At 37.6% G+C, this 522804-nt stretch overlaps 27 protein-coding genes and 1 long non-coding RNA gene across 57 annotated transcripts; 15 read left to right on the top strand and 13 right to left on the bottom strand.

Moving 5' to 3' along the window:
- Positions 1-31746: 31746 nt before the first annotated feature.
- LOC129440246 (uncharacterized) lies at positions 31747-33843 on the top strand. The gene is made up of 3 exons (XM_055199485.2): positions 31747-32072; positions 32221-32299; positions 32824-33843. The coding sequence occupies exons 1-3, from the start codon at positions 31896-31898 to the stop codon at positions 33261-33263; spliced, it is 696 nt and encodes a 231-aa protein (XP_055055460.2). The 5' UTR covers positions 31747-31895; the 3' UTR covers positions 33264-33843.
- Positions 33844-41871: 8028 nt separating this feature from the next.
- On the bottom strand, positions 41872-100633 carry sh3glb2b (SH3-domain GRB2-like endophilin B2b). Of its 4 annotated transcripts, XM_073860372.1 has the most exons (12): positions 100468-100631; positions 97077-97218; positions 92703-92831; positions 86112-86249; positions 79198-79286; positions 60801-60863; positions 57785-57808; positions 52761-52850; positions 52556-52656; positions 52448-52462; positions 51902-52148; positions 41872-42743 (listed from the first exon to the last, which is right to left on the bottom strand). In XM_073860372.1, the coding sequence occupies exons 1-12, from the start codon at positions 100528-100530 to the stop codon at positions 42636-42638; spliced, it is 1209 nt and encodes a 402-aa protein (XP_073716473.1). In that variant the 5' UTR covers positions 100531-100631; the 3' UTR covers positions 41872-42635. The 4 variants fall into 4 exon arrangements, with proteins under 4 accessions (XP_073716473.1, XP_073716474.1, XP_073716475.1 ...); XM_073860373.1 differs by lacking the exon at positions 52448-52462 and having other exon boundaries at positions 100468-100633; XM_073860374.1 differs by lacking the exons at positions 52448-52462; positions 60801-60863 and having other exon boundaries at positions 100468-100632.
- Positions 100634-102244: 1611 nt separating this feature from the next.
- Positions 102245-111968, bottom strand: pip5kl1 (phosphatidylinositol-4-phosphate 5-kinase-like 1). 2 transcript variants are annotated; one of them, XM_055199466.2, is made up of 11 exons: positions 110892-111968; positions 110279-110370; positions 109771-109965; positions 107613-107663; positions 106705-106859; positions 105488-105612; positions 104595-104629; positions 104441-104496; positions 103309-103421; positions 102943-103105; positions 102245-102728 (listed from the first exon to the last, which is right to left on the bottom strand). In XM_055199466.2, the coding sequence occupies exons 3-11, from the start codon at positions 109957-109959 to the stop codon at positions 102263-102265; spliced, it is 1353 nt and encodes a 450-aa protein (XP_055055441.2). In that variant the 5' UTR covers positions 109960-109965; positions 110279-110370; positions 110892-111968; the 3' UTR covers positions 102245-102262. The 2 variants fall into 2 exon arrangements, with proteins under 2 accessions (XP_055055441.2, XP_055055440.2); XM_055199465.2 differs by lacking the exon at positions 110279-110370.
- A 524-nt stretch (positions 111969-112492) lies between these two features.
- dpm2 (dolichyl-phosphate mannosyltransferase subunit 2, regulatory) lies at positions 112493-114853 on the bottom strand. Its single transcript, XM_055199493.2, has 4 exons — positions 114757-114853; positions 114109-114198; positions 113405-113507; positions 112493-113001 (listed from the first exon to the last, which is right to left on the bottom strand). Exons 1-4 carry the CDS (start codon positions 114760-114762, stop codon positions 112946-112948), a joined length of 255 nt encoding a protein of 84 aa, XP_055055468.1. The 5' UTR covers positions 114763-114853; the 3' UTR covers positions 112493-112945.
- Positions 114854-115972: 1119 nt separating this feature from the next.
- eeig1b (estrogen-induced osteoclastogenesis regulator 1b) lies at positions 115973-159538 on the bottom strand. Of its 2 annotated transcripts, none has more exons than XM_055199479.2 (13): positions 159135-159538; positions 158931-158986; positions 158555-158847; positions 131635-131755; positions 131265-131294; positions 126909-127025; positions 125483-125529; positions 123602-123756; positions 123375-123515; positions 123009-123210; positions 122473-122594; positions 119677-119746; positions 115973-119514 (listed from the first exon to the last, which is right to left on the bottom strand). In XM_055199479.2, exons 3-13 carry the CDS (start codon positions 158698-158700, stop codon positions 119469-119471), a joined length of 1197 nt encoding a protein of 398 aa, XP_055055454.1. In that variant the 5' UTR covers positions 158701-158847; positions 158931-158986; positions 159135-159538; the 3' UTR covers positions 115973-119468. The 2 variants fall into 2 exon arrangements, with proteins under 2 accessions (XP_055055454.1, XP_055055455.1); XM_055199480.2 differs by having other exon boundaries at positions 123408-123515; positions 159135-159463.
- Positions 159539-161631: 2093 nt separating this feature from the next.
- Positions 161632-188777, top strand: slc25a25b (solute carrier family 25 member 25b). 5 transcript variants are annotated; one of them, XM_055199457.2, is made up of 11 exons: positions 161632-162515; positions 177544-177670; positions 178513-178600; positions 179677-179712; positions 182384-182495; positions 184427-184585; positions 185018-185170; positions 186322-186429; positions 186633-186800; positions 187033-187183; positions 187363-188777. In XM_055199457.2, exons 1-11 carry the CDS (start codon positions 162189-162191, stop codon positions 187545-187547), a joined length of 1614 nt encoding a protein of 537 aa, XP_055055432.2. In that variant the 5' UTR covers positions 161632-162188; the 3' UTR covers positions 187548-188777. The 5 variants fall into 5 exon arrangements, with proteins under 5 accessions (XP_055055432.2, XP_055055433.2, XP_073717300.1 ...); XM_055199461.2 differs by lacking the exon at positions 161632-162515 and adding an exon at positions 174356-174561; XM_055199458.2 differs by lacking the exon at positions 179677-179712 and having other exon boundaries at positions 161635-162515.
- A 2917-nt stretch (positions 188778-191694) lies between these two features.
- uap1l1 (UDP-N-acetylglucosamine pyrophosphorylase 1 like 1) lies at positions 191695-197655 on the top strand. The gene is made up of 9 exons (XM_055199464.2): positions 191695-192227; positions 193124-193328; positions 193443-193618; positions 194060-194232; positions 194497-194690; positions 195558-195698; positions 195784-195969; positions 196716-196782; positions 197056-197655. Exons 1-9 carry the CDS (start codon positions 191939-191941, stop codon positions 197143-197145), a joined length of 1521 nt encoding a protein of 506 aa, XP_055055439.1. The 5' UTR covers positions 191695-191938; the 3' UTR covers positions 197146-197655.
- A 165-nt stretch (positions 197656-197820) lies between these two features.
- zdhhc12b (zDHHC palmitoyltransferase 12b) lies at positions 197821-204654 on the top strand. The gene is made up of 5 exons (XM_055199483.2): positions 197821-198269; positions 200280-200419; positions 201336-201425; positions 201514-201680; positions 201771-204654. Exons 1-5 carry the CDS (start codon positions 198173-198175, stop codon positions 202084-202086), a joined length of 810 nt encoding a protein of 269 aa, XP_055055458.2. The 5' UTR covers positions 197821-198172; the 3' UTR covers positions 202087-204654.
- On the bottom strand, positions 204650-231049 carry pkn3 (protein kinase N3). 2 transcript variants are annotated; one of them, XM_055199442.2, is made up of 22 exons: positions 230754-231049; positions 229326-229602; positions 224792-224946; positions 223284-223413; positions 222859-223010; positions 218442-218658; positions 216854-217036; positions 216650-216759; positions 215566-215709; positions 214757-214832; positions 213039-213207; positions 212842-212944; positions 212683-212756; positions 212397-212466; positions 212219-212310; positions 209291-209467; positions 209087-209149; positions 208925-209001; positions 208702-208844; positions 208425-208532; positions 208258-208338; positions 204650-206089 (listed from the first exon to the last, which is right to left on the bottom strand). In XM_055199442.2, exons 1-22 carry the CDS (start codon positions 230772-230774, stop codon positions 205889-205891), a joined length of 2823 nt encoding a protein of 940 aa, XP_055055417.2. In that variant the 5' UTR covers positions 230775-231049; the 3' UTR covers positions 204650-205888. The 2 variants fall into 2 exon arrangements, with proteins under 2 accessions (XP_055055417.2, XP_055055418.2); XM_055199443.2 differs by lacking the exons at positions 224792-224946; positions 229326-229602; positions 230754-231049 and adding an exon at positions 223857-224224.
- Positions 231050-231623: 574 nt separating this feature from the next.
- On the top strand, positions 231624-237202 carry iscub (iron-sulfur cluster assembly enzyme b). Its single transcript, XM_055199490.2, has 5 exons — positions 231624-231778; positions 232360-232473; positions 233989-234099; positions 236640-236718; positions 236814-237202. Exons 1-5 carry the CDS (start codon positions 231677-231679, stop codon positions 236906-236908), a joined length of 501 nt encoding a protein of 166 aa, XP_055055465.1. The 5' UTR covers positions 231624-231676; the 3' UTR covers positions 236909-237202.
- A 493-nt stretch (positions 237203-237695) lies between these two features.
- On the bottom strand, positions 237696-241377 carry tmem119b (transmembrane protein 119b). Its single transcript, XM_055199482.2, has 2 exons — positions 241222-241377; positions 237696-239295 (listed from the first exon to the last, which is right to left on the bottom strand). The coding sequence occupies exon 2, from the start codon at positions 239278-239280 to the stop codon at positions 238408-238410; it is 873 nt and encodes a 290-aa protein (XP_055055457.2). The 5' UTR covers positions 239281-239295; positions 241222-241377; the 3' UTR covers positions 237696-238407.
- Positions 241378-251340: 9963 nt separating this feature from the next.
- coro1cb (coronin, actin binding protein, 1Cb) lies at positions 251341-271883 on the bottom strand. Of its 5 annotated transcripts, none has more exons than XM_055199436.2 (12): positions 270800-271883; positions 268967-270262; positions 265087-265286; positions 261245-261394; positions 260982-261111; positions 260061-260242; positions 259856-259975; positions 259645-259749; positions 259380-259525; positions 255141-255198; positions 253024-253266; positions 251341-252827 (listed from the first exon to the last, which is right to left on the bottom strand). In XM_055199436.2, the coding sequence occupies exons 1-12, from the start codon at positions 271833-271835 to the stop codon at positions 252708-252710; spliced, it is 3786 nt and encodes a 1261-aa protein (XP_055055411.2). In that variant the 5' UTR covers positions 271836-271883; the 3' UTR covers positions 251341-252707. The 5 variants fall into 5 exon arrangements, with proteins under 5 accessions (XP_055055411.2, XP_055055412.2, XP_055055409.2 ...); XM_055199437.2 differs by having other exon boundaries at positions 268967-270025; positions 270800-271882; XM_055199434.2 differs by having other exon boundaries at positions 268967-271869.
- Positions 271884-274221: 2338 nt separating this feature from the next.
- ssh1b (slingshot protein phosphatase 1b) lies at positions 274222-286985 on the bottom strand. Its single transcript, XM_055199441.2, has 15 exons — positions 286846-286985; positions 285764-285798; positions 285559-285659; positions 285404-285468; positions 285180-285301; positions 285010-285078; positions 282125-282190; positions 281616-281810; positions 281394-281487; positions 280244-280372; positions 279871-279917; positions 279609-279755; positions 279262-279462; positions 278426-279056; positions 274222-278240 (listed from the first exon to the last, which is right to left on the bottom strand). Exons 1-15 carry the CDS (start codon positions 286915-286917, stop codon positions 277251-277253), a joined length of 2964 nt encoding a protein of 987 aa, XP_055055416.2. The 5' UTR covers positions 286918-286985; the 3' UTR covers positions 274222-277250.
- Positions 286986-289080: 2095 nt separating this feature from the next.
- Positions 289081-305592, bottom strand: svopb (SV2 related protein b). Of its 2 annotated transcripts, XM_055199456.2 has the most exons (17): positions 305576-305592; positions 304589-304722; positions 303835-303983; positions 302217-302302; positions 301992-302090; positions 301739-301810; positions 301478-301602; positions 300851-300914; positions 300541-300666; positions 298717-298845; positions 298437-298510; positions 298267-298343; positions 297907-298008; positions 290503-290614; positions 290229-290310; positions 290061-290150; positions 289081-289474 (listed from the first exon to the last, which is right to left on the bottom strand). In XM_055199456.2, the coding sequence occupies exons 5-17, from the start codon at positions 302088-302090 to the stop codon at positions 289259-289261; spliced, it is 1368 nt and encodes a 455-aa protein (XP_055055431.2). In that variant the 5' UTR covers positions 302217-302302; positions 303835-303983; positions 304589-304722; positions 305576-305592; the 3' UTR covers positions 289081-289258. The 2 variants fall into 2 exon arrangements, with proteins under 2 accessions (XP_055055431.2, XP_073716647.1); XM_073860546.1 differs by lacking the exons at positions 302217-302302; positions 303835-303983; positions 304589-304722; positions 305576-305592 and having other exon boundaries at positions 301739-301806.
- Positions 305593-308792: 3200 nt separating this feature from the next.
- On the top strand, positions 308793-314555 carry ungb (uracil DNA glycosylase b). Its single transcript, XM_055199484.2, has 7 exons — positions 308793-309304; positions 309543-309712; positions 309815-309910; positions 310008-310105; positions 313912-314000; positions 314142-314320; positions 314415-314555. Exons 1-7 carry the CDS (start codon positions 309295-309297, stop codon positions 314553-314555), a joined length of 783 nt encoding a protein of 260 aa, XP_055055459.2. The 5' UTR covers positions 308793-309294.
- Positions 314556-315125: 570 nt separating this feature from the next.
- On the top strand, positions 315126-344957 carry myo1hb (myosin IHb). Of its 2 annotated transcripts, none has more exons than XM_055199440.2 (32): positions 315126-315260; positions 328309-328470; positions 329220-329335; positions 330006-330204; positions 330317-330397; positions 330465-330644; positions 331193-331291; positions 332580-332693; positions 332790-332861; positions 333194-333313; positions 333410-333477; positions 333977-334082; positions 334310-334390; positions 334470-334561; positions 335525-335619; positions 335705-335751; positions 335852-335932; positions 336481-336586; positions 336682-336799; positions 337064-337177; positions 337266-337342; positions 337519-337587; positions 337660-337744; positions 339607-339769; positions 339865-339948; positions 340223-340316; positions 342164-342219; positions 342549-342684; positions 342982-343052; positions 343215-343312; positions 343448-343547; positions 343704-344956. In XM_055199440.2, the coding sequence occupies exons 1-32, from the start codon at positions 315240-315242 to the stop codon at positions 343728-343730; spliced, it is 3132 nt and encodes a 1043-aa protein (XP_055055415.1). In that variant the 5' UTR covers positions 315126-315239; the 3' UTR covers positions 343731-344956. The 2 variants fall into 2 exon arrangements, with proteins under 2 accessions (XP_055055415.1, XP_055055414.2); XM_055199439.2 differs by lacking the exon at positions 315126-315260 and adding an exon at positions 323953-324054 and having other exon boundaries at positions 343704-344957.
- A 1073-nt stretch (positions 344958-346030) lies between these two features.
- On the top strand, positions 346031-351432 carry ppp6c (protein phosphatase 6, catalytic subunit). The gene is made up of 7 exons (XM_073860547.1): positions 346031-346192; positions 346906-347001; positions 347107-347172; positions 347278-347424; positions 347590-347664; positions 349967-350176; positions 350588-351432. Exons 1-7 carry the CDS (start codon positions 346118-346120, stop codon positions 350834-350836), a joined length of 918 nt encoding a protein of 305 aa, XP_073716648.1. The 5' UTR covers positions 346031-346117; the 3' UTR covers positions 350837-351432.
- Positions 351433-351634: 202 nt separating this feature from the next.
- Positions 351635-384387, top strand: scai (suppressor of cancer cell invasion). Of its 8 annotated transcripts, none has more exons than XM_055199449.2 (18): positions 351635-351900; positions 352440-352497; positions 361068-361182; positions 367675-367770; positions 367904-367990; positions 368080-368178; positions 369804-369900; positions 370128-370226; positions 370427-370579; positions 370796-370936; positions 371101-371202; positions 375582-375660; positions 376547-376646; positions 376787-376868; positions 377293-377365; positions 379597-379770; positions 379923-380023; positions 381633-384387. In XM_055199449.2, the coding sequence occupies exons 3-18, from the start codon at positions 361076-361078 to the stop codon at positions 381777-381779; spliced, it is 1737 nt and encodes a 578-aa protein (XP_055055424.1). In that variant the 5' UTR covers positions 351635-351900; positions 352440-352497; positions 361068-361075; the 3' UTR covers positions 381780-384387. The 8 variants fall into 8 exon arrangements, with proteins under 8 accessions (XP_055055424.1, XP_055055428.1, XP_055055423.1 ...); XM_055199453.2 differs by having other exon boundaries at positions 352432-352497; positions 361071-361182; XM_055199448.2 differs by having other exon boundaries at positions 352432-352497.
- A 4838-nt stretch (positions 384388-389225) lies between these two features.
- On the bottom strand, positions 389226-394545 carry arpc5lb (actin related protein 2/3 complex, subunit 5-like, b). The gene is made up of 4 exons (XM_073860410.1): positions 394080-394545; positions 390980-391052; positions 390694-390870; positions 389226-389855 (listed from the first exon to the last, which is right to left on the bottom strand). The coding sequence occupies exons 1-4, from the start codon at positions 394217-394219 to the stop codon at positions 389793-389795; spliced, it is 453 nt and encodes a 150-aa protein (XP_073716511.1). The 5' UTR covers positions 394220-394545; the 3' UTR covers positions 389226-389792.
- Positions 394546-395184: 639 nt separating this feature from the next.
- On the top strand, positions 395185-398253 carry zmat5 (zinc finger, matrin-type 5). Of its 3 annotated transcripts, none has more exons than XM_073860409.1 (6): positions 395185-395421; positions 395524-395654; positions 395867-395929; positions 396039-396123; positions 396310-396417; positions 397867-398253. In XM_073860409.1, exons 2-6 carry the CDS (start codon positions 395528-395530, stop codon positions 398006-398008), a joined length of 525 nt encoding a protein of 174 aa, XP_073716510.1. In that variant the 5' UTR covers positions 395185-395421; positions 395524-395527; the 3' UTR covers positions 398009-398253. The 3 variants fall into 3 exon arrangements, with proteins under 3 accessions (XP_073716510.1, XP_073716509.1, XP_073716508.1); XM_073860408.1 differs by having other exon boundaries at positions 395185-395427; XM_073860407.1 differs by having other exon boundaries at positions 395204-395654.
- A 1249-nt stretch (positions 398254-399502) lies between these two features.
- cabp7b (calcium binding protein 7b) lies at positions 399503-408989 on the bottom strand. Of its 2 annotated transcripts, none has more exons than XM_055199497.2 (6): positions 407966-408989; positions 406830-406973; positions 405465-405577; positions 404952-405099; positions 404307-404472; positions 399503-400294 (listed from the first exon to the last, which is right to left on the bottom strand). In XM_055199497.2, the coding sequence occupies exons 1-5, from the start codon at positions 408072-408074 to the stop codon at positions 404345-404347; spliced, it is 642 nt and encodes a 213-aa protein (XP_055055472.1). In that variant the 5' UTR covers positions 408075-408989; the 3' UTR covers positions 399503-400294; positions 404307-404344. The 2 variants fall into 2 exon arrangements, with proteins under 2 accessions (XP_055055472.1, XP_055055471.1); XM_055199496.2 differs by lacking the exon at positions 399503-400294 and adding an exon at positions 403731-404215.
- Positions 408990-456191: 47202 nt separating this feature from the next.
- Positions 456192-463611, top strand: tescb (tescalcin b). 2 transcript variants are annotated; one of them, XM_055199502.2, is made up of 8 exons: positions 456192-456675; positions 457270-457339; positions 457571-457646; positions 459880-460019; positions 460146-460207; positions 460331-460438; positions 462453-462500; positions 462653-463611. In XM_055199502.2, the coding sequence occupies exons 1-8, from the start codon at positions 456637-456639 to the stop codon at positions 462728-462730; spliced, it is 621 nt and encodes a 206-aa protein (XP_055055477.1). In that variant the 5' UTR covers positions 456192-456636; the 3' UTR covers positions 462731-463611. The 2 variants fall into 2 exon arrangements, with proteins under 2 accessions (XP_055055477.1, XP_055055476.1); XM_055199501.2 differs by having other exon boundaries at positions 456208-456675; positions 457566-457646.
- Positions 463612-465975: 2364 nt separating this feature from the next.
- Positions 465976-469602, bottom strand: m17 (IL-6 subfamily cytokine M17). Its single transcript, XM_055199500.2, has 3 exons — positions 469207-469602; positions 468523-468674; positions 465976-467246 (listed from the first exon to the last, which is right to left on the bottom strand). The coding sequence occupies exons 1-3, from the start codon at positions 469262-469264 to the stop codon at positions 466782-466784; spliced, it is 675 nt and encodes a 224-aa protein (XP_055055475.2). The 5' UTR covers positions 469265-469602; the 3' UTR covers positions 465976-466781.
- A 2173-nt stretch (positions 469603-471775) lies between these two features.
- taok3b (TAO kinase 3b) lies at positions 471776-482672 on the top strand. Its single transcript, XM_055199499.2, has 8 exons — positions 471776-472262; positions 474756-474992; positions 475587-475715; positions 476921-477124; positions 477490-477729; positions 479109-479321; positions 480860-481042; positions 481157-482672. Exons 2-8 carry the CDS (start codon positions 474807-474809, stop codon positions 481316-481318), a joined length of 1317 nt encoding a protein of 438 aa, XP_055055474.1. The 5' UTR covers positions 471776-472262; positions 474756-474806; the 3' UTR covers positions 481319-482672.
- Positions 482673-490204: 7532 nt separating this feature from the next.
- Positions 490205-508664, bottom strand: LOC129440262 (uncharacterized). 2 transcript variants are annotated; one of them, XR_012365182.1, is made up of 3 exons: positions 508362-508664; positions 490689-490807; positions 490205-490563 (listed from the first exon to the last, which is right to left on the bottom strand). It is a non-coding gene; the product is annotated as an uncharacterized lncRNA (long non-coding RNA). The 2 variants fall into 2 exon arrangements; XR_008643066.2 differs by having other exon boundaries at positions 490205-490493.
- LOC129440261 (myosin heavy chain, fast skeletal muscle) lies at positions 495200-520233 on the top strand. Of its 2 annotated transcripts, none has more exons than XM_073860346.1 (41): positions 495200-495294; positions 495412-495449; positions 495742-495960; positions 496045-496188; positions 496271-496427; positions 496506-496533; positions 496637-496745; positions 496928-497020; positions 497113-497176; positions 497276-497374; positions 497462-497565; positions 497653-497791; positions 497938-498056; positions 498216-498365; positions 498448-498618; positions 498708-499008; positions 499092-499157; positions 499245-499331; positions 499443-499560; positions 499651-499774; positions 499879-500015; positions 500112-500367; positions 500461-500703; positions 500791-500967; positions 501057-501202; positions 501284-501374; positions 501458-501847; positions 501937-502063; positions 502226-502344; positions 502424-502620; positions 502706-502889; positions 502997-503162; positions 503307-503431; positions 503587-503895; positions 503983-504186; positions 504272-504397; positions 504498-504668; positions 504775-504879; positions 504992-505087; positions 505211-505342; positions 520139-520233. In XM_073860346.1, the coding sequence occupies exons 3-41, from the start codon at positions 495754-495756 to the stop codon at positions 520157-520159; spliced, it is 5802 nt and encodes a 1933-aa protein (XP_073716447.1). In that variant the 5' UTR covers positions 495200-495294; positions 495412-495449; positions 495742-495753; the 3' UTR covers positions 520160-520233. The 2 variants fall into 2 exon arrangements, with proteins under 2 accessions (XP_073716447.1, XP_073716448.1); XM_073860347.1 differs by lacking the exon at positions 520139-520233 and adding an exon at positions 505485-505596.
- LOC141358759 (myosin-4-like) lies at positions 509366-511900 on the top strand. Its single transcript, XM_073860325.1, has 10 exons — positions 509366-509475; positions 509680-509718; positions 510101-510319; positions 510403-510546; positions 510628-510784; positions 510873-510900; positions 510998-511111; positions 511242-511340; positions 511433-511488; positions 511881-511900. The coding sequence occupies exons 3-10, from the start codon at positions 510113-510115 to the stop codon at positions 511898-511900; spliced, it is 825 nt and encodes a 274-aa protein (XP_073716426.1). The 5' UTR covers positions 509366-509475; positions 509680-509718; positions 510101-510112.
- Positions 511911-517859, top strand: LOC129440260 (myosin-4). Its single transcript, XM_073860349.1, has 23 exons — positions 511911-512017; positions 512105-512208; positions 512295-512433; positions 512592-512710; positions 512870-513019; positions 513101-513271; positions 513361-513661; positions 513786-513856; positions 513959-514046; positions 514142-514262; positions 514336-514456; positions 514561-514702; positions 514798-515048; positions 515140-515382; positions 515471-515647; positions 515724-515869; positions 515951-516041; positions 516124-516524; positions 516611-516726; positions 516890-517008; positions 517092-517288; positions 517373-517556; positions 517668-517859. The coding sequence occupies exons 1-23, from the start codon at positions 511987-511989 to the stop codon at positions 517842-517844; spliced, it is 3660 nt and encodes a 1219-aa protein (XP_073716450.1). The 5' UTR covers positions 511911-511986; the 3' UTR covers positions 517845-517859.
- Positions 520234-522804: the final 2571 nt, after the last annotated feature.

Raw genomic sequence — 522804 nt, 5'->3', positions numbered from 1 at the left:
CAGGAGTCACTAATAAGCATGCAAACATTTTCTCTCCCAACAGAAATAGCTCTATGGAAATCGTGTGGAGCTACCAAAACTCCTGAAGGGATTTGGATGGGTCCAAATCAAAAACCTTGCTTACCTAAACACTTTTATTCCCATTTTGCTAGGTTGACACACGGCTTAGACCATGTGTCCAAAGGAGGAATGCTGACAGCCATGGCACAGAATTGGTTCACAAAGGGTTTTTCTCCTGTAGCACAGAGACATTGTGAAAACTGTCATATATGTCTGGGTAATAATGTTGCAAGAGGGGTAAAAACCGCACCTGTGGGGCATCCCATTCCTGAGGGACCATTCACACATGTAATGATAGATTACATTGAATTAACACCAGCAGAGGCAAACGTTACTGTTTGGTGATGACAGACATGTTTTCAAAGTGGACTGAAGCCACACCCACCAAACATGCAGACAGTGCTGGGGTAATAAAAATGCTATTGAAAGACATTATTCCTAGATGGGGAATCCCAAACAAAATTTCCAGTGATAATGGAGCACACTTCACTGCTCAGGTGGTGAAAGATGTGGGTAAATTTTTGCAAATCAATTTGACCAATCACTGTGCCTACCACCCACAAAGTGGAGGTGCAGTGGAAAAAGAGAATGCACCACCAAGGCAAAACTAAGCAAAATGAGAAAAAGAAAAAATTTTGGAAGACCCCCACATATGGGGTGGGAACCACACAGGGCGACAGGTGATACCCTTCGAAATGAAAATGACATGTTGCAGTATTGTATTCCTATGTCTTCTATCCTTCAAAATATCTCAAAACAGGTTAAAGCAGCACTACCACGCCCCGCAGAGGGACCTTTGCACAACATCAAACCAGGAGATTTCGTGTTGGTGAAAAACCTGAGTAGGAAATCCTGGAAGGCGAGACGGTGGGAGGGGCCATTTCAGGTTCTGCTGACGACTCACACCGCCGTGAAGGTCGCGGAGCGTGCCACCTGGGTGCACGTTGCCCATTGCCGGAGGGTTGGTCCTGGACTAAAAGGTGTAAACCAAAGGGAGGACGGCTAGTCGACTGCTACGGACCATTCGTATTGGTGGGAACCACAGATACCTGTATACTGCAAGTTTATACGAAGAACGACACGAGAGAACTGCAACAGCTCACAAGGTATCGGAGGACGACTCCAGTATTCTGGGTTTGGTTTGGACACACGCACACGACATCTTTAATGTGGGTAATCGACACGACGCTTGCAGCTTAATAACTGTAATTACAACACCAGCTTTGAGACCCCACATTAATTTAGACACTAAGATAATTTCATTAGAACAAGAAAGCAGGATAGCTTGGCACGACTGCACCGTGTGGTCCTACCAAACCCGAACCTACAAAGGAAATTAATCAACAAGGGCTCACGACCCCAACTCTAACTGTGCTCAGGGCTCACGACCCCAACTCTAACTGTGCTCAGGGCTCACGACCCCAACTGTAACTGTGCTCAATCCGGAATCATCAAGGGCTCACGACCCCAACTCTAACTGTGCTCAATTTCTTCAAGAAAACGAACTATTTTTCTTCTTTCAAAAATGAGGTTCATGATCATACTATGTGTGTGTGCATTTTTGCTTTTGCAACTGCACAGAACTATATGTACACTATGTTTAAGGGTAATAACCAGAGCTACGTAACGATGACAGTAAATGAAGTTATGAATAAATCATAAAAAGGGAGGAGTGTAGTGGAGGACTTTTATTATGCTTTTATATTCATATTATTATGTTTTATTTTTTCATCTTATTTTTCATTTTTTAATTACAATCATAAGCTCATAAATTGTGATTCATATGGAGATCATGTTTTTCTGCTAACGCACATAATTATGCTTTTCTGTCTTTTCAGCAAGTACAATGTCCAAGGTTTTAAACATCATGTACCAACATGTACTGTCTTATATGATAAGATAAGGGGGCTTAACGAATGAATCATTAAGTTAGAAACCCAGGGAATGGTAGAGTTCTCTGAGAAACAAACCATATGTTCTATAATTATGTTTAAGGTTTATGTTCTTAATCACTGACAGCTGAAGGCTATCTTCTAAATGACGTAGAAACGGATGATTGTACGTGTTTCAGCATCTTACTATAAATGTATGTTCAACCTTGTGATCGGGGCTCTTAGGTTTTTAAACTTCTAGCACCATGGGGGTGAGAGCCTATTCTGCAGAATATATAAAATTCAGACAAAGAAAATTCTGTCGACAGTGTGTCTGTGAGATCCTTGACTTTGACTCTTAGTGAGTATTATTTGATGCGGCTAAAATTCCACGACAGTATGATGGCACAAAATAAACGCAGTGATTTTTATATTAACTATATTGTATGGTGGAAGAGCACTTAGTTTGCGGCACTTTGACCATGGGCGCAATAATATTGATAGAAGTTTGAGCGAGAGGGGGAGTAGTCAAGAGTGATGTTACTGCGCGCTGAGGTTGAAGTGCTGCAAACTAAGTGCTCTTTTTATCTGCTTAAAAAAATCGCCACGTTTTATTTTGTGCCACCATACTTACTCATGTAACTACTCATGTAACTGTCTTTAAATAGGGAAAACATGGAAGTTTTTGGTGGCTTTTAAATTTATCCCTGTTTGGATCCTAAGGAATGCATGGGGCTAGGCTAACTGCTAACATACAAAGATTAAGTGCATTTATTGAAAAAATAGGGGTATGATAGGGGTATGTATTAATTTGTCTAAGTTGAGGTAAGAACATAGTAAAATGTTAAAAACAGTTGTTTACCTTTAAATCTCTTTTGGGGTACGCTTTGGGCTTTTGGTTGGCGAGTGTTTTGATGTTGAGGTAACGAGTAATGATAAGAAGCTTAAAGAAACGTTGATGACAGCTGTGAAATAAGCAACTTTCTGAGCGGGGTGTTTTAGAGGTTAGAGCTCAAGTTATTAATTCGCGAGAATCGTGGACCTCTCCTCTTTACACTGCTGATCAAAATGTGAAGTTACGTGAGATGTCTTTGCAAGAGAAACAGTTGAGCATGATGCTTGTGCACTGAAAGGATAAGAGTTAGAAAATTATTTTGAGAGAAAAAAGATTTACAGCATAAATTAGAGTTACAACAGTAACTAGAGCTATGTAAATTGACCCTTCGCTAAGCAGTTCTTAGTTACTGTTGCTACGCCTGTCAAAGCTTTTCCACCTTTTTTTAACAAGTCTATTACAGTATGTATGCACCGGTCAAAGTCATTTTTGGAGAACAGGCAAAATATCTGAGAGAGCAAGACAAAAAGGACTGCAGTATGCATTTGAGGGATATATCCACAACATAAGATGCAACCGATTAGAAAGTAAATTGATTTATAATTGAAGCTAAAGCCTATACTGTAGGTCCCAGCGCAAGCAGCAGCCGCCTCATACTGATGCTGATAATTCAAATTGGAAACACACAAATCAAGGAACAACTTTGTTGGTAACGAGTTGGTAAGCTTGTTTCCCTCTCTCTTCTTTGATGTTCCTACTCAAACTTCTGTTATTGAGCTTGAAATTGATGTTGGTATGGCACAGCCCGCAAAACAACATGCATATTGTTTCAATCCTATAAAAAGGAAGTCACTTCAGAAAGAGGTGAATTGTTTACTTGATCATAACTTTGCAGAACCCAGTTTTTGTTCTTGGAGCTCTCCATGTATTTTATTGAGTAAACCTGATAATTTGTATCATTTTTGCACAGACTACAGGAATCTGATTGTTACCCTCTACCAATAATTGATGACTGCATTGACCGTGTTGGCTCTGTGCAATTCGTTAGCAAATTTGACCTCCTGAAAGGTTATTGGAAAGTGCCATTGACATTTTGTGCTAAAGAGGTTCCTGCAGTACACCGTTATGCCTTTTGGGGTCCGAAATGCTCCTGCTACATTTCAGCAATTAGTAAATCACGAGTTGTCTGGGATGACCGGTTGTGAGGCTTCAAATCAGATAGCTTTTTGTGCTTCTGGCTAAAGCCAACTTGACTATAAACCTTGCCAAGTATGAATTTGGAAAAGCCACTGTGACATGTAAGGTGGTTGGCCAGGGTTGTGTGAAACAGATTCATGCTAAAGTGAATGCGATCTGTAGTTTCCCCAAATTGAGTGAGTTACAACGATTTCTTTGGATGATGGATTACTATAAAGGTTTTTGTCACAATTTTGCAAATGTAATTGCCTCTCTGACCGATCTGTTAAGCCCAAAGAGACCCTTTCAATGGTCTGAGAAATGTCAGTGTTTGAGAATGGAAATCTTTATTGGCAAATGCTTCCCTGCTGGTTACCCCTAATTTTGAGAAGTGTTTTCTACTTGCAGTTGATGCTAGTGCTTATGGGGCTGGCAAAGAAGAATTACAAAGAAGATTGTAATGGAGTTGAACATCTAGTCAGTTATTTCTGAAAAAAATTCAATCGTCACCAGCAAGTCTATTTTACAGTGAAAAAAGGGGCATTAGCCCTCATCCTCAACATTTCGAGGTCTATTTGAGCTTGATCCCATTACTGTCAATACTGACCATAATCCGTTGAATTCTTAGATCGAATGCAAGGCAAGAATCAAAGAATTATGAGATTGAGCCTTATTCTAAACACATACGCAGCAAGGATATCATAATTGCTGATGCTCTCTCCCGAATGTAAGATATACCAGTAGAGTCATCTTTTCCCTGTTCTTCTCTTTCTTATCCTTTTCTCCTCTTTGATGTCCTAGGTCCCAGGAGTGAAAATAGAGTTAGATTTATAGAGATAAATATTAAAGTTATTGTATATTCAAAAAATAAACCGTTGTTTTGCCTTTGTAAAAAAATTCTTTGTCAGTCCTTTGGGAGATCCTCATTTTTGAGTGGGAGGTGTGAAGATCCTGAGTGTAGGAGCCATAAATCAGGTTTGACTTTTCTATTATTCTTTTTCCTTTATTCTTATACTATTGTGTATTTGCACACACATCGTGATGTCATTAGGCTGGCACCACTTTCTCACCTGTGGGGGAGCGGGGTGAGCATGGGAAGAAACTTTCTCACCTGTGGGGGAGCGGTGTCTGTGTGCTCACCTGTGTTTTTTTTTGGATCATGGTTGCGGGGTGAGCATGGGAAGAAACTTTCTGTTGACCGTCATCATCGTCTATTAACGCACTGTCTGAGGTATCTTTGCTCGGTCTATGAAATACATCAATCAATGTTAATGCTTATGTTTTCTAAGCTTGCAAAAGAGGGTAATAAAAACATTCCATCATGTGCAATGGTTCAGCGTGACACGTCTTCAATGTAAACCCGCATGTCTCAGCCTGCTGCCGTTTGATTTGGTTTTGATTAAATATACGATGCAATTGTAGCAGGATTAGGTGAGCTGTGATTGACAGCTGATTTCACCTATCAGGAAGGGGCAGTCCCTTTTTAAGAGCCGATTGGCTGCTGCCCTGGATGCGTCATGTCCTGTTTTCCCCCTGGGTGTTTGCAACGTTAGCGGCAGGTGAGAGAGTCACTTTCCATTGGCTCTGCTTTTAATGCATCACTTACGTCTTTTTGTTTGTTCTCTTCTTATTTTCGGAGATTATCATCTGTGTTTGTAAACCTGATTTTGGGTTATGAGCAATGATGTTTACATTCTGTATTGCTCATTATAGCTGGTTTCTGAGAACCCTGCTTTTTCCATAATTGTGACTGATTCATTGTTAATTGTATACATCTTCTGTACTGCCTTACTATTTCCCTGCGGTTTGTACTAGTATAATTACTTTTGTTAATTGTTATACTTTTCTTTTAGTGTTTGTGGTGGTCGTCGGCTTTGTAAATAAGGCTGGTCGCCACCATTTTTTTTGTGTGTGACTCAATTATTTACTTGGTTTTAATTTGTTGCAGGAGCTGGGGTCCCACTGGTGGATGGATCTGTCCGGTGGTGGTGCTTCCTCCTCAGTGTGTGCTGTGTAACACTTGAAATGTGTGGTTGTGTAATCTGAATGCACAGTGGGGTGTGTGTGTGTGTGTGTGTGTGTGTGTGTGTGTGTGTGTGTGTGTGTGTGTGTGTGTGTGTGTGTGTGTGCGTGTGCGTGTGTGTGCCTTTTTGTAAACATGAGTCGTGATTAAGTGATTCCTTCCGTTGGGAACCTCAGCCCTGCTGGTTACTATGTATGTTTTGTTTCTATTAATCTTAATTTTGAGTGTGTGTGTGTTGATTGTGGTGCATTTTGAAGTGGAGTGATTGTATGTTTTGGAGTGCTCATTTTAAGAGATTCTGTGCAAATCTAAAATTTTTGTATTATACCCACGTTTCTTGTTCACGCTAGTAGTTATATGGGGCCACCTTTCGTCAAACTTTTATGGCCCCCTCCCCCACCTCTTGACAGGTCGTGTTTTATGACCCCTTGACAGGGGGCGGGACAATCAATCAAAAGCTGTACAAGCCTATGCTGTCATGTTTAATGCTGTCAAAAATAAGTTTAGAGTTTTACGCTGTCAAGTTTCTGGCAGGTTTTATGACCGGAGTTTCTCCGTCCTGTGTGCTCTCCTCTCCCGGGCGCGCTTCTCGAACCCCACTGCGTGTCTCACAGCGGGGTCGGTGTTCAGCGGACCTGTGTGGTTCTTTAGACGAAAACCTGTTTATTATAAACTAAATAAAAATTTAACCGCTTCACGAGGTCCGTGAGTCTTTTCATCACCCGCTCTCTATGTTCACGCGCATTAAAACTCGCTCACCGGTGCACGCGCCGGGTGTATGGTCATATCTGCAGTTTTAAAATAAACTTAATAAATGTAATGGTGTCCACTCTGACAAAAAGTAAAGGTTTATTTTAGATTTAGGGATTTCTTTAATCAAGTCTCTGATTAAAACATGTGAATGCGCGCACCGACGGCGACCTTACGCTGACTCGCACTTATATCTGACCTTAATAAACTTTTAAATGTTTTAAGACGTTCTCATCCCATCTTCAGGGTTTTTTATTATTGACTTCTTAAAACCATGTATGTATATTATTATACAACGAATCTTATCATGTATGCTCTGACAAAAGTATGATTTTAGATTTTAGGTGGAGCGGACACACATTTATGCCAAATACTGTTGAATATAAACGTTTGTTTTGTCAAAAGTTTCTGTAAAGTCAATAAGTAATCAAACATTTTAGATGTATCTGGTTAAACTTAAATCTGATATTTTCTATCGATCTATTTCTTAAGTTTTCTGATCAGTCAACGTTCACAAGCTGCTCTCATGGCCGTGTGTGTGTGTGTGTGTGTGTGTGTCCGTGAGATAATTCACAGCAGGGGTGGATTGTAGAGTAGTTAGAGTCTTTTAAAACCATGGTGGTAATAATGTAATACTGTCCACTCTGACAAAAAGTAAAAGGTTTATTTTAGATTTTATAGCAAACACTGCAGGATCTAAAAGTTTGTAACATCACAAATTTATTTAATGAAATATTCAGTACATGTATAGCAATGAATTGTACCAAAACCACCAGAGGCCGACAATTCTTTAGACCAAAGTCTATTTATTTTAAACTAAATAAAAGTTTAATCGAGATCCGTGTATCTGTTCATGTACAGCATACTGTTCATGCATTAAAGATCGAGTCCCCGGTGGGTACAACAGAGAACACCCGTGGATGCGCGTTCATATCTACCGTTTTAAAATAAACTTAATAAATATAATTCTGTCCGCTCTGACAAAATAAGGTTTTATTTTAGATTTAGGGGTTTCTTTAAACAAGTCTGTGATTAAAACATGTTCAGCAATGCGCGCACCGACGGCGACAGAGAACTTACGCTGATGCGCTCTTATATCTGTCGTTAAGAAACTTTTAAACGTTTTAAGACATTTAAGCCCCTCTTGTGGTTTGAATTCATTAATGTCACCTAACATCCGAGTGTGTACATGTGTATTTACGATAAATGTAACACGATACGCATTGTCAAAATAAAAGGTTTCCTGAACATGGTATTCCAGTGCGTGTTTTTTGTCTCGCGAGGGCTCGTCATATTTATTGATGTGAAAAAAGTTTGATGTCTAAGACGTTCAGTTTCTGGACGGTTGGTTTTTACGAGCGGTCTCTCATTCTCACCACCCATTATCACCCACCCAGTAGACCCCAGTGTGTCTGAACAGCGGTGGTGTTCAGCGGCCCGTATTGTCCCTAAAACTCCGTGTTGGTAAAATAAGTGTAATACAGCCGTTGACAAAAAGTAAAAGGTTTATTTTAGATTTAAGGTGGTCCACCAGCGCCTTTATGGCAAACACTTCAGGTTCTAAAAGTTTGTAACACCAAGAATTTGTTTAATGAAATATACAGTACATGTATAAGCAAAGCCCCCGAGTCCATAATCTCCGGACGGGTCGCCAATACTCTTTTCTTTAGACTAAAGGGTATTTATTTTAACATAAATAAAAGTTTATTTGCATCACGAACGCCGAGAAACTGTTCATGCACCGCAATCTACTGTTCACGCGCATTAAAGGTCGATCACCGGTGATGACCAGAGAACGAACGGGTATGTGTTCATATAAACTTAATAAATGTAATTCTGTCCGCTCTAGCAAAATAAAAGTTTATTTTAGATTTAGCCATTTCTTTATCCAAGTCTCTGATTAAAACAAGTTACTTTTGCTTAGGGCAATAGGCACATGCACACACATATCTGTGGTATTAAAAATAAGGTTTTTAAAGTTTAAGAAATTTAAACATTTGAAAAAAATCAAACATTTTAGAGGTGTCTGAGTAAACTTATATCTAATGTCATATGAGCCGTACCGTGTAGCGTTCGTGTCTGTGTGCGTGTCCGTGTCAGTTTATGTATGTGTGTGTTATGCAATCGTAGAGTAGGGCGTGGGATGTGAGAGACTGTGAGGGTGTGTGTGTGTGTGTGTGTGTGTGTGTGTGTGTGGTTATCACGTGGTGGGGGTCCCAAATGATCAATGGCAGGATTTTTATGTGACGGACAGGCCCTAGGTCAGCCTGTGGGGTTAGATACAACTTAGGTTAACATCTATCAACGCATAATAAGCAAACATGAAATTATATTATACCTATGCATTGTTACTGATGTTCCTAGTTTTGTGTATTTTTCTTAAACTTTTGCTTTTCAAACTTAGGCAGTCTTCAGACTTTTGTCTCTTCATACATTTGTTCAAAGTTTTTCTTCGCTAGTGTCAACCCGTGTCTGAGATTTTTGTAAACTCATGTACATACTTGTGTATTTTTCTTAAACTTTTGCTTTTCAAACTTAGACAGTCTTCAGACTTTTGTCTCTTCATACATTTGTTCAAAGTTTTTCTTCGCTAGTGTCAACCCGTGTCTGAGATTTTGTAAACTCATCAGATGTACACACTTGCGTATTTTTCTTAAACAAACATTTGCTTTTCAAGCTTAGTCAGACTTCAGACTTTTGTCTCTTCATACATTTGTTCAAAGTTTTTCTTCGCTAGCGTCAAATCCTGTTTGAGATTTTTTGTAAACTCATGTACACACTTGTGTATTTTTCTTAAACTTTTGCTTTTCAAACTTAGTCAGTCTTCAGACTTTTGTCTCTTCACACATCTGTTCAAAGTTTTTTCTTTGCTAGTGTCAAATCCTGTTTGAGATTTTTTTGTAAACTCATGTACATACTTGTGTATTTTTCTTAAACTTTTGCTTTTCAAACTTAGTCAGTCTTTAGACTTTTGTCTCTTCATACATTTGTTCAAAGTTTTTCTTCGCTAGTGTCAACCCGTGTCTGAGATTTTGTAAACTCATGTACATACTTGTGTATTTTTCTTAAAATTTTGCTTTTCAAACTTAGTCAGTCTTCAGACTTTTGTCTCTTCACTCATTTGTTCAAAGTTTTTCTTCGCTAGGGCCAAATCCTGTTTGAGATTTTGTAAACTCATGTACATACTTGTGTATTTTTCTTAAACTTTTGCTTTTCAAACTTAGTCAGTCTTCAGACTTTTGTCTCTTCATACATTTGTTCAAAGTTTTTCTTTGCTAGCGTCAAATCCTGTTTGAGATTTTTTGAAAACTCATCAGATGTACACACTTGCGTATTTTTCTTAAACAAACTTTTGCTTTTCAAACTTAGGCAGTCTTCAGACTTTTGTCTCTTCATACATTTGCTCAAGGATTTCTTCGCTAGTGTCAACCCGTGTCTGAGATTTTTGTAAACTCATGTACATACTTGTGTATTTTTCTTAAACTTTTGCTTTTCAAACTTAGTCAGTCTTCAGACTTTTGTCTCTTCACACATCTGTACAAAGTTTTTTTCTTCGCTAGGGCCAAATCCTGTTTGAGATTTTTTTGTAAACTCATGTACACACTTGTGTATTTTTCTTAAACTTTTGCTTTGCAAACTTAGTCAGTCTTCATACTTTTGCATACATTTGTTCAAAGTTTTTCCTCCGCTTGGGTCAAATCCTGTTTGAGATTTTTTTTTGTAAACTCATGTACATACGTGTGTATTTTTCTTAAACTTTTGCTTTTCAAACTTAGTCAGTCTTCAGACTTTTGCATACATTTGTTCAAAGTTTTTCTTCGCTAGTGTCAAATCCTGTTTGAGATTTTTCTTAAACTTTTGCTTTTCAAACTTAGTCAGTCTTCATACTTTTGTCTCTTCACACATCTGTTCAAAGTTTTTTCTTCGCTAGGGCCAAATCCTGTTTGAGATTTTTTTTAAACTCATGTACACACTTGTGTATTTTTCTTAAACTTTTGCTTTTCAATCTTAGTCAGTCTTCAGACTTTTGTCTCTTCACACATCTGTTCAAAGTTTTTTCTTTGCTAGTGTCAAATCCTGTTTGAGATTTTTTTGTAAACTCATGTACACACTTGCGTATTTTTCTTAAACTATTGCTTTTCAAACTTAGTCAGTCTTCAGACTTTTGTCTCTTCATACACTTGTTGAAAGTTTTCTTTGCTAGTGTCAAATTGTGTTTGAGATTTTTTTTTTGTAAACTCATCAGATGCACATACTTGTGTATTTTTCTTAAACTTATGCTTTTCAAACTTAGGCAGTCTTCAGACTTGTTCTTAGTTCTATCTGCTCAGACAATATTTTGCATTCATCAATCGTCTTGTTTTCTTTGTAAGCGACATCATATATCTGTGATTGTTTTTGTGAATACAGATTGTTTCATTTCTATAGTTTATGCAACATTTTGGCAAACTCTTTAAATTAGTGCTAGATGATTAAAACAACAATGCAAAGTATGTTTTAGATTTACTTACTAAATCGTTCACGACGAAACAGCGATGATAGCATTAGGTCTGAATCTGTAAACTTGTAACACCACCAATAGCTCGATGTACATAACGAAGACTGCAAAATAATAAAGAGTGATTAAATTAAGATGCAAACATCTACAAATTGGCAATGTTTTTAATCTATTGGTACCATTTTTAAGGCTACATGTCCAAACTATTTCAAACATTGCCAATTTGTAGATGTTTGCATCTTAATTTAATCACTCTTTATTATTTTGCAGTCTTCGTTATGTACATCGAGCTATTGGTGGTGTTACAAGTTTACAGATTCAGACCTAATGCTATCATCGCTGTTTCGTCGTGAACGATTTAGTAAGTAAATCTAAAACATACTTTGCGTTGTTGTTTTAATCATCTAGCACTAATTTAAAGAGTTTGCCAAAATGTTGCATAAACTATAGAAATGAAACAATCTGTATTCACAAAAACAATCACAGATATATGATGTCGCTTACAAAGAAAACAAGACGATTGATGAATGCAAAATATTGTCTGAGCAGATAGAACTAAGAACAAGTCTGAAGACTGCCTAAGTTTGAAAAGCATAAGTTTAAGAAAAATACACAAGTATGTGCATCTGATGAGTTTACAAAAAAAAAATCTCAAACACAATTTGACACTAGCAAAGAAAACTTTCAACAAGTGTATGAAGAGACAAAAGTCTGAAGACTGACTAAGTTTGAAAAGCAATAGTTTAAGAAAAATACGCAAGTGTGTACATGAGTTTACAAAAAAATCTCAAACAGGATTTGACACTAGCAAAGAAAAAACTTTGAACAGATGTGTGAAGAGACAAAAGTCTGAAGACTGACTAAGATTGAAAAGCAAAAGTTTAAGAAAAATACACAAGTGTGTACATGAGTTTACAAAAAATCTCAAACAGGATTTGACGCTAGCGAAGAAAAACTTTGAACAAATGTATGAAAAGACAAAAGTCTGAAGTCTGACTAAGTTTGAAAAGCAAATGTTTGTTTAAGAAAAATACGCAAGTGTGTACATCTGATGAGTTTACAAAATCTCAGACACGGGTTGACACTAGCGAAGAAAAACTTTGAACAAATGTATGAAGAGACAAAAGTCTGAAGACTGTCTAAGTTTGAAAAGCAAAAGTTTAAGAAAAATACACAAGTATGTACATGAGTTTACAAAAATCTCAGACACGGGTTGACACTAGCGAAGAAAAACTTTGAACAAATGTATGAAGAGACAAAAGTCTGAAGACTGCCTAAGTTTGAAAAGCAAAAGTTTAAGAAAAATACACAAAACTAGGAACATCAGTAACAATGCATAGGTATAATATAATTTCATGTTTGCTTATTATGCGTTGATAGATGTTAACCTAAGTTGTATCTAACCCCACAGGCTGACCTAGGGCCTGTCCGTCATTGATCCTGCCATTGATCATTTGGGACCCCCACCACGTGATAACCACACACACACACACACACACACACACACACACACACACACACACACACACACACACACACACACACACACACACACACACACACACACAGTCTCTCACATCCCACGCCCTACTCTACGATTGCATAACACACACATACATAAACTGACACGGACACGCACACAGACACGAACACTACACGGTACGGCTCATATGACATTAGATATAAGTTTACTCAGACACCTCTAAAATGTTTGATTTTTTTCAAATGTTTAAATTTCTTAAACTTTAAAAACCTTATTTTTAATACCACAGATATGTGTGTGCATGTGCCTATTGCCCTAAGCAAAAGTAACTTGTTTTAATCAGAGACTTGGATAAAGAAATGGCTAAATCTAAAATAAACTTTTTATTTTGCTAGAGCGGACAGAATTACATTTATTAAGTTTATATGAACACATACCCGTTCGTTCTCTGGTCATTACCGGTGATCGACCTTTAATGCGCGTGAACAATAAATTGCGGTGCATGAACAGTTTCTCGGCGTTCGTGATGCAAATAAACTTTTATTTATGTTAAAATAAATACCCTTTAGTCTAAAGAAAAGAGTATTGGCGACCCGTCCGGAGATTATGGACTCGGGGGCTTTGCTTATACATGTACTGTATATTTCATTAAACAAATTCTTGGTGTTACAAACTTTTAGAACCTGAAGTGTTTGCCATAAAGGCGCTGGTGGACCACCTTAAATCTAAAATAAACCTTTTACTTTTTGTCAACGGCTGTATTACACTTATTTTACCAACACGGAGTTTTAGGGACAATACGGGCCGCTGAACACCACCGCTGTTCAGACACACTGGGGTCTACTGGGTGGGTGATAACGGGTGGTGAGAATGAGAGACCGCTGGTAAAAACCAACCGTCCAGAAACTGAACGTCTTAGACATCAAACTTTTTTCACATCAATAAATATGACGAGCCCTCGCGAGACAAAAAACACGCACTGGAATACCATGTTCAGGAAACCTTTTATTTTGACAATGCGTATCGTGTTACATTTATCGTAAATACACATGTACACACTCGGATGTTAGGTGACATTAATGAATTCAAACCACAAGAGGGGCTTAAATGTCTTAAAACGTTTAAAAGTTTCTTAACGACAGATATAAGAGCGCATCAGCGTAAGTTCTCTGTCGCCGTCGGTGCGCGCATTGCTGAACATGTTTTAATCACAGACTTGTTTAAAGAAACCCCTAAATCTAAAATAAAACCTTATTTTGTCAGAGCGGACAGAATTATATTTATTAAGTTTATTTTAAAACGGTAGATATGAACGCGCATCCACGGGTGTTCTCTGTTGTACCCACCGGGGACTCGATCTTTAATGCATGAACAGTATGCTGTACATGAACAGATACACGGATCTCGATTAAACTTTTATTTAGTTTAAAATAAATAGACTTTGGTCTAAAGAATTGTCGGCCTCTGGTGGTTTTGGTACAATTCATTGCTATACATGTACTGAATATTTCATTAAATAAATTTGTGATGTTACAAACTTTTAGATCCTGCAGTGTTTGCTATAAAATCTAAAATAAACCTTTTACTTTTTGTCAGAGTGGACAGTATTACATTATTACCACCATGGTTTTAAAAGACTCTAACTACTTTACAATCCACCCTTGCTGTGAATTATCTCACGGACACACACACACACACACACACACACACACACGGCCATGAGAGCAGCTTGTGAACGTTGACTGATCAGAAAACTAAAGAAATAGATCGATAGAAAATATCAGATTTAAGTTTAACCAGATACATCTAAAATGTTTGATTACTTATTGACTTTAAAGAAACTTTTGACAAAACAAACGTTTATATTCAACAGTATTTGGCATAAATGTGTGTCCGCTCCACCTAAAATCTAAAATCATACTTTTGTCAGAACATACATGATAAGATTCGTTGTATAATAATATACATACATGGTTTTAAGAAGTCAATAATAAAAAACCCTGAAGATGGGATGAGAACGTCTTAAAACATTTAAAAGTTTATTAAGGTCAGATATAAGTGCGCGTCAGCGTAAGGTCGCCGTCGGTGCGCGCATTCACATGTTTTAATCAGAGACTTGATTAAAGAAATCCCTAAATCTAAAATAAACCTTTACTTTTTGTCAGAGTGGACACCATTACATTTATTAAGTTTATTTTAAAACTGCAGATATGACCATACACCCGGCGCGTGCACCGGTGAGCGAGTTTTAATGCGCGTGAACATAGAGAGCGGGTGATGAAAAGACTCACGGACCTCGTGATGCGGTTAAATTTTTATTTAGTTTATAATAAACAGGTTTTCGTCTAAAGAACCACACAGGTCCGCTGAACACCGACCCCGCTGTGAGACACGCAGTGGGGTTCGAGAAGCGCGCCCGGGAGAGGAGAGCACACAGGACGGAGAAACTCCGGTCATAAAACCTGCCAGAAACTTGACAGCGTAAAACTCTAAACTTATTTTTGACAGCATTAAACATGACAGCATAGGCTTGACATAAAACACACACAGGAAAAACAAAACACTAAACTACATGTCATAAAACGATTAAACACTCGCTGTCTAAAGTTGACAGATTGTACAGCTTTTGATTGATTGTCCCGCCCCCTGTCAAGGGGTCATAAAACACGACCTGTCAAGAGGTGGGGGAGGGGGCCATAAAAGTTTGACGAAAGGTGGCCCCATATAACTACTCACGCTTCCTTTTAAGAGGAACGAACTTGTGTGCCTTACTGCCTTTTTGGGTGTAAGGAATGTTTCCCTGGGTGTAAGTCCCGGGGTGGTGTAGTCGGAATTTTATGCAAAATCTTTGCTTTCGTCAAACAAAGCTAGGCAGTCCCCCCTCGTCCTGCTACAGAATACTGAGTTTGGTTTTGCCCATGCTAATTGATAATTAATTAGAATATATAAAAAGCTGTTTGTTATTTAGAGGCAAGCACTCTCTAGGGAAGCTTTCCTTACGAGTGGCTCGTTCTTATGTTTTGTTATAGTTGTTTGTTATTTCTTTGTTTTCCCTTATCCCTAGAGTTTTGTTTATTATTGTTATCATTGCTGTGGTAAAATGTTTAAATTTATAAAACTTGCATTAAAGCAACACTATGTATTTTCCATGTAAAAATGACTTAAAGCTCCCCCATGTGGTTGAAAAGCGCAACAGTGCCTGGTATCAGACACTCTTCTGCAGGCAGGGGGAGGGGCGGGGCTGTGTGCTCTACCTCCACCTCGACTTTCAGAGTGTACTTGTAGCAGCTAGGAGGCTGCTCAGGTTGCAGCAACAGTACAATTTGTCCAGTTAAAAGTTGTTCTATCACTGAAATAATTTTAGAGACATTATTTAAAGGTAAAAAAACTACATAGTGTTGCTTTAATTAAACGTTCCTGTGTGATTCCGCTTTTATGTTTCTGCTAGAAATGAGCTGGTCTTAACATCACACCATACTCTTACATAGACTGTAGCACTGGGTAGGGCTCTCTCGGATGTTCCTAAAAGGGAAAGGAGGTTACTATGTGAACATAGATAAGCATAAATCTGAGTGGACCTCCATGATTCCCACAGGGCTTAAGTCTTGCACCGCTTCGGTTTAATCTGTATATGCTCCCACTTGGTCAAATAATGAAAAAGAACCAAACTGCTTACCGCAGCTATGCAGATGACACCTAGATATACTAATGAAATTAACAGTTAGATGGGTCAAAACTTCAAGTTAAACAAAGACAAAACTGTAAATCCATTGTATTTGGAAATAAAGATGAAACTCTCAACATTTAACACATATCTTGACATTAATTTCAGTAGTCATGTGAAAGCGAATTTTGTGCAATAACTTTGCCCAAATAATAGAAATGAACTGGCCTGTGATTATCTCCCTTGAGACCACAAACTAGTCTGATGACTAGTTTTCTGTGATTTATATTTGAAAAGGTAAAAAAAATCTTAAATAGGATTTTGAAAGTGAAATAAGTAAAAGTGTGACATGTTTGTCAATTATGGAACCTATACTCAAAATGTGACCACTTCATTTTACCCATCCCAGCAAGCAGTAAACAAATGCACTGCAAGGGGCACCTCAATCGCAATGTGCCAGCTGTGGGACTCGTACGGGAGCCCTCCGGGTTACAAGGCCCACATTGAAGAATAAAAAATTGTAAAGTCTTAAGACAAATCCAAACAAAGTCTCTCACTGATGGTGAATGGCCTACAATTAATCCCTAACTTTTTCTGAAACATCTTTTTGCTGACTAAATGGGTGATGCCATACAGCTCTGGGGCCTCATTTATAAAGCGTGCCTACGCACAGATTTGATCTTAGACTGTGATATGCACAAATCCATTTCAACGCACAGAAAAAACACGTCTTCGACGTTTAAAAGTACTTACCTCCACGTCAGGTTCCGACTGGACGTATGCACGTTTCCCTGTGGATATATTGCAGTATTGCAGGTAGGCATATCTGGAATTTTTAGAGCGCCAACATGCCATTTCCACTTCATTTGTATTAGAGCTTAGATCGGGCCCAAAAAACCAAGCCCGACCCTACCGAAGCCCGTGTACGTTGTGCCCAAGTCCTGCCTGGCCGGACACATTAACTGTAATTATGAGCCCAAATTAAACCCGACAATGTTTTAATAGTGTGAAGTGATGTTCGTAACTACAATTCAGCGTTGTTTGAACTACAGAAATATGTTCAGAATTATCTTAAGGAACTAACGCAAAAAGGACGAAGCATGTAAACTGTTTATTCAGAATGGAAACGTAAAAAACGTGTAAAAAACATGCAACAATGATGCACACAGAAAATTTACGAGAGTAAACTGTGGCCTATAGAGAATGCCTACTACTCTAAAATAATCTAACAAGGTTTTAGAATATATTTTAAACAAAATATGCCTATTTTGATATTTTAAAATGTATGGCTATTCCGATGCAAAAAAAATTGTCCATCGGTTCAGGAAACGATTTTCAAGTTCGTCATCTTTTCAAAAATTATTTAAAAATATAGCAAAATTGTTTCGCGGTGTTTAACGCACATGTAAATGTTACAAAACATGTGCTTATTAAATGAAAGTAAAAACAAATTCAATGATTAAAAGGACGTGAAAGGAACTAAATTTTAAAGGGACAGTAAGTAGGGTTTTATTAATCAAAATTAATGTCTTTGTTGGTGTCAAATGACCTCTGGCAGTGCTCTGACTTTTCTTTGTAAGCTTGGAAGCCTCCTTGGACTTACCCGTTCAATGTAAGTAAAGAGAAGAAATTCCATGTCGTTCCACTGTATTGCTAAACTATAATAGCAGAGAGGGACAAAAAGCACTAGCCTACCAACGCGTTTTCATTCAGAACACGTGAAGTAGCTGAAACGGACAAGGAGATAAGCGATTACATAACAGCTACCGTAGTTGAAACACGCATTAGGAAAAGCGAGGCGCTAGAGAGCACTATTCGTTTGAATGCAAAATACAATTTCACCACTAGTTGGGGTAAATCCTACTTATTGTCCCTTTAAAGCCTTGATGTAGCCTACAATAAGGGACATTGTGACATTTAAGAGTGATGAAGGGTATTTCAAAAATTAATATAAATTATTCCCATGCATTGATTTTAATCATAAACATCTGTAAATCCAAATGAATACATATGGAATATATTCAGACAGTTTATGATACCATCTTTAAATTTTAAAGTCGGAAAATACGACTTTACACCGCCGTGTAGGAGGCATGGCAAACTGAAACAAACCTTTTAAAGACACAAATTTTACGTTTACGGTAAAAATATATTTAAATGGGTAACGCTTTACAATAAGGTTCATTCAACATGTACTAATAATGAACTGCACTTACACAGCATTTATTAATCTTTGTCAATGTTAATTTCAACAATTACTAATACTTTATTAAAATCTTGTTAACATTAGTTAATGCACTGTGAACTAAGATGAACAAACAATTAAAGCTTTATTTTTATAACATTAACAAAGATGAATAAATGCTGTAACAAATGTATTGCTCATGGTTTGTTCACGTTGGTTAATACATTAACTAATGTTAACGAACCTTATTGTAAAGTAAAATGAAACATGTGACTTAAAAGGTCCACTAATAGTCACCTTGAGTGATGTCAACAAAGTTTTCTTCCATGTTAGAATTTAGAAATATTAAAAACTTATTAAGCAAACGTGTTTTTTTGACCACTCGCCATTGTAGCAGTCAGAGAATTTGGCCTTTGATACAGTGTTAATTTTAGCAGCAAATTCTGATTTAGTCTTAGTCTTAGTCTTTTGAATAACACACCATTTAGTTTTAGTCTTATTTTAGTCATCTGAAATCTTTTAGTCTTAGTCTAGTTTTAGTCGACGAAATATCATAAGAGTTAGGGGTGCACCGAAATTTCGGTCGCCGAAAGTTTCGGCCGAAAATGGCATTATCGGTTTCGGGCCGAAATAAAAAATCCAGCCGAAAATGTAAACCGAAAATGAATGTCAACCGCGCCCCTTTCATCTGTGCGCTAGCGCTCAGCCTCACGGTGATCAGTCGTCTCCCACCACTCCCCTTCGTGCTCAAGCAGGTTTCACTCAGGGTCCAGCTGTTTGCACGCGTCTGCAAAGATTAAGAATGTCTTGATCTGTAAACTTTAGAGAGAGTCGCGCTATGTGTCTCTTACTGTAATCCATTAACATACATTTGGCGAATAAAGCAATGAAACACAACGTAACGTTTTTATGTGGAGCGACTGTTGCGCTGTTTGGGATTCACCATCAGTCTCTGTATATGCATGCGTTTAAGTGCCCTTAAAGCCGAAAGTATACTAGGGACGTCCGCGTATGCGCGCCATCATTTTCGTCATCAGGAGGGTCCGCGGCCGGCAGCCCAAAATTTGAGACCCCACGGACAGCGCGCGTACAGTCCGCGTACAACATCGCATGCGCGTGAAAATATTTAGACAGGACACTCCACTACAAACAATTATACAAAGGAAATAGACAGCATTTGCACACATACTATCGTTTTTCTTCTTTCATTTTATTTCATCCATAAACAGAAAGCTGTGGAGCATGTTTGTTACCATATTGTTTGATTCCTGTTCTTTGTTGTCTTCTTGTTTGTTCTAAACTGTGTTTGCAATGGTGGATCGGTTTCTTTTCTTCACCTATCCTAATGTTTTAATGTACTGTAAATGTCTCCAAATCAGTGCTGCACTAGAGTAATAATTTGAATAGAGACGCGTTTAAAAAAAACAAGCAAACATAAATTCTCTCTGTTATTGACAGGGCACATATAAACAAAATTCTCTCCACAGTATTCTTTTTCTAATAAAAACATTTGTTTATGTCTGTATAGATTACAGTCAGATTAACCTACTGAAGTCTGTGTCATAAATGTTGATCAAACAACCCATGACAAAGAGAGAAATAGCTCTAAAAAATAATAATATATTTAATTTATTGTGTTATGATTAATTTAATTTGATTTCTGTACCTAATGCTAATTTCAGACCTTATTAATGTACAACTTTGTTCTCTTTTATAAATGTTTGCAATTTCTTTATTGTTTATTAGATTTTTCCCACCTGCTTTTTGCTGATCCGAAAAATAATTGATCTGTGCCTCAAAAACTGTAATGTGATCCGAACTGTGAGTTTTTTTATCCGTCACACACCCCTAGTAAAGTTAGCACACAGTGATAGCCATAAATGCAATTGTACTAATAATTGGCATAATAATTTATTTCGGTGTTTCGGTTTCGGTTTTTCGGCCTTGGTTTCCTTTTTTCGGTTTTCGGTCTCGGCCAAGAATTTTCATTTCGGTGCATCACTAATAAGAGTTTTAGTCTTAGTCTAGTCTAAAGTTTTTTAGTCTGTTATGGAATGGTATTAAGGTTTGAATATGCAATACAGACACAGATTTAATGGTTGTTATAGAAAACACTTATTTTATTTTATTCTTAATGTCAAAAAAACTGACCATGGCTTTTCACAAAAGATAATATCACATAAAATAAGCATCAGGCCCGCTCTACCTAAAAATATACATGGTCCCTGAAAAAGATATGCATTGTCCCTAAATGACATGCACACACAGACACACACGCACGCAGACACACAGACAGAGACACACACACGCACTTACGCACGCACTTTGTCTAGTCATGTAAAACCACAACATCTACTATAGCAGGGCTATTCAATTGGCGGCCCGCGGGCCAAACCCGGCCCCCAAGGTAATTTGATCCGGCCCTTTTTGTAGTCTGTAAAAAAGACATCTCTAAAATAAATTTAGTAAGTTAGACAACGGGCCGTACAGTTACGAGTTGATGCGCGTGCGTCTGTTTCATGCAGCATGAGCTGCAGAGCGCGAGTCACGTGACTGGTGCGAGCAGCTGTGTCACGTGATTATATTCGCGCTTTGGTCCACAAGTTCAAAGCGATCGCCTCCCCCGCTCGCGCCCGCGTCTCAAGACGCGATAGCTGACAGTGGTGAGTTAAGAGACCGGACTTTATGGTTGTTTTAACTTTATTTGTTGTATTTTCAGCTTAAAACACCTTTTCCGACAATTGTTGTCTGATATGTTTATGCTTATCCACAATGACATTAACGTTAGATAAAGGAAACTCGTTGAAACGATTTTGTGAACTAGACAAAAAGATCCTGCAGTTTCTCCAAAATTCAAGACAAAGGCTCAAATATTATGCGAGTCATCGTTCTCACACAAGAATGCAATTAAAACGAGTAACAGTTAATCGCCCATCGCTCACAGCCAGCACCTGCACCACTGTATGTGTATCGCGCTGACAAACATACACCTGATTTTACTGCTCTTGCGAAATCTAAAAACATATTCTATTTATTAGAAGGTAGCCTAATGTTTGCCAATTATTAAGATGGCTGTTGTAGTTTAAATAGGGCTACTGTAATAATTAGCTTTTGACAAAAAAACAGCATAAAACAATTATGTTCCATATTATAAACTTTTTTGTTATGTGCACTGAAGTGAGTAAATGAGTTAAATTCTCAATAAGTGTGATATGGATCTTATTTACCTATTTAAATGTAGAATAAAGCTTACATGGGCATCTTACAATGCACTTATGTTGTTATGCAGTTTTAAAATACAACATATGAACATATCTGGATGTAGAAAAAGCCTACCTTGACATCTAACAATGCACTAATGTTGTTGAATGCAGTTTCGAAATACATGTTTGTAGAAAAAGCCTATTGTACAATGCACTGATTTTGTTGTTGTGCAGTTTCAAAATACAACATGAATGTGTTTAAATGTAAAAAAAAATGTAGTCATCATCACTGTTATATCTCCGGCCCCTCATTTAAGATACTTTTTATGAACTGGCCCCCACGACAAACTAATTGAATAGCCCTGTACTATAGTAACGTTACACATTTCATTCAATTTGAGGACCCTGAATATTTATACTCAGTAATAATTCAGACAATCAAATACAATCAATACAGTTCAGATGTGTATTCCTTTCGTTTCTACGTTATACCAAGTTTAGCGAAAACACAGTGGTTTATCTGATAAAATAACCTTAGCGTGTATGCTCACCTTCGCATGTAACAGTTATTTCTGGATGAGTCGTCTTTACAGGCTGTCGTCTTGTCATATTTGAAGTGTGACCAGATTAGACGCTAGCTCTGACATTTGTGCTGTTAATGAGACATGTCTTCGGACCGGGTGCACCGCAAAACGTTAGCGTGTTGCTAACGAGCGAAGTCAATTGTAATCATCCAAAGCTGGGAAACGAGGACTGTACAACTAAATATAATGTAAACAACCTGTTGTGAAAACGAACTTTGCCGTGGGTTTTTGAAATGCCTCTACTGCCTGCTGCCTGCGTAGATCAACCTACCCTCAAAGATTCGCTCTGATTGGATTTCTTCCCAAATGTCCCACAAAATGAGAAGCTCTGATTGGATCTCCTCGCCATTCGTCCCTCCCTAACATTTTCGTCTTATTTTTATTCGTTGACTAATGGCGCTTTTCCGTTGCATGGTACCCCACGGTTTGGTTTGGTTTGGGTTGGGTCAGCTTACTTTTGGGAGCTTTTCCATTGGGATCACTTCGTAGTACCCGATACTTTTTTTCGTACCACCTCGGTTGGGGTTCCAAGCGGCCCGAGCTGATACCAAACGTGACGCGTAAACACTGTAGTTCACTGATTGGTCTGAGAGAATCGTCATCGGCGCCGTCATCCTATTATGTAAAATATTAGCTTTAGCTTAAGGCTTGCTGCTAGCTTGCGCTGTCTCGAGCAAACATGTTGTCATCTGTGCTCTGTTTTAAGTTTCCAAACACCCTTTTAGCGATTAAAAACATCCACAGGTTGTGAATCAGGAACACATAAAAGTTTTTTCCAGACTTGCAGTTGGTGGCGGCACATTCGCGACGTGCACGTCAGTATTATTTATGCTTTAATGCAACTTCATTGAGGCTCAGCGGAGCGCCGTCGACAGACGCCACGGGTGTTTGAACAGAAACTGTTATGTGAGACAGATGTAGTTATAAACGCGATGTGCAAAGTAAACTTCTATTTGTGGTGGCCAATTTTAATTTTGTGGCGGCACATTCGCGACGTGCACGTCAGTATTATTTATGCTTTAATGCAACTTCATTGAGGCTCAGCGGAGCGCCGTCGACTGACGCCACGGGTGTTTGAACAGAAACTGTTATGTGAGACAGATGTAGTTATAAACGCGATGTGCAAAGTAAACTTCTATTTGTGGTGGCCAATTTTAATTTTGTGGCGGCACATTCGCGACGTGCACGTCAGTATTATTTATGCTTTAATGCAACTTCATTGAGGCTCAGCGGAGCTGTTGACTGACGCCACGGGTGTTTGAACAGAAACTGTCATGTGAGACATAGGTAGTTATAAACGCGATGTGCAAAGTAAACATCTATTTGTGGTGGCCAATTTTAATTTTGTGGCGGACTGATAAATAAATAAATGTATGGGAATGTACAAGGACGCTCTCTCTTGTATGATGTCACAGCCGTATGCAGCGCAAATATAACGACACGCCTATAATTCCTCCCACTGCGAAGTGATACTAAACTCAATGGAAAAGCTAACCACGCCAAAGTGAGGTGAGCTGACCTGACCCAAACTAAACTAAACCGTGGGGTACTATGCAATGGAAAAGCGCCATAAAGTGTCAGTTATATTTCGTTACAGCCTTCGTCATCAAATATGATTTTATTTAGTTTTTATTTAGTTTTCGTCCGTGAAAAAGGTTCGTTGACGAATATTTTTCGTCATCGTCTTCGTTAACGAAATTAACACTGCTTTGATACTTGATTATTTATATGCTAATAAATTAAACTAGGGGCGTTTACAAGGCGGAGTTCTAAGAGCATTCAGCTGCGCACAATTTCAAGATCATTTCTATAAACCGCACATCTGGAAGAGGCCTAAGCATGTTTTTTGTGTGTGTATGCTCCTTTTCTCTGAATCACACGTACGATCATTTCAGAAATGGTCTTAGATGAAATATAGGATGGTTTCTACGTCGCACTTTTATAAATGAGGCCCCTGGTTTTACCCTGAAATGTCATCTGAATCATCTGCAGTTTAGCCACTCATCTAAGACTTACTCAGTGAGGAAGCTTCATCAGAAATGTATTTAAAATTATACTAGTTTTCTGTGGAATAAGATCTTTGTTCATTCACAAAATTAATGATTTTTTAATCAAAGTGATTCTAAGCGCTTTACATAAAAATGATTAGCTAAAATAAGAGATGTCGCAGCCTTGTCCTATAGATAAGGGTTTGCAGAGACATTGATTTTCCACAGTCAGGAATGGCATTTAACAAACTTTCCATACATTAGTCTTGATGTTAGTTAAATAACAATGCAGTCTTGCCTATATATAAAATAAAAAGTTTATTTTGCCAGCTTGATTTCAATGAAACCTGTTTTGGACAAAATTTTGCATATTTATTCTGTCTTAATGTTTTTGTTGTATTTTTCTGTCGTTTGTATAGCACGTTTGTAGTCATTCTTTTTAAATTTACCCTGCCAAACAAGCGTAACAGTCAGCTAAATAAAATCATGCTCAAACTGATTTTGCCAAGTGGTTGATGTCCTCAGGACAACATATTGTATTGACCCAAGAACAACATTTTTCTAAATAAAACCTAAACCTACCCCAAACCTAACCATAACCAAACCCTAAAATCAGAGGGACATGATAAGTAAAAAACAATGGTCTAGAAACAGCTTATCTTGATTGTAAGCTAAAACTTAAAACAAACTATAATCTTATTTCTGAAATCTGATTGGTTGATTGAAATGTTGTTCCAGGGTCATCATAATGTTGGCCTGAGGACTTGACCATGCGTCAATATGTTGACGCGGAGGGTATACCTTTCGTGTCATTTTTTGACGAACTGGGGACTTCAATACTATTACGTCCGTTGCATTCTCTTTTCCTATTTTCTTACCATTTTCGCGTCGGTTTAGGGTTAGATTTACATAATGACATCCCTACCCAAACCTAACTCTAACCCCAACGCCAGGTGACAACTGTTTAATTTCGCGTACCTAACTCTAACCCCAACGCCAGGTGACAACTGTTTAATTTCGCGTACACTGTTTAATTTTGCGTAATCTAACCCTAAAGCGACGCGAAAATGGTAAGAAAATAAGAAAAGAGAATGCAACGGACGTAATTGAAGTCCCCAGCCCGTCAAAAAACGACGCGAAAGGTACACCCTCCGCGCCAACACACCGACGCATGGTCAAGTGCCGTCAAACACCGACGCCATGGGGTGAGACTGTGTTACATAAAATCATGCAATTGTCAAAGAATGAAATGAAATTCAGACAGACAGCTTATCATATCCAATAGAGAGATGAGTCATTGTAGGGAAAAAACCAGAACAGTCAGCTTTGTGTAACCACACATCTCCCCAGACAACACACATAGCACGTATTCTTGAAAAAGGTCCAGACTAAATATCAAATATGCCATATCACGACAATTCCTGTTAAGTTCATTATCTGAAAATGTAACTCAATCCCTGTAAGTTCAATCCTGTACATTTCCTTTAACAAACCTTAAAATAAGCTGAGGAATTAATATTTCATATAATTTAAAAAGTATGGAAAATAGCCCATTACTATGCAGCAATAAACATTTTAAACTAGTTTGTGACACGGCTGTCTGTTTTATATTAAAAGTGATGTAATTACCGAACCTGCATCCTTCGAGTTTCTTACTCCATAACCATTAGGGCACAGCTGTACATTGTAAGTTTACAATGCCATACGTATTCTGCTGCTGAAATGTAATAGCATAAAATATGATAATATAACATTCCAGCAAAAATCTATAAAATACGGCTAAATCTTGCTATCACCTTAAGCAAAAACATACTGTAGTGGACATTCAAACTGTAGGTGGTGGCTGGTCAATAGGGGAAGCTGGGGCGCTCCCCCAAAGTTGGCCAGAGAAGAGAGCTACTTTAACATGTTACCAAAAAGTTAAATATATAGTGCAAATTAATACAAAATAAAATCATGTTGTTGTATTATTTCACTGTTAGTCATGTTATGATTCATTTTAAAAAAAATAAAAACTGAGTTTGTTGTGTGTGTCATGTTTGTGTGTCTGGGGCGCACCCCAAAAGAGGTGGGTATGTAGGTCAGTGAAAAGAATGAATTCCCCCCTCTGACGCCACTCTCTCATATTTTCAAAACTAACCATCTTCATTTCCGGAGGACCTATTGTCCCCGAGAGACACAAGAAAATCACCACCTCGACACCCTCGCTCTCCTATCTGCCTCTTTTAAAACCTTCATCTTTCCGCTGCGTCTCCAGGTGCCTGCAATCAGAATAATTATGTGAACGCAGAGTGACGACACTCTACAGTACTTATCAGTGAAAGCAAGTGAAATATCTTGAGAAAAAGGAAATATGATTTTATGCTTACAAAAGTTCAGTTGAAGAATAAATAAAAGATTAAGGACCTTGGACCAGATTAAGCAGCAGGAAATGATCATGGTGTGCTTTTCCAGGACTTATAGCAGGCAAATAAAGTTGGCTAATATTAGCAGGATGCTTTATGTAAGTCATCATTATATTTATTATTTTTCCTGTTTTAAAGTCTGCGTGATAGGGCTCATTTAAGCAGCCTTTGCGCTTTGCGTGGACATGATGCTCAGATAATCCGTTTTTTTCCGTGGCTTGGTCAACTTCGTTGCAAAGACAGTTCTTAAAATAGAGTAAAGTGAGTAACCAACTCATTTAAATTTCACTGATTGTAACTGAGTTACTTGATTTAAAAAATACTTCGTTACATGTTTATTACCCCTAAAAGTATTGGAATTACAGGAACAGAATTAATTGTAACGCGTTACTCCCATCACTGTTTAAAACACAACTTGTATTGTCCCTTTCATTTATTTTAACATGAAATCACACCTTAAATTGCATGATACACACAATGTGTAAAAAATTTACACTTTTTTTACAGTGTAACATTGTATTTTATCAAATCAATAAATAACTAATGACTTCACACAATAAAGAAGAGTTATAAGTTATAAAATATATTTATTGAAAATGAATAAACATTTAATTTACTTTAGGTTAACAGATCTTACCACAGCAGTTAGCCGCCTCTTCCTTAATAAGTGTGGAGGACGTAGGAGAATACAGGTGATAAACTCTTTCTTTACTAGTTAAATGCTTATTAGTAAAATCAAGAGACACAAGTAAAAAGCCTTTAGATTTTAAGCCTTTATTTGGCTAACCTAAAGTGATTTTTCTTACCATGTTCTTTGTGTGTGTTTGATGGTGGCCGAGTTCTGAGGTTGGTCCGTCATTAAAAGGGGTGCGGCCGGAAACTACAACCTTATTTATACCATTTATAACGACGGACCAGACCAAACCATTGGCAGCCATCAGAAAAGGGACGCCAACTATGTTTGCTCATGCATATTGCTAATAATTTTGATGATATGTGATGTTGGAAATTAAAAGTCATGTTAAGTTATGTTTATTGTGTATTTGTACGTGAATTGTGTAGTTTTTTTCATTAGTTTGTGTAATGGCCATTTCGTTTTGTGTCTCCCATGTTTTATATATTGGTGCTGGTCGCCAAGGTATAAGAGGGTTGTGTTTGCTTCATTTCCGCGAACCGGCTCTTTTCAGACAGTTCGGACCATTGAACCGGTTCAAAAAGCCGCTTCACCGGTTCAAAAAGCCTTCACCGGTTCCTGACGTCATCAAGAAATGACATCACTACGCATTTATTTTGTAACTACTTGTATCAATGAAACATTCAAATAAAGTCGTTTGTGTCAACACATTAAAACATTCAAATAAAAAGTTGTTTTTGTGAAAGCATACACTGTAAAAAAAATTCCGTAGAAATTGCAGCTGGGTTGCCGGTAACTTACCATAGATTTAAATTTATGTTTTTTACTTGCAACGTTTTGTTCAAAGTTAAATTAACATTAAACATTTACAAGTCTTTGTCTTTACAGAGTAAAACTAAAAAACAGCATCAAGCAAAAAAGTTCTGGAAAAAAAATCTGAAGCAAAAACTGAAAAAGGTTGATGATGATTTCTGGTTCCCAGAATGCTTTGCATGAGGCTGTTATTGTATAGTTTATTCTGTAAAGACAAAGACTTGTTAATATTTAAAATTTATTTAACTTTTAACAAACTCTTGCCAGTAAATAACATACATTTAAATCTACGGTAAATTACCGGCAACCCACCTGCAATAACATTTTAATTTATGCGGAAATTTTTTTAAGTGCTGATTTCTTTAATAAAATACAGATAAAAAAGACCACTTTTTACTAGCATATTGATAAGATTCCTAAAAGACACTGATGCACAATTGCGGTATAAAGTATAAAGAATAAATAAACTTGTCTTTTAAACTCATTGGTTTTCCTTAAACAACTAAAATATGATTTGCATGTACAATAAATCATAAAACTAAAACTTAAAGCTTTTTAATAAAACAAGCATATCAAGAAACTAATAAATAAAACAAGAAATTTTTGCTTGTTCAAATCCTCGGTGATACAAGCAGTGTCAGCAACTCATCTGTCAGAATCGTCGGCAATCCTCGCCTCAATCATCGCCAAACTTCTTTCGGTTCTTTTTGAATCCGACGTGCTATTTCGGCTGTGGGTCCTGCGTCATCAACCTGGAACCTATGCCCAAAATAAACGTTTGATTTAGTTCGATTTGTGAACCCGCTCGACTGGTTACTTCCTGAGAACCGGCTCAAAGGAACGATTCGTTCATGAACCTAACATCACTAGTTTTTGCATATTGTATGTTAGTTGTTGGTCTGGTGTGAACATGTTTAAACTGCAGTATTTTATTGTAGAGAGGCATATGCAGAGACAACCATTATTAGCTCAATTTTTGCATTACATTATTTTTGTTTTTCCTATTTTTGGTTTATTCTTGGATTTTTTTTACTTTAAAAGATCTTAGGCGGCTATCAGTTTTTAGAAAAATAAAAAGTTTCTAACATCATATTCTCCTCAAATCGATCGGAAATCACTCATATATAAAAAATTTTCTTACATATTTAAGTTACTAAATCAAGAAAGATAAAAAAGAAACGCTTATATAACGTAAGTCTCTGAGGTAAAAGCGAAAAGACCGTTATTTTTTAAATTATGTGAATTCGCACTTTTTGCTGGGCACAGGAGAAAGCGGGTACTCGTGAAGAGGAGCACGCACATACCAGACGTGCACACGTAAGGAATAATGGGTTTAATTATGCTTTCACTTGATTTCCTCAAAAAAAAAAAAAAACATAACCAAAAATAACCATAAGACAACGTTCTGTACAAGTTATTTATAGTTTTTTAAAATAACCACCCTGCAACGCTATGGGAACGTTATTTTATGGTTCCAAAAATAACCATAAAAGAACGTTCTGTGTAAGTTATTTTAAGTTATACCACGGGTCTGTTGAATGCTGCATTCTGATTGGCTGAGAAGTGTTCTATGGGTGTTGATTATTTTTCTGTAAACCGCACACCTAACTTTTCAAATGTCTTAAAAATAGGCACCAGAGCAATGTTTGTGGTAACCGTGGTATAAGCGGAATAATTGACTCTGGTCCTTTGAATTATTTGAAAATAATGCACACCTGCGGTGTAACGGCACTCCGCTTTGCGTCGTGCCGCATTACCACCTTGGTGTGCATTATTTTCTTATAATTCAATGGCCCGTCGTCAATTATTCCTTACTTATTTTAAAAATAACCACCTTGCAACGTTATGGGAATGTTATTTTATGGTTCCAAAAAAATAACCATAAAAGAATGTTCTGTACAAGTTATTTTTAAGTATTTTATAAATAACCACCCTGCAACGTTATAGGAACGTTATTTTATGGTTCCAAAAAAACACAATAAAAGAACGTTCTGTATAAGTTATGTTTAGGTTATTTTAAAAATAACCACCCTGCAACGTTATGGGAATGTTATTTTATGGTTTCAAAAAATAACAGTAAAAGAACGTTCTGTATAAGTCATTTTTAGGTTATGGTTGCAAAAAAATAAAATCCCAGAACCTTATTATTTAGTTTCCAAAAAAATAACCAAATACCTAAAAACTAATGTTAGGGTAATGTTCTGTGTTTGCTGGGTATGGGCTAATTGTTTCTTTGTCACAGCAGCAGATGAAATGCTTTATTTTGAACCCACATTGATCTATTTGCCTTGATGTACCACATTAAACACAATTGGAGATGATGTACACACAAACTGTGGGCGTTCAAATGTTTAACTACATATTGACATCTAAGTGGGGTCATGGTTAAACGTCCAAATAGCGGACCTAGTCTGCACATCGTGTAGACGTCCAGATCTAGTCTTGGACCGACGACAGACGGAATGTAGATTTGCATGTCCATCAACGGTCTAAAGTTTAGTGGGTGGGTTTAAAAAAAAGCACCCATTGCATAATTTCCGTGTTTGGTAAATAGTAATAGAATGGCATGTGTAGAATGTGAGCAGTAGCCTATTAGTGCGCATGCACTTCAAAGGGAGCGCGCAGAAGCACGACAAATTCTTGGTTTCTCCCTCTGGTTTATTAAATGAGTTACTAAAGTTAATATAGAATATTCAATTATTTGAGTGCTCTATAGATCTCATTTATTCTTTTTGTAAATCAATCCGGAGTTATATTGTTTCCATTTTTATTTACGTATTTATTTATTGATTTATTGATTTTTCAACCTCTACGGCCAAATATAAGGTCTGCCATTTGCCAATATTATTTTCTCTGGTGTCTGTTTGTTTGTGTATGTCGACGTTGTCTGATTTTCAAAAGAAAGTTGTGATTCTTTTCGATCCACGCGCAACGAAGCGCTGCCATAAACCCACAACCAGATGAAAGAGAAAGTACATAGCCTGTCTACTGTCAAGAAATGAAAACACTCGTGACTTATTGCCATTGCGATTTAACTTAGCCGCTGGTTTTTATTGGTGAATGAGAATGAAACAGGCTGCAAATATTTATTGAGATTAGGATGTTAACGGCACAATGCTTATTTGTTGTCTTAAAATATCTGTTAAAGTATGAACCCTATTTGGTGATATATTTCAGGTGTATTTTGGTATTAGGAATGCTGGAACACGCTTGAACCTGAAAATTAAACCAACAGGTAAAAATACAGAAGCACAATAAAGCATCAGGACCATAAATGGTGGTGGTCAAAAAAAAGAAGGTAAGGAAAATAAAATAAAGAAACTAACAAAAAAAATGGATAGATAGATCATAAAATTTAATAAAAATAACGTACACGAATAAAGCAACAACATGCGCACCGCATGGGTATAAAACTAAAGTAAGGAAAGCATCGCATTTATATAGTTTATTTTTCTATGTTGGAGTATTTCTAATAGTATGAAATCTCTGTTTGATGATAAATCAGCCTCTGTCACAGTTGCGTTAACGGAAGCCCAAATCTATTTTCGGAAAGCTAGCTCTAAACAAGTCCCAACGCACTCTTATAGGGAGGCGTGTGCAGTTCTCACATGTTTTGAGGCGGTCTTTTCCCAACGGTAAGATGAAATGAGTCCTTATAAATTCATGGACTCAACAAGACCCCTGCATTCAGCCTAGAGGGTGAACTGGCTTACAGTACGAATAATGACTCAAAGGGAAAGCCTCGAGTTTGCTATGGAGCAGGAAACCATGGTGCAAGTTTTGATGGTGCACTGTCAAGCCATGAAGCGGCAGGAGACGCGACTGCGCCTGGCTACTGCGCTCATGCTCGTAACTTTCCTCGCAACATTAGTGTGGATACAATTTCATCAACAAACAACGGTAAATAAACCAATAAAGTAACGATGTATGCATCTGCTTGTTCAAACGCTAATAATAGGCATTATATTGATTATACTGTTTCTGACAGATTTGGAGAAGAGCTCAAAAGCAGTGAACATTTAAATCATGTGTTTTCCTCTATTTTCAGCATCCGGTTTCAGGTGCCAGTCTGAAAGCTTTGAGAACTGATGAAGCATCATCCAGAAGACTCTCTGTTTACTTTAGACGTAGGTGTACACAGTAATGAGGCATTGTTTATTTTATATTGTCAGAATAAATGGTCCCTAGATTTTACTGGGGCTGTACCTTTTCAAAAAGTACCTCAGAGGTACATATTGGTACCAAATGTATTCATATCTGTTCCTATATTAGGACCTTTTTAAAGGGTACTGCCCCAGTGACATGGGACCATTTTTTCTGAAGTCTAGCTCAGGATATCACTGTGCATTATTTAGTTAAAGATAATTGACACTGCAGTGAGCTCTAATTTTGTTTTAAAGACACGTCTGTTTTGTACTTTAACAGCAATGTGAACTGTTCATACTAATACTATAGGGTACAAATGCAAAATAAACATTGCTATATATTAATTTTCAATAGATATTTCATGTATGATTATTTGGTGTGTGGAGCTTGTAGATGAGTTTTGTATGTGAAACCTCAAATATTGTTAAAGTGTAAGAAAAATGAAATGATACCATTATCTCATGCTCTCTCTCTCTCTCTCTCTCTCTCTCTCTCTCTCTCATAGCTGCTGAAAGCATGACAAATGATTGTCTTCAACACCAGACCGAGACACTCGTACAGTGGGTTCGGTTGAGTGAAGGCCTAGACCACCAACATATTAATCTGACAAACAACTCTGTCCTTAAAGTCTTAACAGAGGGTCTATACATGATCAACCTAAGGATTTCATACCGTGTTCTCCATAATCAATGTAAGTCTTCGGACAAACCAGAAGCCAAACTTTTCGTCAACATCACACAGCAGCATAGCAACTATGATGCGGAGATATTAGTTAGAAGTGCTGCTGAGAGCATGCCTTGTAAGCAATATTGGATGCAGTCCGTCGCTTTGAACAAAGTGATCAAGCTAGAAGCCAACACCGATCTCAGGGTGAAAATTAACTCAGAATCATGCAAATTTGTCAATTGGTCTAAAAACACCCATTTGGATGTCACTCTTCTCTAATACTGGTTTTGTTACAAAAATCTCTGCTACACAATGGCGTTCATGCACATTCATGAAAATGAAAATATCTAAAGTCTTATTTTTTAGATAACGATTAAGATTATAAAACTATTCTCAGGCACTGTTTGTTGTATTTTATAATGACCTATCATGTGTACTAAAAGCTGTAAGTTTAAACTTAATTTATTTTATTAAATTGGAATATTATTAAAGGGTTGACTTAACCATAATATTAAAATTGTTATTAAATAACATGACTGCGTGTATCTGCACTATCCACAAAAAAGCAGATTTTGAAAAAAGTGTGAAAGTACCATTTTTGCACCACAATGTTGGTAGCAGGTGGCACTTCATTCATGTTTTATTTTAAAACTTTTTTGTGCATTGATGAACTTTTGTCATTTTTTTGATTTTAAAAATCATGAATGTAAACAACATTATTCCTGTTTGATTTTTAACCCATTTATTGGTTGCAATTTTATGCATGAAATACAAATTAGCATTAAGCTCATTTATCTGTTGTATGTGTACATGTATATGTGGTTTTGTATAGAAATCAAAATAAAGAGCTTTAACATTTATATAATTTGTTTGATATGTTTCAGTTTATATAGGTGAAGCATCATATGCATGAATTTAAAAATAACAAATAAAAATTTTAGTTGTTGCAGAAAATGACTAACCAAACCACCAAACCATCAATTTCTTACTTAACACTTTTATATTTGCTGTAAATAGAATAAATAAAAAGGCTGAAATGCTCATTAAATACATAATGTTGGCATACATAAACTGACCAAAATTATAATTCACGGGCAACAGCTCTGGTGGACATTGCTGCAGTCAGCATGCCAATTGCACGCTCCCTCAAAACTTGCGCCATCTGTGGCATTGTGCTGTATGATAAAACTAGCCATAGTATAAATGTGTTTCATTTAGGCATATAATCCGCATCTTGATATGCCATACCTGTGAGGTGGATGGATTAAATGAGAAATGCTCACTAACACAGATTTAGAAAGATTTGTGAACAATATTTGAAAGAAATATAGGGCCTTTTGTGTACATAGAAAAAGTCTTAGATCTTTGAGATCAGCTCATGAAAAAAGGGGCAAAAACAAAAGTGTTGCGTTTATGATTTTGTTCAGTGCAGTTAAAGCAACACTAAAGAGTTTTTGTTACCTTAAAATAACGTTTCCAAAAAAGTTTCAGTCGTTCATCCACTCGAAACAGGGTGAACGGCACTTTCACATTCGCTTTGCAGCCCTCCATCGACCAAAACCGTACTAAAGAAGGTTCCAACCGTCGGGTCACGGTCCTGTAGTTCAATTGAAAACTACAAAAACTTGCTTTACGGCAGACCTACAATCCAATCAGAGCCAGCTTTGCTGCAGTAGGCTAAATTATTTACGACAGTGTTAATGGAGAATTCTGCTTCCAACCTGTAGGGGGAGCAAAGAGCAAAACCTCTTTACTGTTCCTTTAACACCAAGGGGTCGACTGTGTATTTGGTCATACAAATGAGACTAATACATCATGCGAAAACTATTAAAGGTCTACTTTTATTTGTGTATACTCATAATAGCGACTAAATCTTTTGCTTGTATATAAGAAAATATACAGGGTATATCATATATATATATATATATATTTATACAACAGTTCTTTCTGGTTCTCGAATCTGATTGGCTAAGAGCTATGCGATATTGTACTGATAACGGCACAGTAAATGCTTCACCTTTCGTATCATTCCGCCACCTAGTGAATGGAGGTCCTAAACAGGCTCATCTCTGAATGGAAAAACACAGACCCCCTGGTTTTAAACACTCTCCGTGTGTCTCATTAGTTCACTAGCTCATAAATCAGTCTGTGAATCCCCAATCGGAAGTTATTATTCCGTCAAAGATCAGCGCTCTTGGATGTTACGTTAAAGTTAATGGGAGTAATGTCTTGTCACATCGTGTGGACGATTAACACTTGGAAAGAGGAATATAAACACTCATTTTTTTCTGGAGCTATATCTCTTATCAGAACGCGAAAACACCGTGGAACTGCAGCACCGCAGCTTTTAAATGTGGACATTGATCATTTATTTAATCGCGACGTGACTATTTAAAGATGTTATGAGATATCGCCACTGGTATATTTATAAGCAGCATGCAAAAACATCTCTCTGACACTTACAAAAAACTGTTTTATATAGTACTGACAAGAACGAAGTCTAATAATAACCGACTGCTCGTATCGCGTTAAGATGAAATGCTAAACCAATAGTAACATTATAGAAGTATAGTTTTATTAACTTTTACCTCGCGCCAAAACAATAGCAACACAAAAGTCACTAAATATGAATAAGAAAACAAGTAATAGTTTCATCATGACACCAAATACTGCTGATTTGATCTCATTTTTGACCATCAGGCCAACATGAGAGCCAGGGAATCCCTGTCAGAGATGTAGCCCAGAGAGGGTGGTGGTCAGCGGGGCGAGTGAACACTGACGTCCGCTCATGCTTTGGTTCTCATACGTACCGAATCTCACTAAGCAAACGTTCAAACAGGCGCTATCTTTACTAATCGACTGTACATTTAAATACAATACATATATATTCTCGACTGAACTAATCTTAAAACTACACTTTGTGACCAAGAAATTGTAATATTTAAAAACGGCGAATCCGTCCATTAAGTTTAAGGATAATTCCGGTATTTAACACTTTGAGTCTCATTTCTGGTTTGTTTTGGATGAACTACAGTGATGGACACAGAAATTTTAACAATGGGTCGTGTCTTGACTTTTCGACTCATTTAGAAGCGTCTCTTGACTGCTTCAGAATGGAAGTCAATGACCATGCACAAACAAGTCATTAAAACAACACTTAACGTTCATTTTCAAAACTGTACTACTCACCGAGTGGTTCGTGGTGTTCGTTGATGATTAAAAACAAATATATTGGCGCAATGCATGATTTCAATCCGTGTTATTTGCTATAGTGGAACTATTTTTTCAGATACCTCACAACCGCGTATATACTTCCGCTCTATATTTGAGTCTGAAGCATGAATGAACGTAGTCCAACAAACTGTAATAAAACAGTAGCATACTTTCAAAATCAAGTTTATTTATAACACTTACACCATCTAATATGTTTTTTTCATTAGCAGAACAATGAAGAAGATATTCTGCAGAAACCCCAGTGCTCCGTCATGCAAGTCAACAGATCCGCACACTTTAAGAGCTAAAGCATATCCAATACAACGGGTGCTGCGGTCATGCACTGGTGGCCAATACACAAAATGACAACATAAACATCAGTTGAGGGCTGCAACTGCACTTTTTAAATGACAATATCCTGGCCGGACCACTGTTGTGAGTGATATAAGTATTTGAAATGAAAATGATTTCTTAATGTCTAGTGACATATCAGGGCTATTTTATGATTAATTGATATAAATTTCTTACATACTGTTCCTTTAAATGTAATCTTATTTTTTTGGACTGCAGAAATGATTAAAGAGTTACAGTAAAATGAATAGTGCATGGTAGAATGTGTTGGTACCTACACATCTGGTTTAATAGGGTTAATATGTTTGTAAGCCACTGAAAATATCACAAAATGTCAGGACATGGCAACATTTCTTTAGGGCCCCAAACCCCCTCAGTTAAGTAATTACATCATAGGACAAGAAAACTATAAATTATAAAATAAAGATAAGAAAACATAGACAATGGAAGAAATGGGACATGGAGCACCTTTTCCTGATAATGAACTGGACACTGCTGATAGCACTAGAAACATGTCAGAGTGTCGTAGTCTGATATGTGATTCAAGAAAAATGGCTGTTAGTGGGTACTGTTAGTCATTTATATTCCAATGCGGGTGGAAATATTTACCTTGGCCACTCCTAAATATTAGACTTCCTCCTTTTGTAGTAACTCTGACTTTTTCGATAAAAGCAGATTTATTAATTCACACAACTTACAATTCATGTAGCTCTCTCCAAATTTGAAAGCGTTTGTACTGTAACCTGGCCCTGTTTCCAATTTTTGTATTAAAGTGACATAGGAAGCGTGTCTTTTCCTTTAGCTTGCAGACTAGTTGTCCGTTATAATCTGCAAGGCAATTTCAAGTCGATTAAGATTTATGATAGGGTAATTTAGTATTAATAGAAATCACACTGATAGGGAAATGTTTGTGGCGCGATTAGCAATCACAGAGGGAAATTGTGGTGTGAGTAAATAGAGGAAGCTAATCTTAGCTTTACGTCTGCCAAACACATGTGTCTGGCAATAGAAACCTGAAAACCAATTTTAAAAGGAACATATATACGTTATCTATACAAATATTTGAGTTGCGGATGGAGCATAAACGGAAAGTGTGTGGATACACTGTGTTTGGACAGTCACTTGTACGGCATGTTTGTGTAAGGGTTTATTTTCGTGACTAGTTTGCATAACAGCTGACATCACCCCTGTTGCATTATAAATGTATTACTCTCTGGTTCTATTAGTAATATAGCCTACACATACTGTAATCAGGGGCGGATCTAGAAAATTATTTATGGGTGGCAATGAAGTAATCATCCTTGCATGGTTGTCATTGATTCAAAAAATTATACTGTGTATACACTGGACTTAAAATTTTCATAACATAAAAAACCCAACAACAAACGTTCCTACATGTAACCAAGCAGCTACCTTTAGCATCTCTACTGTAGCACTCTTTGTCTTAATACTAAGTTATTATAAACATCTTACCAATATCTAAAAACACTGACTGTAACCATAATGAGCAAGGTTAAACATAATGGTATAAAGACTGTTATATAAATGAGGTTTGCCTATGTTATATTAATGTAAAACATATTTGTAAGGCACACATCTCTTTCTCTCATAACCCTCTTCTTTAATCCTTTAACCCTTTTCACTCATTCATGATGGATTTTCATCTTTTCACTTTTTTCTAGCTCTTCGCCATCTATTTCTATGTTTCTTTCTTTCATGACTCCATCTCCTCTGCCTTCCACAAGATATTTTTCTTTTTTATTTGTACCTTCCACTCCCATAGTATTTGATTTTTCTATTATTTTTGGTTAAAAAAATGATATCAGCCATTCTTTTCATAGTATCCTGGAAATTTTGTCTTTCAAGCTTTCTAAACATACACAACACTGAATAGTTTTGTCTTCTTAATGAAGACAAATAAAAACATTAGGCAATATCATAACGAACGATTTCATATGCATGTATGGAATATTTTGATGCACTAGCTAACAAGATATGACGCATTTTTTATATCTTAATTTGGTCACAACTTTTTCTGTGTTTCAGCAAATGGAATGATTTTTTTAGTGACAAATCTTATATTTACACATATCTTGAGAAAATGTTTTGAAATTTTTCAAAAACTCAACAATACCGTGGGCAAATTTACTACCCTTTCGGGTTGTTCATGTACAAAAAAGCCACTAAATTAAATGGCTGTAAAAATGTATCAGAGGAATATTTTCCAAAAAAAATTTCATAAATCTGTTAATCACCCTCAGTACTGATCAAAACTACCAAATACTTTAAAAATTTCCATGATTTTTTATTGCCAAGTTCATAAGTGGTGTCACTGACACACAAAATTAATGATTTTCAATAAAAAAAATTATTGGATTTTGAAAAAAAAAACTATGGATTTTTTTAACCCTTTTCCACAGTCTTGGGCTTGTCAGAGATTGGTAAAACCATTGGCTTTGATGCATTTTTAGTTTTTGTGCAGCATCAGTTTTAATTTTTTTCTCCCGAATTAGTTGTTCGTCCATATAACTGAATGTACAAGCCAGAAATTAAGCTCTGTTTTTTGCACAGGCCTACTAAAGGGTTAATCATGCCGCATGGTGATCAACAGTAAAAATGACAAATTTGACCTCTTAGCAAAAAGAGAAAACCACCAACAATCAAGGATGCATGATTATATGGGGTCATGGCTTTGCAATCAAAATTTGTTGTTATAATAAAAGTCAATGGGGCAAAAAACGCCACGAACAACTACTTAGGAAGAAAAAAATAAAAACTGATGCTGCACAAAAACTAATAATGCATCAAAGCCAATGCCCAAGACTGTGAAAAAGGTAAAAAAATCCAGTCCATAATAACTTTCTTATTGAAAATATTCAATTTGTGCCCCCCCCCCCCAAATCAGTGACACCACTTTTGAACTTGGCAATTAAAGAGATAAAATCATGGAAACTTTGTAAACATTTGGTAGGGTTGATCAGTACTAAGGTTGATTAACAGATTTAAAAAAAAAAATTAGAAAAAAATTAATCTTTACAGCCGTTTAATTCAGTGGCTTTTTTGTACACAAACAACAAAATGGGCGGATCAAGAACACATCCGGGGATGTTTTGTGAACTTGGCTTTATGCGAACTCTGATTTGGAACACTACTTGGGCCGCGACTGATGACGTTTTAAAGTCCACAAAAACACAAGTACAGACAAGAGTAAACTTAACGAACAATAATTAAGTTCATTTAACAAAAGAAGATTAAGTAAACTTAACAAACAACAGTTGAGTTGCTTGTACATAAAGAAATTAATTAATGACGACAAAAATTTGAATAATGCCATTTTATAAACTCCACCCCTTTTATCTAATAACTCCTAAACACTGAATCAATCAATCAATCAATCAATCATAGTGCAGCTGCTTAATACAACTAATCATATAAGCCTCTTAATTATGACTTATCAAGTACATCACAAATATATTTGAAATGAAATATTACATTTCAAACCATTAATTTGTTTGTTTTTGTTCTAATAATATATCAGAACAAGTTAATTCACTCATAGTTGGCCACAGGTACCTATCTAATGGTGCTACACTTCTGCAAAAGGGTGGCAAAACAACAACAATTACCCATAATACACTGCAACATCATTAGCCAATGAGATGCCAGTATGCATTGGTTTTATTAATCTGTTAATTTTATACAATACTGTTATGTTGGCATAACACAATAATGGTAATCACAATATGAAAGGATTAAGTAAAACTGGCAAAGGCGAAAGTTAATTTTTTTTTGAGTGTAGATGAGCAAATTCTGCGCAGAATCGATCACCGGTGAATGCACGATGAGAAAAGACTTGCTGACGACACAGCTTAATGCTTATTGGCCTGGGGATGTCAGCTGATGACTTCTTAATTCTAAAAACTCTAATTCCTGTAGTAGTTTTTATATTAATTCAATTGTTCTTTACTATGACATTTATATTTTTAATGAATTCCTGTAAACTTTTGTATTGGTGTTGAATTATTTGTACTGTGAGCTGTTTATATTTCACACAGAAACGAATTTGTATTACCACTCGACTTAAGTTAGATTACATCCCAACATTTAAGTAGCTTTTTCCAGTAATGAAGAGTTCACCGTTGTTGATTCTCCTTATAAAGAATTGGTCGGATTCACCGCATGACAACAATCACGTGTGTTTTGTGTTTATTTTCACGCCCTCAGTTCCATGAATGCTCACAAATCTGTTTTTTTTTAATGTAACAGGTAAAGCTCTTTTCATGTAGTCGCGATGTTATATTGTGTCATGTTCATCAAAATAAAATGGATAAAAAAACTACGGGAACCACAGCGTGTCCAACTTCACGTCTCCGTTTTCAGCTCCTCCCGCCTGCACGCTAATCTTGCCGATCGGTTACATCCAGCCGTAGCCGATGTCAAACATATTTGTTGCCTTTCTGGCTGAAAGAGCCTACTCGGGTATATATATATATTGGGATACCAGCGCTGGGGTGGCATATGGGGTTGCAATGCTTTTTTTTGGGTGGCAGCTGCCACCCCATGCCATTCCGGTAGATACGCCCCTGACTGTAATGTATACCTCTACTAAACCGTTGTGGCAAATCTATTATCACAGTGAATCTCTCTGATTAAAGTACTATGTTACAGTACTTACAGTTGAATCTGGTTTACTACAACTTTTTCTAAACAACTCTAATCATACGGTTACTTTCAACTGTATCATCAAACTGGAAATCACTATGCGTCAGATGGGACAACTGACATCCAAAGCAAAACATTATGAAAATAATATGCGTCATATTGTGACGCAAAAGGTTGTCTGTTAGAGAAAGTATGGGCCAAGTGCCAATGTAATAAATCTCAACAATCCAACATTTTTAGAAAACATGGCTTCAAATACAGTTTAAATACAAACATTAAAATTCATTTTGTACCACCCCAATCACAGGTGGGGGTATATTTTGATCATTTTTTTTCTGAAAGTATACCATGCTCACTGTCATAATAAATATTCAAATCTTTTCAGGGCCCGTTGTTTTTGAACAGAATTTAAAGCAGATAAAGAAAGTATTAATGGGCAAATGTGTGATGAGGTCAGAAGTCATTTGAGGTAAAGATTTATTTTCTGCTATTGACAGGCAGGTAGTAAGAAATAAACATGACTTATCTTGCCATGCAACTCAAATGTCTTTCTTGTAGATTTCACAACTACTTTCACACAACGCAAGTAAAAGTTGAAAGCTTCACAACAACCCCACAACACATTAACTCCAGTTCAAAAGACAACAATCAACAAAAAAGCTCAAGAATCGGTAAAACTCTCTTTATTATATTCAAGTTTCATTCATTCATTCATTCACTACGCAACTTTTTGGAACAAGCACTGAACATTGAAAGGAAATGACAAAGCCATCAACTGTGTGGATTTGAATACATTTCAAAAAGTTACTAATTCTGGGTTAAGAAATTCAGTTCTTTATATATGAGCAGATCGTTTTTAATCTTATACAGTATCTTAACTGGACCTAAAGCTTTCACACATTTCTCAAAACATAAAATCCTCTTACAACCATTTACACATTTTGAACTAAGACCACCATGCGCGGAGTACACTGTAGTATGTAATTGAGATCATACATAAAGATGTGGATCTATTTAAAGAACATGACCTAATTTTATCATAAAACAAAAGATGTGTTATCACACCCACACACACACAGACAACACACATCACCCTTAAGCTCCCCAAGCTCATTTTTTCTCCCTTTCGAAGACATTTCAAGGGTATGAAAAGTTCATAAAAATCTAGCCGTCACAGGATCACAAGAAATAAATACAGCTGGTTAACAAACGGGTTCTGAAGAGTAATGTTCAAATGAAACAATATAACTAGGGGTTTCGACATAGTAACACAGACTTTGAACACTGTTCATCAGATCTAAATGCAAATCAAGGTTTTACAAAAAAGAAAAATGATCAATTCACTGAGTGTTCAGGAATGTGTGAATATTTGTTCATGCATAATTCAGTCATCAGTATGACTCTGTGTGTGTCAAGGAGGGGTTTCTAGCTTAGGAGCTCCAGGTACGTAACAGGCACTTTGCCTTTCTGGTTGCCTCTCTCTCCAATAAGCCAGTCCGGGTCCATGCCGGGCACGGTGTACACGGTAATCAGCTGCAGAATAACATAGAAAGACAAATTAAGAACAAATTGGGATATGGATTCCCTTGCACCGTCCTCAAAAGAACCGTTCATTCAAAATAACTAAACCATTAGTGTTTAGTAATAGTGTTTGTTGTTCTAGCTAGCAAATGTAAACATTACAAATAGTAATAAATTTGTCAAATTGTTTACTTCTGCTTCCTAATGAGGTCTCGTAAAGCGCTCCCTCTGGAACGCTGATCTTAATACCTTTAGTGTTTGATGCGCCAGGATTACCAAATCTTCCAGTGACAGCATGTTTAATATGTGGGAGTAAAATATGTTAGTGCTTAAAACAGATTCCATAATCGGGAAAATTGGGAAAAAACAATTAAATAACCCTGGTTCCCCGAGATAAGAACAAGCATTGCATCAGCTGGCGCTAAGGAGGAAACTCATGTTAACTATGACATTAGCTCTGTTTACATGGACACTTTGTTTTGATAAGTTTAATATCAGATTGATGAATCAAAACGCACTATTTTACATAGACGCTGAATAATGTAACCGAGTTGATATGTGCATTTATATGACTTAATATTTACCTACTGCTAGGGGTGGCACGGTACATGAAAAAACATTTGAACCGTTCGGTTTGCTTTTCTCGGTTTGGAGCGTGTGTGTGATGCACAGTTCGACGCATGCGCAATGTAGAGCCTCCGTTTGAGGTGTTTATACTCGACGCACAGACTGGGTGCCAGAGTGATGAGAGGTCATGCTCGGCTAGATTCGCCTGGAACTCAAGCTTCTTGGGTTGTGGACCTGCGCGCAAAGTTATAAAAGTTGACGTGCACACTGCCAAGCGAAATGGAGGCTGTTTCTCGATACGCATTCTTCAGCGATCTTTCGTCCTGGTGTCCTCGCTCTACGTCATCATTAACCGTCAAAGTTCAATTCCAACCCTGCTTTCCAGTTCGTTTTTTTATGAACTTCCCTCGCTAACTTCCCTCAGTCTCGTTCACTCGGATGTACGTCATTGCTTACGTTGTACGAGTGCCCACTACTGCTAGAACACTTGAAGTGGGTTCAAATGGATCGCCCTAAGCCCTTGATCGCTTGGAAAGTGGAGACCGCCCCTTCCATGTGCAAAGTGTGACACCACAATCGTGTTGCATTGTGGGATATGAAGCTGCATGAAGTGTACATATGAAGCAGACTCACTCCCTCGGTCAAAATCGAGGGAACGAGGGTCTGTCCATACAAACTTCCCTCGTCCACTTGACGAAGTGGAACGCACTTCAAAATGGCGACAGGGATTCCCCCGAGGGGAAGTGCTTAGGGAAGTTCGCGAGTGTGTGTCTAAAACTGGAGAGGAACGCACCCCAGTTCTCAAGAACGCAAGTACAGAGGACGCATGAAAATACCCGGATGTGTTCTTGATATCGAGAATGTATTGAGTCCAGAATTGCGCGCTGAAATCGTTTTACGCCCCAGAAATCATTGCGGCAAAACAATAGGCTTGTTCAACTTCATGCGGCGCCGCAAGAACTGACAGCCGGATGACATCGGAGTACCGCGAGAGCGAGACGAAATTAGACTGTAAAGTAAAAAAAGTAGATAAAAGGAGATGACTGAAGCATTAGGATGATCAGAGGCAGATCACGCATGGCATCAAGTTCGGTCTATGTTTTCACTACAAAAAGTCAAAAAGAATAGTTTCATATTGCTATGCATGCTGTGTGCACCAAAACGAAACCGAAATCTCAGCATAAAGGAATTCAAGCCCCAGCCTGAAATAACAGGTAGCGGTAAGTGCAGTTTTTCCCATTTGAACACAATGGCCAGTTGGTAACTATGGGCACTGTTATCTTATTTCAATACTATATTCACACTGTCCGAGTGTTTTTGTCATATGCGCTCTTGTGCAAGCAATGAAAATTCCTGTAAACCTTACAAACTAACACATTCACATATGCACATGTCCATATAATTTCCCCACAAAACTAAACAAATTGAACAGCATAATGTTACGTCTTGCATTAATAATAGGGGAGAACGCGGAACGAAAGTAACAAAGCGATTTTCACAGAGGACTGATAACATTTGCATCCCAAACTATGACAGCATCTTTACAACCATTGACAGAGCTGACAAATATCGCGTTATTTACTCACAGTTTTCCGGGTGTAGATCCAGAAAGGTGCTTTCAACCATGATAAGTAAATTCCTAAAGCGGTCATTGTTTTCTTATATTTCGCGTTGTGTTTTTCGTCTTCAGGTTATTTAGTGCTCTAACACATCCTGAAGTTTGACCTCTCAGAGTTTTTCAAAATAAAAGCCCTAAAACTATGATACTAACCGTGGGCTTTATAAACTGTGCCACCCCTACCTACTGCTACTGTATTACAGATGCTTATTAGGAGACGACGAGCGCATAATGATTTGGGCCATGCTGCGTTTATTTACCACACAATTAAATACTTGAAACGGTCTTTACTAACTGATAAAAGACTATTTATTAGGTGCACTGAACGTAATAATATTAATATACGTCATCTATGCACAGGGTAAGGCCTTAAAAACATCAGCCAATCGTTGACGTGATCATCGCGTAAACGATTGGCCCTCTGGCTTGTCAATCACTGCCATTACGTTCCTTGTGAGAGACGTGCACGCTCTAGTAACGTTAGACAGGCGACGCATAAAACTCCGTCGTTAGTTTCGGTTTGTTTTCATTGTCGCTCCTGCTTTCTTCCTCGAATTTGCACCATGGAAGAGAAGAAACCAGAAGGAGGACGCAAAAGAAAGACTAAGTTGCTGAGAAGAGGAGAAAATTGTCAGAAGAACGTAATGTAACCAGAGTCGCTATTGGAGAAACATTTCAACGCTGGAGAGCAATGAAGGAACAGAGAGGTGTCAAGACAGATGCGCAGTTCGCAAAAATTCTTCTCGACAGGTAACAGTGATTATTCTTTCTTTGTGGAATAATTATTGTTGTACTGTTATTCAGGTATATTGACGTTGTTCTTGTACTGTAGTTGTAAGGCGACCAGTCTGCTACATGCTAGTTGAAATGGGAGTAGCGTTGACTGAGCTAACGTTACGTCTTATGTGTTTATTATCATATCATTTCACATAATGAATCCATTGACGCGACACAGCATATGCCAGTGGTAAACAAACACTCGTGTTCAAATACTCGTGCACAAGTTTTGGGAGGCGTTCCCTAGAAATGAGCTGTGAAGGAGGTGGGCTGTTCTCACGCATGCGCTCATTTTAAAAACTCAGTAACAGTCTTTGGATTCTCAGTCAGCGAAAACATCCTCTGTATCACCTTTAAGGTGACAAACAACTCTCCCCTGCTCAGCTCTTATTGGCCGATTCAAACTTGGATGGGCATGCCCTTCTCGAAGGTTAAATACCAAAGACCTTCTCCTCCCTCTCTCTCTTCCGACTCCCTCCTTCACATTTTCTCTGTTCCCAGTCAACGACAAGCTCTCACAGTAACCCCTCCCCCTGGGATGGAGGGCGATCAAGGCCTAGAAGCATGGCCTTGCCTTTTTTCTATGAGTTTTCGCCAAACTGACCTGAGTTTTGGCCCAATAATGGATTTTCGACAATCACACCAAACGCGCTTTAAACGCTTGCAAACGCAAGGCGCGATGCACTGCCTTTTTAAAAAAAAGAGCAGTGCGACGCGGCTTTTCATATTGCTAAGCAACCACCGAGTCAGCTGTCTTGTCAATCAAATATTGAAGCGTGAGCGCTCTTTTGCTGTTAACTGTCATATTAGCAGAAACTTTAAAAAGAGGGCACTTGCTCTGACCTTGTTTGAGGGTGAGATGTGCACAAACACTCAGGAGAGAGTGAGCGAGTGGAGTCCGGTTCTTCAAAGCAACTGTAAACTTCCCTCACCACAACGTAAGGCCCGCCTCTCCCCTCATTTGATTGGACAATGCAAAGACGCGAATGACGTCGGGTGCTTCTCCGCTCTCACGGCGCATTCACACGGGGCGTCAGCGTTAACGCTTCCCATTCACTTTTAATGGGTGACGTCAACTGAATTGTGGATCCGTCGGCGCCGCGTCAGTGCCGTTGCTCGCGGCAGAAGTTGAACATTTCTCAACTTTTCAAGCGGCAACGCGTGCGTCAGCCAATCAGATCGCCTTATGCAAATTACCTAGACAGAGCCAGCCAATTACGTTTATGGAAGAATGGAGCATGTGTAGCGGCCACTGTGATTGGCTGTTGGCCACGCTTCAGACAAGCCTTCCGTTAAGCGTTAACCCTTACGCCCCGTGTGAATGCGCCGTCAGTGTTCCTTCAAAAACGCGTGCGCAGCAGGCGGCAAAACCGCAAGGCGCTCGGCGCGCATAAACAGCGCGCAAACGCGCCCTGCCCATAGAATATCATTCAAAAAAGGCGCCTGCAACAGCCATAAACGCTTTTGGTGTGACTGGCCCCTTAGGCAGCCAGTAAATACAGAGGACAACGTGTCTGGTAGCAATGCAAAAATGGCTCTGACCACTTACATGTCCACCCATTTCCCACTTCGTGCAGGTCATTTCCACTAAATGAACAATTTCAAAAGAAATCTCTAAGATTAAATGTAAGGAAATTTTAATAAGAAATTGGTTCATACATTTGAACATTTCAAACATAAGATACATCTTAAAGGTGCCAGTGCAATACTTGTTGCAAGTTATAGTTTAAAATTATAGCAAGTTAGTTTCACATTTCAAAAACAGAGCAAAAATTTAAATATTAGTAAGTGCAATAAACACTTAACAAATCAAATTGCAAACTTTGTTAAACGTAAACACTTCACTTGAAGGGAAATTTAAAATGAAAAAAAAAAACTGGCAATAAAACAATGACTTGCATAACTTCACAACTAACTTAAAGTTACACAACTAGGTCTCTTGTTTTTATTTTCTTCTCATTAAATCTAGGTCATGAACGCTGTGGTCGGAGTTACTGTTTCCACTACAATTTGAGACATTAGGAGTATAGAGCATTGGCCTATTGTAAAGTTGACCTGGGAAATGAGCTGCTGCTTGAAAGTAACATTTCATCCCGTTGTTGATTTCTCTCTTAGTGTTGTTCAATTCTATCCAAGAAGAATCTTTGTTCAGCTGACCAAATGTGCATTAGTTTGGCATATCCAGATGAAGGTTTACGTCCTAGATTAACAGAAATATGCATTATTTCGAGAAATCGAACTTTGTGGTGCTGTTTGAAAGTAGCATCTCATCCCGTTGTTGATTTCTCTCTTAGTGTTGTTCAATTCTATCCAAGAAGGATCTTTGTTCAGCTGACCAAATGTGCATTAGTTTGACATATCCAGATGAAGGTTTACGTCCTAGATTAACAAAAATATGCATTATTTCGAGAAATCGAACTTTGTGGTGCTGTTGTAGAAATCACAAACAGAATGTGCCATTTTCTTTAGCACTTGTTCAAACTATAATAGTGTATTTTTATGTATTAAGGCACTGTTAATAATGGCATTTGTTGAATGCACAAATCTAAATCTCTAAAATTAAAGTAAATGCACTGTATAAGTTATATGTTCACGCAGTGTGTATCTCTTTGCATAAGTTACGCATCGCTAAAAACTTACCAGACACGTCTTCCGAGACGTTAGAAGCACTTGCATCAAGGGAATCCTTTTACGAGAAGCCGATCTCTACTCCCATTATTTCATCCATAATGCTATAGAATGGAAAAACTCGACTGCGATTTCGCTTTGTAGCATCTACTCTTAAGACTGATTTTTAATTTGGTCAACTGAACGATTATACCGGCTTCTTTCAGTTTTTCAAATACTTGCTAGAAGAGCTCGTTATTGCCTGATTTGCGACAGTCTAGTCTTTCAACTTCTTTCAAAATATTGAGTAACAACGTGGTTGCTACTGCAGACCAGTTTTGTTTACTGCATGCCACCTTGCCTTCGACAACAACATCCATGCACCATACATCATTACGCGATCTGACGTCGTCCCACATACGCAAAACCTTCCATTTGAATTTTTTATTCAAGTGTTTACATGTCCTCTCGGTCAGATTAGAAAAGGTTTGAACAACCCTTTACAATCTGAACTAAATTTTTATTAGATCTAGCCAATTCAATCCGATTGACATGTTTACATGTGACTTTTTTAATCTGATTAAAGTCCTATTACGATTGGATTATTAAGGGGCCATGTAAACACTATTAATTGTAACGTCTGTCCAAATCACATTCCAATGTTGCTCGAGTCCGTCATTTCGGGGGCGTCTGTGATTTTTATAGATGTCAACCAACAGGCTTCAATGTTAAACATGGGTTTCTCCCATAATGATAGCTATTGATGCAATGCAAATAAAACTGTTTCATAAGGGAAACAACATTATGGATATGAATTTTCTATTTGTTTGAAAGCTGAAAGGTGCACACATAACTTGAAAAATGCATTAAGAAACTTTGCATGGGTATTTAAATCAGCAAATATTGAGATCTGAGATATCAGTATTTTATTTATTTAAATTTAATTTAAAAAACTCTTGAGATTTAAAATCTCTTTTTCAGCAGGGTCCTGGCCTCTTGAATGGTTATAAACTTTTGGTAAAAACTTGACATTTTTTCATGGTAATGCTTCACTGTTTTTGCATCACTTGTCTGCGTATTTGCGGTGTAGTCAGCTGTCAGTCTGGTCTTCGGTCAACTAAAGAGGGTTCATGTCACAAGTGCAGAACATTTGATTTCTCAGTTCCTCTGTGGTAAAATAAGCCCCTACCTCAACCTCATCTGATTAAATCATTACTTGCAGGAAACTGAAAACATGCACTTAACCAGACCACAACCATAAATGCATTTCCACTTTATTGATTTAAAAGAAAACAACTAAAACAAATGTCGACAAAGGGTGACACTAAACAAACTATCAGGCCATATATTAACGAATATGCTATTCAATATTAACTGCTTATTCAAAAGAACTGTTGTAAAAAATCAACAAGAAAGAAAGAAAGAAAGAAAATAAAAAACTACAATTATTGAAAGACAGACATACAGAAAGAAAGGAAGGAAGCAAGACAGACAGACAGACAGACAGACAGACAGACAGACAGACAGACAGACAGACAGACGGACAGACAGACAGACAGACAGAAAGAATTAAAAAAATGAATGAAAGACAGACAGACAGAAAGACATACAGAAAGAATGAAAAAGTGAATGAAAAAGAAAGAAAGAAAGAGATGAAAAATTATGAATGAATGAACAAAGACAGACAGACAGAAAGAATAAAAGAAAAAAGAAAGAATATAAAAGGAAAAAAGAAAAACAGACAGACACAGAGAAAGAAAGACAGACAGACAGAAAGAAAGAAAGAAAGAAAGAAAGAAAGAGTGAAACAGACAGAAAGAATGAAAAAGTGAAAAAAAAGAAAGAGATGAAAAAATTATGAATGAATTAATGAATTAATGAACTAACAAACGAATGAATGGATGGATGGATGAAGACAGACAGACAGACAGACAGACAAAAGAAAAAATAATAAAAAAATGAATGAAAGACAGACAGAAAGACATACAGAAAGAATGAAAAAGAAAGAAAGAGATGAAAAAATTATAAATGAATGAACGAAGACAGACAGACAGACAGAAAGAATAAAAGAAAAAAGAAAGAATATAAAAGGAAAAAAGAAAGACAGACAGACACAGAGAAAGAAAGAGTGAAACACAGACAGAAAGAATGAAAACGTGAAAGAAAAAGAAAGAAAGAGATGAAAAAATGATGAATGAATGAATGAAAGAATGAATGAATGAATGAATGAATGAATGAACTAACAAACGAATGAATGGATGGATGGATGAAGACAGACAGACAGACAGAAAGAGTAAAAGAAAGAAAGAAAAACAGGAAAAAAGAAAGACAGACAGAGAAAGAAAGAAAGAAAGAAAGAAAGAAAGAAAGACAGACAGACAGAAAAAGCGAAAGAAAAAGACAGACAGACAGAAATAATAAAAGAGTGAAAGAAAAAGAAAGAAAGAGATGAAAAAATTATGAATGAATGAATGAATGAACAAATGAATGGATGGATGGATGAAGACAGACAGAAAGAGTAAAAGAAGAGAGAAAGAAAGAATATAAAAGGAAAAAAGAAAGACAGACAGACAGAGAAAGAAAGAAAGAAAGAAAGAAAGACAGACAGACAGACAGACAGACAGACAGACAGAAAGACAGAAAAAGTGAAAGAAAAAGACAGACAGACAGACGGACAGAAATAATAATAGAGTGAAAGAAAAAGAAAGAAAGAGATGAAAAAATATGAATGAATGAAGACAGACAAACAGACAGACAGAAAGAGTAAAAGAGAGAAAGAAAAAAGGAAAAAAGAAAGACAGACAGACAGACAGAGCGAAAGAAAGAGATAAATGAAAGAAGGAAGGAAAGAAAGAAAGAAAAACAAAAAGAAAGACAACATGAAAGAAAGAAAGAGTTAAAAATGAATGAAAGACAGACAGACAGAAAGACAAACAGAAAGAAAAAACATCATACATACATACAGAAAGAAAGAAAGAAAGAGTGAAAGACAGACAGAAAGAATGAAAAAGTGAATGAAAAAGAAAGTAAGAAAGAAAGAGATGAAAAAATGAATGAATGAATGAAGACAGACAGACAGAAAGAGTAAAAGAAAGAAAGAAAGAATATAAACGGAAAAAAGAAAGACAGACAGACACAGAGAAAGAAAGAAAGAAAGACATACATACAGAAAGAAAGAAAGAAAGAAAGAAAGAGTGAAAGACAGACAGAAAGAATGATAGAGTGAAAGAAAAAGAAAGAAACAAAGAAAGAAAGAAAGAGATGAAAAAAATATGAATGAATGAATGAATGAATGAATGAATGAAGACCGACAGACAGAAAGAGTAAAAGAAAGAAAGAAAGACAAACAGAAGAAAAAAAACATAGACAGAATAAAAGAAAGAAAGAAAGAAAGGATAAAAGAAGAAAAAAGACAGACATGCAGCAGTAAAAGAAAAAAAAGAAAAAAGTAAAGGAAAGAAAAAAGAAAGAATGGAAGAATTAAAAAAGAAAGAAAGAAGGAAATAAAGAAAAAAGCACCACCAGTGAAACTACATCATGAACTTCCCAAGGAACTGAGATGATGAATTGTTATGAGATAATCCTGTTGATAAATTCCTACCTCATCAGCGAGAAGGGAAAGTTCGCTTGTGTCTGCAGCATCGTAGTCATAAAGCACTTTGGCTTTGCGAGTGCCAGTGGCGGGTGGCTTCACCTCCTCTATCTTCAGCGTGCTGGACCCAAGTGCATTGGAGGCATTGTGGGGATGACTGGGGGAGGAAGCCCCTGGCAGGGTAGCAGTGGCAAGGGGAGAATGACCTGCTGACACCCCTGATGTAGAGGCATTTGTAGCAAAAGCATTATGAAACCTGAAAACAGATCATAGGAAAGACATGCTGTGTAAGTGGAAAACAACATTACAAGAATGTGTAGATATTTACTTCTGTTTTTCAAAAGCAACATTTTCCATTCAACTCCTGAAGCACCATTTTGCTTTCATTCAAGAACTGCATTCACAACATAAGCTTAAGAAACATGATATGTTTATGACATCATCCATTCAGAAGAAAGATTTCAAAGAAGGGTCAAAGGTTGCTTTACTTTATTACTCCTCTATCACAAGACTGTGAACACTTCCTTTTTTAATATGATGGAAAGAGTTACTCACGTATCTCCGTTTGCACTGAGCAAGAGAGCACAAGAAAAAACAGAAACGTAAGGTCAAAGTGGAAATCGCAACTGCCATTCCTAAAATCTGTCTATCTGCTATTCTCACCTGCTCAGTTCTTTCTGAAGGTCCTGCATGTGCTTGTGACACTGTGCATAGTAAGCAGCCTGAGCCTCCACAAACTCATGAAGGCAACGCAAGTGGTTCACCTGCAATGGGAAGATTGAGGTACTGTATAAATCACCTTAAACACATCAAACTGTGCCACGTAACGTTCCAAATGAAAGCCTGTCTGTCAATGGCATGTACTCACATGTGTGCTGCTGATGCCCTCCAGGAGGAGGCGTGTCACTTCTGCCTGTCTGTCAAACTCAGTCTGAGCCAAACGCAATTCTTGTTCAGCCTGGTGAAACCACAACCCATACATGCAAGCCAAGGAAAACCATAAGACACATCATCATAAAAGGTCCTCTCAAAAAAGCAAGCATGTGCTGTTTAATGCAAAGAAACATGTTCATACTTGACACACACACACACACACACACACACACACACACACACACACACACACACACACACACAAACACACAAAAATCAATTTGTTGATCTAATGTGGTAAGCAAACAGGAATAAGTCAATCAAGGCATTAAGAGTCATTTCGACCTCTTTCAGGAATACTCCACTGTGTAGCCTACTTGAATGTGTTTGTATTGTCTCCTTTAGCCAATAAAAACATTACTTAAAGGACAAGTTCAGTATTTTACAATTAAAGCCCTGTTTTCAGATCGTTTATGATGAAATAGAACAGTTTTGACTGAAATTTCAACATATGATGCTGGCCCGAGAATTTTCGGGTGTTTGTTGTATCACCTTACACCTCTATAATGGCTGTATAGGTGCACTGGAACAATCCTTCATAAGATGCATTAAACTTTCGTTTACAAAGACCTGAAACTCATCGAGTGGTCAGGGGTGTTCACTGATATGCTCACACAAAAAACGCCGCAAAATAATATTCCAACAGGTTTTATCGTTTTTGTCCAACTCCATTGACTTGTATTAGATGTGCCGTATATGGTATTACTCCGCGCCGGGAACGTTGTTTGTATTCTTGCAATTGGCAAAGGTGGATTATCGCCACCATCTGGGCTGGAGTGTCTATTATTCAAGCTCTCAACGAAAGAATGTACGTGTGTGAGGCGTTTGGAAAAATAGGTTCACAAGTTTACAACGAATGCTAAAACACCTGTTGGAAAGCATCTTTTGCAGAAATACTTGTGCGAGCATATCAGTGAACACCCCCGACCACCCAGTGAGTTTCACGTCTTTGTAAACGAAAGTCCAATGCATTTCAGGAAGGACTGCTCCAGCGCACCCACTCAGCCACCGCAGAGGTGGGAGGCGAAACAACAAACACCCGAAAACTCTCAGGCCAGCCCCATATTTCCAAATTTCAGTCAAAACCGCACCACCTCACCACAAACAATCCGAAAACAGGGCTTTAAGTGCAAAATAAGTGTGAAATATTGTCCTTTAAATTGTGTGCACTTTTGATATCGGCAAACACAGAAAAATATGGATTCAGGCCAGACTCTAACTTCCCCAAGTGTCATTGCAAAACACATGCTCGGCATGTGCATCAACCACTAGACCACACCTCCAGTCTCACAAGTGGCTTAGATGATTAAATAAACTTTTAAATGTCTTACAAAGGGCTTAATTCTGCTGTTACAAGAATAACTTTACTGTAGCGTCTTCAAAGCTGTTTTGTATCACTTTTTTCAATACCTACCCACTCACATTAGACTTATATTCGGGTGATTCTCACGAAACCATTGAAACACCACGGCACTAATGATTTTAGCTTTAACATGTGTAATATAGTAACATTAAAAAGCATCAGAATTAACACAACACTGTGTTCTACCTTGCACAATGTGTGATTTCAACATAAGAATTTATAATTGTAAATTTTATCTCATTTTCTGCTGAAATTCTCATTACCGCAATGTGTCCGGCTGTGTTTGAACATGCGTTGTGTTGTAATTTAATCAAATTAACACAAAAATATTAAGAAAAAAAATAAATGGATGTTTTGCTAGACTACTTTAGATGACAGAAAAAAATATTTACTGAATATTCATGTATAATAATAATGAAGAAAAATTAGGAAAATGACGTGTCCATGCCTGATGTTCTCATCCTCCGCAACACTTTTTGAGAACAGTTTAAGCACACATACAGAATTTTAATAAAGTTTGATTTTGAGTGACCAAGCACATGGACCAGTTACTTCAAGATGGCTACCAGGTAAGATCATTTTTTTACAGTTAATTTGAAATATTGTCTTGTCAGAATGCTTACACGACATTTTGATTATCATTACCGCAACAGATGCTTATTAAATGTTAATTTAATTAATAGAAGCATAATACTTTGATTTTAAATGCATGTGCAGAATCTCCAAATTATGTTCTTTCAGGTTTGTCATGTCATTTTGAAAATATGTCAGTGTTGATGTTTTCTGACTGTTGTGGTAATGAGATTTTTTAGGACTAATTTTTTAAATTATGTTAAAAAAGTGTTAAATGATAAGTAAAAGTTTTTAAATTAATGTTTCCATTTACTCCAGACTTTGTTTTTCAATGTCTGGTGGGAAAAAAGTAAATTTAAGCAATTTTTACATTTTCATGCTTGACATTTTTAAAACCAAGTTTTCGTGAGAATCACCCATTCGCATGCAGAGCAATCACAAAGATGAGTGCAAATATATTTCTATTCTGTACACACTTTCCATGGTTTATTAGACATTAAGAATATCATTGAAATCTTATTTGATATTATACATGTGCTGGTCATATACAGTAATTAGAATATCATCAAGAAGTTGATTTATTTCACTAATTCCATTCAAAAAGTCAAACTTATATTCATTCATTACACACAGACCGAAACATTTCAAACGTTTATTTCTTCCAGTCTTGATGATTACAACTGACAACCAAGGAAAATCCCAAATTCAGCATCCCAGAAAATCAGAATTGTACCTAAAGCAACACTATGTAGTTTCCATGTAAAAATGACTTACAGCTCCCCCATGTGGTTGAAAAGCACAACAGTGCCTGGTATCAGACACCCTTCTGCAGGCAGGGGGAGGGGCAGGGCTGTGTGCTCTACCCTCCACCGCCACTTTCAGAGTGTGCTTGTAGCAGCTAGGAGGCTGCTCAGGTTGCAGCAACAGTACAATTTGTCCAGTTAAAAGTTGTTGTATCACTGAAATAATTTTAAAGACATTATTTAAAGGTAAAAAACTACATAGTGTTGCTTTAAGACCAATACAAAGAAAGGATTTTTAGAAATTTTGGCCAACCGAAAAGTATGAGCATGTACAGCACTCAATACTTAGTAGGGGCTCCTTTTGCCTGAATTACTTCAGCAATGTGGCATGGCGTCGATCAGTCTGTGGCACTGCTCAGGTGTTATGAGAGCCCAGGTTGCTCTGATAGTTGCCTTCAACTCTTCTGCATTGTTGGGTCTGGCATATCACATCTTCCATTTCACAATACCCCATAGATTTTCTATGAGGTTAAGGTCAGGTGAGTTTGCTGGCCAATTAAGAACATGGATACCATGGTCCTTAAACCAGGTACTGGTAGCTTTGGTACTGTGTGCAGGTGCCAAGTCCTTTTGGAAAATGAAATATGCATCTTCATAAAGTTGGTCCTTGTGTCAAGCCACTCTTGAACCACAGACAACGTCAGAAGTGTCTCGTCTCGGCTAAAGACAAAAAGGACTGGACTGCTGCTGAGTTGTCCAAAGTTATGTTCTCTGATGAAAGTAAATTTTGCATTTTCTCTGGAAATCATAGTCCCAAAGTCTATATGAAGAGAGTAGAGGCATACAATCCATGTTGCTTGAGGTCCGGTGTAAAGTTTACACAGTCAGTGATGGTTTGGGGTGCCATGTCATCTGCTGGTGTGGTCCACTGTGTTTTCTGAAGTCCATGGTCAACGCAGCCGTATACCAAGAAGTTTAAGAGCACTTCATGCTTCCTGCTGCTGACCAACCTTATGGAGATGCAGATTTCATTTTCAACATGACTTGGCACCTGCATACAGTGCCAAAGCTACCAGTACCTGGTTTAAGGACCATGGTATCCATGTTCTTACTAGGCCAGCAAGCTTGCCTGGCTAGAAAATGACTACTCCTTTAATTCAGGCAAAAGGAGCCCACAACCAAGTATTGAGTGCTGTACATGTTCATACTTTTCAGTTGGCCAAGATTTCTAAAAATTCTTTTGTTTTATTGGTCATAAGTAATATTCTATTTCTGAGATACTGAATTTGGGATTTTCCTTAGTTGTCAGTTATATCATCCAAATTAAAAGAAATAAATATTTGAAATATATCAGTCTGTGTGTAATGAATTAATGAAAATAATATACAAGTTTCATTTTTGAATGGAATTAGTTAAATAAATCAACTTTTTGATGATATTCTAAATATAAGACCAGCACCTGTATATGAATTAGAAAACGGGGACAAAAACTTTTGAATGTTTTCGTTTTTTATTGTTGTGGAGGACAGAACATCAAAAAATGTGACTCCGGTCAGCGTAGCCTCTTATGGAACGGCTGAAATTCCACAAGGGGGCGTATTTGTTCCTCAGACGTTGCACAATAAACGTGACATCCGAATATATTCATTATAAATCGTGAATGAAAAGTGAGATTCGAACAAATGTCCGTTAGTGAACTAACTGTATACATTATTTATATCGTAATTCGGTCAGAAACGTCAAGATTGTGAGATGAACAAATTGTTTTGGATTAAAAGGCTTGTATATTCAATTTCCTTGGACTTTTGGGGATTTATGAACAATTTGTTTTGGACAATTTCACCGAAGCGGATAAAGGGAAGATTTTGAAGGTAAGTAAATATCCTAAATCGGCGCCGCCCGGTTCAGGTAACTAACAACTAGATTACAGTTTTATGACTGCTAAAGTGTCATATTATGCTTTGTGTGTGCATTTAATGGAATCCCGAATATCTAAGCTTTACAACGATGTGCCGCATGACTATATATTTTGAAGATTTAATGCTTCAAAGTTACAATGACGTTATGCAGCCTCACATGCAAGGGAGGGGGTGTACCGTGTACGGCACAGTGTTCCTTATCAGGTTAATATATAAATGCATAGAAATTTTATATACAACTGTGCAATTATTCATTGCATCAATTCTTACACAGAGATTTACTCACTCCCGAGGAAGTACTGCATACAATGCCTCATGACAATAAATAGGAATAGGAAGAAGCTGATTGGGCACTACTCACTTTATCCACTTCCTCACTCCAGAGCTGGATTGTGCAGCAAAACAGACAATAGAAAAAACAATGGTATCATACTGTACCAAGAGTACATCCCATAACAATCAAATAATTGGCTTTACTTAAAAATAAAGCATTGTTAATCCCCATGGGGTCTTGACATTGAAACGCAATGCACTAAAACATTGCATAAAAGTAATTGCATTTAAACTTTATAAGTGAAACTACATCAAGCACAAGAAGAAGCTTGTTTACGGGGATTTTCACTTTTTGACTGATGCAATAACATGACGTCAATATACTTTCAGATCACCTTGCGCAAGCGTTGTGTTTTTAGAAATAACAATGGTTGGAAGATACCCAACTTGTGTATTTACAACCGTTTGGTCTAAGGCCTTGATTTCTTGAGTTTAGTTTTGCAGATATATGCAAGTAAGAAAGCTATGCATTTGATCTTTCACTTTTTTCTTTTACAGATTATTTGATGCAAAACTAAAAAACTTAAGAAATTTGCATTAGTCACTGAATAATTAATCTCAGTATCAGAGTATCAGGCATCCAAGAGTTGTGCTTGAAGCAAATTTTGTTATAAATAAGGTTTGTCAGTCATATCATGAACCCTTGGGCGGTCCTTGGCCATTCAAAGCTGCCATGACCCAGACCTTCAGCTGCACGAGACGAGACTACTAAATAATTTAAAAAGAAAAAAAAGACCCAGGTATGTTATCTCAATGTCACTTATTTCCTTTTTTAGTGGAATGTGGAAAACAAGTGATTTTTGATGGAATAAAGAACATTTATTCACACACACAGTCAAAGACAAACAAACACCAGAATACAACAATGAAGAACAGAAACCAAAATGTTAGAAAACAGGAAAAATTGACAGAAATGAAAACAGGGCTTAATGAAAACATACTGTTTTTAGAAAGCTACTATCGTCACTAAACCAAGATGGTGAGGCACACAACATACCGAAAGCAAAGAGATAGAGAGAGAGTGAGTGAGATAGAGGAAGAAGTGACGTTTCTGTGATAGTGCAGACCTTTTACTAATCACATGCAATCATTCAACCACCTCCTACACAAAAAAAAAACGTTTAGAAAGTTGTTTCATATTATATTATTTACAGATTAATTATTTATTTGACATATTTTTTGTTGAAATATTTTGAATCTAAAACAACTTGCATTGCTTTACCACCCGTTTGAATAACGCAGGACACCTTGCTAATCTAAATGTACCTTAAGAAATGCTAATTTTAAGGACTCAGATAACATCTGAGTTTGGTGCAAATACTGTGGGAAATATATACAAATAAGGGTCATGTAGCAAAAGAAAGAAACAAAGAGAACAAGTGGCACGCCTTGATTTTGCAAAGCAATGTGTGTTTCTACAGCAGGTCAACATCTTTTGCTGGTTCTGCAACAATAATCCTGTCATATAAATTAAGTTCAAACTCATTTCAAGGCTATAACCATTCACTCTAAACAATAAATATGGTTAGTAATATACGGACAAACCCAATTGTTAGTTTAAATTAACCTATGCTGGGTTGTTTCAACACAAAATACACTAATAAAATACACTATTAAAAAATGGTGGGTTATTTTCAACCAAGCACTGGGTCAAAAATGACAAACCCAATCTAATGGGTTATAATTTAACCAATGCTGGGTTGTTTTAACCCCTTGTGCAGGGTACACCCTTTGTGCCCCCCCTCAAAAAATGTATGACATAAAACAATATCAAACTTACAATTTGAATTAAACAAAACATATTAAAAATGATACAACATAGTGCTGTTGGTTAGTAGTCTTATGCCGCTTTTCCATCGCATAGTAGGCTACCCCACGGTTTGGTTTGGGTCAGCTCACCTCACTTTGTCTTGGTTAGTTTAGTAACACTTCGGAGCATAGACTGTAAAAAAAGATGGACGACGCCTGTTCACTCCCTTCCATTGGTGAAAAATTAAGCCGCCAGTGTCCCGATATGGCGCTGACATCTTGGGCTTTGTGACCTATACTGGGACCAGTCACTGGGGGGCGATCGAGACATTTTGGCTTCACTTTTCAGGGCATGTGTGGCACGCTTGCTTCGGAGTGGGAGGGATTATAGGCGTGTCGTTATATTTGCGTTGCCTACTGCTGTGACATCATACAAGTGAGAGCATTGTTGTACATTCCCATACATTTATTTATTTCTCAGTCCGCCACAAAATTAAAATTGACCACCACAAATAGATGTTTTCACATCGCAATTATCATTACCTCTGTCTCACATGGCAGTTTCTGTACAAACACCCGTGGCGTCAGTAGATGCGCTCCGCTGAGCCTCATTTAAGTTGCATTTAAGCATATATGCGAACGTGCGCGTCGAGAATGTGCCGCCACAAACTGCAAGTCTGAAAAAATTGGTATGGTGTTCCTGATTCTCAACCTGTGGATGTTTTTCATCGCTAAATGGGAATTTGGGATTTTATAGCAGAGCACAGATGACAACATGTTTGCTCAAGACAGTGCAAGCTAGCACTAAGGTAAAGCTAATCTTTTACATTCTAGCGATGACGCTGGTAGTGACGGTTCTCTCAGACCAATCATTGATCTACAGTGTTTTCGTGTCACGTTTTGGTATCAGCTCGGCTCGCTTGGAAACCCGACCGTACTGCACCCAGTGGAAAAGCTCACAAAAGTAAGCGGACCCAAACCAAACTGTGAGGTACTATGCAATGGAAAAGCATATTATTTTTCTGAGGTTTAATTACACAGAATTGTTGTATTTTATAAAATATCATAACATTGGAGTCCCCTGGCACCATTTCACGTGCCCCAGCTTGAAAACCATTGTGCTAAGATTAACACTAAACCTAATTCTAAAATCTGATGTCAAGAATGTTGCTCTACAACAAACAAGGATGTTGACCCAGTAACACGGAGGAGCTCAGCAAAATCAATCAGTATCACCGGAGAGATTGTGAAGGGGGAATAATCATTCTAATGCTAAAGCTCTACAGCTCTCTTACCGCAGATGCGCTTGCGGACAGGACATAATTGCGGGGCCTAGTCTCCTGAAAGTCTGGCGCAGCCTACAGGTGAAGGGGAAAACAGAGTTTTACAAAGAATCATGCGTCCACATCCCCTAATCCAGCAGTTTTTTTCCACTGGTAAACACGTGATAATAATCAAGGTAATCAAAAACAGTTTTGCCTATTTTGGTCAAATAAGCCTTTGTCTAAAAAGAGCAGACACATAAAAATTTGTCATACGTTTATTATTTCGCAACAATAGTAAAAAATACTTTTTGTCAATTCAAGCTGTTTTGGGGTGGAGATTTTTTATATTGCTACCACGAGCATAAGCTTAATCACATTTGATTTCATAGACATCTTCTAATTTCCGGTGAATGACAATCTGCATGACATCAGTACTTCACAAAGTTGACCCTAAGATGCTCTGGGAATCAAAACAAAGGGAAAGACTGTTAAAAAAAGGTTCAATCCCCGCAAGCCATTTTTTGAAAAGTTGGCCGCCAGCATTTTTTGTGAATTTTCACAAAATGCCTTCAAGAAAATGTTCTTCTAAAAATATATAAACATACAAATATTTCAAATGAAAGTATAGACCCTCTGCTTTCAAACAAACAATAAACAAACAAAATGGTATCAAAAACAAAAAAATGTTTCATCCTATCTATTTTTTTCTCTGCTTATAAACTCTTAAAGGAACAGTATGTAAGAAAAGCATATTATTAATTATAAAATGGCCATGATATGTCACTAGACATTAAGAAATCATTTTCATTTCAAATACTTATATCACTCACAACAGTGGTCTGGCCAGGATATTGTCATTTAAAAAGTGAAGTTGCAGCCCTCAACTGATGTTTATGTTGTCATGTTGTGTATTGGCCATCAGTTGTGTGAGTGCAGTACCAGTTTTGACCCCAATCCTACATACTGTTCCTTTAAATATGGGTAATTTAAGAAAAAAAAAAAAGGTAAAATAATTGCATTTTTGTGAAGGAATTTTGTTAGAGATCAAATTCAGAACCATTATCAAAACATACATAGAGTTTAAAATTAGTAAATAACGTTTTGGCTTCAGTTTTTTCATAAATTGGGTAAGTGGATAATCACTGTATTGCAGATTAACATAAAATTCTTCATAAAGATGTTTTTTATGCAATTTTTTTCCCTAATTGACAAGACAAATTGTCAATGGAGGGGAAAGAGTTAACATTTAGCTGATGCCTGACCAATGACCATCGGCAGAACCCGCTTAATCTCCTTATCCGTTTCAATGTGTGTGTATATATATATATATATATATATATATATATATATAAAGGGTTTTCCCCTCCTAGGACTTTTTTTACTTCCCCGGCTAAAAAGTCCGTGTTTTTTTTCTCCTAGGGGGGGCAACCTTCTTGGGCTTAACTTCTACACGTTACATTAGTAATACATTTGCTTTAATGTTGATTTATAGCCGCAGCAAATTTAGCTGCTTTTGCTATCGTGTATTATGTTGTGCTATCTGTCAATTTTCTGTGCTTTTCACTGCTTCTATTAATGTAAAGCTGCTTTGATACAATTACCAAATTGTGAAAAGCGCTATATAAATAAAATTGAATTGAATTTCCTAATTAAACTAAGGCCTGGTTTAAGTTAATCGCTGTTCAGGAAACCACTCCTACATGTCTTTACTGAGAGCACCGCAGTTTTTGGTAATTCAAATATTAATTTGCATTGTCAGTTTTTCCAAATCTCTATAAATACATCGAACAAGATATGAATATAAATAAAGTTGATGTCATAATTAGCTACTATTATAAAGACCACGATGATGTCAATATGTCCTGACATCCTCTCTCGAGAAAGAAGAGGTGTTTTGCATTACCATACCAATTGTAACCTATTTTGTAACATTTAGGTTACTCACAATCATGGTTCCCTGAAATAACAGAATCACGCATTGCATTAGTTGCTGACACTATAGGAAAAAGTCCTGTTTACTCCGTGATTGAAGCCTATTGATTAACGTCTGTAAAAATTACAGACCAATAGTGTTCGAACCTGCGAAAGGGTGGGCTTACGCTCTCTATAAATGCGGGTAGAACACCTGTATTTAGCTTGATGCTCGTGTATGAGTTTAAGCTGACAGAGCTTGTAGGGAAAGGACATCTAAGCTGTAAAATCTGACAAACGCAGACGGGGATGACCGGCCGGACACGTTGCAAATGTCAAAGATGGAAATTCCTGTAGATGAGGCACATGATGAGGCCATACTCAGCGCAGAGTGGGCTATGACACCAAGCAGGCGTTGTTCAGCAAGGGGGGGCGCACGCCAGAGAAAAAGCCTTGACGATCCATTTAGATAGCCGCTGCTTAGTAACCGGCATACCTAGTGAGCGATCTGCAAACTCACAAACAGCTGATCTTTGTTTGTTTGTTTGTTTTTATTTGGATCCCCATTAGCTTCAGCATAAGCTAAAAGCTATTCTTCCTGGGGTCCTATAAACTTTTCATGTGACAATACATTTACTACATCACATAATTACATCTGCACATTACACACATCACTTCACATTACACACATTTAAAATAAACATTTGACATTTCACAACAAAAATAAAAAATGAAAATAAAACTCAGAGTAGATCTAAATCAAAAATAAAATAACAAGTGACCTCTACGGTCTACCAGAATCTCTCTAATTAATGTTAAGTATTGAATTATTTTTGAAGATAGTATTTCTTTGATGATATTTCAAACCCATGATAAGTATTTTGTTGTTTCATAGCATTTGGGAGAGAATTCCATTCATACATAACTCTGTACCTAACTGAACGTTGAATTGAATTGGTCTTCACTATAGGCAAAATAAAACTACCCTCTATTGCATGCCTTGTTGGATAATGATGTATATCAGTACTAAAGGATAATTTTGTATATAAGGTAACCAGTGTTTTGTTCATTATAACTTTATATAAAAAACACACAAGTGAATACACAAATCTGTTTAAACCATGAAAGGCTTTCATGCATTTTATCAACATTTGATCTAAACCCACAAGAAAGAGCCACACGTGCTGCTTTATTCTGAATCACTTGTAATTTTTTTATATTAGTTGTTGAAGACCAAACCACAGAGCAATAATCAAGGTGTGAAAAAAACAAAGCATCAATTACTTGTTTAATGCTCTGTGGTGTAAAATATTTTGCACACCTTTTAATAACAGACAGTGTGTTTCCCATTTTAATTAACAATTTCTGAACATGCATATCCCAACACAATCTACTATCTATCATTACTCCCAAAAGTTTACCCTCTTCTCTTTGCTCTAGAGGTTTTTGGTCTAAACTAAGTTTAAGTTTTGGTTTAGAAAATACAGAATAAGAAGTTTCAACCAGTAAACAATTAGTTTTAGATACATTAAGAATCAATTTGTTACTTCTTCTCCAATCCACCACTGACTGTAACTCTCTTTGTAATTTTGTATTCAATTCCCCAATATCAGTTTCTGCTAAATATATAGTTGAGTCATCAGCAAACATTGATATGCTTGCTTTATCTAAAACAGATGGAAGATCATTGGTAAAGATTGTATAAAGGAGCGGCCCAAGACAACTTCCTTGAGGCACGCCATGTTCCACAACCATTACCTTTGAAAAACTTCCATTAAAATAAACTAATTGTCTTCTATCCCTCAAATAACTTTCCATCCAAAACAGTGCAGTTTGTGAAAAACCATAATATTCCAATTTTTTTAACAGTAAGTCGTGGTCAATTATATTAAATGCTGCAGTGAAATCAAGCATTACACCTATTATTTTCCTCTCCTCTAAATCGTTAAACCAATCATGAACCATCTGAGTCAGAGCGGTGGCTGTCGAGTGTTTTTCTCTATATGCATGCTGAAAATTTGTATTAAATCATTATTTAAAAAATAAGACTGAATCTGTTCATAAACTATTCTCTCCATTATTTTACCAAGAATTGGTAATAAACTTATCGGTCTACTATTTGATCCAGAGAAAGACATTTTTTTTTATTTTTAGGTATTGGTACAACTTTACATATTTTCCAAGATTGCAAACATATATTCTCCGTAAAGCACATATTAATTACATGAGCAATAATAGGAGCAATAACTGTAATTATCGGTTGAAGCAATTTATGTTCATCAAAATTCATGAAATGCAATTCCACTTTAGAGTCACTAACTTTCTTAAATTTAAAGCTACATGTTTTACCTTCCATCATTTTATTTATCAGTCTTTTTGATAAGTCAATCTTGTGTGGCTGTATAGTGTATTTAAGATTATTTATTTTATTTATGAAAAATCATTGAAATGATTCGCTATATCACTTGGTTTAGTTAAAAATTCACCTTCATTTTCTAAATAAGCTGGAGTTGATTTATTTTTTCCTCTTAATATATTATTCAATGTATTCCATAATTGTTTACTATGATTTTTTACAGTTACAGTTACAGTTTCTTTTTCTTCTTATTTAACTTGGTTACAAAATTTCTAAATTAACAATATATCTGCCAATCCGATTTAACTTTAGATATAATTGCTACTTGTTTAGCTTGATCTCTCGCTTTCATAATTCTTGATCCAACCACGGGGTGTTAACATTTCGAACAGTAAATTTTTTTATTGGTGCATGATTTTCTACAATTGTCATAAAAATTTTATCAAAAAGCTGGAATGCTTTCTCTGGATCTTCATTTCTAACATCATCTTCATATTGTAATTGATTAAATCTTTTAAATGACCTTTTCATTATTACCTTTGGACCCATTTTAGGAACTTTTGTTTTCCTTACAATTACAATAAGATTATGGTCACTACAACCAATTTGCACAGATAGTCCCTTTGAGCTTGTGATCAATACAGGTAGCTGATTGAGTACCTTCACTTCTAATACATATTCTAGTCGGTTTATTAATTGCCTGTGTTAATCCACATGTCATTGCTGTGCTCATTAATTTTATTTTCTTAGGACAATTCAAAGAATTCCAGTCTATATTAAAGTCACCCATTAAGTAAGTTTCCAGATTCATACTGCTTACATAATCTATCATGTTACATATTTTGTCCAAATACTCACTATTCACATTTGGAGGTCTATAACAACATCCTATAAGTATTGGCTTAAGATATTTCAAATTCATTTTTAACCAAATTACTTCAATACCAGAATACATTAAATCTGGCATCACTTTGACAGGTATATGTTGTTGAATATAAATAGCAACTCCTCCTCCATATTTATTCCTGTCATTCCTGAAAATGCTGTATCCATCAATCATTAAGGTTGCATCATCAAATGTAGAATCTAAATGAGTTTCAGACACTGCCAATATGTGCAAATTATTTTGTTACACATACAGATCTGACTACAATATGTGGCAGAACGGCTTGTGTAATGTGCGAGTATACATATACACCCAGGTGGGCATTTGAGCGCACCGGGAATGCATATAGATAAATCACAGTGCACAGAGCACGCAGTGAATATATACATATATAATTAGTGAATGTAACGGTGAGTTCCCAAAGACACCGTGAACATACACAGATAAACAAAAATAGCGTGCATGTATTACAAATAGACAACACAGCCGTGCATACAGGTGAGCCTCTCCAAGTGCACCTTAAGTGCATACCGAAATCTTATAGCGTGCGTAGGTGAGCTTCTCCAAGCACACAGTGAACGCATAGAAATAAACCTTATAGCGTGCATAGTTGAGCACCTTAATGCATATAGAAAACCCCAGTAGCGTGCAAGGCAGGGACGTCTATAAGCTGTAAATCTGGCAACGTGGACGGCGAGGATCAGCCGTGTCACAAATGTCTAGAAATGAAACCTCAAAGACCATGCCCATGGTAAAGCTATTCCACAAACAGAGTAGGCTTTAACTTGGAGTGAGCATTGCTTGTTAAGGGAGGTGATAACTTGAACAATCCATAGATAGCCTGTGCTGATCTGCCTAGATATGTGGCAGAACGGTTTGTGTAAACTCACAGAGCTCTGACGGCGCAGAGTGTTTTTTTGGTGGTTGTCTGCCAAAGGGAGGGCAAGAGAAAAGCCATTTGTATTTAAGCGGCACTTCCGCACAGCGCCTTCAGGCCCTTGGATAGGACCCCAGACGGGACCGAGCGCTGCGCTTCAGGCACCGTCCGCATCTGAAAAAATTACAGGTTTGTGTTTTTAATAGAATGGCCGGCTATAAAAGCGTGGTTCGCTTTCATCGCCGCCACATAGATTTTTAGCATAGAGGCGAGAGCCCCCGTGCATCGAGCTCTTATAGTGAGGAGAAATGTGCCCTACACCACAATTCGGGGGGTCTAGACTTTTCGGCGTACACCAGACACATTTTTATGCAGAGGGCGCCTTGTAAAGGGGTCCTAGCTGCAGTAAAGTGTCTGCGCTCATCATGAAATGCACGTAGTTCGTGCCTCTAGGATGCAGTTTTAATTTCCCGCCGTTATGGGAGAGCACGTCTGCACCATGGTGGCTTAAGTACGAGATGCGTATCGCTTTGATTGAACATAAGGCAATGAGCTCATAAAAGGAAATGACTGATCAGCTTGTACGGGGGGCGAGATCTCAGCCTGTCTTGGTGATTATGATTAAACCACCGTCATTTTGCCACACCACACTAAAACGGATACCTCGGTCGAGAGTGCTGCAGCGCTAAAATCACCCCATCACGAGGTGATTGATATGAAACAGACGAGCGTTTCACATGTCGAAGGCTGGTTGCCTTCGCAATGCGTGGTGAAATAGTGTTGTACCTGCATTTATTGAGACGTAAGCCCGCCCTTTCGCGGGTTCTGTCATTTTTACAGACGTTAACCAATAGGGTTCAATCACGGAGTAAACAGGAGTTTCCCCAATAGCATCAGCAACTGTCGCAATGCGAAGTGAACCGTATTGAAAGGGAACCAATCTGAATCTAATTACAAGTACACAAGCATGCGATTACAGCATGGCTTTCTTTATTAGTTGAAGAATTGAATGACATTTGACTAATTGAATTTGATGTTCTGTAATGGGTATATACCTACACCAGCTTCAATTTACTTTCATCATTTTTGAAGATGACCTACATTTTGGATTTGTAAGTTCTGTTCTGTTTACCTTTAAAAATGTATTATTAATACAATACATTCATACATACAGTTCAGCAATGGAAGAGGGTTAATTGTGTAGAGAGTCATGATTAAGTATAGAGATGAATAAAGCATGCAGTTATGGCAGCATTTGTAATTCAACAGATCAATAGCCTTCAGTTGAAACCATAAGTCACTTCATTCTAATGCACCTTCTTAGTTTAAAGGGATTAATGATGCGTGATGCAAAAGTGAATAAAACTATATGATACTTGGTATGCACATCTCAAACACCCTACTTGGGCTCAGGTGTAAGACAACATAAAGTAGCGAACAAAGATGCGTGAAGTGTGCAGATTTCACCCTGCTTTGTTCACTTGCATGTCTTGCCCATCTTCATCCAGTTTGATGAAGCTTCAGTAGATCTTGACTGAAGGTTGTATTGATAAGAAAGAAACCAGTTTGATGCAAAGGATTTTTTAAGCAACATTCTCATCTTGATGAAATTCCCCAAAAATCCCAAACAGGAAACTCTAAAGCACATGACTAAGAGAAAGACTGAGGAAAGGCTAAGTGAGGTAAAAGATAACCAAGGCTGTTTTCTTAGGCAGTGGTCTTTAAACACACACCCAGAACGTCACACCCAATCAAAGGTCATTTCCCAGGGAAAAGCAACTCATTTTGTCTCTCAACATGATGTTTTGCATTTGGAATTTTTAATTGGATGTTGAAACTTATTTAATATTAATATGAAGAAGAGTTACCAGAACACAATGTGTATGACCCGGGTGTGCCTCATAAGCCTTGAAAAGTGAAGCCTCTGGCTCTTTGATCACCCCCTGGTGGCTGGCTGCAGTACAAGTCATAACCCCGCCCTCTCCATTCAAATGAATGGGACTATGCTCTAAATAAAAAAAATATTTACACTTCCAATAAAAGTTTGTGAAAGATGGTTTTGCTCCTTTCAAGTAGTTGTTATCACGCTGATATATGTTCAAGTGTTCATTTTTGTGATAAGTTTAATTTTAGCTTGTAATTTGATGCTATAGAAACGGGGCGTGTCGTTAGTGGTTGAATTGGCCGCGCGAGCGTTTCGGCGGAAGTTTAATACCGCGGCTCTGCCTCTGGCTTCACGGACGATTCCTTCTGCGCATGCCTTGGCTCCAAACTGACGTTTTTACGTAACATTGCGGCGACCGTGGTCGGACATTTTTGGCTTCAATTCATTACAATGGTGGGAGGCGACGTCGCGTCGTCCATCTTTTTTTACAGTCTATGGTATGACCAAATGACGGGCTTAAATTGACTCTATGTCAGAGTCCGCTGCTTGTGTTGTTAGTGAACATGCTGCACAGAGTTTTGTACATGTAAGAGCTTTCTCTGATATTTCAGAGCAATTAATGAAATAAGCTTGTGCGACTTTCACACGCTCGCAATATGAAATAAAAATGGGCCGCTTCAGTTTTATCAATAAAAGCCTATAGATAGCGTTGTACACTGTAAAATGACACAAAACGAAGCTTATTAAGCTATCATCTAGGAACGTGCAGGAGGAAAACGTGCGGGAATTAATTGATTTACATAGAAATTTAAAAGGTACCAGTGTAACTACTAAATGACTAAACAGCCACTGACACTGTGTGAACCCCCAAGTTAACCCCCCCCCATTCAAACGTTCCAATGTTCAGGCCTGAGACACACACACAGGGATACTCTCATCTCCATCCCATTGTCCAAATGACAACAGAGAGGTTTGTTAGTGCATATGTGAAAGAAAATGTCAGACAGCACACAATTAAAAAATGTGAACTTTATCAGTGTGGAAGAAAACCTTAGTGAGTCATAAACCTTCCCAGGATACATAATGTCGTTTTAATCAAAAAAGTTTAGGTTACACACGTAACCATGGTTTCCTGAAATAAAGGGAACAAGCATTGAGTCAGTTTGATGACGCTATGGGGGAACTTCTGTTAAGGGCGGGGCTTACACTCCATATAAGCATGGATTAAAACGGCATTTCGCTTACCTTATTCAACTGAAGCGTGAAGCCGAATAAAGTTCGCTGTGACGAAGGTATAGCATGGCCAGCAACGCAATGTTTGTTTCCGTTACCTCAGGAAACCATGGTTACGCGAGTAACCTAAACTTTCCCTTTCAATACGGTTCACTCCGTATTGCGTCAGTTTGCTGACACTATGGGGGAAAATCATCCCATTACGCCAGGCATATACAACGGTTTAAAATGCCCTACTGGAGAGACGCCGAACAGGCCCGATTGCCAGTCTAAACACGGGTTCATGCTGAAGCCTGAGTAAAAGCACCATATGAACATAATGACACGCATTCAGGTGAATCCTTTAATGCACCGCAATGTCACAAATAGTAATATATAAGCCGGCGGGTTCCCAGAGCGCACCGCAGGTGTGTATGTGTAACAGAAGGTAAGACGGCGAGTTCACTAAACGTGCAGTAAAGTGTTATACAAAAGAGAGTATGACGGTGAGCTAACCGAACGCACTGTGACACATACATTAATACAACAGCAGGCATACAGGTGAAATCAATGAGTGCACAGTTATGCGTGGCGTGTGTGTTAGTTTCAGCAGACAGACCCTGCGCTTGTAGGGAAAGACCAGTTGGCCGCGTTGCAAATGTCAAAGATGGAAATCCCTGTAGACCAAGCCCAAGATGCAGCCATACTCCACGTAGAGTGCGCTCTGACACGAGTGGACATTGCTCATTCAGGGAGGAGTACGGCAGAAAGATAGCCTCGACGATCCATATAAATAGATGCTGGTTAGTAACCGGCATACCCATAGAGTGATCTGCGAAGCTCATAAACAGCTGGTCTGACATACAAAAAGCGGCAGAGCGGCTTGTGTAAATTCTTAGCGCTCTGACAGGGCAGGGAGGGTTCGCTGTCTGCCGGTGCGAGAGCGAGTAGAGAGAACACCTGAACCCTGAATGGCGTAGATAAAACTTTAGGAATGTAACCCGCTCTCCATTTACCATTTAAGGATTGCTTTGCTATCGTTAGGACTGAATTCGAGACAAGATGGGTCGATGGAGAAAGCGTGTAAATCGCCTACTTGTTTAACAGATGCTAAAGCAAGAAGGAGAACAGTTTTAAAAGAGAGGGCTCGTAAGTTCGTCTGTTCGAGCGGTTTGAAGGGAGAACACCGTAAAGCTTTCAGGACCGTGGATTGATCCCAGAGCAGAACCGTTTGAGGTCGTGGCGGGTTAAGCCGGCGGGCGCAGTTTTAGGAATTTAATGACGAGGTCATGTTTTCCAATTGTGAGACCAGCTATCGGAGTGTGTTTCGCTGCAATCGCCGCTGCATAGACTTTACGTTTTTAGAGGGCGCGCAACCGTCATCCAATAACTCCTGTAGAAAGGAGAGGATGTGTTCTATGTCACAGATCTCTGGGTCTAAGCTTTTGTGAGCATCCGTGAAGCCCTGAGTAAAACCCTCTTCTGCGGAACCGAACAGACCCGACGGTGACACAGGGGAGTCGATGAGAGCAACACAGTCTGCGTCCTTGATGTCTGGTTAACCCACAGGTGCCTCTTCAGGATGACTAGGCAAGCCATAGCTCTTCCTACGGCTTGGGTGGCAGTCTTGGTGGTGTGAAGTGCCAGGTCTGTAGCGAGCGCTGCGCAGCTCTTTGATGACGGCTGGATTGGTGCCCGACTCATCCATATCTAGGAGGAGCTTGGCTTGGTACACTTGCAGAATGCCATTGTGTGGAGAGCCAATGCTGCGTGACGGTCAGAGGAGTATGACTTAGCAGCCAGAGAGGAAGTCACACGGCAGGGCTTAGAAGGGTGGCTGGATTTAGCAAGCCAGCCGACTGCTGACGAAGGGCAGAGGTTAGCCGCAACTGATTCTTTGAGCGAGGGTCAGCTTGGAGTAGCCGTGATTGTCTGCACCGTCCACCACCGACAGGATCTGGGAGACAGGGCTTTGTGCTCGGGTGGAGTGTGGAGCACACCAAGACTTGTGAGCTCCTGGTGGACCTCCCAGGAAAAACGGTCCTTGTCGTTGACAAGTTGTATGACGGTCTCCCGGCTGGAGAAACCACTCATCCAGACGGCTGTGCTCTGGCTCTGACAGTGGCAACCATTAAAGACCAAGCTCTGCTGTAGCCTTGGTGAGAATCCGCACAAGCTCAGAGTCAGGCTGGGACATGTCTCACTGGGCTCTTCTGCAGCAGCGGCATCCTCATCCGAAGCCACCCAATCCTCCAGTTCCTCTGAGGATGACACATCGAGAGCGTCCTCAACGCCAAAGAAGACCATGTCACTGGCGCCGGCAGGGGGCGCTGGTCTTCCTGGACAAAAGTGACAGGCTGGCGGCGGGGAGACAGAGCACGAGGGGGATGAGCCAGCGTGTACTCGGTCTCGGGCTGCCTTTCTGGTAGGGGCATGCAGCACGGAGAGGGGAAGGAGCTCCGTCGAGGGCAGACTCAGCATGAGCAGGACCCAGGCAGGTGACGCACTTCAAATGACGGTCCTCCATGGGCAAAGGGACTCAGCACGAGCCACAATGCAGACGCAACATTTTACAACGCGCATAGGAAATGCTCTTTTAGAGGAAATTCGCTCTTTCTTTATCTGCCGGAAAGCAGGCAGAGGAAGATGCTAGGCGTGGAATCCGCTAGGCGTGGAATCCGCTACAGGGCTAAATTTGACGGCAAAGTAGAGCTTCTCTAGGAGCAGCGAGAGAATCGTGCTGAAGTAGAAATAAATTAGCGAAATGGCGTTCTAATCCACGCTTATATAGAGCGTAAGCCCTATTGCGGGTTCGAACACCATTGGTCTGTAATTTTTACAGACGTAAACAATAGGCTTCAATCACGGAGTGACGCAATGCGAAGTGAACCGTATTGAAAGGGAACTACAGGGAGGTAACATTATACTGGTCCTTATTTTATGTCTCTACTTATACTGATCAGACATGGTGAAAATTAAATGAAAAGACAACATATAATAGGAACATGGAGAGGAGGGATAATCACTTGGTAGGTAAGGGCATGGCTGTATGATGTAATGTAAATAGCATTCCACATCACATCATACAGCCACATTCACTGTAAATATCAGTAAACAACATTCACTGAGGGAAAAAATCCTAAATCACCTCAGGGTTGGAAAGTCCACCAGCAGCCATGAATCAGATTTGCTTTTCATATGACTCATACTACTTCAAAAGGTGTATAGAGCCTGCATCGGACGCACGTGAGTTGTAGCAGTTACGCCTCTTGGCATAACTTAACGTCCTGTCTATGTTTGTTTAATGGTCTAACTAGTGGCTGAAATCTGGAACAAATACCTCGTAAAAAAAATAACAAATGTTATGGCTTCCTAAAGGCGAGGGGAGACTGCAATCATGGATGACCCTTATGTGAGTTTTGGCAGACAATCTGGAGTAAAAATTGTCTACATTATTTAGGAAGAAAAACACGGCTCTGTGAACACTAAATTTCATAAATTCTCAGAAACATTGACATACTCACACACTCATAATGTACAATAAAAATATACACAAAAATACAAACATTTATATCTGTAAAAAATACACTGGTCTTGGAGTGGAAAGCCTTCATTTAACTTAATTTAAGATGAATGTAATATTTAATAAACTGTATAAATCATTGTGCGGGACAGATTGGACACCTTTGTGGGTCGTGTTTGGCCCATGGGCAGTATGTTTGACACCCCTGGTGTAGACACTTAAATTCTCTAGAAAGAGTTTCAAGATGTTTTGGCATGTCAAGACATCATACATGGATGTCTCGGTGATGTCATCACTGCTTGCACACGCAACCGAGCGCCAGAAAGAAGAGACATTTCTCGTGTTGTAGGCTAGTAGCGGTGTCTGTAATTCAAAATGCCAAGGAGTTGTTGAATGGTTAATTGTACCAACAGAGCCAGTGCTGGGTGCTGATGTTTAACATACCAGTTGCAGTGGCGGATCAGCTCTTTCTGCCTCTAGGATGCGCACGCACCCTGTAATGTTTGTAAACAGGAAACCCGTGTACAGGTCTAAGCTGGGTAAGACTTGATAGTCTCCATAAACTTTAAAACTCATTAATTTCATCAAATTGCAAATGTCTAAGTACATGTCTCAATATATTAGTACATCTTTGCAAATGATTAAGTACAGTTGCCTACATTTAGCATAATTTCCAAGTGAATAGATCTTGTTGATCTAAACTGATTGTTGATTCTCAGTCTAATGGTTGTTCGCTCCAAAACATGTCAGCGTCATTTCATTGTATAAGCCATCACATGCACAATAGTCTGTTCAATTGTCAAAATTAGTCATAGAACATAAAAACATAATACCATGAATACAATGTATGAATCCTTGAAACATTTGATACATTTATTACAGCAGTTGACATTCAGGTGAAACTAGAACTTGACTAACAAATGAGGAGTTTCACACATCTAAGATGACCAATCAAACAGTAGATTTAGTTACCTGACAGGCGCTGTCCATGAATGAATGTTACCTAACATGTATGTAAATAGCTTGAACATGCAGGACCAGTTCAATTTCTGAACATGGAGGCACCTGGCCAAGTTCCTGCTCGAGGAAGAGGAGGGGGAGTAGGAGGAGGGGGAAGAAGAAGAGGAGCAGTAAGAGTGCGTGGTGGTGGAATAGGGGGAAGAGGACAAGGAGCACTAAGACACCATGCTGACCATGCCTAGATGAAATTCGGACCACAATTGTTGACCATGTCATCAACCATGGCCTCACAATGGCGGAGGCAGGTCGCAGAGTGCAGCCTAATGTGCCTCGCTCTACAGTCTCCTCCATCATCCAAACCTTCCGCAGAGAAAACAAGTATGTAGTCAGTCAATGACCCCCTGTAGTACCTCTGCATAGGAACCACTGGAGTAGTGGCCAGTAGTATATTGAACTTGTGGAGAACATAAAACATTCCTATGTAATTGTCTGTAACTTTAGTGTATGACTCTTCTGTATGACTGATGTGATGTTTTCTTTTTTTACGCTATTGTACAGAATAATGGCATTGGAAGGAAACAAGACCCCTCACATCCTCGTGTTTGTGGATGAAGCTGGCTTCAACCTGGCCAAGCGCCGAAGACGTGGCCGTAATATTATTGGCCCTCGTGCCACGGTGGATGTCCCAGACCAGCGAGGGGGCAATATAACCATGTGTGCTGCCATATCTGAGAATGGTGTGTCCACTCACATCCCCAGTCTTGGCCCATACAATACACAGAAACTCGTCATCCTCTTAGACCGCCTTTATTTTGATTTGATCCCTGAAAATGAGAGAGGTCTCATAGGGCCTCACCTACCACAATATGTCATTGTATGGGACAATGTGAATTTCCACCCTGGCCCGCTCATCAGGGACTGGTTCACCACTCATCCAAGGATGGTCATGGTGTTCCTACCCCCTAAGGGGCCAGTCACACCAACAGCGCTGTAAACGCTTGCAAACGCAAGGTGCAGACGCACTGCCTTTAAAAAAAAAGAGCAGTGCGACGCGGCTTTTCATATTGCTAAGCAACCACCGAGTCAGCTGTCTTGTCAATCAAATATTGAAGCATGAGCGCTCTTTTGCTGTTAACTGTCATATTAGCAGAAACTTTAAAAAGACGGCACTTGCTCTGACCTTGTTTGAGGATGAGAGGTGCACAAACACGCAGGAGAGAGTGAGCGAGTGGAGTCCGGTTCTTCAAAGCAACTGTAAACTTCCCTCACCACAACGTAAGGCCCGCCTCTCCCCTCATTCGATTGGACAATGGAAACACTCGAATGACGTCGGGTGCTTCTCCGCTCTCAGCGCTCCTTCAAAAACGCGTGCGCGGCAGGCGGCAAAAAACCGCAAGGCGCTCGGCGCGCATAAACAGCGCGCGTTTAGAATATCATTCAAAAAAGGCGCCTGCAACTGCCATAAACGCTTTTGGTGTGACTCACTGGCCCCTAACCCTCCTTTCCTCAATCCTATTGAGGAGTTTTTCTCTGTTTGGAGGTGGAGAGTGTATGAGCATTGGGCTCAAGACCAGAAGTCCCTGCTCCAAGCAATGAACGCTGTGTGTGAGGATATTACAAGAGATCAGTGTAGGGGGTGGTTGCGAAATGCACGCTGTTTCTTCCCGCAATGCATCTCAAGAGAGAATATATGCTGTGATGTGGACGAGAATCTGTAACCAGATAGACAGCAGCTTGTGGATGACCAGGAGGGTGCGGATGGTGAGGACAGCGACCAGTGAAGAAATGTTAGCTCTGAAAACTGTGTTTAATGTTTATATTACAGTATATTATGCTGTATATAATTTCTTTTTACTCTGATGTATGGAAGTTACTTTATGTGTGTGAATGATAATGGTTACAATTTCCTTGGCAGTGTGAGTGCAATGTGTGGTGTCAAACCTCAGAGGCTACTCTCACCCTAAAATCCTATTTTCGTTTTTTCAGTTTTATACACAATTGTATTCTGTTAGCTAGACAAAAAACAGTCAGTAACCATTGTCAATAAATGACTGGGCTAAGACTGAAAGGTGGACATAAGGGATATTTCAATGGTCCTCTGCCAAAACATCTAAACATTTTGACTTGCAGTGCTTACACAATGCCAAAGGGACGAAGCATTTTGGGGGCACTGACTGCTTAAATGAGAAGGATATTTAGTTTTGACAGAAGAGTGAACTGTTTTGGGAGAGGTATGAGCTTTTGCAGGTGAACCATGGTGTTGTGCTGAACCATCCACGTTATTTTGACAAAAGCACCAAGAGTGTTGAGAACGTCTGGTCTGTTTTAAGAAATGAGCCAAAGCAATTGAGAAGGATCTTTGCCATTTTTGTGGCACTGACACTTTATATAGGAAAGGAATTTAGTTTTCAAGCATGAGTGTACCGTTTTGGGAAATAAATGAGCTTTTGCAAGTGAGCTATAGTATAGTGTTGAGCTGAACTGTAAGACTGTTTTGCCAAATGATCTTAGAGTTTTGAGAATGTAATTTCTGTTTCAAGAAATGAGCCAAACCAATGGAGAAAAACTATAACTACTCTGATAGACAGTATCAAGTATTTAAAAAAACAAAATGACCAAGATAAATTGGTATTTAAAAAAAATGCAAAGTAAATATATATTTGTAGCAATAGCCAGCAATACATTACATTGTACGGGTCAAAATTATACATTTTGAAATTACATTGTACAGATCCAAATAATACATTAGGAAATTAAGTAATGATCATGTTACAAAAAGATATTTCCTATCGTAAATATATAAAAAATTTATTTATCATTAAGTAATCCGTGCTGGGTAGATTACTTATGAATTGTAATCAGTTACTGATTACGAATTACATGACAAAATTTGTAGCCAGTAATATAATCTCTTAGATTGCACATCGTTGGTAACATAATCTGACTACTTTTGGATTACATTTAGATTACTTTTGACAAATCTTATTTGATTTCAAATACATAAAGAGAAAAAATATATATTCAATTATTTTTCAACAACAACAAAAACTTTAAGTGTAATGTAAGGACAGTTAATACTTCAAAATACTAACACTGATTTACTATTAGTGTTAACTGATAGTAACACATTGGATAAAACAAAAGCACACTTTATGAATTTAAAACATAATTACTTAAAATTAAGTAAATAAAATAAAAAATAGCAACACAGCAAACCATATTAAATTTCATGAAATTCACTGCAACAACCCTGCAAGGTCTAAAATTTCACCTCACAAATAAAACTGAAGTGTTTCTTTAAATGGCGAGTTTCTTTACAGGTGCAGTATGTAAATTTTAGCGGCATCTAGTGGTGAGGTTGTGAATTGCAACCAACGGCTCAGTCCACTGTTCACCCCTCACTTTTGAAACACATAGAGAAGCTACTGTAGCCACCACCAGACAAACAGGTCACTGTCAGAGACAACATAGTAAAAAAAGTTTGTCCGTTAAGGGCTTCTGTAGAAACATGGCGGCCCAAAATGGCGACTTCCTTGTAAGGGGCCCCTTTGTGTATGTAGATAAAAACATCTCATTCTAAGGTAATAAACACATAACGATTCATTATGAAAGGTCTTTATACACCCTTGATAATATAGTTTTTTGTATATTATTTCGCATTTCTGTCAAGAGATCCTTCTAAAAATTACACACTGCACCTTTAAAAATGAAGTGGTCTCTATACATCCAGACAGTGATCAAACACTGATTGCTGCTCCATTTTGCATTTTGTCTCATCGTTGCGATTCCACACCTCTCCCCCTCTCCCCCAGAAAAACTTGAACAATCACGAACGTATATAAGCGTTAGGTAAATTTATTATGAAAAAAAAGGAGATTTACTAAATACAGGGTATGCACGTAACATCACCTTCGGTGAACTGCGGTTACGCCCACTGAGTGGCAAAAAACAGAACAGCAGAATTTGTGTACAGTGTGAAATCAGCGAAAACACAGGGAAAACACGTCTTAATGGGAAAAGGCTGTTGTGCTATAGACTGTACTAACAGATTTAACAAGAATTCAGAGCAATTGTTTGACAGACTGTCAAAAACCACAGAAAGAAGAAGTAAATGGATCGTCTATGCCAACGTCCACTGACCACAGGTGGGTTGAAAAGTTGCTAGGGTCACTATAATGTACAACTCCGGCGTGGTCACGTGGAAAAGTGATGTCAATACAAACCCTCTATTGTGAACATCGAGGTTTTTTTTCTTTTTTTATTGCTATCTCTTACTTATTCCATATATTTTTGTATAAAACAGTAACATGAGGGTTAATTTTATTTTATTAATTTAATAGAATTTTTATATTTCTAAATGGCCACTTGTATAATTCATAATCAAAAATCCAGAAAAATCTCAAAACAATATCACAAAGCTTTTGTGAACTAATTATTTTGTCATATAAACAATGAAACAGGATATAAATTCTATAAAGGTTTTACCCCCTATCTGCGTCACAAGACTGGATCGCCCCCATCATAAGCTCTGAATTTGTGGGAAGTTATAAAAGGGGGTCATTCTCATTGTTAACATCAGCGTGGGCTAGATTTGGCCAGCTCTGATGTAGTTTGATATAGGGCGTTGCTTTCAGGGAATCTTTCCCTCTGAATCAGAACTAAACAGCCTGTAAAACGTTCATGATAACATTTCACAATCTCTTTGATGAATGATAGATTTGATTAGCTAGAGATTGGGTGGGTGGCCAAAAGATCAAAATAAGAGGGAGGGGTGAGGGTGCAGGTGATGATAAAAAAAATGATAAAAAAAAACTTACAGCAGCTTTAGCCTCTGCTAACTTGGCTTTCTTGAGCCGAGCCTTGCAAACATCCAGGTCAAGGCGTCGATTTTCAAGTAGCTTTCTCTCTCTCGAAAAATAAAACGTAACATGTAAAACACATTAGTATATAATATAAGTAGTTTGTACTATAATGCTCTAATCAGCTAATTTTGGTGAATTGATTTGGTGGAAATATGATGCGGTGCTGTGCTATTAAAATGTGCTGTATTAACATTAGAAAATTGAATTGAACTTAAGGTGTCCTTAAGCAGCGCACGTTTCCGTCAAGGGACAACCTTCCCATTTCTATTGTGAAGCCATTACGGAAGTGATTTAAACTGCAATTCGTTGACTGCCTCCAAAAGGGAGTAAATTCCCATAAAGTTCCCAGCTTTATTACAGCAGAAACAAATGCTCTTATATAGCATTTTTGTCTATATAGCTAATTTTGCCTTTCATGACAACTGTGACGGGGGTGAGCTTTTTTTGTAACTCATCCTTTCAAATTGTATTAAAGGGACAGTTCACCCAAAAATGAAAATTCTGTCATCATTTACTCACTCTCATGTTGTTACAAGTCTGTATAAATGTCTTGGTTCTGATGAATATTATTGACATATTCAGATATTTTTGACAAATGTGATACCCGCATAAAAGTGTCTAAATAGGATGGATTGTGACATTCCCAAAATTCCTAAAATTCACAGCCGGGGATGCGGGCAGATAATTAACTCCTGGTAGGCAGGTAGTAGCGCGAATAAAAATGTGTGCAATATTTGTATGTTTAAATTACCATTACAAGTGAAACAACAATATGACATTTGACCCATCACATCACCACCACTGCGACAGTGTTCAAGCTTTGTTGATTCTTCTAGTTGAAGCGAGCGTTGCAGGAGTTGCATAAAGTTGCACTTATTTGTTTCTGCATCTTGTTACTTCTGACTTTATTCATTTTACAAAGTCAAATTTTATTAAAGTCAAAGCAAGCAAGCATTTCTGTAAAAATAATAAAGCGCAGTGTCTATAAAATCATTTATTTCAGTATTTTTCTTGTTATAAATAAATGTATAAGGAATTGTATATAAAGTTTAGTTTTTATCTTTACAGTAGCAATCACAAATTATATGTCATTTGTCGTTTTTTATCATAAAAACATTGACGTGCTAAATGTCAAAATTAAATAATATCGCTGAACTTAACCAGGACTTCCCACATTTGTTATTTTTTAGGTTTAGTTGTCAAAAATGCTTTTTTGTTAATTCTTTGTGTGATGTTCTGAACATTGTGGCTTTAAAATGTTATGTTTATACTGCCTTTCATTTAAAAAAAAAAGATAAAAATGCATCATCTGTTTTGTCTTCGTTCATCACTTGAAAGGCAGTTTCGGTCACTTTATCAGGTTTTGTGTGCTGCTTGTGAAAGAAAATAAAAGTTAACCATTTGTTGACTACCTGGCCTGGGGGCGCATTTATAAAACTATGCGCAGGATCCTTACTAAAAGTCTACGTACGCAAAAAATATTTAGATTTATGAAATAATGCACACCAGCAAGCAATGTTCCTTTGATAAATCACAGATCACCTGAAAGTATGCGTTCGTGAATCTGCCTCATATCCCGCCCTGCACGCGCCTTTTTTTAACCATAAATAGTCAATGCAAATTACCTCCTGAATGCTAATCCTCATATTAATGAGACTGGCATCCAATTGTTTGTTTGTGAATGCGCCCAGCCAATTAACACAAGCCACTGTCGTAATCCTCCAGCATTGCAATCACGCAGCATTATACACGGGAGTTACTGCAGCATTTATATATTTTTACAGCAATTATATGCCTTGCCATAATCAGCATGAATCAGAGGTATCACTAAAATAAAATAAATAAGTGTTTTCGTCTCCTTTAGTGCACGCGTCTGATATATGCGGACTGTTCTCCAGCAGCACAAGCGTTCTGCTCAGCCCTACAAACATGTAAAAAATGAATAATTTTAAAAAATATAGTAATTTCCTTTTACCTAACAGACTTGCATTAACTTGTACACGTGTGTCGTGTGAGTAAATATTTATTTTAATGTAATAAGCGAACACATGTTTCTTCATGCCGGTTTTGTTATGAACACACTGTAAAAAGATTCCGCAGAAACCACAGCACCACTGGCAGCTGGATGCCAGCAACCCACCGCAAACCTAACTTTATGCTACTTACCGGCAACAGCCTGTTCAAAGTTAAATGAACATCAAACATGAACAAGTCTTTATCTTTACAGAATAAAAATATAAAACAACAGCCTCAAGCAAAGCATTCTGGGAACCAAAAATCCTCATCAACCTTTTTCAGTTTTTTTCCTTCAGATTTTGTTTCCCAGAATGCTTTGCTTGAGGCTGTTATTTTAGTTTTGTTCTGTAAAGATAAAGACTTGCTGGTGTTTGGTTTTCATTTAACTTTGAACAAACTGTTGCAGGTAATTAACATAAATTTAAATCTACAGTAAGTTACTGGCAACCAGCTGCCAGTAATACTGTAATTTCTACGGAATCTTTTTACAGCATCATAATTAGGACTATTAACATAGAGTGAAACGATTGTCCGGGAGCTTGATGGCTGTATTTCTACACTTAAATATTTGGTTATTTACACTGTGTTCTGCAGTTATCTAATGGATCTGTATTTAAAGCATCTGCCGAGCCATCTCGTGCTTCCATAGTGGACAATGTGACCATGAGACAACACTGATTAAATATTTTAAATGATTATTGATTTAAGATTGAATTTTACAAGATGTATATGAAACAATTAACACTCAGTACAAGTGCAAATAACACTGCTGGATTTCATCGTCATAATTACGTGGATGTAACGTATGATGAAGAGTGAAAATAAATGTGTGTGTGTGTGTGTGTTATCAATACTTAAAATCATTCTTGCCATATTTACTTTCTTCAATCTAATTTCAGTTTACTTTCTCTCCATCTGTGTCACCAATTCCCATTAACTCTTTCCCCGCCAGTGTTTTTTTAAAGTTGCCAGCCAGCACCAGCATTTTTCATGAGTTTCATAAAAGTTTAAGGCCTTCCAAAAAATGTTATTTTTTAAAAATTTAAAAAAACAATATAACAAATCAAACAACACCCCCTGCTTTTAAAAAAAAAAAAAAAAAAAAAAAACGTTTCATCCTACCTTTATTAGTTCTCTACACTGTAAAAAATTTGCTGTAATTTTGCAGCTGGTTGCCAGTAACTTACTGTAGAAGATAAAGACTGAAAATGTTTAATGTTCATTTAACTTTGAACAAATTGTTGCCAGTAAATAACATAAATGTAAAATCTACAGTAAGTTACTGGCAGCTAGTTGCCAGTAATACCCAGTAATACTGTAATTTCTACAGAAATATTTTACAGTGTACCTCTCAAATATGGGTAGGTTTCTTCAAAAACACCCAATTTTGAGCAAAAAGCTGAGATAATTCAATTTTTGTGAAGGACTTTTGATAGAGATCAGATGCAGAGCGATCTTTAAAACATACACAGAGTTATTTCTCTTTCACGTGAAGCGCTACTTCCAGGTTGTATAAGTTGCAGAAGTGTGCCACCTAGGGTTGTAACGTTATGAGATTTCCACGGTATGATAATTGTCTCAGAAACTATCATGGTTTTGCGGTTTGCCGGTATTAAACACTTAATAATAATAATATCATTAGCTACAATGACCCTTAAATTAATAAAAAACAGATAGGGGGTTTTGGGTTGAACATATGGTTTATTATATCAAACTTTTTTAGAAAAAATACACTTTCGAAAAAGGTAAACATTGATTCTTAATTTATTACAATTTTTTTATTTTATTCTTTTAAATAAAATGAAAAATACCTAATTAAATTCTCTCAGAGCTGCTCTGGATATATTCATTTGTTCACATCGTCATATAGTGAGTGAAATTAATGTATAGTTTTATTATATGGCCTAAGTATAATCAACTTAAATTGATCTGTAATATAAATCACTTAAATGGGCTTTAGTGCCTCTTTTTGCAGCCACTCTTCATCCACATTTCTTGCAAACTGGATATCCATCTTCAAGGACAACCCCGCATGTGTTTTTAATATACCCAAAGTATTCCCATACTGTAGATTTTAACTTTTTTTCTGGTGGGGGATAGAGGATAGAATTTGTAGTCTCTGACATTTTCTCTGCCGTTACATAAACGAGTGGAGTCTAGCAGTCACGCCGAATGAAGTTGCATGTGCGCAGTAGCGCAGGTGAGTTTTTTTTTCTTCCAATAGGGGGGCGGGACAGTGCAAACTAAATAAGAAAAAAACTGGCTGACTTTAAAAATAGAGAATAATAATTTTCCACTCATCGTGGGAAAGACTATTTTTAATGACATTTTTGAGGGGTAATATTCTCCCAATGTCTTTGTAATGTATTTATCAACTTAACGTCTGGGCTTTGGCATTCATTACCAACATAAATAAGAGGCATTTAGGTTTATTTTTTCTTTAATCACTTGATAATTATTGTCAGTGGCATCAATAGGTCCTTTATAAATTTCTGTATTCCACAATTGGTACACAAATTTGTGGTGGCTTTTAAGTCCTATTTAAATTTCTATTTAAGTATGAAAACGTCAGCGATCCTCGGCTCTGCTCCGTCATTCAGCCAATTTTTCACTTTTTTTCTCGATCCAGCCATGGATCAAAGCGAACATCAAAGTACAAGGTGTTTAGTAAGATTAATACCTATTTTATATTTACTATTTTTATATTTATATTTATATTTATATTTATATTTATATTTATATTTATATTTATATTTATATTTATATTTATATTTATATTTATATTTATATTTATTTTTTTTATCACATCTTTATTGGGGCTTGAACTACACAATATTAAAAACCTAGTGGTTCAAAATAGGCATTGTAAACATTAATGACCCTTTTCAAGAAAACAAGAAAATACTTTTGTAACATTTTCATATCTTTCAGAAAAATGTAGCCTTCCAAAAATTCACTTCTTTCGATATCTTCAGGCCCGCAAATTTATAAGAAATAGATTCTTAAACAAGTTCTGAAAATAAAAGTCTTCAAAGGTGCGGTTTCCAATATTTACAAAACTATTTTTTCATTTACTGTATTGTCAGATACTTCGCCCCTCTCTAAAATAAGGCAGAGTTGGGAGTCAGATCTCAACTTTGTTTTTACAGACGAGGAATGGTCAAAGGCACTTCGTCGTGTACATACTTCCTCAATTTGCTCTCGTCATTCACGAATACAATTTAAATTACGTCACAGAATTTACTGGACCAAAGCGAAATTTCCAAAATATATCCAAATAATGCTTCTACATGTGACAAATGTCAACAAGCTCTGGCAACTCTTGATCATACTTTTTGGCTGTTCCCAGCGTTGATTTCTTTCTGGACATCAATTTTTGATGTTTTTATTTTAGATACTGAACCAAGTCCCTTAGTAGCACTATTTAGTCTTAATCCCACAAATGTATCCTTGACATCTTTACAGTCGAATGCTCTTGCTTTTTTGTTTAATTATTGCTAAGAGAGTTATACTAACAAACTGGAAAAATCCCTCCCCACCTAATTATTATCATTGGATGCATGACTTGTTGCAGTTTATTCAAATAAAAAAATTAGATTTACAATGCTTGGAAGAACAAAACAATTTAACACAATTTGGCAAACTTTCTTGTTGTAACTTATAAACATAACAACCTTATTCACAGTTTTAATTAATAAGTAACCCATTCTTGTCCACCCTGTTATTCCTGATTAGGAAAGACAAAGCGCAAAAAGGGAAAAAAATTATTAGTTATTTTTCCCCAAGTGACAATAATTGTTTATAGGTGCTCCCTCCCTTTTCCCCCTTTTTACAAGTATGATGTTTTTACTTTCAATTCACTAAAATCAATAAAGTTTTTATACAGTGTTTATATGACTGAAAGTAATTTGATTCAACCTTATTTTGATTTTATTTATTTGTTTGTTCACGTTTGTTAGAAAACGTGAATAAAAAACATTTAACCATACACTGTAAAAAATTTCTGTAGAAATGACAGTATTACTGGGTATTACTGGCAACAAGCTGCCAGTAACTTACTGTAGATTTTACATTTATGTTATTTACTGGCAACAGTTTGTTTTAAAGTTAAATGAAAATGAACATATTCAGTCTTCTATCTTCTACAGTAATTTACTGGCAACCAGCTGCATAATTACAGCAATTTTTACAGTGATTAAAAACCTAGAAGTTTTGTGCAAGTCATGGCAACAAAAGCTTTACATTATGACCAAAAACATTGAAAATAATGATCTCTATAAAGGGAAGACTCAGTGTTATCTTAGTAATGCATTTCTTATCACTTGCCTCATAAATTGTGGTCAGTTTAAATAATTTGAAGCTTTTTTTCTGAATAAAGCAGATGTTTTGAGTAAAATTGTTAAATGAATAGTCAACTAAGTGACTAATAAAGAAAACAACTTGCCCCACCTATAATAATGTATCCTGCACTAGTGTTGGGCAATATGCCCCATTTTGAGATCGTCCTATCTCAGCCTGTGAGATTGGCGATACACGTTAGTATCGAGGGTGGGGGGGCAGAAGTTTACTCATTTATTTATTTGTTCATATTTGACTCATCTATGACAAGTCAATTGATTGGTGGATAGAAAAAAAGAAGCAAGGACAACACTTTGTCATGACCGCAACCTTCTTAAAACATGATGCCATTCATCCGAGCACATTATTAAATCCAGGCGCTCTAAAATTTCCTCTTGACTTCATCATTCCTTTGCATTATTACTTTTGCTTTTTTGTGCACTGGTCAGCTATGCCAAACAGACAGTCAGAATTAGTCAGAACATCTAAAAACAAAAACAAAAAACATTTGTAACTCACCGAAATGGTTTTCCAGTCTCCCTCTAGGAAATTCCTCAGTGGTGTGAGGAAGTTAATGGCTGATGTCTGAAGAAGTTCTCTCTCTGCTCCACCCAATCTTTTCTGATATTCTCCAACAGTGATCAAAGTGCTACCTGAAATCACAAGCAAAGAATTCTCAAATATAAGAAACTATTTATTTTGGTTTTCTGCAAATTCAATGTACGTTTGCCAGAAACATCTACTATTTAGTCTCAAGAAGTTGTGCCAGTGCAAAGAGGAGTGGACTAGATATTAAGACATTAAGGTCTTTATTAAAGGGCACGTTCTTTTTGATCCCGTTTTTTAAACCCAAGTAAGCATAAATAATACCTGCAAAATGATAAAGCTCAAAGTGCACTGTCAGGCGATATATTTTCTGTAACAGAATTCCCGTTTCAAAGCCTACAGCGAACGGCCGGTTTGGACTACAGCCCTCTACTTCCTGCATAAATGAGTCAGTAGAACAGTTTTTTTACTAAACTCCGCCCACAGGAATACGTCAGTCGCCAGCTAAGCTAACGGCAAGCTAAGCTGCTATCGAATCATAGACACTCTAGATGTTGCCTTGGCTACGGCAGTTCATTAGACCGAATGCGTCAACCAGAGCCACAATCTTGAAACAGGGGAGCCCCGCATCAGTGTCATTGTAGGCAATGGTGTAACGGAAATAAAATCACCATAAATCGACATGAATGTGATTTTCTTGGTTTTCTTTTGGTTCGTTTCAACAGTCAGACATGTATTTAGCATTGAGTCCAGAAAAATATTAAAGTTTTGATATTATGAAAATCTACTTTTTCTAATGCATAGTGCTAGAAGGCCTAACATCCATATGCAGCACAAAAGTCCGGCATCGTCCATGAATTCGGAGTACAGGCGGAGATAGCAGCTTTACTTAGCTACTTCCTATGACAAAACCCCTGTTCTAAGATGGTGGCGGTTTTGACGCATGCTCAGAACCCCAAGGCGACATCTAGTGTTTAGATCTATATGCTATCGAATCACAACACACTAAACAAACTACACAATCAGAACTTATGTATTTCTGAAGGAGGGACTTCATAGAACAAGGAAGACATCATCAGCCCGTGTTTAGGACAGTGAAAACAGCGCTATACACAAGTAAATTGTGCGAAAAAATACTGCTTTTTTTACACGTGAAACATATTGTAAACACAATTAAAGCTTCAAAAACACAGAAAGAACGGGAGCTTTAAGAAAGAGGGGAAGCAAATACTTTTGCCCATTGTTATAAAATATTGCTGTTGCTGAATTTCTAAGTAAATTTGATTTTAAAACGGCAACAAAACTGGCATACTTGTGACATGGACTTTTTGTATTGCTGCAAAATACACTCCAAATACCTTACCCTTACTAGATTTATTAATTATTGCACCAAGCACTTTACAGGAAAAGCACTTTAATGGGCTATTCAGGGGAGTTATGTTATATTAGGTTAAAAGTAATGGATGATTTAAGGGATGTAAATTGATAAGGTAAATGGGTGAACAACTTAAAACCATATGTCTGTCTGTTTTTGTTCTATCAACATTTTGTTGTTATTCTATAACAATGACAAATAAACTGAACTGAAAAACCCCAAGCACATGGAAGAAAACAAGCAACTTCTGTTAAAACAGATGAAAAAATAGTCAGGATGGCAAAGATTCAGCCTTTCATCACCTCGAGAAAGATCAAAGATGATCTAAAATAATCTGTAAGTACTGTAACAGTCAGAAGACATCTGATTGAAGCTAAGCTGTTTGGAAGAAGCCACTGTAAGTCACACACTGTAAAGACAGTTAAGCATGGTGGTGCAAAAGTAATTTTTTTGGAAGTTTTTCATACTACCGTGTTGGGCCTATTTATCGTATACAAGGGAACATGGATCAGCAACATGGGAACATGGCAAAATCTTGGTTCCAGACAAAAAGGATTGCGGTTATGGAGTGCCCAGCTCAATCCCCTGATCTCTACCCCATTGAGAACTTGTGGGGTGACATTACAAATGCAGTTTCTGAAGCAAAACCTAAAAATTGACAAGAACTGTGCATCCTGGGCTGAAATACCTGTTTCTAGGTGCCAGAAGTCAGTTGACTTGATTTGACACAGATGTGACACAGATGAAGAAAACATGAATGATGACAGGTCCGTCAGAGATGCAGCTCGACGAAAACATTAACTATGCATAGTGGGTAGGGGTGTAACGGGACGTGTATTCGTACCGAACCTTTTTCGGTTCAGGGCTTTCTGGATGGTGCACATGTGCACCGATTGGCCGAATGCAATCTTTTGTGTGCGGAACATAGGTGGATCATAATATGTTGTGTGCATTTTCACACAAACATTTTAAGTGGCGGAAGTCTCCGCGTTCAGCACAAGTTTTCTGTCAAACATACAGTGATGCCACAGTTACTTTGAAAAAGTAATCTGATTACTGATTACTGCTTTAAAAAGTAACTAAGTTACTTTACAGATTACTTGATTTTAAAAGTAACTAAGTTAGATTACAAGTTACTTTGTTAGTTATATTCCAGTAGCCGTCAACACCCCCACTGCCTCAACATAAAAAATGACAACCGGTTTTGCCAACACTCACTTTATTGGAAGTGCATTTTTAACAGTAACGTCAACAATGTATCTTCTGACATTTTAAGTTGAACTGTTGTGTTTTAAAAAACTAAAAAATCTTTCTTGACTTTACTTAACATAAATAGGGGAGAGCAGGGGCCATTTTCAGAAAATCTTAAAAGCGAATGTTTTAGACAGAGATATATTTTTGCTGTGGTGAATAACTCACAAGTGTGGTCTATCAATACCAGCTGGAATTTTGAACAAATGTAAAACGACTTCTGTATAATTTCACTTTAAACAAAAGTAGTGAATTGTTACTTTTGACCTTGACAGCAGGGACGAAAGTAACACACAGGTGGGTCAAAAGTAACACAACAAAACATGATAGATTTTTGTGTAGCACTTGTTTTTATTAAATATATCTCACTATGACCTCTTTAATATGTAACTGCAAACTTATTTTGTCATTTATCTTTGTAAAAAAATAATTACATTACATTTTTATTTTAAATTTCAGTTTTATCAAATGTTTCAACAGCAACCAACAGTACAAACTTAAATTGCTGAGACAAAAAAATGTCAATAGTGTGAACACTATGAAAATGAAATAAAATCAAATTAGAATAATATAATTTTTTTTAACATATTATACACAGTATTAGCGGCGGGACAAAACTAACACTTTTGACCCGACAGGATCTACTCCAAAATACTTTTATTTAGAAAAACTGAGAAGTCTTCAGGATGTTATATACTAAATACCTTGTAGATTTATCAGTATTGTAACACATGAAACGAGAAAAACAATGCGTCATAAGAAAAAAAAAAACGCTTTTGGAATTTACTTATCATGGTTGAAAAAACAGTTCTGGATCTACACGTGGAAATCGGTGAGTAAATAACGCGATATTTGTCAACTCTTGCCGAGGTTATGTGCTAATATCTGTCATAGTGAGATGCAGATGTTATCAGGGCTCGGAGAAAATCGCTTTGTTACTTTCGTTCTTCAACTCTCTCACACTTACTGGTTTTGCACAGAAGTCCAGCTTTTGTTGTTTGGGTAGTGGATGACCTCCTGCTCACTGCTTCGCACCACCGGGTGGGACTTGCTCTTAGTTTGACTGTCTGTGCCGTGCCGCGGGTCCAAATGTGTTTTTTTATTTGACGTAGTGTTTTTGTAGCTGCATCTCTCTTCTCTCTCCAATGTCCGTTGTTTACGTTTGTGTCGCTTACACGTGACCTGAAATGTCCTCATGCTGAAAACGTGACTTGTCGCACACCTGACTTCACTTCCCGAGACGCAAGAAGAAATATACAAGAAAATATATATTTTACTAAGGAAATTTTCAAAAATAGTAACGCACAGTGACTTGGACTAAGTAACTTTAATCTGATTACTGGTTTGGAAATATTAACGCGTTAGATTACTCGTTACTAAAAAAAGTGGTCAGATTAGAGCAACGCGTTACTAAGTACATTATTCGTTTATTGTCATGTGATGTGTTTATAAGTATGTGGGAGACATTGCAAGTAACGTTAGCTTGCTGTTATCATGTGTGCATTACTCACAGTGTAGCCTCAGACCTTCACATCTTTCATCAGGTAGATTAACATTATTCATATCTAGAAATATTTGTTCATGCCACCACCTGTTTACATAATGCACGAGGGCAAATAATTGGGTGATTCTCGCGAAATTAGACTTATGAGGTGTCACGAAACATTTTGATAATAAAAGTAAATGCTATCAAAATAAGAAGCATACAGTTACAAACATCTCTTCATGTACAAATTTGCACATGATTTTAAATGACATCATACAAACCAATTTTGTTATTTTTTTCCACATTTAAGGGAACATTTTTCATTACCGCAACGTGTCCATGACTGGATTTGGGTTCTTTGACATGGAAAATGTATAATAAAAAAATCTAAAAAATAAAAAGGCTTTAAGTGTAAAATACCAAACTTGTCCTTTAACTCTTAAAATTTAAGTATCAATACTATCTTTACTATTGCATGATATATGATAATAATCTGTACAATTTTGTGATCTGAGCACAGTGTCACATCTCGTTAGCTAGTGTATGTATCTATGAACACTGATCTCTCACCAAGACATCTGTCCTTTTCTCCTCACATTGAACCTCAATTTGTCCCCCCTGACTGTTCTGTTTAAAGGTGAGAAAACCCTATGAAGAGTTTGGTTCCAAAACGCAATAAATCAATTTTGACAAATTTCGGTAAAAACGTGTTTTCTATACCAAGACAAAAAAAGAAGTGACAAGATGAAAACCACTATTTTCTGTTATAAACTTTTACATCGCATCTTTAGGTTACAAAAACATAAAAAAATTCAAATCCATAACTTGATTTTCAAAGATTTATTATAAAAACTTATTATTTTTTCCACAAAATGCGATAAATCCATGACAAGTTTTTTTTCCCAAAATACTATAAATCTATTGTATCAATGGATAAATGTGCATTCATCTTTGCCATTTTATATTCATTTAGTTGACTAGTTGTACACACAGATTAAAAAAATAAACATTAATGGCATTAATCAAAACACTTACTTTGTCATATTAAGAACACTGTCATTGCTGCGGTTATACTTGACGTCGTCGCTTAACATTTTTCACAGCGATCAGCTGTAAAATGTTTTGGTCCTGCTCGATTTTCGTTGAGTTTTAGTAAAATGGAAAGTTTTTCATAAGATCCCCTGGGGTCAATGTGTTAGAATCACATAAACTTCACAGATGCTGTCGGGTGAACAAGCACCCGTTTCCCGAGTGCCTCTCGCGTAAATTATTAGATGTTGATGGCTTACATTTCTTTTCCGTCACAGAAAACCATCACAGATTTATCAATGCCATTAAAGTATTATTTTGCTTTTGTTTGTTTGTTGATCACGAAGTACAAAGTAGATGAGGAAAACTAGGATTCCGTGTACTTAACGCGCCGCCATAGTTGTTTACATTGCGTGGAATTGTGCGCTGTAATTTGTGGAGCGTATTTATTGAATTCTGCAGAAAAGGAGGAGTGGCGTTTATCTCGTTTTGGGAAAAAAGATGACAAAATAACACGGCGGATATTGGATTTTGCATAAAATTAAGAATTTACCTTTTAAATACTGACCTGATATAATACTGATTTTGGAAGTAACTCAATTTTTTCAAAAATGGCGTTTATCGCGTTTTGGAACCAAACTCTTCCTATGTAAGTGTCTGTAATGATTGTATGTTTTGTTTTGGGGGAAAAAATAAAATAAAAATAAAGTACAATAAAAAGAGAAGAAAAATGTCTATCATGGTTGGAGAACAACATTTGGACAATAAATCAGGATAAATCTGATAACTACGAATACCCAAATGCTTCCTGGCAGTAACTCAGATAAGTGGGGTAATGATGCAGCCCAAATCATCACAGTTCCACCCCCATGTTTGACAGCTGGAACCAGCCAGTCTGAACAGCCAAGGGGTTCTACGTAAACAAACATTCCATGCGGTCGAAAAAAACTATGAATTATGGCTTTGATAATTATATTACCATCCAAGATTTCATCTATGTAGGTTGTATGATCATGATCTCTTCTTAAGTTTAGCAATGGTGTCTGCAACTTAAGGTTTAGCAATCGCAAATTGCCCATGTCGGCTCTCGCCAGGCTGTTTTCTAGGAAACAAGACTCTATTGAAACAAGGATGTTGATAAATAAATCAATTCCAAAACGACCTTTAGGCTAACCATTGAGGTGGGGCAATTGCACCATCTAGTGACAGACAGCTTTCAGCAAGATACAGTATTAATGTAGCTAGGAGACTTTCATGTTAATGTTGGATGAGCTCTACACCATACAAAAAAGATAACCTAATACAACATTTCCTGCTAAAAACTGCATCTGTTATTAGAAAGTAAATATGTTGTGATCATGTTTGAGTGATTTCAAGTAAAATGATAGGATTGTGTGTTATTTGGGTGATTGTACAAACCATATGGAGTTCCTGGCCCAAAGTCCTTTGCAGCATCTTGCATATACTGTCCCAGTAGCTCAGCATTGGTGGTTCTGGTTGGAAGCTTTTTGTCCAATTTCTCATAGAAAAACTCTTCAATACGGGCACCTAAACAAAGATTCACATCAGTAAGAAAAGGGTTTACTTAAGCTTCTAATAAATAAAAGCGTATGTCCATCATCTTTTTAAAGAACATATTTGGAATTTTTTTAGTCCTTGCGTTTCCCAGCTTTTTAACAATAGAGAACAGGGATCACAGAACAACTTTTGACCTTAAACCCCCAAAAAGTGCATCCATCCATCACAAAAGTAATATATACAGCTCCAAGGCCTTCTGCATGTAATCGATGCGATTTTGCAAGAAAAATATCCATACTTGAAACTATATAAACTGTAATAACTAGAATCCCGCAACGACACAATCTTGGACTCATCATGGCACATCACGAGAGAATTTTAGTGTAGTCAGTAGGGATACAGTGATTAACCAGTTTCACTATTAACAGCCCTTTAAAATGTCACGGTCGCGGGTTGAGTAATCATAAAGGCTCCGTTACACCGTGTGTTTCTGTCTCACGCACACACAAACTACAAACAACCAAAAGACGTGGGCGTCATGATGCAGACTGGGTTGCAAACTGTATTATGACAAAGCATAAGAATATGCGCACATGACGCATATCTTGGCTGTTTGTGGATCTGGTTTTGTGTGTGTGTGTGCGTGCCTGCATAGGTGCGTGAAACAGAGGCACACTCCAAATGGTCCGTTGAGCATTAAAAATGTCCTGCTCACGACTCTCCCACGGATAAAGCCCGGGCGTGGTGCTGGTGGTCTGACTGACTGCAATGTAAAGAATTTAAAGGGCCCATGACATGAAAATGAGACTTTTTTCATGTTTAAGTGCTATAATTGGGTCCCCAGTGCTTCTATCAACCCAGAAAATGTGAAAAAGATCAACCCCGTAACTTAGTTTTGGTAAACCATTCTCTACAAGCACATACAAAAATAGGTAGTTGAAATTTGTCCCTCTTTATGATGTCATAAAGAGCTCTTATTAGAATAATACGCCCCTTAATATGCACTATCCAATCACACCACTGCCATTTAGTGCAGAGAAAAAGAGAGACAAAAAAATTATTCACAGCACAATTGAGTTTCAACTGCAATAAACCACCATTATTATGATCAGTGTTTGCAGGTCATTTGCATTTTAAAGGACACACCAAAACGCCACAATTTTTGCACACACCAACAAAGTGTCAATTTTAACATGTTATAATAAATTACCTATATGGTATTTTGAGCTAAAATTTCACATATGTGCTCAGGGGACACTAAAGATTTATTTGACATCTTTAAAAATTCTTGTGCCATGGCCCCTTTAATAATTGTTCAAAAGTGTGTTCATGTGATTTTATACATTAATGTTAGAAAATTAATGAATCCATAATAATCGTACAATCGCAATTATTCATCAGACTATAATCATACCAACAAAATCTATAATCATTGCAGTGAGGGTTCATTGTCATAGGTACGTTGCGCAATGACTGTTATGAATCTCTTGAGTCCAATATGGAGTTGTTACCGGAAGCTAGTTATTATAGTTTATATAAATTTTACTTTTTTTACAAACTCGCATTGATTATCTGCAGAAGAACGTCGTTAACCCATTGAAGCCGTGTGGAATTCTTCTTTGAAAGATTAATGCACTTTTTGGGGGTTTAAAGTCAAAAGTTGTTCCCTGATCCTTGTAAAAAGCTTGGAAGAGCAAGGACATTTACTTAACCAGTTTAATCCCCAATTTTTTCTTGGAATTTGAATACATGCAATTTACTCCTTAGACCTCCCTAACACACAAACTGTATGCCTTCTTTGATTTTATGTTGGTTAAGTTAGTGAAATATTAGGTTTTATACTCTGTCACAATAGTGACCGGTGAGAAACATCATAGTCGGACTTCACTGAAATTCAATTAGACATATTTACATTAGAAACAGTGTGTTGTACCGGTCACAATTGTGACCATTAAAAAAATCCTCAAAATATATCTGTAGTAGACCCCACCTACAAATTTGATAGTTCTACATGTTAATTAAGATGTTTTACTTCTTTTTGTAGTAGTCTGAGGTAGACATCATCTTCTAGATGTGCAAGCAGGAAGTAAACTGATCTGGTCATGTGACCTTTCACCCTAGTCACATGACATTGATACATTTTAGTCAAGACAATCTATTTTTTTCATTTAAAAGTTAAATTTCTTGCCCAGAGCCAACATCAACACTTTTAGAGCTTTCAGAAATAAGAAAAAAGACACGGTCACAAATGTGACCGGTGGAATTAAACGGGTTGTTAAATAACTCCAAATGTGTTTGTTTGAAAGATGATGGACATGTGTATCTTGGATTGCTTGAGGGTAAGTAATTCATGGGGCAATTTTGATATTTTGATGGAGTATCGCTTTAATGTTTACTAGATGTTGAACCGGAACCAACAGTAAACTGACAGAAAAAAAAAGTATTGAGTCTTGGTTTTTTGTGTCTGTCGATAGTGTAATTTTAGGACTGTTAGTCTTACAGAAACATATATTATACCCCAAATCACAGTGCAATTTTAAAGTTTGAAAGCTTGAAATAAACTACACTATAATAACGTAAACAGACTCGAAACACCAAGTATTTAGTATGAGATGAAAATTTTGAGAAATAAGGGAGAAGTGGGAAACAAAAGCCATCAATCAAAATTGAGAAACATAAAAGATTACTCAATAACATTTTATGGAGTAATAAAACTTGATTATTAATTTAAAATTTTATTTAATTAAAAAATTTTAATAATAAAAAAGTCAAAGGAGAAAGATTCATTAACCTTCCTTTGTTCAGGGTTCCCACACCTTAGTTAACTTCAAAGACTTTCCAGGTCCCATACCCTCAAATTCAAGGACTAAATGTGGGGACACATTAAGTGAGAGCAAGGTTACATCATGTTATCTTTTAAGATACAATGTTAAAGTTCCCTTTCGAGGGAACTCGTGCTGTGTCACTGCGGTGTCAAACACAACTATGCAAAAAAGCATTTTGGTATGAATCACGTGTGCTTAAAACGTCTAGAATTTTTATGATATTATCCTACACTACACAGGGAATAATACGGATTTTTTTTTTTCCAAAAAACTTCTTGCATACAATAGATACAGGTCATTGAAAGTGCTTGAATCTATGTATGTATATTTTCAAAAACTTCCCATGGCCTTGAATTTTTTTCCTCCAGATTCACAAACTTTCAATGATCTCAAGGACCTGTGGGAACCCTGTCCTTTGCTTTTAGAAATCTATTCATCAGATATTTAAGAACCTGCTTTGTATTAAATGCAGAGAACATTACTGAATACAGTTTAAAATGGACACAGTCATTTTCTTTGAAGAAAAATGCAATATGGCTTCACAGCACAAAACAATAACCTTTGATGAATGTATCAAAAATTATTTAAAAAAAACATGTGGGTGAAAACCCTTTCATTATATCCTTTGTGTGATAGATAAAAATTTTGGGGTAGTATGACATTCAACCTGCACCAACAAGTTCTTATATGTCATCTGATCATTTTTATCAGATGCCAACATAACAGTCAAACAAGTAAGCTTTTAATTTTAAATTAAAGTTACAAAAATCATTTGCCCACATTTGTCCATTTGGCCTTTTGCAAACCAATACTACTATCACAAAAGGATAATGAACCAGTAATTTGGTTGGTGACCCACAATACAGGCCGCCGGGAGTAGAGAGACTTACCAGTTTGGTCAACTGGAGCAAGGAGAGAGTTAGAGGGAACAGGTTAGTGTTCTTACTAGCATACATCAACTAGGCCTCTCGCATTTAAATAAAAAAGCTTGAAAGTACATGAAAGGTACATCAAAGACCATCATTTCATCAAAGATCGTTCTTTAATCTCAAATACCAAAAAGATGTGAAGCTGTGGTCTTATCAATGATTAAGGAAATACACTCAAATAAATATTAATATACGTTTCATGTTTCCTCAACAGTTTACTGCTCATATACAATAACGTTTGAATTAAATTAAGCTATATTTAACAAGAATATTTCTTTAAATGTAATCAGGCAAAGTGTATTGCAGTACACTCTCAGATAAAAACAGTACAAAAAACAGTCACCGTTATATAATGTTATAATGTTAACGTCAACAACATGAATAATGCTTATTAACACCACTTATAAGTAGCAAGACTACATATTTCAAAAATCAGATAACTTGTAGTTATTACAATACTTTCCTTTTAAAAGTACAATGCAGTGAAGTTAAATAAACATCTAGCACATAAAAAGTCTTACTTGGGTTGGGTTGAAGCAGCACCTCAGTCTGTCTAAAGATCTTTTCGGTCCAATTTTTGGTGCAGTCTGCTCGAGCGATCAGGTTCTCCAAGTGGGCATCTAGTTCAGTCTTTTCTGCTTGGCCAAGCTTCTCCTCTGTGTACTGGAGAACAAATAAAACAATTGAATGCATAAAACGCCGCCATCTTAGACTCAGGAGAGAGTATTAGCGTAGTGTACGCACTTTTCTTAGTGACGTATGACAAATTCGGAGGGCACAGAGCAGCAGCAGAGAAACCTCTGAATGCTGCGTAGGCGCTCATCCTGAATGCGGATGAGACTAAGATGGCGGCGCTACCGGAAGGTAGTTAATTACGTTAATAAAATTTTAAATATGGATATTTCTACAACAACACCGCACGGATTACCCTCAGAAGACCTTTGTTTATCATCCTGGAGCCGTTTGGATTTAATTTGTGAAGGATGGACGCACTTTTTTTGGACTTGAAGGTCGTGGACTATGGCTGGACCCCGTAACATTACATTTATTCAACTGAAAGATCTAAAATATTTTCTAAAATATCCGAAAATGTGTTTGTCTGAAAAACGATGGACATATGCAACTCGGACAGCTTGGGGGTGAGTAAATCATGGGTTTAATATCGTTTTTGGCCGAACTATCCCTTTAAGAAAGTTGCGTCACTGCATCTCATATAGTGTATTAAAATACATTTGGTTAATAGGGCAATAAAAACGTAAAGTTTTTAAGTGGGACGATGCTGCAAAGTTTGCAATTCACCCTCTTGTCTGTTTTTAAAAAAAGTGGAGTGTCCCTTTAACAAAAGCTTTTTGTTAGACTGTTTTGTTGAGCGCCTTTTCCTGTCATCTCCTGTCAATCTTGCCGTTGTCTCTCTCTCTTTCTCTCTCCCTTTGCTCGTGCTTGACTGTTTACGCAGGCCCACATCCGCTGTTTAACATACAGTGCTATATAAGCACTGTTGCAAGTTTCTTAAGGCATAGAAATGAATAGGTTATTTGCATTTTGCACATGAATAGAAGATAGGATTAATATTCGTTTAGCAAAGACTCATTTATGTGGTCAAATGTAAATGGAACCATTTTAACAAGTCTATTCATAGCTATCTGATGACTGCTGGAATGTTAAAAAAAATCATTGTTAAATAATGTGAAATAAATATAGTAAAAATGACATTCTGAAAATGTAACTTGTGCAATGGTGAGAAAATTGGCAAAATAATTGACCCTCGGCTGAGTTTTTCCATTTTATTCGGCTTCGGCCAAGAATTTTCCTTTCGGTGCATCACTACTCTGAAGATCAGTAACAGATGACACCAAATGCCCCTTGACTCTCAATGATTAACAGGAAGCTCCTGGCCCACTGCATGTTTCCTCTAACATGCTAAATAAATGTTTATTAAGTTCATTCCTCACAGACAGGGAAGAGCTCTGCTGACAGGGCAGAAAAACATATCACATGGCACCATCCAGAATGGAGAATTATCTTTATATTTGCAATTTTGAAATATATTTTAAATACCAAACTTAATTTTTTGAACACTTCAAAAAGATTTTTAAAATAGAAACTTCCTGAGATTTTTCAAATTGCTTTAGTTTTTCAACAAACCAATAATGCACTCTGCGTGAATTCCAATCAGATTGTTCAGCCCTGTTTTCTTCAAGATCAGAGCTCTTGATTTGTAAACTCTAGAGCAGTGTGATTCTTAACCTTTTTCACTTCAAGGCCCTGCAACAAAATTCTCACTACTTACTAAATTTTACCAAATAAAATATACTAGAGCTTGGCATGACTGCAGATGTATTTTAGCTACAAAAATAACCAGGTAATAAGAAATATCTTGATTTTTGCATGTTTTAGCTTATTTTAATGCTTGTTTCGTCTTATTCTGAAAAATTTTCAGTCATCTTGAGTCTCACTTTTGGGCCCCTCCCCCCTTGGTCAGAAACACTACTCTAGAGGGTGTTGCACAATAGGGGAATAGAGCAATGAAAAACAACATCATTGTCTCTTTATTTGAAGTGACTGTATATGCGACGTCCCCTACTGTAGTGTCCTTAAAGGGCATTTGGGTCTATATCTGCACTATAATGTCACATATCCTGTTCTGGATGCATAATCAATTGGTGCTTTTTGCACAGTACTTGTTTTGTCATTACATGTAGTTGTAATGTGTTTTGCACTCTGTTTGGTCTGTGTCTTGTATCAGTGTCTTGTATGCTCAGGAAGGCCTGGCCAAAAAACACAAGAAATAGTCTATGCTATTTTATAGAAATTCCATTCAATATTTTTGTGTTTTGTGCACATCTTTTGGTTTATCACAGGGACTTTATGCAAACAAGTTTTCCCTGTATTTTTTTTCCACACAAGTGGTGGGGGTCCATGCTGTGGTAACAGGCATTCTGGGGTACGTTTCCCAAAAGCTAACTGTGATCATTGTTACCACTGACCTCTATTGGTTACGACAGAACTTGCGACCATACTTACTTTTGGGAAACGTACCCCCAATTGACTCTAGTAGGTTTTTTGTACTATTCCCTAGAAAGTTGTTATGATGTGTGTTAGAGTTAAAGGCAAAGTATAATGATATCACTTTACAATAAGGTTCTATTCAATAACATTAAATAATGCATAACAAGAACTATATATTTTCTGTTAAAGTTAGTTAATACAAGAAGTACAGTTGTTCAGTGAGCATTCATGTTAGTTCATTGTGCCCATGTCAAGTGTTTTTATTATTGGAAACACCCTACTGTATGTTTAAATGTCAATCACCCACATGTAAACAGAAGGGCATACACACACCAGCTGGTCGGACATCTATCAGTGCTCCGTACACAAAATGTTTATACAGTAGTAATTTCCCATGCATTATGTTTAGATAGATTAAAATACATATTGTATTTATTTAGTGCCCTACAAACAATTAGATTAAAATACATATTGTATTTATTTAGTGCCCTACAAACAATTAGACAACCAATGACATAATTAATTAACATAAAACAATTTAATTTAGCATTTTAAAAATAAAATATGAACTAATAGTCGGCTAGTAAGCAGGGTTGTACCGTAAGAGATAATTCAGCTGATGACTGTCACATGAACAGCCATTAATAATGGATAGGGGCTTGGCTTGCGTCTATCGGCTTACAACGACGAGGAAAAACAGATAATCGCAAAATGACAAATGACAAGAAACATTCATCTTTAACAATGGAAGATAAACGAACATTTACAGGAATGTTGTGGTAAATATGTTCATTCATAACTAGAGCGCGCTGCGTACATCCATTCCCCTGAATTAACGCACGTCAGTCACGACTAGAGGCAAAAAACCAAAATATACCCCAAAAGCATCGACTCGTTTCATACCTGAACCGCCCGAGTAAAGAAGACACCTGCATCCGACGCTAGTTTCTTCACATTGAAATCCATCGTGTCAGTGTTTTCACTGTGACTGTTTCAGCAACATCAGTTTGTCGGTTGTCCCTGCAGGGCGATCGATTGTGCAGGATGAGGCTTAATCTACAGCGCCGCCTGAAGTTTATCATCCGTTTCATCTTGCATCCTCTACTCGGCCTGGATTACAAATTGAAATCAGAAACATTATTATTATTATGTCTCGTAATTTAAATATAGTTCTTACCATAAAACAAATTATATTAAACATATTTTACAAATTATGTATTTACCACAAATAACCCTATTTAGTACGTTTTTTTAGTGTTCTTGTAGCTGTAGAATTGATAAATGAATGCATTAGCATCACGAAGGTCATGGGTTTGATTCCTAGAAAACACAGTGATGAAGAAATATATATATACACACACACACACACTTGCTTTTTGTATAGACGAGTGTCCAAATTTCCACATTTTTTCAAAAGAATATAAATGTTGCAGATCTGTGGACAATATGACAATACAGGCTAACTATGGCCTGTTTTCACAGACAGGGCTTAGATTAAGCCATGGGTAAGTCTTGGTTTAATTAAAGGGGACATATTATGAAAATCTGACTTTTTCCATGTCTAAGTGCTATAATTGTGTCCCTAGTGCTTCTATAAACCCAATGTGTGAAAAAAATCAATCCAGTAACTTAGTTTTGGTAAACCATTCTCTGCAAGCATGTGAAAAAATAGATCATTGAAATTTAGCTCCCCTTGTGATGTCAGAATGAGATAATACCGCTCCTTAATCTGCACTTTCCAACCACAACATTTATAATAATAAATTATCTATAGTTTTTTTTAGTTTGACATCTTAAAAAAGTCTTGTGAAATGTCCACTTTAAGACATTTAAGTATAGCTTTCATAAATGTGCCTTAGATAAAAACATTACTTGTGTGCATCTTGAGACAAAACAATGTCATTGATGTATTTCAAGATAAGCCTTGACTGTAAAACCATACCTATATCATAAAATATGAGGTTTTAAAGTAATTTTATTGAATTATTTTAAAGAAGAGACACAAATCTTAAATGTTGTTTTATTATTATACTCAGTTTAAAAACATTTGAACGCCCCACCTGTGGCCTCGCATCACATATCACATGAACAGAATAAAAAGCAAATAAACCATTTTTTTTTGTTTGTTAGATATGTTGGTATCACCCATTTTATTTCTGTGTGTAACTAGTAAAAAGCAAATTTTAAATCTATCTATTTATGTCTGCCACAAGATGTTCTGTCTGGGCCACTGTTCAGCCACCAATATGTGACCCTGCCTGTGAAAACCCAGCTACAGTAAAGTCTTTTTTTACACAAAATCATCCTACATAATGTAAAGAACATTCTGTGATATGATATCCTAAATATGACTGACTGAGTAAGATCATCAAATATTTAAATTAACCAGACATCAGCGAGTGAAATCAAACTTTGATGCTCCTAATCTCATAAGACTTTTCACAAACAGGGTCACATGAAAAAATGTAATTCAAAACTAATTCATTCATTGCTTATCACAATTAAATTAAATTAACGTTCAATAAAATAATACATCCAGTATGGAATTACTGCACATTGCAATTGTTACTATTAAATACAAGTGTTCCAGACATTACTTGCAAGTTATTTAAAGAAATGCATTTGTATTGTGTTGGCCTATGCTTATAATGAAGTATATGGCTCATGGGTCTGAGACAAATTTCAAATCTCTCATGCTTTATTTGGTATGATTCTGAACCCACTGGCATAGCCTGTGACAGTAGACTGGTGGGCTCACTGTTGAGAATGTATGTCGTGGATATCTGAGTCTTTTCCACAGATGCTCAAGCTTCTTTTTGAAACCATAAACAGTGAAGACATCAATGATCCCGATGAAGTAACGCTCCTCCGGTCCATCAATAACGTGAAGTGGGTTCTTAAAGTTAGGCAGCAGCCTTCGATTCTGGGCCTGAAATTCTTGTAGATCTGCCGATTCTGCTCCCACCCTGCTAGGTTGCTCCATACTTTCTCCTTCATAACTTCCGTTGTCTGCACCGCCATGGTCACTGCGTATTTCTGTGGTGTGACCTTGTGATGAAGCACAGTTTAGTTCTGAGGAGATAAGAGTGGTGTAGTCTTCTCCCACCACTCCAGGAATAGTGGGTGTAGCGACGTGCGTAGGACTGGACGTTGCATGTACTGACCTGCCAGCCAGGGAGAATGAGAAAAACGCAAAGAATAGTCATTTGTTGATTAAAATGATACTAGAAAGGTTATTAGTCACTAACTGAAATGCCAAATTTTCTTTGGCTGCAAAACCCTCTATGAGCTTTTGACAATCTGCACACAATCATACATTCATCTGTGTTTGGTTGCGAGTGAGTGACTGTATGTGTGATTTGCTGCATTTAAACTCACTTTGTGGCACGCATGATGAGTGTTGCGAAAGAAAGGTTCTGACTGAGCTCATCCTGATGCAGGGGCTGTTGGGCCAGCAAGAGGCTGTAATCCAGCACATTGAGTGACCGAAGAAAGGTTGTGTCAATCTCCACCTGACGCAAGAGCCAAAGACGCTGTTGATCTGTTATGTACAACAATAAACATTGTAAATAATTGAGAATTCAAGAAGAAAAAGTAGATTTTGTTTAATCTCATTTGAATTTATAATGGATGTCAAAATGATTCTTCCTTTATAACAAGAGCCAAAAGTTTGAATGTTTCAAGATGTGCATCAAGCTGACTTCAAACATATGTTGCAGATATAAAAAAGATGAGTGAGGTCACCTAGATTAATGAACTGTCCCTCAAAATTGAGATCCTTCAAAACAACAATGATCTGGCTGCCTTTAGGGGCTGGGTCTGTCCACCGGTTCATCTCACAGCCTTTAATATCATACCTTATGAAACATTAAGAGAAAAGAATGAATGGATGAGTAAATAAGAAGAAGGTGGGGGAATGAGAGAGGTATTTCTAGTAGATAAAAGACTGGATCAATAATCTTACCATTAGTGCAAGCTAGAATTAACAGCTAAATACCAAGCATTTGAATCAGAACCAAAAAAGGCTTTATTGCCAAGTGTGCTCACGCACAAAAGGACTTTTCTTTGGTAATGTAAGCTTCTAGTGCACACATTTAAGCTAATAACCACACAAGTCAATACATTAAAGGGGATTTTCCACAAGGCTTTTTAAGATGTAAAATAAATCTTTGGTGTCCCCAGAGTACGTATGTGAAGTTTTAGCTCAAAGTATCAAATAGATCATTTATTATAGAAAGTTAAAATCGTCACTTTGTAGGTGTGAGCAAAAATGTGACGTTTTTGGGTGTAGTTTAAATGCAAATGAGTTGATCTCTGCACTAAATGGCAGTGGCTTGGATAGTGCAGGGGCGGTATTATACCCTTCTGACATCACAAGTGGGGGGCCAAATTTCAATGACCTATTTTTTCACATGCTTGCAGAGAATGGTTTACCAAAACTAAGTTACTGGGTTGATATTTTTCACAATTTAAAAGTTGTTACAAGCACTGAGGACCCAATTATAGCACTTAAACATGGAAAAAGTCAGATTTTCATGATATGTCCCCTTTAAAGACAAATGTTGGGAATAGTAAAAATATAGACATTGTATAGGGTAGTATATTGTCACATTTACATATTTACAGATGGTGTGTACAGAATGTACAGGAAATATTAATGTGAATTAAATAATTTACATATAATATGGAATAATGTTTTATTACTGATAATAGCAAGGTTTTGGATAAGAGTAAGTCAGGATGTGCTGTGCTCTCAAAAATCTTTCCACATTTAACAGAGATCATAAAAACCATAAATATTGTAAATATACAATGTAAAACAATTTTCAATGTAATAACTTTTTTTCATTTATAATTTGCAGCACTTAATTCTTACCTTTCAGTGATTCTTTCATCTGGGTAAAAGACACTTTGCATCACAATAAAGTACTTCTGCACACAGAAATGTCACAGTATTGTATAACATACATCTTTATAAGTCACAAAAGTTATTAAAGAATCTGAGGAAATTACTTAAATGAAATCACTACCATCTTTTGGTGAGAAATTTTGATTGTGTGAACACCTGTTAATGAAGAAAGCATGACAAATTTATAATAAGGATAAAATAAAGATAAAAATGAGGACTTTTCATACCTGTACAAATAATCATGTATAACACCATTAACATACACTGGCAGAAAAAATGTTCCTTACTGTAGCTGTCACTGGGTTAGTACACGTTCAAAAAGTGCATTCATATGGTACCAAAGAGTGCATATTAGTACATCAAAGGTGCATATTACTACGAAATGTACTATATTGCCAAATTGCCCTTCAAATGATTGAATTCAGGTGTTGCAAAGGAACCCTTAATGCTTCATCATACCAATACATTTTGGACAATTTCATGCTCCCAACTTTTTGGGGATGGCCCCTTCCTGTTCCAACATGACTGTGCACCAGTCCACAAAGCAAGGTCCATAAAGACATGGATGAGTGAGTTTGGTGTGTAGGAACTTGACCTCAACCCAACAGAACATCTTTGAGACAAATTTGAGCGGAGACAACAAGTAAGGCCTTCTCGTCCAACATCAGTGTTTGACCTTACAAATGTGCTTTTAGGAAAAGTGGTCAAAATTCCAATAAACACACTACTAAACCTTGTAGAAAGAAGACCTTTTACGAAGAGTTGAAGCTGTTATAGCTGCAAAGGGTGGGCCAACTATATATTAAACCCTATGGATTAAGAATGGGATGTCATTTAGCTTCATGTGCATATAAAGACAGGTGTCCCAAAACTTTTGGCAATATAGTGTATCTGTACCTAAATGGTACATATTAGAACCTTTTCAATCGGTATTGTCGCATTTCAACCATTTTTTGACCGGTGTATAACAATCAAATGTCAGAACTAAATATTTACTTGATTCCCAGTTCTCACCTAAAAATTTGACAAGTAGAGAATGTGGATACTTCTCCAGATGTTCCATGTAAATTCTCAAGTTAGACAGGAGAAATCGGACCTCTCTTTTACTCTGTGTCTTCAAGAAGAACCTCTTATCATTACTAAGCAGAGGAGAAGATGAAAGCGTGTTAAACACAAACCTATTACATGCACAATTTCCTGCAGTGTTCTTGTGTCTTCTTTAAAAGCACAATGGTGATACTGTAGTTTTTAATTAACCTAATCTACAACCTTTTGCTCTAGGTGTGTGTGTGTGTGTGTGTGTGTGTGTGCGTGCGTGCGTGCGTGCATGTGTGCGCGCGTGCGTTTGTTTCAATTTAATACTTCACTTTCACGTTAATCCTAACCCCAACCCTATAGTAAATAACATCTTGTTAATCATTATTTCTCAGTATTTAAATTACACTGTAACAAACACACCATAACAGTAACCTTCTTTTCTAAATTTTTTGAAACCAATATTAACTAAAATTTGTTTTTATGTTTCATAAATAAGATCTTATTGAATAACCTTGGTTGACTGAAGCACAAATCTGCATTACGGGCAACCTGAAAAAGCTGCTCCCCCCAAAAATAATGTTTCACACACTGTGAAAATTCACACACTGCTTTTAAGTCTGGCACAGTTAATACACATCTAAAAGGAAAAAACAGACAGCATCTCTATCAAAATGATGATAAACTTAAAGGAGAACACCACGGTTTTTCAGTGTTTTGCTGTGTTCTTGCCTCGACTTGGATTAATTAATACATATCTATCTTTTTTCGATGTGTGCGCTTGATCTTTGTACAGCACTTCTTGAATGTGTTAGCATTTAGCCTAGCCCCATTCATTCCTATGGTTCCAAACAAAACTTCTATTTTGTGCTACCATACTTACTCGTGCAACTACTCATGTAACAGTCTTTAAAACATTGAAGTGTTTGGTGGCTTCTAAATTCATTCCTGTTTGGAGCCATAGGAATGAATGGGGATATGCTAACACATTCACAAGGTGCTTTACAAAGATTAAAAGTGCATGCATTGAAAAATGATAGGAATGTATTAATTAATCTAAGTTTAGGTAAGAACTTAAATAAATTAAGGCAGAAGTTCTAATCATATAGATACCGAATTACAATTTGCAAGGTTAATTCTTCTACTAGCAGTCTGTACATAGCTCCCTGTACGCAAGACATTTTATGCAGACTCACGTTAAAAAGAAGTCTGCTTTGCTCTTGGAATTGCTGATAAATTGCAGATAGCTGCCTTCAGAAGAGAGGGAATGCTGATATTCCTTTTCTGTCATCCCTAGAGAACGTCGCAAACTGGCAAAAACTGGCCCGGCATATGTTTCCATCCTGAAGTCCTTTACACAGCCACAAATACAACAGTAGACAACACAGATCAATGGGTTTTGTTTGACTTTAATTAGAGAGGTTCTTAAATGATTTGCCTCAGGGCATCTAGTGAAAACCAAACAACATTGTCACATTAAACAATCATAAACAATCACAATTATAAGAAGTAAACAAAAATAACTTTAAAACCAAACACTGGACCAAGCTCCACCTGACCAAGTGTCGATGTGTCCTTGAGCAAGACACCTAACCCCAGCTGCTCCCGACGAGCTGGATGGCGCCTTGCATGACTGACAGGCCATACGTAAAGCGCTTTGGATGGCCATTGGTTTATGAAAGTGCTATATAAATGCAGTCCATTAACCACAAATCAAATTTTGGTTGGCATACACCAAGTACAGTAGTCTGGGAAATTGGGGAGAATCTATCAATTTTTTCATTTTGGCATCTAGCCATTTTGGCTAACTACCAAGTACTAAGAAACTGTGAAGTGTGACTGGGTGAACTTTGGATTGGAAGTCTGATGTCAACAACTAAAAATGTTGGACTTTTCCTTTTAAAAGTCAATTGGCGTATATATTTCCTAACTGTCCAAAAGGGTCAGTTGGATTTTTTTATGAATTCAGTACATCATAACAAACCAGTGACTCAACCCACCAGTTAAAAATTCCTGCTAGTTTATGTGCAAGTAAAACCACATACTCAATATATTGACCATTGCACCAAAAATCTTGAAATGATGTTGTCTACCTTTGACATACCTTATGGATTTGTGTAACCTCAAGATTGTAGTCATCTTCTGATAGCTCTTCCTTAAAACAGAGAAAAGAATATATTGTTAGCCTCATAGCATAACTGCCTAAGTCATATTTCAATGTTTTTGGAAAACATGAAAAAACACAATATTTAACATTAGAAATCACATTGTTATGGTAAGGCAGAAAGTGTTTTTGGATTCTAAAAAGTGTTGTGCTTGGCTAAGGAAATAGGCAGAAAGGCAGAATGATGCAGCAGTGGAAGGACAGTAAAAGTAGGCAGATATCACAATTTGGCAAAAAAAATGACTTAGGCAAATATGCTATGAGGCTAACGATATGATCAGTAATGAAAAGCTACATAGCAATACTACTGCACTGCAGTGATACCATACAATGTTTTTCTGTTTGTGTGTGAGGGTTTTAAAAAGGCATTGAGCCCCAGACAACAGGCAGCACATTCACGAGTCATACTGCTGTATAAGCAGACTGAACTCAATGGCATCAGGGGTCTGCAACATCATCTGTGTGTGAGTAAACAAGCACATGACCATGACTGCAACTATATCACAATTTAGCTGATCATCGTGTATCATCACTTTATTTGTGTCTCTCTTAGAAAATGGTGCAGTTCCTTGAGAAACAATATTGCCTATATGAAAAAAATAATAGGAATATGACATAGTGTCAAAGTGACTTTAAACTCAGAATTCTGACTTTAATCTCAGAATTCTGACTTTAAACTCAGAATTCTGACTTTAATCTCAAAATTCTGACTTTAATCTCAGAATTCTGACTTTAATCTCAGAATTCTGACTTTAATCTCAGAATTCTGACTTTAATCTCAGAATTCTGACTTTAATCTCAGAATTCTGACTTTAATCTCAGAATTCTGACTTTAATCTCAGAATTCTGACTTTAATCTCAGAATTCTGACTTTAATCTCAGAATTCTGACTTTAATCTCAGAATTCTGACTTTAATCTCAGAATTCTGACTTTAATCTCAGAATTCTGACTTTAATCTCAAAATTCTGACTTTAATCTCAAAATTCTGACATTAAACTCAGAATTCAGAATTCTGACTTTAATCTCAAAATTCTGCCTTTAATCTCAGAATTCTGACTTTAATCTCAGAATTCTGACTTTAATCTCAGAATTCTGACTTTAATCTCAGAATTCTGACTTTAATCTCAAAATTCTGACTTTAATCTCAGAATTCGGACTTTAATCTCAGAATTCGGACTTTAAACTCAGAATTCTGACTTTAAACTCAGAATTCTGAGATTAAAGTCAGAATTCAAATATTTTTTTCACAAGTGGCCCTAATCCTCTTCCGTACATCAATAGCAACAATATTTATTTTTATGGTTATGGGTGCATTTTTTATAAACAATATTTTATAAATCTAAATTAATGAATTCAATACTTCAATTATCAATTTATTAATCAGATTTAATCGCAGTCATCTTTCTGCTTCATAATATGATACATTGTATATAATTTCTTATTTTATTAGCCTACTAAATTTTTGCCCTCTCATGGCACTACGATTTACTGGTACTGTGGCATTGTTTGAATTCTCTGTCCCTCCTTCCTACTGTGTGCAATACAATGGTGTTTGTTACCAAATACATTTTAGTTAATCTCCTTTGCCCCTGCATTGTTTCTCTTGAGCAAATGATCAGGATAAAAACATCTCTGATGAACCTAAAACACACGACACCAGGACGCCACTTCAGCACTACAAACACACAGTCTCCATGGAACGACCAAACTAAGAAATGATCCTCTCTGTGGAGTTTCTTCATACTAATTATGATAAATGGAACATGTCTGTCTCCTTGGAGATATCTGATCACCCCAAAGCTTTTGTCTTCCTCACCCATGATTCAATATCAACATGGTTATATAATAAGCTGAACTCTGTTCATTTGTTTGTGTTGCATGTCTTTGAGCTAAAGTGTGTGTTTTGATTTTATTTTAAAGTATTACTGAAAGAATCACTTAATAGAGGCATAAACTTATTAGCTCAAAAAGTTACATCTAAAAAGAAACTGCATCTTACAAAACATATGTTTTGCCTCTGATTATTTCTTGAAGAAGGAAGAAGTGATATTCAATAGGGACTGAATGAAGCAAGTTCATAAACATGGGTATACTCACAGGTAAAGGGTTGTCAATGGTGTTTTGAATGGCGGCACACAGCCCTTCCTTCATCATACAGGTAAGGCTGTAAAACTCATGTTGTTGGTCGATCTCAAAGAGACCCAGAAGTTTCAGCTGTTTTCTCAATCCTCCCCACCTTCTCTTCTTCACGCTGCGACCGTGTCGACTCACACTCGGGCCTGACATCTCCAGCTACAACATATAGATGTACATTAAAAAGCTTAATGACTCAGAAACGCTTTCAAGATGTAAAATTTTAAACAGAATGTATTCCCTTTGGGGTTTTTAGCATAAAGCTTTTAGTGTTACAGATGAATGTGTGGTACAATAATTAATAATTAATAATACTAATGGTTAAAAACATGTGTACATGTATTATTCCCCTTAAGATTGAAGCGGTCACCATTTTAGGCACATGTGATTTGCAACAAGAGGTCTTGAACTGGTTTGTGAATGTCTCTATGACAACATGTCATAAAGGACAGAACTGAATCTATTTCACTACCTTGATCCTTCAAGTGTTTTGTTTGTAGTTACTCAAAGACTCAAGTAACTCGAGACCATTAATTACTGGGTGGGGGGCTAGTGGGAAGACACCTGCAGAACAAATCAGCTACATTAAATACATTGTTCCTTTAAGTTTTACCCATAATGGAACTATAGTAACAAACCACAGTAGAAACTTTTGGCTCATTTTCAGAGGTCAGCCAAAACCCATTAGTTTTATCCTCCCAGCTGTCATGTGCCTGGGTTTTTGACAGAGATTTAATCATACAGATGTTTGTTTTTAGGGATAGAAATCAGCTAAACTACATGAATGATTTCATTTCAGATATTTTTTAATCCAATGTAGCATACGGCTTACGAATAAACATCTGTCATAATATTCATCTATAAAAAAGCTGAATTTAAACAGTAATAACGCATATTTTATTATGCAGATTCTGAAGTGGCCAATATTTAATGTAGGCTACATTGTTACATACCAACAATACGTCAAATGAAAACAAATAGGCTACTCACCGCAATAAACTGACAAGGCAACTCTGTATATACCATTACTATACCATTAAATGAAAGAAACTACTGCTCGTCTTAAAAATAAGATGTTTACATACCTCAGTTTGGCTCATGATGGGTCCGCTAATACATGTCCTTTTCTGTGCGGCTCGTGAATGTAAAGATCAGCGGATTCTTTCTATGCGCGTGTGACATATTCACAATGAGAGCGTGAGCGCGACTCGCGAGCTGCGCGCGCTCGATCAATCCCTCTCATCAGAACGAGCCCGACTGCAGCGGCAGCAGCCCATCCCACACTGCAAATAAACTATTGTTTCTGTCTGAAGCACCCGAACTTACCCACCTTATCAATACGATGAAACAGCAAAAAAAAGATTAAAAACAACTAAAATCCTAAAATGTCTAAATCTATCTCCATGTATACGGTGGCCAAACTCATATATATCCATTTATACAGTGGTGGCTAAAATTATAAGAACACCTGACAGATTTTGAAAAAAATGACTTTTGCCTCCAAATCATGATTTAATTTCCTAATGATGGTTGTTCCGAGCGCAACAAATATCAAATGACGTGAGTCATAGTGTTCCACTTTTAACTTTAATATTTGGTATTTCCACAGCAATTGATCTGGCAAAGCATTAATATATTTCAAATGTCCCCTATTTCTCAAGGCAAATGCTTTCCTTTGAATGTACAAGTTTATTTTCCAACTCACCACAAATTTGCTCGATGGGGTTGAGGTCAGGATTATGAGGGGGCCGGTAAGCAAAATGGCCTGACTGAATGTCCATGACTGTATCTACAAAGTCATCATTATGCTCTTTAAACTACAGAATAGAGTCATCATAAGGAAATTTAGTGGATAAAAAAGTACAATTTACTTTATTTTATATTTGTTGTGCTCAGAGCAGCCATCACTAGGAAATCATTAGAGGAGAGAGAGAACATTATTTTCAACATACTGTATATGTACATATGAAAAAATATAAATGACAAAACAAGATGTTATAGAAAGCACACCTTAACTTCAAAGTTAAGGAATTTTCAAGGACTTTCCAGGTCCAATACCCTCAAATTCAAGGACTAAATGTGGGGACACATTTCCAGTGAGAGCAAGATTACATCGTGTTACCTTTTAAGATACATTGTTACAGTTTCCTTTCGAAGGAACTTGCGCTCCTCCAAAGGTAAGTGCATCTGAATGTGTATATCAAATTCAACCAATGTGAGGCTTAATGACAAAGACAGGGTGACGCGGGAGCCAGAAAGTACATCGCTATATGAATTATTGCCAAAGACAGTGTTACAGGGACCCAGGAAGTATGGCAAGGGAGACGCAGCGTCTCGTTCCCTTTTCAGGGAACACCAGTTACATGCATAACCCGAAGACGTTTTCATGTATCAAACACAATTATGCAAAAAAGCATTTTGATATGAATCAACATTCGCATACAGAAGATATAAACATTAAAAGCGAACAGTTTAGCATGTGTGCTTAAAAAGTCTAGAATTTTTATGATATTATCTTACACTACACAGGGAATAATATGGATTTTTTCCAGAAAACATCTTGCATAAAATAGATTCAAGCACTTTCACTGACCTGTATCTATGTATGTATATTTTCAAAAACTTCCCAGGGCCTTGAACCCCCAAGCCCCCCACCCAGATTCACAAACTTTCAAGGACCTTGAGAAAGGTTTCCATATTTTCTCTTTATTTTTTATATGAGACTGTGTGGCAGATGCATTTTAGCACATAATTATGTCTATTTACAACACAAGACAAAAATGCATCTAAATGATCTTAAAAGCATGAAAAACAAACAAACAAACCACACTATTTTCTATCAAGTTGTCATTCAGATACAAAATACACAAATATTTTTACTTAGCCAGATTACAGATTTTTGTTTGTTGCGTTTATTTTCTAGACTATGGAAAGAATTGTCCAAAGAAGTTTGTGGTGACTAGATCTGAAAGACTCAAGTAGACCATTGTGTACTTCTGATTCTTAATAAAAACTAATTTATTAACATCCCATAGACTGGAATTCAGGGTGTAAAGCAGCTTTGGTGTTAATGGAGATGGTACATGAGTAAAAACAACACCATTGTTCTTGTGACCAGATCAGTACAACCTGAAGAGTCTTAGTGAACTTTTTTAGGTTTCCGATTCTTCCATGTAACGACCATTATGAAGATGCCTGAGAAAAAAAAAAACAATTAGCAACTTAATGCTGTGCAACAAGATCACACAGGGGCGATTTCCCGGACAGGGATTAGTTTAAGGCAGGACTAGACCTGAGTTTAATTGGGAAATATAACTAGTTTTAACAAACATGTCTTACTAAAACATTACTTATGTGCATTTGAGGCAAAACAAAGGGCACTGATGTATTTTAAGATATGTCAGTGCAAGTTGTTTTGAGTTTGGACAGCTCTTACATTTGTTTTAGTCTAGGACTAGTCTAATCCCTGTCTGGGAAACCACCCCACAATGTTTATGTAATCTCCATTACTGACCATAATTTTTATATTACATACAAACTAATGGATTAAGGACCACATCCTTTGTAGAGCGCATTCATTATTGATCGTTTTACTCACCAATAAGCAGTAAGACTATTAATGCTGCAACTCCAGGAAGTATGACTGAATATTCTCGTGGAAGAAAGTAGCTGTAGATCACATGATCACGGTCTACAAAAGGCTGGAATAAAAATAAAAAACTTGTGTTCATTTTCTTTTTTCTAAATAATTTTTCTGTGTTACAGTATTAGAAACAAAACTACTTTCTCTATAAATGCTACAGCAGTGCAGCTGTCTCACTACTTTGGGTTACGCTAATGGGTCTCAATAGCAGAAAATCAAAAAAAGCAAAACAACTAAAGTACATCTCTGTACAGCATAAATCGATTAAGACAATTAAACATTTCCAGAGCAAAACACTTTTCGAGAACTGACATCCGAATACAATTTGCAGTTCATTTAAAGAGAAAGCATCAGCTTTTCTCAGTTGCTTATGCACTAAAATCTATTCACTTTGTAAAGCAAAATCATAAACCACAACACTTAGCTACAAACCTGGTAAACAATCTCTAAACACTAACAATAAATGATATATAAAAAAGCAGAAAAAGCTCAAATTAAAAGAGATCGGAGGAAGATCTGAACATTTGTTTGATCAGTCAGTGTAGTCACAGTGTCGTTCATCATGTAGATGGTTAAAGTCGTATACATACAGAAAAAACTGCAAAAGAGTAACTGGTCGATATTACAATGTTAATAAAGACATAAAGCAAAACGCTTACCAAAACTATGACCCAAATGGTGTAATATGTGAATAGTGACAGACTAAAGGCAACAAGTCCAAATCCAACAACTTGATCCGTCCCAGTTGCCTGAAAAGACATTTTGTTTGTAGGGATTAGATTCAACTACAATCATAAATAATGCAAATTATTTAAATACATTTTAAACATTTAAAAAGTTGATTAAATATGGATATAACAACTTGCATTAATGTCAATACATAACCAAACTGAGTGAATCACACTAAATTTTGTTAGCCTATTTAATTTTTTAATTCGTGATATGTTTAATTACCCATTGATACAAATAAGTGGTTATAGATCTGTCAGGACCTCCATTCAGAGCTAAGTTACTGAGGAGCAGCAGGAGGGTATAACAGCTTGGTGTTAATAAATGAATTCTTGCTTAACCCTGGAGAACCCACCGGTCAAATTTGGCCAATGTTAATTGATGCTAAGAGAGGGGTTCTTGGGTTCTCCAGGGTTAAGTGTCTTCACGGGTTTTTTACTAGGCGTGTAGTAAATTAGTAATTTTAATTGACGACAGGCTTAAAAGAAATACTGAGAACTACACGATGCGCTATTTTAGTTATACTATTTCGCTTTTCTATGCAAACAACAAAAACACAACACTTTATTTCAGCTTACCATCATGAACGTGACACTTCCGCATACAACCACAAGTTCCTGTTTATGACATCTAATTCCGGTTAGCGATGAAAAGTCCAGCTGGAAAATGTAGTTTTTTACTAGTATAGCATTAATATTATTCACCACACGAGGGTGTTAAAAGACCATAATTGGATAGAAGTGCGATTGTTTGGTATCCTAAAAATCATTTCATGGGTATGCTTCTAGTGTTTATATTCTGAAATATTAGCTACTATCTTTATTTATTTTTTCTAAATACTTATTGTGTGTATAACTGTTTCAAGAAATCTCTGGTTGCACATGATTGAATTAAGTTTTCTTAAAATTATTTTTCTTAAAAAATTTGTTGGATCTACGTAATTTAATTATGTACACCAGTTCAACATGATTGAATCAAGTTTTCTTAAAATAAAAATGTATTTTTATTTCATTTTAAGAAAACCTAATTTAATCATGTGCTAAGATGTCAAGAAGTTTTTTTACAGTGTATTACACAAGTTCATAATTTATTTTACTTTTCAAGATTATTTTGTCACAAACAAGATTAAAGAGGTGACCTTTAAATTTATATTTAAGAATATACCCTGTTAAATATTTTCTTGTCAGATTTAAGAGGGATATAGATGTCAATTGTAGCCTTTGCGATTTTGTTTTGTAAAGTTGTTGCAGTTTTATGGCAACATAAACTTGACTTCATTGTTGAAAATATTGACAAAAAAGTTGTTTGTTTGGAAACATGTTAGCTCTATTTGTTAATCAGAAGGGCAAACAAATTCACATTTACATGATTAATTTTATTATCTTAATGGCTAAATTCCATATTCATAAATGTAAATTCTTTGGCCGAAAATCATGTTTTACAATATTTAAAGAAGAAATAATACACTATGTTGATCTAATATTACCCTCAAAAAACCAGAAAGTCTGTTAGATTCTAAAGGCATGTAATTATTTTCATATTTTTATATAATATATTGTTTCTCCTAGCAACAATGTCTTTATTTTTATTTTAAATTATCTAATTTTGTGTTATTTTTGTTTATTTTTCAGACAGATAATATTTGGATACACTGCTGTAATATTTATATTACTGTCAATTGTTAAAAATAAATAAATAAATAAATAACTTGTCAAGTATATGTCTTTTATGTGCTAACAGCAGTACGTCATAAAAAGTTATGAATTCATCCAAATAAGTCACACAACAAATAAGTACCCAACATTAACTTTATTTCCCCAAAATAATACGTACAGATAACATCACCTGACAGTTACACTTGAGAAAAAAACATTCACATTTGAGTGTACAAATATAGTCAAGGTCTATTGTTAGAAAATACAGTATACCTCTCCATGCAAACCAAACATGACAACATGAAAACTTTGGGACAATAAAACACGTGTGATCTTAAAACATTTGTCACGATCAGAAAAATAAATTCCTTTCCATATTACTTAGTGGTAAATTAATTTACATAGGTTATATACTTTGTAAAGAAATCTCCAGAATATATATTTTATTTGTCTTATCACATTATAGTAAGCAATATGCATGTTATTTTAGAAAGCTTCTGAATCAAGTGCAGTTTTTATCTCTATAGCAAATGTGAAATGATAACATTCTGTGTTAACGTGTGAGTTAAATTAGTCTTTAGTATTTAAGTGCTGTTGTAGTGAATGTTATATATACATATATTTGTGTGTATTCCTGTGCAGCCATAATGCAGTTCATTCTTTGTTTTATGTTTAAAATCATATATCTTAACTATTGTAAAACTCATAACCAATGCATTTAATACATTTTGGATTCCACTTTACATTTTCTTTGTAATGATATTAACAAAATATAAATGTAAATGTATACCAGTCTTATGTTTGATAAAAAAAACTGATTACTGAAATGCACAGATTACTATAAAGAACATAATTCTTCTGCTTCCAAAATTAAGGTGTGCGTGTATAGACCCAATTTAGCTCCCTGCAACAGCATCTTAAATATATATATATGCGGGAAAATAATTAAGAGACCACTCTAGTTTTGCTGTAATCATCATTTCTACATGTATTGTGACATTGCAGTCCAATGTCTTTTGAATTTCAACAAAAGGAAACCTCAGGAGTGACAAAGTCACCCAACAGCAAGGTCAAAGACTGAGACCATGCCAAGACACATAAAAGATGTGATTAAAATTAAGGTTATTTCATCAATTATTTTTTTATTCCTAAAATACATGTAAAACCATATCATTGTGTTGTTTAAAAATTAAGCAAAACTTTTTTCATTGCAGTATTAAAGATCTGAAAAGATTAGATCTTTTTGTTAGTTTGTTCAGTTCAAATTTTCTGCAATTAAAATCATTACTTTTATAAGGAATTTGTCAGAAATGATGTTGGTCATTGACAGAATGAAACAAAAAAATTTTTTTTACTTAAACACCAATAAATAGTAAATTGAGAAAAACTGAAAATAATCTTGAAGTGGTCTCTTGATTTTTTCTGAGGCTAAAGTAAATGAAGAGCTCAGATGCAAAACCCTCTAAGTGCGCCTGACTAGCTTTTTAATCAGACTTTATCAATGGATTTTGCAAACAAACCGGTATTTCTGAATGGCCTGAGGCCAGGATTAAGCGGATATGAAGCAAAAGTATATGATGAACGTGTAATACGTGCCCAAAACCATTCAGTTAATATCATTATCTCACAGGTGGCGTTTAGTAGCTTTTGCATCTGAGCTCCTTATATTCTTTTTGATCACAGATTAGTCAATCATGACTGAAAACTAAAACATCAACATTAATATAGACGTTTCATAAGATAATGTAAGAAAAGAGAAGAAGCACAAGAATTGTAGATGGTAATTTTTTGTGCATGCCATCACAATGTTATTTAATACGCGAGAAAATTTCCATGATAAGAGATTCCAATGAACCAGCCAGCTGGTTCGAAAAGACACATGACAGGATAGTTATTCATCTATTGTAAGTTGCTAATAAGTTTTTCATTTCAGAGTGAACAAAAGAAGTACAGTACAAAAAAGTAAACAATGAAAACAGTTAGATGACACATTGTTCAGTGTCTTAAGGAAAATCCCTTTATGACATCCAGAACACCAGGCTTGGTCATTTATTTTTCCCTTTCAAATTTAGTGTTACCCTAAATATCTCAGAGTGCTGAATATCTCAACATCTACTGTAGCTATTTATCTCAAAATCCTGAAGAAAAGCAGCCAAGCTTAAGCCACAATATTAGGTGTTAGTCATAATTTAAATGGCGTAATGGATTTAAAACACAAATATAACTTTCCCTCATTAGTATACTTGTGAACACTAATTCTTTTAATGCTTGTAATTTTAAGCCACTGGACCGATGAAATGTTTTTTAGGGCTTTCCCTGCAAGAATTCATTAAAATGGGCTTGCACGACGAATAGGCCCACATTGCACTTTTCTCTTAACTGACGAAACATGTGCGAAACGAGTACAGAACTCGCAATGTCAGTTTTTAAGCTCTCAGATCAACTGAGAAATACTCTTTTCCATGATTAAGATCATGGCTAGTTATAAATACATGACAAATAAGCAATAAACATTACAGAGAAACACATAATGGGATTTTCCATTCTCTTTCATGTCTATTGCACGCTGTTTCCTAGTGCACACCAGGTGCCAGTCAGAAACACAAAGGCAGTTGCCAGGCACAAAGTCTTGTGACTATGAATCACGGTCTCTGATCTAACCCTACAAGCGATGCAACTTTTCAGCTAAAACCTATAAAATCTAGTCCTGAACATTTATCTCTTTGTCAGCTATTAGCCTCTTCATCCAGGATCACCCCGGGATAGGACCGTTTTGATGCACGCCAGGCCCTTCCAAGTACCACATAAATAGCTCAACTGTATCGTTGTGCGGCCAGCTATGTTAAAAGAAACATCGCAGTAGCTGTCAGAGCCTAAACACATAGTCACATGAACATTCACAGCTGAAACCAGCAGCACAGTTAAACGATTCAAACAGTGAATGAGACAAAATACTGAGACAGACATAGAAACAAATCGTGAACTGTAGTGAGAAATTTATAGATGTTATGTTAACCAGTCCAGCTGGAACATAAGTAACCAAACCATCTCCGTCTCACACAGTTAGGATACTGATAGTAGGTTTTGTGAAGGGAATGGCCAAAAGGGTTTATTGTATGGCCAGCCATACTGTAAATAACTTTAGGCTTATTTGTCAATAGTTGACATGGGCTGGTATTAGCGTAATGGGCTGATTACTGACTACATGGCATCATTATAAGATTTTAGTGGTTTGTAACCTCCACTTACTGTAGCATATATTGGGGTATATTATAAAAATAAAAGACAATTAATATGCAATTAAATAAAGTCTGTAAGGCTTATAAAATCTAATATAATATCCCAAATCCTTTGGACTGTCCTCATATTTTACAGTGTTAGACTGAAGATCCCATCATGCCTCACTTCTAGGCATTTCAAGTAGCTGATATCCTCAGAATCAGGTGTAAAATATTGATAATTATTCATTCTTAATCATAGAGCTATGGGTGTACCCACTTTGCAAAAGTAAAGCATGATTAGACTGATACCTTTGTAATATGCGAGAACACAGATTTACACCCAGAAAGGGGCAAGTTTTAAAGTCAGTCTTATTCATTAAAAAATAAAAAGGACGGCAGTTGTCCATCAGAGATCTAATGACTCTCGATCACCACTTGTTCGAAAACACCCGCAGACACCCTGCCATTAAAAAAAAGAAATATGTGAAATCCCAAACATCCTAATAATAATTAAATAACTGCAACACTTTTGTATAAACAACAGCACAATGCATAAAACTGTACTGGCTATAATTTGACAAAAAAAATATTAAATACAGAATATGCCAAAGCACCAGTTTACCTGCTGACCAACTGGATGCCACTTAAGGCTGTGGTCCCATCCTTACTGATAAACAGTGTTAGATTGCTGTCTGTGAGAGAAAGAGTGACAAAATGTTCAGTTTAGGTCCTTCACATGTGGGTAATAAATGGGTAATTGTCACATATGTATCAGTAAGCAGTAAACAATGCAATGCATGTAAATTACTATCAACACCTTGTAGGCCAAAAGAGCGCCAGTGATGTCATATAAAAACCATATTTGGTTCACCAAAGAATATCATTCAAAGGTTCATAAACAAACTATTATATACTTATAGTCCAAAAAACCTTTTTACATTACAACATATTTTTTATGTAACAAGGCAAGGCAAGTTTATATGTATAGCAAGTTTCATAAACAGAGGTAATTAAGACATATATAAAAAATTCTAAGAGAAAAAAAGTGATATTTCCTGTCACAATAAAAACAAACATATAAACGAATTTAAAATAATAATAAGCCCCGGCTAGGTCATGTAGCCTTTCTGTGTGGCGTTTGCATGTTCTCCCTGTGTCTGCGTGGGTTTACTCCGGTTTTCTCCCACAGGTCAAAACATGCAAGTTAGGCAAATTTGAGACGCCATATTGTACATCCCCTAAACTGTGTCTGGATTAACTTGTCTGAATAAACCTGTGTATGAATTAACCAGTTCTCGCCATGAATATAGCCATAGATGCTGGGGTAAAGAATAAAGAAATAATAAAAATAATAAAAAATAATAATTAACCCTTATAAGTCACTTGGGGTCAAAATGACACCCAAGCCACTTTTCTTTAGTTAAAAAAAATGGTTCCCTTCATCTCAGTGGAATAACATTTTGTTACTTTTCTATATTATCTTTCAATATTCATAAAAATGGGCTTGATTTGGTCGTTCTGATTTTTCATAAAAAAAGTATATTTTACATGCAAGCTAATGGTGTAGTTGAGGAATTTAGTGGTAAACAGATACAAAAGTACTTCATATCTCCCAAAACACAGCATTAATGTATAGACGGGAAGTAAACAAATAAAAAGATATGTTATTTATATAATTAAAAAAATGTATATTTTTGTAATCATTCTACGAATTTCTGGGGTCATTTTGATCCCCAAGGACCCTTAGTGTAAACAGGAAAATCGGGGCTTACGAGGGTTAAAAGAAAGTAAATGTTATTTTATAAGAACGTGTAGGACTGGGTTGGGAAACAATACTTTATGGAACCAAACAGCCAAAATTGGTTTTAAGTAGGGCTGGGCAAAAAAAAAAGATTTTTCGATTTATCTTTTTTTTTACGTGGTCGATTCAAAATCGATTCTCAAAGGCCACGAATCGTTTTTTTTTTAAAGAAATAACCTGATTGTATTGTATTTAACATAATTGTATGCATTTGAAAATTAGAGATGGGTTCTGTTTTAATGTACCCAAGTGTACCTAAAATAAAAGAGTTTAATATACAGGTTTGTGGCCCTTAATTTCTTTTAATTAAAGGCAGAGTAGGCAGGTTTAAGTCTTAAATAGTCTAAAACACCTTCTCCAAACTTGTCCAAACTGTCCCCATATTCCAATACATAAGCAAAATGTAACTACTCTGAAAAAGAGAGTATAAAAATCGCGTGTCTGACTGTAGACCTCTTACGACTGTTTTAAACACAGCAAATTATTTCCATTCTCTCCACCCCCTCCCTTCTGGGTTTCTTCTAAAGCCACACCCCCAAAACTCATGAACATGCGACGCCGACAGCTCTGCTGGGAGAAGCATTTACCTGAGACGAGCGGAGAGGAAGAAGCGCGGTGCATGTAGTAACATCATGTCACAATCACATGTAATAATACACCTAACTTTATCACTATGAATATAAACAAATAGGATGGCTTTTAGTACTCACTATCAAGCTAGCATATCAATACTGGTAAAATTAAAAATATATTTTGTTTGATTCGGTAACAAACAAGCCAGTTATATATATAAGACAAAGCTAAAAACAGGTTACATTGATAAAAGTTTTTTCATTACCATCAGTTACACTGTAATGAGGGTGAATTTTGTGAAGATTTATAACATATACGGTGTTTTGCATGTAAGAGTTTCCGGGATGTAAGCATTGTTGACTCTTGTCGACTCAAGGAAAAGCCACGCAATATTTACTCTCGTTTGATTTCTTTGTTTATTTCTTTTTTAGCCTTGTTTGCTTTCACTGACTGCATATGCAGGTACTGTGAGTTCTGAATGCTCTTTCTCTGCCATACTTTTGCTCTTCCTAGAGTGCCTCGTGCACGTTCAAATCAATCGGGTGTGCGCATGTGTGGGCAGATCCTGTAGCAACAGGGGTGGTGTCATGGTCACGAGAGAGAGTGACAGTTGTGCAAGCCAATCATTTGTTTTGTCCCGAATGGAAATAATTAGCTGTGTTTAAAACAGTGGCGAGAGGTCTACAGACACTCGAGTTCCACACTCCCCCTTCCAGAGTACCCACATTTCACTTATGTATTGGTATACAAAGACAGTTTAAACAAATTTGGAAAAAAGTTTTTTAGACAATTCCTGCCTATCCTTCCTTTAATTACCCACTTGTAAACTTATGTTCACTGTTCTTTTTTATAAATATAGTATTTGTATTAAATCTATATTCACTGAGCTGAATCGAGAGTAAAAACAACGCCCCGAGAATTGTAATCAAACAGGAAATCGAAATGATAGCTTGTGAATTGAAATAGTTTTAAGCACCGTGTAGCACCTTAATTTTTAAGAGTAAAGTGCTAAATAATAGTCAGTCTGATGGCTTCCTAACTCACCTTCATTGTTGCTGACATCACTAAAGTTCTGACTCTGCACGATCTTCTCTACAATATCATCAGCATCAATACGAGTGTCATCCACCCAGGTGGGGTGGCTCTCCACAGAGTCCATCTTTCTCCTGAAAAAATATATACAATATGCCTTAATATCTTTCAAATAAAAACTCAATGCCAGGTATAAAACACATACATCTAAAAAGCTTTAGTTTGATGTATGTGAATATATGTGACCCATTTTGTAAAAACCTATCTAAAGTAATTTTTTGTGAATTACTGTTTTCTACATAAATCATCTTACATTCTGTAAAAATTTGACCTTGATATCTTTAATACTGACTGACTGACTGACTGAGATTGACATGTCAAAGATTGAAATCAACGTGAATTGAATGACTAGAAATCAATCTTTGAGTCTCATAATACCTTTGGATTTCACAGTCAGGTTCCTATATAATATAACAATCGGATAATAATAATATATAAAAATGTGGTAACTTGGTGCAGTGAGCAGAGTATCTTAACTGCCTCCTAACCTTGAGGGTCTGTTCGGGAGAATAGCGGGACGAGGTGGTCGGGGAGGCTTTTCTGGTTTTACGAGCTCTTTCTCCTGCTCTACAGGGCTCTCGGCAGCTGTAGCGGTCCCTCCTGATGTGTTACTGCTGCTGGTGGAGGTGTTTCGCCGGTGATGGGAGAGATCCGTCAGGCTGGAGGAGCGAGAGTACTCTGTGCTGTAGCCTGTATGGAGGGCAAACACATCCCACATGTCAGTGCACAAGTGATTTAGCTCTCAATTATGATGAAAAGACACTGAAGCGGGCACATATTTTTGTTTGAAAAGCTGTTCTTCTCTTTAGGTTTGGCAAATCATGTTTCTTACAGTAATCAGCCCTGATCTGTACCTGGTGTTCTTTTGATCGTGCCCTGAGTCCCACCTGAGATTTTGCTCTGCTGGCTGGCAAAGCTGGAGTTGCGAGAGTGACCCTTGTGAAACACTTCATCCGGACTGGACAGGTTCTCTTCCAATCCTTCCTGAAGGCCTCCTGAATACAAACACAAAAATGTAAATCATTACTGTTTACATTTTATAGAGATGGCTAGGATGCGTTAAGTGGTGTGTTAGTCATACCCGAGTTGTTCACAGAGGGTCTGTTTTTGATTGGTCGGCGAGCGGTGCTGCCAAGTGATGGCACAGAGTGGTCAGCAGTGCCTTCTCCCTTGCGGTCCAGCTGCAGAGAGGGGTCCTGCCCAGCTATGGCAATAGTCTTAGCTGTACTTACAGGCCTAAGGACAAGGAAAAACCATTTTTATATATTTACAAAGTACTGTGCAAAAGTCTTAGGCCACCATGCTACCATTAGTTGTTTTTGCAATTGTATAGTGATCATATATAAGTATTTCTCAGTCTCTTTATTAGATTACAAACATAAAATACAGGGAACTTGTATGTAGAATTAAAAACAGTATAAAAGTATAAGCTGAAGTGTCAAGTATTTAGGGTAAACTCCCCTTCCTCTTGAGCAATAGCAGGAAACTGCAGGCTCTCTTAAACCTAAATGAAAATAAATCCTGACCGATGCCTGAAGCAGACATTTAGTTCTGAAAATTGTTTTGTTTATAATTTTGTGTACATATTTTCTGTATTTTCTGTTTGTATCTTAAAGAAAGAGTGAAAAATAAATATGGATGTAGATTACATACAAAGTCAATGCAAAGACACGATCAGACTCGTCCTCGCGTGGGGCGATGCGAATGACGCAATATGGGCTGCGCGTTTACCGCGAAAACACGCGCTATTCGTCGCAAACGCCTCTTCGCCCAAGTTGAAAATATTGAACTTGAGCGAAAAATTTGCATGACACAAAGTTAAATCCCGCGAGTAATCTAGAGCGAATAACGCGATGACCAGCGTTTGGTGTGTACGTAGCATAAGACTTTTATGTATATTCAAGTTTAGGTCATCATGAAACAATAAACTTAAAGGAATATTCCATTTTCTTAAAAGAACAATCCAGACAATCCACTCACCACCATGTCATCCAAAATGTTGACGTCCCTCCCTGTTCAGTCGAGAAGAAATTATGTTTTTTGAGGAAAACATTGAAGGATTTTTCTCATTTTAATGGACTTTAATAGACACCAACAATTAACACGTAACATGTAACAGTTTTTTTCAACGGAGTTTCAAAAGACTATAAACGATCCCAAACGAGGCATAGGGGTCTTAGCTAAGCGAAACGATTGTCATTTTTGACAAGAAAAATAAAAAATACGCTCTTTTAAACCACAACTTTTCGTCTAGGTCCGGTCCAGCGCGACCTAACGTAAATGCGTAGTGACGTAGGGAGGTCACGTGTCACATATATAAAACGCACATTTGCGGATCATTGTAAACAATAAACTGACACAAAGACATTAATTAGTATCAGTTGACATACAACAACGTAGGAAAGGTCCTCTTTCAACGCACTTGTAAACACTGGGGAGGAGTTTCGCGTTCATCTTCTGTGACCTCTTGACATCACGACGTATTGCGTGGGGTCACGCTAGCGCATCACGACCGGATCTAGACGAGAAGTTGTGCTTTAAAAGTGGATATTTGTTATTTTTCTTGTCAAAAATGACAATTGTTTTGCTAGATAAGACACTTATGCCTCGTTTGGGATTGTTTATAGTCCTTTAAAACTCCGTTGAAAAAAACTGTTACGTGTTGAGTTAAGTGTTAATTGTTGGTGTCTATTAAAGTCCATTAAAATGAGAAAAATCCTGCAATGTTTTCCTCAAAAAACATAATTTCTTCTCGCCTGAACAAAGAAAGACATCAACATTTTGGATGACATGGTAATGAGTAAATTATCTGGATTTTTCTTTTAAGAAAATGGAATATTCCTTTAATATATATAAAATATAATAAAATACAATCAGGCAGGGTGGTACAGTGCTAAGGATGGATCAAGATCTTTTAGTGAAGCAAATGTTGTTTAAAAAAGCCGAAATAAAGCACACTTACGTTTTAAAGCAGGGATCTCCCGAAAGAAGAGTTATGCCAATAGTAACCTGGGAAAAACAAGGAGGGAAAATCTTCTCATATTCCTATTATAGGCTTATGAACATTACAATCATTGTAATAATTTTAAAGACTATGTGTGGGAAACTACACATGAATCACAATCGGAGTGAAAATACCTCAAATATCTATGAATAATTATTATGTTCTTTGTTTCATTTTCAATGTTTCCTCGTGACAAATATATAAGACAGTGAGTCAGTTGATCACAAAGGGATTCATGAGACAGTTTGGGCATTCACATGTCACCCACACATTGTGGTTAGATGATTATATTTGTGACAGGGATAGTATGACTATAATTCGATAAACAACCACTTCTGCTGTCTTGTCTTGTGTTAAAATAGACTCAAAACATGCTAGTATCGATAGAACTCAGGATGACATCATTTAGAAAAAATAGCCTGCTGGCCCTTTAACATAAGGATCAGTGTTTTGTTGCCATGTTGGTCAGGTTTATTACAATGTAACTGTAATCCACCTGTAGTGTTAATTCTGAAATGATACAAAATTTCATTCCACATATACTACACTCTCAAAAATAAAAGGTACAAGAAGGTACAAAAGTTGTCACTGGGGCGGTACCTTTTAAAAACGTACACTTTGGCCGCATTTACACTGCCTGTTAGAAGTGACTCAATTCCGATTTTCCAATTCCCTCAAATGGTAGAGATTGTATATGACCCACGGACGTGTTAGCAGAAAAAAGTGCATAGATTCCCATATTCTCTTCAGGCCTTATTCATATGTGAAAATAAATTGAATATGAATCAGATACATGCCTTCGTGTCTGCAATGTAAGCGGACAGATCAGATATTACAATGTCAAGGCTTGTGCCTCATAGAAAATGTGACGCCAACTCAGGTGGACACCACCCACGATCACATGACTCTTCTTATAGCAGCACATCTTTGACGCGTTGGCTCCACATGGTGGGGTCATGTTAAGGTTTCATGTCTTGTTACAGAAATAATGCTGTATAATCACTTTGTCTGTGTGTATTCCATATCACAACATTTTACTTCCGCTTTGGTGTAAGTTGTTTTGGGTCAGTATGTCTACCTTGAATTGTTTTGCCAAATGTTTAGTGTAAATGCAAATATCAGATATGAGTCGCTTTTAAAATATGCAAGCGGGGCATCAAAAAATTGGACACGGGCAACAAGTCGGAATCATGCCTCAAGATTTGCAGTGTAAATTTTGTACCTTAGAGGTGCATACTGGTTCCTCAAAGGTAAATATCTGTACCTTTTAAAAAAGTTCAGTCCCAGTGACATCTTTTGAACCCTTTAGATACACCAGTCTACACACAAGCTACCGTACAAAGAAAGCAGCCTACACACATACTGTATATATATGTACACACACCTTGAGTATGGAGTTGTCTTGCCGAGTGTTCTTGGTGTCGTATCCCTCCAATATACAGCAGCGAACAGTGGAGCCTGAACCAGCAAACTCCGCCAAATTGAGGTCAGCAAAGCCCAGCTGGAGATCAGAGGAAAGAAAGATTTTACCATCATTTTAGACATACAAAAACAGAAAGCGAGCTATAAACTCTCATACACCAGCATTTGACTAAGCTCTTTCATTCTTCTACAGATGTATTATTACTGTTGCTTCATCCGCATTACACCAAGAATCATTTTCCCTCAATCCAATCTTTCTTGTATATAATATATTGCTTTTCAGCTTCTAGTGCTATTTATGTAGGGTAAACTGTAAAAATGTTTTCATTTTCATGTTATAACACCTTTCAATCCTTTTAATTTGGCATAATAATTTCCATTTTTTTATTGAAAGTACTTAAATTTAAAGGAAAACACCACCGATTTTCCAATATTTTATTATGTACTTACCTCAACTAAGACAAATCAATACATACCTATCTTTTTCAATGCGTGCACTTCATCTTTGCACAGCGCGTCGTGATTGTGTTAGCATTTAGCCTAGCCTCATTCATTTCTTAGGATCCAAACTGTGATGATGCTACTGCGTACTGAAATCGAAGTGCTGCAAACGAAGCGCTCTTCCGTCATACAATATATATTTTATCTGCTTAAAAAATCGCCACGTTTTATTTTGTGCCCCCATACTTACTCGTGTAACTACTCATGTAACAGTCTTTAAATAGGGAAAACATGGAAGTGTTTGGTGGCTTCTTAATTCATCCCTGTTTGGATCCTAAGGAATGAATGGGACTAGGCTAAATGCTAACACATTCACAACGCGCTGTGCAAAGATGATGTGCACGCATTGAAAAAAGATAGGAATGTATTAATTTGTCTTAATTAAGGTAAGAACATAGTAAAATATTGAAAACATTTTCCTTTAAAGTTGTCAAATAAGTGCAATGATTTTGTAACTGCAGGCCTTAACTTTGGCTTGACTTTGATTCAACAGGAATTGTCTGACAAAAACAAATCAAAACAGCATTTGATTTTTGACAAAAATTTGGTATTTGAAGACAGTTGTGCTGTAGTGAGGCTTACTGTATGGAGCTTAAGGAAAGGGTTAACCTCTAAGAGCTCTTACATAACTACAGGCCTGTGAAACTGGCAGGATCATTCGAGCATAAAATCTTTCTCCTCTTTCGCTCAATACAGGACTGCCAAACATTCTTCATCTTCTCCTCACTGTAATCTTTCTCGGTCTAACCTTTTGCAACTGAATCAACGTTGCTCTTAAATGTTAATGACTTAACAGTAACCGATTTAATTCTTCCGCTTTCTTTAGCTCTTTATGTACATTAAGAGTGGATGCACATGGCCTTTAAAATTCATTGATGTGTAATGTTATATCAGACAAAATCTAATTGACGAGACTGTGGAAGCGGGGTGTTGAGTTTTGCACTATGTCAAAGCTGCAGGCCGCACATCTGCTTTAGATAGGAGACCGGCTGGTGTACGTATTGCTAAGAAGCTTTACGGTAGAAAAGGCATTTAAGATATTTCCCCATCTGCTCAAGGATATGTGCATGTGTGTGCTGACTAACATATCTCTTCCTTATCTATATTTACTCTTCCTCTGCTGTCTTTAGCACTAACTGTTCCCTTTAGACAGATCGACTTCTTTTTTTCAGAAATTACTAGCCAACTCTTTTACGGTTTATAATGTTCCTGTAGCTCAGTTGGTTTGCATTGCATTAGCAACACAAAAGTCATGGGTTCGATCCCAAGAAACACATTCCGATAAATTTATTGAATGCATAGAGTAAGTCGCATCAGCCAAATGCATAAACATATACGTTCTGAAGATATTTAAATACTGCACTGGTACTCTGCTACATTACAAGCCAAACATATATTTTTAGTAACTAAACTATCATATACAAACTATTTAAGCAATTATGTATTTATTTAAATTAAAATGACCCCTATTTTTGACCTCCCTACCCTTAAGCCCTGAAGCCTTCATAGGTGTTCAGAATCCAGTGGGGTCTATGGAAGTTAAATGATGTATGCAAGTGCCAATTTCATCAAATTCCTATTCAGTTATTTTTATTTCATGAGTTCACCTGTGTTCAGATACAGTAAATCTTGGGTTGCTGTCTAACAGTACATTCACACAGGGCGAAAGCGTTAATGCTCCTCATTTACTTTTAATGGGTAACATCATGCGTTGCCGTACTGAATTGTGGATCTGTCAACGTCACGTCAAGCCTTTTCTCAACTTTTCAAGCGCCAACACGTGCCTTATAACCTAGTGCGAGCCAGCCAATTATGTTTATGCAAGACCAGGCCACGCTTCAGACAAGCCTCCCCTTTAACGCTTTCGCCCCGTTTGAATGTACCTTAAGACAGAGGACTCCGTTTTTTAATAATGATGACGTTTGGGGCAGTTGTGGCCTTATGTTTAGAGAGTCATGCTTGTAACACGAATGTCGACAGTTAAATTCTTACAGATGGCAGAAAGCAACTAAGGTGCACCTTATTCGAGTTGCTTCCTGGGCACTGCCGTTATAGCCGGTCACTGTTCCAGGTATGTGTGTGTTTAAAGGAAAATCCAGATAATTTACTCACCACCATGCCATCCAAAATGTTGATGTCTTTCTTTGTTCAGTCAAGAAGAAATGTTTTTTGAGGAAAACACTCCAGGATTTTTCTCATATTAATGGACTTTAATGGACCCCAACACTTAACAGTTTTATTGCAGTTTAAAATTGCAGTTTCAACGCAGCTTCAAAGGACTCTAAATGATCTCAAACGAGGCATAAGGGTCTTATCTAGCAAAACGATTGTCATTTTTGGCAAGAAAAATAAAAAAATATGCACTTTTGGACCACGGCTTCTCTTCTTCCTCCGGCTGTGTGATGAGCCAGCGCGAACTCATGTAATTGCGTTATGCCGTCGAAAGGTCACATGTTACATATATGAAACGCACATTTGTGGACCATTTTAAACAATAAACTGACACAAAGACATTTATTAGTATATTTCAACATACAAAAATGTCATAACGGTCCTCTTTTCTACACACTTGTAAATACTGGTGCGTAGTTTCGATACGTCATCCTCTTGACATGAGGATGAATTATGTGAGGTCGCGCTGGCACGTCACAGGACCAGAGGAAGACAAAAAGTTGTGGTTTAAAAGTGCATTTTTTTCTTGCCAAAAATGGCAATCGTTTCGCTAGATAAGACTCTTATGCCTCGTTTGAGATGTTTAGAGTCCTTTGAAACTGCCATTTTAAACTGCATCAAAACTGCTAAGTGTTGGGGTCCATCAAAGCCCACCAAAACGAGAAAAATCCTGGAATGTTCTCCTCAAAAAACATAATTTCTTCTCGACTGAACAAAGAAAGACATCAACACCCTGGATAACATGGTGGTGAGCAAACCATCTGGATTTCTTCAAGAAAATGGACTAATCCTTTAAGACTTGGAGTGCGTATGTTCAATACTCAATGGAATGGGTTAAATGCAAAGGTCACATTTCAAGTATGGGCTACTTAAACTCGAACACTTAAAGAAATAAATGGAAATAAGGTGGTGGGATGCCAATAGAACTGTCACAGTAAGGTAATAAAGACACATTTCAATTATATGTGTAGTACCATACTTTAAAGGTAACAATTAAATTGCTGCCACCGCGGCAGCAAAGGTTCCTTTAACTCCCACATAAGGTCACATCCACCCTCTCCTTCCTGTGTTTCTCCCTCATTCCTTGTTACAGATCATATATTTGACCTCCCTTATTCCCTGCGTCAGCAGAATGTGTTGACACCCTGCTCCTGTCCAAGTCATAGGGGATCGGTCAATCAAAAGAAAATGACCCGGGTGCAGCCTCCCAAAAAAAACAAAGTCCTCCAACTCATTACGCACACAATCGTGCAAATGAGCCTCTCTCGGCAGTACCTCACCATAATGATAGAGGTGCATGTACTGCTATATGTCTATAAAGAAGTGATCTCAGTACAGTGCTATTACTGCAAGGTGGTAAATGAAATGTTGGCTTCTAAATTTGTGATTAAGAGATTGTATAGCATTAGTCACTCACTGCATGAGTCCTTTTGAACTTGCTGGAGCAGTATTTCCTGTATATATGTATATGTATTTCCTTATGAGTATGGATACTTGTGGATCATATGACTTTGTTTGTTTATACACATATAATGACTAAACAGACTTTTCACGAGACCGACTACTCCCTGACAAAATAAACAGTGATGTCTTAGTAAAAAAATTATTAATCCAGGAGGAGAAAAATTATTATTTGAAATCCTACCTTTGAAAAAGCTTTTCCACCTTTAAGCTCCTGCGAGAGAGAGAGAGAGAGAGAGAGAGAGAGAGAGAGAGAGAGAGAGAGAGAGAGAGAGAGAGAGAGATTTGTTATGCAACATGTTTGCTATCGCTATGGTGACACTAAGGCAAAGGGTAATGGGATCAAAGCAACCCATGAGACAGCAGATATCTTGTACAGAATAAACTTAGTAAATAAATACCTCCTCATTCTGTTTCATAATCAAAGTAAACACCCAAAAGACTTTAAATATTTAGATATCTAGAGCTTTTTTAACAACGGGTTAGTCTTTGACCCTATATAAAGATAGTAATGCCAATATTTGTGTGGTTCAGTACAGTTGGATCTGACCGACCTTACGCACAGACACGCGGCAAATGCAGGGGTCCAGGACTCCCGTGGTTGAACTGGCACTCATCTTGCACACAAACGAGAACTTCTTTCGCCAGCGAACACAGTTCTCCTGTACCTCTTCCCTGGATGAAGACAGAAGGAAGAACAGAGATGAGTTGAAGGGTTTATCATAAGCGCCTCTATTTTCTATCTTAGTCATTAAATACATTTGTTACAGTATATTCACAACAACATGTAAAAATAAAAACTTATAACAAAGTTTAAGTTGAGTGATTTTGCAGGACAAAACAAAATAAACATATGTACTGTATGGTACAGGACAATTACAGTGCAGAGAGTGCCTGGTTAAACAGGACTGGTTAGTGAATAAGACCCAGGTGTTTGTTTAAAAACACAGTGTTACAGCAACAGTGACTTTTCAGTGAATAAGCCAGTTTCCACTTGTGAATACACTCACTGAAGGGCAATGCCAACGTTATGGATGTGACATTTGAATCTATAATGACAGCTGAAACGTCTCAGTTAAAATGATTTGCTTTATATTTAAATTGGTAATGTATTTTCTCATAACACCCGATATGGGGAACTGACAGGCAAAATATATTTTCCTAAACAAAATCTCACACACCCCAAAAAAGTATAGACCAAAGTGTACATATAAAGAACAAGTCTGTTTGTGTGTGCTCATCTTTTTTATGGTAAAGATGACTTCCACGGAATTGCCTTAAAGGGGATATATCATGAAAATCTGACTTTTTCACGTTTAAGTGCTATAATTGGATCCCTAGTGCTTCTATCAAACTAGAAAATGTAAAAAATTTAAACCCAGTAAGTTAGTTTTAATACCATATTTTCTGCAAGCATGTAAAAAAGATAATTGAAATCTGGCTCGCCTTGTGATGTCAGACGGGATAATACCGCCCCTCAATCTGCACTATTCAACCACGGCACTGCCATTTAGTGCAGAGATCAACTCATTCGCATTTTAAACGGCACATTTTTGCTTCCACACAAAGTGGCAACTTTAACATGTTATAATAAATTATCCATATGGTATTTTGAGGGAGAACTTCACATACGTACTATGGGGACAGAAAAAATTTATTTGACATCTTAATAAAGTCTTTTGAAATGTCCCCAATAAATATTAGTAAAGAGATCAGACATAAAAACAAATGACACAATGAACAAGACAATGCTTGATTTGGCAATTTAATGTTCAGAAAGATCAACGTGTCAAAGATTATTGTGCAAGTCTGTCCAGAACAGTTTTGTGCAATCTACTAATCACTTAGACTAATCAATCTTTAAAACCAGCCAGTGCTGCAAAGCAATGATACATTGAGCAGTAAACTAGAACATTTACTGTAAGTCTACAGATCAAAATACAGACGTTGGTAATTTTAGCAGACTGCTGTCCGTCTCCCCCTTTCTGTTTCACTTTCATTTTATTCACCATCCTCTTCTACAGACCCCATTTCAAATCATTACTTCTTTCAGTCTCTTTCGCTTTTTACAAGAGTCTCTCATGTCTCTTAGTAATACTTTATTTTACAGTCCATTTGTTTTTCTTGTTACATGTATTTATTTACTATATTAAAGTAAATTATTTATAATATGCTATTAACCATAACACCAAACCTTAACTGTAACCCTAATAATAACATTAGCTAGGTTTCCATCCAAACGTAAAGCAAAGCTGTTCAAAATTCGCAATAAAAGAACAAAAAAAATGCGAATTAGGTGCGATTCCATCCATTAGGTGCGTTGTTTGAGCGAATGACGATGGTAACCTAGTAACCAACAGTAAACAAAACAATGTACGCGACGCGTGGAAAATGGAGACAGGACTGCATGTAGTTACAATGGAGCAAGTTATTAAGGTATTTGCCGTGCAGTTTGTAATTGCCAAACTGAATGCTGTGCACACAGGGAGGATGCAGCATTTTGAAGGCACTAGCAGGTATATGGTAAAGACAACTCCAGCGGAAACAGCTAGAAGGTCAGTTTTAATGTTCGCTACGTCAGAATTAATTCGGCAAATACGTTTCCCATTTTCAGTACAGATTACTTAAAATCAACAACCATGTTTCCATCAATATGATATTATGCGCATTTTAAACATCCAAAACGAGTGCTGGAAACGCCAACTTTCGATCTTAAAAAGCGCCCTTAATTCGTAAAAACGTGTTTACGCTCTCTTAAGGTGGTTTTTGATATATGCGAAAAATAGTAAATTTGGATAATGGGAGATGTAAACGTAGCGAACATTAAACCCACGTGACTGATTGTCTGTTTCCGCCGTCTACCATAGGGCTCGACGTCGTCGCAAAGTTGCATTCCTTTTTCTGTGAACAACATTCAGTTTGGCAATTACAAGCTGCACTGCTAATAAATTAATAACTTGCACGATCGTGACTACATGCAGTCCTGTCTCCATTTTCCAAGCGTGCCTTTTTGTTTAGTGTTGGTTACTAGGTTACCAATACCACCGTCATTCGCTCAAACAACTTGATGGAAACGCACCTAATTCGCATTTCTCTGTTTTTATTTTTTTATTTGCGAATTTTGAAAAGATTCGCTTCACGTTCGGATGGAAACCCAGCTACAGTAACAGTAGCCATGTTTCCATCACTATGATTTTATGCACATTTTAAGTATCGCATCGAAAACGAGTGATGGAAACGCCACATTAAGATAAAAAATCTCTTGATTTGCAAAAAAAGTTTTTACGCTTGAGGTGGTTTTTGATTTATAAGAAAATGAGTAAATGCGAAAAATTGGAGATGGAGACGCATTTAACGAATTCATTCTGACGAGACACAAACATTAAACCCACGTGACTGACCGTCTAGCTGTTTCCGCTGGAGGTGTCTTTACCATATATGGGGCTCGACATCGTCGCAATGTCCTTGCTGCTAGTGCCTTCATAAACAGTCTTAATTCCTTCTTCTTTGCACAGCATTCAGTTTGGCAATTACAAGCGGCACTGCTAATACATTAATAACTTGCCCCATCGTGGGTACATGCAGTCCTGTCTACATTTCCCACGCGTGATTTGTTTTGTTTACTGTTGGTTACTAGGTTACCGAATACTGCCGTCATTTGCTCAAACAACTTGATGGAAATGCACCTAACTCGCATTTCTTTGTTTTTCTTTTTTTTTGCCAATTTTAAAAAGATTCGCTTCACATTCGGGTGGAAACTTAGCTACAGTAACAGTAGCCATGTTTCCATCACCATGATTTTATGCGCATTTTGAAGTTTCGCATCGAAAACGAGTGATGGAAACTCCCTTGATTCGCAAAAACAGTTTTCACGCTCGCTTGAGGAGGTTTTTGATTCATGCGAAAAAGAGTAAATGCGAAAAATGGGAGATGGAAACGCATTTACCGAATTAATTCTGACGTAGCCAACATTACACCCACTTGACCGAGCGTCTAGCTGTTTCCGCTTGAGTTGTCTTTACCATATATGGGGCTCGACGTCGTCGCAATGTCCTTGCTGCCAGTGCCTTCATAAACAGTCTTCACTCCTTCTTCAATGCACAGCATTCAGTTTGGCAATAACAAGCTGCACGGCAAATACATTATAACTTACCCCATAGTGACTACATGCAGTCCTGTCTCCATTTTCCACGCGTACATTGTTTTGTTTACTGTTGGTTGCTAGGTTACCCAATACCACCGTCATTCGCTAAAACAACTTGGTGGAAACGCACCTAATTTACATTTCTATGATTTTTTTGCAAATTAAAAAAAAATTCGCTTCACGTTTAAATGGAAACCCAGCTACTGACGCCTAAAAATAAAGTGTAACCATGTATTCTTTACTAGTCTCAAACCCAAAAATCACAAAAGTCTATAAGGTTTTAGCTCCCTATTTCCCCACTGTTATCCTTTATATCATATGTTGCTTGAAGGCATATTTAATGGCCTCCTTCTGTCCTTTATTTCCCTGGGCTTGTCGCCAAGGCATCTGTCCCTGATATCCGCCAACGTGCCAGGAAAAATGAGCATGGATAACGGCACATCCATAACCCGAGCATGACCCTGCTTCATGAGCACCACACACACAACTGCCCATGGGCGCAGGTCATGCTAGACATAACTAGATATATTACGATAACAAAGTTTCCACACTTGCATCCCAGACTAAACAGTTAATAAGACCATTTTTATACATTCAAAATTATATTGTGGATAATGCACATTTACCCCATCATATTCATGGTTTTAGCTGTAAACATATTTTGTAGTTGAAGGGGATTGGGTCTGGGGATCTCCAGATCCAGCGCACATGATAGAAAGATCCATTTCTGGATACATGGGCCTTGGCTTAAATTTCATTCAGGGGCTTATGGACATCCCATTGCGTTCAGATGAGCGGGAAAAGTGATTCCTTTCCATTCTCTTAGAAACTCCAAAACTTCACAAGTTCTTTTGAAAGCACCTATCATCTGGCGGATGACTCATAAAGATCACATCTATGCTTTACTGGTGGTCTGACAGTAGAAAATCCCATTGTTTCAAGTGTTTAAAGTAAAACATGCTGGGTAGAAACAGGAAGGAAAGCTTTACAAGGAAGTGCAGAGATGATGAAACATGCTTTTTGTACAGTAATACAGGAAGATGAATCACAAACAGTTTAAAAATTAGCCAAATTTTTTACAGTCTGGTACAAAGTTCTGTGTGAATTGCCAAAACAATTGCAACTGGCAGTCCATAAAACTGTGGCAAAGCATGACTAGAAATAAAAACCAATGAAACGTTTGAGAACCTTTGAGGCAGTACAACCGAGCGAGTCTTCTTTTAAGCCTGATAAGCGTTCCTATAGCTCAACTGGAGAAGCACTGAGTTAGCAACGTAAAAGTTGTGGGTTCTTACAAGTAAGCACATACCCTGACAAAAATGTATAGCATGCCATGAATGCACTGTAAGTACACGTAAGTGGCTTAGGATAAAGGCATTTCCCAAATGCATGACAGATGTAAGTACCTCAATCAACTAGAACTGAAAGTCAGCTCTACTAAAACTGAAACATTGCTGTCAAAAAAAGCTTGTGGCTTTAAAACACACAAGAGATTATCCATGAGCTATTACCACCACTGCTACTATCCCAGAAGAAAACACTTAGGCCTGCATTAACGCATGTAAAATCTGCTACAGTACAGTATTCTGCTAACACTTACTATTTTATTGATACCTCTATGATATAAACTACCCTATGGCAGGGTTGGGCATTTATGGTCCTGGAAGGCCACTTTCCTGCAGTGTTCAGCTCCAACCCCAATCAAACACACCTGCATGCATTTCCAAGTTATCCTAAAGACTTACAAAGAGGTTAGATTTGGAATTTCAACCTAGTACCTTTGAATTATGACATAATGATGAATTATTAATCTTATACTGTATTTCGTTTATCATGGGACCTAATTAGGTAGCATTCAAGTCATAATTGTAATATTATGATACGTTTATTACAGTCTAAACCCTCACAGACCTCATTAAAGTGTAATAAATACGGATCAGTCCTCTCTGGAACCACAGCTCGACACCAAAACAACATTTACATCATCGGCTTGTTTCGTGATGTGTTATGAAATCCCTGCTGTGACCATCAATGGTGTGTAGCTGGTGATAAAGGTCTGGTGTCACGTCTTTTTGTTTTACTTCCTCTGCAGACGTTGCTCTTTTAAGCCAAACACTTGCTGTTCCTCTTTAAATACAGGCTTTCCAAAATGTGAGGATTTTATACTTTAAATTACCCTTATAAGAATGAGAAAGTTCATACACTCCCAGAAAAAGGTACAAGTAGGTACAAAAGTTGTCACTGGGGTGGTACCTTTTCAAAACGTACACTTTTGTACCTAAAAGGTGCATATTATTAACTCAAAAGTACAAACTGCGGTACATACTGGAGTGTATGTATTGATATTATATGTATGGATGCTTAAACAGTGTTATTCAAATGACAATATGTGAACCAGCTTAAAGGTGCAGTGTGTAATTTTTAAAAGGATCTCTTGACATAAATGCAAAATAATATACAAAACTATATTATCTAGGGTGTATAAAGACCTTTTTATAAAGACCCGTTATATTTTATTACCTTAGAATGAGACGTTTTTATCTACATACACCGAGGGTCTCCTTACATGAAAGTCGCCATTTTGTGCCGCCATGTTTCTACAGAAGCCCTTAATGGACAAACTTTTTTTACTAAGTTGTCTCCGACGATAACATGTTTTTCCGGTGGCGGCTACTGTAGCTTCTCTATGCGTTTCAAAAGCGAGGGGTGAGCAGTGGACTGACCTGTTGATTGCAATTCGCAACCTCACCACTAGATGACACTAAAATTTACACACTGCACCTTTAAGTCATATTTTTATGTTTCCGACATAAAATCATCTTTGAACATTCTGTGAAAATATAATTTTGATATATTTAATATTGACTTAGTCAAATGATTGATCATAAATGGTTTCTCAATGATCAACTCCAACTTCATGCTCCTAATAAAAAGATTACAAGACATCAGCCCGATTTTCAGGAATTTCACTCAATATCCTGTTAAACACTTTTTAACTTTATGCTCATTACTTTCTTTAATCCCATCTCTCCCTCTCTTACACACACACACACACACACACACAACGTACAGTTAGTCTCACCACAATTACGCAAGGCCAATCCCACAGGTGTAACTGCAAACAGCGGTTTGTCGTGTCACTGTAGGAAGAATAACTATTCAGCCAATATTACATAATAATAAGCTTTGTTTCCTCTATAAACCCTCAACTGTTGTTGTAAAGGAAGCATGATTATACTAATAAAAGAAATACCAAGCAAACAATAAGCAAACACACACCCTTTTTCTCTCTTCTGTTTTTGCATTAATTTCAAACCTGTAAAAACTTCAAAGCATGCAGGCAGGTGCAGACAAGGCTCTCAGTGAGCTCAGGCTTACGACACGACGAGACATGACAGAGGAAGTCTAAGACACCTGCATGTGAACAGCATGTGTTAACAGAACACAATGTAAACAGCAGCTTACAACTTCTATAAAGAGTTTGCGCTTTTTAGAGGGAGAAGTTGACCATGAAACGAAAAGGATGTTTAAAGAAACACTGTACAACGTATTTCAATAAATCATGATAGTTCTAAAAGTCCATGTAGTCTATTCATATATATATGAGATAAGCATTATCCTGTTTTCCATACGTTCCACTTCATTTGAACACAGACGGACACGTGCACTTTCTTATTAAGGACATCTGTGTAAAATATGCAAGATGCAACAGACGCATTTATCATCTGGATCAGGAAGCGGAGGAATGATGCGGGATGGAAAAAGCTGAAATAATGAATAATGCAGAACACAAGGGCGCATGCACAAGTGCATCACACGCATCTGTGAAACAAATGTGCGCGCACCTTCCGTGGGAAGAGAAAAAGAAGGATTATATAAGGATGAGAACTACGTAACATGAACTAAAGGAAAAATAAACATCTGATCTAAACAACATGACCTACTTTAATGAAATACAAATGTCAGGTGCAATGAGGTAATGCAGGTTGCTATTACAATGCTGTGGGACACCTCTGGGTTTCTAATGGTGCACTCTTAGAAAACAAAGGTACAAGAAAAGTTGGGGTTTTACATTTTCAGAAAAAGTACTTTTGTACCTAAAAGGTGCATATTGGTACCTTAAAGGTGCATATCTGTGACCTTTTCAAAAGTTATTATCCCACTTGGTACAACTTGTTTAGTGTGTGTGGGAACATTGTAAGAGAAACAATGGATGAAATCTGGATGTCACTTGCTAAATAAAATCAACAGTTGAGCGTGTATCAAAGACAAATAGATGGATCTTTTATATAGGATAATGAATTAGAGAAATCTTATAGTAGATGTAAGAATAGTTGTCCTGCATTTTAACTAAAGGAGACAATCAAGCACAATAGTATAGAAGAGATATGCTCAAATTTACACATTGGTTGGTAATGAGACTGACATTCAATGAGCTGAAAAACATTTTACTGCCCATGAAGTGCCAGTGTCTCTTTTTGTGTCCACACAGGTCGATGAGAACTCATCTTCATAAGCTCAACCTGGTTCATTAACACCAAATAATTTCCCGTAATGTTTTCAATAACCATCCGTTATTTTACATGTGGCAGCATGTTAGACACAAATGCATGCTGCGCCTTGAAACGTGACCATCAAGCTTTAATGAATTATTCACAGTTCTCTGTGACGTGTTGTGAAACCGAGAGAAATAGATGTGAGACCAGGCACTTGGGTCTATATTTTATTACTCTGCAAAGAACGTTAGCTCAGAGGAAACTGATCCGTGAGCATAAAACGTTATTTGAGACGGCAAGTAAAATCCTTGTAACTGGACCACTGTGGATTGAGTTTGCTTTAATAAAATTGGCAATTACATCATTCTCGGAAAAATCCGAAATAACTATGAACAAAGTTAGTTCAAAGAACTAACTTGAACAAATATAATCGCTCTTGCTTCATGTTGACACATTTGATTAGGTCTTGCTGGTCTATTTTAAACACTGGACTTTTAACACATTCCTGTGCAATGTCTGGCATTGAGTATTGCATTTTTCCATTGTAAAGGCAGTACTGGTAAAAAACATGATTTTTGAGGATTCAAAGTGAGGAACGATTCAAACTTACTTTCTGTGGTACCTGACAGCATGCAGGTATTTTTTTCATTTGATAGACCTTAAGTTTACTAAACCTGAATTTCTTTAAAGAAAACATATATTTTGTATTTCTCAACCACTCTATCAATTAATATTTCCCTGGAAATTAAATTCAATACCTTTAATTAGGGGTGCACCGATAAATGCCGATATACACTAATAATGCATGGCCAATAACAATTCTGAATCGCACAGCCGATATTATTCACAGCTATTTCAGATTTTTGATCAGTAAGTCCTTATCGATCTGAAATCACTGTTAGTTTGAGTCGTTTATAACATGCATTTGAAAAAGCAACAATCGTCAAACAAAATCATTACAGATATTCTTTATCCTGAAAATACCTGAAAAGGTTTGAAGAACAGCAATATAAATATATGTTTAAGCCATTTCCTGAAGCTGCATGTCATAGTATGGTTCTTTGTAGGGCTGGGCGATATGGCCAAAAAAATTATCAAGAAAATGTTTTCCATATCAGTCAAAGTGGACGCTGAAAGAAAGTACAGTATACTGTAACTATTTTGTCTGCTGTCTTTCGGCTTTGACGAACCCTGTTTGCGCGTCCAACATTACACAAAAGGAAAATGTTTACACGCATTTGGATTCCGTGATTTCGCCCGCATTATCCGAATCGCAAAAATCATAGAGGTCTACTAATAAATGAATAACTTGCCTCATCTTACTCCACTCCTTCAAGTCTAATTGACACTTTGATTGTAAACCAAGAGCGCGTGCCGCATTCGGAAGTGCTTGTGCAACATTAAGCACAGTGCGTAAACATTATCGTTCACTTACCGAACTGTAGTTATCGTTTAATCGGGAAAATTTATATCTGTAAAATTATTATTATCAAATTATCGCCCCGCACTAGTTCTTAGTCTGCGGCCCATATTGAGTTTCGGCACGAGAGCACCCTCTGGCTTTTGCATGTAGCGGCATTTCACCGTAATTGATTTAGAAGCATAGCAAGCATCATCAGCCGATATATCGGTGCACCCCTACCTTTAAGGCAATGCTCTATTAAATAACATTAGGGATGCACGATATATCGGGCGACATATCGTTATCGGCCGATAACTGCTTATTTTTAATATTATCGGTTATCGGTCTGATAGCAAAATTAGGCCGATAAATGAAAGCCGATAAATTATGGATTATTTTGGTTTGTTGAACCACTTCACTTGCTCAATGCTGGCCATTTGAAGTTTTGATTGGTGCTTTCTGTGACATAGCACGAAGATGACACGTGTTGCGGGCTTAAGAAGAGTATGCTAGTCTAGCGCAAAGACAAGATGTCCGCGGTCTGGGAGTTTTCCATTGTGAAAATAATATGAATATTTATCGGCCTATATATAACGGTTACCGCCCCCAAAATATAAAGAGTTATCGGCCAAAATTTTCCATATCGGTGCATCCCTATATAACATACAAAAAATCGCAAAGACTTCTACATTTTCAGGCTTTTTAGGCGTCAATCAATGTTTTTACATTCCTCTACAAAAGGTTATTCAGTATATCTCCTCCTTGTGCATGAGGGATGATGACCTCTTGGCGTAAACGCAGTACAAGCATTCCTGGCGTTCCACCTAAAGCATCAATCTTCTCCAGGAGCAAACACTGCAATGCTAAGATCATTCCTCATAAATATCACTTGTGTGTTAGAACATAGACTACGTCAGTGGTGAAATAAATATCGCTTCAACTACTGTTATTGAAAACACATATACACAGTGCTGCTGACCCTATTCTAGTATCTAAGCTCATCCAAATTGGTGACAGCAAGATACCGTAAGCTACATTTTGCTTAAGATTCTCCCCTTTCAACTTTTCTCTTTTAAGTAAACACAGATATGTTTTATAAATACATCTAATTTAAGTTTGTTATCAAGTGTGTCTTTTCTGGAGATTCAACTGCAGTCTAAATCCCAATACCAGGAATCACTCTTAGCCCATCTGTTTACACAGACAGTTAATCCAGGAATCTTATTATTAAGGCCATTCTGCAAGATTCCACCCAAACATCTGCATCAGAAACAGACACAGTCCTGATTTACATAGTGCACAAACAAAAAAGGATAAATGTCAATTATTGTACAGTATAGGCCAAAAGTGTCTTTAGTCAATTATCTTATTAATCTTCTAAGACCCGAGCTTTGGTTTGTATTTTTTTTTTCAGATTTCAATAACCAATCAGAACCAATAAATATAATAACCAAGTATTTTTCGTTGAACAAGAAGCAATGTAATTGTCCACGTTTGTGTACAACAGGTTCCAGTTACAAAGAATTAAGTATTATGGTGCAAACAACAAAAAAATGTGTTGCCTCACATTCACCCATTCACTCTCTCATTCATACACCAACGGTGGTGTCAGCCATGCAAGGTGCCATCCAGCTCATCGGGAGCAGCTGGGGTTAGGTGTCTTGCTCATGGACACCTCAACACTTGGTCAGGTGGAGCCGGGATTGAACCACCAACCTTCTGGTTTGTAGACAACCTACATGAACCACTGAGCCACTGCCACCTCTACAAATGTGTAAATGTGTATCTATCCCTAACCTACCAAATTACTGATTTACCATTTTCATTTAATTAGGTAACAGAACAGATTAATGTATCTAAATCCAAAAACTGAAGTCTCCCATGATTCTGTTGTACCTGCAATAGGGAGAGGAGGCGAAGGAGGGAAGGGTAGTTATGTAATGCAATCCATCTTTTAGAAACAGAACAACATAATGACATCCTAGACGTCCTACAGGTCCAGGCAATGAACACAACTACCAGAAACTTTTATGTGCCATTCAAAACAGTTTGAAGTGACAACCAAAACACATCCCTCACTCCTTCTTCACTTGCATTGATTTTAAACAAGTCCTAACTTCATTTTTAAGCTTTTAGGCATGCAAATAAGAATTAATTGATTTGCCTGAGGATGCAAAGACTGAATCATATTTATAATGACAGATGTGCCCTAAAAGGCAGGCGTAGGTGGAACTGAAATAAATATGAAATTTAATAGATAAATACATTCATGTATTGAAAGAAAAAAACACTGAATCAGTGTTTTAAAAGCCTTAAAACCATACAATTTACCCTTTCGGCATTCTAAACCAGTTTTTATTTGTGAAACAACAAGGGCAAAGTGTAGTCAAGCTGCCCTCAAGAGGCTGTGAAGCAGCAAAAGGTAAAAAAATACTCTGTTATGAAGGATATATTTAAGTCACTAGTACTAATTGAAAATCTTGCTTGATGATAATGATCACAATTCAAAAGAATTAGCAAGACATGAAAGTTATATGGGATTTAAAAGACAAGTTTATGAATACTTTTAACTAAAATGAAGTTTGTAATTAACCTCAAAGTCCAAAAGCTTATAATAAGCTGTGTCAGCTCTTATTTAAATCAGTCTAAGATGATGTTTAAAAAAATGATAGAGACAAGCACTCTATACAGCAGTTTCTTTCTTTCATCTTCTTCATCTCTTCTACAGTCTTCTCTAAACACGTTGAATAAATATTTGATGAAATGCAGCCTGTGGCATTGTGAGGGTCCATTTTTGTTGTTGGTAAAATATGGGAGTTAAAATCTGTCCACACATCACGTTTACACACACAGACCACATGCAAACAACGGCAGCAAATTATTTCTACCTGACTGACCTTTAATATAATATGGCCACATTATTGCGTAACCAAATTTTTTTCTTCTAAGATAAGGAATGTAAATAACTCTTTAAGCCCTCCGGACATTATCATCAGTGTTAGGTGATACGCTAGCTGTACGTGCGTTTTACACATGTGCAATGACAAACCTGCATCTGTTGACTTGCATCAATTGTGTATTTTGTACTGAACTGCTCGCATAGAAAAGAGATAAGAAACGGTTGGAGATCACAAAAACATAATCAATACAACTTGAGAGACCAAAGAGTTCACTCTTAAGTCACATTTTAGATTTACTTATAGTAAATTATAACTCATATTTACAGCACAGACAGAGACTGATATGTTCATTGTCTCCTTATGTTATCTCTTGCTTACTGTGAAAGGAGTTGTACAGTGGATGGTTTAGACTCAGGCTCTCTCAGCTGACTGAACGAGGGAGATTCCAAAAAGAAAACAACCGAGAAAATTAAGGGGTGGAGAGATGAACGAGGTTTAAAATGAGAGTTTGGGATGGACATATACAAACAGTTTGTACTTTAAGCTACTGGTTGATTATTCCCAGGATCTCTTAATAGTTCTGAGAAACTGTTGAGCTTTTTTAGGTCAAGAAGAGGTGTTGTTGTTCCTATCAGTTTGAGCTTAAAGTGAGTTTAAAGTTCAAAACTCAAATGAAATAACACAAACAGTGGGTAAAATACATCACATTTTTAGTAAATATATTTTTTCAGGTGATATTGACATGAAACTTCACCAGTTGTTGGTAAGAGCCAAGCAATTCACACACATGCAAAGAAATGATTTAACGTATAATCATCAGGCTAAGTCCACATATTTATGCAGGGGGGGCGCATTTTTTCAAATACGCAGCACTTTCGCAGGATATATTGCAGTTTCCCCCCTTGCAAAATATGCGGGGCTTGCATGATTTCATAATCTCCGCATTTTCGTAGTAAAAATCACATATATCTTAGAAGAAAGTTGAAAAATGTTGCATTTACCTCACACAAGTGCAGCCATGTCCCCTGTTGCTATGGGAACGTTATGAAGTGAAAACAGTTTTTGCAAGTTCCCGCAGTTTTTGCAATTTCATCGCATAAAATTGCATAAATATCCTGCATATTCCATCACATTTTTAAGAAAACATGCCGCAAGATCAAGGATTTTTGCCCGCAACAATCACAAAAAAACTCTGTGATTTTTTGGAAGGACTGGTAAACATATAAAATGACATAGGCAAAAGTATTGGACCCCCCCCCCCCCCCAAAAAAGTAGGTGCAAAAATTCATGGAAAGCCAAGACAGTCAGTAATAAAAAAGCAATCCTGCCCTATGTCAGTGCAAATAATAGCAGCTGGTTCAGTGTCAAATGATGGCCTATAAAATAGTGTCTCATTACCAAGGTGCAAGAAACATTTTCCGATGGGTTAATCCAAACACACAGCAAGAGAAACTTCTCCGAAACTGGTTTCAAAGTAGTGATAGACCAATATATCGGCCGGCCGATATATCGGGCCGATATTTGCAAGTTTTATGTGTGTATCGGCATCGGCCGATACGTGGCTGCCGTGTTCGCCATTTTTTTCCGGCATTATTACAGACAGAGTGCTGGAAGCCGCAAGCGATTGCAAGTCGTGTGACTAAAAACAACCAACAACCAACGAAAGCTCGGCCTAACAGCTGATCATACTGTAGCTGGACAATGCGGGACAAGAACTGTCCGAACTAATAACGTCTCTTTTTAACATATCTTAAAATACATCAGTGCCCTGTGTTTTGCCTCAAAATGGACACAAGTAATGTTTTTAGTAAGGCATGTTTGTTAAAACTAGTTATATTTCCTATTAAACTAAGCTCTAGTCCTAGTTTAAGATAATTCCTGTCTGGGAAACCACCCCTATATATTTTTGTAGTAGTAAAGTGCTAGAAATCAATATCCTTTGCTGATAGTTCCTCGTCATTGTGTAGAGTGCAGTTCATGGTTACATAGCACCCTCACCTGTTTTTACTATTTGTTAAATATAGTTTTTTTTAAGTTCATTAAATGTCCCTTTTTTTAAATTGAAACATTTAGCATCATCATTGTGTCATTTTTATGATGTAAATTAAGTGATCTAAAGCAGTTTCGGCTCCAAATATCTTCTCAAGAAAATCGGCAGCCTGCATCTGTGATCGGCTAAGTCTGATGAAACAAAAATCGGTATTGGCACTGAAAAATCCATATCGGTCGCTCCCTATTTCAGAGAAAGAAAATAAAGCTGCTATAGTCAGTCACCTGACACCTAACAATTTAAAATCTATGGAAAGAGCTAAAGATCATAGTTTATAGAAGAACCATCAAGATTTGAAGAAGGTTTGTGTGGAAGAATGGGTCAAAAATTACACCTGAGCAATGCATGCAACTCCACACTGGAGGCGTCTTGAAGCTTTTATTACCATTATTAAGTACATTTTAGTAGGCGTGTTCAATACTTTTTCCCATGTAATTTTACAATATATAACTTAATTTATGGACATCTATGGTTTGATTTCTTTGAATGTGTACTTAACCATAGAAGGGCTGCTCAAACATTTGCTAATTTTTTAATTGTAGACGCATTTTATTTGATATTGCATGCATAGCAAAGCACACCCAAGCAGTTTTAACACTAAAGGACGAGAGAAGCGCCAGTTGGGAGTTTTCTTCATTCAGCTGCTCCACCTTTGAATGTTAGGCATTTCTCATAAAGATGGGCAAGACCAAATTCTTCAATAATCTAAAAATAATGTTCACTATACAGATAGTTGGCTTATTATAGTCCTAATCCTAAACAATGCACAGTATTACATTTTCTCAATATTAATGTGTGCAAGAGTATTGGATATCTGAAAAGTAATACAGTTTTCCCAGATTTAAATGCATGTTTGAGCTGCCAAATTTAAAAACACCTAATATCTTATATATCTTATATCTTATATATATATATATGGGCTGGGTAAAATATCAATTCATCAATGTATTGCAATTATTTGTTTCTCAATTCAATATCGATTCATCAAATCCTATTAATCGAACGTTCAGCGTTGTACAAGACGCGCTTTACGCAGGCAAACAGCAGCTGCACTCCGTTCAAGCCTGCACCACCAATTTGTTCTTGAACATTGGGTATACTGCACACATTATTTAAAATACTTAGGTACTTAATTATTTGTGTATTCACTTATTACCGAATCGAAGCAAATAAATCAATAACGAATTGAACCAAAGCATCAAGAATCGAAATCTAATCGAATTGTGAAATTCCTTACAATACCCAGTCCTATTCAAGATGCACACCAGTATAGTTTTTTGAAAGGTTTGTTTGCAAAAACTTTTTAAATGTCCTAATATAACTAAGGCCTAGTCCTGGATTAATCTTAGCCCTGTCTGGGAAACCACCCCAAAATCTATATAGTGTTGTAGTGTTTATCCAAACCTGTAATCCATATACACAATAAAGGTGCATAATACCACATGCCATGTGTCTTTGCAGACACATGTCTGATGCAGGACTTTTTGTGGGGGTTTGAAATAATGACTCAATGGTAAAGAGGAGCTGAGCAGACCAACCCTGAAGAGCAGCAGCCAATTTTATGCTTTAAAAAGAATTTGACCTTTGATCTTAAGAGCTCTCCAAGTCTGTTCCATGAACGGTTCTGGTGCAAAGACCAAATTTTGAGAGGCACGGCAGATTCACCGCTCCCAGATCACAACCAGAGGACAGACGTTGCGTGTAGCATCAAATGCATCTAAAATGAACGGCAACGGATTGAGGAACAAACATAAACGATTAGCAACTTAACGTGCAGAGGCAAAGCCACTAAACCTCCATCTCTGGGGGCAGACAAGTCTAAACAGACGTACGAAAAAATCTGTATGGAGATCGAGGGAGTCATTCATTTTTTGATTGCAAAGTGGGGTGGAAAGTCACTCTTGTAATTCCTTCTCTTCAACGTTTAAATGAGCACTTAAAGCCAACAGCAACAGCAATAACAAAGTACTGGCAGAACATTACAGTCAGCTTAATGTTAGTCATTATTTACCCGTGGTGGTTTCGTCTTTCTGTGGTAGGTACTCCCTGAACTTTGATTTGGGGCGCATGTGAATAATTTGGTATCAAGATACGAATGCTGTGCTTTAATGGCGCAGGCATTCCAGTGCATGTGTTCATTTAAAATAACACAAATCTATCACAATGCCCATGGACTACGATCTCTCCTAAGCTGCTGTAATCGAAAATGGCTAATCGTAATGATATTAAGACGGTAAAATGAGTGAGGAATTTACTAGAATCAAAAGAATAGCAACATTATCATGTATCATGCTGTTCTGGACTGCACATATTGTACAAGTTGTTTCCTAGGCATAGAAAAACACAAAGCAGTTGGTTGGTGTGGTTATATTTACATAATAGTGGGTTATACAATATCAAGGCTTGTAATTTAAATAAGGTTACTTTGTAAGAAGGGTGGACATACGTCAGAGATAGTGTTGTGCTGATCGTACGGTTTTAAGGGCTTAAAACAAGCTGAAGATTTGAGAGCCGAACATATTAAAAACTGAGAGATTATTAAGCTTTCATTGTCGTGTAAACTACAGTTCTCGTATGTACTGTAAAAAGTTGGAAAAGAAGAAGAGAGGATTCCCAGCTACGCTCTGTCCTTAAACACATCAAACAGCTGAACTCTGACCCTTGGAAACCTGTGACTATGGAAAAGTGAGAAGTACAAGACACAGCTGTGAAAGAGTAGAGAGAAAATGTGAAAAAAGGGACTGCATACATACACTGATATTTTAAGCTCTTTGATAACATATAAAGAGTCCAGAAGACCAAAATTAAAGAGGAAATTTATGTAAATCTGACTTTTTCCATGTTTAAGTGCTATAATTGGGTCCCCAATGCTTTTTTCAACCTAGAAAATGTTAGAAAGATCAACCCAGTAAATTAATTTTGGTAAACCATACTCTGCAACCAATGTAAAAAAATGGTTCATTGAAAATTGCCTCCCCTTGTGATGTCAGAAGGGGATAATACCGCCCCTTAATCTGCACTATCCAGCCACGGCACTGCCATTTATGCAGAGATCAACTCATTTGCATTAAAAAGGACACACCCTACAATGGCACATTTTTGCTACAAAGTCGCAATTTTAACATGTTATAATAAATAATCTACATAATATTTTAAGCTAAAAGTTCACATACACCAAAGATTTAATTGACATCTTAAAGTCTTGTGAAATCTCTCCTTTAAAAATGATATTGTCAGCATGAATACAAATTTGGCCTGAAAAACAGTCATATGTGACCCCGTCTTTGGAATCCAGGCTAAAGTTTAGGAGCAAAGTTTGATCACATTGATTTCAATCTTTGACATGGCCTTACTCCATCAATATTTAAAGAGCAATTCACGTTTTAAAATTTCCTAGTGTGTATTAGTACATGTTAACGATATGCAAAAAGGTACATACCCCAAAGAAAACATATCAAGTTATCGTCTCCAACATAAATCTCTTTTCTTGGACTACAACAAACACACGGATTGTAGGCAAAAGTTTACTTCCTGGGATTGGTGATGTAGACAAGACAGACATTATCATAATTCCTCCCGCTTCGCACTGTAAGCCTGTAAGTTAACTCCTGTTATCAACCAAATCTTTCAAACATGGTAAGAAGCGTCACATTTCCGGCTGGCATCAGATAGGGGTGGGCGATAAACCGCTTGCGATTCTCATTAGGGCTGTCACTTTCCGTTCGAAAATCGATTGCACAATCGATCGGACCAACCAAAAAACGTTTCGAAAACGAAAATAGGCAATCGATTTTAACCAAATATGTACACTATTAATTTTAAAAGAATTAAACAGTTAAAAAATAGATGTAACAAAACTCACAAACAAGCAGAAAAAGAAAATAAAGAATCCCGAAAGTGCAGTAGGTGTGCGAAAGCTAGACAGAAAATACCCAGCAATTTTACGCACCTATAGTTTCACGCTTTCAATAGCTGCATCTAGTGTTTTGAAAAGAAAATGGAGGACAACGTCAATAAACCTGTGCAACACGAGACAGCGTCGAAATGGTGAAGTTACAGGAGATGATGAGTTATGACAAGGAGCCACCCTTGCGAGCTGACAGCGACCCGCTTTTGAGATGGAAGATTGGCAGTACGAAATACGCAGCTGGCAACGAACGAAGTACCCGAATTTCCCTTGGACATTAGTGCGGTTGGAGTGCGTCTTCTCAACAGATGGACATAGTGAATGAAAAGCGCTCTGCTCTTGACCCCTTAAATGTTGATCGACTTGTTTTCCTGACCAATAATTTGTAATGGCCCTAGTCTTTTTGCGCATTTCATTATGCCTGCCTAGTGCCGCCTAAGCGTCGGTTACGTTTAATAAAAAAAATACACAGCATGTTCTCAACTTCAAGTAAGTCTATTTAAAGTTTCATTTTTGAACAGTTGTTTGAAATGGATCGAATCATTATTTAAAATAATTTTTGAATTGCCTAAATCATAAAAGCAGCCGGTTGAACCTGCAGTAATGTTTTTCATTTATGGCAGCAGTCCACTCTGCATATTTTTTTAGAGAATGTTGCACTACTGTTGCTGTTTTTTATTCTGCACGAAACTTAATGACAATGAATAAGAAATATTGCTGACTTGTGCGTTTCAGGCGCTCTCTTTGCATTTGTCTGTTATTTGGCGTTAAATGGAAACGTCTTTTTTAGACATGGAAAATCGATTTTACAATCGATTCAATGAACACTTATAATTAAAAATCGAAAATGATTTTTTCACAAAAGTGACAGCCCTAATTCTCATGCATATCTCATCAGTAAAGCCGGTTTCGTTATTAGAAGTAAATCGGCATCAACTGCTTTCAGATTTAGCGGCATTTACTATAAAGAGCCGAGAAGCTCTTCAAAATACATTGCGTTCGCATACATTGAGGCGATTTTTCCATGATTATGAACGTGATTTTGCCTAGCTTCTCTGTGAAATACAGCTCTGTGTAGTAAATGCCGCACCATTTGAAAGCAGGTAATGCCGATTTAGTACTAATCACGAAACCGGCTTTACTGATGAAGTACGCATGAAAATCGCAGGCGATTTATCACCCACCCCTAGCGTCAGAGGTATTCAGGCCAATCACAACATACAGATTAGCTGGCCAATCAGAGACACAGAGCTTTTCAAATCTGTGCGTTTCAGGAAGAGAGTGAAATCTGGAGCTACAAAAATATATGAAATGGAAAATAATGTGTTTTTAACCATACGAACACACACAAACACATTGTATTATACCAAATGCACAAAATAACCTTGTTTTTTAGCAAGGAAATATGTGTTCTTTAAGATATAAAGGCTATACTTTCACATTATTGTGTAAATCACAATAACTTTGTTAAGCTTTGTTTTCACAGACTGGGTCACATTTGAAACGTTCTTACGCCGCATTCAGACAGCCAGCGATGTTATCGCTGTGTATCGCTCGTCTCTTTCAATGAGGAGTTTCTAAATCGGCTTGTCATACACAAATAAGTACCATCCACGCCAATAACTGACGAGAGAAGGATGACGTGAACTCCACTGCTTTGTTCTCATTGGTAGTCGCTCCCGAAATTCGCTCGACATTTGCATAAAGTTAAACTTTTCTTAACTTTCTCGCGTCGCTGGACACGCCCATGCGGTCGCCAATGGTCACTTTCGCTCGTACCGCCGGCAGTCGCCCGGTTTCCATTGAAATAAATGAGATTGCGTCGCTCTGCTACTGCTGGTCGCTGGCTGTCTGAATGGGGTGTTATGATTTGGCACTTTTGCTTTAATCACAGCTTCACTTGACCTTTTCATGATTTGAAAACATCTTGTGTATATCAATGAAAGCAATCATCTGACATTTCCTTTTCAAACTTTATCTTCGCTCTTATTTCAAATTATATTCTGAACCCCAGATTTTAAAAGTGGTCTCAAACATTCTGACTGTACCGTACAGAGCAAGTGAAAAAAGGTTTGTCTCCAAACAAACAATCATGTTACAGAAAGAAAAAGGCCGGTCATGTTTTCGAAAGTAAAGCCTCTCCTGATTTCTCTCTTTCTCCGCCCTCCTCCCCCAGGACTTCATTTAACCTACTTCTGTGTGGAGCTCAATTCCAGATGGTGCTCATTTTTAATCGGTCTTCCCCTTTACATCCCCGTTTTCCCACAACAAGCTCACGGACTCATGACTGCATGAGAGAAAGAATAAAAGGAAAAACATAAGGTGGGGATTTTTTTGGGATGAAGTAAACAAAAGAGATTGCATTTAATGCCAAAGCGTTTTAATCTTTGTTACTGAAGTACTTTTAATATAAGGACAATCACCCTAAAACAAAGGCCTTTCGTTAAGGGCATAGCTGTGATAGATTTGGACTTATATCTTGCAGGGATTGCAACCTTCGACTCCTGTCTCAAGGGTTAACTACTATTTCAACAAGTAGGGTTGCAAGGAAAAATACTGTAACATCTCATTGCACTAGTGCAAGAGATATATGTAACCCAGTCTGTGAAATCCCAGCTAAAGTCATTTTAGTGTTTATGGTTTTCTAGATAAAATAATCTACATAATGTAACATTCTGTAAAAATATAACCTTGATATCTGTAATACTGACTGAGTAAGACTATAGAAATCAATAAGTAAAATCAAACTTTGATGCTTCTAATCTTATAAAAAGCTGACTTCAGCCTGGATTTCACAGGCAAGGACACATGGCTAAAAGAAAAATGTGTTTTTCAGTCTGTTGCTATGTGGTTGCTAGGATGATAGTTGCACCCCCTTGTCTCAACCCCTAACCTAAATGTGAGCAATAATAAAAGTAGTTCAATGCATACAAAAAAACAGGCAAAGTCCAGTTGTGTACTTCCAAGAATGTTTACCTACATCTGTTTGGTTAACTGTAATCTGTTTCATGCAGTGTTTACAGTAGGCTCAGTCTGTGCCTGCTAAAAGGCAGGTGCTCTGCTCTCGGTCTCAGCTGCAAATCTCATTGAGCAGTTGTAGCCCAGTAACATTGTGACCTGTGTAGGATGAGACCCTGGTTCCTCGTCTGTTTATGCTGTGTAAGCAGCAGGGCCACGGACAGTGGCAGCACCACATGCCAGGAACTGAACTCGCAATCTTAGGGTGTGTACGGTCATTGAACTTTGCATGGCCTCTGCAAAACCCTGCTAGCAGATCATTATAGATCACTTGGAAACACATCAAAAGTTCAGGAAAAAAGGAATATAAGCCTCAACGACAAGATGTTTAGTGTGATATCAAAGAGTGAAAGCATAGATATAATTTGCATTGCATTCTGTTTAATAATAAACACATAAGTGTTCATGTATGTTTGTGTATTATTGGAGAAATAACTCCTGCATGGATATGTGGACCACAATTATGAATTACAACTGAAATTTAAGATAAAACACCACATGTGATCAACACATAAATATAATTTATAATTAAATGTTTCTGTGTGCATTCATGTTTGAGAGAGTCTAGAAAAAAAATTAAAAAATCAACTTCTTTCCTGTCAGTTGCTAATATTAATAAGTGTACTATCAGGGCTCCAGACTAACTTTTTTCACTAGGAGCACAGTGGTCCCCAACTGAAAACCAGAAAATTTAGGGGCACACACTGTAAATCAACATGCTATCCAAATACTCACATTTCTACTTATTTCCACTGTATTACTAATAAATAATTTAATAATAATGTAGAAAGTACAATGTGCTGTTTTTAAATTCAGTGTCACATCACAAAAAAAGGTCAAAATGTACTGGTTGCATATGTACAACTGGATGTAAAATTCAGTGGCACACTCTCAAATTTTGGTGGCAGTCTGGAGCCCTGTACTGTAACCAAATATACTGGCACTGTACTTTTGAATAAACAAGAGAGGACAGTTTACAGGCCACCAATTTTGAAATCTCACGTCAGATACACACACACACACTGAATTTTTGTTTATAAAAGGTGTAGAAACCATTCACTAGTTGTTTTAAGCTTTTATCTTAACTAACTTAACCATTAAGGGTGTGCATGGGTGTGGGAATCTCTCTGGGTGTGTTTGTGCATGTGTAATATAGGATGGTCTGTATGTACGCATATTAGGTTGCTAGGAAACCAAAAGCAAACAGTCATGAATGCACATGCATGGGTCTCAGCCAATGAAAAGGAGGGATTTGTTTTCCTATCATCATCACATTGTCTATTCGAGTAGTGTGTGTATCTGTTCCGGGGTGTAGCTCGTCTGGTGGAATTTCAGGAACGAGTTTCTGCTCGATTTGTTGTTTTGAAGCCAACATGGTCCGGGTAACACACACTGAGCTGTGAGAAACTAAATCTATTCAAGTAATTTTCTCGGCTCATTACAGATGTTTAAAATGTCAATCAACACTAAAGATCAAATTTAAAGGTTTAGTTGATTCTGATTCCACTTTTTAGCTAAAGTTAGTGTGTAATGTTGCTGTTTGTGCATCTGTAAAGTAACAACGCTCAAAGTTCAATGCAACTTGAGACATTTGCTTTAAAAGAAAAATAAATAAATAAATAAATAATTTTCCATTAACAAGGCTGTTGATAGATTTTGGAACTGATTTAACCAAAGTGGTACAGTTATCCATCGAAACTAATAATCTTAAAATGACCATACTGTCGAATTACTCAGCTTGGGTTTTTGTCTTCTCACTAGTATATATAATATTTTTTAAAGGGACACTCCACTTTTTCAAAAATATGCTTAATTTCCAGCTCCCTAGAGTTAAACATTGTATTTTTACAGTTTTGGAATCCATTTAGCTAATCTCCAGGTCTGCCGCTAGCACTTTTAGCATAGCTTAGCACAATCCATTGAATCTGATTAGACCATTAGCATCGCGCTCAAAAATAACCAAAGAGTTTCTAGATTTTTACCATTTAAAACTTAAAACTATACTCTCATTCCGGCGTAATAATCAAGGACTTTGCTGCCGTAACATGGCTGCAGCAGGCGTAGTGATATTACGCACTGCCCCAAAATAGTCCCCTTCGTAGCTAGGGACTATTTTCGGGCAGTGCGTAACATCACTACACCGGCTGCAGCCATGTTACGGCAGCAAAGTCCTTGATTACGCCACAATAAGAGTATAGTTCCTAGCAATATGGGCCTAGAAAATCGCAACTTTTAATTTTCTGTCGGTTTTAGTACACAATGTAACTGCAGAAGAGTCAAGTTTTAAATGGGAAAAAATATCGAAACTCTATGGTTATTTTTTAGCACGATGCTAATGGTCTAATCAGATTCAATGGATTATGCTAAGCTATGCTAAAAGTTGTACCGCCAGACCCAGAGATCGGCTGAATTGATTCCAAAACGGTAAAAATCACGTTTAACTCTAGGGGATCTGGATAATGAGTATATTTTTTGAAAAAGTGGAGTGTCCCTATAAGTTGAATTACCTCAAAATATTTTAAATTACTTTTTTAAGTTGAACCAACAAATCTTTTTTACAGTGCATTGACCCCAAGTTTCCAATCAGAACAGACTTGCAACCCTTATGGGGTCACCATAACCCGCAACTTCAGAATCACTGTAGACTCAGTCAGAGACTAGTGTGGGTGCAGAAAAAAACCTGTGTGAGTCAAATGTGGAAAATCACGACACATGCCTTCATGACTATTTACTGCCTGTCAAAAGGGAGAATCAGAACAGAAGGGAACAGAGAGCAGCGTCCCTGCGATGATTATAGCAGCAAATTCATCATAAACTGACATCAACGTAGTTACTTTGGCTCCTGCATCCACTTATGCACCCTCGTGCAAGTTTCCTAGCAACCAGACCTATTGTATAACCTCCATCACCATGAATCATGATAATGACACAGCTTAAGAATGAATTCATAACAGGAATGATTTGTTGCTGCTCAGACAACTGATTTTCAGAGAGGTTCAATATTGCTCAGCAGCAGCTAGTTACACAAACAGTATGCGCCAAAGCAAAAAAGGCAGCAATAACTGTTTACAGCATTACTTTCAACCGGGCAAGAACTTGATGTATGTCACAGATTACGACTGTGAATGTCTGAATGGGATCTATAACTCCATGCAGGCCAACCATTAAAAAGCAGCCATATCAGCACTCTCCCCTCATTCAAGCACCACTGCACCTCCGTTGCTCTCTCAACCCCAACTAATGAATTCTGTGTTCGTGTCCTTCTCGACCACCTCAGAGGAAGTTTTATCATCACGCTAGAGCGTTTTTTCCAGATTGAATGCAAATCTGGATAAGACGCAGAAAAAGTCTGGGTTCATTTTCAAGGTGCAAGATCTTCAAGTGATAATGATGCTCTACTGATGCTGGTAATGACACGGCCGACTGATGTTGGTCTATCATCACTCGTGTCAATCAAGTGCTCCATAAACTCAAGCCGTACTGATAAAGAACAGAGGAGAATGGAGAAACGTGAGAAAGAATCGGAGACGGGAGGAGGGCAGAGGGAAACAGGAACAGGCTTAAGTCAGACAAACGACTCTCTGTCTGGATTATCACTGAAGCCTCTGTCCTGTTTTTCCTTTCTTTTTCCCTTTCTCTCCTTCATGCATCACTCTTCTATCCATTTTACATTCCATTCCCAGTTTCTCTCTGACTATATCTAGTTAGTTTTTTTTCACTTTCGCTCTCTGTCTTCTTACCATTCCAACTCTATCCAATCTGATCTCTCTCTAAGTCTCTATCGGTCCATCTGAGGAATAGCAATGTTGGGACATTCATGACATAACCCTATTCTGCCTCCACACACACTGAATACATAAGGCATTGTGCAGAATGAATGCAAAGGGCATCTCAGTGCACCAGACCGCTGACACTCGCTGTGCCTGGCACCACCAGCAAATCAGTGTGCCCACACAATATACCACCCACCCCCAGTCATATGCCACTAAAAAAACTTCACAACACAAGAGAACTTCAAATAGACATTTTTAGGCTCTGAAGGAGGCATTGTATTGTTTAAACCATAGCATTTTATGGCCATCATCTACAGAACTGTTTGGACAAATTAAGGATGCAATACCGCAATGCACACATCAAGATTATGCATTTGCTTCAATGCAACTTACAGTGCATTCAAGGTATACATTTTTATCAGTACGTGTGTTTCCTCCTGAGACTGAGGAGCACATGACATTTTGCATTGTTCATGCATTGGTCAACTAACTGAGCTAAAGCTACACTGTAGATAAACAAGCTTAGATTCATATTCACACTAAATATATGAAAAAACAGTCACAGATTAATGATTTATATGCACCGTCACTCTTGTAATTGTGTGTCTGTTCAGACACAGTCCACCTGTGTGTCTAACCTACAAAGAACTAAAGCCTCAAGTTGTAAACAGTTTTAAGTCTGACATTGTTTATCTTAAACCACAGACTAAGTACAAACAGAATTGCTAATGAATTAAATGATTCAATTTGACTAATGTCATGTAAAAAATGTGATTGTGAAATGTAGGTTTTACATGTGTACTCCTCATTAAAAGCACAAACTTTACCTAGGTAGAAAATGAAAGGAATGGCATAATATTTTGACCCTGACCCTGAAAAAAAATGTATTTGATGTGAGACCTGGTTAAGAAACCCCCCACTACGACATGTGGGGTCTTCTAAGTGCATTTTAAAGTAATCGGAAAATGAGCTGAGTGGGCTACGTGAAAAGTGCTTATCTGTCCTGTAGCTCAACTGGTAGTGCTTGCGTTAGCGGCATAAAGGTCATGGATTCGATCCCCAGGGAGCACGCATACTGATAAAATGTATACCTTGTAGTGCACTTTGTATAAATGAATCTGCCAAACGCTTAAAGGAATTATAAAGTTATTGAAAAACCTACTCCAAAGACAACAGGAGCAAATCATCACAGATATGTAACACATTACTTACTTACATAAACCTGTTACTAAATAACAGACTGCTAGATGACAAGATCAGGTTGTAGAGCAACTGTCAATCATTATTCCCTTGAAAATAACCACAGTCCAATCAAAATAATTGTTTGATCAAGCAGTTTATCAAAGAATTAACCCCCAAATAATACCAGTAACCGGCTGTAAAGACCAAATAATATACTGTGTAGCCTATATATACTGTACCAGGGGTCTCCAACCTTTTGGGAAGCAAGGGTCACCACAATAGATAAAACAATCTGGAGGGCTAGTTTTTTATATAGTCTACTCAAAAAAAATTTGTTTTACTTGTTGATTTTATTTGACTTGTTTATATGTTTTAGTATTGTTTAAAATGTTAAAATACATAAACCAAGCAGAGCTAATATAAAAAATATGTAATAAATAAATAAATATTACAATTGAGACTATTAATAGAATGTGTTTGGCGGGCACCTCACAGACTCTGTGCGGGCACCACGTTGGAGACCCCTGCTATATACAGTGCAGTAGCACTTTTGGTAAACTTTGGATAGCATGGCCCAACTACAAAGAAATCCCAAATCATACCTGGATGAAGAAATAGAAAAGTCTCCACCATCCAATAATCTGATTTTGCAGAAAAGCATCCCGTTGACAAATGGCACAGCCGTGAGCTCCTCCAGGGTGAAGTGTATCTGAAACTTGAACTTCTTCTTTTTCATTAAAAACGCCATATTTTGAGACTGGACTTTGGACGTTTGTTGAAGCGAGAGGTAGACAAATACAAGGAGATGTTTTGTTGTTGTTGTTAATCTGGTGCTTGGAAGTCCTTCTCAATGTTTGTGCTATGGATCAGCATCTCTGATGTTGTTCAATGGGACCTGTGGTATAAACAGGCACAACAATTCATACATGGGCAACACATCAGAAAGATATAAGACACATCTGAAAGTTTATAACTTACCCTGAAACCAATGTGTAAAGGCTCCTCTGCGCAGCACCTTATGAAGTCAGTGTGTCCTGAAATACAAAGAATTTGATACCTGAGGAAGTTTGATATATCCAGGTGTGTGCAGTATGGCACCATTCAAATGACGTATCATCCTTAATGCAAAGTCATATCCACTGCCTTAACTGAACATTTGAATAGACAGTTGCCTGTACTTACGTCGATGAACAGTTTTCATGTGGCACGCAGGACTGAAATCACAGAAGAAAGCGACTCAGATAACCACAAACATTACGAATCACATGTAAATCGTGTCGATGTTACAAATGGGGAGAGAAAATCAAATGTTAAGCGTTGAGTGAAACTCAAACTGCTTCAGACTGAAGTGTCTTCGCTCTTTTCAGTGAACTCCACTAAGCACCGCCTCCACGGACGCGTGGATTTCCCTAAATACAGCCAACACATTAACTTACACGGGGCAGTTGCATTCCAGTTAAGTCCACAAAAAAGCAGAACAGTTATTTAAGTTATTTAAGACCAAACACAAAACAATTATAGGTTAAAGACGTATTGCTTGTAACGCAATGATACGGGTTATTTTATGCAGCTTAATTATTTTGCTGCTTATTTGTCGATACTTTATTTTCTTGGATTTACAAATAAAAATTTAAGCGAAATATTAATATAGAAGTAAATTACCCAAATAATAATGAGATATTCGCGCGTTTGTGTTAAATCAGTTGTTCGTTTGCTTTTTGTCTAGTGATATAGCGCCATCGTGTGGCCATCATGCTAATAGCTATTCTAGATGTCACTTGTGCTGTCTGGCTGGATGTTTCAGGATTTAGAATAACCTCTTTGCCATGGACACTTTGACACTTTAGTGCCACCCCCCAAAGAAAATTTATGACATAAAACTCTATTGAAAAATCCAGCATAAGTAGGTGAGCTGGTTTTAGCTGGTCTCCCAGTTTGGATTTAGCTGGTATTGCTGGTGTAGCAAGCTGGTCCAGCTGTGTTTTGGTCACTTTTTAAACTGGTCTAGCTGGACTTAGTTGGTCAGGCTGGAAGACCAGCTGACACACCTTGACCAGCTTTGCCAGGCTGGAAGGACAAACTTAGACCAGTTACTGCCACCTTAAACCAGCAAAAACCAGCTACAAGCTTATGCTGCTCTCAGCTGGATTTTTCAGTACATTTTTTATTAAACAAAACATATTAACCCTCAATCGGTCCTTGGGGTCTATATGACCCCAAACGACATTTCATTAGTTAATCAAAAGTTCACCTCATCTCAGAGATATAAAACTTTGTGACTTTTCCTAAATAATCTAAACAGACATTTCAAAATGCATAAAAAAACTATAAAAAATTACTGTTTGAAATAATATTTATTTTTAATGTCCTTTCTAATGTATATATTAACACAAATTCACAAAATGTATCACTAAAGTAATGATTTGAGCAGTTGTCCATATCCAGTAAAATAAATGGGTCTCTATGGGCATCTGCTGGTCGAAATGATTTAATTCTTTTATGTATTTTTTTCTAAAAACCGATGGCTGAATTCAACACCTAGATCAATATCTAAAAACAATTAAAATCAAATTGAGATCATAATTTATGTGAATTTTCATAAAAATTCGATATTGTTCAGGCAAGCCAATGGTGTAGTTGAGGAATTTAGTGGTAAACAGGTACAAAAGTACTTCAAATCTATCAAAACAGCTTTATTGTATAGATGAGAAGTGAAAAAAAAGATATATTATTTGTATTATTGAAAATGTATATTTTTCTTACAATTATGCTTTCAATATAGACCTTAAGGGCCATACAATGTAGTGCTAGTATCCTTATTTTACTAAGGTTTAAATACACAGAATTCATGATAAATAAATGTATTTCATAAAAGGGTCATTAAACTGGGGCCCCGTGCTGGCCATTTTTTTTCCTGATGAACACAAAATATGATGTTTTGATAATGATGGTAAGCACACAGCTGACTGTAATCATTGACTAATAGGGAAAACATACTATGGAATTCAATGGGTACCGTCCACTGTGTGCTTATACCTCATTTATAACAATACTTCCATAATATTTGTTTTTCTACCATGGAAGTCAATGGTTACAATCAGCTGTGTGCCCACAATCACGTACCAAAACATCCTCCTTGTGTTCATCAGGGAAAAAAATAAATTCATACAGGTTTAGAACATCATGAGGATGAGAAAATAATGACAGATGAATTTTTGGGTGAAGCATCGCTTTTAACTAGATCCACTCGGACTCCACTGACTCCATAACACACACTTTTGGGGCAGTTTATTGCATTGTCTGTATTTCTACGACTAGTTTTGCTGCACAAGATGGACGCAACGTTTTAACAAATCTTCCTGTAAACACAGTAAAACAATATAACTTATCATAATGGTTTAGGTCTGACATAATCTGGATTGGTAAACTGACAGGGCTTATCCTTCTCTCAGACTAAAATGCCTGTTTGTGCTGTTTGTTGCCCTGACATATCTTAAAATATATAATTGGCACTGTTTTGTCACAAGATGCACATTAGTATTGTTGTTTTTGTAAGGTATGTTTGTACTAAACACTAGCAATAGTCCTGAATTAATTTAAACCCTGTCCGGGAAACTGCCCATAGGTTAACGCCCCATTTGCAGCCCGGCGTGTGGCGAACCACGCCTTTTCCCTTTTCCGTAGCTCCTCCTTTCAGTAGTACTCCGTACTCATTTCCGGTGTAACACGAGGCTCCGCCTGGCAGATCTACCGGCATTTTCGTTGCATCAGCTGTCATTTAGACCGCCAATTCAAAATTGATTGCTTTTAAACTAAATAAAACCTCAAGGATTTATCATCGAAACGCGAGTCAGACCGATTCTTATGAAGGATTTCGTCGATCGCGCTACACGTTTTTGCCACTGTTAAAACATAACGGCGCAGACGCATCGGTGGGACATCCAGCTCATCACTGTAACCGGAGTGCGATCGGTTTTGAGCCTTACTACGAAACATATCACACAGATTGTTGACGTGAATAGGCTCGGGGGAACATATCACTCCTTAATTGTTTGTATCTTATCGTAATGGACATCTGTTCAACATCCTGACTGAAATCGATAGTCGCCGCTCCGAGTGGCACTGCGTGGCAAACCACCGTCCTCGATCACACTCTCTCTGTACTTTCCTTCAGACGACTTGTCGCGCCTTTTATCGTGTCCGGCTATTTCCAGGCGCCACCAGGGTGGATTTGATATGCATCAGCGGGGCTCGTTTGTTTCTCCGTTGCTCAGCGGTGTTTTCTGTCAGTGTCGCACTGAGGAATATCAGGGCTCTGATCCCGGTGGCGGTGGACGGACTCTAAGCTCAGCATATCCCGCAGAATGGCCCTCCGAGCACGGCCATGACGAGTCCTGCGACTCTCCGCATCAATGCGCGGTGTGCGGCGGACCCGAGCAGGAACACAGACTCAAAGTGCTCTTCCAGATTTTGGATGTTAACAGAGACGGAGGCATCTGTGTCAACGATCTGACCATCGGACTGAAGAAGCTGGGCGTTCATAGGACTGAACATGAGCTCATGGTGAGTTTTTGAACTGTATTAGTTGCTTAAACCCTGCTGAAATCATCATATTAAATCTAACAAATTGAATTGTTATATTGGGAATTGTATTGGTTTTTAAAAGGAACTAAAATGGTGATGTCACGTCACATTACCAATAATGTGTTGGGTCCTGTGTTATCTGATCCAGAGTATAAACCATTAATAAACCCAGAACACCCCATATAAAATCATTTTGTACTGGTTTTATTGATAAACCGCTTTTGGTTCATAATGGTATTTTTTTATGAAATCTATTTGAATTTCTACATTGTTTCTAACAGGGAATTAAAGGACACAGACGTGCACTAAAACTATAGTCTTTATGTTAAGATTATTGATCAAACCCTATAAAGAGAGAAATGGGATGCTTTATAGTGGTATGAATTGGTACATAACACCAAAACTATCCCAATTTGTTTATAGAAATGCCTAATAAAACCCATAAGAGCAACTTTAGTTAACATTGCTATTTTATATGGTCCTTTCACAACTGGTGTGTAGGTAAGAAAGACCTAACACCTTTACTAAACCAGCAGCTGATTTGAGTGACATTTGCCTTAACACAATGCCACAAAGGACATCTGCCTTCCCTTTTATTCCTGTGTTTGAAAAGGATTGACATTTTTGCTAAAAGGGATTACTGTTGTTTTCAGGGTGTTTGATGTGGACATACTGCAAAAAAACGTGACTCTGATGGCTTTAATAAGAAAAAGGCAGGTATGGTTTAGTCACCTCATTTAGCTAGAAGGAAAAGACAATATTTAAAACACTGTTTGCCGTTCATTAGGGTTTCAAGGTGTGCTGAAGGATAACCTTACATAGACAAAAGTTGTTGCTAATCCAAATAACATTACAGAGTGTTTCATTGGAATGTTGCATAATCGCATACATGAGATGTGAATCTAGTAGTTGCGCAAAGGAATATATACAAGCCTCTCAGGAATGCAGAGGAACGTAACTAATAAGGACACACAAGAAGATGCAGAGATAGGGAATTAAGAGATCGACAAGCAGCAGCATGCTATGAAACCGAGACCATATAGTATGAATACCATATAGATTTTGATTTAGCACATAAATACCACAACAAATCTTTAATAAACTGTTCAGTTACTCCAGATCAATTAACATGAGCATCATGTATGTCAGGCACTACGTCCCTGTATCATTCATCTGGAATGTGGCCTACTTCTATCTGTAGCCAAATCACGAGACCTGCTGTCATTCATGATTTACCACACAGCGGCTCTCCATCCCCCATCTTCTTCTGTGTAGGGGGAAGGTTGATTAAAGGACAACTTTTATCCCATTCAATTACCATATTTGTTAGCGCTTCGAAACCGCAGACAGAATGGATTTTGTGAATGTGATAGTTTACTTATTGGCTTGTAAAGAACACAAACAGGTTCTGCATATCACATAACAATAAGTTTGTTCTCAGGGTATTCGTTGGGTGACCAGGTATCCTTAAAATCATTTATTGCCAAAAGGGTTGGATATAAAAAATTCTGCATTTCAAGAATTCCTATGTTTGCACATAACAAACCGAAAGTTCCTTTATACTGGGTCAGCTGAGATTTATTGGCAGTGCTCACATTATCCAGCGATTAGATGTTTTAAAGATATGGCTTTTAAAACACGACTGGTGAACCATAGAAAACCATTTGAGTTGCAAAGGGGCAAAAATAACTTACTGGCACTTTAATGCTCATAGACGGATTACACTGGTGGATACCCGAGCTTTATTTGCAAATGCAAATACATGCAAATAGAGCACTGGCGTAGTGAGGTTTCGGTCACAGGACTAGCTACTGTTGCTGCTTCTGTCTGGTGCCAGGAGGTTTGCTATTTCTGCTCCATAAATGCTGAGAAATTGACTGTTTGAGGAACTGTAGATCTTTTTTTATTGTTTTCATGGAAAGCTTTCCATTGAAGGCTTTACGTATAATTGTTTTACAAGCCCTTTCCTAGAACCGCTTTCTCTATAATGTCCTTATCATCTGACTGTTTGATCAAAAGCAAAGAGCAAACATACTATAATGCTGTCCTGTGGTACGAGATACCGATAAAAATTACAGTGATAAAACTTTTTACTTTATGTAAATATGTGTATAGGCATTAATTTTGGGTTATGTCTTTTCTATTTTAATTAAACATGTTTTAGATAAAGCTTAAATAGAGCAACTGGGTGATTCTCGCGAAATTAGACTTATGATGTCTAGGGATGGGATGGTATGAAAATTTCATCATGATTATAGTGCCCAAAGTTATCACGGTTATCAATCATGTTTTTTTTTTTTTTTAAATGAGATGGAAATGTTCAAAAATAACTGATACAGATTTTTTTTTTGAAAATCACAATTTAATATTTCATGTCCCTGAAATTTTTCTGTGGTAAAAAATAAACAAATCTGTCTAATAAGTTTACCATTAATGAATGAATACAATACATTATCCCTTAAATCCCTTCTAAAAACTATGTTGCATATGCGCGCCTGCGTCAAACTGATTCTGGCTGGACAGGATTTACAGCGAGTTTTCAAAATCACGGTAATCAAACACAGTTGTAATAGTAATTAAATTTTAAACGATAATACTAATCGGCAGGACATTTTATCGTGGTTAATCGTGAAACCGGTAATCGTCCCATCCCTATGTGTCATAAACATTTTGATTAAAAAAAGTAAATGCAAAGTATCAAAGAGTATCAAAATAAGAAGCATACAGTTACAAACTCTTCACGTACTATTTTGCACATGATTTCAAATGACATCATACAGACCAATTTTGTTGTTTTTTCCGCATTTAAGGGGAAAATTTTCATTACCGCAACATGTCCATGACTGGAAATATTTATAATTAAAAATTCTAAAAAATAAAAAGCTTCAGTGCATGTTATACTATAAACATTTACAGTAAAGAAACATGTGGTATTTGGTGATCAATGGTAAATATAGAGACAATAATAAGGAATATAAATGTGTCCAAGAAATTTTTTTTCATCCACTTTTTTCAACAACAACAAAAAAATGTTGGAAGGGACATAATTGACTGTGACACTAAAGATGGCTACCAGGTAAGCAGTTCTTATTTTTTCTCTCCAGATAAAAGTTAAAATTTTGTTTGTCATAGTACCTAGACAACTTTTTAGTTTTCATTACCTAAACATGAGTTTGCAAATGCATATATTTAATGTAGTATCATGTTGCGGTAATGATTATTTTTGATAATGATAATCTAAAAATGTAAATAATTCTAGGAAATATATTTTAAATCCTCTAAAAATAATGGTTATAGTAAGTTCAGACCTTAATCTTATATGTGCAAAAATGGCTTCAAGGGCTTTTAAAAAAAATCTGATGCTGGACACCTTCTAAGTGTGGATTTTGAGAGAATCACCCAACTGGATCTTTCTGTGAACATTGAGTGAGACATTCACTTTAATTCTGTCTTTCATCTATGGGTGACAACAGGATAGATCTTATCTTCCTTAAGAGAATTAAACTACTAAAAACTTTTTATCGTCGGTAAGCTGGTCTGTCAATATTTTTAAGACTCGGTTTGAACCTGGTGATATATTTAACAATCCATGACCTTTCAGCTTTATCGGGTCACAGACTGTGAATGAAGGCGATTACATAACTCTTACCCTCTCCTGCTTAAAATTCAGACAGTGACGTCACACCTTCCTCCACATACTGTAGCGCTGTACAGTTCCCACTGAGTACATGTCTATATACTGTGCATCAGGATATTTTCTTAGTGGCTAGCTACCTGTTTACCTTAACCATTTCTCATTGGAACCCTGCTAATATTGAACTTTAATACATCAATTGACCTATCGCTAGGCCCCACTCCCCTTAGTTACCGCTTTAAACTCTGACAAACAAATGGTTGCTAGCGGTTTTACAATGGGAGCTGTCAGTTTAAAAACCTTGTCACAGGATGTTTTTGATATATTTTGGACCACCTCTCATAGAGGAGCATTCTAGTGCGACTTAAATATGACCCAAAGGGATATTAATATAAAGATTTTAATTTTAACAAGATTAATTTGCAAGTGAGGGTTTACATCACAAGGCAAGGGGTTGAATCCTTATGTTACGGTCGTCATGATAACATCAGGATTAACACTGTTCACGCACCGCAGGATAAGATTAAATAAATATACATTTAAACAGTTTAATATGCAGAGGCACTGAACTTTAGCTAACGTTAGCACAAACTATCTAACGTTATCTAAATTACTAGAGGCGAGGCTGTTTTAGTACATATTGATTGCGATTAAATAGGTTTAGGTGACGTTAGCACAGATAAAAGCATTGATCCTTCGACTTAACTTAGAACAAATGTATACATCCTTGTTGATCTGGACATTGTGGCGTTTTGCTCCGTCTTGTTTGGGTTTAGAAAACGGAATAAAATAAATTGTATTGCCCATCCTCCTGAGATACCTGGGATTAGTGTTATAAGTACCCCATGCACATTGTTTTACCATTTGGCAACATAAACACAATAAAATCGATGTAAGTTTATGATTTTACAATGCTTCTCTATGGCGCTGAAACCTGCAGTCTGAGTTCCGGTCCCAGTGCAACTGATACTCAACTGTCATTGGCACATCTGTGTTCGAGGGGTGGGGCTTAGCGATAGGTCAATTGTAATGTTTTTCATGTTGTTTGTAATTTTCTAATCATTTTTGTTATATTTTGGATATATAGAATCCAGGTGCTTCCTCATGTTTATATGTGTTTAGGGCAGTGGTTCTCAACATGCGGCCCCCCTTGTGTACGGTGCATTTCTTTGCCTCCCCCAAAGAGAATTTATGTTTTTCCATCAGACATGACTTTTAGCTCAAACACAGTGTACAGAGCTATTTTCAGGCTTTCATTGGTAAAACTAAAGCGTCTGCTTGGTTTGCGCAAGCTTACTTCACCAATTGCTCTGAAATATCAGAGAAAGCTTTTACATATACATGTACAAAACAATGTGCAGCACGGTTACTAACAACACAAGCGGATGAGTCTGACATAAAATTAGTTGATTCAACTGTACCATAACTTTTTTGTTTGTTTAATTCAAAGTGCGTTAAAACACCGTTTTACGAGATTGTTTCCCTCCCCCAGAGAATCGTCAGTCTTTATTCATTGATGATTGATTCTTTTAACTGGAAGGAGGGACTTCCGTCGCCAGAGTGACCATATTGAGCGTTTTATTGCTCCCTATTCGTTGTAATAGCAGCAACCAGACCGCCTTTCTTCATGCTCATTAATAATGGGTGAATAATTAGTCTCTTTTCACATAATAATTAGAGTAGCAGTATAATTGCACCCTGGAGAACAGGGAAAGCACTACTGTGATTGGCAATTTATTTCATTCTCTTCAGGTGACATGTAGGAGAAAGAGCACACTTTACTGTTTTAAAGTGAAAGTAACAGTGCTTTATGTTATGCAGTTACTATGAAGGCCCATAGAGGGCACACTTTTTCCCAAATTTTATTGCGAATATATGCTTATTATGGCATATAAATAATTGTACGATATACTTTGATGTAAGATAAAGCTAGCTGCAAAATAGGAATCAATTGGTGCTATTCTGGTGTCCGTCAGAAAGAAGGACAAATTATATACTTTTATTTTTAAAGGGCACATTTCACAAGACCTTTTTAAGATGTCAAATAAATCTTTGGTGTATGTACGTGCAGTTTTAGCACAAAATACCATATCGATAATTCATTATAACCTGTTAAAATGGGACGTTTTTGGGTTTTTCATTTTAAATGCAAATGAGTTGATCTCTGCACTAAATGTCAGTGCCGTTGATGGATAGTGCAGATTAAGGGGCGGTATTATCCCCTTCTGACATCACAAGGGGAGCAAAATTTCTATGACCTGTATTTCACATGATTGCAGGGAATGGTTTACCAAAACTAAGTTACTGGGTTGATCTTTTTCACATTTTCTGCGTTGATGGAAGCACCGGGGACCCAATTATAGCACGTAAACATAGAAAAAGTCAGATTTTCACAATATGTCCCCTTTAAATGTGGTACCTCGTCATTAATGAGATCTGCATATTAGTCTTAGGTCTTGCAGTGAAAGACTGGGGAGCAGCTGCAGCAGTCTAATCAATAGATGTGATTTTGCTGACATGAGCTCTATACTCCCATCTACATGTAAAATCCACTGAGGGCAGATGTATTTGTAAAAAAAATGTATGTTCACCTTCTTCTGTCAAGATGCATTTGCACAAAGAAATGTAACCTTGATATGCTTATTTTAATTTTTCGAAACTGACAGAAAAATGTATATATGAGTAAATGATTGAATGCTAAATGTAAAACTTAAGTGTTGCAAATGGGATAATGTGCAGAAATTACCCTTGACGTAAGCAGGGAGATCCTGATTATGGACCAAAAAACAGTCAGCAGAATTTCTTCATTACTGAGTTGGTGAGAGATCACTCCATCCAATAGCTGTATTTCATCCTCTGATTGGCCGTCTGTGTTTTCTGAGAGCAGGGACAAGCAGTGTGGAGTTCTCTGATTGGCTAAGGCACAGCTGCAGTGAGGTTGCAGCTTTTTTCTCTGCATCACTTCTTGCCGGCTATTAGGATGCAGCAAACCCGCAGCAGCTTTTAAGCGTCTACAAACGGTCACACTTCGAACATAGAGATGTCTGATTATTAAAGTCAGATTTATTGTAAGGATTTAATCTTTGTTAGTTTTTCTTGTTTTTAACATCCTGTGTGGGGTGTGACAAGGCTACTTTACATTTCTCTTGCATACTTTCACAAGCATTCTCAGCAAATAACATGTTCTTCTGAAGTCTTTTTTTTGTGAAAATAGTTTTTTTGAGACTTTTTAGAGTAGGTTTGTTGGAACTGGGGTTTTTTGACAGCATTTCGTTTTTACGTAGTCACTGGGTTACTATGGAAACTGTGTTGGAAATGCCCGAGAGCTGAGGAAACTGTGCTTGTGTCCTCATCTGCCCTCATCTTCCCGGCTTCTTCATATATGACTGCCTAAGCAGTTTCTCTTTTCTCATACACAAAAACATTTGCGTCATTCATAGGATGCTCAAGATGTTTGAGTGTTTGTGCTGGATGTTCCGATGATCAAAGACACAAACTTATCCAATTAAAGAACAAGCAGACTTCCGTTATGAAGACCCTGAAGGAAATGTGGTCCTCCTCGTCCCAGTGGATTTTGGGAGACACGGCATGTGAGCAAGGTACCACAGTGCCACCAGATGGACTCCAGGAACAACACGTAGAAGACAACGCATTAAAGGAAGGCCAGAAGAAACAAGGTATACAACTAGATTCAGTCAGTCAAGAAGGGAACAAAGGCACAGAATTCCCAAAGAAAACAACCGTGCTGATTATGGTGGTGCCTCCTAAGGATCCCCAGCAGGTAATGCAAGAAAATTTTAAAGGCACAGTGTTTAATATCTGCTGTTAGAGGTTTGCAAAACAATTACAAAGGCATAGCTTGATGATGCTGTAAAGGAGCTTGGAATGATGGTAGTTGAAGTCTTCACTGCCGATGGAAATCAGTTCAACGGGACTCACGAATCATGCTCATGGATGATGTAATGAAATTTAGTTTTATGATCATTAGATTATAACGTTAGCCAACAGAGTGACTTGATAGAAACAATAACAGCATGTCTTGCTGAATGCTTGTGGTGTTGCGCAGATTTATCGGTGTATGACATGTCAATGTCAAAATGTCAATGTCAAATTTATTTATATAGCACCATTTCTACAACACAGGTTGACCAATGTGCTTTACAACAGAAACACCAAACACTCGCACAATAAGAGATAAAATACTCAAAATAAAGTAAAACACATCAACCAATAAAAAATATTTAAAAAATAATAAAATATATAAAATAAAATATATAAAATATAAAACAAGATAAAAGAAAAGACATAGCACCTCAACCAGATATAAAAGCTTTATCAAACAAGTATGTTTTTAGTCTTGACTTAAAATTTGCCACAGAGGGAGCCAGACTCATAAAGATGGGCAACTTGTTCCAAAGTCTTGGAGAGATGGATGTAAAAGCACGATCGCCCCTACATTTCAGCCTTGTCTTAGGAATAGTCAAGAGTCTCTGATTGGAAGACCGGAGAGATCTTGTGTCACTGCGTTCAATCAGTAGATCAGATATGTAAGAGGGGGCCAGCCCATTTAGCGACTTAAACACTATTAATAAAATTTTAAAATCCACTCTGTAGCGCACAGGCAGCCAATGTAAGGACCGTAATATTGGAGTGATATGCTCCCGTTTATGAGTGTTAGTCAGGAGTCTGGCTGCCGCATTCTGAACCAGTTGTAATCGAGATAGAGCTGTTTGACTAATCCCAGCATACAATGAGTTACAATAGTCTAATCTAGAGGTAATGAATGCATGAATCACCTTCTCAAGATTTTTAAAAGAAAGAAAGGTTTTTGCTTTAGACAGAAGCCGCAGTTGAAAAAAAGAAGATTTGACTACAGTATTTATCTGTCTCTCAAATTTCATATGTTCATCAAATACCACACCCAAATTTTTTACATGTTGCTTAACATATGATGATAATACACCAAAATTTGGATTGGCAATAGTCACAGAATCAGATGGTTTAAAAACAATCATTTCAGTTTTGTCCTCATTGAAATTTAAAAAGTTTAGCGACAACCATTTCTTTATATCACTCAAGCAGGCCATCAGTGCATTCATTCCATCAAAATTCCGTTTTAGCGGCAGATAAACTTGTGTGTCATCCGCATAACAGTGAAAGGACAGCCCATATTTCCTAAAGATGGAACCAAGTGGAAGCATATATAGAGAAAAGAGAATGGGAGCCAGAATGGACCCTTGAGGAACTCCACAAGTTATTGCAGCTTTACTTGAGGTATAATCTCCTAGCTTAACTGAAAAGGTTCTATTTGTGAGATAAGATTTAAACCACTTCAAGGCACTGCCAGTAATGCCTGCACAATATTCCAGTCGATCAATAAGTATTGCATGATCGACTGTATCAAATGCAGCAGTAAGATCTAAAAGCAATAAAACAGCATAGTTGCCTGAGTCACATGTTATCAGTATATCATTTGAAACCTTCAACAATGCAGTTTCAGTAGAATGATGTTTTCTGAACCCAGACTGAAAAACCTCAAAGATCATATTGTCAGCTAAAAAAGATTGCAGTTGATCAAAAACAGTTTTCTCTATAATTTTTGAAATGAAAGACAAATTTGAGATGGGCCTAAAATTTGCTAAAATAGTCGGATCCATGCCCTGTTTTTTAAGCAGAGGGCGAACCGTTGCATGTTTTAGCAACTCTGGAATCGTGCCTATTTGTAAGCATTGATTAATCAGTGACAGTAAATTTGGACCAACCACGTTGATAACTTGTTTAAGAAAAAAAGGGGGCATCACGTCAGCTGGAGAACCTGATGCTTTGAGGTGTTCCACTATTTCTATCAAATAGTTATCTGTAATAGAATTAAAACAATTAAGAACAGCAGTGCATCTGGAAAAAGTTGAGGGGTCAGACAGAGCTGGGTTTATCCCCATTCTTAAATCATGTGTCTTTTGTACAAAAAACTGAAGAAAGTCTTCACATGAAAGCATAGACGCCTCAGTCGTGAATCCAGTGGAGGGGTTGATAGCAGCATTTAAAACATTAAAAAGAGTTCTTGGTTTGTGGCAGTTCTTGTTTATAATGTCAGTGAAATAGATAGATTTAGCTGTTTTCACAGCTTTTTGATAATTAGATAATGAGTCTCTGAACATTTGTAGTGAAACCTGAAGTCTGTCCTTTCTCCATTTTCGCTCAAATTTTCTACAGTTTTGCCTAAGAGAGCGAGTCGAATCATTTAGCCAAGGCTCAGATTTTGGTTTATTGTGTAGTGTCTTTAAAGGTGCCACTTGATCCAGAGCATTAGCACAGGTGGAATTAAACCTGAAGAGAAGCTCTTCAGCACTCAAAACACAGTTAAAATCGTCTGATTGTTGCTTCCCTTCATTAAATGCTGAGCAAAAGGCTTCTCTTGTAGCTGATGTGATATGCCGGGACTGGCGAAATGAAGACACTGGTGTAACAGCATTAAAAAAGGATGGAAACATAAACATAATAGTCTTATGGTCAGAGAAACCATTTTCAAATACCTCTAGGTCACTCAGAGAAAAACCATATGTTAATACTAAATCCAGTGTATGGCCATGCTGATGAGTCGGTACATTGACCTGAAGCGTCAGATCAAAGGCGTTTAATAAGTTAATGAATTCCTTTGCTAAGGAATCTGCTACACAGCAGACATGGACATTAAAATCTCCTACAATCAGGAGTTTATCATGTTTTGGAATGATATCTCCCAAAAAATCGGCAAAGTCTATTAAAAAGTCCGTGTTGGGCTTCGGGGGACGGTAAATCAGTGCAACCAGAACAGAGTCATAAAGCTCCAATGTAAACAACTGAAGTTCAAAACTGTGGTAATCATTTGAAGCCACGGGACGGCAGGACAATATGTCTTTATAATTAGAGGCCAGACCACCACCTCGTCCCGTTGTACGAGGTGAGTTAAAGTACAAACACTTAGACGGAAGCATTTCAGTAAAGGCGCTAATATCCCCAGGAGAAATCCAAGTTTCAGTCAGAAAGAGAAGATCTAGGTGGCGAGCAGAGAAAAAATCATTAATAATGAAAGTCTTGTTCATTACCGATCTGGCATTGATCAAAGCCATCCTTAGCCGCGGTGGGAGTCCTGGAGAAACCACAGACTGTTTTGCCCGAGGCAGCGGCCTAAGATTGCCCGGACAAACTCCTCTACGCAAAGGCCGAGGTGAACGGAAAACCGGGAGCGGCTCCAGCAACGTGGGAAACACAGGGACAATCCAACCGTGTACTGGTTCCAGAGAACGCCAACGGAGGTAGCATTTCCCAGACAGGTCTTTCGCAAAACGCCTCAGTTTAAAACGCGACTCCCCATGGAGTGGCAGGTAGCGTTTTAACTTAACAGCAAGGCCGCTCCGTCTTCCACGTCGTCTCTTACGCCTTCTACACGGCAGAGAACACGGCCACCGGCGTATACAGTCAGGAATCGACATCAGAAAGGGAGGTGGAGCATTGTGAGAGCTGGTGACCGGGTTTTTAAATAACTTAAATGAGATTTCTTCCAAATTTAAAAGAGTGCATCGATCATAGGTTAATACTGGTGAAGCACACTGTGTTAAACATAGTAAAAAATAGGTTAAAACAAACAAACTCAAGACTATACTGGGCGACAGACGGCATGCCAACCACAACGGCGCCATCTTGTCTAATCCTTTTAGATGCATCAGAGTATCAAACTACTTTTGAATTGCTCTCTTGATATCTTGATGTCATACACCAATCGATTGCTGCATAAAATCAATCACACTTAGGAAATCCAAATCTGAGGACTACCCAGATATTACACCACTGACAGGTTTCACAATAAAGGACGTTACACTAGTTAACAATAACATGATATATACATTTATCTGATTACACATTAAGTAGCAAGTGTTTTGTTTTGCCTATTTCAGGGATCGGAAAGTCTTGGAATTTCTAGAATGGAGCTTTTGAATGACTGACAGCCTTTTAGATCAATAAACCGATAACTGCTGGATTTGTAAGAGGCATATAAGATGTGAGCCAATGATATTGCAGTGTGCAGAAGAACAAGCCTCGAAATGGGAGGGATTTATGTTTAACCTAATCCTATGTGTCAGGAATACAGGCAATGCAGTACATAGGGCTTTAGAAAGAGTCTGGAGCTGTGTACATAGTATGTCTTTTCATTAAGTTTTATTTATTTTTAGTATTATTTTATAAGATTTTTGACTGAACATGTTGTGTTTTTACATACCAGTACCCAAAGTAGAACAGACAGAATTTGAATATTTTGAGTCAGATAGTTTACCAGCCGAATTAAAGTCTCTTTTCAAGTTGGGTTTATTTCTCACGTCGGATGAGTTCACCTCGTACAGAAAATGGCGAATGGTAAGTAGTTTGCATTGTGTTAGACAATTAAAAGATTGTGCTTTCTTTTGATTTTGCAATCGCTTTTGGCTACTTCTAATATTAATTTGGTCATTAGTTGACTATAGACGCTTTCATCGGCATGACGTGTGTTGTCGCGGTTACACATCTGGACGGAACTTAACTTCCGGTTTCTGTTTGTTTAATGGTCTGGCTAGCGGCTAAATTTAACTCTGGAACAAATACCTCGTCAAAAATAACAAATATTTTGGTTTCCTAAAGATGAGGAGAAACGGGGATCATGAATCCCTGCTGTGAAGTGTCTGTAGTTAACATTGTATACATAGTACACATTTTATACAGTAATGTTAGCTCAGTGTAGTTTTTGATACGATTTAGGAAAATTGTTGCTGATGAGACACACATTTTACATAGAAACTTTCACCTAATGCCCTCTGGAAAACGTTATAGAGTCCCATTGTGTAAGTCTAACCGTCTTAAAAACTCATTTGTTCCCTCTGCAATTAAAATGCTGAATAGACCCCTTCACGGTTCACGTCACAGGCTGTTTCCACTGCGCATGTCGGGGTCAGAAAAGTAATTACAGCAGAGTGAGTTGCGTATTATTCGGTATCGTCAAAAATGCCTACTTACGTCGTGGGCTGTGAAAATCGCATCAGGTCTTCCGTTAAGTTTTCGCGATTCCTGCAGAATCTCAAAAACAAAAAAATGAAACATTTGCGTCTGCAAGCAATTAACGTGCAGACTGGGACAATGCAAATATCAAAGAGGCTTGTGTTTGTAGTGCTCACTTCATTTCAGGTAAGTCATAATTTTTCAGCCCTGTTAGATTAAATTATAAAGCCTAAATGTTATGAACAGTTCGACCCCGTGCTGCGCGCGCACCCGATAGTCATTCAATGTTTACAAACCTTGAAGGGGTCTATAGGGACAAAATAAATTTTTAAAACACGTTTTAGAGATTGCGTATGCGGTAACTAGTGTTATTTTTGTGTGGATTTTGGTGTATATTGTAATTGGGTATTTAACCCGGTGTGTTCATTGTATGTTTTTGTATGGTTACATATGTTCACACTGGCTGTGTTTTTGATGTCCAAGACAAATTTCTCAGAAATGAGACAATAAAGTAAAAAAAAGTAAAAAAAAGTAAGATTTAAACTAAGGTAGTCTACTTTGTTTATTTAGCTTGATATCAGAAATAATCTACTATAAGACTCTGTTGTTATTGATTTTTTTGCAGGAGTTTACCGGAAATTACGTTTGTTCCGCTAAAGCAGTTTGTTGCTGCTGAAAACCTGTATATAGTATAATAAAATTTAAATTGATACACCACAGTTTTTCAGTATTTTACTATGTTCTTACCTCAGCTTAGCCAAATTAATACATACCTATCTTTTTTCAATGCGTGCACTTAATCTTTGTACAGCTCGTCGTGAATGTGTTAGCATTTAGCCTAGCCTCATTCATTCCTACCATACGAGTAAGTGTGATGGCACAAATTAAAAAGTGCCGATTTTCTAAGAGGATAAAAAATTGGCACATTTTATTTTGTGCCATCATACTTACTCGTGTAACTACTCATGTAACAGTCTTTAAATAGAGAAAACATGGAAGTGTTTGGTGGCTTCTGAATGCATCCCTGTTTGGATCCTGGGGAGTGAATGGGGCTGGGCTAAATGCTAACACATTCACAAAGCAATGTACAAGGATTAAGTGCACACATTGAAAAAAGATAGGTATGTATTAATTCATCTAAGTTGAGGTAAGAACATAGTAAAATATTGAAAAACGGTGATGTTTCCCGTTAAGGATCATTATTTTAGATTACCAAGGTTCTTGCCTGTTAGGGACTCAATTTATGACCAGCCTTAAATTGTATGTATAAATAAATAAATTAATCCAGATTATATGACTTCCGAGAGTGTTCAAACTGGCTAACCGTATTGCTCATGTCATGTTTTTCATTCCAGTCTTTTTGTATTCAAATGCAACTTACAGATGAGAAAATTCACATCTAATTTTATGACACTCGTGTTATCAGTGCTCATCGCATGTTACATCCAATTTTAAGATTACTAAAACCTCTGTAACCGACTTACTTTTACCTTAGTTTGAGCCAGTAAATTTGTCAGATATGGGTATAAAGATTTTACATGTACAATACCTTAGTTGCTACTTTTCATGTGCTTTGTTTTGTATCTGACAGACCTGTGAACATCATTTAGGATTTCATAAATCACAGCATAAAGCAGGTTATAGATAGCACTGTGTTATTTGCATCTAATCCAGACACTGTAATAGTTCAACCGCAGACTTGTTGGCCCTGACAGTGAAAACAAAATAGGTCTTTGGTTTGAGGTTGTAAGCATTCTGAAGTTTTATATCTGTGATAATGGTCAGATATGGGAGTTATAAGTCAAATGATCACTTTTAATTGTAGTAAATATTAAAGGCGTTTTTTGTATTATAACTCATATGTGAATGTTATGTTACTCGGCACTGATTCATTAAAAAATGCTGATCACACTGGGTGGGGGATTTTTATCATAATTATTATGCACAGACCAGTATTTTTGTTACAAATCCTATGAGCTATGCACGTTGTAAAAGGTCAGTCAGACACGTTTCAAGGTATCTTGCAATACTTAAGCCAAAAAAATGTTGTTTCTCGTCTGCAAGTTAATGATTAATTTTTCTTTTCCGTCTCCATCCATTACCTTTAATTATGTGCTGCTCAATGGTTCAAACAGCCTGTTTCATAAATGTTAAACATGGTCACAATGAGCCGTTTGAAGTTGATGTTCATGAGAGTTCACTATGGGTCCTTTCAATACTTCCCTATTCAAATAAAGAACATATGTCTGTCTGTAGTGTCCATTAGCTCAACACCCTGAAAATAACACGCTTACTGACCTCAAAACACCTAACAATGTTATTTCTGGATGTCTTCGCTAATGTATTGTGTTTGTGTATGCTTTGCAGAAAGTTGTCAAGGCTGGAGACAAGGACCTGGATGGTCAGTTGGACTTTGAAGAGTTTGTGCACTACCTGAGGGACCACGAGAAAAAACTGAGACTGGTCTTCAAGAGTCTAGACAAAAAGAATGATGGTAAGAAGTGTAGTTTTTCAACATATTGCAAACATGTCTGAACTAAAAGAATATGTTTGTATTGAAAACTTAGGATTTCCTCAGGAGATGTGCGGTGTTACGGAAAGTTATAGCAAAAAACATTATAATTTTTAAGATTCGTTCACACCTTTTGTTTAATTTTAATGGAAAACAAGGGAAAGTGACGACTTTCAAATGGCCAGTATTTTGTTATTCTTGAACCCATAAACATGGTCTTGGTGTTATTTTAAAGGATTTTTCAAGCTCATTCAATGAAAGTTCTGCGCATTATGAATATTAATCAGCAAACATGGATGAGGAGAGACCGATTACACGATAAAAGCACAAATATATAACAAATCCCTCAAGTTGCACAACGAAACCTATAAAAATCAGAGAGATTCATCTCTATATGTGTATGTGCTCCAGTCCTCAGCTGCACTGTGAGAGGGTGCACAAACAGAGAAAAACTGTTATGATTGGCTGTTTTGTGATTGCGTCACGCCACACCCTTTTTTCAAGTTCAGTATGGACAGACATTGCGAAATGCTAATTACTAGAATCATAACGCGTCACGTCTAGTAATGACATGGTGTAATACATTTTGTTCCTGTGAGAATGGGATTTGAGGTTGGAATTAAATCACATAAAAGATTTTTATAGAAAAGTAAGCACCCGTCAACGTTCCTCATATTTTTCTGGTGACTTAATGTGAGGAACATTCAAGATAATGTTTGTGACGCCACATGGTGTTCTTGTAGGAAAGCTGGGTAATTCAAGGCAAATGTTTGCAGATGCTAAAGTGTTTGTTAAAGTTGCTAATCTGGTGTTTATCTACGTAGGTCGCATAGATTCACAAGAGATCATGCAGTCATTGAGAGATCTTGGGGTTCATATATCTGAAGAACAGGCTGAAAAGATCCTAAAGAGGTGAAATCTTGTTCACTTTCTCAACTCTCTATTAACCCTTCTCTTTAGTATCAATAGGGTTTTGCATTGAATCCACTGCATTGTGTTCATCCCACTTGCTCAGGGCCATAATGTGGTTTCCATGTTGTGTTTGTGTGTGTTTGTTAAAGTTAAAATGAATGTATAATTACAGCACTTTAAACAATATATCAGGGGAATTTTTGAAATGGTTTAAATTAAAACGTGTAGTCTATGTTACTCAGGGTAAGATGTCTTGGAGGACAAGTTCGGTGTTTTGCACTTGAAGCCCTAAAACAGGGCTTTGGGTGTAAAATACCGAACTTGTCCTTTAAAGGGTGCCCCGCCTATAAAGACATGTATGGCTTAATGGATTTAAACTGAGATTGGCTATATAAATTCCTTTATTAAAGGAAAACACCACCGTTTTTCAATATTTTACTATTACCTCAACTTGATGAATTAATACATTCCTATCTTTTTTCAATGCGTGCACTTTTAATCTTTGTACTGTGATTGTGAATGCGTTAGCATTCAGCCCAGCCCCACTCATTCCTATGGCTCCAATCAGGGATGAATTTAGAAGCCACCAAACACTTCCATGTTTTTCCTATTTAAAGACTGTTAGATGAGTAGTTACATGAGTAAGTATGGTGGCACAAAATAAAACGTTTGTTTGGAGCCATAGGAATGAATGGGGCTAGGCTAAATGTTAACACATTCACGAATGTGCTGTACAAAGATTAAAAGTGCATGCTTTAAAAAAAGATAGGTATGTATTAATTCATCCAAGTTGAGGTAAGAACATAGTAAAATATTTTAAAAAGTGGTGTTTTCCTTTAAAGCCAGGATCACAATTTGAGATGTGTTTGTTGCCACAATTTTAGTCGCATAAGGCATTTATGGCGTGCTACACAGCATATAAATGAATACAGACGGAGTACCTTTTAAAAGTCTTGAGTTCTGTTGGTGTTTGTACTGTTAGTGTGTCTGTGACTGTCTTTTCTTGTACAGTGTGTCTCTTCTGCTCTTTATCACTCTTTCCTTCTTGTGATCCTCCGCTCTCTCTTTCTTATCAGAATAAGGAGGGGTCATAATTTGGCCCCTATAATATAGTAAGTAGTGATCTTCTCCCTGCATGCTTGGTTTGCTTTTGTTTATGTTTCATCTGCAGTTTCATCCGTGCCGTTTCATTTTGCATTTTAATGGGTATTACCCAGTGCCGGCCTGAGCCTCTTGGGGGCCCTAAGCAGAATGTGTTTGGGGGCCCCCCTCCCACCACGCGGACACAAATGTCACGCTCTAATGTTACATTATAAATGAATACAGTGAGGTTAAATAATGAAAAAAATCTATACTTAAATAAAATACTTTATTCTTCAATGTGTCATGTCATATTAAACCTCATCTGCTGCATCATCAGCTGTGGAGGCACTGACACTTGATGACACATCAGGGGCGGGTAGAGTTGGTTGTGCTCCAAAGTACTTCAACAGTGTTCCTGAAAAAAATAGCATTGGATAAGTGCATAGTTGATCGAGCAGAATGAGTTTATTTTGCTAATTTTTCATTACTTACACAACAAGCAATAAATAAATAAATATGAGGATAGCACTGTTACATCACTACCCACCATATAAATAAGATTGAAGTCTATTTTCATCACAGAAATCTCCCTACCCAACATGGTATTGGTACATATTCTCATAAAGTCCAATACCATCTCTTACCAAAGATCTTAGACAGAGAGCGCATGTGCTTGGCCTATGAAGCTGGAACGTTACCGATGTTCGTTCACTTCAACACATACAGCAATGCTATAGGGGTGTGATGGATCACAAAACTCACGGTTCGGATCACATTATGTTTTTTGAGGCACAGATCTGATCATTTTTCGGATCAGCAGAATAAGGGGTTGGAAAAACTAATCAAAAAATGAGGAAATTACTTACAAACATTTATAAAAAAAAAAAGTTGCACATTAAGTAAGGGCTAAAATCAGCATTAGGTACAGAAATCAAATCAAATGAATCATAACACTTTATTGTATGAATTAAATATAATTATTCTTTTTTAGAGCTACAGAAGTGATTTTCTCTTTGTCTTGGAAGGTTTGATTAACATTAATGACACAGACTTAAGTAGGTTAATTAAGGTACTGTCTCTTTAAGAGAAGCACGGACCTGGTTTCTGCCTCAACTATACATAAACCGTCCAAAGACATAAACAAATGTTTTTATTGGAAAAGAGTTCTGTGGAGATCATTTTGTTTGTATGTGCCCTGTCAAGAACAGAAAGATTTTATGTTCGTCTCTCCATGTGTGCCCTACTAAGTGCACTTATACGCGGCGCGCTCACACAGACGGAAATACAGACGGCGGAGCATAAAACCGTTATGTTGTTTTCAGTGCTCTATTCCTCAAATATACAGTATGTTAATGGACTACAGTATGACACAAAATAGCGTAACTCTCTCTAAAGTTTAAACATCAAGTGTTAGTGTTCTGATCTCTGAAGGGAGCTGGGCTGGACAATTTAAACCGCATGGGCATGCAGAATACTGCTCACTTTAGCGCCTTTTTGCGGGATAAATTGTTTAAAATCACTTGAAATGTTAACTTTTGCAAGCCTTTGAAACACGTGCAAATGATAAACTTTCACTATTTAAGCGCATGCGAGCCGAACCGTGGGTCGATCATGGTCACGGATTAACGTCGATCTGTCACACCACTAACACAAATTAAACATACTGTATATAATCATGCAAACATACCTTTATCTTGCTCTTTTTTCTCATCCTCGGTCCTTCTCTTTGTTCTCTTTTCGGCCCCAGAGGGATATATCCTTTTTTGTGACATGTCAAACGGCTCATCATTGTTTACAGTGAGTGACGACGTCGTGCACTTGCGCACCGACGCGCAGGTGGCGCAGGTGTCTATGTTGCGCCTGACTAAAACGCTAGCACTGCAGACACATTGTCTGCAAATCAAAATTTTCTTGTCTTTAATTATTAATTTATAAATTCGTATTCATTCATTCGTCCATTTATATTACCTGTTTAAGTTATTTAATTGTATAAAAAAAATTAAAAAACGATTGGGGCGGGGGCCCCCTGGTGGCCAGCGGGGCCCTAAGCAGCCGCTTGGTTCGCTTATGCCTCGGGCCGGCCCTGGTATTTCCCTCCTTCTTAAAAGCAGATTTGGCGATGTTAGATAAAATTCTGGAACATTCTGGAAATATGTTGTTGGGTTTTTTGCATGCGAATGGTTTTGAAATATTTTCTTATTTCTTTATTATTTTTGGAAGAGGTTGTGCAAGTCTTACATTGCAGTTTTCGGTAACACTTTACAATAAGGTAAGGTTGTATTTGTTAACATTGGTAAATGTATTACCTAACATGAATTTACTGCATTTATTAATCCTTGTTAATGTTTGTTAATGCCATTGATGTTAGTTCATGGTGCATTAAGTAATATTAACACATTTTTATGTATTAGTATTTTATTAGTAAATGGTAAAAAAAATAACATGAACTAAGATTAGTAAATGCTGTAGATGGATTGTTCATTGTTAATTCATGTTAGATAATGCATAAACTAATGTTAGCTAATACAACTGTATTGTAAAGTGTACACATTTTTCTTATCGAAATACTTAAAAATTTAGAAACTGAAGTTGGTCTTATCATTTTAAATAAGCCTCCTCTACCCAGAGCCAAAGCGTTGCCTGCAAGAAATTGAAAAATTTATTTAGTTTCAGTATCTGTTTGTCTTTTTCTCTCACCAGTATGGATAAAAACGGCACAATGACCATTGACTGGAATGAATGGAGAGATTACCATCTCCTTCATCCTGCTGAAAACATCCCTGAGATCATCCTCTACTGGAAACACTCGACGGTAAAAATAATAAACCTCCTGCTATGTGTATTACGTCTTACAGTGTCTTACAGAGTTTCCACCCATGTTGTTTTTGGAGCGATTGTCTATCGTACATCCTTGAAGGTGAATATGGTGCTTTTTAAAAGTTGTCACAGACAGTAAAGCCTTTGCAGACCTTATAGGAAGTTCTAAATACATCTCATTAAAACTGGACATGTAGTTCAGGCTAAACTCTTATAATCTGATTATGAGATAAGGAGCATCAAAGTTTGATTTCACTTCTTGATTTCAGTCCACTACTCAGTCAATATTAAAGATATTAAGGTTATATTTTTACAGAATGTTCTTTACGTTGTATAGCGTAATTTTAGGTAGACAAAAGGAAATGGCTTTATGTGTGTTTTCACAGACTGGCTCACATACTTGATCATAGCACTTGTCATTCAGTCCAACTGAGCCCTTAAGGTAAATTTGCTTAAATTAGTCTAGAGAGGGAACAAAGGTGATCCACTTAAACGGATTAACAGTTTGTTGACGTCATTATCGTAATGGTCTTTCAACGTGGTTTCACAGGACACCTCAGGAATTATGTCTGTAACTGTACTATGTAGGTGAACAGACAAAGTCGTTTGTTATTTGTGATGTGAATATATCTGTTTTGTCTGGGAAACCTGTATTTATGACTATCAATTCAATTTTATTTATATAGCGCTTTTCACAATAGTTAATTGTTTCAAAGCAGCTTTACATTAATAGAAACAGTGAAAAGCACAGAAAAGCGACAGATAGCACAACATAATACACGATAGCATAAGCAGTTAAATTTGCTGCGGCTATGACTCAACATTATAAGCGAGCGTATTACTAATGTAATGTCTAGAAGAGGAAGCTAAATTAAGCCCAAGAAGGCTGCCTCCCCGGGTTAAAAAACCCCTAGGAGAAAAAAACCTGGGCTTTTAGCCGAGGATATAAAAAAAGTCCTAGGAGGGAAAAACCCTTGGGATATATATATATATATATATATATATACACACATATATTATAATTGTATACTACATTGTGTACGCTGATGCTGCAAAACCTACTGTGTGTTTGGTAGTGTTTGGCATAGTAAGATTGTCCTATCGTCAGCCTGTGAGATCGCTGATACATAATAGTATCGGGAGTTGGGGGAATAGTTTCCTTATTTATGAAAAGCCACTACAAAAAACAAAAGCTGCTTTACTTTAAAGGGAAACTCCACTTTTATTCTGGTGTAATAATCAAGGACTTTGCCTCCGTAACATGGCTGCAAGAGGCGCAATGGTATTACGCAGTGTCCAAAAATAGTCCCCTGCTATTGAAAGTAACCAAGGGGACTATTTTCGAGCCTGCGTAATATCACTACACCTGCTGAAGCCATGTTACGACAGCAAGGCCTTGATAATTACGCCAGAATAAGAGTATAGTTCCTAGCCATATCTGCATAGAAAATCACAACTTTTAATTTTCTGTCGGTCTTAGTACACAATGTAACTACAGAAGAGTCAAGTTTTGAATTGGAAAAATATCGAAACTCTTTGGTTATTTTTTAGCGTGATGCTAATGGTCTAATCAGATTCAATGGATTATGCTAAGCTATGCTAAAAGTGCTACCGCCACACACGGAGATCATCTGAATGTACTTCAAAACGGTACAAATCAAATGTTTAACTCTAGGGGAGCTGGAAAATGAGCATATTTTCAAAAAATGTGGATTGTCCCTTTAAGGGAAGCTGGCAACACTGTCATGAGCGCAACCACCTTCAACATGATAATGATGTAAATCCAAGCATTTCATTGATGCCCGTGCAGACTATAAATTACTTTGATAATATAATAATAATATCATCTATCAGCACAACCCTACTATATGTTTATGTAAAGCATAATACTAAAAATAGATCTAACCAATCATTTCCTCTGTACAGATATTTGACGTGGGTGAAAGTATGATGGTCCCTGATGAGTTTACAGCAGAGGAGAAGAAAACGGGCATGTGGTGGCGACACCTGGTAGCAGGAGGTGGAGCAGGTGCCGTCTCTCGCACCTGTACCGCACCTCTGGACCGCCTTAAAGTGCTTATGCAGGTATGAAACAAAGTTACCCAAATAATGCAGGATAAAAAAACTGTGAAAAGCATATTTTTACTGTTGAATGTTATGCATTTAGTGAGGTCTGTCTGATCAGTAGGATTTAGCTGTGCGAGCTTTATAACATCACACCACACATCAACGCATTTGTTATGCAAAAACCTTGAAATAATCATTTGGTTATAAGTAACACAAATCCAAAATGGTTCACGATCCAGGTTGGTGGCCTGAAGTTTTAGTTTGAAGTTCCAGTAGAGGTGCTACATGAAGTGATCGCGCATTTCCCTTTTACCGTTGTGCTCTGTATAAAGGTACTTCAATGGTACTGGAATACATAAGGGCAATATGCTTTAGATAATGCCTCAGTGAGATGAACATTTTGCATTTAAAGTCAATGTTTCATTGAACAATATAAAATGGTGTTTCCAGGTTCACGCGTCACGCAGCAACTCCATGGGAATCTTCGGAGGATTCACCCAAATGATCCACGAGGGTGGATTACGATCGCTGTGGCGAGGGAACGGCATGAATGTTTTGAAGATCGCACCTGAATCTGCCCTCAAGTTCATGGCGTATGAGCAGGTAGTTTGTTCAAAGCTTTTTTGGAACTTACTATACTATACTTAAACTTTAATATAGGCAAATATAGGGGCGGTTCCCTAGACAGGGATTAGACTAGTCCTAGACTAAAATAAATGTAAGAGCTGTCCAAACTGAAAACACCTTGCACTGAGATATCTTAATTTACGATCAATGCCATTTGTTTTGCTTAAAAATGCACACAAGTAATGTTTTTAGTAAGGCATGTTTGTTCAAACTAGTTATATTTCCTAATTAAACTAAGCTCTAGTTACGGCTTTAGCTAATCCCTGTCCGAGAAACCACCCCTTAGTGTTAAAGGGATAGTTCACCTAAAAATTCTAATTTTGCTCTGCTGAATATGAATAAAGACATTTTGAAAATGTTTGTGAGCAAGCAGATCTGGGGCACCATTGACTTACATAACAGGAGAAACGAATACTATGGAAGTCAATAGTGCTCCAGACCTGTTTGCTTACAAACATTTTTCAAAAATGTTTATTAATTTGTGTTCAGCAGAACAAAGAAATCTTTGTGAGGAAATAATGACAAAATGTATATTTTCGGGTGAACTGTCCCTTTAATGCCTAACAATATGCTAAATTATTAAATGGACGCTCCACTTTTTTAGAAAAAATATGCTAATTTTCCAGCTCCCCTAGAGTTAAACATTTGATTCTTACCATTTTGGGATCCATTCAGCCGATCTCCGGATCTGGCGCTACCACTTTTAGCATAGCTTAGCATAATCCATTGAATCTGATTGGACCATTAGCATCATGCTAAATAATAACCAAAGAGTTTCGATATTTTTCCTATTTAAAACTGTTCTGTAGTTGCATCGTGTACTAAGACCGACAGAAAATTAAAAGTTGTGATTTTTTTTACACAGTGCCCGAAAATAGTCCCCTGCTATTGAAAGATACTAAGGGGACTATTTTCGGCTGCTACGTAATATCATTGCGCCTCCTCTATGTAAGTCTGTGATTATTACGCCAGAATGAGAGTATAGTTCCTGTTTTATGTGTTTGTGGTTGTGTATAGTGTAGACTGAGATCTTTTTTTAAAATGCCATTTTAAAAAACGAAAATGCTTTCGTGCAAAGCACTTAAACTAAAAATGTGCTCTAAACTTAATTTGCCTTTTTTGTTCAGATAAAGCGTCTGATTGGTAGTAATCAAGAGACATTAGGGATCCTGGAGAGATTTGTTGCTGGATCTCTAGCAGGAGCTTTTGCTCAGAGCAGCATCTACCCAATGGAGGTTAAAACAACCTTTCCTTTCTGTGCTTTACATAATTATTAATCTTAACCTTTAACCAGACTTTACTATAAAGACCAGTCTTTGATCCATAACATACTATTTTTTTATTATTTTTAATACCTAACTGCTATCTCAGAAATTTTAATAAGGTTTTATAAGTATTATCCACGGAGCTGAAACAAAGCGTGTGTTTTTTTTACAAGGTTATAAAAACTCGGCTTGCACTGGGAAGGACGGGTCAATTCGATGGTATCGCGGACTGTGCTAAACATATATTTAAAGGGGAGGGTGTGGCAGCCTTCTACAAGGGTTATATTCCCAATATGTTGGGTATCATCCCTTACGCTGGAATCGACCTGGCAGTTTATGAGGTAAACTACTTTAATACAAAATTATTACATGTATGTCTAGCAACACAAGGCTACAACACATTTCCTTCAAATTCAAATAATAGCATGTTTAAGAAAGATACATGACTCTGTCTGTGAAAATAAGTAAGGTTATAGTTTAGGTTAAAGTAAGGTAAAATAAGTAAATACGTTTTTTTTTGTTCCAAATATGCATGTTATAATAAAAAACTAAAAGTCTTATTTGTGTCTGTAGACGCTCAAGAATTCATGGCTGCAGAGGTTTGCTACAGACAGTGCAGATCCAGGTGTATTTGTGCTGCTAGCCTGTGGTACAATGTCTAGTACATGTGGACAGTTAGCAAGCTACCCATTAGCCTTAGTGAGGACACGTATGCAAGCTCAAGGTAAGTCGCTTAACTCTCTCAACTATGTTATTTAAAGGCTTAGTATAGCTTTCTTACTTTTTACTGTAATAGTATTGCTATGTGATTGTGTTTACTGCTGCAAGTTATAAGTGTTCAATTTGCTAACTTTTATTTACATTTGTACAATTCATGTTTTTTTTCTCTGAATGTGGTTATAGCATCAGTGGAAGGCAGCCCTCAGATGACTATGTGCGGTCTCTTCAGACACATTGTACGGACAGAGGGTGCTATTGGACTCTATAGAGGCTTGGCACCTAATTTTATGAAAGTCATTCCTGCTGTCAGCATAAGCTACGTGGTGTACGAGAACTTAAAAATCACCCTCGGCGTCCAGTCCCGGTGAGAGGAATCCGAAGACTGTTAAATCCGTAATGGTATCCGTTTATCTTTTCCAAGTGTCTTTTGGACCAGAAAAATATTTTGTCCAAGGGGGCCGGTTTGCACTCGAAAGGAATCATAACATCAGTTGGCCACTCTTGCATGCTGGAAGAAGGAAACCTACCTTTCTATCTCATCAGTGAATGGAAGAGGAACTGAAATATATACGAAGAGAAATATTAAATGCATAGCTCCCCTAAAAATGAAAGTTCATGTACTCAGAAATACTATTGTTCAAAGTATACTGCCCCATATTACTTTTTTCACAGTAGGCAATAAGTCAGGGACATACAACCTCAGCTCCCATTTTCTTTTACTGTAAGAAGAAAAATGCAATGAAAACAAATGTTGATTCAGGTTGTCAGTCCCCACTGAGTGAATTAATAATGACAACATTTTCAGTTAAGTAATCGTTGTCAGAACTGGATCACAAAACCCCTAATATCATGTGAAAGAGTTAGGTTTCTTGTTTATATTAGATTTCAGTATGGATCAATATACTTTGAAGGAAAGAATGATCCAGACATTTAACAATGCCAGAACGGCTAAAGAGTTTAGTGGAGAAAGTCAATAACTGCATTCATTCGTTCATTTCAATGACACAACTGGAATTATATGCACTAAAGTCTTTGATAGATATGGCTCTAATGATACAGGACTGACAACTTTAATTTACAAAATCATCATTCCACTGGATGGCAGTGTTCAGTAGAAAGGGCTTGATCAGCAGGACAGACTCCTTTTTTAGACATTTATGTTATAAAATCACCCAAAATTTCATACAGAATTTATTCTTTTTTATTATTGATTTTTTTCATCGACATCCTAATATTAGACATCTTAAAATGAAGTGTGTTTGCGTGCGTGTGTATGCATGTGTGTCGAGGAGAATGTAGGGAAATGTTTAAATAATCTTGTTTTAGAATTGCAAGTGTTATACATCAAATGGTCCAAAAGGAACATTGTTTAGCTTTTCAATGTTATTTCAGCTTTTCAACGTAATTTATTTTTTTTGTATATTGTTTTTTTTAGGTTATTTAATATTCATTGATAAGTTCACTGTAACAACACTACATTTACACACTCCTCATGTTTACCGACAATTCATTTTGTGTTAACAGAAATGTTGTACTTATTACCATGATTGTTCAAGTTTAAATGGACAAGTTCACTTTTAAATCAGTTGTGAATCAAGTTTAAACGTATCAAGTAAGATTGTTGATATTTTAGGTTACATGGTTTTTAACAAATTTCTCCATACAATATGGTCTGCAGCACTACTGCAGTGTAAATATAGTTTTAGTTTTGGAGAAATCCCATATATTCCACCAGTGTTAGTTTGCAAGGATAACACTCTGATTTCTACTCGCTTCTTATGAATGAACATATTTAAGCACTTTATTTTAGTTAAAATAACCAGACTTGAATATTCCATAGGAGGGTTTACAGTGGAATTGTGGTGGAATGATTATGATTATTTAGGTTTATCTTTTCATTTTTTAACTTTTGTGTTTAATGTTTGCATCAGTTTAGGGGTAAGAGGGTTCAGCCTTTATAAACACTATAAATGTGTGTTTGTTCTTGAACTGGACATAGGATCTTCAAAGATGGCAGTTAAAGGAAAACACCACCGTTTTCCAATATTTTACTGTGTTAACCTCAACTTAGATGAATTAATTCATCCCTATTTTTTTCAATGCGTTCACTTAATCCTTGTACAGAACGTTGTGAATGTGTTGGCATTTGGCCTGGCCCCATTCATTCCTTGGGATCCAGGCAGGGATGAATTTGGAGGCCACCGGGCACCTCCATGTTTTCCCTATTTGAAGATTGTTACATGAGTAGTTACACGATTAAGGTGGCACAAAATAAAACGTGGCAGTAATATTGACGGAAGTTTGAGCAAGAGGGGGAGTAGTCAGTAGTGATGATGATGTTACTGTGCACAGAGGTCGAAGTGCTGCAAACTAAGTGCCCTTTTGCCATACAATATAGTTCTAATTTTTTACGTTATATTTTGTGCCACCACCATACTTACTCGTGTAACTACTCATGTAACAGCCTTTGAGTGGGGAAGGCATGGAGGTGTTTGGTGGCTTCTGGGTGCATCCCTGTTTGGATCCTGGGGAGTGAATGGGGCTGGGCTAAATGCTAACACATTCACGACGCGCTAAAAATATAGGTATGTATTAATTTGTCTAAGTTGAGGTAAAAACATAGTCAAATATTGAAAAACTGTGGTGTTTTTCTTTAAAATCTCAACTATTGCATGTCAAGGCCTAAAACTCACCAGTTTGAGGGGTTGTTGCCCTTTGTAATTCTACAAGACTTTAGTGTTAATATAGTTGCCTTATTTATGACTAAAATTAAGCTGCTTTTAGACTCTTTGGGGGAATGCATAGGAAGACCGCATTCATGACAGACTGAAATATTTTTTCTATGGATTCTCAGGTAGACTCCTGTGCAGGTTTGGGTTGAAGATGCGTTTTCTCAAGTGAGCTCTTAAACCTGCTCAGTAACAGATCTACATGTGTATAACTTTTATGGAGAGAAAGTTTGTGCAAACATAAAAACTGTTTGCTTTGTCAAAATACTTTAAATAGATCTGGGAAATTTAACACAATCTTAACCCTTCTGATGCCTGATGGTAGTCAAACTGAACTCAGCTGTGGCCCTAATCCCATTGAATCAATGCAGTTTTTGTAATGCATGTATGCGTGTCCTGTCTAAATATGCACAAATTGCACTGTAGAGTTTTTACATGGCTTTCAAAGCTCTATTGCCTGCCCCATAACAGATGCGGCTATTTTGTCAATGTTTTGCATTTTGCACCGTTCTCCACTTTTCTTGATGGAGAGATCTGAAATCTGTGTGAAATCTGAAATCTATAGCCTTACAGTTCAGCTGTTGCCACAGCCATGTTACGGCTTCTGTGAGTTTAAATGCACAGTGTTTGCCGCACACATATATGTATATATCAATATGTACTGTTGCTGGAGTCCCCTAAATATCATAAATACAATGTTCAAATATATCCAAACATATCTAGATGTGATGACACATCTGTGAAGTTAAAGTGGATGCTGAAATCAATGCAAAAAACGTTTACTGGACAATGAAAATCAAATCTATTTTGTCCTGTATGCTGTAGAATGCATAAAGTGAATGTAGAGTAAAAATATTTATGTTTGTAAGGTAACTCAAATAAAGCCACTCTTGATTCTGAAGATGTTATTATTCACTTGATTACGAATGACAGCTACTATGTGACTATGGGATGCTTTCAAATTACTGTAAACTAAATATGTAGGCACAATATTTAAAAAATGTACAGTTTTGTGTAAGGATATGATGTAATTAGCATAAAGGTCAGCCTTTGTTAGTATTATATTAAAATACTAAATAATAAAGTAACTATACTTTTAGTGTTAATATAAGTTTTGTTGACACCTTGCAATAAACGTTTGTTAATACATTAGCTTGCATGAACTTGAAATAAGCAACATATTTGCCATGTTCAATGGCTAATCTATGATAATGTTAGTTCTTTTCAATGTAAATGGTAATTGTTTGCTCATGTTAGTTAATTTTGCATTAACCAATGGTAACAGTAGCCTAAATGTAGAAATTAGCATGAACTAAGAATAATAAATATATAATCAGCTGTATATTATAAATTTGTATTATTCTGATTCATAGCTGTAGATCAGTAGACAAGCCCATTTCTATTTGATTTTTGGGAAGTTGTCTGACAGTTTTGTTTGTAAAGGTGGAAAGACTCAGCAGACTAGCACAAGACTGATCACATGACAGTGGTTAAAAGTGTGAGGAAGTCATTCATCTGCAGTACTAGAGAAAATACAAACCGTGTCTCAAAACCTAATGAGCTCCCTACCTGCTGCAGACAGCATTTTGTCCATAGCCTTGTTTTACTTCATGCGGTGGCGCAAAAACCGACGACCTGATGACATCACAATTCCGCGACAGCGGCTCGACAGCAGACTCCACAGTATGATCTCGCGGTATTTTGATGTCATCCGTCTGTCGGTTCTTGCAGCGCCGCATGAACGGCAGCTGCGTGTTCTCGAAACAACAGTGAAGTCGCTCAACGTGTTTGCAAACACGGCCACAATTATGCCGAGGGGGAGTCCCGAAATGACTCCTATAAAGTAAATATGGATTCACAGTAGGTTTTTGTCATCCCACAAATTCAGTACGGCTGCGTTAATGCGTTTATTTTACAATCGCAGGCTCAGCTTTGACCGATAGTTCCGGGCGGATTTAGACGTGGGTAACGTTAGTCGTGTTGGGGTTTGTTGTCACATCACTAATGTGTTAATTTTACAGTAGAAAAAGATGATTTCGTTCGAGGAAGCTAAAGAAAGGTTACACATTGCAGGACAGAGCCATGTGTTACAGTTTTGGGCTGAACTTTCTGCAGATGAGAGGAGCGCGCTGTTGAATGAAATATCTCAGCTAGAGCCGAAGGAATTACTGGAGCACTGCCGGGGCGCTGTAGCGGCAGCGAGCCGACACGAGAGCGCTGATGCTGGGCTTGACGCGCGGATGGAGCCCGTTGCGCCGGAGTTCATTGGAAGTGTGCGTGAAAGTGACAAAGAAACACTTCAGCTGTGGGATGATGAAGGTAACTTACAGAAGCAAGGACTTGTCTGAACTTTGAGGATAACATTTTTTTAATGCATGACATTTATTTAATATCTCGGTATATTTCAAACAGTCGCGGTTAATCGTCAGTATTTCGGCATTTTCTCGTGTATTCTAGAATACAAAATAGATATTTGGTAGAACCTATAGGGTACAAAAAGCACTGGAGACAAAAAAAACTTAGGTTATTTGCTGGAACATATTTGGGGAAATTGTCCTCGTGGAAGTGGATTTCTGGCACTGTCAGCACTTGCAATCACGTTGCTTTCCAGTTTCGTTTAGTCCTTCCTATGGGACACAGCCCTATACACAAACAAAGGATGCCTCTTTAAAGAAGACTGGTCGCTAATATTTAAAGGGGACATATCATGAAAATCTGACTTTTTTCATGTTTAAGTGCTAGATTTGGGTTCACAGTGCTTCTATTAACCTAGAAAATGTGAAAAGTTCAACCCAGTAACTTCGTTTTGATGAACCATTCTCTGCAAACGTGAAAAAATAGGTAATTGAAATTTGGCTCCCCTTGTGATGTCAGAGGGGGATAATTCCGCTCCTCAATCTGCACTATACAACCACAGCACTGCCATTTAGTGAAGAGATCAGCCAATTTGCATTTAAAAGGACACACACAAAGATGGCACATTTTTGCTCACGCCTACGAAGTGGTAATTTAAACATGCTATAATAAATTATCTATATGATATTTTGAGCTAAAACTTTACATACATACTCTGGGGACACCAAAGATTTATTTGACATCTTTAAAAGTCTTGTGAAATATCCCCTTTAATATAATGCCAAGCCCTATTGTGTACTATACTGTATGTATGTTTGCATGATGTTATTTATATTTTTTATTCAACTTTCTTTACGCAGGGTTATTGCAGATTTCTCAGAACAGAGTGGCTGTTTTGCTGTTAGCTGGTGGTCAGGGGACTAGACTCGGGGTGTCATACCCGAAAGGAATGTACAATGTTGGGCTTCCTAGTGGAAAAACACTGTACCAGATCCAGGCTGAGCGTATCCAGAAGGTGCAGGAGCTGGCCAATCTGAAGCATGGCTGTAGGTGCACAGTACCATGGTATGGGCCTTTCAGCAAATTATGACGTAATTTATGAACAACCTCTACCAACCAACAGAAAATGACTTGGTCAAAACAAATTTGGTCTTGCTGTTTTGATGATTTGTTTAATAGGTACATAATGACCAGTGAGTTCACCCTGGCGCCCACAGAGAAGTTCTTCAAGGATAATGGCTACTTTGGTCTTTGCCCATCCAACGTGGTCATGTTTGAGCAGAGGATGATACCAGCCGTAGGCTTTGATGGGAAGGTCATTCTGGAGAAGAAGAACAAAATAGCGATGGCACCAGGTTACAGATCATTCATTTTCTTCCAAACAGGAGAACTAAATGAAGATGCACATTGCTTAAGGACCTATAGGAGTTTTTAATAGGCCCTAATTGTATTATTAAAGTGTATTTCACTTAAATAAAACCGATATGGCAAAGGATATTTTATAATCCAACCAATCAGTGTAAGAAGAGGTCAGTATAAATAGCCATCCCACACTTGATCCCTGTAACATTTTTGCAGCATCCTTATTCCATCCTCATTCCTTATTACCCTATTCCAGGTAATGAGAGGGAAGTACTTTGTGTACCCCAAATATGCAATCATTATTGTATCTGATTACATGTTAATGCAAACTTGTGAATTAGTTATGTGACAACAGGATGATATAAAGTAGTATACAACTAAAGAGTATTTAGTTGTATTTAATGTTTGTTTCTCTATTTTTATTCTCTCATAAGATGGAAATGGTGGCCTTTATCGGGCCCTAGTGGACAACAAGATTTTAAAGGACATGGAGAGAAGAGGGGTGGAGTATCTTCATGTGTACTGTGTGGACAACATCTTGGTGAAGCTGGCAGATCCAGTCTTTATCGGCTTTTGTGTAAATAAGGGAGCAGACTGTGGTGGCAAGGTAAAACTGTCCTAATCTTTGTTTATCTGTTTGCCATTTCAAGGCTCGTTTGAGTTAGCCGCCTAACTCAACTGTGTTAGATTTGTGTGATTATATATTGAATAACTCAATATTGAACTCATACACAACCAACCTGGCATTATAATGTCCACATATGCACACATTCTTATCCTACATTGATGCAGTGTTTCTTTATTAGAAAATATAATCATAAAGATTTCATACTTTAGGTTAGATTTAGTATTCATGTGTACATTTTATCAGGTGGTGAAAAAGGCTTATCCCGCCGAGCCTGTTGGAGTGGTGTGTCGTGTAGATGGTCTATATCAGGTAGTAGAGTACAGCGAGATACAACCAGAGACTGCAGAGTTGCGGGATCCTAAAGGAGAGCTCCTGTTCGGTGCTGGAAACATCTGCAACCATTTCTTCACCAGAGGCTTCTTGCAGGAAGTAGCTGAGTATGTTGGCAGCATAATTTTTCTTCAATTTGAATGTACATTAGGTGTGCAAGGTTAACAAAACAGTGTTTGCTTTGGTGATATTTGTTACAATATTTGTTCCATAAACGCACACCTGTCCTGTCAAATGTCTTAAAATTACCACCCGCGGTGCAATTACCTTCTTAGGTGTGCATTTTTTTGAATAATATAATGGCCCGTCATCAATTATTCCTTACGTATAACATACACTCACATATGTATAGCAATATTGCATATTTTCAAAAAAGAATGCTTTTTGCATAGTCAATATTTATGTATATGAATTAACAATGTACTGTTAGCATTATTTTCTGTTAAAGGAAAACAACACGTTTTTCAATATTTTACTATGTTCTTACTTCAACTTAGACTAATTAATACATACCTACCTTTTTTCAATGCGTGCACTTTTAATATTTGTACAGCGCCTCGTGAATGTGTTAGCATTTAGCCTAGCCCCATTCATTCCTTAGGATCCAAACAGGGATAAATTTAGAAGCCACCAAACACTTCCATGTTTTCCCTATTTAAAGACTCTTACATGAGTAGTTACACGAGTATGGTGGCACAAAATAAAACTTTTGTTTGGAGCCATAGGAATGAATGAGGCTAGGCTAAATGCTAACACATTCAGGAAGCGCTATACAAAGATTAAATGTGCTTGCATTGATAAAAGATAGATATGTATTAATTAATCTAAGTTGAGGTAAGAACATAGTAAAATGTTGAAAAACTGTGCTGTTTTCCTTTAAATAATAATAATAATAATAATTAGAAAACTAACAGATAAAATTGATGTCTACACCACTTGCTTGACATTTAATTGTGTTATTATTTTTCATTCAGAAATCTTGAAGGGCAGCTGACCCAGCATTTGGCTATAAAGAAAGTGCCATTTGTGGATGGAGAGGGAAACCTGATAAAACCGGTCAAGCCCAACGGCATCAAAATGGAGAAATTTGTCTTCGATGTCTTTCAGTTCTCAAAGTGAATTTTACAACCATCATTTGTTTTGATGCTAAGACAAATATAAGTACTGCCATATACCTTACTGCGCCATTTCTTAAAACAGGAAATTTGTTGCCCTTGAGGTACCGAGAGAGGAGGAATTTTCACCCCTGAAAAATGCTGATGGGGCTCCTCTGGACACACCAACTACAGCTCGCCGATCCTTGTTAGCACAACATTACCGCTGGGTATTGGCAGCTGGTGGAAACATTTTGGATGAGCAAGATAAACCTATTACCCCAAAACATAGGTGATAAAACATCATTAAAAAAATTATAATATTTAAATATAATAATGTAAAATATTTTATAATATTAAAGTTATTTTTATTTTTGTGAGCTACAGTTCATAACACTATAATAATAACAGAAATCTACAAACACAAATTTCTACCCTTATACTATGGATAACTTATCACCCGACTGGGTAAACTTTAAGGAAACATCAAGTAGTGCATCTTAAAGGGATAGTTCACTCACAAATGAAAATTCTGTCATCATTTACTCATCCTCATGTTGTTCTAAACCTGTATGAATTTCTTTGTTCTGATGGGCAAAAAGGGAGGATGTTTTGAGAAATAATGGTAAACACACAAAAGATGGTTGCTATTGACTTCCATAGTAGGAAAAAATATTTGGGAAGTATTGTGATAAATGATGAAGAAAATATTTAGATTAATCATGATAAGCACACAGTTGACTGTACCCATTAAATAAAAATAAAAAAATCTACTATGGAAGTCAATGGGCACTGTCTGCTGTGTGTTTGCCATCATTTCTCAAAATATCTTCTTTTGTGTTCATCAGAAAAAAGAAATTTGTACGGGTTTGGAACAACACGGGGATGAGTAAATGATGGCAGAATTTGTATTTTAAACTGAACTTTCCCTTTAATACCCTATAGAAAAACATATATTTAGAGGCAGTTCCTAAGGATGGACAGCAGGGGGAAGAGTTTGTGATGACTGACTTTGTTATTTCTTTGTTTCTTTATCAGTATGGCACAGAATGAAGACCCTCCAGCAATCTGTGAAATCTCTCCTCTGGTATCATACTTTGGCGAGGTAAGTTGTTGACCCATTATTATTACTGGTATACTTTTCAATACCAACTGTGTTTGGAGAATTGTCTTTAAACTGAAGTTAATGGTTATGGTTAAACAGTCAAGGTTTTTTAAAATGTTCATACAAAAGCTTTTTGAGGTGAATCATATGTAAAGGAGTTAGTTGAATAAATAAGGCACAACTGACAGCACAGAGTTTAAAATTATAAGCACAAGTGTGAACATATGGATCTCTATCTCACTCTCTCTTTGTTATTTTGCCACTTCTTCGCAGGGCCTGGAAAAGCTGCTAAAACAGAAGAACTTGAAGTCTCCCTTTTATCTTGATGTGAATGAAGCAAATAAAATGTTGCAGACTACATAGTATTTTCACATGAAGACAGTTTAACTTTAAAAGTATAGTTCACCCAAAAATGAAAATTCTGTCATGATTTACTTTCATGCTGTTACAAACCTGTATGCATTTCTTTGTTCTGATGAACACAAAGGAAGATATTTTGAGCAATGTTTGTAACCAAACTGATTGAGGCCCCATTGAATTCCATAGTATTCTTTTATCCTACTGTTGAAGTCAATGGGGCCTCCGATCGATCAGAAGAAAGACATCTATTCACATTTTTAACAACATGAGAGTAAAATGATGATAGAATTTTGTTTTTTAGGGAACTATCACTTTAAGTGTTGTGCTCAGGTATGCAAAGGGATGTTTACAAATCAGTTATTACATAAGTAATAAGTATAGAAAAACATTTAGGCAAACTACTATATTGATTCGCCAACAATGTAATTCCTTATCAGAGAATATTTCAATAAAACAAATAAAAAAATGACAGAAATTGTGTTTTACCAGCATGACAAACAGACCATACACATTTTAATTTAAAATGCTCTGGATTCTATAATACTTTACAACAGAAATAAAATCAAATTCCCTTATAATTCATTAGAGTGTGTTTTTATCGTGTGTCTCTTTATTTGCGATCCAAAGGTCACGTGACCACTGGTGCCCAATAGGAAACGTGACATGTATCTAACCAGCAAACGGAATCAACAAGCTTATTAGAGCGAAAGAAACGCTGTTATAATAGACTATAGCGCTTTAGTTGCGTTATTAATCTACATATCCCACTGCATTAGATGTGCAGCATACAGATCGCTATGCTAGGCTAAAAATGATTTTGTCAGCGAACTGGGTTTTGTGCTGGAATTTCCTGTAGGATGCGTAGGAGCTCACTGACAGCTGGGATGTAAGTTAACGTTAACAGGGTTTCTTATGAGCTGGCTAACCCAGCTAGCTGCTTATAGAAATCTGCTCGTTTGACATTAAGATGCATTTCGTTTCGAGCAAACGGCAGACGGGTGCTTAGGTGTTCATAGTTAAGTATGCTAGGATGTTTAAAAATGTGTTCGGATCAGGATTTCTGGTGAGGACTGCTCATGTCATCTTGACATGGGTGATAACGTTGATCCTCTTCCTCCACGACACCGGTGAGTGTTCTTATACTGTAATCATATTGTGTTTTATTTGTGATGTGGTGATTTATGGAGAGCAGATAACGTTAATCTACACAATATTGTTTCACACCTCTAGCTGCATAATTGGGTCTTTACATTAGAAAATCTATATAACCACACTACACTATTTATTCAGCTTTTTTTCTATTCTACTACATAGTTGCCCGCCAAAGGCACGTTAATAGCCTTAATTTTGATATTTATTTATTTATTACATTTTTTATATTAACTTCGCTTCTTTTATGTGGGTTAACATTTAAACAATAATAAAACATATCAACAAATAAAATAAAATCAACAAAATCAAAAGTAAAACAAAAAAGTTTTTAGTAGACAAAGTAGCCCTCCAGATTGTTTTATCCATTGTGGTAGCCCTTGCTCCTAAAAAGGTTGGAGACCCCTGCTCTGTTATATTCTTTTGTATTATATAATAGTATTTTGCGCTCTGTCTACTACACTCTTTCACCACTCTCTACTGTACCATGGTCAGTTATATGGTCATATAATATGTATATCATATTATATGATACATACACTTTCTTACTCTGTTATATCCAGTTCTACTATGGTATACACATGTAATTGAAGTAGATTAGAATACTAACTAACACTATACTGAATTGGGAGGGGTGCACCGATAAATCGTCCGATGATTCTTGCTATGCTTTTCAATGAATTACCCTGAAATGCCGCTACATCCAAAAGCCAGAGGGCGCTCTCGTGCAGAAACTCAATATGGGCGGCAAAAGAAGAACTATTACACACGCAGCTCCAGGAAATTACTTAAACATAAATTTATATTGTTAAAATATATATAAAAATATATATTTATATGGCTGTTCTTCAAACCTTTTCAGGTATTTTCACGATAATAAAGAATATGTATAATGATTATGTTTGACGAGTGTTGCTTTTTCAAATGCATGTTATAAACAACACAAACTAACAGTAATTTCAGATCGATAAGTTACTGATCAAAAGCCGTAGTACATGAAATAGCTGTGCGATTCAGAATAGTTATCGGCCACGTGTTATTAGTGTATATTGCCATTTATCGGTGCACCCCTACATGTTTGTCCTGTGGCAGCTACCGTAGCTTTTCTATGCAATTAAAAAGAGAGGAGTGAGCTCATAGATATACATAATAAAGGTTAGATTTCTTACGGCGAAGTCTCTTAACATCATCACCGGCGGCCATCTTGTCACAGGCAAACCTTCCGGCTGGCTCTGTGGTACCTGATGTAAGGCGAGTGATCTGCACGAACAAAAATACTCTTATCTCGCTGAAATCTTGACAGATTTACAAATGGTTTCGTTTCTTAAAAACGTTTTTAACGTGGCTATAATTCTGGATGCTTGAACATTATTCATAAAGATGCATTCTCATAAGTACATCTCTGACGTTTATAACAAACCAAACAGTTTGAAAATCGGTAGAAAATTTAGCAAGTTCTGGTTACTTAAAAAGTACATGCACGATTAAAACACAATGTTACGAGTGAGCGAGCTGACTGTGACAAAATGGACGTCAACCTCAATTGGCCAGCAGTGCGGACGAGACATCTAGCTTTTATTATGCATATCTATGGGTGAGCTGTGGCACGCTTGGTTACCATTCATAATCTCACTGCTAGATGGCGCTTAAAATCTACACAGTGGACCTTTAACACATGCATAGAAGCATGTTGCAATTTGGTCTTACAAATGTCACCTGCACCACTATGTGATGTCACATGAAACCCATGGATACTGTTTCCGATTTTGTTGTTACACACATGAAATAGGAGCATTTTGGACATGCTATTACAAATGACCTGCGGGTTACTTTGAACTGAAACTTTACAGACATATTCAAGGCACACCTGAGACTTGTAAAATGTGTAAATATGTGCCCTTTAAAGTCGTCTTTAAAGAAATAACTATTCAACCCTACTACCCTATTCACTATACTATTCACTCTACTATATTCTGTTTTCATTGCAGACCTACGGAAACAGGAGGAGACGGGGGAGCTTGCACTGCCAGTTCTGTTTGTCCTGCTGGTCCTGGTGTCCGTGCTGCTGTATTTCGCAGTTTCACTCATGGATCCTGGTTTTGTCCTTTCTGATGACTGTGATTTGCAGGTCAGTTAATAGAGACACTAGGGTGATTCTCACGAAATTCAGATTTACAAGGTGTCCAGCATCAGAAGACCTTTTTTGCACATATAAAATTAAGGTCTGAACTTACTATAACCATTATTTTTAGAGGATTTAAAAAATATTTCCTATAGAATTATTTAAATTTTTTAGATTATCATTATAAAAATGATCATTACCACAACATGATATAACATTAAATACATGCATTTACAAACTCGTGTTTTGGTAATGAGATCTAAAAAGTTGTCTAGGTAGTCTATAACAAACAAAATTTCAACTTTTATCTGGAGAGAAAAAATAAGAACTGCTTACCTGGTAGCCATCTTGAGTGTCAGTCAATTATGTCCCTTCCAACATTTTTTAAAAATGTGTTAGTTCCTTAAAGGCTTAAACAATGATTGAAAATTGTTGCGGAGGATGAGAAAATTAGTCTTGGACACATTTATATTCTTTATTATTGTCTCTACATTTACCAATAATGAACAAATCCAACATGTTTCTTTACTGTAAATGTTTATAGTATAACATGCACTGAAGCTTTTTATTTTTTAGATTTTATAATTATAAATATTTCCATGTCAAAGAACCAAAATCCAGTCTTGGAAAACGTTGCGGTAATGAAAATGTCCCCTTAAATGTGGAAAAAACAACAAAATTGGTTTGCATGATGACATTTGAAATCATGTGCAAAATAGTACATGAAGAGATGTTTGTAACTGTATGCTTCTTATTTTGATAGCATTTACTTTTTTATCAAAATGTTTCATGACACCTCATAAGTCTAATTTCGCGAGAATCACCCACTAGCATCTATCTATATATATATATATACCCACCATCTGCATGAATACCTCGGCTGAATAAACAGACTTCAGAAATACATCACACTGTATTTCAGTTCACACTTGGCATCACAGAGGAGAAACAGGACATGATTCCTCAGACCAAATCCTTGCGGCTGCGGCGCTGTGGCCACTGCCTGGCACAGGTATGTCGTCTCTAATGATATTGTTAAGATGCACTACATATGTAACATAGTTGTGTGAAAAGAAATGAATTACATTTTTTTTTAAAAGCAACCCATGAGATCCAAACACTGCCAGACCTGCCAGCACTGTGTGCGGCGTTATGATCATCACTGCCCCTGGATAGAGAACTGTGTCGGGGAAAGAAACCATCGCTGGTTTGTGCTTTATCTGGCTGTCCAGCTCATTGTCTTACTGTGGGGATTGTACATGGCCTGGTGAGTAAAGCTATGTGTTTAGTAGGCCAGACTCAGTTATCAAAGATGTAATGCTGAAGTTTAAAATCTAATTGGACTTTAACTTTACAGGTCAGGTTTCAGTCATGCCCCCACCTGGCAGCTGTGGTTGAGGACCAATGGTGTTCTTCTGGGAGCGTCAGCGGTGGTGGCCGTGCTATCCTTAACTGTGCTTCTCCTCCTGGGGTCTCACCTCTACCTGGTATCTCTAAATACCACCACGTGGGAGTTCATGTCTCGTCACAGAATCTCTTACCTCAAGCATTGCGGCACAGACGAAAACCCTTTCGACCGTGGAACCCTGCGCAACCTCTGGGGTTTCTTCTGCGTGTGGGAACCTGTGGTGTGGGAGCATGTGTATTTTAAGCAAGGCAATGATCCAATTTAATCACAGTGCTACCTTGAAGTCGTATAGCTACAATTACAGGTAACCAATTAGAAGTTGATCTTTTGGTGGAAACTGCATCAGCAGTAGCTTTGAGTGATTTGTGGTTTTTAAGTGCATGAACTTTGTCGTTGCAATTTGAAGTTGGAATGATGAGCATTTTTATAATTATTTAACTGGTGATACCTTGACCAGATAGTACTTAGACAATTTGTCTGTGCGGATTTTGCATATTTTAATAGCAAAAGCCGAATAAAAAGCACAAAATCATGACAGCTTATCAATGCTGAAATGTGTGCAATGCAATACGTTTTAATGACTTTTAAGCTAACTGGTTATATTTCAAATATACTAATTATTGACTTATCGTGGTTAAGTTTTGATCATTGTAAAGTTGTCAACGTATCTCTTTTCCAAGATGCATGACATGACATAAACAGATGATATCATCTTGTTACTGTACATCAGCAATGGTTTTGCATCAGCAGTTGTGCAAATATGGGATGTTAATGAACTGGAAATGTGGGAGGTTGTATATACATATTTTATACAGAAACAGAATTGTGTGTATGTTTGTGCTAGATTCCCCCATTTAAGATCAGTGTAATGAGATGTAGTTTTGAAAAGATTTCCTATAGCACTTTATACAGTAGTGAGATTTCAGTATGCTAGTAATGTGATTTTATACCTATTTATCTTGCTTGTACCAAGTACAAAGTCATCTCAATTTCTCTCGCTGAACAACAGAGAAGTAAACACATGAAATACAAAACATAGTGCAGTAATGTTCAATGTTACAAACATTTTTATAAACGGGGTATTTCTTATAACACATTTTAGCATCTTTAAGATGCAAGTGCATGTGACGTGACATTCCTATGACTGTTAGATTCCAGTTTGTACTGCAAGTGCATAAAGATATTTTGTTGGTAAATAGAGTATGTATGTAGTGATTCCTGTTATGTCCTTAGCGCAATATACAGACAGAAAAAGCAATAATTATTTTTGCTTTATACTTGTTTTTATGTCTTTGAATCGCTTCCATAAATATTGCACTTAAGTGTTTTTAACTCTTTCCCCGCCAGCGTTTATTTTTTAAATTGCCAGCATTTTTATGATTTTCAAAAGTTAAATGCCTTTCAGTAAATGTCCTTCTTTAAAAATATGGGTCAATGACGTGACATTAATTATTTTGTGTCCGTATGGTTCAATTAAATGTAGAAGGGTTAAAATTTCAAAATAAATTTTGCAGTCTAAAATTTCTAGTTTTATTTCATTTTGAAAGAATATTTGGGGAATAATTACAAAAATGTCAATGTGGCATAACCAGTCTGTGTCAATTAGTGTAACTAGTATTTTTTAAATATATTAATAAAAAATGTGGAATAAAATATAATCATCTAGTTTAGTGTAATATGATTTTTTTTACATACATTTTTGCATCATTTGTCAAAGATTATTTAGATGACAGAGCTGTTTTCAGCATATGTCAGGACAAATATTACAAAAATGCATTAAAATTTACATTATGAAATAACTAATAAAATTATATTTTAAAATGATTTTTTTAAGGATAATTACGCTTACATGCCATTAATGGTGGATAAAATATTTAATATTTCTCATTCTTTTGCACAATTGGTGGCACCATTAACATTTTCAGGTCCATTCAGTCATAACTTTCATAAAAATGGTCCAAATGTGATTTTTTTATTGCATAAAATTAAGGTAAATACACTATGTGCATTGAAATAAACCCGATGCAAGTTTTTTAAATAGATTTTTGAATTTCTCATCTTGCCAAACTGTTTTTGTCACTGACCCATATATAAACATACAATATATGAAATGAAACAACAGACCCTCTGCTTAAAAAAAAAACTCTTTATTTGTTCTTTTATCACATCTCAAACATAGATAAGTTTAATAAAAATACCAAATTTTAAGCAAATAACTGAAATAATTGCATTTTTTAAAGCACTTTTGTTAGAAATCTGATTCAGAACGATGATCAAAACATACACAGAGTTTATACTGTTTTAGAATCAGTGGATGCTTTAGTGTTTTATAAGTTGGGAAAGCACGCCACCTAGTTGATAATAGCAGAAATATGGAATTTGTCATTGGCAGGGAAGCTTTTTTCTTAATTGACGAGATAACTCGTCAATGGCGGGGAAAGAGTTAACTAATCGACATTTCAAAGAATAGTTCACCCAAAAATGAAAATTCTGAAAATAAAATTTGTTCCAAACCTGTATAAATTCCTTTGTTCAGAGCAATGTTTGTAGCCAAACCGATTTTTGAGCACCATTGACTTCCATAGTATTTTTCTTTCCCACTATGGAAGTCAATGGTGCTCCTGTTTCAATACAAAATATTTTCTTTTTTTTGTTCAGCAAAACAAAGACATTTTTACAGGTTTAAACAGCATAAATGATGACAGCATTTTCATTTTTTTGAGCGAACTATCCCTTTAATGCTGACATTTCATGGATGATTTGCGCCGTTTTGATCAATATTGTTATGCAAAAATTTTGAAACTTCTGTATTCAATAAACTGAACAAACATGGTCACGTTGTAATTTATTTTTTACAAATACATTCATAACCTTTTATAACATTTACTTCTGTTTATTTTGTCCTTCACATAGCTCATAGAAAGGGCAGGTTTCCTTTAAATATTTTAGTGTCATTTTTGTTCACAGTGTAACCTATCAGTAGTAAATCGCATTGGATATACTCGGTAAAACAATAATCTGATGTAGTCAAAAGAAAATACAGACAAACATTAATGAATGAACAAACAACTCGGATATACAGCTCTTCATCACCTAAGATTCATAAATAGTCATTCATGGTTTAATTAAATATCAATGTGCTAATCGTATCATGCCAAGACAAAGAAGAATACGGTTCACCTAATTCAACAGTCTTGAACCGTATGCACATGTGTACAGAGGAAATATACAGACAAGGAGGACAGAGCTGAATGCAAAAGCTGCAGCTGAACACTCACAAGACATTTAACAACAATTAAGTGTTGGATTCGGAAAGAGACGAGCAACATTTATCTGGGGCACCAATCCTAAATCAAATCCAGATTAGGGACAACCAGAGATCAACATTTTCGAGTCACACACAAACGTGAGGGTTTAACATGAACATACGTGACATGGAAGAATTTGCATGATCTATAAGTACTAACTCCAATAGTTACGGAGTAAAACCTAAGGAGCTTACGATTCTCCGGCTGCATTTATTGCTCAGATCAGCACTACATCAGAAATCCTTAAAAACTGAGCTAGAAGACAGCGCAGCGTTTCCCTCCCCACCGCATCTCAGTCTGACGCGTTCATCATCTGTTCGGTTAACAGTGCAACAGTGTATTTTGGCATCATAGTCAGTGTGACAGGAAGACTCTTTTACCAGCTGGACCGGCTACAAAAATAAACATCTGATGACTGGTAAACACCACAAAGGAAGTGTCACAGACAACAAACAGTATAAGCAAAAATAACATACATGAAAACAAAGCAGGATGGGCAGTTAAAAGCTTAGCAGAGCCGAGCTTACTCACAGTGAAACTGAAACCTCTCGTTCAGACGGTCGCAGTGTTCTGGTCGTACGTTTCTTCTTACTTTTAAAGTCCAGCGGTGGTCCTTCAAGGATGGTCTTTGGAGCCCAAGCACACAATAGCAGCCATGTTTCACAAAAAGCATACAATAGTCGAAAGTGACACTTTGCCGCATAATTGTAGAGAGAATTGGATAGAGAACAAACGAGTGATGTATCATCCGAGAGGAAGTCAGTGCAGAGCAGAAAAGTCAAAGTCTGCGAAGAATTCCTGCTGCTCGGCCGTGAGGAAGAAGGGAGTCTGTGGAGGGGTCAGCACTGGCTTCAGGCGTGTGAACTCCGAGTCGAAATTACTGACGTCTCCTGGGGTTTTAATCAATGGAAGGAAAGGAGGTTTGACTTTTTTGGCCAACAGGGCCTCCCAGTCTATGCCCTGGTGGAAACAAAGGGAACATTGATTGATGAAAAAAAATCTTTAGATTGAAATTCTGCCATCTCGTTCTAAACCTGCTTGACTGTCGTTCTTGAGACGTCACGGCAGGTTTGACATCAATGATGTCAACAGGGTTCCCACACTTTAGTTAACTTAAAATTCAAGGATCTTTCAAGGACTTTCCAGGTCCAATACCTTCAATTTCAAGGACTAACTGTGGGGACACATTTCAAGTGAGAGCAAAGTTACATCGTGTTACCTTTAAAGATACATTGTTACAGTTCCTTTTTGATGGAACTCGTGCTGCGTCGCTGCTGTGACACTTTGGGGTAAGTGCCACCAGGGGTAAAGTGCGTCTGAATGTGTAGATCAAATTCAACCAATGGTGAGGCTTAACGACAAAGACACGGTGATGCGGGAACCAGGAAGTATATCGCTATCTGAAATATTGCCAAAGACGGCGTTATGCTGCGTTTACACCAGCCGTGGTAGAGGCGTTAAGCGAGAGTGATTTCAATGTTAAGTCAATGTGAAGACGCGCTAACGTGCATCTGGAGGTCTCGCGCGTGGATAAGACGTTTGGCGCGGTAGACGTAATTCCACCTCGTTCGCGCAAATGCCACGAATTGAGCATCTGCTGCGTTACACACGAATGGTGCTTTTTGTGCATTTTGCGTTTGACGCGAATTTGCGGCTGACGCCCGAGTTGAAAAATTTGAACTTTGACGGATTTTCGCGCCGCGTTAACCAATCAGGAGCCTGCTTGCTGCTGTGGCGGCAGCCCCGCCCAGAGTCACTCATTCAACATGAAGGATATAACGCTTGATATTGTCTTAGAGCAGTCACCCGAAGCTATACGACACAAGTTCTTATTTCTATCGAGACAGGAATAAAAAGGACCTCGCTTGGAAGAGTGTCAGTGAGGACATTGGGCAACCTGGTAAGTTGTATATACACATTTCACTTTTGAGTCACGTGACGGTTATCGACCTGCTCCGTTTATTTTCCCCCTATAGTAAGGAGACCAATACAAACCAGTAACTCTCGATAAATGCACAAACAACATCAGCCATCTTGCAAACAGACATCCACATAGCACTTGCCCCTCCCACTAGAAGCGAATTTCGCATACAGAAGATATAAGCATTTAAAGCAGCAGGGCTCAAAGCAAATAATTTTTTATACTGGCCCGGTCAATCAAAAATGTCAGTGCCACATATTTAAAAATAATAATTCAAAAGTCAAATATAATTGTATACATATACAACAGGCATGTTCCAAAGAAAAAGGCTCCCAACTTTTCTGCTTTACCTGTAAACTGACAGCAAATTGTGCAAACAATTTCATTGTTTCTTTCATCGTGTTTTACCCAAGTAAATGTCTGCTTCCAAGATGTTAAATAATATACATTGATAAAAATATATTTTAGTGACTGAGGGTGAAGCACTGGCCTGCTCGGGCAAGTGGCAATACTTTTTAATGGCCCGAATGTCTTTTACGCTTGCCCCAGGCCACCGGGCAGTCCTTTATGTTGAGCCCTGAGCAGTTTAAAACAGTTTAGCACGTGTGCTTAAAAAGTCTAGAATTTTTATGATATTATCCTACACTACACAGGGAATATTATGAATTTTTTTCCAGAAAACTTCTTGCATAAAATAGATTCAAGCACTTTCAATGACCTGTATCTATGTATGTATATTTTCAAAAACTTACCAGGGTCTTGAATCCCCCCCAGATTCACAAACTTTCAAGGATTTCAAGGACTTGTCAGAACTGAGATTTGAAGATACTGAGGTGGGGAATATTTTTCTTATACACGTCTGTTTTTCACATGACCCATACTAGTGCCATGTTTCAGCTACACTGCCCTACAAAAGCTAAGTGCAGTAACTACGCAAACACTGAAACAAATGGCCTTAAAGTTTTTTACACCAGCCAGTCAAACATGTTACTGCAACTTTGGCACACACGTTTCTCTGAAATGGGACAAAATTGAACCAGGAGACTTTGTCACAAGACACAACAGATCTCACAAAGCCCATTTCAACCTTAACTCAAGCCTTCAGTATTGAAGGTCCGGCTACGCGAGGCTAATGTAACACTTTAGGACAAGTAAACGATTGCATTTTGTAAAGTTATTGAAGAACTATTTGAATATAAATGATCACCTGGAAGAATCTGTGCCTTTTCACGTCATTAGCATCTTGCTCTCCTGCTCCCAATCTTCTTTCGGGGTTCTTCTGCAGCAACTAGTAAAGGAGAACAGAGTCGGATCTTGTACGAGAACCAGAAAGCTTCATTAAAAATATTTTAAGCAAGTGAGATAAGATCCTACCTTCTGCATTATCGAGACTGAATCTGGGGACAGAAACCTGGGGTATCGTACTTCATCATTTACTATGCTGTCAAACACCTCCTCTTCATCATCACCAGGAAATGGAGACTGGCAGAAACACAAATAACGATGCTTGTTTACAAAATGTTTAAATCCAACAGTACCACACATTACAGCATATTGAACGTTATAGTTATTATTTTAACACATGCTGCTCCCATACATGCACAATTAAGTGTACATTATTTAGTATCTTAATCTAAGGAGCAAGACTGACCTCTCCCACCAACATCTCATAGATGAGCACACCCAGACCCCACCAGTCTACAGCACGGGTGTAGTTGCTGTCTGTTAAAACCTCTGGAGCAAGGAACTCTGGGGTGCCACAAAAGGTTGATGTACGATCACCGTATCCCATACCTTAGTGAGGGCAAAATGTCAATGACTCTCTGTACAAATACCACAATTTGAGGTAAAAACAAAAATCTGTATAAATATACCTTCTTTGCAAAGTCCAAAATCTGCAATTTTCACAAAGCCATCAGAATCCATTAGCAGATTGTCTAGCTTTAGATCCCTAAGAAGGGTGAAAGAGAAAAATCATGCATGAGACCACATGCTGCATAAAAAAGGGATTGACATTTTTGTAAAAGTGTATTTACCTATATACAATTTTGTTCTGATGCAGAAACTCCAGGCCTAGTAATACACAACCAGCATAAAACCTGACAGAAAGTGTTTTAAGTCAAAGTTAGGCCAATGCTAAAAATATACATTTAGTGAGTAAACATCTCATGTGGACAAGTGTGGCACTTATGTAAATACTTATGTAACACTAATTAAAGAGACAGTAACACTGTGTATACCTGGCCTGCCGATCAGAGAAGATGTTGTTGTGAATGTGGGTCATCAGGTCTCCTCCAGGTGAATACTCCATCACAAAACACACGTGGTCAGACGTCTGGAAGCACCCATGCATGTTCACCAGGAAAGGATGGTGGGATACATTGATGGTCTCAAAAATCCGCTTTTCACACATTAAACTGACAAATGAAATTATTTTATTATAATACAAGTGAACATACTGTTGAATTCATTTGCATACTCAACTAGACAAATGTCTAACCAGTAAACGTATGTATGAAAATGTCTGTAACATGAAAATAAAACTGAATATTAAAGGGAGCTAAAAATATGACACAACTGTATAGATGGTATGATAGTCTGAGAGGCAAAAAAGTAGTCTGTACCCATCATAAACCATTATATTTCTTTAAAAATACACAAGACATTGTTAACACTAGGTATGTTTCCATCCACCTACTGTTATGCGCATTTTGGAAATGCGCATAAAAAACAAATATGGATGAAAACACCAAGATTTGCATAAATTCTAAAAATGTGCATAATTGCGCAAGATAAATTTTTATCCCATAAGAAAAAATCCGCATAAACTACGATGCAAACACTTTAACCAAATAAATCCCTAGACGCGCATCAAAAAAGTCATGTGACTTTGCGTGCAAAAACGGCGGGAACTTGCATAAACGGCGGGAACTTGCATAAACGGCGGGAGCTTGCATAAACGGCGGGAGCTTGCATAAACGGCGGGAGCTTGCATAAACCTGTTCATGTCACGTGTAATTACGTCACTTCATAACGTTCCCATGGCAACGGGATATGGCTTCACTTGTGTGAAGTAAATGCAACATTTTTCAACTTTCTGCTAAGATAGATATGACTTTTTGCTACGAAAATGCGGGGATTATGAAATCATGCAAGCCCCGCATATTTTGCATGCATAAATCTGCAGTTTATGTGGCAAAAGTGCTGCCTATTTGAAAAAATACAGCCCCCGTGTAAATATGCAGACTTTGGCTGATTATGCATTGAATCATGCAATCGCATAATGCCGTTTTTCTGGAGGGACTGGATAAAAGGTGTCGCTTTTAGTGTTTCGTCTCCGGCTGCACGCTCTGAGGTGATTATTCACGCAAATGGTTCAATACTAGGGGTGTCCTCGACTAAGGATTTACATATTCGAATCAGAATTGTCGAATCTTTCCATAGTTGACCGATAGTCGAAACATCTATGTGTGTGTGCATGGGTTGGGAGGGGGTCAGACCAGGTACAAATTGGTAACTTTTATTTTCTTTCACAAGCAGCACACATAAACAACTTTCTGATAAAGTGACCAAAACTGTCTTTCAAGTGATGAATAAAGACAAAACTGACGATGCATATATATATTAAAAAATTATATTTTTTTAAGGTAAAATGTAAGGCAACATTTGTTTAATTATTCCTCATAACATTTTAAACCACGATCTACAGAACATCACACAAAAAAACATTTTGATACCTAAACCTAACAAAAATAACAAAGGTGATCCTGCCTTGGAAACCCCGGCTACAATTTAGTGTTTTTATTTAATTTGGAGATTTAGCGCGTCAAAGCCATGACCAAAAAAAAAAGACAAGTGACAAATAATTTGTGACCGTTACTGTAAATGATAAAAACTAAGCTTTATATACAATTCATTAAACTTTAATTTATAACAAGAAAAACACTGAAATTAATGATTTTATAGACACTACTCGTTATTGTTTAGCACAGAAATACCTGCTTGCTTGCTTTGACTTTGATCATCTCTGTATTCACTTTAGATACAGAAAGACCTGATGATATTACTGTCTCTTTTCTATCATTTGAAAGTGAACCCTGACCATAATATTAAATCGCAAGAAACACAGTCGTGTCAGGCATAAATATAGGTTTGGTGCAGATATTTTCCATGTCATCACTGAAATAAAAAAAAACAGCTTACCTGTTTTGTAGTTTAACTTTTGACAAGATAACCACTCTGTTTTAAATACATTTTAAAACTTATACCTATCGAAAAACATCAGTTTTTTAATGTTTAGTTTGATGAACTCCTAAATATGAGATGCAGATCACCTAGCGCGTTCGGCTAAATTGCATGCGCAAACATCGCCAGAACGCAATAGCGCAACATCAATAGAACGAAAAACAATCCAAAATGTACAGACTTAAATTAGATCAGAATTTACGTTTATAATAAATACATTTTTTTAATAAAATAAGGTCAGAAGTAACAAAGTGCAGAACAAATGTGCAAAATGCCTCAAGTGCACGGAAACAAAACACAAGCCAAATAGATAAATCAGATAACCCAGAGGGATTTATAAATAAAATAAAGAAATTCATAAAAAAACGAAAGTATTGCCAGATTTGCCAGCTTTGTCTTTTAAATGTAGAAACAACGAGGCAGTGGTTTATTAACATTATGGACCTGTAGCCCCGTCACAGGGGTTGTTGGATTTATTAACGCATTTTAAAAATATTTATTGAAAGCTGCTCCTTCACATATTATTTGCAGCATTATAATAATATGCTGTATATTAATATATTGGGAGAAAGCTGTTAAATGTGAAATCAGATAATGTGTGCACCTATATAAGGCCAAAATTGAATGATCCTCATTTCATAACACATCTGCGACGATTCGACTGTGAGATTTGTAATCAGGCTTCTCCTATCGATGCATCGAATCTTACTATTCGGGGTCACCCCTATTCAATACATTGTCTTTTTACGGTTTTCTTAGATATTTAGCACCAGTTTATCAGAAAGCGATGATTTTGCTCTGTTCAGCTCACTGGATGGAAACATATTTTTCATTCGCAATTTTTTAATGTGATATTCCAGTAATGGCTTAAGTTAAATATGCAACTTAGGATGAAAACATAGCTATTGTAATGCAAAAATCACCTGTCCACTTCATCCCGGGTCACCACATCCCCTTTCTTCAAGGCTTTAATGGCATACAGTCTCCCTGTCCGCTTGAACTCAGCCAGTAGGACCTTATATGAGAGAAAGCAATGACATTGAGACAATCGCACAATATACAGAATCTGATTACAGTGGAGAAGGATGAATACAGTCTTACCTTTCCAAAGTGCCCTCTTCCTAAAACGGAAAGGCAATTAAAATCCTCCATCTGCATCCCCCTTTTCCTCCTGTGAAACAGGATATATACAGAACAGACAGTATCAAAAAGATTGACTAGAAGAGAGGGTCATAAATTACTATTGACAAATAATGTGTTTTTGACTTAGTATTGATGTATGTGCTGATACATACATACATATACATACATACACAAGATCATCACAAACTCAAAACTATAAGCGATAATAAATGACCAATAAATGTTTAGTACCACTAGCACTTACTGAGGTGCAGGCTGGGACGCAGGCCTGCCTTTGAAAACTTGGTGATCCTCATAATAATTCTCTCTGGCTGGAGTCTGGGAAACAAGTCCAGAAAAACATCATAGCACATTAAGCTCTATCAAATGGACAGAAAACTACCCATGTAAGACATATCTGTACCACAGAAAGTGAGGCATCTGTCGTGGGAGTATTTGCCAAGTGGAGGCGTGGGGGCTTGGCGGGGCGCTCCTCACTGAAGTTGAGTTTAACAACTGCTGAATCTCTGTGACAACAGCAACAACACATACATTCACTTATATTTGAGACAGTAATTATGAGGCTTGTACTGCTGCACCAAAAGTGAGCATATGTCTCACCCAGAAGATAGGGGTGTGGATACACTTGGAGGGGACATGGGCTCAGTGCCAGGCAACGGGGGGCTCAAGGCGGCAACAGTGCTGTTGCAGGGGGGCAGCACGCTCATCATCAAACGTCCCCACGTGGCAAAGTTCATATTCATCTGAGCCGCCCGCAAGAAATTCTTCCCTGGAAACAACAATGCATTATTAACATTACTTGTAACACCATAGTGTCTGAATCTGGTTTTAAATGGACACTCCACTTTTTTTGAAAATATGCTCATTTTCCAGCTCCCCTGGAGTTGAACATTTGATTTTTGCAGTTTTGGAATCCATTCGGCTGATCTCCGGGTCTGGCGCTGGTACTTTTGGCATGGCTTGGCATAATCCATTGAATCTGATTGGACCATTGGCATCGCGCTCAAAAATAGAGAATCTTTTTTCGAAGAAAAAAACTTTTTAAATATACCAAGACCGACAGAAAATTAAAAGTTGCGATTTTCTAGGCAGATATGGCTAGAAACTATACTCTCATTCTGGCGTAATAATCATGGACTTTGCTGATGTAGCGTAGCTGCAGCAGGCGCAATGATATTACGCAGCGCCTGAAAATAGTCCCCGTGGTTCTTTTCAATAGCAGGGAACTATTTTCAGGCATTGCTTAATATCACTACGCCTGCTGCAGCCATGTTACAGCAGCAAAGTCCATGAGCATTACGCCAGAATAAGAGTATAGTTCCTAGCCTTATCTGCCTAGAAAAATCGCAACTTTTAAGATTTTTAACTTTTGTTACCTTTTAAGATACATTGTTACAGTTCCCTTTCGAGGGAACTCGCGCTGCGTCACTGCAGTGACACTTTGGGGACGTCTCCAGGGGTAAGTGCGTCTGAATGCGTACATCAAATTCAACCAATGGTGAGGCTTAATGGCAAAGATAGGGTGACGCAGGAGCCAGGAAGTATATCGCTATCTGAAATATTGCCAAAGACGGCATTACAGGGACGCAGGAAGTATGGCAAGGGAGACGCAGCGTCTCGTTTCCTTCTCAGGGAACAACAGTTAAATACTGTTGTGCGAGACGTTTTCATTTGTCAAACACAAATATGCAAAAAAGCATTTTGGTATGAATCAACATTCGCATACAGAAGATATAAGCATTTAAAGCGAACAGTTTAGCTTAAAAAGTCTAGAATTTTTATGATATTATCCTACATTACACAGAGAATAATATACTTTTTTTTTTTTTTCATACCGTACACCTTGCATAAAATAGATTCAAGCACTTTCAATAACCTGTATTCATGTATGTATATTTTCAAAAAACTTCCCAGGGCCTTAACCCCCCCCCCCCCCCCCCAGATTCACAAACTTTCAAGAATTTCAAGGACCCGTGGGAACCCTGAAACAGGTTATGTGTTTTTTCACATTGAGATGGACAGCCTAGGCTAACTTATTAAATCCAGATGGACTGCAGTTTAGGTATGGTACCCCATATGAAAAATATTGAAGAACGTGATAATTCTATAGGGACCAGTCTGCTTTATGAAAAGTATTTTAAAATTAAAGCATTTTCTTTATAAAAGACAAGAGTTGGTCTTCAAAAAGCATTTTTCCAAAAGGTACACTTTGAAGGGGGGAGATGTCATCTTATATTTGGGACAATATGGTATTACTCATAAATATGAGTCACATCACTCCTACAAACTCTTTATAAGAACACAAAAGAAATGCGCACCTTTCTCCTTAGGAAAAATCCGTTTCTGTCTCTGTAGTTTCGGATGACGCTCGATGACAGGGTTCATGAATTTCACCTGTAATTAAATAGCACTTTAAACAGCGGACTACATTTATTACATAGCATCAATTTCACAAGTTCCTCCAATAAGCACAATCCAAAGCAACATTTTGTAGACTCTGTGTTAAAGGTGCAATGTGGGACTTTTAGAAGGATCTTTTGACAGAAATGCAATATAATATACATAACTATATTATCAGTGGTGTATAAAGACTATACTTAATGAACTACATTTATATTGTTATTTATATTATATTACCTTAGAATGAGCCGTTATTATCTACCTCTTTTTATCACCGCGTGTCACCTTACATGGAAGTCGGCTTCATATTTCTACAGCAGCAAAAACTGTTCTACAGTCGGAGCCGATGGTGTAGTGGGCAGCGCTCCGACATATGGTGCACACACACTTCCGGCGACCCAGGTTCGGATCCCGGCTCGAGGTCCTTTGCCGATCCCATACCCCTCTCTCCACCCTCTACTCTCCTGTCATTTTTCAAAACTACTGTCTATCAATAAAGGCAAAATGGCCCAAAAAAATAACTATAAAAAAACTGTTCTACAGTTTCGTCTCTACGTTGTCTCAAATGACGATATGTCCTGTGACGGCTACCATAGCTTCTCTTTGCGTTTTGAAATTGAAGTTGGTTGCAAACCGCAATCTCACCACTACATGCCACTAAAAACCCACTTTACACATTTAACACATGCTTTGACACAAGGATCAAGGTGTTGCGAGGTTTTCTCACCTCTGTGAACAGAGTGCCCTGTGGCTCTAGGTAAAGGCACATGCCGTGCCTCTGGTTGTCTAGGAAATCTTCTAAACGCAGGAACTTCACGGCACAGAGCGATCTCCAGTCTCGCCAGTACACGGCAATCTCCAGCTCTCGAGACTGCGGAGGTAAAAGTTTATGTAAGGAGGGGTCTATACATTGTGACATATACTTAGTTAAAAAACATCTCAGGTGCTAGCATTTCATGACTGTAGATAGCTATTAATAAAAGGCAGTTATATTACATTTCAGATGGCCTGTGAAGAGATGACACCAGTCCCTGCAAGAACTTCAGATGACACCAATTCTGAATAAACATACAAAACTGCCAAATTTTCTGTATATTGTTATGATCACAATTGTTTTAACATGCTCAATGATCTGCTCAAATGATGTTAGCTTATAACTGCATGATTTGTATTATCTTAGAACTGCATGTTTCCACAATTTAGAAATATATAAGTACTTAATTGATCCCGATGGAATATGTTTGACACAGTCGCTTCTGATAACAGTAAATTGTAATGTGGAAACATGCATTATCTGTAATGTGAAAAGCGCTATAGAAAAGTTCATGACGACAGACAGACACCAACAGTAAATGCTTCCCTATTGAACACGTGAAGCACAATGTCTGAAAGCAAAACTGCAGCAAATGCTCAATAATAAAGTCATCATTCTGTGCTGGTCCAATTGAATCTGCTATAAGTGAGACAGAGACTGAATTGGCCAGTATTCAGGCCACATGCCCAAGGGGTGAGCAAAAGATTACATTAATGTTAAGGGATTTAGATGTGGATTACCCTGGAGGCGGCTGATTGTGCTCTGGGGAGTAAAGCCGTGTTAATGAAGGTGGGGAAAAGCCTTTAGGCAATGGCCATCACAGGCACTTTCTGTCAAACAGATGTGGTTGCCTGGATCGGTTGACTGACAGCTATAAATTATACGTTTTAAAAGCTCTTAGATCTTCAGCTCGAACATTCAATAGCGCGAGCTTCTGGTTAGAGTTCAAAACCTTAATTGAAGAAATAGGTCTATGAAATATGCAATGGCCACTGACCCGCTCGAGTTCAATGCTGAAGGTCTGATCCCAGGCATCCTTACTCAGCAGCCGCCAGTGAGTGCGACCGACTATTTTGTTATCCACTTTTAATACAGCGCTGATCTCAGCTGATGGAAAAAGAATTTTATCAAGGATCATTTGAAAACGCATTAAGTGTTCAATATTCATTATATTTGACTTAGCTGCTACTGAATGACTTACAAGAAATCTCATCGGTCTTTGTAGTCTTGCCATTGGTGCTGCGGGTGGAGAGGCCGGTCCTCATCCTCAGTGATTTGGACTCAACGGGGCTCCCAGGGGCGGAGGACACACCGCTCACCCGACAGCGACCCGGAACTACCTCCAGCAGGTCTTGACAACCCATCAGTCTTACCTCCAGTCGCCCTGTGTAAACACATGGGTCATACACAATCTAGCTGAGATTCATAAACATGAAGACAACATTCACATACAGTAGTTAAATCTACAGGTACATGCACTACGCACACAAGCAGTTAGAGTAATACAAGTAATTAATGCGATATGACTATAAAAAATATGGACGCAGTGTTTGTGATGTCACCCGTAGGTTTGTGAAGAGCATTTCTGAAGCCCAAAGTAGGCAGAGCTTGCCGTCGCTATCTAGGCAGCACGTCACCGTGCATCACTCGCAGATAACCAAAAATGGGCAAAGAGGCGGGACCTGGGTGGACCAGAGGTGCCTGGCTGCTAAAACCACACCTGCCTAGCTCAACGCTAAGTGACAGCAGCGGCAATTCACCTGTCACTCAAGTGGTCACGCCCTTAATTATGCCGGCTTAATATAATTTAAATGAGTTACAAAAAGTTTCAACGCCTCACAGTTGTCATCATGAAGGGCAAAATTTTAAAGTTGGGCATTTTAACATGGGGGTCTATGGGATTGACTCCCTTTAAAAGCCAGTCTCTAGCGGCCAGTCGATAAATTGCAGTTTAAGTCACTTCCGTGTTGGCTTCACGATAGTCTCTCAGCCTCAGACGTCACGCCCACAGACTGTTGGCTGAACGTCTGTTGTTTTTCGTACACTTTTCTGGAAACCCTGTGAGAATGTCAAAGTCGTCTTTGATTGGTTGAAATAAACAGGATTTCCAGGAGATGCGAGTGTCGCGATTAGTTTCGGTCCCTGTAAAACAAAGCTCTGACGTTTCATTGAGGAAGAGAATCAGTCGTGTTCACGTGGATAATAATGACCAGTTATCATGATCAGCTAAACATTGGATTCTCAAAAATATGCAAAGTTCGCGGCATAGACTCTCTAAAAGACGTCCAAGAGTTTTGCTTCAGGCAGTTAGTGGAGTAAAAAAGTTCGATTCTCCTGAATTGCTTGTGTTTGTTAAAAAATGGAGAGATATGCTTCAAACAGACGTTTAACGGGAGCGTCTCAATGGTGTAGCTGTTGATGAAGTGCACAAGTTGTTCTATGGTGAGTAATGTTGTTTATTTAGATGCTATTCGATTGCGGCTGGTTATTTCAATAACTGACTTGTTGCCAGCTGGCTCGTTATTGTGGGGAGTCCAAAACGTGACGCTAGACGAAACAAACTGTGATTGGTTGTTTGACATGTCGTCAAACAGCTCGTGGGCGGGCTTTGTCCAGAAAAAGCAGCGAAAAACACACGCGAGACTAGCTTCACGAGAGATACCGGAAGGCCTTACTGCACTTTTAATTCTAAACAAAATTTCTATTGAGACTTCCTAGCAATCAAGAGATCTCAACAATAAAACCTTCTTGCTAACTTGCGATTATAATTATTTCATTTGCATTAATACCGGTTAGGCTGGCTGGTTTAAAGAGCGAAGAAGATGCCGAAGACGAAGAACGCAGGCGATCTCTCTGCAGGCCTACGACAGGTGAGGACCCCACTGTCAGCTCCTCTTTGATGGCGGCTCTTTTGGGATGGTCATTTGGAAGTTCTCCGAGCCTTTGCTCCAGGGACAAACGCAACAGGTCCAGTTTCTGAGAAGACTCCTGCAAACGGGCCTGAGCCTGAACACAGAAAGAGATGAACACAAAACGTTCAGCCTTGCCATTCATTCTTTTTATTTATACCCAAAGCGGGCATGAACTTATCGCTCCTATCACATTTCTAATGCACAACATAGATTATGAAATGAAAAGCGCTGCAATGTATTACACGATATGGTGCAATATGTTATTGTGAGATTCTTGCCGATACACAGCCCTACTAATTTCGGCACTCTGGTACACGTGGGCAAGTCTTAAGAATGTCTGCAATAGGCATGGGCTGGTATAAGATTCTGACGGTACGATAACCTTTAGCAAAAATACCACGGTTTCACAATGTTGCGGTATTTCCATTGCAACACTAAAATCTGTTATTTTCAAATGCCAGGTAAAAATAAAGCATTTAAATTATAATATGCTTTCAAAAAATATATAATATTTTTGTAATGTATATCAAATGTAAACATCAAATCAATCACATGATTTAATGAATTTTGTATAAACATAGCTCATACCTTAGAGACGTATCACAGAACATTTTAGTGGTTTTGAAACCTTGACTGTTTAAAACCTCTGTATACCTTGAAACCGGCCCATGCCTAATGGAAATTAGTGAGGTCATGTCATCAGCAGGTTGTCTATTAGAATATGGGGAAAATTCTCAACATATTTATATACTGTTTACTGTGTCTACTTAATGCATAAATGTAAATGATTAAAACCCCATTACAATAGCCACCGCATGCATTGTCTAGAATTCAAACAGTCCACTGCATTAATCAAGAAGTAATATTGATTTTCAATTTATTTTAAACAGCCATTTTTATATCGCAAAGGTACTTTTAAATTGGACCATAAAGCCTCATATTTGAATTCTAAATAAATGAACCAATAAACAAAATTTTAAATCAATTAACTTTGGAATTGGGGCATGATGAATTGCTTTTATTATGCGGTTTTACTGACAAGATTAACTTGAGATTAGCTCACCTCACCACAAGGACACTTAAACTTTAAATCGGCTTGCCAGACAATGTTGGTACTTCTTCCTCTTTCCATTTTTTGTTTACAGAAGATGGTTTTGACCAGATGCCCAAATGCAAAATCTCACTGCACCCTATTATCATTCCATCCTTGAATCTTTGTGTCAAATTTGTTGCCTCAAGGTTAAACATTCCCTCTCTCTCTCTCTCTCTCTCTCTGTTTCAAGATTAAATCAACATCCTCCAAAAAATATAATCAATTCAAAGTTCATCAACCGTTTATTTTTGAGATTCTTGCAACTAGTCTCTAAAAATGCCAATTTTAAGAGATAAGCAACGTTCTGATCTGACTAAATAAAGCATAATATCACAGTTGAGCTGAGCACATTTAGCTTGCAGCAAACCCTTACAGCATATTAATGATCTCATATTTCAAGAGGTTAAGCAGAACAGGAGTCATTTACATACAAGTATAAAGAACAAGAAACACTGTGTTTACGCTTGGCATTAATACGCAATAACTGCGATTCAAGCAGATCAGATCATCAGCCAATCAGGACATGTTTCACCTGTCAACATCAAGTGTTTTGTATATCTCAGGGTTCCCACACCTTAGTTAACTTCAAATTCAAAGACCTTTCAAAGACTTTCCAGGTCCAATACCCTCAAATTCAAGGACTAAATGTGGGGACACACTGTGTTACCTTTTAAGATATATTGTTACAGTTCCCTTTCGAGGGAACTCGCGCTGCGTCACTGCGGTGACACTTTTTGGGGCTTCCAGGGTTAAGTGTGTCGGAATGTGTATAGCAAATTCAACCAATGGTGAGGCTTAACGAAAAAGACAGGGTGACGCGGGAGCCAGGAAGCATATCGCTATATTGCCAAAGACGGCGTTAAAGGGACGCAGGAAGTATGGCAAGAGAGACGCAGCACCTTGTTCCCTTCTCAGGGAACAACAGTTACATACGTAATCTGAGACGTTTTCATGTGTCAAACACAACTATGCAAAAAAGGTATGAATTTTGGTATGAATCAACATTCGCATACATTAGACATAAGCGAAAAGCGAACAGTTTAGCACGTGTGCTTAAAAAGACTAGAATTTTTATGATATTATCCTACACTACACAGGGAATTATATAAATAGATATAAATTATATTGCATAAAATAGATTCAAGCACCTCCAATGACCTGCATCTCTGTATGAATATTTTCAAAAACTTCCCAGGGCCTTGAATTTTTTCCCCCAGATTCACAAACTTTCAAGGATTTTAAGAACCTGTGGGAACCCTGGTATCTGGATATCTAATGGGACAAGGCTTATCCCCTCAACAAGCCTTATAAAGTCTCAATTTTTAGAAAGTTTTTAGATACTACTGTATTGAGAATAATAGCAGACATGTAAACAGCTTCTTCAAGAGCAACAAACTGTGATTATATATACATTTTATCTAATTTTTTTCTATATTTATTAAATGGTTTGTTGGAATGCTTGATTCTGATCGGCCAGTCGTTTGTTATTACCCAAAAAATCATTTTGACAGGTACAGTTTAATATTACACAACAATTAAATATAAATATGTCTCTTAAAAACATATATGACATTATATTTATAAATGTTAAACCAAATTGTGTGTTCATGTATTATGTCTTATCTTAAAACCGAAAGTAAACCGAAAAGTAAACCGAAAGGGTTTTCCTGGCAGAAGATCTTCAAATCAATATTTATTGTTCCTTATCTTACTTATGAGGTAAATAGACGAGTAATAAGTGGGATAATAGCCAGGCGGTTGTTATTGCAAAATAAGCCCCAACAGTCTGATCAGGACTGTAAATCAACAGCAAGAAAATCACTCCATTGTGTCAACCAGACATCTTTTAATAAACTTTCCACTGAATCTAAGGGGGCATGCACACCAAGGCATTTACGGCGGCGGCCGGCGTATGTTTAAATTGTTTCAAATGGAAGGCCACTGCACTTTTTAAAAACACCAGCAGCTAGTGGGTCTTGTCAATGTCACTTGGCCGTCCTATCACAGTGTAGGAGGGGTGGGACAAATATCACAACAACCAACTGGCGCATCGTTTAACATCTGATAAACAAAGCAGAAGTATCATAGCAACCAAAGCGCTTAGCTGAAAAAGCGCTGGCAAGAGTTGGCATCCATCTGGCGTTTTCAGTCACGTTTAAGCACTTTGGTGTACATGCTCCCTTACCATCCCAACACTTTCCTCTTATGCTGGTTCAGACCAGCTGCGGTAGAGGCGTGAAGCGCGAGTGATTTCAATGTTAAGTCAATGTGAAGACGCGGCATCAATGAGGCGTTAATGGTGGCACGGTAGACGCGATTCCGCCTCGTTAGCGTGAATGTCGCGAATTGACCATTGCGCGGCAAATGCGCGAGTTAAAAAGTTTGAACTTTGGTGGAAAAACGGGCTGCGTTAACCAATCAGGAGCTTGCTCTAGTAGTGACGTGATTACAGAAAGCGAGCAAAGTTGCAGAAGCCCCTCCCATGACGCGAATTTCCGCATGAAAGCCTCGATGACTAGAATTTCAGACGCGGCATTCACGTGCGAATGAAGCGAGTAAACTCAAAATGTTCAAGCTGCAAACTAAACGTGGTAGACGCAATTTTGACGCCTCAAACCCGGCTGGTGTGAACCCACGATTAGTGAGTGCGTTTACATGCATAGTCCTACGCCGACTATGCTAAATAAACTGATAATATGTGGGATCATGTAAAAGCGTAAAATGGTTTTCTTTTCATAAACGGCGTAAGCAAAAACTGATTGTCACAGATAGTTTTTTGCTCATTACCCCGATTTCGTGTGGCATCACCTTAACCGGATTTCTCGCGGTTTTCTTCATGTGCGCAATTACATGTTTCCACGTGTAAAAGATAAATGTCACAGGTTCTGCAGACATGAGAAGAGATACAACAGTATAGCTTAAGACAGATATGCTGTCGACTTTTTGAACGACTATTATGTACTATGGGCGGTGACTTCACTACCTGCGAGAAACTTGACAAATCTCCAGTCCCATGTAAACGCAGTTGTCTGCATGGCCGGTTTATTGATTTGCATGCAAACACATGAAAACCGTTTTCTATACTAAGCAGATTTTTGATAGTTATCCGCTTATTCTGTGCATATAAACGCACTCAATGTGTTTCATGCCTGGCTCTTTGTTCCTGAATAGCTTTAACATCAGACACATGCAAAGACTTACTTCTCCAAGGGCACGCCGGTCCTGCACTTTGCGTACACCGAGCTGCTTGACCACATTTTTTGCACCTTCAGCCACAGCTGCCTCGATCCTCAGATGATGCCTGAGCTCCTCCAGCCGCAGCTCCAGTGGACTTATTGTCTCAGAGGGGCGACCTGCACAAAAACAAATCCATGAAGTCTACATGCTAGCAGTAACAAACTCCTAAATGTATGAATACTACATCCCTGCACCCCTCATACCACTTTGGGACACCCTAACAAATGCCAATTTGGGAATCTCTTTATCTTGTGACTCTCACTTAAGATTTTATGCTTTTTTTAAGGGGCAATTGTTTGATAATTGTAAAGGTTTCGCTGTAAAGATTTTCATAATCATCATGACTGTTATACAATCTTCCTCCCAGGAGGTTAAAATTGCTTGCTCACCCTCTGGCTGTGCGGTCTCTCGCTCTCCTTCTCTGGCCTGGGTGACTTTGACAATTTGCATGCGGAGCAGCTCGATTTTTGTCTTGCTATCCTGCAGCATCTGCTGGGCTGTGGACAGCATCTTCCGATCCTGGGGAGCGAAAACAAACAGAGGTGTTGAAGAGATAGTGAGACTGTACCTTTTGCACACAGGGCAAAAACCGAAAAAGCATAGCATCAGAAACAAATGTTAATGCTAGAAAAAGCCAAACTCCCCCCAAATAAAAGTAACTCCTATGAAGACCAACAGGCCAAAAATTGATCAGTGTTTATTAGGCTTAATCTCCTACTGTACATAAAAACTAACCAGGTGTAACCACACCCAACCATACAAACACACAAAATGCAGACTATGCAGTTTACGAGCAATAACACTCGAGTCACAACAGAGCATAATATTATGCAAATGAGAGAGAGATGCTCCCCATCCCAACACAGGCTCTCGCAGAGACTTCAGATGTAAACAATGCTGCAAACGTATGGCCTGAGCCCTGCACAAAAGGGCCGTTCGGGAGAAAAAGAAAGAAACTGTACCGTCCATAGTGCTCTCCCCCTCTCAAAGCAGCTTAAGAGCTCATCCGTCATGTTTCGTGAACTTTCAGATGGCTGTATGGCATCCCCTTGTTTCTCCTTGACCCCCATCAGATGTTTCCCCTGATGCATTTTTTTCACCATGTTCAGATCTGCACATGCTGTATGGTTCCCATAACGCAAATACGGAGCTCGACATTTCATCCTGATCTGGGATCAGCATCCGAGAAGTCGTTCCATTCCTCATTTTTATTGTCCTGCTGTCCTTGCATTCCACTCGTCGCTCCTCTCCCGCTCTCACACTGAATCCTTATCTACTGTGTTTACGATACTCCTTCCACACGAGTTAGCTACTATCTATGTAACTGCTGCTGCCTCTGTTTTGCCCTGCCTGGCCGGCCCAAACCTGAATGCTACTGCATTGGTTAATGCAAAGTCACATGGGCAGCGGCTGTCGCCAAGCCCAGGACAGGAGAAACCGAATCAGTATCAGCAAGCGCTTCCTCTTCTTTAAACCACACATTCAAAAGAGGTGATGCCTGAGTGCATTTGTCTGCTTGTGAATCTGACACAGACATAAATCACGGAGCTGCCAGCACACAGTGTTCTCAGTCAGACACAGCAGCATTATCAATACACTGAATGACAGAAATGAACAGGCTCGGAGAATAAGTAGCAAATGCAATCACAGCTTGCTAGAGGTCATGGACCATTACTCTAAAAGGGATATAAAGGATCGTAGTCGCGCAAAGGAAGGGGGGTGGAGGAGAAGGTGGAGACTTGGGACCTTTTTGTGGACGTGCTAGTCTCTTATTATTCCTGATAGGCTTTTGGCAGCAACCCAAACCGATTTTAAAAGAACCCCACAGAGGAAGATGCATTAATCAACTCTAATATGCACAAGTTAATAAAAGAGGGGTCATGGTGGAGCTCCTTACCTTGACAGAACTGCTGGCATAAGTCTGGATAATGTTTTCAGCTCCTTGTTTCACTTTGAGCTCCATAGTAAGCTGTTTTTTCAAGGTGCGGACACGGCTGCCTAAGGGTGATGTGACCTCTTCCCAGTGGCAGGGGTCTGGAGAGGTGGCATCATCTAAGAAAGCAAGAACAACAAAATAGCAAATGATTCAAGGAGGAACTAATTTTGTATGTACAGGGAGACTCTGCAAACCGAGCTAGTACAAAAAATTTTAATTAATAGCTAAAAACACTTTATTTGCACAATAAAATAAGCTAAAGGGGCGTGTACACCAAATCATAGACTTTACCTTTTTCCCCGCCAGCATTTTTCATGATTTTCACAAAAGTTTAATGCCTCCCAGAAAATGCTCTTCTTTAAATATATAAACATACAATAGTAAATAAAAGAACAGACCCTCTGCTATCAAAAAAAAAAAAAAAAACGTATCATCCCACCTTCATTAGTTCTCTTTTTATCATCTCTCAAATATGGTAAGTTTCTTTAAAAACACCAAATTTTGAGCAAAAAGCTGAGATAATTTCATTTTTGTAAAGGACTTTTGATAGAGATCAGATGCAGAGTGATCCTCAAAACTTAGACAGACATAATCCGTATTGCGGATTGACGAGATAACTCGTCAATAGTGGGGAAAGAGTTAAAAATATAGACGTAGTGTCTGTGACGTTACCCAAAGGTTTGTGAAGAGCTATTTTGAAGTCAATAGTTGACGGGGCCTGTCCTCGCCATCTTGGCATCGCATCACTCGCGAATAACCGAAAATGGGTAAAGAGGTGGGATGTGGGTGAAGCTGAGGTGGCTGGTTGGTGAAACCACACCCACCTTGCTCGACAGTAGAGACAGGAGTGGCAGTTCACCCGTCACTCAAGTGGCCACGCCCTTAATTATGCAGAACTTTAAGGCTTAATATAATTCTAACGGATGAGTTACATAATAATTTACCCCCTCACAGTTGTCATGAAGGACAAAATATGCTTTATAGACCAAGGCTGTAAACACATTTAATTCTGCTGTAAAGTTGGCCATTTTAAGATGGGGGTGTTTAGGAATTGCCTCCCTTTTGGAGCCAGCCTCTAGCGGCCAAATGATGTTTAGCAGTTTATAGGAGGTCGCACACTATACACGCAGCTTAGCGCCGCGCTGTTCTAAAAAAAATAGAAAATATTGTTTTCTATGAGTGTACGCACACCTGTCTGTGGCGCCCAGCTACAACTCAGAAAGTTGCGCAAATTCCCGTTACGCCACAGAGCGCCACTCACATAGTTTAACATTAAATAACATCACATTTGTCCCAAACCGCTAGCGATTAACATTGGCTGCTAACGTATTTTTTGCATTTTGAATTAGACGCTATGTGACTAAGCTCACACTATTTAATGTGCACTTCCGGTGTGCAATACCTCCGAGTTGTCCTAGACGTGACTCGACGCGGCGCGTCTGGTGTGCGACCCCCTTAAATCACTTCCATGTTGGCTTTACGATAGAAATTGGAAGGTTGCCCCTTGGTTTAAACGAGGCTGAAAACGGCAGACGGTTGATGACTTTGGGCTGTTTAAAATTTTCAGTTAAGCGCTTTGGTTGCTATGATAATTATGCTTTGTTTATCAGTCGTTGAACAATCAGCAAGTTGGTTGTTGTGATATTTGTCCCGCCCATCCTCCACTGTGATTGGATGGCAATGTCAGTGACACTGACGAGTTGAGCGTTTCACCCAAAGTTGAACATTTTACAACTCGAAAAGCGCTGCACTTCAATTGAAAAAAAAAGAAAACATATACCAACATAAACGTCTTGGTGTACACACCCTATAAGACAGAATCTTATAAAGCAGTAATTCTCAACAGTTGGGCCACGGCCCACCAATGGTCCCCGGAACGCCATCTGGTGGGCCGTGTAGGCAGTGGCAGAATAGTGACAAATTATTTTTATATAGCTTGTTATATTTGCATCAGATTTTTCTTATGAAATTATATTATTTTAAAATGCTCATTCAAGATGCATGATCTAAAATCCTATTTATGTTAGAATATCGCAACAGCAATAACTTCATGTCAGATAGAGTGTATGTTCATTCAGATACAGTAACACTATGTGAAGGTGTCACAAACATCACGCCCACGTATTGCGCCACATTTAAAAGTCAAACACATTGGCGGCATCTACAATAGCGGGCCGCAGTGCTTCACTGTGCGACTACAGTCCCATAAACTGAAAGGAATCAAAATCCTCACCCTTAGGTCACTTTCCCTTAGTTTAGCTCCACTCTTTGACATGTATCCCCCATCACTTTATGAGCCTCGAGGTTCCCCCTTTCGCATAATTTTTTGACGTGCAAAATACTATCAGTTGTTATGTGTCAAATAAAAACAGATTTTAAAAACGGATTTAATTCACTGCATTTTAACAAGTAGAAATCATTTTAATACACCCACTGAAAAAAAAATCTATAGACCACTTCAGTTTTGCCTTTTATAATCATGTCTACATTGTCATTGTTATCATGTCAGTCTAGTGTCTGTTGACTTCCAACAGCGAACCTCAGGAGTGACAAAGTCAACCCAACACAACAGCAGTGTACAAGACTGAGAGCATAAAAGGTTATGTAAAAAGATGTGATTAAAATTCAGGGTTATTCCATTAAATATTCACTTTCGAACTTTGTTCCTAAAATAAATGTTAAACCATTAGCATTGTGTTTTTAAAAATCAATTTGAACTTGTTCTCTTTGGAGTAAGCCTATTGAAAATCTAAATCTTTTTTGTTATTTTGACCATTTTTTTGCCTATTTCAATTTTTAATAAATAAATGCAAATAAAAACATTCTTTTTTATTAGGAATTTGGCAGAATTTTTTTTATAGTTGATAGAATGAAATAAAATGATAATTTTTACTTAAACACACCAATAAATAGTACATTTAGATACCGTAAACTGAAAACAGTCTTGAAATGGTCTCTTTATTTTTACCTGCAGCTGTATATTTTACCTTTAAAGATGTAACTTCTCAAAAGCTATTAACCTTGAGTATTAAAGATAAAGTCTAAGCCTAACGGTACATTCACACAGGGCAAAAGCGTTAATGCTTAAAGGAAGGCTTGTCTGAAGCGTGGCCAACAGGCAATCACAGTGGCCGCAACACAAGCCCCAGTCTTCCATAAACGTAATTAGCTGGCTCTGCCTAGGTTATTTGCATAAGGAGATATGATTGGCTGACGCACGTGTTCCCGCTTGAAAAGTTGAGAAATGTTCAACTTCTGAGGCGAGCAACGGCACTGACGCAGTGCCGACAGATCCACAATTCAGTTCGGCAACGCATGACGTCACCCATTAAAAGTGAATAAGAAGCGTTAACGCTTACGCCCTGTGTGAATGTACTGTAAAAGTCCACATTTACATCTTCCACTTTTATTTTACTTGATTTTTTTTGTTGATAGGTTTTATCATTGTTTAAAATGTTAATATGCATAAAAGAAGCTAAGCTAATATAAAAAATATGTTATAAATAAATATTAATATTCAGGCTATTAATAAAATTTGCTTTGGCGGGCAACTCACAGACTCACTGCTTTATAGGGCTGTGATGATACATCGCGTTTCCCAATAAAAATACATGTGTGAAATCCGATTCTGTGTTTCATGCAAAGCTTGTGATCAGTAGGAAGTCCTTATCAATCTAAAATCAGTATGCGTTTGACTCGTTTATAATGTGCATTTAAAAAAGCAACACTCGTCAAACACAATTCACAATTCATTCAAAATATTCTTTATTATCATGAAAATACCTCGAAACAATTTGAAGAACAGCAATATAAATGTACCTCTAGCATTTGTAATGGCACTTCTTCTGTGGCACAAATGGAGTTTCTGGCTTTTGGATGTGGCGGCATTTCACCGTAATGCATTAAAAATCATTCACTGAGAAAATGCGCATTTGCACGATTAATCGTCACAGCCCTACTGCTTTAGCGGTTTTAGTGAGGCGAAAGTCATGTCACAATGCATCGTTTTTCTGTTATTCTGCATTGATACAATTGTGTTTAGAAAGGTGTTCCTTGAAATGTCATTGGTGGGCCGTAAGTTATCCCTGTTATAAAGCCAATAGAGAACTGGCCCACAGTTTGAGCCTGGAATCTCCCAAGGTTTATCCACCACCACATCACCTTTTGCAGTTTTGGTTCCTTGCCACAGCTGCCACTGGTTTGCTTACTGAAGAGACACTGACATTATCTTAAATATCTAATTTCTTGATTTTCTGGGATGTAGCTATTTGTATGGAACCATGTAGAGTTTTTTGTATTTAAAAAAATTACGTAGAGACAGGGAGCATTAAATCACTCCTATTTTTCCTAAATAATCCTAGATTATTTTTGTTCTTTTATTGCTTTCATCGTAAATGAAATAAATCCAAGTTCAATATCAATGATCAAAACAAAAATTAATACTATGATCTTCTTTACATCATGTAAAAGCATCTCAAAACACTTTAACTCTCACCTGTCACTGTCTCTTTCTGTGTGGCCATAGCACGTGCATTCAGTTCCTGGAGCTCCCAGTGGAGCTGCTCAAGCTTGCGGTTGGAAGCTCTAAGCTGATCATCAACATCAGCTGCGTTCTTGCGGTTGGTCACCGCTCTGCGTAGTCGCTCAGCCGCCTCCTTGATCTTCAGCTCCCTCTGGATCTCTTGACGGAGAAGGGCAATTGCATCTTCCACACGCTGCTGAAACTCAGGGTCCATGAGGTCACCTTCTGCCAGACCCCGCAGACATCTGTTCTGTGATGTTTAAAGTGCAGAGACATTGAGAAAGAGTTACAATGTGGGAAAGAAATAAAATAAATGAACAGGTCATAAAAATCTTGCTGGCAAAATTCTGATGGCAACTGCCTTTTTGAACATATATACAGTGTCAATAAATGTTAAGTAAATAATTTTTTTTACAATATTTTAATTTCGTCCCGTAAAATAAACAATGCTTTCAGCAAAGTTTGAACATGATGATGTTTGCACAGATCTAAATGAGCAGGCATGATATAATCTGAAATGAGCAAAGCAACTGGAGCAGTTTCACCAATAATTTAAATACAAATAACTGGTTGGTTATTATTCAATGACAGTGGTTTGACAAGGATAGATCAGAATAGGAAAATACACTTTGACATTTAGCAGTGAAACACTATAGCCATGTTTTTCAAAAGCCATACCTCATCTTTAATCTACTATACATAGAGGGCGCTGTTTCACAAATTTCCGATTACATTATTATGAAAACACCTGAAACTTAAATCCAATAAATTATGTAGTTCCTATTATTTAGAGTAGCATGAAAAAATTTTCAGTTGGAATTGCACTAATACATACATAAAAATATTACCATCATCAGGGTTGAATAAACAGAACAAAGAGCCTGTCATTAACACCTGTCACATCATGCAACAGACATCAAATATTGTTTACCACAAAGCACAAAACATATAAAGGATTAGACTCTTTCTTTATGCCTTTCTTAAAAGAAAACGTTACACATCAGTTTAGCTACATCTAACGAGAAGCAAGAACCACCAAACCCTGTCAAACTCGTTTAACCTGAATGCCTTAAAGTGAAGTTCAATAATTTAGACAAAATCCATAAATTCCACATCAAGAAAAACCCAAACAAAGATAAATCTGTGTTATAAATTACACATTTTTTATATACTGGATTGTGTCTTGTGGCTAAAATTCGTGTTACAAACACAAGAACATTTGAAGCCTACTGGTCTCACCCAAAATAGTGTAAACAAAAGTAGATTCAGGCCGTTTTATCAAAATAAACATCAATACAAATTAGTAGACCTATTAGCAATAAATTTATGTGTTTTCCAATAACCTCCCTAACTATATGAATTGAGTCGGAGTATAACATATGTATTGTGTTTGTTTTATACCTGTAGCGTCACACCCGACATCGTGCCCTACTGCCCGTCAGAATCAACCGCACACGCTCTGACTAACGTTAGCCGAATCCTCGCTCGCGGCTCTGGCTCAAGCGGCGCCCGATTGAGTGACCCTAGAAAACATATCCAGATGTCGGATGAATCTGAAAGCGCAGACAAATACACCATTCAAGAGGGCCAAACGATGTATGTTCTCCTGTTACGCCAAAAGATGGAGGAAGGAACAAGTGGCTGACTGTGGCGAGACGGCTCTCGAGTTACCGGTAGTTTTTGTGGAAGTTTTCCCATTTCCTGAGGTTTGAAAAAGCTTTCGCCGCCTCCCACATCAATGATTGGATAATAACGCTGTCAGTCACAAGCGTAGAGACCAATAGCGTAAAACTATATTAGAATAGATTACAATACATACACAGTATACATTAATATTGTACTGTAAAGTTTATTCTTTCAAGCCTAAAGTTCACACATTAAAAAATATACAATGAAATTAAATGAATCAGTACGTGTACACCAAAAAATTAGTATTTAAATATCTTTGTAACCTAACCATCATGTATGTTTATTTAATTTATTTGATCTTATATATGTATAGCAGTATATCCCAACAAGATGCCAGAGCCCACCAGGGGGCCTCAACAGACTACCAAGAGGGCTCAAGATGAATTTTTAAAATAACACAAATTTAAAATAAAGTATTTAAGTGTAATTTTTTTTTAAAGTAAAACAAGAGTTAACATTGGTGGCCTTCATTTGCCGTGCATATTGGGAGGGTCTTAAAGTCACAACGGTTGAGATCCACATTTTTAGGGATCTCCTCTAAATATGCCTCTGTACTCCCTCTCGTGGTGTTAGTTAATATCTACGAGACTGTACCTATATATTGAGTTTCAAGTGCGTCATACTTTACTTTTATCATGGCTGCCACACTTGTAAGTAAATGCGCGTGTCCCTCAGTTTTGATAAACAGATTGCTTTGCGTCCCGCTGTGGAGGGTGCGGAGTGGTTATCATGTAAAGGTGCTGCTGTTTACAGCTTTATGACTGTCTGATTGTCTCGTGGCTTATGTAGTTAACGTGGTTTTATAAGTGATACATGTACAATGTATCATTGTCCCTATCAGTCTGTCATTCAATTTAATATGCTCGTTTTTATCGTATTCATACACGAGTTCAGTCGTTTTCCCCAATGCTTTAATTTATTTTTCAAAGCTGTACATGTGTCAAAATAGTGGATATTAATTTACATCAGCACATCACAGACCTATGACTGTATATTTAAAACTTATCTGTATTTCACGAGTTCGCAACATGTAAAAATAAAGTATATAGCGTATATACTGTCTGATGGCTCCGAGCTCGGAATATTGTAATCCCCCCTTTTTAGCTGGGATAGATAAACCAGCAGAAAGTGAGGCAATGAGGTGAATAAGGGATGCTGCAATTATAAACACATGTCAGTGTCACAAGAGAGAGGTGAGGGACGACCTCTGTGCTGATTGGTTGGATTACATAGCCACGCTCCTGCCGAATTTAGTTAAATAAACTTAATATCTAATAAATGCATTAACATGACACATAAAGCCTTTTTTGTTTTAAAGGTGCTGGACCATTACGAGAATCCAAGAAATGTAGGATCTTTGGATAAAAATGCCAAGAATGTGGGCACGGGGTTGGTTGGTGCGCCAGCATGTGGAGATGTGATGAAACTACAGGTTAGACTGGCTTGCACACAAAGCACGACTTTAACTAAACAGTTCTCCTTACATTTTTATATCACTTCTGAAAAAGCTAATATCTTTAATCCCACATTTTTAACAAATAAGTAATGATTAATCATCATGGCAGGAATGTTTGATGTGACTATTTATTATTATAATTGCATTTACCTAGACTTGTGTCTTAGATTGTGTAAAGACTATTACAGGGGTAGTTTAGGGTTCAGTCACAATGGTAATAAGAGAAACACAGTATTTTTCCACTTTTTTCTATGAGGTTTGAACCAACAACCATTGCATCATTATCAATTAATATACATGTTAGACTTTTTAAAATGAAAAATACATTTTTGGTGCATATGTGAAGTTTTAGCTTAAAATACAATATAGATCATTTATTATAGCATGCCACTTTGTAGGTGTGAGCAAAAACATGGTGTTTTTGGGTTGGTCTTTTAAAATGCAAATGAGCTGATGAAATGCAAATGATGGTGGTTTGTTGTTATTGAAACTCAATTGTGCATTCAAATATACTTTTCTCCCTCTCTCTCTCTGCACTAAATGGCAGTGCCATGGTTGAATATAGTGCAGATTAAAGGGATAGTAGTTCACTTTAAAATAAAATTCTGTCATCGTTTGCTCATCGTCATGTTGTTCTAAACCTGTATGATTATATTTTCTGATGAACACAAAAAAGGATGTTTTGGGAAATGATGGTAAACACGGCGGTGGGTGACCATTGATTTCCATAGTAGGAAAAAATATTTTGGAAGTATTGTGGTAAATGACTAAGAAAATATTTTGATAAATGATGGTAAGTATAGTTGACGGTACCCATTAAACTCCATCATATTTTTTATTCTATGGAAGTCGGTCACTTACTGCTGTGTGTTTACCATCATTTCTCAAAACATCTCCTTCCGTGCTCATCAGAAAAAAGAAATTGAGACAGGCTTAGAACAACATGAGGATGAGTAAATGAAGACATAATTTTCTTTTTAAAGTGAACTATCCCTTTAAGGGGCAGTATTATTATAATGAGTGCCCTTTTGACATCCCAATGGAGCCAAATTATTTTTGGCTTTTTTTGCTATTTTTTCACATGCGTGCAGAGAATGTTTTTTCTAAAACAAAGTTACTAGGTTGTTCTTTTTACATTTTCTAGGTAAATAGATGCATTGAAGACCCTCCTTAGGAAAATTAACCATGGTTTTACTACAGTTAAAAAAAACATGGTTACTGTAGTAAAAAATAATCACGGTTTTGACAAACATGGTTTTTAAAAACCATAGATAACCATGGTTAGTGTAGTAATACTATGGTTTTGCTGATAGTAATCAATACACAAAAAACGTGGTTACAACACTTTTACCATAATAAAACCGCATGGTTAACTTTCGTAAGGGCAATTATAGCACTTAAACATATGACCTCTTTAAAACCTCCCTTCACTCAGTTGTCGTATACATTCATGTGATATATTAAAGTAAGGCTGTTTGTTTTTTTCCCTAGATTGAGGTGGATGAAAATGGGAAGATTGTGGATGCCAAGTTCAAAACCTTTGGCTGTGGTTCCGCTATTGCTTCCAGTTCTTTGGCCACTGAGTGGGTAAAAGGCAAATCTGTAAGCAAAAATTGTCATATTTATTTATTTTGAACATAAATAGCACTACATGTTTTTACTCTTACAGAGTAGGGAAGAGTGGGGTGATTTGTGCCAGGGGGGAAGTAGTTCCACCCCTTGTTTCTGGGAAAACCATAGAAGAAATTGGTCATGTGACCACATAATTTTGAAAAGCCATCAATATTACTCATCCTTTAAAGGTGCAGTGTGTAAATATTAGCCACATCTAGTGGCGAGGTTGCGAATTGCAACCAACTGCTCTGTCCACTGTCCAACCCTCACTTTTGAACAGAGGTGGAAAAAGTACTAAAATATTGTACTCAAGTAAAAGTAAAGTTACTTTAATAATATTTTACTTAAGTAAAAGTAAAGTTACTTGTCTAAAAATCTACTCAAGTAAAAGTAAAAAGTAAGTCATTTTAACTTTACTCAGAGTAAAAGTTACTTTTTTTACAGCGGGAAGAGGTGGAGGATTCTAGTATAGTTCAAAAACGACAAAGGAATATAAATCTCAAACTAGTTGTTTTTAATTGTAGGAACATCTTTACAATTAAAGTGCAATAACAAAAAGTTAATAAAATAAAAAGCTTTTTTAAAGTAAGAAACATTTATGGAATTGTTTAATGATTTTTACATGTGAGTTATGCACTTTTGAAGGTGGTCCGCAGCTTGTAAATACAATCACTATAGCAAGGTTGTAATTGATGTATTGCTGGTAACATACATTATTTTATTAAACTATATATCTAGTTTAAATGAGCATATAATGAGATAAGTGCCATGTCTATATATATTTGACACGTTCATTATCTTCTTACTTCCCTGACCTGGGTACCTGATGACCTTTATTCTTCTCTCTCTCACGCGCGTGCTCTCTCTCTTGCTTGCTCTCTCTCTCTCTCTCTCTCTCTCTCTGCAATGTCTTATGACTTGCGCATTCTCGAAGACGTTTTGAAGTTCTGTTTTACTTGACGCGAAGCTGCTAGACCTCGGAAGGTAATGCGCATGGTATTAAAAACGCGTCGTGCAATTTCGTACTTAAGAGCATGAATCCTACCTTTCATAGAAATGAAACACTCGCATCGCGTCAGTGGAAAGTGGTCGCTTAAATATGACCAGGGGTTTCTTTCATAAGATTTGAACTGAGGCGGGTCTTCATTAGCGCGCGCCTGTCTCGTCCGTCTCCATGGTTCTTTTTGCGCGTTCCCCGGGCCCCGCCCATTTACATCCGTTGCGCGTCTTTATTACTTTGCTTTTTAAAATATTTTTTTACTCAGTAACGGATATGATTTAAAATGTAGCGAAGTACAATACTTTAAATAAAACATACTTAAGTAAAAGTAAAAGTACAGATTTTAAAAACTACTCAAAAAAGTAAAAATACACAAAAAAACTACTCAATTACAGTAACGTGAGTAAATGTAATTCGTTACTTTTCACCTCTGCTTTTGAAATGCATAAAGAAGCTACTATAGCCACCACTGGACAAACATTTCATGATTGGAGACAACTTAGGGAAAAGGTTTGTCCGTTAAGGGCTTCCGTAGAAACATGGCGGCACAAAAATGGCGACTTCCATGTAAGGGGACCCTCGATGTATGTAGATAAAAACGTCTCATTCTAAGCTTATAAAAACATAATGGTTCATTTTAAAAGGTCTTTATACAGCACTGATAATATAGTTTTGTATATTATTTTGCATTTCTTTCAAGAGATCCTTCTAAAAAATACACACTGCACCTTTAAAAAAAGAGAGACACATGGCATGAGAGGTAAGCACATTTTAGCAAGAAAAAAAATCCTTTCAAAGTAAAATTTCTATGATTAAGTTTTTTTGATTGTAATGTCTGAACAATTATAGACAGGTTTGAAAATATTTCACACGTTTTAGTGCTTTAGCAGGCTACCTGCCATTTGTTTAAATTTAGCCAACACTGATTTCACTTTTGAGTTTCACTATGTTATTAAAGAAAAATTGTATTAAGTTTTTAGGTGTTCAAGTCACAATAGGATGCTTTTATTATATATTACATAATTGACAGACAGCGTTCTATGTATGTCAACAGGCATCTATTGCCAAAGCCTTTTTGCCTGAAATGATTCAGAAATATCATATATTGTGTATTTAAGTTGTGTTTTTCCAAAATCTACAAATATGACTTATTCCAACAGTTTAATAGAGTGACAATATCTAGATAAACCTTAAAAGAGTAATTGTGTATTGAATTCATCTTGCTTTAATATAGCATTACAGTTCATACTATTAAAATTTTCTGTTTTACTTCAGAAATCACCGGCACAATTTAACCTAACTTATTCTTCCTAAAAGCTATATTTCTGAAACAATTTATTTCAGATCCAAAGTTATTATTCTCAGGGATGCACCACATCCTGAAATATATGTACATCCTTAAGTTGAAGGCAGTCAAGGCACTTTAAAGTCGCTTTGAATAAAAACTGGCACAACTCACCCCACTTTCCCCTATAGATAAAGTTTTAGTATTCAATATAAAAATCTCTTTGATTGATTTTCTGTGTAGGTTGATGAGGCGCTGAAGATAAAAAACACAGAGATTGCTAAGGAGCTTAGCCTTCCACCAGTTAAACTGCATTGCTCAAGTAGGATTTCATTTAACCTGATATTTTTTATATTAATACAAATCACATTCAAAGAAAGTATTATTTTCTGACTAAGATCTCTTTGTGCTTTGCAGTGTTGGCAGAGGATGCCATCAAAGCAGCTTTGGCAGACTACCGTCTGAAACAGGAAGGTGAAGAGGGCGAGAAGGCTGTTGTAGCCAATGTCTAGGAGGCGCTGTTGGTATAAGTTTAGAACAAAACTCTCCAACCCCTGCACTGTAGCCTGTCTTTTAAACGCACAATTTATGTTTCAAATGGTTTAACTTGCTAGTTAAATGTGCAGAAACATACAGTATGTTGTTTTTTATTTAGTTTAAATAATGGAGAATGTTGTTTAGGTGATTACATTATTGTTTTTTAATGCCATTAACTTTTATGAACTTACATATTTAAACAATAAAGCATGTGTACATCTCAAGTATGTGGGCATTGATTAATAAAACATAATCATGCTATAAACAGATATGAAATTGTTTTGCCTGTATATAGTTACTTGAAAATAAAAAATAACAAAATTTTTGGTTCTTCTGACACAAACAGAAGCATTTAAAGCTAGTGCAAAATGTGGTTGCTTGTAACGATTGAAATTATGAGATTATGGTAAAGGTACTGTATGAATAACTCATTTTTTGATTTTTCTAAACTTTAGAAAAATCCTGTTAGCTGTTGTTATCCTGGTGATTCAAAATATTTAAATTATTTATTTTATATTTATTTTTTATACATTTTCACAGATTTAGAATGTTTATAATTTCCATTAGGCTATTAAGAACACTGAAAGTATTTATCATTATAAAAACCACGTTGAGATTATCTGACCTCAGACTAAACTGTTTAAAAGTGGCATAAAGCTAGGCGGCCTTCAGCTGCCGAAGCTGAATTTCACCTCTGGACCTTGAAAGGAAATATTTAGAGGCTGAATACGTAAACAATAACCTGACTCACAGAGAAGCATGTCTATGACTCAACTCCTGAATCGGAGTTTGCTTTATTTTTTGCATGTGTGCTTCTGTGTTTATATTTGCATTGCATTTCGAGGTCAAGTGTCCAGTTTTAGCAGACAGAGAATAGCAACAACATTGTCTGTACATTAGCAACAGAAAATAATCAAGAAAAATGTTATAGTCAAAAATTTTGTTTGTATATACATTTCTAATCGAATGGGAACTGTTATTTACTCCTGCCAATTTTCAAATAACAGCATTCAGATATTAAAATATTAATATATAAAATACATTCAAAATAAGTCAATCAAATAAAACAATTAAATTATGCTTCTCGGTATTTATACATGTCATCACTAATAAAGGAGAAGTGAACAATCTAGAAGTATTAAGACCATTTCTGCTGATGGTTTGAAAAGAGATTTGGCACACACAAAACTTAAAATGCATTTTTTTTATATCACAGTCTTGCCTTACAGGCATCCGTTTATATTGCAGTTTTCTGTTAAACTAAAGTAAATGAGTAAAAATGGCTATTTAAAATAGTTGACATTTATATGTGCATCATAGTACACAGCCATAAAACTAAAGCCATCGCTTTTCTTCAGATAAGTTGACTTCAATGAAACACAAAAATGTCCTTATTAGAGCAAATACAACGTGTCCAAACAAACTTTGGTCTGTGTTTATCTGTAAATATGTCTAATACTTTAAACATGTCACACTAAAATGCTGTTTTCTCTTCAATGATAACTGATGTGCCTGAAGTAACAACTTCCTGTTTGTTCATGTCCTCTTGAATCTCAGGCCCAGATGGATGTTTGCTCTCCTCAGGGGGCCCGGACTCAGAAGGGTCATTTTTTTCCATGTCAGAAACAGGAACACTGTCTTGGGACCCGCTGGGGTTTCTGTTTTCCGCAGAATCCTCAACAAGAGACTCGTGTGTAGTTTTCCCCTTCTGCAAAACCGAGTTGTCCTCTTCACTCCTTTCACCCTGAGGACTTTCCTCATCAACTTTAGGTTTTTCATCTTCAATGGTTTCATTTTTCTCTCTCCATGGCGTCTTAACAGGAGTTCGTAGGTTCTTGGTAGCCAACATGATGTCCTCCTGAAGCTGCTTGGCTGAATTCAATGGCTCCTCGGTGGCGCCAGCATTGGCGTTCTCAGGGACTTCATTGAATAACTTCGCTCCTCCAGTCTTGTCCCTCTCATCGACATACATCTTAGAGGGGAAAGCGCAAGGGTAGTACGCGCTGACTTTGCGTCTGCGGCTCAAAATTGCAGCTGAGCAGATGATGATGAAAAAGATTAGTAGTAATGTGGTAATGACAACAATGAGAAGGAGATTCTCTTGCAAGAAGTCCACCATTTGATTCAATAAGGTCTTGTTGTGTTTTTCTTCATCGACAGAGGACTGAGCAGACTCATTCCGAAAGGAAGTAATGCTGGGTGAGAGGGACAGTTCTATGCTACCAGAATCCGATTGCCCACTGCTTTCCAAAGAGTCATTGAAAATGACTGGGGTGGCTTTAGTGACGCTGCTGTTAAGCAGAATGATGGACAAGCCAATGAGGCAGCAGAGAGCCGAGTGGTCCATCCTATGACTGAATACCTGGTGGAAAAATAACCAAGAATTATTTTAAATTCGTGCATAGGTAAATTATCCAAATATGTATACATTTAACACCAATATGTACTTATATGAACTTTTATGTGCTTTTTGAAAGGGTACTGCCCCAGTGACAGCTCTCTGTAAAAAAAACATGCAGCACGAAGTTAAAACAACATTGACTTTGGGGATGTCTGGGTTATTTTTGACCCGTGGTGGGTAAATGTTGGACGGAGCACATGCTGGGTTGGATATTACCCCATGCTGGGTTAAAAATGACCCAATGTTGGGTTGTTGTTATGCAACCATGGTTTATAATAACCCAGCAGTTGGGTTAAAACAACCCAGCATCGGGTCAATTTTGACACAGCGGTGTTCTGTCCAATGTTTGCTCATTGTGGGTCGATAATAACCCAGACATTTTTAAAGTCAATTTAACCAACTATTTTAAGTTTTGGCTTTAAAACGTTGACCTAACTTAAAAAATCAAGTTGAAATTGTTTAACTTAATTTTTTAAGTTAAAATAACATACAAATATGTGTAGATTTGACAAACAAATTCTGCAATTTTTTTACAGTGTACACTGTAAAAAATGCTTTGCTGCCTTAAATTCTTTTGTTAAATCAACTCACATTTAAAAGTCATGTCACAACTTATAAAATATAGTTGAGAAAAGTCACATTTTATATGTTATAATAACAACTCACCTGTAGCTATAACAACTCATCTCTAGTCAAGATAAATAATGGTAAGTTGAAATGACTTGTAAATCCAAGTTGATTTAACAAAACAATTTAAGGCAGCAAAGTATTTTTTTACAGTGTAGGAACCATTTTTTCTGACAGTGCTTGAATAAAATATGGACAAACCCAACCATGGTTGGATCAAATATGAAAATTTTCTAGGTTAATTTAAACCAAATGTAGGATTTGTGTATATTTATATTTTATTAATCCATGGATTGAAACTTTTAGTGCATTTTGAAGCCAGTAAACAGACCCAGCTACTTTTATATAATAGTTAAATAGGCAAATTCTATTCAACAATGGAAATGTTTCTCTACATCACCAAATACCAAATACTTATTTTACATCTTAAAAAAATCTTATAATATGACCCCTTTAATAAGAATCTTGTGATGCATGCTGGATTCAAAGTGCCACGCATTTTATTGTATTAAAGTTCTTAGTTACTGCAGTCACACATCAAGTATCAAAAGGAATAATCTTTTAGTTAAAATAACATTAAAATAAGTGATATCAGCATCTTACATCAGCGCGACATGTTCTCTTTTGTCCTTCATGTGATATAAAGTAGGACAAATTGACTTTAGTTGGAAGAAAGTTTTGACAAAAGACAGCTGCTAAACCTAGACTGGCTACTCAAGCATTTAAGGAAAAATGATGGCAAAATAATCATTTCATAAACAATGATCTTTCCACTGTGTAACCAGAGGTCTCTCTGTGCCATCTGTGCTCAAGCTGACAACCATAATCATCACTGGGCAAGTAGTGCACAATGGAAACAGAATCAGGCTCATATGGCGTCTCACACTTTAACTTACAATACACATACCTTCAGTATTTCTTCTTATCACTGTGGTCTCATGCATCAAAGCATTTTAACAGTACACAAAGCACCACAGTACATTAACTTCCTTTTATGTGGATCTCTGTGACTTTAAAGCATGCAATGGTCAACTTTGCCAAAATCAACTGTGAGTGTTCTGGATTTTTACTTTGTTACTAAACTCATAAGCAGTTGCAGAAGAGTTTCAAACAGATCCTTTGTTAGTTACGAAGTCGCATCTTGACTGTATAAAGCCACACATTCCTTTGGTGTAATTCATCTGTATATCATTACTCAGGCAAATTATTACTAAAATAAAGACAAACCAAAGAAGTCTAGTATTTTGAATCCATACTTACGTTCTGCAAGAGCTTAAGTCCTAAAACATGCCTCACTTGGAAAACCTACAGAAGATCTACCAGAAAAAGTCTTCAGCTCATTCCTCGTCTCCAGCTGTATGTTCTGTTGTTACAGGCTGCATGATGAAGAACAGTTGGATCGGTGTTGGGGGAAAAACTCCTCCCCCTCCTCCTTCTTTTACTCTGCCCCAGAAAGAGTGTCTGGGCTGTTTCCAGACATACTGTTTTGGTTAGGCTTTGGAAAAGGCCGTCGAGGGGGCAGCAGAATTTCCCCCCATGCATTAGTGTTGGAAAACTTCAGGCCACCAGATGTAGGCACAACCAGGCTGCTCCTTACTTCTGTGACTTCGACCTTACAAAGATACTTTCTTAAGATGCTCTCCAACACTGTTAATGCAGATATTGTCTTTACTTAAACAATCAAGTAAACATCACTTAATATTTTCTGTTTTGAAGCCAAAGCTTAAAAAGTTCAGTTGATTAAACTTTTAAGCTTACAAAATCCATTAAACTAAACATTCAAGTAAAGTGAACTTAATTACTTCAATTATTAGTTCATGTTGTGAGGAATACCCATAATCCTTTACGCCTGAATATTTTTTTATTATTATCTGCTTTTTCAAAGAATACAAACTGATAAGAACTTTCGCTACTCAAATATTTGTTAATAAAATGTCATATAAGTTCAAGCTCTTATATTATTGATGTTGTTTTGTTATAAATTATAATTTTGTGAAGTCACCGTTCAGGTGATCAGTGTTTCCGTACATGAACCCTGTTCAGAACACTTTATTGTATTTCTCTCCACATAACTGACAATGTATTTTCTGTGGAGAATCACGTTTATTCAATGATTGACTTAAAGTCAGTCATTAATTTTGTGTTATAATACCATTTATAACATCAATATAAAGTAATAAAAACTAAAGTTATATGCAACGGGTTTCCTCACAAATTTCTAGTAATGTCAACCAATCCGGGTTAAGAATGCAGGAATACTGTATTGGAAGAAATTAAAACATTAAGTCTATTCAACTTAAAATTGTTGTTAGAACAACTTATAAACTGAAAAAAAATATTAATTGAATTTACTCAATTTTTTAAGGTAAGTGGTTGCAATCAACTTATTTAAGCTACATTTAAACAAAAGTTTTATATTTTATTTTACTTTACTAATCTTTTTTGTTTAAATGTAGCTTAAATAAATTGATTGCAACCACTTACCTTAAAAAAATTGAGTACATTCAATGAATCATTTTTTCACAGTGTATGTTTAAGTAAACTTAAAGTTTTTAAGTAATGATTACTTAAATTTTTTAGGGCAACGAGTTACCTTCATTTTTTAAAGTAAACTCAACTTAACCGGGCTTACAGTGAAGACTTGTGTCTGACATCCCAATAAAACCATAAAACTACACTGTAAAAAAAGTTAAATCCAATAAGTTATGCAAGTCAATTGAACCTACTAAGTTTTTGACTATATATACACTGTTAAAATTGATATCAACATATATATTTAACAAATTAAGTTAAACTATTTTTACTTGTTTTTCTAAGTTATGTCAACTTATCACAAGTCAATGTTTTTAACCTAAAGTAACTAAAATATGTTGATTCAACGTTGATTTGACAAAAATGCTGCATTTTTTATAGTTTAGCATACACACAGGTTTTATTTAACCATTGGATTTTAGGCAGACCTTTGGCATTATTTTGCTGTGTACATCAAGAGAGCCACCCCAAAAGGGCAAGGATGAGATGGGGCAACATGTGGTTTTTAAACAGAAGCAACCGGGTCCCCAAGGAAGAGGTTTATGTTTCCTGTGCTCACATGATCAACGGGGGAGAAAGCTCATGTGCCCGTGAGCCACTACTGAAAGAGATGTTTAGAGTAGATCTACTAAACAGAACTGCTAATGAAAGCCTTATATTGAAATAGTATAAAGAGGTAAAACTAAGTGGCAAGATTAGAGAAATTGTCTATAAATTTTGGGTTTGTCTGCAGCAATATATCAAATATGGGCCTCTTCTTAGCATTCGCCAATGATCTTGGAATTATAATGACTTGTCAAGGCATACGAGATTGTGAAAACAGCTGCTTTAAACTAATCTTGAGAGAACTAGAGGATGTAGTATATCTTTTTCATGTCCTTTTTTCCAAACTACCAAAAAAAAACTTGGCTGTTGTTTGGATTATGTTAATGATGGATGTATTTGCTTATGGACCTTCGCCATTCTGAGCCCCATATTGTAATGACTTGTAAGAGACGGAAGCAAGCGCAGGTGTAAAAATAGAACAATGTTTATTAAATATAAACAGAGAGAGAGTATTCAATGTCAATGCGGAAGTAATCCAGTCCGGTGTTGTTGATGGCAATGGAGACGATGACTACGGTGGAAGTTGGTGCTTTGAGTGCGACGTTGGTGGAGTGGTGAGCAGTGGTGAAATCCAGACTGACACGGAACATCCACACGAAGACGACGACGACAATACACATCCAAACTGAAACACGTAATCCAAAGCACAGGGAACAACCAAGCAACACGGAGACTGAGCAAACAATAGAATCTGGCAGGGAACAGAAAGTCAGGTGAGTATATATGGAGATGATGTAATGATGAACAGCTGGAGCGAGACAATCAACACACAGGTGACAGGGATTGCTCTAACGAGCACATGGCAGGGTAAGTGAACAACACACACATACAAACATGACCCGGAGGAAAACAATGGATTTTCCTACCGTGACAGTACCCCCTCCCCTAGGAACGCCCCTCGGCGTTCCCAGCCTGCTTTACCTGCTGATTGAATTCATCAATAAGGCGGTGATCCAGTATGTCCCGAGCAGGAACCCACCTTCTCTCCACCGGACCGTAACCTTCCCAATCCACCAAGTACTGAAATCCGCGTCCCCTCCGTCTGGAGTCCAGAATACGGTTAACCGAATATGTGGTCTCCCCATTAACGATACGAGGCGGAGTGGGAACCGGGGCAGGCGGATTAAGACGGGAAAAAATCACCGGTTTAATTTTGGAAACGTGAAAGACGGGGTGAACCCTCCTGTACGCAGGAGGAAGGCTAAGACGCACTGTTACCGGATTAATAATTTTGGTAACAGAAAACGGGCCAATAAATTTGGGAGCAAGTTTATTCGAGACGGAACGCATCGGAATATTCTGGGTTGAAAGCCACACTCTTTGACCGACGACGTATCGGGGAGGCTTCGACCGGTGGCGATCGGCCTTGGCCTTGGTGCGTGACCTTGCCTGGAGCAGAGCTCTGCGAGCTCTGGTCCAAGTGCGGTGGCACCTCTGGACTAGTGCGTTTGCGGAGGGAACCGACACCTCGGATTCAGTACTGACAAAATTAGGTGGTTGGTACCCTAAACTACACTTGAATGGAGACATGCCCGTAGATGACACCGGCAGAGAATTGTGTGCGTACTCCACAATTGAGAGTTGCTGACACCAGGACGAAGGATTCTTGGAAACCAGACATCGCAACACCCTTTCGACGTCCTGATTGGCTCGCTCGGTTTGACCGTTGCTCTGGGGATGGAACCCGGATGAAAGACTAACAGTCGCCCCTAGCAATTTGCAGAACTCTCGCCAAAATTTGGACACAAACTGGGGACCCCTGTCAGAGACCACGTCTGTCGGGAGGCCATGTATTCGGAAGACGTGGTCAATGACAGCTACCGCTGTTTCCTTGGCTGATGGTAATTTGGGCAAGGGAATGAAATGGGTCGCCTTCGAGAACCGGTCCACTACGGTCAAAATCACCGTATTACCCTTAGAGGGCGGGAGGGCGGTAATAAAATCTAGCGAAATGTGGGACCAGGGTCTCGAAGGGACAGACAGCGGTAAAAGTAACCCATCTGGAGGACGATTGGAAGTCTTACCAACGGCACAAACCGAACAAGCCAAGACGAAGTCGTGGACGTCACGAGCCATACCAGGCCACCAAAATCGTTGCTTGACTAGAAACCTAGTTCTACTAACCCCTGGGTGACAAGCAACACTGGAACCATGACCCCACTGGAGGACGTCTGACCGTAACCCTTCCGGCACAAATAAACGGTTCAGTGGGCAGCGAGCCGGGGGCGTTACCCCTTCTAAGGCTGTCAAAACCTTCGATTCGACCTCCCATCTGAGCGCGGAGATAATGATTCTCTCCGGTAAAATGGGCTCGGGAGTAGCAGTACGATCGGAACGCTCAAAAAGACGGGATAAAGCATCGGGTTTGATGTTTTTGGAACCCGGCCGGTAAGAAAGTGTAAAATCGAAACGACCGAAAAACAATGCCCACCGAGCCTGCCTGGAGTTAAGTCTTTTGGCAGTTCTAATGTATTCGAGATTCTTATGGTCCGTCCATACAATGAAAGGTACACCCGACCCTTCAAGCCAGTGACGCCATTCTTCCAGTGCTAGCTTGACCGCCAACAACTCTCGATTGCCAATGTCATAGTTAACTTCCGCAGGAGATAAACGATGGGAATAATACGCGCAAGGATGAACCTTTCCGTCTGAGGATGCGCGCTGGGACAACACTGCTCCTACCCCCACCTCTGACGCGTCGACCTCCACTATGAATTGACGTGAACGATCAGGGGTAACGAGAATGGGAGCTGAAACAAAGCAGCTCTTCAGTTTGGCAAATGCAGCCTCAGCTGCGTCTGACCACCTGAACGTCAAACCAGGGGAGGTCAAAGCGGTCAGAGGTGCGGCTAGTTGGCTGAAATTGCGAATGAAATGCCGGTAAAAATTGGCGAACCCCAGAAATCTCTGCAGGGCCTTGCGAGACTCTGGGGATGGCCAATCTACCACAGCCTTAACCTTCTCAGGATCCATGCGAACACCCTCAGTCGAAATGATGTGTCCTGAAAAAGAAACAGACTGTGCATGAAAAACGCATTTTTCCGCCTTGACAAAAAGCCCATTCTCTAACAACCGCAGAAGCACTCGTCGTACGTGTTGCAAATGTTCCTGGAGAGACGAAGAAAAAATCAATATGTCATCCAGGTAAACATATATGAATTGGTCTACCATGTCTCGCAACACGTCATTAACGAGTGCTTGGAAGACTGCCGGCGAGTTCGTGAGACCGAAAGGCATCACGCAGTACTCAAAATGGCCACGAGGGGTGTTAAACGCAGTCTTCCATTCATCCCCCTTCCTGATGCGAACCAAATGATATGCATTACGTAAGTCCAATTTAGTGAAAACGGACGCTCCCTGCAACCTCTCGAAAGCTGAGGACATCAACGGCAAAGGATAAGTATTCTTTACCGTGATGTTGTTCAACCCTCGGTAGTCAATACAAGGTCGCAAGGATCCGTCCTTCTTCCCCACAAAAAAGAACCCCGCCCCCGCTGGAGATGAGGAAGGGCGAATGAACCCCGTTGCCAGAGAATCAGAAATATATTTCTCCATGGCCTCCATCTCCGGAACGGACAGAGAGTATAACTTGCCCTTAGGCGGAAACGTACCTGGCAATAAGTCTATCGCACAGTCATAGGGACGATGAGGAGGAAGAGAATCAGCCCGCGACTTACTGAACACCTCCTTCAGGTCGTGGTACTCCGCGGGCACGGTAGACAAATCCACTGCTTTCCCCTGAAACACAGACTCAGACACAGAAACACAAGCAGAGACAAGACAGGACTTATGACACTCCTCGCTTCAGCTGATAACGGAACCCAATTTCCAGTCGATCCTGGGATTATGGAGATGAAGCCAAGGATGTCCAAGAACTATGGGGGCGAGAGCAGTGTCAGTAATAAAAAATGAAATTGTCTCAGTGTGATTCCCAGATGTGATGAGTGTAATGGGTGCAGTGGTGTGCTTGATAGTGGGTAATGGATGTCCATTGAGGGCGAAGGGCTCAATCTGGTGGGTGAGTGGAATGAACTGTAGCTGAAGCTTACGTGCCAGAGAGCTATCGATGAAATTGCCCTCCGCCCCCGAATCCAGAAGTGCGTGCCCAGTGTGTGACTTCGTGGACCACCGTAGTCTCACCGGGAGGAAGGTAGATGTCATAGAGGTCCTCTGTGCGGAGATCCCGCCCGAAAGTAGCCTCTGCCTGGCTATCGGGTGTGGTCCTTTAACCGGGCACCGCTGACGTTGGTGACCCAGCTCGCCACAGTACCTGCAAAGTCCCGGGGATCTCCGCCGCATTCTCTCCTCCCGGGGTAACCGAGCTCGACCCACCTGCATGGGCTGCGGATCTGAGAGACCGCCGGCGGACACTTCACTGGATGGACCTGCATCTTCCCCTCTCAACTGGGACGTGGCGTGAGTCCTTCTTCTGACTGAAATGGACAGGCGTGCGTCAACCCGGATCGCCAAATCCACCAGCCCATTAAGAGAGGTGGGTAACTCCGCCGTAACGATCTCTCGCTGGATCCGATCCGCCAACCCATGCAGAAATTGATCCCACTGCGCTTCCTCGTTCCACCTGCACTCCGCCGCCAGGGTACGGAACTCGATGGCATAGTCCGAGACCGACCGCTCCCCCTGCTGGAGATCCGTGAGGAGCCGGGCGGCCTCCCTCCCGGCGACGGAGCGATCGAAAACCCTCTTCATTTCTTCGGAAAGCGAGGCGAACGAGGAACAACAGCTGTCCTTGTTTTCCCATACCGCCGTCCCCCAGAGGGCAGCCTTGCCCGAGAGCAGCGAGAGCGTGAACGCCACTTTGGTCTCCTCGAGCGAGAATGTCCGGGGCTGTTGGGCGAAATGTAGAGAACAATGAGAGAGAAAAGTACGACAGTAATTGGGCTCACCGGCATATTTCTCCGGGATCGGCAGTCTCGGTTCCTGGATGAAACTACCCCCTGGAGGTGAAGATGGTGCGGGCGGCATGGGTGGCGCAGTGGGAGGCGTGATGTTCGGAGATCGCTGAGAGAGCTCGGAAACCTTCGCCACCATTGCCTGGACGGCCTTCCGCATGTCTTCGATGGTTTGATCCTGATGATCCATACGAGCCAGAGATCGCTGGAGAAACTCCTCCAACGCGGAGATCGGCTGACCACCTGCTGCTTCCATGTTGGCCAGATTCTTCTGTAATGATTTGTAAGAGACGGAAGCAAGCGCAGGTGTAAAAATAGAACAATGTTTATTAAATATAAACAGAGAGAGAGTATTCAATGTCAATGCGGAAGTAATCCAGTCCGGTGTTGTTGATGGCAATGGTGACGATGACTACGGTGGAAGTTGGTGCTTTGAGTGCGACGTTGGTGGAGTGGTGAGCAGTGGTGAAATCCAGACTGACACGGAACATCCACACGAAGACGACGACGACAATACACATCCAAACTGAAACAAGTAATCCAAAGCACAGGGAACAACCAAGCAACACGGAGACTGAGCAAACAATAGAATCTGGCAGGGAACAGAAAGTCAGGTGAGTATATATGGAGATGATGTAATGATGAACAGCTGGAGCGAGACAATCAACACACAGGTGACAGGGATTGCTCTAACGAGCACATGGCAGGGTAAGTGAACAACACACACATACAAACATGACCCGGAGGAAAACAATGGATTTTCCTACCGTGACACATATATGAAAATAATAATTTGTTTGTGTTCAGCAAAAGAAAGGAAGTCATATACATCTGGAATGGCATGAGGGTAAGAAAATATTCAAATAATTTTCATTTTTGGGTGAACAATTCCTTTAAGGCAGTGGTTCTCAAACTTTTTAGTGTGTGCCCACCCTTATACAGTAGGGTGCATCCCTTTGCCGCCCCTCCAAAGACAATTCATGACATAAAATAATCTTTTAGAATTTAAATTAAACAAATTAAATTATAAAATGTAGTGCTGTTGATTGCTAGCTATATTTTTAAGGTTTGATTACACAGAATTTACGGTAAATTAATCTATTTTAAAAAATGTCATAAAACTGGCACCGCCTCGTGCCCCTGCTTAACAAATGTATGTCTATTTTTTTCTAAAAAAGACCATCCAGCATCGTGAAGTGTTTTCCTTTATTTCTTTTCAGAGAGTTGTCAACGTTTCACGTGCATTTTTAACAAAAAAGGGGACTGTCAAATTGAATTTGCATTTTATACCCAAATTTGAGCCGGCCCATTCAACTTCTCGCACAAATCAATGAATTAAGTGTAACATTCGGGGACACTCACATTTTTTTTGCAAATAGGCTCATTTTCCAACTCCCCTAGTGTTAAACACTTGACCCCCACAGTCTCGAAATCCATTCAGGCGACCCCCGGGTCTGGTGGCACCACTTCCAGCACAGCCCAGCATAATACATTGTATCTGATTAGACCATTAGCATCGCGCTAATGATATTATGGAGCGCCCGAAAAATATAGTCCCCATGGTAACTTTCAATAGCAGGGAACTATTTTCGGGCACTGCGTAATATCATTGCGCCTGCTGCAGCCATGGTACGGCAGCAAAGTCCTTGATTATTACATCGTAATGAGAGTATAGTTTCTAGCCATATCAGTCTAGAACATCACAACTTTTAATTGTCCATTGCCTTAGTACACAATGTAACTAATCAAATAGGAGTCAAATAGTAAAACATTTAAATAGGAAAAATATTGAAATTTTTTGGTAATTTTTTTGTATGATGTTAATGGTCTAATCAGATTCAATAGATTATGCCAAGCCATGCCAAAAGTGGTACCACCAGACCCGGAGATCGGCCGAATGGATTCCAAAACGGCAAAAATCAAATGTTCAACTCTAGGGGAGCTGGAAAATGAGCCTATTCCCAAAAAAGTGGAATGTCCATTTAAAGGTGCAGTGTGTAACTTTTAGAAGAATCTCTTGACAGAAATGCAATATAATCTACATAACTATATTATCAGGGGTGTATAAAGACCTTACATAATGAACCATTATGTTTTTATTTCCTTGAATCGGGCCGTTTTTATCTACATACACAGAGGGTCCCCTTACATGGAAGTCGCCATTTTGTGCCACCATGTTTCCACAGAAGCCCTTAATGGACAAACTTTGTTTACCAAGTTGTCTCTGACGATGACGTGTTTGTCCTGTGGCAGCTAGCGTGGCTTCTCTGTGCGTTTCAAAAACGAGGGGTGAGCAGTGGATTGAGCCGTTGGTTGCAATTTGAAACCTCACCACTAGATGCCGCTAAAATTTACACACTGCACCTTTAAGGACTGCAAGTAAATAACTGTAATTGGGCATATATAAATATATATGGGTGATTCTCACGAAAACTTGGTTTTAAAAATGTAAAGCATGAAAATGTAAAAATTGCTTAAATTTACTTTTTTCCCACCAGACATTGAAAAACAAAGTCTGGAGTAAATGGGAACATTAATTTAAAAACTTTTACTTATCATTTAACACTTTTGTAACATAATTAAAAAAATTAGTCCTAAAAAATCTCATTACCGCAACAGTCAGAAAACATCAACACTGACATATTTTCAAAATGACATGACAAACCTGAAAGAACATAATTTGGAGATTCTGCACATGCATTTAAAATCAAAGTATTATGCTTCTATTAATTAAATTAACATTTCATAAGCATTTGTTGCGGTAATGATAATCAAAATGTCGTGTAAGCATTCTGACAAGACAATATTTCAAATTAACTGTAAAAAAATGATCTTACCTAGTAGCTATCTTGAAGTAACTGGTCCATGTGCTTGGTCACTCAAAATCAAACTTTATTAAAAATCTGTATGTGTGCTTAAACTGTTCTCAAAAAGTGTTGCGGAGGATGAGAACATCAGGCATGGACACATCATTTTCCTAATTTTTCTTCATTATTTTTATACATGAATATTCATAATATTTTTGTGTTAATTTGATTAAATTACAACACAACGCATGTTCAAACACAGCCGGACACATTGCGGTAATGAGAATTTCAGCAGAAAATGAGATAAAATTTCCAATTATAAATTCTTATGTTGAAATCACACATTGTGCAAGGTAGAACACAGTATTGTGTTAATTCTGATGCTTTTTAATGTTACTATATTACCCATTTTAAAGCTAAAATCATTAGTGCCGTGGTGTTTCAATGGTTTCGTGAGAATCACCCATATATAAAAATTGCTTTTCAATCAACGATCAAGAAAATTTCACAGGAGACTTCACCAACACGTATGAATGAAAGGATTTATTGTAGTCAACCTTTTTATTATTTTAGGTGAAATTTGGAATGCATGCACAAGACTGTTCAGGACACAGATAAGTGCTCAGATTCATGGACGTCGCCCTCCCTGCAGTGATCGACTGAGGAAGTCTGTCTAAAACCAGCAACACACATAGAGGCACCAATACATTTACAGTACATGTACATCAGAAGAGCTCACAGGTAGCCACTGCCTCTTAAAGCCAAGTTCACACATCAGAGCATGTCGGTCCAATATCCTCTAACACGATTTGTATAGTTAGAATGCAGGGAGAACATTAAAGTATTTTCGAATTCCAAAACAACAGCATAAAATAACTCCCTAATTAAAATCTTTCATGCAAATGCCAAATGTTGAGCATCCAGTGGTTTATTTCCTGAGGTGCAACAGTAATTTTATAATTACTGTTAACTTGAAACAGCTGTAGTGTAGGTGTGTGAAGTTAATGCATGAATAATGCATTTGAGCAGTACTTACCAATCGTGTATCAAAGTTGAACAGGTTTATATTCTCATTCATTTCGCAACATTATGTTATTGCTTGATTGTGGTATGATTTAGCAAAACCCTGTCGTAGGATGCTTTAAAATTACTGATGTAATGTGCTTAATACTCCAGTTATCATGATCACTATATGGGACATTACAGCACTGCTTTTAAATCCTACATGTCAAATGAGCAGCTCGTCGCAACTTTAGTTTGTTTCGCTACTGTATGTGCACTTGTTAGCACCCAATACGATTGAATGGTTATGAACATCTCTTTGCTAAATAATACAATTATCATCCATGATTAGTTTTCGAATGGCCTCTACAATCACTTCAAAATCAACTGCCTTTCTCACTTTGAATAGCATGACATGGAAATCCTTGTTTGCAATAATCCGCTCTATCTATCTACAAGTGGGAAAAACATACAAAAGTAGAAATAAATTTGGCAGCACAACAACAAAAGAAAGAGAAATACTAATGCGTATATACAACAACACTCTGTAACATACCGGTTAATATCAGTATACTTACTGTATGGAAACAATGTTACAATAACCAAAAAAAGGTACAAAAATGTTTAAACAAAATGTAAATCATCAGTTAAAACCAGTGACCACTCATCGCCACCATTTTCCGCTTGCTATGCGAATGCTCGGGGGAGACTTGACAGAAAGTAAAAGTCCATCTTGGAATGTTGCTTGAGGTTTGTCTTTGTGAGAAACACCAAGCGGAATGATCGAGTCAAAATTGAGAATTTTGGCAGTGACCGACCCCCCACCCATCCAACTGAATCTTACTCTCTCCGTGCTGATGCAATAATGGCTCAGACCATCACCAGTGTCTTAGATTGCCACTTTGGCCACCTGTTCTTCCAGTTTGGTGATTCTTCTGTCCTGCAGTGTGACCAGATCTCTAAGGGACTTGACTTCTCGAAGCAGCTCCTCTAACTTCACTTCATTCTTCTACAGAGCAAAATAAAGAAGCAGAAAAATGTGTTTAAGCACAAATTCAACTCATTCACATTCTTATTCCTGAATGCTTGTAAGTATAGTCTTTATCAGATGTCAAATGCACAGAACATTGCCTTGTTTTCCAGATAAAACCCCTATTATGGTCACTATAAAACTGGGTGACCTAAAAAGTCACACTGGATCTTACTCTGGTGAGCTGGGGGGATGCAGGCTTCTGAGGAATAGGTGGCTCTTCCACCTTTTTGGGCGCTTTGTTATCCAGCATGTTTTTCTTGACTACTTTGAGGTCGCGGTTTTTGCCTGGAACATAGCCGTGTTTGAGGGAGATCAGGATCGGCTCGCCATTCTTGCCATCAAACCACTCCTCCGCCTCTAGCGCGGGGTCTGGACCCGCTGTGTCTGGGTACAGGTCATCCTGAAAGAGGTCTGACTGCCAAGAACAAAAGAGATAGGAAATACTGTCACTGTTAAACTGCTTTGCCAAACACAAACTATATATAATATGGAAAAAAATGTGATAAAATATTTGGAATAATGTTATAGATAAATCTACCCAGTCTCACAAAATTATCTACCTTATAGTCACGTAATTTTTTGATTCTCTATTGTGACACTGTCACGAACCTCCGCGTTTTTCGCGATCGTATCACAAATTTTTGTTTTTGTGTCATTGTCACGTATTGGTTACTCAACTGCTTTTTCCTATTTTTAAACCATTTTCAGTTCGGTTTAGGGTTAGATTTGGTGTTTGCATTAGGGTGTCACTTTAAGTATTCACTGTTACATTTTTTATTGTACATATATATATATGCGTTAACTCGAGTTACTGTAACTGCCCTATTACAGTACCATAACTGTACATTGTTTTACAGTATGATGCCTTTACCGCAGTTCCATTTTACAGTATAATACCCTTACTGTAACCTAGTTTTAAAAAGTATACTGCCTTGAAGGGGAATCAAACCCAGGTCAGCTGTATCGTAAGTCCATAACACTACCACAGTGCTACAGAGTCACTTGATAAAAGTTACTCGCTACACTCCCCAAGTAGCCTCTTCTGTTACTCTCCCGACACTCCGAGTACCGAAATCTTGGCGTCACTAAGTTTAAAGGTTCTCTAAGCGAATTCACGCGTTTTAGACCATAAAACATTTTTTGTTACATACAGCAAACATCTGCTTGCTTCCTGTCCGCTGATCAAACTGTAAAAAAAGCGATCTCTGTAGACAGCCCAGCCTCCACAAACTGCAATAACAACAAACTGGCCAAACTTACACCAGAAACCATAACAAAGTGTTCTAACCAATAAACGGCAAGAAGGATTTGGGGGTTGGGTTTGGTCGCGTTCATGAAAGCACGGAAGGGAGGGGGAGGAGTTAACTACGCTCAGTTTCAAAAATCAACAAACAGATTCGCTTAGAGAACCTTTAAAGGTCAAATTCAAATCTGACGGTCAAGCATTTATCCATAATCCCTTTCGTGTTTCTATCTACAATTCTCAATAAATTATTTACACTGCTGAAAAACAATTCACATTTTGAAATTTGCTTCACTGCTAAAAGCAAAACAAATAAAATGTATTTCATTTCATAGATATATTAAATTTTTCCATTTTATATGCTTTTATAACAGTGTTTTATTCAACTATAGTAGCAATACTGTTGTTTTACAGCAGTCTACAGCAAATTCAAAACATACAGTAAATCACTGTAAATTAAATGTTAATACCCATAATGCTATGCATGTTACAGTAATGAACTGGAAAAGAAAATGATGGTATTTTACTGGGCATTTTGTGGTAAGTTACTGTAGAAATTACAGTTAATTCTAACAGTGTTGGTTTATACAATTTTTTCAGATTTATTTTTTTCATATTTTCAAAATTTTAAACCATTGTCGCCTGGCGTTAAGGTTAGAGTTGGGTTTGGGTAAGGATGTCATTTTATGTAAATCTAACCCTAAACCGAAGCGAAAAAGATAAGAAAATAGGACAAAACAGTTGAGTAACCAATACGTGAATATGACACATAAACAGAAATTTTTTATATCACGAAAAAACGTGGAATTTCGTGACAGTATCACGAAAAAGAATCAAAAAATTCTGTGACTATAGGTACGTAATTTCGCGTGACTGGGCTGAGATTAATATAACTTTTATCTAAATCATACAAACATTTATAGCAAATGCCAGAATTTTTATATTGTGGCACTGAACATTGCTAAAACTGATTAAGAAATACTGTAAAACTAAGATTTTAAGGAATAAAGATATTAACAAGACAAACATGATACAGATAAAAATACCTTTCTAGGAACGGTCATAATAATTGGCTCACATTTTCTCTCATGCAGTTTATAAAACCTGTGAGAAAAACAAAAAGGTGTTATTGTAATAATGAAAAGCTTTGATAAAAACAGCACAGCCAGAAACCACACCAGCAAAATGCATCGAAAGAAAATGCTACACATGATTCAAACTTTTCTGCCTATACTTCCTGAAAATATTGATTTAAAATATTTCCATAAAATAATAAAACATATAACAAAATAAATTTGATGACCAGGGCTGGTCTTTACCTCCTAGTTACATTTTATTATGTGTGACTAAAATGTTTTCATTTTATAATCTAATAATAATTAAATACAGAATCTACTTGTGACAGCATGTCCACTAAAACCAATGATCCTTACAATGATCATTAAATTTTAGTGACATTTGTAAACCACAGCAAACCCTGTTCACTGCTACATTGTCACCCAATAGAATCTACAGCACATGAAAGACTAAAGGCTCCCCCTACTGGACGACATAAATCTAACAACATGATACATGATACATCACTCGGAACCAGGCAGGATTTAGAGGGCTTTCACACTGGCAGTTTAGTTTGAAACAGGGCACAGTTCACATTAAAAACTTGTAATGTGAAAGCTGTTTTGCGGAACCATGAGCGCACCAGGTGCCAAATAATGCATATGTTACATTGTTTTTCTGATATCTACATAGAAGGTATATGACTTTATTAAGTGCAAAAAGGATCCAGAGACAGCTTTACTTGTACATTTACAACCTTAGGATTTGTCCCTAGATTGAAATGGTCTATTATTACCTTATTTGAAAAGGTCATAATAATAATGTTGAGCTCTACTCTGATTGGCTGTTTCTCAGAGCGTCTCATTTCAGTAGCGCTGTGTGTGTGCAAACAGACTTTATGTTTGATTATCAGACGAAGATACCGATTTTGAGGAACAATCAATTACTCGGAGATTGGAAATTGACGTTTCTGAGTGGTAAATTTCTGTTTTTCAGTATGGACCTGCAAAACGTAACTGTAACGTCAATAGTAGAACTTCAGCCTAAACTGTAGCATATAGCATTAACTAGCACAGTGGTTCCCAAACTTTTTCAGCGTGCGCCCCCCTTGTGTATAGTGCATTTTTTCGCGGCCCCCAAAAAGAAAAATTATGACAAAAACAGTTTTAAAATGTAATATTTTAATTAAACAAATTAAACAAAAATTATACCTAGTAGTCCTGTTGGTTAGTTGGCTTATTATTTTTTAGGTTTAATTACACACCATTCATGATAAATGAATGTATTTGATAAAATGTAATAAAACTAGGGCCCCCTGGCACCATCTCGTGGCCCCCCTGGGGGCCCCGGCTCCCAGTTTGAAAACCACTGAGCTAGCATATAGCGCTACCTTACCAGTCACAACTTTGTTTTTAACATTGTAACAACATTGTAATAAATTGAATGTGCCATTTAATGTTGGAGGCGTACATCACGACTGTAACGTCACAGTCGATGTTATGTTAAGATTGCCCTTACGAAAATTAACCATGGTTTTACTACAGTTAAAACCAAAAAACCATGGTTACTGTAGTAAAACCACGGTAACCACAAAATAACCATGGGATTTTTGTAAGGGTGGCCCATTTTTCCAGTGGTCTTTTGCATGCACAAGGTTTACATAAGAAAGAGGAAAGTGTTAGTATAGTGTTTGAGGCTCACGATATGTCATTACCATGTACAGAACTCTTATTATTCATCTATGCCTAGATAAATACAGTTTTACATTCTACTGCACCTTTAAAGCACGACTTGGGTGCACACTCATCCAGGAAAAAAGTAACCTGCGCATGTGTTTAAGCTAGGGCTGTCAAAATTAACGCGTTAATAACGCGTTAACGCAAATTCATTTTAACGCCACTAATTTTATTAACGGAGATTAACGCAACGCGCAATTTCTGTTTGACCCTTGGTCCAGCCCATAGTTGAATGAACAGAGACGCAGACAAATGTGACTCTCTCTAAATGAGTAAAAGGTTTTCATAGAAATAAGAACATTAAGCAAATTGTCTACCAAATCCAATGCTCTAAATGCTCGTTGGACATCTGATATGATCTTTATTTATACGTCTGAGAGGTGTAACGTTACCGTCCTCCGGCTAATGCTTAATCTAATACAAAGATGCGTCTCAATTCATTTTGGTTTCGCTTTTATGCATGACTTAGAAAATAGACTGCAGGACTTGCTTGATGTTAAAAGAGTCATTAAGAGAGATAAAGTTCGGTACCTGATTAATGTTAAAGAGTTATTAAGAGCGACAAGACTCAAAAGCGATCCCCTCACGCTGACTGACTGATATCTGAAGCGCGTGCACACAGACGCGCGAGTGCGCGACCCGGATATATAGACATCTACACAAAATTACAGTTTTACAAATATCTGTTTTGATAAGAATTCACGCAGGTAGGCTCTATAATCTGTTATGTTTTAAGTAAATGTTTGGTTAACTGTTGGGTAAAAATGTCTGATGTGTAACATTATATTAGGTCACTTAGATTTTAAGCAGTCTGTCTCAATGTCAATCAAACAAAAGGAAAAAAAGTTGAACATACATTGATAATGTTTTTGCTTTGTGTGTGCTAAATCTATTAGTTTTACCAGTGATTTTAAGGTATTGATGTGGTAATATAATGTATGGATGTGGAAATGTTTGTGGTAATTTGACTCTTTCAACTTCAAACACGTGTAGTTCTGTCATATTTTGTTATATTTCAACAAATCATGCATTGTTCTATGTTTTAATAGAGAATGTCAAAATATGAACAACTATTTTTTAAAAATTTGCTAATTCCGACTCAACTTGCCAGCACAAGTCACAAATGATGCAGCAGCAAACAAAAATGGAGAAAGAAAAATCTTCTGAAAGGAAAATTCATATACAAAACAATGGCTGGTGATTCTGTTAAAATGTAAACAGGCTGTTGTTAACATACATTTGCATAAAGCATCTATATATGTATATATGATTAGAATATTAAAAACCTGAAAAGTGTTAAATTAGGGTAAATTTAGAATGGATAAAAATGTGCGATTAATTTGCGATTAATCGCAGTTAACTCATGAAATCATGCGATTAATCTAGATTAATTTTTTTAATCTATTGACAGCCCTAGTTTAAGCCAATGACGAAGCTCATTCGTTTCCACAACGCATGATTACCATGACAACTGATGAATTACGCATTCCAAAGCACATATGCACAGGTGTTTTACATCTTCTTGTACGTGCGCGTTGGTGATGACACAAGATTAACGCAAGTGCACCGGGGTTTGATAGAATCGAGTAAGCGTAAAACCAGACCAACTCTACGGGGTGTGCTGGGAACATTCGCACTCGGACCGCAGCAAACAAGCCCAGTGTAAAAATGCCCTGAGTGAGCGTACACAGATAGATCAACAATGAATTCAAAATTATGTAAAAAATAAAACACCATTAATTAGCGCCCTCTCATGCTACGCGCAGTGCGTACAGCCGTACGGCTGCAGACGTCACTGCTCAGAACCATAACCACACTGGTGCTGAAAAACATTAAATTACAGTAAATTACAGTGAGTAATTATAAAAACACCAGAGTCTTAAAGGGACACTCCACAAAAAATAGGCTTATTTCCCTGCTCCCCTAGACATAAACTTTTGATTTTTTACTGTTTTGGAATCTATTCAGCTGATCTCCGGGTCTGACGGTACCACTTTTAGCATAGCTTAGCATAATCCATTGCATCTGATTAGACCATTAGCATCGCGCTAAAAAATAACGATATTTTTCCAATTTTAAACTTGACTCTTCTGTAGTTAAATCATGTACTAAGACTAACGGAAAATTAAAAGTTGCGATTTTCTAGAGAGATATGGCTAGGAACTACGCTCATTCTGGCGTAATAATCAAGGACTTTGCTGTCGTACTCTGTGTGCAGCAGGCGCAATGATATTAATCAGCGCCTGAAAGTAGTCCCCTTGGTAACTTTCAATAGCAGGGAACTATTTGAATAGGATCAATCATTGAAATTTCAAGGTTTGAATATGTGCCCATTTTCTCTTTTTAGTGCGATGCTAATGGTCCAATCAGACTCAATGGATCATGCCGAGCCATGCCAAAAGCGGCACCGCCAGACCCGGAGATCGGCCGAATAGACTCCAAACAGCAAAAATCAAAAATAAAATATGAAAAACCAACGGTGCAGATGCATACCTGGCTATCTCGCACTTGTTGACATCCAGACCTCTTTTAGGCATATAGCCCATGCCTCTCTGAGGCTCCTTGCTGGAAAACGTGTTGAGGTAGTGCACATACGGTGCCTCGTCTGTGATCTCAAAGTAACGAATGCTGCTGTCACCCTGGAAAGAAAACAGTACGGTTTTGTGTGTTTTCAGCAGGTAGTGTATCATACATTTAACAAATGTTATGCAGTTGATACAAAATGGCTGTCTATGTCTAATAAGAAAAGCAAGCCCACCTTTCCGCACAGGTAAACTACATTAGTATCAGGGTCATAGAAGGGAAGCAAAACTCCATTGCTGGTGTCCATTTCGTGCACAGATATTGGCTCCTCCATGTTTTTCTTTAAGGGACACACACAAAAATATCATCAACAAAACTGTTTCTTTTCTTATTTTTTTTCATTTTGTCATTTTTAAATACAGAAAAAGTCAAATTGTTTGGCTTACTGGATTCCATAAGGCCAGCTGTCGTTCACTCATACGACTGAAACCAGTGGTAAAGATATTTCCATCAGCCAAAAAGATGGCCCTCATAGGTCGTGCTCCCTCGTGGGCCTTGTCCTTCTCCTGTGATCATCAATGCCAGTGACACCATGAAATAAGGAGAGCAACCTACCAGGCCTCAATATATTTGTAAAATATTTTCACTTACTGCAATGATTTTCCCTTTGCGTGGATCAACAACACGCACTTTCTTGTCTTTGCACGCGGTACATATGAGGCTGCCATTGCGACTCCAGCAGACGCTGAAGATCACGTCGGGATGCATGTCCTCCAGGTTGATCATGGCTTCTCCTGTGCCCACGTTCCAAATGATGATGAGATTATCGCATCCTAATGGGGGAGGGAAGACAAGTCGGTTTTTAACAGTCGCATGTGCATGTAGATTTTGAAAACAAATTCAGGGAAATTTTACTAAAGAGACTTTGAATACAACATTATTATTCCCAATTTAGCATTCAAAAATATTAAGATCATAATCTCTTGTCCGTGGAGTCCTATGAAACAAAAGGTAAAAGATGCAAGAATTTTAAATAAGTAGCCCGTGGCATATATGCATGAAAAAACATTCAAAAGTTTTAATTTATAATATAATATAATATAATATAATATAATATAATATAATATAATATAATATAATATAATATAATATAATATAATATAATATAATATAATTTCAGTTCTAGATGCTTATTGATCAATTCAGAATTGTACCGACATAATACATTGATATCATACTAGCATATTCATTTATCTATTCATATATCACTCCACAGCACCTTTAAAAAATGTATTCAAATATTTTTGTTCCTATTAGGCACCATGATTTACTTGATAAAAATCCTTACAAATAAAAAACTGTATGCATATTATAATAAATATTTTCGATAATGTTTTTTTATTATCATTAATAAAAAAAATGCTTTGAGGTTCTGTGCATAAAAAGTCTTTAGGCATGACTACTGTATATTCAGGACACAGCACTGCCATGTACATCATTGCTTAAACAGCATTTAAAAATCTACATTGACAAAGAACTGCTGAGAAAAAAAGCATAAATATCCATCATTACCTGCACTTAGCAAAACATTGCGGGCTGTCGGGTGCCATGTCACAATCCCCACCCTCTTAGAGTGACCCTCCAACACCACCGCTGGCTCAGAGAGAGGTGAAGTGAGGCCATTCTCAGGGATCTGCCATACCTGTGTTACAAATATGGGAAAATTATAGCAGAAATGATCAATGAGGAGAAATCAGTGATACAGGAAATCTCACTCTTGCTTTGGTTTCTGAACAGGTTTCCTATGAAAGGAGATGTAAAGGATCTGAGCATACCATTACTGTACAATCCTCAGAACCACTGGCAATGACGTGATCATTGTGTGGACACCAGTCGATGTCCAGCACAGGGCCTGTGTGACCGCAAACAGTGGGATAAGCCTTATCAATACGACCCGTCTGCAAACAGGAATCAGAGACATGAGGCTGAAATTATGACAAATTTACGTAAATTAACTCTTAGAAAGCCACACTTCATTCCATAATGGGAATGTATAAAAACAAATTTGTTCTTTAAACACAGTATTGAATAAACTGTTGTGTCATTAATGCAAGCAATTAATCATTTATTAATATTTGAAGAGCTTCAATGCAAAACTCATGCGTCTGACATGTATTTTTTTAAAAGAGCATTATTTCGGACATTTAATGGATTCTGGCAACAAACCAGTATTGCTGAATGGCCTGAGACCGGTATTAGGCAGATTTGAAGCAAATGTATTTGATAAACATATATGTCGAGAGCATTCTGTTAATATCGTGTAATACACTGTAAAAAATCTTAATTCCAATAATGTCCAAAACCAATTGTACAGAATTTTTGTTTAAAAGTTCTGCAGCCAAATACTGTTATTTTACGAATTTTCCCCAGATTATTACGACCAAGTGACCAATAAAAGAAAAAGTGTAGGAGATACACTCACCTAAAGGATTATTAGGAACACCTGTTCAGTTTCTTATTTATGCAATTATCTAATCAACCAATCACATGGCAGTTGCTTCAATGCATTTAGGGGTGTGGTCCTGGTCAGGACAATCTCCTGAACTCTAAACTGAATGTCAGAATGGGAAAGAAAGGTGATTTAAGCAATTTTGAGCGTGGCATGGTTGTTGGTGCCAGACATGCCAGTCTGAGTATTTCACAATCTGCTCAGTTAATGGGATTTTCACGCACAACCATTTCTAGGGTTTACAAAGAATGGTGTGAAAAGGGAAAAACATCCAGTATGCGGCAGTCCTGTGGGCGAAAATGCCTTGTTGATGCTTGAGGTCAGAGGAGAATGGGCCAACTGATTCAAGCTGATAGAAGAGCAACTTTGACTGAAATAACAACTCGATACAACTGAGGTATGCAGCAAAGCATTTGTGAAGCCACAACACGCACAACCTTGAGGCGGATGGGCTACAACAGCAGAAGACCCCACCGGGTACCACTCATCTTCATTACAAATAGGAAAAAGAGGCTACAATTCCATGAGCTCACCAAAATTGGACAGTTGATGACTGGAAAAATGTTGCCTGGTCTGATGAGCCTCAATTTCTTTTGAGACATTCAGATGGTAGAGTCAGAATTTGGCGTAAACAGAATGAGAACATGGATCCATCATGCCTTGTTACCACTTTGCAGGCTGGTGGTGTAATGGTGTGGGGATGTTTTCTTGGCACACTTTAGGTCCCTTAGTGTCAATTGGGCATCGTTTAAATGCCACGGCCTACCTGAGCATTGTTTCTGACCATGTCCATCCCTTTATGACCACCATGTACACATCATCTAATGGCTACTTCCAGCAGGATAATGCACCATGTCACAAAGCTTGAATAATTTCAAATTGGTTTCTTGAACATGACAAATAGTTACTGTGTACTAAAATGGCCCCCACAGTCACCAGAATCTCAACCCAGTAGAGCATCTTTGGGATGTGGTGGAACGGGAGCTTCGTGCCCTGGATGTGCACCCCACAAGTCTCCATCAACTACAAGATGCTATCCTATCAATATGGGCCAACATTTCTAAAGAATGCTTTCAGCACCTTGTTGAATCAATGCCATGTAGAATTAAGGCAGTTCTGAAGGCAAAAGGGAGTCAAACACAGTATTAGTACGTTGTTCCTAATAATCCTTTAGGTGAGTGTATAATTGTCTTCTCATTTTACCCATCCACTGCAAGTCATACACAGACACAAATACTGGACAACTATCACTGCAACACCAAAACACTTCAGTCACCTCCTGCAAGCTGGGAATCAAACCAAAAACCTCTGGGTTACAATCAAGTCTCTACAACCACCACGATGCTTTGACACAGCAAAGCTTTCTAGAACCTTTATTTGTGCATTCATACAATGAACTCAACATTTTGAATTCAAAATGAGCTTGCATATTACTCACGATGTGATAATCTCACAGTATGAGAATGATGGTGTGATGTCACTGTGATCATGATTCATGACATGATCTTACATGTTTACTGGATTTTGCACCTTCTTGTGATGATACAGTTTGGTTGGGTTAGTTGATAATAAATATCATTACCTATATGGGACTGTTTCATAAATCATTATTAAATATTCAGTGTTTTATCATGTTAAATTGTTAGGATGGTCATGTACTTTTATTATAACAAACTACACATTTAATTCGAGATTTTAAATTGTTAATTTACATGAATTTGTATGTAATTCAAGAAAACAGAAAAAATACTGTATAAGTAATATTTTATATAAAAACAGATTTTCTGTATTTTCTCATTAATGACATAATACTTAAAGTCGCAATGAAATTGAAATGAACTATATATATAGGCTATTAATATTGTGATATTATTAACAAATTACTTATCCGTGAGCTTCATTATTAAAAAAAAATTGTGTGTGCTCATAATCTTTAATCAAAAATGCAAATCTCCTTCCCTCCTCAAAACAATCTCTCTTCACTTCCGCTCATATGGTATGGCAGGTGGGCGGGGTCCGGGAGAAGATCGCAGCGATTAGCAATTAGCAACACGACCCAACTTCAAACGATCCAACCAGATCTCGATGGACAAATTCAAATTCAGCCCTGCCTTATTTCATTTCAGAAGCCATTTCATTCGGATATACGTCACCACGGGGAAAATAAGGCAATCGCTACTTCCGTTTCTAGCGACTTTAAAATAATAGTCGAACTGTTAATTGACAGATGGCACCACAGTCAAGACATGGCACCAAGGCACCTATAAATAAAGGTTCTAGAAATCTTTGCCTTGCCAAAGCATTGTGGCCTAGTGGTTAAAGAGACTAGATTGTAACCCAGAGGTTGTTGGTTTGATTCCCACAGCTGACAGGAAGTGACTGAAATGATTCAGAGTTACTGTGATAGTTGCAATGTCCGTGTGTGTTCATGACTCACAGTGGATCGGGTAAAATGTGGAGAGAGTTTTTTCTCTTTCACTTTTTCTTTTATTGTTCACTTTGTGTTTGATCTAAAAAAAATCTGGGGAAAATCTTTAAAATAACAATATTTGGCTGCAGTACTTTTGAAGAAAATATCTGTACAATTATTGTTTTTGTACATTATTGGAATTAAGAAATTTTACTTTCATTTTATGGTTTTTGTTTGGAAACCGTTGCAGCCAGTCATTTGACCATTTTTTACAAAATATTTTTTAACAGTGTGTCTTTAGTAATAGTTTCTATCTAATTTTTGATGCTCGACCTGAAAAACATCGGTCTAATCCTGGTTGTAAAACTTAAACTTGAAACAAACTGTAAACTTATTTCTAAAATCTGATTGGGTGATTGAAATGCTGTCTCAGGGTCAACATAATGTTGCCCCGAGGCCATCAACCACTTGGCAAAATCAGAAGAGCCCATTTTTGACAGAGGTGACGTTTAGCAGCTTTCGCATCTGAGCTCCTCAATTTTTAAAAGCATTTTAAAAGCATCCTCATGATCAACAATATTTTACACACAAGAATTTTTCAGGGAATCAGCAAGAAACTGCTATGCACACTTTTACTAAATCAATTTATAACTAGCACATTATTTAGTTAACTTTGGATATTATCTTGCAGAAATGTTGTAAGATATTATGTTATTAGAGTAACTTCATGCCTGTAGGATTCGAGAGTTATTGCTTACCTTTTGCTGAGGGAGAACAAGAAAAGCTCCACCCCCACTAGCTTCCACGATAATGGCAACAAATTTGGGGTTTACTGCACAGAAGGCACTGTCCCAGGTAACTCGTGAAACCCTAATGTCATCATAGCATTGATCATTCTTCACCGCCTGACCAAACACATGACGGAATTTACTCTGTCGTACCACTCGTCTGATCATTTCTACAGAAGAGAATTGGAGAAGAGTTTATTATGTTTTTTTTTATATAAATAAGAGTTCAAAATTGTATTATTATATATTAATACAAAATTCTTTAATACATTATTATCTTTATCAACTAAAATTTTAATTAAAAACATATGGATATTGAAAATTAAGAATGTAAAAAATCTTATTAGGTCTATCATGGCATAATGGTAGATAAATCAATGCATTTCCAATGCTTTTCTCTTCCTTTCAGCTTTAATATTGATATTGTATCATATTAGTGTAAGATGAGCTGTGAACTGGAGACCATTGGGAAACAGTTTTCCATTTCACTCTGTATGCACTCCCGCATCAGGACAAGGAGAAATATCAAATGCAGTTTTACAGGTCTGGGCCAACAAGGCTAGACAACAGAAACATACACTGGAAAAAAATTCTGGAAAAATTACAGTATTACTGGGTACTGGCAACTAGCTGCCAGTAACTTACTGTAGATTTTACATTTATGTTATTTACTGGCAAAATTTTTTTTCAAAGTTAAATGAACATGAAACATTTTCAGACTTTATCGTCTACAGTAAGTTACTGGCAACCAGCTGCAAAATTACAGCAATTTTTTTACAGTGTATGTTTCATACGGTTCTGCATGTATATCTTAAAAACTGTCAGTTCTGTTTGTATAAATAATGTATCAATGTAAAGCAATTTCATACAGCAGTTAAACATACTCATTTTAATCATACTAATAATATAATACATTTGTTATTATGCATTACTTATTTATTATCAGAATAACTGTTGTGAATATGTATCATGTATAGCCTATACAAGTAAAAAAAAAATTATCTTGTTAATCTTTTAATTATATTATAAATCACAACATTCATACATATAAAAAAATTTATGTAGATTTTTGTAGGATAAACTATCAATAAGTGAGCATGACTTCGTTTCCAACAGTGCTTAAAGGCTAAATCTAATGAGCTCCTACTACAGCATTTTTAATGGACAAAAATGCTGCCTACCCTTATGATGCCTGAATATGCTGTTTAGTTTGACAGGTTAGATTCAAAACCTTATAAATTATTTATAATCTATGTTATTAATACTTCAAATTTATTTTCGTAATTATACATTGATTATTATCATTGATTATTTGAGCTTCCTCTAATACAACATATGCATTATCCGAATGAAAACCATGCGGTCCCTGACTGCTTATTATTACCACTAGTTGTGTTCAAAATAAAAAATAATGAATAAAAAAATAAAAATAAACAGTGTAATAATAAAATAAAACAGTATTTGCGAGAAAGCAATGTGATGATTTGAATAAAGTCAAGGATGTTGTGCTGGAAATAGGTCAGATGTGTGGCTGTGTGTGTTCGCTTTCTAATGGCCGAGCTTCGTTATTGATGATAAGCATCCCGGTGAACAAAAAACAAAAACAAACAAGCAACAAATAAAATTCAGCAAGAATATAAATTAATACATAGCAGGATAAATTACACAATAAAGCAAAACAATAATCGATAAAGAAAATATGCGCTAACAGTGGAAATCAAAAACATGACATAATCGATAGATGGGCTCTGAGAAAACGAGCTAACCGCTAGCCGTACCAATGAATGAAAGATACGCAGAAAAAAACATTATGCGTATAAATCGTTTCACTTACGCAGCTCATTTTCAGCTGAGTAACGTAAATTTGTATACACTTGCAAAATGCGAAGTGATTTTTGATTCATACGCGAGCTATCAACCCGGCACAGGTCATGATGGACTACTTCTAATTCATATCTCACTATTTCTGCACATCTTGCACGTATGCATGCCCATCAACCACAGCATGTCGGAAAATAATGTGAACGAAAAAATCCATCAAATACACATGTACGGACGCAAGTGTTGCTGGTAGGCATTGGGTGCTTGTTTTAAATCAGTGATGCTTGCTAAAATCGAGCTAGCATTCCTGTGGAGGCTATTGCACCACTGACCTGCCATACATTAACCGTGACAAAACGCTTACCTTTATCAGTACCGCGTCCCTCAAAGCGTTAAATTCAAAGCATTAATTTTATTTTTCCACAGATTCTGGTTGTGCTGGTGACTCTCAGTCAATTGCGGCTAGCCACAATAGCTTCCCTCCTCTCCTTTATTCTGAATGAACGGGAGAAAACGCCCTTGTTCTCCTCTCCCCTCCCCTCCTCCTAATGTCCTCCTACATGGACATCACTGCGTGTGTGAATGAGAAGTGGTACAAATTGTACCAGACTGGATGACAGGTCAGTGTGTCTTAAATGTGTAAGGACATTTAAAATTTAAAACAGTACTAACGTGACTATCTGTACATCTCTGTATGATGTACACGTGCAGCTTTTCCCACACATGCATGCAACATCTGTACCCTTTACAGGGATGATAATGTTACACAACTCTTATAATTATGTTAAGAGTAAAAAAAGAATGACGATGTGCTACGTCTAAGTAGTTGGGTTATGTTACAAAGTGCATTGTGCCCTTAAATCAAATCTGAAATCTAATTTAAAAGTCTTATTTTCAGATTTAGTTTACTTTTCAACAAAAAGCTTTTAAGTGAACCAGGATCTGTCACCAGCACTCCAGACAGCTTGAACGGAAAAGAAAGTGTGGATTTCACAGACAGGGTAACGTATAGACTTTTGTAAACCCCTTGGCGAAGGGAGTAATGTAAATAAAATGTTACTTTCTCTTTGTCTGGGATCCTCTTCCCGAAATGCCATCTAGAATTCGTCTTTAATTTTGCCACTGAGATGACTAAGGCCCTGTCCCATTTCTACCCCCTTAAAACTTCCACTTGGTTTTGAGTAAAAGTAAAGTCCCTTTAAAGGAACAGTATGTAAGAAATTTATATCAATTAATCATAAAATGGCCCTGATATGTCACTAGACTTTAATAAATCATGTTCATTCCAAATACTTATATCACTGACAACAGTGGTCCGGCCAGGATATTGTCATTTAAAAAGTGGAGTTACAGCCCTCAACTGATGTTTATGTTGTCATGTTGTGTATTGGCCACCAGTTGTCTGATTGCAGTACCAGTTTTAGCCACAAGTTTTGTGATTGCAGTACCAGTTTTGGCCACAATCATACATACTGTTCCTTTAACGAGGGAAGTGGGGGTTCAAATCTTTCTCTATGAAATGGGACACATCACTATGTGAAAAGTAGCGTAGCGAACGTGCGTCACCTACGTCACGTGCAGCGTGATTATTATTAATATGATTGATCTCTCGATAAGGTTATATGTGTTCATGTAAACGCCGGAACACACATCCTGAATATTGACAAAACTTCCCCGATCAAATTTATATATGATGGACAGACTCTCTCAAAGCAGTCGGGAGACATCGTCGGATAGCTTTGTGAAATATTTTCTAACATTAGTGTTCAAAACTTTACAAACACAAAACTCATGTTCAAACTAACATATTTCCAGAATTTTAATATGCTTATTTGCGAAAATGTAGTTGTTCTTTTCCAGCGGCATCTGCCATCTTGTTCAGAAAGTTTGACCGGCTCGCTGGGCTCGGAAGGTTTCCTGGGTAATTTCATCTCCCACTTCGTTTTAAGCCAAGCTCTGATCCAAGTCTCCAAAACTCTAAATACCAAAAGAATACTGAGAATTAAATCAGCTTGAAAATCCATCTTACCTTTCTTTGGCGAGGATCTTCTTTCCCTATTATCGGGAGATGTTTTTACATCAAAGGCTGTCTTCATCTGTGACACTTTTAGACTTTGGCTTGCCATTGTAACATCTGGCCTGGCTTCCGTAATATTTGTCCTGCTGTGACGCATAACCTTCTCAGGGATTTTGTTGGTGTCTCGGATAAGTTCGGCAACAGGCCTGAATCTGGAGAGTTCATCTTCATCAGAACTGGAAGAATCGCTGCTTGGAATTCTGCGGGTAAGATGAGTATATCCGGTTGGCATTGTGGTGGATTTAGATTTTTCTTTATCCACAATATCCAGCATGTGGCGGTTAGAGTCATAGTCACCATATTTCAAAGGATATTCCATGTTTGCCAAATCAAAGTCTTCGGATGCGAGGGTCTTTTCCATTTTTGTCGGATTACGAGGCTTCTTTGGCACAGGTGGTGGTGGGCCCTTTAATTTAGCTTTTCTTTGCAATAGTGGTCTCAGCTGAGACATACTCAATTCTTTCAGTTCATCATCACAGAGCTCGTCAACAGTTCCTGTTGGGTTATCGCAACCAGTTGCAACCAATTCATCGTATATACAACAATGTTGTGGAATATCCTCCTCAGTTCCAAGCCCTATGGACAAGCAATAAGGCAGCATATCCAGGCATGACGAGGGATATGTTTTCAAATCTTCAATGGATTCCTGTGCTGCCAGCCTTCTTCCCATTTTGATGTTTTTGAGCAGCAGGTCAGAATATTCGTTTGGCTCATCCACTGAATTCGAAGCAGATTCCTTTAGTCTCTTTTTAAAGGGATTCTTTGGTTTCTTTGGAACAGGTGGTGGGGGTCCTTTGATTTTAGCCTTTTTTTCCATCTGAGGGTCTGGGATGTTGGGAATTATACTCTGTATTTCATCGTGAGGAACATACAAATGCGAGACGTCGGATGACATCTTCTTCTCCCGATTAGGATATGTATGAATTTGAAGTGGGGGTGTGATCACAGCTGTGAAATACAAAGGCTCTTTCTCGTGTGTCAAAGAAGCTCTTGCGGTGTTGCCATCAACATCTGAGGGTGAAAAAGAAATTAAGCTCTTTATGTCAACTGGATTCAAACAGTTACCTTTAGAATACATTGAGTCTTTGGCTTCTCTTTTAAATGCATTCTCTGTATTTGTGTCATCCAGCTTGTAGATCTTTGGATCGCAGACTCTTTTACCCAGACACCCTTCTTGACCATAGCAGATGACCTCATTCCCTGTTATCTGTTTGTCTGGAACAGCTTTTTGAGTTTGACCGTTTTCACCTGATAACCCAAGTAAAGGTGAAGTATTACTTATTCCATTCAAATGACTATCACAAGCTGTGGATGGTGACCGAACAGCTGTCTGATAAACGGATTCACCGTCTCTTTTCACAGACTGTGAGTGTGCTCCAAACACGCCCTTTCTGGCTAAGTGAGGTGCATTGCCGACCGGGGCTTTTTTAGCACTGGTTCCAACTAAACTCTCAGATGACATGGCTGTTGAGTGCTTTTCCATTACAGTAAATGCCCCTTTGTCATCATCATTTGGCTTCTTGGCGTGAAAGTAAACCTCGGGAGGGTCAGACAAAGTATCGCTTTGGTTAAAATCTGGGTGGAATGTGCTTAATGCCTCTTGTTCAAAGTCCTCCTCAATCCTCAATGAGACCGGACCTACGTGTGCATTCGTGGGTTCTGCGACAATCTCATTGTTAAATGAGTCGAACCTCATTGTATGTGGGGTGCATCTAGATTTTAAAACTTGACTCTCTTGGACCAACTGCGATTCACCACTAGGAATATTTAAGTTTTTATTCTTACCTTCACTAATCATTCCTTCTCCTCTTAGCAACGGCAGTGACGCATGGAAAGTCGGATTTCTTTGGTCTTTTCGAAAGTTTTCTTTGAATGTCGCTGCAAAGTTACTATATGCATGTGTGCCACCGTTAGGTTCTTTTAAAACACATGTCGAAGTATCACTCACACCGGGAGATCCTGAACTGATATTTTTGTCCCGCTGGAAACCTAAATCCGGCACACTGAAGCTCCCACACCCTGACCGACACATTACACTGTCAGTGTTTGAATATGAGCTTACTTTATGAGCATTCAGGTCTTGATCAGCTTCATACACATTTGATGTTTGGGAATCTTTCAAATGCTCATATTTGTCCTCCGAAACTCCTATTACCTGGAATGTCTCTCTTTCAAGTAATTCAGAATTCTTTAATTCTCCCTGATCCACTGAGCGTTTTCCTAAAGATGTCTTTATTTCCGCATCATCTTTAATTTTATCATTCGCTCTTGCCTCATTGTTTAAGTTCCCTTTGCGTCTTTCATATGTTGTCCATGTCTTATTCTTCTCAGTGCACTTCTTAACATCATCTATCGAATCTCCTTGATAGGAACCTTCTAACATCTCTGGAGAACCCTTGGGATGAGTTTTGTTAGTCATTCCTGTTGTTTTGTCAGCTTGTTGCTGGTCCACAGCCCCAGATAGTCTCAGTCGGTCAGTAGCAGTTGTGTTGTTTGTAAGCGCTTTGAATTCTGAGGCACGTGGACCTCCCGCCCGGCTCAGCTGAGGATTTGGTGTCCCAGCATTCTGCGAAACATCCGTGTCATAACTCCTGTTGATCTTTTTTTCTCTGTGGTTGTCATTAGGTCTTGTGGGTTCCTGACCTAGAGAGTTCTCCGGAGGGGAGGTGTCTGACCGACTAAATATTTGATGTTTTTCTTTACTGCATTCAGGTTCTGTGGTTCTGGAAAGTTCCTTCTCCCGGTCTAAGATCTCATAGTCATTTATCGCACCGGTCAAGACTTCCTCTTCTTCTAGCACCTTGTCCTGTTTCTGACCCATTCCTTTTGTGATGAACACATATTACCAATCATGAGTATATAAACAGACCATGTAGCTTTATCTGAAACAACCCCCCTCCCAACTTAATCTCTCTCTCTCTCTCTCTCTCTCAATCTCACACTGCTTTTTTTGGAATGTCGCAATGCCTAAAATTAAATGACTCTTGATGAGTCACAGAACCAAAATGGGTGCTTGACAACTGGCAGGGCAGATCAGTTACCAGGTGCCAAGGTCACATTTGACATTAAAGGGGAAAACCCAAAGACTCCAAACATATCCCTTGGCTCTTGCAATAAACACTCAAGATGTTTTGCCCTCTATGTCGGATCGGGAACATCGGATCATCTTTAAATTATGAAACAATAACTGAAAATACAAAAAATCCTCTATGAAATTTAAGATTTGAATTTTCATGAATTTGTTTTGTGCTTTTATCCATTATTACTAATGATTACGTAATAGTTTATTTACCTAACCCAAACATTGAACTGTGTGACCTCTGGAAGAGTCATGAGTTTATCAGTGACCTTTTAAATCTTCCATTGGCCATTCTGAGTGGTTTAAGAGTATGAAGCAATGCATGATGCCCAGCTGACTGTAGGGTCTCATGGGAAGATGTGCTCAATATAAGCCTAATATAGCCTAACAAGATAAGTTATAAATAGGCCCTGGAGGATTTATTGCTGTCATCAGAAGTAGCGAGCACAATATTTTTCTTAACTTCACAAAACAGCGAAAACTGTAATTGCTTAAGAGTTCAATTGTACATTTCATTAAATGTCAGGACAATGTCAAGTCATATAAATTAAGCTGACTAGACATTAGCATTCGTCTTGGTAAATGGCAATTTGTATACATTGTTTATGAATATGGCCACACATCATTAAACATCACTTACGGGATTTGACTCACGGTTGTGCCGTACAGCATGATAAGATATTTTAGGGGTCAGCGCACAATGCTGATTATTTACTCTGTCGAATCATTAGTCTGAGAATGTCAGCTGTATAGACGCTCACTACTGAATGAACTGGAAGGTTATATTATGGTTATCATTGCACAAGCACCATGTAGTAAATCTAATAGGTTATTTTGAGGTTGATGGCCTCAGCCAGCAGCTGAGAAAGGCCATCCATAAAGTCTCTCAGTGTTTATCTCCATGACTGCCTTCTCTCAACATTTTGCATTAATGTCCTAAATTGGAACCTATGACAACAGTCACGATATAGATTTAAATAGAAATGAGCGAACTGTTCCAGTTGTCAGCACTACAATAAGTTAAAAAAATAAAAACCTTTTCAACGTTTTTCTAGTTAAACCTCTGACAACAGTCTCAATATTTAAATAGAAATGAGTGAACTGTTCCAGTTGTCAGCACAATAATTTAAAAAATAAAATATTTTTTACTATTTTTCTAGTTTTTCCAGTTAGATAATCAACAAATATATTTTCTAATTAAACTAAGGCCTAGTCCTGGCTTAAGATAATCCCTGTCTAGGAAACCACCCCTACATATTTTTAGAAGTTCATTCTTAAAGAAAATATTGTTAATGGGGAAGGAACTTGTTTACCCTTTAAATAAGTTTGAATTAATATTTTCAGCCCATTGCCGAATAATTTATGTGATTTGTTTATTTAGACAGAAACATTTGGACATTTTTTTTCTAAAAGCACATGGGCCTGGTTTTACAGACAAGACTTAGCTGAAGGCAGGACTAGGCCTTAAATTGAGGTGTTTAAGCATCTTCATAAACATGCCTTAAATAAGTTACTGGTGTATATCAGACAAATAAATGGCTCTGGCATATTTTAAGATCTGTCAGTGCAAGTTATTTTCAGCTGAGACACCTCAAACATGTGTTTTAATCTAGGATTAGCCGTCATAAGACATCATCCCCCGGTTTACAGATGAGGCTTAAGGCTATTCCTATTGCTACTGAAGTAAATGAATCTTGTTTTAATATTTTACTGTATTTAAAGAAAATAATAAATTAAATGCACTTTTTTTAAAGATTCCATGAATGTGGAAATTGTTTGTAAACAATTTTCAGTTTAAATTCCTCCTAGACAATTTGTATTAACTTAGCTGATGCATTTTATCTTAAACATTTACATTGCAAATATCATCAGACATATCTGTAAACATAAAATAAACTACGTATATATATATGTTATAATATAATAACACTTTTATCTTATTAACTGACTTTTTACATTTACATAACATTAAATATCATTTACTTAACTTTATGTAAAAGATACTATTCAAGGAAGTGCATTAGAACACATTAACTTTCAGTATAGTACTTATACATAATTGAATCTCATTTAATCTTATCATTTGAGCGCTTAACTCAGTGCTATAAATAAATGGAATAGTCATTCATTTCTGATCCAGACAATAAACAATTTATTTCTATACTTAACTGTACAGTACATTACAAAAACAAATTGCAGCATAACTTATAATGGTTCAAATTAAATGCAATACATAGATGCAATATATTCAGGGTACTTTTACAAGCTGTTTAGGGATGACTAATGACAATCTTCCAGTTGATGTTATTGTCAGCTTATATGTGTTTAAACATGTAAAAAAAAAAGACAATAAATGAATGACTTTGGTCTCCTCTATGAAAATATAAAATGTATTATCAATATGAAAAGACTAAGTCATATGTTTAAAATAATCTTTGCTCTTTAAGGACAAGACCATAATCAGGTGAAGAAAAACTGATAAACAATGAACAGTTTTACAAAAAAGTCATTAGACAACTGATTGCAAATGGCAACAGTTAAGGCACTTGCATGTATGAAAAAAATAAAATCTAGGTAAATAAGCAGCATTAGCTGGGAGGAGGTATGACTAGCCATGAGCAAAAAGCGAAACTGCGACGTCTTTGGGAGGCCATATTTTTGGCTATCATATTTTTGATCCTTAAACTATGGAAAAATAAAAGACTTGGGCCAAAGATATGTTGCACAAAATTTGCAATAGCAATTTGAAATGGGTTCTACCACTTTTAAATAAAAGTCATATAATAACAGTACACAATAAAAAAGTGGTGCAAACAAAAACAGCTTTCCCTCCGATTTCGCTCAAGGTGCTCCTTTTTCACTTGTCATTTGCTTCGAAATGAAAATTAAAAGTTACCTCTTCACACTGTTCAGAAAATAAAATCGATTCTCATGTATACTTATTGCACATGCCACTTTGCATATTATAATTCTTTCAAAAATAGACTAGTTAAACAACATAAAGTCCAATAATACATACATACATACATAATTAAAAAATATGAAAAATAACAATAAGTTAACCAATCAATAAATACTCAGAGCACTAATCAAACTTGTTCGTTTCAGCACATAAATACTACACCTTATGGTATGGTATTAATTTCATAAGCTCAAGTAAGTCCCTATGCCCACGATATTATAATGTATTATAATAATTCACTGCCTGGGCCTGTAAACACTGACTATACATGTCAATATGAAATGCCACAATGCTTATTTTTATAGCAACTTTGCAAACACTTAAAAAACCTTTTTATTTTAATGGATCCTCTGGTCAACTAGATGACTGTATTGTAGTAATGTGTTGCTGCTAAAGCCTTTTTGCACATCACAGACTACAATTTGTACAATAAACAGCTTAAGCTAAGTTACATTACAAGTGCTATGCTCTAATAGCACATTTTAAATCAAGTTGTTTTAATGAACACCAGATGAGAAGTAAAACAGAGAGTTCTAAGACAAATCCAAACACATTCATTTTGCATTTTTTTTCTCTGGAAGAACCTAATAAATACAGTTTGTGGCTTTGTCGATGCTTTCATCTTTGCAAAATGGCATTTGCTGAATTTTAAGACAAGATATAATGATTTTTGGGTAGAGGAATAGCCATGGCTTTTAGACTTAAATGACATTTTCAAATGAATGAAAATGTAGGAGACTTTAAACGTATTTTGAAGTATATTTTGGTTGAGTCCACTAGAAAGTTGCCATTAAAACAAAAATGCCTGTTTCATTTTAAAAGCAGACCTTGTATTGACTTTCAATGCTAAAGGGATAGGTCACACAAAAAATTTAAATTCTTCTCACCCTTACATTGTTCCAAACCTGTATAAAATATTTTGTTCTTCTAAACACAAATAAATATATCTTTAAAAATGTTAATTACCAAACAAATCTGGGACACCATTAACCTCCATAGTATTACATTTTTCATTCTATGGAAGTCAATGGTGCCCCAGATCTGCTTTGGAACGAACATTCTTACAAAATATCTTCCTTTGTGTTCAGCAGAACAGAAAAAATGATAAAGGTTTGAAACAAGGGTGAGTAATTTTTTCACTATCCTCGTTTTAATCACTAGTTATATTTCACTATTATAACTTTAGTTATGGCTCAAACAAAATCACAAATCCTATTCTACCATCGTATTCTGCCTAACAGAGTTTGGAAATTTCTGATCCTTAGGAAATAACAAAAATTATTTAATCAAGATCACTTCTGAAAAAAAACTGAATAAGTGGTCAGATAAGGATTTTTAAAACATTTTCTGCCTTAATACCTGGCTAATGTTTTATGAATCCAAATTAACTGTGCAAACATGTCTCTTTTCCCATATGGCAGTGTTTCTCAACCAGGGGGCCGGGATTTCCAATCAAGATATTTCTTATTGTTTGGTTATTTTAGTAACAAATTTAATATTTTTAATTTGGTAGAAACTTATAGAGTGGGGGCCCTTTAAATAATGTTGTGGACAATAGGGCCTTGAAGTGAAAAAGGATGAGAACCACTGTCTTATGGGCACTTTATGGTATGTAACCCTTATTTGAATCAGCTAAATTTGTGTGTCTTTTTCTATCACATTTTCCTAATTGCATAACTGGACCTCTGCAAAAGTACAATAAAAGTGAAAAAAACTGTCAAGTTATTCATGTGGTTGTTAATCAGTATGGATTACACATCGCTTAGATGTAAATTATGAAGATCAAACATATATCTGAACAATCAGCTTTACGCAAACTGTGTAGAGGTTTTAAGAAAATAAAGTTTTGTTACGTCTGGACTACATCACCAACTGAAGGGTAATTTGCGTATTAAAACCTTCCCTCGCTTAAGCAAGACAAAGCACAGCATTATTAACAAAGCCGTTAATAAAGTTCCAAGCCTGATCATGCTTCTTTAATATACATCTTAGTCAAAGCACAGACAGACACATGAGAAATGCAGTGCAGTTATGTAAAGGGCATCTGGAAGAAGGTCCAACCCTGGCCTGATTGTTCTCATGAGTTGTCTTGCAGCATTTGCCTCCACTGTAGCTCTCGATGGCTTTAAGGCTTTGCCCATGTGTCACGGAGCGACAGCATTCACTTAGAAAGCAGTTCTGACATCTTTGAGAAGTCAGCTTTTTAGGCTCTGAAGTACAGTTGGAGTCGAGGAGAGCTTGGGAGAGCAAGAAGATTCAGCAGGGTCTGGCTCGTTGTCAATAGAGACTGTGGCTGATAGTGTAAGGTCCTCTGTGGAGATGGCCAAGTCCCCAAGCTTAGCCAGTGAATTGGACCTTTTGAGTTGGGAGCGCACGGTTAGACCGGCGAGCCGCACGCGGGTCTCGATCTCTTGGGTTCGCTGACGCACCAAGCCAGGTTGCACTCTCCCTATGCTCTGCAGACTGTCGCTGCTGGAGCTGCGCGTCAGAGAGGAGCCAGGTGTAAAATTAAGCTGTTGTTCACTGGATCCAGAAAACACGTAGGGGACAGTCCCCTCTTCCACTTCCATGTCCTCTGTAGCAGTGTCCTCTGTATTACTTAAGTCCATCAGTTCTGATTGAGGATCAGGAAATTGCTCCAGTCGATGGTGCACCAGTGTGGATGTCTGTGGAGGGATCGATGTCTCCAAGTAGTCCCCTTGGCTGAGCTCCACCATAGGCCTCTCGCCATCCAGACTGAGGCTCAGAAGAGTAAGATCTGCAGTCGGGCTTTTGGAGCTCTTGGTCCCGGTCTTTTCCCCCTCCATTTTGTGCCTTTGAATTATGTCCTCAGTCTCCAAGGAATAATGCAAATCCTGAGGAAGGTCTTCGCTGCTCATAGGCAAAGGCAGTCGCTTGCGGTAAGTTTCTAAGCTTACCACTGCAGAAGCGCTGGATCGACTGAAGCAACGAGTGCACTGGCAGTGCCTGCTGCACACATGATGCCGAAGGGCAGGCACCTTATTGATGGAGGTGGTCGCGAATTTCTTTCCTCCAGGGGAGAAACTGGGCAGGCCAGCGTGACGTGGCAGGTTAAGGCGATGGGTGCGACGTTCACAGCGGCGGCCGCTGGGCAGGCGCAGGCAGTCTCGGCACGACTGATATGAGGGCTTCACTTTGAAGGGGTTTCCAATGCTAGCATTGTCCTAAACCGATGAATACACACAGGCAGGGAGAATGCATGGTTAGGTTCTTTTTAAAGGTGTAAGAGTACGGGATGCTTTAGAGAAAGAAAAGCGTTTAGGATGGTTTCACAGAAAAGAGCTCTTTGAGCTATAAGCTTGCATACAAGCCAGGAGAGCTGCCACTACAGCTAAGACGTCATACTCACGTCAAAGCCAGAAGGGCAGCTGCGCTTCCCAGCCAGCCTGTTGCTGTTGTTGGCGTTCTCGTTGTTAAAGCGGTTCAAGTTAGCCAGGCCGCCGTCGTCGTCCTTCGGCGTCTCCTCACCACGAGCTAAGGCTGCCATCTCTGCTTCCTCCTTTTGTGCTTCCTCCTCATCTTCCTCTTCCACCGTGCTAAACTCCAGCCGCAAACGCATGTCCTCCAGAGGCTCCAGGCGGCTACAGGTCTGGGCCGCCGTGCCCTCCCCGGGAAGGGCCAAGTGAGCCATGGGGAAACCTTCATCATCCAACAGTGCGTCCCTCTCGACGTCCTCAATCTCAATAAAGACTCGCTCCATGCCTAAAAGAGGAGGACCTCGGACTGGCGTGGAGGGTTCGCTGTCTAGAGCGGTGTCTGAAAGTCGGCGGAAGTAGTAGTTGTAATTGAGGTGGTCTGTCGGGTCGTCTCCACAGCAGGGGGAAGCACTTGCTCCCCCGTGACACCAAGCAGTGTCCGTCTGATCAGGGCGCAGAGACGAAAATTGAGGAATCTGGTCACCGCTGGCAGCTGAAGCCTGGAGGCCCTCCAATGAATACTCATCATCGTCCGGTTGCCAGAGTTTGTTGTGTCGCTGATTACTGCAATGACAGGAAACAAAAGTGGCAGATATTTCACACGATCAAAGAAAACTCATCAACCTGTGCTTGTTAACCAGGTCTACTAGCTAGATTAGCAAGCTTTAATGTAGGTATCAAAAAGTAAGTTTTATCTGCTAAATAAATAAATATCATCTAATGATGATGTCTCAAATGAAATGTGCCTGTTTATTTTGGCTTTTCCCACCTCGCATCTAAAATCCCCTCGTATTCAGCCAGTTGTTTCATAAAAGCTGGATTGGGTTGTGCTATACTCCTCTTTTGTTTGACAAAATTGTACGCCTTCTCAAGCGACCACCCGTACTCCTTCATGGCATAAGCAATAACAGTGGATGCTGAGCGACTCACTCCCATCTTGCAGTGTACAAGGCATTTAGAGTTGTTTTTCCTACACAAAAGACATACAGGACAACCAAGTTATAAGTGTCTTTGTAAAAACATCATAGGTCCAATACAGCTATATTGTTTGATTAATAAGGGTAGCAAAAAATAAGAAAGGCGAATTATCTTTCTAAACATGAATAATAAACTCACTTGGCTTTAACTATAAAGTTGTAGGTTTCGTTCCAGTGTGCCAGCAGATCTGTGGTCTCATCGTCATAAACACGAACGTTACAATAACAAAAGGTACCCGGGAAAAAGTTGTCAATCTCTCTTGTGACATTAAGGATATAGCCGACCCTGCATTCAAATAAACTGATGTTATTTTAACATCACTGCGGTGCTGATTGATGTTAAATGCAAATATAATCGCATGTCAAATGTACATTTAGTAGCTATACATCTTAACACTGACCCGGAGTCCTGGAGTTCCTCCAAGTTGGATGCGTTCCATTCTGAACCCTGACATGAATGAGATGTACAACAACCATAGCTTTATTAGCTCTACAGCCTTAAAGCTCCTGTCAATAGCAATGTTTTTTGTTGTAAAGAGACATTTGTAGATTGATCCAGAAAGGATTGCCATCATGCATCAGTAAATCCTGTTTATCCCCAACATTTATTATTAAAGAGATCCCTCTATATTTCTCTAACACTTTCTTGCAGTATTTGCTCGGTTTTTAAGCAAACATATTAAACAAAGGTTTAACTAAAAAAACTGATTTCAATAAGAATAGCAAACAACATGCCAAGTGATGGCAGAGAAAGCTTGGAGGAGGAAGCTTTACCAGGTACAGATGGTCAAATATGAGTGTAGCCTTGTCCATCTGGCCCAGGATAAGAAGCATCTCATTGTCAATAAACTCTTTATACTCCCTGAGGTTGCAGCTCATATGTTGTTCCAGCTCATTTCGGATCTACAGAAATTAAAGGACGAAGATCTGATTCAGTTTAATGCTCATTCCATAGCTGACGCCATTGCCACCCAATGATGCAGTCATGTAAACAAGTGCATAAAAACCTGATTATATGAAGAGCTCAGTGCATCATGTTTTCTTGTGCATTTTTGATCATGTTCCTTGTAATGGCAACTAAAAGGTTACTAGTCAGTAGAGCCCTGCACGGGCCAAAAACTCCAGCCCTAACCCGGCCCGTAGTGTTCAAGGCCTACCTGACCCCAGCCCGACAATGCCTGCAATTTTTTTCAGCCCGAACCCGACCTGACCCGAGACCAATATCAATCACTTTTAAGCTCTCTCTGACACGCGCGCTCTTTGAGGCGCGCTCTGGGACTTGCGCTCTAATTTGCGCGTTGTCTCTGCTGCACACGAAAACACACACCCACAAAATGAGTATAGACGCTAAAATAAGCCCTACCTGAGCCCGTTCTTTAAAAAAAAACGGCCCGAGCCCGGCCCAAGTGGGCTTAGCCTGTCGGGCTCTACTAGTCAGTGATTAAAATATGAAATATTTACACAAATGTCACTTTAGTCATTTCAATTAAATTTCTCGCAGCAAAAAAGTGCATGCAAGTTTTTGACAAAAATCTCCACTTCTAAAAAGTCTCCAGTAAATCTTCACCATCTTTTCTGAATAATGGCAAAAGGTTCAAAAATCTGGTCAGTATCTTTTTATCTTTGGTCAATTTCCTTTAACCAGGTCAAAACTCTTGCAGCTGCATAATGGAAATCTAACATACGTGTGCCGTCATTCATCTGTGCATTTAGAGGACTATGCTGAAAAACTGCTGTGGCGTTTAACGAATTATGCCAACAAAGCGGTATTTCTGAATGGCATGAGGATGGGATTAAGCAGATTTGTTGAATGTAAAATACGTGCTGAGAGCATTCGGTCAATATCATTATCTTTTTATTTTAGACGGAGGTGGCGTTTAGTGGGTTTTGCATCTGAGCTCTTTATATATTACATCATGTATACCTCTTTGGAAGTAATATTTTCCAGGTCCTGAAACATCATTATGTTTCGGAGTTTGGCTTTGATCATACACTCTGTTCTCTCTCCCTCATTTGGCCTATGAACCAAAAATATGTTAACATACTGTAAAAAAAGGTTCAAATCTGTTGCATAAGAAAATATGGAATTGGATGGTCATGTAATCTTTTTGATTAATTTACTGTCAATCACTAATATATATCTTACTGATCGGAAAACATAACTGGCGAGTCGGGCCGTGTGGTCTCAAGATCGGTCATAGCGTTCCACTCATTGATGCAGCTCTGCTCCGAGGAGATGCAGCTTTCGTAATAGCCTACCCAAGTAAGAGCCATTCCCCCTGGGAAATAGTTATTTCTGCGGGACACCTCACATGCTTTGTGCAAAACCTGAAGGGCAGACCTGCCATACAAGCAGAGGTATTTGATTCCAAATATACAGCATCAATAAACATATTACTCACTTTACTCAAAAGACAATATTTTCTTTCCTCTATATATATATATATATATATATATATATATATATATATATATATATATATATATATATATATATATATATAAAAAATATATATATATATATATATATATATATATATATATATATATATATATATATATATATATATATATATATATATATATATATATATATATATATATTTATACATATAATTGCAACATGAAACATATGTAAAAACTAAATTGACGTACCACATGGCCTGAACTGACACAGGTTTAAACACATGCAGTCTTCCTGCAGTGCTCATACTGAAACCGCTGAGAGAAAAGAGAGAACAGTTAAGGCATGTCAATTATAAGATAACTGGATATTATACAGAATGCATAACCAGGACAATGCTGCTTTCCTGGGGTGGTCAATGGAAATTTTACACCACAAGCAGGTGGAAAATTCTCCCGGCACAGTGTGACTTTTAAATCTGTCAACAGCCAGGTCACATGCACAATGACCATACAGTAAACATGTTATTTCATACTAAACCTGTAGAGGTCATTTTCTGTACAGATAACATTAAGGACACATTACAAACATAAACAAGAAGACAGATGACAAATTCACTGGCTAGGAAGGTAAGATGGAAATTTTAAGATGGCACTTTTACTATTTCCCTTCAACCTTTCAAAGTGAGAATGTCAACTATACAGTATATTAGGCATGTGTGTTTGTATTAGGCTAGCCACACACAAAGATTTTAAGACCGATTTGCACCCTCAGTGATCGAAAGGGGCCGTGACCCGATTCGTGTTTACCACAGTGTGTGGTGGCATTGCGTTTATTTTGCTGCTCCTGAAACTCTTGACTGAGCCTCTGACATGACAGCTGCAATAGCCAATGAGAACGTGCTAGCTTCGACCTGATGTTGCTTGCTTTTATAGCTGAAACAAGACACCCACAAACATGACATGAAAGAGGAGTATTGAGAAAGAATATCGACCTGTAACACTATGGCAAGTGCTTTTATAATGTGTTATGCAAGAACTACCAGAACATTTGTTTTTTTGCAAGTCACGTTTGATCTCACGTTTAAAAGCGTTACTACAGTTATCACGTGTGTGGTCTTGCATGTGTCTGGTCGAATCATCCAGTGTGTGCGTTCTTGGGATCGTCCCTATGAGAACTGTCCCTATGTCTATGTGGTCTCCCATAGATTTAAAATCGTTTGTAAAAATTGTTCAGTGTATCTTAATTTGTATACAGTATTACAAAAGCAGGCGATTGGCAGTATTAATCCTGAGGATTCAGGTACAATATTTTGTACTGTGTGAAAACACTTTCAATACTCAAAACATCCTTAACAAAAATGAAAACCTTCAATTAAAACAAAGATGCAAAAACAGCTCATTTATACTTCCACAACTGATGCAAACTTTGCATTTATACTTAAAATTAATTTTTATAATAAATGTGATCCTGTCTGTGAAATTCAGGCTAAAGTCTAATTATGAGATTTGAAGCATTAAAGTGTAATTTCACTCATTATAATATTTTTTATGTAATTTTTAAAGGACAAGTTCGGTATTTTACACTTAAAGCCCTGTTTTCAGATTGTTTATGATGAAATTTTGACATATGATGCTGACCCGAGAATTTTTGGGTGTTTTTTGTATCACCTCCCACCTCTACAATGGGTGTATAGGTGCACTGGAACAATCCTTCCTAAAATGTTTACAAAGACATGAAACTCACCATGTGGTCAGGGGTGTTCACTGATATGCTCACACAAAAATTGCTTCAAAATACGCATTCCAACAGGTTTTATCGTTTTGTCCAACTCCATTGACTTGTATTAGATGTGCTGTGAGGTACGGTATTACTTCGCGCAGGGAACATTGTTTGTATTCTTGCAATTGGCAAAGGTGGATTATCGCCACCAACTGGTGTGGAGCGTCTATTATTCAAGCTCTCAACGGAAGAATATACGGGTGTGAGGCGTTTGGAAAAATAGGTCCACAAGTTTACAACGAATGCTAAAACAGCTGTTGGAAAGCATCTTTTGCAGCGATTTTTGTGTGAGCATATCAGTGAACACCCCTGACCACTCTGTGGGTTTCACGTCTTTGTAAACGAAAGTTTAATGCCCTTTAGGAAGGATTGTTCCTGTGCACCTATAAAGCCATTGTAGAGGTGGGAGGTGAAACAACAAACACCCGAAAATTCTCGGGCCAGCCGCATATGTCGAAATTTCAGTCAAAATCGTTCTATTTTATCATAAACAATCTGAAAACAGGGCTTTGAGTGTAAAATACCGAACTTGTCCTTTAACATTGATTTCAATAAATTTGGCCTGTTTAGTCAAAGTTAGAGAAAAATTACTATTACAAAACTACATTAGGAATAAGTGCCTTTGTTAATTTGTAAAGATGACCTTAACAGCTTTAGCAGTACATTTCAGCATTGATTGTTTTGTGTTGCAATGCAGACTTTGCAAAAAGACTTTATATCAGACTTGACGGCAAACCTGCAGCTTGGGTGTAATAGTGACGACATGCATTCCAAATCTCAATCCATATGCAAAGAGGGTATTTACATACGAGTCTTAGACACAGGTGCAAAAAACATTTCAATTCAGTGTCATACTGAAGGAGAAACCCCAGGGATATCTAAAAACATTTGTTGCTAACATATTTTATAAATTCTACTAAAATATTTCTCTTGGTCACACTGAGGACACTCAAGAAACTTCTGCCTAATGCAGGGTTCACACCAGACGCGGTAGAGGCGGCAAGCGCGAGTGATTTATATGTTAAGTCAATGCAAAGGGCGTCCTGTGGCGGGAATTGAGCGTTGCCGCTGGAAAGTTGAAAAATCGGAACTTCGGCAGATTTCCGCACCACGTTAACCAATCAGGACCTTACTGTAGTAGTGACGTGATTACAGAAAGCGAGCGCAGTCGCAGAAGCCCCTCCCATGATGCGAATTTCCACGTGAATGTCTTAAATGACTAGAATTTCACGCGCGAATGAAGCGAGTAAACTGAAATGTTCAAGCGTCTAACTACGCGCGAATAGCGTGTTTTCCCGCCTTGCAGGCGGCTGGTGTAAATGCACCATTACAGAAAGTAAACCAGTATATTTACCCATCTCCGTCCAAGTGGATCTTTGTATCACTCCAGATCGGAAGAGTCATCCCAATAGAGCAACTTTTACTACAACAAACATACGTGTCAATCAGTAAGGGGGTCATGAAGAATACAGCATACTGAAAAGAACGCGCAAACACAGTTTTACCATTCCACCGTGTTTCTACCTGTCCTTATCTGTGAAATCCATCCCGAGCAATATGTTCTCTTCTGTGTCCTGACGCCCATTTGTATAGACAACCACCATGTACCGCACATGGTCTGTCCAGCTACTTTCTAACCGAACAACCTGTTGATGTAGACGGTCCATTAATAGATGTGCAATAAAAGCAATAGTCTTACTTATACTGAACTGCTCTGTCAGCCAAATTTACCAAACCATGTCACCTACCAATTTAATTCTGTCCTCAGAACGAAGGGTGTTTATCATTACTTGTAGGTGTTGTGGTAGATCACCTTTAACACACAAAATATCAGATATTATGTCTTATGAACAAAGGCATCAAAATATGAAATTCATCACACATAAGTGCCAGGGTGCCCTACCAGCATTTTTGTGATGGGTTGGTGTTATGGGCCCTTGTGTACTGCTGCCCTGCTGTAAAAACAGAGCCGCCCCTTTAACCATGAAGAAGCTTTCACTCAAGCTGAAAGAAGTCATAAACAGAGTTACGAACATGCAAAATTAAAATTATTATATATGAGGGGATTAATTGATTAAATAAACCAACAAAAAAAAAATATCACTGACCTGTTCGCCCTTCGATCATCCTCACTCCCCAAATCCTGACAAATAAAACATATCATGAATTACAAAGGTCCTTAGTTTAACAGCCTTGAATTATATGAAATTTATATCTGCGCAAGTTTTGTATGTCTCACACTGGTGTATAATCACACAATTCCAATAATGCCAGATCAGATCCTGTGTTCAAAACTTTAAGTTGTATGCATAAGGTTTTTCCTCACGAGTTAAACAAAAACACCTAGGGTGGATTTAGGATGCACTAAAAATGTAATAAGATGGGCATTTTTGTGAGATAATACAATGGTAGTCTAGCTTTTTAGTGGACTGTCTCCATAACAAGCATGAACAACAAATCTGGTGGGGGGGGAGATATGACAATATTCTGGGGCCCATGATTGGTCACCAGGCAGAGTATCTACTCTATGACATCATTGCAGTGTAATGGGAGTGTTGTCAATGCTCAATTGGTCAAAAGTATCAAATTTTGAACCATACAGAGAAACTGCTGGAAAACGTATTTGTGATATGATGCGATATTTTACGACCTACTACTTCGTGCATTACAGAGCATGCCGTTTTTACAGTTCATGTTTTTTTTTATCTACAACAGCTGATGAATAGGCCTACTACACCCACATAAATACCATTAATGTAAGGTAGAATGAACTTTTAAAAAACCAAAACAAGTATTTGCGAACATTTAACCATATATACGCAAATGTACATGGTCCTTTGACAAATTGTTCAACCATTATTATTAAATTATTGTACGGTATATTATTTTTATTATTTATTTATTATTTTAATAAAAGTGTTTTTACAGATTTTAATTCATGAAGTAAATGCAAGCAGACGATATGGTTTGTTTGGTTATCACGCGCACTCCTAACGTACATTGCCTGCAAACATCCTTGCGCTTGTCAAAACTTCATCGTGCTTTATTCCACACATCAGGATGAAAGGCGCGTGTAATTGACCAAGCTGTCAAATTTAAGCATAACTGGAAAGGCGAGCAACAGGCCCGGCTAACATTGGCTCTTTTAGTGCTTTTAACACCGGCATTTCCTCCGGTCAGCCTCACTTACCTCTCCCGCGTTGGTGCTGGCCGATGATGCGGCGCTAGGTGTCGGTGAGCGCTGCAAAGTCACCAGAGCCATGGCTTGGATAAACCGTCCAGGGAAACTTCACAGGAGCTAAGGTAGGAGACGCTAAGATATCCTGTTTTGCGCCCGCCGGTGACGGGGTTAACGGATTCGTAGGCGCATCAAATCTCTTTAGCGCCCGCTTTCACCGGCGCGATAAACCCAACATCGGCTTTGTCATCTTCGCTGCAAATTCTCATTCACGCCAGTGAGCACGATAAATACCAAAGTGTGCTCTATGTTTCCCGGTGGACTATTAATTTAGCGCCCAGCCAGACGTTATAGAGCTTGTTTCGGAGCCGCCGTTCGTGGTTGGTGTGGTTCTGTGATCATCTGCTTTGGAAATGAGGTGTGTTCTACTTCACGCTGCGCTGCGCAGGCCTCATCAAAGTACCGCGAGGGCAATTCGAAAGCAGGGCATTCGAATCACTCTCGCGGTACTTTGATGTCATATACCAATCGTCTGCGCAACTCCGCATTAAGCCAAACGCACCTATGGGCTTCTCGGCCAACCGCGTGAAGGTGACTTGCACTTCTCCCTGACAACAGCGCATCCCATGCAGACTCAACATCCAATCATTCACGTACCCAGAGCCTTATGATGTCAGGGACCATGAGTTTGCGCTGACATTTCAAAACCCATCGTGCTAATAGACACAACTGAAACAATTACAGAAATTCTGATGGGTTTAATGGTTATAATATAGGGAATGTATTAGTTTGATGGAAACTATGTTCTCTGATGGGGTTTTATGATGGGATGTATTCGCAGGATGGGAACCAAGAGAATGGCGTTAAATACTACTGGAATAAGGCCCAACACGTTACATTAAGTGGTTTTAATGGTGAACTGCTGATGGTAAATATTTGGTATTATTTGTAAGGGGAACCATGAAGATTGTTTATTTTATCATTAGAAGCATTTCGGTTAAAGGTATTGCGGAGGATTTTCTATTTCCGGGTGGATCATCAAGACTATTGGTCCTGCTAGTTGTCAATCAAGAGTGTTGCGCAATTGCATTTTTTTAAAAAGTGGAGAAGGCGGTTCTTTTCTAAAATTCGAGAAAATCCTCCGCTATACCTTTAATATGTAGATAAAAGATAGAAATACTGGAACTCCACACTCCTTTTTAAAGTCATATCCTGGACTCCCCCTGAGTCCCCCCATTTCAGCCCCATTATTAGTGTATAAACAGTATGTATCTGTAATCGAAATGTAACGATTCTGTAAAAATGTATGATCATTTCTTCTGTTACTTTAAAGGGACACCCCACTTTTTTTTTTAGAATACCATAGGCTCATTTTCCGACTCCCCTAGAGTGAAACATTAGATTTTTACCAATTATGGAATCTAGCATTGCGTTAAAAATAACCAAAGAGTTTCAATATTTTTCCTTTTTAAAGCAACACTAAAGAGTTTTTGCTCTTTGCTCCCCCTACAGGTTGGAAGCGGAATTGACCATTACCACTGTCGTAAATAATTTAGCCTACTGCAGCAAAGCTGGCTGTGATTGGATTGTAGGTCTGCCGTAAAGCAAGTTTTTGTAGTTTTCACTCAAACTACAGGGCCTCGACCCGACGATTGGAAACTTCTTTTGTGCGGTTTTGGCCAATAAAGGGCTGCAAAGCGAATGTGAAAGTGCCGTTCACCCTGTTTCGAGTGGATGGACGACTGAAACTTTTTTGAAAACGTTATTTTAAGGTAAAAAAAACTATTTAGTGTTGCTTTAAAACTTGACTCTTGATATTACGCAGCACACAAAAATAGTCCCCTGCTATTGAAAGTAACCAAGGGGACTATCTTCGGGCGCTGCATAATATCATTGCATGACCATAACATCTTTGGTCATTTTTAAGCGCAATGCTAATGGTCTAATCAGATTCAAGTGGTACCGCCAGACCCGGAGATCGGCTGAGTGGATTCCAAAACGGTAAAAATCCAATGTTTCACCCCAGGGGAGCCGGAAAATGAGCCCACTTTCAAAAAAAAAGTGTAGTGTCCCTTCAACATAACACATTAAGTTAAACTATTTTAATGTTATGTTTACTTACCACTATAGTCAAAAACTTGCATAATCAATCTGATTAAATATTTTCAGCTTTTTTACAGTGACTTTCCGTTATACAAGAACCTTAGCATAACAAACATGATAACACAACATTCCAAAACAGACCAGAACCACAAATATCAGTTTAATAACATAACATATATAAATTAATTTGCATACGACATTTAACACATAACAGTACGACATTATTGATCATTATACAGTACATATAACATTATCCAGAATGTTGGCTCTCCAAATACAGTAGTTTGCATTACACTGTCATTCAACATGACATTGCACAACCTCACTGTGTGTTGTTGATAACACATGTTGCTGGAGACTCAGCTGCCTGTGAGTCTTGCGGTCGCTCTGTTTTCTCTTGTCCCATCGTGGCTTGAGTTGATTCCTGAAGGCTTTGTCCTGTGGTTTCCATGGGCAAAACCAAGCATGCTGCTGTGCCCAGCAAGCAACATATTAAATACATAGACAGAGTCAGAGAAACCGATGATTTCAGAAGCACCTGGAAGGGGACAGAAACAAAACATACAGGACAAACTTTAAAGGTGACATAGAATGATTGAACTGAGTATTTATCCTTGTTCTGTGATGTGACATGTAGACAATTTTTTTTGTTTGGGTCTGTAATGCCTTAGAAGCTTCCTAAAAACCTCTCTTAGATAGCTCTATTAGGGTGGGGGATTTTAAACAAGTGGTTTTGCACCTATTTGGCTCCCCCTACTGGCTTAACTTGCAATCTCATTACTGATTAGCTGACTTTGCTGCCACTCAAAAAATGTAGCCAATTATTTTAAAGTGGAAGGGTAGTTAGATGCCTGTGATGTCATAAGCATCAGTTTTTCAGATTGGGCCGTTTTCTGGCTGACATTTCTAAAAGAGGAATTTCTATGAGACTGAGATGTTTAGCATGTTTAGCACTTTTTGTATGTTTGTGAATGTGGGTAGACTACTATTGGGGGGGTAGACATTATTCAACAAAGACGAAAAATGGTTTTTCATTCTCTGTCCCCTTTAAATACATCTTCAATACACCTTTTTGATCTATAAAGAGCCACCTACTAGTCAGCATAGTCAAGGAAAGGCACTACCTGAGCAACAAATGGTGTCGTGAGAGCTCCTACACGAGCCAAACCGCTGCTTGTACCAATAGCGATAGACCTAGTTGCTGTGGGGAAAACCTGAGGATGCCAAAATGAAATGCAATTAAATGAAAATTCTACTAAAGCATGGTAAGCTCCTGTGCAATGAAGCCTTACCTCAGGTGTATAAAGATATGCAACCTGCCACCCCGCTGAAATACAGGCTCGTGCAATGAAAATAAAGATTGTGAGAAGAGTCCTGGAAATAAAAATAAAAACAGATTATGTTATTTACAGAAGTGTTTGTGACTAAACTAAAGAATTGTTTTTTTGTGATCGTTTGTCTTTAATAATAATTGTAATAGAGATCTTTAATAGATTAGATGATATGCATAGTGTTTGGACAGACCTCTAAACTGACTTTAAATAGACTGATATTTAATAAACTGACCTTTGTGTACAGGCGTACAGGGGCAAAATACAAACAGAGAATATTAAAAAAGAAAGTGCCATAGTCTTTTTCCGGCCAATCCGATCAATCATCCAAAGGGACACCAGAAGACCTATTTATGACAAAGGAATGCAATAGACAGCTGTTTATTAGATTACAGGAATGTAATATGTGGCATATGAGGAGCTCAGATGCAAAAGCCACTAAACGCCACCTCCGTCAAAAATGAGATAATGATATTAAACAAATGCTCTTATAATTTATTATATTTATATCAAATCCTCTTATTGCCGGCCTTATTCCATTCAAAACCGCTTTGTTGGCAGAATCCGCTAAACACCAGGTTGACTTTGTGTACTTGTCCTCTAAGTGCATGAAAGATGAATTAGATGACCGATGACATGCAAAATGACTGTGGATCACATTCAAACTTGGTTCCCTCGTAAGTACTTAATACAATTTGGATGTGGCAGTCACATGGATCACAGTGCACAATAATGTGTGGTTCAGTTTCTTCATGTTTACATATGATTAAACATTACTTTTATTATTTGCAATGTTTTTAGTTGCATCTTTAGCGATTTTGCAATTGTCTGTCTTGTCCAAAGAAGTGGATTTTTTGGACTTTTTATTGCCAATTTTGCCAAAGTTAAATTTCTGAAACTAAACATAAGAGCCTAATAAAACAATATAATTTACAAGAAAACATGTCAGATGCACTTAGAGGGTTTTGCATGTGAACTCCTCATAAAACAATGTTTGCATTTAGTTTCATAAATGGAAAAACATGATTTGTAAGGACAGAGTGACTGTTAGGGCCAGATTTACTAAACAGTGCAAATGTTAGCATGTTAGCATGAGAGCACAATTCCAAAAATGTGTCAACGGGAGTAGAAATTTGTGCGTGTGAGTTTCTGACATGGCACATTTTAAAGGGATGGTTCACCCAAAAATGACAATTCTGTCATCATTTACTCACCCTCAATTCTTTGTTCTGATAAACACAAAGGAAGATATTTCGAGAAATGTTTGTAACCAAACCATTTGTGTACCCCCCATTCACGTCCATAGTAGGAAAAATAATACTATGGAAGAAAATGTGGTCCACGAACAGTTTGGTTACAAACATTTCTCAAAATATTTCCTTTGTGTTCATCAGATTAATGGAATTTATACAAGAAGTTTGTAACAACATGAGAGAGAGTAAAATATGACAGAATTTTCATTTTTGGGTGAACTATCACTTTAACGAACACAGGCACAATATCTATTTCCATAAAGACCAAAGTAATAGCACAAATACCAATGATGAGCAAACTCTGTAATTTGAGTTGCGTGATTTGTTGAAATAATATCCTCCCATAAAAAAAATTATTTCACTGCGTGTCTTTAGTGAATCATGACAGTAGTTTCTTTTTAAAGCAAAAGAGGCATTTGCGTTGGTGCAAGCTGCTAGCAAATCTGTCCCTAACGGTGCGTTCACACCGCCACCGGTGAGAGCGTCAAAGTGGCCGGAAGTCCTTCATTTTCATGAGAGCCGGCGACGAGCTCCGGCGATCAGCGGCGTGGTGCGTCATGTACTGTGTGAGCGTCGAGGAGAGTTAAAAATCAGCGCAACTTTATGGTAATGAGCTATGACGCGGTTCGGTGGCAACAGTGTTGTAATGTAACGAAGTAAAAATACTTCGTTACTGTACTTAAGTAGAAATTTCACGTATCTGTACTTTACTTCGCCATTTAAATTTATGTCAACTTTTACTTTTACTCCACTACATTTTCTAGATAAAATGTATACTTTTAGTCCGATATATTTCCACTAAGCATATTCGTTACTCGTTACTACAAAATAAAATCAAGAAATGTGTTGGACCTCAAAAAAGGAGGTTTTGGCGAATCAGTGCCAAATTTTTATTTTGATTTTTATTTTTATTTGATGATTGAGATTAAGAAGATAATGGGAACCCTGAATATGCTTTACTATAAGAAAGCCACAATAAAGTTCACAATCAAATTTCTAACCGCTTGCTTTAAAAAAAAATTTTTTTTTTACTTTTACTTCAAATACTTAAGTACATTAAATATCAGAAAATTACTTTTGATACTTAAGTACAGTATATATCAGATACTTTAAGACTTTTACTTGAGTAATATTTTAAAAGACAACTTTCACTTCTACCAAAGTCTTTTTCTAGTACAATACTTGTACTTTTACTCAAGTATTGCTTTCTAGTACTTTATACAACACTGGGTGGCAACCAATCGGAGGGCGGAAACATTTGGGGCAACCAATCGGAAGTAGTTCTGAAACTGCGGGGCGGTCCCCCCATGAGGGGCCAGGATGCTGGAGGGGGGCCCAGTTTTATGACATTTTTTAAAATATATGAATTTATCATTAATATATGAATTTATCATTAATATTAATTTATGTCTGTGTAATTAAATCTAAGAAAAATAAGGCTACTAACCAACAGCACTACATTGTATAACGGTAGCCGACTAGCAATGAAATCATGATCCCACCCTCCATTCAAATCGCCATCCAAAGTCCCGCCTCTTTCAAAACACATGAACAGGCACAGATCAGACAGTCACATCTCATGTCTCATTCAGCAGTGAGAAAACTTTGCCATACAAAGTGAATAACATTACCAAAATAACCAACATAAACAACTGGTTTACATCAGAATTAGTTCTTCAGTTGTGTTGACGTAGTAACTATATCATTACGCTAATCCGTAAACGAACACAAATTTCATATGCAACACAATGTTTCATCAAAGTAGAATATCTGAATCCATCTCAATCAGGCACGTGCACACATAGACATCAAAGGGGGCTTGAGCACCTGCCCTTTTTATTCCTGGAGAGAAAGTGCCCTTTTTTTCTGGGGTGCTTTAAAAAAAAAAAGATCTTTATTCATATAACAACTGATGTCTTTCAGTTTCTTGTGTTTTTACTTGTTGCTTATTTAATTTAACATGAATTCATTCAGGAATCATTTAAATGAGATTTAAAACTCTTATATAAAGAAAAATAGCGCTATTTGTGGCACACAAACGGTTAACAGATGAGTCCCGCCTTCAAAATTCACATCGCTAATATGATTGGCTGTACCTTTCCTTAGTCCCGCCTCTCTAACTTACTTCGCTTTATGATTGGTTTGTCTACACTCGTGCTGCATCATTCGCGCTTCAAGCGCCAAAGCTCAGCCCGTGAGCCCGAACGAGACGCGATCATGTGCATGATTATGCAGGCAGCTACCGGTAAGTGTGTGAGGAAGAAAGCATTCTTATATTAACAGTTTTATGCACAAAATATGGGACCCGTTGTTACACATAACGATTCAGGGACATTGTTTTCCATGGCAATCCCATATTAACCTGAAGAGTTGCAAACTTGTAACAGTGTAGTGTATGTAGTTTAAACAGACTGCTCATAAAATAATAAAGCACAAACAATAAAATAATTGCTAACTGCAGTAGTAAGCTTTTTTGTTTGCGTTTTTTGTAATGGCTGTTAAATAAGTATAATGTGTTATACTGGAGTGATGTAGTAGATTGGGAAGAAATCTGATGGTTCAGTATTTTACTTGCCCAGTCAGAATTTTCACTGACATCACAAAAATGTAAAATATAAAATACAAATAAAATAGGCCTAATCTATATTAGTTGTTTCTGACATGTGTAACCCTAATAAATTTGAAACCTAAGATTAAAGGTGCCATAGGAGGTGTTGTCATAATATGTTAAATTGTTCTTTGACAATTACATAGAAGGTATGTTGCTTTATTAAGTGCAAAAATTATCCAGAAACGTTTTTACATGTCTGTTTACAACCCTAGAATTTGTCATTTGAATGAAATGGTCTATTTTTGCTCTATTTGAAAGGGTCATGAATAATAATGTTGAGCTCTGCTCTGATTGGCTCTGCTCTGAGGCTCATGCTAGAAGCTCACATTAGTAAACAGACCTTATATTTTGAGCCCTTATCAGACAAAAATACATTTTGAGTAACTAACAACTAATCAGCTAAACGCTAGCATATGATATAGCATTTATTGGCATGTAGCGCTAACTCAGCACTCAGCAGTCACAACTTTGTTTTTAGCATTTTAACAAATTTGTAATTAATGTGTAATTTAATGTTTTCAAAACATGCACATTGTGTAATGGCTTCCTTTGCTGCTCTATAGACCCTTTGCAAACACGTGACCTAGACCACGTGACGACGCCATGCTGGACGGCAAAATCACTGACGCACCAGGTTGATTAGTAATAGACGAGCGGGATTTTTGATTAGTTTTAAACAATTTAAATATATATTACACTAAAATACATGGCTTCTTATATTAAGGAAGTTGTTGTGCCGTTATCGGTCGAGGTAGGGTCCTCACAAAAGCACTATTTAGAGAAGTTAGAGATAGCGGGACTGGATACCGACCCTTACCTTCTTTCTCCTTCAATTTTCACGGACCTCATTAAACGCCGAGTCTGCCCGACTTCAGCCCGCATGATTTGTACAACTATGTGGTAAACGGGATATCCCCATACACTGGTGCTGATCTTAAGGCTGTTAAAAGTCTGCAGAGCTGCCAACTTCTGAGTTCAGCTTGGAGTGAGATTTTTTTTGAGGGGTGGGGGTTTGTGGTAATAATTTTTTATATAAGTCCTAACCATTTGCCAATTGATAAGTGTGGATTTTAGCTATTTCTGTATTAAATAGTTGGGAAAGACTGCGTTAAAATGGTTCACAATACAAATCGAATCATATTTTAGAAATTAAATTGAAATAAAAGCTTTTACTGAGTTTAAATGCCTGAGATTAGAGTCTTTACTATTATTTTATACACTTCTATTATGCTTTCCTTCTGATAAAAGTGCCAAAAAAGTTCAGTTAAAATCTAATGAATAGGCTATTGGTCTCTGTAAAATGTATAACTGCAAATAACAGCAGCTATGATTCAGTTTATCCACTGAGAAAGAGAAGCGTAAAGTGATGATTTGTGATTGGTGATAGAGGGACTGTCACAATCAAATAAACCAAATGAGTAGTTTAATATTAAAGGCGGAGTCCATGATGTTTGAAAGCCAATGTTGATATTTGAAATCACCTAAACAAACACGCCCCTACCCCAATAGAATCTGGACCTTCTGTTGATAGACCCGCCCCACACATACGCAAACCGGCATTTGATTTGATTTGATTGGCTATAAGTGTGTTTGGTAGTCGGCCCGTCTCCTTTTCCAACGCGTTTTTCAAACATCGTGGACTCCGCCTTTAAACTAAAGCAACAGATAATGAGTATGTCAAGACCATATAATTATATTTCGTATATATTATTGTTTATAGATGTCAAATATCAATTGACTTTTTTCTCTTTTATTAAAACCTGTCACCGCAAACATCACGCAGGCTTGTACTGCTTGCAAACATGTTGATTAAAATTGCTGTTTTCTGAGGGTATCTGCGTGCGTGGAATCCGGGCAGGTCTCTGCTTTTCATCCAGACCTTGACGCTTTGTGTGTTCGACTGGTGGAGCTGACTGATCGGCGTATGACATCAGAGTAACGCGAGAGCAAAGGTAAAGGCGGACCCTTTTGTAACATTTCGACTTGCTCTCGCGGTACTCTGATGTCCTCGCTGCCGAACTTCCTGCGCAGCGCCACATAAAGTGAAATGCTCTTTGACTCTTTGCAGCGAAGTACCAGCAACGTGAGAAGGTGGCACGCAAAAGACAGTGAAGGTACGCTAAAATATAAAAGTGTCAGTACTGCGAGCACTGGTTTAGCTACTTTCATCGTGAAAATGGATGTGTGGCGTGAGAATGGGGTCAATTGCGTGGGTCTCACAGTGAATGCGTAAGAGTTGGCAGCTATGAAATGTATGGTGTCACTGCAGCATTAAACAATAACATTCATGTAAAAATAATGTATTTATGCCACTTTTCTGTAATGGTAGGTGCATCATAGCAACACGAAATAATCATTTAATGACCCTAACGAACACAAACCATAGACTGTAAAAAAAGATGGACGACGCGACGTCGCCTAGCACCATTGTAATGAATTGAAGCCAAAAATGTCCGACCACGGTCGCCGCCATGTTACGTAAAAACGTCAGTTTGGAGCCGAGGCATGCGCAGAAGGAATCGTCCGTGAAGCCAGAGGCGGAGCCGCGGTATCAAATTTCCGCCCAAACGCTCGCGCGACCAATTCAACCACTCCAATCATAACGACACGCCCCGTTTCTATAGCATCAAATTACAAGCTAAAATGAAACTTATCACAAAAATTAACACTTGAGCATATATCAGCGTGATAACAACTACTTGAAAGGACCAAAACCATCTTTCGAAAACTTTTATTGGAAGTGTAAATATTTTTTTTATTTAGAGCAAAGTCCTATTCATTTGAATGGAGAGGGCGGGGTTATGACTTGTACTGCAGCCAGCCACCAGGGGTCGATCAAAGAGCCAGAGGCTTCACTTTTCAAGGCTTATGAGGCACACCCGACACAAACACGTACTTGTTCGGCTTGCCGTCCGTCTACAACATAGCACTTCCGCCGTCCATCATGGCGTCCATAATTCGCGCGAGTAGAGCGTGACGTCACGTGCAAAGGGTCTATAAACCTAGACTACTAAGGAGACCATGGTGTCTGTGTGAACAACTGATTATTTTGTAGACATCTTTTGAAAATTAAACAACTGCGTGAGTTTGAGGAAGATAAAATTAATCAACTTTTTAAATATTTTTTTTAAAAAGGAAGTCAGAATTGCGTTAATATATATACGTTTTGTTTAAAAAAAGAAAAAAATATACATAATTATGAGAAGTGCCCTTTATTTCACTTGAGCCCCTGCCCCTCAAAATGTCTGTGCACGTCCCTGATCTCAATACAAACATATCGCGTATCTACCTTACCAAAATAAACAGTGCAGGCCCTTTGCAGCTGTTTGCATCTCGTGGTAAAGCAGTAAAGTTACCAATGTTCATTTGGATTTTTGCTATTTGCTGATCCAGGCAGTTTTTGCTGTTGTTGTTTTAAAAGATGTCTTTCGTTCTGTGGTTCCCGTGCAGTCAATTCAGCAGAAAAGTTTGCCATTCTCTCCCTCTGTTTACAGACGAGGGGTGAGCGCACGTGAATGCGCCGATGACGTATGGTGTCTGCGAATTACGCTTACGGATGAGGGATAAAAAAGACAACGTTCGTTCGGACCGAGATCTTTGATTGGTTGAACATTTTTTGATCCTACACCTTTCACAGCTGACATAAATTTCTAAACAACTTAACATAGTGATTGCTGTCAGGATGTCAGGAGACTTTTAACCAGCATAACTAAAAATGTTTCAGGATCAAATGTGATACCCTGCTTTTAATACACCAAAAAGTTTGACATGTCACCTGGGAATTCTGCAATGGTGGTCCACAGAAGGTCCTTGTAATCATGAATAGTTAAGTATTTGCATCCTAAACTACATCGAGGCTCCATAGAGTTTTCAGCGACTGGAATGAGACACATTAAATTATTTACAGACGTTAATATTATAAATATAATATAAGTTTGTGTACTATAAGATTCAGTATTTGAAATGAGCCATAGCACTTTTCTAACCATTACACCTCAATTTTAGTAAATGGTATTACTTTTCATACAGAGTCTTAAACTAAACCAAACAAAAACTGTCCGATTAGAATTAGATTTATGCACATTATGACAAAACTGACTGCTAAAACGAATAAAAGATTCATAAAACCACCTACCACTACACACAGATTCCGATTGAAATAACTCGGTGGTCAGCAGCACAAGACCATAGTATGAAAACGCATTGCAGAACCTGTGAACATACAAATAAATGTAGGTGTCTATACTGTTAGTTCTTATATGAATGGATTTGCAAAAACATTTTAAACAATCCACAGAGACCCACCAGATAAACCAGATCAGAAGTGTTGTCTTACGGTATTCTGGAATAAAGAGATCTCTTATTCTACCACGATTACCCTTAAACAGATAAACATATGCACAAACATTTACTTTTATAATAATAACTTTATTTTATATAGCGCCTTTAAAAGCAGCATCTCAAAGCGCTTCACATAAAAAATATACAATTTTTATGCTAAAAGAACACGAGAAGATTGATCAAAACACAAAACCTTAAGTTCTCCGAGTAGGAAACATGAGATTTTGAGAAAGGATTCAGATACCTGTCTGTTGGCTACAAGTCTTCCTTTAGGCATACACGTGCCATTGGCTGCAGCAATGCGTTTCAGAGTATTTAGGGCCTTATCCTCTCTGCCTCTCAGCACATCAAATCTAGCACTCTCTGGTAACCACTACAAGTACACACAATTCACCTTCAGAGTCAGAATTTAGTACACAGACACCTAAAATGTACTTTAAGCAACACTATGTAGTTTTTTTTACCTTTAGGCCCAATCCCAATTCTATTTTATACCCCTCCCCCTTGCCCTTACCCCTACGCCTACCCCTTCCCCTTGCCCCTTGAAACAGAGTGTCAAGGGGTAGGGCTGAAAATATTCCTCTAAGAAATGGGACACCACTACTAGACCGTTACACGTCATCATAAGTCGTTGCTAGCTCCTACGTCATAGATGCTCCAATGTAATAATACAATAAAATTTAATATTACAAGAAATTACTAAAAAAATATATGTTGTGGAACTATCACAAAGTCAATAACATTAGCAAACTTTTTTATAGCGATTTTTACAAATGTTTTTTCGGAGAACATGAAAACAAGATTAAAGGCAACATAAAACAAGTGATTATTTGTTATTAAATTACTTTTTAATGTCCAAAAATACTTAAATTTATGGGCCATATTGGAATGTATCATACCCCTTCGTCTGAAGTGTGGTCCTGAAAAATCTTCGTTTTAAGGGCTATCTGGCCCTTACCCCTACCCCTTCCCCTTCAGCCAAAGGAGAATTGAGACACCCCTTCCCCTTCACGTGAACGCGCGAAACAAAGGGGAAGGGGAAAGGGGAAGGGGTAAGGGGTAGAATTGGGATTGGGCCTTAAAGCGACACCTTTTAATTTTTCAACCTTCATAATACATTTTCAAGACCCTTGTGATAGTACATCGACTTTAAATAGGTTGAATGACATGTCTACCATAGCCTGGCGGGGTCTGTAACGCTTTTACTCGTAGTTGAAAACTTAGGGTTTCTAGTAGTAACCAGAGCACAAAAAAAACTACAAACTTCGACTGCTTTACGGCATACATCACTTCCTCCACACAATTTGTTTTTAACGTAAATTTTGCTGGAGGCTACTTAAGGAGTGTAGAGAGCCACTTCTATTATATGACTCTGTGGCACCGTGTTAGTGTCACGGACCTATGACACGGGCGACCCGGGTTCGATTCCCCTTTAAGGCAATTTTTTTAATATAAACTCACGATCTTGATTCAAGCATAAATGCGATCTTCTTTATAAATGACGGCGATTATCTTGCATATAGTTCCCTGTATTCAGATACTGTGTTCACGTATTTACCTTTCTTTTTACTGTGTCTATGGTATTTACATTAAAAACCAGGATGCTATAGCAGTCAAACTTGCTCAAACTCACACAGTGTAAAACCAAACCCTATTCATTCACCAATCAGCGGCGCTTGTGGCCTCTAGGGGCGCTAGGCGTGAAAAATACATGTCTAGCACCCCCTAGTGGCCAAAAAGTTCCATGGTGTGCCTTTAAATAATGTCTCTAAAATGATTTCAGTGATAGAACAACTTTTAATTGGACAAATTTTACTGTTGCTGCAATCTGAGCAGCCTCCTAGCTGCTACAAACACACTCTGAAAATGGCGGTGGAGGGTAGAGCACACAACCCCGCCCCTCCCCCTGCCTGCAGAAGAGTGTCTGATACCAGGCACTGTTGCGCTTTTCAACCACATGGGGGAGCTGTAAGTCATTTTTACATGGAAACTACATAGTGTTGCTTTAATTAATACAATATTACAAATTAATTAATCAAATATTCTCTTACAACCATACAGTACATACACAGCAGGCGGCAGCAAAGACAAGGAGAGGTATGGAGGAGAAAGCCAACAGCCATTTCCAGCCGATTGTAGGCATGACAAGCATAGCCAGTAGCACTTCAAACACAGCACCCATGGCCCAGAACGACTATGGGGACACCAGTTTTTTTTTAAAGGCAACATTTGTCACAAAACATTCAAAAGACGGATTTCATAAAGTCAAAAAGCTTTATACAATGTAATTGTAATTTTACCTATAGTCTGTAGACTATATTAATTCATATTTTATGGTTTAATTGTATATTTGAAAATGTGGGTGTGTTGTAAATTACCCCCAAAAGGATTATAGAAGTCCCTCTGTATTTCACTGGGAGGAATTCTGTATATAATGTTACTCTAGGAGAGAAAATTAAATATAACAACATTAAAAACACTTGACACAAATTCATCTATAAAATGTACTAAAAATAAATTTTTGGGAAGATGGCTGGTGGCAAAACTCCCAGAGCAACCAATTCAATTGCATCTACCCAAACGTCTACTTAGTTTAGTTAATTTTTTTACAAACATCTAGGATCAGCTACTTCAAACATTGACCAAATAAGAAGAAACAACACAGCTGATTATAGGAAAACATGACTGGGCAGGATCTTCTTAGTACCAGGATGCAATAGTGAGCAATTGTAACACTTCACAGGTTTAATGGTCCCTGAGGGAAGTATAGAAGTGTACATATTGTTCGTTTTAACACTCACTAATGAAACAGCTATGCTCACGCAACATCTCTTTACTAATAAGATTTAAACTGCGTGGCATTAGCCAAAAAGAGTGCTGATTCTCAAAACAGCTTAATATATATTTAACAAATGATAACCACAAACATTCAATTTTGCATCCTTCATGAATATGATGCACTCAACTACACTTTGTTTATTCATTGAACAGATGGAAAAACTCACGACTGAGGGGCTCCTCCCAGGCCAAATCCCACAAGGCCCCGCAAGAATAAGATCCAGCCATAAACAGGTGCAAACGCACTGAGCAGCCCAAAGTACAGTGTCCATAGCATGCACAGTACTAAACACTGACGACAGAAGGTAACAGTGGGGTTGTCAGTGGGACAACACAGCTTTATGTCTTCAGCTAAATGAAGAATGGTTGTGAACATAACATTATTCATTTTTTTAAGATAACACGTGATAGATTTAAACCAGACATACCACTTTTCTGCCATATTTGTCTGAAATGTTACCCCAAAGGGAGGAGCTGACCATCATTCCAATGAACACTACCTGACAGGAAACACACAATTATTCATTCAAGAGTCACAAGATTTTACATTGCACTTAAAAGCACAACCTAAATAACCAATGTAAAATATTCCTTAACCCGCACTATAATTACTTGAAGATAATAATCCATTGTAAACCACAGGTGTTTAATAATACTGAGGTGTGAGCAGTAAATACTGACCGCTGTTAAAAATGCCACTTTCCAGCTAGAAAGCCTCCAGTCGCAGCGCAATTGAGGAGCAACAATACTTAGAAGCATCATTTCCATGGCATCAGCCATCTGAGCAGAGCAATAAGATACATATTAGATGTTTAGTTCTATGAAGATGTTTTTCATAGTAAGTTGTCTGTAAGTTAATTTTAATAGTGTCTTCATTAAGTTGAAATAAATTGGGAAAAAATGCACCCATGCAATTCCAGTAATCAGGGACAGCTTGCATTGGAATTTCCCAAAACCGATCGCCTCAACTGCATCTTCAACACTGAAGGTTTCTAAATGAAGCAAAAATTTATATGAATTGAATAATGAGGAGATATTGCTAACAATTAAATTACAACAAAACATAAAACATCTGTCTGTCTGTCTGTCTGTCTCTATATCTATCTCTATATCTATCTATCGCTATATCTATCTCTATATCTATATATCGCTATATCTATCTATCGCTATATCTATCTATCGCTATATCTATCGCTATATCTATCTATCGCTATATCTATCATTATATCTATCCATCGCTACTTCTATCGCCATATCCATCCATCGCTATATCTATCGCTATATCTATCTATCTATCTATCTATCTATCTATCTATCTATCTATCTATCTATCGCTATATCTATCTATCTAATCGCCATATCCATCCATCCATCCATCCATCCATCCATCGCTATATCTATCGCTATCTATCTATCTATCTATCACTATATCTATCTATTGCTATATCTATCTTTCGTTACATCTATCGCTATATCTGTCTATCGCTATATCTATCTATCGCTATATCTATCTATTGCTACATCTAACGCTATATCTATCTATCGCTATATCTATCTATCGCTATATCTATCTAACGCTAAATCTATCGCTCCTATCTGTCTGCCTGCCTGCCTGCCTGCCTGCCTGCCTGCCTGCCTGCCTGTCTGTCTGTCTATCTATCTATCTATTGCTATATCTATATCTATCGCTATATCTATCTATCACTATATCTATCTATCGCTACTTCTATCACTATATCTATCTATCTATTGCTACATCTAATGCTATATCTATCTATTGCTACATCTAACGCTATATCTATCTATCGCTACATATATCGCTATATCTATCTATTGCTATATCTATCAGTATATCTATCTATTGCTATATCTATCATTATATCTATCTATAGCTACTTCTATCGCTCTATCTATCTATCTATCTATCTATCTATCTATCTATCTATCTATCTATCTATCTATCGCTACTTCTATCGCTATATCTATCTATCTATCTATCGCTACTTCTGTCGCTATATCTATCTATCTATCTATCTATCGCTACTTCTGTCGCTATATCTATCTATCTATCTATCACTATATCTATCGCTATATCTATCTTTCCTTACATCTAACGCTATATCTATATATCGCTACATCTATTGCTATATCTATCTATTGCTACATCTATTGCTATATCTATCTGTTGCTACATATATCGCTATATCTGTATATCGCTATATCTGTCTATCGCTATATCTGTCTATCGCTATATCTGTCTATCGCTATATCTATCGCCACATCTATCTATCGCTACATCTATCGCTCTATCTGTCTATCGCTACATCTATCCATCGCTACATCTATCCATCGCTACATCTATCTATCGCTACATCTATCTATCGCTACATCTATCTATCGCTACATCTATCTATCGCTACTTCTATCTATCGCTACATCCATCGCTATATCTATCTCTCGCTACATCCACCGCTATATCTACAGTATCTATCGCTATATCTATCTATCTATGTCACTTGCTAACATGAAAGTTCGGAGCTTCTGATGTTTCTGTCCCCCAAATCAACTTGCTCCAAGATATTGCAGACTCCTTGATTATTGGGTTCATTATCCCTAGACTGCTCCTCATTTACAGTAAGGATGCTTTCATCATCTGTCTGAAATGTCACAAAACTAAACACAACACACCCAAACATGGTTAATTGTTAATGTGTTAACTTTTAATGTGTGTTTTCTGTTAACCAATCATGCTTAGAACTATTTGGATTCATAGTAGCTGATTCAGTACATTTTAGATTTCTTTACAGTTCTGCCATAGAAGATCAATTTTTGGTTTTCCACACAAACTTTCAGTTTAAGGTCCTTAGAAGCACCACTGGTATAGTCTGTATCTGAACCTTTTTCCATTACAAAGAACCTTTGTGCAACAAAACCATATGGAACCATATACTGTAGCAAAAAAACTTTTAGGGACCCTAAATCTAGGAATTTAAGAAATCTAACAGCTAAAACTTCACACAAAATCACACATTTTTGGCATTTTACAAATAGAACAATGCATATTTGAAATTAAATAGACTGAATATTGTTAATCAATATTTAAAACTCTGTAGACCTTGTCGTACTACAGTATAAGCTACCCTGTTTTGGACATTACCAGACAAAACATTGTAAAATAATGCTTATTTAAATATCATGCAAACTAAAGGTTTCAGAAAACAAGTACTGTAAAAGATCACATTTTTACAAGTAAACTCACAAAACACATCTACACATACCTGATATCTGTGTCTTTCCACCGCTTATATCCCACTTGCGATCTCTTTAACACGCTCATTTTTTTGAGCTATTCTGGCATAGTAATCCACAGCATTGCTTTGGGTTGTTGAACAGGTTAAGCCAGCATGCAACTCTAGTAACATCAAAACACTTTGTTAAACTGGAAGAGTGGGTTTGGCCTTAAGTAGTGACACAATCCTCAAGGGTTTAACCCACAATGCACTATGGTATCATCCCTAAACAATAATCCACTCAGTTCTAAAAACAGAAACACATATTACTGGGATGTTACAAAATACTGTTTATTGATGTATTCTTTATCCAGTGTCTAATGTAATATATACATGGTGAGAACAGGTTAATCTATACACACATTGGGGGAGGGGCAATTTGGTATCTCCAATTCAACAAACCTGCATGTTTTTGGCCTGTGAGATGAAACCAGAGTACCCGGAGTCAACCCACACTGACGCAGGGAGAACATGCAAACTCCACCACAGTGGTTCAGACTGGGTGGTACTGTATTAATCTAAACCCTGTACGGGAAACCGCCCCTGTATCTTAACTTGTTCCTGTGAATATCTCTGTGAATTTTTTTCTTTTAAAGGAACGGTGTGTAAGAAATTTATATCAATTAATCATAAAATGGCCCTGATATGTCACTAGACATTAAGAAATCATTTTCATTTCAAATACATATATCACTGAGAACAGTGGTCCGGCCAGGGAGTTGCAGCCCTCAACTGATGTGTCAGGAGGAATTGTAAGGAGGAACCCAAGTGCAGACGGATATGGGGATAAACACAAACTCTATTAAATAACTGAAAAACAAAGCCCACAAGGGGGCAAAATAACATAAACAAGATACTTTAAAAGAGGACACAAAAACAAGACTAGATCTTAACTAAACTGAACACTAAACAGGGTGACACTAGACTAAATACAATAAACACTACTAGACTAGACTTCTATGACAACATACTCACAGGTATTTGAAACAATGCACAAGCACAGGACAACAAACACAAGGACCTTAAATAGGGGAGAACTGATGAGGGCAACAGGTGACAGGAATTAAACAATACAGATGAGGCTAACAAGGGAGCAGGGTAAAAGAGACAAGACACAGGGAACACGTGGTCTAGTAACCAATACTGAGACCACGTGAACCCACACAAAACATGGGTCTGTCATGATTCTGCCAAAAGACTAGATTAAACAAAGGACAAGAAGGCAGAACCATGACATGATGTTTATGGTGTCATTTTGTGTATTGGCCACCAGGGGTATATTCCAGAAAGCAGGGTTAACTTACCATCAGATTAACCTTGAACTTTGGGTTGATCAACCCCAAACGTGCTTACTCGGGGTATGTCGGTTCCAAAACACAGATTAAGAGTTAGTTCAATCAACCCGCTGAAGTAGGTAACCCAGAGTTAATGCGCGCTCACGGTAACAACATGAGGCATTGTCAATGGATCACAGATTTCACGAGTCACCATGGAAACGTCAGAGAACTTAAATGTTTTTAAATGAGAAATAACATTATAAACCAATATTTTCTGTCAAGATCAACGTTTCATAATCGCCTTAGAAGTACGTGATTACAAAACAAATTAAATTAATTAATTAAATAATTAATTAATACGAACCTATTTTACCCCATTTAAGTCCAATATTATATGTGTCTCAACGAAAATACACACAATATTATTTAAATATTATTTAAAAGCCTGTAAAAAAATAATTTTTCCCTTATGAAAATTAACAATGGTTTTACTACAGTTAAAACCAAAAAAACATGGTTACAGTAAAACCATGGTAACCACAAAATAACCATGGCTTTCAAAAACCACAGTTAAACCATGGTTAGTGTAGTAAAACCATGGTTTTCCTGATAGTAATCAATGCACCAAAAAAAAAATGGTTACTACAACTTTACACCAATAAAATCATGGTTAATTTCATAAGGGTTGTGGCACATAAAGTGCAAATCTGTCATAAGGCTTATTTAAAGGTTATTTTTTAGATATGATTGTATTGTGTAGGCATAAAATGCACTATGATAATATTCACTATATTTTACTTATTTTACTTCTGCTCCTTTGGCTGACCCTGTTTAGTTTTAGGACTTTCCTTGTATGACACTGTGTCCCCGTCTTTTTTAACATTTACTGATAGCTGATACATTAATGAACCCTCTTTTAATTGTGAAGCTTCCTTACAGTCCTTACAGATTTTCAATAATGTTGTGTAATGCTTTTCAGTACACTACACTAAGAATGATCATTCATTTGCATTGGACAGAAGTGGAGAATAGAAATGTTACATTAGTGTCAATAGTAACATGTTCTAATATGTCCTGTATCATAATTTAACCAAATATCTCAATTTCCCTTTTGCTCAAGAATGATAGCTCAGGAGAGCAGCTACAAAAGGCCCATTTTAAAGAAAAAAAGGTGATTTAGAAAAAGATCAACTATAGATCAAATGTAGAGAGGGGGCTAAGGATCTGAAGTGCATGTTTGAGAAATAAATATTATACTATGAAATATATATTTATAATTTCATTTCATTGTGTACATGATTCTAACTGATAATAGAAAATCTCTGACCACTATGCCATGTCTGTGATTCAATAGTGATTCACCTAATGAAGTCTGTGCTTCACCTGTGTCACTCTGTGGGTCAGTGTTAAATCATGTCTGTGCTTCACGCGTGTCACTCTGTGGGTCAGTGTTAAATCATGTCTGTGCTTCATGGGTGTCATTCTGTGGGTCAGGTTAGCACATGCCTATCAGAGACTGCATGCAGGGGTAACTTCTGTCCCTCAGTAATTATTATTATGATAGGCATCATGTGTTTTCTATTTGTTATACCCATTTACTGTAACATTGCCACATTGTCACTTAAGTAACATATGTTAAGATTATCTTAATATATCTCAATAATGACAATGTATTTGCACACACATTTATTAGAACTTTAGATTCATCTCAAATTATCTAGTAAGTGCAAGATAAGGGTTATTAATGATTGACAAAATTGATATGGAAATGTATTTTATTGTTAACATTAATTAACTGATGGAATTGTGTTTCATCCACTGATATTTGGAGATATAATTATAATGAACATAATTAAATGTATAGTATTTAGTTCGAATACAAATATGAATACATTTTTATTAGTAATGGACATAATTAAATGTATAGTAATTAGTCCAATCACAAATATCAATCCATGTTATTAAAATACTTTTTTTAAGACAGCAATAAATATTCGCGACTGTAAATGTAATAAAATAAAATAAATGCTTTAACATTGTAATATTATGCTAAATAAATGCTTCCACGCCCGCTGCACGCTCATCATATGTACACGCATGCGCAGACATCCTCCAAAGCCTCGTTTTGAACTTACCCTGCAACATAACCTGCTCCGGAGCAGGTTACCTTCACAGAGTCAGTTGCTATGGTTACTTACATAACCCAAAAGTTACCTCCGTTTTTGGAACCGAAAGTAGAGGTTATCCCTTTACTTACTCCTAAACTTACCCGGGTAAGTCACATAACATGCTTTCTGGAATACCCCCCAGTTGTGAGATTGCACCAGTTTTGGCCACAAGTTTTGTGATTGCAATACCAGTTTTGGCCACAATCCTACATTCTGTGTCTTTAAGTAACTTTTTTATTTTATGAGGCATCCCTCTCTTTTAAATGCTGGTAAGGATTTTAATGGCTAAATATTTTTAACCTGTTGTTTTGAACAATTAAGACGGTGCCACATTTAATTATTTTAACTCTTTCGCCGCCATTGATGAGATCTCGTCAATCAAGAGAAAACGCTTCCCCGCCAATGACGAGTATTTCCGTCTTTCCGCAATACTTTTAATACTTCCGCAAATTTTTAAACCCGGAAGTATTGCCCTATGGCAAGCTGCTGCATGTCCGTGTCTGTTTTAAAGACCGCTCTGAATGGGATCTTTATGAAAAGTCCGTCACAAAAATGGAATTATCTAATCTTTTTGCTCAAAATGTGTTGTTTTTGCAGAAACCTACCCATATTCAAAAGCTGATTACAAAAGAACTACTGAAGGTAGGATGAAAGGTTTTTTGTTTAAAAGCAGAGGGTCTGTTCTTTCATTTGGTATATTGTATGTTTATAAATTTGAGGAAAAAACATTTTCTGGAAGGCATTAAACTTTTGTGAAAATCATGAAAAATGCTGGCGCTGGCTGGCAACTTTTTTAAAAAACGCTGGCGGCGAAAGAGTTAATGGCTTCATCGACAGGGCTTCTCCTAGTCCCAGACTAAATGCTGTTTGAGCTGCATTAATTTTAAATACCTTTCACTGACATATCATAACATATATCAGTACCATTGTTTTGTCTCAAAAGGCACACCAGTATAGTTTTTTGTAAGATTTGTTTGTAAAAACTACTTAAATAACTAAGGCCTAGTCCTGGATTCATCTAAACCCTGTATGGGTCTGTGAAACCGCCCCTTAATGTCATGCTCGGGTAAATTACCTTCATGGTTTAAGAGACGTACTTCAAGTTTCACTTTCAGTTTTGCAAATGATGAGACAGATCTGTATTTGCATGACATGGCAGCATAACGGTGATGCAGCAGTAGTTGTGAGAGCTTCTTGAGACACAACAACCAGTGCTCATGATACATTTCATCTTGTTTAACTTTTGGACATGTCAAAAGGTAGAGTAAGGTGCTGCAAGTTTTTTGCATTTAGCTAATTACTGTAAAACACAAACTAACTAAAAACTATCGCAATATATTTAACCTTTTTGCATTTCCTGGGCCTTCACTTAATATGGTTCTTCTGTGAGGGGCACTGTAATGTGTACAAGCTTCTACATTTACTTATTTAGCAGATGCTTTTATCCAATCTTTTTCAATGACTTCTGTCTTCTATGTTAACCAATGTCATGCAAAGAACAAGTTAGCGGGAAGAACATTCAGCTCAGTGAGGAGCAGCTGCAACAGATAGAGCAGAACAGACGTGCTGCTCTCAAAAGACTGGCCAACCGAAACGTACCTGTGCCTGTTGGTGAAAGCTGGCGGAGACAAATTGGGACAGAGTTTACAAAGCCTTACTTTACAAAGGTAAGTGATGCTCCGTATGAAGGGGCATTATAATTATAATGCCCATGAAAATCTTAAGTCAAAATGTTAATGATACTTAACCTGTTCTTGTTATGTGTTCAGCTTATGTCATTTGTTGCAATGGAGAGGAAATGCTTTACAGTCTATCCCAGCCCTGAGCAGGTGTTTAGTTGGACAACTCTGGGTGCAATTGAAGATGTAAGTTCCTTAATATTGTAAAAAAGGAGGAAGTATATGAAAGATATATCCCATGCAATGCTGGTTGTTTGTTTCAGAATATGTGTGATTATTACAGGTGAAAGTTGTCATTCTTGGACAAGACCCCTATCACCACGCAGGTCAGGCCCATGGTTTAGCCTTCAGTGTGCTGAAGCATAAACCTCCTCCTCCAAGGTAAGCACTGTAAAATGCAGTAATATCTGTACAATAGCTGTTAAAGGCGGAGTCCATGATGTTTGAAAGCCAATGTTGATATTTGAAATCACCTAAACAAACACGCCCCTACCCCAATAGAATCTGGACCTTCTGTTGATAGACCCGCCCCACACATACGCAACCCGGCATTTGATTTGATTTGATTGGCTATAAGTGTGTTTTGGTAGTCGGCCCGTCTCCTTTTCCAACGCGTTTTTCAAACATCGTGGACTCCGCCTTTAAAAGGTATTGAACTGTAAAAAAAATATATGATTTAGTCATCTCACAAAAGCAAGGGCCAAAAGTTTCCCAACTTAAGGGCATTTTAAGATTTATGAGGGCACTTGTTCCACATTTATTTAAAATATTTCAATGAGTGAACAGACTGTTTTGTTGATAACCACTAGGCGGCATAAGGCGACCTATATAATTAAGCCCAGTCTAATGACATACAGGTACGAAGATGGAGTGGAGGCATAGCCTACGGTTTTTTAACATGAGGATTGATAGCATGCTGGAAATATGTTTCATTGTTTTGGGGTCTGTTATGCCTGTTTGAAGATATGGATTATGAACAGTTATTCTTGGAAAATGTTAATATAGAGCAATAAAGAACATATTATTCACAACTTCATGGACCATTTAATCATGAGTTAAATACTTGCTTATTCCATTCCCCAACAACACGGCTTAATAAAACATTTTTAAAACTTAGTTAATTTTAAATACAAAAATATGTTATGACAATGCCAGTGGCGGCTCGTGACCTCTCATCCGAGGGGCGCGAATTCAAAATAAGTGTTCGGAGTATCATGTGTGTGGTTCCCTTTTCCAAAACATGTGTCATGGGTGTGAAGAGATCATGTGTGCATCACGTGCTCCGCCAAAACAAGTGCCCGCTGCACTAGCGTCGAAACCGTTTATGATAAAAGAGACGCTCATGTTCCAAAAGGCACTACCTTAACATTAAACTCTGATTAGGCATGAGATTATGCGAGTATCTGGCAAACATGATCGTCTCTTTTATCATAAACCCCCTGACGCGTCTGCAGCAGGCACTTATTTTGGCATGACACGTGATGCACACACGATCTCTCAAAGCGCAGAACACATATTTTGAAATTACGTACCACACACATGACGGGCTACATACATGTTGTGACGAACTTCGCATCGTGCGCCCTCAGAAAAAGAAGTCACCAGCCGCCACTGGACAATGCACAGGATTATTCAGAACAATTCAGTATGCTTTTTTGTTAAAGGGCACATATTATGCCAAATCCACTTTTACTAGGTGTTTGTACATAAATTTGTGTTGGCACTGTGTAAACAATACCACCTTACAATGAAAAAAATTCCACCCTCTCCTTTTTCTTTAAATCCCCATTAAACCAAAGCACTCTCTTTAGACACACAGAAAAAAGTTTTGTTGAATTTGCTTAATTTTATTATGGCAAGAAGATGCACACAATTAATTTATCTAACTCCAGTTGAGTGTGAGTGTGCTTATAAAATATAAGTACACTTAATTGATAAATTATAAGTAATTTCAGATTAATTATATTCATAATTATTTTGAGTAGAATTTACTAAATTTTTTATGTTCAGTACACTAAAATTAATTATGTGCAACCAGATCAATTGAATGGTTTGATTTCTAAAGTAAAGTCCAATCGTTTTTAATCTCTTATTCTATCTTATAAAACGGTTAGTTCCAATCCCCGATTCCGATTGGTCAATAGGTGTGCCCCACTCACGATAAAACACTGCTATGACCGCTTCACCCAACGGCTCTATTTAATATCACTGCGCCCTTAGCAACACCCTTAGCAACACATAAACATATAATGAGACAAAGTCTGAGAACAGTTTGTTGTTTTTATTTGAGCTTTCATGTTGTTGTTCGCAGTCAGGGACTATTTTTTCTAGCGGAAGGAAAGCTTTTATTGATTTAACTTCATTGATTTAGCTTCGTGTCGTGCCTAACAACGCCCTTCAGCCGTTACTTATTCACGATACAGCACAGCCTCTCGTACCTTATTGCTTACTTAACTTTCCACATTTAACTGCCACATTATGTTAAGCAAGTAAGAAGAGACTCCGTAGGTCTCAGTACTGGCATAAGCACAGTTACTGCTTACATCATGATTTTCATCGTGTCACCTATTGTCTATACACAAGCAGCACTCTTCTGAATCATGGTTACCACAAAACTCAAAACAGAAACAGAAAGATAAATGAACATTAAACACTAACAAGTCTTTATTTTTTGTTAAAAACACAAAAATAGCCTTTTTATTTCAAAATTTACTCTCTAAATGCAGTCCCATGCAAAGCATGCTGGGAAGTACAAGCCCACTGCCTAGGTAGTTATATTTACTTAAATAATTCAAGTAGTTTCAACACAAAATTTCCTTCTTACAAATTTGGGTGGATTTTATGTGATAAAATTAAGTGAAATGTACTTAATAATTGGTTAATTTAGAATTACTAAAATTTTTTGTGTTATTTTTCCTTTTTTTACTAGAATATAATAATTTTTTTAAAGTTAAATTTACTAAGGCACAGAATCCGCGCCCATGGCTACTGACTGACTGGTTAATTTTACCCAAAAGCTTTCCTAAATGTGTTTGTTAGCACATTGTAGCGCTAATGTGGCTAAAGATACTATTGTCTCAGACTGTATTCACAGGAAACAGATCTATTTTAACTTTTTTGCTTCCACCCAAATACAGGCATTTTGGACACGCTCACAAGTGAAATCACGATCCCATCCTTCATGCAAACCGCCTAATCTAAATAGAATCATATCGTGTACCTACCCTTTGACCCTTTCATACCCTTTTGCCTCCCGCACCTGTTTCCATTTCATGGAAAAGCAGTATCGATGACGGTTTGGGTTTTTGCTCTTTGCTGATCCAGACAGTTTTTGTCGTTGTTGTTTCAAAAATTGTTTTTCAAGTTTAGCAGAAAAGTTTGTTTGCTGCTGTTTGCTGGCCATTCTCCCTTTGTTTACAGAGCGGATGCAAACTCGCTGATAATGTATGATGTCTGCGCGAACAGGGTGCACAGTGCTATGCAAAAACATGTTGACAAAGGAAAAGGAAAAATTGCATCTTTCCAATTATTTTATTTGGTCCGAGGCAACAATTGATTATACATTTCTTGGTCCTATGCCTTTCAAAGAGGACATATTTTTATAGACGTTTCAGCAGTAACAACATAAACAAATGCTTTCGTGCAACACACGTAACTTACATTAAACTCCGCTAAGAATCAATAACGACAAAGTTCTTTTAGAGTAGTTTATTATAACAAGTAAACGTTGCTGTTTAAAATGTGCATTATAATGTATACAATGTTAACTACAAACCGGCTGCAAAATCTCCCTTCACATAGTGGTGATTCATGATCGCCGTCTCCCCTCGTATTTAGGAAACCAAAACATTTGTTAGTTTCGACGAGGTATTTGTTCCAAAGTTCATTTTAGCCACTAGTCAGACAATTAAACAAACAGAAACCGGAAGTAAAGTTCCGACCAGATGCGTAACCGCGACAACGCATGAAGACGTCTATAAAAATACATTTAGACAACTTGCTATCAAGATGTAAGAAAACTTTTAACCAGCATAACTAAAAATGTTTCTGCATCAAATCAGCTACACTGCCTTTAAATATCTGTTTTATTCAGTTGCATTTGTGACCTTGTCTTGCAGCTCTAGAAGAGAAGTTAAAGTTTTGTATTTATTTGTTTGTTGACTTTCTGATTTGCTCATTGATTTTAGTTTGGAAAACATATTTATGGAGCTGGCAAAAGACATTGCTGGCTTCCAGCCCCCAGGCCATGGAGACCTCACAGAATGGGCGAAACAGGGTCAGTATTTACAGATCAGCTGTATTGAGTAATGCATCAATGTGCATCACGTTTTCAAGTAGCATGTCATGACCTTACAACATCAGGGTCGTAGGTTACATTTTTTATTTTAATGTGTCATACATTTTTTTCCCACTATAGGTGTTCTTCTACTAAATTCGGTGTTGACAGTGAGGGCTCATCAGCCCACCTCTCATGAGGGTCAAGGCTGGGAACTCTTTACAGATGCTGTGGTCCTGTGGCTCAGCAGCAATCTCAATGGTCTGGTGTTTCTGCTATGGGGCTCATATGCTCAGAGGAAAGGCAAAGTAATTGACAGAGTAAGTGGATTGAAAAATAATTACTGACTGTACTGTATTTTCTCAGAAATAATAATGAGTGTAAGATTTGACAAGAATGTCTGGCTGTTTTCAGAAGCGTCATCACGTCCTTGAGACTTCCCATCCTTCACCGTACTCTGCCCATTTGGGATTCTTTGGATGTAGACACTTCTCCAAAGCAAACACGTTACTTAAAGCATCAGGGAAGAAACCAGTTGATTGGAAAGCCCTTTAGGGTGTGACACACCACAACATCAACAAAGAACTAGCGCTGAGGTAACCTGACCCTTTAATAGAGCGTTCTGTTATTTATTCCTATTGAACATGAAACAGTATTGTATAGCTTTCTGGGTAATTATAAAATTGGATCACAGATGCCCTGTTGTACTATTACCTGAATGCAGCTTATTACATTATTTGGAAATAATAATAACAACAAAATCTTTTGAAAATGTCATTTTAAAGTGTTACTGCACTTAAACGTAAACTACATTATTAAAAATGTGTAATTTTAAACTGTATTGGGTAACAAGAGTGTACCCACACCTTGAACATTGGGGGGCCAAAACATCCATGTCTGTACACTGTATACTGTATTTTTCAATTACTTGATTCAAATGATTGATTCAAAATTTACAAGAGATAAATTTAGACTTTCTGCCTTGAGCATTCAGGAATGAGGCCAGTTTCACACTTAAAAAAAAATAAATAGGACACTATGACAAACCATGCAGAGCCTGTTTCATAGTGCGATCTGTAAGTCCAGGGGATGCAGCCATAATAAGCAGTGTCCCACTTGTGTTTTACGGTATAACGCTGGGCACCACCGTGCAAACGCCTCTCTGCACCGCTGACACTTCCCTGTTTTCTCTTGAGACTTTCATTTAAAACAAACGAAACAGGACGGAAATTTGTAAACATGTATCCCATGCACACGAAGGTAAGATCTTTCTGATCATAGAAATGCATGTCCTCTATTTCAGTCTTGACGCTGGACTGTTGACCTTAACCTGTTTTGGGCTGTTTTGAGTTTGCACTTAAATTTCACTTCATCATTTAAAGCAGTTTTAAAATGATAAAAGGTTATTCTATTTGTATATGTTTGATTTTTTTCCACAAAACAGCATCTCTTTTGCCATTGTATTCATTTGTACTACCATCTTAAAAATGAGGTCAAAGGATCCAAGGGACAAGAATTGGGTCTATATATATTAACATAGCCATTTTGTGCGTTGAGTTTCTGACCTTTTGAGCTTTACTGTGATTTCACAGATATTTTTAAACCCTAGCGTTATTATAGTGAATTGATTATTTGTTAACAACAATTAAAAGTTATACCAAGTTGTAATGAAGAGAGTGGCTATATTTAATCAGTATAGAAACTGAAACAGAATCATTGTATTTATTTACCTAAATATTTAAATGAAAAGTAAATTATCTCAATGCCAAACAGCAAAGAATAAACAACATGTATTGGACAATAATGCATCTGATCGTCTCAAAGGAATAATTCACCCAAAAATAAAAACTTTGCCATTTACATTACATTTATGCATTGGTAGACCCTAATGCATTACTAAGGCAAAGAAAGTGCATTACAAGGTATAGATTTTTATCAGTATGTGTTTTCCCTGGGTTTGAACCCATGACCTTTTGCTGTTATCACAATGCTCTACCACTGAGCTGTACAGGAGCACTCACCCTCATGCCGTTTTATCCACCAGGGTTTTTCTTTGGTCTTCAGAAACCAAGTGCAGATTTATAAAAGGTGTTTCGTGTTTTCTGGTTGTTGTGGAGGTGGATGGTGACCGCATCTTCAGGCTTCGGAGTGACCCAGAAGTTTTGAAACAAATAACTCCACACAAGTCACGGTCATCATCCACTCCCATATTAACCAGAAAACCCACTGTTTTTTCAAACCATTTTGTATTTCTTCAAAATATTTGGCACGAGTCGTGTGGAGTTACTTTATTTAACACTTTTGGTCATTTTTAAGCCTGAAGAGGCAGTCACCATCCACTCCCATAGTAACCAGTATACACAAAGTAGACACTTCTAAAAAAAATGTGCATTTGGTTTCTGAAGAACAAAGAAAGACATTGTGCTTTTAAACAAAATGAGGACAAAAAAATTAATGATAAAGTTTTCGTTTTGGGGTGAACTTTAAGGCAGAAATTTGTGCTTAACGCTTCAGATGGATGATGATGTGGGTGGAAAAGGTCACAGTGATAGAGTCAGAGGTGTTCATGCAAGAAACTTAAAATGTTTGAAGGGAAATCCTGTTTATTTGGAATTCACACAAAAGGCAACATTTATAATGACACAGCACTATGTTAGTCAATGTGATATAACTTCATGGTTGATTCACACTGATCCAACGAATGTCAGTATGTCGAATCAGTGTGAAACTCCTTTTGGTATTTTTTGCATTGTTTTGTTTTTTGTTTTTACTGTAAACCGATATTTACAGGCAGTATGTCAGATTGTGGAATAAACAAATAAAACTACTTAAAACTATACTCTTTTTTTAAAGCTCACGTAACACATGCTGTTTCTGCATTTCTGATGTTATTCTGGAGTACCTATAGAGTAGTATGACGTCCTTTATATCTCCGAAGAGTCTTTAGTTTAATCAGATTTATAAAAGAAAGATTAGCTTTACCGAATCTTTCCGATAACGTACGAAAAAATGAAGAAGGAGGAGTTACTACCGCGGGTGGAGCGAGTACGAGTCATGCAACACTATACAACACTTATAACTTATGATTCACTACACGTTTGTGTTATTTATATATAATATGCACGCGACTATTTCCAACATAAGACAGAAGTCTTACTTGCCGCATGCAACCCATGACCCGGTTTGGAAAATCCAGCGCATCAAACTCTCCTTACATCCAAAAACACACTTCTTCTTTTGTGCCATTGTTGAGTTTTGAAATTAAACAAAGCTGTGTGGCATGATAAGATGTTTGCAAGTTGTAGCGTCTCCCGCTGAATGACGGGTCGGCGGGGATTTCCGGGGGAAGTGCCCTTATAAAGAAGTGTTACGTATAGAAACCCCTGAAACGTCAGTTGGACCTGTAATTGAAAAAAAACTTTCCGAAACTTGTACGAACCCTGGCGAAGTGCATTCGGCACAGAAATACTCTGTAACACGCCCAACTGCTTTTTTGACACTTTGCCTACGTTTAGCATGAGGAAACAACTCTATAACTATGTTAATAAGTCAGAATGCTTGAAATACCATTGAACCACCCCTTTAAAGTTATATTACTTTATTTAACAGTGAGTTTTTAGGAGAGGACAGGAAAGTACCGGGAGGAGAGAGAGGGGTATGGGATCGGCAAATGACCACGAGCCGGGAATCGAACTCGATCGGCGAAAGTGCGAAAGCACCACGTGTCAGAAAGCTGCCCACTACACCATCGGCTCCGACTCGATTATCTTTCTAAAGAACAAAACCAAATCATATTTGTTAATGTCTGCTTTAACAGTATTTGTTGTAAAATATCAACCCAGTATCACGAAATTACGTACCTATAGTCATGTAAAAGTTTTTCCGCAATTTTCTGTGACCGTATCACACTATTTACGTGTCATTGTCACATATTGGCTACTCAATTATTTTGTCCTATTTTCTTACCATTGTTGCTTCGGTTTAGGGTTAGATTTACATAAAATGACATCCTTACCCAAACCCAACTCTAACCTTAACGCCAGGCAACAATGGTTTCAAAATCAGAATATAAAAAAATCAGAAAAAATAGTATAAAGCAATACCTAAAGTGACATCCTAACTGTGGGTTCACACCAGCCGCGTAGGATGTGTCAAATTCGCATCTACTGCATCTAGTTTGCCGCTTGAACATTTTGAGTTTACTCACTTCATTTGTGCGTGAAAGCTACGCGTGAAATTCTAGTCATCGAGCATTCACTCGAAAATTTGCGCAATAGGAGGGGCTTCTGCGACTCCGGCTGCTTCCTGTAATCACGTAACTACTAAAGCAAGCTCCTGATTGGTTAACGCTGCATGTTTTACCGCAAAAGTTCTAATTTTTCTACTCCGCAGCAACGCTCAATTCATGCCAATGAGGGGGAATCGCGTCTACCGCACAGCGCTAAACACCTCATTCGCGCAAAACCTCCAAACGCACGTCAACGCATCTTCACATTGACTTGACTTTGAAATCACTCGAGCTTGACTTCTACTGTGGCTGGTGTGAACGCAGCATAACGCAAACACCAAATCTAACCCTAAACAGAAGCAACAATGGTTTGAAAATAGGAAAAAGCAGTTGAGTAACCAATACGTGACAATGACACGTAAACAGAAATGCGTGATACGGTCATGTAAAAATGCGGAAAAACGTGATGCGTCACGGAAAAGAATCAAACATTTATGTGACTATAGGTACATAATTTCATGTTACAGGGTTGAAAATATAAATTTTTGTAAAACAGAAAGTTTTTTCGGATGTTAAAGGTTTTTTACTGAACCATGCCAAAAATGGTTCTTCTATGGCATTGTGTATGAGTGTTCATACTACACAGTGTTAACAGTATGTCTATAGCAAATATTACATTTTATGAATTTGGTATAATAAAAGTTGCTGTATGCCCCGGTTACGCGCCTGGCCCGAAGTTAATTTCCAGTCTTTGCTTGTTTATCGTCTGGCTAGTGACTAAACTGACCTCTGAAACAAATAGATTGTGGAAAATAAAAACATTTGGGTTTCCAAAGGGGAAACAGTGAGCATGGATCACCGCTATGTGGATTTTGCGGCCAGGTGAGAATTTAAGGATCTGTAGCTCACATTGTATACATTAATTTTACACAGTAACGTTAGCTCAATGGAAGGGTTGATACCCTTAGGCTATGATTTGAACTAGGTAATTTACTGGTTATTTATTTTGACAATCTACTCAGGAGATATTTAGCTTAAGAGTGTCAAAAAACAACAGAGCCACTCTGTTGTTATTGATTCTTTGCAGAAGTCAACTGGAAATTAAGTTTGAGCCACAAAAGCAACTTGTTTATGTTGCTGATGTTGCCGCTGAAACCGTCTATAGGCCAAAATATATCTTAAGACACTAAAGTAAAGAAAGCAGGTTGATAAATTGATGTATCAGTTGTTGTTCATTACAAACTGTTACACTCTAAAGCTATATCTCCTGACTAGTGGTTTTATCTGCACCTCAAGTCTCTGTTCCAGCAGTCTAAGTGATTACGCATATATTAGCATATAAAATGAAAGCAAGTATACACCAATTGGGCTACGGGCCACATGTTGCTGAGTGGGTTGTAATTATCCGAAAATGGATCCACCTAATCAAAGATCAGTAACCAGACTCCAACATTGTAATTTTGTGCAGAAGAAGAAAACTGGGAGGGGAGGGAGTTGGGCGATAGCTCGAGTTTCCAGAGCCTTGTGTTACACATGGTGGGGCAGCGGCCACTAAGGAGAGCCGATGAATGAGATCTTCTCCTGCTGCCCCTGCATGAATCATTCAGCATCTTGGAGCAGCTGAGTTTATTAGTGTTGCTCAACCCAGCTAAAATGATTGCATGAAAACTCAACAAGGGCTAGAAACATGTGATACAGAGAGAAAACCAAATAGAGAAAAAAAACGATAAAGGAGATAAACCAAGACCTGTCTACTACTGGTCTGAGTTTCCCATCATGCCAGGGCAATGTAGGCACTGAAGGCCTTTCACACTGCTGAGCCGTGGACAAATACTAGGAGTTAAAGATTCATCTCCTCTGGAAACCGTAATGGATTCTGAGGTAACTGAGGAATGTTTTGTATTCTAGATATGCGTCTGAAAAAGAAGCTAAAGTAATGATTTATCTCATAAGGTGTCATGTTACCTTAGTCAATATGTACCTCTGAGGTACTAATATGAACTTTTGGTGCAAATGTGTACTTTATGAAATGGTACTGCCTAATAACAACAACACTCTAAAAAATGGTGCTAAGTAGCACTAAAAGTGCACTGTAAAACAAATTCTGTAGAAATTACAATGTTATTGCAGCTGGGTTGCCGGTAATTTACTGTAGATTTAAATTTATGCTATTTACTGGCAAGAGTTTGTTCAAAGTTAAATAAATATTAAATATTAACAATTCTTTATCTTTACAGAATAAAACTATACAATAACAGCCTCATGCAAAGCATTCTGGGAACCAGAAATCATCATCAACCTTTTTCTGTTTTTTGCTTCAGATTTTGTTTCCCAGAATGTTTTGCTTGATGCTGTTTTTATAGTTTTACTCTGTAAAGAAAAAGACTTGTAAATGTTTAATGTTCATCTAACTTTGAACAAAATGTTGCCAGTAAAAAACATAAATTTAAGTCTACGGTGAGTTACCGGCAACCCAGCTGCAATTTCTACAGAATTTTTTTACAGTGAAGAAACCATTTTTTTCACAGTGATGTTTAAGTTGAAATAGCATTTTACCTCACAGATTGTAATAACTGGGCAACGTTATGGTAATATATACATAATTTCATGGTAGTATTATTTTTAAACTACATATTACAAGCAGTGTTGAGGAAAGCCATTTTTAAAGTAATGCATTACAATATTAAGTTACTCCCCAAAAAAGTAACTAATTGCATTACTTAGTTACTTTTCATGGAAAGTAATGCTTACGTTAATTTTAAGTTACTTTTGCGTTACTTTTCTTATTTGGCTGAGGCTTGATCTCTTTCAGGCCTTGCAGGTGTTTTTTATGATCGCAAAAATGTCAAGCTCTGGCCTGCCCTCTCCGTTTCTGACTCAAACTGTTCCCGCTCAGGCGCACGGAGTGCATAATTCTACGTTAATATTTTCAGTTTAATTCAGTACATTATTCTATTTTTAAATTGAATTAATTCAACTGAAAAGTAACTAGCATTACTTTTTTTAAAAAGTAACTTAAATATTAATGTGTACATTTATAAAGTAATGCGTTACTTTACACGTTACTATAGAAAAGTAATATTATTACACAATGCGCGTTACATGTAATGCGTTACCCCCAACACTGATTACAAGTAATTACTGTGCAATATCCATACAACTACTGTGCAGTTTCCAGACAATAACAATGTAAATTGCGCTGATTTAAAAGTATCATAAAATGATAATATTGGTGGTAATGTTTTTCATTTCGGAAATGATTAATATTTAGGGTTTAATTATTGTGAAGTAATACTTCTGTAATTACACAAGCCTGATTTCAACCAGTAAAATGTTGGTAATGGTTACTTGTAAATTATATAAAAGTTCTGCTGTCCAGCTATTTATCTGTTGAAATCAACAGTGTCCTCATATAGCCTATTTTACATACCCAAGTAATTGAGTGGAAATAGGAGATTCTGCATTTTACAGCCCTGATGATCCTTAAAACTAACTCATTTATTTCAAGGTAATTCTGTGAAATTACTTTATTTGTCATGGTAGTAACGCATACAATTTTAATGATCACTATGTTATTTTGCCATAACATTTAAAAATAAATATTAAATATTAACAATTCTTTATCTTTACAGTACCCTTTAAAAAAGGTCCTAATATGAAGAGTTTCGTTGCAAAACGAGATAACCACCGTTTTTTTAATGGTTCAGAAATCTCGTTTTTTGGTTGTGCATTCCAATTAATTTCAATGCAACTGCAGTTGGTTTATTTTGATTTAAACCTTCATAACTTAAAAAAATACAGCTAAGTAGCACCATAAAACAAAATAATAACATGATAACATAATAATAAACATGTTTTGACAAAAATGTTAAAAAATGGATTTATCTCGTTTTGCAACGAAACTTTTCATATGTACCATTTAGGTACAAATTTGTATCTTTGAACTACCAATATGTACATTTGAAGTACTAATATGCACTCTTGGGTACAAAAGTGTACCTTTTTGAAAGGGTACTGTCCCAGTGACAACTTATACTTTGTTGCCTTAAAATTTTTTGTTGAATCAACTCGGATTTACAAGTCATTTCAACTTACTATTATAGAGATGAGTTGTCATAACTACAGGTGAGTTGTTATAACTTACAAAATTAAGTTTACTTTTCTCAGCTATATTTTATAAGTTGTGACAACTCATCTCTGTTGACATGACTTGTAGATCTGAGTTGATTTACCAAAAAAATTTAAGGCAGCAAAGTATTTTTTACAGTGTACCTTTTTTCTGAGAGTATACCTGGAAACTGCACAGCAATTAATTGTAATTTGTGGTTTAAAAATAATATTACAGTTATTATATATTTTAGTTATTTCCTTGTTTGGAGCACCCAAATTTCGTTGTACATCCACAGTGCAATGACAATAAAGGCTATTCTATCCTATTCTATTCTATTCTATTCTATTCTATTCTATTCTATTCTATTCTATTCTATTCTATTCTCTATCTGTAAAGTAAAGTGTGTCCATAAACTGCATTTCTAAAATAAATTGTAATTGATTTGCTGAGTGCAATTGTCCCATGATATAAATGAGAATTGTACTTTAAAGTACTGATATTTTACAAATCCCTTGCAATATTTTTTACATTTAAAGAAATAGTCAGTGATGGGAGTGAAAAAAATTCAAAAACTAACTTTATGGTTGCAGAAATTGGTCAAGTTTCACTTTAGTGGGCATTGCAGGAGAATGTAGGCCATTGGTTTTACCATCTCTTTCTGAAGTCTCAAGCCATATTGTGAGCTGAGCACTGGGATCCTGTGACATACTGGAGTTTTGGGACAATAGACAGGGCTCTCAGATGATGGTCAGGTAAACAGATAGACTTTCCTTCGGCCTAAAAATTAACCTTAATCTCTAGATGTCGCGCTCTGAAATGTTCCAAGCTGTATCTAATAACATTAACACCAAAGTGGAAATTGAACTCTCATGGAAATTAACCTTTTGTTTCTTTAGTTCAGAACAATGTGATTGTGGGCTAAAAATATCAGTGGACACATGATAATAATACAACATTCAACATAGTATGAAAGAAAGAAAGATTGGTCTACTCTACACTTTTGCTTTTGCAGTATACACCTGATTAACCTTTAAGTGCATTTAAAAATATAGACTTAATGTAAACAATGCATCCAATGTCTCAATATTCTTCATTACAAGTTGATTCTTATACTAAAGTTTTGTCTTTATTGGATATTAAACCTCAAAATAATAAATTTGTATTTGTTAACATTAAATGTAAACCCTTTGGCTAACCTGAAAGGTACTGTAGATGTTTAGTAGTTAGTAGGCCATGTGTGTAATGGGCAGAGAGAAAAAGGGTGTGTCTGTTCCTAGAACAGTCAGAAACATCAGTAGCATCAGAAAAGAACAGTTAGTTTTTGAATGTCCATGACCTCGGCCAAAATCCTTCCTATGACAGGAACAGAGAGGAACTGTGTAATCTTGGATAGAAATAGTTTTGCTCTCAGGTTTATAGGAACCAAGGAGATAGGACCAACACTCGCCGCTATGCTTACTTCAGGATGCAAAACCATAAATCCGCAATGATTTCTGTTTCAGGCAGATGTTTCTTGTCACACACATACATACAGGCCACTGCTTCCTTAGCAAGCTTTTTATTAATGGCTTCCCATGGTGGAAGTGGTGAGTGTGATATGACATTGTTTCCTGTTGTACTTGAAATAATCACAGATGCTCTTTACAAAACTGGATAAAACCACGTACAGTATTCATAGCTTTACACAGGGAAACAATCACTACGCTATACTGCAGGTAAGAGCTAATAATATTTATCATGTGTTAACTATTTTTGTTACATACCGGTTTGGGGTACAAATTGCAGCCATATTGAAAAACTGGGATTTTAAATTTTATTTGAAAAGTGAAAGATTTGGGATTTTGAAACCAAAATTATCATGGTACAAAATGCTGTAAATTTGTCATATTTAAGATTATGCACTATTTAAATGTGACTTAGTGAATATGCACATTTGTTAACACTTTAAAATGAATGTAATATTAGCTGCTGTCAATAGCAAAAGGGAGACATACCAAATACTAATAAATGAGAAAAGTAATGTGCATTTTTATTTAAACTTTTTACATACATTTTCATGATTATAAATTTGTTTAAAAAATATAGTAAATTACAAAAAATAAATTTAAGGGAATTTTCACTAGTGGTCTCAAACTTTTGGACCTCACATTGAACATTCTATGGATAAGTTTGTAAAAATCAAAATTTTTATATATGTGAGCTTATCTGTGAAAACCCAGCTCCCAGAAGTTTTTTTTGTGATTTACTGTTTTCTACACTCAGATAAAAGGTACAAAGTGTTCACTGTGTCGGTACACTGTAAAAAGTACACAGCATTTTTGTCAAATCAACACTGTAAAAAAATTCTGTAGAAATTACAATGTTATTGCAGCTGGGTTGCCGGTAATTTACTGTAGATTTACATTTATGTTATTTACTGGCAAGAGTTTGTTCAAAGTTAAATAAATTTTAAATATTAACAAGTCTTTATCTTTACAAAATAAAACTATACAATAACAGCCTCATGCAAAGCATTCTGGGAACCACAAATCATTATCAACCTTTTTCTGTTTTTTGCTGCAGATTTTGTTTCCCAGAATGTTTTGCTTGATGCTGTTTTTTTTTTGTTTGGCTCTGTAAGGACAAAGACTTGTGGATGTTTAATGTTCATTTAACTTTGAGCAAAGTGTTGCCAGTAAAAAACATAAATTTAAATCCAGGTAAGTTACCGGCAACCCAGCTGCAAATTCTACTGAATTTTTTTACAGTGAACATATATTTTTATGTTAGGGGAGAACCGGGGTGAAAGTTACGAAAGTAACAAAGCAATTTTCTCCAAGCCCTGACTACATTTGCATACCAAACTATGACAGCATCTTTGCAACCCTTGACAGAGCTGACAAATATTGTGTGTCATCGTTTCGTTTCACATGAATAGGTCCTGAACGCTGTTTTCGACCATGATAAGTAAATTCCTAAAGCAGTAATTTCTCATAACTCCTTGTGTTTATGGTTTCATGTGTTAAAGTACTGATCAATCTACAGGTTATTTAGTGCTGTAACACATCCTGAAGTTTGCCTTCTCAGAGTTTTTCAAAATAAAAGTAAATCGAGTTTAAATGTCAGGAGTTCCTGTAGGGACGAAAGTAATAATTTTTACTTTTGTCCCGCTGCTAACTGTTGCATTATGTTGAAAATGTATGTTATTCTAATTTAATTTAGGGTTCATACTGTTGATTTTTTTTATTCTCAACAAATCAAGTTTGCTTTTGAAACATTTGATGAAACTGAAATTTAAAATGAAAATGTAATTTAATTATTTTTTGCAAATATAAACGACAAAATATGTTTGCAGTTACGTATTAACAAGGTCATAGTCATTTACTAAAAACAAATGTAACGCATAAATCTATCTTGTTCTGTTGTGTTACTTTTGACCCACCTGTGTGTTACTTTCTTCCTAGCTGACAGAGTCGAAATTAACAATGCACTACTTATTGTTAAAGTGAAATTATGCTACCCAGTCTCACAAAATGATGTACCTAATAGTCACGTAATTTTTTTATTCTTTTTCGTGATACCACCACGAATTTCCCTGTTTTTTCAAAATCGTATTTTCAGACCATTTTCGCCTCGGTTTAGGGTTAGATTTGGTGTTTGCATTAGGATGTCACTATTAGTATTGGTTTATATTTTTTTCTGATTTATTTTTTATATTTTCTAAATTTTAAACCATTGTTGCCTTGTGTTAGGGTTAGAGTTGGGTTTGGGTAAGGATGTCATTTTATATAAATCTAACCCTAAACCGAAGCAACAATGGTTGAATAACCAATACGTGACAATGACACATAAACAGATATTCATGATACGATCACGAAAAAACTGGGAAATTCGTGACAGTATCACAAAAATGAATAAAAAATTAGGTAGACTAGGTACATAATTTCGTGTGACTGGGCTGAATTATACTGCAGTTTGCTATACAGAGCAAAAATACATATCTGTCTAAAACTTTTTTATTATTTACATTTTTGGAAAGTGGTATTTTCGCCCCTGCTCTCCCCTACTTTAACTTATAAAAACTTTTTAAGTTATGTCAACTTTTCATAAGCCAAATCTTAAAATACTAGGTTGAATTGATTTGTGAAACAAAGTTGTTTTAATTTCATGCTGCATTTTTTTACAATGTACCTTTTTAATGTACCATTCTGGTACAGATATTTACCTTTGAGTTATCATATATACCTTTTAAAGGTTTTATTTTTTTATAGAATGTTCTTAACATTATGTAGGATCATTTCATGTACACCAATGTACAAGTAGGTACAAAAGTGTTATACTTTACAAAAAGTACTCTTTTGTACCTAAAAGATACACATTGGTATCTTAAATTAGGAGACTTTTGCCTGGATTTCACAGACAGGGTCACATAGGTCTCGTACACACTGCAAACTTTCGGGAGTGACAACCGCATTAAAATTGGTGATTGAAAATGTGATGATTGACACAGAAATAACCATAGCAACGTTGTGCCGTCTCGCGTGCTTATCACTCACAGCTTTGACCAAAATAATAACAGCATTGTTTTTTTCAGAAGAGAGACCTGTCCTGTTTATGATGAACGTTTAAACACTTGATTAACTACTAGTTGTTCAGATCGGTTATGTACACACTGTGCAGAGTTTCAGTAAATGCGGTTGTCACTACCTGCATTTTGCGGGAGTTAATTCGGTTGTAGAATGCGGTTGTGAGTCCCGTAAATTACTGAACTGTGTGTGTACAGAACAGGATTAAGCATTAAAAGGTGAAGTGACAACCGAATTAATGTGCAGTGTGTACGGGACCATATTGAACTGCTCCCATACTGTTAAAAAGTAGTAGTTGCATTGCAGAGCAATGCTCTGCATTTCTGGGATATAGCATAGCGTTATAAGTACGTAAACAATCTAAATGCTATTGACAAATTCTGTATTCTTGTAAACTACAATTGATCAGATCATTTTAAATATTTATTTTCAGAACCATACTTGAGTAAAGACCATTTCTTATTTTACGGTTAAAATATATATTATGTTTAGGCTTTTTTACCTTTTCCAAATATAGTGTTTTCGGATGGCACAAAAATATAATTTTATCAACACAGAAAACCGACATCCTTCCTGGATGTCAAAAGACCAGGGTGGACCCAACCATTTATAGTGTTGACTGATGACTGCCCCGTTTGATAAACTGTGCAGAAACATTGAAAAACATTTTTTCGTTAGATAAGGAAGGTTGGACTCAGAAAGTTCATTGGTTTATGGCATATTGCTAAATGGCACATCTGAAATAGTATGTTACGGGATTAAATCAGAATGAAAGAGGAAGTCAAGTATCTGCTCTCATGTAATAATGCAGTCATATCAATGATCTAATAAAAGCTGTTTTATTTTACACCAGGCTCCACACTGACCAGCTGAATTATTTTTTGAGAACCCCATAGTATTGGAATAAATAAGTTGTGGCTGACTGCGAAAGCAAATTACATCTATGATAAATGTAAATGTAATGTTTGACTGATGTTACATTGACATTACTGTGTAAGTATCAGTTCAAGAGTACTGCTATTGGCCTGCACAAAATGACAGTGGAAATTAAAGAGATAGTTCGCGCAAAATGAAAATTCTGTCATGATTTATTCTTAATTCTGTTTAACACAAAGTTATTAAAAAAAATGATGGTAAGCACACAGTTGACAGTACACATTGACTTCCATAGTAGGAAAAACAAATAAACATGTATGGAAGTCAATGGGTGTGTTTACCATCATTTATCAAAATATCTTTTTTGTGTTCAACAGAATATTGAAACTCATACAGATTTAGAACAACATAAGGGTAAGTAAATCATTTTTGGGTGAACTATCACTTTAACATTGTAAAAATCCCATCTACGCTATCTAAAATATGATTATTAATAAACTCACATTACTTAAAATTTGTGATTCACAGAGTTTAGAGGCGCGGTGCCAGCGAATCCTTCAGGATATGGAGGGTTCTCTTACAGCCCGTGACCGGGTGGGCATTCAAGACTTTGTGCTGTTAGATGCCTACACCAGTGAGACTGCGTTCATGGACAACCTCAGGAAACGCTTCAACGAGAACCTCATATATGTGAGTGCAACACTCATATGACCTCTTAAAGGTGCTGTGTGTAGATTTTAGCGATATCAATTTGCAATCTCACAGCTAGCAGACGCATAGAGAAGCTACGGTAGCCACCAAAGACTAATACGGTGTCATCTGAGTCAACATAGTGACAGATTGCACTCTGTAGAGCAGTCCATTTAGGGATAACGCAGGAACATGGCGGCGCAAAATGGCGACTTTCATGTAAGGGGACCTGCGGTGTATGTAGATAAAAATGACTCGTTCTAAGTTAATTTTCTTTATACACCACTGGAAATATAGTTATGTATATTATATCAAATTTCTGTCAACAGATACTCCTAAAATTTACACACTGCACCTTTAAAATAGACTTCAGAAAAAGATTTTATGTCTTGACAATGCATTATCCAGTATGGGAGAGAGTAAATTGTGGAGTTTCATGCTAAACACACCTCACAGGAAGGCCAGCAGTGACTATTGTACACAAGTTATAGATATCATAGACTATTTAAGGGCATATTATGAAGGGCACCTCATGAGGGTAAACGTCATATAAGATACTGCTGACACAGCCTTGCAATCTTTGTCAAACCTGTGATACTCCAAAGCTTGTTGTTCATGCTGACTGTTTCTAATGAAACATTTTAAAGAACTAAGCCGACATTAATTGATTCATTTCACTTTGATCTATTGAGAATATTACATTTTTTATTTCATTTTAATGTTACATGCAGTTGCCTTCTTTCTTCTAGACCTACATTGGAACCCTACTGGTGTCAGTTAATCCATATAAAGACTTGGGCATCTACACCAAGAAACAAATGGATATTTACATGGGTGTCAACTTTTTTGAGCTGCCTCCTCATATGTAAGTATGCATGTATGCACAGGTAAATAATATATGAAGAGTTTCGTTGCAAAACGAGATAACCACCGTTTTTTTAATTGTTCAGAAATATCATTTTTTGGTTGTGCATTCCAATTAAACAAAATAATAACATGATAACATAATAATAAACATGTTTTGACAAAAATGTAAAAAAAAATTGATTTTTCTCGTTTTGCAACGAAACTCTTCATATACTGCTTGTTCTAGGATGTAATGTATAGTGGCTTAGCTTCTGGTTCAGTTAAACGAATTCACCACTGTAAATACATTTGATCTTATTCCATCCTTTTAAAAAAATATACATTTGTACCTAAAATATTCATATTGGTAACTCAAAGGTGCACATTAGTACCTTAGGTACACACTGGTTACTCAATGGTACTGCTGTATCTTGACCAAAATCGTACCTATTAGGACCTTTTTAAAGGTACCGTACCAATGCTTATTTCTGAGAGTGTAGAGTATAATGTTTATATTAAAAGACCCAACATTTGGTTTTGACTTTGATGAACAACGTAGTTGTGCTGGTGCACCAGCAAGATGGGCACCAAACCAGTAAAACCCAGCTTGGCCAACATGAAAATCCATGCTGATCTAAACTGGTTTTATCTTGTCACTATATTGTACTCTGTATTTTCTGCCATCTCAGATTTGCACTCGCTGACAATGTTTATCGGACCATGATTAGTGAAACAAACAACCACTTCATCCTCATCTCTGGTGAAAGTGGCGCTGGTAAGACTGAAGCGTCTAAGAAAGTTCTTCAGTTCTACGCGGTGAGCTGTCCCAGCACCAGACTGCTGGACAGTGTGAGAGATCGTCTTCTACTTTCCAATCCAGTGCTGGAGGTTAGATTTCAAACTTTTTGCTCAGAAATTGTCTGTTGAATACTAAATGTACATGTTTTACAAAATGTATCTCTATAAAAAGTAAAAATGCATGCATGATTTTTCTCTACAGGCATTTGGAAATGCCAAAACTCTAAAAAATGACAATTCAAGTCGTTTTGGAAAGTATATGGACATACAGTTTGACCATCAGGTAAAGTCTGTTTTAGGAGATTTTTAAAGCTTTTGTAAAGCTTTATTTTATTAAGTAATTTTTTTAGGGAGCAGCAGTTGGTGGTCACATCTTAAGCTATTTACTTGAGAAGTCAAGAGTGGTGCACCAAAATCATGGCGAGAGGAACTTCCACATCTTTTATCAGTTAGTTGAGGGAGGAGAGGATGAACTCCTTCGCTGGCTTGGCTTGGAGCGAAACTGTCAAAACTACCGTTACCTTATTCAGGTAAGTAACGTTTTATATTACATTTTCCAAACATAAAGTTTACACATACAGTATAGGCGGTTTCAGCAGCAGTAACAACATAAACAAATGGCTTTTGTTGAACAAAAGTAACTTTCTGTAAACTCCGCTAAGAATCAATTACAACAAAGTCCTTTTAGAGTAGTTTATTTCTGATAAGCAAAATAAACAAGAAGTAGATTACCTTAGTTTAAATCATAGCTAAAGTATATCAAAAACTACACAGAGCTAACATTACTGTGTAAAATGTGTACTATATAATGAATACAATCGTAACTACAGATCGGTTGCTAAACCCCCCACCAAATAGCAGTAATCCATGATCACTGTCTTCCCTCGTCTTTAGGAAACCAAAACATTTGTTATTTTCGACAAGGTATTCGTTCCAGAGTTCAGCTAGCAACTAGTCAGACCATTAAACAAACAGACCAGAAGTTAAGTTCCGCTCAGAAGCATAATCGTGTCACCAATCAAATGGTCTATATCAGGGCTGTGAATGAACATATTCATTGTTTTGTTCAAATTTGCAGGGGGAATGTGCCAAAGTGAGCTCTATTAATGACAAAAGTGATTGGAAAACTGTGCAGAAAGCTCTTACCACCATTGAGTTTAGTGAAAAAGATATAGAGGTAAGTTGCTATAAGAGTAATTGCATTGCTTCCACTAACCATTTCCATACAAACATAGCCAGAGTCAATAACATTACTAGAACCATCCTAGTTTTTATGTTCAATGCGATGGTTTTCATTGTTTCGGCTGGCCAATGAAATGGTATGGTCAAACATTATAAGGATTCGGATTTTCTCAATCGATGTGCGGAGTAAAAACATTCTTAAATTGTAATATACATTTAGTTTAATTGCTAAACTACAAGTGAACGAAATGTCAATGAATTTCAACGACGTGCATGAGAGAAAATGGAAAACAATGGGACAAAATAAAATGATGACTTTCGAGTTTCAAATGGCCAGTACTTTGTTATTCTTGAACGCATAGACATGGTCTTGGTGTCATTTGGAAGTTTTTTTCAAGCTCTTTCCAACTGAACAAGTTGTAGCATTTAACAATGTAAAAATTTTTACTCCCATACCTACCTTTTGCACATTTTATTTATGTTCAATAGCTTTCTACAGTAGCTCTTTCTAAGGGTATTTTTTCAAAATCCTTTTGGACATTTTATTTATGTTCAGTAGCTATTTCTAGCTCAAGCAAATCCACAAACTAATTAAAGGATGTATTATTTTTTACAAGGTCGTCTGTTGACTGCTGTATAGACCCCGTCACGGTTCACGTCACAGGCGGTTCCCACTGCGCATGTCGGGGTCAGAAAAGTCATTACAGCAGATTGAGTTGCGTATTATTCGGTTTCGTCAAAAATGCCTATTTTCGTCGTGGGCTTTGAAAATCGCACCAGGTCTGCCGTTAAGTTTTTCGGGATTCCTGCAGAATCTCAAAAACAAAAAATACAACATCTGTGGCTGCAAGCAATTAAACGTGCAGACTGGGACAATGCAAAGATCAAAGAGGCTTGTGTTTGTAGTGCTCACTTCATTTCAGGTAATTCTGGTAATGAAGCTTGACACATACAAAACTTCGCAGAGATATGATGATTAGGAAGTGACTTTATACAAATAAACAGGAGGTGGAACGTGAAGCGTGACATGACCAGATTACAAAATAAAAGACTGAAAACAGAACATGACATCAAAATAAAAGACCTAATAACAAAACAAACAAAACACAAGACAAATCCCTTACAGGGTTGTATTAATTCATCTAAGTTAAGGTAAGAACATAGTAAAATATTGAAAAACTGTGATTTCCTTTAAGCTTTATGTTTGTTATTGTTATAAAAATGCGACCTCTATTGGTGAAATCCTACATATTGTGCCTGTAATACTTGTGGTCCTTCTACAGCAACTATTTGCAATCATTGCCAGTGTCCTTCATCTTGGCAATGTCCCCTTTGAGGCCGGTGCCCGAGGTTATGCCACAGTAAACAGCAGTGCAGAAATACACTGGCTGTCAAAGGTATGCTGCACTTACACTTTTGTCAAGTTTTTGTATTGTATGTTAGGATATTTATTTTTTCCAGTCATTTTGCCTTCATTCATTTCTTCTTCTTAGTTGCTGGGCATTCCCTCAAACATGTTACAGGAGGGTTTAACACACAGGAAGATTGAAGCCAAAGCAGAAGAGGTGATGTATTTAATGATCTATTTGTTTAGTAACTAGTAACAAGTTTTTAGTTAGTGTATGCAATGAAAATCATACAATGTGATCCACATACTAGTGTATTTATCTACATAAGCATACTTTATTTTGTTGTACATTTGTAATGAGTGATCAATTAAAGTAAACTATAAAGGTTTTCACTATTGGGGTACACTCCATTGGGTTATTTTCAACCCACCATTGGGTCATAAAGGGTCGAGCTCAGCCGTTGGTTTCAATCCAGAAAATGTTTATATTTGACCCAACAATGGGTAGAAACAACAAGCACTTTGGGTTAAAATTATTTCTGTTGTTAGGTTTTAAGCCCATTTACTGTTGAACATGCAAAATATGCCAGGGATGCACTAGCCAAAGCCATCTATGGGCGCACATTCTCATGGCTTGTTAACAAGATTAATGAATCATTAGTAAACAAGGTAAGCATACTTTTTATACAATACTTTTTATATAATAAACACACATGTTAATTGATGAATTGGTAGATAATCAATCTGTTAACACTTTCAATGCAGGATTCAACCAGAAAAACAGTCATTGGACTGCTTGACATCTATGGATTTGAAGTATTCGATGTGAACAGGTAACATTAAATCACTGCACTTATACCCAAAAAGCAATTTTGCGTTAAAAGACGTCAAATCGCCATCTAAACACAGCCCAGATGTCTAGGCAAAAACTAGACAAAATTGAGCTGTCAGTGAAAATGTAATGGATGTGTAACCATGCCCCCAAAATAAATAATAATAATAAATAAATCACTTGTAATTACTTGTACTTTGCTTATATGATGGAATATCATATCTCACCAAATGTAAGGTTATTTTAGTTAGAAGTGGGTTACACGCCAGAGTATATCAGGTCTATAGTAGAAAGTAAAATGACGGCTATTACTTGCTTGGATAATTTGCCTATATAACATTTTCTGCACAGAATGCCAAAGTAAACTTTTGAAAGGGGTTAATTAGTCTACAAAACTAATTAGTCACCTTTTGTGTCAGAACAAGCCCTGTAGACACATCTTAACAAATAAATGGGCCATCTACATTAAGGTTTTTTTTATGTATTATTTTTTTCCACAGCTTTGAACAGTTCTGCATAAACTACTGCAATGAAAAACTTCAGCAGCTGTTTATTCAGCTCACTCTCAAATCAGAGCAGGAGGAATATGAGATGGAGGGAATCGAGGTGATCATCAAAGTGCTTTCAGCTTCATATAGCTTAAAAATTGTTATTTGTTTAAAAATAATAGGCGGATTTTGCCCTAATTTTATTCAAACATAATTTTGATCCTATATCCAGGGATGATTTTGAAACAAATAAATCACAGTGGAAGCAATGAACCTTACCTGGTGATCTGGTTCACCTTCTGTGCTTTGCCATATTTTCAATAATGTGCATTTTACTTATTTCAGTGGGAGGCGGTGGCATACTTCAACAATAAGATCATCTGTGACCTTGTGGAGGAGAAACATAGAGGCATCATATCAATACTGGTGAGTGTAACAGAATCATGCTGAAACAACAAATTATTTCAAGTCATACACAATTTAATCTCATGTCCCATATTGTAAGGATGAAGAATGCCTGCGTCCTGGAGAGGCAACGGATTTTACATTTCTGGAGAAGCTGGAGGGGAGGATGTCTGGTCACCCCCATTTTGTCACGTACGTAAAATGTATAATTTTTTTTCACTTTAAACCATTTGGCATGATTGAAATATTGTTATTGGATTCTTTTTTTTTTAATTTATGTAAAATGTCTCCAATTGCATGCTGTAGTGCTATGGCAAACTAGAATTTGTATTGAAGTATTATGACAGATTTAGTTAAAGGATTAGTCAATTTTCTTAAAAAAATCCAGATAATTTACTCACCACCATGTCATCCAAAATGTTGATGTATTTCTTTGTTCATTCGAAAACAAATTATGTTTTATGAGGAAAACATTCCAGGATTTTTCCCATTCCAATGGACTTCAATGGACCCCAACGCTTAACAGTTTTAATGCAGTTTGGAATTTCAGTTTCAAGGGACTCTAAACGATCTCTTATCTAGCAAAACGATTGTCATTTTTGACAAGAAAAATAAAAAATATGCACTTTTAAACCACAACTTCTCGTCTATCTCCGGTCATGTGACCTCACGCAATACGCCATCACGTCAAGAGGTCACGGAGGACGTATGTGAAACTACGCCCCAGTGTTTACAAGTGTGGAGAAAAAGGATCGTTCCGACATTGTTGTATGTCGAATGATACTAATCAAAGTCTTTGTGTTAGTTTATTGTTTAAAATGGTCCGCATATGTGCGTTTCATATATGTAACACGTGACCTTTCCACAGCATTACGCAATTACGTGAGGTCGCGCTGGCGTGTCACAGGACATTGACGAGCGAAACTTTTCCCCAAAGTTGAATATTTTTTAACTCTCTGCGCTTAGCGCGGAAGAAAACCGCTAGCTGCTGGCTTATTTGAAAAAAATTGAAAACATGCGCTGGCCGCGGCCGTAAAAGCTTTAGTGTGCACGCCCCCTCAGGGTCCTTTGAAACTCAGTTGAAACTAATCCTTTAAGAGTTAAAGCTTTCGCAAGGAATTCAATTTATCACATTTATTGTCTTTAATTTTGCAGGCACAAACTGGCTGACCAAAAAACACGTAAGACCTTGGATCGAGGAGATTTTCGTCTTTTACACTATGCTGGAGACGTTACTTACTCAGTTGTTGGTAGGTTACATTTTATTAACAGTTTTAGGATACATAATAAGCCTTTAACATTTCCTTATCCTCTATGATTTCCTCATCCTTTCAGGATTTCTTGACAAAAATAATGATCTTCTGTACAGAAACATTAAAGAGGTACGACTTAACTCATAACATGTATTTTCTTTGTATCTGTATATTAGGACTTGGAAATAGATATACATATATAATGGTTGGTTGTGTGTGTTTGCTAAAGGTTATGCGACTGTCTAAGAACGCTATAATCCAGCATTGCTTCCCAACTATAGAACCCGATGGCAAGAAAAGACCTGAGACGGTACAGTAAAAGTTGAATGGACAAAATGTTAAATGCTATCTCATTTAAGTTGCTTTGTATAAAAGTGTATCCTAAATTAGTAAATGTGAATGTAAACGTATTAAAATGAATTTAAAGAAACATAAATTATAAAAGCTTGATTTATACATGCACAAACAATATTTCCAAGACTTATCTATCCGCAGATTGTTTGTGCATTTGTAGCCGGTCCTACTTGCACGCGCTCCGAATGGGACTTGAACCACCAATCGGTCCAGCGTGGGAATTGGGTGCTCTGACAAGGAGGATAAAAGCTATGATCTCTAGCGTCCATACTTATTGCACCCCCATTCTAGTCCCTAACCAGTCCTACTCCCACGCTGGACCAATTGATGGTTCAAGTCACGCTCAGGGACTAGTTACACATTTCTAATGGACAACTTTAACGAGTATTTTTCAAAGCTGACATTATTTCCTACCATACATTATGTCCCTTCAGCTATTCAAGCACTTTAATATATAGACTTTTCATGGATCTGACACATTTCTGACCAGGCATTTGTTAACAGGTTGCCACCCAGTTTAAGAACAGCCTTGCAGGCCTCACAGAAATACTTATGTCTAAAGAGCCATGGTATATACGGTGCCTGAAACCTAATAACTGTAAGCAGCCAGGTAAACCTTTCACTTCACCTCTCAGGTTTGTGGTTTTTTGTCTGCTAAATGTTTTACAAGAGCCAGCAACCTTTTTCTCGCTCACCTTCTCTCAGGGCAGTTCGATGATGTTACGGTGAGACATCAAGTCAAGTACCTGGGGTTAATGGAGCACTTGAGAGTAAGACGTGCCGGGTTTGCGTATAGGAGACGATATGAAGTCTTCCTGAAAAGGTAACATTCATGTATTTACATTCCTGTAGCCCAAGAAATGGAGCACAACGTCGTAGTCTCCGCCATATAGTAAATTTAAATCCCTCAAAATGATGATGTTAACTTGATATTGTGTAATCTGCCTATTTAAAAGAGCTAACCCCTTGTCATCTGAAACTGACCTCAGCAGTAGTGTTTCATTGAAAGCGCATCTTCTGTATCAAGCACTTGTTCCCTATCACCTCCGTGCCAAAATGTCACAAACCTCCATGTTGATCTGTGTAGATATAAGGCTCTATGTCCAGAAACATGGCCACACTGGAAGGGGACACCAGCAGAAGGAGTTCAGCTGCTTATCAAGCATCTTGGCTACAAACCAGACGAATACAAGATGGGAAGGTACTGCTTATATGTATACTGTAATTTGTAAAGCTTTATTAGCTGCAATAAACGACATGATGTTTTCTTTCCTTGCTAATTTCGGAAGAACCAAAATCTTCATTCGCCATCCCAGGACTCTCTTTGCCACTGAAGATGCATTTGAGGTCTGCAAGCATGAGCTGGGTGAGACTACCATGTTGATAGAGAGAGTAACTGAATGATCTTGTGGGCAGAGATTTGTCTTGCAATGTCAGATTTGACTTTTGACTTTGCTTCCTGGCTGTGTTAATGTGTCTGTTGCTTACAGTAAGTTGATATTAAATGCCACGTCTCATTGCCTTTAAATTTGTTTATTGCAGCCACAAGAATTCAGGCCAAATACAAAGGCTATAGGGGCAAAGAAGAATACCAGAGGCAAAGAGAAGCAGGTATTTGGGTTTTCATTAGAGTTACTAAATTAAACCCTAAATATTACATCATCCCTAATTTGATTTGAATAGCTACCAAAATTGAGGCATGCTGGCGGGGTCTTCAGGCCAGAAAAGAGAGGGAAAGGAGAGCCTGGGCTGTCAAAGTCATTAAGAAGTAAGATGATAATCATGTCAAATCTGTACAGTAACTGCAAATTTTACTTTTGAACACTGTCAGAAAAATGGTTGAAATATGTACCACTTTAAAAAGGCTACAGATACATACACTCTAAAAATAAACGGTGCTAAATAGCATTAAAAGTGGATCACTGGCTTGTAATCTATAAGGGAACCATTTAAAGTACCATAAAGCACCAAGGTAGCACCTGTGTTGGTGTGTAGCACCATATTGTGTTCTTTAGAACCATAAATGTTGCTATATCACCCCGTGTGGTTCTTCTCTAAAACTGGTTCCCCTATGATTAAAAGCTTTTATTACTATTTAGCAGAAAGTGTACATACAGGGTACATTTAGGTACAGATATGGATAATTACGTACCAATTTGACCTTTGGTATACTAATATATGCACTTTTTGGTACCTCTGAGGTACTATTTTGAACTCTTTCGGTACAAAGATGTACTTTTTGAAAAGGTGTTTGGTTCTTCAAAGAACCATTTTTTCATACATTTTAATAATTTTTCACCTTAAAGAACCTTTTTGGAAACAGAAATATTCTTCAGATGATAAAGGTGTTTTAAAAAAACATTTAGAGAGAAAAGGTTATTCTATGGCATTGTGAAGTACCTTTATTTTTAAGAGTGTACCACCCCAGTGACAGCTAGGGACCATTTTATCTGACAGTGAAGTAAATATGGCCTCTCATAAAAGCCAAGACTGATCACACGGAAAGTCGTGTTATAGTCACGAAAAATTTGATTATTTTATTTATGTCCATGTCACAATATTTAGCTTTTTTCAACCTTTTTGCACGAATGTCTATAAATAGTTTTTCTTGTCTGTGGCTTTCTTTTTTGTTTCATTTTATGTATTGTTTTCTCATAGTTGTTTCCTATTTTCTTACCATTGTTGCTTTCTGTTACATTTTTAGACATCCTAACCCAAACCCCAACTCCAAGTGAGAACAGTTTTAAAAATGGAAGAAAAACATGCAGAAAAAATACATAAAAGTACATCCAAACCCCAAATCTAACCCCAACCCCAAGCGACAATGATTTAAAAATGGGGGGGGGGGGGGGGTAGAAAACAATACACAAAATGACACGAAAAGAAAGTCGTGTCACAGACACAAAAAAATATTTATAGAAATTTGTGCGAGTGACACGAAAAAGACATTCGTGCTCAAGGCACGAAAAAAGCTGAATTTCGTGTCATGGACACGAATAAGTTAATCACATTTTTCGTGACTATAACACAATTTTTCGTGAGATCATGTTTTGAAAAGCTCTTATACAGAGAATATGCTATACAGACAAAAATATGTGATAATTTGAATGTATGGTTAAAGTGATGAGTAAATAGTCATACATACTGTACTCATTTTAAGGTTTTTAAATAGTTATGTATGTCAAATATATCGCATAATTTATTTGATGATTTGTTAAAACGAAGCAACTACACAACTGTTAATTTTTTTTTATAAATGTACAAAACTGTACCTTTTCTGTCCCTGGGGTGGTACCCTCAAAGGTTCATTATTGTACCTTTATGGGTATACAACACATAAAAAAAAAATTATAAGGAACTATTATGTGCTTTAAGGAACACTTTTGTACCATTTACATTTTAGAGATACAAAACAGTTAACTGTCCCTTTAAAGGTACACAATCGTTTCTTAAGGTACAGTAATGTACCCAAAAAGGTATAACACTGTATTATGTTTAGCATACCCGTAAAGGCACAAAACATACCTTAGGGTACAGAAAATGTACAGTTTTAAACCTTTTTCTGACAGTGTAGATATTTATGAGGTTTAATGCTGTTTTGATGGTAATAGCATTTCTCCCCACTTAAAGGTTTATTAAAGGCTTCATGAACCGGAATCAGCCTGTCAGCATGGACAACTCCGAATATCTTGCATTTGTCCGACAAAACTACCTCACTCGACTCAAAGAGACCCTGCCAAAATCAGTACTGGACAGAAACACCTGGCTCACTCCTCCACCAATAATGCAAGAGGTAGTCTATACATTACATTATTAGATCCGTTGAACCACTGATTTACTTTAAAAGCACTTTAAAAGCAGAAATTAATGTGTTTACCAATTGTACAGGCCTCAGTGTTCTTGCGTAAGTTACACACACGTCTCCTTGTGCGGAAGTATGTCCGAGGGATCACCACACAGAGGAAGGCGCAGGTATGCAGTACATGTCACCTCATAGTTTTAAAACCTACACTCTCAGAGAAAAATTATCCTTAAAAAGTTCCTAATATATACCATTAAGGTACAGATATGTATATTTGGTACCATTATAAACCTTTGAGGAACTTAAATGCACGCTCTAGGTACAAAAGTGTACTTTTTGAAAGGGTACCGCCCCAGTGAAAGCTTTTGTACCTTTTATCTGAGAGTGTATTTTGTCACTGTATTATCAGTCTGCAAACTCCTTACAGGTCCATTTTATTTACAGCTGCAAATTAAAGCACTGGCCAGTGACATATTCAAAGGCAAGAAAGAAAGCTATCCTCACAGTGTATGCCAACCCTTTGCTGACACCAGGATAAGTAAGAGGTTATGTGTTTGATAAGAAAATGCTTCTGTTCTGTTAATTGCTTATATCTTAGATTGTGAATTTTGTCAAAGCTTTGGAACACACGTTTATAGATATCCTTGAGGCGATACTTTAGCCAAGTATCAAAATTACCCCATGATTTACTCACCCTTTTATGTAAGGAGAATTTTCACATTTATACACCGTAGTTGTGTCAAAATTTTAAGGCTGGGACCTTCTAAGGACAAGACCTCAAAGACAAGCACTGTGTCTTTGAAGGTTACAGCCTCCGAAGTCCACAAAGAGAACTGAATTGAGACGGTCTAGCCTTAGGAGGATTCATCATTTGCGTCCTTGATGTATATTAAACTAATCAACAGTATATCAAATAAATCAACTTTAGAAATTTTAAATAACATTGAATGCAGCCTTAGGAGGTCGTAGACTTTGAATTGGGACATAGCTTATAAAAACTAGCTTTCAGTACCGATGCCATCTTGAACTCACACGAGTCACTGCGCAACGTACCTATGACAACCAACACTCCATAACTACGCTAAAACTGTCTCGTGAATTGCGTGAGTCCAAGATGGTGTGGTTACCGGAAACTGTTTTTACAGTTTATAAAGTTTGAAATATGGATATTTTTCTTACAAAAGCGCATTGATTACTCGAAAAAGACCTTTTACAAACCCTTGGAGCCATGTGGATACCTCTGTGAAGGATCAATGCACTTTTGTGGGTTTAAAGTCAGAAGTTGATCCCTGTTTTCTACCATTACAAAGTTTAGAAGATTAAGGACATTTACTAAAATAACTTCAAATGTGTTTGCCTGAAAGATGATGGACATAATGTATCTTGGATTGCTTGAGGGTGAGTAAATCATGCAGTAATTTTGATATTTGGCTGGATTATCCCTTTAAAGGGGACATTTCACAAGACTGTTTTAAGATGTAAAATAAATCTTTGGTGTCTCCAGAGTACGTATGTGAAGTTCAAAATACCATATAGATAATTTATTATAACATGTTAAAATTGCCACTTTGCAGGTGTGAGCAAAAATTTGCTGTTTTGTGTGTGTCCTTTTAAATGCAAACGAGCTGATCTCTGCACTAAATGGCAGTGCTGTGGTTGGATAGTGTAGATTAAAGGGCAGTATTATCCCCTTCTGACATCACAAGGGGAGCCAAATTTCAATTACCTATTTTTTTACATGTTTGCAGAGAATGGTTTACTAAAAAGTTACTGGGTTGATCTTTTTCACATGTTATAGGTCGATAGAAGCACTTGGGGACTCAATTATAGCACTTAAACATGGAAAAAGTCAGATTTTCATAATATGTCACCTTTAAGGGTAACATATTCACAGTAAAAGTCAAAAATCTTGAGAATTAGTCACTTTAAAACAAAGGTTACATCCAGCCGCATCATTAGGCTTGTTCGACTTCATGTGGTGCCGCAGGAATCGACAGCTAGATGGCGTCAAGGTGCCGCGAGAGCGATTCCCGAAATCATACGGAGGAGTTTGCTTTTAAATCGCTCTCGCGGAACCTTGACGTCGTCCGGCTGTCGGTTCTTGCGGTGCCGCATGTAGTCAAACAAACCTGAAGGCTCCATCGGTCAGTGATTAGTGGGTGGAGCTAATGACTCGCGCAGTGCATTTTGGTTAATCGAGTCCATCAAAGACCGTTACAAAAATACTGCTTCAACACACTATCAATCTAATAATCGTAATTATGCGAATTTCTTTTGTTTTTCTCATGTAAAATGCAAAAGCACCTTAAAATCGTGCTTAAGTAATCCTAAAATACTGTAGACATTGTAGCACTTTTGATTTGTGTATTTTCTTCTTTTCTTCAGGTGAACAGGACATAAACATCAAAGTCTTGCAGATTATTTGTTCTGAAGGCATTAAGGCATGTGAAACTAACAGCCGTTCAATCCTCTTAAAGAGACTCCATTCTATTCGTATTGAAGTTAAGCAATTATTTAAAACATCAGTATTCAGGTTGATTGAAATCTTATACAGTATAGATCATGAATTTGACTACCTAAAGTTGTTCAGCACTCCAAATATTATTTCCTGAATTTCCAGGCTTATTGTTATTGGTGGATTACTGTTCTGAATTAGTTCTGTTTTCACCAATACATAGTGCACATGATTAAACACTTAACAATAGTTTAGCCAGATTGATGTTTAGATAATGGACATGGAAAGTTTATTGTGATATCTTCCCCTGTACAGTACAGTGTCCCAGTGATTAAGTATGACAGAAATGGCTTTCGGCCACGTTTCAGACAGCTGATCTTCACTCAGGCGGCTGCATATCTGGTGGAGGAGGCCAAAATCAAACAGAGGGTGAATTACAGCTCACTGAAAGGTCAGATATAAATGCTAAAAAAGGCTGTGAATTTGGGATATTATTACATTTTTGACACATGCTTATATGTTAATGTGAAATATGTGTGTGTAGCTACTTAAAACTCTCTTAATTCAACACTGCAATGATGCAAACACAGCCCTTATATTTCTTGATGTCTTTTTGGTATATTTTCCATAGTTTATTGTTGAAATTTACAAACATTTACATTTAACTTACAGGTCCCATTAGTAAATGAGTCAATGCTATCACACACCCAAAAGTAACATGCATATATGCAATATTTTCTTTTTACAGGGGTGTCTATCAGCAATTTAAGTGACAACTTCCTGATTCTCCATGTCGCATGTGATGACACAAAGCAAAAAGTAGGTGATATTTTTTCCTATTTATATTAAAACATTTTCATTATTTTATGTCAAATACTATAAATAGAGAAGTCTTTATGGGCATTGACCCTACATTTTGTTAGTTTCGTTATTGTTTTAAACTTTTAATTATGTTGTCTGTGTTGGCTTTTCTGTTTAAAGGGGGACCTGGTCTTGCAGTGCAATTATCTTTTTGAGGCATTGACAAAAATGTGTGTAGTGACAAAAAACAACAGCCTTGTCAAAATTGTGCAAGAAAGGTACGATTACATTTTTCTAAATTACACAATCAGGTACTCTTGAAGACAAAGCCTGTAATGTGAGTTTAATGTGTGTTTACCATTAAGTGTGTTTAATGAGTGTTTTAAAATGTATTACTTGTTTCCATTTTGTAGTGTGAGATTTGATATCCAGCCTGGCAAAGAGGGTTTCGTTGATTTTAAGAGCAGTGGGGAATTCATGGTCTACAGAGCCAAGAATGGACACTTGATGGTGGTGGGTCTATGTAATGTATACATCTTAAACATAAAACAGACTTGCAGTGTAATCAATCATGTATATACATTGCTATACCAAAAAATATGCTATTATACTATTCCTATAACTTCAATAAGGAAATTAATGTTTTTTTTTTATATTTATCTGTTGCAGGAATCAGCAAGGACAAAATCTCGATGACCTTTGAAATGGACCTTTGCTTAACTAGAAATGACCTTGAAAATGAACCTACACTATAGAGTATTAACATTTAAATTCCTTCTCTAAAACAGAGTTTAAAATATCACTGTATACATTCTTTTTTCTTAAACTGGAATAACAATAATATTACTTTTTTGTATTGCCTTATATTGTTTAAATATGTATTTTAAGCATTTACTGTACATTGTGTTTTTGTTGTTTATGTCATGTTTTTCCAGAAATATATCTAATGAAAATGACAAAGGCAATATTATTTTAATATTCTGTATTCTATTAATATTCTATATCATTATCATTACATAAATTGTATGATTGTCTTGCTTCCTTGCTACTTGTGCAAATCTGTGCACAGATAGTGACCCTGCCTGGGAAAACCCAGATACAGTCATTTGTTTGTGAATTACTGTTTTTAAATAAAATCATCCTAGATAATGTAAAGAACATTCTGTGAAAATATAACCTTGATCTTTAATATTAACTGAGGAAGGTTATGTCAAAGACTGAAATAAAAATGAAATCAATATTTGAGCTTTTATTCTCTTACTTATTAAATAATAATACTTTTTTCATACAGGCCCATTTCTGATAGAAAAACATCTTGGAAAGATTTCAGTTTTGATAGTGCTTTCGTTCTTCCTATTTGGCATGCCATGTTTTGCTTTGCACTTACCAACAGACAGTTGAAGATGGACAGTTGAAGATTTGGGAAAGAAAAAAAGACAATCATACCAAGTCCTGTCCAGACCTTGTTTTAAGTTTAAATCAGTCAGCAAATTTTTAAGTGTAATGAAGCAAATATTTAAATTAGTTACACCAAGGGCCTGTTGAATGCTTTATTCTGATTGGCTGAGAAATGTTCCATGGGTGTTGATTATTTTTCTGTAAACTGCACAACTTGTCAAATGTCTTAAAAATAGGCACCATAGTAATGTTTGACACCGGCCCTTTGTATTATTTGCATTACAAACTTAGGTGTGCCTTATTTTTGAATAATTCAACGGCCCGTTATCAATTATTTCTTACGTATTCTATAACACAATGTATTTCTGTGATTTCTTTTTACTTATTTTTTAAAGTTTATTTCTTATATTTGTAAATATATTTTTATAAAGCTGCTTTGCATAATTGTGAAAAGCAGTATAGAAATAAACTCGAAATGAATTTAATTATACATTTTCCTTTGTATTTTAAAAATGTATGCAATTAAAATTAATAGTTTTTGCTCCTGCAAAATTTACTTCAAGCGATAGGGTGTATAATCAGAATAAAATAAAGTGGTACTTGGTGCACAATTTTTAGGTCTGTGTTATTAAAGAGCACATATTGTCCGATTCACGTTTTTAAATTTCCTTTGGTGTAAGTGTGTATTAGTACATGTTCACGATCTGCAAAAGGTACATACCCCAAAGTAAACGATTTCCAACATCTCCAACGTAAATCTCTTTTCTTGGACTACAACAAACACACAGATTGTAGGCAACAGTTTACTTCCTGGGATTGGTGATGTAGAGAAGACCGTCATTATCATAATTCCTATGTCTCACAGCCTGTAAGCAAGCAGTACTGCATTGTGAGCGAATCTTTCAAACATGGTAAGTAGCATCACATTTCCGGCTGAAGTCAGAGGTATTCAGGCCAATCACAACGTACCGATTAGCTGGCCAATCAGGGACCCAGAGCTATTCAAAACCGTGCTTTTCAGGACGATAGTGAAATATGGAGCTACAAAAATGTACGGTATGTGGAAAATAATGTTTTTTTAACCATAAACCACGCAAACACATTGTATTATAAAAAACACAAATTAACATGGTTTTAGCCATGAAATAAGTGCTCTTTAAATTAATAAATAAAACCCATTACAGCAGTTCTGAGGTGGGTCATGCATGCGTTATTACCTCAGTTTGAAAATAAGCAAACGATGATGCCCCCTTGTGGCAAATAAAAGGAGATTATCTAGAAATTATTCAGGAAGTTAGATTTTAAATAAATATGTTATACGGTGTGCTGACTAAACATTCTTTCTTAAAATTCTTTTGATCATTTTCTATTTGTTGTTCAACTATTTTCTCAAGGTTGTTTCCAAAGAATAAATAGGTGCGTTCCACTTCGTACAGCGCCTCGCAAACCGATCCTGAGTATGTGATCAAGTACCGCGAGACAGGTTCGAAAGCTCAGCTTTTCAATCATTCTCGCGGTACTTCGATGTCATTCTGCAATTACTCTGCGCAGCAGCACACACCGAAATGACTCGGCAAATCGTAGCAAGGTACTGATTGGCGGATCCTCATGTCAATCATTACTTCACTGGATGACGTAGCTGAACATCCTCCTCCTCGCTTCTTCCATCGGCTGTTGTTCTTAAAATGGCGCCTTTGGACCTGGATAAGTATGTTGAGATTGCGAGACAGTGCAAGTATCTTCCAGAGAACGATTTAAAGGTAACTATTTTTGATGGCGTTACTTACGGTCAAATTACAAGTACTAGCTGTTAGATTTATAAAATCGCGTGGGTCGTGGTCAAAGCTGGTAAAATAGGACAGTGTGTCAGTTCAGGGTAGTGCAGTCGCTTCCTACCAATCTTGAGCCCTTACATTTACTTTAGCTTTTGATCCTGAGATGTATCTGTTTATCGGACAACCAGTGGATATACTACTAATACAACACGCATACATAGTAACAATATGTAACAAAGTAGTTCTGGTGAGCCAATGCGTTTGCTAACTTATGCTGTTGGTGCTATCCAGCGAACTGAGTATGAATTGATTGAAACGCCCATTTGCTTCGTAGCTCATCTTCCCTCTCGTTTTGTGATATTTTTGTCTTTGTAAGTTGTTTTTTTATATCTTGACTGAGTCATCATCTATTGCCTGATTTTAAAACGAGACATTGGACGGAACTACTAGCCCTGAAATAGTCTATAATGTAGCAATGCTTCGCATATTGTCGTTGCATCAGACATTATGTATGTACAGTACATTATTTTGAGATCTTTACTATTTGTTATTTAAACGTGTCTGTTTTAGGCTTCCCTTCTGACCTCTATTATTTTATATGACCTTAGAGTCATTGATTTGCTGTTATTAGTGATGTCATTCATTCTTATTGAAAGCTTGTTGATGTGTGCTGTCTTCTCTTTTCATTGATTTGACAGAGATTGTGTGACTATGTATGTGACCTGTTACTTGAGGAATCAAATGTACAACCAGTATCTACTCCAGTCACTGTATGCGGGGACATCCATGGACAGGTGTGAGCAGACCCTGTTGGTGCATTCACAGATGTTGCAGATGTACACCTATAGTGTAACAATATGTTTACTAACTTAAACCATTAAGCCTTTTTTGCTTTTCAGTTTTATGACCTCTGTGAACTCTTCAGAACTGGAGGACAAGTACCAGACACAAACTACATTTTTATGGTATTGTATCCGTAAAGAGAAGTATACACATTTTATTTTAGGTGTTACTTGGTTAATTCAATGACACTTGAAGTGAAGAAAAATTAATGCGTTTCTTTTCTCTAGGGTGACTTTGTTGACCGAGGTTACTACAGCTTAGAAACATTCACATATTTGCTAGCACTTAAAGCCAAATGGCCTGACCGCATCACACTGTTGCGTGGCAATCACGAGAGCAGGCAGATCACACAAGTCTATGGCTTTTATGATGAGGGGACAACCTAATACAGAGACTGCAGAAACCTAATGCATGCCTGTCATTGTGAAATTATTGCACATGTTTTCATAATTTTAAATATAAAACACTACACTAGGCAATGTGTTGTTAGCTTACTTGCCTTTTAACAGTCCTTTTATTTTCTTCTGCCTGTAGATGAGTGTCAAACTAAATATGGAAATGCAAATGCCTGGCGATACTGCACAAAAGTTTTTGACATGCTGACAGTTGCTGCCGTAAGTTACATAAGAAATTGCATTTTGGATTTTCTGGGAAGGGAGTGTGGTTATTGATTTTACAAATGTATTTTTTTAAGCGTTGTGTATGTTAAATGCACTGAAAAGGTCAATTTAGATCAATTCAATATCAATTTAATAGTGCTTCTGTGTTGAAATGTTGCGCATTATAAACAAACCCAACCTGACCTTACACCTAAATCTTTCCCCGCCAGCGTTTTTTTTTTTTTTTAAGTCGCCAGCATTTTTTTATGATTTTTAAAATACTGTTCTTTAAATATATAAACATACAATATATCAAATGAAAGAACAGACCGTCTGTTTTTTTTAAACAAACAAACAAAAAATTTTTGTCCTACCTTCATTTGTTTTCTTTTATCACCTTTCAAATATGGGTAGGTTTCTTCAAAAATACAAAAACTTTGAGCAAAAGATAGATAGATAATTAGATGATTGCATTTTTGCAGATCAGATCCAGAGCGATAATCAAAACATACACAAGAGTTCTTATTGTTTGCCCTAAGGCAGTGGTTTTCAAACTGGGGGCCGTGAGATGGTGCCAGGGGGGCCCCAGTTTTATGACATTTTATAAAATACATTAATTTAGCATGAATTCTGTGTAATTAAACCTAAAAAAAAACAAGGCTACTAACCAAAAGCACTACTTTTTTGTATAATTTAATGTTTTTTGCTTTGGGGGGCCGCGAAGGAATGGACCGTACACAAGGGGGGCCGCACGCTGAAAAAGTTTGGGAACCACTGCCCTAAGGGGTTGCTTCCGGGTTTTGTAAGTTGGGAAAGCGCGCCACCTGGTGGATAATAGTGAAAATACGGATTGCCAGAAAACTCGTCATTGACATGGAACCATTTCCTCTTAATTGACGAGTTAACTCATCAATGGCGGGGAAAGAGTTAAATGGCATCCTATAATGTTCATTTTAACAAAATGGAATGGGCTCAATCCCATTTCTCTGTCTTACCTCAATAAGGGCTATCCCAATTGGGCCTTACTCTCACATGAATGTGCAAAACTAAGGGGTAGGGGGAAGGGGTAAGACAGAGAAATGGGATTGGTCCTAAGTCTCAGGTGTGCCCATTAGGGCTGGGTATCGATTCAGATGTTCCAGATCGATTCGATTTTGATTCACAAGCTATCAATTCGATTTTCGATTCTGGTTCTCGGGCCAGTTTTTATACTCGATTCTCGATTAACTCAAGGAATATAGATTTAATACAAATACTATATGAATAAAGAACAGTGAACAGCAGTTTACAAGTGGGTAATTAATAAAAAGAAATTAAAAACCACAACACTATCGTCGTCGTCTTGCTTGTGAAATCTAAAATGCTTCCATACTTTTTATGTGAAGGTGGCATCAACGTCAATGAAGCACCTGAAACCGCCATTTTAAGCACTGAATGATTGAATGACAGGCTCGCCTCTCACTCCTTGGTAACATCGCGCAAGGCAAAAAAGAGGGTGACATCTAGTGAAGAAAACTAGTAATTAGATTAACGTTAATCTTACGTTCAATGTTTTGTAAATAAATATAAAAGAAAAAAATGATTCTGCTATTTGAGAATCGATTTTGAATCGACCACATTTTAAAAAACGATTAATCGAAAAATTTATTTTTTGCCCAGCCCTAGTGCCCATAGTATGTCTGAGAAGTTTTATCTCAAAATACCCCACAGATCATTGATCATAACATGTCCAAAATGCCCCTAGTTGGGTGGGAGAAAAATTTGCTGTTTTCATGTATGTACCTTTAAATGCAAATTTACTGCTATTGCTACCTTACCAAAAGAGATAGTGAGTGCTTTCAGTTAAAATAGATTTGAATCCTGTTAATACAGTCTAAGAAAATAGTATCTCATTATTGAGATATGGTGGATAGCATACGACTTGCTGAGGGCAAAAACTATGCTAAGGCAGGACTGTCAGTCAGTGGCATTGGGCGGGGCTTTATCAGTGTGACATCACGTTGATAAGAGATTTAAAACGGCATGTCGAAAAAGGTTTAATGGGCATTAAAAAGAGTGGGTGGATGTTTGTGTTAAAACACTGCCAACACATGCTTATGTCCAAACATTTTGTAAAAGTGAGTTTTACAAAATAGGTGCATTTTAAAGTGAAAGTGATCATAGCTGTTTGTTGTGTTTGTTATGACAATAAGGTGTGCTTTGTTTTTGCCTGCATTTTGTGTTTCACTTTAAAGATATGTTCACATGCTTTAGTTTTAATAAAGTCGTTTAATGTGTGTTTTAACTAATGCTTTTTCATTTGTGCTTTATTTCACAGTTGATAGATGAGCAAATCCTTTGTGTGCATGGTGGCCTTTCACCTGACATCAAAACTCTTGACCAGATTCGCACTATTGAACGCAATCAGGAAATCCCCCACAAGGGAGCATTTTGTGATCTTGTCTGGTCTGACCCAGAGGATGTGGACACCTGGGCTATCAGTCCAAGAGGTGCTGGCTGGCTGTTTGGTGCTAAGGTTACCAATGAGGTAAAGAGATCTTTTTCTGCACAGTGTTAGTCTATGAAATTGTCTTACAGACTTTCTCATAGCCTTATGTAAACATTTGCAGGACTGTATGAAGTAGGAAACAAATACTGACACAAGTGTTTTTGTATCGTAAGCTTTATGTAGTGTTTTGATTGCTTGATGTGCATGGGGTATCTTAGTCCTCTCCCAATAAAGTAATGCGTAGGAGGGGTTAGTGTAGTCCTGTACATTCTGTTGTTGCTTCTTATAGTTAGACGACAATTGTATTGGACACTTTTTTCATAAAACAAATGCACACAACATGGAATTCATGCTTTAATTTCAAAATCATGGTCTCATGAGAAGTTGAATGAGCAATATGGTTGTAAAACATTTATAAAAGATCTTATTCTTTCTTTTTTTCCATTTAAGTTTGTTCATATCAACAATTTGAAGCTGATTTGCCGTGCACATCAGCTGGTTCACGAGGGCTACAAATTCATGTTTGATGAGAAGCTAGTGACCGTCTGGTCAGCTCCAAACTACTGCTACCGCTGCGGTAACATTGCCTCCATCATGGTCTTCAAGGACGTGAACACAAGGGAACCAAAGTTATTCCGGGCCGTTCCCGACTCTGAAAGGGTTATACCACCAAGAACGACAACACCCTATTTCCTCTGAAGTCTTCATTGCATAGTTCAACCCTCCCCCTTTACATTGTTCTGTCAAATCTCTTTTATTGTCTTTATTTTTTCTGTATTTCTTTTTTTAAACAAATATTTTTGTAAAGATTGAAGCAATCTCCCCAATAACAACAGTAATATATGGTCAGCACTATGAACTGTACTGGTTATGTTTAAGTTGGTCAGTCTATTTAGTTAAAGTATGAACGTGACAGTAATCAAGTGGACATCTGTGTGCTGTTTTCGATGCGACTTTTCTTATAGGGCTTTAAATGTAACCTACTGCCCCTGAGAGTCATTGACCATTCAATAGCAAGCTATTTATGTTTAGCTAATGGCACCAGATTGTATTTTTCAGAGGGCCGAGCAGAAAAACTGAAATTTTCTGACAGTGTTTTTCCTTTTACTATTTTTCAAATGGATGTTGACCAGACAACAGGACACAGGAGGCTGTGATTATTTTGTACATTAATATAATTGTATTGATTTAACCATCTTTTTCTCAGAATTGTTGTATTTTATTATTGTAGAGAACGGCAACCCATTTACCAACTAAATATTGAAAATAAACTTCTTTATTATTAAGTTAAATAACCGGTGTCGTCATTTGTTTGTGCATAGTACAACTTTGCACATAGTACAACAAAGCAGCACTTTAAAATTTAAATAATCGCACCATAAGAGGGCGCAATCAACCTTAGAATATAACGATTACGTTCGTCCCGCCTCCATGTTACGTTTTAGCTTGATTGATATTGCAGACAACCAATGAAATGTATCGACGTCATAAACAGACGCTGGGTTCTGACAAGCAGTTTAGTTTGAGAGGGCTTTCGCAACACAGTCAATGGAAATTCGGCTGGGCAGATTCAACCGTCGACTGCTATAGATGGCGAATGGCAGATACTCCCTGCCCGATCCTGGGAGGGTGATTTGAATGAGTTGGATGTAAATGACGGGGTTGCACTGGTCGGTGTGATATTTTAGGTGCCATCGACCTGGCAGAGGTTTCCTGAAGAGCCGACAGAGAAGACAACTGCACTGAATTACGTTAGTGCTCAGGTTGGGTCTCAAAGCTCTCATTACTGTTTGACAAATGCACATTGCACGGTGTGAAATAACGGGTCTTTATTAGCTACAATGCTAGTTAAAACCCAAACAAAGCGTAAGTTACATTACCACGTCTTGGTGAACTCAGCCAGGTATCAGTCAGTCAGAGACATGTTTTACATTCCATAGTTGTCTTGAGTCAAAGTGCAATATTTTCTATTCCTGGAAAAGGTATACGTTTTATGTTATCCCCAAAATTCATGCTTTATGCATTAAAAAAAATACTACCAACGGCATAAGTAACTGAGCCGTCAGCGAAACATTGAGCGTAATTTAGGTTGCCAGGAAACCGCAGTCACAGCATCTGTTAAAGCCACAGTTTTGTCAACTCTGATGGTCATTTTGAGGACAAAAACGCAGCACTCTGATCGCAGTTGGAGCCAATCCGAGCGTACCAAAATCATGTTAACACAGCCCTGTCGCTTTTGTCTGGCCGCCTCTATTACCGTTACAACATCCAACCCGCAGTTTCTTCTTTGACAGAGTCAAAGAGTTGTCGTGTTTTACCGCATCCTGATCCTGATAAGAGAGACAGACGTCGGGCGAGAGGTAAGCCATTGTGTATTAGACAGACAGGTTGATGCACTTTGATAAATGCTTTAGGATCTGCTGTATGACTTAATAATAAAGTGTCACAGATCCGACCGTGCTGCTTTGACTATAGATGCTGTTCACATTGGTAATTGATGTAAAACAACAGCGATCGTAGCTCAGCGGTCAGTCTGTGTTGCTGTTCAATGAACGGAACGAGCGCTTTACGCAGAGATCTACAATGCCAAACGCTTCGTGTTACCACGATGTAGTCTTTCTGTGTATATATTCCACCCAAATATGAAAGCTTCGGTCTGGGAGTAATTTTGTGAATGGAACCGGAGCCAATAACGAAGCCTCTCTATATTATGACTGAATGAAGACGGTAGAGAAATCATTGTCTGTCGCAGAAATTATGAGGAATCTGTGTATTTATTCTGTCATGGGTTTTGCGGAGCATTGCTTATCGTTTTATTGTTCATGTTAAGGCTGCATCTGCCTTGCGTGCATAATGTGAGTGCTTGGGCACGTGTGGATGCTTATTAGAAGCGTGGACGTATTACAAATGTGCATTAAGCTTCAAGCGTGGTCCTGTGAAAATAATGCAAGAATTAATGATGTCGAATGATTGCCAAAACGGTGCCATTGGAACCGACAATTACATAAAAAGCGTTTTCACACACATCACTGGGATCCGTGAAAAGAGCCGCCAGGTTGCTTGGCTGGTATGACGTCATGCAGACATGCTTGTTATGGAAGAATGAGCTCGTGCACGAGAATTCTTCTATTACTATGCCTAATTATGTCAATGCATAAAAGTTTATGTGCATTGACCCAATGATTTTAAGCATTCAGTTATGTTATGGGCAGTTATTACAATACCATGGTAAACCTGTCATAATTGTCAAGTTACTGCCTGTATGTTATGAGTATGTTATAGCACCAAATTAAAATGAAGTGGAATGCATTGTGTCTGGATTAAAGATAATGAATATATGCTTTATTCTGGCACTACAAGTGTACACCTCCAGAAGCATAATACAGCCACTGGAACCGTCTACATTGCATTATATAGGATGCTTATATTCTGCATTTACCTATCTTCTCTTCGTTTTGCCACAATCTTGTTTCTATTCTTAAATCACATTTACTGTCTTTTCAGTTTAGATATTCTGTCAACAGAGCAGTCATAGATTGCTTAACATGTTGAGGATTAATGCGTTAGTCAGCAAATGTGGTTGTTGTTGTGACCTTTAAAATGAGATGGTTGCAGATAGTAAACTAAAATCTATTAATAATTCAATGTGATGTCCTGTCTTGAGAAAATTGACTTTCTGGCAGAAGTTCTGCATGTTTAGAGGTTGATCTTTCAACAATGAATAGTTTCATCACGATTAAAAGTTTGCTGTGTGTCATTTTAGTTCTAATAAAACATGTATTTTAAAGTAGTGAATGAAGGAGAAAAGGTGATGACACGCTATTGATTCAGCATTGGTTTTCAGTTGCATATGTAGTTTACATGCAGGGTCATACATACACATGCTGCCTCATCCTGCAGTTGCTTTGGTGCAGATGCATAGCTCATGCATTTTTATGGACGGAGGGGATATGTGGGTCAAGCACGCATCTGTGTGCAAAAGCTTTTTACCACTGCTGGCATTAGAGAAAAAGCATGTATGTGTGTTTTTCACTTGTGCGTGTCTCTTCCAACATCATCTTCTCTTCAATACTCACATGCTGGATGGCATCCATATGGTTGTGTGGATAGATCTTATTGCTCATTTGTTTTTAGAGTAAGATCACACATCTTTTGGCTCATGTCTTAAGGTTGTACTGTGTTCCACACGGTAGAAATGTGTCTATGTGTGTACATCGTGGTCATTTCATTTACGCACAAGTTACAACTAGAAAATAGAGCGCTTGGGAGCTCCATGTCAATATTGATCTGGGTATTGATCCACAACACTCATTTTGATATACTTACTTATATGCTCAATGGGTGCCGGCCAATGTGATATGAATGCAGTGCCCAGTGTGTCTTGTAACCAAGACACAATATATGCTCTAGAAATTGAAACAGCTCCATTAATAGTCACTAATAATATTAATAATAGATAATTATAGACATTGTGTATGAAGTGTACATAGACTGGCATTTAACTCTGGAATGAGTATCCAAGATTCTTTTTAAAGGCAGGGTATCTGTTTTGAAAAATGTTAACTTTAGCCTACAAGCACTTAGGGCTGGGTATTGGCAAGGGCCTCACGGTACGATACATATCACGGTACATACGATACAGTACGTTGCATGTTGCGATACATTGGAATACTTTTTCTTTTTTTCATATCAAAAATGTAAAAAAATAGAGCTGACTTTTTAACTTTTTTTTTTAAAGCTAAAGTGCTTCCACACGTCGACTTTGAAAGTGTTTTTAATTTTCTGCCATTTTCTCACTCTCAATAACATCTGGACAGCGACAACTACAGCAGCGTACAACTTACTATTAGTTATATTGACGAAAAGAGTTGTGAAATATAGTTGAAATATGAATTAAGTTGTAACAACTCCTTTCTTGTCAAAATAAATAATAGTAAGTTGAATGACTTGTACATCTTGTAAAACAGCAAAACATTTTTTACACTTAAAGTATTATTGAATGTACAAACACTGCACTTAAATACTATCATGTACATTTGTAAGTTATGTAAAGTTATGCTACAAATATACTAATTAAAAGTATAATTCTGCTTTATTAGTACTTTATTGCACCAGAAAAAGTATACTAAATACCAGTAATGCTTAAATAGATTTTTAAGTGTATTGAAATAAATGGTGTCTCAAAATAGCACACTTGTACACTTAGATGTTCCTAAGTTAATTTTAAGAAGTACTACAGACAAATTTGGTATAAGGTGCAACAATAGCACAAGTGTACTTAAAAATAGTTTATTTTAGTGCACTTTTTTCACCTGGGATAGCATTTATTAACTCTTAACACTCCACCCTGGACCGCAGAAATTTTCAAACCCTGGCTATGGCCATGTATGACCCATAATTTCTGGTAAAAATTGCATTGTAATTGAAGCATTATTGTTGTATTTTAACACTTTGTTTACTCGCATGCGATTACTTTTTCTATAAATCGCAAAAACATATTTTCATTAATATTTTGAATCTTGCCACAAAAAATTGCAACAGAATAAGAAGATATCTAAAATATTTATTGTTTACATTAGCTTTTACATTCAATACTAAAGAAGAATTTGACTTGAGAAATGCTTCAGAGTTGAGTGAATGACAGTCCCTTGTAAAACACTGCATGCACATTTACAGACAGCTTTTCCATTCAACCCGTAACTGTTTGGTATGCAGTGTGTAGATAGCAGCAGCATACAACTACCATGAGAGGCAGCACATTCTTTCTTAATATTTTTAAGACCTTGAGATACCCCAATCCTAGTTGCACCTGCAGTTTTATTATAATATATAATTATTTACACGCATTGTAAAAAAAATCATGTTTTACTGAAATGTTCTCTAGATGCGTTGCGAGCTCTTACTAGGTGGGCTGAAATGGTCCAAACATAAAACTTGTTGAACCATCTGGAGGCTGAGATGGGCATGCCGAGGTCCTCTCCATTCAGGCCACCTTGTTCTGACAGTCAAATGTTTGCCTTAGTACTTCCCAGTGTGCCTTACTACATGCGTGCATGCACACACATACATCCACAAGCCGACATTGTGCATAGTTTCAGGCAATATATGCTGTTTTTTTCCTGCTGTGCCTTCCAATGTCAGCACAAAACATCATACATTAGTCGCCTTTATTGACGGGAACAGACCAGTGTATCGTTTATTCTCACAAATGCAATGGAGTCACAGCTTTCCATTCATACAGACACGCTGTTTCATTTAAAAAATGGATTAACACACACAGGACTAAAGTATATTGGAGACTTCTTGAGGGAGTATGGTGCAGTAACACTGATTGAAAGAAATGGAAAGATTTTTTGCTGAGGTCTGTGATGTTGTATTGTTGAGTACATTTTTGAGTTATAGCTGTTATAGTTTCTAAGCAATTTAAATGACTGTTTGTTATTTGACTGCAGGCCTGGCTCCAGCTATGAAATGTTAGGTGGGCCAAGTGACGTACCTGGGGGGCCAGAGTTGCGTATGTGGGGGAGTGTTTAGGGTTACAAGCATTAAAGTTGCCTCATGGTATAAGAGAGAGAGTAAAGCCGCGTTCACATTACAAGCGACTTTGCCGCTGTGTGTTGCTTGTCTCTTTTAAATGGGTCGTTAGGGGGCGTGTCTAAATCTGGTTGTCATAAACAGATGAGTAACGTCCACTCGAATAACTGATGAGAGACCGATGATGTGAACTCTACTGCGTCGCTCTCATTGGTAGTCGCTCAGTATTTGCATAAAGTTAAACTTAGTTCAAAATGTATATTTAGCTCATCCTACCCAACAGTTATATTTACAGACACTGAAAAGATGGATAAGTGCATTAAATGTTAGGCTTTAATTCTTCAGTTTAACTAGTGTGCTGTCTATTAGCCAGTTATTTTCTCAGGTAGGTACAAATTTACTGGTCGCACATGTGCGACTGGATGTAAAATTCAGTCGCACACTCTCAAATTTTTGGTCGCAAAATGCGACCATTTGGTCGCAGTCTGGAGCCCTGCTTAAGATGAAGAATTAAAATAATTAATCAGAAAGAAAATAAGACACAAAAAGTAGGCCTACACTCTTTACTGATATTTTCTTTCGTTGATGTATTTTATATTTGTTCCTTTCACAGTTTTGACTCAAAGCCATATTATTGCCATGTGTTTTCCGATACCCATGTAGTGGAAGCTCAAAAATCTCACCACACCTGCCAAGTGTTAAAGTGTTAAAGGGCGCTGTCAGGAGGTTGCACAACAGATGCAATGCACATTTAAGTTCAGAGTCTACTCCTGATGCAAAATGTTTAACCTAATTTTTATTTTGATGTATTTTATGATCTGAATTCTAACGAAGAACTATACATAAACGACTACTTCATTTTTTTATTGCAAATGCAACCCATATTTAAGTGTTGTTTATGTGGTGAAATGGAGTTACCTATAAAGATTTTATTTCGTTCTTCTCAAACAGATCAATATATCTTAAAACCTAGAATAAATCAGTATGTAAATTAACAAATTAAGACAAATATCATGTAATTTTACATTACCATGTGAGTGGCATGGCAGGATTTTGAGCTTTGCCAGTGTGCTAATACACTTACAGGAAAATCTGTCTGGGTTTTTAACTCTTTCACCGCCATTGACGAGATATCTCGTCAATTAAGAGAAAACGCTTCCCTGCCAATGACGAGATTTTCCGTCTTTCCGCAATACCGATATTATCTACCAGGTGGTGCCCTTCCGCAAGTATTGCCCTATGGCAAGCGGCTGCATGTCCGTGTCTGTTTTAGAGATCGCTCTGAATGGGATCTTTGAAAAAGTCCGTCACAAAAATGGAATTTTCTCTGCTTTTTGCTCAAAATTTGGTGTTTTTGCAGAAACCTACCAATATTCAAAAGCTGATTACAAAAGAACCACTGAAGGTAGGATGAAATGTTATTTTTTTGTTTGAAAGCAGAGGGTCTGTTCTTTCATTTGGTATATTGTATGTTTATATATTTAAAGAAGAACATTTTCTGGAAGGCGTTAAACTTTGGTGAAAACCATGAAAAATGCTGGCTGGCAACTTTTTAAAAAAACGCTGGCGGTGAAAGAGTTAAAGATGGATGGAGTGTGCGACCCCCTTATGCTGCATTCCAGTTTCTAAAACTGGAACAGAAAATTGTAATGAAAGTGTTACTTTTCACACTAACCAAATCAATTGGGTTTTCACTAAAAGCTCTAGGATCAAAGTGCGAGAACCATTATTATAAGTTTACATTCATTCATTTGGCACTTTTATTCAGAGCGACTTACAATGTACTCAAGGTATACATGTTCTATTACATTTAATTGTATTATTTTGTGTGCAATGTGAATTGTCATGTGTGGATCCTCTCACTCTCTTCTCTGCTGCTCTGCTTTAACATCTTATCTTAGCTGTATGCAGTATGCAATGCACATGCTATAGGAGTGTGTTTACATACCATCATTCGTTTTCTCTCCATCACACTCTCTTTCTTGTCCTATCTTCCTTTTCTCTGTGCCATTGAAATCTCCTGCCCCCTCCACCCAAAAAAACCCCACTACATTCCCCCTAGCACACTCATTGTAGCCAAAAGAGAGGCACATGTCCTCACTCCATGTGTGATGAGACCATGTGTGGTGTGTTTGGTTTGGCCATAGTCCCAAATACAGTAGCCATATTCACAATGTATTGAATACATAAAAAATTATGACATTATGTCTAGCACTGGAAAATAATGCAATATACACAATTTGTACAAAACATGAGCTTTAAGCTGGGAAGATGTTTGAGAGATCCTACACTCTAAAAAATGCTGGGTTTTGACCTAATAATGGGTTAAAACAACACAGCATTTTGGGTTGAAACAACCCCCAGCATATGTTAAATTTCAACCCAAGGGGCTGGGGTCATCCCTTTTTGAACGCGGGGTTGAAAATAACCTGTTCAGTTGTAATTTAGGGGACAAGTTCGGTGTTTTGCACTAGAAGCCCTGTTTTCAAATTGTTTATGATGAAATGGAACGGGTTTGACTGAAATTTGGACATGTGCTGCTGGCCTGGGAGTTTTCGGTTTCGGTGGTGTCGCCTCCCCACCCCCGCGGTGGCTGCGTGGGTGCACTGGAACAGTCCTTCCTGGAATGCATTGGACTTTCGTTTGCAGGGGACGTGAAACTTACAGAGTGGTCAGGGGTGTTCACTGATGTGCTCACACAAGATTCGCTGCAAAAGATGCTTTCCAACAGGTTTTATCGTAGTTTTTGTCCAACTCCATTGACTTGTATTAGATGTGCTGTGAGGTACGGTATTACTCTGCCGCCGGGAACGGAAATGGGGTTGTTTGTATTCTTGCAATTGGCAAAGGTGGCTTATCGCCACCAACTAGGCTGGAGTATCTATTATTCAAGCTCTCAACAGAAGAATGTACGGGTGTGAGACGTTTGGAAAAATAGGTCCACGGGTTTACAACGAATGGTAAAACACCTGTTGGAGGGCATCTTTTGCGGCGATTTTTGTGTGAGCATATCAGTGAACACCCCTGACCACGTGAGTTTCACGTCTTTTGTAAACGAAAGTTTAATGCATTTTAGAAAGGATTGTTCCAGTGCACCTATGCAGCCATTGTGGGGGTGGGGGGGTGATACCACAGAAACCAAAAATTCTCTGGCCAGCAAAAAATGTCCAAATTTCAGTCAAAACCGTTCTATTTCATCATAAACAATCTAAAAACAGGGCTTTAAGTGTAAAATATCAAACTTGTCCTTTAATTTATGCTGGTTGAAAATATACAAATTTTCTCGGTTACTACCGCAGACTTAGTTTTTTCTGCCAATTTTAAATAAATTAATTTAATGATAAGATAATAATAACGTAACAAATATATCCCAAAATTTAAAATTAAATAGCTTTTTTCACATTCGCCTTTTAATTTTAATATTGACAGTCTTGCCTCGAGATTGTAGTAGAGTTGGGCAAAAAAAATTGCCTGCGATTCTTCGATTCTCATGCGTGTCTCCTCGGTAAAGCCGGTTTGGTGATTAGTAGTAAATCACCTGCTTTCGGATGCAGTTGACATTCACAGAGCCGTATTTCACAGAGAAGCTAGGAAAAATCTTCTTGGTGAAATTTGGCTCTGTGTAGTAAATGCCGCTCCATCTGAAAGCAGGTGATATCACTTAAAAATGAAATAATTTAATGTTTTAGTCTTTAGTTTTCAATTTTGGGACATATTTTGCGTTTTATTTGATCATTTAATTAATTCATTTAAAATTGGCAGAAAAAACCTTCCATACTTTGACACAATGTTGGGTTGAAAATAACCCAGCATTTTTTTGAGTGCATTGGGTGCAGTTGGTGATGACATATGTACTGTAGCAAGCAATTGGCAGGACCTCTTCTGTCTTTTAGTTAATGAAAATTAAGTCAACATGATATAAAAAATGACCCTGCCTAAAACGCATTCATGGTTTCATTGTAAATCATTTGTTTATTCCATACAGTTTGAAAATTTAAAAATCTGCCCCTGAATTGACTTTCACTTCTGGCTGATATCACCAACACCTCTCTACCATCCACCTCTTATGAACTCCAAGACCATTGTCCTACTGCACCTTGGTAAAACTTTTGGTATGTTCTAACTTGAACCATTGCAGATTTGTCAGAGCATATCAGTTGGTTTGGAGGTGGAATTAGTCAGTTTTTGTCAAAGCTGATTCAACAGCTGCCCACATCCCTGATGCAGATTCCTATATCCGCAATATTTCAGTTCAGAGTTCTGTGGCATCCTGTTTTACTGTAATTCATAAAGCTCATCTCCGTCACCGATGTCCACATCATGCTAGCGTTAATGACTCCATTTTGCATAACTGTGCCAGTGCTGTTTTAAATTCAGTTTTCTGGTTTGTTTTCAGCAGCTGCCATGACAGGGGTGGGAGCAGAGGATGACATTCCTCTCTGTGAGAGGAAAACTGTCACAGACTTCTGCTATCTCCTGGACAAGTCCAAGCAACTTTTCAATGGCTTAAGGTCAGTCTCTTCTCTGGGTCTGAGTGTTTTGCTGTTTGTTTCTTGTCCTTTTTGCCTTCCAGATTGCTGTCTGGCTCTAACTGTGTGACCTTATGTCAACTCTGCTCTCTCTCTCTCTCTCTCTCTCTCTCTATTTTATGGGTGTATTCTAATTAAACTAGGTGGTGGGTTGCCTCAGTGACTAGATGACTAATTGCTTTGAATGAATGTCTGCGTAATTAGACCTGTTTTGGGTTGCCTGACGCAGATTGTGCATGTTGCACAGTTTCTGTAGTGATAAACAATCTGCTATGTGGAGCTCAATCAAATGGAACAGAATGCAGGGGTCTTGAGAAGGAACTTTTTAAAGATTATTTTCAAATGTCACGACCCTTCAAGCATGACAAGCAGTGCCCATGAAAATTAAAGCACCACTGCTAAAATATAAAATTAAAGGATATAAATATGGAAGTCTCCATACTCCGCACCCATGTTTGCAGCTCCTCCAGGCAGCTGTTTTAGTCATGCAAGATGAAGTCCTGTCGAAGATTGATATCTCTTAAATCATTCGCTCACAATAAAACAAAATATTTCCTACCAACATTTCAACATAACAATAACTGCACCATAATTCATTTTCTTAATCTCAAATTATGTTATAAAATGCTTGTTGTTAACAGTATCTATTATCTTTGGTCACAATTCAAGCCCACCTAAAAAAAAGCTTTACTCTATTACTTTGCTACATTAGTTACTTCATATTGGTTATGTCAGATGACCTCTTGATCAGTCCTTGGCCAATTAAAACTGCTATGGAGTCCAGACCTTCTGCTTTGAGTCTGATGGTGTGGTTATGCGAGACTAGTTGTTGGATGGTAAGTTGACATTGTGATCCATCCCTAGGGGTTGCTTTCTTTGTATATGTAAATGAGCAGGATTAGCAGTGCTAACATCTCATCTGCGCTGTGTTTTATGTATCTGTGTTGGAGTTTGCCTCTACAACCGGATAGGGAGCCGAGAGCCCTTTATATTTTTCAGTGTCTGCTTGAAGTGAGCTGATCTGAATGAATCTTCGGTGCTCCTCTTCCACCCCCTCATATCTGCCAGCGTTTGTCTCCGCATTACACACACTTTAAAAAAAATGAATCACGTCACTCCGTGTTTATCATCATTTCTCAGTGGCCAGTAGGTTGTGTTTGAGCTAATCAGTCATTTTTAGCTGAGACTATTTATAGCACAAGTATGTCAGTAGCTGTGGGCTCTATCTCCTTTTCTTTTAGCTTTTCTCTCCTCTTCTTTTTCTTTTTTCCCTTCTTCATTACTTCACCATCTGCATCTCTTTCCTCTACTTTTGTCTTATCTTATCCAGGCCCGTTTGGAGGGTGTAAAATTGTATATTGTTACATTTAAATTAAAAGGTGGAGACAGAATATTATTTAATAAGACTAATTGTGTTTGGCTGAAGAAAGAAAGAGACAAACATCTTTGATGACATGGGGGTGAGTAAATTAGTAAATGTTAATTTTGGTGTGGAGATATCCTTTAATGGGTGAGTTTAAGCTCAATCCACAAATTCATTATGGAACATGAATAGAAGCATTAGCATAATAGAAGTCACTGACCAATCATACCTTGCTACAGTACTCTTTTTATACACATACACATTTTGTGTCTAGTTGAGGACAACACATTTAGGGCCAAATTTACTAACAACTTGCGCAAATGATAATTTTGACGTTAAATAACGATTGTCGGGATTTACTACAGATGCGCTTTGGATAATTAGCGATAAAAAGGTGTGGTCTAGTACTTTTTGCATATGCATTTCTAGGAGTTTCCCTTTCAAAGGCAAAATTGTTGGGATGAGATTATTTAAATAATTCATGCAACGCGATTTACTAATGTTTGTCACCTCAGCTTTACCACGACCCGCCTTTTTAATCATTTTCGGAGATCCGCGAGTGATGCACGACTAAGATGGCGATGGCAGGCACCGCCTACTTTAAGCTTCAAAAATGATCTACAGAAACCTATGGGTGACGTCATGGACACTACGTCTATCTTTTTTTATATTATATGGTTCGCGCATGTGTTATGACTGATATTTGCGGCATTATTTAACAGCGAAAAAATCATGTCTTAAATTACTTTGCGCTTAGAATGGCTGCAATTATTGCATATAGTCACTAGGAGAAGTCACACAATACCAGGTGTTTCAAAACGTTTTGTAAACCTTTACTTTTCAGTGTCCTATGGCTTCGTTAACTCTGATGTCCGTGGTGCTGAACTCAAGCGCATCACACGTTAACTCATCAGATCTTCTTATTTGCGACCCTGAACTAATTTGCGCTGCTCTTGTACATTGTGTTGGTCATTATGGAAATCAGCTGTTGCGCCTGTGTTATTTAATTTGGGCCTTTTTAGTAAATAACCCGCAGATATTACCACTTCCATCTGCGCTATTTTGGAATTGCGCTCTTGCGCTAATTTGCCCCTTTTAGTAAATCTGGCCCATTTTGTGTTGTCCCTAGCTAGACACATCTCTGTGTTAGTATTGGAACAACACATTCTTTTTATGTTCTCCTTTTTATTTATTTGAACACAAAATTAACACAGAATGACACATAATGTGTTAAAATAACACATTGGGGCGTTTTCCTGCACAGGGCTTATCCTAGTCCCTGACTAAACAAACACCTTGTATTCATATATCTTAAAGCATATCAATGCCACTGTTATGTCTTAAAATGCACCCTAGTATTGTTTTTTGTAAGGTATGTTTGTAAAAACTACCTAAATGTCCTAATATAACTAAAGGGCGATTTATAGTCGTGCGTAGGTCCTACGGCGTAGCAGCGACGGCGTAGGTTCCGCGTCGGTTTTCATTTATACTTGTGCGTCGCCGTCCGCGTCGACGTGCAAACACACACGAAACCGCTGGTTGGCAGTAATCACGCGTGTAACCACAGTAACAGCAGAAGTCGTCACAGAAGAAGAAGCTAAGCAAGTAAACCCACAAACGAAGAAGAAATAGCAACTTGTTGTGTATAATTTGAGAAGACCAGCAATGATGGAAGTAAATAAACAGCGACTTATGTTTCAGTTTGAGTTAAATCACTCCTCAACTTGGCTCATCTTTGTTTTCACCGTCTCAAACGGAAATACCTATGACGCAGTTTTTTTACCTGACGGGAGGGGTTCTGGTGGACCAATCACAGCGCTTACGGTCCGCGTAGAGCCGACGCGCTGTTAGAAATTTTGTGAGGTGCGCGTCAGGCTACGCAGAGCTACGCACAGGCTACGGATAGCCTACGCCGTAGCTACACCGTAGGACCTACGCACGACTATAAATCGCCCTTAAGGCCTAGTCCTGGATTAATCTAAACCCTGTCCGGGAAACCACCCCATAATAATATTAACACATTATTTTAGAGTGTATAATAAGTCATCTATAGTTTAAAATAAGTTTTAAAATGTATTTGGTTTGTCATTGCTTGATTGTCCTGCACAAATAATTTTCCTGTGACGCTACTTACCAATAGGCGGATACTGTATGTGAGAACATGAATTTCATACCTTAATAACAGCATGTGTCCACAGCAACTGCAGCATCAACTAGAACTAGATGTTTGCTGTTAGGCCACACCCTATTGCCCTGTTTCTCAATGCTAATTAGGCTGTCTAACCAGTAGCGGCCTACTTCTGTATTTGACGCTTAGCAACACCCAGAAGAGTTGAGTAATGAAACAGCTATTATTAATTGGTCTCATTTCCTTACCTAACACTTTTCCTACTTGATAGCTCTCTCACCGTCTCTGGTCTTTCCTTTTATTGAACAAGCTTTATGTGACTGTAATGGCAGGTTGACTTTCGTACATTTACATCTGCAAATCATGATGCATTGTTTATTTGTGTGTCCCAAGAACTGGGTTACCAGCACAATTTGAAACCAGATGTACAGACACCAGTTTGTTCGTGGATTGGGAGTTTTTAAGCATGCAGTGACCCAGAGAACACTCTTAAAAGTAAAGGTGCTTTTTGATGCCATGGAAGAACCATTTCTGGCTGAATGGTTCCATAATCTTTAAAATCTTAAGATCTAAAGACAATACATAAATTGGCCAATATGCATTGTAAACTTGCTGAATTCTCTAAAAGTAGTGGTGTAACGGATCGCCTCGCATGCGATTCACATATTAATTTGTATAATTTGGGAAAGTTTATCAGTTGCATGTGTTTCGAAGGCTTGCAAATCTTAACACTCAAGTAATTAAAAAATGTAACCGCAAAAATGTGCTAAAGTGATTTTTCTGTACGCACAGACGCACATGCGGTTAAATGTGTCCGGTCCATCTCCAATCAGGAGTGATCATCCCTATGCCCTTCAAAGATTATTACTCTTGATGTGTAAACTTTAGAGAGAGTTGCGCTACTGTGTTTCATGCTGTAGTCCATTAAAATACATTTGGCGAATAGAGCACTGAAAAGCAACATAATTTTCACTTTATATGGAGAGACTCTTTGGCTGCATCTCCTTCCTGAAGCACAGCTTGGAATTCACCCTCTGGAATTTTCTCAAGGAACCGAGGTTACAATAGTAACCAAGATGTTTTGTGATCCGTTCCACCCCTAGTTAAAAGCCACAGCTATTTTTCAGCAAAGTCCTCTAAGTGCACGGAAGAGAAATTGAATGAACACACGCAAGTCACAGTGCAAGAGTTTCCTACCTGTTCAAAGGAGGTTTACTTAATATACCGTATTAGGATATTGACAGAATTTTGACTAAATTAAGCTTTTTACCTTTATTAAAAAAAGGCCAGTGGAGTGACTGGAGACTTTAAAAGTGGAGATTTTTGCATGTACATAGAGGGTTTGGCAGCACACGACACATTCGTGAAAATAAAACATTTCAATTACTGACTAATAACCCTTTCATTTCCTTAAATAAAATTACTCAACCTAAACTTACAAGCCTGAGATAAATGCTCATTTAAAAGAAAACAGGTCAGACACACTTTTTACATGGTTTTACAGTACATAAGTTCTTTGTATTTTAAGCCTCACTTGAGTCTCAAGGTACATTATATTAGTTATTTGGAAATTCTGTGTAAAAATGTTGGCTCAATTTGTTACTATCAAACAGTCCCAGGTAAACTGATATTGTAGCCCTTTCTGGAGTAACTATCAATATAAGATAATAATCAAAATGTTAGTGTTCAAGTGCTCTCAGCTCAACAGCCGCAATATTGGTCAGCTCCACCACATTTGACCTGTTCTTATTCTTCTTCTTCAAAAAAAAACGCACATCATCCTTTCCTCGTCCATTCCAGCCTTTCCTGGTTTACAGGTCTGTCCCTGGCTGTGCACTGCCAGTGAATCAGTCTTGTGAGTATTAATACTGTCAGCGAGGATGAGAAATTAATGGTGCATAGAGTGAAATTAAATTAAAGCCTTACCTAATGATGGCACCTATCTACTTCCTGACCTTGTCTCTAGTATCCCAGAAGGGCACCAGGGTGAACCATAAATCTCACACAACATCTCTGTAATCGTACAGTGTGTGTGATGAATGATGAATGCTTGTTATGAATGGAAGCTGTGGAGTTGCAGATATAATGTGCAGTAGCGTGTGTGTATGTGCACTGGGTTTAACTAAAGTGCATGAATGAAATGAGTTGTAATTGCTCTGTACACATCGCTGTGTGTGTTTTTGGTTGTACCTTTATATGTCAAGGTTATGTCTTTTTAAGGATAAAAAACCTCCCCTTACCCCTCAATTTTTTTAAATAAATGACCTTTAAATAGTTTATAAAGGGCACATGGCCTTAACTGTAATTGTGCGTGAGCACTTTAGCTTGTAAACGAGGACCTTTGCATTTACCTGCTGCATTCACAACTCCTCTTTTTTCCCCAATCCCTGCTTCTGTTGTCATAGCAACCCTCTGATGATGACAATAGGGCCTAGACTAGAGTTTTTTTTGGGGGGAGCACAGGTGGAAAAGGAATAGAGAGGAAAGGGAGGGAGGGAGAGAACACAAAAACGCTACTTCTCCAGCTGATTGTCACAGCTTCTCAAATTCCTTCAAGTCAGGGGCACTATGACTCACCACAGCCCGGCCCAAACTCTCACCCACTCACAATTTCTGACTCCATCTCTTTCTGATTGATCCTTATTTGCATGTCATCTCCCCATTGTCGTGATGATGCTAATGCAGCGCATGACAAACGTGACCAGATGTATGTCAAGGTGGCGTGAGTGAATACCCACAATGTGGGTACAATGTTGTAAGGGTGTACACTATATGATGTAACATCTGCAGCATATGGGAATAGATGATCTGAATGTAGATGTTTTTTAGAGTGTGAAGAACTGGTTTATGCTCCTAATTGATTTTGATTCTAATTTGCTCTGGAGGTTTGCTCCTAATCCTTCCTTGAGGACCAATCAATAAAGAAAATGTATGACTAGGCTGAATTTGAATGTTTCTCTTTTTTTTTTGCTTGATCCTGCAGGGATTTGCCTCAGTATGGACACAAGCAGTGGCAGTCTTATTTCGGCCGAACATTTGATGTGTATACCAAGCTATGGAAGTTTCAGCAGCAGCACAGGTCAGCCATGCATAAAAGATCTGTTAGGGAAACCGAATGTCTGTTTTTGCCAAAAATCTTTCTTTTGATAGTTCCTGTGCAGTGACATTATTGACAGACATTTTTTAACTATGCTTATGTTACCGGAGAATAGACAAGTCCTGGACAACCGGTATGGTCTCAAAAGGTGGCAGATAGGCGAGGTTGCCTCAAAAATTGGCCAGCTGTACTACCATTACTAGTAAGAATTCTTTAGACATATCTATTTTATAGCCTGACTCAGACACACATGAAGAATTTCATTCACATTTTTTATTTCTTCTCTTTTAGCCTCCGCACTTCGGAAACAAGCTACTTAAATGAAGCCTTTTCTTTCTATTCGGCCATTCGCCAACGATCGTATTATCACCAAGTCAACAAAGAAGACAGGTAAAAGGTTTTCCCATTTAGATATCATGGAGGGGTCTGAAATTGTCATTGCAAGTGCATGTTCACTTTGAGAGACATAATCTAAAAAAAACAAATCCAGAAATCACAATGTATGATTAACTATTTGTATGATACAGCTGCAAATAAGTATTTGAACACCAATGTTAATATTTGGAATTTACTATTTGCAATTAAAGAGGTCAAATGTTTCCTGTAGTTTTTCACCAGGTTTGCACACATACAGGAGGGATTTTGGCCAACTCCTCCACACAGATCTTCTCTAGATCAGTCAGGTTTCTGGTCTGTCACTGAGAAACACGGAGTTTGAGCTCCCTCCAAAGATTCTCTATTGGGTTTAGGTCTGGAGACTGTTTAGGCCACGCCAGAACCTTGATATGCTTCTTACAGAGCCACTCCTTGGTTATCCTGGCTGTGTGTTTTGGGTCATTGTCATGTTGGAAGACCCAGCCTCGAACTGAGGGAAGGAGGTTGTTCCCCAAAATCTTGCAATACATGGCCCCGGTCATCTTCTCCTTAATACAGTGCAGTCGCCCTGTCCTATGTGCAGAAAAACACCCCCAAAGCATGATGCTACCACCCCCATGCTTCACAGTGGGGATGGTGTTCTTGGGATGGCACTCATAATTTTTCTTCCTCCAAACACGTTTAGTGGAATTATGACCAATCTATTTTGGTCTCATCTGACCACATGACTTTCTCCCATGACTCCTCTGGATCATCCAAATAGTCATTGGCAAACTTAAGACGGGCCTGGACATGTGCTGGTTTAAGCAGGGGAACCTTCTGTGCCATGCATGATTTCAAACCATGACGTCTTAAGTGTATTACCAACAGTAACCTTGGAAACAATGGTCCCAGCTCTTTTCAGGTCATTGACCATCTCCTCCCGTGTAGTTCTGAGCTGATTTTTCACCTTTCTTAGGATCATTGAGACCCCACAAGGTGAGATCTTGCATGGAGCCCCAGTCCGAGGGAGATTGACAGTCATGTTTAGCTTCTTCCATTTTTTAATGATTGCTCCAATAGTGGACCTTTTTTCAACAAGCTGCTTGGCAATTTCCCTGTAGCCCTTTCCAGCCTTGTGGAGGTGTAAAATTTTGTCTCTAGTGTCTTTGGACAGCTCTTTGGTCTTGGCCATGTTAGTAGTTGGATTCTTACTGATTGTATGGGGTGGACAGGTGTCTTTATGCAGCAAAGGACCCTCAAACAGGTCCATCTAATTTAGGATAATAAATGGAGTGGAGGTGGACATTTTAAAGGCAGACTAACAGGTCTTTGAGGGTCAGAATTCTAGCTGATAGACAGCTGTTCAAATACTTATTTGCAGCTGTATCATACAAATAAATAGTAAAAAAATCATACATTGCGATTTCTGGATTTTTTTTAGATTATGTCTCTCACTGTGGACATGCACCTACGATGGCAATTTCAGAACCCTCCATGATTTTTAAGTGGGAGAATTTGCAAAATAGAAGGATGTTCAAATACTTATTTTCCTCACTATATATATACATATATGTGTGTGTATGTTGTTTGAAGTTCTTCAAATGAAATGGGCAAATGGTACAAATCCTAAATGAACTTTGCTCTTCTTTCATGGGCAGGCCAGAGCTGGTGGTTAAAAAGCTGAGGTATTATGCCCGGTTTATCGTCGTTTGTCTGTTGCTCAACAAGATGGACCTGGTTAAAGTGTTGGTCAAGGTAAGTCATGGACAGCAGACCAGACAGATTTGACTAGATATTCAGTCAGGTTCTCAGCAAAGCATATCCATGCCTTAACAGTTTTGACGTTTGGCACCATTTCAGATAAATGTATACACTGTCAGCTATAACTCTTACATATTTTTTGGAAGTTCATGTATTTATTATTGTTTAATATAAGATCTAGTCCCTATAAGTCTCTTTATACGATTTGTCTCTTTCTGCAGGAGCTTTCTGATGAAATTGAGGACTACACCCAGCGCTTCAATACAGAAGACCAGCTGGAGTGGAACCTGGTGCTGCAGGAAGTTGCTGCTTTTGTGGAGGTGAGTGCACATTTTGGTTACCATCATTATTGTAAAATGGACACGACATGAGAAAGCCATTTTGCTTTCTTATTGGGACACATTTTTGAAATGAAACAAAATGTAGCTTATGAAAATGAGATTTAGTGCATTCTTTATGAATTCCAATGCTATTGATATTTTAGTTTACAGGCCTTGTTTTTGTTTTTCTACTTACATAGGCAGATCCACTTATGATCCTTAATGATGACAACGGTGTGGTGGTCATATCCAATCGTCTACAGGAAGGGGGCGTGCCCTCGCTTGAACAGGGCATGGTGGTTGGCCAGCTCACCTTGGCAGATGCGCTCATCATTGGCAACTGTAACAATCAGGTGGGCGTACAGTTACATCTCTGTTGTGAAGCACCTAGCAAGCTAAACAAGTTACATAACACCGATTTCAACCAGCGCTTTATTATGTAAATGAAGGCACTTAAAAGGTAGACACTTGAAACATATGTGGGGCACACATCATGCATTGTTCAGTGCACAATAACAGTTATTAGTTTGATATTTTTATATTTTCTATGCTTTGCTGTCTTTACTCAGGTGAAGTTTAGTGAGCTGACCATCGATATGTTTCGTATGCTTCAAGCTCTTGAAAGGGAACCGGTGAACTTGGCCACGCAAAGCTCCAAGCCAGGGACACTTGTAAGAGAAGACTCTTACACTCTCCCTGTCACTCTCTATGTTGAGTGTTTCTGAGTATTTTCACCCTTCTTTATTCATTGTTCCAGTATTATGCCTTTATCAGTCTCTCTCGCTGCTCTTTGCGTCTCTCTATCACTCTCTCACTCATTTATCTCCCTGTGTCTCTCTATCCCTCTCTCACTCATTTATCTCTCTCATTATAGGAGCCCAATGAAAAGCCGGCCAAGCGAGAGAATCCTCATAAATATCTCCTCTACAAACCAACCTTCAGCCAGCTTTACACTTTCCTGTCTGCCTCTTTCAAGGTTTGGCTGATGTCATTGCCTATTTTTAGCACATGTCAAATGGCTATTTCCATCCTTTTTAACACTATACCAGAGACCTTGTAGATTCAAAAGCTTACAGAACCCATACAATCAAAATAAGATACAAGCATTTATGACTCAGATGCTTTTTAGAATGCGTGTCCATCCCCGTATATATCACCTACTACAACTGAATATAAAGTAGGTCTATGCCTGTGATGCAACTTAAGCTTATTTCTAAAATAAAATACATCAACACAGGACAGAAAGATTCAGGTCATTAATATGTAGATCCTCTGTATAATTCAAGAGGCACAAATAGATTACAAAAGAAGTATTGTGGTTTGTTAGGGGCTGAGTGACATCTCATTTCTGGCAATGTGTAAGTGTGTGTGTGCATGGCTTACAACAGGGGTGTTAACGTGTTACTATCTTCTCTGCCTGTTGCTCTGTTGCAGTGTAGCACCTCATGAGCGTGAGGAAATCCCACACACATGACTCAGAGCGTTACGCTTGCTACATAGCATTTCAATTTTAGCTATCTGACACCATTATTTTTAGCCTCCTTTCCATCTTGCTTCTTTTTTTGTTTTTGTATAGGCAAATAATTGTTAGAGACTTTTTTTTTACTATTTCCATGTCACTAGCTATAGCAGTGTCTGTAATCTTTTGTAATCTGTACCTCCATACGGCCATGTAAATGCTCAAAGTAACCTGGCAAAACCATACTAGGAACTTATGCATGATTATAATATAATAGAATTAAAATGAGTATTGCAATGATTCAGGTTTTAGCTTAAAACAATCAAATCTGTGGGTGAAAAACAAGCTCAGCAAGTACCTTCCACACATCTATTGACATCCCTAAACATGTCTTTCAAGTTATGAAAGTACTGGTGGAAATTGTCGATTTTTTGCCGCTCTGTAATAAACTTAAAGGTGCATTGTGCAACTTTTTAGATTGATCTCTTGACAGAAATGCAATATAATACACATAACTATATTATTAGTGGTGTACAAAATGAACTGTTATGTTTTTATTACTTTACATGGAAGTCACTACCATGTTTCTACAGTTGCCCTAAATAGACAAACTGTTCTATGGAGCGTGTTTTGCCACTATGTTGTCTCAGACAATAGCGCTTTTTTGTCCTGTGGCGGCTACCGTAGCTTCACTATGTGTTTCGAAAGGGAGGGGTGAGCTATGGACTGAGCGGTTGGTTGCAATTCTCAGCACTCGATGCCGCTAAAATAACATTTTAGGATTTTAAAAGGGCACCTATGGTACGATTCACATTTTTACATTTCCTTTGGTGTGTAAGTGTGTATTAGTACATGTTAACGATATGCAAAAGGTACATACACCAAAGTAAATGGTAACGCGAGTTATCGTCTCCAATGTAAATCTCTTTTCTTGGACAAACACACGGATTATAGGCAACAGTTTACTTCCTGGAATTGGTGATGTAGACAAGATCGACATTATCATAATTCCTACCGCTTTAGACTTACAGCCTGTAAGTTAACTCCTGTTGGCAACCAAATCTTTTAAACATGGTAAGGAGCGTCTCATTTCCGGCTGACGTCAGAGGTATTCAGGCCAATCACCATGTAAAGATTACCTCGCCAATCAGGGACACAGAGCTTTTCAAACCGATGCGTTTTGTACAAAATCTGTGCGTTTCAGGAAGAGAGTGAAATCTGGAGCTACAAAAATGTACAGTATGTGGAAAATCATGTGGTTTTTTAACCATAAACCATGCGAGCACATTGTATTATACCAAACGCACAAAATAACATTGTTTTTTAGCAATTAAATAGGTGCCCTTTAAAACTTTATATGGTAAAATTTGAATGCCAAAGAAGCTCAACAAGTATGAAATATCAATCACAGGTAAATACTGTAACAATAACCTACAGGTTTGAACAATACAAAACAAAATCTTTCGAACTACCCTCTTGAACCTGCTTATGTACGCAAACCTGAATCACAAAGGTATTCTGTGTGAGTGTCCCTATGCGCAAAGATAAAAAAACGGCCTTAAATGTTGTTTTTCTAACGTCGCTTGGAATGGATTATTAGTGTCAAGGCTGTTATTGAGACGGTCTGGCTGTGTACCACTGAGCCTGTCGCTGAATGCAATAATTAAGCTCTCTCTGACACTGCTTTTCTTCTTTACTATTGTGAATGATCCAATATTGTTCGCTGATTCAGTAGATGGATTTTTCTGTCTTCCTTCTCGAGGGTTTTAACTCTAACACCGCCAGCGTTTTTTTAAAAAGTTGCCAGCCAGCGCCAGCGTTTGTCATGATTTTCACAAAAGTTTAATGCCTTCCAGAAAATGTTCTTCTTCAAATATATAAACATACAATATACCAAATGAAAGAACAGACCCTCTGCTTTCAAAAAAAAAAAAAACGTTTCATCCTACCTTCAGTAGTTCTTTTGTAATCAGCTTTTGAATATGGGTAGGTTTCTGCAAAAACACCAAATTTTGATCAAAAAGCAGAGATAATTCCATTTTTGTGACGGACTTTTCATAGAGATCCCATTTAGAGCGATCTTTAAAACAGACACAGACATGCAGCTGCTTGCCATAGGGCAAGACGTCCGGGTTTAAAAAGTTGCGGAAGGGCGTCACCTAGTGGATAATAGCGGTATTGCGGAAAGACGGAAATACTCGTCATTGGCGGGGAAGCATTTTCTTTTGATTGATGAGATATCTCATCAATGGTGGGGAAAGAGTTAATTTTGCTTCCTAATATTGATAAGGAGTCCCCAACAACAGGTTTAACATGATTGCAAGTTCAAAAAACACTTGTCATTTTCCCAAAATATAAATATAATTTTACCCCATTTCTCAGTAGGAGTGCACCGATAAATGCCGATATACACTAATAATACATGGGCGATAACTATTCTGAATCGCATAGACGATATTATTCACAGCTATTTTATGTACTATGGCTTTTGATCAGTAAGTCCTTATCGATCTGAATTCACTGTTAGTTTAAGTCGTTTATAACATGCAACACTCGTCAAACATAATCATTATACACATTTTTTATGATCATGAAAATCCCTGAAAAGGTTTGAAGAACAGCAATATATATATATATATATATATATATATATATATATATATATATATATATATATATATATATATATATATATATATATATATATATATATATATATATATATATATATATATCCTTAAGCCATTTCCTAGAGCTGTGTGTCATAGCTGCATGTGTGTGGTTCTTTGTCTGCAGCGCATATTGAGTTTTTGCACAAGAGTTCCCTCTGGCTTTTGGATGTAGCGGCATTTCACCGTATTTTATTGGGAGGCATAGCAAGCATCATTGGTTGATATATTGTTGCACCCCTACTTCTCAGACATCCCCAAACAAGACGTTCAAAGATTAAGTCTGCCTAAACCCGACCTTTCGGTATCCTACTCTGCTCTGATTGGTCAACTGACACAGTCTCCGCACAGTCCAACAATAGTGCAACATGCATTGACCTAGTGCTAACGTGACTTACCGACAAGACATTACGGTACATTCACACGGGGCGACATCGTTAACGCTTGACGGAAGGCTTGTCTGAAGCGTGGCCAACAGCCAATCACAGTCACCGCAACACATGCTCCGGTCTTCCATAAACGTAATTGGCTGACTCTGCCTAGGTTATTTGCATAAGGCGATCTGATTGGCTGAGGCACACGTTGCTGCTTGAAAAGTTGAGAAATGTTCAACTTCTGCCGCGAGCAACGGCAGTGACGCGGCGCAGACGGATCCACAATTCAGTTCGGCAACGCTTGACGTCACCCATTAATAGTAAATGGGAAGCGTTAACGCTTACGCACTGTGTGAATGTACCGTTAGAGTTTGAAAACCGACATCAATACACATCACTCATCATTAACCCAAGTAATAAAAACGACGACAGACACTTACATTTTTACACTTATGTAAGCAAGTATGTAAGCTAACCGGGCCACAGCTAAACAGCAAACAGTAATGTATCCGCAACGTGCGTTAGCCGATTGCTAGCGTGACTTACTGATAAGACATTGCAGTAAAATAAACACATAACGTAATAATCATACTTAGCGGTTGTGGTCAGGAGACGCATGTTGGTCCAAATAAATGGGTACTGAACCATCTTTCATGGCCAAATGTGAAGCAAATCCCGCCTTGAAAAAGTAATTTTAACCACTGATTCTTCGACTCCCTACTTTAGAAGCCAATACTTTAATTTATTGTGAACTTTGCACACCGCTTACATTGATGGACAGCTGCATGACAAACTGCAATACAGATCATTTTCGATACTGGATCTGACTGTCTCTTTAACACTTTTTTAATAGGAGCTGCCAGCCAATAGCGTTCTGCTGCTGTATTTATCTGCCACTGGAGTTTTCCCTAATGGACGCTCGGAGTGTGAAGGTACGCCGGTGCTCTGGTCTTTTGCTTTGTGTGACATCACTGGTAGAATGCAGTTTAATATTATTACCCACAATCAGTCTCGCAAACACTGTACACGTGCATGTGGTAAAATGCCACATAGCTCTTCTACTCTATGCAGGGCACAGATTAAGCAAGTTAACATGTTTCATGATAACTGTGCAGTGAGTAACAAATGCTCCTGTCACAGGTTTCATTTCGTTTATGTAATTTACTCTCTATAAAACTGCCCTCCCAGGCTCTTCTACCAAAGCTCCCTTTATACCTCTGTTTCCATTCCTCTTGTTTTACAGTAGACTCTCACCCTGTATGTTTATCATACTGTCTCTCCCACACAATGATTACATCACAGCTCCGCATTTCAGGTCCTGTTAAAGAAATATTCTGGGTTAAATAGGCATACACCTTTTCAACACCTTGGAAATTTGATTCATCTGTCAATTTGTTTACACAAAACCACACATACAGTGATGTATTGCAATGGGGGCAAGTGTACAGCACCAGACATAATTGATTAAAATATGCCACACTGTTTTAAGAGTGTAAGCAGAACATGCAAACCCTATACTTTTTAGCACGAGAGTGGTGTAAATCTAACACACCTGACAAATACAACCGACTCAGATAATTAAGCTCAAAATCACTTGAAAATGACAGGAAGGTGAAAAGATTTAAACTCTAAGTAGGCATATCTCCAGGAGCAAAATTAAATATTTCTCATTTACACCCTCCATTTATGTCTCCAGTGCATTTATACAACATCTGAAGGATTATGTTCGCCATTTCCCATAATGCTTCACTGTGAAGAATAATCAATATGCAGTGAGAGCTGTCTTGACATTGTTATTTCACATGTATTTAATCGCAGGACCTTATGACTTTGGAGGCGTCCTGACCAATACTAACCGAGATGTGGTGAACGGTGAAATGGTGCAGAAGAGGAACCAGGCACAAAAAGAGATGCACTGGTAAGCTTACGCTTCATCTATCAATGTCATCGGCTCTACGATATCCTACATGGAGACTAACATGCGCTTAGCCCATGTTTTAGCATTAAGGTGTTTTTAACGCATGCATGTGCATGCATGCTCCAATGTGTGTTTTTCAGCCTCCACCCAGGAGACCTATTCCCCTTTACCAGGAAACCTCTGTTTATCATTGTAGACTCATCTAACAGCACAGCTTATAAGGTGAGTGTGACATTAACTGTCTCTCCCGCTCTCTCTCTCTCTTTGTCATATACTTGCATTTCTTTTATCATTGCACCATTCTGTGACATCGTGAGCCCATCCATTATTCAAGAGCAGCCATGTGGTTGCTCTGTAAATAAGATCAGGCTCCATAAGAATAGTCAGCAGTAATGGGGGTCTTGAAAAATGAGAGACTGCTATGTTTTGTCTCTTCTCGTAGACTGATTTGATCACTCTTTGTTAAAAGTTTTTGACCCTCAGATGGTTTTGTGTTTGGTTCGATGCTCAGTTCAGTATTGGAGCGCCCTCTTGTGTACATTTGTAAAATGTTCACCATTCAACAATTGTGTGGTTGCCTGCAAATTTAATGTTTATTTTTTGACTCCCATCTATACTTTTTTGACATCTCACTGTTTTTTAACAGAATTTTTCCAATCTGTTTGGCCAGCCACTGGTGTGCTTGCTTTCCCCTACAGTATATCCGAAGAGCATGCAAGGTCTGTTCTTTATTTCCTTTATCAAAAGTAGACAAAATATTTATATATTAAATATTTAAATTAGGGCTGTCAAACGATTAATCGCATAAAAACAAAATAAATTTTGTTTGCAAAATATATATATTCAAGAAACATTAAAGAAATATTTACATGTTATAAATGTTATATAAAAACAATAAATAAAAAATAAAAACAAAATCAAAAATTTATATTTTATAAAAAATGACTTCATTTATACATGTATGTGTATATTTATATATACATAAAAAACAATACACAAACATATATGATGCAAACATAAACTTTTGTTTTGTATGCGATTAATCTTTTCATGGCCCTAATTTAAATATTTAAATTTAATTCAACTATTTCCCTAGCCTGACGTTGCCATACTCAATTTTAGTCAGAATTTGAGTCTGATACCGCTCCATTGAGCTATAATTATGAGGCGTGTCTCAACCGAAAAATGCCTCTGCACTCAATTGGATAGACCTACGACCAATCAGAGCAACCGAGTGTGTAACGTATGTTGAAATTACGTCTTTGCAGCCTGACCGAACTGCTAGTTATTTCGCTATGACACTAACATTGTGATTATACTGAGTTAGCGAATGTACATCAACACCTATTATGTTTACAACATTTTGTTTATATCACAACATGAAGTATTTACTAAGTGAGTAAGACTATCTCTTACCATTTGTACGTTAGGTGAACTTCATCCACGACGATACCCATTACGTTTGCTTGAAAATATTGGAGCCTAGCATGTCCCTCCACTTATTCAGCAACCACGATTCCGGGCTTCCGAAAAGAAGCTGGCAACGGCCGCTAATTATATCCATCTCGTCGTGCACGCTGAGTTGCATCGCCGTGATAACGTTAGCCTTTTCAGTTGCGACCAACTTTTGCCGAATAGGACATCAACAAATGCCCTGCTCGCGTTTCTCTGTTCCTCTTTTAAAATCAATGCTCTGTCGATATATTTTAGAACAGACTCAATGTCAGAATCCACACATCTGAACTCTACAGCGGCAGCCATTCAACACACGCGCTCTTTGGTGACGTGGTTCATTACGTTACTGTTGATTATCTGTTCTTCATCGTATAAAGCCCGCCCTGACAATTTGATTGGTTCGACCAGCATTTGTCCTAAAATAGTAGCTCCTCAACGGAGAAACCCCAGACCCATCTTCCCGTTTACAAAATCTTGTGGGCGGGGCTAAGATGGGCTGGCACCCAGGCTACTATTTCCCCCTTTGGGATGCAATTTGTTGCAAAAAATTTATTCATATTGAACAGTATATCGTAAGAGCATGCAATGTCTGTTCTTTATTTTCTTTATTAATAGTAGACAAAATATTTATATATTAAATATTTAAATTAGAGCTGTCAAACGATTAATCGCATAAAAACAAAATACACTTTTGTTTGCAAAATATGTGCGTATGTACTGTGTGTATATCTATATAAATACACAAACATTCAAGTATGTATGTGTGTGTGTGTGTGTGTGTGTGTGTGTGTGTGTGTGTGTGTGTGTGTGTGTGTGTGTGTGTGTGTGTGTGTGTGTGTATATGTATATATATATATATATATATATATATATATATATATATATATATATATATATATATATATATATATATATATATATATATAATATATAATATATATATATATATATATACAGCTTGTGTATGAATTAACAAGTTCTCGTCATGAATATAGCCATAGATGCTGGAATGGCGTAAAGAATAAAGAAAGAAAAAAAGAAAATCACAGTAAAACATTTTAGCCACTTAAAGCAACACTATGTAGTTTCCAGGTAAAAATGACTTACTGCTCCCCCATGTGGTTGAAAAGCACAACAGTGACTGGTATCAGACACTCTTCTGCAGGCAGGGGGAGGGGCGGGGCGGTGTGCTCTACCCTCCACAGCCACTTTCAGAGTGTGCTTGTAGCAGCTAGGAGGCTGCTCAGGTTGCAGCAACAGTACAATTTGTCCAGTTAAAAGTTGTTCTATCACTGAAATAATTTTAGACACATTATTTAAAGGGAAAAAAAACGACATAGTGTTGCTTTAAGTCCATAGGTTACACGTAAACAGTACCATTGCTTAATTGTTAAATCAATGTTGAAAATAATTTTCCCCAGCATTTAACTTTTTTTTTGGTTTTATTATTTATTGTTTCATTTTAACTATTTTTATTACTGTTACTTGCCTGCAGACCAATCTCAGCGTGGGAGTTTGTTTACTCTCTTCCTCTACAACCCCCTCATGGGCTTCCTGTCTGTCTGTGGACTGACCAGCATGCGCTATGGATTGTGGGAAAAGGCCCAGGAACTCCTGCGGAAGGTTTTCCATGACATCGGCCAAATGATCACCGGTTCACGAGTCATAGGTAATGCCAGCGTGCACCATCACCTCTAGAAAAACACTCTGGGGTTGTTTGTTCGTGCATTTTTAATGCTTTTATGGGTTTTTATACATAAAATGCTGTAAATGGTCAGACCAGTGGACCCAATAGCTTGATTCCTGTTGGCTGCCTTTCAGATCAAGCCTATCTGCAGTTTTATGGAGACGAGTTTCTGCGTCTGCTAATGATCCGCTTTGTGTTCTGCTGCACCACGCTTAGACTACACAAGCTCTTCCGGGTAAGACCACAAAGATACACATTTATATTTATTTTATAATAAACACATTTTTGTTAATAATAATAACATAATAATAATAATAATAATAATATTAAGTAATCTTATAAACCAGACTCATAATTTGGAAACATGTTTAATGCAGTGATGCTCAGTTATTCGGTCACAGAAATAGAACGCAGGTGTGGTTTGTTTGAGTCATTAAAGGGATATATTTTACTATGTTCTTACCTTAACTTAAATTAATACATACCAATCTTTTTTCAGTGTGGCACTAAATCTTTTTACGGCAGGTTGTAAATGTGTTAGCATTTAGCCTAGCCCATTCATTCCTTAGGATCCAAACAGGGATGAATTTAAAAGCCACCAAACACCATAAGTATGGTGGCACAAAATAAAACATGGCGATTTTTTTAAGTTGTTAAAACATGAGAACTATATTGTATGGCGGAAGAGCACTTAGTTTGCAGCACTTTGACCTTGGGCGTGGTAATATTGACAGAAGTTTGAGCGAGAGGGGGAGTAGTCAGGAGAGATGATGTTACTGCGAGCTGAGGTCAGGAAAAAAAATTGCATAAAAAATCGGCACGTTTTATTTTGTGTCACCATACTTACTCGTATAACTACTCATGTATCAGTCTTTAAATAGAGAAAACATGGAAGTGTTTGGTGGCTTCTAAATTTATCCCTGTTTGGATCCTAAGGAATGAATGGGGCTAGTCTAAATGCTAACACATTCACGAGGCGCTGTACAAAGATTAAGTGCACGCTTTGAAAAAAGATAGGTATTCATTAATTTGTCTATGTTGAGGTAAGAACATAGTAAAATATTGAAAAATGGTGGTGTTTTCCTTTAAGAACATGGAAATTAACAAAGTTAAATGCAAATAATGAGTTTTTTAGTGTCTTTCACTTCTAGTTGCTGTGGAAAGTTAAAATAAAAAAAAGTTCTTCTCAACTTATATTTAAGTGATATTCATTGAGATTATGAAAACCGCAACAATATTTATTTATATGCAATATAACATAAACATCAAATCAAACAAGTAAATGATTTTCAAGTTAGAATTTTTTGAAACGCAAATTAGGCCGATTTGTGTGTGTGAGTATATAAATAATATAATATGTATATATAAATAACATAAATGTTTCTCCCATATAAATGTTTATCTATGTATTTATGTATGTATATATAATAATTACACACAGTACAAACACACATAAATTATACAAACTTTTATTTTGTGTGATTAATCGCAATCAACTGTTTGACAGCCCTACTTTGAATGCCTAAACCTGTCAGATAAGTAAAATTAATGAAGCATTTACATGTACATACATGCATTTGGCAGACACTTCTATCCAAAGCGACTTACACTGTATTACAAGGTGTACATTTATCAGTTTGTCCCATGGGGATCAAACCATGACCTCTTGCGTAGCTAAGGCTATGCTCCAGCAATTGAATTGAGCTACTATGTAAATCAACATCATTTATCAATGTAATGCCATTGCAAAGACAAATCTATTTAATAGCAATCTGACTAGAGATCTTTTGAAAAAAAAAAAACTTTGACATTAAATGAGAAATCATTCTCTGTGTTTCCTACAGGAAGCGAGGAGTTTTCCAGAATCGTACCCACCGCTGCCTAAACAGGAGATGGTGGAGAGCAGCCTTCTACAGAAACACGTGCTGGAGCTGGCAGCCATGTTGGACGTGCAAAACCTTTTCTCTGATGGCATGTTGGATAACTATTGACCACATGGTGGCACCAGGCCAATTTACGCACATACACAACCTCATACACACACACATACACAAGTTGTACTGTAGGTAGTTTCTTCTGAATAAACTTGCTCTAAACATTTAGATCTAGATAGTTTAAGAACTATTCAAGAGAAATGTTTCATCTTTCTGGGCAGTCGCGTTCACATACATATGTATATATTTTAAGAAACGACACACACCCGGAGCGTTGCTCCCTCCCGGCATACAGGAGAACATGTTGATTTTATACATGCATGCATGTACTGTATGAGGGCAGGCACATGGACGTTCAGACCTGTTGAGGGCAGCTATAACAGTTACTGAAGGTCAATAGAGAGCACAAGGTAACAATGCTAAAAAAGAAGCATTGCAGAATGTGAAGGGAAACATTTTTTATGTTAATAGGTGTAATTACAGGGAAATTCTTCCAAAATGAGCCTCTGGCCTTGGCAAAACACAGTTCGAAAAAGGAAGATTGTTTTTCCTCCTTAACACTTTGCCTCTGCAACGTTTACACTTTTCCATAGGAAGCGTGCTGCATGTTTGCATTTTCGTTTTTCCTCCGAACTTTTATACGTCTTGCCTTTTTCTTTGGTTTTTGTCCGTTAACATTCGTTCGTTTTTCCGCGGATTTTAGCCTGGCGTTTTGATGGAGGTTCACCGTGCCTCTTTTAAGGTCATTTTGGTAATCCGCTAACTGTCTGTCAATTAATCGCTACGTCCTTAACAGGATCTCTGTCAACAGTTTTTAAAAAAGAGTTTTTTAGCATGCCTCAGTAGTGTGGTAAACCCATACTTACATAACTGATGTAATAACCTCATGTCTTATTCCATGTCTGCAGTGGACACCAATAGCCAACAAAGTTGTCTTTTATAACGTCACAGAGACGTACATGCTAATTTTCCTGTATATAGGTAAAAAATTGTGTATATATATCTCTCTATATATATATGTATAGTCCTAAGAAGTTAATGTGATGCAGAGAAGTGTGTCTGTCTGGGTTGTTCGTCGTGGCAGATCTGTGAAAAGATGACCCCTGCATGTGACAGGGGCAGTGTTCTTGTGTCTAATTTGTGAATGGACCATGCCACTGTCTCAACCCCGCAGTCAGATGACATTCCAACATTCACTTGCAAAAGAGCTCCTCCTTTACAATCCATCCATGTCAAGGACAAGTAGACTTTTTGAGTCTAATTGATGTGTTTTGTTTGTTTCATTACATCACAAAGATAATGATGATGATAATGGTTACAATAATAGCCTTGCACTTTACTTGCACTATTTAAGTTTGACTTTGATGTTATATTTATTGTGCTTTTGGTAAGAGGCATGTCAGATCATTCCATTATGTCACACTTGTTCGAGAGTGGCAAGTAGCTTTGAAAATGGCACACATTTGAAAATATCAGTCATCATGGTTTACTATCCCCCCACAGTTCGATCAAATGGGACCAAAAGACTCTTGCATGTGGAGAGCACAAGGTCCCATAGACTAATGTAATACCTTCTCATCTCTCTCGCCTTTTAGTACGGCAACTCGACCCTTGTCATTGAATCACGTTTGTATTTTTGCATGTTTGCAAGATTAAATATAATCCAAATAGAGCTGCTTCCACTAACGTATTTTTCCAAGAATACCCCGCTTTAGAAAAAGAGAGAAGTTTGCCGAACAAATCACTGCCAAACAGAATCAACATTTACATGGATTTTCCACTGCCCAAATTATGCAGACAATTGTGTTTTCTCGCAGGCACAGATTGTTTTACGGCCTAGCTCTTTATTTGGTTTGCCAAAAGCAAGAGATGAGCAGGGAAACAGATGGTGAATGCCACTGTTTCCTCTCTTTCTAGTCTGCTGACCATGACTGGTTGACCATTGAATGTTTTTGCTTGTTTTATTTAATTTGTAATGTCTCAACATTCTCTAAATTACCCTGTAAATTCTCGCCGAGGCTGTCATTGTGTAGTGCTATGTTCACAGCCTCCCTTTAAAATAAGAGCACAGGGACAAATTAAAAGCACTTACGGTATGCATGAAATGCAAGAATTTACCAATCTTGGATTTGGGACAAAAATGCAACACAGTTTTGATACGGAGAGATGATTTTATCTTGAGTGCTTTTCTTACCAGGACATAACCCGATTTTTCTGTATCTTTATTTTAATGCCACAGTTAATCGCTTTAACAGCCATGATTTGAAGGAATAGACAAAATGTACATTTGTGTATTGTTTTTTTATTATTATTGTAATCATGGTTTGTGGGGCCATATCTAAGGTGTAGTACGGGTGATTTCTACCAGTTCCTGCTGTTGTCGTGGGGAACATTTTCAAAAGTGATGTAATGGTCAGAATACTCTTTCTTTATAAGTTAAGGGGTTCTAGAGTTGCTAGTGGAACATACTTGCATTGTCCAGTTGTCATGTGTTTTTAATCACTTAAATGTTTTGTCTTATCTGTTGCCAAATTATATTTGATGTTTGTTGTTAAAACAGAAAAAAGAACAATGAAGAAATGTGATGATGATACCAAACCATGCAAGCTTTTGTTTTTAAGAATGCTATTTAAGAACATTAAAAAGTTATGACTGTTTTGCTTAACTTTTGGTGTGCCTTTAATCGCTTTTATTCTACTTTCATTCCATTCTTTATTTTAGATTTTAAATCAAATTAGGAAGTTAAAGAAAGTTTGTGAGCCTCTTTGAGAATTCAGGCTAAAGTCTCTTAAAAGGTGTAATGTGGGACTTCTGCAGAAATGCAATATAATATACACTAACCTAAAGGATTATTAGGAACACCTGTTCAAGTTCTCATTAATGCAATTATCTAATCAACCAATCACATGGCAGTTGCTTCAATGCATCTTGGGGTGTGGTCCTGGTCAAGACAATCTCCTGAACTCTAAACTGAATGTCAGAATGGGAAAGAAAGGTGATTTAAGCAATTTTGAGCGTGGCATGGTTGTTGGTGCCAGACGGGCCGGTCTGACTATTTCACAATCTGCTCAGTTACTGGGATTTTCACCCACAACCATTTCTAGGGTTTACAAAGAATGATGTGAAAAGAGAAAAACATCCAGTATGCGGCAGTCCTGTGGGCGAAAATGACTTGTTGATGCTAGAGGTCAGAGGAGAATGGGCCAAATGATTCAAGCTGATAGAAGAGCAATTTTGACTGAAATAACCACTCGTTACAACCGAGGTATGCAGCAAAGCATTTGTGAAGCCACAACACGCACAACCCCGAGGCGGATGGGCCACAACAGCAGAAGACCCCACCGGGCACCACTCATCTCCCCTACAAATAGGAAAAAGAGGCTACAATTTGCACAAGAAAAATGTTGCCTGGTCTGATGAGTCTCGATTTCTGTTGAGACATTCAGATGGTAGAGTCAGAATTTGGCGTAAACAGAATGAGAACATGGATCCATTATGCCTTGTTACTACTGTGCAGGCTGGTGGTGTCCATCCCTTTATGACCACAATAATGCACCATGTCACAAAGCTCGAACCATTTCAAATTGGTTTCTTGAACATGACAATGAGTTCACTGTACTAAAATGGCCCCCACAGTCACCAGATCTCAACTTAATAGAGCATCTTTGGGATGTGGTGGAACGGGAGCTTCTTGTCCTGGATGTGCATCCCACAAATCTCCATCAACTGCAAGATGCTATCCTATCAATATGGGCCAACATTTCTAAAGAATGCTTTCAGCACCTTGTTGAATCAATGCTACGTAGAATTAAGGCAGTTCTGAAGGCGAAAGGGGGTCAAACACAGTATTAGTGTGGTGTTCCTAATAATCCTTTAGGTGAGTGTACAGTACTGTGCAAAAGTCTTAGGCCACCACTACCAGACTTGTTGTTTAAGAAGTTTTAATGTCCATCCATTTTTATTTTTCAATCTTTTTTATTAAGATATAAACAGAAAATACAGGAAATATGTACAAAAAAAAATGAAATTGTACTAAATGTCTTCTTTAGGCATCGTCTGTGTTTAGGGTGACCTCTCTTGGCACTAAACACATCTTGAGCGTTTTTGAGCAGAATAAAGTAAAAAGACAATTAAAAAAAAAATAAGGATTTAATTTTATTTAAGTTTAATAGATCCTGCCGTTTCCTGCTATTGCTCAAGTGGAAGGGGAGTTTACACTAAAAACTTGACACATCAGTTTACATTTTTTTACAGTTTTTAATACTATATACACATTTCCTGTATTTTCTGGATGTATGTTATTACAGAGACATATTATATATGATCACTATAACACTAAAACAACAAATCTAATTCTGGTATGGTGGCCTAAGACTTTTGCACAGTACTGTACATAACTATATTATCAGTGGTGTATATAGATGTCTTTACGGCTCCACTTAAATCCGAAAACCCGAGGTCCGACCTGAGACTCGAGCAAGTTCGGGTCTAAAAGTTTCTTAGGCCTCTGGTAATTTAAAATGAATGTGTTTTTGCCGTGCCCAAACAATCTCTCGTAAGTCCCTTTCCAACTTCTCTTCTGTTTGCTAAGAGTGCTTGCGACATTGTGTGGCTGGCAGTAGGTTAATTTTCATTGAGCCAGACCTGTCAATCAATTTTGAATGCACATTTGAGCGGTTACCTTGGTGTCGTTGTGTGCTGCTGGGGACACGTCGTGCCGTTAACATTCGGGTCCAATAAGAAAAAAAATGCCACTGGGTTGTGTCGGACAGGGGGCTAATTTTCTTGGGTTTGTCTCGGGTCAAATCGTTCTTTAAGAAAAAAAATATTTATGCATCTCAGGTTGATTCAGGTCATTTCGGGTGGGGTACATTTCCTCTGGACCTGAGAAGACCTCTTGTATAAAGACTATACATAATGAACTGTATTGTTTTTATTACCTTAAAATGAGCCATTTAATCTGCATACATTGCGGGTCTCCTTACATGGAAGTCGTCGCCATGTTTCTACAGTAGCCCTAGGGATGTGCATCTCCGATGCGATACGCATCTCGATGCACAGCCTACGATGCAATACATATATAGCAGCAACCAGTGCAATACGATGCAATTCACCCCATTACAATGCACTGCGGTCCGATTTCGATTCAGTTCAACACGATGTCATTCAATGCAGTATGATGCAATGAAAAAATATGATGCTATGCAATTTAATATGGTATAGATAGTTTCCACATATTAGATTTATACATGAGTGTCAGTACCATTATAAGACCACTGTAAGACTACACTGTAAAAAATCCTTTGCTGCCTTCAATTTTTAGTTTAATCAACTCAGATTTAAAAGTCATTTTAACTTACTATTATTTATCTTGACAAGAGATGAGTTCTTACACCTTATAAAATTAAGTTGACATATGTCAACTATATTTTATAAAGGTAACACATTTAATCTCTAGTAAATCTGAGTTGATTTAGCAAAAATTAAGGCAGCAAAGTTTTTTTTACAGTGTAATAATATTGGACCCACTCACTTTTTTTCTAATTTAGCGCATTGGTCTGTTCACTTGTCAGAGCGCCGTCAGTCAAATCCATTCCACTAATAAATTAAACTTGTTAAGTTACGTGTTTGAGAGATAGCCTTGACTTTTTCCGCTGCTTCTTCCTCAAATCCATTCCACTTGACTCATTTAGGCCCTGTCCCAAATGGTGCACTTCATGTGGACTTTCGGTCTCATGGCCTTAAATTGCACATGCTCGCTTAGTCTACCAGTCCGTAGGGTGTCCCATCTGTCATTTTTACGCTCAAAAGTGTGCTCAACAGCACCCCCTTTGCACTCCTGATGTGATGTTCTCTACCTATTTCCGTCGTGACGCTAGATTCTGTCCCAAAATACGACTCCGGTGCACCCTCTTGGACTCATGTCATGGGTCCCTAAGGTCTGCATTACATGATGTCATCAAAGTGTGGACTCTGAGGAGGTCCACAAGTCCATTTGGAACAGAGCCTTAGAGTCCATAAAATTTAAACTCAATTTCGTGTTTTCACTACTTTTGCTAACTGTACTCCCGCCACACAACAAGGTAAGCAAAGCTTTAAGCCTATAAAAGCAATTGTTTAATTAAAAATGACAAGAAAATGGCATCTCCCAGTAAATGCTTGGACCCACCCACACTTTTTTGTTGCTTCCAATGTCCATGGATTTGTAATTGCTTGGTGGAGAGTATAGATCTACTTCTGACATGTTATGCTTTAAAGGACAAGATCGGTATTTTACACTTAAATCCCTGTTTTCAGATTGTTTATGATGAAATAGAACGGTTTTGACTGAAATTTGGACATATGATGCTGGCCCAAGAATTTGCGGGTGTTTGTTGTATCAGCCCCCACCTCTACAATGGCTGCATAGGTGTACTGGAACAATCCTTCCTAAAATGCATTAAACTTTCGTTTACAAAAACGTGAAACACACCGAGTGGTCAGGGGTGTTCATTGATATGCTCACACAAAAATTGCTGCAAAAGACGCATTCCAACAGGTTTAATCATAGTTTTTGTCCAACTCCATTGACTTGTATTAGATGTGCTGTGAGGTATGGTATTACTCCGCGCCGGGAACGTTGTTTGTATTCTTGCAATTGGCAAAGGCGGCCACCAACTGGGCTGGAGTGTCTATTATTCAAGCTCTCAACGGAAGAATGTACGGGTGTGAGGCGTTTGGAAAAATAGGTCCACAAGTTTACAACGAATGCTAAAACACCTGTTGGAAAGCATCTTTTGCAGCGATTTTTGTGTGAGCACATCAGTGAACACCCCCGACCACTCTGTGAGTTTCACGTCTCTGCAAACGAAAGTTCCATGCACTTGGATTGCTCCAGTGCACCCATACACCCACCGCAGAGGTGGGAGGCGACAGAACAAACACCCGAAATTCTCGGGCCAGCATCATATTATGTCCAAATTTCAGTCAAAACTGTTCTATTTCATCATAAACAACATAAACATTGCACCATTACTTGAACCATTAATCTTTGACCTCAGTCAACATTATTAAAGATATTAAGCTTATATTTTCACAGAATGACATTACCTGGGTTTTCACATACAGGCTTTTAATCGTGAAATGTTTGTATCGCATTAAAAAAGGACGAAACAAATTAGACATTTATAGATCTATGGATGTAGAGCTATTATTGTAGATGAATATGACTCCTGGTCCTTCGTTCCAACCTGTAGTGAAATTACTGCAGTATCCCAGAGGCACTGGTTTTGACATGATACAAGTTATCAGTGGCACATCCTTTAAAATGATTTGAAGACCATTTTAAGACCCTTTTTATTAGCACTTCCTCATATGTATTATCTTAATTTGCTTGCCCTTCTTGCTTCTGTAGGTCATCATCCAGACGGAGCTAACAAACAGGTTTGCTACAGCATTACCAGATTGCTAAACATTAAATCATGGCAAATCAAACCAAAAACAAACACCGGAAAACCAACAACATAAAGGAGATCCAATATTTTTATTGTAGCAGGCACTTTACAACGATCCCCACTCTTCGCCTTTGGTGTACATCACTCCATTATTAAATCTCTGCACAAACGAAAGAGTGTGGCACCAAAGATGTGAAATAAAATAAAGTTAAAATTTTAAACGGGTCACCTCAAATCAGATATCATCCATCTAATACGGACTGACACACGTTTACTTACACTCTCCTAATCATAAATGTGTAAAATCCTGTATTCACCATGAAACTCAAATCATGTACACTGGGATTGTTTTGTTTACCTTTGAATACTTAATCATTGTTTTTACACAAAACCATGCCTAAGTCAGATCTTTTTTAAATGCCAGTACATCATAGAACAATTTATGATATACTGGCATAAGTTAACTTTCACAAGTTTATCTTTATCAGTTTGAAACGAGTGCTTCTGTGTTTCTCTACTGTTTACAGTTTGTTTTTGCATCAAAACGATGATCTCTTCTTTCCTTTAAAGTAATAGGCAAGCTTGCCTTAAGTCCTTGGTGTCTTTTAATGGCGTGTTTTCGGGTCTTGTCGGGTAGTCATACGGTCTTCCTGGCTGTCATAACTCTAACAATAGATCCTAGTCCTCCAATGGCAAATGCCTGAAAAAAAAGGCAGTATTATTATAATATAAGGCTTTTAAAATTTTTTTACATAGGCTTCTGCTTGTTTTTACAACAACATTGTGAACATTTAAATGTGACAAAACAATCATTGGATCATTTAAGACTAAAAGTGATCTTTAACTGAATAGTTCACCCAAAAATGAAAATTCTGTTACCCTCAAGTTGTTACAAACCTGTATAAATTTCTTTGTTCTGCTGAATACAAAGAAAGATTTTTAAAGCAATGTTTGTAACCAAACCATTTATAGCACCATTGACTTCCATAGTATTTTGAATTCATACTATGGAAGTTAAAGGCGGGGTGCACTATCTCTGAAAGCCAATGTTGACATCTGAAATCACCAAAAGAATCTGGACCTTCTTTTGATAGACCCGCCCCACACATACGCAACCCAGGCAACGATGTTGGTTAGTAGACATTCCTTACTGCTGATTGGCTACAAGTGTGTTTTGGTATTCGGCCCGACTCCCTTTTCCAAAGCATTTCTCAAAAATCGTGCACCCCTCCTTTAATGTTTTTTTTCCCTTTAAATAATGTCTCTAAAATTATTTCAGTGATAGAACAACTTTTAACTGGACAAATTGTACTGTTGCTGCAACCTGAGCAGCCTCCTAGCAGCTACAAGCACACTCTGAAAGTGGCGGTGGAGGGTAGAACACACAGCCCCGCCCCTCCCCCTGCCTGCAGAAGAGTGTCTGATACCAGGCACTGTTGCACTTTTCAACCACATGGGGGAGCTGTAAGTCATTTTTACATGGAAACTACATAGTGTTGCTTTAATGAATCACTTTAATATTTGGGAAGCTGCTTCACCTTTTCATGCCATTGCAGTAATATGGCGCTGCTATTTTCTGTTGGTTTCTCAAAACCCCTGTAGATGTACTTCATAAGAAGATCGACTCCGTTCTTGTCGAGAGATTTAACAGCAGACTCTATATCACTGCTCTTAAATGATGTCAGCACCTTTACCACCACATTCTGAGCTCTTTCCTTAGAAACAGAGAAAAAGTATCTGATGTGAAGTATTTCATACAATCATGCAGTCTGAGTCATTGGTCCACATATATCTTGAGTCTAAAAATAAGTTGACACTGTGTACCTTTATTGCTGGGTTCTTGCTGTTGATTGGAGGGTTTCTAAGAGCAACTTGGAGGGCCGACATCATGTCCCCTGTGCATTATTACTGGTTAAGGAACAAAATCTATCAGGTCCTTGACTTATAAGCACTGATATACACTTTGATCAAAGACACATTTTACAATCGAATGAGACAAAGCTCGCAAGAACCAGGATGATTGATCAGTATGTGTGCTATACATTTTGACTGCTGTGTTCTCCAACAATTCAAATCAAATGAAATATTACATTAATGTAACATGACAATAGTGCAAGACACGCCTATCCTTGATTTCATGGCACATTCCCAATAAGACAGATTTTTTCCAAATTAGATGTATAACCGAGTCTCAAAGCACCCGTATTCTTAACACATGATCTTGTGTTCCCAAATAATTCAAACTTCTTGTCCTTAGTTGTCCTTTATCTATTTGGGACACATTATCCAACCTCTAATTTGTTTTCTTAAAGGGATACTCCTCTTTTTTTTTTTTAAATATGCTCATTTGGAATCCATTCAGATGATCTCTGGGTCTGGCAGTACCACTTTTAGCATAGCTTAGCACGATCCATTGAATCTGATTAGACCATTAGCATCACTCTAAAAAATAACCAAAAAGTTTCAATATTTTTCCTATTTAAAACTTGACTCTTATGTAGTTACATCGTGTACTAAGACTGACAGACTGTTGTGATTTTCTAGGCAGATATGGCTAGGAGCTATACTCTCATTCTGGCATAATAATCAAGGACTTTGCTGCTGTAACATGGCTGCAGCAGGCGTAGTGATATTACGCACTGCCCAAAAATAGTCCCCTTGGTTACTTTCAGTAGCGTTGGTCTTAGTACACAATGTAAATACAGAAGAGTTAAGTTTTAAATTGGAAAAATATCGAAACTCTTTGGTTATTTTAGCGCAATGCTATGGTCTAATCAGATTCAATGGATTGTGCTAAGCTATGCTAAAAGTGGTAGCGCCAGACCTGGAGATCAGCTGAATGGATTCCAAAACTGTAAATAAATCTCATGTTTAACTCTAGGGGAGCTGGAAAATGAGCATATTTTAAAAAAGTGGATTGTCCCATTAAATAAACCCTCGTAATACCAGACTTTTGAAATAATGGCTGCAATATAAAAAAATGTTCACCTTAAATCAAATATAAAAATAATAATTCAATTAAAACCAGATTAAAGGGGTTTACTCATTTTTCAATTTTCTCATTTTGTTTATTCCAGATATTAAACATTCAGGGGCAGTTTCCCCAACAGGGTTTAGATTAATACAGGACTTAGTTATATAAGTAGTTTTTGCAAACAAACTTTAATAAACAACACTGGTGTGCATCTTGAGACAAAACATAGGCACTGATAAATGTTAGGCTGTGTCAGTACAAGCCAAGCCATGTTTTTTTAAATGAATGCAGCTCAAACATGCATTTTAGGCTGGGACTAGGATAGGCCCTGTCCAGGTAACCGCCCCATAAAGTTCTGGTGGATGGTGGAATTCACATTTTAAATAAACCTGTCCTGAAATACCCTAAAATAATGGTAAATAACATTACCATTAACAATTCATCAAACACGTCCCAATGAAACCAGTAGCAGACTTTTTTATCTTTTCATCTTAGGGAGGCATCCTAAGTTAATTTCCTGGGATTCAAAACATCAACAAACTCTAATGGGACCGAGTGGCCCCTGAGAGACCTCTTGTTTTTCTAAGCTCTATAATAATACCTTGCAGTTCAGCAAGATTAAGCTCTTTACAATCCTCCCACTGCAAATAAGGTGCTGCTAAAGAAATCAAACACTGGTACCCACTGAAGTCAAGCAATTACATTATCATACTCAAAAGCTTGCGATGGAGAATCACATAAGAGGACTTTCACAAGCTATTCTGTTGACCATATGAGGAGTTAAACAGTGCTGACTATGAGTTCGAGAAGTAATAAAAACCAAACCAATGATTTTGAAACTAAATAAGGAGATGTAGCCAATCATACTAAAGTAACATGCTTGCTTATTTTGTGTAAGAAAAAAGTATTTGCATAAATTATTCTGATGCTAAGTAAATTTGGCCTTGACTTTTGGTTGCTCCATCAAAGCCACACAAGATATCATCAGCAGGAACGTACTATATCGGGTACCATTGGTTAGCAGAGAGGAAGCATAAAGCCCAATGCAAATCAGAGGTCTATGGGCACAATGGAGGGTCAAGTCCCAGGTTGACAGGCATCAGATATGGAAGTCAAATTTTTTATTTTTACATTCTGCCAGGTCCAAACTCTTTACTTAGCACATTAAGAATAACAACCTTGAATGAATAAAGCTATTTTTATTGCTCCTGTAGCTCTGTTGGTAAGGTAGTCATGGGTTTGAACCCCCATAAAGACGTAACTTGAATGCACTTTAAGTAGGGTTGGATAAAAGTGTCTTTTTGGCTGCAACACAACCGTAAACCAGATAGATTTGTTACATTTCACATAAGAGTAGTGGGCACCATGGAGATTGTAAACAGACCAAAACTGAAACAAGAATGACAAGTAGTACTGTACAGCATGTGAAAACACAACTCTTCTTGACATCTCCTTGACATGTTTAATAAGATGACGCAATGAAGACGTTTGTTTGCTTCAAATGCGTATTACATTGAGATAAATGTGCATACCTACTTAATTAAAAACCTTTGACAAATGACAAAAATAATGTATCTGAGCTGTCAAGACAAACAGCTCTACAAAAACTGCGTCAAGAAAAGTAACTTGTATGCTACTTTAAATAAGACCCTAAAGCCATATTCTGCAACAGGTAACTGTTATGTATTTATATTCATGATTACGCGTCAAATGCAAATTTTGTTACATTTTAAAACTCAACTCTTTGGTGCTAACTTAAGTAATACGCAAACTGCAACCTTAAGCAACAACAACAACAACAACGACAACAACAACAACAACAACACAAAAACAGTTAAAATCACGTAAACAAATTATCATGATCTCTAGTTGCCTACTGTACTGCACGGGGCGCGCGCTTATGTCACACGGTCCACGTTCATCATGCCTCGCGCTCATATGAAAGGATATTGCCTGATAAGGTTGTCGACCTCCGTCGCATCTGGTCCTTGCTGATCGGCTGCCTCGTCGTGATCGTCCACGAATTTATTCTCGTCGAATTCATCAATGTCCACCTTTCTGAAGCGCGATGAGAGTGTGTTTTTGGCCATCGGGGCCAGTGCCGTCTGTCCGCTGTGACCGTGTATGCGCTCTGATGTGAGATTTCAGTCTCTGGTTATAGCCAAATCATTGAAAAACGTTCAAATACGTATGCGTAGACAGTCAGAGTCGTTCGAGATCTGCGTGTTATGCCACATGAGCTTTCAGTGTACCGATTTTAGAAGCGAATATTTAATGTGAAAGGTGCGATAGTGCTGGAAAACTTGAGCACGACTGCCACCTGCTGGGTGGGAGTGCTTGGAGTTTTTATTGTTTAGTAAAGTCTATATTCTATATATTTATATAAACCACTGATAATAAGTGGGTATTTTAACATCTAAAATCAAAGTGGTTTTGAATATGGAGAACTTTAGTTGGATGTCATAAGAAAATGGATGTTGCGCTTGTTAAAGGTAATGTGTTTGTCCACTAGAGGTCGCTCTTGTTTAATTCTGCGTCTGCGCCGCAGTGTTGCCAATTCCTCGTTTTTCCTTGGAGCTGGGTACTTGTTGCAGAAACATTTTATTCATCAGCCATCAGATACTTTAGGTAATTTTATTGATGATTTAAGATTATTTCATTTATAAAAACAGACTAATTTATTTTTCCCAAATAAAAAACTACAGTATAGTTTTTTTACTACAGCAAACAGAACATTCTTAAATACTGTTTTGGAATCTCACCTTAGTAAACAAAGGTATACCACCAGTATACTACAAATAAAACTAAATATAAATATAGGCCATTTTGCAAGATGTAAGCAACACTGGTCCAGAAGCACTTCATGTTGTTGTTGTTGTTTTTTTTTTTAGTTTTGTAGTTTATTTTATCTTTTGATTCAGTTCAAAATGTTCTGTTGGTTGTATTTTGTTCTAATATTAATTAATATTAATACTTTGTTCAGTGTTAAAAACTAAAAAAAGGAAGTGCTTCTGGACCATTGTTGTTTAAATCCTGCAAAATGGTCTATACAACTAATGTAAGTAATTCAGTTAACACTATATAGCACTACAGTTTACTCAAGTTTACTAAATGCTTATGTGTACTCATCAAATATAGTTCTAAAAATATTTTAGGTATAAAGTAGATTATTTTAAAGTTTTGCTATTTGACATTTGGGCTAGTTTTGATTGGCCATTGGGCTGTTTTTTATTACGAAGATCTGGCAACCTTGCTGCGCATGTTTACATCGCCATGTTGAATCGGTGACTTGGTAAACGTGAATGAGCTCGAGAGAGTGTTGTTTTCTACAACTCGTTTACTCTATTCCCATCTTGTTTTAAGTTTAAATCATAAGTAACTTTCCTGTGTATAGAACGATGGGGAAGCGCTATTACTGCGACTATTGTGATCGCAGCTTTCAGGACAACATGCACAACAGGAAGAAGCATCTGAACGGCGTCCAACACCACCGAGCAAAGAAAGCCTGGTTTGACAACTTCAGAGGTATTGCTTGCAGCATTCAAACAGTATTGAGCCATTCATTTGATACAAAATACCATATCTGTCTTATCTGAATTGATAGAGCATTGCATTAGCAGCGCAAAGGTCATGGGTTCGAATCCCGGATAAATGGATGTACATCTTAAAAGCATAATAAATTGCTTTGGATAAAAACGTTTGCTAAATGCCTAAATGTCTCTTTAAATTATTTTTAGATGCTGCCACAATTTTAAATGAAGAGCGGGCAAAGGAACCATGCAGGAAGTTCCTACAGACAGGTAAAAGTTTGACAACAACTTTATTATTTATTACTTTTTTAAATTTAGTAGATTTTTTATCCTCAAAGCTGTCTCAACCTAACCGCTACACTTTATCTTATTCTTTCAGGAGAGTGTGTATTTGGTACAAACTGTCGTTTTTCACACATGTCCGAGAGGCACATGAAGATGTTGGAGCAGAAGATTGATGCTGAGATCATAACGTTTTTCATAGACCTTCATCTTGTGATGCCTTTTGGGCAGATCATCGATTAGATCTTTAAGTCATACTTCAAAGTGTATTGAACAGGCGTGCTCAGTGCTGATGGCTGTTGGTGTACACAAACCCATTTCAACAATTTATTAAACCGAGTACATTTTGGCAATTTCCTGTTAGCTGATAGGCGACAGAAGGAGTTTCCTAACGAAGATGAGTCATCCTCTAAGCGCAACGTTGATGAATGGCTCTCCCGAAGACAGAAGAAACAGGCTGCGTTGACATCAGGAAGGTAATAAATGTAAAATATTATAAAGGATTGCTATTTTGACACGACTGGAATGCTTATTAAGGAAGCGGGGTGCAGTTTTCTGGAGGGGTGGGAGGATGTAACCCCCAACAATTAAAACGAACAGGTGATTCTCACGAAAACTTGGTTTTAAAAATGTCAAGCATGAAAATGTAAAAATTGCTTAAATGTACTTTTTTTCCCACCAGACATTGAAAAACAAAGTCTGGAGTAAATGGGAACATTAATTTAAAAACTTGTACTTATCATTTAACACTTTTTGTAACATAATTAAAAAAATTAGTCCTAAAAAATCTCATTACCGCAACAGTCACCTGAAAGAACATAATTTGGAGATTCTGCGCATGCATTTAAAATCAAAGTATTATGCTTCTATTAATTAAATTAACATTTAATAAGCATCTGTTGCGGTAATGATAATCAAAATGTTGTGTAAGCATTCTGACAAGACAATATTTCAAATTAACTGTAAAAAAATGATCTTACCTGGTAGCCATCTTGAAGTAACTGGTCCATGTGCTTGGTCACTCAAAATCAAACTTTATTAAAATTCTGTATGTGTGCTTAAACTGTTCTCAAAAAGTGTTGCGGAGGATGAGAACATCAGGCATGGACACATCATTTTCCTAATTTTTCTTCATTATTATTATACATGAATATCCAATAAATATCTAAAGTAGTCTAAAGTAGTCTAGCAAAACATCCATTTATGTTTTTTCTTAATATTTTTGTGTTAATTTGATTAAATTACAACATAATGCATGTTCAAACACAGCTGGACACATTGCGGTAATGAGAATTTCAGCAGAAAATGAGATAAAATTTACAATTATAAATTCTTATGTTGAAATCACACATTGTGCAAGGTAGAACACAGTATTGTGTTAATTCTGATGCTTTTTAATGTTACTATATTACACATGTTAAAGCTAAAATCATTAGTGCCGTGGTGTTTCAATGGTTTCGTGAGAATCACCCGAACAGTTGCAACCCCAATATTTATTAATGGAAACGTATGTACAGTTGACACTTCAACCCGTCCAGTATTTATCTACGCCCTTGTCAGAAAGTAAGGGAAACCAGAAGATATCTGTTATTTTGACTTGGGTGTTAGAGAGATTATTATCATTGTTTAGCAAATAATCTGTAACATTCATCTGAGACATTTTTGTTTATCTAAAATTTGAGTTTTTGTCTAAACATGTTGCTTTTTCATGAATGATGAATCCCAGCTGCTCAGGTGCAAGTCTCCATCACTGATATCAAAATGCATGAAAAATCTTGTTTTGGAGGTCACCCTGGTAGATATTAAAATGAGATTGCCTGCAGCTGCGCCATTTGCATAATTACCTGCATATAGAGCTTTGTTGTTCAAGACTGCACACATATGCTTTTGAGTTAGTATAACTCACATTATTCTTTATATTTTAGTGTTTCAAAGATTGAAGAGGAAGAGTGCGTTGAAAACGTTGAGATACCTCCGTATCTTCTGTCTATTCCAGATCTTCCTCCATCTCTCCGTCCTCCACCAACTGGTGGTTGGAAAGTGACACTTCAAAATGAATGGGGTTGAAATTGAAATAATTTAAGTGCATGATACAAACCCAGTGATTATGCTATTTTGCAAGGCCTTTTTTATACATTTAAGTATAAGTATAATTTTTCATAATTGTTTTGTAATACATTTAATAGCATAATGTGGACTTGCATGATGATGGTATTTTTCTTTTTGTAAAGAAGTTCTGAAAGTATAATGGCTTCATATGAAGTTTTAACTTTATGTTGAATATGGAAAGAGATAAATAGTTTTTGTCTTCATTCTGTGTCAGTGGTTCATATTGACATTTAGATGAGTGAAGCTTTAATTTACTCCTGTTAGCTTTAGTTCTTGAGAATGATGCTCTGTACTGTTTCCCAGCACGGTCTCAATCAATTCCCTTTGTTTGCACTGATGAATGGTACACTTGACTGGCATGGATTGCATTTACCGGCCTTCTGAAGAAAAAGATCCTATTTTTTGGCTGTGTGTTACAGCAGAGACTGTGTAAATAAGTCTAAAAGCTTTTTCATTATGCTTTGGTTGATAAACTTGGTAAATTACAACCATCAAAACTCACAAGACAAGAGATTACCTGGGCACGTAAAATATTCCACCAAAGCAAATTTCACAATGCAAAAAAATGACTTCCTTACTTAGTATTTTTGTCTTGTTTTTGGTGGAAATATCTAGACATTCTTAAATTAAGATGCTTTTTCCTGATGAGCAAAGTGACTTGGGAGATGGGTCTAGTTTTTGGACAAAAAATATACAATTCGGGTCAATTTGAACTTAAAACAAGCGAAAATATCTGCCAATGGGGTGAGAAAAAAAATCTAAAAATAAGTTATATTTTTTCTTAAACACTTAACACTTAATTTAAGCAAAATTTTCTCACCCCATTGGCAGATAATTTTGCTTGTTTTAAGCACAAATTCACTTAAATTGTATAGTTTTTGTCTAAAAACTAGACTTAATATCTTAGGCCATTTGGTTAATCAAGAAAATACAACTTGATTAAGAATTTTTAGATATTTCTACTAAAAACAAACAAGACAAAAATACTAAGAAAGTAAATTATTTTCAAGAAACAATTTTCTTGATATTTTTTGTCTTGTTCTCAGTAAAAATATCTAAAAATTCTTAAATTAAGATGCTTTTTCTTGATGAGCAAAACGATTCAAGAAAATAAGTCTAGTTTTTAGACCAAAAATATCAAATTTAAGTGATTTTGTGCACAAAACAAGCACAAACAAAATCTGCCTATGGTGTAAGCAATTTTTTCTTGAATTTTTCTTGAATTTAGTGTTTAAGCAAAATGTTCAATATTTTTTTGCTTACCCCATTGGCAGATTTTTTTGCTTGTTTTATGCACAAAATAACTTAAATTTGATATTTTTGGTCTAAAAACGAAACTTTTTTTTCTTGGGTCGTTTTGCTCATCAAGAAAAAACATCTTAATTTAAGAATATTTAGATATTTTTACTGAAAACCAGACAAAAATACTAAGAAATTGTTTTCTTGAAAATCATTTTTTGCAGTGTATGCATACTTAGATTTTTAATATGCAAAATTAGAACGAGAAGAAATAAACCCCCACTGCTTTATTTCAGTTGTTCACATACAATTTAATGTCGTTATCAGCACATTTTGGCACATCATAGATTCAAGATAGGTCTACATTAATGCAATATAAAATTACATATATCAATTAAATATTACTTTTACATCAGTACATTAATATAATAATACATGAACTATACCAGCCATATTTGAATTTTAAGTAAATGTGCTGTATTTTCCACGTGGAATTAAAATAAATACTTTTAAAGAAAAGTTTAAAAATACAGGTTGACAAAATAAAATATATATATATATATTTGATATAATCTTAATTGTTATATTATGCTGATTGAAAAATATTGCCATGTTAAATTATATAACTTCTAATAGTGTGTAAAACAACTTACACAAATACACAGTAGATCACATGCCTACACTTTGGAAATTGAACGCATGATATGTTTCAGATGTCCTGAAATCAGTACCTCTTATTTGTACATATGTCAATTACTTGAAATCACAGTAAATTGTCATCAAATAAGCATTGATTGCATATTTAGAGGAAAAAAGCTAACCTTATCATTACACAATACATGTAAGAAGTTTTCAAAGACGTGCAATTGCAAAGAAAAGTCCCATGGGTACTAATATATATTTCATGTCAGCATTACTTTCCTGGTCTGTGCAGTGTACAAACTGCAAAAACGATTTCAAATCAAGGATGACTCAAGTTTGCTAGCTAGCCACGTATCTCACTTTCTGTGAAATAAAAAAGATTTATGAAATATTAATCCGCAACCAGCCCTAACTTGCATGTTGGTATATTTGACTCTAGCCCTCCTGAAACAAATGCAATACTTTTATTATTACTTATCATTATAATGACATTGTCGCATGCAGATATGTAACCATATAAATAGAGATATGGTTAGTGCTAAGTTTTGCTTTTACAGAAATGTTAACGAACACAACTTATTGTTATTATTAAGTCTCATTTATGATATTGCACAAACACTTGTGTGTTATGTACTCAAAAGTGCACATAAGATATAGACTTTGGAATCCTGACCAGAGACATACAGAACAATACCAACATATTGTTTAGGCACTGAGATTGCTGACAAATGCATAAGTTACAGATAAATGCATACTTTCCAGAGTATGCATAAGCCGAATATTGCTTGTTACTATTACCTTGCACCAAACGTAAAGCTATAAAGTTACTTTGAAGAACTAATGCTGAGGACCCTTTCTTTTGTTCACTGGTTCGTCTGTAAATCATGCTGTGAACGCCTTAAACCTTATCTTTAGATGTTGAATGACAATTTAAGGACAAATGAAAAATTGATACCATACAGATCACAACAACCGAGAACAATGAAAACCACAAGGTTTTAAATCATCAATACAGACTGATTATTCATTAACAACATTGATGTTATCAAAATGCTACGAAACATTTCATGCAAATATGTCATTACGCATTAACACTCAACATTTATTTTGAAGTATATCTACACACATTTACTCTCACTTGGCACATATAATACAAATAGTAATATTTAGTCATATTTCACAATGCTTTTGGCACACAACCAGTAGACAAATGACTAAAAGATATGTCATAATCCTGAGAGTTAAGACTGGGAGAAATACTTTTTTTGCAAGTTAAACTCTCACTGCACAGGTAAGATTTAATTTCCATCATTGTCCGTTACTGGCAAATTTTAAATAGGCTACATTCATTTATCTTTTTTATTTGCTTTTACTTGTCCTAACATCTGTCGGTGACGTGAGCATGGTGTGGGCAATTTTGTTTAACCAGTCTATATTTATTTTAAAATAACAAATATCCAAGCTGATGCTGTTTTGGACAGCCTGATCTCACGAGAAATCTACATATTTTACGAGTTGGCTAATTCGTATCAATTCAAACAAAGTTACAGTTGTCATGAAAAAAACAAGAAGACCTAACCTCGCACCTAACCTCGTCACAGGGGTCAAGGCAAAATGTACCAAAAGTTATGAATGTGGTGGTATGAATTAGTGTTGTAGTCAAGACCACCTAAACCGAGACCAAGTCAGGACCAAGACCAAGACAGGCCGAGACCGAGACAAGACCAAGACTTTAAAGGGTCGAGACCAAGTCAAGACCAAGACAGGCCGAGACCAAGTCAAGACCAGTGCAAGTCACTGCATTAAAACACTTATGATAAAATGTGGAATATGCATATGATTAGGCACTTCTTGTCTGTGTGTGTGCGTGTGTGCGTGTGTGTGTGTGTGTGCGTGTGTGTGCGTGTGTGTGTGTGTGTGTGTGTGTGTGTATGTGTGTGCGCGTGCGTGCGTGCGTGTGCATTCAGATAAGTTGTTAAATAATCAAAGGCATTGCAGATATGTGGGAATTTATCTTTTTCTATAAGCAAATAAAAGTGAACAAACACTAAAGAGCTAAAATCAACTTTACCATTTATTCTGAACTGTCTTTCCATGGCTTGCCATCCACTTAACACAATGCATGTGTTTTTAGTAATAAAATTAGAAAAATTGTCATTGGGAGAAACTTAAACAATGCTTAAACAATGCCAACATCATATGCCAAACCTTAATAAACTCTATAAAATAAATAACAAAAAAATTGACATCAGTTGTGGTCTTGACCGGTCTTGAAATAAAATTCAGAGTCCTCTTTGTCTGAGACCGAGACGAGACCAAGACCTTTAAAAAGTGGTCCCAGTCTCAAGAACTACAACACTAGTATGAATTAATACGAATTAGCCAACGCGTAAAATATGTACAAATTCCTGTGAGATCAGTCTGATCTAAACTATGTAGACCTACATGATCAAGTCTGTGTGAAGTCCAATATTAAATGTGTTCTCAGTTTGTGACACCACAGAAAAAATATGTTAACCAGTTTGAATGAAAAAAAGAAAAAAAGAAAAGAAGTTATCAAAGTCTTCGAAAAATATGGCAGGATTCTTTGCTCTCAAATGCTGGGGGTGTGTCCAGAGCACTGAAACCACGGCTACATGCGGAAAAGCTGCCAACACTATGTCATGGCAATTCATACGTATTTTACAAGGTGGCTAATTCGTAGGACCACATTCGTAAATTTTTGTCTTGACCCCTTTGATGTTGGGGTTAGGGGGGGTTTTGTTATAGTATTTTTTTATGATAATCGTACGTTTTTGCGCGATTAACTTCGTACGCATTCATATGAACTCGTAAAATATGTACGAATTCTCATGAGATCAGGCTGGTCTCTCTCAACTTTCAAGTACTGCTACAACCTAAATGGATGCTCGCGATTGTGTTGTGGCCATGCTCGGTGGCTCCAGCACCGCCCAAATAATCCTGAACACTGAAATGTTCAACTTTGTAACATGTTTCCGCAATACACTTCTAACATTTAGAAACAATTCTCTTTACACAGACTTTAAAAATTGGAGAAATATTTCAGTTAAAGGATTAGTCCAGATAATTTACTCACCACCATGTCATCCAAAATGATGATGTCTTGCTTTGTTCAGTTGAGAAGAAACTACGTTTTTGGAGGAAAACATTTGAGGATTCCTCTCATTTTAATGGACTTTAATGGACCCCAACACGTCACAGCCTCCATGCAATTCAAAAATGCAGATTCAAAGGACTCCAAACGATCCCAAACGAGGCATAATGGTCCCATCCAGCGAAACGATTGTCATTTTTGACACACTTCTCGTCTTCCGAGAAATGTCAAAAATGTGCGTAATAAGTATGTGAAACTACGCCCACGTGTTTACAAGTGTGGAGAAAGAGCACCGTTCCAACATTGTTGTATGTCGAATAATATTAATTAATGTCTTTGTGTCTATTGTTTAAAATAGTCCGCAAATGTGCGTTTCATATATGTAACACGTGACCTTTCCACGGCATTACGCAATTACGTGAGGTTGCGCTGGTGTGTCACAGGACCGGAGATAGAGGAGAAGTTGTGGTTTAAAAGTGCATATTTTTAATTTTTCTTGCCAAAAATGACAATCGTTTCGCTAGATAAGACCATTATGCCTCGTTTGGGATTGTTTAGAGGGTTTTGAAACTGCAATTTTAAACTGCATTAAAACTGTTAAGTGTTGGGGTCCACCAAAGTCCATTAAAATGAGAAAAATCAGGAAATGTTTTCCTCAAAAAACATAATTTCTTCTCGACCGAACAAAGAAAGATATCAACATTTTGGATGACATGGTGGTGAGTAAATTATCTGGATTTTTTTTTAAAGAAAATGGACTAATCCTTTAATGTCCACAAAGGCCCTGATATGTCATTTATACATAGAAGGTAGATTATAACTATACAATACAATAAGTCATGTTCTGTGTTATAACAGATGAATATTGTTTCTGCTTGGTAACATGAACTAATAGAAAACATTTAATATTATTCATCCTAATTTTAATTTATCAGTGTTCCTACTTTTATTTCTACACAAACATGATTGACACATTTGAACTGAATTGTGACCCTATCTATAAAATCCAGGCTAAAGTCTCATCATCTAATTATGAGATTAGGAGCATCAAAGTTTGATTTCACCCACTGATTTCACTTTAATTTTCACATTATGTGGGATGATTTTATGTAGTTTTCACAGAGTGGGTCAATTGTTCAGGGCTTTTGGGATGTTGTTCTTCTGCCTGACTTTGTAGTGAAACGAGAATGCAGCCTTTGGTGTTATTTTTATACTGGGATCGCTAAAAACTGTAAAATTCGTAATTTTTTGCATTTTTACCTGTTGCCAGTCATTTGCTGTTTTAGAAACAGAACCAGTCACTGCATCCCTCTTCGAAGCATCTGATTGGCCGCGATGAGCATGACGCTGATGATAAATGCGATAGCAAAGGCACAAATCAAGCTCTTGCGCACACACGTGTGCTTGACTTGCTGCATGGGGCTTGCTTTGGGGACAGGTTGAGGAAAATAATAAAAAAAGAGAGAAAAATGTTATTATGACAATATTGGATTTTTCCCAACAGACATGACATTTATTTCAGGAAGACAAATGTCACATTCCTTAACCAACAAATGAAAGGTGTGTTTAGCTTTTGTTTCGCTGAACCACAATTCAATTATAAACTACAATACGTAAATATAGCCATAAAAATCTGGAATAAGGTGTTCAAGTGTAGATTTATGATCTCCATTACCCCAGGACATCAACAGAATAAGTTACAGCTAAAAATAGACATTGCAGTATTGGCGTTGTATGTTTTATGTGTTTATTTGAATTGACAGGCAATTTAGATTGATATGACGATACCCTGAGACCTTATAATGAAAAAGATAGGCATGCGGACGTAAACAATTTACGATCACAGTTTTGTTATTGTTGTTTGTCGAATTAATATTGTTTGAACTCAAGTGTATAAATGCTTACTATCGATATCTACTTGGCACTCGGGGCTGTTTAAGTGACTCTCCTCTGTCATGATAATGTTCTCGATGTCTTTCATTGTCAAATGGTCACAGAAGGTGTCATACAAGAGTCTCTTCAGCTCATCCACAGTCAGCTTTTGCATGTCACACTAATGAAACAAATAAAGAAATCGATTCAGTACAATGAAAAGGTCATTAGTTGAGCAAGGTTCAAAATGAAAGTCGTAAATTAATGATCAGTGGCTGATGCACAGATGGGTTATACTAAATAGCAAATTTAAGGGACTATTGCTTCATAATGGACTGAAGTGCGCTGCCAACATTAATTTCAATTCAATGCTATTACTATGGCAAAAATGTCAGCAAGTTAATTGTAGGGTGTGAATAATGTACAAATAATCTTCTTTCCAATAATCATCACAGATATGATACAAAGTAAAGCTGATGCCTGACGGAACTAATCATTGAGACTTTGGGGGGAAATCATTTGGATTATTCACAAAAAACCACACACCTTCCAGAATATAGAGTCAAACTCAGCTCCGTGGAACCTATCAGGCATACCAGCAGATGCCAGCTTTGGTCCAAGAAGTGTTACAAACTCCTCAAAATCAACTTGACCATCACCTGCAAAATATAAGTGTATAACCTTTCTCGTGGGAGATTATAAATTTGTGCTTGTGCAGGAGTACAACCTAATCTCATTTTACGAGACTTTTTTTAAAGATAAATCTTTGGTGTCCGCAGAGTATGTATGTGAAGTTTTAGCTCAAAATACCAAATAAATAATTTATTATAGCATGTTAAAATTGCCACTTTGTAGGTGTGAGCAAAAATGTGCCGTTTTAGGGTTTGTCCTTTTAAAGGCGGGGTGCATGATCTCTGAAAGCCAATGTTGACATTTGAAATCACCTAAACAAACGCGCCCCACCCCAATAGAGTCTGGACCTTCTTTTGATAGACCCGCCCCACACATACGCAACCCAGAAAACGATGTCAGTTAGTAGATATGCCTCTCACTGCTGATTGGCTACAAGTGTGTTTTGGTCCTTGGCTCGACTCCCTTTTCCAAAGTGTTTTTCAAAAATCATGCACCCCGCCTTTAAATGCAAATGAGCTGATCTCTGCACTAAATGGCAGTGCCGCGGTTGGATAGTGCAGATTAAGGGGCGGCATTATCCCCTTCTGACATCACAAGGGGAGCCAAATTTTAATGACCTATTTTTTCACATGCTTGGAGAGAACGGTTTACCAAAACTAAGATACTAGGTTGAGCTTTTTCACATTTTCTAGGTTGATAGAAGCACTGGTTACCCAATTATGGCACTTAAACATGAAACAAGTCTGATTTTCATGATATGTCTCCTTTAAATCATTACCTAAAGCATAATTATACATAATCACAAAATAAGATGACGTGACCCTGGACCACAAAACCACTAATAGAGTATGGGTCCATTTTATTTTTAAATTGAGATATATACATAATCTAAAAGCTGAATAAATACGATTTTCATTGATGTATGGATACAACTAGGCTATTAAAAAATCTGGAATCTGAGGTTGCAAAAAGTTGTCCAAATGAAGTCCAACTGCACCCACTCACAAAAAAATAAATATTTTATATACTGTAGGAAATGTACAAAATATCTTCATGGAACATGATCTTTACTTAATATCCTGATTTGTGGCATGAAAGAAAAATCAATCATTTAGACTCATACGGTGTATTTTTGGCTTTTGCTGCACTTATGCTTGGTTTTGTGATCCAGTGTCACAAATAATACTGATCTAGTATCGCAACTTACCAAATTGTCAAACTGGTGTCGTTATGTGGCTAAAATCACAAATTTTATGTTTAATGTAAGGGCTTTCATACCATCCATATCCAGTCTTTGACTGATCACTTCCAGCTCCACCTCATTTGGCATGTAACCAAGAGACCGCATGGCAATTCCCAACTCCTGTTTTGAGATGAATCCATTCCCGTCACGATCAAACACCTTGAAGGCTTCACGGATCTCTGTAGTTGTGCCAGATACAGTACATTATCATATATGTATAGCTACCTGCTAAAATGCCACATATTCCTAGTTATAATACATTTTTAAACATACATTACAATCACACAGTATATTTATATTAATATTAATATTGAAAAGTTGGTTAACTTTGTGACTTCCTCTATAGAAATACCCACCAGAAAAACAGACAAAGGTTAGTTTAGGGCTGTCTATCTCACTCTTTCTGGGGCTGGTTAAGTGTTAGCTTGGCCTTTGTATCTATCTACACAGTGTGCGCATGAATGCCATACAATATACGTTTAATGTATAAACTGCAGAATTTAGCATTTTTGTTTTTTAGAATATTATTTCTTAAGATGCCACATAAAATGAAATTAATAGTTTGTAAAATTGTATACACTTATATTTGATTTAACAATCAAATATAATTGTTTGTGTTACGTTGAATTAAAAAAAGTAATACAAAATGTGCATATATATTTATAAGTGTTTATTTGACCTCACTGATTTCACATTGATTTAAAATGTATCCATGTGGTCTTACTCAGTCAATAGGCTATCTATTAAAGATATCAAGGTTATATTTTCACAGAATGTCTATTACATAATGCATGATGATTTTTTAAGTAGAAAATCATAAATCACACACAAAAAAGACTTTATCTGGGTTTCCACAGGCAGGGTCACATATACTTCAAATGCAGAAAATAGTAATGTGGTCATCCAAGCTTTGAACTCCACTAAGCATTTAATATCACTCTGCTGTTATACGCCAAGTTCAATCAAATGGGCACTAATCTACAGTGTAATCTTTAAAAATATTGGCCGTCACAGACAATTGTACGATAAAAACACATCACTTTGTTCATTTGAAAACCTTGACAGTGACTCTGCCGTAGGGATCTCTCCACGGTGCTGAAATTCACATTTTCAATTCACATTATCGCAACAGATAGCGCAGCCTTATGACAAGAAATGAAACATCACTTACCCTCCACTTCATCCTCTGGGAGGGTGATCGGAGCTCTGTAAGAGAGGATATCTGGAATTGAACAAAGTCCCCTGTACATGAACCTGGAAGTCACGGCACGCACGGGCATCTCTGCGAGGGCAAATCAGCACTTTGATACTGATCTTCATAAAGCACCGCTGTAGTTTGGCCACTGCAACTTTACTACAGCAGAGCGCTTGTTGGAAGCTCAAAGCAAAATAAAATCAAAACGCCTGTTTCGTTCATCTTCATCTGGTATTTTGGTTCAGGTGCGATTAGTCACTCATCATGTGCACACTCATGCAAAAACGATCACCCGACAGATTGCACACCGTTTTGCATCAGCTTCATTAACTATTTCTGTCACGAATGCATTCGGATAAATGGTACACAAATGCGAAACATTCAACTGTCGGCGTTCAAATGGAGCTTGATGTGTCGTATATTGCTGGAAATGTCCCCGTTTTCTGGGCATCTTCAACTGGATTTGAAGGATAAATGTGGAGCATCCCCTTCAAAAACAACGTGTCTCTCCGTGAGCGGTTCCATAAGCGTTAGTCAGGTGTTTATCGGTTATAAAGGTGCAGAAGAGGAATGTTCACACACACAAAAAAACAAATTGTATTACATTATACGATGCGCATTACCTCCTGGGCTTCAGCTCCCTTACGCTCTCAATGCAATCCTACAGGTAGTCGAGCGGTCTCGAGTTGCAGAAATCAACAGAAATGACACATTGCAGTCACCGCGTTTTCGAGCTTGATTTGAATCATTTCAGTCCATTTGGTATATAGATAAACGATAGTAAGATAAATGGCGACTATTCCATTAATTTTAGATCGACAAACAACGTGCCAGTTTACAAAAAATGACTACATACGGACTGCATAGGAATAAATTCAAGATGCTAAATAAAAATCCAAGAAATCTCTGCTGCTGTGCTGCGTCCTCTGTGAGGTCTCATCTCTGAGTGCGCGCCTGATGCCAGATATCCTTTTATCTAAAGTCACTCGTCTACAATGCGCGCCTTAGTAACCAGGCACATATTTGATTAAAAATGGACACTATCATTCCAAAAGCCTTTTGTTCTTATCCTTTATGAAAACACATTAAGGGTCAAAATCTCAACAAGTAAATTTTTTAATTCTTTAAATGGACAGAGCAGTGAAATACACCTTTAAAAATAAACGTTATCAAAGGTTCTTTGTTGTGTTGTTGAAAAGAGAACCTTTTGCATCCACAGTGGAAAAAGGATTATGATAAAGGGGTTACACTTTATAATAAAGGTCCAGGTATCATAATGAACTAAGACCTACATTTGTTTTTTACTTAAATATGAACTAATAAGGACTTAAGGAATGTACTATTCATATACTAATAAAGAGTTATCATTAAGTACAATACATGCTTATTAGTTAATATATTAGTTAACAATGACAATTCATGTGTTGAGTCATGAGTCATGTAGTAGGCTACTTAATAATGACTATTCACTAGTTTATGATTAGTACATGCCTTAACTCAGTCATCATTAGTTTATATTTAAGTAAGAATTAATTACACTTTAAAAATGGTGCTAAATAGCACTAAAGTGGTTCAGTGGCTCATATGGGAACCTACCATATTGTGCTATGTCATGTTAACCATAATTGGTGCTATAGTCAGACTTTAGCACCACTTATGATTCCAAAAAGGTGCTATATAGGTGCTATATAAGATTTTAGTACTATTTAGCATCATTTTCTTAGATTGTAGTTCATTATGATTCATGGAATCTTATTATAGTGTTACCTGAAAAAGGTGTGGGTGTGGAAGAAATAATTTTTTACTTATTACTTTTGTGAACCAACATTCTTAAAAATAAAGGTGCTAAAAAGGTTCTAGTGATCCAGAACCTTCCAAGCAATAGATTATTTCATATAATTTTATAATCTGAGAAACCTTTATGTGTCTAGTGGAAAAGGTTCTGCAGACTATCTAAAGGTGTGAAAGAAATAATTATTTTAAGAACATTTGGCAAAAAAAGATTTTTGATTCTTAAAGGTGGTGTAAATTTTAGCGGCATCTAGTGGTAAGACTTTCAAACAACAGCTCATCCCTCCATTTCAAAACACATACGGTAGCTGTCACAGGACAAACATGGGCCAATTCTCAATACCAAGTACGCCATGTTCGGACTTGCGTCCTTCGTAGTTCGGACCTGGAAGAACAAACTCTTGAGGAAGAAAGGATGCGAGTCCGCTTTATATTGCAAATGGAACAGCAGAGTACTTGAGGTCGTCCAACAGATAAAACCTGTTGGAAAGCATCTTTTGCAGCAATTTTTGTGTGAGTTATCAGTGAACACCCCTGACCACTCTGTGAGTGTCACGTCTTTGTAAACAAAAATTTAATGCATTTTAGGAAGGATTGTTCCAGTGCACCTATACAGCCATTGTAGAGGTGGGGGTGATACAACAGAAACCGAAAATTCTCGGGCCAGCATCATATGTACAAATTTCAGTCAAAACCGTTCTATTTCATCATAAACAATCTGAAAACAACAGGGCTTTAAGAGTAAAATACCAAACTTGTCTTTTAAGCTTCATTGTCGTTGACGCGAAATGCATTCTGGGAAACTTGGCTGTCAGAAGTCCGCACAAGTCACCTCCTGATGCATCCTCAATAAAATGGGCGGATCAAGAACATATCCGGGGATGTTATGTCAACTTGGCTTGATGCAAACTTTGATTTGGAACAGTACTTGGGCCGCGTTTGGTGATGTTTTACAAGTCTACAAGAACACAAGTACAAACAAGAACGGATATTGAGAAACGGTCATGTTGTTGTTTGAGACAACTTAGGGACGAAATGCGCTCTGTAGAACAGTTAGTCTGTTTAGGGCTACTATAGAAACATGATCGCGACTTCCATGTAAGGGAACCCGCAATGAATGGAGATCAAAATGTCTCATTCTAAGGTAATAAAAACAATAATGGTTCCTTATGTAAGGTCTTTATACTCCACCGATAATATAGTTATATACACTATATTGCATTTCTGTCAAGAGATCCTTCTTAAAGTTACACAATGCACCTTTAAAACATAAAGATTCTTCATACACTGTCAAAAATGTAAGAAAGAAATGGTACTTTTAAGAACCTTTGAGTGAATCAATAACCAAAAAGGTTCTTCTGTAAGGAACCTTTTAAGTATCTTTATTTTTAAAAGTGTACCGTCCCAGTGACAGCTTTATTTTTGTAGCGATGGCACAGAAGAACCATTTATTGGTTTCCTTCCAGTCTCAGTCTTTTGATTATGTGCATTAGAAAGGTTAGACATATGTTAAATGGTCTTTATTGAACCAGGCAGCCTGACAAAGGGATTATTTAAGTAACTTTTATTTTTAAGTGTGTTCAGTTGAAATAACTGAAAAGAATGTTTGTAGCACTTTCATTTTTGAGAATGTACAGCTTTTCAAGGAGTGTATTTTTACTTAAGACCCAACATTTTTCTAAAGGGAAATGCTGCATAATTCATCTCTCCTGTCTAAGTCGAAGTGAACACGTTGTTATGCATGTGTAGCCTACTCTATTGAGGTCATTCACCAGCTCATTATTCTGGTCCGAAATGGGATTCCCTGTCTAAGCTTTCAGCTTGTGGTCTTGGTCTCCTTGACAGGTTGTCTCAGCACTGGTCTCTCTCTGCTGCACCTCAATCTTTCCCCATGTCTCTCAAGCGTCTGTTTGAAAACTGTCATCAGTCAGTCTGGAGGCGGTTAGCATGCATTTGAGTACGATGGAGAAGTTTTACCGCTCTCTCTCTCCTCTCTCAGCTGCTTCAAGTCTCTTGCTTAGTTAGTCACTCGCCGTTTATTAGACATATTTAATCCAAGATGATTTATAGTACACTAATTCCAGATCAATTTTAGATCAGTAATCCCAAAATGGTTTGATGTTAAGTAACTTGCTCAAGGGCACAATAAAAGTGGGATTACTTATGTTGACTGGTCTGTGTATTGGTGGAAAAATTTTAAAATGTTCAAAGAAACGAAAGCTTTTTCAGTTTCATGAGCCGACCACTTATATTCCCCGTGTAGCTCCTAGTAGAGATTCACGTATTGATTTAGTTTAATTACCTGTGATGTGCTTTGTTTTTTAATTTACAGCCTCTTTGAAATCTACCAACTTCTATCAGACTTTAATTAGGCTATCAGTCTTTAGTTGTGATAAAAGATGTGCAGTATAACAAACCGTAATTAGCAAAACATTAATTCTTTCACAACTTTCCTCTGTGAATGATATGTGACACTATATGTGAAAAACAGCTAAAGTCATTTTTTATTTTTAATATTGTCTTAGTAAGGTCATGTCAAAGATTGAAATAAATGGAAATCAATGACTGAAATCAAACTGATGCTCTTAATCTCATAATTATATTATAAGACGTTAACCTGGATTTCACAGACAGGGTCACATACACTCACCTAAAGGATTATTAGAACACCTGTTCAATTCAATTTCTCATTAATGCAATTATCTAATCAACCAATCACATGGCAGTTGCTTCAGTGCATTTAGGGGTGTGGTCCTGGTCAAGGCAATCTCCTGAACTCCAAACTGAATGTCACAATGGGAAAGAAAGGTGATTTTAGCAATTTTGAGCGTGGCATGGTTGTTGGTGCCAGACGGGTTGTGCTGAGTATTTCACAATCTGCTCAGTTACTGGGATTTTCAAGCACAACCATTTCTAGGGTTTAAAAAAATGGTGTGAAAAGAGAAAAACATCCAGTATGTGGCAGTCCTGTGGGTGAAAATGCCTTGTTGATGCTAGAGGTCAGAGAATGGGCCGACTGATTCAAACTGATAGAATAACAACTTTGATTGAAATAACCACTTGTTACAACTGAGGTATGCAGCAAAGCATTTGTGAAGCCACAACACGCACAACCTTGAGGCGGATGGGCTACAACAGCAGAAGACCCCACCGGGTACCACTCATCTCCACTACAAAAAGGAAAAAGAGGCTACAATTTGCACAATCTTACCGAAATTGGACATTTGAACACTGGAAAAATGTTGCCTGGTCTGATGAGTCTCATTTTCTGTTGAGACATTCAGATGGTAGAATTTGGTGTAAAGAATGAGAACATGGATCCATCATGCCTTGTTACCACTGTGCAGGCTGGTGGTGGTGGTGTAATGGTGTGGGGGAAGTTTTCTTGGCACACTTTAGGCCCCTTAGTGCCAATTGGGCATCGTTTAAATGCCACGGCCTACCTGAGCATTGTTTCTGACCATGTCCATCCCTTTATGACCACCATGTACCTTGGCTACTTCCAACAGGATAATGCACCAGCAACAAAGTTTGAATAATTTCAAATTGGTTTCCTGAACATTACAATGAGTTCACTGTACTTAAATGCCCCCCACAGTCACCAGATCTCAACCCAATAGAGCATTTTTGGCATGTGGTGGAACAGGAGCTTCGTGCCCTGGATGTGCATCCCACAAATCTCCATCAACTGCAAGATGCTTTCCTATCAGTATGGACCAACATTTCTAAAGAATGCTTTCAGCACCTTGTTGAATCAATGGCACGTAACAAAGGCAGTTCTGAAGGCGAATGGGGGTCAAACACAGTATTAGTATGGTGCTCCTAATAATCCTTTAGGTGAGTGTATATCAGCTCACATTGCTTTACTTAATCAATAAAATAATGCATTTGCATCAAGCAAATGCTGTCATTTGTAAAACAAACCATAACCACAGTTCACGCCTCAAAAAAATGTAATCTGTTAAACTAACAGAGCATAAAAAGATGCTTCTAAAACTCATAAATGCAACATGTATTGCACTGTAACCGTTACTATCCCAAATGTTATCAGGAATATTGATTGACTCTGTAATTGCCTAGAAGAGCATTTACACGGATGACTGTTCATTGATGCTTTTTCTTTTTTGATAGAAATTCATATGCATTTAGAATATAATCAGAGAGAAAACAACTGATTGCCTATTGAACCAATGCGGTCCCTGAATCTCCTTCTAATTGCATTGTATTATACACTATATGTGATTACATCTGTGCTACTTTTTATTAGTTGATCTTTATGGTCTTTCTAGACAGATGCATAAGAACAATAACAGTATTTATATTGTATTCTGTCTTGTCTGTAGTCTGTGGAGAAGCATTCAAAAAAGTTTTTATTGCCCGGTATGTGTACGTGTGACAATAAATGACTTTCATCACCTCAAAACTTTGAATCAGAGTTAAAGAAAGACTATGTTGTGGTTTATCTCTCCTTTACCTTCTAAGTGCCGAAGATTTCATCGATACATTTTGTGTGTATTGCTCCAAATTAAATTCCACACAACTCGGTGGTTCCAATAAGGCATATTTGCATGAGACTTATGAATTAGATAGTGTCATGTAGAGGGCAATGATTCATTTCAGCCAGTAATGATATGGGTGATATCAAACACAGGCGAGATAAATTAACCTAAGAGGCTCAGCGAGTCTTGATAATGTGAAATATGCTCTAATAATTTCAGCTCTGTGGTAGTTTGACCAGATTCTCATGCTTTCTGTCTGGATCTGATTTAAATACTAATCATTTTACGAAAGCGCTTATCTCAATCGATAATACTTTAAGGGATAGTTCACCCAAAAAAATACAATTATTTAATTATTTCCTCACCCACGAGTTGTTCAAAACCTGTATACATTTCTTTGTTTTGCTAAACACAAAGGAAGATAACTATAATCAAGCAGGAAACAGGAGCACCATTGACTTCCATAATAGGAAAGAAAATACAATGGAAGTCCATGGTGCTATACTTTCAAGACATGCAGATAACACACACTTGGGCAACCACCACCAGACTTGTTGTTTAAGAAGTTTTAATGTCCATCCATATTTATTTTTTAATCTATTTTTTTTAAGATACAAACAGAAAATACAGGAAATATGTTAAAAAAAAAATGTTCAGCACTAAATGTCTTTAGGCATCGTCGGTGTTTAGTGTGACCTCTCTTGGCCCTAAACACGTCTTGAGCGTTTTTGAGCAGAATTAAGTAAAAACACTAATTTCTTTAAAATTAGAAATTAGGATATAATTTTATTTAGGTTTAATAAATCCTGCAGTTTCCTGGTATTGCTCAAGAGGAAGTGGAGTTTACCCTAAAAACTTGACACATCAGTTCACATTTTTATACAGCTTTTAATACTATATACACATTTTCTGTATTTTCTGGATGTATTCTAATAAAGAGACTGAGAAACAATATATGATCACTATAACATTGCAAAAACAACAAATCTAATTCTGGCATAATGGACTAAAACTTTTGCACCCTAGGACACACTGTACCTGCTATTATATTATACTGCTATATATTTTTGTTAATGGTCTAACTCATCATATCCATACTGCATATAAACTGTGATAAAGCCTTAGGGGTGATTTCCCAGACAATGATTAGACTAGTCCTAGACTAAAATAATTGCACACAACTAATGGTTTTAGCAAGGCATGTTTGTTAAAACTAGTTACACTTCATAATTAACTAAGGCCTAGTCCTGGCTTAAGCTAATCCCTGTCCTTAATGTTCAGGTCATATTCAAAATATGTAGATATTGCTTTCTCTCAGGAATTGAGATGTTTTATTTAAGGTTTTATTTTGCATAAGGATTCTCGCGATTGCATAAATCTCCCATCTAATGTACCCAGCTAAAGGCATTTATGCCTCACAGGAGAATAGAATGGTGGCAAAATGCAAATCAGATTGCAATCAGTCATATAGCATGAAATCAGCCTGACATATTAAAAAAGGGACTTTAGTCATAATGCTGACGTGCCCTTGTCTTTAGGAAATTTGGAATATTTGAATATTTTACTCAAGGTCAATCTGGTCAATTTTTTATCGCTGTCTTTGTGTGACATAACTGTTGAGTCCCTATTGTGAGTATAGCAAAAACTTAACCTTGAACAGTAAAGTTGTTGTCACTCCATTCTAATTGCCAAAATAATATAAGTAATAATAATATCTTCTATATAAACAAGCAGTTAGATATCCAGATGGAGAAAAAACTACATTTAGTGACACTAACATGGATGAATTGTAATAAGCTTTTAGTTATAAGCATAATAAAAATCTCATGTAATAAACTTAACAACCAGCTGCTCTCTAACAACCAATTTCTGAATTTGAATGTAACTTTTTCTATTAAATGACTGTACCCTAGTTTTTTATTTTTTAATTTATGCCTTTAGTAGCTAATTTTATCCATTACACATTTAATGAGCATTTGTGTTTCCTGCACAACTGTTAGACTTAACTGTAATTTGTACAGTTACTTACCACAAAATTCCCAGTACCATCATTTTCTTTTCCAGTTCATTACTGTAATACTGAATAATCTCTGTGTATGAAATGTGCTATACAAATAAACTTGCCTTGCCTAATATGCATTTCATTATGGGTATTAACATTTAATTTACAGTGATTTACTGTATGTTTTGAATATTGCTACTGTAGTTGAATAAAACAGTGTTATAAAAGCATATAAAATGGAAAAAGAAAATATATCTATGAAATAAAATACATTTTATTTGTTATGCTTTTAGCAGTAAAGCAAATTTCAAAATGTGACTTGTTTTTCAGCAGTGTAAATCATTTATTGAGAATTGTAGATAGAAACAAGAAAGGAATAATGGATAAATGTTTGACCATCAGATTTGAATTTGACCTCAAGACTTCAAAACACTAGTGACGCTAAGATTTCGCTCCTCGGAGTGTCGGGAGAGTGACAGAAGAGGCTACTTGGGGAGTGCAGCGAGTAACTTTTATCAAGTGACTCTGTGGCACTGTGGTAGTGTTACAGAACTATGGGTGGCCTGGGTTCGATTTCCCTTCAAGGAAATATTTTTTTTTAAACTAGGTTACAGTAAGGGTATTATACTGTAAAATGGAACCGCGGTAAAGGCATCATACTGTAAAAACATGTACATGGTACTGTAACACGTTGCCAGTGAGTTACCGCATATATACAATAAAAAGTTTAACAGTGTATACATAACCAATGATTGGGTAACATCATCCCATGCACCAAGGTTCATTTATAACTCAATATGTGTTCTGTCCAATATTTACCCAGCCTTGGGTTAAAAACAACCCAACATTTTTTAAAGTGCTGTGTTTGAACCTATGACCTTTGCATTGTGCAATGCTCAACCATTTGAGCTACAGTAACACACCTCTATTAACCACAACATCGAGTAAACCATGAGAAGGTCCAGTTGGTCCCTAAATTGTTCTGCCATCCTTATAAGCAGGGCTGCCTCGATGCAGATGTCACAGCTTGGACGTTGCCCTTGAAAGTCCTTGTTTACTGTTGGCTCTGTGTTTTACTCACTTGAGCTCCTGCAGGACTCCCACAGTCATGATGCCATTAGAACACTTCAACTGTTAAAATAATTCATTTAGAGTTGCTGTGCTGTGGTGGGCTTGGTGTAGAGTTTGTATCAAGCTGATCAGATTACGTTGGCCTTGACTCTAATTTGGCCTCATTTAATCTCTTTACACATCTGGTGTAACAATTTACTGCCAGCTTTATAATTTTACTTCATTATTGTCCTCTCATTTACAAGTGGATGGTGTGACCAATCTTTACCAATTTATCAATATTTTATTTAATATAATTTTAAAAAGTGTCTTTCACAAATAAAAAATCAATATGCTTTATATATGTAGGGGAGAGCGGGGTAAGATGAGCCACTTTTTACATATGTTGCCTTATCTGCCTGAAAAAATGAGACAGAAGTCAAACAAAAACATCAACCTTTATTTAAGGATGTCTTCTGTCAAATGAAAAGATAAGAATGCCGTTATAACAAAGGGCTTTGAAAAGGTGGCTTCTCAAAAAAAAGTGCTCTTGTGGCTCAACTTGCCCCAGCTGAGGGGTAAGTTGATCCATGTGAAGGGGTAAACTGACCCACTGACTTTTTTTGTTTAAACCCGAACATAGTTAAAAAATTCACACCATTCTTAAATGTAATTTTAAGGGTGACAAAGAATGCATTGAAATAATGTGTTACATTGTTCTTTGATATTTACATAGAAGGTATGTAACTTTATTAAGTGCAAACATTATCCAGAAACGTTTTTAAATGTCCATTTACAACCTAGGATTTGTCATTTTAATGAAATTGTCTGTTTTTGCCCTATTTGGAAGGGTAATAATAATAATAATGTTGATTGCTCTATTTAAAATGTTTTTAACTAAACATCATGGTGGGGTACATTGAACCGCTGGCTCAGTTTACCCCACAGCATTTGGTTCACTTTGCCCCACGGCCACTATTTTGGGAAAAACTGCCTAGTTTAGTAATTCAGGCTAATCTTTAGCTAAATCATTGACCTGGTTTTATACATTAGCCTATCACCAATATGTATGGTATAAATATTTAGACCTGGATAAATTTGCTTTAACATAACAGCCATTATACTTGACATGTATAAATGTAACTTTGATGGGATAAAAACAGTTTTTTGTAAAAAAAAATCATACTTATCTCTTTAACTTGTGCTTCTCTTTACCATAGTCAAATAGAAATGATGGTTGCTACCTGGATTTGTGTGGATCTGTATGGTAGCCTAGATACAGGGGGTGGGTCAACTTATCAACTGGCTCACTTTGCCCCACTCTCCCCTACTGATTTGGCTTTATATATATATATATATATCACTTTAATTTACTCAAATATATAATTACTGTATGAAGTGACACAAAAGTGCCTCTTATGTATAGTGCATAAACATGGATTATTAAATAGTTTATATTATTCATTTTACAGCTTTGTTAAGTGGGTGATGGATGTTTGCTGATTAGATTTTGTATTGCTTCATTTTTGGTAATTCAACCATTGGGTCAAAAACCATGGTGGCCGGTGACTTCTTTTTTCGAGGGCACATGTATGTAGCCCGCCATGTGTGTGGTTCGTAATTTCAAAATATGTGTTCTGCGCGTCGAGTGAACCTATGTGCATCACGTGTCTTGTCAAAATAAATGCCTGCTGCAGACACATTTATGATAAAAGAGATGCTCGCGTTTGCCAGATACTCACATAATCTCATGCGTAATGAGAATTTACTGTTAAGGGAGTGTTACTGTTAAGCGTGTATTTTGTATACGTGAGCGTCTCTTTTATCATAAACGATTTTGACGCGCGTGCAGCAGGCATTTATTTTGACAAAATACGTAAGGTTTACATGATGCAACAAACACATACAGATACCCCGAATACATATTTTGAATTTGCGCCTCTCGGAAAAGCAGTCACGAGCCGGCACTGGTCGAAAAGGGACAAGGCCAGCCCATTTGGTTGTAATTTAATCTGTGCTGGGTTGTTTCAACACGAAATCCTGGGATGTTTTAACTCATTGTTGGGTCAAATATAAACATTTTGTGGGTTAATTTTAAGGTGGTGTGTGTACATTTTAGCAGCATCTAGGGGTAAGATTGTGAATTGCAACCAACAGCTCACCCCTCAATTTCAAAACGCATATGGTAGCCACCAAAGGACAACAATGTTTGAGACAAAGTAGTGACGAAACGCGCTCTGTAAAACAGTTTGACCATTTAGGGCTACTGTAGAAACATGATGGCGACCATGAAAGGGCACCCACTGTATGGAGATTAAAACGGGTCATTCTAAGGTAATATAAACAATACGGTTTATTATGTAAGGTCTTTATACACACTGATAATATAGTTAATAATATTATATTGCATTTCTATATAGAGATACTTTTAAAAATTACAGAATGCACCTTTAACCCAAAGGCTGGGCTAACCCAGCATTTATAGAGTTAAAAAATGAATAGTGCAGTAAAAACAACTTCTTTTTTATATAAGATTTAAGACTTGCTTCATAACATAAATACTGATGAAATGATGTTGCGGTAATAAAATTTAAAATGATCTGTTGTTAAATTAAAGTTATGAAAAATGTGGCATTGATTCGGCACTGAGGACAAGCAGGTTTACAAAATGAATGGATGGCTGATTCTGCACACATTCTGCTAGCGTTCCAATGTGTTTTATGTAGTAACTTAAATATACATACAGTATTTTATCTCAAATTACGAAATTAACCTATATGCATTAGTTTACATAAACAAACTGGTAAATTTTAGGTTAGAATTTTACTTTTTAAGTTAACTAATAGCTTTTGTAGCTGAGGTACTTTTGTAAAGTGGTTTGTGAAATAAAAAACACACATTTATGCGACATGCACTGTCAGAAAAAAGGTACAAAAGCTATTTCTGGACTACAATTTTTTTAAGGGTGCCGTCCCAGAGAGTGTAGTAAGTGCAATATTAAGAAATCATCAATGAATAAACCTTCACTCTAAAAATGCTGTGTTGTTCCAAGCCATATTTGGATAACAACAACCAGGTTTATTTATAACCCAACATGTGTACTGTCCAATATTAATTTGACCTTGGGTTAAAGAACAACCTAGCATTTTATAAAGTGTTCCATTTAAGCAACCTGTTGTTTCTATAATGAGGATTCACTCCGCTTAAGGTGGCATTTGGTGATGTATGACACAGTGTCCTCCCCAAATGAATCACTTTAAAGCAATTCTGCTCTCCGCTGGTGTCCCTTCAGGATGCCATACCTGAAAGCCCTTACTGTCCCCCAGTTCAATTAATGTTAAAATCGAACAGACCTAAAGCAGTACCAGGCAGGGCACACACCGTTACGTGACTGGAGACATCTTGTTTTCCTACTGTAGATCTATCAAGTGTGTTTATCAACCTCAAACCATTAGTTATTGTGCATTTGTGAAAACAAAACATGAAATGCCGAAAGACAATCAGACAATAATTGTATTAGCCTCCTCCATTTTGTCCTATCTGTCTGCTAATAGCAATTAAGGGAAGTGGCTCTTTTCATAGAGACCGGATAGTGCTGCCGATCTGACTGGTGCCGAGAGATACTGTATCACGGGAAAAGGACAATTGAAGTTTGACCCTACATTTCTCTGAAGTTAATGATCATATTAAGACAATATAACAAATAGAGAAATGTGTCATTCTTGAGGGTTCAATTTCGAGTACATCTCTCGTGGCATTTAGAAAGACCTTGAATCAGTCAGTACAATATTAATATTCATACACTTTATACACTGAATCTACGCAAAGCTTTATAAGAATTGTAAGCGGACCACAAATGTCAGTGAAAAATATTCATTGAAATCAAATGGAGCAAAGGAGAACAAAGCAGGCACTGGGAAAGAATAATATTGGAACATCTATTGTAATTGCCTCATAACAGCTACCAAATGAAAAAGGTCATGAGAATCTCAAAATGTGTCACTGATCATTTCAGTCTAAAATAATGATGCTACTTGTATATTAAAACATGTGAAAAATTAAATTCTGGACTTGTCTCATATTCACATTTTAATGTTTAGCCATTTCTTGACTACACAGCAAACAATTTTGCAATTTTGCCTTTTTTGTTCCAATACTTATGAAGGGCACTGTATATGTGCTATAGGTGCCATAGAACTTAAATAGTCCCCCAACTGTATGATTACTAGCCAGTGAACCACTTTTAGTTCAATTTAGCACCAATTTTTGTTGCAGTGTACAGTTTCGGAAAACTCGTAGCTTATAGTGTTGAGATTTCAATGTTAAAAAGTCTAGAATATTTAAAGGCGGAGTGCACAATGTCTGAAAAAAGCTTTGGAAAAGGGAGTCGGGTCCGAGTTCCAAAACACACTTGTAGTCAATCAGCAGCAAGGGGTGTGTCTACTAACCAACATCCTTGCCAGGGTTGTGTATGTGTGGGGCGGGTCTATCAACAGAAGATCCAGATTCTATTGGAGTAGGGGCGTTTTTGTTCAGGTGATTTTAAATGTTAACATTGTCTTTCAAACATTGTGCACTCTGCCTTTAATACATGTCTAACAAACTGTAAACGTAATTTTTTTCCGTATAATTGTATAGCTTTCTTTAAAGGACACCAATCATTGAAAGCTAATCTTAAATAGAAGTTTAGACAGCAGCTCTAAATACTCCCACTATTCCAGTTTTTGTGATCATACAACTCAAAGTAGATGTGCACTACAACTCAAAGTAGATGTGCACATACTGTAGAAAAGATAAGAAGTAAAATAAGATATAAAATCAAATGACATTTCAAAAGGAGGTAAATCCCCCGTTCTTTAAGTCTAAAGACATCAATGGCACAAATCCACTTTTTTGGCACAGCACTTCAGAGAAAAAAGGCCATTTGCATTCTGCTCTCATTTTCTGGTTTTCAAAATCTGACGGCAGTTTCTCCCAAGTATTGCATGCAGTAAAGTGGTGATATCTTTTTTCATAAAAGAAATGGCTCAATAAGTACTTTGTTTGGCCCCATGCAGGTAACCACAGACTAGCAAAACAAAGTTTTTACTTGCGTCTTCATACAGTATTAAGAACATAAAGTTTATAAATCATACATGAGGTACATGATACCTTAAGATGTTCGTACAACAACATGAAAGGTGGAATAGAAAATATGCTTGCTTTCCTGAGGCCTGAAATCATTCAGTTTAATATTGTCTATAACAGGGTTAGACAAGTTACAAACAAGGTTCCCGGCGCAGACCGTACATCACAGCACATCTAATACAAGTCAATGGAGTTGGCAAAAACTACGATAAAACCTGTTGGAATGCGTATTTTGCAGGGATTTTTGTGTGAGCATATCAGTGAACACCCCTGACCACTCGGTGAGTTTCACATCTTTGTAAATGAAAGTTTAATGCATTTTAGGAAGGATTGTTCCAGTGCACCTATAAACCCATTGTAGAGGTGGGAGGTGAAACACCCGAAAATTCTCGGGGCAGCCGCATATGTCGAAATTTCAGTAAAAAACGTTCTATTTCATCATAAACAATCTGAAAACAGGGCTTTAAGTGTAAAATAACGAACTTGTCCTTTAAGTGCAAGAGATAATCCACATAAATGACAATGAGTATGAGTAAAGTACACTGTAAAAAAAATATGTAGAAATTACAGTATTACTGGCAGCTGGTTGCCAGTAACTTACTGTAGATTTTACATTCACGTTATTTACTGGCAACCGTTTGTTCAGTTAAATGAACATGAAACCTTTTCAGTCTTTATCTTCTACAGTAAGTAACTGGCAACCAGCTGCATAATTACAGCAAATTTTTTACAGTGTAGCATACAACAAATCTTCAAATGCGAACTTAACTGTAAATTAATTTTACATTTCCGCAAGTAATTAATATGATTTCCTTACAGGTTTGGATAAGGAATCAGGTGGGTATGCTGTAAAAACCATTAATTTTAAAATAGTTTTGAAGCTAAAATTGGCTGAAAAAATGCTGGAAATACTGTATTGTTTGCTGTATGGTCTGACTCCTCATGCCTCGATACACCTTTCCTTTCAGGCAGACTCAATTACCTGCCTTTAAAAGGATTCTGTGTAACTCCGTTGACAGATTAGGTCAGCTGAAATTGATTAACGGGTTTTATGCGATGCTTGCTATATTAATTTCGGCATCATTGTCCGCAGGTCACCCTCACAAGGTGACTTGTCCTTTAAAATTCTTACTTAGCCCATTTGATTTAGAATTAATGTGGGTCAGTGCATTTACGCATTTTTCAATAAATGCATTGACGTTCAATACCATGTCACTAACCTGTAGCTCTTCAGGTTTTAAAGAAATGTTTTTGTAAAATAGACTAAATGAAAGAATAGATTCAAAGCCCTACAGAAAAAAATAGCAATTGAATTGCTTGCTAATGTAATCATAGCAAAACCATGTTATTTTCATACACTTTCAGGGAGTAACACCTGAGCTAAAATAGCTAAATATGTAGTCTAAACAAAGATGCAGTTAAAATTATAGTTTCGTAACTCATTTCTCAGGGCTCCAGATTAACTTTTTTCACTAGGAGCACAGTGACCCCCAACTGAAAATTTTAGGGGTGCAACCAGAAAATTTAGGGGCACATACCGTAAATCAACATGCTAACCAAATAGTCACATTTCTACTAAGTAATACACTGTATTACTAATACATACCTTGATGATAGATGCAGAAAGTACAATGTGTTGTTTTAAATTCAATGTCACATCACAAAAAAAGGTCAAATTTAATGGTCGCACATGTGCGACTGGATGTAAAATTCAGTGGCACACTCCATTTGGTGGCAGTCTGAAGCCCTTTTTCTCTTGTAAGGGTGTACATGTAATTAAATACATTTTTCAGATTTGTCGACTTCTGCAGCATATAGGTCATTGGGTTTTAGCACAAATACTTTATTTCACAAAAGCCCAACCTAAAACCTTGACCCAGTGGTCAGAAAACAAGGTGGTTGGACTCCTCTTTGCAGAGAGGAAAATTGCACTCCAGTACTCTATAATGTGGCCTTACAACTTTTCACAATACATAAATTGTACTCTACAATCCATTATGCTTGCTATGGTCTCAAGAGATGCAGCCCATCCTTCTCAGCGAGAAGTCTATACAGGCAGTCTGACTATTATTGTTTTCTGCAAGGTTACCCTGAGGACACACCTCATGGTTTATTCACAAGCGGCCAGACCGAGCTCTTTGGATTGTTACACTGTTTAAGCAATTAGACTTTTACCAGCACCAACCTTAAGTCGCTTATTGTAATTTAAAGTAATTTTACCTGGTAATGTCTTAGTGGAGTGTTCTCATTATATCCATTTCATGCATATCATGGACAAGCAGAGCATTTCATTGAACTTTCCATTGAAATGTTATGGTCTGTGACATTAAATTAATCAAGTGAAGGTCAAAATAGACTCCACTATGACCGTGTCCGCTAATTAATTTGTTTTTAATATGCTACGTGATTTTCTCCTTTTTATTATATGTCCTTCCCAGTCTAAAGGTAACTAAAAAATCAAAACAGAAAGTCAATATTGTATTATGCTGGTCTCTGCTTTTCATATTTCAGAAAACAACTTTGCCCTACAGTACAAAGGCAAAAGACTTTAACTCGCCAGAGTGTGAGACTTTTTAGTGACTTTTTGTTGTCTATTATTTTCTTCTTGATAGTTATTTTGTCGAAAAACAAAGGAATTGACTTAAGATATTTATCCACATCCCTACTGAAAAATCCAGCTAAGACCAGTATAAGCTGGTGAGATGGTTTTAGCTTGTCTCCCAGTTTGATTTTTGCTGGTATTGCTGGTGTAGCAAGCTGGTCTAGCTGTGTTTTGGTCACTTTTTAAGCTGGTCTAGCTGGACTTTGCTGGTCATGCTGGAAGACCAGCTGACCCACCAGCTTGACCTTTGCCAGGCTGGAAGGACCAACTTAGACCAGCTAAAACCATCTAGCAGCTTATGGTCTTTGCTGGATTTTTAAGTAGGGATGATAAAGGAGGTCTTGAATGTCCCATAACTAATTTTCAATTTACTGCCTTTTGACTTTGGCAAAATTTCCCTTAGTGGCTAAAGCCCAAACTATTCACCATAAAACACTAAGGTTGTGTTAAGGGTCTTCGAATGTCATTTCTAGTAGTTTGTAGCTCCCCCCTCTTTTAAAGTCTGATCTGCAAAATGTTTGCTCTGTTGGGGCATTGTGTAACATGTTGGCATATTACAGTACCAATTTTTCATTTCACGCCTAACTTGTGGGACTTACATCCAGATTATCCATAGACGGGTTTAGGCAAGTGCCCTGGGGTGCCAGCCAATAGGACGGCACCAAGGGCTCCAGACTGCGACCAAGTTTTTGAGACAGGGCAAGCATTTTTACAAATACTCGTGCATGTGCTACCTGCATATTTGAAATTTCTTCTAGTTGTTTTTTCATGTTAAAAGACGAGTAGATCTCTAGCCCACAAGTGTGCAGTGGTGGTAGCTGCTGAACTAAGATCAGCATAGGGAATCTCTATGGCTAATTTAAAAGACATCTACTGTATATTTTGATGATGCTGTATGTTGTAGGATACCCTTTGTTGAGTCTTTTGGGGTATCTTATGGCTAAATTAGTCAAGGGGGTTGTAAGATTCTTTTGGTTCACAACTTCCTATTTCCTAAATTTGATCAATTGTACATATAGAGTTAAGTATTTATAATCAAAGTATTTGTCAGTAAAGTTATTTTGGAGAAAAATGCAGTGGCGGTATTCGGAGCGTCATGTGTGTTGCTTTTGTTTTCAAAATATGTGTTTTTGCGTCATGTGAACCATGTGCATCACGTGTTTTGTCAAAATCAATGCCTGCTGCACACACATCAAAACTGTTTATGATAAAAGAGACGCTCACTTTACAAAATACACGCAAGACACTCCATTAACAGTAAACTCTGATTACGCATGAGATTATGCGACTATCTGGCAAACGCAGATATACATATTTTGAAATTACCAACCACACACATGACGGGCTACATACATGTTGTGAGCGCCCTCGAAAAAAGAAATCACTGGCCGCCACTGAAAAAATGTGAATAATTGCATGGCATTGCTAAATTAAGGTGTGGCCCTAAATTGTATGCTTGCGCTCCTAAATATTTCAGTCAGGGGCTACAGTGCTTCTAGTAAAAAAGACCTTTTAAATTGCCGTGGGCGGGTTACTTCAAATGTGGTCACCCTAGGGCACTTCATTGTGTTAATCCAGGCCTGCTTACATCACGGTAAACTATATTAATGCGGTATTGGATTACATTTAAATGTGTGCTTGAAGACAATCTTTGTTGTTGTACCTAATTATGTTCTAGTTTTTAAATCTGAATTTTTATCATAAATCAGATTTTATATCATTTTTATCATATATTGTTTAAATTGAAATAAATTAAACAATTAATATACAAATATGGTTTATATTTAACCCTTATAAGTCCATTTGGGTAAAATTGACCCCCAAGCCACTTTTCTTTAGTTAAAAAAATTTCCTCAATTGAAAAGTGGGAAATGCAAAAAACATCCTTTTTATTTGTCAAAAAAAATCAATGCATCCAGAATAAATCTGAGAATTTTAACAAAACAAGGCCTCCTACTAAAGCACAAATGCAATAGAGAAAAGACATGCTCAATCACACAGACACAAACAAACACACAAAGGTATGACAGAGAACATTTTTTTAAATAGAATTTGGCAAAAAAACAGCCACAGATGCAGAACAAAGACGTAAAGTGGTGCTATAATGCCACACAGGTGCGTTGGCAGATGGGCAAATTCAACACATAACATCTAGATCAATATCTTAAACAATTTAAATCAAATTTAGATCATAATTTATGTGAAATGTTGTGGTAAATGTGAGATAGTGGTAAACAGGTACAAAAGTACTTCATATCTCCCAAAGCAGCATCAATGTATAGATGCAGTAAAGTATACAGTTGAAAGAAAAAGTATGTGAACCCTTTGGGCTTACTTGGATTTCTACATAAATTGGTCATAAAATGTGTTCTGATCTTCATCTAAGTCACAACAATAGAGAAACACAGTCTGCTTAAAATAATATTGCACAAACATTGTACGTTTTCATGTTTTTATTGAACACAACATGTAAACATTCATAGTGCAGGGTGGAAAAAGTATGTGAACCTTTGGGTTTAATAACTGGTTGACCCTCCTTTGGCAGCAATAACCTCAACCAAACATTTCCTATAGTTGCAGATCAGACCTGCACAACGGTCAGGAGAAATTTTGGACCATTCCTCTTTACAAAAGTGTTTCAGTTCAGCAATATTCTTGGGATGTCAGGTGTGAATCGCTCTCTTGAGGTCATGCCACAGCATCTCAATCGGGTTGAGGTCAGGAGTATTTTCTTCTGTTGAAGCCATTCTGTTGTTGATTTACTTCAATGCTTTGGGTCGTTGTTCTGTTGCATCGTCCATCCTCTGTTAAGCTTCAGTTGGCGGACAGATGGTCTTAAGTTTTCCTGCAAAATGTCTTGATAAACTTTGAAATTCATTTTTCCATCGATGACAGTACACCGTCCAGGGCCTGAGGCAGCAAAGCAGCCCCAAACCATGATCCACCATATTTCACAGTTTGGATGAGGTTTTGATGTTGGTGTGCTGTGCCTTTTGTTCTCCACACATAGCTTTGTGTGTTCTTTCCAAACAACACAATTTTGGTTTCATCTGTCCACAGAATGTTTTGCCAGTAGTGCTGTGAAACATCCAGGTGCTCTTTTGCAAACTTCAAACGTGCTGCAATGTTTTTTTTTTTGGACAGCAGTGGCTTCCTCCGTGGTGTCCTCCCATGAAGTCCATTCTTGTTTAATGTTTCCTTATTGTAGATTTGTCAACAAAAATGTTAGTATGTGCCAGAGATTTCTGTAAGTCTTTAGCTGACACTCTAGGATTCTTCTTCACCTCATTGAGCATTCTGCGCTGTGCTCTTGCAGTCATCTTTACAGGACGACCACTGGAGTGTAGCAACAGTGCTGAACTTTCTCCATTTGTAGACAATCTGTCTTACCGTGGACACATGGACATCAAGGCTTTTAGATATACTTTTGTAGCCCTTTCCAGCTTTATGTAAGTCAACAATTCTTGATAGTAGGTCTTCTGAGAGCTCTTTTGTGCGAGGCATGGTTCACATCAGTCAATGCTTCTTCAGAACAGCAAACTCAAAACTGATGTGTGTTTTTTATTGGACAGGGCAGCTTTAATCAACAATCTCATCACATTGATTGGACCCCAGGTTGGCTGACTCCTGGCTCCAAATAGCTCTTGGAGAAGTCCTTAGCCTAGGGTTTCACATACTTTTTCCACCCTGCACTATGAATGTAATGTTTGTGCGGTATTAGTTTAAGCAGACTGTGTTTCTCTATTGTTGTGACTTAGATGAAGATCAGAACACATTTTATGACCAATTTATGAAGAAATCCAAGTAAGCCCAAAGGGCTCAGATACTTTTTCTTTCAACTGTATATATATATTATTTGTATCATTAAAATGTATACTGTATATTTTTTGTAATCACTCAATTCAATTTCTGGGGTCATTTTGACCCCGCGGACCTCTAATGTAAACAGGAAAATCAGGGCTTATGAGGGTTAAATAAATAAAGATTTATAGATCGCTGAATAAGCTGAACATGCAAAGAAGATTTGCATTTTTTTACAGAACCATTACTGAATAAAAGAAATAAATAAAAAAAGATAATTATAAATAGGGGAATAATAACCATCTTTAAGCATGATAATTAAATTAACAATATGGTATTATTACATAAGACTCATTAACAAGTGACTCTGGTCAGCATTTAATTGTCAGAATCACTCTCATAAATAGCAATGCTGACTTTTAGCATAAGCACGGGACAGTCGTAATGGTTAGAGAGTCATGCAGGCTTGTAACCTGCATCTGTTAAAGTCTTATGGCTGACAGGTTGCAACTGAGGTGCCTTTGAGCAAGGCACATTTCCCCCAATTGCTCTCTGGGCGCTGCAGTGATATCTGCCCACAACTGTAATAAGATTTAATAAATGCAAATTAATGATAGCACTAGCAATAAACTGTATCCAGCTTTACTTGTCAATAATTCTGCACAACATGTTGGTTCCAGACTTTCATGTTTGAACGTAAAACATCATGCACTGAAAAAGTGGTTGCATGCGATTAAATGACCTAAATTTAGATATGAATTTTGTTGAACTTACTCAATAGTTTTTAGCTACCTTAGCGCAATTAAATTTAGTTAATCTGAGTAAAAAGAATTAAATTCAGCAATGCTGCTATTATATAATCATTCTAGTTCCACAAAAATTTTGAAATATAAAGTTATTATACAGCAAAAGCACACATTAGCAAGCTGACCATAACTAACACTCAACTGAAAGCTGATTATGGCATAAACATTTCCAATGTAAATGCTTTTAAATGAAGGCATTTACACTTAACCTTTTTCCCCGCCAGCGTTTGTTTTTTAAAAAGTTGCTAGCCAGCATTTTTCATGATTTTCACAAAAGTTTAACGGTTTCCAAATGTTCTTCTTTAAATATATAAACATACAATACATCAAATGAAAGAACAGACCCATAAAAAAACTTTATCCTACCTTCATTAGTTCTCTTTTTATGACCTCTCAAATATGGGTAGGTTTCTTCAAAAACACAAAATTTTGAGCAAAAAGCTGAGATAATTCCATTTTTGCGAAGGACTTTTGATAGAGATCAGATGCAGAGCGATCTAAACATACAAGGAGTTCTATGGCTGCGTCCGAAACCGCATACTGTATAGTAGGTACTGAATTAGATGAAGTACCTACTTACTTGGCAATAAAACAGTAGGTACTGTATAGTATGAATCCTGGTAGTATGAATGAGATTCGGACGTACTACATCCGCCATGTTTGCTACATCACGTGACATACGTCGTCATCACGTCATGTCATTTCAGCGCGAAAACAGCCGCGTGCCTCTTCTTCTTCGTTGGATAACTCCTTGTCCGGGGCATCATGGGATAGTGAAGCGTCCATCGTATGCACACTGCAAAATCTAACCGGAAGTAGTAGGTCATCCGGGTACTTTTCGCATACTGTTTTTCGAATACTATGTATTCGGACATACTACTCGCCTCGCCTACTGTTTTTCGCGTACTATATAGTATGTAGTAGGCGGTTTCGGACGCAGCATTTCTCTTTCACGTGAGGCGTTACTTCCGGGTTGTAAAAGTTGCGGAAGTGCGCCACCTGATGGATAATAGCGGTATTGCGGAAAGCCGGATATTCGCGTCATTGACAGTAGAGCGTTTTCCCTTAACTGACGAGATAACTCGTCAATGCTTACTGATCAAAACAACACTAAATAAATGTCAATGAGACTGTCTTCATCCATCCTAAGCAAATGCTCTACTCTTCTGGTAACCGTTTAAAAACCCAACATCAAAACAGAAACTATTTTAAATACTAACAACATACTAAACATTAATAAGTCAGTTAACAGTTATTTTATTTTTTACTCTCATTTTATGTTTACTCTCATTATTCAGTCTCATGCATAGCATGCTGGAAACTGGAAATCCCCACACAGTTTTAGCTTTAATACAAAACAAATTATTCACACAACACTCTTTATGATTTTATCTACATCCACCTTTCTCAATTCCTTTATTCTCATTCATTTGGGAAAACAGATCAATTGCCACAGAGGCATCATGACCAAATTTTTTTCAGCTTGGACCAATACACTTTCATAGGCTCTTTATATCTTTGAAGGTCAGATGTTGGCAGTCCAGTCGCTCTCTCAAAACAAAGACAATGCCGTCTCTAGCATGAGTCATAACCAGCCAAAAAAATCAGGCTAAATGTGACTTTTTTTAGGAAGCAGACGATTGTCAGGGATTACCACGAGAAAGCCGCCTGAGGGAAGCTTCTTCAGTATGCAAGTCACAAATGCTTGATTCATGGCACGCAGGAACAGAGCAGATGAGCTCCCTGGCATGGATCGAAATTAGGGGGAGATTAATTTGGCAGTCCCCAGGAAAGACCTCTTCGTGAGGGGTATTTCAAGAGCGATTCATCTTTTCGCCACCATAAAGACAGTGTTACCCTTTAATTGGTTGAATTGTGCACTGAAATGTTCCTCGGGTTTAGAGGTGTAATGCTCTGCTAGCTGCAGGGAACTTAATGTGTTTGTGTTGTAGTCATAAATATGTGAGGGAATTGAAAGCGTTTTGAGAGAGGCAAATTTGGTTTAACTGCCGGCTGATGTCTGCACTTACACACGCACAGTTAAAGCACTTTATTTTACCAACCAGCCCATATTAAATGAATAATACAATCTTTTGAAAATGAATTATGTAACATCAAATTTGTCTGGACCTAAACTCTGAAAATAGTTGGGTTATTTTTAAATCATGCTAGGTAAATATTGGACAGAACACATCTCTGGTTTAAAATTGATCAAATGCTGGGTTGTTTTAACCCAACATTTAGCATTTGTTCTGTCTAATATTTACCCAGCATGCCTAAACCCAGACATTTTTAGAATGTAGCTGCTGACCATCAGTCGTCTGGATTGTTCTCTCCTGACTTCTAGTTAAATGTTTAGTTCCCAAATTTCTGAGAGCATCTGGTAACACTAATGTGTGGTATTTTGCCTCTATAGTCAGCTATGTTGACAGTAACAGTGTTGGTTATGATTAATAATAGCGCTGTTTCTCTGGCTTGAAAATGTATTAAACTTGAAGTGTGCTTGTTCCCCGTGGCAAGCTAATAGGATTTACACAGGAGCTCCTGTCTAAAACTCCATTTAATAAAAAAATGTGTGACATGCCCTTATCTCAAGCCTGGATTTGACCTTTAATATAACACAAATGTAAAAAATGTCACAGTTAAATAACTTACACTGCGCTATTAAAATGGTTTGTCAGGTAACCTGCAAAGGAGAGTCTGAATTAGTAGAATCTAAATTAACGGTTTAAGGGTCATATCAGGAACAGTTTCTCAAAGTTAACTGCAAGCACACTTTTTAAGGTGCAGTTCTGTATCATTGATGTACATACTTATGTCAGCCATATATTCTTGCACACTGTTTCCGTAGTTATTTCTTGGGCTGTCCCATTCTCAAAATAATTTCAGTGCAACTGTCACTCCCTAGAAATTCCCAGAATGCACCATTAAAACCAGTGAGTGTTGTTTGCTCATTATTTTTACTTACTGGAAAGGTCTCTGTGGTCAGTGCAAGTGTCAACTATTTCTTTAAGTAAAAAGATAAAAAAAGATTTTGTTTGTAAAAATTACAAAGAACATGAAAGCAGTGGCGGCCGGTGACTTCTTTTTTCGAGGGCACAGGATGCGAAGTTGGTCACAACATGTATAGCCCTTCATGTGTGTGGTTCGTCATTTCAAAATATGTGTTTGCCACATCAAGTGAACCTATGTGCATTGCGTGTTTTGACAAAATAAGTGCTTGCTGCGTGTCTAAAGGGTTTTTGATCAATTTTTGCCAGATACTCGCATAACCTCATGCATAATCAAAGCTTACTGTTAAGGGAGTGTCTTGCGTGTATATTTTGTGAACGTGAGCGTCTCTTTTATCATAAATGGATTTGACGCATGTGCAGCGAGCACTTATTTTGACAAAACACGTGATGCACATGGTTTACATGACGCAACAAAAACATATTTTGAAAACAGGAGCAACACACATGACACTCTGAACACATATTTTAAATTTGCACCCCTTGAAAAGCAGTCAACAGCCCCCACTGCATGAAAGGTTATTTTATGTAACTTTTATGTATTTGGGTCGTTTATAGAAATACAAAAATGCACCCGTTTACATTTTATAAAGTTATTTTTTTATACTTACAACACTCTAAGAAAGGATGTGTTAATTTTAAATGTTTTGTGTTATCATTTTTTTCACATTATGTGTTGATTTTGAGTTCAAATGAATAAAATGGGCAACACAAGATGTGTTAAAGGTGCAGTGTGTAAATTTTAAGCGGCATCTAGTGGTGAAGCACATAGAGAAGCTACAGTATACCCGCCACTAGACAAACATGTCATCGTCAGTGACAACTTAGTCAAAAAAATGTCCTTTAAGGCAGGGCCGGCCCTGGCCAATTTGCTGCCCTAGGCAAGATTTCACCTGGTGCCCTTTAGAATCACAATTGGGTTCCAATCATTTTGTTCATAAACTTACACAGAAAAAAAAATGCACAGCTTTGTCTAGTTTTTCTTAATTTTGAAAATATTTTGGAAACACACACAAAACACACGCACGCACGCACACATACACACAATACCCTGTCACTCAGGCATTTGATCTTGACATTAGTCCCTTTCACACATACAGTCTTTACTGGTAATTTACTGGTAAATTGCAGTTAACATGTCATGTGTGAACAAAACCTTTCCGGTAAATCAGTGCTCCCAATTTACCAGTAAGACAGGTTGTAAGATTAATGGTAATTTACCGGTAAGCGCTGTGTGTGAACGAAAAATATAGCATTACCGGCATTTAGAACGGACGACGTCAGACCGCGCTGACAGATCGGGCCAATCAGAAAGTTTTTTATACAGGTGACGCGGTTTCCCCCAGACTGTTTACGGACGTTTCCACACACATGTTGCTTAAAAGTCGAGCACAACTGAAGTTAACGTCCACATTTCTTCACCAAAGTTGTTTAAAACAGCTTACCATCTAATTGCCAAATTGCCGACGTCCTTAGCACACCATCTGTGAAGCCTAATGTGCAAACGCGCAGGTTCCGTTTGACGCCGCCTAACGCAATGTTGTTTGGTCACGAGCAACTTCGCGACCGTTTGCCACAGATGTGAAAACAACAAAATACGGACCGTGGATATTAAGTCATAACCCGCCGTTTACAAATACGACACGGACGGAGCTCGCCGGCCGCACGCCACAGGTAACTTCCGCTTTCTCTGCGAGTTTACCGGTATTTTGATACTGATGTGTGAATGATGTCTTACTGGTAAAAAGACGGAACGTCACTGCATGTGTGAACAGCACTTTTTAGTATTTACTGGTAAATTCATTCTGGTAAATTCATGGTAATTTACCAGAATTACTGTGTGAAAGAGGCTATTGTCACTGAAGCGGCAGTTTAAAATATAAACCCAGAATTCAGCGAATGTCAAGAACAAGAAAACGGAAACATCAATCAGACCGAGACACGGGATTTAAATTACGTTACACGGACCATGTTTAAATTTCAATGTTTCTGGACAGAAATACCAACTTTATCTGGTATTAATAAGCTGCACATTGGAGTGCTGGCTGCTCCCCGCGGTGCTGAAGACGCGTGATGGCACTATGCACAGATATTTACGTGCAATCTATTGGAAGGAGTCATTCGTTGGATTAGTAAAATAACGAAATTATAGCTTTTATATGCTACTAATAATTCATTAATAACTGCTGTTTTCTTGTGCAAAATTAAATATTTATAGTTAAATGTTTATATACATATATAAAAAAAATAATAATTTGGGCGCACGGACGCCCCAAGGGGTCGGCGGCGCCCTTAGCATTTGCCTATTCCGCCTATGCCCAGGGCCGGCCCTGCTTTAAGGGCTTCTGTAGAAAAATGGCAGCACAAAATGGCCACTTCCATGTAAGGGGACCCTCGGTGTATGTAGATAAAAAGGTCTCGTTCTAAGATAATAAACACATAACGGTTCATTATAAAAGGTCTTTATACACCCTTGATAATATAGTTTTATATATTATTTTGCATTTCTGTGAAAAGATCCTTCTAAAAATTACACACTGCACCTTTAAAACAACACAAACTGTGCTGTTCCAAAATAACATGTGTTGTCATTAACTAGACACAAGATGTGTTATTTTAACACATTCGTTTTAATAGTGAATAATGCCGTCCTGTCCACATTGTAACCGAATGCATCAACTTGCAATCAGTCTCAGTCTCCTACTTACCCAGTCATGTCCTACAATATGTCTTGTTCGTTCTTTATCTTTTCTCGTCCAAATTGTTTAATTGTACTTGAATCCTAATACATATAATGTGAAGTCCTCTGTGAAATGGCTATTATGCAATTCCATTAACAATAAATTGTACCACTCCTGATTGAATAATGTAGCCTAATGGACACTCTGGCCATTTTTATACCCCTATCTTAGTAAACATCACATCAAATAAGCCTATGTTCATGTCACGGGGTGACGACTTGTCAGGGCGGAACCAAAAATTGAGGAAGTTGGTTCCGCCCGGATGTTTCCGCCCCGACCGGAAAAATGGAAACACCGGACATCCGGCAGCGTTACGAAGGCTGTAATCAGCGGATTGAGCACAGCTGTGGCTAGTTAACGAGATCGCCGGGTAATTGGATAATGGGAGCGTAAGGAGAAGTACAAAAAGCACAGTTAGACGACAGTTGGAGGTCGAGGTGTGTGCTGAGGAACGGAGCTGTGCTCGTTGCTAGACGTGGTGGTTGGATATATTTCTCTCTCTTTCCCTCTTCTCTCGTTGCAGTTACGGTGGACCGGCTGGATTTAAGGAGCAACCCTATGGGTGAAAAAGGAACTACAGTCCAACTAGTAATTTGAACGGAGAAAAACGAGAAGCGATTTGATCGCACTGCACAACGTACACAAAGGCTATCCGCTGTGAGTATGCCCATGGTGTAGTGTAACTAGCGGAAACTTGCATGTTGTGATTTGTTGAAGTCCTCCAGGAGTAGGAAGGCGGCCCTACCCCTATCAGTAGCGTGGTGGGCGAGCCGCCAGCAGCATATATATTTCATACAGCCACCGCAACGCGACTCTGGTCTGGTCGTTTCTGCCACCGCCTCTACGTTAGCCCCAAGCACAGTGGAAGAGACCGGGCGTTTCCCCTCGTGGTGTTGCACTTGCAGTGTGGTGAGTGAGATTTTACATATTATAAGCTTTTTCACGATAGAGTGGTGCTGTGTATTTGCCGTGGGTTGCCGTGTGTCTTGTCAGAGGAACCCCGCACCATCCATTCTCTCCCTTGGAAGGAGGACGCCGGGGCCAACGACCGTAGACCTTATTACCATCATACGCGGTGTGCTGTTCAAGAGAGTGAAGAGACGCAGGCCAAGTACTGTGGAGGACTGTGAGTATTATAGTGAAAGCAATTGTGGTGTAAACTTACCTGTGTGTGTGTCATCGCAGAGTTGGAGGCGAACGGGTCCGCTGCCCCCGGGTCCCTACGAAAGGGCGCCCTTATCTGGGATTTGATCAGCCTACGGACAGTGGCGATAAGGCAGCGCTCGACCCGGCGAGGTGGTGTGTGACCTTCGCCCCCCTGCTGACCTACAGAAGGAACGACCGTGAGTAACATAGTAAAAGCAATTGTGGTATAAGCTTACCTGTGTTTGTGTCATCGCAGAGTCGGAGGCGAACGGGTCCGCTACCCCCGTGGTCTCTACGAAAGGGCGCCCCTATCCGGAATTCGATCGGCCCACGGACCGTGGGGATAGGGCGGCGCTCGACCCGGCGAGGTGGTGTGTGGCCTTCGCCCCCCTGCTGACCAACAGTAAAGAGCCGACTGCGAACGTGATACTTACCCCGAGAGCTGTAAGCAGCGGAGCTGGTGAGAACCCTTCAAAGACCAATAACAGTGTTTCTGTGTCCTAGCGATCACCTGTGGAGAGAGAAAGGAAAACGAGAGAGAGTCAGTAAAGAGCCGACTGTGAACGTGATACTTACCCCGAGAGCTGTAAGCAGCGGAGCTGGTGAGAACCATTCAAAGACCAATAACAGTGTTTCTGTGTCCTAGCGACCACCTGTGGAGAGAGAAAGGAAAACGAGAGAGAGTCAGTAAAGAGCCGACTGTGAACGTGATACTTACCCCGAGAGCTGTAAGCAGCGGAGCTGGTGAGAACCATTCAAAGACCAATAACAGTGTTTCTGTGTCCTAGCGATCACCTGTGGAGAGAGAAAGGAAAACGAGAGAGAGTCAGTAAAGAGCCGACTGTGAACGTGATACTTACCCCGAGAGCTGTAAGCAGCGGAGCTGGTGAGAACCATTCAAAGACCAATAACAGTGTTTCTGTGTCCTAGCGATCACCTGTGGAGAGAGAAAGGAAAACGAGAGAGAGTCAGTAAAGAGCCGACGGTGAACGTGATACGTACCCAGAGAGCTGCAAGCAGCGGAGCTGGTGAGAACCATTCAAAGGCCAATAACAGTGTTTCTGTGTCCTAGCGATCACCTGTGGAGAGAGAGAAGAAGACAAGAGTGAGTCATTGAGAAATCGACGGTGAACGTGATACTTACCCAGGAAGCTGTAAGCAGGGAGCCGGTGAGACCCCTTTCAAAGTCAGTAACAGTGTCTTTGTTGTCCTAGTGGCCGCCTGTGGAAAGAGAAGAAGGCGAGAGTAGGCCATTGGGCACGGACAGTGGAGAAACCCCTAACAGCCACACCAGAAGTTGTCTGCCTCCAGGAAGAGAAGAAGGAGGGCGCCACGGCCAGCAGGGTCCAGGCGGGAGCCTGACGTTTCCCTTTTTCCCCCGTTGATGGTGGTTGGCACCCCCGTTTTCCCATCCCTGTCACCCGTGGCTGTAGTCTCCCTGGAGGGAGTAGAAGAAGCCATTAGTTTTAAAATTCCCCTTTCCCCGAAATCCCCCCCCATCCTTTTAAGTATTTAAGATTTCAATAAAGCTTGTTTTAAATTTTACTTACCGGTTTCCGTGTTTGTCTGGTCATTGGGTCGGCTTTGGGGACCTCCTCGAGGTGGGAGTTGAGAAGGGGCGTGGCTTTAGCCAAACACAGCCAGCCCCTAGTGGTGACAGATTTTGGCGTAGTCGGCAGGATCCCACCTCGAGTTGAGTAACCAAGGTCACCCAATGACTGACAACGCGGGGCCAGCGGCCCCACCCCGTGCCACACCCGTTATCATGGGCAGTCCATGGGTCCAGAGATACGGAGGAGCCGAGTCGGAGGTACGCCTGACCGAATGGAAGGCCCAGCTGGAGTACTTGGCCGACCTGCAGGGCCTTAGCGCCGCCCAGCGGCTTCAATTTGTGTTAAACTCCTTAGAAGGAGAAGCACGGCGAGAAGTACAAGCCGCCCCCGAAGCGATTAGAGCCACCGCCCAGACTGTGTTCCAGTTCCTCACTGAACAATATGGTGACCATACCCCCGTAGCTGTCCTCCGCTCACAATTTTTCAATTGCAAACCAGGCCCCCGACAACCTATTCGAGCTTTTGCCCTCAGGCTGCGGGAGCAGTTCACTCGCCTGCAAGCCCGACGAGACCATGGGCTAGGAGATGGAGAAGCCTTGTTACGCGACCAGTTCCTCCTGGGGATGAAAGAAGGCCCCGTGAGACAAAGCCTGAGGGTCCAGTTCCGGAGGGACCCCGGGCTGACCTTCGAAGATCTAAAGAAGGAGGCGCTAGCCCTGGAGGGGGACGAGGCCGAAGTAACCGAAGCCCCCGTATGTGCAGCCGTAAGTGGAAACACAGCGGCGCCACCTGAACACGCAGACTGGAAACAAGCCCTGCGGGTGGAATTGTTGAAAGATGTCCCAGAGCAGATGTCGGAGCTATCTAAGACCCTCTTGCGGGAACTTCCCCAAAGTAGGGCGCGGGACTTTCCCATGCGGGCACCCCCGTCGCTAGTCTTATCTGAGAGGGGCCGAGAGCCACCGGGACGCCCGAATCGTTTGAACCGGCCCCGCTTTGAGTGGGATGACCAAGGGCGGCCAATCTGTAATCGGTGTGGAGAACCGGGGCATTACAGTCGCCAGTGTGGGCCTCGCAGGGCATCAGAAGGGGGTTTTTAAGGCGACCGGCCACAGTGGGTCGTGTGGCCGGGACCCCCAGAGAAGACCCTGGAAGACGCGAGGATGCTAGAGACCAGATGGTTGGACACAGCCCTGTGGCGGAGGTGAAGGTATGTGGCAAGACAATACAGTGCCTAGTAGATACGGGCTCGCAAGTGACATTGTTTGCGGAAAGTCTCTCGCAGGAAGTATTTGGGAAGCAGAGTGCCCGAGGAGGGGAGGCCCCCTGGCTGACGTTGCGGGGCGCCAACGGCCTAGAGATCCCTTATATTGGCTATCGGTTGACGGACTTAGAAGTTCATGGGGTGATAGTTCCCCAAAAAGGAGTGATTATCGTGGAGGACAGATGTCTGGGTGCCCATCGAGCCCTGTTAGGGATGAACGTCCTCTCCGAATGCTGGGAAGAGTTATTTCGGGCTAAGCCCGGCCCTAGGATCCCCCCTGTCGAGAGGCCCCTATGGGAGCAAGTAGTAGCCGACTGTCGTCGGGTCCAGATGACCCAGGTCCGCAGAGGCCGGGAAGAGGTAGGAAGGGTGATGTGTCGATTCGCTCTGTCGATTCCCCCTAGGAGTGAGGCCATGGTGTGGGTGAGAGTAGCCCCCCGAGGAGTTGGCCCCGAAGAATGGGTGTTGGTTGAACCTCACGCCGATTGCCCCCAAGTGGAAGTAGCCCGAGGCCTAGCGGCGGTCCGTCGGGGGAGGGTCCCTGTGAAGGTCCGAAACGACCACCCCTACCCAGTATACTTACACCGACACCAGCGGCTGGCCCGATTAACGGGGGTCGCGCCCCACCAGGTGAGAGAGGAGAGGGACGTTAGGTTCCGTCAGGTGTGCCCCAATGTCATCGAGGTGGCCCTGACCCAGATGGAAGCCCCTCCGAACAACAGAAGGAGGGACGTGCCGAAGCACTTGGCAGGCGAGTCCCTGCAAGGGGAAGAGTTGGAACAGGCGCAGACACAAAGACTCCAAGCCCTCCTTCAGAGATGGCAACATGTATTCGCAAGACACGAGGAAGATTATGGGTGTACGAAAGTGGTAGAACACCATATACCGACTGGAGATGCAGGGCCCAGTAGAGAGAGGTACCGGCCGATCCCACCCACCTTGTATGCAGAGGTACGCTCGCTACTGCAGGGCATGCTGGAGCGAGGAGTCGTCCGGGAAAGCAGTAGCCCCTGGGCAGCCCCCATCGTACTTGTGCAGAAAAAGTCAGGAGCTTGGAGGTTTTGCGTGGACTATCGGAAGCTTAACCTGGTGACCAAGAAAGACGCGTTTCCCTTGCCCCGGATTGAAGACTCCCTTGCCGGTCTCACACGATCCGCTTGGTACTCCACCTTGGATCTGGCCAGTGGATATTGGCAGGTGCCAGTGGCCGAGGCCGATAGAGAGAAGACCGCCTTTACGACCCCGTTCGGACTATTCCAGTGGGAACGGATGCCCTTCGGGCTCTGTAACGCTCCGGCCACGTTCCAACGCCTCATGCAGCGCTGTCTTGGAGGTCAGTTAATGGAGTCAGTCTTGGTATATTTGGATGATGTAATTGTGTATTCCCCAGATTTCGATTCACACCTCCGACACCTCGAAGAGGTTTTCCAGGCGATGGAGAAATATGGGCTGAAGTTACAACCCGACAAGTGCCATCTGTTGCGGCGGAAAGTCCAGTTCCTGGGCCATGTGGTCAGCGCTGCTGGGGTGGCCGTAGACCCTGGGAAGGTCTCCGCGGTGAGAGACTGGAGTGCACCAAAGACTGTGAGGCAAGTGCGGTCATTTCTGGGATTTGTGGGATACTACAGACGGTTTATAAAAGATTTCTCAAAGATTGCCAAACCCCTTAACCAGCTACTGGTCGGCACAGGGCGAAACCGGGGGCGGGGGTCACCCTCTATTGATTGGGACGAGTCCTGTGAAGGGGCATTTCAGAGGTTAAAACAGGAGTTGCTACAGGCTCCTATCTTGGCCTATGCAGACTTTACCCAGCCATTTCTTTTGTATACAGACGCTAGCAACCTGGGGCTGGGAGCAGTCTTGGCCCAACGACAAGCGGGTACGGAACGGGTGATCGCCTACGCAAGCCGAAGCCTCCACCCAGCGGAGAGGAACGACGCGAACTACAGCTCATTCAAGTTGGAGCTGTTGGCCCTGAAATGGGCCCTGACCGAGAAGTTCAAGGACTACCTCTGGGGTGCTAAGGTGACGGTGATTACAGACAATAACCCTCTGGTTCATTTACAGACAGCGAAGTTGGGGGCGGTGGAGCAGCGCTGGGTGGCACAACTTGCCAACTTCAATTACCAACTACTGTATCGGCCCGGTCGGGAACACACGAACGCGGATGTCCTGTCCCGATTGCCAGAGGTGGACGGCCCCGGTGGCTGTGATGGCCACGAAGAGGAAAGCCAGGAGGAAGGCTACCTGATAGGGGTTGTGGAAGCACCAGGAGGCCAGCAGGAGGCGGTACCCGGGAGCTGGGGTTGGGACCCCTGCCGGTGGAAGGAAAGACAGGCCCAGGATCAAGATTTATGGCAGGTGAGGATGTGGGTAGAGCGAGGCCGGCGACCAACGTCGTCCGAGAGGCTGACCCAGACAGAGACGGGGAAGAGACTGCTGGGACAGTGGGACAAGCTGGAGATACAGGAGGGGGTACTTTGCCGAAAAGTAAGTGATCCGAAGCTGGGCGAGGAGGTACGCCAGATCGTGGTGCCCGCCGAGCAAACAGCAGCCCTGGTGTCTGCCTACCATGACCAATTGGGACACCAGGGACAAGAACGGACCGTATCACTGCTACGCAGGTTCTTCTATTGGCCGGGACTGGAAGCATCAGTGCGTAGCTTGGTCCAAGCTTGCCCCAGGTGCACGTTATTCAAGTCTCGACGAGAGGCCCGAGCACCGATGATACCCATATGTGCCAAAGCCCCCCTTCACATCATGGCGATGGATTTCCTGACCCTGGGCCGGCCACAGGACCGTTATCCGAACATCTTAGTAATCACCGACCTGTTTACGAAATATGCATGGGCAATCCCCACCCTCGATCAGACGGCAAGTACCACCGCAACGGCTTTATGGCGGCACGTCTTCCAAACATTTGGATGTCCAGAGTTCTTACACTCAGACCAAGGGGCAAACTTCGAATCAAAGGTGATCCGGGAATTATGCCAGCTGTATGGGTGCACGAAGACCCATACGACGTCCTACCACCCTCAAGGAAACGGCTGCTGCGAGAGGTTTAATCAAACCCTGCTGGGGCTCTTAGGGACCTTGGATCAACGCAAGCAGAGTGATTGGGTGAGTGCTCTACCGAACCTCTTACAAGCTTATAACAACAGCATTCATAGCACGACGGGGTATGCCCCCACTTATCTGATGTTCGGTAGGCATGTGCGGATGCCGACGGACCTGGTCCTGGGAGCAGCCGCGAGCCAGGAGGAAGGAAGTGTGACTGAGTGGGTAGGGCGCCACCACCAACGGCTGCACTTTGCCTACGAGCAGGTATCCCAGAAAATACGGGCCACCGGAGAAAAGAACAAGCGGTTGTACGACCGAACAGCCCGGGAAGCCCCCTTGCTGCCAGGAGAGAGAGTCCTGGTACGAGATAACCGGCGGCAAGGCAAAGGAAAGCTGAGCGACCGTTGGGAGGCCATCCCGTACGTAGTCTGTAGGCAGCAGAGACCGGGTCAGCCGGTGTATACCATCCGGCCGGAAGGAAAGGCCGGCCCGGAGCGGGTGGTACACCGAAATATGATTCGCCCTTGTCCAAATTTCCCCGAGGTCACGGAGGAGGTAGTCGCGGAGCCGGCACCGACAGCCCCCTGGATGGAAGGATGGGCTATAGTACCAGGTTTACCTGTGGTGGCGCCACCCCCAGTCGCCCCTGGAGAGCCCGATCTTGCACCTGAGCCATTTGACCCCCCGGCCGCCCAGAGGCAGCCAGGACCAGCACCAGAGCCAGCCGAACCCCTGGCCGCACAAGGACAACCTGAGGTTGTGCCCGAGCCCGCTGCACCTGACTCCCCTGTAAGACGCTCCCAACGGGAGAACCGCGGCCGGCCCCCTTCCCGCTATGGTGAGTGGACTACTCAAAGGCATTCCAGGGACTGGAATGTATTGGCGGGGGAGGATGTCACAGGGTGACGACTTGTCAGGGCGGAACCAAAAATTGAGGAAGTTGGTTCCGCCCGGATGTTTCCGCCCCGACCGGAAAAATGGAAACACCGGACATCCGGCAGCGTTACGAAGGCTGTAATCAGCGGATTGAGCACAGCTGTGGCTAGTTAACGAGATCGCCGGGTAATTGGATAATGGGAGCGTAAGGAGAAGTACAAAAAGCACAGTTAGACGACAGTTGGAGGTCGAGGTGTGTGCTGAGGAACGGAGCTGTGCTCGTTGCTAGACGTGGTGGTTGGATATATTTCTCTCTCTTTCCCTCTTCTCTCGTTGCAGTTACGGTGGACCGGCTGGATTTAAGGAGCAACCCTATGGGTGAAAAAGGAACTACAGTCCAACTAGTAATTTGAACGGAGAAAAACGAGAAGCGATTTGATCGCACTGCACAACGTACACAAAGGCTATCCGCTGTGAGTATGCCCATGGTGTAGTGTAACTAGCGGAAACTTGCATGTTGTGATTTGTTGAAGTCCTCCAGGAGTAGGAAGGCGGCCCTACCCCTATCAGTAGCGTGGTGGGCGAGCCGCCAGCAGCATATATATTTCATACAGCCACCGCAACGCGACTCTGGTCTGGTCGTTTTTGCCACCGCCTCTACGTTAGCCCCAAGCACAGTGGAAGAGACCGGGCGTTTCCCCTCGTGGTGTTGCACTTGCAGTGTGGTGAGTGAGATTTTACATATTATAAGCTTTTTCACGATAGAGTGGTGCTGTGTATTTGCCGTGGGTTGCCGTGTGTCTTGTCAGAGGAACCCCGCACCATCCATTCTCTCCCTTGGAAGGAGGACGCCGGGGCCAACGACCGTAGACCTTATTACCATCATACGCGGTGTGCTGTTCAAGAGAGTGAAGAGACGCAGGCCAAGTACTGTGGAGGACTGTGAGTATTATAGTGAAAGCAATTGTGGTGTAAACTTACCTGTGTGTGTGTCATCGCAGAGTTGGAGGCGAACGGGTCCGCTGCCCCCGGGTCCCTACGAAAGGGCGCCCTTATCTGGGATTTGATCAGCCTACGGACAGTGGCGATAAGGCAGCGCTCGACCCGGCGAGGTGGTGTGTGACCTTCGCCCCCCTGCTGACCTACAGAAGGAACGACCGTGAGTAACATAGTAAAAGCAATTGTGGTATAAGCTTACCTGTGTTTGTATCATCGCAGAGTCGGAGGCGAACGGGTCCGCTACCCCCGTGGTCTCTACGAAAGGGCGCCCCTATCCGGAATTCGATCGGCCCACGGACCGTGGGGATAGGGCGGCGCTCGACCCGGCGAGGTGGTGTGTGGCCTTCGCCCCCCTGCTGACCAACAGTAAAGAGCCGACTGCGAACGTGATACTTACCCCGAGAGCTGTAAGCAGCGGAGCTGGTGAGAACCCTTCAAAGACCAATAACAGTGTTTCTGTGTCCTAGCGATCACCTGTGGAGAGAGAAAGGAAAACGAGAGAGAGTCAGTAAAGAGCCGACTGTGAACGTGATACTTACCCCGAGAGCTGTAAGCAGCGGAGCTGGTGAGAACCATTCAAAGACCAATAACAGTGTTTCTGTGTCCTAGCGACCACCTGTGGAGAGAGAAAGGAAAACGAGAGAGAGTCAGTAAAGAGCCGACTGTGAACGTGATACTTACCCCGAGAGCTGTAAGCAGCGGAGCTGGTGAGAACCATTCAAAGACCAATAACAGTGTTTCTGTGTCCTAGCGATCACCTGTGGAGAGAGAAAGGAAAACGAGAGAGAGTCAGTAAAGAACCGACTGTGAACGTGATACTTACCCCGAGAGCTGTAAGCAGCGGAGCTGGCGAGAACCATGCAAAGACCACTAACAGTGTTTCTGTGTCCTAGCGATCACCTGTGGAGAGAGAAAGGAATACGAGAGAGAGTCAGTAAAGAGCCGACGGTGAACGTGATACGTACCCAGAGAGCTGCAAGCAGCGGAGCTGGTGAGAACCATTCAAAGGCCAATAACAGTGTTTCTGTGTCCTAGCGATCACCTGTGGAGAGAGAGAAGAAGACAAGAGTGAGTCATTGAGAAATCGACGGTGAACGTGATACTTACCCAGGAAGCTGTAAGCAGGGAGCCGGTGAGACCCCTTTCAAAGTCAGTAACAGTGTCTTTGTTGTCCTAGTGGCCGCCTGTGGAAAGAGAAGAAGGCGAGAGTAGGCCATTGGGCACGGACAGTGGAGAAACCCCTAACAGCCACACCAGAAGTTGTCTGCCTCCAGGAAGAGAAGAAGGAGGGCGCCACGGCCAGCAGGGTCCAGGCGGGAGCCTGACGTTTCCCTTTTTCCCCCGTTGATGGTGGTTGGCACCCCCGTTTTCCCATCCCTGTCACCCGTGGCTGTAGTCTCCCTGGAGGGAGTAGAAGAAGCCATTAGTTTTAAAATTCCCCTTTCCCCGAAATCCCCCCCCCCATCCTTTTAAGTATTTAAGATTTCAATAAAGCTTGTTTTAAATTTTACTTACCGGTTTCCGTGTTTGTCTGGTCATTGGGTCGGCTTTGGGGACCTCCTCGAGGTGGGAGTTGAGAAGGGGCGTGGCTTTAGCCAAACACAGCCAGCCCCTAGTGGTGACATTCAGATGATAACAGATGGTATCACATGCAAAAGATGTAAGACCAGATGTAAGACCAAGACCATCGTCCCAAGACTCTAATAAACTATAACTCCTACAGAATATTAAAGGGTTCTGTGCTGTGCCTTGGCACAGTTGTTTTTAATTTGCCTCCCCAGAGACTGTCGTAGTCTTCGTTTAAGATTATACCATGTATGTGATTTAAATATTTATCTTGTCACATCCCCTAAGACCTCTTGCTCATTTAGATCTGACTGATATGGGGCAATTAACAATGGCTTTCTTGCAAGGAAACAAACATGTTTTAGTAAAGCTTTTCCTTTGTAAATGTCCACATCTTTTGTAACTAAATGTGAATTTTAGCAATTTATCAAAGTGGATTTTTTTAAAGAGAAGGGGTTTGTGATGGTATCAACTAGAGCCTATGGATAAAAGTTTCAGGCAGCGTAAATGGCAAAAACCAAGGCTAAAATAATGTGTGTCTAAGACTAAGCCTCTACTGTTGTGAATATACTGTGAATTGACTTGTGTAATGATAACAATGGCAATCAAACTATACACCTTGGAATTTAAGTTACATACGGTGAAGTTTGCTTAGCAGTATGAGATTCGAGCGGTTCGCTCTTGTGCATTCACACAAAGGCTTAGGTGACTGTGCTTAGATTGACTGGACATGGCCAGAACTTATAGCTGTTTTACAGCCGAGAAAGAGAAACCATTCATTACAGTCTGCACTGCAACCAGTTTTACTGATTTGGACATTGATTCTAATGTTAAAAAAAAAGTTAAACATGCTGTAATCCAAATTGTTTAAATGTACTTGAATTGTTACATTTAAAATGTGAAGTGCTCTGTAACATGGCTATGCAATCACATTAGTAATAAGTTGTACCTCTCTGGCTTATCATGTACTAACTTAATAGACTCTCTGGCAATTTCTATACCGCTATATTAGTGAATATGACACCAAAGAATGTTCATATGATAACAGATGGTATCACTGGCAAAAGATGTTTCACTACAGTATAAATAGTAACATGGACCCAAGACCTCACATTTCCCCCCAAACTCAGTGAACCATGACTCCTGCTGAATATCAAGGGATTCTGTGCTGTTTCTTGATACAGCTGTTTGCTTTTTGCCTCCCTTAAGACTATAGAAGTCTTGCTATACCCCAATGGGTTGGTCTCTTTTTGACCCAACGCTGGGTTGAAAATAACCCAGCAGTTTTTAGAATGAAACAACTGCAAGTTAGTACATTTACAGTGTTGTACTTGTAAGTGTACAAATACTTTGTGTTTTACTTAAATGTTTTTGCTTCCAAGCATTGGATTTAAAGCTCCAGCAAGCAAGCAGGTAAATCATATTTAGTAGTAAGAATATTTAGTAGTTTGTCACACTTTAATTGTTGTTATTAAGTATATTATAATCACTTGTCTTAGTTGCTACTACTCTTCTATAATAATAATAATCATATTTTATTAAAACCATATTAATAGTACAATCCTGCTTAGTGCTCCTTTTTTAATTTGGGCCCTCAAAATGTATGTGAACAGCTCTGGTCTTAATTTACCTTGACATCTGCTCAACATTGGGTATTGACATGAAAATCCAACGTTGGCCCGACGTTAAAATCAGACCTTGATCTAAAGTCAAGACCAAACGTTGGCCTGATGTCAAGACCAAACGTTGGCCTGATGTCAAAATCCAAAGTTGATCTAACATCAAGACCCAAAGTTGATCTGTCGTCAAAATCCGACGTCAGGATCCAGAATTCGACATTGATCCGATGTCAAAATCCAACTTTAATCTGATGTCAGGTTCCGACTTGGATCCGACATCAGGATCTGACATTGATTTGACGTTGATCCGACGTCAAAATGCGACATCGAACCGACATCAGGATCTGACGTCAAAATCCAACATTGATCCAACATCAGCATCAGACGTTGATCAGACATCAGGATCTGACAGAAGACAGAATATATATATATACTGAATGATTTGGATTCACAGCCACAGCTTTCAAATGCAATTGCCACACTTAAAATTAACTCTAGACCTTTAACATCTGTCATTGATGAGGAAATTATTCAAGAAATAGACAATACCTGTAGGGGGAGCTACACATTAAATGGCGGTAATTCCTAAATCCTTGAGCCAATTTGGATGTGAATACCCTCAAAATAAAGTGTGCACTGTAAGCCAATAGTAAACAGCTAAAATAACACAAAATGTACCTCTGTCACAATATTTATGGACCTGACTATATATCCACCCCCCATTGCCTCTTTTTTTGGGGGGGGGGGCACGGCCCCTCAAAATATCTGTGCACAGCCCTGATCTTTAGCATCAGTTACTTGACTTAACCTTTTAAAATGTTGATTTTTTGTGTGAGTCCTAAAATTTATGTTGTTCCTTGAAATTTTGTGAAATAGTAATAGAAACTTGTTACCTTTGTGGTATAGGGCAAGAAGGTGCCAATGGTATGAGGGAATATACGCAGGCTGATCAGTAAGACTCTTGTGAGGGAATGCTACATTGTTTACTGAGGGGGCAGACAGTCTTCTAGAGGTGTAATAGGTTTCTTTTATTTAGGTTGCAGCTTTGGTATAAGGCTCAAGGACATGATGTCCACTCCTATCTGGTAAAAGGTGACATAACTGACAATGAAAGAAGGCAGCCCTCTGCTTCCTGAATAATAACAAATCAATGTGTGTTAGCTATGAAACAGTTCACATTTTTCGATGGCACACACCTGATAGGAGCTGACAGATCAAACAACCGAGGTCACAGTGCATTCTTTGTTTATACAATGCCCCGGTGTGTCAAAATGTAAATAGTTATTGACGAAATGACAATTTTTTATGGCTTCAGTGCACTGTGATGGTGATTTAATAGAAGATAGGTGCTGTTAATTAAAGCACTTACATGAGGACAAGCGCGACGCGTGACTGTTTGGCATGCAGAGGAGGGGTTGCAGGAGAAGAATCTGACAGAGTGTCAGAGAGATGCCTCGAGCTCTCAGACAACAGCTGCTCTGAAAGAGAGGGCGTCCTGGGGGTACCGAGACACAGACAATGACTCTCTCTCTCTCTCTCTCTTGCTCTCTTGCTCCTCTCTCTCTCCTATGGTGGCGGCCGGAGCGTGAGGAGCATCAAAAGTTGGCCAAGACCCAAAGCGAAGATTTGCACTGGAATTATTCTGTTTGTTTTCCCTGTGGTTTCCAACGTCAACATCTTTAAGACATGCTGCTTGTCTTTAACTTACTTGACAGCTTGCGTGACTGCAAATATTAGGGGGCTGAGAATCTACAGTAGGCTACGCATGCTAGACCACATACATTTTTTGGCTGCACTATATCATCTTGAGTGAATCCCTTACGGAAATTAGCCATGTTTTTTGTGGTAAAAGTGTAGTAACCGTGGTTTTTGGTGTAACTTAAATTTTTATTAGCAAAATCATGATTTAACTATAGTATCCATGGTTTTACTATGGTTTTTGAACACCATAGTATTTGTACTACACTACAGTAACCATGGTTTTTTGGTTTTAACTGTACTTAAATCTGTGGACATTTATTATGAAATATAAGTCTCACGACTGGGAACAGGAGTAAGGACACAAGTGCAGAGTTCACAAAACATAACGACATTTAACAATAAAACATGAAACAAAACACAAGGAGTATAAACACAGGAACATCAAACAAGGAACAGGTACAGACGTGGTAGTAACGACAATGATCCGGCAGTGAGTATGGAACAGACAGGGGTATAAATACACAGACTAATGACATACAGGTGTGATGAACCAGGTAATTAATTAACAAGAGTCCAGGTGACGACAATCGGAACAGAAACAAAACATGTCACGGATAGATCATGACATTACCCCCCCTTAAAGAGTGGCTTCCAGACACGTCAACATTAACATAAACCGATGAGGATTCGAGCATCCCGGGAATCAACTTCATCCGTCTCGAGGAGGTAGCCTCATACACATGGGCGTAGATTAAGGTGGGACGCTAGGGACATGTCCTTACCAATATTCAGGGAAGACTGAATTGTCCCTAGCAATAATTTCGACCAAACAATTAATCTGTATTTATATATAACCACTGACGTCCGTCTTATTCTTGTGTTTTCTATTTTTTACTTTTTATATTTTTTTTCAGGAATCATTTAAATGAGATTAGAAATCTTTTGCGATCCCGTTCTGTAAAAATAACGCTCTATGTGGTACACAAACGGTTAACAGCTTTCGTTCTCTGCAATGCCCGCCTCCGTAACTCACATTGCTAATATGATTGGCTTTGCATTTCTTTAGTCCCGCCTCTCTAACTCACATTGCTAATATGATTGGATTGGCATTTCTTGAGTCCCGCCTCTCTACTCTCTAACGCACATCACTTTCTGATGGGCTTGTCTTTACTCGCTACGTGTGATAGGATGGTTTCACTTTGTACAACGCGCCAAAGTTCACTCAACAAGACGCGCGTGATTATTCGGGCTACAGGTAAGTGAGGAAGAAAGTATTATTATACCCACTGTAACTGTTTCATGCACAAAAAAAGTTGTGTCACATAATGATTCAAGGACAGTGTTTTCACCAATACATGACAATCATGTTAACCTGAGGAATTGCAAACTTGTGTCAACCTTTTATAAATGGAGTGGCAAGGTTATTTAGGGGGTCCCTAATCCATGAAAGAAAATAACCCCAACATGGTAAAAACATGAATTCATGTCATGATTGCTGAATACTTTACATTACTTCATTACTTCATTACTTGCACACTGCACAGATGTAGACATAATGTAAGGTTGCATTTTAAACTTAAACTATTTTTTTCACACTGATTAACTGTCTGTTAATGAAAAGAAGATTTAATGTGAACTACAGAAACGTTAATAAATGTTGTTCAGGAAACAGCATGATATACATACCTACTTCAACACTGGGATTTTTTGGCAAAATTAAATTAAGAATTAAATATTAATTGCATATTCTTCAATGTTATAAAGTAAATTTGGATATATGTTTACAATGTGATTTTCTTTTTTTGACAAAGACTTAAACAGTTACTGTTTATTAGGCTCTAGGACATAACGAAATGTTTATTATAGTACATTAAGTTTGGGATGGCACCGGGGGTGGCGAGTCAGATGCCACTGAGTAAAGTGCATACTGAGTTGTCTGTTGTTTATGTCAAGTTTTTGCAATGCGACCATTTTAATTATGTCCCCACCAATGCCAGAATCAAACCTACGTCCTTGCTCGTACACGGCCGCGACCATCCCGAGGAATGAATCGGGCATGGCAGCGGCCGACCCAAGAACCACATCGAGCACGTCCCAGGAACGGACCCAGAAGATTTGACCAGATGAACCAATACAGCAGACTCGAGCCTCCCAGGAACCGGCTCATGTGTTGCGACAACCACCCCGGGGAATGAATCGAGCGTGGCTGCCGCCAACTTGAGCCAAGCCTGGAGCTCCGATTGTTCCCTCTCCGATAGCTCCAGTGTGCGTCGGGACTTAGCGGCTTGCACATCCCGACGTCCACTACTCCCCCTCAAAAAAATTCTTGGGGAAGCTCCACTCCAAGAACTCGCTGCGTCCTTTAATGGCCGGATCATTCTGTCACGACTGGGAACAGGAGTAAGGACGCAAGTGCAGAGTTCACAAAACATAAGGACATTTAATAATAAAACATGAAACAAAATACGAGGAGTATAAATAACAGGCAGGTAAGTAACACAGGAACTTCAAACAAGGAACAGGTACAGACGTGGTAGTAACAACAATAATCCGGCAGTGAGTATGGAACAGACAGGGGTATAAATACACAGACTAATGACATACAGGTGTGATGAAGCAGGTAATTAATTAACAAGTGTCCAGGTGACGACAATCGGAACAGAAACAAAATATGTCACGGATAGGTCATGACAATAGGCTTTATGCCCAGCTGCACTACTTCCTGAACTTCAGCCAGCTCCTTGTTTCCTGTCTGCCATTATTGGACAAACTGATTAATCCAGGTGTGTCTGATTATTGTTGTTGTGACTACTGAGGTCAGGCACACCTGGATTAATCAGTTTGTCCAATAATGGCAGTCAGGAAACAAGGAGCTGGCTGAAGTTCGGGAAGTAGTGCAGCCGGGCATAAAGCCTATTAGCTTACAACCTAAAGGGTTTCTGCAGATATTAAATAGTCTTAATTCACCTTGACATCTGCTCAAAATTGGGTATTGACGTCAAAATCTGACGTTGGCCTGATGTCAAAATCCAACTTTGTATTAACGTCAAAAATCTGACATTGATCCAATGATAAAATCTGACGTTGATCCGATGTCAAAAATGCAATGTTGATCCGATGTCAAAATCCGACGTTGGCCTGATGTCAAAATCCAACATTGTGCTCATGTCAAAATCCGACGTTGATCAAACGTCAAAATTCGGCGTTGATTCGATGTCAAAATCTGACGTTGTTATGACGTTGATCCGACTTCAGGATCCAATGGGATCCTTACTACAGTAACCATGTTTTTTTGGTTTTAACTTTTGGTTTTAACTGTAGTAAACCATGGTTCATTTTTGTAAGGGATATACCAAACAGTGATGCACTACATAATTGCAAACTGGATGCGTTAATTGATTCAAAGAGCAAATATAGTAACAGAACTCGCAAGTTGTAAAAAAAAATCACATCTATGCTAGAATTTTGATCCTCAGATACTGCCGATGGAGGCAAATCCAGATTAACTGTCAGCTTTGATTCTCTTGTATAGTCAGTTTATTGTATGTAGTGCAACACATGACCCCATGACTTTTTACTGATTTTCACTCACTGAAGCTAAGCAGGGTTGAGCCTGGCCTGATAGATCTCCCGGTCCTTCACATAAATGTTAAATGTTTGCCAGGTATTTCAGTGTTAATTTAAAAGCCCTGTGTGTTTCTTGACAAAGAGCAGGGACTAACCTTGCCAGATTTCCTCCATTGGCCTTCTAATAAGCTAATAAATAAAGTCCTATGGATACATCACTGTACTCTCCTGTCCAATGATATCTAGCATATAAAAACTCATCTTGTGCACTATGGTTGTTATTGAATTATTAAGATGGATGCTATTCATCACTGGTGACGGGGAAGGAATTTTCTCTCCACCTACCATAAAGTGCTACTAGTAATTGTTTCCAGAAAATAACTATAAACAAAATTATAATTAATTAATTATAAAACATATAAACACAATTTGTTGATAATTGCATTCTCATTTCAATCCAAATAAAAGCTTTATGATTGTATTATTGTTGTTTTTCTAAATGTAGCTTGATTCATTTTCTATTTCATTTAATGTTTTTGCCTGATTCATTTTGCAGGTCACGTACAATAAATGCAATGTACTGTCCTCATAATTGTATTTGATACAATTATAAGACCATAAATGTCCTCATAATCATTTTCTTAATTGAATTTATATGTCCCTTAATTGAGGGTCACTCTTAATAAATGTGTATTCTAATGTTAAATGTTTGAGTTGGTCACAATGCTGGGTAATTAAATAGGGCTATGTACACTTTTTAACGGTGGATCAAAAAGTTAAAAACCCAGCTAATGAGTTCAGAATTTACCCCAGAAAATTGTTATATTTGACCCAACAATAAGTTTAAACAACCCAGCATTGGTTAAATTATTACCCAACCGGTTGGGGTCGTTGAAAATAACCCAGCATTTTTTTAGTGTGGTGTCTGTAAAGAACACAAAGGTAAATGTACTTCAATGGAATACAGCTCAAATAAGGTGTATTTTTGTATGAGTGAGTGCGAAAATATAAAAGAAATTACATTAAATATTGTTATTCATGAAAATCACAGAAACAAGATGAATAGAAAATAGATTCTACTTTTCAGACCCAAAATTTATTTCACTATACTTTCTCTATTCCTCTGTACTCTATTCCAGCCCTTGACCACCACCACGGCTAATTTTTTGTCTTTGGAAAACCTTATTAATTTCATTATCTAAACTTTTTTAGATAAATGATCTTAGATTAACGATCTAAAGACAGAAAAGAGAAAAAGACAAGAGGTGTGCTTTGTGTCTCAATTGAACAGAAATGTGCAGCTCAGATACATCATGTCAAAGCAAATGGTCTTCTGATAAAATGGATAAATGAAGTGGGATGATAAATGGAAAGTTTGTTCACCAACCTTCACACTGCTGAACTACTGTAAGTGAAACTTTCTGTTTTAATTTATGCTGTGCCTGTATGTTGTACCATTTACTGACCCTCATGTTGTTTTAACTTACACAACTTTCTATTCTGTTAAATATAAAAAGATATTTTGATAAATGATGGTAACCACACAGTTGACGGTACCCAATGACTTCCATAATAAGATAAACAATTACTATTGAAGTCAACCGTCAACTGTGTGCTTACAGTCATTTGTCAAAATATCTTCTTTTGTGTTCAACAGAGTAAATGATGACAGAATTTTCATTTTTGGGTGAACTATCCTTTTAAAGGTATGGTTACCATAAAGCTGTTAAACCGCTTCATCATTATTAACCAAGAACAACAGATTTACTTTAAGCATGCATTGACATTCTGTTAGGCCACACCTAAATGTTGTCACACTATACCTGTCACAATGAAACATGTCATTATAAGCTTATTACAGAAAGAAAAAACAATACTTTAAACAGCAACCACACAAAAGGTAATATCTATAGAATAGTCACACCATTGTAATTTTAAAATGTTTAATTTTAAATATTGTAATTTATTAAATGTGTCATCTTTCCCCCTAGTATGGAAACAAACAAGTCCAGGTCTCCGAGGGGAAATGTGTGTTACATAGCAACATCCTGTAGATTTGATATCATGATCTTTACTGCCACCCTGTGGTAGATACATTGTGAAAGAAACATATTATGCTTTTTTCAAGACTCACCTGTCACACACTTACTCTTTGTCACTTTTCATTACCTGCAGTGTTATTGAGTTCCAGTAGCTAAATTTGTAGAGCATTGCGTTAACAGCTCAAAGGTCATGGGTTTGAACCCCCCGGTAACAGACATACTGATAACTGTGCATCTTAAATGCACTGGAATGAAAGCATCTGTCAAATACGTAAAATAAATGTAAAGTATTATTGAATGTGAGCTTAATTTGCATAAATCAATTAAACTGATTAAGCTTTAGTAAGTTTTAGTATTTTTTAATTTTCAGTTTGCATTAAATGGAATAACAATTTAAAGTAAAATATTTTGACCTTAATCAATTCTGTGCATTCCCATACTGGCCTTAGTTACTGAAGTTCTCCTTACTTCAGTTTCTTTAGTGCAGGACATCTTTAGCAGTTTCAGAGTAGAGGGTCGCATGTTTTTTGGGAGGGGAATGAATTGAATCTGTATTTACAGTATGTCTTCTTGCATCAGATAAGGGATAAAATTTGATTTACAGTAATTATATTTATTGACTAAATTAGGCCTGCACGATATGGAGGGAAACTAACATTGTTTATTGCGATGTAAAAAATACATAATGACTTCACCAGATCACTTACAAAAGCTCAGTTTAAGAGGAACTAACTCTAGTTCACTGTTTTCTCACAGAGACATCTGTGATTTACTTCTGTCGATTGGAACCTTTTTTATATATATAGTATACAACTAGAAAAGTGGTACAAAATAGTGTTTCTTAAAAAAAATGCACTGCATGTTCTGTGATGTGACTATTGCTGATGCAGGCATTGCGTTGTGGATGCTGAAACGATATATTGTGCAGCCCTACTAAACTTTATATATTATTTAAGAAGCACAATGTATTGTTTAATATGTTCTATTTCTCACAGCTTTTGGCCCCTAATAGCCTATCGATTTCCCTTATGTAGCCTCATCAAACCGTTAATGATTCCCATTCACTTAGTAGTATTATTTTTAAGTGAATGGGGCTAATGATCAGTTTGGTTACAAACATTCCTCAAAATATATATTTTTGTGTTTTTCAGAACAAATAGATTTATACAGGTTTGTAACAACACAAGAGTGAGAAAATGATGACAACATTTTCATTTTTGGGTGAACTATAAATGTATGGCCTATAGACCTTTTTACTATTCATACTACCCAACAATGAAATGGAAACAAAAATATACTTCCTATAAAATGACTGCAAGTATAAACTATCAGATGACACTTTTATGAGTGACTAATGTGATCTATGCTCTTATCTCGTCAAATCATCAGAGGTCTTTTGTGGCCTTCTCAGAAACGTCTGTGTCCGTTTTCGAGAAAGGGTGTTGTTTGTAGTGCATGTTTTATAAATGAATGTTGGAGAGGTGGCTTCTATTCAAAACAGCCTTCCTGTAAACATTTCTACTTGACATTCTAACCCACATTTCGACCCTGGTCAACCTTCAGAAACCAGAATAACAAAGCAGTCGACAGGTGTTTGACAGTTTCCGTGATCAATCCGGCACTAGGACCCGGGGGAGCTGTTCGTATCTTCCCTTAGGCACAGTGCAATTTGCATGCATTTGTTGAGCAAGGCAACCACGGGTGTACGAGTGAAACTCAAACCACCGGAAGATCTAGGAACAGACATACGCACGGTGCAGAAAGCGCTTATTGGTGCAAGACTGTTGTTGTTGTGAATGATGGGAGGCTTTCAATCTCTGCCTGATGACCATCATTACCGAACTCTGTCTAAGAAGACAGGCTGTGAGTATGCACTAACTCATGTCTAGTTCATGTCTAACGTTGTTAATTTTTCATTATCTGCAGCCTACTGTCTTGTATTGGCAGTGGCACCTTTACCCGGGTAGTGTTTCTGTTTTTTTTTTTATTTATTTGCATTTTTAAGTATTTAGACTGAATAGTGATATATGTGCGTATCATGCATGCTTATTAGAATGTAAGTACACAGGATAAATGTATGCTTGTTAACTAATATTCATCGTTGCTGATGTGTTTGCATCTGCATTTAAATGTGGTTATGGTTACTTGATTTTAAACCTCTTCTATAGGCCCAAAATATGATCTTAAATTTGCCTGCTGACTCATAACTAGAGTTAGAATATATACCATCCAAACCAAAAAACAGTATTATTTCATCCATAAGTCATCTTGGGGTGTTTGAACTGTACATGGAGTATGTTTTTTTTGAATAACTGTATACATATTTCTGGGTTTTATAATAGTTAATTTTGATAATATGGGTGGGGGGGATTACAGTATACCTCCACCTCATCTAGCATAACTGCCAGAGTTAGTGAGCTGATCTGTTTGTTGAATCTCTTATTTGTCCTCTCGCAGTTTCACTGGAGCAGATCGGAATCCTTCACAATCGTTTCAAACAGCTCAGCCAAAATGAAGAAACCTTACGGTGAGCTGACAATCTATAGACTTTTGTTTGTTTCAAATATGTACTGAGTGTTTCAACAATAAAACCAGTTGTGCTGGTAGAAAAAAGTTGTGGTACGTGTTTTCTTGGCTTTTCTTAAGGTGGTTCAGTATATAACATAGTTAATAAATATGCTATCGAATAAACGCAAACTATGACTGCCTTTTACATATCATGCCTGATTTTTTATTTGTGTTCTTATTTGAAGGAAAGATGACTTTAAAACGATACAAGACCTGGAAAGCAACCCCATTCGGTCCCAAATAATAGAGGCTTTTTTTGATAGAAGGTTGGTAATCATTCACATTTATACTGTGCTTTTGTATTAATGATGATTTGTATTGTAAAACTTAAAGCTGCCATATAATAAAAAAACTGTTTTATTTAGGAATAATAAGAGCTCTGTACATGGTAATGACAGATCATGACCGCGTTTGTTTCCTCATTTTTATGTAAACCTCATGCATGCAAAAGACTGCTGGAAAACAGGCCAATCTCAACATAACACAGACTGTGATGTAACAGTGGTGATGTATGCCGCAACAGTTTACTAATGTGAGCTACTGGCAGAGCCAATCAGAGCAGAGCTCAACATTATTATTCATGACCCTTCCAAATAGGGCATTTCATTTAAAGGACAAATCGAAGGGTTGTAATTGGCCATGTAAAAACAATTCTGGATCATTTTTGCACTTAATAAAGGTACATAACTTCTATGTAGATATGAAACAATTTAACATATTATTTCAATGCATTCTTTGGCACCTTAATAATTATTTCTTCAGTGTGAAAGGTCACACTTAAAGTTTTGTGCGAAATGTGACAGCGTCTTCTGCCACAAGGATATGAAACTAAACCTAAAGGAAGTTGACTTAAAAAAGGTGATTTTGTAGTGTGGTTGTTTTTGTTCTGTATGGCTTGCATCATTGTGTTTTAAAATAGCTTTTTAACACATTTAGTTTGTGCGCTAGTAACACTAGTTTGTGTGCAAGTAACATTCTGTGGCTCAGCCTACATGAAGTGGCTCTAGAACTGGTTGCTTTTTACTCAGTTTGCTTTAGCACGGGTTACCTCTATTAGTATTTATCATTTCTTTATATATTGGATATTCTTCATGAATTGTGTACAATCATTTATTATAATTGATTTCCGATAGCCATGAACACTTGGACATGCCAGGTCAGGTCTTGAAATGTCTTTCTAGGTCTAGAAACTTACATCTTTAGTACAAATGTCTAATAACATTTAGCACAACAGATTTATAACATATAACTTTTCTTGATTTGTTTGTGAAAGATTAACCCCTAACATTACTGCCAATGTATTAATACATCAGTTTATCATTTCTTCTTCTTCTTTTATTTCTTTACGCCATGCCAGCGGCTATATTCATGGCGAGAACTGGTTAATCCATACCAGAGGTGTATAATACTTAAGTATTTTAGTTACATTTTCCAAGCATCTGTGCTTTATCAGAGTGTTTGTCTTGGGAAAAATTTTACTTTTCTTTACTAAAAAATGTGCACTACATTCTAAAGCATAGAATCATACTGTGTATTCATTATATATTGCATATTAAAATTGATTTAATGCCTAATTACATAAAAATTGTGTACTTTTACTTTCTTGAGTAAAAGTACGAAAAAAAAATTTACTTACGTAAAAGTACAAAAAATTACTAGACGTTTAATGTACTTAAATATTAAATATAAACCAAAAACTTGAAATTATGAAATGTAGTGGAGTAAAAATTATGATAATATGTTTTGGAATGTTTGTTTTCCAAAGAAAAACACTAATAAAATACGAATAATTGAAAATTTACTTTTATGTAGAAAGTAAAAATACTTAAGTACTATACAACTCTGCTCATTATAGTGTATGGTACTGCAGTACTGTGTTTGCCATTCTGCTACCAGCTTACTTACATCAGACTTACCACCTTTATGTTGTTTGAACCCCCAATGTATGTCTAGTGTTGCTATCTTTCATGGCACATTCGATGTGTCTAAATTGTTGTTTATGCAGTTGTATGATGTTTTAAACAATGTGAAACAACAGGAATATCCAAGAAAGTAGAGTAGAGTAGATATATAAGTCGAGTGGAGATATTTATTTAAACACATTTGGGTCTTTTAGAAGCTTAAAGGTTATAGAAAAAACAATAAAAGACATTGGAGGTTCAAATGACATGATGCTGATTAAATAACAACAAAATTATTTTTCTAAGTGAACTATCCCTTTAATGTCACACCAGCCTTAGTTCATTTTTCAAATATATTTATTCAGTTAGCTATAAATAATTAAATAAGCACCTCTGGAACATCTGGGTGATGTACATCTGGTAGGACATCATATGATAACAGAAACAATCCCACACACTGTCTTTGGTCGGCAGAAGGTGTTTGTAGTTTTTGGACCAGAGGTTAGCCGCAAACCAACCACAGGCATGAAGATCAATGGTAGAGTTTCTGTAAGCAGTAAATATGATAAAATATTAACTATGCATGCATTCTTTACAGAAACTTCCAGAAAGATGAGGTCGGATCGGTAGATGAAATTGGTTTTGAGGAATTCCTTACAGTCATGTCATATTTCAGAGCACCGTCCCATCACATCACAGAAGAGCAGAGAGAAGAGATAAGGAGGGCAAAACTACGCTGTAAGAACATGTTGTAAAGCCACAAATTATTTTTGGAAAACAGGATGCTCAGTACAGTTAGGAGATAAGCATGAAGATAAAAACGTATTAACGGAACCATTAATTACCAATTCTCTTTCTTTATAGTCCTGTTTAATATGCATGACACAGACAATGATGGAACCATAACACTGGATGAATACAGACATGTAAGGAGCTGCTTGAATTTAATCTGTGTGAATAAATAATTTATGAAATAGATGCTTCGAAATAATTTATGATGAGCTTCACATTAGCAGTGTTTTTTTCATAAATGTTGCTCTCTTTTCTAGGTAGTAGAGGAATTACTTTCTCGTAGTGGGGCACTTGGAAGAGAGACAGCCAAGGGCATTGCAGATGCTGCAATGCTGGAGGTTGCCAGCATTTCAGTCGGTCCCATGGTACGTTTTTTAGTAGCTTCATATCCAACATTGTGTAATCAGATATTGAGCCATCAATCCGTTTTTCTCTTTTTTTCTTTTATATACACATACACATATACATTTCCGTTTTTTATCTTGATCGTAAATTTCCATTAGCAATGACCACTTCAGGACTTCATATGTCAGATTTTGATGTGTGCCACCATTTATCCATCTGAAAGTATAAAGTGCCCGGTTGCATGAAACTCCTTAAGTAAGGGTTTCCCTGAGGTAGAAAAAATCCCTGAGGTAAGGGATTTCTTTAAGACCATTGCAACAAACATCTTAACTGTCATCCTTACCTACAGTGAGTGTTTATATTAAGTATTTTAAGGTAGTCTCTGTCAAAATATGGCAATGGAGAAGCGGTTGCTATAGTTACAAAATCTCACAGCGTAAACAAATCAACGCACGCAGCTCAACAGACGGCGGATTTGTGTACAATGAAACGTCGCAAATAAACAGACTGTAAAGTACAGCAGGTATAAAACCTTAAAGTAATATAAACTTGAAGCACTTTGGATTGACTGACGATGAAACTGCTATTCTCCTAATAAATGTGCATCACTTTTTTCTAAGGGATTATTTCGATTGTTAGAAATACGCATTGATAATTCCTTTTTTTAAAGGGACACTCCACTTTTTTTGAAAATATGCTCATTTTCCAGCTCCCCTACATTTGATTCTTACGGTTTTGAAATCCATTCAGCTGATCTCCGCGTCTGGTGCTAGCACTTTTAGCATAGCTTAGCACAATCCATTGGATCTGATTAGACCATTAGCGTCGCACTAAAAAATAACCAAAGTGTTTCGATATTTGTCCTGTTTAAAAATTGACTCTTCAGTAGTTAAATCGTAAGACCGACCGAAAATTAAAAGTTGCGATTTTCTAGGCAGATAAGGCGAGGACTATTACTGATGTAACATGGCTGCAGCAGGCGTAGTGATTTTACGCACTGACTGAAAATAGTTTCCCTGCCATAGAAAATAACCAAGGGGACTATTTTTGGTCAGTGCGTAATATCACTACGCCTGCTGCAGCCATGTTACATCAGCAAAGTCCTTGATTATTACGCCAGTTTGAGAGTATAGCCCTAGACATATCTGCCTAGGAAATCGCAACTTTAAATTTTCCGTCGGTCTTAGTAGACGATGTAACTAAAGAAGAGTCAAGTTTTAAATAGGAAAAAAAATCAAAACACTCTGGTTATTTTTTAGCGCGATACTAATGGTCTGATCAGATTCCATGGATTGTGCTGAGCTATGCTAGAAGGTGCTGGCGCCGGACCCGGAGGTCGGCTGAATGGATTCCAGAACGGTAGGAATCGAATGTTTAACCCTAGGGGAGCTGGAAAATGAGCATATTTAAGAGAAGTGGAGTGTCCATTTAAATAACCATAAAATCAGACATCGCGTGTGACGTTAAGGGACCTGACATTTTTTTAATAACAAAAAGTAACATTAAGCAATAAAGCAAAAACAAGTAAGAAGAACAATAAATCTGAAATGATCAGCAATATTAGTCTGTAACGTAGGGTGCATGGCTGACTATGTAATTAGGTGTTGAAATAAAACAAATAAGTCCAAAATCCCGAGTCCTACTTGCTCAGGTGACGGTTTCATTTAAAGTACTGTCTGGCCCAGTACCAGGTGTCACCAAACTACAATAAACTGAAGTAATTCACAAACGAACTGCAATTCCAGGACTCGACAGCAGGGGTCATCATACACAAAAATTAACAACAACAAAAAACATGGTTACTAGTTAAACCATGGTTACCACAAAATAATCATTGTTGTTTTACATAAAAGCATTGGTAAACCTTAGTTGCTCTAGTAAAACCTTGGTTTTGCCAATGGTAATCAATACACCAAAAACAAAAAAAAGTGTATGCACACACACACACACACACACACACACACACACACACACACACACACACACACTGTAATCAATATCTTGATTATTTTTCTGTTTACTTGTTTCCTGTAGGCACCTGGTGAGGTTTATGAAGGGATCACATTTGAGCATTTTTTGAAGGTTCGTACTTTTGTAATTTATACACGCTAGCCAGATCATTACATTACATTTGCATTAAAAATTGCCACTGACATGAGACAGTGTCATGTCTTTGAGGGTTACCTTATTGATACTACATTCATTTGAACTCTGTTGTGTTTCCTGCTAAACAGATTCTTCAAGGACTTGAGATTGAGACGAGAATGAACATTCGCTTCTTAAACATGGATACGACTGTGCTTTGCAAATAATGCTATGCCTTAATGCCGCAGGCCCAGTTTCTGATAATATGACCTCTTTTTGCACTTTATTAGATAAGACCAGTTTAGAATTGCTTGGATAGGTCTTTAGTTTGTATAAGGAAACAGAGAAAGGGGCATTTCAACTAAAGATTGCAATAACAAAAATGAGCTTGACATGACTGAGTACTGGCTTTGCATGCACGTATTTTGTTAGGAAACATAAAATAAGGCATTAGGGCACTGTGCAATAAAACTTGTTTTTTATTTATTTTACTAAACTAATTTTGAAAGTTAAGTTATTGCAAAAGCTGTTTGCATTACTAAAATTCTTTTTAGCACGTTTAATGATTGTAAATAGCCAAATTCTAATATATTTTCACATATTTATTTTTTTCTCATATTAACACTTAATAATGATAAAATAAAAAGTACTTGAGTACTGCAGTTACGCCTATAAACCAGCAAGTGTCACTAATGTCATGATTTTGTATGGCTACGAAAACCACTCAGGTACACGCAGGTACTTACAGTACATTACCAATGTGCATGCATCAACAGCATGTAAAAATACATACATTTTGCATTTCAAACTATACAAAATATTCTTAAGCAATGTGAATGGGACAATGACACTGACATCTGAAATTTGCTAGTGTATACCAAAGACATTTAAACCAAAAGCAAAAATATCAGAGTGTTTTATGTTAAAGTGCAGCAGTATGCTTTGCATAGAGTATTCAGATGCGTTGTACATGCAAAAATGAAACTACAGTAGCAATTCTTCTGTGAAAGAATGGGTGTTTCTTCTGTGAATGGAAAGATTTTACATGCAATAACTGTATCGAATATGGTAACTGCATTCACCACAATTAAAATGGCATCTTGCAACACTGAAAATTCTGGTGTTTTTCTTTTCTGAAAGAATTCAAAGCATTTCGCAGACCTTTGACAGGAAAAAGAAGACGATCGCTTTCATTTTTCGTGTGAAAATGTCATGTGAGGTCGCCAAAACAAGACAGGAAGGAGGTTCTCGCATAAGCACCTGTTTTGATTGTGTTATTATAGGGGTCTCCCCGACCACAACCTGCCTTGAAAGCGACCCACTACCCTAGTTTTTCTGTTTCACGAAAATTGTGTTTCACAAAAATTGTGTTTCACAAAATCTGCCACTCCCTTTTTCTGCACGCAAGCAGTCCACCACTACAAAATCCCCATCAGTTTTTCTACAGAAATTAATGCAATACTTTATCAGGTGTCAGGAAGTTTGATGCAAAGCTTCATATAATATATTTTTGGGGATTTTTGCAAAAAACGTTTTATTTTTTTATTGACGAATGTTGTGTTTTTAAAATGTGTTTCTAAGAACTGGTCAAGGCTTGACTGCAAGCAAAAACAGTGCTGCACAAAGCTGGTTGTAGGTGTGTAACCACTCCTTTAAAAAGCCAAATTGAGCTAATGAAATAAAGAATGGCATTATGACAGGAAAGCATGATGGTGATCTGAGCAAAGGGGGTGATGGTGGAAAATCTGCTGTATTGAAAACATGCGGCTCTCGGCCAAGTAACAAAATACTTGATGATTCATAAGAAAACAATGACCTGCTGCATAGTTTTTGTGTGTGTGTGTGTGTGTGTAGCTCTTCAGTAGTTTATGAAGTTAAAGGACAAGTTCGGTATTTTACACTTAAAGCCCTGTTTTCAGATGGTTTATGATGAAATAGAATGGTTTTGACTGAAATTTGGACATATGATGCTGGCCCGAGAATTTTCGGTCTCTGTTATATCACCCCACCACCTCTACAATGGCTGCATAGGTGCACTGGAACAAACTTTCGTTTACAAAGACGTAAAACTCACCGAGTGGTCAGGGGGTGTTCAGTGATATGCTCACACAAAAATCGCTGCAAAATATGCTTTCCAACAGCTGTTTTAGCATTCGTTGTAAACTTGTGGACCTATTTTTCCAAACGCCTCACACACGTATATTCTTCCATTGAGAGCTTGAATAAAAGACACTCCAGCCCAGTTGGTGGCGATAATCCACCTTTGCCAATTGCCATATACAGCACATCTAATACAAGTCAATGGAGTTGACAAAAACTATGATAAAACCTGTTGGAAAGCATCTTTTGCAGCGATTTGTGTGTGAGCATATCAGTGAACACCCCTGACCACACGGTGAGTTTCACACCTTTGTAAATGAAAGTTTAATGCATTTTAGGAAGGATTGTTCCAGTGCACCTACCTGTATGCAGCCATTATAGAGGTGGGGGCTGATACAACAAACACCCGAAAATTCTCGGGCCAGCATCATATGTCCAAATTTCAGTCAAAACCGTTCTATTTCATCATAAACAATCTGAAAACAGGGCTTTAAGTGTAAAATACCGAACTTGTCCTTTAAAGTGTAAATAAGATTTCACTAAGTACTAGGGATGCACGATATATCGCCCGACATATCGTTATCGGCCGATAACTGCTTATTTTTAATATTATCGGTTATCGGTCTGATAGCAAAATTAGGCCGATAAATAAAAGCGGATAAATTATGGATTATTTTGGTTTGTTGAACCACTTCACTTGCTCATTGCTGGCCATGTGAAGTTTTGATTGGTGCTTTCTGTGACATAGCACGAAGATGACACGTGTTGCGGGCTTAAGAAGAGTATGCTAGTCTAGCGCAAAGACAAGATGTCCGTGGTCTGCGAGTTTTCATTGTGAAAATAATATGAATATTTATCGGCCTATAGATATTGTTATCGGCCCCCAAATATAAAGAGTTATCGGCATCGGCCAAAATGTCCATATCGATGCATCCCTACTAAGTACATTTCAAATTTTTCAAAGAGAAAAAAATACTATTGTAAAATGATATTACTGCTTTAAAATTGTCTGTTGTTAAAGCTATAATGCTATTTTCATGCACTGTCTTCCTGATTAAACGTTGCCATGCAAAACCCATTACTTGACCTACAATGAATCTTTCTGCATTTCCACAGAAGCGTGTGACTAGGACAAAGTGCTTGAGATGGCATTTTTTTCACAGCATAACATGAATACATCTGTGAAATGTCCATTATTGTTACTGTGTATCAACTAATGTTGTTACATTAATTTACATCACTACAATAATACAGTCACTTGTTATTTGGTTTGATTTTGCAGTTAATCTGCTTGATTTAAAGCATAGTGGTTAACTTAATAGAAGTTGAAAGAATGCAAGTCTGACTGCCCATGTTTGCAACTTTGCATTTATAACTCAAGTAAAGACCAACGTTTCTTTGTACAGTACAAAGGCTTATAAAAATAAGTACCAAAATATACACATAATCAAAAAGAAATAATTCATATGTTGAAATTATAAGTCACAGAGATGCTTTTTTTAATCGAAGGAAAACCTTAGATTCACTCGCATACAGTACACACATGGACACAAACCCACACTCATACCTTGTGACAGGGGAGACGGCTAGTCAGTATTTTTTCCTTTCTGATGTGGTGAAATATATGCGTCATTATGGGCTGATATCACAGTCTCTTGAACTTCCTGTCTTCTAAAACGGTCACAACACAAGGCTATGTCTAAGTTGGTACATCAGTTTTACAGGGTATTTGGATCTTGCCAGACGTTAGCAATGACCACGAAAGCCAATATGGCTAACACGTTACATCACAGTCGATTTCTACATTATCAAAACAGTTAGCTGTGACGACATACATAACCTTACTAAGTTTTCTAAAGAAACCTTCTGATTCTGCAGCTATAGTGGTTTTGAGCCTTCTTTCTAGGAAGCCAAAAGGGAGCGGGTGCAAAATTTTATGACAGCCGGTGTTTATAACTAATCTATAACCAAATAAGGTGCATTTTAGGACATAATATACAGCACTCAACGATAAACAGCCAGATAACACATTATAACAGAAATAAATTATATGAATAAATACTTTATAATCACAAACCCATCTAGACATAACCAGCATTATATATATATGTACAAAAAAAATAAATAACAATAAATTACATTTGACAGAATTTGTGTGAAGATGTCAACGGACACATTTTAGTTGAACCTTGGTATTTTTGTCCTTTTTCTGCACTTTTTACCTCGAAGAGATTTGAGTTCATGAAATGCTTGACTAAGGAACTCCTGCAGCCGCGACAGGACAATGCATCCATAGGCCTTCTGCTGGAAAGTATTTAGCGCAGGGGGAATTCCGGTCGGCCTTTCAGCTGGCTCAGGAATAGGTATATTTGGCATCACAAATTCGATGAGACATTTCACGTGTGCAGAAATGTGGCCGACGCGTGTGATCATGTCCTTTAGCCCTTCAGCCACAGGATTGGTTGGAGGGTCTAAGTCTATCTGTTGCTCCATTACTGTCTTGAGGTGAGGAAGAAATTCTTTCAGGCGGGTATAAACACTCAACATACGCTCAGAAATGCTCTGGCCAGTGATTGTTGATAGAGGGACATTGTCCATGTGCACTTCACAGATCAGGTCTGTAGAATCCCCTTGACTGGCTTTCTGAATGAGAGATCATATAAGACAATACGTAAGGTAAAGCAATGCTGGTTTGTTTCAGCCCAAAATAAAAATTTTCTGGGATCATTTAACCCAACGGCAGGATTAGTCCCTTTTTGACCCAACACTGAGTTAAAAACAACAATTAATTTTTTAGAGAGTATAAAGTACTCATCGGCCAAAACAAAGCTTTTAAAGTTTAATGATCAAAATTCTTTAATGCATTTGGTTGATACCTATTGGACATATTAATGTAAAGAACAACATGCAGTATACCAATCCTGTAACACGAAATTATGTACCTATAGTCAGATACATTTGTGAGTTTTTGCGTGACACTGACACTGTTTTCCGCCCTTTTGCGTGAACATGTCACACATTTCTGTTTACGTGTCACTGTCACTTATTGTTACTCAACTGTTTTGTCCTATTTTCAAACCATTGACGCTTTGGTTTAGGGTTAGATTTGGTGTTTGAGTTAGGATGTCACTTTAAGTATTAGTTTATACCTTTTTTCATGATTTATTTTTTATATTTGAAGAGTTTCGTTGCAAACGAGATAAATCTGTTTTTTTTACATTTTTTCTAAATTCTCGTTTTTTGGTTGTGCATCCAATTAATATCAATTCAACTGCAGTTGGTTTGTTTTGATTTAAACCTTCATAAATTAAAAAATACAGCTAAGTAGCACCATAAAACAAAATAATAACATGATAACATAATAATAAACATGTTTTGACAAAAATGTTAAAAAACGGATTTATCTCGTTTTGCAACGAAACTCTTCATTTTATGATTTTTAAACCATTGTCGCCTGGCATTAGGGCTAGAGTTGGATAAGGATGTTATTTTATGTAAATCTAACCCTAAACCGAAGCAACAATGGTAAGAAAATAGGACAAAACAGCTGGGTAACTGTGTCAGTGTCACGCAAAATTTACGTGACTATAGGTACGTAATTTCGTGATATGGGTTGCGTATACTCATGCTCGCATTTTATTTTAATTTACATGGTGTATAATTTCCAAATTTACTGTTCCCACATACCCAGTTTCTCACTTACAGTCATAACCCATCGGTTTGTCAATGGAAGGAATTACATAATTTTTTGTGCAAACCACCAAAGCAACCATTGACCATAAAAGGCATATCTTGTCAGCGCATCTCGCATTAACCAATCACAACTGAACTTAGATTAAAATCATCGACTCTGCATGTCATATGTCTAGTTCCTCATCCAAACCAATAAATTTGCTAAGTATTCCTAAAGAGTACTTACATATGTTTTTAAAAGTTGTGCAGCGGTCGAGTTCATGAACTTGGTGAGCTTCAGACTCTTGTGAAGATACAGGCTGCAGCTTTGGTTCTTGCATTGTATCCTATGCTGCGTTGACTCAGCAGCCATAAGCAAAAGGATGAGAAGGATTATACCTGAAAGAGTAAATACGATATTAATGCCACTTTCCACAAATCAACTAAGCTAAGTCAAGTACAGACCCCAAACAAGCATCATTTAATGATTATAGAGTTGGTTGTGTTCCTTTTCACCTTACACTTACTGGGACCATTCAGACCAAATTGACTCCCAGTGCACAGAGTATATATCCAACCCCAACAAAAAGTGCCTTATTCAGCTGATTACAGTCCTTAAAATGACAAGCAGGCATCTTATATATGGCTAAAACTACAATTTTTTAGGAAGGTATTGAGCACACCTGATGTTAGTACTGTACTGTGCACTGGGATACAATCTGGCAACATGATCCCAAGAAAATGCTAGACAAGAATTGGCAACCTAGCATGCATTTATATACAACTATGAAATCAATTGCAACACAATTCACACATGAATTTTATAATTGAATCCCTAATTGAATAGCGACAACCACAATATTCTTTTTTTTTACCACTAAGCCTGACTGTAAGCCTGCGGTTATGCGTGCAGTGTGGTTATTGTACTTACTGAATTTTGCTTGTGATCTCTGAGGTAGCCAAATCATGTTCCTAACATGACAATTCATTCTTCGTTCAAAGACAACGTTTCAAACTGGTCATGATCACAACTCTGAAAAAGTTTTTAAAGTCTGAAACCACACATTTGTCACTGAAGGAAATGACGTGGCCAGCTTTCTGAGGCAACAAGATTTCCCAGAATTTTTTTTGGTTTACGTCTTCAAATCACATGTACTATGTGTAATACTGCCTCCTTCGCTGTAGTTGCCGCCCAATTTTCATCCAGATGCATTTCCTCCTGAGATAGAGCGTCTTTATGGGTTGAGCAATTTTAAATCAAGTTTGTTAAATTGTCGTTGTGTCTTCTGTTCGGTTTGTTCATGTGTAAAAATGTCAGCGCTGCATAAATATGGCAAGATTATACATTTTCTATACTTAGCATAAATAAATACATGTGATTTCACTAAATAAATAAAAATGATTTGAATAAGAATGAGACTTTTATGTTGTGCAATACTCAAAATATATATGTATGGGTATCTGTATGTCCATATACGTAGATATGTGAAAAAGATTTATTGTAATTGGCAATAAATGGGAAATATTAATATGCAAGTAGATTCATTTTATAAGATCATAAATTTTACATTCTAATCAATGGTTTACATTAATGCATTAATATTGTTGAGAGACTGACAAGGGCACTGAGTACATTTCGAATGAGAACTGCAGTCCATATGTGCTCTGAACTCTGTGCCCATTGGTTAAACAGGAAGCAGTCTTGTAATAGGAAGGTGGTTTCTCAACATAAAATATTCTCTAATACTTTCATATCTTTTGACGCAAAAGCACAAATCTGGAAATTTTAACCTATAAGGCTTAAACCACGAAAGAAGGTGACAAAGAACTGTTCTTCATTTTAGTTCACTTTAATTCTGTTTTTATGTGATGCAATTTATTGTCAGACATGCAGAATGACTTTAGTGAACTTTAACACTCTTATGATGTTAAAAGTGAGCTATACGCTTATTGCGGCCTATCTTGACTAACAGGGAAATCCCAGAGTCATAAGTTTAGAACATGCACAAATTTAGTATAGTCCATTAACGGAAGGCACGGCCACATCTGTAAAAATACAATGCTGGTTTTTTTTTCAACCTACGTTTAATGCTGATGTGGTATGCATGGTAAGGTGGTTTAAGTTGGGAAAATCATTGTCTTCTCAGCAAAACACAGACTTTACTGCCTTCATTACCTGGTACTTTCCACAATTCTTAGGTAAAACATCATCATACAAGTGCAGAGGGAATAAGGGATAAACTGGAAGCAGTTGCCTTTTTAATGGTAATATTTTGCAGTAGCATTGTGCATTGGGTTTGACTTCCAGGGATTATGCATACATAAAAATCTAAAACTTGAATGCATCGTAAGTTACTTAGATAAACTGCATGGATGTAAATTGTAGTCACTTTCTCATTAATCAAATTTTTAACATGCTGTTTACGGGTTTTAAAGTGTCTGATACCAGCTTAAAAACCCAAAGCACCTTATCTGCTAAAGCATCATCCTCCCATATTTGTCAAGTATTGTCATTTTAGTCAAATATTTCAGCCGCATTAGTTTGTGTAGATATCAGACAGGTCTGCATTCTGGGCAAAAAGATAAAAGACACTTTCTCTTAACCTCTAAACCACACAGGAGATGGTTTACTTGAGAGCTTAAGGAAATCCCCCTTATATGTGTTTCTCATAATTATAAATACCTATTTAGAAATCTTAATCTAAGCTCACCTCAAAAAAGAAAAAAAATTCATGTGGACTCTGACGCTGTTGAAAATGAAAATGAGATCAATTGCCAGTTTAACAGAGAACTCATGCGCAAATGATGACTGATCTAAAGAAAAGGGTTTATATGGTAAAAGTAAAGGGGTTTGTCAACTCGGAGGCCAGGGTCTACTAGGGGGACTTTAAAGAAAAATATTTTATATGATCTTACCTCAACTTAGATAAATTAATATATACCTACCTTTTTTCAATGCATGCACTTAATCTTTGTACAGCGTTTTGTGAATGTGTTAGCATTTAGCCTAGCCCCATTCATTCCTATGGCTCCAAACAAAAGTTTTATTTTGTGCCACCATACTTACTCGTGTAACTACTTATTTAACAGTGTTTGGTGACTTCTAAATTAATCCCTGTTTGGATCCTAAGGAATGAATGGGGCTAGGCTAAATGCTAACACATCCAAGAGGCGCTGTACAAAGATTAAAAGTGCACACATTGAAAAAAGATAGGTATGTATTAATTTGTCTAAGTTGAGGTAAGAACATAGTAAATTATTGAAAAATGGTGGTGTTTCCTTTAAAAAGACTTAAGATATCTGGAAAAAAGAGACAAAACATGCATTGTAAAATAAGCTACAACAACTAAAAATGTGTATATAATATTTTATTAAATATGAAATATTTAATATCAGAAAGGCTGAAATCCACTGGTGCAGAGTGTGCAATGTAAAAAGTTGTTAAAACGTGACACGCACGCGCGCACACGCACACGCACGCGCACGCGCACCATTGCCCGTGGAAGGCATTGCGTAACGTAACTCACTCTATCCCAACGGAGCCGTTCTCTCTTCTCCTCCTCCTCCTTCTCAGGAAGTGCAGGCGCTAGTACTCTGAAGAGAGCCACCGGACTACCGACCGTCATCCATCTCGACGCCCTGCCCGCGTTTGCAGGGACACATGAGCGACATACGTAACAGATGAACGGGGAAAACGATGCGCTGGAAGCAGGCTGTATGCGGGCAGCAGGGAGAAGCAGCGGCATCGTCCTCAGCAGCAGCAGCAGCAGCAGTATCATCAGCAGCAGCAGGGCGCTCGGTTAGCGCCCACCCCCACTCACATCGTCTTTTCCTCCCCCCCTGCAGAAGCATGCTTGCGTGAGGGATGAGGCTGGAGACAGGGACATCAGGCCAGAGCTGCGGCCTTCGTCTTATCGCAAGAGCCGGGCTCGTCATCATCGCAGCAGCATCCGCCAACGCTTTGCCATCATCACACCAGCATCTTTGGTAGGCAGCCTATCTCTCGTCTTCACCGCTCCGTTTTTGCATAAGAAATGCAGGCCTGCCATGGTCATCCACTCAACCTCACATCAGTAGCCATGGCAACCACATCCTGTTAATAAGCGCTTTTTCATCTCCCCCGTGTCTTTCTGTCTCCCGAGCGCAGGCTTATTTTCTACTAGTGTGACCATTACAAAGATATAGCGTAATTGTTTATGAAGGTAAAGCTTTGTGGTTGAGAAGTATTTCCTAAAATGATGTACGGTCCGTCTCTCGCTCTCTTTAGCACACACATATGCACATAGACAACCTATTATAGACGTTCAGTGCATTATAGGCGATTATAGACTTTAGGGCCATAACTAGAGAATTCTGGGCCCCCTTAAGCAAATATAGATTTGGGTGCCCACCACCCTTCACCCATATCATATACACTGTAAACCCTAATCTTTTTTGTACTTAAACAATCAAGTAATCATGACTAAACATTACTTAAAATTTTGTGTTTTGTTTATTTACCTTATTAAACTATAAACTTAAAAATTCAAGTGCAATTAACATAAAATTAGTACAAACTGTAAAAAAGTCATATAACATGAATACTTTAATATATAATATTTGTTTCACTTTAACTTAACAAATTAAGTTAAATACTGCCAACTTGTTTATAACAAAAAAAATTAAAACAGTAGGTTCAATTGACTTGCAAAACCATTTGATTAAACTTGCATGCATCATTGCAGCATTTTTGTCTTTTACTGTGCATGAGCCCTTGCGCCTGAACATTTTGGATTATTTAAGTTTGGTCAAAGATTAAGAGCTGATAGGACATATAAACAATCATGTGTTAGAGTTTTATGTTGTAAAGTTTTCTGTGAAGTCACCATTTTCAGGTGACTGAAAGTGTTTGCTTTGGTATGCATGCACCACATTCAACTCATAATATTCCTCTTCACATTGATGATGATGATGTCGATGTGAACAATGCAGTTTGCTGTGTGCTCCTGTGGAGAATTTATTTCATTAATTGACAGACATAGTAGTCGTAGTCATGAAGTCCCTTTATTAAACTTTATTATAATATCCTTCTGTAGATTATATGAACACCAAGTTAAATGACAATTTGACTTCTTGTGAACACAAGGTTAACTTAATTGTTCAAGTACACTATACAAAATCTAAGTTTGGTGAACTTAACAATTTTAAGTTCAGTCTATATGACCACCACACTACCCAGTCTCATGTAGTTGCATATAAATAGCAGGAAGTGTGAAAACTCGTACAATACATACGGCAAAATTCCAATTTAGCGTGCATGTGATATACCAGTCCTTCTCATTCACTTAAACGGTGTGCATATTCCAATTTGGCATGCATATGATGCACCAGTCCTTCCCGATCACTTAAAACTGCGTATCTATTTTGTCGTTTTATGTATTGGTTTAAAAAAAATCTGTTTTTTAAACTATTTTCGTCTGGGTTTGGGGTTAGATTTGAGATTTGCTTTCGGATGTCATTTAATATATAGGTTTCTCCATGTTTTTGTCCATTTTAAGCCATAGTCGCTTGGAGTTGGGGTTAGAATTGGGGTTTGAGTGAGTTAGGATGTCATTTTGTGGTAAAAAAAGAAAAAAATTGAGAAACCAATACATAAAACATCAAAAAAGATGCGCCGTTTTAAGTGAACGGGAAGGACTGGTGCATCATATGCACACCAAATTGGAATTTTGGAGTTTTCACACTTCGTGCTATTAATACACATCTCCATGAGACTGGTTTGGACCACCAAGGTAAAGGGTGTCTGTGTGTAGATTTTAGCTGCATCTAGTGGTGAGATTCCGAATTGCAACCAACGGCTCAGTCCACAGCTCACCCCTCCCTTTCAAAACGCATAGAGAAGCTACGGTAGCATCCACAGGACAAACATTTAATTGTCTGAGAAAACGTAGTGAAGAAACGCGTTCTGTAAAGCAGTTTGTACGGTTGTGGCTAGAAGGGATACAGCTACAGCCAAAATCTCATGAAATCTCATCCTAATCCTTCCCTCAAACCTAACCCTAAACCCAACATTTTACGGAATTTAGGCCGTAGCTGTATCCTATCTAGCCAGAAATGCTGTTTTCATCCCAATCCTACCCCCAAACCTAACCCTAAACCCAAATCTTGTTTGCTGTATCCCTTCTAGCCAGAACCAGTTTGTCTGTTTAGAGCTGCTGTAGAAACATGGCGGTGCAATATGGCAACTTGATATATTATTAACAGAATGGGGGCCTGTATATAGTATAACTTCTGGATTTTGGGGGCCCTCTGGGAAGTGGGGGCTCTTATAATTGTCACCATGTTTCACCCGCGACACCCCTGATAGATTTTAATATAAATATTTAGGATTTAACCTTATTTGCACAGTTCATATCTATTCATTCTCTTGAGGTTATTTTTAGTTTTATTAAGCTATTTACTGAACTTACCTGACCTTTGACCCCAACACACTGTATGCAGGTCAGTGAGCAGATCCAGGAGCATGAGCAGGAAGCTGTGTGGCGCGAGCAGATGTCAGGGTACAAGCGCATGCGGCGGCAGCACCAGAAGCAGCTGATCGCCCTGGAGAACAGGCTAAAGGCCGAGATGGATGAGCACAAGCTCCGGCTGCAGAAGGAAGTAGAGACCCAGGCCAATAACACCTACATCGAACTAGAGCGACTGGCCAAGAAACAAGCTATACAATTGGATAAGGAGGTGTGTGGTCCTACTTAACATATAGTAGAGAACAGTAGGTTTGATGCTGGATGTTCAGTTTGGTTCAGATCCGGGCTTCGTACACTTCATATATGCACTTTGGATCACACTTTATTTTACGCCATAACTGTAACAGTGTAATTATACATATAAGTACTAAGTAATAATGATGTACTTACTATAGGGTTGGGGTTAGGATTAGGGTTTCGTTTAGAGTTATTTGCATGTAATTATGCATAATTAACTGTTATTACTATAATAATTACATGTAGCATGTGTAACAAAGACAACGTCAACTAAAGCGTTACCGCACTTTGCTTTTTGCACGAAGCATTGTTATGCCTAAATAAAAAAGGATACTCCACAAAATGTTCCAACAAAGTTGAAATTCTCTGGATTGTCATTGTATGACAGGATTGAGATTTCTTCCCACAGAAATGACTGAAATTGCACAAACCTTTGATGACAGTATTGATATAAGATATAATCATCTGATTGCTGTGAACTTTTTGTGACACTCATCCTCCCCTATAACTAAATGATGAATCTGTCTGATAAACGTATGGTGATCTCATGTGCTTTTCTCTTGAAAAGATAAAAAACACAGCAGCAGAGGAGAAAAGAATCCAGCAACAGATCTTGGTCCAGCAGAAGAAGGAACTGACCACCTTCTTGGACACACAGAAAAAGCAGTACAGACTATGCAGAGAAAGAATGAAAGAGGTAGGATGAGGGCTTTCATGTATTTAAGTTAGGTCTCCTTCCATAAGGCCGCTCTGCCAAATCATAGTGCTACTAAATCATCAGTAGAAGTCAGACTTGTTCATTCATTCAAATCACTTGTAATAGGTGGACGTTCTTGCCCCTTATGACCACTAGGCTGCTGTTTAGTCCCTGGCCTATTACTTTGCCCTCCCTTACGGAAATTAACCGTGTTTTTTTGTTGTATTGAAGACTATTAGCAAAACCATTTGTGAATACACGTTTTTTTACTGTAGTAAAACCATGGTTAATTTTCATAAGGGGTTACCTTAAGATATCCCGTGTTTGTCACTCTTAAAGGATTAGTCAATTTTCTTTAAAAAAATCCAGATAATTTACTCACCACCATGTCATCCAAAATGTTGATGTCTTTCTTAGTTCAGTCGAGAAGAAAGTGTGTGTTTTGAGCAGAACATTCCAGGATTTTTCTCGTTTTGGTGGACTTTGGTGGACCCCAACACTTAACTTTTAATGTAGTTTGGAATTGCATTTTCAGCGCAGCTTCAAAGGACTCTAAATGATCCCGAACGAGGCATAAGGGTCTTATCTAGCCAAACGATTGTCATTTTTGGCAAGAAAAAAAGCACTTTTAATCCATAACTTCTTTTAATCCACAATGAGCCAGTGCGAACTCACGTTATTGCGTAATGATGTCGAAAGGTCACGTGTTACATATATGAAACGCACATTTGTGGACCATTTTAAACAATAAACTGACACAAAGACATTAATAAGTGTCATTCCACAAACAACAACGTCGGAACAGTCCTCTTTCTCCACACTTGTAAACACTGGGGTGTAGTTTCGCATATGTCATCCGTGACCTCTTGACGTGATGACGTATTGCCAAAAATGACAATCGTTTCGCTAGATAAGACCCTTATGCTTCGTTTGGGATCGTTGAGAGTCCTTTGAAGCTGCGTTGAAATGTAGTTTAAAATTGCAGTTAAAACTGTTAAGTGTTGGGGTCCATTAAAGTCCATTAAAATTAGAAAAATCTAGAATGTTTTCCTCAAAAAACACAATTTCTTCTTGACTGAACAAAGAAAGACATCAACATTTTGGATGGCATGGTGGTGAGTCAATTATCTGGATTTTTTTTTAAAGAAAATTGACTAATCCTTTAAGACGTAAGGGTACTTACATTACACTTCTTTTTACAACAGGAAATGAATGAAGACTTTGATACACCAAAAGATGAGAAACAGGAGCGCTTGTCACGCCATAAGGAAACAATGCAGCGCTCCCAGGCAGAGGAGGAGGCCCAGCTGTTGAACCAGCAAAGACTGGTTTACGAAAGAAGCTGCCGTGCTTTAAAAAGAAGATGCCTGATTAAGAAGCATGAATTCGAACAAGAGCAAATTCGGGAGGCAAGGAATACTATGAGACATCACAAAGAATTTCTCAAGAACATTGTTTTGTTTGGGAATTTTTGAATTTGGGGGGATTTTGACAATGAATATCACATTTTTACTGAACGAAACAAAAACTAAACTAAACAAATAAAAACAAAACACATATGTCACATTAATGTCTTTAAAATAAAGAACATGAATAAAGAGTAAAGCGAAGCCGAATATCAATGTAAATCTGTGCATTTGGAATGTTGTATTAACTTTGAAGTCTGGAAGCTATCTGTTATAAAATCCCAAATCACTTCAAATCATATTCTTATAGATTTCTGTTAATATTAAAAAAATAACTGCTCAAACATAATTTGTATTTTCCGTTAAAGGAGCTTAACAAGAAGAAGACACAAAAAGAGATGGAGCATGCCTTGATGATCAGGCAGGATGAATCCACACAGGAGCTCGAAAGCCGGCATCTACAAACCTTACAAAGGCTACGCTTTGAGCTTATGCGCCACCAACACCAAACAGAGCTGGAAAACCAGGAGGAGTACAACAGCCGACGCCAGAGGGAGCTACACAGGAAACATGCACTAGAACGCCGACAGCAGCCCAGGAACCTTAAGGTAAAACTTACTGTCAGTAACGTAAAACTGTTGGAATGAAATAGCTGGTAGGCAAGGAAATTTAAGAGTGTTACAGTATCGCATTAACAGCCTTGAAGCAGGCGCACATATGACTACACATAACAGGACACTTAAAGGGATAGTTCACCCAAAAATGAAATTATGTCATTATTTACTCACCCTTATGTTGTTCTAAACCTGTATGAGTTTCTTTATTCTGCTAAAAGGACACTCCACTTTTTTTGAAAATATGCTAATTTTCCAGCTCCCCTAGAGTTAAACATTTGATTTTTACCGTTTTGGAATTCATTTAGCTGATCTCTGGGTCTGGCGCTAGCACTTTAAGCATAGCTTAGCATAATCCATTAAATCTGATTAGACCATTAGCATTGCGCAAAAAAAAATCCAAAGAGTTTGGATATTTACATGTTAGGTCAATGCAAAGACGCGATTAGGCATCCTGTGGCGCGGCACGTTCCGCGCGAATTGAGCGTTGCCGCGGGAAACGCGCGAGTTGAAAAATCTGAACTTTGGCATATTTCCGCGCCGCGTTAACCAATCAGGACCATGCTGTAGTAGTGAAGTGATTACAGGAAGCAAGCAGAGTCTCAGCAGAGTCGCAGAAGCCCCTCCCATGACGCGAATTTCTGTGTTAATGTTTTGAATGACTTGAATTTCACGTGCGAATGAAGCGAGTAAACTCAAATGTTCAAGCGCCCAACTACATAAGTTTTTGCCGCCTCTACCGTGGTTGGTGTGAATGCACCATAATTCTGCCGTGATAGTCAGGGACTTTGCTGTCGTACCATGGCTGCACCAGGCGCAATGATATTAGCACCTATTTCAATAGCAGAGGACTATTTTCGGCTGTTGCGTTATATCATTGCGCCTCCTGCAGCCATGGTGCGGCAGCAACATCCTTGATTATTACGCCGGAATGAAAGTATAGTTCCTAGCCATATCGGCCTAGAAAATCGCAACTTTTAATTTTCCGTCAGTCTTAGTACACAATGTAACTACAGAAGAGTCAAGTTTTAAATAGGAAAATAGGTTATTTTTTAGTGCAATGCTAATGGTCTTATCAGATTCAATGAATTATGCTAAAAGTGGTAGCCCCAGACCTGGAGGTCGGCTGAATGGATTCCAGAACGGTAGGGGAGCTGAAAAATTAGCATATTTTCAAAAAAAAAGTAGAGTGTCCCTTTAAACACAAAAGGAAAAGATGCTTTGATAAATGATGGCTAGCACACAGTTGATGGTACCTAATGTTTTCTATAGTAATTGTTTTTACTACGGAAGTCAGTGGGTACCATTCCTTTACTAAACAAAAACTATACTGTGTATGTACTGTGTATTTTAAATAAATAATCTCATTATAGACATTGGAGATGCAGATCAAAAAGCAATTCCAAGATACCTGCAAGGTGCAAAACAAGCAGTACAAAGCTCTTAGGAACCATCAGCTGGAGGTCTCCCCGAAAAGTGACCACAAAGCCCTTTTGAAATCTCTAAAGGAGGAGCAGACCCGCAAGCTCGCACAGCTGGCAGAACAATATGAGCAAAGCATTAATGAGATGATGGCCTCCCAGTCGGTAAGGCCTGAAAAGAAAATGGCTCCTTTAGAGGAGTGCTGTAAATGTGCAATTGAGAAATGATGTTGTTTTATTTAAAGATATTTGTATAACAGTTCATACATACCTTACCTGCAAAAAACCCCATCTTGAAACAGAAGCTGCTTGCATTTACTGCAAAAGTGGTGCCCCCCCTAGTGGCACTCCTGGGAATTGCTGAAATAAGAGTTGAAAATTACAAAATAAATTGAAGCAAATTGAAGAGTTTGGTTCCAAAACGCAATAAATCCATTTTGACAAATTTTGGTAAAAACGTGTTTTCTATACCAAGAAAGTGACAAGATGAAAACCACTATTTTCTGTTACAAACTTTCACATAGAATCTTTAGGTTATAAAAACATAAAAAATTCAAATCCATAACTTAATTTTCAAAGATTTTTGTAAAAGCAAATTATTTTTTCCACAACATGCAATAAATGCATGATTTTTTCAAAATGCTATAAATCTATTTAATCAATATATAAATGTGCAATCATCTTTGCCATTTTATATTCATTTAGTTGACTAGTGGTATACACTGATTAAAAAATAAACATTAATGGCATGCACCAAAACACTTACTTTGTCATTTTAATAACACTGTCATTGCTGCGGTTATACTTGACGTCGTCGCTTAACATTTTTCACAGCGATCAGCTGTAAAATGTTTTGATCCTATTCGATTTTCATTGACTTTGAGTAAAATAATGGAAAGTTTTTCCCCTGGGGTCAATGTGTTAGCATGAGAGAAGCTTGATGCTGTCGGGAGAACAAGCAACCGTCTCCCGAGCGCCTCTCGCGTTAATTATTAGATGTTGATGGCTTACATTTCTTTCCCGTCACAGAAAACCACCACAGGTTTATCAATGCCATTAAAGTATTATTTTGTTAATCACAAAGTACAAAGTAGATGGATTCTGTGTATTCAACGCGCCGCCATTGTTTGTTTACAATGCGTGGAATGGTGCGCTGTAATTTGTGGAGCGGATTTATTGCATTCTGTAGAAAAGGAGGAGTGGCGTTTATTGCGTTTTGGGAAAAAAAGATGACAGAATAACTCTGAATAATGCGTAAAATTAAGAATTTAATTTTAAATACTGACCTGATATAATACTGATTTTGGCAGTTAGTTTTTAAAAAATGGCCTTTATCGCGTTTTGGAACCAAACTCTTCATATATAGATATAAAGGTTCTTTGAAAAACGTTTTACTTAGTGTGAGATAGTAATGTCTGTAGATCGGTTTTTCAAATTATCTTCACCAAATACATATCTTTTATTGATGCTCATACAGTTTACACTCTAAAAATTTTGTTTATTTCAGCCCATGTTTAGGTGAATTATGCACAAAGCCAGCTGTTTGTTTAATTTAGGTTGTAAAAACAACATTTGGGTTACGCAACCTAGCATTTTTATAGTGATGTTTCATCGATTACTATGGAAGTGGAGACATTGTTTAGCATTATCTCGTGTAAACCTCCTCAGTATTTTGGATAATAATTCCTGCATTTGACTCTCAGTTACGTTTAGACGAAGAGCAAGAGGCCGAATGCCAGGCTTTAAGGCATCAGCTACATCAGGAGATGGAGCTCCTGGATGCCTACCAGAACAAAACTAAGGCGCAGATGGAGGACCAACATGAGCGTGAGGTGCAGAAATTGGAACAGAAAGCATCCTTGCGTCGGGCTCACTTGGAACAGAAGGTGGGCTTTTTTCGAGATGAACCCTATTCAATGTGTACGATGTATTTACCTGTGTGTAAAATCCTTATTTGATGAAATATGTGTAGGTACAAGATACATGTTTTTTGTTTGCAGATTGAAGAAGAGCTGGCCTCACTTCACAAGGAACGAACAGAAAAAATTAAGCATTTATTTGAGCGTCAAGAGCGAGAGCTGGAGATGTTCGATTTGGAAAGCTCTCGGCTCGGATTCGGAAGCTTGGCCTCGTTTGACTTTCCCAAGGATGAGGCCAGATGATCCAACGGAGGTCAAGGGGACTGTTCAACACTGATGTCTTTGGACACGTTGTGCCTGCACTGTCCCTGATTGTTGGATTTGCGAAGGTCACCCAAACGCTGGATCAATATATCTTATAACTCATATTGGCTGTGAGAACTTCTGAGAGAAATTCTGAGAGGAGAAACTTTACAGCCACAGACACAAAGTGGTTTTGCGGTGCATCACTAAGCTCATGAACCAAGAAGAAATATCGAGACAAACGGACCTTTTCTCCATGCCATTGTCCCACTTTTGGTATTAAATTAGTAATTCAGGATATTTTAGTACAAGTAAGCACTTTGATATGTTAAGTATGATCCCATCATGTGAGGTGGATATGAAGTATGAAATGCCTTTGGTGTCATCAAAGGACATTACGACTGTAGAATGTGTCCTGCGTCTTCACCGTGGCTATTAGCTGTTTTGTATGTATCACAGAGAATGTGAAAACCGCTGACGAAGAAGCAGATTTCGAAAAGCAGTGTCAGATTTTAAAAATATAGAGCATTGAATTAATTTCATATTGTGGAACCCACGCGTTATTTCATTTCTATTAGAAAAAGAGAAAAACTAAGAAAAAATCGTTCTTCATCGTTCAGTATCCTAATTGGCATTAGTTTTATCCGGATGTGGATTTCTTACATTGAATCAGTTCTGTCACAGTTACTGGTATTATTGCATGCACTTTAAAAGACAAATTCAGGTTGTGAAGTGGAGCATGAATCTGTCCGAGATTTTAGCCGTGTACAAATAAAAGTGGTCATAGCGGTTTTGTTCTCATGGCTATTGATACTGAACATAAGCTTTATCTTTGATATAAATACCCGCCAAATTGCCAAATGCCTTTACGTTATGTTGATGAATGTTTTCGTTTTCCTTATTTTGCACAATTTGTTGAAATGTGATTCATTCAATGTGGACTTATCACTGCTCTTGTACAGGGAAAATGTTGCAGTTTGTGTTGTAAAAATTTTATATAAATATTTGTATATGATAACCTAAATAGGGTTTACATATGTATTGATCAATCATTGCCGACGAAAATCTATGAACTCTTATTCAGCGAAGGCGGTGGAATGCAAACTTATTTTTGTAAGTAAAATAGAAAGAATAGATGGGTTAACTTATATTCTCGTGCATCATGTGACAGCTTACATGTTCGGTGAAGCTTTAATGCTTACACCTTTGTGTAACAGTTCATGGCTTGCTGCCATTAAAGGGAGACGCCACTCAAAGAAGAGGTTCGGTGGATTTTTAAATTATACATTAAAACATGTACTTTGTAGGCAGATTTGTGCTGTGTAATAAAAGATTATTTGGGCCTGACCAACTACTATCTTTTCTAAACTCTGACCCTCATTACACTATTCTCATAAGTGTCTCATAATGTTTTATTAGTGATAATCTGGATGAGAATGCAAAGTGGTTTCCTGTTACTTGTCATTTAGGGTCTCTTCTCGAACAAAGCCATTGTTAAAACTGCCGTTGCACAAATGAAATGATGTTTTAACAAATAAACACAAATACGTTTTCACTGGCTAATGGCATGCTGGGAAATACTCATCAGTTGTTTGGTTGCTTGTGTTAAAGAGCTGCATACTGTTCAGTAGATACCATTCAGCATCTGAGCTCGTCATGCATTGTAATAATTGTAAATATGATGAAAAACATTGTGCAGCATTTCTGGCTTTACATTTATGGTTAGAAACCATTTGCACATGATGATCATATGCCAGAATCATTTTAGGAATTTGCAATGATATGATTAATAGTAACTAGTTTGTAATGTTAATTTTTTACCTGATGAGGAGAAAAGTGCCCGATATAAGGTTTAAATTGTTTCACAGAGTAAAACATACAACTTTATCTCTCTATGTATTGATAAAAGTAGGGTCAATAGCTTTTTAGCAACTTTTATAACGACTCGAAGATATTTTTGGGTTTATTTTTAAATTAAATATACAAAACAAAACTCACAATTCTTTATAGCAGTATACTTTTTTACTCAAAATATTGTAAAATGATTTGCAGTTCCCAGTGGCGACCACAAGAGGGTGACATTTCAAGATGGAGACCAAGGCCACTTATTTTCTGTATACTTGGTTCAAATTGTAGCAGATTGTAATCTTGTTGTAATAATACTGATGATGACCTGAATGGATGAACAGTAATAATATAAAAAGGATGTATATGTACTTATTTCTTCAAGCAACTTTAACTTCATGTAACTCGAAAAGGGAGATGGGACGTTTGTACTAGTCTGAATGTTACTTCAAACCCATTGTTGTTTGTTAGAGAAAACCGCTGACAGGCATCTTTGTAAAGGTTCCAGAATTTGTTTTTCTGCAGTTGGGGTCAAAATAACCATGATAGACATGGAAATAATTGATGGCTGGGATTTGTGGCCTAGTTGGACCCTGTCTCAAACTGGTCATAAACAAACTATCTCACCCCTTTACTTGAACTGTAATTGAAGTTTCTCAGTTTAAGTATTTAGATATAAATTATGCTTTTGATGTACATGATCTTCATCAGTAACTGCATAGGCCTACTTGATGACTTCCATTTACACTGAATGTCACAAACAACACAACCACACATTTTAAATCAATTACAAACTTTAAAGCATGTACATGTGGGGTTTATAGGTATGCATTTTACAAATATATACAGTATATTATACAGTAGTCCAGTGTATGTGTGTTCTGCTGTACATAAACAAAGAATTCATGTCCATTTTACATTGTTAAAGTGTGTATGTACATCATGCTTGTGATTTCGTTTGAGAAAAAAATTGAATTGTCTGAAATAAGACAACTTTATTATATTTCTAGAATTTACAGGAGTCTGCAAGCGCCCTCTGGAGGAAGACAGCTTTAAGACAACCCCATATCTGGTGACGATATTTACGTCAGAAAAAGATTTTTTCAGAGCACGTAAGTACAAACATGAACAGAGAAAACATTATATCTTTATTATAATACAATAGCGCTGTCATAAAAAAACAAAAATTAAATAAACACATGGATTTAATAAACAAATGCATATTATTAAATTAAATAACCACCTCATAAAGCAACAAAATCTGGTATTTTCTTCAGTGTGTATAAGTCTGAGTAATGTATTTAAAAACTAATGAAATTTAAACCGCCATTATAAATAAAAATCTTGCATTCATAATAAAGTTGGCAACATACTGGAGCTTTTTGCTGGGTTTTCTAATCAGAAATATGTATGTTTAAGAAATAAGGAGCTCACTGAAAAAAAAAGATTAATTCAATTTATTCATTTTTTTTTTAAGGTAAGTGGTCGCAATCAATTTATTTGAGCTACATTTAAACAAAACATTTGAAAAACAAAACAAAAAACTTTTGTTTAAATGTATCTTAAATAAATTGATTGCAAACACTTACCTTAAAAAACATTTGGTAAATAAATGAATCTTTTTTCAGTGAGTAAGGCGAGAAATAAATCACTTCAATGCAGAAATGACTGGTTATCAAAAAAGTAGACAGCTGTTTATCTAAAAGACCACAAAATTACCATCAATTTCGTCATTATTTATTATATTTAAAAAGTAAAGAGCAGTATAGGGACGACCATAGGGACGTTTGTAGTGTTGCTGGACGCAGAGGGGTACAGGAGCTTTTTCCACCACCTAATGCACTGGGTCCTCCCTGATAAATACCTTCTTATGCAGTTACACTAATCGCCCACATGAGGGAGCAAATATAGACAGATTACATTAATGCATTGACAGACGCCTTTATCTAACTGTTTACAGTGGTATACAGTTTTTTATCAGTATTTCAGAACCTATGATATTTTGCAATGCTCTACCACTGAGCTCTACAGGAGCACAAAATGTTCAATTAAAGTAAAGGTTTACAAGTTTTAATCATTAAATAAAGAAAAGATGTGTAATATACAATCTCAGATGATCTACAAGCTATAATGTAATCTCACTGCTTATTTATTTCCTCTTACATGTATTGAAGAAATCAGTTAGCCTACATGTGGCAAAAGTACCCTTCATTTAACCTACACACTTAGTTTCAATGCCAAGATTCCAAATTAGTTAAGGGCCACCGCCACGTGTGTCATAATAGGCAGTAATTAAACAATTATATTAAAGATCGACAGCTGTAAATACAGAGTTCAATACTGCTGTCAACAAAATTATGCAATGGCTATAAAAGGTAATAGGCTGGTTTTGAACTAAGCTCGCAGCTGTTTATTCAGACTTCTTATGGTGGTTCTTAGCAGATGACACGGTCAGAAATAAATGTAGCTTTGACAGCGAAAAAGTTGCAGTCGTAAAAGGGTGTCGGGTTCAGGAGATTCATGCGTGGGGACTTGTGTCAAGGTATTTGATACCGGGTTGCAAAGTGTTCAGATCCTTTTATGGAAAATGACCAATAAATGTTTAAGTATCCTGATGATTTTGCTGTTTGCATATAATGTTTTTATTTAAACAAAAGGAGAAACCTATAAACCTTATAGAAAATATAAACTGAGAAGAGTGCTATTGGGTTTGTGGATAATTATAAACCAAATGATTCCTGCAGAGACAAAATGATCAACTCAGAAAATACGTTTTTACTTAATTTAGCATTTATACATTTTACATTCAATCATATTTGTTTAGTTGATGTTTATTGACTGTCAAGCCAGGACAAAATATAGTACAGTAAGTGATGAGTGAGGTTTGATAGCGCTTAGCTGCTTTATGGCTATAAATTACTACTGTGGGGAAGCCCTAATGAACTGCTGATCTGAAAGTATGATAAGCAGTGATAAACACACCGGGTGTAAAGCTGTCAACCTCACTGGAATCCATGTATAAAAATGTAAGAGTAGCCTGTATGAAGATAAGATGGCTTACTGGACTCCTCTCCAGTGATTTTTGGCATGTGTCTGACAGTGCTTTTATAGGCCGGGTTTATTACAGTAGATTGTGATCCAAGTTGTTTTAACATCAGCTTTGAATAAAGATTTATGTACGTGACCCTGTCTGTGAAATCCAGGCTAAAGCCTCATAATCTAATTGAGATTAGGAGCGTCAAAGTTTGATCTCACTCATTCGTTGTTACATTGATTTTCAATCTTTGACATGACTCAATATTAAAGATACTGTATCAAGGCTATATTTTCTGTACAACAAGTAAAAAAAAACAGTAAATCACAAAAAAACCTAGCTAAAACCCAGCATACACTTAAATAATTACTCAAGTTGCTTATTTTATATTGTATGTAGGGCTGTAAAAACAGTATACATGAACAATTGTGGATCCTTAAACTTTTTTTGTTTGTTTTTTGAAAAAAATCTCTTGTTAGTTTGATTGGTTGTAATGCTTTTGATTAGAAATAAAAAGGGGCTTAACTGAACTCATTGAGCCCCTTGCGTGACATAGTCATTTGATCCTTGACACATTTAGATCCTGTTAGGAAAACTTACGCATGCAAAGTAGTATATAAATAGTACATGTTTCTGTAGACTGTTTGGCTTGGAGCAGAGTATGCTACTGGTACTCTCCAAGGTTGGCAGCGGGGTGCAGAGAGGATGCCAAACAAGTTTTATTCTTCTAGGAACTGTTTTGCCATAGGATTTTTAAACATAAAGGAAAATAGCTTGCGGTGACTGTTTGCATGGGATGACAAATAAGATTGTAAGACAATTTGTATTGCATGTATGTGAAACATACATACAGAATTTAAAAACATTTACTGTAGCTGTGTTTATATGAAGTACATTATATAATAGATTTGAGTAAGAGTGTGTAAAGGTCTCTTCTGTATGTATGATGAGTGAATGTAAGTTTTGTGATAATTGTGGATGGGTTCCTTTTTTGTCCTGAAGATGTGCATGTTCACTTTGGTTCATATATGATGATGTTGTTTAAATCCTACTTTTAAAACTTTTCAGATTAAGGACAACAAAGGAACATTTACACTGCTATTACAAAATATGCAGACATTCACTGATGTTAAAAAAGGAATTTATTACCAAGAGAATGTTAATGTTTTGAGAATAATGATTTGTGTTAATTGTTATTATTTAGTCTTGTGGGAAATGTATTATTAATATATTTAATAGCATCTGAAAGTCAGTCCTAAATAAAATATTAATTTATAAAATATAAATTACTCAATTAATCAAATGCACTACAGTTTGTACCACCAACAAGGTGGTTAGGTTGTAGCATTTGCCCAAAGAGTCAACCCAAATATATAACTCATCCATCCTTAAATGTAGGGGGTATTTTTTTACTAAAAATACAATGAGTAAGAGAAACAATAGACTCATACAGTATGTTTGAAGTTTGAGGTTAAACATTTATTCATTAAATAATAATAAATTACACAATCTGAACATCTAAAACATGAGGTAAAATTGTGTGTTGGTGCATGTATGTGTGCAGATCTTGCTCTAATTAGTAAATAAAAACAACAAAAAGGTTTATAAATCAGCCAAATCTTGATTGTTTTAATCTATTTATGCTTATAGTGGTATGGGTAACACGTTGGTATGTAAACAATGGAGGTCTAAAAAGAGGTCCCAACTACTGTAATGAAACAGACCTGTATATGTGAAGGAAGAGTTAATGATAAATCCGTGTGAGAGCTTGCCTTACAGTATGAAAATTACAAAATTACAATAAATCAATCAATTTCAATAGAACAGCCTTTTAGTTAACTCTTCTGCAAGTTTATTTGTCAATGTATTGTGTATGTTAAAGGTAAAATTCACAGATGTAACCTACTACAGTATTTTAGAATAGGTTTCAGTGCTTGAATCAAACCTACGATTATTACTGCTACACTCTTAAAACAAATGTGTTGAAAAACAACACAACATGTGTTATTTTTTACACATGTTCTGAGTGTGCGCAGGGACAACACATGTTGAGTTAAATTTAACACAGAATATGTGTTATAAAATGCAACACAAAAATGTTTCGCTTTAGTAAATACATTAATGTGTAACTTTCTATTAATCTAACACAACTGTGTGTTACCGAGTAATTGTTTAGTTTTAATATTAAAGAGAAAAAAAAACATATGATTTGTAAACTTTAAATTATGAAATCAAGCAGACAACTATTGAATATTGTTCACAAACTATTTATTTGTAAAATAACAAATATTTGACAATTAATGCTTGAATGAAAATATGCTAGTACTTTATGTTGCTAGATGTATGCTAATTTAAATAAATGTAAGTGCAAGTATAATTACTTCAAACATACATTACATTAATACGTTTTAAAACACTTTTATAAAATAATTCATTGAATTTAAAAGCAACTGTGTTAAACATGTTGAATAGAACAATGTCTGAAATCGTTTCCAACATGCAAGTTATCAAAATTGTTTAACTTGTCCTGAAACATTAACATGTTATCTTATATAGTACTGAACTTTAAAGTTAAACCGTTAAACAGTTTTTCCTTATTTCTGTGTTTAGGATAATTTGGGCGGGGCTAAAACGATGGCTCTATGACGGACGGGACCCACCGAACATGGCCCCGCCCCTAACACGTGTGTTTGAACGTCGCGCCTTTTTACGCGAGTGGGCGTGGTTTCAGCGCTAACAGTGGACACGCCCCCTAGCATTTGAGAGCAGAGAATTCTGCGGCTTTGATAACTTTTTTTTAATCATTTAAATTTGGCTGATTGGTTAATATCACATATTTTTCTGTGGTGTCACAAACTGAGAACACATTTAATATTGGACTTTAAAGGCGATTTTGTCAATATTTTTATTTTTTCCTTAGGTTCCAGATTTTCAAATAGTTGTATCTCGGCCAAATATTGTCCTATCCAAATAAACCATACAGCTTTCAGATTATGTATACATCTCAATTTCAAAACATTGACCCTTAAGACTGGCTTTGTGGTCCAGGGTCACATATACCTTTGCAATTTAGGGGTCAAGCCCAGAATGTCAGTTTTCTTTTCATTATTATTATTCTTTTTCCTGTGCCATTGCTGTCTATGGCAGCCCATAGAACCATACATAGGAAAGTTATGAAATTTGGTGATAAAGGATAGTCCAAATAATATCCACAGCAAATTTGAAGTTGCACTTACGTTTTTGCTTATAACTTCAGATTTTTTCAACTTCTGCGATCGACATATTTTCATGGGACTTGATATAGTTGCAGAGTCCAATGATACCAAACGTACTAGAATTCTTCTTATGGTTAGCCCTGAACAGCAAAATAGCGCTTAAAAAACATGTGTTCAGCGAGTGTTATTCCAATCGAATCGAAACCACCATAGGAAGAACAATGCATTACCTTCTGAACAAAAAACTATATATGGCGTTATATTCAAATTTCCATCAGAAATGGCAGAAAATTGTAAAAAAATAGTCATGAAACTAGCTAGATGTAACACAGTCATGACCTGATGTTGCATGCACAATTTTGTCATTGCGCCACCTAGTGGTTTTGAGATAGAAAATGTTTTTTGACTAAACAAATTTTTGACTAAAACTACTGCAAAAGTACATCTCAAACCTTGAGGCATCATGGATTAATCGTCTTATGGAGTATAATCACTGGTGGATATCAATTCACTCCCTAACAACCAATGAGAATATCTTATCAACCGTTTTTGCAAGAACTATATCTTTGCATCAGAACATCATAGAGACATGGCGGTGGGCTCTTTGGATAATGCTCTTCATGAAGGGAGGGAGAGATTTCACTGAATGAGAACATATTCTTTCATCTGAAATCAAGAGGTTTTCCTAGGTTCTGTGCTCATCCAAACTCATCTTTACTTCATTCTGTGCCCTTTTGGCCAAGGTCAAGGTCAAGGCCACTTTATTATCCCCGATTTGGATTACAGCACGCAGTAACACATATACAAATATACAAATCAACATCAATAAATAGACAAATAACAATTAACATCACCACAGTACTACATAATTTAAAGGATGCTGTTAACAATAGGGATAACAGACGGGATGAATGACTTCCTCAGTCTATTTGTTGTAACCATATTGCTGGGGCAGTTTTGCAATTTTGCCACCCAGAGACATGTTCACTTTGCAAGTTTTCATGGATGTAGACAGTTTCACATGCGTGATCACATCTGATTCTTCCCCACCATTGCAGCACACAGAAACAGCAATTCCAGTCTGCAATACCAATTCAAGTCAGAAGGGGGCCATGAACAGGCATGTTTGGCAAGCATCCAGTTTTGTAGATCTGTTACATGTGAATTAAATGCACACTATGGTAATTCAAACCACATTCACAATATGTGTCCACTGGTAGTGAATTTACAAGAAACATTATACAGATAAACACAAAAAAGTAAACCAAAGTGATACCTGTTTTTAAATGATCTAAAGATAGTCTTTTCCATCCACGTGATTTTGATAAACTGAATGAACTACACTTTTCCAATCAACTGAAGCTCCCCCACCTCGGCTCCTGTTAGCCAAGTATCCTGTGGATCATAAAACTGTGTGTCAGATTCCAACAGCTGAAGACTAAATGTGAGTGAACTAGATAAATCTCGTTTAGTGTTTGAACTCTAAAAGGTAATGTCCCGGTACACTAGTCTCAAGTAGCATCAGGTCATTCTTATTATTACACGTAGGTCTAAATTCCTGTGAACTGCACCTGTTTTTTAGATTGGGACCTATACTGTAAAGAGAATTTCTCCCAGCAGCTGACTATTTTGTTCAAGTCTATACTGATTTCATGCAACAGGTTCTACTTTCACAATATTTTTGTAGCTGGGGAGATAAATATACTTGTCTGTCTTCAGGACAGTAATTATGTTTAGCATTATGAAATATGGGACCCTGGCCTGGATCACAAACCATAAGTGGCAGGGGTCTATTTGTAGCAATAGCCAACAAAACATTGCTTTTTTTATGCAAAAATCATTAGAATATTAAGCAAAGATCATGTTCCATGAAGATATTTTGTACATTTCTTACCATAAATATATCAAAAAATGTATTTATCATTAGTAATATGTGTTGCTAAGGACTTCTTTTATACAACTTTATAGGTGATTTTCTCAATATTTAGGTTTTGCTCTCTCAGATTCCAGTTTATCCTATCCTAACAAACCATACATCAATGGAAAGCCTATCTATTCAGCTTTCAGATGATGTATAAATCCATTTTTTTTTTAAAAATGACCCTCATGACTTTTATACTTTCATGTTTTAATGTTCTACTGTCTAGAATACTGGTATGAATTTAATTTCAGTTCATAGTAAAACAACATGGTAAACATCAACATCAATGTCCTGTGTTTACTGAAAAATGCCAAACAAGCTTTACTGATGTTTTTACTTAACCCCTTAAGCGTCACCCCACTATTGAGTGAAATCTACACTTTTGGAGCTTTTGAACAATTTATAGATTGTCATGATTAGATAAGAATTCACATGCAAAATACTGGCGTCCCGCTGGCAGTGACATTTAGCAGGATATAAATGTTTTAAGGCATACTCTCTTCATAAATAAATCAATTAGGAAATAATCAATCAATACTCTCCCTACATAAATTATTTTCTAAAACACTGTTGAGCAGCCTCTATTCTAGAGGCTTAAGGGGGTCACACACCGGACGCTCAGTGCCGTGTCGAGTCGAGCCGCGTCTCGTATCGTACACCGGAAGTGCACATTAAATAGCGCAAGCTTAGTCAGATAGCGTCTTCTTCAAAATGCTAAATATACGTTAACAGCCAATGTTAATCGTTAATGATTTGGGACAAATATGATGTTATTTAATATTAAACTATGTGAGTGGCGCAACAGGGATTTGAGCAACTTCCTGAGAACTTCCAATTTTTTTAGAACGGTGCGGCGCTGAGCTGTGTTCTGTGTGCAACCCCCTTTAGACCTTTCCAATGATATATAGTTTGTAGTGCAAAATTTACATCAACAATATTAAAGTAAACTTGGGTGTCCCGTATTCGGGACTGAGACACTTTTAAGACACTCTTTAATAAGTTTTTACTTCATGTACACTACTGAGTGTTGTCTAAAACAAGTAGGACAAAATCAAAACAATAAAGTCAACATACGTGCAGTCAAGCTTTCAGTCATTTGTTCCAAACTGTCACACTATTACTTAAGAACTGGGCTTGAACATTTGAGACAAGAATTGGGCATTTTGTGGAAATTTTACTGTGGGAATAGGAATTTTAAATTTTGTGTTACAATAATTTTGATAGTCATATATTTTGTGAACCAAACATTACCCAACATTAGAGCAACAATCATGCACCAAAAGGAAATAAACTAAATGTTCCTGTAGCTTAATTGGTAGCATTACATAAGTAGCACAAAGGTCATGGGTTCGATCCCCAGAGAGCATGCATAATGATTTAAAAATCAATGAATGAAATGCTCTTTATGACAAGCATCTGACAAGTGTGTTTATTTATTACCCTCATATTTTGCCTGTCAAAATAAGCTACTATAAAAAGCCATACTGCATCTTACTATCTGTTCTTCACCCAAGTCACTAAAATAGTGTATGACTGTAATCATACATTCTTGCTCATAAATCTGTAAATCTTTGCAAGTACATTAACATGGTTTTAAGATGGTGAAATATGATATTAATTAGAATGGGGTTTATTACTGGATTGGGTGTGAAAAAAACAACCCATGGTATGCAGTACTGTAATTTACATACCGGTATGTCTTATGGGGCAAGCAGCTGAAAATGTTAAGGTTGAGATAATCTATCTTGGGTATGTTAGAGGCCATGGCATAGCTTACAACATTCTGACAGCATTGTGTGTACTGTATATCATTGTCTGGAATGGGACATTGTGCTACATGTCAACTTTTAAGACCGTGTAAATAGAAATAATTTGGAGATGTATGGTCACTATGAATCTTGAAATTAAAAACGTATTAAAGAGGTTTAAATTACAGCTTGGCTACTGTAACTAAAAAGTTTGGCAGGGGCATTGAGTATTTACAGCATATGAGGTAACCTTGCCAACTAGGTCATGTAACAGGGGCATCACTGATGTGGTGTACAGAATAAACTTCTTTTAAAGGAACCATCAGTTTATTATGAACACTTGTGGGTGTTAAATTTTAATACAGTTTTTGTTTTGTGGAAAACACCTTTATACACAGATCTCCTATTTCAAAGCATTGCAATGCTTGGACACAGTAAAAATATGTAGATAAAATATGTAGATTAATATTCAGGTTTTGATCTTTGTTGCACTTTCTTTGCAAACATCTTTGCATAATGCTTGGTCTGTACAATAATATTTTTTTAGCTAACAAGTGTTTTGCAATCATACATTGTAGCATTTGTATTCATAAAATATTACCTTTACATTTTTACATGCATTTTGTAGACGCTTTAATCCAGAGCGATTTACAGTGCATTAAAGCTATACTTTTATTATTTCCTGGGTATACATACAACCTTTTGCTTTTCTAATGCAATGCTCAACCAGCTGAGCTACAGAACAAGCCTCTAGCAAACAGTCCTTGACACATTCACACCTGCTTTCTTCTTATAAAGTGTTCCTGATCTGCTGGTTCTTCTTATAGCCTTGCTCATGAGGTAAACCTAGGTATGGACACTGTCTTTTACTCTACCTTTATCTTTGTTCCTCATCTTTATAATGGCTTACCTTCATTGTAACAGTTCTAAACGCATTCATCACCATATAAATTCCCAACCTTTTAAAAGGCAGATTAATAAGTATATGTAAAAGATGGTGAACATATGCTTTTACATCTTCATGAAACTCCATGAATTTTAGCCTCCCTGTGGTTGAGACAGATTGTGGCTGTTAAAAACAATTAAGACCAACAACTGTCTATAGGAAGTCACACATTCAGCTGCTCTCTTACAGGTTTAGACACATGGTGTAACATTTGCAGAAACAGGATTTTGGGAATGTGATATTTTTAGACACTGATGGGGATTCCAAAAAAAAACCCTTTGTGTGATTTTGGGAATGTGCTATTTTTAGACAATGCTGTGAACTTAAAAAAAATATAAAAAATTGTGTATAAATGTTTTTGTTGTCACATTTGGTTGTATTTAGAGTTTATTTTCAATGAATGATGTTTGGTGATTAACACCATAATTAAGCTTTGTGTTCTGTGTTAACTTTTAAGTGCATGACACAGTGTTGCTCCTTGTAAATGTAACCAATGCTTTGGTTACTCTTAAGTTTATATCTAAGTTTAGTGGACTTTATATCCTTGAGAAAACGCAGAAATCAACAGTGTAATGCTTTGCCTAATTATTTAAATTTGATTCCAATATCTCTTAATTGCAGGGATTTTCACACACACACACACACACACACACACAAAAAAATCCTCATTCTTTTAATAAACCAAAAGAATATAGCATCACATATAATTTCTCCTTTAGCATATTTAAAGAACAGGCCCTGACATCTATGCTTAATGCATGCCAGCTGTAAATCTCCTGCTCATAAAACACTCATGACTTTAGAATGTGCCCATTAAATTTTATATAATCCTTCCAAAAAAGGACTGATTCCACTTAGCCAAAAATAAGATATTAATAGACTTCAGATACATTAAAGTTCATAAACTTCTAATACATGAGCACATTATTATAGTTCTAAACAAATAAAATGGGGCCATTGTCAACTTTAATAAGCAATAAGTTGCCAAAGGTTTGATCAATAAACTAATTCGTTTGATAAAAGTAATGAATAAACTAAGAAACTTAAGGTTTAAATGTGCATTGATTATATCAGTAAAAATGTACATTGTATTTACACCCAAAAAAGAATGTTAAGTGTATGACTATGAATGCTTGAGAAACTTGGACATACATTAGAATATGGGCATGCCCATGTATAGAATCTGCTAGGGGGGGGGCAAGTTTGCTCCAATAAAAGCCAGGGGACAACAGGGGAGCTTCAGAGGAGACCTAAGTTCCTACCAGTGGTAAGAGCCTGTGCTTGCTGTGACATCAGGCACTTTGGATTATAATTATCAACTCTTTAATTGTGCCTAAAGTAATTACATACTGTATTTATTTATTAACATTTTTTTTCTTTGAAGGGTAGTGTAAGTGTTCATCTGGTCTCTCAGGACAAAAGGTGAGCTGATAGAACTGTGTGTGTGTGTGTGTGTATGTGATGTGCACTTAGTCAGTAAAAAGAATTGATAAAACATGCCATCAGTTTATTTACTATAGATATGTTGACTTGGAGTATGTAATTTTCAATAGTAATGTGTCTATTTTGTGACCCAAATGTGTAAAGATTACTTCTTTCCTAAGCACAGTCCCTTGATCCTAGTAAAGAGGCTTGCATTTATTTTTGAATGCAGTGAAGTGCTCTTGAATTATTTTACTGAAATACCTCTCATCTTTTCTTTCTTTTGTTTTAGCAAGCTGCAACCATGAGTACAGACGCTGAGATGGCCATTTACGGCAAGGCTGCCATTTTCCTCCGTAAGCCTGAGAAGGAGAGAATTGAGGCTCAGAACAAACCTTTTGATGCTAAAACTGCCTGCTATGTGACTGATCCCAAAGACCTGTACGTCAAAGGAACAATCAAGAGCAAAGATGGTGCCAAAGTCACTGTTGTTACCTTAGACACTAAGGAGGTGAAATATCCCTATTTTCTAAAAATGAGTTAACTCATACTGAAAATTTGCTCTTCATTAATCTGTTGAATCGTGTATTGATAGGAGAGAGTTGTTAAGGAGGATGATGTCCACCCAATGAATCCTCCCAAGTATGACAAGATTGAGGACATGGCCATGATGACCCATCTCAATGAACCCTCTGTGCTTTATAACCTCAAAGAGCGTTATGCAGCATGGATGATCTATGTAAGTTAAGCAGAAGTAAAGCAGCATTCAAGTTCATTATGGCTGTGAGGCTGCAATCTGATCATTTCTATGTTACTTTCAGACCTACTCTGGACTTTTCTGTGCAACTGTGAACCCCTACAAGTGGCTCCCAGTGTACGATGCAGAAGTGGTGGCTGCCTACAGAGGCAAGAAGCGTATGGAGGCCCCACCCCACATCTTCTCTGTCTCTGACAATGCCTATCAGTTCATGCTTACTGGTAAGATACGAATCTTGAATCACAAGATGATTTTTTCATGAAGCAATTACTTAAACAAAATTACCATTCAATTTACAGACAGAGAGAACCAGTCTGTCCTGATCACGTATGTATCTACTTTTACTAAGAGATGTTGAAAACAGTTATATATTCTTCTTATAGAACTTCTACATGTCTTATCATTATGTATCTCTTCTCTTATAAACCAGTGGAGAATCTGGTGCTGGAAAGACTGTGAACACCAAACGTGTCATTCAGTACTTTGCTACAGTTGCAGTGCAGGGTGACAAGAAGAAAGAGCAATCTTCCAAAATGCAGGTACTGTATGACATAAAAACATTTATTCAGATGTATGTTAAAAGATATTTTTGAATAATACTGAACTACAATTGGGAAATGCAAAGATGCTAATTGTAATCGACATTAGTTGAAGCTGTAAAACACCAAACTCATGATAAGACGCAAGACAGACCATAATTTTATTCTTTTAAACTATGCAGGGCTCTCTTGAGGACCAGATCATTGCTGCCAACCCTCTGCTTGAGGCTTATGGTAATGCCAAGACTGTGAGAAATGACAACTCCTCTCGTTTTGTAAGTTTTTATTTATACACAGTACAATAAACGTAAAGAGTTATTCTTAAAGCTTATTTGCACAGTGACATCTAAAATATTTTTTTGAACAGGGTAAATTCATCAGAATTCACTTTGGCACAAGTGGAAAACTGGCTAGTGCTGATATTGAGACATGTAGGTGGACTTGCATTAAATTCACACACCCTGCACACTTGTCTATGTCTGTATCTCTTTAGACATTTGTGATTTACTTTAAATACATCCTCTGAACAGATCTGCTGGAGAAGTCTAGAGTGACATTCCAGCTTTCAGATGAGAGAGGCTACCACATCTTCTACCAGATGATGACCAACCATAAGCCTGAGCTGATTGGTAGGTGCACATATTTCACTTAAAGCTTTAAAATACCAATGAATGTAGTAAACTACTCTGTAATTAATGTTATCTGGTATCTTACAGAAATGACGCTCATCACCACCAACCCCTACGACTTCCCCATGTGCAGTCAGGGTCAGATCACAGTGCCAAGTATTGATGATAAAGAGGAGTTGGTTGCCACTGATGTGAGTCATAATAATAATTTTATTAATGCCACTGGTATTTTACAAATATGGCAGTTCCTAAAGTTCATCCTTCTCTATAATTTTCAGACTGCTATTGACATTCTGGGCTTCACTGGTGAGGAGAAGATGTGTATCTATAAGTTTACTGGAGCAGTGCTGCATCATGGTAACATGAAGTTCAAGCAGAAGCAGCGTGAGGAGCAGGCTGAGCCTGATGGCACAGAGGGTGAGATTAAGTAGCTAGTGTATGTCACGAATAGTATTTTCAAAAATACTTAAAAAATAGAGATCCATGTTTCAATTTGCAAAAAGAAATAAGGTTTGCTTTAGTGTTCACAGCATGAAGTTAAAATAATTTTCTCCAACTTTCAGAGGCTGACAAAGTTGCCTACCTTTTGGGCTTGAACTCTGCTGATATGCTCAAAGCTCTGTGCTACCCAAGAGTGAAGGTCGGAAATGAGTTTGTAACCAAAGGTCAGACCGTGCCCCAGGTATGTAGACCTTAAAATATGTTCAATTAATTATTTGCTTTAATTTAATGTGCAGTATATATGTGTGCAGTACATGTGAAACACTCTGCGTATGACTGCAATGATATTACAAAAGTAAAACAAGTTTTAATAAAATGTAAACTTGTGTTCTTTTGCCAGGTGTACAACTCTGTTAGCGCTTTGGCCAAATCTATCTATGAGAGGATGTTCTTGTGGATGGTCGTACGTATCAACCAGATGTTGGACACAAAACAAGCCAGACAGTTCTTCATTGGTGTGCTGGATATTGCTGGCTTTGAGATCTTTGATGTAAGAATTATTTATTTTTCTCTCTTCTTAAAGTTGAATTGTTCATAATCAGTTTTGAGTCAATGTTTTTTTTTTTCTCCAGTTCAACAGCATGGAGCAGCTGTGCATCAACTTCACCAATGAGAAATTGCAACAGTTCTTCAACCACCACATGTTTGTGCTGGAACAAGAAGAGTACAAGAAGGAGGGCATTGTTTGGGAGTTCATTGACTTCGGCATGGACTTGGCTGCTTGCATTGAGCTCATTGAGAAGGTTCCTACTGGTTTTTATACCTCTTTATTTCTGTCTTTTTCCAAACTCATAAACTGTGATAGTAATACCTTTCATTCATTGTTAAATAGCCCATGGGTATCTTCTCCATCCTTGAAGAGGAGTGCATGTTCCCTAAAGCTTCAGACACCACCTTCAAGAACAAGCTGTATGATCAGCATCTTGGCAAGTGCAATGCTTTCCAGAAACCAAAGCCTGCCAAAGGCAAGGCTGAGGCCCACTTCTCCCTGGTTCACTATGCTGGCACTGTGGACTACAACATTGCTGGCTGGTTGGACAAGAACAAGGATCCACTGAATGAGTCTGTTGTGCAGCTGTACCAGAAGTCTTCTGTCAAACTCCTGGCTACTCTCTACCCACCTGTTGTTGAGGGTAATTTTATTTATCACAAGTATATATTTAAAATACAGAATTATAAGTTGTATTTTACATTACATTTTTAAATGTTTGAGCAGAAGCTGGCAAGAAGGGAGGCAAGAAGAAGGGTGGTTCCATGCAGACTGTGTCCTCCCAGTTCAGAGTATGTCATTATGTAAAATATTGCATGTAAATAATGTATAAGTCAGGTGAAAAATGAGAAAGCTGAAACTTTGCATAATGTTACAGAGAGAATTTGGGCAAGCTCATGACCAACTTGAGGAGCACCCATCCTCACTTTGTACGTTGTCTGATTCCCAATGAATCCAAGACTCCAGGTAAAGTGATAATGTTTACAGAAATTCTGACATTAAAAGCCAATGCTATTATGCTAACTTGATTAGTTGTTCATCAACAGTACTAATAACATCTAACTGTTTTTTTTACAGGTCTTATGGAGAACCACCTGGTTATCCATCAGCTGAGGTGTAACGGTGTACTGGAAGGTATCAGAATCTGCAGAAAGGGCTTCCCAAGCAGAATTCTCTATGGTGACTTCAAACAGAGGTAAGTGTGATCAAATGAAAATACTGTTTTTGTCTAAGGCTAGTAGGAAGTAATTCAAAGCTATAAATAATTTCAATTAATCTTCAACAGATACAAGGTGCTGAATGCCAGTGTTATCCCTGAGGGACAGTTTATGGACAACAAGAAGGCCTCTGAGAAACTCCTGGGATCCATCGATGTTGACCATGACCAGTATAGATTTGGACACACAAAGGTTCATATTTTGATTGACAGGGATTCATAGATTCAGAAATCATGATGTTTAGTTTGAACACATGCAATAGATATTAATATTTGTATTATTGTGCATGAATTCAGGTGTTCTTCAAAGCTGGTCTTCTGGGTACTCTTGAAGAGATGCGTGATGAGAAATTGGCTGCTTTGGTCACAATGACTCAGGCTGCGTGCCGTGGTTTCCTCATGAGGAGAGAGTTTGTTAAGATGATGGAGAGGAGGTGAGTAATGCCATGAATAAAGATGATACAATAATAAATAACTGTGACAACAACAAATACTGAAGTTTATGACATGAAATAAATAACTGTTCATAGGGAGTCCATTTACACCATCCAATACAACATTCGTTCATTCATGAATGTCAAACACTGGCCATGGATGAAAGTTTTCTACAAGATTAAGCCTCTGTTGAAGAGTGCTGAGACTGAGAAGGAGCTTTCAAACATGAAAGAGGACTATACAAAATGCAAAGAAGCTTTGGCAAAGGCTGAGGCTAAAAAGAAGGAGCTTGAAGAGAAGATGGTTTCCCTGCTGCAAGAGAAAAATGATCTGCAGCTGCAAGTGGCTTCTGTGAGTATTATTTTCTGAATTTACAAAACTTTGCTCTGGTTTCAATTGTGTTTTGTATCGAATTATTTAACAAATCATTTTAATTTCTTTCAGGAATCTGAGAATCTCTCAGATGCTGAAGAGAGATGTGAGGGTCTGATCAAGAGCAAAATCCAACTTGAAGCTAAACTCAAAGAGGCAACTGAGAGACTGGAGGATGAGGAAGAAATCAATGCTGAACTGACAGCCAAGAAGAGGAAACTGGAGGATGAGTGTTCTGAGCTGAAGAAAGACATTGATGACCTGGAGCTCACCTTGGCTAAAGTGGAAAAAGAAAAACATGCCACGGAAAATAAGGTTTGAACAATTTAACATACAATTTAGCTTCTTTTTATATTTTGTTCAAAAATGTTACTCTGAACTCATTTATGAAAAATCACACAGGTGAAGAACCTGACTGAGGAAATGGCAGGGCAGGATGAAAGCATTGCCAAGCTTACCAAGGAAAAGAAAGCCCTCCAAGAGGCACATCAGCAAACTCTTGATGATCTCCAGGCAGAAGAAGACAAAGTCAACACTCTGACCAAAGCCAAGACCAAGCTTGAGCAACAAGTTGATGATGTGAGTTAGTTTTTTCAAAAGGGTTACTTTTTACTAAATTGTGTTCATCTATTTAATTTTAAAACATTGTCAATGTTGTTTTCCAACAGCTTGAGGGTTCACTGGAACAAGAAAAGAAACTCCGTATGGACCTTGAGAGAGCCAAGAGAAAGCTTGAAGGAGACCTGAAATTGGCCCAGGAGTCCATTATGGACCTGGAGAATGACAAGCAGCAATCTGATGAGAAGCTGAAGAAGTAATTGAAAATACATGATGTTATTAAAACTGTCTTGTTGTAATGTGACTTTTCATACATGTTTTTGCTTCCTTATAACAGGAAAGACTTTGAAACTAGCCAGCTGCTCAGCAAGATCGAAGATGAACAATCTCTTGGGGCTCAACTTCAAAAGAAGATCAAGGAGCTTCAGGTATTTAGTTAGACATTTTTAAGCATTGTTTAAAATAGTAAATTTAAGATTGCTAAAGTGTGCTTGATTTCTTGTCACTGTAGGCTCGCATTGAGGAACTGGAGGAAGAGATTGAGGCTGAGCGTGCTGCTCGTGCAAAGGTTGAGAAGCAGAGAGCTGATCTCTCCAGAGAACTTGAAGAGATCAGTGAGAGGCTTGAGGAGGCTGGAGGAGCAACTGCTGCTCAGATCGAGATGAACAAGAAGCGTGAAGCTGAATTCCAGAAGCTGCGTCGTGATCTTGAAGAATCCACCCTTCAGCATGAAGCCACCGCTGCTGCCCTCCGCAAGAAACAAGCAGACAGTGTGGCCGAGCTGGGAGAGCAAATCGACAACCTCCAGCGTGTCAAGCAGAAGCTTGAGAAAGAGAAGAGTGAATACAAAATGGAGATTGATGATCTCTCCAGCAACATGGAAGCTGTTGCCAAAGCAAAGGTAATAAAATTTATTTCTAGAAGAATAAATGTGAAAAATGTGAATATAATTAGAAATCTTTTAAATTTAAATGATTTTGTTGTTTTCAGGCAAATCTTGAGAAAATGTGCCGCACACTGGAGGACCAACTTAGTGAAATTAAGTCCAAGAACGATGAGAACGTTCGCCAGCTAAATGACCTCAGTACTCAAAGAGCAAGACTTCAAACCGAAAATGGTAACAAAGGACAATCATAAACAATTTAACAGAATGTTGACAGTAATTTAGAATGTAAAGAGTAGACTAATTGAAAAAAACATGCTACAGTCATACACCAAAGACCTTCTTTTAGGAAAGTAGATACTATGAATCTCATACAATGATTCTAAATCTCACAAGGTGAGTTTGGCCGTCAACTGGAGGAGAAGGAGGCTCTTGTTTCGCAGCTCACCAGAGGCAAACAAGCTTTCACTCAGCAAATTGAGGAGCTTAAGAGGCAGATTGAAGAGGAGGTTAAGGTAAAACAACATCCATTGGGATTGCACACTTGCCACTTATTGCAGGGCAAATGTGAGAGCATCTGACTTGATCTTCTAGGCTAAGAACGCTCTGGCCCATGCAGTGCAGTCAGCTCGTCATGACTGTGACCTCCTCCGTGAGCAATTTGAAGAAGAGCAGGAGGCAAAGGCTGAGCTCCAGAGGGGAATGTCTAAAGCCAACAGTGAGGTCGCTCAATGGAGAACCAAATATGAAACTGATGCCATCCAGCGCACAGAGGAACTTGAAGAGGCCAAGTATGAATATGAACAAAACCTGATAAAATATCTGTTAATAATATTGCTTGCTTGTTCTGACTGCTGGTTACAAAATGCATAACAGGAAGAAGCTGACTCAGCGTCTGCAAGAGGCAGAGGAACAGATTGAGGCAGTGAACTCCAAATGTGCCTCCCTGGAGAAGACCAAGCAGAGACTCCAGGGTGAGGTGGAGGACCTCATGATTGATGTGGAGAGAGCCAATGGTTTGGCTGCCAACCTTGACAAGAAACAGAGGAACTTTGACAAGGTAAGTAATTCTGAGTCATTGTGTGATATATAATATAATATATGATATATAAACACTAATTTTAATAACAATAACAATTCCTTTACCCTGAAATTTCTTCACCCAAGGTTCTGTCAGAATGGAAGCAGAAATATGAAGAAGGTCAGGCAGAGCTGGAATGTGCACAGAAAGAAGCTCGCTCACTCAGCACTGAACTGTTCAAGTTGAAGAACTCTTATGAGGAGACTTTGGATCATCTGGAGACACTCAAGAGAGAAAACAAGAATCTCCAGCGTAAGAAAAAAAATTGTTAAATGAATATGTCATCTGAATATATTACAATGTACAAAACATAATAAAATTTGAGATCAGCATTGGTAAATCACAGAATGTGTATTGTTCACTATATACTAACAGTGTTTTCAATCTTCCATGTAGAGGAGATCTCAGATCTGACAGAGCAGTTGGGTGAGACTGGTAAGAGCATCCATGAACTGGAAAAGGCCAAGAAAACAGTAGAGACTGAGAAGGCTGAGATTCAGACTGCCCTGGAGGAGGCTGAAGTGAGTATCTCAAGATTAAACTTTCTTTGAATTCTTTGAAGTTCTTTGAACTTTGAATTCTTGTCCCAATATACCTTGCTTACCATACTACTGTACATTTGTAATGAGGAGTATATTTTAGTTCTGAACAATTGTTAATATATCTCTTTTTACAGGGCACCCTGGAGCATGAAGAGTCCAAGATTCTTCGTGTCCAGCTTGAGCTTAACCAGGTGAAGAGTGAGATTGACAGGAAGCTTGCAGAGAAGGATGAAGAAGTCGAGCAGATCAAGAGAAACAGCCAGAGAATCATTGAATCCATGCAGAGCACACTTGACTCTGAGGTCAGGAGCAGAAACGATTCTCTGAGAATCAAGAAGAAGATGGAGGGAGACCTTAATGAGATGGAGATTCAGCTGAGCCATGCCAATCGCCAGGCTGCTGAGGCCCAGAAACAGCTGAGGAATGTTCAGGGACAACTCAAGGTATGTAACTTCTCATTGCATATTTTCAATGTTGTATAATGTTCTGTAAATGGTTCCTTTAATTGGTTACCCTGAATTAATGTTCAGGATGCCCAACTGCATCTTGATGATGCCGTGAGAGGACAGGAAGACATGAAAGAGCAGGTGGCCATGGTGGAGCGCAGAAACACTTTGATGCAGTCAGAGATTGAAGAGCTGAGAGCTGCTCTGGAGCAGACAGAGAGAAGCCGCAAAGTGGCTGAACAAGAGCTGGTGGATGCCAGTGAGCGTGTTGGACTGCTGCACTCTCAGGTATTTTTACTCTTATTCTTGTTTCTCTCTTGCAAACAAATAAGGCAGATGACAGATATTTACCTTCTATATTCCTCTGTTTCAGAACACAAGCCTTTTGAACACCAAGAAGAAGCTTGAAGCTGACCTTGTCCAAATTCAGAGTGAAGTTGATGACACTGTGCAGGAAGCAAGAAACGCTGAGGAGAAGGCCAAGAAGGCCATCACTGATGTTAGTATTTAAGTTAAAAATAACAAATATTATTGTATTTCATATTTTTGAATGTTGACAAATCAGACACGTTCACCAATATTTTTAATGTGTAAATTAGGCTGCAATGATGGCAGAAGAGCTCAAGAAGGAGCAGGACACCAGTGCTCACCTGGAGAGGATGAAGAAGAACCTGGAGGTCACAGTGAAGGATCTGCAGCATCGTCTGGATGAGGCTGAGAATCTGGCCATGAAGGGAGGAAAGAAACAACTCCAGAAACTGGAATCCAGAGTAAGCTTGCCTCTTCTTTTATGCCTTGATATGGGCAGTGTAAAGTATATATTATGATATAATTAATTTTTTTAGTAAAATGAGTCTAATAACATATTTCTATTAGGTCCGTGAGCTTGAAGCTGAAGTTGAGGCAGAACAGAGACGTGGAGTTGATGCTGTTAAAGGTGTCCGCAAATACGAGAGGAGAGTGAAAGAGCTCACCTATCAGGTATGCCCATACCCATACATCATAGGTTGTTAACTGAAAAGTTTACATAACCCGTGTAGATTCTGTGGACTGTGGAAACTAAATCGTAAATATTTATACTAATCATTTATAGACTGAGGAGGACAAGAAGAACCTCAACAGACTGCAGGATCTGGTTGACAAGCTTCAGCTGAAGGTCAAGGCTTACAAGAGACAGGCTGAGGAGGCGGTATGTAAACAATATCCAATGTATCTGTAAATAGTATCTGTAAATACTAATACTACAATAGAAATGTGTTAATATTGTGTTTCTGACCAAAGCATAGCTATTAAACATGCCCTTAAATTTTAGGAGGAGCAAGCCAACACTCACATGTCCAAGTTGAGGAAGGTGCAGCATGAGCTGGAGGAGGCTGAGGAGCGTGCTGACATTGCTGAGTCTCAGGTCAACAAGCTCAGAGCCAAGAGCCGTGATGCTGGAAAGGTAAAATTGAATAGAAGTTTTACAGAAGCTATATCAGTACTGTATGACATTTGCACATATGTAAGATCTTTACACTGAAAAGTACCATCGTTTGTTAATTTGAATAATAACTATGCTTATTTGCCTATTTCTTCTTCCCTAGGGCAAGGAAGAGTAAAGTTCCAAAACTTGAAAGGAGCATCTACTCAAATCATACAATATGATTGCTTTTGTACCTTTCTTGTCTTTGTGAAATAAACTTGTACATATCAGCATTTAATTTGCCTGTGTGGTATTTTACAGCTAGTGATGAAAAGAAATTACACTGCATGTACTTTTCAGGATGTTAGACTTTAAAGGACAATTTTGTCAAACCTAAACATTACAGATCTTTAATGGAAATGGGTTAAAAATGTTTTTCATGCTTGGTCACAAAAAATATTGTTCATGCACCCAGGGGTGTCTTTCTTTAAGGGGCACAATGTGCAAAGCTACCCTTCATACTGTAGTCATAATTATTAACATGAATTAAATATCTAAACCTCTTATACCCCATATTCTTATACAGACAAAAAAAGCATTTATGAATGATTTTATTACTGTTTTACACATTACAGTTGTTCTCAATTGCTAAAACACTATAAACTGGCTTTTGAAATAAAATTTCAAAACCATTTTTCAAGAAGCACAATCATTTTGCTGAACTATAAACACTATTCCCCTGCTTTAACACGTGAGTCAGATTTGGTGAACTGTTACTTCAAAACTCTACACACTACATTTCTCAGTGCTTACACCATCTGGTCATATGGAAAGCACTAGCATTCAATATTGTTCACTCAAGTCAGCACAGCTTAGGCAAACAATTACCAAGGTGGAAACACTAAACACTAGTCAAAATTGAACTCACACCAATCAGATCCTTCAATAGATAGATAAAGGGCCTGAATCAGTTCACTGAGCTTTGGAACAATGGATCCACAGAGAAATGAAGAAATAGGTGGAGGATGGGCAAGGTGACAAGCAGTCTCAGATGAAATTCGAGCCACTCTAGCTGACCATGTCCTTGTCCATCGTGTGACTGTGAGGGAGGCTGAGCAACTAGTAAAGCCAAATTTGAGTCGCTTCACTATTGCCTCTATCCTCAGAGCCTTCAGGGAGGAAAACAGATAGGTGTACTTACAGTAACACTGCTCTGTAAAGTAATTTTAGAGTGCACACACTGTTGGATTATGCTACTGGAATAAAGAAATCAATCAAATTGCCTTGCATACAGATCGCCATATCAGTAGATGAATGCCAGGAGTGGATCAGGCAAGAGGATTTTACTCTTGATGTTTGGCTAGGACCAATATAGACTGTGGACGAGATTCTCTGGCCTGACCCAGAACAAAGACGGGATGTTGAGCCGGAATAATTTTTTAAAACAAAAATTACATTTGTGCTGTGTAGCACATGAATAAATAAAAATGTGCTAATGCATACACTGATTGTGTCTTTTTGGTCACGTGAAAAGGTTTTTGAGGAGGAGATCTACAAGCAACTTACCAGTTTTGGATATATTGTTTTGAATTTATTGCACCAGTGTGTAATACTATGTTGTAGTTTGTGTGTTTTTGAAAGCTTGTGTGTGATGTCTGAGGTAAAAGTTTGTTTTTTCAATAAGGGTGAATGATTTTGAGTGTAGAGCTTCATTTTGACCTGAAAATATGATGTTTGGGGAATTGTGTGAGACGTTATGGAATTGTGTTTACTGTTTTGAGAATATGAGGCATAGTTTCAAAAAAAAAGTGTTTAAGCAACCGAGAAAAACTGTAACACACTGAATAAAACATCCCATTTCTTGCATGGCCAGCATACTCACCGGACATGTCAGCCATTGAGCTCTGGATTGGTGTATACTGTACAAACGCGTGTTCCAGTTCCTGCCAATATCCAGCAACTTTCCTCAGCCATTGAAGAGGAGTGGACCAACAATCCATGGGCCTCAATCAAGAACCTGATCAAGTCTAAATTAAGGCAGCTCAAATATGCATTTTTAGTCTGGGACTAGAATAAGCCCTGTCCGGGAAACCAGACATATATCATTTAATATGTTTTTGTTTCATTCAAATTTTAAGTTTCAGATTGTTCACTGTCTTGTTGTCTTTGGGGGGAGTGGGGGGGGGCAAAGAGAACCACTGGCATAAACTGTAGCCTACTGTCAAAAAATGTTCCCTGTCACTGGGCAGTACCCTTGGAAAACATCATGTACCATTTAGGTACAAATATGTATACATTTGATACCAAACCTTATAGGTACAAATTTGCACCCTTGGTTCCAATATGCAGCTCTCATGTAGGCTACTAATATACACAAAGCAAATGTGTACTTTTTGAAAGGGTACTTTCTTCATCATTGTATGACTTTCATATCAAAAGTTTTTCTTATTATTATTATCTATTTACTTTTTGCGTAATGTGTCCCTTACTTTCAGATCCTTACATCTCTGGCGCCACCTTTTGCAAAAGCAACTTTCCATCGTTTTCTAATAAAGTACAATATGCAGTGCAAAGTTACTCATTTAAAGTTTGAATACATAATATGGATATTACAATGATCAAAACGTTGATTTCGGCGGTCGCGGTAAACTTTTGAGGTAAAATTGTTGTGCTGTTTAGTCATAGATGTCGTGGTCAAACTAATATAAACAAAGCAAGCGTGTCAAGCAGAAGCTTGAGGAAAAAAAGAGTGAATCCAAAATGATGATCTGTTGCCAAAACAAAGATTGAGAATTCTATTCAAGGACCAAAGATTCAGATGCTCTGGAGGAGGCTATCTGGATATTAAAGATTAAGAAATTGGACTTGAGGTTTGCAATCAGTTAAATTAATTCAACTGAATAACATATCCTTACATCTCTGGCGCCACCTTTTGCCAAAGCAACTTTCCTTTCCATCCTTTCCCTTTCTAATAACGTTCAATATGCACTGCAAATTCGCTCTTTTAAAGTTTGACATATATAATATGGATATTTTATATAAGAATTGTAGTACTTACAATGATCAACACGATGATTTCGGATGTGGCTGTAAACTGTCGAGGTAAAATTGTTGTGGTGTTTAGTTATAGATGGTGGAAATGAGTGTGTGCCAGCTCAGGGATTTACAAAGAAAAGTTACGCATTGACGCAGCATCAAGAAAACGCAAAACAAAATAAAGACAAAAAAAGGGTGCCTGTTTTCACCCCATCTTCAAAAAGTAGGCTACAGAAGCTTAATCCTTTATTATTAGCAAAGTGTTTCGATATAGCTTAATGTTCTGTAGCCTATACGTATTTTTTCTGAGAACATGACTAAAACAACTTGCTGGTTCAGGTTGCTATGGTTACTTCTGCAGCAAATAACCAAACTGTGGATAAAGAGACGGGGAAAGAAAATGAAAAATTATAATTTATTTAATTTAAAAGTATAATATAATATAACCGTATAATATCAGTTTATATAGAACTGTGTACATTTTTCGAATTTAATAAGTATTTTTATTTCCCCCAAATTCCTAATTTATTGCGCTACAGCCTAAATATAAATAGCCTACAATATCACTGATATTATTATCTAAGCAAATGAAATACGAAATTCTCCATTTGACACAAAGGAAAGTGACAGTAGTGATCGACACCACATGACATATTGACTGAATTCTCCCCCCAATATGGTGATATGGAGGTTTAACGCATTAGATTGCGCAGGACGTAAATAGATACGAAAGAAATGTACATACAGTGATCAGCTTGTCCTAAATTTAACATGATATGTAATCTAAATCTATAAGCTATATGCAGTGATCATAAAAAAGACAATTATTTTACATCTGAAATGAAGCTATCAATTAAAGTTGGTCAATATGCAAAAAACAATATGCATGAAGATGTTAAAGTTACATTTTTTTCATTTAAGCAAGTCCCATATTATATGTGTATACATATATACTGTACTAGCCTACATCCATTCTTAACAGTAAATGGGCTGCTTCTATATATAGCAATTAAACCAACAGAGAAACTAAACCTACAACGCCTGACCATATTTATCATCTTGCTTAGTGTGCAAGTTCAACTCAATATAAGTATAGAGGAGGGCATGATCAGTCTTACTGCAGACCAGAGGAGGTGGTAAGTGTCTTTGCAGTTGATATTGGCATACACTTAAATTAACATTAACAAATTCAAACCTAAGGTGAAGGGATCTGATAAATACTGTGATGCATTTGGAAGTACAATCTGTAACAAATCGATATCAGTGAAGTTGCTTTAGTTCTTAGAAGATACAAAATTTGCATAATTATATAATTTAAATGTAACTGCAATCTTTTTCAGGTCAATCTGAAATTTCATCTGGTCTCAAGGAGAGTTAAGGTATGCAGATTTTCCTGGCATTATGTGTTTTATTATTGGCATGTCTGTGGTCATCTGTTCTGGGCACCTTGGAAAATTCATGTTTTCGTGGAAAAAGAGTATCTATATGTGGGGGGAAATTATTTAAACATTTAATTGCAAATGTGTTTATTGGCATATGCTTTGCGTACATAGTCCATGATGTTTATAATCAGCAGACAAAAGATAAATTGTTGATTTTATCTGAACATATATGCTCCTTTTTATTATTCTATAGGACTAATTTAGTAAGAATGCATTTTTGGTCACCTTTATAAATCTTTATTAGTTTTGAGATTTAAATAAAAAAAAGTAAGATTTAAAATTGTTACATTTAAATTTAATTTGATTGAATGTGTTCCAGTAAGCCGCCACCATGAGTACGGACGCTGAGATGGCCGTTTACGGCAAGGCTGCCGTTTTCCTCCGTAAGCCTGAGAAGGAGAGAATTGAAGCTCAGAGCAAACCCTTTGATGCTAAGACTGCCTGCTATGTGATTGATCCCAAAGAGCTGTACGTCAAAGGAACAATCAAGAGCAAAGATGGTGGCAAAGTCACTGTTATTACCCTTGACACTAAGGAGGTAAAGTTTCCGCATTTTCTGGAAATAAGTTAATTCATACATAATTATTTGCTCTTCATTAATCTGTTGAATCGTGTTAATAGGAGAGAGTTGTCAAGGAGGATGATGTCCACCCAATGAATCCTCCCAAGTTTGACAAGATTGAGGACATGGCCATGATGACCCATCTCAATGAACCCTCTGTGCTTTATAACCTCAAAGAGCGTTATGCAGCATGGATGATCTATGTAAGTCAAGCGAAATAAAGCAGCATTGAACTTCATTATGGCTGTGATGCTACAATCTGATCATTTCTGTGTTGCTTTCAGACCTACTCTGGACTTTTCTGTGCTACTGTGAACCCCTACAAGTGGCTCCCAGTGTACGATGCAGAAGTGGTGGCTGCCTACAGAGGCAAAAAGCGTATGGAGGCCCCACCCCACATCTTCTCTGTCTCTGACAACGCCTATCAGTTCATGCTTACTGGTAAGATCAGAATCTGGAATTACAAGATGATTTTTTGTTTTGTTTTAATAAAGCAATTACTTAAACAAAATTACCATTCAATTTACAGACAGAGAGAACCAGTCTGTCCTGATCACGTATGTATCTTTTATTAAGAGATGTTGAAAACAGTTATATATTCTTTTTATAGAATGTCTACATGTCTTATCATTATGTATCTCTTCTCTCATGCAGTGGAGAATCTGGGGCTGGAAAGACTGTGAACACCAAACGTGTCATTCAGTACTTTGCTACAGTTGCAGTGCAGGGTGACAAGAAGAAAGATCAAACTCCCGGCAAAATGCAGGGATGCATGTATAAGATATAAAACTACAACTGTCTATGCTTATATTATTATCTTTAATTGTAGTAAATTTAGTTGCTACAAATGGTGTTTAGACAAAATATAGATTATTAAAACCTTCTTAAAAACACAGGGCTCTCTTGAGGACCAGATCATTGCTGCCAACCCTCTGCTTGAAGCTTATGGTAATGCCAAGACTGTGAGAAATGACAACTCCTCTCGTTTTGGTAAATTTTTATTTATACACAGTACAATAAACGTAAAGAGTTATTCTTAAAGCTTATTTGCACAGTAACATCTAAAATATTTTTTGAACAGGGTAAATTCATCAGAATTCACTTTGGAACAAGTGGAAAACTGGCTAGTGCTGATATTGAGACATGTAGGTGGACTTGCATTAAAGGGATAGATCACCCACAAATAAAAATTCAGTTTTTCTCACTCTCATGTTGTTAGAAACCTGTATTTAATTTTTGTCCTGATGAACATGAAGGAAAATATTTTAAAGAATGTTTGCGACCAAACCAATCATGAGCACCATTCACTTCCATAGTAGGATAAAATAATACTATGGAAGTGAATAGGGCTCATGAACGGTTTGATTACAAACATTCCTCAAAATATCTTCCTTTGTGCTCATCAGAACAAAGAAATTCATACATGTTTCTAACAACATGAGAGTGAGAAAATGATGACAGAATTTTTATTTTTGGGTGAACTATCCCTTTAAATGTACACATCTTGCACACTTGTCTTTTTCTGACAACTCTTTAGACGTTTGTGATTTACTTTAAATACATCCTCTGAGACATATCTGCTGGAGAAGTCTAGAGTGACATTCCAGCTTCCAGATGAGAGAGGCTACCACATCTTCTACCAGATGATGACCAACCATAAGCCTGAGCTGATTGGTAGGTGCACGTATTTCATTTAAAGCTTTAAAATGCCAGTGAATGTAGTAAACTACTCTGTAATTAATGCAATCTGGTATGTTACAGAAATGACGCTCATCACCACCAACCCCTACGACTTCCCCATGTGCAGTATGGGTCAGATCACAGTGGCAAGCATTGATGATAAAGAGGAGTTGGTTGCCACTGATGTGAGTCATTGCTATTTTATTAATGGCACTGGTATTCTACATAAATATGGCAGTTCTTAAAGTTCATCCCTCTCTATAATTTTCAGACTGCCATTGACATTCTGGGCTTCACTGCTGAGGAGAAGATGGGCATCTATAAGTTTACTGGAGCAGTGCTGCATCATGGTAACATGAAGTTCAAGCAGAAGCAGCGTGAGGAGCAGGCTGAGCCTGATGGCACAGAGGGTGAGATTAAGAAGTTCTAGTGTATGTCACGAATAGTATTTACACAAATAATTTAAAAATACTTTGAGTTAGAGTAAGAGATCTATTTGCAAATAGAAAAAAGGCTTGTTTTAGTGTTCACAACATAAAACATTTTTTTTAAACTTGAAAAATTTCAGAGGCTGACAAAGTTGCGTACCTTTTGGGCTTGAACTCTGCTGATATGCTCAAAGCTTTGTGCTACCCAAGAGTGAAGGTCGGAAATGAGTTTGTAACCAAAGGTCAGACCGTGCCACAGGTATGTAGGCCTTAAAATATGTTCAATTAATTATTCGCCTCAATATAATATGCAGTATATATGTGTGCAGTACATGTGAAACATTATGCGTATGACTGCAATATTATTACCCAAGTACAGAAAGTTTAAAAAAAATGTAAACTTGTGTTCTGTTGCCAGGTGTACAACTCTGTTAGCGCCTTGGCCAAATCTATCTATGAGAGGATGTTCTTGTGGATGGTCGTACGTATCAACCAGATGTTGGACACAAAACAAGCCAGACAGTTCTTCATTGGTGTGCTGGATATTGCTGGCTTTGAGATCTTTGATGTAAGAATTATTTATTTTTCTCTCTTCTCAAAGTTGAATTGTTCATAATCAGTTTTGAGTAAATGTTTTTTTTTTCTTCAGTTCAACAGCATGGAGCAGCTGTGCATCAACTTCACCAATGAGAAATTGCAACAGTTCTTCAACCACCACATGTTTGTGCTGGAACAAGAAGAGTACAAGAAGGAGGGCATTGTTTGGGAGTTCATTGACTTCGGCATGGACTTGGCTGCTTGCATTGAGCTCATTGAGAAGGTTCCTACTGGTTTTTATACCTCTTTATTTCTGTCTTTTTCCAAACTCATAAACTGTGATAGTAATACCTTTCATTTATTGTTAAATAGCCCATGGGTATCTTCTCCATCCTTGAAGAGGAGTGCATGTTCCCTAAAGCTTCAGACACCACCTTCAAGAACAAGCTGTATGATCAGCATCTTGGCAAGTGCAATGCTTTCCAGAAACCAAAGCCTGCCAAAGGCAAGGCTGAGGCCCACTTCTCCCTGGTTCACTATGCTGGCACTGTGGACTACAACATTGCTGGCTGGTTGGACAAGAACAAGGATCCACTGAATGAGTCTGTTGTGCAGCTGTACCAGAAATCTTCTGTCAAACTCCTGGCGACTCTCTACCCACCTGTTGTTGAGGGTAATATAAACATGTTGTGTTAATAGAGCTATGTTTGTCAATCTAACAAAACTCTTATTCATAATTTGGTTCATTATGGTCTTGCCATTACATTTAATGTATTTTTCTTTATATATTGAAAAAGAAAGTGGTGGTGGCAAGAAAGGAGGCAAGAAGAAGGGTGGTTCTATGCAGACCGTGTCTTCTCAGTTCAGGGTACGTCATTATCTGAGATAATAAAAGTGAATAATGCAACAATTCTACAGCAATAAAACTCAGACTGAATCAACAGACTGAAAGTGATTTATAATTTTACAGGAGAATTTGGGCAAACTTATGACCAACTTGAGGAGCACCCATCCTCACTTTGTGCGTTGCCTGATTCCCAATGAGTCCAAGACTCCAGGTGAAGACAAAAAGCACATAAAGATATTCAGACATTTTAAAAAAAACATGCAATGATGGTAAATATCTCAACTCTTAACTTATTCCATTTTATAGGTCTCATGGAGAACCACCTGGTCATCCATCAGCTGAGGTGTAACGGTGTACTGGAAGGTATCAGAATCTGCAGAAAGGGCTTCCCAAGCAGAATCCTCTATGGTGACTTCAAACAGAGATAAATGGGATTGCATAAAAATAGTTGTGTACATTTTTTCAGAGATCTGATGGAATTTAATACTGTATCACAGATACAAGGTGCTGAATGCCAGTGTTATCCCTGAGGGACAGTTTATGGACAACAAGAAGGCCTCTGAAAAACTCCTGGGATCCATCGATGTTGACCATGACCAGTATAGATTTGGACACACAAAGGTTCATATTCTGGTTTACAATGATTCACAGATTCAGAAATCATGATGTTGAGTTTGAACACATGCAATAGAAATTAATATTTGTATTATTGTGCATGAATTCAGGTGTTCTTCAAAGCTGGTCTTCTGGGTACTCTTGAAGAGATGCGTGATGAGAAACTGGCTGCTTTAGTCACAATGACTCAGGCTGCGTGCCGTGGTTTCCTCATGAGGAGAGAGTTTGTTAAGATGATGGAGAGGAGGGAGTAATGTCATGAATAAAAATGATACAATAACAAATAACTGTGACAACAACAAATACTGAAGTTTATGACATGAAATAAATAACTGTTCATAGGGAGTCCATTTACACCATCCAATACAACATTCGCTCCTTCATGAATGTCAAACACTGGCCATGGATGAAGGTTTACTACAAGGTTAAACCTCTGCTGAAGAGTGCTGAGACTGAGAAGGAGCTTTCAAACATGAAAGAGGAATTTGCAAAGTGCAAAGAAGATCTTGCCAAGGCTGAGGCCAAAAAGAAGGAGCTTGAAGAGAAGATGGTTGCCCTGCTGCAAGAGAAAAATGATCTGCAGCTGCAAGTGGCCTCTGTCAGTATTATTTACTGAATTTAAAAAGTTGTATTCTGGTTCCAATTGTGTCTTTTTTAATTATGTAACAAATAATTGTAATTTCTTTCAGGAATCTGAGAATCTCTCAGATGCTGAGGAGAGATGTGAGGGTCTGATCAAGAGCAAAATCCAACTCGAAGCTAAACTCAAAGAGGCAACTGAGAGACTGGAGGATGAGGAAGAAATCAATGCTGAACTGACAGCCAAGAAGAGGAAACTGGAGGATGAGTGTTCTGAGCTGAAGAAAGACATTGATGACCTGGAGCTCACCTTGGCTAAAGTGGAAAAAGAGAAACATGCCACTGAGAATAAGGTATGAGCAAAATTCAACATACGATTTAATTATTTTTTATATTTAAAAAAAAGTTGAATTCTAAGCTCTTTTATGAACTATCACACAGGTGAAGAACCTGACTGAGGAAATGGCAGGTCAGGATGAGAGCATTGCCAAGCTCACAAAGGAGAAGAAAGCCCTCCAAGAGGCACATCAGCAAACTCTTGATGACCTCCAGGCAGAAGAAGACAAAGTCAACACTCTGACCAAAGCCAAGACAAAGCTTGAGCAACAAGTTGATGATGTGAGTTTTTCAAACATTTAGGTTTTTTACTTAATTGTGTTCATCCATTTAATTTGTCAATGTTGTTTTCCAACAGCTTGAGGGTTCACTGGAACAAGAGAAGAAACTCCGTATGGACCTTGAGAGAGCCAAGAGAAAGCTTGAAGGAGACCTGAAATTGGCCCAGGAGTCCATCATGGACCTGGAGAATGACAAGCAGCAATCTGATGAGAAGCTGAAGAAGTAATTGAAAATATATGATGTTATTAAAACTATCTTCTTGTAATGTGGCTTTTCATACATGGTTTTGCTTTTTTATAACAGAAAGGACTTTGAAACTAGCCAGCTGCTCAGCAAGATCGAAGATGAACAATCTCTTGGGGCTCAACTTCAGAAGAAGATCAAGGAGCTTCAGGTATTTTGTGGGACATTTTAATCATGGTTTAAAATAGTAAATTTAAGATTGTTAAAGTGTTCTTGATTTCTTGTCACTGTAGGCTCGCATTGAGGAACTGGAGGAAGAGATTGAGGCTGAGCGTGCTGCTCGTGCAAAGGTTGAGAAGCAGAGAGCTGATCTCTCCAGAGAACTTGAGGAGATCAGTGAGAGGCTTGAGGAGGCTGGAGGAGCAACTGCTGCTCAGATCGAGATGAACAAGAAGCGTGAAGCTGAATTCCAGAAGCTGCGTCGTGATCTTGAAGAATCCACCCTTCAGCATGAAGCTACCGCTGCTGCCCTCCGCAAGAAACAAGCAGACAGTGTGGCCGAGCTGGGAGAGCAAATCGACAACCTCCAGCGTGTCAAGCAGAAGCTTGAGAAAGAGAAGAGTGAATACAAAATGGAGATTGATGATCTATCCAGCAACATGGAAGCTGTTGCCAAAGCAAAGGGAAATCTTGATTTCTAGAAGAATATTTGCAAATGAGGTAAATATAAGTAATATTCTTGAAGATTAAGTGATTTTGTTGTTTTCAGGGAAATCTTGAGAAAATGTGCCGCACCCTGGAGGACCAACTTAGTGAAATTAAGTCCAAGAATGATGAGAACCTCCGTCAGCTAAATGACATCAGTACTCAAAGAGCAAGACTTCAAACCGAAAATGGTAACAAAGGACAATCATAAACAATTCAACAGAATGTTGACAGCAATTTAGAATGTAGATAGTAAACTAATTAAATAAAACATGCTATACACATACTCTAAAGACCTTATTTTAAAAAAGTAGATACTTTGAATCTAATACATGTGAATCTAAATCTCACAAGGTGAGTTTGGCCGTCAGCTGGAGGAGAAGGAGGCTCTTGTTTCGCAGCTCACCAGAGGCAAACAAGCTTTCACTCAGCAAATTGAGGAGCTAAAGAGGCAGATTGAAGAGGAGGTTAAGGCTAAGAACACCACAACCATTGGGATTGCACACTTGCCACTTACTGCAGGGCAAAGGTAACAACATCTGAATTGATCTTCTAGGCTAAGAACGCTTTGGCCCATGCAGTGCAGTCAGCTCGTCATGACTGTGACCTCCTCCGTGAGCAGTTTGAGGAAGAGCAGGAGGCAAAGGCTGAGCTCCAGAGGGGAATGTCTAAAGCCAACAGTGAGGTCGCTCAATGGAGAACCAAATATGAAACTGATGCCATCCAGCGCACAGAGGAACTTGAAGAGGCCAAGTATGAATATGAACAAAACCTGATAAAATATCTGTTAATAATATTGCATGCATGTTCTGACCAATGTTATTAAATGCATAACAGGAAGAAGCTGGCTCAGCGTCTGCAAGAGGCAGAGGAACAGATTGAGGCAGTGAACTCCAAATGTGCCTCTCTGGAGAAGACCAAGCAGAGACTCCAGGGTGAGGTGGAGGACCTCATGATCGATGTGGAGAGAGCCAATAGTTTGGCTGCCAACCTTGACAAGAAACAGAGGAACTTTGACAAGGTAAGGAATTCTGAGTGCGTATGTGATATATTAGTTTATTGAAACTTGAATATAAACATATTCCCTGTTTTATTAATTATTTTCCCTCACCCTAAACTTTTTACCTCCAAGGTTCTGGCAGAATGGAAGCAGAAATATGAAGAAGGTCAGGCAGAGCTGGAGGGTGCACAGAAAGAAGCTCGCTCACTCAGCACTGAACTGTTCAAGATGAAGAACTCTTATGAGGAGACTCTGGATCATCTGGAGACACTCAAGAGAGAAAACAAGAATCTCCAGCGTAAGAAATGAAATTGTTGAATGAATGTAGTCATCTGAATAATATAACAATATATATATATATGTAAAATCAGCCTTGGTAAATCACAGAATGTGTATTGTTCACTATATACTAAAAGTGTTTTCTATCTCGCATGTAGCAGGAGATCTCAGATCTGACAGAGCAGTTGGGTGAGACTGGTAAGAGCATCCATGAACTGGAAAAGGCCAAGAAAGCAGTAGAGTCTGAGAAGGCAGAAATTCAGACTGCCCTGGAGGAGGCTGAAGTGAGTATCTGGAGATTGAATATTAAGAAATTCGTCTGGAGAATAACATAAAGTGAATTCGGTATTACGATTAATATTTAGTCGATTTGTGCTGTAACCATTACACGGCTGTTAAAAACATTCTCATTTTTAAAATTAAAATGTTTTTCACAGGGCACCCTGGAGCATGAAGAGTCCAAGATTCTTCGTGTCCAGCTTGAGCTTAACCAGGTGAAGAGTGAGGTTGACAGGAAGCTTGCAGAGAAGGATGAGGAGACAGAGCAGATCAAGAGAAACAGCCAGAGAGTCATTGAATCCATGCAGAGCACACTTGACTCTGAGGTCAGGAGCAGAAACGATGCTCTGAGAATCAAGAAGAAGATGGAGGGAGACCTTAATGAGATGGAGATTCAGCTGAGCCATGCTAATCGCCAGGCTGCTGAGTCTCAGAAACAGCTGAGGAATGTTCAGGGACAACTCAAGGATGTGACTTCTCTTTATCTACATTTAAAGAGCGTATACTTTTAAGTAGATTAATATATACATTGGCTAATATTGTATGTTAGTTTAAGCACAAGGGCTTACAGGAAAACTGTTGTTATCCCCAGGATGCCCAGCTGCATCTTGATGAAGCAGTGAGGGGACAGGAAGACATGAAAGAGCAGGTGGCCATGGTGGAGCGCAGAAACACTCTGATGCAGTCAGAGATTGAGGAGCTGAGAGCTGCTCTGGAGCAGACAGAGAGAGGTCGCAAAGTGGCTGAACAAGAGCTGGTGGATGCCAGTGAGCGTGTTGGACTGCTGCACTCTCAGGTAATCTTTAAGCACATTTTTTCCCAATACAGTATTAAACCATGCAACAGATTTGATATGTTTGTTTTATTCTAACCTTCATTTATTTCAGAACACAAGTCTCCTGAACACCAAGAAGAAGCTTGAAGCTGACCTTGTTCAGATCCAGGGTGAAGTTGATGACACTGTGCAGGAAGCAAGAAATGCAGAGGAGAAGGCCAAGAAGGCCATCACTGATGTGAGCAATAGTAACTTTTAAATGTTTCACACACACAAATATTTTTTGCATATTTTCATACACTTAATTTAATGTGTATCTGTACTTTTCTAAAAGGCTGCAATGATGGCAGAAGAGCTCAAGAAGGAGCAGGACACCAGTGCTCACCTGGAGAGGATGAAGAAGAACCTGGAGGTCACAGTGAAGGATCTGCAGCATCGTCTGGATGAGGCTGAGAATCTGGCCATGAAGGGAGGAAAGAAACAACTCCAGAAACTGGAGAGCAGAGTGAGTTTTATTTCAATTTTCATAGTCATGATGTAGGCGTTGTGAAGTGTATGTCATAGTAAAATAATGCATAGTATATTGTTGATTGACAACAATGTTTTTTACATAACATTAATCTAATAATATCTTTTATTTAGGTCCGTGAGCTTGAAGCTGAGGTTGAAGCAGAACAGAGACGTGGAGTTGATGCTGTTAAAGGTGTCCGCAAATACGAGAGGAGAGTGAAGGAGCTCACCTACCAGGTAAAGCATCTGGATTAAAGTTTATTTCAAATCCATTTAGTTATATTTTAGTCTAATGTGTGTGTATTTCCTGCAGACTGAGGAGGATAAGAAGAACCTCAACAGACTGCAGGATCTGGTTGACAAGCTTCAGCTGAAGGTCAAGGCTTACAAGAGACAGGCTGAAGAAGCTGTGAGTATCTGATTTGAGAATTATAAAGATCTTACAAATATATAGGATCTCCCTATATAACTGTTCTTCATTTTGCAGGAGGAACAATCCAACAGTCACCTGTCCAAGTTGAGGAAGGTGCAGCATGAGCTGGAGGAGGCTGAGGAGCGTGCTGACATTGCTGAGTCTCAGGTGAACAAGCTCAGAGCCAAGAGCCGTGATGCTGGAAAGGTAAGTTTAGGATTCTTATTGTGGTTCTTATTTTTCCAAAACTATGATACTAAATAAATTATTTAGATATTAATTTAGTTATTTATTTAGCTTTTTAGTGAATTATTTATTAAGTGCTTATATTTATTTCCCCCTTTTTAGGGCAAAGATGCAGCTGAGTGAAAGCCTTCATGTTCCACACCACTGTGTCTTTATAATGTAAAAATGACTTAATAAAAACATTCACTGAGCAACTATTTTGGATTTCTTGGAATTTCTTTGGATTTTGATAGCTGAATTCACAGCTGAACACCTTGCATCATATTTTTCCAAACATATGATATTGGTTGTTGAAGTATTACAGTTTTTCTCAAATGCTAAACCACTATAACCAGGCTTTTGAACTAAAATGTCAAAACCATAACGCCATTTTTCAAGAAGCACAATCATTTTGCGGAACTATAAACTCTACTCCCCTGCTTTAACATATGAGTCAGATTTGGTGAACTGTTACTTCAAAACTCTACACACAAATCCCTACATTTCTCAGTGCTTACAACCATCTGGTCATATGGAAAGCACTAGCATTCAATACTGCAAAAACTGACAAGCAGATGACATCAGAGAATGATTAGAGAAATCATACGGAGGAGTCTGATTTTAAATCGCGGTACTCTGGTGTCATACACCTGTCAGTTTTTGTGGCACCGTGTCACTGTAGCCAGTGTTGGATTTTGACCTACGATCAACGTTGGCCTGACATCGATACCCAATGTTGTTTTGACGTCAAAATCCAACATTGATCTGATGTCAAGACCAAATTTTGATCTGACGTCAAGACCCAACGTTGATCTTAACTCAAGACCCAACAATGATCTGACGTCAAAATCCTAAGTTGATCTGACTTCAAGACCAAACGTTGATCTGACGTAAAATCCTTCGTTGATCTGACGTCATAATCCAATGTTGATTTGACGTCAAAATCAAATGTTGGACAGACGTCAAGGTTTATTAAGACTTTTTAAGACCTGCAAAAACCCTGCAGGTTGTAAGCTAATATGCCTAATTTTGATTTGACGTCAAGACTCAACTTTGATCTATCGTCATAATCCAATGTTGATCTGACTTCAAAATTCAACGTTGGCCTGACCTGAAAATCAAACTTTGATCTCTCGACAGATCAATGTTGGATTTTGACCTCAGATCAACATTGGATTTTGACCTCAGATCAACGTTGGATTTTGACCTCAGATCACCTTTGGATTTTGACCTCAGATAAACGTTGGTTTACAGACAGAGTTGTCCCACGAGGCAAACAACCAAAACATACAAAATTCACTACAGGACAGAACACATTGGGGCCTTAAATAGGAAAGCTAAAAAAGATAATGAGGGAAGGTCAGGTGAAGGGAGGGGCAGTGCACTACCCAAACAAAAGGCCATGTGCTACCACACAAAACATGGGTACCGCCACAATCCTGCCACATGAACTATGAATTACTATGACAGGATCATGACAATAAACACTGAGTAAAATATGAATGTTTACACTTACGAAGGCAGAACAGCTGAAACGTTTGTCACTTGCGTCTAAAGCAGGCTTGTGCAGAATTCAGAATTGAATTGAGAATGACTCCTAAATTCCAATTCAATTCTTTAATTTGAATTGAATTTGAATTTATGTCAAAAACAGGATCTAGAATTACAATTCGAATTTGAATTAAAGGAAGCAGAATTGCAATTCAATAGAAATTCAAAGAAATTCTTATACATATTATACAGTAAGTGAAGTGTTAAAAATGAAGCTTTCAGTATATGTCAGATATGATTGCATTACATATTCTATAAATATATTCATTTGTAGAGATTATATTAACAGGAAATGTTTTCCCCAGCAATTAATTTTAAAAACTCTAGTCACATAAAAAATAATTAAGTTTGATTTTTTGCAATTGTAATTTTATGGAACATGACTTCGTTTCCCATAATGCTTTAATTTTACCAAGTATTTAAAATGGTTGCCAAACAATTTTCCAAAGCAACTTTCCTAACACTGAATGTATGTGAGATTCTTTCTGTTGTGTGACTGTGGAATTTCTTTGAATTGCCATGAATTTAATTCCACTTCCTGTCATTCCAATTCCAATTCAACTTCCTGTAGGGTGGAGTCAATTCAATTCAAATTCCAATTCATGAATTGAATGGAGGCCAATTCTGAAATTCTGAATTGTGCACACGCCTGGTCTAAAGTACTGAAGAGATAGATCTCATCACAGGTAGAGCACGGTAAACGATTTTATTCTTTAGAAAACTAACATCCTAAATCGATGCTTTGGTTTAACCTCCTAAGACCTGGATGTCCACATACATGGACATCACATTTTTGTTGTTGTTTGTACCATCTTTGTAACTGGAACCTGTTGTACACCAACGTGGACAATAACACTGCTTTATGTTCAAAGAAAAATATTTGGTTATTATATTTATTGGTTCTTCCCAACCCCAAAATAGCTGGAAGAAATCTGAAGAAGCATCCCAGTGTAAGGCTTCAAAAAGCTTTTTCAAATTCAAGGCAAATAGTTGCTACTTTGAAGATTCTATTTAAGATAAGTATTGATTTGTTTGGATGCTTTTGCTAACAACATAATTCCTGGAGTTACAGTTGTGTTATTTCATAGTTTTAATCAGTTTACTATTATTTTAAAATGTGAAACAAAATAATGAATGTTTACAAACCAACTGAAGTGTACATTCAGTACTGACAGACTAGGTTAAACTTTTAACTTTCTCATGGCAAAACAAGCTGACAAGGTTTGTGTACAAACTTT

The sequence above is a fragment of the Misgurnus anguillicaudatus genome, chromosome 22 (assembly GCF_027580225.2).
Source record: "Misgurnus anguillicaudatus chromosome 22, ASM2758022v2, whole genome shotgun sequence".
Taxonomy (NCBI): domain Eukaryota; kingdom Metazoa; phylum Chordata; class Actinopteri; order Cypriniformes; family Cobitidae; genus Misgurnus; species Misgurnus anguillicaudatus.
The sequence above is the reverse complement of the archived record's forward strand: the minus strand, read 5'-3'. Positions and strand labels throughout refer to the sequence as shown.

Excerpts from the sequence above, each read along its gene's own strand:
- LOC129440246 (XM_055199485.2), top strand. The coding sequence starts at position 31,896 with ATGACTCAAAGGGAAAGCCTCGAGTTTGCTATGGAGCAGGAAACCATG. Across the intron at positions 32,073-32,220 it reads AATTTCATCAACAAACAACG|CATCCGGTTTCAGGTGCCAG; the intron begins GTAAATAAACCA and ends CTCTATTTTCAG. Across the intron at positions 32,300-32,823 it reads ACTCTCTGTTTACTTTAGAC|CTGCTGAAAGCATGACAAAT; the intron begins GTAGGTGTACAC and ends TCTCTCTCATAG.
- sh3glb2b (XM_073860372.1), bottom strand. The coding sequence starts at position 100,530 with ATGGATTTCAATGTGAAGAAACTAGCGTCGGATGCAGGTGTCTTCTTT. Across the intron at positions 57,809-60,800 it reads TGTCCGCAAGCGCATCTGCG|CTCTGGAGTGAGGAAGTGGA; the intron begins GTAAGAGAGCTG and ends TGCACAATCCAG. Across the intron at positions 52,657-52,760 it reads AGGGCATCAGCAGCACACAT|GTGAACCACTTGCGTTGCCT; the intron begins GTGAGTACATGC and ends TTCCCATTGCAG.
- pip5kl1 (XM_055199465.2), bottom strand. Across the intron at positions 104,497-104,594 it reads AAATTTCTCACCAAAAGATG|AAGTACTTTATTGTGATGCA; the intron begins GTAGTGATTTCA and ends TTCTGTGTGCAG. Across the intron at positions 103,422-104,440 it reads GATGAAAGAATCACTGAAAG|GTATGATATTAAAGGCTGTG; the intron begins GTAAGAATTAAG and ends ATGTTTCATAAG.
- dpm2 (XM_055199493.2), bottom strand. Across the intron at positions 113,508-114,108 it reads CCATTTGGGTCATAGTTTTG|CCTTTTGTAGACCGTGATCA; the intron begins GTAAGCGTTTTG and ends TTTTTATTCCAG. Across the intron at positions 113,002-113,404 it reads AATAGTCTTACTGCTTATTG|GCATCTTCATAATGGTCGTT; the intron begins GTGAGTAAAACG and ends TTTTTTTCTCAG.
- eeig1b (XM_055199479.2), bottom strand. The coding sequence starts at position 158,700 with ATGGCGTTTTTAATGAAAAAGAAGAAGTTCAAGTTTCAGATACACTTC. Across the intron at positions 131,756-158,554 it reads TTTTCTATTTCTTCATCCAG|GGAAGAGGTACAGGAGAACT; the intron begins GTATGATTTGGG and ends GTCTTCATCCAG. Across the intron at positions 123,211-123,374 it reads CACGATCAAAAGAACACCAG|GCTACAGCACAGAGTACTCT; the intron begins GTACAGATCAGG and ends CCCTCCATACAG.
- slc25a25b (XM_055199457.2), top strand. The coding sequence starts at position 162,189 with ATGCATCAGCGGGGCTCGTTTGTTTCTCCGTTGCTCAGCGGTGTTTTC. Across the intron at positions 184,586-185,017 it reads GCCTTAAAGTGCTTATGCAG|GTTCACGCGTCACGCAGCAA; the intron begins GTATGAAACAAA and ends TGGTGTTTCCAG. Across the intron at positions 186,430-186,632 it reads GCAGCATCTACCCAATGGAG|GTTATAAAAACTCGGCTTGC; the intron begins GTTAAAACAACC and ends TTTTTTTACAAG.
- uap1l1 (XM_055199464.2), top strand. The coding sequence starts at position 191,939 with ATGATTTCGTTCGAGGAAGCTAAAGAAAGGTTACACATTGCAGGACAG. Across the intron at positions 193,619-194,059 it reads CAAAATAGCGATGGCACCAG|ATGGAAATGGTGGCCTTTAT; the intron begins GTTACAGATCAT and ends TTCTCTCATAAG. Across the intron at positions 195,970-196,715 it reads CCTATTACCCCAAAACATAG|TATGGCACAGAATGAAGACC; the intron begins GTGATAAAACAT and ends TTTCTTTATCAG.
- zdhhc12b (XM_055199483.2), top strand. The coding sequence starts at position 198,173 with ATGTTTAAAAATGTGTTCGGATCAGGATTTCTGGTGAGGACTGCTCAT. Across the intron at positions 198,270-200,279 it reads CCTCTTCCTCCACGACACCG|ACCTACGGAAACAGGAGGAG; the intron begins GTGAGTGTTCTT and ends TTTTCATTGCAG. Across the intron at positions 201,681-201,770 it reads TGGGGATTGTACATGGCCTG|GTCAGGTTTCAGTCATGCCC; the intron begins GTGAGTAAAGCT and ends TTAACTTTACAG.
- pkn3 (XM_055199442.2), bottom strand. The coding sequence starts at position 230,774 with ATGTCGGGTGTGACGCTACAG. Across the intron at positions 224,947-229,325 it reads ACAGAAAGAGACAGTGACAG|ATGATGCCACCTCTCCAGAC; the intron begins GTGAGAGTTAAA and ends TTGCTTTCTTAG. Across the intron at positions 216,760-216,853 it reads AAAGACCGATGAGATTTCTT|CTGAGATCAGCGCTGTATTA; the intron begins GTAAGTCATTCA and ends TTTTTCCATCAG.
- iscub (XM_055199490.2), top strand. The coding sequence starts at position 231,677 with ATGGCTGCCACACTTGTAAGTAAATGCGCGTGTCCCTCAGTTTTGATA. Across the intron at positions 234,100-236,639 it reads AGTGGGTAAAAGGCAAATCT|GTTGATGAGGCGCTGAAGAT; the intron begins GTAAGCAAAAAT and ends TTTTCTGTGTAG. Across the intron at positions 236,719-236,813 it reads AGTTAAACTGCATTGCTCAA|TGTTGGCAGAGGATGCCATC; the intron begins GTAGGATTTCAT and ends TGTGCTTTGCAG.
- tmem119b (XM_055199482.2), bottom strand. The coding sequence starts at position 239,280 with ATGGACCACTCGGCTCTCTGCTGCCTCATTGGCTTGTCCATCATTCTG.
- coro1cb (XM_055199434.2), bottom strand. The coding sequence starts at position 271,835 with ATGGGTCAGAAACAGGACAAGGTGCTAGAAGAAGAGGAAGTCTTGACC. Across the intron at positions 261,395-265,086 it reads TTGTTCTCCCTCAGCAAAAG|CCTCATGTCTCTGATTCCTG; the intron begins GTAAGCAATAAC and ends TCATAATTTCAG. Across the intron at positions 259,750-259,855 it reads AGCTGGCCTTATGGAATCCA|AAAAACATGGAGGAGCCAAT; the intron begins GTAAGCCAAACA and ends TGTCCCTTAAAG.
- ssh1b (XM_055199441.2), bottom strand. The coding sequence starts at position 286,917 with ATGGCTCTGGTGACTTTGCAGCGCTCACCGACACCTAGCGCCGCATCA. Across the intron at positions 280,373-281,393 it reads AAAATATTACTTCCAAAGAG|ATCCGAAATGAGCTGGAACA; the intron begins GTATACATGATG and ends TAATTTCTGTAG. Across the intron at positions 278,241-278,425 it reads GCTGCCCTTCTGGCTTTGAC|GACAATGCTAGCATTGGAAA; the intron begins GTGAGTATGACG and ends TCATCGGTTTAG.
- svopb (XM_055199456.2), bottom strand. The coding sequence starts at position 302,090 with ATGGCTGATGCCATGGAAATGATGCTTCTAAGTATTGTTGCTCCTCAA. Across the intron at positions 301,811-301,991 it reads AAGTGGCATTTTTAACAGCG|GTAGTGTTCATTGGAATGAT; the intron begins GTCAGTATTTAC and ends GTTTCCTGTCAG. Across the intron at positions 300,667-300,850 it reads CTTCTATAATCCTTTTGGGG|TCGTTCTGGGCCATGGGTGC; the intron begins GTAATTTACAAC and ends GTGTCCCCATAG.
- ungb (XM_055199484.2), top strand. Across the intron at positions 309,911-310,007 it reads CTCTGGGTGCAATTGAAGAT|GTGAAAGTTGTCATTCTTGG; the intron begins GTAAGTTCCTTA and ends TGATTATTACAG. Across the intron at positions 310,106-313,911 it reads CATAAACCTCCTCCTCCAAG|TTTGGAAAACATATTTATGG; the intron begins GTAAGCACTGTA and ends CATTGATTTTAG.
- myo1hb (XM_055199439.2), top strand. The coding sequence starts at position 323,974 with ATGCTCTTTACAAAACTGGATAAAACCACGTACAGTATTCATAGCTTT. Across the intron at positions 337,588-337,659 it reads CCAGAGGCAAAGAGAAGCAG|CTACCAAAATTGAGGCATGC; the intron begins GTATTTGGGTTT and ends TGATTTGAATAG. Across the intron at positions 339,770-339,864 it reads CTCCACCAATAATGCAAGAG|GCCTCAGTGTTCTTGCGTAA; the intron begins GTAGTCTATACA and ends CCAATTGTACAG.
- ppp6c (XM_073860547.1), top strand. The coding sequence starts at position 346,118 with ATGGCGCCTTTGGACCTGGATAAGTATGTTGAGATTGCGAGACAGTGC. Across the intron at positions 347,002-347,106 it reads GCGGGGACATCCATGGACAG|TTTTATGACCTCTGTGAACT; the intron begins GTGTGAGCAGAC and ends TTTGCTTTTCAG. Across the intron at positions 350,177-350,587 it reads GTGCTAAGGTTACCAATGAG|TTTGTTCATATCAACAATTT; the intron begins GTAAAGAGATCT and ends TTTCCATTTAAG.
- scai (XM_055199452.2), top strand. The coding sequence starts at position 361,076 with ATGACAGGGGTGGGAGCAGAGGATGACATTCCTCTCTGTGAGAGGAAA. Across the intron at positions 367,991-368,079 it reads CAGCTGTACTACCATTACTA|CCTCCGCACTTCGGAAACAA; the intron begins GTAAGAATTCTT and ends CTTCTCTTTTAG. Across the intron at positions 371,203-375,581 it reads TCCTGTCTGCCTCTTTCAAG|GAGCTGCCAGCCAATAGCGT; the intron begins GTTTGGCTGATG and ends CTTTTTTAATAG.
- arpc5lb (XM_073860410.1), bottom strand. The coding sequence starts at position 394,219 with ATGGCCAAAAACACACTCTCATCGCGCTTCAGAAAGGTGGACATTGAT. Across the intron at positions 391,053-394,079 it reads GTCGACAACCTTATCAGGCA|AGGGGACATGATGTCGGCCC; the intron begins ATATCCTTTCAT and ends GTAATAATGCAC. Across the intron at positions 389,856-390,693 it reads TACTGCAATGGCATGAAAAG|GCATTTGCCATTGGAGGACT; the intron begins GTGAAGCAGCTT and ends CTTTTTTTTCAG.
- zmat5 (XM_073860409.1), top strand. The coding sequence starts at position 395,528 with ATGGGGAAGCGCTATTACTGCGACTATTGTGATCGCAGCTTTCAGGAC. Across the intron at positions 395,655-395,866 it reads CTGGTTTGACAACTTCAGAG|ATGCTGCCACAATTTTAAAT; the intron begins GTATTGCTTGCA and ends AATTATTTTTAG. Across the intron at positions 395,930-396,038 it reads CAGGAAGTTCCTACAGACAG|GAGAGTGTGTATTTGGTACA; the intron begins GTAAAAGTTTGA and ends TTATTCTTTCAG.
- cabp7b (XM_055199497.2), bottom strand. The coding sequence starts at position 408,074 with ATGCCCGTGCGTGCCGTGACTTCCAGGTTCATGTACAGGGGACTTTGT. Across the intron at positions 406,974-407,965 it reads CCCAGAGGATGAAGTGGAGG|AGATCCGTGAAGCCTTCAAG; the intron begins GTAAGTGATGTT and ends GCACAACTACAG. Across the intron at positions 405,100-405,464 it reads TTGACTCTATATTCTGGAAG|TGTGACATGCAAAAGCTGAC; the intron begins GTGTGTGGTTTT and ends TTGTTTCATTAG.
- tescb (XM_055199501.2), top strand. The coding sequence starts at position 456,609 with ATGATGGGAGGCTTTCAATCTCTGCCTGATGACCATCATTACCGAACT. Across the intron at positions 457,340-457,565 it reads CAAAATGAAGAAACCTTACG|GAAAGATGACTTTAAAACGA; the intron begins GTGAGCTGACAA and ends TCTTATTTGAAG. Across the intron at positions 460,020-460,145 it reads AAGGAGGGCAAAACTACGCT|TCCTGTTTAATATGCATGAC; the intron begins GTAAGAACATGT and ends CTTTCTTTATAG.
- m17 (XM_055199500.2), bottom strand. The coding sequence starts at position 469,264 with ATGAATTGTCATGTTAGGAACATGATTTGGCTACCTCAGAGATCACAA. Across the intron at positions 468,675-469,206 it reads GAGATCACAAGCAAAATTCA|GTATAATCCTTCTCATCCTT; the intron begins GTAAGTACAATA and ends TTACTCTTTCAG. Across the intron at positions 467,247-468,522 it reads CACAACTTTTAAAAACATAT|AAAGCCAGTCAAGGGGATTC; the intron begins GTAAGTACTCTT and ends TCTCTCATTCAG.
- taok3b (XM_055199499.2), top strand. The coding sequence starts at position 474,807 with ATGTCAGGGTACAAGCGCATGCGGCGGCAGCACCAGAAGCAGCTGATC. Across the intron at positions 474,993-475,586 it reads CTATACAATTGGATAAGGAG|ATAAAAAACACAGCAGCAGA; the intron begins GTGTGTGGTCCT and ends TCTCTTGAAAAG. Across the intron at positions 481,043-481,156 it reads GGGCTCACTTGGAACAGAAG|ATTGAAGAAGAGCTGGCCTC; the intron begins GTGGGCTTTTTT and ends TTTTGTTTGCAG.
- LOC129440261 (XM_073860346.1), top strand. The coding sequence starts at position 495,754 with ATGAGTACAGACGCTGAGATGGCCATTTACGGCAAGGCTGCCATTTTC. Across the intron at positions 497,566-497,652 it reads AGGAGTTGGTTGCCACTGAT|ACTGCTATTGACATTCTGGG; the intron begins GTGAGTCATAAT and ends TATAATTTTCAG. Across the intron at positions 501,375-501,457 it reads AGAAGATCAAGGAGCTTCAG|GCTCGCATTGAGGAACTGGA; the intron begins GTATTTAGTTAG and ends TTGTCACTGTAG.
- LOC141358759 (XM_073860325.1), top strand. The coding sequence starts at position 510,113 with ATGAGTACGGACGCTGAGATGGCCGTTTACGGCAAGGCTGCCGTTTTC. Across the intron at positions 510,785-510,872 it reads CTATCAGTTCATGCTTACTG|ACAGAGAGAACCAGTCTGTC; the intron begins GTAAGATCAGAA and ends TTCAATTTACAG. Across the intron at positions 511,341-511,432 it reads TCCTCTCGTTTTGGTAAATT|CATCAGAATTCACTTTGGAA; the intron begins TTTATTTATACA and ends ACAGGGTAAATT.
- LOC129440260 (XM_073860349.1), top strand. The coding sequence starts at position 511,987 with ATGATGACCAACCATAAGCCTGAGCTGATTG. Across the intron at positions 513,020-513,100 it reads CTGGCTTTGAGATCTTTGAT|TTCAACAGCATGGAGCAGCT; the intron begins GTAAGAATTATT and ends TTTTTTCTTCAG. Across the intron at positions 513,272-513,360 it reads GCATTGAGCTCATTGAGAAG|CCCATGGGTATCTTCTCCAT; the intron begins GTTCCTACTGGT and ends ATTGTTAAATAG.